Consider the following 576,716-nt stretch of genomic DNA (forward strand, 5'->3'; position numbering starts at 1 on the left):
CTACCTATGAAATGGTATTCTGAAGAGATGCAGGTCAATTTTGACCTCATCAAGCCTCCATTGCTGCTGGTATTCTTAGAGAACTCCATTTTTTTGAAGACTCTGACAACTGTGGGAACTTGGGACCATATTTCTCTGATCCTTTTTTTTCCCTAGAATACACCATTCTGTAGTCTCTACTCATTGTGTGTTTGCAAGCTTCTCTAGCATGCCTTCTGCTTTCAGAAATATTCAAAGATTTAGCACGTTTCTATATCTCCATATGTTGCCAAACTCTAGTAGATAATGGCAAAGTTATAGTGAGTTTTCCCTCTTTATATCACATTAGCAGTAATTTCATACCTTAGGAAATGCACATATAAAAAAAATGAGAAATGCATCACCCATATCTATTTGTATACCAAGGTAAGTTTACTCTCTCTTCCTACAATTCTTCAAAGTTTTTACTGGTCAAATTTCTTAAAACAAAACAAAACAGAACACTTATAAGAGGGTTACTGGGATGTCCACAATACCCACTGCTTAACCTGGTCCAAAGGCAGCAATATACATCACACTATTCCTAGACTCCTCTTATCCACAACAAGCAGTTTTGCTGGTCTCAGTTACTTCCATCATAGGATTGGAACCTCTGTCCAAGTCAGGCCATAACTGATATAATTATTAATTTGCAGTTGTCATGAGGCATGAGAACACAAATCCCAAATGAGTTCTAGACATTGTTTTCTCTATATTTTATATAGCAGAATGATCAATTCCTTCTGCTAGTATAGTGACACTTTGTACTCTGGTTTTCTGGCATAAGGATCTCAAAGTGACAAGGCCTTAGCTACAGTTTTAGCTTACTGTGTCCCCTTGGAGAAAAGTATCTATCAGGGATCAGGACATAAAGTCAAGCAGAGTATACATTTACTGAAAGAAGAAGCAGAATTTCCAAGAATGATTGTAAAATGTTCCTTCTATTTCCAACCCTTGGATACCCAAACCCATTTATTCTACATAATAGGATAAATCAGCATGTACTGGGTTTTGATCCCTAGTACAGTTTTCATTTCAAAGAACATTGCCCAGATGACAAGGATATCATATCTGAGTCATTAACTATGCCTTTAAGTGTGTAATCCAAAGTTCCTTAAGATTAGCTGTTTTACTAGTGATGTAGAATATGGTACTATGACTCATTTTACACACTGTGAGATGGACTTGGAGTAGTACTTCACTTATCATCTGGAATTTGAAACTTCCACTCTAACTAGGGGTCCCTAGTATCAATGGCAGCCCAAAGTATATTCAGCAATCCTTGAGATATTTATGTATTCCTCTTTCTTCAGTGTACAATTACTCTGGTGAATAGCCATAGCTTTCTTTGAGATATATTAGAGTAATTATTACTATGCACACACTATAGCATTAAATCTTTATTTATCAAGGAGCCCGTGCCTCTCCTTCAATCAAAGGGTCTTTGTTCTGAGGAATGGCTCAGGTCTGGAAACTAGATTAAGAATTGTTATTTGTATTGTGAGAATTGTTATCAGTCTTCTGCTTCCCCACTCTTTAAATTTCTTTATTATGAGTCGAGAAATACACCCAATGGCTGCTCAGCTACCTTAAGACCATAGTTTTAAGGACAAGGTCTTAAGGACATAGTTAGCCATATCCCTGGAGGTCATGTGTGTCATATAAGCCTTGCCACCATTAACACAATTAGGGTATTCCAAAATTCATGTCCACTAGAAATTTCCATCTTTGGAAATTGGACCTTTGCATATTTAATCAAGATGAAGTCATACTGGATTAAAGTAAGCCCTCAATTCAATAACTGATATCTTTATAAGAGAAAGGAAGGGAGAATTGGATATAGAGATATTGATACAAAAGGAACACAGGGGAGAAGCCCATGTGATAATGGAAACAGAGATTTGAGCGATGGAACTGTAAAACAAAGGACACCAAGGATTTCTGGCAACCATCAGAAGAAGGAAGAATCAAAGAAGGATTCTTCTCTAGAGCCTTCAGAGAAAACACAGCTCTGCCTACTCCTTGACTTCAGATTTTTAGCATCTATAACTGTGAGAGAATAAATTTCTGTTGTTTTAAGTCATTCAGTTCCTTTGTTTGTTACAGTAGCCCTAGGAAATAATATAATCAGGGAAAGGAAGGAAGCCAAGAAAGGATATATTATCAAGCTCTGAGCCACTGGAACTTAATTCCACTGAGGAAATCTGAGTATCAGTATAGAATGCATTCCTCAGTTATTCCTCTTAAATGGGACAGGAGTTGGAGTAATTAGCTACCAATTCCCATTGGTTGAGTGCTATTTTCAGAGGGTTTCTTTAATTTTGCAACACTTCTGACCAGCTAAGCACTTGAGCAGAGCAGGCTCTGATGGTCAGAGTACTCAGTCAAGAAGACACAAAGACTGGTAGTTGGAATTAGAGCCTATGTGTGTGGAAATGGTAAGGATCAGTGGGATATAGATGAGACACTAAGTGTCTCCTAGAGATATTAAAATAAACCCATGTTTTTTATTAACATTCAAACTACATGGACCATCCACATGTAGATTTTTTGTCTCCAAACTTCCCAGAACTTCTGAGCTCAGTTGGTGCACTCTGGGTAATCTTTTAGTAGGCCAGACTTTTGGCTGCAGTTGCTTTTGTTATGTGCCTTCTAGAAAAGTAATCCTCTACAATTAAAGAGATCCTTGCTCAATATTCTTTTGATTTTCTCACAGAACTCAGTGGTCTTTCAATAGAAGACAATACCATACCTCCTAGATTATATACAGATAGTCTCCTCCAAACAGATGGTGGCTGTTTAGTTTACACTTTTTGAACAACCATATTGACCAAACGTTCCCTCTATGCCAGGGCAATGGTCTCATCAGAGTGTTCCAGAACAGCCACATATTGTGCCAGAGCCAGCCTTCTCTAATTTCCCTTTGACCCTGGTGCTGAGCTGGATTACCCGCTCAGAGTCCCTGCTCCCTCATAGTCATCTCCATTATACAGTTCCAATGTCTCAATTGGAATACATAAACTTTTTTTCATCATGCATGTCCTAATGACATTAATACTTAAATAGAGGAATAATTTCTATTCCTTTGCTCTCAGGAAGTCCCTTGGGTTTGCACAAATTTGTCTATCCCTCCACAGTGACATTCTAGATCTTCTTACCAAGGGCTATTAGGAGGAATTATATTAATGACATAAATGTGGTTATTATATCAACTCCAAATGTGCTCATAAGTCTTAAAAGCCAAATTGATAGTGAATGCTCTTAGTCACACAAGAGATAGGGCATGAGGGAGACTGCTTTCATATTCACCAAAGCTATTAGAGAAATAAGGTGACATTTTTTTCTACCAACAAAATATCAAGTTTACAGTAAGTAGAAGATGTAAAAAAATATAATCATCCAGATATTTGGTATAAATGATTTATTTGCTAAAACAGTTACTGTTTACCTACTTTGCATCAACATTCTACTGAGTGTTGGATAAATAAAGACAAACAAGTACAGCCTTTGTCATTATGGAGTTGACAGGAAGGAAGGGAAGAGAGAAATACAATTAGCCAACAATGAAATAATTAACCGTATGACAAGTGCCACCAAAAAAGGAAGAAATTCCAGTGATTCAGATGATAGATATTCAAATAAACTAGAGATATTCAAAGCCAACCAATCTTAGAGGAATAGTTCAGGGAGGACCTTTTAGAAATTACATTTCTTCATAGACCTGATGGAATAGAAGGATGAAACGGCAGGAAGGAAAGAGTTTCAGGCAGAAAGATAATGCTGTGCAAAGACTCATATTGCAGGGAGCTTGGAATAACCATGAAAGTAGCCATTGTACTAGAGATCAGGTTAGAGTGGCCTACAGGATTTAGAAGATACAGGGCCTTATAGGTAAAGATTATAAGTGTAAGCAAGTAGATAACATGACACAGTTTATGTTTTAGGAACCCTCTGTCTTGTTCACAGTGCATTGAAGAAAGCATATGAGAAAGTGGGGGGCAGAGTTTGGAGCCTATGGCAATTGTCCAAGGGAGAGACCATACATTTTAATTGGGAAGTATCATTGTTTATGGTTATTTTTCTTCTGAGTTCAACTTGAGTTTTGACTCAGTAGATACAGCTTGGTGCACTCTGGTTGTGCCAGGCCAATGTAGTGATAGAACACTATATGGTCCATGTTGATTAGGAAAGATGAATGAGTTTTCTCATTTCTGAATTCCATACCAGAAAGTTACTCCAGCATTGTGGGAAATGTGATTCAATAATTATAGAACTGCAATTAGGATGATTGGATTTGTGTTAACTGAATATATACTTTATTTCTTATCTAAAAACTTGGCATAAATACATTTATCATATTTAGGAGATGTATACAGTACATGGCAATTTCTTTTTACCTAGGGCTCAGATTGATGTTAATAAATATAAATTAAGTGTTAAAAGTTGCCATTAGAAGAGAATTTTCCATTAAAACAAATATATCAAAGAAAAAGAAGGTAGTTAAATTTCTTAGCTTATATCTTCTTCTTAGCCATGACTGACTGTAATTTAATTGTTTTCAATAGTAACTTTAAAAATTTCATTTTCAAAGTTATAAATTCATTCAATGAATAATTCTGTGATGACTGTATTTTGATTTCATAGTATATAGTTCAATATACAATGAATTTCTATTGATGTGCAAGTTTTGTCACTGGATATATTTATTCAAAGGTAAATTAGCATAAGGTTTTGGAATTTCACTTATTGAATCACATATTGATTTAACAAAGCTCTTTAGCAACAACTGGCTTTTCTTTTTCAAAGCTCCACAACAGTTCTAGCAACTTCAACACTACACCATCTTGATTATGACATAGTAATTTTATACTTAAAAAGTTACACTTATTTTCAAGGTCAGCTTATTGATAGTTCAATTGGCTATACATAGATATAATTTGAAGCCTAAGGTATATTTGGTTATAAATATACCCAACAATTTACTTTCCTAGAATTCTCATCTGATATTTTTCCTTCTTTTTGATGAAGATATGGAAGAATGTATTGTTCGTAAAGGACACCCAATTAGTCTTTATTGCTAGGGAAGAGAACTCAAGGATCTGAAGTATTAAAAAAACACATCCAAGATATGTAAGACTCAATCATATCTCTCTGCATATATCTGGAACTCGCTATCTCTCTCTGGAACTCTCTCCTCTCTGGAGCTCTTCCCTGTTGGTTCTAGTTGCTATGGTCTCCCCAGGTTCTAACCACTGTTCCTTCAACTCAACTGATTACGAGGCTAGCTCTTTTTGTATTTCCCCTCCCTGTGCTGAAGAATGGAACCTCTCTTTCCTTAGGAATCATTGTCCTCTGTTGTCTTTTGTCTATCTAGTATCCGAATACTGCTGCTTCATATATTTTCTAGTTCTTTATCTGCTTGACTCAAGAGGGTAAACCTATCCCGTGTTACCTCTTTGTGGCTGAAAACAGAATTTACCTCTTGATGTGATTGAAAACTCTTGACTTAGTACTTCCTTTTTGAAATATATGTCTTGGAGATGATGGGTAGCCTTCTCATGTTTTCAATTCAGTGACTGCTATCCATATCTTCTGATTTATAGGGGATGTTTAACATCAAATCAAGGATTCACAATGTATTTTCAGAGAACATAGAGTTCAGACCATTATTAAGACCACCATAATTTTGATGTACTAAATGTAGTTATGGGCATCGATGAATGTTGTGATTATATTTGTCAACAAAATTCCTAAAATAATTAAAAGTCTTTTTTTTTTGGTTTGTTTTAATTTAATATGATTGGGGAAGAGAAAAGTCAACATGTAGATAAATCTAGTCAATGATTTTTTCCCCCAATACTATTATAATGATGTAAAATTTAAAAGAGAATGAAAGTAGAGAAATTAACTTACATGAGAAAGTACTTATGGACTTCAATGCCTATATTTCAATGGCAGATAATGAGAAAATTTTTTTTAAAAGAAATGAAAAGGAGAGAATTAAAGTTGAAATCTGCAAATGCATTTTATATTATTCTATGTTCTAAGATCATAATCACTAAAAGCTTTTTGCTCATTCAACTAAATTTACTTTAGTGTTCAAAAGCAGATGAAGTCGCAATGTTTGCTAATGCAATGTTTGCTAATTTGAGTAGAGGAAAACTCTAGACAAAATTGGCCAAAAATTTAAAGGAAGTGTTAATAAAAGGAAAGATAATGATTGTTTACTTCCAAGACCCTGATGAAAGTTATTTTTCAGTTTCCAGAAAATAACTGACAGTTTCCCTGTGTTCACATCTGCATGTTTTTACAGCTCTTTGAAATACGCTTAACCCAGAACTTTAAAAAAAAATAGAAATAATTTTGTCACACTTTTGTGGCTTTAATGTCTATATATTTTAGGGTCAAACAGAGTTGCTATGTCAAAGAGACCCTGAGATACAGTGGTTTACACAAGATAAAATTTAATATCTCCTCACATTACAGTTTTGGAGTCAATGATTCATCTTTGTTCCTCAGGGACAAAAATGTCATCCAGGTAATTACTTCAGAGTCCCCTATAATGCTTTTGTTGTCTCTATGGTTCAAACACATACCTGGGTTCCAGTCACGGGGGAAAAGGAAAATTGCTTCGAGGAAGCATGTCTTATGTCTTAAGTCCTAGACCCCTAATTAGCATACATTATTTCTGCTCAGAGTCCAATGTTGATCAGAACTTAACTCACTAGTGATGGAAGGTTTGACAATAGGTAGTTAAATAGCCTTGTCCAAGCAAATTTTTATTATAATGGAAGAAGAAAAAATTTTGTTAGATGATTAGCAATTTCTACTCGAATTCTCTATGTCATTAGCTCTCAATTAATCTATCTAATTGTGAACTCTTTTCCCACTGATCAATTATTTTTTTCAAACTGTCCACTAAAATATTTCAACTTTTACATATAGATAAATTATTATGCCCAGTTAATTTTCATCCTACTCTACTCATGGACTTTCCTATCTCTATTGATGAAAACTCTATCCCTCCAGTGCTCAGAAGCCTTTCTTTACCTAATTCACCATGATCAGACAAGATCTAGTCAAGGAGCCAGAAACCATGCTAGGTCTTTTAAATAGAGAGTTATTTTTATCTTATTTTTATTTTTGTTACATATATATTGAAAATAACCAAAGAGACTTTTGAAATTTTGGCCAGATCATGTCAATCATCCACCCATAATTCAGATAAAACCTGAATTATCTCCCAGATTTACCCAAAGAAGTGCCAGCATCTTTTTATATTCTAAAAGTACCTGCCTCTCTGTTATCATTATGGCTTCATATTTATTTTCTTCCCATCACTTACTCTGCTATAACACATATGTTTCCTTCCCTTTTGATGTTTTTCTAACACTCCTTTTCCTCTCCCACTTTAGAGTTTTGGCACCAGTGATCTATATCATCAAGAAAGTTCTTCATCTATACAAATGAAAAAAAATGTTTTTCATATTTTACCTTCCTAATAATGTCTAACTTAATCTCATATCTTAAATTACAATCTCCCCACTTTCAAGATTCTGTCAATTCTGTTTCACTTTCTCTTTTATTTCATCTTATTTGTAATGTAAAATATAATTTAGTTACTATAAGAAAATAATGTATTATTTATGGTGTATTTGTTGTCTATCACTAAAATGTAAGCCTTTTGTATGAAGAAAACTTTATCGCTATTGTTCACTAATGTATCCTAGTGACAAGAACAATATTTGGCATATGATTAGTTCTCAATAAATATTAATTGAAGTAAAAAATGAGTAAATGAATGAATTTCCTGTATTGGAATTTTCATATATACTTCAAAATTACTTTATTCTTTTTTCCTTTTTTCTTTATAATTCCTTTTTTCCTTTTTTCTTTATAATATAATCTTATATAAGATCTAAGACAATCTTTGTGAACTAGAGTTTCAGTGAAAAACACAGGCATCCATATTAACTTTATTAGCAATAGACTTAATTTTTCCAAAATGTAATATACTCAGAATGGCTTGTATTTCCATGTTATTTTGTCAACAGTTTAAGTAAGTGATGGACATTGTAATAACCAGAATATAAAGAAGCCTTTATGATGTGTCATTCCATTTTGAGAAAGAAAGATATTTTTGTTTTAAAAAGAAGGTATAGCTGTGGAAACAAAATCAATTTTCATCAATAACTATATAAGTAGGAATCCACTGCACTTTGTATGTCAATTTTTAGTCATAACATTCTTCTGGTAGACCTTAAATCATCCCAAAACACTAATTAACCTAACCTAAATAGAAATATCTCTAAAGCTATTTCCAAAGTATTTCATTCATTCATTCAAGAAATCTTCAGCAAACATTATTTTTGAAAATAGAAAAATTTTGTATTTAAATTAATTAAAATTATTGTTACTATTACTCATCAACCAGCCATTAGACCTAAGACTTATGACTGGGAACTCTAGTTTTATTTATTTATTTTATTATTTATTTATTTTTAAACATCTTTATTGGAGTATAATTGCTTTACAATGTTGTGGTAGTTTCTGCTGTATAAGAAAGTGAATTAGCTATATGTATACATATATCCACATATCCCCTACTTCTTGAGTCTCCCTCCCACCCTCCCTATCCCACCCCTCTAGGTGGTCACAAAGCACCGAGCTGATCTTCCTGTGCTATGCGGCTGCTTCCCACTAGCTATCTATTTTACATTTGGTAGTGTATATATGTCCATGCCACTCTCACTTCAGCAAACATTTATTGATCTAATACAATGCTATACTAGTTACTAGTCTAACCCATAAAGATATGTCACTTTTTAAAAAATGGGTCCTCTTGGACACAGAATTGGATATGGTGTTAATGAAGAGTAATATTATACTGAAATTCAAGATGACTGGATAGGATGTTGCAGGAGGATGTGGTCCCTCTTTGCTACTGTAAAGATGTGGAGCAATTTACCAAACAAAGAGATATCAAGGGGGGAAAGAGTTTTCAGAGAAATGATAAAAATTGATTTAGGGGTGTTAACCTTGTGTTTCCTGGAAGACATTTAGATAGCTGATTTGGAATAGAAATTTAAGTTCAGAACTCAGGCAAGAGGTCTGAGATAGAAACATAATGTTGAAGTTATTATCATATCAGGAGGCTATTCAGTGAAGTTGAGGTAGGTCACCCTGCAGATGTGACCGCTAGTTGAACTGAAAGCTGAACCCAGGCAGTTGGAGACTCCACATCCCTTCCCTTATCTTTGGAATGTGCATTCCACACTTGCCTTTCCCATCACCAGAAGTTGTCTCAAGGATACAGCCTTGAGATAGATATGTGGTATTGAGACTATCTGGATGTTATGTGTGACTGAATCCAGTTAAATCCTCTAGATAAATTTTAAAAATTAAGGTGGTGAGTGTGGAAAACTACCCATCATCTTGTGGCCACCCAAGACAAATCTTGTAAGTTCCCTTGCTTATTAAACCTGCCACCTACCAATTTGTAGTGGTTTGCCTCTTCCTTCCATTTCTCCCTGCCCTCTGCATAAGGGACTTTTTTCGGATTATACCTGGGAAGCTCTCAAGGAGATTTCAAACCAACAAATTATATATGCCAAAAAGAATCTATATAAAGAGAATACCCACAGAGCATTAAGGAATACTAAATTTAAACTACAGGCTGAAGAAAAAATAATAAAGGAGAAAAATTCATGAGCAAAGGGTTAGGAGTAAATGAGGAGATACACACCCCCTTAAGTTCATTGAAAATAAATGCTGTGTTTGTCCATCTTTGCCACATGGAGCTTGGAAAAAAAGAAAGGATGCAAAAAATATTTATTGAATTGAAATATCTCTACTTTATATGGCATTGTGTTAAGTATTTTTTAATAATAATGAAATTATTTTTTTCTGAATTTTATCAAAATGGATAAATATTTATTTAGTTTTCAGATTATACCTGATATATTCTAATAAATAAAATGCCATAGTCAAAGGTATAAACAATTTTAAGATTGATATATATTCCCAAAATGATTCCTAAAAATATTTTACCAATTTGTATCTCTACCATCTTTTAATATACAAGAGCATTACAAATATTTATTATTACATATTTTTGTTTTTAATTTAGCTAATTTTGGGGGTATGTCAACTCTTATTACCCCTGTAGTTATAATTTAATTTATTGGACTTCTAAAGGTGGTAGAACTTTTTATTTTTCATCTGTTACTATCTCTAAGCATTTTATTTTTTACAGGATTGTCTATTCATATCCTTTGATTCAGGTCATATTTCTACTGTGAAGAAGATTAAGGAATGTAATACAACTTTCAAATTAAGAAAAAGTTCAGCTAGCTGTTTAGTTGAATAAATTATTAGAGTTGTCTATAGTAAGCACTGATGTGGAAAATCACAAAATCTCCTGTGAATATTATGAAATTTTAAGAATAAAAATTAATATTTTATAATTTATATTTGGTGAGAATAGATAAGTTTAGAGTGATTCAGTATGTTTTTAGTGTGGCATGGCAATGATATCTCCTTGTTGATCATACTTTCCAAATGTAAATTATTAATGTAAACAGAAAAAATTAAAAGGTAATCAGAAAATCAAGTTAAAATTAAATCTACTTAATCAATTCTGCCTGAAAGATATAATAATGTACAATGGCTTTACATTTTGCCTCAGACTTACCATGTTGTATCATAGTCATGTTTTCTGAAGATATTATGTGTCATTGATTCTATGTGCCACTAGTGAGTTCACCATAGTATACTGAATATACTTCATTCACAATATGTATTCCATTCCATAGTTATGGTGTTTTCATGGGGATTTATTCCCATGTCAATATTATAATGCAGTTTTTCTTCTTTATTGTGGAATATTCAACAAAAGACAGTCACAACTACTTTTACTTCTCATATTTTCTGATATAGCATATAAGTACATCCAAAAAATGAACAAAAAATAAGTCACATTTTATTGGTGTTACCAACTGTCTTCTTAACACAAATTTTTTTTCTTTTTTTGTTGTTCTGAGTTCTTGCCTTAAGTCAAATTACACTCTAGAGGGGTTTATTCAATGAATCTAAATTCAAGTAATAGGAAATGTATTCTCCAGTCACTTCTATTTATTTGTTCTGCATTCTCACACTTATTTCCCTGAAAAACTGAATTTAAGCAAAGAGAATTACTTAAATGACTTGATAAAGCTCTGAGGAATCAGGTTGAAACTTTCAGTAATACAATATGTATAGATGTATATATAAATGTAAGTATATATGTGTATATATATCTATATGTATGTGCCATGTGTGTGTGTGTGCATGTGTGTAGAGAGGTAGATTGATCAATAAATAGGTAGATTTTCCTTTTTACTGGAAGTTTACTCTTTGCAATTCCACCACTCTTTTGATTCATATTTAGACTTTGACCAGTTTCTTTGTTATGTTTTACAATAAGTATAGCCAAGATAGTCAAACTGAAATTATAATTTAATTTTCAACTCTGTAATCTCTAAGACCAACATCTTTAACCATTTACTAATATTTGTCTTTAGTCATTCAAAGTATGGGAAAGTATAGAAAATAGCAGCATATATACTTCATGAGGGATGGTACCTTCTCTTTTCTTCACCACTATAATTTTAGTGTCCACTGCAGTACTAAACACAGTAACTATTTATTCAGTAAGTAAAATGAACTATTGTCCTCTGAATTGATGGGTTATATTGAGAAATTTAGCATCAATAAAAGGAGAAAAAACAAAGAAAGTCTAATTCTCCAAGGCATCACATATGCCTGTGTCCTTCTATTCTTTCCCCTCCATCCATTTAGCCAAGTCTCTGACTGTTGCCAGATTTCCAAGATGGCAGTAGAAGTATTATATTATAAGCATTCTGTTCAACAGTCTTAAATTTATTTCAATAGAAAGAAACCACTGCTCATAACATATAATCTTTTCATTTTCAAGATGATCATCTTGAAAACCTCATCTTAATGCATGTGTATTTCATTCTTATTGTGGATCTACTTTATAATCATAAGAGACTATTTTCTGCTATCATAGACAATATTCTTTTTCTGCAAAACTCTGGCCTGTTCCACAGTTCATTCACACACCTCATAGGGAACAATCTCTGACTCAAGGAGAAGTAATTCAACTGCCAAAAAAAATTTTTAGACTTCCTTTCTTCAGCATATTCTTCAACAAGCAAAATTCCTGGTAGGTATTTATTTATTTATATCATTTTCATTATTGTTGGTTTAGAGCACTTATAAAAGCAGAGCAGCTGTAGGATCTATATTATATCAATAATTGATAGTGCCATATGGACACTGTGAAAGATTTTTGTCTGCAAATAGAAGTACCTGGGGAAAAGAAGCTCCGGATCAAAGTATGCTCATTCAGATCTCTAACCATGTTGACAAAGGAAAGGGAGAGAAGAGACTAGAGAAAGGCTGATTTTAACAAAGCAGGTTTAAAAAACAATGGTAGTTCCAATCGAAGATTGTAAATTTCTAAATGATACCTTCAGAATTCCCTGAATACAGCTCTGTATTTATCAGATAGAAAATTATTCTAGCTAGAAAGACATTTTTAAGACTAATTATTTCTGTATTTCAAAAATAAAGTACTGCTGCATGATATGTTAGGTGTGAAGATACCACAGTTTATCTAAATCCAAATTTTCTCAATTTTATAGGCATTTGACTTACTTCTAGTTTGTTGGTTTGCCTTTTGCTGTTGTGTCCAATGTTGCAATAAAGAATTCTGTACATGTCTACTAGTGAAAATGAACAAGTTTGTTTTTTTGGCATATATCTAAGAGTAAAATTACTGAGACATAGGTAATATATATATATATATTCAATTTTACAAGATGTGTACGAGAACTTGAGGGAACTACATGGGTTACTTGTAGAAATATAATATTGTGTGAAAAAGTAAATTGTAGAATAATACACACAAACCTTTAATATAAAGTTTCAGAAAAGCACAACAGAGCCAAAATTTCCAATAGTGGTGACCTCTGGGGAGAAGAAAAGAGAAGAGACGGGGAAGATTGCACAGTAAAGTTATTGGCAAGGTCCTAGTTGTTAGATTAGGCGGTTGGATTAGGAGTATTCATTTTATTATGTTTTATAGGAAGTACATTGTATGTAATACATTTATTATTAAAAAATTAAATTAATTATTGTGAGTTATCAATGATTTTTCTAAACTAACATACGAAGAATTTAATTCCATTGCTGGTAGATTGTGGAGACCTATAAATGGTCAATCAGAGAAGCTGTATGTATGGACGTATAAAATAATATTAATACTAGTAATGTATTTGAAATGGTAATTAATAAAACCTGAAAAGCTATAATGAGCACAGGAGTATTTGATAATGATAAATAGAAAGTATCTTGTTGTCCATATTTTTTGAACAATGGATGCTCGGTTTTGAGTAAGAAAAGAAACAAAGCATAAAGCCCAGTTACAACTGCTTTTCTGTGGATCCCCAGGAAGTAGAAGAGAGTGCTCAAAAAACAAAGGTCTACAAAGTTCCTCTCCTTTAGAGGACCCACTGCTCCAAACACAGAGCCACAAATAATACCATAGGGTAAATCTTAAGACCAGCTAGACATCACTTTACTAGATGAGGTGGGCAAAAACTATAAATAGGAAAGCTGAAGAAGGAGTCTAAACAAAATCCTTGAAAGAGTATTCCACGGGTTTGCTTTTTTAATAGTGATTTATAAATGCTAAAATATTTTATCCAATGTAAGCCCTGAGTAATATTTTTTATTGCATTCAGATTTCACTTTATAAACCTGAGGTTTTTATTTTCTCAGTAAGTTTTGAATATTTCATGTACTAAATAAATCTAAGAGAGTAAAGTTCCTTCTACTCTTGAGCTATAAATGCAATATTTAACTACACACTAATCTTGATCCTATAGTCTCTTTATTGTACATTAAGTATCTTAATCAAGGGATTATTTTGTAGTTATTTTATATAAGAAATATTTTATAAAAGAAAGCCGAAACTTTACTGAGGATCTTGGAGGTCTATGAATCTCTCTCACTCTTTCATACACACACACACACACACACACTCTTTCATACACACACACACACACACACACACACACACACACACACACACACACGAGGCTTTACCACTCAGAAGAATATAGTAATTACAGGTTCAGTTTATAGAAAAGATAAAAATTCAGCCTTCAGGGCTAGAAGTTGCCATATATTCTATTAAGATTTTTCTCTGGGTTTATATTGTTTTGCTCTGATGGAAAAAATGAGAATTACTGCCAAAGAGTGAAACTTGCCAAGTTTTTATGGTCCTCACTGTGTTGTCTGTTGTTTTAATATCTATAAAATTGCAAAATCTATCCACAAGAATGTAAAAGTAGGAAAAAATAAAACTGAGACCTTCTATACTGGGTGGTGGAGAATTGTTCTAAACAAATAGTATTTAAGAGCTCTATTAAGATATATAAGAAAAAAAGCAATTGCTTAAAGACTTTAGATATTATTGGCAAAACTATTGAGTGACACTTTTGTTCCCTATGATTTGGACAATGAAAATAATAATTGAGTCTAGACAAGTTACATTTTTTTCTCTTTATGACATTTTAAAGTATATTGGAATTGAAGAATGATAGTATACTATTTTATTTTTAGCATTTTACTTGCTCTCTTTGCCAACAATTTGGACAACAATCTAATTCCAACTATTAACTTCCTAAAACATATCTTAGTATAAAACTGAGTTTAAAACAGCCACTTTCTGCAGGAGAAAGAAGGAGTATGGAAAACAATCCTTTCAGAAAAAAAAAATATATATATATATTTTCATTTAATGTGCTGGACAAGCCTTCCTCAAAATTATTTTCTTCCGGTTTTATTGAGATATATTTGACAAACAGCATTGTATTAGTTGAGGTTTTCTCAAATACTTGACTATATTTTTTTCAATGTAATTACAGACCGAAAAGTATAATATTAGTACAATGATTATCTTTTTCTAGTACCTTGAAGATGAGAATAGTAAATATTTAAAAATTTAGCAAACTTTCACATTGAGGGGTGCATAGAAGAACTTATTTTGTGGAGCTGCTAGTGTCAAGAAAAGTATAAGACACTAACAGTCTCTATGTTATTTCAAAATAATGGAATGTAGTAATGTATTATGTTGTCCTCAATTTTCTTTTTAGCACAGAACACAGATTTCATAGAAATTAGAGGAAAAATTTCCACCAGCTACCCACATTTTCTCCTAGAGCATACCCTAGGGGACTTCAAAGCAACTCTTATATTCACTCTTAGTTACAGCCAGCTGAAGCTTGTCAGGAATAATCTACTTGAAGTGATTTTCTCTGCTAACATTTTATACTTATCACTGTCAAGTAGGTATTATCATTGATATCTGGCAGAATTTCAGAATTTATCATGTTGTCTAACACCTGTAAGATTTATGTATAAGCCTCAGAAGTTTATTAGGAAAAGCACAAATTAATTAGTGTTTATTAATGCTTTTATAGTACTCTTATATCCTCATATTCTATTTTATCAGCCACATATCTTTATCTTAACACTTAAAATATTTTTCCATGAAATAAAAATAATATACATTATATTCACCATTGTCAAATACTAACATATTTATTAGTCCCACTTCTATGTAACCAGTTCAGATTTCTTATTTTCTTATATTTATTTTACTTCTATTACCAAAAGAAGTAGAGGAACAAAGTCATTAGGAAAATTACTCAGGCAGAATAAAATTTATGTATATCTAAATATTTTCTCACTAATTGCCCCTTATGGTATAAAATGTATTATTAAAAAGTTGAATGAAGAATGTGGCTAAAATAAAATCTGTATTATGCACCAGTTGTTCTTAATATTTTATCTACATTGTAACCTTTAGTTTTGTGTTTACAACTTTTCATTCTCCACTGAAACTGGGAATTCACACATCATTTCATCTTCTTCTCCAAATGAAAATTCAACATATGTGGAGTAGATATTTGGGGATTGCTGAAAATATATATCTTACTTAACTTCAGCAATACTAGGGATTATTACAAAATTTTGGTGGCCTTAGTTTTTGCCTATATTGAAAACCAAATTATCCCTCTATACCCTTGTTACCTACATGATTATTTTATCTCTAACAATCAGGAACATTTTTACTTAACTTATTTTAAATTTCATGATTTGACAATTTTTTCCTATATTTCATTTCATTTGTTAATATTTATTAAAAATTAGGAGAATGTTGCCTATTTGGAGTCTTTTGCGCATGCATAAAAAGTTTAGGATATTTTTTTAATGTGAAAAAATGCCATTGGAATTTTAAAAAGGATTGCATTGAATGTATAGATGGTTTTGGGTAATATGGACATTTTAACAACATTAATTCTTCCAGTCCATGAAAACAGGGTATCTTTCCATTTGCTTGTCTTCTTTAATTTCTTTCATCAAAATTTTTAGGGGTTTTTTTGTATGGACATTTCACTTCCTTGGTTAAATTTATTACTATATATTGTATTATTTTTGATGCTACTGTCAGTGGGATAGTTTTCTTTATTTCTTTTTCAGATATTTTGTTGTTGGCATTTAGAAATGCAACTGCATCTGTATGTTGATTTTATATCCTGAATCTTTACTGAAATCTTTGATTAGTTTCAACAGTTATATGGTTGAGTCTTTACGAATTTTTATATATAAGATTATAACAACTGAAAAAATGACAATTTTACTTCTTCCCTTCCAATTTGGATGTCTTTTATTTATTTATCTTGCTTAATTCCTCTAAATGATACTTCCAGTACTATGCTGAATAAGAGTAGTGAGAGTGGGCACATTTTTCCTTGTCTTGTTCCTGATGTTAGAAGAAAAGCTTTCAACCTTTCACTGTTGAGTATATGATATCTACTGTTGGTTTGTTGTATAGGACCCTGAATAGTCAAAGCAATATTGAGAAAGAGAAATGAATTTGAGGCACCACTCTTCCTGATTTCAAACTATACTACATAGCTATAGTAATTAAAACAGTGTGGTACTGGCATAAAAAACACAAATAAGCCAATGGAACAAGATAGAGAGTCCCAAAATAACCCACACATATATGGTTAACTAATGTTTGACAAGGGAGCCAAGAATAGTTAATGGAGAACAGATATTTCCTTCAATAAATGGTTTTGGAAAGCTGGATAACCACACAGAGAAAAATAAAATCAAACCCCTATCTAATACCACTCACAAAAGTTAACTTGAAATGAAGAAAAAACTTAAACATAAGACCTGGTACCTTAAAACTCCTAGAAGAAAACATAGGAGAGAAGCACCTTGACATTTGTCTTGGCAATGATTTTTTTGGATACGACCCAAAAGCACAAGCAACAAAAGCAAAAATCAACAAGTAGGACTGCATCAAACTAAAAAGCTTCTGCACGGTGAAAGAAACAAACAACAAAATGAAAATGCAACCTCTAAAATGGGAGAAAATATTTGTGACCATATATCAGATAAGGGGGTAATATCAAAAATGTATTAAGAATTCAAACAACTCAATAACACAAAATAATCCAATTAAAACATGGACAGAAGAAATGAATAGACATTTTTTAAGGAAGCTATCCAATGGCCAACGGGTACCTGAAAAGATGCTGGACATCAGGAATCATCAGGGAAATGAAAATTAAAACCACAATAAGATATAACCTCACACCAGTTAAAATGGTCATCATCAAAAAGATAAGGAGTAGTGAGATCAAAATGGAGAAAGATGAGGAACTAGGGTTCACTTCTCCCCACAAGTACATCAAGAATGCATCTACAAGTGGAACAATTCACACAGAGCACCTGCTGAACACTAGCAGAAGACCTCAGAAACCTAAACGGACAAGAAAAGAATCCTGTGTAGCCAGGTAGGACAAAGGAGAGAAAGGGAAGAAAAAGAAAAGAGGAAATGGGATGGGACCCACATCCTTGGAGGAGAGCTGAGGGAGAGGAGAGATTACCACACCTGGGGAGCCCCCCTGAAGGGTGGCAAAATACACTTAAATAGAGGGGGGTCTTTGGGGCCTAGCAGAAGAAAGTGCAGTTGCGGGTCTGTGGCAGGCAGGATAGAGAGAGACTTGAACAGATGGCCTGTGCCACAACCCTGTGCACCCCTGCCTGAGACAAGTGTTCATCAATGCTGGCAGGGGCTGAGTGCTGAAGCATGGGGTTAGGAGAGCAGACCTGGAGAGAGGACTGCTGTTGGCTGTGTGGAGATGGCCTGAAGGGATAAAAGTGAGGAGCTCAACTGTTTGGAGACAGCCTGAGGGGACAGGATTGAGGAGCTCTGAACCCAGGTATGCTCCTGGAGGAAGAGTGGACTGCCTTGGAAGTGAGGAGCCATTGTTGAGTAGTGTGCAAGTGGTGGGGCTGCCATCACAACCTCTGTCCCCACACACCAACCCCTGAATCTGTGAGCACTGGGGGGGATTCCCACCAGAGAGAGTGCACATGAGCCCCAGTCTGTTGCCACCTCCTCCCGCCCCCTGCCTCCATGGACACTAGAAGGGGATCCCATTGGAGCAAGCATGTGTGCACCATTTGTTGCCACCTTATTCCTCTCCCGCCTGAGCGAGCACAGAGGCCCAGGTCAGTTGCCACCTCTTGCCCCTCTCACCTAATGGAGCAAGTGTGCTCCAGTCAGTTGCTGCCTTTGCCCCTTCTGGCCTGGGTGGGGCGCAGAGGCCTGAGGGGGTCCCACATGCAGGGGTGGGTCCAAAACTAAAGCTGAGCAGCAGGGGCTGGGTGGTTATGGAAGAGGAACTGAAATCTTTCTGTGCAGTTGTACAAGCTGTGGATTAAAACCCTGTGACCAGCTTAGTAAACCCAGCAACTGCAGAATGTCTGAATTGATGAGTACTCCCCAAAATGAGACAGGTCTAGCAGCTGTGGACTTTGGGGGAACATACACACAGGAGTTGGTCAGTTCAGAGTAAGCTGCCTCCACAGTGTCCACAGCAGGTCCAGAGACCTAACTAGAGGTCTTAAAGGGCCTCCTGGGGAGGTAGGGTTTGGCTGTGGTTCACTGTGGGGGCAAGGACACTGATAGTGGAGGTCCCAGGGAATTTTATTGTTTGTTTGTTTTGTTTTGTTGTAGTTTTATTTTTTACTTATCTTTTACATTTGTAATGTATTTTTTATTTTTTGTTTGTTTTTTATTTTTCTCTTCTTGTATTATTGTCTTTTTTCCTTTGCTTTGTTTTTCTGTTGTTTTTGTTTTCATTTGGTGTTTTTTGTTTTTGTTAGTTTTGTTTTATTGTTTATTTTGGTTTGGGTTTTTTTTTTTGTTTGTTTGGATGGTTGTTTTCTTTGTTTTTTGTTTGTTTTTTTTTTGATTGGTTTTGTTTTTATTGTTTGTCTTGGTTTCTGTTTGTCTTTTTTATGGCTGTGCCTTGGGCTTGTGGGGACTTGGTTTCCCAGCCAGGGGTTGAACCTGAGTCCCCATGGTGGGAGGGCCGAGTCCTGACCACTTGACTGCCAGAGAATCCTCTGGCCCTAGGGAATATTAATCAGCATGAGCTCTCCAAGAGGTCTCCATCTTGGGACCAAGATCTAGCTCCACCCCACATCTTGCAATCTCCAGCACTGGACTCCTCAGGCCAAACAACTAGCAAGACAGGAACACAGTCTCTTCCATCAGCAGACAGGTTATCTAAAGTCATACTAAGCTCACAGACACCTCAAAACACACCCCCTGACATGGCCCTGTCCATCAGAGGGACAAGACCCAGTTTCACCCACCACAGTGCAAAGCACAAGTCCCTCCCACCAGGAAGCCTACACAATCACCTGGGCCAAACCCACCCACCAGGGGACAGAGGAAGCAAGAGGAACTATGACCCTGCAGCCTACAGAGAGGAGACCACAAACACAATAAATTCGACAAAATGAGACTACAGAGAAATATGATGCAAACAGAAGTGTAAGGTAAAAACCTACAAGACCAAATAAATGAAGAGGAAATAGGCAATCTACCTGAAAATAACTCAGAGGAATGATAATAAAGATGATCCAGATCCTGAAATAGAATGGAGGCATGGACCAAGAAGATACAAGAAATGTTTAACAAGGCACTTGAATAACTAAAGAACAAACAACAATGAACGATACAATAACTGAAATGAAAAATACACTAGAAGGAATCAATAGCAGAATAACTGAGGTAGAAGAATGGATAAGTGAGCTGTAAGATAAAATGGTGGAAATCACTCTCATGGAACAGAATAAAGGAAGAAGAATGAAAAGAATTAAAGACAGTCTCAAAGCCCTCTGGGACAACATTGAATGCACTGACATTCAAATTATAGGGGTCCCAGAAGAAGAAGAGAAAGAGAAAGCGTTGGAGGAAATATTTGAAGAGATTATAGTCAAAAACTTCCCTAAATGGGAAAAGAAATAGTCTCCAAATTCCTGGAAGCACAGAGAGTCCCATACAAGATAAATCCCAGGAGAAACATCCCAAAACACATATTAATCAAACTATCAAAAATTAAATGCAAAGAAAAAATATTAAAAGCAGCAAGGGAAAAGCAACAAATAACATACAAGGGGATACCCATAAGTTTATGAGCGGATTTTTCAGCAGAAACCGCAAGCCAGAAGGAAGTGGCAGGATATATTTCAAGTGATGAAAGGGAAAAACCTACAACCAGGAATACCCTACACAGCAAGGCTCTCATATAGATTCGACAGAGAAATTAAAAGCTTTACAGACAAGCAAAAGCTAAAAGAATGGAGCACCACTGAACCAGCTTTACAACAAATGCTAAAGAAACTTCTCTAGGTGGGAAACACAAGAGAAGAAAAAGACCTACAAAAACAAACTCAAAACAATTAAGAAAATGTCAATAGGAGCATACATATCTATAATTGCCTTAAATGTGAACGGATTAAATGTTCCAATCAAAAGACACAGACGGGCTGAATGGATACAAACACAAGACCTGTATATATGTTGTCTGCAAGTGACCCACATGAGACCTAGGGACACATACAGACTGAAAATTAGGGTATAGAAAAAGATATTCAATGCAAAGGGAAATCAAAAAAACCTGGAGTAACAATATTCATATCAGACAAAATACACTTTAAAATAAAGCCTATTACAAGAGACAAGGAAGGATACTACATAATGATCAAGGGATCAATCCAAGAAGAAGATATAACAGTTGCAAATATAGATGCACCCAATGTAGAAGCACCTCAATATATAAGGAAAATGCTAACAGCCATAAAAGGGGAAAATGACAGTAACCCAATAATACTGGAGGACTTTAACATGCCATGTACACAATTGGAAAGATCATCCAAACAGAAAAATTAATAAGGAAACACAAGCCTTAAATGAACATTAGACCAGATCATCTTAATTGACATTTATAGGACATTCCATCTGAAAGCAGCAGAATACACTTTCTTCTCAAGTGCGCATGAAACGTTCTCCAGGATGGATTACATCTTGGGCCACAAATCAAGCTTTAATAAATTTAAGAAAACTGAAATCATATCAAACACCTTTGCCCACCACAATGCTATGAGATTAGAGATCAATTACAGGAAAAAAAAAACTATAAAAATCAGACACATGGAGGTTAAACAATATGCTACTGAGGACAAGGGGAAGATAGTGGAAGAGAAAGACATGGAGATAACCTTCCTCCCCACAGATACACCAAAAATACATCGACATGTGGAACAACTCCTACAGAACACCTACTGAATGCTGGCAGAAGACCTCAGACCTCCCAAAAGGCAAGAAAGTCCCCACGTACCTGGGTAGGGCAAAAGAAAAAAGAATAAACAGAGACAAAAGGATAGGGATGGGACCTGCACCAGTGGGAGGGAGCTGTGAAGGAGGAAAGGTTTCCACACACTAGGAAGCCGCTTTGTGGGCAGAGACTGTGGGTGGCGGAGGGGGAAAGCATCGGGCCCCAGAGGAGAGCACAGCCACAGGGGTGTGGAGGGCAAAGTGGAGACATTCCTGCACAGAAGATCGGTGCCGACTGGCACTCACCAACCCGAGATGCTTGTCTGCTTACCTGCAGGGGCGGGAGGGGCTGGGAGCTGAGGCTTGGGGTTTCTGTCGGAGCACAGGGAGAGGACTGGGGTTAGTGGCGTGAACACAGCCTGCAAGGGGTTAGTGCACCACGGCTAGCCAGGAGGGAGTCCGGGGAAAAATCTGGACATGCCAAAGAGGCAAGAGACTTTTTCTTCCCTCTTTGTTTCCTGGTGTGCAAGGAGAGGGGATTAGGAGCGCTGCTTAAAGGAGCTCCAAAGACAGGCATGAGCCGCGGCTAAAAGCGCGGAACACAGAGACAGGCATGAGACACTAAGGCTGCTGCTGCCGCCGCCAAGAAGCCCGTGTGTAAGCACAGGTCACTATCCACACCCCCTTCCAGGGAACCTGTGCAGCCCACCACAGCCAGGGTCCCGGGATCCAGGGAAAACTTCCCCGGGAGAAGGCACGGAGTGCCTCAGGCTGGTGCAACGTCACTCCAACCTCTGCCGCTGAAGGTTCGTCCTGCACTCTGTACCGCTCCCTTCCCCCAGCCTGAGTGAACCAGAGTACCCGAAGCAGCTGCTCCTTTAACCCCATCCTGTCTGTGCGAAGAACAGACGCCCTCCAGCGACCTACATGCAGAGGCAGGGCCAAATCCAAACCTGAGCCCCTGTGAGCTGTGAGAACAAAGAAGAGAAAGAGAAATCCCTTCCAGCAGCCTAAGAAGCAGCAGATTAAAGCTACACAATCAACTTGATGTACCCTGCATATGTGGAATACATGAACAGACAAAAAATCATCCCAAATTGAGGAGGTGGACTTTGAGAGAAAGATTTATGATTTTTTCTGCTTTTCCTCTTTTTGTGAGTGTGTATGTGTATGCTTCTGTGTGAGATTTTGTCTGTATAGCTTTGCTTACACCATTTGTCCTATGGTTCTATCCATCTGTTTTTTTTTTTTTTTTCTGTTTTAAAATTTTTTTTCTTAATAATTATTTTTTATTTTAATAAATTTATTTTACCTTATTTTGTTTTACTTTCTTACTTTCTTTCTTTCCTTCCTTCCCTCTTTCCATCCTTCATTCCTTCTTCTCTCCATCCCTCCTTCCCTCCCTCTCTTCCTCCCTACTTTCTTTCTTTCTTTCTCTCTCTCTTTCTTGCTTGCTTTCTTTCTTTTGCTCTTTCTTTCTTTTTTCTTTCTTTCTTTCTTTCTTTCTTTCTTTCTTTATTTCTTTCTACTTTTTCTCCCTTTTATTCTGAGCTGTGTGGATGAAAGACTCTTGGTGCTTCAGCCAGGAGTCACTGCTGTGCCTCTGACGTTGGAGAGCCAACTTCAGGTCACTGGTCCACAAGAGGCCTCCCAGCTCCACATAATATCAAATGGCGAAAATCTCCCAGAGATCTCCATCTCAACACCAGCACCCAGCTTCACTCAACGACCAGCAAGCTACAGTGCTGAACACCCTATGACAAACAACAAGCAAGACAGGAACACAACCCCACCCATTAGCTGAGAAGCTGCCTAAATCATAATAAGTCCACAGACACCCCAAAACACACCACCAGACGTGGAACTGCCCACCAAAAAGACAAGATCCAGCCTCATCCACCAGAACACAGGCACTTGTCCCCTCCACTAGGAAGCCTACACAACCCACTGAACCAACCTTAGCCACTGGGGACAGACACCAAAAACAACGGGAACTACAAACCTGCAGCCTGCAAAAAGGAGACCCCAAACACACTAAGATAAGCAAAATGAGAAGACAGAAAGGCACACAGCAGATGAAAGAGCAAGAAAAAAACCCACCAGACCTAACAAATGAAGAGGAAATAGGCAGTCTACCTGAAAAATAATTCAGAATAATGATTGGGAAGATGATCCAAAATCTTGGAAATAGAATAGAGAAAATGCAAGGAACATTTAACAAGGACCTAGAAGAACTAAAAATGAAACAAGCAATGATGAACAACACAATAAATGATATTAAAAATACTCTAGATGGGATCAATAGCAGAATAACTAAGGCAGAAGAATGCATAAATGACCTGGAAGATAAAAGAGTGGAAATAAGTACTGCAGAGCAGAATAAATAAAAAAGAATGTAAAGAACTGAGGACAGTCTCAGAGACCTCTGGGACAACATGTAATGCACCAACATTCGAATTATAGGAGTTTCAAAAGAATAACAGAAAAATAAAGGGACTGAGAAAATATTTGAAGAGATTATAGTTGAAAACGTCCTTAATATGGGAAAGGAAATAGTTAATTAAGTTCAGGAGGTGAAGAGAGTCTCATACAGGATAAATCAAGGAGAAATACGCCAAGACACATATTAATCAAACTGTCAAAAATTAAATACAAAGAAAACATATTAAAAGCAACAAGGGAAAAACAACAAATAACACACAAGGGAATCCCCATAAGGTTAACAGCTAATCTTTCAGCAGAAACTCTGCAAGCCAGAAGGGAGTAGCAGGACATATTAAAAGTGATGAAGGAGAAAAACCTGTGAACATGATTACTCTACCCAGCAAGGATCTCATTCAGATTTGATGGAGAACTAAAACATTAACAGACAAGCAAAAGCTGAGAGAGTTCAGCACCACCAAACCAAGTTTACACAAATGCTAAAGGAACTTCTCTAGGCAAGAAACACAAGAGAAAGAAAAGACCTACAATAACGAACCCAAAACAATTAAGAAAATGTGAATAGGAACATAAATATCGATAATTACCTTAAATGTTCATGGACTAAATGCTCCCACCAAAAGTCACAGATTGGCTGAATGGATACAAAAACAAGACCCATATACATGCTGTCTACAAGAGACCCACTTCAGACCTAGAGACATATACAGACTGAAAGTGAGGGGATGGAAAAAGATATTCCATGCAAAAGGAAATCAAGTAAAGCAGGAGTAGCAAATTTTATATCAGACAAAATAGACTTTAAAATAAAGACTATTAGAAGTGACAAAGAATGACACTACATAAGGATCAAGGGATCAATCCAAGAAGAAGATATACCAATTGTAAATATTTATGCACCCAACATAGGAGCACCCCAAGACACAAGGCAAATTCTAACAGCCATAAAAGGGGAAATCGACAGTAACACATTCAGACTAGGGGACTTTAACACCCCACTTTCCCCAATGTACAGATCATCCAAAATGAAAATGAATAAGGAAACACAAGCTTTAAATGATACATTAAACAAGAAGGACTTAATTGATATTTATAGGACATTCCATCCGAAAACAACAGAATACACAATTTTCTCAAGTGCTCATGGAATATTCTCCAGGATAGATTGTATCTTGGGTCACAAATCAAGCCTTGGTAAATTTAAGGAAATTGAAATTGTATCAAGTACCATTTCCAACCACAACAATATGAATCTAGATATCAATTACAGGAAAAGATCTGTGAAAAATACAAACACATGGAGGCTAAAAAATGCACTACTTAATAACGAAGGGATCATTGAAGAAATCAAAGAGGAAATCAAAAAATACCTGCAAACAAATGACAATGGAGACACGATGAGCCAAATCCTAAGGGATGCAGCAAAAGCAGTTGTAAGAGGGAAGTTTATAGCAATACAATCCTACCTTAAGAAAAAGGAAACATCTCGAATAAACAACCTAACATTGCACGTAAAGCAATTAGAGAAAGAAGAACAAAAATATCCCAAAGTTAGCAGAAGGAAAGAAACCATAAAAATCAGATCAGAAATAAATGAAGGAAACAATAGCAAAGATCAATAAAACTAATAGCTGGTTCTTTGAGAAGATAAACAAAATTGATAAACCATTACCCAGACTCATCAGGAAAGAAAGGGAGAAGACAAATGAATAGAATTAGAAATGAAAAAGGAGAAGTAACAACTGACACTGCAGAAATACAAAAGATCATGAGAGATTACTACGAGCAAATGTATGCCAATAAAATGGACAACCTGGAAGAAATAGACACATTCTTAGAAATGCACAACTTGCCAAGACTGAATCAGGAAGAAATAGAAAATATGAACAGACCAATTACAAGCACTGAATTTCAAACTGTGATTAAAAATCTTCCAACAAACAAAAGCCCAGGACAAGATGGCTTCATGGCAGAATTCTGTCAAACACTGAGAGAAGAGCTAACACCTATCCTTCACAAACTCTTCCAAAATATATCAGAGGGAGGAACACTCCCAAATTCCTTGTACGAGGCTACCATCACCTTGATACCAACACCAGACAAGGATGTCTCAAAGAAAAAAAAAATACAGGTCAATATCACTGATGAACACAGATGCAAAAGTCCTCAAAAAAATACTAACAAAGAGAATCCAAGAGCACACTAAAAGGATCATACACCATGATCAAGTGGGGTTTATTCCAGGAATTCAAGGATTCTTCAATATACACAAATCAATCAACATGAGACACCATATTAACAAATTGAAGGAAAAAAAAACATATGATCCTCTCAATAGATGCTGAGAAAGCTTTTGACAAAATTCAACACCCATTTATGATAAAAACCCTGCAGAAAGTAGGCATAAAGGGAACTGTCCTCAACATAATAAAGGCCATAAATGACAAACCCACAGCCAATATCGTCCTCAATGGTGAAAATCTGAAAGCATTTCCACTAAGACCAGGAACAAGACAAGGTTGCCCACTCTCACCACTCTTATTCAACATAGTTTTGGAAGTTTTAGCCACAGCAATCAGAGAAGAAAAATAAATTAAAGGAATCCAAATCAGAAAAGAAGGAGTAAAATTGGCACTGTTTGCAGATGACAGGACTCTATACATAGAGAATCCTAATGATGCTACCAGAAAACTACTAGAGCTAATCAATGAATTTGGTAAAGTAGCAGGATACAATATTAATGCACAGAAATCTCTGGCATTCCTATGCATTAATGATGAAAAATCTGAAAGTGAATTAAAAAAATCACTCCCATTTACCATTGCAACAAAAAGAATAAAATATCTAGGAATAACCCTACCTAAGGAGACAAAAGACGTGTATGCAGAAAATTATAAGACACCGATGAAAGAAATTAAAGATTATACAAAAAGATAGAGAGATATACCATGTTCTTGGATTGGAAGAATCAACATTGTGAAAATGACTCTACTACCCAAGGCAATCTACAGATTCAATGCAATCCCTATCAAACTGCCACTGGCATTTTTCACAGAACTAGAACAAAAAATTTCACAATTTGTATGAAAACACCAAAGACCCCAAATAGAGAAAGCAATCTTGAGAATGAAAAACGGAGCTGGGAGAATCAGGCTCCCTGACTTCAGAGTATACTACAAAGCTATAGTAATCAAGACAGTATGGTAGTGGCACAAAAACAGAAAGATAGATCAATGGAACAGGATAGAAAGCCCAGAGATAAACCCACACATATGTGGTCAACTTATCTTTGATAAAGGAGGCCAGAATATACAGTGGAGAAAGGACAGCCTCTTCAATAAGTGGTGCTGGGAAAACTGGACAGGTACATGTAAAAGTATGAGATTAGAATACTCCCTAACACCATACAGAAAAATAAACTCAAAATGGATTAAAGAACTAAATGTACAGCCAGACACTATCCAAATCTTAGAGGAAAACATAGGCAGAACACTCTATGACATAAATCACAGCAAGATCCTTTTTGACCCACCTCCTAGAGAAATGGAAATAAAAATAAACAAATGGGACCTAATGAAACTTCAAAGCTTTTGCACAGCAAAGGAAACCATAAACAAGACCAAAATACAGCCCTCAGAATGGGAGAAAATATTTGCAAATGAAGCAACTGACAAGGGATTAATCTCCAAAATTTACAAGCAGCTCATGCAGCTCAATAACAAAACAACAAAGAGTTCAATCCAAAAATGGGTAGAAGACTTAAATAGACATTTCTCCAAAGAAGATATACAGATTGCAAACGAACACATGAAAGAATGCTCAACATCATTAATCATTAGAGAAATGCAAATCAAAACTACAATGAGATATCATCTCACATCGGTTAGAATGGTCATCATAAAAAAATCTAGAAACAATAAATGCTGGTAAGGGTGTGGAGAAAAGGAAACACTCTTGCACTGTTGGTGGGAATATAAATTGGCACAGCCACTATGAAGAACAGTATGGAGGTTCCTTACAAAATTACAAATAGAACTACCATACAACCCAGCAATCCCACTGCTGGGTATATACCCTGAAAAAACCATAATTCAAAAAGAGTCACGTACCACAGTGTTCATTGCAACTCTATTTACATTCGCCAGGATATGGAAACAACCTAAATGTCCAACAAGAGATGAATGGATAAAGAAGATGTGGCACATATATACAATGTAATATTACTCTGCCATAAAAAGAAACGAAATTGAGTTATTTGTAGTGAGGTGGATGGACCTAAAGTCTGTCATACAGAGTGAAGTAAGTCAGAAAGAGAAAGACAAATACCATATGCTATCACATATATATGGAATTTAGGGAAAAAAATTCATGAATAACCGAGGGGTAAGACAGGAATAGAGACACAGACTTACTAGAGAATGGACTTGAGGATATGGGGAGGGGGAAGAGTAAGTTGTGACAAAGTGAGAGAGTGGTATGGGCATATATACACTACCAAACGTAAAATAGATAGCTAGTGGGAGGCAGCTGCATAACACATGGAGATCAGCTAGGTGGTTTTTGACCACCTAGTGGGGTGGGATAGGGAGGGTGGGAGGGAGGGAGACGCAACAGGGAAGAGATATGGGAACATATGTATATGTATAACTGATTCACTTTGTTATAAAGCAGAAACTAACACACCATTGTAAAGCAATTATACTCCAATAAAGATGTAAAATAAAAAAATAAATAAAATAATATACTACTAAACCTGTGAATCACTAAAGAAATCAAAGCAGCAGTTACAAAACACCTAGAGAAATATGAAAATGAAAGCAGGTCCAAAACCTATGAGATGCCCAAAAGCAGTTCTAAGAGGGAAATTTATAGCAATACAATCTTACCTCAAGAAACAAAAATATCTGAAATAAGCAACTTATCCTTACACCTAAAGCAACTAGAGAAAGAAGAACAAACAAAACTCAGTTAGTAGAAGGAAAGAAATCATAAAGATCAGAGCAGAAAAAAATGAAACAGAGATGAAGAAAACAATAGCAAAAATTAATGAAACTAAAAGCTGGTTCATTGAGAAGATAAACAGTGATAAACTTCAGCCAGACTCATCAAGGAAAAAGAGGGAGAATATTCAAATGAATACAATTAGAAATGAAAAAGATGTTACAATGGACACCACAGAAATACAAAGGATCATATGAGATTAGTACAAACAACTATATGCCAATAAAATGGACAACCTAGAAGAAATGAACAAATTCTTAGAAAGAAACAACCTTCCAAGACTGAACAAGGAAGAAATAGAAAATATGAACAGACCAATCATAAGTACTGAAATGGAAACTGTGTTTAAAAATCTTCCAACAAACCAAAGTCCAGGACCAGAAGGCTTCAAAGACGAACTCCATGAAACATTTAGAGAAGACTTAACACATACCCTTCTGAAATTCTTCCAAAAATTTACAGAGGAAAGAACACTCACAAGCTCATTCTATGAGGCCAAAAACAGACAAATATTATTGTCAGTGGAGAAAAGCTGAAGTCATTTCCTCTAAGATCAGGAACAAGACATGGATGTCCACTCTCACCACTTTTATTCAACATTGTTTTGGAAGTCCTAGCCGCAGCAATCAGAGAATAAAAAGGAATAAAAAGAATCCAAATTGGAAAAGAAGAATTAAAACTGTCACTGTTTGCAAATGACATAGTACTATACATAGAGAATCCTAAAGATGCTACCAGAAAAGTACTAGAGTTCATCAGTGAATGTGGTAAAGTTGCAGGATACAAAGTTAATACACAGACATCTCTTGCATTCCTATACACTAACAAAGAAAGATCAGAAAGAGAGATTAAGGAAACAATCCCAATTACCACTGCATCGAAAAGAGTAAAATACCTAGGAATAAACCTACCTAACAAGGCAAAAAACCTGTACTCAGAAAATTTTAAGATACTTATGAAAGAAATAAAAGATGACACATATAGATGGAGAGATATACCATGTTCTTGGATTGGAAGAATTAACTTTGTGAAAATGACTATATTACTCAAAGCAATGACCAGATTCAATGCAACTTCTATCAAATTACCAATGGCATTTTTCACAGAATTAGCACAAAAAATTTTACAATTTGTATGAAAACCGAAAAGACCATAAATAGCCAAAGCAATCTTGAGAAAGAAAAACGGAGCTGGAAGAATCAGACTCCTTGACTTCAGACTATACTACAAAGTTATAGTCATCAAAACATTATAGTACTGACACCAAAACAGAAGTATACATCAATGGAACAGGGTAGAATCCAGAGATAAACCCTTATGGTAATCTAATCTATGACAAAGGAAACAAGAATATACAATGGAGAAAAGGCAGTCTCTTCAATAAGTGCTAGGAAAACTGGACAGTTACATGTAAAATAATGAAATTAGAAAACACTCTAATACCATACACAAAAATAAACTTCATATTGATTAAAGACCTAAATGTAAGGTCGAATATTATAAAACTTTTAGAGGAAAACATTGGGAGGTCAGTCTCTGACATAAATTGCAACAAGATTTTTTTCGATCCACCTTCCAGAGTAATGAAAATAAAAACAAAAATAAATAAATGGGACCTAATTAAACTTAAAAGTTTTGTACAGTAAAGGAAACTATAAACAAAATACTCAGAAAAGACAATACTGAGAATGGTAGAAAATATTTGCAAATGAAGAAACTGAGAAGGGATTAATCTCCAAATTATACAAACAGCTCATTCAGCTCAATATCAAAAAAACAAATAACCCAGTCAAAAAATGGGTGGAAGATTAAATAAACATTTTTCTAAAGAAGACATACAGATGGCCTACAAACACATGAAAAGATGCTCAACATCACTAATTATTAGAGATATGCAAGTCAAAAGTACAATGTAGTATCACCTTACTCCAGTCAGAATGACCATCATCAAAAAATCTACAAACAGTAAATGCTGGAGAGGGTGTGGAGAGAAGGGAACCCTCCTACACTGTTGGTGGGAATGCAAACTGGTACAGCCACTATGGAGAACATTATGGAGGTTCTTTAAAACACTGAAAACAGATCTACCATATGATCTAGCAATCCCACTCATAGGCATATATCCAGAGAAAATCATAGTTCAAAAAATATATATGCACCCCAGTGTTCACTGCAACACCATTTACAATAGCCACGACATGGAAGCAACCTAAATGTCCATCAACAGAGGAATGAAGAAGATATGGTACATATATACAATGGAATATTACGTGGCCTGAAAAAGAACAAAATAATGCCATTTGCAGCAACATGGATGGAGCTAGAGGTTCTCATACTGAGTGAAATAAGCCAATAGAGAATGACAAGTATCATTTGATATCAGTTATTTGTGGAACCTAAAAAAGGTTACAAATCAACTTATCTACAAAACAGAAACAGAATTACAGGTGAAGAAAATAAACGTATTATTCCTGGGTGGTAAAGGGTAGGCATATATTGGAAGATTGGGATTGACATATATACACTTCTATATATAAAATGGATAACTAATAAGGACCTACTGTATAGCACTGGGAACTCTACGCAATACTCTGTAATGGCCTATATGGGTAAACAATCTAAAAAAAGTGGATATATGTATATGTAAAATTGATTCTCTTTGCTGTACACCTGAAACTAACACAACATTGTCAATCAATCATACCCCAATGATTTTTTTTTTAAAAAAGGATAAAAAGAAGAAAAAAGAAAACAAGTATTTTCCTGTTTGTATTCAGTTTCAAGACAGAACAGTGAAATTGAAATCAAATTATGTTCACCAAGAGAGGTCATTATCCCCGGAAATTTAGAGGTGAGTTCAACGTGAACCCTAGGGAGATCCCAAAATTTCCAGTGATGTGAACTTTTCTGTTAGTTTAGCCTTCAATTACTTAATGCAAATTCTTGAATAATATAATGTATTTTTCTTTCATGTAACCACCTAAACTACTAGTATGCATCTCCACTTCTTTGGAAGTTGTCATGATGTAACTGGCTGTCCATGAAGAAGTGGAGGAATGAATATATATAATGTGGAGGAGGGAGAACTTGCAGTTTTTCACCATTGATCAGGACGACATAACACATATTTAGCAGTAGGCAGAAAAGAATAAAAACATCTCTTGCTAAGATCTGTATGTGTGTGCCTCATCTCCCAAATTTGTATGTTGAAATCCTAACCTCCAAAGTTGATGGTATTAGAAGATAGGGACTTTGGGAAGTGATTAGGTCGTGATGGTGGAGCCCTCATGAATGGAATTGGTGCTCTTACAAAAGAAATCCCTCCCCTTTCCCTGCGAGGTTACAATGACACATCTGTGACTCAGAAGAATGCCCTCACCCTATCATGCTGATCCCTAATTTAGGATTTCCAGCCTCCAGAATTGTGAGCAAAAAATTTCTGCTGCATATAAGGTACCTAGTCTGTACTATTCTGTTATAGCGGCCTGAACAGAATTAGACACTTCTACTAAATTAAAACCTAATGTTGCAAATACATTACAGATAACTGTGATTTTTTTTAACATCTTTATTGGAGTATAATTGCTTTACAATTTCATGTTAGTTTCTGCTTTATAACAAAGTGAATCAGTTTTACATATAAATATGTTCCCATATCTCTTCCCTCTTGTGTCTCCCTCCCTCCCACCCTCCCTATCCCACCCCTCTAGGTGGTCACAAACCACCTAGCTGATCTCCCTGTGCTATGCGGCTACTTCCCACTAGCTATCTATTTTAGGTTTGGTAGTGTATATATGTGCATGCCACTCTCTCACTTTGTCACAGTTTACCCTTCCCCCTCCCCATATCCTCAAGTCCATGCTCTAGTAGGTCTGTGTCTTTATTCCCATCTTACCCCTAGGTTATACATGACCTTTTTTTTTTCTTAGATTCCATGTATATGTGTTAGCATACAGTATTTGTCTTTCTCTTTCTGACTTACTTCACTCTGTATGACAGACTTTAGGTCCATCCACCTCACTACAAATAACTCAATTTTGTTTCTTTTTATGGCTGAGTAATATTCCATTGCATATATGTGCCACATCTTCTTTATCCATCCATCCGATGATGGACACTTAAGTTGCATCCATCTCTGGGCTATTGTAAACAGTGTTGCAATGAACATTTTGGTACATGACTCTTTTTGAATTATGGTTTTCTCGGGGTATATGCCCAGTAGTGGGATTGCTAGGTCACATGGTAGCTCTATTTGTAGTTTTTTAAGTAACCTCCAAACTGTTCTACATAGTGGCTGTATGAATTTACATTCCCACCAACAGTGCAAGAGTGTTCCCTTTTCTCCACACCCTCTCAGCATTTATTGTTTCTAGAGTTTTTGATGATGACCATTCTGACAGGTGTGAAATGATATCTCATTGTAGTTTTGATTTGCATTTATCTAACGATTAATGATGTTAAGCATTCTTTCATGTGTTTGTTTGCAATCTGTATATCTTCTTTGGAGAAATGTCTATTTAGTCTTCTACCCATTTTTGGATTGGATTTTTTGTTGTTTTGTTATTGAGCTGCATGAGCTGCTTATAAATTTTGGAGATTAATCCCTTGTCAGTTGCTTCATTTGCAAATATTTTCTCCCATTCTAAGAGTTGTCTTTTGGTCTTGCTATGGTTTCCTTTGCTGTGCAAAAGCTTTGAAGTTTCATTAGGTCCCATTTGCTTATTTTTGTTTTTAATTCCATTTCTCTAGGAGGAGGGACAAAAAGGATCTTGCTATGATTTATGCCATAGAGTGTTCTGCCTATGTTTTCCTCTAAGAGTTTCATAGTGTCTGGCTGTACATTTAGGTCTTTAATCCATTTTGAGTTTATTTTTCTGTATGGGGTTAGGGAGTTCTCTAATTTCATACTTTTACATGTACTTGTCCAGTTTTCCTAGCATCACTTATTGAAGAGGCTGTCTTATCTCCCTGTGTATTCTGGCCTCCTTTATCAAAGATAAGGTGACCATATGTGCGTGGGTTTATCTCTGGGCTTTCTGTCCTGTTCCATTGAACTATCTTTCTGTTTTTGTGCCTGTACCATACTGACTTGATTACTGTAGCTTTGTAGTATAGTCTGAAATCAGGGAGCCTTATTCCTCCAGCTCCTTTTTTTGTTCTCAAGATTGCTTTCTCTATTCGGGGTCTTTTGTGTTTCCATACAAATTGTGAAATTTTTTGCCCTAGTTCTGTGAAAAATGCCAGTGGTAGTTTGATAGGGATTGCATTGAATCTGTAGATTGCTTTGGGTAGTAGAATCATTTTCACAATGTTGATTCTTCCAATCCAAGAACATGGTATATCTCTCTTTCTTTTTGTATAATCTTTCATTTCTTTCATCAGTGTCTTATAATATTCTGCATACAGGTCTTTAGTCTCCTTAGGTAGGGTTATTCCTAGATATTATATTCTTTTTGTTGTAATGGTAAATGAGTGTTTTCTTAATTTCACTTTAAGATTTTTCATCACTAGTGTATAAGAATGCCAGAGATTTCTGTGCATTAATATTGTATCCTGCTACTTTAACAAATTCAATGTTTAGTTCTAGTAGTTTTCTGGTAGCATCTTTAGGATTTTCTATGTATAGTATCATGTCATCTGCAAATAGTGACAACTTTACTTCTTCTTTTCTGATTTGGATTCCTTTTATTTCTTTTTCTTCTCTGATTGCTGTGGCTAAAACTTACAAAACTATATTGAATAAGAGTGGTGAGAGTGGGCAACTTTGTCCTGTTCCTCATCTTAGAGGAAATGGTTTCAGTTGTTCCCCATTGAGGATGATGTTGGCTGTGGGTTTGTCATATATGGTCTTTATTAGTTTGAGAACAGTTCCCTCTATGCCTACTTTCTTCAGGGTTTTTATCATAAATTGGTGTTGAATTTTGCCAAAAGCTTTCTCTGCATCTATTGAGATGATCATATGTTTTTTCTCCTTCAATTTTTTAATATGGTGTATCACATTGATAGATTTGCGTATATTGAAGAATCCTTGCATTCCTGGAATAAACCCCACTTGATCATGGTGTATGATCCTTTTAATGTGCTCTTGGATTCTCTTTGCTAGTATTTTGTTGAGGACTTTTGCATCTATGTTCATCAGTGATATTGGCCTGTAGTTTTCTTTCTTTGTGACATCTTTGTCTGGTTTTGGTATCAGGGTGATGGCGGCCTTGTATAATAAGTTTGGGAGTGTTCCTCCCTCTGCTACATTTTGGAAGAATTTGAGAAAGATAGGTGTTAGCTCTTCTCTCAGTGTTTGACAGAATGCTCCTGTGAAGCCATCTTGTCCTGGGCTTTTGTTTGTTGGAAGATTTTTAATCACAGTTTCAATTTCAGTGTTTGTGATTGGTCTGTTCATATTTCTTCCTGGTTTAGTCTCAGCAGGTTGTGCATTTCTAAGAATTTTCCACTTCTTCCAGGTTGTCCATTTTATTGGCATAGAGTTGCTTCTGGTAATCTCTCATGATCCTTTGTATTTCTGCAGTGTCAGTTGTTACTTCTCCTTTTTCATTTCTAATTCTATTGATTTGTGTCTTCTCCCATTTTTTTCTTCAGGAGTCTGGCTAATGGTTTATCAATTTTGTTTATCTCAAAGAATCAGCTTTTAGTTTTATTGATCTTTGCTATAGTTTTCTTCATTTGTTTTTCATTTATTTCTGATCTGATTTTTATGATTTCTTTCCTTCTTGTAACTTTGGGGGGGTTTTATTCTTCATTCTCTAATTGTTTTAGGTGCAAGGTTAGGTTGTTTATTTGAGATGTCTCCTGTTTCTTAAGGTAGGATTGTATTGCTATAAACTTCCCTCTTAGAACTGCTTTTGCTGCATCCCGTTGGTTTTGGTTTATCGTATCTCCATTGTCATTTGTTTCTAGGTATTTTTTGATTTCCTCTTTGATTTCTTCAATGATCACTTTGTTATTAAGTATTGTATTGTTTAGTCTCCATGTGTTTGTATTTTTTACAGATCTTTTCCTGTAATTGATATCTAGATTCATATTGTTGTGGTTGGAAAAGGTACTTGATACAATTTCAATTTTCTTAAATTTACCAAGGCTTCATTTGTGACCCAAGATACGATCTATCCTGGAGAATGTTACATGAGCACTTGAGAAAAATGTGTATTCTGTTGTTTTTGGATGGAATGTCCTATAAATATCAATTAAGTCCATCTTGTTTAATGTATTATTTAAAGCTTGTGTTTCCTTATTTATTTTCATTTTGGATGATCTGTCCATTGGTGAAAGTGGGGTATTAAAGTCCCCTATTTTGATTGTGTTTCTGTCGATTTCTGTCGATTTTATGGCTCTTAGTATTTGCCTTATGTATTAAGGTGCTCCTATGTTGGGTGCATAAATATTTACAATTGTTATTTCTTCTTCTTGGATTGATCCCTTGATCATTATGTAGTGTCCTTCTTTGCCTCTTGTAATAGTCTTTATTTTAAAGTCTATTTTGTCTGATATGAGAATTGCTATTCCAGCTTTCTTCTGATTTCCATATGCATGGAATATCTTTTTCCATCCCCTCACTTTCAGTCTGTATGTGTCACTACATCTGAAATGGGTCTCTTGTAGACAGCGTATATCCAGATCGTGTTTTTGTATCCATTCAGCCAGTCTGTGACCTTTGGTGGGAGCATTTAATCCACTTACATTTAAGGTAATTATCAATATGTATGTTCCTATTCTCTTTTTCTTAATTGTTTTGGGTTTGTTATTGTAGGTCTTTTCCTTCTCTTATGTTTCTTGCCTAGAGAAGTTCCTTTAGCATTTGTTGTAAAGCTGGTTTGGTGGTGCTGAACTCTCTCAGCTTTTGCTTGTCTGTTAAGGTTTTAATTCTCCATCAAATCTGAATGAGATCCTTGCTGGGTACAGTAGTCTTGGTTGTAGGTTTTTCTCCTTCATCACTTTAAATATGTCCTGCCAGTCCCTTCTGGCTTGCAGAGTTTCTGCTGAAAGATTGGCTGTTAACCTTTTGGGGATTCCCTTCTATGTTATTTGTTGTTTTTCCCTTGCTGCTTTTAATATGTTTTCTTTGTATTTAATTTTTGACACTTTGATTAATATGTGTCCTGGCATGTTTCTCCTTGCATTTATCCTGTATGGGACTCTCTGTGCTTCCTGGACTTGATTAACTATTTCCTTTCCCATATTAGGGAAGTTTTCAACTGTAATCTCTTCAAATATTTTCTCAGTCCCTTTCTTTTTGTCTTCTTCTTCTGGGATCCCTATAATTCCAATGTTGCTGCATTTCATGTTGTCACAGAGGTCTCTGAGACTGTCCTCATTTCTTTTCATTATTTTTCTTTATTCTGCTCTGCAGTAGTTATTTCCATTATTTTATGTTGGAGGTCACTTATCCGTTCTTCTGCCTCTTCTGCTATTGATCTCTTCTAGAGTATTTTTAATTTCATTTATTGTGTTGTTCATCATTGTTTATTTCCTCATTAGTTCTTCTAGGTCCTTGTTAAATGTTTCTTGCATTTTGTCTATTCTCTTTCTAAGATTTTGGATCATCTTTCCTATCATTATTATGAATTCTTTTTCAGGTAGACTGCCTATTTCCTCTTCATTTGTTAGGTCTGTTGGGTTTTTACCTTGCTCCTTCATCTGCTGTGTTTTTTTCTGTCTTCTCGTTTTGCTTATCTTACTGGGTTTGGGGTCTCCTTTTCACAGGTTGCAAGTTCGTATTTCCTGTTGTTTTTGGTGTCTGTCCCCAGTGGTTAAGGTTGGTTCAGTGGGTTGTGTATGTTTTCTGGTTGAGGGGACTAGTGCCTGTGTTCTGGTTGATGGGTCTGGATCTTATCTTTCTGGTTGGCAGGTCCATATCTGGTGGTGTGTTTTGGGTGTCTGTGGCCTTATTATGATTTTAGGCAGCCTCTCTGCTAATGGATGGGGCTGTGTTCCTGTCTTGTTAGTTGTTTGGCATAGGGTGTCCAGCACTGTAGCTTGCTTATCATTGAGTGAAGCTGGGTGTTGGTGTTGAGATGGAGAGCTCTTGGAGATTTTCACCATTTGATATTATGTGAGCTGGGTGGTCTCTTGTGGACCAGTGTCCTGAATTTGCCTCTCCCACCTCAGCAGCATAGCCCTGACACCTGACTGAAGCACCAAGAGACTGTCCTTCACATGGCTCAGAATTAAAGGGAGAAAAAATAGAAATAAATAAATAAACAAACAAAAAAGAGGATAAAATAAAGTTAGATAAAATAAAATATAGTTATTAAAATAACAAATAATCACTAAGAAAAAAAATTTAAAAAGTAAAGAAAAAAATAAAAAAGTACAGACAGAACCCTAGGACAAATGGTGAAAGCAAAGCTGTACAGAAAAAATCTCACACAGAAGCATACACATACACACTCGCAAAAAGAGGAAAAGGGGAAAAAATATTCTATCTTGCTCCCAAATTCGACCTCCTTAATTTGGGATGATTTGTTGTCTATTCAGGTATTCCACGGATGCAGGATACATCAAGTTGATTGTGGAGATTTAATCTGCTGCTCCTGAGGCTGCTGGGAGAGATTTCCCTTTCTCTTCTTTGTTTGCACAGCTCCCGGGGTTCAGCTTTGGATTTGGCCCTGCCTCTGCATGTAGATCACCTGAGGGTGTCTGTTCTTCGCTCAGACAGGACGGGGTTAAAGGAGCATCTGCTTTGGGTGCTCTGGCTCACTCAGACCGGGGTGAGGGAGGGGTACCGATGTGGGGCGAGCCTGCGGCACCAGAGGCTGGCGTGACGTTGCACCATCCTGAGGTGCACTGTGCGTTCTCCTAGGGAAGTTGTCTCTGGGTCACGGGACCCTGGAAATGGCAGCCTGCACAGGCTCCTGGGAGCAGAGTTGGGGATAGTGACCTGTTCTCGCACACAGGCTTCTTGGTGGTGGCAGCAGCAGCCTTAGCATCTCATGCCTGTCTCTGGGGTCCGGGCTGATAGCCGTGGCTCGCACCCATCTCTGGAACTCCTTTAAGCTGCACTCTTAATCCACTCTCCTTGTGCTCCAGGAAACAAAGAGGCAAGAAAAAGTCTCTTATCTCTTCGACAGCTCCAGACTTTTCCCAGACTCCCTCCAGGCTAGCCGTGATGCACTAACCCCTTCAGGCTGTGTTCACGCCACCAACCCCAGTCCTCTCCCTGGGATCTAAGCTCTGAATCCCAAGCCTCAGCTCCCAGCCCCCGCCCCTCCCAGCAGGTGAGCAGACAAGCCTCTGGGGCTTGTGAGTGCTGGTCGGCACCTATCATCCATGCGAGAATCTCTCCGCTTTGCCCTCCGCACCCCTGTTTCTGCGCTCTCCTCCATGGCTCTGAATCTTCCCCCTTCTGCCACCCGCAGTCTCCGCCCATGAAGGGGCTTCCTAGAGTGTGGAAACCTTTCCTCCTTCACCGCTCCCTCCCACTGGTGCGGGTCCCGTCCTTATTCTTTTGTCTCTGTTTTTTCTTTTTTCTTTTGCCCTACCCAGGTACGTGGGGAGTTTCTTGCCTTTTGGGAGGTCTGAGGTCTTCTGCCAGCGTTCAGTAGGTGTTCTATAGGAGCAGTTCCACGTGTAGATGTATTTCTGATGTATCTGTGGGGAGGAAGTTGATCTCCATGTTCTACTCTTCTGCCATCTTCTCCTGTCTCCTCGATAACTCTGATTTTTAATAGAAATATTTTTAAAAGAAAATTCTGTTTATTTTGTATAAAAATACTGAAGGAATAAACAGGGTTATGAAGTGAAAAATCCAGAATCTTTAAAGTAAAAAGTAATGCTGATACACTTTAATTTGTGTTTGAAACACTGTAGTATATTTTTTTTAAGTTAATTAATTAATTAATTAATTTTTGGCTCTGTTGGGTCTTCGTTTCTGTGTGAGGGCTTTCTCTAGTTGTGGCGAGCGGCGGTCACTCTTCATTGCAGTGCCTGGGCCTCTCACTGTTGTGGCCTCTCTTCTTGTGGAGCACAAGCTCCAGATGCGCAGGCTCAGTAGTTGTGGCTCATGTGCCCAGTTGCTCCGCGGCATGTCAGATCTTCCCAGACCAGGACTCAAACCCGTGTCCCCTGCATTTGCAGGCAGATTCTCAACCACTGCGCCACCAGGAAAGCCCCCGAAATACTATAATATTCTTAGTAATACTAAGGCTTCCTTCATTATAGTAATAATATATAGCTTGCAATGCTTAAAATACTACGTGGAAAAGAGAATCACCTTTATAAAAGTACAAAATTGTATTTTATATATTTTTTATTAACTCATGAAAATGCTGCTATATGTACTAGAATAAAAAGATAATTTATTCATATATTAAATGCAAAAAAATGATTAAGCATCTGAAATTAAGGGCAAAAATATAGGCATTCTCACATTATTTTATTTTCAAATAATACAAAGAGCACCCAGAGTTTCAAAATATTAAGCTTATGGGTATATTAAATTGATATTATTCATTACATTCTTCTAAAGCCTGAAATTTTTAATTTGTATGCTTTATTCATGAAGAGACAATATTGTTGTTTCAAGGACTCAACATTTTCATAGTCATCCAAAAACATTTATTGAATGCTCTAATGAGATTGACATTGTACTAGATTGTACTAGACCATATTTAATAAGGTAAATATATTCCCTGCATTCATGTTTCTTATATTGTAATAGTAGGCTAGTTGGACAAATAAAATGTAACTACTAGAATATAATGATATATACTCATAATAATGTGGCTGAATCAAAAGTCTTTAAAAAGTGATAATGCAAAGTCTAAAAGGAATAATTGGGCTCTAGATGTATTCTGTCACTGCTTATGTATAACCACTGTTAATTTGTCTAACTTCTAAGGGCTTTAAATTAACTGTGAAAGGAGAAAGCTAATTTAATTTCCCCAGAGTTCCTCTCAACCACTAAAATGCTATGACATTAAAAATTATTATTGTTGTGCATTATTTTTTTCTTAACTGTGTAGTAATCTTCTTAGAAGAATCAATAATCATGTTTTATAATAATAAATATAGATGTCATCAAAATAATAATAGTTCATTCAGAATATTTATCAAACAGCAATTTAAATGCACACACAAACAACACAAATTATATTTACAGTGGTGATAAAACTAGACATTTTCCTTGGTCTCATGGAGTTTAGTAAACTGGGAGAAAATTAATAATAAAGAGGTAAACACATATAGTATATGAAAACACAATTATAATTTAATAAAATAGAAGTAATTATATTTAATAGAATTCTGAGTTTCTAACTTTAATTTGCAAATGATGCAAATTTGTTGAAGTCAGTATGAATAGGTTTTTAGGAGAAATATGATGACTGGCACATTCTGTTCAGCTGGAAATGATGGTGAGCTAACCAAATCAATATGTCAAGTAGAAAGTTGGATTCATGTGTCTGGCACAAAATATTTAGGTTTTTGATGGAGAAACTTGTATAAATGTGTCACCATATATTTGGCATTGAAACCCATGAATTGGTTGATAGTACCTACAAAAATAGTGCAGAGAGAAAAAAAGAAGAAAGATCAGGAATGAATGCCAACATGGGGATAAGAGGTGGAGGTAGAGGAGTGAAAGTGAGGCAGGATATAAAGCACAAATGCTTCATGAAACAGAAACCAGAGAGGAAAGTTTTGTAAGAAGGGAGTAGTTAATTCTGTCACGTACAACTGAGACACTGAGCAGAAATTACTTATTTGACTAATATTGGTTGTGCCCCTCTGCATGTCAGGCACAATCCTAGGCTCCTAGTACATACCAGTGAAGAAATCAGTCACAGATCCCTCCTTTGAGGAGTTTTCCTTCTCTTCCCTAGTTGGGGGAGAGGGGATAAAATAAATAAAACACACACACACACACACACATATAATTATAAACAATTATATAATTATAAATCGTTAAATATTTCAGAATATGATAAATGCTATAAAGTAGAGTAAGTAAGGTATTTTGAAAGTGCATCAACCCAGTGGAGTGTAGCAAGGGATGAGATCAGTGAGATAATGATAATTGGTTTTTATTCTGAGTTTGAGCAGAGGAGTGACAGGTTATGAGTTGTATTTTGAGAGAAATATTCCAGTAACTCTTCAGAGAATAAACTGAAGAAGGACAAGTGTGGAAGCCACATTTCCATTTTGGAGGCTGGATTACCACAAGAGAAATTTTAGTGATGGCTTTGGACAGAGTGTATAAGGATGATGAAAGGTGCTTAACTTTTGCATATATTTTAAAAGTACTGACAAAATTTTCAGATATACTGAATGAGAGCAGAGGGAGAAGGGGAGAATTCAAGGATAGCACTAAGATATTTGGCCTGAGCAATTAGAAGTTTGGGCTGCCATCAACTACGTTATGACAGGTTGAGGCTGGAGAAGATTTTGAGCAGTTTCAGGAGTTTGATTATAGACTTTTCAAGTTTAAGATATTGATTTGTCATTCAATTAGAAGCATTGTGGAGAAAGTTGGCAATAATAAACTGAAGATATAAATGATGATGTTTTCAATATGTTGATAGTATTTAAAGACATATGACTGGATGTAATTATCTAGAGAGTGAGGGTAGATAGAAAAGGTATCCTGGGACAGTGCAATATTAGTATGTGAGGAAGAGTAGAAGGAGCCTCAAAAAATACTGCTTGATTTGGCTATATGTGAAGTGATGATGATTTGTATGTCAGAGACATGTCCTCAGCCACAAAGTTAATAGGAGGCTATTAAGAAAAGTGAAGTTAAAAAACAATAGATATTACCTCATTAAATCCTTTTAATAATCCTATTAATGAATTGCCTAGTTGTTTAAAGTATAGAAATTTGTCCAAGAACACCCATAGATTAAGTGACTGTCAAGCGTTACTGAGTTTTTAACTCTTAGGTAGTATAGCTCATATTGTTCTTGAATAGGTCTCTTCTTAAAAAAGGAAAAGAACAGAAAGAAAAAAAAAGAGAAAGGAAAAGAAAGGAAAAGAAATAGGAAAAGAGAAAAAAAAAAGAAAAGAAAGGAAGATAAAGAGAGAAAAAAGCTTTCTACCAAATAGTATGTTGATTGGGCATTTGTAATGTATTTGTTCAAAGAATAAATATGTTATTTGTTAATTGAATAAACCATGTAGTACATTTTGTTTGGGGATTTAAAAGGATGGCCTATAACTGTTTGAATCAAATCTCAGAACATCTAGTCAACATTTAGATCCCATTAATTCCTTTTACTCATCCTTCATTCCTTTTTGTTATGTTTTCATTTGTTTATTCTTCACTAAATGATAGCTTTTGATTTCCTCGTTAGTTTTCTATGCATTCTCTTCTCCTCTAGGGTCCTTCCTATTCTTGATATGAAGCAATTTCCAATACTCCTTCTAAAGTTTCAATTATATTCATTGTTTTTTATTTATATTCCTTCAGCTGTTTTATACACATTTTTTAGTGTGTTAAAATAGACTCTAGGACAGACTAGAGACATAAACAAACAAATAAGCAAAACTAGGAAAGTAGCAGTGTATGAGTGAGACCAAGAGAGAAAGTTAAGGTAATGTGTTGATAAGAAGTACGTAGGAGAAGAAATGAAAAAGTTTTAAAGCTACCAAAAAATATAACACCAAGATTATAATCTATTTTGAAGCAGTAACATGTAAGCCAGCATTGTAGGACAAGAAATACATTGTGGGATAAAAATTAAATTGTAAAGCTCTGTAGACATGTTAAGTGTAAAGACTCTCAAGATGGAGGGTCAGAGAAGCTGACACACTCTAATTTTGTAAGTGCTTTTAGGCCTTGACTAATTAGCTTAGATTTTTGGCTACTATTATTTGTTCAAAAGAGCATTCATATCATTTACAGTAGTTTGACAAGTCCGTGCTCCTTGAGTAGTATAGTATTTAGTCAAGTTTATTCTGATCTAGAGTCATTGGTAAACAAGCATGATGTAATTGTTTACCATAAAAAATAATTTATCATGTTGAAAGGGATTTTACTGGAGATTTGTCTTTAAGAGTTAATTTCTTCATTACTGTTATTATTTCTTCCATTTGAAACTGGCTGTTAATGTTAAAGTCTGTTTTAGTAGTCTTTATTTGTTCCTTTGACATCTCTTTAGTTATTTACAACTGAACTTCACTTCTAGAATATTCAAGCTTTAATAAAGTGTTTTAATGTGTGCTAAGGACAGTTTCTCTGTTTTACCTCTGCATTTCAAATACAAGAATACAAAATAAACCCCTTTAACATTAGTTTGAATGTTTTCCAAGCATATACAGCTAAATTGTGATCTTTTTGAGAGAGGAAACAATGTAGTTTATCAATGTATGCCTAATCCTGAGTGCAATGTTAATTTTGTTTACTGAATGCTAATCTGGCTTGGGAAAACAAATGGAAAAATATTTTTGACAGTGACTACTTTGGAATGGTGGGATTTCATGTAGTAATTATTTAATGACAGATATGAGAGATATGTTCTTTATTAATCATATTAATTTCCACCCAATCAGCTTGAACAGAATTTTGTTGCAAGGCCACTGGGAAATGTAGTCTTCCTTCTGAGCAGCCATAAGTTGAGTAAAAATTTCTACTTTTATGAAGGAAAAAGATAACCAACATTTGGAGGCAACTAATAATATTTCCATGTAACCATTTAGTTACTAATTCTCCAAGTGCCAGAATAATGAGACTTGAATGTTACCATAATTTTGGCAAGTCTTTCAATATGCAATATTATTTTCAGAGTCCCTTGTATGTGGAATCTAAACAGAAAAAAATAAACAAACAAGATACAGAGAACAGATTGATGGTTGTCAGAAGTGGGGTGAGGGATTAAAGAAATAGGTGAAGGGGGTTAAAAGGTAAAGAAAATCACAATATTGGGGTCAGCAGATCATATAATCATATATGATGCTGGCTCAGGAAGTATTAACATTTGTGTGGCTGGACCACACTGACTCCATTTTGTCAGCTCCATTTTAGGTTCCCAGTCCTAACCCCTCCCGTTTCTGCATGGCTGCACTCTAGTCTACTCACAAGGAATGCGCCCAAGTCAGATAAGTTTCCTATCAACTTTACCCTTGCCTTCATCTGTTATGAAAAGTGGAAGAATGCCTTTGCTTATGCAGACGTTTAATGGTCCATGAGGAATGATGGACATGAGACCACCAGGGGAGGAAAAACCCCTGGTTCCCATTTGCTTGGGTATACTTCCTCCTTAGTAGTCAGATTCTACATTTAGCTTTGAGCCCATTAAATTCCCCTATGCCCCTTTCAGGGGTGCAGAGTGTAGCTACAAATGCTTCCGGATCACTGTCTACCTGCCTGTAAGTTACCTGCAATAAACTTCACAATTGTACTTTATGGAGTTGCCTGCTTTTTTTTTGGTCTCAAAGTTCTTTCTCAGTTTGGGGGATATTATTCAATATACCTGCCTTTCAAACAACATTCTTCCTTGAGTACCATTACCTTACATTTTGTTCTAAATTGTAGCTACATTAGGGAAAGATTTGTAATTGTGTGTATTTACATTAGGAATTTAACTTTTGTATTTGTTAGAGTAAAAGTTGTTGCAACAAATAAACCACAAAAGTTTAGTTGCTGAACGCTGTTTTTTCCTGGTGGACGGGCAGATGACTTTCCTCTATATAGTAATTTGGGGACCAGGCTCTTCCAGTCTGTGACTCCATCAACTCTTAGGGTCTTAAAATCCTTTACCTGAAGCCAGTGGTAGAGGGAGGATTATACGGAGAAAGGACACTTACTTCTTATCTAAATTATCATAGATAGCAGAAAGATTTCATCTGTTACCTTATTAAAAGACACACACACACAAACACACAAACATCTGTACAATAAAGAACAGAGCTCTGCATATGTGGGTTTGAAAGAAACAAAAACAAAAAAAGAACCTACAGCCAACATCATACTTCATGATGAAAGACTAAATGCTTTTCCCCCTATGAATGGGCACATGGTGAGGATATCTGCTCTTTCCATGTCTATTCCACATATTACTGGGGGTCCTAACTGGTGCAATTAGGCAAGTAAAAGAAATTAATAGTGTAAAAATTGGAAAGCAAGAAGTAAACTGCTTTTATTCATAGGTGACATGATTGTGTACCTGTAGAAAATCTTAAGGAGTCTATAGAAATATTTACAAGAGCTAATAAGTGAATTTAGCAAAGTTGCAGAATAAAGGTCCATATATGACCCCCCAGAAAAACCATAACAACCTCACATTAAAAAAGGAGGGTAGAGGGTAGAAAACTTGTAATTAAAAAATTACAGGTTTTCTAAATTAAGTGCTTTAACAAAAGAGAGATCAGGGACCTATAGTTAGGAAGAAACCTCTAGAAATTTTGGTCAAGCTGAGAAGAACTTTAAGGCAGTCCTGGTTATCCTTTAATAAGCACAAAAATTATATGTGACTTTTGCCCCTTATTCATTCCTTTCTCCATGCTAATATCTGAAATGTAAGCTGTTCTTTGGACTCTGCAGATATGGATGATAATTTAGGGATAGCACAACAATGGATTGAAGAGACTCTGAGTCTGTGAGCACTTCGTGATGGAGCAGAGATTCTGCATCAACCGTAGATGCACACCTCTATATACTCTGAGTGTTTAAACCACTGGGGAATTTTGATCTCTCTTACTCTCAGCTGAACATGATCCTAACTTTTACTGCTTGGTTGTTGAATTGCAATGAATTCTAACAGATTCCAAAATAACTTCTCTCACCCTCACCAACACAAATAAATGCTTTTTACCTCAACATTCCTACATTTGTTTACCCTCTATTTTAGTTTATTATATTTTACATTCCCAACTTAATTCAAAGCTATATCTTATATTTTGTGCACCTCTTAAAGAATAACATGGTAACTACCACAAAATTTACTCTCAAGTAATATTTTCTTGAATGATTATCTCTTTTAATAACATCTATATTTCAAAATTGAGCAGAATTTCTAGTATTTCTTTTTGTGTGTGTGGGGGGGTACTATATTAAAGAATGCAGAAGTTTGTGAATATGGGATTGTCTTTGCAACATATCGTTCTAAAACGTGAAACCAAAATATAGAACTTAACATGGGAGAATGGAAAACAATATCTACTGCTAATTGGTTTGATTATTGAATAATTTGGAATAATATCAAAATAAAATATAAAAAAGGATGTAAGAGCATTTTTCATATTTTAGACATCCTTGAAGTTATTTAACTCAACTTTTCTGGTCTCCTTTCCTCAAAAAAATTTTAGTTAATTTGAAATATAGGTAACCTCAAGTTTAAAATAATAGCCATCCAAGTTTGGCAAACAGAAAATTGTTTTCATTTTTTATAGGTATTTTACTGAGACCTTTAAAACCAATAAAAATAATGTCAAAGCTCAGTGAAGAAATGTGGTCCACAATAAATATTAAACAACATGATAATAATGATAACGATTTTTTCATTGAGGTCAGCTTTTGAATTTTTAATTCATACAAACTATTAGCTTGAAGCCTTAATAGAGTATTTATTGTATATGAGGGCTCTAAATACCAATAAAGAGGTTATCACAAATGGAAAACATCACATGAGAGAGTTTCTAATTAAAGTTATAATTTATTATTATAAAAATAAATGTTATTGCTATAATTTATGATCACTATACCTGAAAAACTAACTCTGATTGTGGTCAATAAGTATTGACTAATAGAACTGAGTTGGTTGCAATTTTTTCCGAGCTTGCACACTAGGACACATATGTAAACACCAAAAACTGTCTTCCTTTAAGTAATACATTCTGCTAGCAAAAATAAAGTAAACATACAATAAAAAGAAACCAATTTAACTACTGGTCTCATTTTATATGGAATTTAATTTAATTCACATTGTGATGTATATTTGAATACCCAAGAGTCAATTTATATATTCAAATGAGTTTAGAGGAGTAGAGTGGGAAAAATATGCTTGAAAAGTGGTATCTCAAAATAGAAAACAAATTTTAAACATAATTTTGGATGGTAATGAAAAACAGAACAGTCACTTCCTCATGCTAGATAATGATCACCTTTATGTTCAATCTTACTATGGAATTTATTCATTTGTAAATGAGAGTAAAAACTTTTAATTATATTTATATTGCTAATTTTACCTACAAATATTTTTTGAGTACTCCCTATGTGCTAAGCACTGTTCTAACATGTTGAGGACTCTATGTTTATCATTGTCTTAAAAAAGTAATTCGAGTTTGAGTTAAAAATGGAGAATGGTGGAACCAGTGCTATCCTTCGCCTCTCATAGATCAAATTTTAAATATCAGGGCCACTGTGTGAACTCTGTCTGTTATTTAATTTTGGTGTGTCTCTGTTTCTTCTTCTGCAACATTAAGATGATTATAACTAATTTGCTGGACTGAAAGGACTAAGTGAAATGATATGAAATGTGCAGGTACATTACAGAACTCAACAGATGGCAGCTTACTATAAATAATAAGTAATAGTTGTAAACCATTGTGAGCATTAAAAAATTTTTGGTGATTGAGATTTCAAGTGATCAATTTATGTGAAGATCCACCTTCAGTGGTTCTTATCTCATTTCAGTGAAGAACATGAGCCACATGCAACATTCCTAAAAAGTGTATATGTCCTGTCTCACGTGTTCATGAGATTCCCTTTGATAACATCTGGGCACGGCCACTGGTAATCGAACGTCAATAGCCTCATGTTCAGGCAACTGTCACACTTGGGGGACATCCTTGTTGCTTCCAGTGAGTATCACTGCATTAGGTTGGCTTGACCACTACTTGAAATGATACCACAGAACAATTGCTTCACTTTTCATAAATAATTTTTCAGCTAATAATGTCAATTATGGGGATCCTCAGGCTACCAAAAGCTGTGTGGTGGTCTCTGGCTAAATTGAAAAGAATATCACTTTGCATTTAAACTGTATTCTGTTAGAGAATAATCAAAATCCTGCCACTTGTGCCTTAAAATTTTGAAATTTTCAGTGAATCATTTCTTTTAATTTATATTTACAACACTTACTATGAAATTGTATGATTTTTTAATCTACTGTTTAGCTTATGTGTCTGATTTCTCAAATGATATTTATGATTATTGTCCTTTTATCTTCTAATTTATCAACTTTTTATATTGAATAGCATTATTACTGGAATACATATTCTAAAAGTGGCATCAAATAAATAGTCTCAAGATCTCTGCTAACAAAATATCCAAAGACACCGTACTATCCCCTTTCAGACAAGGGTTACCTATTACCAGATTTAAATTCTGAGACAGTGTGTACATATCTGGTCAGTAGTTTTCAAAGACTGCTACAGAGAACATTAGACCCACAAGATGCTCAATTAGAATGCAAATTCTATGAAGGTAGGAAGTTTTGTCTCTTTCGTTCATTGGTATATTGCTAGGGCCTTCTAGGCTGTTCTACAGTGCCTTTTATTTGGAAGATACTGAAAAAAAATTTTACTGAGTGAGTGAGTAAATGAATGAATGAATGAGAAAAAATGGGAAATTGCTGAGGAAATACTGAAAATTATTCTAATCTTAGAGATTCACAGTGCATATTAATATATTAAAGGCTATGAGGGATTTTGTATCACATAAAACAGTTTATATAAATTTTTATACTCAATTTCCTACAGAACCCTTTCAACACCTGTAAAAATCAATTGGAATATAAGTTCTAATGAGTATATTTTGGAAAACCAAATTGTTTACACAATTCAATTTACATAAGGTCATCAAATTGACTAAAATTGATTTTTTAAATATACTATTAATTTTGTTTTTGTCATTTAGAATGCCAAATTTCAATCTTAATATAGATAAATTCAATAATGATAGTTTATCATCCTGAAAAATCAATATTTTAGATGGATGAAATGATTTGTTTCTCCCTGACTGCTTTCCTGTCATCCTTACTTTAAACTAACGAGCTATTCTGAATGTCTTCCTTTCTGATCCCAACTTACTTATCTAGAATTAGTTTCCTGGTTGTTTCCTTTTCATGAAATGTTTCCATTTTCACAAAAAGAGTCATTAATAGGACTTCTTGTCTGCTTAGCATCCTCAGAAGAGCTAGTAACAGGTACATGAATCTTTTCTTTTGAAACATCATTTAAAGAGCAGGACCAGGCTCCTAGTTCCCATTGCTGTTCTTTTTTTCTTTTTTCTTTTTTTTTTTTTTTTTTTGCTGTATGCGGGCCTCTCATCATTGTGACCTCTCCCGCTGCGGAGCACAGGCTCCGGATGCACAGGTCCAGCGGCCATGGCTCACAGGCCCAGCCGCTCCACGGCACGTGGGATCCTCCTGGACCGGGGCACGAACCCGTGTCCCATGCATCGGCAGGCGGACGCTCGACCACTGCGCCACCAGGGAAGCCCTGCTGTTCTTTTTTTCTGATTCCTGGGAACCAAACTGGAAATGTAACACACAAATTGACATTGTCTGGCTAATCTGTTAGACTTTATAATGGACAGCAAAAGGGAGGCACAATCTCCAATGCAACTGTTTCCATCTAGAAAAAGAAGTGAATTCATTGATCCTACAGGGACAAAACATCTAGGACTCAGAAAATCCAATCCACTTAAAAAATTAAAGTTGTATTGTTTGTCAGTCAAACCTTCATTTTATTCTGAAAGAAGACAATATTGAACAACTACTTTGTAAGCACTTTACTGTATAAAAAGATTTGTACATTGACAAATTAAATAAGTAATGCCTTCTTTATTCTATTCTCTGTGTTTGTTTTCCTTTTACTTGATTTCTTATTAAAAACAGCAATGAGGGATTCCCTGGTGGCGCAGTGGTTGAGAGTCCGACTGCCGATGCAGGGCACATGGGTTCGTGCCCTGGTCCGGGAAGATCCCACATGCCACGGAGCGGTTAGGCCCGTGAGCCATGGCCACTGAGCATGCGTGTCCGGAGTCTGTGCTCCGCAACGGGAGAGGCCACAACAGTGAGAGGCCAGCATACTGCAAAAAAACCCAAAAAAAAAAACAAAAGAAAACAGTAATGAGAGGAACAAGCACAGTTAGAAGTCAAGGTTTTACTCCAGCAATTCATTCAAAGATTTCAAAGTCAATCAAAATTATTTTTTAAATAAAAAAATTGTCCTCAATAATTTATCAATAATTTTTTTATATGTCAAAAGTTCAACTAATTATGTGAGCTGCAGTATAAGTAGGATGGTTACAAGAATAAGTCTTGAATATGAACAGATTTAGTTGCTTACTGACTGCATGATCTTTCTTAAAATATTTAATCTTCAAGTCTAGTTTTGCCTACAGAAATGGGAACATTAAAATTTTACTGGCTAAATAGATTATGCTAATTTAACCTCTGTGTGTGTGTGTGTGTGTGTGTTTAAAACAGGCTTTTATGACAGAACTTCAATAGTTTATGTTCTATATATTCTGGATAATAGAATAAATATAAATATTTATTCTATTAATAAAATGGGTTTTTTAATTATAATATATTGATAGCACAATTAATATAATAAATTAATAATACCAACCAATTTATTTGTCTCTACCATTAAGTCATATCCTTCATTGATTCTCTTAAGCATTATAGCTACAATATATAATGTGTGGCATACTAGGAGAAGGGATTTATACCAATATTTCCTATCATATAACACATAGTATACAACCTAACCAATTATTGTACATCCATTTCTGCATCTCAGTATAGAAGCCAATTTACAATAATATCATTACGACAATTCACTGAAAAACACTTTTAGTTTTAACTCCCTTAGCTCAAATATTATCCTCATTTGACAATCTAAGTAACAATATCTAAATACTGAACACACAATGTCAAAATATTAGACCTAGGTAATGTTTCAGGTTAGCGATATTTTTTGTAGTTGATTTATAATGTTTTGTTAGTTTTGCTGTACAGCAAAATGAATCAGTTACTCATATACATATATCCACTTTTTTTTAGATTCTATTCCCATGTAGGGCATTACAGAGTATTTATTAGAATTCCCTGTGCTGTACAGTAGGTTCTTATTAGTTATCTATTTTGTATATAGTAGTGCGTATATGTCAATCTCAATCTCCCAATTTATCCCTTCCCCCTTTCCTTATATAGATATATCAACACCTCATTTTTAGAAACCTCCTTTCTTTGTACTTCATATTTTTAATTCAACATCTTTCAATTAGTGTGAAGCTATTGCTAATTAAACCACTGAAAGTTGAATAACATATTTTGAAATATGTTAAAATATTGGGTAATTATAATGATTAGAAATTATAATTTTAAAAGAGTATAATATTTTGGCTCATCTTGCTTCATACTTATCTTTCATGGATTGTTTTTATGCTATAGTTCATCAAAGGACAGACATAATCATTAACATATAATTGTCAAGCTTTTGACATCTTTGGGAAATGCATCTCCCTGTACATTGTAGTAACAAAATGTTCTGTATTTGTCTAGTGTGTCACTCAAAAGGGAGCAAATGTTATTGCTTTCTTCATCAATGAGAAAACTTCCAACTTACTTCTTACAAAAACTGAAAAGATTGAGCTGGAGACATTTTTCTTCCTCTGAGAGGAATAGTAAAAATTTTAATACTATTAAAAATAATAAAAATAATATTTCCTTCTGAAATAATATTAATATTTATATGGAATGTAACAAATACGTTTAACTATAAAGAGACATGTAGGTATTTAATTATATAGTATTCATAAATGTATTATTTCATTCAGTCAACTAATATTTGTTGTACACTAAATGTACACTATTCTCAATCTTGTGGGTAGATGAAAGGGATTAAAATTTTTTGCATATATATGTGCATGTATATGTGTGTGCATATACAGATTTTCCAATTATATATATATATAGTCCTATCCATAAATAAATGAATTCTTATTCACTTATGTGAATGTAGGTGTGTATAAATGTGAGCTTATATATATACAGGTACATATATACACATATACACTTACACACACAGGTGTCTATATACACAGATATATATGGATATATATGAATGTACATATATATACACACAAAGGTTTATATATATATAAGTTTTCATAGGTCTATACACACATATGTATATATACATACAGGTTTATCAAACACATGAATTGTTCAGCTGAGTGTGTGTGTATATATATATTCAGAAATCACCGGGGAAATAATTTTTTACTAGTTGGTTTTACTAATTATAATATAAATATATGAATGTTTTTATACATATATAATATAGTTAACCATTTATCTCTTCTACAAGCTTGTAAAATAAATAACATTTATTTAAATATCAAAATTATATTTTATATTCTATATTCAGTAATTAAAACTTCATTTTGATATTTAAAAATTTAAGTAAAGCCTACAGACATCTGATAAAAAGTTATATTGCATATTAGATTCAGAATACAATTGGTAACAAAATGATTGGCCATGCAGACTAATTTAATTGTCAAACACCAAGATTTCTCTGTGTTTTAATATATTAGATCTGGAGTTTTTAAGCCACTTAATTTCAGCTTAGGAAATATGTAAAACTGCTTAGAAACCATTCAGGTGAGGTGTCATGCACTGTACTGACCTGAGATTAATATACAGAGGATGATACTGTGATGAGAACATTAATTTAACCTATGACTGAACAACTGCATCCACCCGCAATTCAAACTACGTGTTTGAGCCTGTTCAAATCCACCTGATTGGAAAGTATCCTCAACAATTTTTTTTTAATTTAATTCTGTCATATTTCCAAAATTAATATTAATGACCCATGAGCAATTACAATTTCATATCAGTGCATTTTTTTTAGCTATGACTGACCATTCTCATTAAAGCTTTGACTAAAATCGTATCCTAATTTAGTAACAAAGTTAGGAATTCAGTGACACAGGAATAATGGCTTTTTAAGAGCAATTCAAGAAAAAGTCTTTAAATACGTGTATGACACACACACATACAGTTTTCTACCATTAAATAACATGTACTGTACGTGATGCATTGCGTTGATCTCTGCATTTTTCTGCAGAAGAGGAGTAACCGCTCCAGGTACTTGACCTTTGTACAGCCCAGAGGCCAACTCTGTGAGCGTGTGACTCTTTAGTGACAAAACCCATGTGGTGATGATGTGTGTATATATATAAGGATATATTGGGAAGATTTCTAAATAAAAGTTTTACAAAGGGAAAAAAAAATAACATGTTATCCAAAATTTAGGTGCTTTCAACATCACCCATGAATTATCTTACTGTTTTCATGAGTCAAGAATCTGAGCACAGAATAACTATATACTCCTCTCAGTTCTCACCAGGCTGAAATTAATGTACTGGCTGGCACTGAGATGATCTTGTGAACTTGAGTTTTCTCCCAAACTCACTCAGCGTATTGGAAGAATTTAGTAACTTGTATGACTGCAGCCCCACTTTCCCACTGGCTGTCAAACCAGGGATGTTCTCATTTCCCAGGTGGCACTCTCAGGTCCTCGATATGTGGCCCCTCCATTATTCTCTCACATTAAAATCTCCCTGACTTCAGGAGCACACAGACCCTTTGAAAGGCACACTTGATTAGTAGATGCCCATCTCAACAATTTCCTTTTAAATCAACTAACTAGTAATTAATCAGGGGAATCATACCCCATCATATTCACAAATTATTCCTTACTCCAAGAGAAGAGTATACTACAGAGCCCCACAGTAGGATCAGGCAGGCATCTTAAGGCCATCTTAGAATTCTGCCCATCATAATATTCATGTGATATTATAGGTCATGAAATACTAGTTACAGATGAAGTCTGCAACCTGCTTTTTACTTTATTGTGGGCTATACTTTGCTGGAATTCATACTGAGAGACACATTTATATTGGCAGTCAAGTCTTCTTCTGTTTTGATAAATAGCAGCCATAGTAATATTTTGAAAATGTACGTCAAATGACCATACTTTTTCTCCCACTAAAAACACCTCCATGCCTCTTTATTTATTAAGACATGTAAGGCCCATTGACCCTAAAAGATTGAGAAGTCCTTATCACAGCAGCACCTTGTAACCCCAGGACCCACTTGCTCTTACACTTCCATTTGCTCTGGACTAGGAATAGGCTATGTATGCTTCCACCATGGAGAATGGTACATGCAAATCTCTCTCCTTGGAGTGTTCGCCTAAGTAGATTATATCCATTCTTTATTAAGCAGCATCAGTATCTCAGAGAATCTTTCTCTGATCTCTGTAACTGTCAAATTCTATTAGTAGACCTGTTCAAATGGCAATCTTCTGTCCAGTTATGTGTATACAATGTATACATTGTTTTCAACACTAGATTGTGATTTCCAAGAGGGAAGTGGCCTTGTAGGACTATGTGTATTATTACTTTATTAGAGCTTAATAATATTTTAAATAAATAAAATAACATAGAAAATTAAGAAACCTTAGAGTCTCAAAACTGAAAAAATCTTCCCTGGAAAACTTTAAGTTTATAATTTTAAATATTTCTTAATTAATTACAGTATAAAGGTAATGCCAAGAGATAATTCTCCCTGGATTTCTGTTTTTCTGCACATTTCAGGCCTTCTGTAGGAAAAGAATTATAAGCTATAATAAATGTAGAGAACATATCATTCACTGGACACATTTCAAGATAGTAAAAATTCCCTCCTCTTCCTGAAGATTTGTTGTGTCCCACAGTAATAATAAACTTAGACACTCCTTCTTTTGAGAGACATTTGATTAAATTTCAGGGTAATAAACATGAAGACTTTCCAATCCTCATATGAAGAGATTCTTTTATATTTCAGGTTAAGAATGAAGTCTTTCTTTTTCTAGCAGGAAAATTGGATAGATGTACGAGCTGCTCTATATAAGCACTAAGTGTTTTAATTTTGGGCTTCCACTCTTGTGATGTGAACCTACTGCATGATGACTTAATAACATATACTGTGTGCAATGGAAAGAATTTTTGTATCCCCCTTAAATTCATGTTAAACTCTTAACCCCAATGTAACACTATTAGGAGGCGGGGCCTCTGGGAGGTGATTAGGTCATGAGGGTGGAGCCCTCATGAATGGGATTAGTGCTCTTAAAAAAGAAGCCTTAGCAGAGGCAATAAGAACTACAATCCTGCAGCCTGTGGAACAAAAAACACATTCACAGAAAGATAAACAAGATGGAAAGGCAGAGAACTATGTACCAGACGAAGGAACAAAATAACACCCCAGAAAAACAACTAAATGAAATGGAGATAGGCAACCTTCCAGAAAACGAATTCAGAATAATGACAATGAAGATGATCTAGGATCTTGGAAAAAGAATGGAGGTAAGGATGGAGAAGATGAAAGAAATGTTTAACAAAGAACTAGAAGAAGAAAAGAACAAACAAACAGAGATGAACAATACAATAACTGAAATGAAAAGTACACTAGAAGGAATCAATAGCAGAATAACTGAGGCAGAAGAATGGATAAGTGACCTGGAAGACAGAATGGTGGAATTCACTGTTGTGGAACAGAATGAAGAGAAAAGAATGAAAAGAAAAGAAGACAGCTTAAGAGACCTCTGGGACAACATTAAACACAACAACATTTGCATTATAGGGGTTCCAAAAGGAGAAAAGAGAGAGAAAGGACCCGAGAAAATATTTGAAGAGATTATAGATGAAAATTTCCCTAACATGGGAAAAGAAATAGCCACCCAAATCCAGGAAGTGCAGAGAGTCCCCTAGAGGATAAACCAAAGGAGAAACACGTTGAGACACATAATAGTCAAATTGGCAAAAATTAAAGAAAAAGAAAAATTATTGAAAGCAGCAAGGGAAAAACGACAAATAACATACAACGGAACCCCCATTCCCTTGTTAAGCTGTAAGGTTAACAGCGGATTTCTCATCAGAGACTCTACAAGCCAGAAGAGAGTGGCATGATATACTTAAAATGATGAAAGGGAAGAACCTACAACCAAGATTACTCTACCTGGCAAGGATCTCATTCAGATTCGATGGAGAAATCAAAAGCTTTACAAACAAGCAAAAGCTAATAGAATTCAGCACCACCAAACCAGCTCTACAACAAATGTTAAAGGCACTTCTCTAAGTAGGAAACACAGAACAAGAAAAGGACATACAAAAACAAACCTAAAACAATTAAGAAAATGGTCATAGGAACATACATAATGATAATTACCTTAAATGTGAATGGATTAAATGCTCCAGCCAAAAGACACAGGATTGCTAAATGGATACAAAAACAAGACCCATAAATACTGTCTACAAGAGATCCACTTCAGACCTACAGACACATTCAGACTGAAAGTGAGAAAAAGGAAAAAGATATTCCATGCAAATGGAAATCAAAACAAAGCTGGAGTAGCAATACTCATATCAGATAAAATAGACATTAAAATAAAGAACGTTAAAAGAGACGAGGAAGGACACTACATAATGATCAAGGGATCGATCCAAGAAGAAGATACAACAATTATAAATATATATTCACCCAACATAGGAGCACCTCAATACACAAGGCAACTGCTAACAGCAATAAAAGAGGAAATTGACAGTAACACAATCATAGTGGGGGACTTTAATACCTCACTTACACCAATGGACAGATCACCCAAAATGAAAATAAATAAGAAACAGAAGCTTTAAATGACACAATAGACCACATAGATTTAACTGATATTTATAGGACATTCCATCGAAAAACAGCAGATTCCACTTTCTTAAGTGCACACAGAACATCCTCCAGGATAGATCACATCTTGGGTCACAAATCAAGCCTATGTACATTTAAGAAAACTGAAACCTTATCAAGCATCTCTTCTGACCACAACACTATGAAATTACAGGGAAATGAATTACAGGGAAAAAAACATAAAAAACACAAACACGTGGAGGGAAACAATACGTTACTAAATAACAAACAGATCACTGAAGAAATCAAAGAGGAAATCAAAAAATACCTAGAGACAAATGACAATGAAAACACAATGATCCAAAACCTATGGGATGCAGGAAAAGCCATTCTAAGAGGGAAGTTTATAGCTATAAAAGCTTACCTCAAGAAACAAGAAAAATCTCAAAGAAACCATCTAACCTTACTCCTAAGGGAACTAGAGAAAAAGAACAAACAAAACCCAAAGTTAACAGAAGGAAAGAAATCATAAAGATCAGAGCAGAAATAAATGAAATAGAAACAATGAAAACAATAGCAAGGATCAATAAAACTAAAGGCTGCCTCTTTTAGAAGTTTAAAAAAAATAATAAACCATTAGGAAGACTAAACAAGAAAAAGAGGGATAGGACTCAAATCAATAAAATTAGAAATGAAAAAGGAGAAGTTAAAACAGACACCGCAGAAATACAAAGCATCCTAAGAGACTACTACAAGAAACTCTATGCCAATAAAATGGACAACCTGGAAGAAATGGACAAATTCTTAGAAAGATACAACCTCCCAAGACTGAACCAGGAAGAAATAGAAAATATGATCAGACCAATCACAAGGAATGAAATTGAAACTGTGATTAAATCTTCCAACGAACAAAGGTCCAGGACCAGATGGCTTCACAGGTGAATTCTATCAACCATTTAGAGAAGAGGTAACATCTATCCTTGTCAAACTCTTCCAAATAATTTCAGAGGAAGGAACACTCCTAATCTCATTCTATCAGGCCACCATCGCCCTGATATCAAAACCAGACATAGATACTACAAAAAAAGAAAATTAGGGCTTCCCTGGTGGCGCAGTGGTTGAGAGTCCACCTGCCGATGCAGGGGACACGGGTTCGTGCCCTGGTCCAGGAAGATCCCACATGCCACAGAGCGGCTAGGCCCATAAGCCATGGCCGCTGAGCCAGCATGTCCGGAGCCTGTGCTCCACAACGAGAGAGGCCGCGACAGTGAGAGGCCCACATAACGCAAAAAAAAAAAAAAAAAAAAAAAAAAAAAAAAGAAAATTACAGACCAATACCACTGATGAATATAGATGCAAAAATCCTCAACAAAGTACTAACAAACAGAATCCAACAACACATTAAAAGGATCATACACCATGACCAAGTGGGATTTATCCCAAGGATCCAAGGATTCTTCAATATACACAAATCAATCAATGTGATACACCATATTAACAAATTGAAGAATAAAAACCATATGATCATCTCAATTGATGCAGAAAAAGCTTTTGACAAGCTTCAACACCCATTTATGACAAAAACTCTCCAGAAAGTGGGCATAGAGGGAACCTACCTCAACATAATAAAGGCCATATATGACAAATCACAGCAAACATCATTCTCAATGGTGAAAAAGTGAAAGTATCTCCTCTAAGATCAGGAACAAAACAAGGATGTCCACTCTCATCACTATTATTCAACATAGTTTGGAAGTCCTAATCAGGGCAAAAAGAGAAAAAAAATAAAAGGAATACAAATTGGAAAAGAAGAAGTAAAGCTGTCACCATTTGCAGATGACATGACACTATACATGGAGAATCCTAATGATGCCACCAGAAAACTACTAGAGCAAATCAGTGAATTTGGTAAAGTTGCAGGATACACAATTAATGCACAGAAATCTCTTGCATTCCTATACACTAATGATGAAAAATCTAAAAGAGAAATTAAGGAAACACTCCCATTTACCATTGCAACAAAAAGAATAAAATACCTAGGAATAAACCTACCTAGGAAGACAAAAGACCTCTATGCAGAAAACTATAATACACTGAAGAAAGAAATTAAAGATGATACCAACAGATGGAGAGATATACCACGTTCTTGGATTGGAAGAATCAATATTGTGGAAATGACTCTACTACCCAAAGCAATCTACAGATTCAATGCAATCCCTATCAAATCACCAATGGCAGTTTTTACAGAACTAGAACAAAAAATCTTAAAATTTGTATGGAGACACAAAAGAGTCTGAATAGCCAAGGCATCCTTAAGGGAAAAAAAGCAGAGCTGGAGGAATCAGACTCCCTGACTTCAGATTATACTACAGAGCTACAGTAATCAAGACAATATGGTACTGGCACAAAAACAGAAATATAGATAATTGGAACAAGATAAAAACTCAGAGATAAACCCATGCACCTATGGTCAGCTAATCTATGACAATGGAGGCAAGGATATAAAATGGAGAAATGACAGTCTCTTCAATAAATAGTGTTGGGAAAACTGGACTGCTACATGTAAAAGAATGAAACTAGAACACTCCCTAACACCATACACAAAAATAAACTGAAAATGGATTAGCCACCTAAATGTAAGACCGGACACTATAAAACTCTTAGAGGAAAACATAGGAAAAACACTCTTTGAAATAAATCACAGCAAGATCTGTTTTGATCTACCTCCTAGAGTAATGGAAATAAAAACAAAAATAAACAAATGGGTCCTAATGAAACTTCAAACTTGCACAGCAAAGGAAACCATAAACTGGATGAAAAGACAACCCTCAGAATGGGAAAAAATATTTGCAAATGAATCAACGGACAAAGGATTAATCTCCAAAATATACAAACAGCTCATGCAGCTCAATATTACAGAAACAAAGAACCCAATCCAAAAATGGGCAGAACACCTAAATAGACATTTCTCCAAAGAAGACATACAGATGGCCAAGAAGCACATGAAAAGCTGCTCAACACCACTAATTATTAGAGAAATGCAAATCAAAACTACAATGAGGTATCACCTCACACCAGTTAGAATGGGCATCATCAGAAAATCTACAAACAACAAATGCTGGAGAGGGTGTGGAGAAAAAGGAACCCTCTTGCACTGTTGGTGGGAATGTAAATTGATACAGCCACTATGGAGAACAGTATGGACGTTCCTTAAAAACCTAAATATAGAATTACTATATGATCCAGCAATCCAACTACTGGATATATACCCAGAGAAAACCATAATTCAAAAAGACAAATGGGGGCTTCCCTGGTGGTGCAGTGGTTGAGAGTCTGCCTGCTGATGCAGGGGACATGGTTCGTGCCGTGGTTCGGGAATATCCCACATGCTACAGAGTGGCTAGGCCTGTGAACCATGGCCACTGAGCCTGTGTGTCCAGAGCCTGTGCTCCGCAACGGGAGAAGCCACAACAGTGAGAGGCCCGCGTACCACAAAAAAAAAAAAAAGAAGACACATGTATCCACATATTCATTGCAGCACTATTTACAATAGCCAGGTCATGGAAGCAACCTAAATGCCCATCGACAGACAAAGGGATAAAGAAGATGTGGTACATATATACAGTGGAATATTGCTCAGGCATAAAAAGGAACAAAATTGGGTCATTTGTTGAGATGTGGAAGGATCTATAGACTGTCATACAGAGTGAGGTAAGTCAGAAAGAGAAAAACAAATATCGTATATTAACGCATATATGTGGAATCTAGAAAAATGGTACAGATGAACTGGTTTGGGCGGCAGAAATTGAGACACAGATGTAGAGAATAAATGTATGGACACCAAGGGGTGAAAGCAGCTGGGGGTGGCGGGGGGTTGTGATGAACTGGGCGATTGGGATTGACATGTATACACTGATGTGTATAAAACTGATGACTAATAGGAACCTGCTGTATAAAATAAATAAATAAAATAAAATTCAAAAATTCAAAAGAAAAAGAAGCTGTGGAGAGCTTCCTCCCTGTGTGAAGACACAGCAAGGAGACAGTTGTCTGTGAACCAGGAAGTAGGCTCTTAAAAGACACCTAATCTGCTATCACCTTGATCTTGGACTTCCTAGCCTCCAGAAGTGTGAGAAATAAATTTTTATTTTTTATAAGCCACCCAGTCTATGATATTTTGTTATAGTAGCCTGAACAGACCAAGTCAGTGTGTCACCCAGTGAGGTGTGGGGGTCAAGGAACTGGCATTAAGATGCTACTTTGGTGTTTTTGGTGTAATACCTGTTCTGTTTCTCAGATCCAGCAATCTGATATTTCTGTCAAAATATATATGAAACTGTATAGACTAACTTAACTTTCAAGTATGGAAAACTCTTAGACTTTTTTATGACTTAATATATACTACATAAAATATTTTCATCCACAATTTCTGATTTAACATATATTACATAAAATATTCTACAGAAACAAACAAGAAGTACCTGTACCAAAACAGAATTTATACCATCACTCTGAATAATATACAGAGTGTTTAGATAAGTTTTTTTTTTCTTTTTTTCTAAGGTCTTGGAGTCCATGGCTTTTAGTTCATGATACTATCTAAAAAACCAGCAATCATCTGTGGCTGGTGTAAAAATCACAAAATGCAACTAACTTGAAAGAGCTTAAAATATGACATGTATATAATAATTATGTGTATATGCAATGACATCTGCCACAAATCTGGGGAATCAGGCTACCTTCAATAATGACCAGCTGACTACAAATTTAGAAGTATTCACTAACCCTTCAGGTGAGATACTTTTCTGGAATGGCTCACAGGATTTAGGAAAATTATATACTTACAACTTCAGTTTTACTTTAGCAAAGGGGTACAAGTCACAAGCAGCCAAAAGGAGAGATTCCCTGGGAGAGGACTGGGAGGAAACCAGATGGAAAGCTTGCAACAGTGCCAAATTATCCACTCGGCACATTGATATGTGACAACATGTAGAGTATTCCCAACTAGGAAAGCACATCCAAGCTTCAGTGTTCAGAGTTTTTATGGGGACTTCATTAAGCAGGAATAATTAATTAAATCATTGACCAAGGGATTGAACTCAATCTCCAGCCATCTCCCTTCCAAAAGGATCAAATAGGCCCTCTCATTACTTGACTGATCTTTCTGAAATGACCTCCTTCCTGAGTCATCTGGTTATCACTACCTACGTAGGGGCCACCATGAGTCACATATCATTAGCAAAATTGTCTGAAAGGTTCACCATGAACAGCAGAGATAGTCATATCACGTGGGAAATGTCAAGGATTTAGAGAAGAGCTCCCAGGAACTGAGGAAAAAGGCCAACTGACTTTTTTACTATACTATGTATATTGCTAATAAAAAATAAGCATGTAGGATAAATATATTTAGTAGTCTACGTTTAATAAATGTTTCATTAAGAAATGTCAAGATCTTCTTGAAAAGATAGAGCAAGTCCTATAGGACAGTTCTGTCCTTACTTCCAAAGCTGTTATTATCTTCTGTAAAGAAACAGGGGTCATCCTATCATAAGAAGAATACCAAAATAATGATGTCTATTTTAAAAAGTATTATTCTGCATTTATAAATCCAAGAAAATATCAACACTTGAAACATCTAAGGAGAAACAGTATAGCTATCATCAGTAGGATGGTAGATTAGATAAATTCTAAAGTATTTTTCTACTCTTAAGAACACATTATCTTGTGATTTGGGGAATAATAATGCTGTGTATTGCATCCATTCTGAAATTGTGTACAACACTGATTTCAAAATATGGTTAACTTTCAGTTCTTTCTATTTTCAATGAGTGACAACGATATCTATTCAGTTCACCAGCTTAGATACCCAGGCATCATTCTTTTTACCTCTCCACTATGTATAGCATCCGTCACTGAGCCCTTTTAATGAATGCTCAAAAAATAACCCTAATTCATTCATACCTGTTCATCTTCACCATCACTAACCTTACGCAAGAAATAATCATCTCTTACCTAGGCTACATAATTACTTCTATCTGAATTCCAAATGTGACTTAGACATTAAGGTCACAATGTGAGAAAATATTAATATATATTTAGAGCACTAATGCCAATCTCAGAAAAATAATCAGGGTATAAAGACTCATTTTTTTTAGTATAGGCATTTTTATATCTCCAAAGTTTAATCCTCAAAAATGTAATCTAAATAGTGTCCTCTAACATATCCTAAGCCAAGCTGTGATTCTTTCATTCTTTCTTTTTTTGTCCTTGATCTGATCACTGGGGAAGAAAGAGAAGTTTTAGGAGGGAAGCAGAAATGACTGTGTGATTTCTTAGCAAAAGTCCCAAAAGTTTAAACCTCTCTTTTTTCAATACTTTTAATTTTCACATGTTTTAAAATTAATGTGAGTACTCTCTTCTTCACAGTGGCCCATTTGGATTAGTAAATTCCATTGATAATGACTTTAGGCAAATGCAACCTCATAAATTTTATTAGGAAAAAAAGTCCTCCAGGTGTGTTTAAGCAATATCCTTTTATATTAGTTTTGCAAAGGGCATATGTTATCAAAGTTCAATCTGAAATATAAAAAATGACCATGAAATTTGCCATAGCAGTACTTAATCCCTCCCAGAAGTCATATACTTTTGTCAAGTTAAAATAATAACAGTGTATCCTCTTTTTGTCTCTTCAATAAATGGCACTATTGAGGAAATGATTGTCCAGTTATGTCAAAGTTACTGAGGCAGTGAAATGAACTTTCTCACTCATATCTAATAGGAAGTCATTTAATTGTATTAAAATTAAATCTACATTCATTTTTTTTGAAATAGACAAAATAAGAGCAGAAACTCAGGTAATTCCAATTTTGGGGAAAAAAATAGTTACTTCTCAATAAGTTTTGAAGGTCAAATAAACTTTAGATTGAATTTTTAAAGTAATGAACAAGTGCATAATTTCTGGGAACTCTTTTAAATAATAATTGCATATATGCAATAATGTAGCAATTTCCTCTTTCCCTTTTTTGAATCAATCAAACTCCCCAGGATAAAGATTTCATTTCAAACACTCTCATGTAATTAAGTATAGCCATGTATCTAAATTTTGGCTAATAGGATAAAAACAGAAGTGCTATATGTCAGATGCTTGAATTTCTTCAATAGACAGTTGACATGAGTGTTTTCCTATTTTTATTTGTTCTTTCCTGGCTCCTGCTACCTTTATACAAATGTGATGACAAGGGCTGGTGCCTTTATATGCCCTAAAGGGAAAACCAACAGTGTCTAAGTACATCAAAAATGAAATGGAAAAAGCTTAGGTATCTGGGGACTACAAAAAGGAGAGTTGCCATACCAGCCCTGGCCTGCATACCTTCAGACTTTATATGAAACAGAAATATACTTTTATCATCTTTTATTTATGACACTTTGATATTGGTGCCCCTACAAAATCTAATCCCAATAGATATAGTGACATTTTCATGGGAATAAAGATATTCAGGTCAGTGCAATATGCTATACATTTTTTGTCACAGGTCTTTGACAAAATAAGTATAGAAACTGAAATAAACATTTAAAAACTTTAGTGACATGATGCCTTTATGGTATTTTGCAAAGATACTCATCTGCAATAGACTGAAAAAGATTTAATAGGGCTCCTTATTACAGATAATTTGAAACTGTTTAGGCAACATGTACTGTGTATGTGTGTGTGTGTGTGTGTGTGTGTGTGTGTGTGATCATTATTTCCATTTATGAATGAATGTCTGATAAAGTACAGACTTTACCTGGAGAGAGCCTAAAATTGTTAAACAGATATGAAATCATTCTGAGTCAGCTCTGAGTGTTTAATGGCCCTGAAAGATAATCAGGAACCCACATTAGCTACTCTTGGAATTATATTTCTTGCCCCAAATATATTCCAAAACCCAGATATGAGAAGAAGGCTAAGCATCTATGTGAGTCTTTAGACTCTAAAAGAGATGTTGAGAGTATCTCTATGCTGAAACCATGGTCCTAGGATCATCCAAGTTCAGGATGTGAGTATATAATGATAGGCCCAACTATGAGAAATACCTACAACTGAATGAGTTAAATTGGCCAAGAAAAAGATCAATCAAATGACAGTTCTGGAATAACCCAGAACTGGATGGGTTAAAGGTAAAACATTTTTCTAGAATAAGTTGAGTGCCATTGCTGAAGAGTAAAGAGAGGAGGATGCTTTCAATGCTTTCACTTTTCCATTAGGAGGAATGGAAGGAGGGAGGGAAAAAAAGAAGGGAAGAGGGAGGGAAGAGGGAAGGAAATTTGTTGTTTCCTACCATTTCTGTATCTGTTGGGTGTCCTGGGTGTCAGACAGGAAGAAGTTTCAACAGGGCAATGGTTAATTTATTAAATTTTTGCATTGCACTTTAGCAAAAAGGGAAATAAAACTTGAAAATGATAATCATTGTTCTTCTACAAAAGTATATATAGATATTATTTCTCCCAAATAGCCTTTAAAAAACAAAAAACGAAAAGAAAAGCAAGTGATGCATGCTTCACAAGCAAGAGAATTTTCTTCTCCCTTGCCTTTATGATTTTCCAAGCAATGTGTAATTCATTTCAATTTTGTTACTTTATTTATTGCTCAATTTTGCTTCTTTTTTATTTGCTATTGAAGATTGCTTTATAAAGTCTATCAAATATACAACTTATTGAGTACTTCAGCCCCTCTTTTTACTGACGACCCTGAACAATGCAGGAAAAAAAGAGAGAGAAAGAGAGAAACAGCTTTGTTATTACCTACTGCCACTTAAAGATAAACAATGGCTCTGTTATTAGGGGGAATTGGATGTCTTTTCCAATCAGATATGGAGAAAATGTAATGCTTGAGGGTAAATAACAGTTAACTAAGAAAAAGGTATAAACATAATTAAATTCCAGTTCTCAAACAAAACAGTGATGTTTCTCTTATATACAAAATAGACGTATTGAAACAACAGTGATGTGTAGCTGAGATATTTTTAGAAGGAGTAAAAATAAATCAAATGTAATTAGAAATTAAATAATATATTTATTGTGCCTACTGAATAGATCTAATACAGGTAAAGACTATTTTTTATTATATACTTTGTTCCAGGTAGTATATTACAGTATAAATAATGTATTAATCAGGTAATAATCTCATTTTACAGATAGGAGGGCTTGCATCTATTTTATATAGCTTTCAAGTAAACAAGTTTATGTTAGAAGATGAAAAAAAGGAAAGGAAATAGAACAAATTATAAAAAAATAATAACAAAAGCAACAATAACAAGAAAAATATTTGAAGGAGCCAGAAATGAAAATGTAGGGGAGAAAAGATTTTTCTCAACTCTCTTAGGGTCCCTGGTTAGATATGAAACTTAAACTGACAAAGACATTAACAGGGGAAAAACATACTAATTGATTTAATATAAGTTTTATGTGACACAGGAAATGAAGACACAAAGAAACAGACCTATGTATTTTTAGCTTAGGTTTGATGAAGAGTGGACAGTTGTGGAGGAATACGATAAGGTAAGGAGTACAAGGTAATTGTAGTACACTGGGAGAAACTTAGCAAGGCCTGTTTGTTAGGGTTCTTCCTGACCTCCCTTTGCTTTCAGAGATAAGGCTACTCCTTTCCTCTGGGTATAGGGAAAGCACCTCTCACCTGAAGGTTTTATAGCCTGTTTCAGGAAAGAATGGTGAGGGGCTGGAAGAGGAGGTCAGAGTAACCTTCCTCTTTCTGCTCTTTTCTCAAACTCCTTGAGCATAAAATATTCAATATGCCAAGGTGCCATATCTTAGGGAAATGTGCCTTGAACCCTTTCGAAAACTATGTTTTTTCCTAGTGTTAAGTAGATATTGAATACTGGGAAATGTAACAGGGAGATTTTTTTTTTAACTGAAATGCAGCTATAATGTTGGCAGGCACTGAAACTTCAACTACTCTTCCAGGCAATTACTATACCTTTTTATAAAAAACAAAACTAATAAAAAAAACTAGGGATTTGAAAGGATTATCAGAGTTCCAAATAAACATTATACCACTAATTTATATTTTAGAAAATTGAAAATGTTAATGCACTTCCTTAAATGCCAGCATCGCAGTTGTAACAAGGATATCAAGTTTGCTACTCCTTTTAAAGATGACCTTTCAGAAACATCATGACAAAATTGGAAGTAAGAAAAGAACTTGGAAAATCTATGGTATTAAAAAAAGAAAATTTGGAAAATACTATTATATCCAGCCTGTAAATATTATAGCTATTTCATAAGACTGCTATTGGAGTTTAAAATATAAGATCATGTTTAATGCCTTAATAATTTTGGACAATGATCTTGACTGTTTCTTCTCTTTTACCTCTATTGTATTAAAAAGAAGATTTGAATAGAAGAAATCTTATTGTGAGTTTAATAATGGAAGAAACACCGCAAAGGAAAGAATTTAATTTGTTTGTTAATTAGCAGTAATTAACAAGTGAATGTTGGAAATGGGCTTTCACTGGCCAAATTCAACGTGTTTAAATTTTGTGGATGTTGGAGAAAGTAATCTAGAGGCGGGAGGGGAAGGGGTGGGTCCCAAACCCCCAGGCCTTGGACCCTACTGTTAGGAACCCGGCTTCACAGCAGGTGAGTGGCCAGTGAGCAAGAAAAGCTTCATCTGCCACTTGCCATCGTTCCCCATTGCTCACATTACTGCCTGAAACATCCACCCTCCCCAGTCAGTGGAAAAGTTGTCTTCCATGAAACTGGTCCCTGGTGACAAAATGGCTGGGGACCACAGACCTAGAGGACAGGACATCACCTCCTGTTGCCTCTTGAGCTGGACCCAGGCAATGGAGGCTCCTCCCCTCCTCCCCTGTCTCTGGAATGTATACTCTGCCTACCTTTCCCACAGTGGGAGCTGTTCCAAGGACATAATCTTGAGGGTGTAAGATGAGGCCATCTGGACTAAATAGTTGACCAAACCCACTTAAATCCTCTATATACAGTTTTAAGATTTGGTTGGTGGGTATGGAGGTCTACTCAACTTGTTTCTGCCCAAGACAAGCCTCATAATTAAGTTTCCTCGCTTATTAAAATTGCCACTTACCAATATGGAGTGGCCTGCCTCTTTCTTTGGTCTGTCCCTGCTCTATGTGTAAGGGGGCCAATTTGCAAAACCACAGTGGATTAGCCAAAATATTTTAGAAACAATGCCTACACTTGCAAAAGAAATAGTAAAGAATCTGCCAAGACCTAGAGACTGTACGGTAAAGATACTAACTGTGGTTTGATTTTTATGATCTTGTGTTTATCCATTGCTAGAGAAATAGTTCTGCTTTTCCAATACTAACTACAAATGTACTGCATTTCTGCCTCCAGAAGCTTGTCTTTTATCTGTTCCAGTTTTCATTCAAGGGGGTGGTTGCACTCACTGAAAGGGCAGATCAGGTCACTGGACTTCATTGAGCTTACTGTTAAAAAAACCAAGACAACGGGCCCCAAGTGGAGTCACTTGTGTTAAGCCCCCATCATCGAAACAAGGCTTAATTACAGTTTAAGTTTAATTACAATACATTCCTGGCTCTTCCAGGAATGCACTCTTAAACCGGTCAATAGGAAATCACCTGATCAGCACTAGTTAGATAATCTGTTTGACAGACCCATACTATCCCCTAAAGGAAAGTTATGTTGCAATAAACTACCCACTCTCTTGCCTAGTGTAACTTTCTCTGCCCACTCCCTTCTGCCTGTAAAAGTCTTTCATTTTGTACAGCTCCTGGGAGCTCCTTTATATCTGCTAGATTGGAAACTGCCCAATTCAATTGATTTTTGCTCAGATAAACTCTTTAAATATTTTAATATGCCTCAGTTATCTTTTAACACTGCATAAATTGTTGGGTGAATTGTTTTGCGTCTGTGTAGATGTCAATGTTTCCTTAAGAAATGTGTAGGGTATGGAAGAATTCATTTTGAAATTTCCTTCTTTTTTAACAGAATAATGCAAAATTATGACTGACTAATCAATACTCACCTAACTCAAATTTTTATTTGGCTATCATTATCTACCCAAAAAATCTCCTAAGTATTATGCATCATCAAGTTGACATACGGTAGTTCCCAGGATTCCAATTTAAATCTTTTACTTGTTTTTCGATTTATAGTTTTAACTAGAAAACCACGAGAACATAGCTAAGTATAAACGCAGCATTGAAATATATGAGAACTGGCCTTGTCATATTTTATTATTTTTATTCCTGCCTCTTACAATTCAGGACTAACTAGAGGAAGAAAAATATGCTTTCCAAACATGAGATGTATCACTTCTAGTTAGCCCACTTCCATCTTATCCCATGTCCACAAACTCCAATCACAGCATACCTCAACACTTTTCTTTAACTATAAAGATTTCCCACTCCCCTGCTTATATTTGAGTTCTTCCAAACTCAAGTGACGGTGGTTGACTCCATTGTTTTAGCAAACTCTAAATAAATAGGCTTTTCTCACTCTTGTATTGATGGTCTTCATTTATGACAGGTACAATAAGAATCTGTTCTCCATTTTATCAGGATTAGAAGTACTGGTATGTAACCAAGGCCTTGTCTGGAATGTCATCAAAATTGAGTCCCCGTAAAACTGACTACCCCTTGCCAAGTTTATGATCAACCTTTCTATTCAAAGCTTTATTCTCTTTCTTGTCCCCTCTGGCCTCAATCCTGTGCCAACTGAGCAATAATCAATGAGTCAGATGACTAAGATTGCTGTTGTCTATAACATCATTAGTGTACTAAAATTGCTATTGTTGACAACATTGTTAAGGTACAGACTCAGGTTGTTTCTCCAGAGTAAGATGAGCCAACAGACCCCCTGGGTCATGGACCACCAGACCAGAGACTTGTAAAAACTCCCTAATTCAAAGACCAGTTGGAGTGGACCTGAGGCTTGTATCCCATTCCCTTGCTTGGTACCCTGCAATAAACCCTACTTTGCTGCAAACACTTGTGGTCAGAGTTTGGCTTTCTGTGCTTCAGGCACACAAGCCCATTGCTTGGTTTCATCATATTTGAGCAAAATGCTCACTGATTCAGCTATGACCAGATACTTTTAAGAAACTAAAACTGACTTTATAGATCCAATGCTTACAAAGTTCTCTTGGAAAAACTGGTTTGGTATCTGTGTTACAGTGTTCCTACTCTGACATGCTATTAAGAAAATAGGCCCAGGAACATGAAGATATTTTGGCAGCCTTGAAAAGAGAGGAATTCAACCAAATTAATAGGTACTACAACAAATCTGATGTCAAGTTCTTGGTCTGACTTTGAGTTTCTACGCTCACAAGGATTTTATAAATCCAAACTGAGAATCTCCTATGTGAGATTCCAGCAGAGCAAAATTTAAAATTTAAAAGGCCATGTGGTAAATTATCATAGTTACGGTACCTATGAAAGTAATCAGGCCAAACCTAATGACATCAGCCTTATTTTACAATCAAGAATAACCTTTCTTTAAAATTACTTTTTATCAAAAGATAGAGGGGAGATAGTAGAGGAAATTTTTATGTTTCAATGGAAAAAAATCCTCCCAGGTTGTCAGACTCTGTCAGTTCACTGCCTTAAGCTAGTTTGTACCACTTTGTAAATTTCAGATAACTAGTGGGTTTACAAAGAAGATTTGATTTCACCCTATGAAAACCCAGTTTGAGTATCTATTTGAAAATTTGAGTGTATCTTGTTAACTTGCTCAAACTTTTAGTTCTTCTAAGTTTCCTTCAATATCTGTCTAAAACCACCCAAATTATTGTTTGCAGTTTTCTCCTTCCCACTTGACTCAGTGTCGCTAAGAACTAAAACCTGTTTTCACATCCCTATAATAATATATGAAATCCTGTGAGCTAAACACTGACAACCTGATAAAACCCTCTTAAGATTCACCATTTAGAGCGGCCTTGCCTAGGCCAAATTTATCCCAGGATAAGTCTCTGTTGGGTGACTAAGGAAGACTGACAAAATGTTTGGGTCCTATATTCATGCCCTTGTACAAGAGGTAACAATGACTGTGCAAGAGCATCAACATTCTAGCTCTAGAGCTTCAAGAAACTTGAAAGACTTTGCTAAACAACCAGTTGATCCTGGCCTCCAGAAAGGGTCAGAAACAACTACTGTAGATTTGTTTCCTGAAACTTCTCTGACATCTCTGTGGTCAACAATCACATTTGAAATGCCAATGAAGAAATTCACAGAATATCTACAATTGTTCTGACTCCTCCAGTTTAAGATTTTCCTATAACAACCTCTTAGAATCCACAGGATTGGTGATGCTTGGGGTTTAATTGCTTAGTGTTCAATAGGAGTTTAACTACACACGTACACACATGCATACACACACACACACACACACATTCTTTTTTTTGTTGCGGTATGAGGGCCTCTCACTGTTATGGCCTCTCCCATTGCGGAGCACAGGCTCTGGACGCCCAGGCTCAGCGGCCATGGCTCACGAGCCCAGCCGCTCCGCGGCATGTGGGATGTTCCCGGACCGGGGCACTAACCCGTGTCCCCTGCATCGGCAGGTGGATTCTCAACCACTGCGCCACCAGAGAAGCCCCCACACACATTCTTTTTAGGCATTCCTCTTTTAAGATGTCTGACATAGAGGACCCTAAAATAACCGACCTATACCACCAACTATGAACAGAGGGGTCAGTTGGTTTTACTGGAGCTAAGTCAACAAGAATCTTCATAAAACCATTTCTTAGATCCTGATTCACTCTGATTCACTCTATTCAGGAGGTTTTGGATTGTTCAGCATTGAATGATATTAATCTTGAGCAAACTCAGGACTAATGATGTTGAGTTTATCTGAGTATGATCTTCCTGGAAAGCAGTTTGAGAAACACTCCCCTCCCCTCTTGTGTTCTGAGAATTGTATCATCCTTGCCTCTACCAAGACCTAAGCACCTCCATCCTTCAAATAAGACTCTCGCTCATCCTTCATGACTCCCTTGTTTGCCTGACTCTGTGAACCTTACTTTTCCTCCCTAGTCTTACAACATCTTTAATGAAAATTTCCCCTATTACAATAGCCTGAATAAAGTAATCTTTGTAACTGTTCAGTGAATTTTGTATTTTACAAAACTTGTTTATTAATAAAGTGAATAGAATTTGGTAAATGGTCAGACATCAGGTAGTGTTTGAGTATGACAAGAGATAATTTTTATATATTTATAACTATTTTAATTGTTGCCAATTTACTTTTACTCTTTTGTGTTAGGAAATTTTTCTTTTTTTCAACTGTCAATTATTAATGAAACCGAGTGGAACCCTGTGGGGTTCCTGGGCACAGAGTTTTTTTATCCCCTGTTTCTTGTAGGCAAGACTCCAGACTCCATTACCTTCCCTGAGTTCCAAAGGACAGATCTTAACAGTTGTTAATTATGGGAGAAGCAGCCAAGAAACCACCTAAGGCAAGATTAAAGGGACCAGAGAAGTTCATCAAGATTAGGAGACCAACCACCTGAGACCCTGCACACACCCTAATCTTGTCAGCAACCTTACCCTTGGACTAATGCTATAAAACTCATCAAATTCTCCCTGGTTGGGACACATAGTTTTCAAGGGCAGGAGGCTGCTGTGTCCCCTTTGCCTGTCAAAGCAACAAAACTATCCTTTTCTACTTCACCCAAAACTCTGTCTCTGAGATTCGAATCGGCACCAGTGTACAGAGAAGCTGAGCTTTTGCCATCATTCAATTTTCCCTGACTCTGCTACAAACAAAATTGCTTTCATAACTTATGAAATTACTTGATCTAGGTATTTGCTTAGTTTATATTAATTTTTTTTTTCTGTATCGGTCCTAGTGCTAGTACTAACCTTGGTTCTGTTAATAGGCATATGTTTCTCAGAAAAATAAACTTCATGAAAAAAGTATTTGTACAATTGCTTCTCTAAAAATGATGGCATAATAGTAAACAATTTCTTAAACTGTGACACTTTTTGCATTTCTGTATGAAAAATCACCATGCATAGCTGTTATCATAGTTCAAGAAGACTGTTTGGTTTACTTTATTAACACTTATCAAGGATTTTCTCAAGGATAGGCACTGTTCTAAGTGGCTTAAATACTTTTCACATTTAATCCTCCCAATAAACTTAGAGTGAGGAAACTCAGAAATAAAGAGTTTAAGTAATTTCCCTTAGTCACATATCTGGAAAAATGTATAACTCAGATACAAGAATGTGTGATCTGAAACAAAATTATAACCTCTTAACACCTAAGAATACTTCCTGAATGTATAGAGAACTGTTCTATATTTTGTCACCTAAACCAGCCCCTGAGGGCTAAAGGATTCTTGCCTTAATTTATTTCTTAGCTCTCCCATCTCCATTCCTTGATCAATGAATAAAGTTTCTGCTCTGCTATACTGAACCTGGTTTCCTTGGATTGGCATTTGTGACTCTGGTCATAGGACCCACTGAGGGGTGACCAACCCATTGGGAATCAGTAATACATATTATCAAACTTGCTATAAATGTCAGATAAAAATATATACCTGAAGTAAAATGGTGAAATGAAAGTTCATTCAGTACTTCTTGCCACTTGGATCCTTATCCATAATTTATAGTTGAAGAAAAGTAGATTACTAAATGCATATAATGTTTCTTTTTCTGGAGGCCTTACAGAAGAGAGAAAGGCACCCTACAATTTTCCAAATCAGAGCTACTTAGCACTTTTAACATAAGAATTCACAAATATTAATTTGTCTGCATTACCTAAGGATTCATCAGTAAACCATCTGAGAATTATTTCTGAGCCTACAAAGAAAGGGCCTAGCAAAAATACCTTCCTTCTGCCAAGATTTAGCAGTGGTAGTCATGTGGGAGATGAGCAAAATGTGGTTAGAGAAAGAAGGACATAATTTTTTCCACATCTTCAAGTCTACTTCAGAAGAGGTAGGTGATAGATGGGGCTGAGTAGCTGGAGTTTGTCCCCTCCGGACAGATATTCCAAGATGAAGATAATAGCAGGAGTCAGAAGCTAAGCCTTGCCCAAATAAAAGATAGAGACCACATATTTCTCATTCTCCATGTCAAGGAGACCTTCCTGACTACACCTGTGAAAAAAGGCTCTTCAGGGGCCAAAAAGGGAGGGGGCGCCACCCCATAGTAGGTGATGTCAACCTACCCATAGGCCTCTTCACTAGAATCCATCTTGGCTAAGATAAACCAAATACAGACTCAGAGCCAGGCAAAGCAAGCTGATTGGCCAGAGGAAACCCACAAGAAATGCCCCATATAAGTGATTCAAACTACCATGAGAGTTCAAATCTTTCTCTGAGCCTTCCCATGTGTCTATCCACACGTATCCTTTTTCCTCCAAATAAACACTTTACTTGTTTCACTACTTTCCATCTCTTTGTGAAAATTCCTTTCTACAAAGCTGACAGTCCAGGGCCTTGTCACTGGCCCCTGGTCTAGTGGGTAGGATTCAGCACTGTCACTTCCATGGCCTGACTTCAATCTCTGGCCAGGGAACCAAAATCCTGCTTCAAGCTGCTGCAGGCCGAGGCCACCCAAGATCAAGACTCTTCTCCAGATTTTTCTATCCTTAGAAATAAGAGCTTCTTTGTTAAATGCATCTTCTCCCCAAACAATTTTGTTATCAAGCAGGACTCTATGGGGCTCCTGGGCACAAAAGCCTTTCTGTGTCCCCCATTTCTTGATTACAGGAAATAGGTTTCATTCAGCCTCCATGACCTTCCCTGAGTTCCAATGAGCAGATTCAAACAGTTGCTGATTAAGGAAGGGAGGGGATATGGAGACAAGGGAGGAATAGTCAAAAGAAACAATAATGTAGCCTTGGGGCAGGGTCCTGGTTCCCCCTCAAGGGATATATATAACAGTATCTTTGAGCTGTTTGGCAGATACTGAAATTCCACCAGGTGGGAGAAGTTAACCGTGTACTGCCCACAAGCACATAGACCCCAGACTGCTTGAAACCAGAAGGTTGATGATGCTGACTCCCACTTACCTCACCACCAACCAATCAGATGATTGTCCAAGAGCTGATAATGCCCTATCTAAACCATTACTATAAAACTCCTCACTATCCCCTGCAGGGTGGGACACAGAGTTTTGAAGGCATTAGCCTGCTGTGGCCCCCTTTGCCTGGCAAAGCAATAAAGCTATTCTTTTCTACTTCATCCAAAACTCTGTCTCTGAGAATTAATTCAGTGTTGAGGTACACAGGCCAGATTCGGTTTCAACTTGATATTACCTCATCAACTTCTTTTACCTCTGGCACTTAAATCTACCCCAAAGTTTATTCAACATACAGGAATTATTTGCTTATAAGTGTGTTCTTCTCACTGTTCTGGAAATAAATAACTAACTTGTTGCGTAAAATTATGCCTCCAACACCAATTTTGATTCCTAGCATTATAGAAGGTTTTCAGTTAATATTTGACATATGTTGCATTATGAATATATTACATTTAATTTATCTTTGTCATATAAATTATAGATAATTATTTATTATTTTGTTATGGATCTGTAATTTGTATATGCTTACATAATTTGAAGCCAACTGAAGAATTGAGATTTTTCTGCAAGTTCCTGAATTTTTATTCAGTTCAAAATAATAGCATAATATGTGAATAATAGAATTAGTCCAAAATATAATGTCACTAAAATAGTGTTTTTTATGACCATAGAGCTGATTTATTCCAGTTGAGAATGTACATCTAAGAATGTGACATTATTATTAAAGAATATTTTATATGTGCTAAACCACTTGATAATCAACAAACACATAGAAAATTGAGATTAGCCATCAAAACAAACATTTTTTTCACTGGTTAATCTACTATCCTGTTTCTACTCTTTCTGATAGTAGGTAGGGGCTGTTGATTTGTTAGGATTTAGAAGACTCAATGTAGCATATTTATATGTAAAAATATGATACTTATTTGACTGTGAAATCACCTTAGCCTTTCTTTTACTATATTCTTTGGTATTACTTTGCTAGTTCAATTCCCGTAGTCAAGCTTTTAGTCTCCATGGTTACTTTTGCAAATGTAATTTGGTGAAAGGATCAGAATAAAAATCAATCAAGTCAGTGCTTGGACATGCAATTTAGCTATTCTCCCTAATGTGTACACTTCATGGTCTGTTTCCTAGACTCCTTTAGGAATTCTCTTAATTTTTTAACTGATATCAAATTACCTTTAATCTAATTTTCCTTTTCAAAGATTTAAAATAAAAATAAATTCCCTGTAAGCATCTTTGATACCAGTTAACATCTAAATGTTATTTGTATTAGCTAATTATTGCACATCATTTATTTCTGGCAATAGAAGTGATGGAAAGGAAGAGGTTTTGGACATTTAGGAAAACATAGGCATTCAAATACATATTATTTTTAAAAGAATTTCAACATTTTTGTGAGTGGGCATGGGGGGTAAGGGATATAACAATTATGCATTTCCAAACAGATATATCTCATCTTTCTGAATTATTACTAAGCAGAAATAGACTTATTTAAAATTGTCTTCAAATATCTAACAGAGATGAGCTGTCCTAAGGTGGGGAAAAAATGAGGTAGAATACAAATACACTTATATTAGGTACAAATATCAAGATATAATGACTAAAACATTATCTAAATACAACAAAAATCTTTACATTTTTTACTGGAGGTAGTCTAATATCCATAAGTTTGTTTAATTTTTGAGGCAATATGAAGCATTTTCTCATAAATTTATATTTAATTTAGCATATTTAATAAAATGGATTGTCAGATCTATACCATAAAATTCTATTTTTCATTCTATGATGGATAGAGTATAGCTCTGAAGAAGCTGTTAGTTTGAATTGGAGGTAATGATGAATTAATAATAGGTAGGGAAGTACTTTATAAATATTAATATTTTTGTTTTTGACTGAGTGCATTTTATGTAGGAGGAAAACTATTAGCAGTTATTTTCTTCATACAATAAAATCAACTTTTAAAACTAATTATATAAACAAACCATATTTTCCTTAAGTTTCTAAATGGAATTTCAGAGTCTTGGGATTTTAGTTATAAATCTATGAAATATTAATAATCCTTTTAAAGGGCCCCTTGATTATTATGTACTCATATGAATTTAAGGACATTACATTTTCTTAAACAATTAGTCTCACTTATAACTTATTTAAACTTCCTCCCACAGTTTAATCTACACTCATAAATATAATATGCTTGTGTTCTAAGCTTGTGTAGTACTTATCCTAAGAAAACTTTTCAAAACATTAGTCAACACTAACAAATATAGCATTAAAATTATAAATTCAATGGTAAAAGTTTTTAATATTCAAACGTTGTAACTTTCTCTTACTCTTCCACATAACATTTTCTTAAATCTAAAATTAATATTACTGCTTTAGAATAAGTCAGTTATGATTGAGCTTCTAACATATCAAAATATATTAATGCTGTTAAATTAATTAAACAAAGAGGCCGTTAGGCTGAGGTGGCTCTAATGCAAGGATAGCCTATGAAAGCAAACAAAAATCTAAACCAGTAAATGCCTCAAAGGTACAAAATCAAACCGCTAAAAACAAGCAATCACAGCCAACTAAGCTTTAAGCTATAGCCAATCAAATAATTCCCTTTCTTTGCTTCTGCACCTCCTCTATATGTCTTTCTCCTAGCTCCTATTGGCTGAGCACTCCTAACTACTTCCAGTTTGGGCCTGCTTGCTTGGAACCAATTTTTGCTGAAATAATCTCTTAAAGTTTTTATTATGCCTCAATTTATCTGTTAACCACACAAACATTTTAATTGTATCCCTCAGTTTAATACAAAAGGTGTTGATGCTGTGGGTTTGATTTTCTCCATCATTTATATACCAATTCTAAATCTAACTCATTTTGAAAATTCAAGTTTCTCAGTAAGCAGGGGAAGAGGTTTGACCTTCTAAGTGTTAAAAAGAAAACCATAGGCCCAAAATGGTATCATTTGTGCTAAAGCCCATGATACCAAACCTAGATTTAATACCTAACCTAACTGTCATATTCACCTTCTTCAGAAATGTAATTTTAATCAAACAGTTTGGAATTTTCTGGTCATCACAAATGAGGTAATCTCTCAGGTAAGCCTTTACATCATCTCCCAGGGAAAGAAGAGGGAATCTGCATGATAAAACCTGCACTGTTCCCTTCCCCCAAAAAAGAAGACATCCTGGATTAAAAATAATTATTTCCCTTCTTTTGTTAATATCTCCCTTGCCCTACCTTCTTCCTATAAAGCCCTTCCATTTTGTACAACCCCATTCTGAGCTCCCCTCTAGTTGATAAATGGGGTGCTGCCCAATTCATGAATCATTGAATAAAGTCAATTAGATCTTCAAATTTACTAGGTTGACTTTGTTTTGTTTGTTTGTTTGTTTTTTCAGGGAAGATGTTACTAGAGCAATGCTGTTTATTTTTTTAATTTTCTTTAATTTTTTTAAAAATTTATTTTGTATTTTTTTTTTACATCTTTATTGGAGTATAATTGCTTTACAATGGTGTGTTAGTTTCTGCTTTATAACAAAGTGAATCATTTATATATATACATATGTTCCCATATCTGTTCCCTCTTGCATCTCCCTCCCTCCCACCCTCCCTATCCCACCCCTCTAGGTGGTCACAAAGCACCGAGTTGATCTCCCTGTGCTATGCAGCTTCTTCCCACCAGCTATCTATTTTACGTTTGGTAGTGTACATATGTCCATGCCACTCTCTCGCTTTGTCACAGCTCACCCTTCCCCCTCCCCATATCCCCAAGTCCATGCTCTAGTAGGTCTGTGTCTTTATTCCTGTCTTACCCCTAGGTTCTTTATGACATTTTTTTTTCTTAAATTCCATATATATGTTTTAGCATACGGTACTAGACTTTCTCTTTCTGACTTACTTCACTCTGTATGACAGACCCTATGTCCATCCACCTCATTACAAATAGCTCAATTTTGTTTCTTTTTATGGTTGAGTAATATTCCATTGTATATATGTGACACATTTTTTTTTAACATCTTTATTGGAGTATAATTGCTTTACAATGGTGTGTTAGTTTCTGCTTTACAACAAAATGAATCAGTTATATATATACATATGTTCCCATATCTGTTCCCTCTTGCATCTCCCTCCCTCCCACCCTCCCTATCCCACCCCTCCAGGCGGTCACAAAGCACCGAGCTGATCTCCCTGTGCTATGCAGCTGCTTCCCACTAGCTATCTACCTTACATTTGGTAGTGTATATATGTCCATACCCCTCTCTCGCTCTGTCACAGCTTACCCTTCCCCCTCCCCATATCCTCAAGTCCATTCTCTAGTAGGTCTGTGTCTTTATTCTTGTCTTACCCCTAGGTTCTTCATGACATTTTTTTTTTCTTAAATTCCATATATATGTGTTAGCATATGGTATTTGTCTCTCTCTTTCTGACTTACTTCACTCTGTATGACAGACTCTAGGTCTATCCACCTCATTACAAATAGCTCAATTTCGTTTCTTTTTATGGCTGAGTAATATTCCATTGTATATATGTGCCACATCTTCTTTATCCATTCATCCGATGATGGACACTTAGGTTGTTTCCATCTCCGGGCTATTGTACATAGAGCTGCAATGAACATTTTGGTACATGACTCCTTTTGAATTATGGTTTTCTCAGGGTATATGCCCAGTAGTGGGATTGCTGGGTCATATGGTAGTTCTATTTGTAGTTTTTTAAGGAACCTCCGTACTGTTCTCCACAGTGGCTGTATCAATTTATATTCCCACCAACAGTGCAAGAGAGCTCCCTTTTCTCCACACCCTCTCCAGCATTATTGTTTCTAAATGTTTTGATGATGGTCATTCTGACTGGTGTGAGATGATATCTCATTGTAGTTTTGATTTGCATTTCTCTAATGATTAATGATGTTGAGCATTCTTTCATGTGTTTGTTTGCAGTCTGTATATCTTCTTTGGAGAAATGTCTATTTAGGTCTTTTGCCCATTTTTGGATTGGGTTGTTTGTTTTTTTGTTATTAAGCTGCATGAGCTGCTTATAAATTTTGGAGATTAATCCTTTGTCAGTTGCTTCATTTGCAAATATTTTCTCCCATTCTGAGGGCAAGCTAGCTGGGGGTTACTTCCCAAGCAAACTTGAATTTATCATCTCAAGAGAATTGAGGTGAATAAGAATCACTGATTGATTGTAAGCCAGAAATTTGGCTGCTACTTGAGACCAGGAATTACTTCTGTTCTCTCCAGTCTCAGTAAGACTGAAACAGATTACAAAATAATGGGCATAGTATGAACATATACTTTCCCTCGCATCTTCCTTTTTAAAAATTGTAGGTCTTCATAATTGGAACTCTCTGCTTATCATATATGCATTTCACCTAGCTAACTGTTTTTCTGCTGGGGCTTGGAGGGAATCGAATGAGTAGCACCCTCCTCCTCATCTAGTTTCTGAACCTATTAAAAAATTAGACAAAGTGAAAGCAGATGAGAACTAAAACATTACTTCTATTCCTGATAAAATTTATCCTGGAGTACATGGATTAAATATGAGAACTAGATAGGATTGCTAACTCCCTAGTTGGTGCCTTATTGAGAAAACCAGAGAGGGAAATAGAGTTTGCAGAGAAATAGTGACTGAAGTTGGTGTTTCTCAAGGTTTAACAAGTCACATTAGGTATTTTGTTAAAAAACAGGATCTCATTTAGCAGCTCTGGATGGGTTTCAGATTTAGCTTTTCTAACAAACTCCTAAGTGATAGTAAAGTTGCTTATCCGGGAAATATACTGTCTCCTAATGTTAGATAGAAAAACAACTGGAGGGAAAATACACTAATATCAATCATTAGGACAAATACAATGAAAACTAAGAAGCTTAATTCTCCCTGTTGAAATAAGGGAAGAGATTTTCTTCCCTTTCTTTTTCTCAGAGCATTTAGTTTAGAAAACTTGTAATTCTGAGTACTTTCTCTTCTCTTTGAAATGTTTATAAATCCTCTTAAAAACTAGATAGGACTTTTGTCAGCGTTATGACTTAAGGATGTCTTTCGCAAGAGCCTGGAAGCCATTTCTTTGAAATGTAATCCTCAAGGAAGACAGCACCCCTATTGCACAGCTCCTGTGGGAGGGGAGGAGTCTATCTAGTGGGACCTTAATCCAAGTTGCAAAATTACCTACTGTCACAAAGTTTTGAGAAGTGTGCTTTTTCCCCCCTCTGGATAAAGCTAATTAGTTAACTCAGATGGTCACGCCAACTACTGGGTAAAGTAAGGATGAACTTGTGTGACAAATAGTGCTGTTCAGTCCTCTTACTTAAGAAGTAGATATTGATTACCTGGAAAAAATATGTCTAATAAGTTGTATCTGCTTGGCTGCATGGAAGGGTGAGATTTCTCTCTATCTTTGCGATCTCTTAGCATGTTGCCTGTGATGTGTATTAGATTCTGGTTTCATGCTTATTCAATAATAAAAAAAAGTTTTTTCTAGTACTTTTGTGGAGAGGTTTTCTGGATTGTAGAAGTTTTTTTGTTTGTTTTTAATTTATTTTCCCAACATTGTCACCCATCTACTGCAATACTACTGGTTCACTATCATTTCAATAAATACAGTACTACACAGTCTGAGGTTGGTGGCACACACAGATGTGAAGCACTGACTATTGGACTTGAACATCTACAGACTTTGGTATGCAGGGCAGGTCCTGGAACCAAATCCCCATGGATATGGAGGGGCAATTGTATATTATATATTCCTATTATCATTAATAGTCATCTTTAACATTGAAAATATTTGCAGATTATTCTAAGATTATATAGAGGTATTTATAAAAATAAGTTATATTCTAGAGATATCAATGCAGTAAAAAACCTGAACAGTAACTTAGAAAAACTATCCTCATTGATGGTATTTTCTATACATCTTTTATTTAAGTATGCCTTATTAATTAAACAGCCAAATAGTAAATCCTGTCTTTAGCAGATTTTACCCCAAAGGGCAGTCTTTAGCATAGCTGAATAAGGACCTGCATAAATTTCATGCTATGCATCTTTTAACTACATTTAAAAAATCACTGATACTTCCTTAACACCTTAGCAGTTGACAAAGTTTCAAGAATCCTGAATTGGAGTCATGGCAGGGTAAATGGTAAGTCCTGGAACTCATGTGAACTTGGTGGACAATATACTTTTCAGTAAATGGCACGGTAATATCCCTTCTTCCTATCTCATATAAGCTTAGAGTTTATTGCCCAAACTGCTTTTCAATGTCCTTGTATGGTAAATTAAGTGTGTACACTTATGGTATGAAATATAAAAGGCAGCAGGCTAATATGATAAACATATAGAAAATAGTTGGTTGAATGCAGCAAATTTGGGGAAAATTCCTTCTAAGGAAAAAAAAGTTTGTAAAAATATTGATAAATTTATTAACCAAGTTTTAAGTATGACCACCACAAAGCTTTACTGATTAACAAATAGATATACACCATTTTATCTTTCCCTCTATTTAACATTTCAGAAATAAATTGTCCACCTCAGTTAGCTAATATTATCCGTATGTTCTATGCATTGAAGTAAATATGTGGGCAAAGAAGTTGAATATACTTAACAATTCTAAACTGTACAATTAGAAATGGCTAAAATGATAAATTTCATGCTATTCATCTTTTAACTATGATTAAAAAATCACTGATACTTCCTTAATATCATATCATTTTTCTGAAATGTGACTAATAAATTTGATCACATATACATGTTGGGAAATTTTAGATTTCCTAATATTTCCTTGACATAAACTATCAATATTTTCCATGGCTATTAATTTCAAATATTTTTCCACTACCCAGTAATAAAACTCAACTTCATGTTTTACATTGACTCAAAAAGAGGGATTTTCTTGACTTTTCTAGCCCCTGCATGATTATCAGCACTTTCATTATGGGATGGGCATTTTCTAAGCACTATTGTTAGCTGTCTCAAGTGAGTGACTATAAAAGAAAACAATAATTAAAGATCACATTTGCGGGCTTCCCTGGTGGTGCAGTGGTTGAGAGTCCGCCTGTCGATGCAGCGGACACGGGTTCGTGCCCCGGTCCGGGAAGATCCCACATGCCGCGGAGCGGCTGGGCCCGTGAGCCATGGCCGCTGAGCCTGCGCATCCGGAGCCTGTGCTCCGCAACAGGAGAGGCCACAACAGTGAGAGACCCACGTACCGAAAAAAAAAAAAAAAAAGATTGCATTTGCTGTCAGCATAGTATTTAGGAAGAAATAAACTTGCGTTTTGATGAAAATATATACTTCTTGATTTTTGAAAAGTCGAGCAATAAAACGACTATTTCTTGTCAATTTTTTACTCAGTTCTGAATTAAAATTTATTGAAAAAAATACACTGGTAAAAGTAAATTTTCTATTATTTATTAATTATATTTAAAATTTACATGGACTATTAAGGACATTGTGTAATGTTTCTACTATATGCTTTAAACAATTACAAACATTGGCATAAAATAATGTGCATATCAATGTAACAAGTTTGAAAAGTGGGGAATGAGAATCTGAAGTCTGCCTTCCTTCTAACAATGATGATTAACACTCCAAATGAATGGATCATAGATTTCTCTCTCAAATTTCTAAGATTCTTTATGAACAAAATTCTAAAGGACTTCAACATGCAATGGATATATATATATATATATATATATATATATATATATATATATATATATAACATTCAGAATAACTAACTTCCATGCTTACACTGAACTCATCATAAGGCAAAAGCCTATAATTGTACTAATTCTTTGGCTCAGTGTGTTCAAAAAGCAAAGCAATGTGGTAAGCTTAATGAAAAAGATCCTTTGTGTTTTCCAGCTTCAAATTGCTTATACAGTTGCAATAAAATCCAACCATCCTCTCAGATTATATATGCAGCTCTGATTTGTTTTCTGAATGCAAGAGACAAGCATGAATCTGTTTCTCTAGTTCATAGTTTAGGAAAATTAGGAAGAAGCATGTTTGCTTTAATAAACATCATTCCACCTCCTGGTATGATCACATCTGAGTAGGAAAATAGTAAATTGATCAAATTCTGTCAGATGAAATATCATGTCTTCTACTCTTGGCAACCTCTTGGTATCTCCACAGATTATAAAACAATTGAATGAACTGTGGTCATGAAATTATCCATGTCACAAATCTCGGTTTCTCCTTTTAATTGTTCAAGAAAAACAAGCCTTTGGTAACTCTAGTTACTGTATGCTACAATACAAAACAAATTACCAATAACCATTCCTGAACTAATACATGACCAGATAGTGTTCCCAGAGCAGTTTGTTTTCTTGTTTCCCATAATTCTGTTTGATCTTCTATTTCTTTTGACATCAGTAGGTAAATCTACCAAAATCTTTGTTCTTGAAGAATTTTCATCTCAGGAAGTTCTCATTCTTGCCCTCTGATATAAAAATAACCACTCCAGCGATTAAAATACATCCAAATAAAAATAAGTCAAGGTTGCTTGATGACTACTACACAGGCACCTGCTCTCCCAATATTCAAGGAAGCCATCTGTTGAAAAAGATGAAACACAATTTAAGACAAATTTTACTGTCTTAAAATATACAAATTATAATGTATTTAAACCACTCATTCATATGCATGAAAATCATTAATAAATGTGCTTATCTTTTCCCAATTTATCCACAAGTAGTACAATATAAATGGAAACAATGAAAATGACATTTACATAAAAGAATAATATGTGTATTGATTTTTTTTAAACCTGCAATCATTTACAGAATTTTTAATGAAACTAATAAATTCTTTAATGATTTTTAGTGAAATGAAGCTGTTTAAGAAAAGTTTCCAGCAAAGATTTATTCTAGAGCTTGCATGGACACATTTGTGATGATATTTCATAGTGACAGCTTGGAGTATATTTTAGATGAAATAGCTATTTCACTATTGAAGTCATTGTGAAGTTATCTCCCAAGATATTATACTGAATTAAATGTGTTATTCATTCATTCTAAACAGAGACATACAGTGATATAGCTTCAATATTTTGTTATTAATAGGCCATAATTACAATTGCTACAGGGTCTATTTTTTTAAAAGTCTACATTATACTTGTCATTGAAATGAGAACTGAGATTTTTAAAATGATCCTGAATATGAAATTGGTTAGAAATATATTAAAACAATAATTTTTATAAAGTTTGTAATGAAAATTTATTCCATAGAGGTAAACTAAGATTTTAGTAATTTGAACTTTTTCATATCAATGATTTTTATTACAGTTTTCTAAGAATAATTTATGCACATAAAAATATTAGGTAGATGAGAAATTACAGGATATTATTTCAAAGAGAAAGGAATAAAATGTAACAAATAAAATAGCTATGAGCAAAATAACCTCAGATCACATACATTATCTTATTGATTGAGAAAGGACATGGTCTCACTCTCTAAATATGAAAATTACCGTCATTATCTAATTATCTGTTAGTTCTTTTAACTGTGCTTATTGTTACCTGCCATCCCCCTTGCAGGTTAAAAATAAAAACAGAAACAAAACCAAAATACCTTCCCATGTGACTTTTTTTTATTCCTTTCATTTAATATTCTATTTTTAAAAAAACTAATATAACATCTCTTGTCTTTTTCATAGATATTTGCTCAAAATGAGTAGTGAAAAGGGGCATGTGATATATTGATAGCATATTGTGTGTTAAGAATAATTTTTATATATCACTGTCATCTTTATAATCCCATCATATGTTGTCATCTCTGTATGACAGGCATGTGAATGGAGTGTCAAGAGACAATATGTAAATCTGGTAACATCAATGTCTACAATCTGAAATATTTCTGACTCCAAAATGCACACAGTTTCCATTGTCTCTCTTTTAGTTTCCAATGATTTTGAAACATTGTTTCACATCAGAGTCATCTAAGGGACTTTTACAAAGTATAAATACTCAAGGCCCACCATTCAGTAGGAATGGGATGAGTATTGGGTAGATGTATTTTTGAAGTTTCCCAAATACTCTCTGATGTTCATTCAGTACTGAAAACTACCATGCATAATTTCTAGGTGAAGTACAATGTACATACTTTCACTTTATGTCTGTATCTACATTTGCATCTATATTTCTATACATGCTTATATGTGTGTGTAAAAATGAATGTCTGCTTTTTTCCCCTGAGTTTACTATTCCTCCTGTATTTCTTTTACCCGTGAATGCCACCACTTTCTACCCAGTTGCTCAAGACAGGAACCTAGAGCACATCCATGACCCTTAATTTTACCTCCCTCAACCTTGCAGGTAAATAACCATCAAGTCCTATAAGTATCTCTCCAACGAAATTAATTATACCCATTCGTACTGTCTTCAACCTAGTTCAGGTTACAGTTTCACCTTGAGTGTGAAGGGGAGCAGAATATGCCACTCTAGGGTATCCCACTTTGGCATATTGATTATTTTGAACTAAAGGTACTTGAAAGATGCCGGACACAGGAGGGACACTCTGACCCTCCTTTGATCCCTTAAAGTAGGAGATAAATCTCCCATGTGAAATGGTACCCTCATCTACCAGGAGGGTAGAGGCATATTGATCACCAGACATAGGGAATTTAGGGCCAAGAAGGCTGTGGAAACAAACCTTGTAACTTCTTCACCAATTTCCTACCTCAATCTCAAACCACTTTGTCTACTCAGTTCTTCATGAATTTATTGTTTCTTTGTCTAAAAAGTATCAAAGCTTCCTGTTTTGGTCACTTCTTTGAGTCTCATGTATTTATGGGGTTTCCATATGTACAAAATTAAATTTGTTTTTCTCCCGTTAATCTGTTTTATGTCAATTTAATTATTTCATTAGCTGAAGAAACAAGAAGGAAAGAAGGAAAAATTTTCCACCCCTACAGTGGATTAATAAAATATGTCCTAATAAATTTCCGACTCTGATCTTGCTTTCTCCTAATCGTTTTTCACTTCTCATCAAGTGCAATCATTTTAAAGCACAATTCTGATGACTTACTTTCCCTGTCTAAAATCCTTCATTAGCTCTCCTTTAGGTTTATGGTAAAGTCAAGATTCTATAACATGGTTTCTGATCCTATATGATATAGACACAATTTATCTCTCCAAACTTACTGCTCACTGCTTTATTTATTGCCGAATGAAACATGCTATGTGTTCTCCTTCCTGAGGCTCTTTAAAAATTCTCTTCCTTAAACCAAAACACTCCCTATATTTTTATCTGTTTAACTATTACTCATTTTCTATGCTTCACTCTACATATCATTTTCTGAAAGATTTCTCTACCCAACACACTTAAGTTCTATCATAGTATTAAGTATTCCCCTTACCCCAGCATTTATCATTCTATTTTAAACATTTGATATATTCTACAAAAATATATTTTAAATATTTAAGACCTCTTCCCCTTTTCCCCCTTGGTCCAGTTTTATCTTATTTAATACATATTTTAAACAATCTGTCCTGTTCTCTCTCCAGGGTTATACCTTTCAGCCTTAGTATGATAACCTAAAAAGGTTGGCATGAAACCAATTATTAAACAGCAACTGAAAATTTAAATATCTCACCAGGCTTCCCTGAAACTCATTCTAAGCATCTTATATATCTATTATATGCAAATAAACTAAATCCACACACAACAGAGTAAACTGAATTGCAAAAATAATTCACAATAAATTTATTTAAGAAACATTCACATATCTCTCACCCCATGCCAGCAACTATGTCAGGTTTTGGAGATATGACAGTAAATGACACACTATCACTGTTTCTTTACAGCTGCAGGTCGATGCAGCAAGACAGCACTACAACATTGTGAAAGGGTGATTTTAGCCAGGCTAGGGGAAATGGAAGTAAATTTTTCTTTCTATGTCTTGAAGCACACATATTCTTTTTTCAAATCAAATGCAAAAACACAAAATAACAATGTTAAATGACAAAGTCAAATTTATTTAAAACACAAACAAACACACACACCTGCAAGCATGCATGGGTTTGTTCTCTGTGTAACTATTAAGACATGAATCTGGTAAATACTCTCTAATCTATTTACATTATTTCCAATTCTAGCTAGCTTGGGAAATTTTCCAAACATACATTGTTATATATTTTAATATATTTGCTTATTCATTCTAATGCTTGGCCATTTTATGGTGCCAGTAGTAAATGAAATAATCAGATGATATTGTCCATTTATGGGGTATGTGAAGGGAAGGTGACAGGCATTATCCAGCAAATACCAGAACTTTCTCTAGTGGCCTGGAATTTCAAAGGGATTTTGTGTGGGTTTGCTGATGGTCCCTTGAGTCTTAAAAATACAAATAATGATAAGATATGGATGTAAAGTCTTAAAGTAATTAAGAGCTTTAAAATTAATGTTTATTGTACTAAAATAAAGTTGTTATAAAACATTTAATATATATATATATATTTTTTAATGCAGCAGGTTACTGTTAGTCATCAATTTTACATACATCAGTGTATACATGTCAATTCCAATCACCCAGTTCATCACACCACCATTCCCACCATCCCACAGCTTTCTCCCCTTGGTGTCCATACTTTTGTTCTCTACATCTGTGTCTCAACTTCTGCCCGGCAAACTGGTTCATCTGTTCCATTTTTGTAGGTTCCATATACACGCGTTAACATACGATATTTGTTTTCCTCTTTCTGACCTACTTCACTCTGTATGACAGTCATAGATCCATCCACGTCTCAACAAATGACCCAATTTTGTTCCTTTTTATGGTGGAGTAATATCGCATTGTATATATGTACCACAACTTCTTTATCCATTCATCTGTTGATGGGCAGTTAGTTTGCTTTCATGACTTGGCTATTACAAATAGTGCTGCAATGAACATTGGGGTGCATGTGTCTTTTTGAATTATAGTGTACTCTGGGTATATACCCAGTAGTGGGATTGCTGGATCATATGGTAATCCTATTTTTAGTATTTTAAGGAACGTCCATACTGCTCCATAGTGGCTGTATCAATTTACATTCCCACCAACAGTGTAAGAGGGTTCCCCTTTCTACACACCCTCTCCAGCATTTGCTGTTTGTAGATTTTCTGATGGTGCTCATTCTAACTGGTGTGACGTAATACCTCATTGTAGTTTTGATTTGCATTTCTCTGAAAATTAGTGATATTGAGCAGCTTTTCATGTGCTTCTTGGCCATCAGTATGTCTTCTTTGGAGAAATGTCTATTTAGGTCTTCTGACTATTTTTGGATTAGGTTGATTGTTTCTTTAATATTGACCTGCATGAGCTGTTTATATATTTTGGAGATTAATCCTTTGTCCGTTGATTCATTTGCAAATATTTTCTCCCATTCTAAGGGTTGTCTCTTCATCTTGGTTATGGTTTCCTTTGCTGTGCAAAAGCTTAGAAGTTTCATTAGGTCCCATTTGTTTATTTTTGTTTTTATTTCCAATACTCAGGGAGGTGGATCAAAAAAGATTTTGCTGTGATTTATGTCAGAGTATTCTTCCTAGGTTTTCCTCTAAGAGTTTTATAGTGTCTGGTCTTACTTTAGGTCTCTAATCCATTTTCAGTTTATTTTTGAGTATGGTGTTAGGGAGTGTTCTATTTTCATTTTTTTACATGTAGCAGTCCAATTTTCCCAAAACCACTTATTGAAGAGACTGTCTTTTCTCCATTGTATATTCTTGCCTCCTGTGTCAGGGATTAGTTGACCATAGGTGTGTGGGTTTATCTTTGGGCTTTCTATCTTGTTCCATTGATCAATATTTCTGTTTTTGTGCCAGTATCATACTGTCTTGATTACTGTAGCTTTGTAGTATAGTCTGAAGTCAGGGAGTCTGATTCTTCCTGCTCCGTTTTTTTTTCCCTCAAGACTGCTTTGGCTATTCAGGATTTTTTGTGTCTCCATACAAATTTTAAGATTTTTTGTTCTAGTTCCACAAAAAATGACATTGGTAATTTGATAGGGATTGCATTGAATCTGTAGATTGCTTTGGGTAGTATAGTCATTTTCACAATATTGATTCTTCCAATCCAAGAATGTGGTATATCTCTCCATCTGTTGTTATCATCTTTAATTTCTTTCTTCAGTGTCTTATAGTTTTCTGCATAGAGGTCTTTTGTCTCCCTAGGTAGGTTTATTCCTAGGTATTTTATTCTTTTTGTTGCAATGGTAAATGGGAATGTTTCCTTAATTTCTTTTTCAGATTTTTCATCATTAGTGTATAGGAATGCAAGAGATTTCTGTGCATTAAGTTTGTATCCTGCAACTCTACCAAATTCATTGATTAGCTCTAATAGTTTTCTGGTGCCATTTTTAGCATTCTCTATGTATAGTATTATGTCATCTGAAAACAGTGACAGTTTTACTTCTTCTTTTCCAATTTATATTCCTTTTATTTCTTTTTCTTCTCTGATTGCCATGGCTAGGACTTCCAAAATTATGTTGAAAAATAATGGTGAGAGTGGACATCCTTGTCTTGTTCCTGATCTTAGAGGAAATGCTTTCACTTTTTCACCATTGAGAATGATGTTTGCTGTGGGTTTGTCGTATGTGGCCTTTATTATGTTGAGGTAGGTTCCCTCTATGCCCGCTTTCTGGAGAGTTTTTATCATAAATGGGTGTTGAATTTTGTCAAAAGCTTTTTCTGCATCAATTGAGATGATCATATGGTTTTTATTCTTCAATTTGTTAGTATGGTGTATCACATTAATTGATTTGCATATAATGAAGAATCCTTGGATCCCTGGGATAAATCACACTTGATCATGGTATATGATCCTTTAATGTGCTGTTGGAGTCTGTTTGCTAGTATTTTGTTGAGGATTTTTGCATCTATATTCATCAGTGATATTGGTCTGTAATTTTCTTTTTTTTTTAGTATCTTTGTCTGGTTTTGTTTTCAGGGTGATGGTGGCCTGATAGAATGAGTTTGGTAGTGTTCCTCCCCCTGCAATTTTTTGGAAGAGTTTGAGAAGGATGGGTGTTAGCTCTTCTCTTAATGTTTGATACAATTCACCTGTGAAGCCATCTGGTCCTGGACTTTTGTTTGTTGGAAGATTTTTAATCACAGCTTCAATTTCATTACTTGTGATTGGTATGTTCATATTTTCTATTTCTTCCTGGTTCAGTCTTGGAAGGTTATACCTTTCTAAGAACTTGTCCATTTCTTCCAGGTTGTCCATTTTTCTGGCATAGAGTTGCCTGTAGTAGTCTTTTAGGATGCTTTGCATTTCTGCAGTGTCCATTGCAACTTCTCCTTTTTCATTTCTAATTTTATTGATTTGAGTCCTATCCCTCTTTTTCTTGATGAGTCTGGCTAAAGGTTTATCAATTTTGTTTATCTTCTCAAAGAACCAGCTTTTAGTTTTATTGATGTTTGCTATTGTTTTGTTAATTTCTATCTCATTTATTTCTGCTCTGATCTTTATGATTTATTTCCTTCTGTTAACTTTGGGTTTTGTTTGTTCTTCTTTCTCTAGTTTCTTTAGGTGTAAGGTTAAATTGTTTATTTGAGATTTTTCTTGTTTCTTGAGGTAGGCTTGTATAGCTATAAACTTCCCTCTTAGAACTGCTTTTGCTGCATCCCACAGGTTATGGATCATTGTGTTTTCATTGTCATTTGTCTCTAGGTGTTTCTTTATTTCCTCTTTGAGTTCTTCAGTGATCTCTTGGTTACTTAGTAAGGTATTGTTTAGCTTCCATGTGTTTGTGTTTTTTACATTTTTTTCCCCTGTAATTTATTTCTAATCTCATAGCGTTGTGGTCAGAAAAGATGCTTGATATGATTTCAATTTTCTTAAATTTACTGAGGCTTGATTTTTGACCCAAGGTGTGATCTAGCCTGGAGAATCTTCCATGCACACTTGAGAAGAAAGTGTAATCTGCTGTTTTTGGATGGAATGTCCTATAAATATCAGTTAAATCTACGTGGTCTATTGTGTCATTTGAAGCTTCTGTTTCTTATTTATTTTCATTTTGGGTGATCTGACCATTGGTGTAAGTGAGGTGTTAAAGTCCCCCACTATGATTGTGTTACTGTCAATTTCCTCTTTTATTGCTGTTAGCAGTTGCCTTGTGTATTGAGGTGCTCCTATGTTGGGTGCATATATATTTATAATTGTTGTATCTTCTTCTTGGATCAATCCCTTGATCATTATGTGGTGTCCTTCCTTGTCTCCTGTAACATTCTTTATTTTAAAGTTTATTTTATCTGCTATGAGTATTCCTACTCCAGCTTTCTTTTGATTTCCATTTGCATGGAATATCTTTTTCCATCCCCTCACTTTCAGTCTGTATGTGTCATTAGGTCTGAAGTGGGTCTCTTGTAGACAGCATCTGTATGGGTCTTGTTTTTGTATCCATTCAGCAAGCCTGTGTCTTTTGGTTGGAGCATTTAATCCATTCACATTTAAGGTAATTATCATTATGTATGTTCCTATGACCATTTTCTTAATTGTTTTGGGTTTGTTTCTCTAGGTCCTTTTCTTCTCTTTTGTTTCACACTTAGAGAAGTTCCTTTAGTATTTGCTGTAGAGCTGGTTTGGTGGTGTTGAATTTTCTTAGCTTTTGCTTGTCTGTAAAGCTTTTGATTTCTCCATCTAATCTGAATGAGATCCTTGCCCAGTAGAGTAATCTTGGTTGTAGGTTTTTCCCGTTCACCACTTTAAGTATATCATGCCACTTCCTTCTTGTAGAGTTTCCATTGAGAAATCAGCTGTTAACCTTATGGGAGTTCCCTTGTATGTTATTTGTCATTTTTCTCTTGCTGCTTTCAATGATTTTTCTTTTTCTTTAATTTTTGCCAATTTGATTACTATGTGTCTCGGCGTGTTTCTCCTTGGGTTTATCCTGCCTGGGACTCGCTGCCCTTCCTGGACTTGGGTGGCTATTTCCTTTCCCATGTTAGGGAAGTTTTCAACTGTAGTCTCTTCAAATATTTTCTCGGTCCTTTCTCTCTCTCTTCTCCTTCTGGGACCCCTATAATGCAAATGTTGTTGTGTTTAATGTTGTCCCAGAGGTCTCTTAGTCTGTCTTCATTTCTTTTCATTCTTTTTTCTTCATTCTGTTTCACAGCAGTGAATTCACCATTCTGTCTTCCAGGTCACTTATCTGTTCTTCTGCCTCAGTTATTCTGCTATTGATTCCTTCTTGTGTAGTTTTCATTTCAGTTATTGTATTGTTCATCTCTGTTTGTTTGTTCTTTAATCCTTCTAGATCTTTGTTAAACATTCCTTACATCTTCTCCATCTTTGCATCCATTGTTTTTCCAAGGTCCTGGATCATCTTCACTATCATTATTCTGAATTCTTTTTCTGGAAGGTTGCCTATCTCCACTTCATTTAGTTGTTTTTCTGACATTTTATCTTGTTCCTTCATCTGGTACATACCCCTCTGCCTTTTCATCTTTTCTGTTTCTGTGAATGTGTTTTTTTGTTCCACAGGCTGCAGGATTGTATTTCTTCTTGCTTCTGCTGTCTGCCTTCTGGTGGGTGAACGTTATAAAACATTTTAAATACCACTTTGCTCTTTGTAAGATAATTTATGATCCAAAAGAGTGTAATAAAATACAGATGAGGGAAAATGGCCTTTAGGAAGCTTTTACCCATTACTACTACATTCATTGTTTTACTTTCAATTTTAGAGGAATTATAAGCATAATGGCTCATTTCTATAAATATGTAATGAAGATATTATATCATTTATATGCCCATAAACTTCCTTTATTTAATGTTCATTTGTAAAAGTAGCACATTTAAAATATATACCACTGAACTGGTACATTTCCTTAGCAAGTCAACAGTCATAGCAGTGCTCCTTTTGTAAACACTAGGGACCTAGGAAGGTAAGGAATTAAAATATATCTTCTAAAATCTCAGTGCAATAATTACAGCTTATTTTATATTTGCTGCTCTCTGGATAAGGAATGCTTCTTTCTCACAATTAAAGTAAAACATAGAATATCACAGGACCTAGTTCTCCAAATTCTTGCTGTTTGTTCCTCCATTCCACCTTTTTTCTTCCTTCTTAGCCAAATGCCTCTTCATTGGAATCAAAGGATTTTCCCTTGGGGAAGAGTAAGGTTCATAAGGCAGATACCTTAGTCTGATCATGTGGAGTCTGGTTTTGTACTTCAAAGTCAGCCTATTTAATATTGTAGTTGAACACATATCACCAAAACTGGCACAATCAAGGAAGTTATGTATCTTTAAAAGTAAACATTTTTTCCAAGAAATTTACTTCAATCAAATTTTAGTTAATTTCTATGACCGAAAATAAATCCTTCTATACATTAAGGAATAAGAGGAGATGAGGTTATTATCCTGCTTCAACTAAGTAAGACTTTGGAATTTAACTGCATCCATTGATGGAAAATTGGTTTGTTTGTTTGTTTAAATTGTTTCTCATTTTTAAGTTTCTGATAAAGGAGTGAAATAAGAAATATTGAAAGATTTGGCAAAGAAAGAAAGAAAGGAGAAATTGAATATAATGACAAAAGTCTGAAAATATACCCATTCTCTTCATTACAAGCAAGGCTGTAGTAACTGTACAGCATAAGTTATTTTCCACCATAATTAAGTTGTCCTCCTCTCATCTTTCCCCACCACTCACACACACCCCAACACAAATAGTCCAGATCTTCGACCAGATTGGGAGCTTCTCTGAGCATGATCCTAAATCTCTAACTACAGTGTATGTTTAAAGGCTAACCTAAGATCAGCCAATTATTTCACTCCATCTTCTTGGCCAAAGTGTTTGTCCAGGAATGAGTGCTTTATACGACAGACCATTCAGAGCTCTTTGCTGTTTGTTTTTGGGTTTCTTTTGAACAAAGAATTCTTTTATTTTCTGATTATGGCTGTGAGGATTCCCACTTGGAGATTCCAGCAGCACCACCCCATGGAAAATTCTCTCTGCAGTGAGTAACAATCAACCTAACAAAGATAGTCAAGCAAAAACGGGAGGCAGAAAGTTGATTTCTGCAGGTTTCCATTCTCTTATTTTTGTTATCTCTAAAACCAAATATTTTAAAGATGAGTTTTTGTGAACCAATATATTCCACTTTCATTTTTTGCTTCAGCTAATTAAAATTCAGTTCCTGTCTCTTGTTATAACATAATAAAGTGGAAATCTCACTGAAGCATGAATGTAACTTTCTAATATAAATTTTATTGAAGTATAGAATACACAAGAGAAAAGTACACAAAAACATATGATTTAATAAACTTTTTACAAAATGAAAATGGACAAAATCAATCATTTTGAGTTCAGAGTAATTTGACTAGATACATTGCTGTATGTACCCCTCTCCTCCAAAGGAAGTAAGTGAAATAAGTTCTTATATGCGAAGTAACTTATGCTGGCAACAATCTTACCTGGGTCCATTCATTAGTTTGTGGATCATAGGATTCCATAGTGTTGAGGTAAGTCTGCCCATCATAGCCACCAACAGCGTATAGTCTGTCACCAAGGAGACAGACACCAACAGCATCTCTGGGCATACTCAAAGGAGCCACCATGGTCCATGTATCTGTTTTAGGATCATATCTAAAATGTAAGGATAAAGGACATAACATATTCTAGTCACATTGAACTTTTACTATATTAATGATGCCCTTTCAAAACAAGCCATGGAAAAGAAAACAACTTTTTTTTTCTAAAAACTCAATATTTAAGCAGGTTTTCAGGAACCAATATCCACAATGTCTGGATTTCTATAGTTTAAGGTATTTTAAAAACATACCTAGACTCTTAATTGGATGGATGCTGAGTCATCTTACAAAAATGAATATCATGATTTCTTTCCACAAGGAAGTCAGATATGTAAATAACTATTGTTCCACAGTAGAATGAGGTTCTTTAAAACAGGTACAAGAAAGTGTTATGGTCATGAAACAGAAGTAATGGTTAAAAATCTGGGACAATTATGAAATACTTCACATTTGAAGTCTCCTTTAAATGAGACCTGAAAATCTATCCTAAATTTGCTAGAAAGAAAGAGATATTTTTACAAAGGAACACAAGTGTTAATAAAACTGCATGGCCAGCTTTGTGGAAAGTAGGTGGGCAGTGTGGCCAGGTTCAAGGGTATGAGAAGAAGCAATGCTTAAAAAGGTGGTTTTTGGGCTTCCCTGGTGGCGGAGTGGTTGAGAGTCCACCTGCCGATGCAGGGGACATGGGTTCGTGCCCCGGTCCGGGAAGATCCCACATGCCGCGGAGTGGCTGGGCCCGTGAGCCATGGCCGCTGAGCCTGCGCGTCCGGAGGCTGTGCTCTGCAACGGAAGAGGCCACAGCGGTGAGAGGCCCGTGTACCGCAAAAAAAAAAAAAAGGTGGTTTTTGATCAGCTCATGAATTGCTTGATTCCCAGAGTAAGAAAGTATTTTGTGCTTACTCAACAGGAAAATAGGGAACCACTGAAACTTGAGGAAATAGGTACAACATGAACAGAGCTATCTTTTAGTGATTATTACTCAGGATTCACTGGAAGGGAGAGATTGGTAAATCAAGAGATTGAAGCAGAGGATCCAAGTATTATTATTGAATTTTAACCAAAAATAATTAAATTTCCAGAAAGTCTGATTACCATACATTACATACAGATATTTTATGTGTTGGATGGTAAGATACCAAAGAATTCCTTGGTGAGTGTGCTTTACTTCAGCTAAGAAGGAATGATTAAGCCACCTCTTTGCCTTTAACCTACAACTGCAGGTTCAGATACGAAAACATCTAGTAAGAGCCCAGTAGAGGAAATATAAAAGAAGACTAGATGACAGCAAATTTATTCCTAGTTCGTTTTTCTACTCCAATCTTGTTATGAAATTTTAATGAAAAAAATAAACAAACACAAACAAGCCAAAAAACCCACATACAGTTTATTGAAAATAAAGAAGGTTGTTACAAAAAAAATGACTGGAAGGACCCCAAGGATCCAGAATTTATATTTTGGAGAGAATATTTCTCCCAGGACATTACATGCATTTACACACCATGTCTGGAGGAGTTGTGACAGTCAAGATGATATATGTGAGATGAGAGATTGGTTGAATGCCTGAAAATCAGGACCACCTTAAAGCTGTCAGGCTGTCAGGCAAATAAAAAAGTAATTTTATATGCTATAGTTAATAAGTGTAAAACATCACAAATAGATACAGGCACACATAGACACAAATGCAAATATGCAATCTATGCTATCAAATCTTTAAGATATTTAAACTTCTACAATGAATATTTTGAAATGTATAAACATAAAAACAGAGGACAAAAAAAAGGAAAGATGAGAAAAGAAAAGACACCACAAGGAATCATATTGTACAATCACAAAGTGGAACATTTTATAAGATACCTGACTGAAGTTTTCAGGTAAAAAAAGCCCAGTAATAAAATGAATTACTAAGAAGAAGTAGCTGTTCTAAATTAAATGTGACTTTAAAATGTAACAAAATAAAATGAATGAAACTTACTTGGATACCAATTTATAGACCAACTATTAAAAGATGTTTAAGGCATTTTGGAAATTTTAATTCTGTGTATCAGATTAAAATAAGAGATTTTTAAAATTTTTATTACTTGTGATAATGACGTTGTGATTATGCTAAAAATGTAAAGTTCTGATCATTTTCCATTGTTTGTTTCTGGGATGAATTCATAAGGGTTTTGAGCTAAAGTAAAGAATTACTTTAAAACACTTCAGGAAAAAAAATACTGTAAAGGTGAATGGATGAAGCAATTTGGTGATGGTTGTTGAATCTGGGTAATGAATACGGGGAGTTGTTTTTACTTTTCTGTCAGGAAATTTTTGTCATAAAAATAACTTTAAAAGGAAGAATGTATAATACTCCTAATTTCAGTGAAACATGAACGTTCTTTATATTTTATTCATTTTCCAGTAGAAGCTAGTCTGCCTTTTGTCACAATCACTTCACTTAAATAGCTTTTCCTGAAGTCCTATTTTAGTCCCCATGTAATTATTATTGAGCTCTATAGGATTTTTTTCAACTATTGTCTACATAGCAGACTTTATCACTTTGCAAAAAGGCAGAAGAACTGAGAAAAAAGCTAACAGTAACAGCACTAAAGAATAATAAATGCATTTCTGAAGGCTTCTGAAATTTTAAATGAAGCTCATATAATGAAGATATTCTCATATACTCATACTTCAGGGAAAATTAAGAAAACACTAGTATGTCCTATATCTAGGTACACATTTAAAATAATATCCTACACTTTGAAATAGATATCATTCTTTTCACATTTTACAAAATTCCTGAAGAAAAGTTAAAAAATTTAGTGCATTCTCCTAGAAGATCCAAATCTTTGAATTAAATATACCTGTTTTCAGTGGTAGGTAACATATTTCATGTGTTTAATAGCAATCTTTTAATTTATATCTAGCAATGGTGATGATATTTAAACATATATATTGCTAGAAAATCAAATCAAACCAAACCAAAAGAAAAACTGAGTCCAAACTACCCCCTCCTACACACACACACACTCTCTCTCTCTCTCTCTCTCTCTCTCTCTCTCTCTCTCTCAGATATTTATGCAGTAATCACACTAATTCAAAATTACCCAGTAATGGTTATCCTTGTCCTCACATTAATGAATCTAAATTGATTTTTCTGTATTTAGAACTCCATGGATTTACCTCTCAGCCTGGTGATACACATAATTGTTACCCCCCAAATGAAATAAACAGCATTTTTTAGCTTAGGGAAAGATCCACAGATGTATAAGCTCTTTCCAAACAATTACTAACAGCGAACTTTATCATTATCTGTTCATGTTTTTGACAAAATTTTGTTCTAAGCATTCTTTTTTGCCTCAGGTTGCCTGTTTATAAAAAGAAAGAAAGAAAAGAAAAAGCAGGTGCGGGGTGGCTGCTGTCTTTTTGTATTTAGGCTGTCTGCCTTTCCTACATCTCACCTTGGCCTTCATGGTCAGAATGTGAGCTCTGCATCAGGGACTCTATTAAAGTTTCCAGCCCTCAGGAAAGAGACGCATCCGTATATAGTGGCTAAAATTGGCTGTAAAATGAAAACTTACCAAAGGCATATGACAACCACGGAACAAAAGTTAGTTTCTCATTGAAACTCCCGCTTGAAATTTTTGAGGTACCATTACTTTTTCAAGTATTGTTATTTCCACAATTAGAAGATAAAAATTTATCTTATGTTTAATGGACAATATAACTAGATTTCTGCTCCCCCTTTCAACAGTTTTTGCTTATTTTTATACAAACATATTTTTAAAAGTTAATTTGATTTAAACTTTTCTATGAAGGTGTATGAAAAACGCTATTTTGATTAGGTCATATTCCATTACATCTACTCTTCAAGGTTGAGGGGAGGAGAGATGAGCTGGTGACAGAACTGGAGAAAGCAAGGACCCACTAAGCAACTCCGACTCCTCTCAGGTGTAGCTTTCTCATTAAAGTTTTGAAAATTATTTAAGCTATTGTCAATCAACAGAACATGGAGCATACACAGAAGATCTTAATGCTAGTAAAAACTCACTTTTAAAATATATATCTTTAACAGTTCAAAACTAAGAAAAATAGATTCTTTATGTAATTATTTTCTCTACTCATATAATAGAAAAATTTACTAGTGCTGTGAGTCCAAATTATGTATTTTTAAATACCTTTCTCAATGTGAAAATGAATTTGAGTTCGATACCAGCGTTGATAACCTTCCATCTATATACGCCATCACGTGTTTCATCTTTTCATGTACATCTACCTTCCACAGAATTGTTCTCCTTCCTCCAAAATTTGCAGATAAATTACCATGATGTCAGCATTCCAGGCAGAATATCCCAGGACAACAGATTACTCTGTCACTCCCTGTGTCCAGCTGACCACTTCAAAGATAACACTTGCCTCATAAGCTACTGAGGCAAATATTAATCACAAATATAAATTAGTATGGCTATAGTATAGGTTAATAATTTTTGCATCTACTTATAAAACAAGGGCTTTATATACGTAGACTGGATCTCCATCTGTTGTAGATATTTCTACCAGAAATTTGAACATAATTTGTTATCAAAGAAGTAGCAAAGATTATGCATGCACAATAATACAAAAACAAAGGCAAAAAAAAATATTTTCATGCTGCACTCATTTGGCTGGTTCCAACAGTAAGATCTTAAGAAGAATAAAAAGAAATATTTATTATAAAGTAAAATAGTGCCTACCTAACATTTTAACTTTAAACAATTCAAGGAATTACATTTTTGTAGAAAATTTAGGATCTCACGTATCAAAAATGTGAATTAATACATTAATGTGCTACTTAAGGCCTAGGATAACATCCATAATTTAAATAAAAAGTAAGTCTCTCCTTTATCATCTCTCTTCAGTGTTCAGAAATTCTTGGATTATGTCTAAACCAAAAGGATGAAATGAGAAATTAAGAGAAATGAAAGAATCCAAAATTCCATACTTGTTCTATATATTAATGTTTATGGTAATCTGAAAAGAATTATTAAAGTAGATAATGTAGTTATCCCTGTATGTCAGACAGCATATCTTAAATTATTTCATTTTTAACAAAGATCTAAAGATGATAAAAATAGAGTCATACCCTGACAGTAATAAGTTAAATACTGTTATTTTAGATGACTTTTTCTGTTATGACTGGAGTATATTTTGGTAGACTTTGAACAAAAGTTGTATATTTATTATAAGTTATATATCAAAATTGTGATTATTGTTAATAGTGTTTGGTTGATAAGATATGATGATATAATTTTCAACAAATATATGATTAATTGCTTAATATTTTAGTCTCAATCAAAAATTTTCTGTCTGTTGAAGATATGCCTGAAGTATATGTAAATCATGAATCCTCAGCCAATGATGATGGAAATGGGTGTTCACATGCAAATAGAGAAGAAATAAATCAATATCTATCTACATATCTTTCCATCAGTCCATCCAAACATCCATCCATCCATCCATCTCTCCATTTATCCCTTTTAAAACCTGTCTATCTTTCCTTCAATCCATCTGAACATTCATCCATCCCTCTATTATTCCTATTAAAATCTCTATCTATCTATCTATCTATCTATCTATCTATCTATTTATCTACCTACCTACCTATTTACAGTATACCTCATAATGTTTTCCTTGTGAGAAATTTGACACCTCTTTTTCTTGGTGTCTGACTGATTTAATAAATGCTTGTTAAGTGCTTACTCAGTGCCAGGAATTGAGCCAAGTGGAGGTGTATAGGCATAGATAAGACAATCTTGGCCAGCACATAGAATCTAGTTTAGTGGAAAAATTGATGTAAAACAAATAATTTTTTCATTATGTTGATAATTCGTACAAAGGAAAACTCCATTGCACTTTCAGGTCAAATTTGTATTATGAAAAGTTTCCTCAGGCTACTCTAAGGGGAAAAGATTGGAGGAAGCAAGAGTGGATATTACAAAGGCAGGTTTAGGAGTTTCCTTTAATGTTGACACCCCTTTCCTATCAGGTCTCATTACTGGGATGTAGATTCAAGGGCAAAGGTGGTCCTGATCTCTTATTAGCCAGCAGTGGTACTGATGGCTTTGAGCATATTTTCTGATCCATTGCGTGATTTCCAGCTTTGTGATCTCAAAGTTCTAATTATTTATTTCTTTATCTCTTTTTTTCTAATACATTTTAAGCTCTATTTAGTACGGTGAAAGCACACACAAAACAGTATTTATTGAGTAAGTGAATAGATGAATGTGCTTTTTCTAATGAATTGCACCTTCTGGGTCTAAATTCTGCTAGAACTTACTGCATTTTTGCACACTGCTTTTGTCCACTAAGATGCTCTCACTAGGGTGAGGCTTGGCTACAAAATTAGCTTTTACTGTTCCAGCAACTATTCTAAACTTCATGTTCTTACTCAGTCTCTGCTTTCTTATCTGTTCTGATATGAAGTACCAATGTTCCTTGCATTTAAGAAAGCCTGACTTTACAATTTTTGATAGGTGCTATATAACTGTACTTTGCTACTTTATAATACCTTTATACTTCTATAAGAAATCATTGTCATATAACAACATTTGTCTATCTACTTATTTATCTGTCTATAAAACATAACATTGTACACTACCTGCTATTCCTAATGATTTGTTTGCCTATGATTATATACTAAGAAACATTCCTTACATTACACATGCAAGGTAATTCTACAGGGGTACCATTATGTAAAATCATCAATATAGAATATATCTTATAGAAATTGTAAAATATGCTGTTATCTGACACATGGTATGAGCTCAGATAAGAATCATGATGATGCTGTGCTTCTGCATTACCTAAGTTGTTCATCCCCACTGCACTCCTATAACTTAAAATAGTTATGCTTAATTAAATACAATTTTGCACCATAAATGTATTCCTAGACTGAATTCTTTATGCCTCTGTTCATAAACAACATTTTAATGCATTAGAGAGTAAACTTAGAAAATAATGTGTATGAAATATCATTTTATTAGTGGCATTTATATATTTGCCATAAAAGTAGCAGCCTCATCATATTCATTTTCTTTGTCATTGTTTCCCAAGAATTTAGCAAAGGAAAATGTGAATAACCTGCCATTCTAGTAGCAGTATTTTTTAAATAAACGGTTGCATGTTTGTGTTTATAAAAGTATACAGTTATTAATTTGGACTCTGACCACTGTCCTCACTATAGCACCTATAGTTCCTAATTTCAATGGACAAGAGAACATTGAATTGCAACTGTGGTGAGCTTAATGCCATCCTCTATGTATATATAGCCATAAATCTACAGTCCATTTCACAGAGTAGCAATATCGTTAAACATTTCTGTATTTTATCCTAGAAGTGGCTTAAGTTTGAACAGAGCCTGTTCACTAAAAGCTACCTCTTGCCAATGACCTTATTCTCAGTAAAAATGTTCACGTATCCTAAGAATAAATTATCATAAATGAGAGAGAGCCCCTTTCTTCCAATGACTCTTCCACTATCAAGCATGGATATAAAAGATTTGGTTTCTTGATATTAAGAGGAAAATTGCTGTGGTCATCAGTGTGATCCTCCAGACATCTGTTCCTCTCCCAGGTACCAGGTCAGATACTGTCTTTCCACACTTTGAAGTTTTCTGTGGCCATGTGACTGAGTTGTCATCAAAGTATCAACAAAGGAGAATTATATTACTTGAAGGTTGAATCTTTAAGAATGCATAAACAATGTAGTGCTATTCTCTGGCTTTTCCCTTCTGACATGGTGACCAGCTATGTCCATATTTTAGCTTATATGTCCTTTTCGGTACTAGAGTAAAAATATCACATGGACACACAGCATGAGAAAAAAGAGCATTATAGTATTAAGTCACTAAAAGTTTTGAAGTTATTCATTAAGGTAGAATTACTTATCCTATCCCAGGTGATAAAAAAAATTATCCTCAATACTTCCTAATCTCACTTCCTCATGTATCAGCATGTTTCCTTATGTAATAGAAAATATCACTATAAGTTTCTCTAACTCTCTAATCCTTAATTCACATGACATAAAAGTGCTAAGAGATCCACATCCACTAAAGAGAATTCAGCCATAACCATGCCAGGAAGTGTGTGGATAGTTGGACCAAGACTGAAGCCAAGGTAAATTTTTGCTCCAGCCTCTGTGCACCTGCCATTTTTAGGAAGGAATTAAAAGAGGATCTATACTTCTTCTATACACCAGGATAATAGGCAATATAGTTCTAATAAGCCTGTCTTACATTAAGAAAGGTATGGCATAAAACAATGTTCATAATTCACCTTTACGAATTTGAAGAGAGTAGTAGAACAAATAAGACAGGATGAATAGAACAGATAAATAAAATATCCATTTTTTTTAAAAAAGAATTATCAGACATTCATTCATTTTAAAAATTATTTAAAACTGTATTTTAATCGACCTTTTAAAACATATTAATGGGAAGTTTAAAGATAACTTTAGAATTATGTGAAAATAAATTGTAGGGTTTTAAAAAATATTAGTTGAAAAGAACGGAAAAAAAGAAAGAAGGAAGGAGGGAGGGAGGATGAGGAAAGAAAAAATAAGGTTAGGCATAAAGTGGTGTGTGTGTGTGTGTGCGTGCATGCACGTGGGCACGCGCACGAGCGAGAGAAAGAGAGAGACTAATAAAGCAGCTCTAGGAGTTGAATTTACTTTCCTAAATTATGCAGATTTTATAATCGCTTGCATTAGGTATCAATGTAATTCGCATTCTTTCTTTCACTATGACCGTGCCTTGGGGTCTTACCTTTCTACGTAATCTAGCAGCCGAGAACAGTGGTTTGAAGCAGGAGCATCATGACCTCCTACTGCATAAAGAAAACCATCACATGTGGCCACTCCAACACCCCCTCTTCGTTTACACATTGGAGCACACATGTTCCACTTATTTGTGTGAGGATCATAATATTCCATTGAACTCAAACAGGAACTTCCATCACGACCTCCAACTGAATACAACCTAAAAACACAATTGGGCAAACATGATTTAGTATTACAGTCTGTATGACCAAATGAAGGAAAGGAAAAGTCCTTTACAAATAAATTTTCATCACAGCATGATCCTCAGATGTGTTAAAAATATATTACTTCACATGGAAGTTTTTGTTAAAGGAACATTATAACTAATTAAGTATACCTGAATCCCATGATTTTAATAAGCTATATACTAGATGAAATTAAAATGATAATTTTCTAACCTCTTTATTTCTAGAATGTTAGATTAAAACTATTTTTGTGTAAATAATTAAATCATCTAATACATTATTTTAATAAATATCGAGGAATGCCTATTTTAAAATAAGATATATTTATCTTCAATTTTTCTTGAAAATGAGCATAATCAGAAGAAAATCGATTATCTTATTTGTTGTTCAGCAATTGATTTTGCTATTGATTTTGCCAGTAGGTAAATCATGCCTACTTCTTGTGTTCTGTATTCACAGTTTAGAACACTAAATAAATAGAATAATTTAAACACATACTGTCATAACACTAGCTTTCTTAATCAGCACCTATACTGTAGCTAATGTGTTATCTGGATAGACAAAACTTTATAGGAAACAATAGTACAATAATATTAGCCTGATTGAATATTGCTGGAACTTACTTGATACACTTATTTTGCTATTTCATCACTGAGAAGTATGATAGGAACCCAGGAAAAGAAATATTACAGCACACATGGTACTTAAAATACATTCATAGAATACAAAAGCAGAAATACATCATCTATTCCTAGTAAAAACATTCTTGCTTATTTAATAATAGCCATGAAGATTTTATCACAGAAAGGTACAGAGTTGAATTTATTTATTTACTCATTTATTCAACATAACTTTGAATGCCTAGTATATGTCACACACCATCCCAAATTTTGTGAATATATCCATGAACAAAACAATAAACAATTCCTTGCACTCAATTCTACTAGGAGCGATATAGACATAATACACACAGTAAACACATGTATTATATACTACTAAGGGCTGTAGTCACATAGAGCAGGGAAGTGGGGTCAGGAGTGCAAATGGTGGGAGTGGGAGTTGTAGTTACAAATTTAAATATATGATCAAAAAAGGTCTCATTGAGAAGGTGATGTTTGCCCCAAAACTTGAAGAAGATGGTAGTGTTTGGAGGTGAGTTCAGGAATTTCTCTGGGGGAGAAGATTTGAGGTCGATTGAACAGGTTAGTGCAAAGTTCCAGGGGCAGCAAGGAAGCCAGAACAGCAAGAGCAGAGATAGTGGACGGGGTAGCAGAGGAGATGATGGGTGGGGGTAAAGGGTAGGCCTCACACAGGTGTTTAGATGTTTCTCTAATGTCTAAAGCAAATGTAGACATTTTCCCTAAGTGAAACAGGAAGCCATGGGAGGATTTTGAGTAGAGGAATGTTATAACTTGTTTATGGTTTAATAAGATTAGATGTCATGAAATTTTTGCTTTACTGGTGGACATTATGCTTAATATATTGGTAAACAGACTTAATTCTAACTAAGTAAATACATAGGAAGACATTATTACTTAGTATATAAAATAGTTTAGGCCTTAGATTTAAAAATTCCTCCTCTAATATTCTTTAGTAAGTCTAAAATATGATGTTTAAACTGACTTCAAATCCTGGAGATATTTTTAAGATGTTTATGTTTCTCTCAATGCCTGCCATGAAAACATACTTTTGATTGCCCAAGTGTTCCCATTATGGATGTAATGTCTCTTTGCTTGATTACTCACAAGTTGTCTGCTGGCTCTCAGTCTTGCAATATGCTGAAATTAACCAATAGGAGCAATTTAAAGGACAAGTATTGGACAATTTAGCTTGCAAAGTCACCCAGAAGTAAAATGATTATTCACTCGGAAGTTTCTATCATCCTAAAAACTTTTTCATGCTTCACGAAATCTGAACTTTATTTATGTTTCATTTAAATTGAAGATCTAACTCAAAAGAAGTATGCTATAATATTGAGATATTGTTATTAAAACTTAGCAAAATAACTTTTTGCAGAGATTTTATTTATTGGTTAAGTATCTTCATGAAGGACACCTAGCACAGTCCCTGGTACATAGGTTACATATAAGAAAGGTATTCCCCTTTTTATTTTCTATTGTTTTAATGGAATGGTTGACTTCAAGCTACTGTGTTTATTCATACACATTATAGTGACAAATTATACTGTTGCTTTATCTGAACCCAGCATTGCTGATACTAAAATAATTCTATACAATACTTTATCACACTTTTTTGAAATTATTAAAAAATCCTTACATATACAAATATATAGCTAAATGTGTATTAAAATAATGATAATTAATTAAACATATTGCTCACATTATAGAAGTCAAATGTTGAGCCTATTAGCATAGCCTTGTATTTGAAAAGAAAATGTAACTTAAATTTCACAAGTTACAACATCATTGACTTTTTAATATAATTATATATATATATATATTATAAACCACTATTTATTCAATCTCTCTGCCTTTTGTGTGAACCCTCTCCTAATAAAACTCAGTAACACATGGGTTTATACAAAAGAAATTTATGTAACACCTCTATAAAAATGATATAATATCTGACAGTTTTTTTGTAAAATAAATGTTTGATACATCATAGCTGTTATTTTATAAATTATTTACTAAAGCCTAAGCTAGGTTATCAGGGTTTTATTTCATTTGGTAAATGTCCCTTTTAATGTTCTTCCTATTATATAGTCTACAGATTAACAATGAAATTATTGTAATTTTGATAATGTAATATAAATTATTAATACTAGAGCAAAATTGGTTGAAAATAATAAATACACTACAATTTTTTCCTCAAAAAAAGCTTTGCAAAAGAAATGAGAAAATTGTAATTGTATAGAATAGATAATAGTGTCCTTTGGGGCTGCTTTATGGAGTAATTATTAAAACCAACAGATGCATTTCAATACTTGAAAATATTTTGCAGCTAGAATAAATGTTGCAATGTACACACAAAAATTCATGGACAATTATCCAAGGTTATCTTCTCAGATCTCCTCTTAATATCTATTTAATCATAGTTTAGACTGATTCCCTGTTTTGTTTTACTACAATGACAAATTAGATGTTGAGAATATGAAGAGCAGAGAAGGATCTGTTACTAGAAGTAAATGCGCTGACAACATAAGAAGTGACAGCTGACAGTTTCATGGCAAGAAAGGAGCCATGATATTTTAACTTAGAGTTGAAAGATGAGTAGAAATTTGTAAGATGAAGAAATAGGGGAAAGCATTACATACAGGGAAAGCATTATGTGTAAAGACAAGGGACATGAAAGGTCATAGCCAGTGATAAATAGAGTGGCAAGTATGTCATATTGGTGGAACAGGTGGTAGTAAAGGAGGGGAAGAAGAGATATGGCTGGTAGGATGAAAAGGTTAGACTGAGAATGAAGGGGATTGTATGCCATGCTATGGAGCTGGAATTTCATTCAGAGACAATGAGAAAAGGGCAGAAAAATAACATTCTTAGGAGACATCACTATCATAGGTCAGGTTGCTGTGAACATTGACCTGTATATCCTTCCTTGCATGCCAAAAATTGGCAGGAGGTCAGAAATACCCCTGACTTAAGTAAACGCTTCTAGAATTTTGCTGAGAATGAATGAGTCTTCCCCACCCCTTTCATTAACTTATGTGTTTATTCAGCCTACAGAAAAGTTTTATATAAAGTTTAGCAACAAGGTCTTCCTGTTTTGAGATCTAGTTGCCAGGTGCCCATCTCAGCACCATGTATTTTATATTCTAGTACAGGTATACTTCATTTTATTTATGCATGATTTATGCATTTATTGAATTTGATTGTGCTTCACCTTATTGAGTTTTGCAGGTATTGCCTTTTTCTTTTTTTAACAAATCGAAGTTTTATGGTAATCCTGCATTGTCAGATGATGGTTAGCACTTTTTGGCAATAAAGTATTTTTTAAATTAAGGTATGCAGATTGTTTTTAAAAACATAATGTTATTGCACACAATGAACTATGATATAGTGTAAACATATCTTTTATATGCACTGGGAAACCAAAAACTCCATGTGACTCCCTTTATTGCAATATATACTTTATTGTGGTGGTCTGGAATCAAACATTCAATGTCTTCGGGGATGCCTGTCCGTACAATATGGCAGTAGGAAGAAATAAATTCTGTATTAGTTAAGATATGGGTTCAAATGTATGTAAAGTGGCTTTACAGGTAGGAGCTGAGACCCAGGCTGCTTCCAACTTTCAACCTATCATCTGTAGGATAAGACCCTTTATCAAGAACTGTGAAGAGTGAAATTTTCCCAGACCTGAAAGCTAACAAATTAGCCTACCACAGTTTCATAGATGCTGGTAAAAGACACAAGATTCTGGGATCAGGAAGAAATGACTTTGTTTCTCATGCACAACAGATAGAATGAGCTCTATGTTCACATGGGTTTCCCCTGTCCCTCCAAATCCCACCAGGGTGATACAGAGAGATTCATGTGAATGCTTATTTACATAGAGGACTTTTCTCACATCTGGAGTTTAGGAACTGCTAATCCTTAAAGGGGCTGCCAGCAAACCTGTCCAATCATTGCTCTGAAGGTAGATATTATCTTTATTATTGTGTTCCTGCTCTCTCAAGGAACAAACCTGCTGTCTGCCCAAAAGAAAGACACTATCTCTACCTTCCAAAGCTGTTCGATTTACAAATATCCTTGAAAAGATGGTGAAAAAAGTTGCCAATATTTTTGCTTGGAAAATGTGCAGGAATGTTAAAAGTCCATGGAGAATTGTCTACAAATCCTCTGGTCCTGAAGGTGGAGTCCTAGCTATCACAGTCACAGTTCAAACAGAAGGATGAAGGAAAAGTGGAAGAAGGAGCGCATCCTCTCCCTTTAAGAATCAATCTTTTAAGTTTCACTACTCACTTTTTACATCCAGTTGGCCAGAACTTAGTTACATGACAATACCTGACTGATCAGGTGCTGGGAAATGTTATCTTTATTTTAGGTGGCCACTTGCCTAGCTAACAGTGCTGTGCATGCTGTCATATAAAAAGGAATGAATGACTATTAAGAGCCAGTTATAACCTTCTGCCACAGCACTAGATCTTTTCCAGCCCTGTGTGCCACTGTGCATTCTGTCCTAAGTACCTTGTTACTATATAGGGTGGGTTACTGTTCATTCATCGCTCATTAATCAATTCAGGTATGTCTCCACTAGAAAGTCTTTTTGATCCCACTTTGTCTTTTCCCCAGAAATTTAATGTTATTTATAATCGGTACACTAGGGAAATTTATTTAATATGTGGCATATCTTATCATTGGTACATAACTTCAGGAATGGCTATAGAAAGTGCGGTATAACACATTTGATGCAAATCTCTAGATCCAGAACTTTGTTTGATCCTTTGTTTCCTAATTGATGGAGAACTCTTTCATCTGATCCCATGATAAGGCTTGTCATTCCTGCTATCAAAATACTCCTGCATGTACCTTTCAGTGAATAATTTCCATGAGAGGTACTAGTTGAGTGCCTGAGAGTACAGTGAGTGGGATTTCAGTAAGCTTACACATCAGGCTGCTTTTGTTCCCACTTACTAAGAAATGTTGGTACATGTAGCAAACTCAGTCTGAGACTCTGTTATTGTGTATTGTTTTGCTATGATTTCAAATTCACTTATTTATGACCAAAAAAAAAAATGAAGTTGTTTTTAGAAGTAAAGTTGTTTTGATATAAGAATGAAGTAACTTGTGTCTGGATGTCATCATCTCATCTGCCCTTGATTGATAAGCACTTAGTAGCTCAGCTGCTGAGGGGCCCAGCTGGGGGCTTTTCAATAAAAACTTGTGGAGAAGTAACTCTGGCAAAGGGAACATTTAGACTATAAATACAGAGAGTTCGCGAAGGCTATCCCAGAGTTTCAGTCTGGACAAAGCTACCCTTTGCTAATTTAGCTCTCGGAAGATCTTGGGCATTAGTTTCTGCTATGATAAAGGAGACTTCTTTATCAGCCAGTGGTGATCCCCAGGATTATCAGCCTGTCTGTCAACACCACTGCCATCGTTCCCTAGCAACATGCTCTAGCAACTGAGGGACTTTTAATTTTCCACTGGCAGCTGCACATCAGCTCTTTGTTGGCAAAACCAAACCGCCTCTTCCAGAAACCAAAACTCATAGAAAGAGTACACTTCAAGTAAATTTGGACTTTATTTCTATCTTCTCCCCTTGCCTGGAACAATAGTGTATTTAATCTATCATGGGTGTGTTATTTCTTTATTAGTTTATTAAGAGACATGACCCTGTATGCTATTGGTTTGTGAAATTCCTACAGTGAAGCTGTGTTTAAACTACTGGCAAAGACAATCTCAGTCCCTGAGCATAATTTGCTGCCCCAAACAAGACGGACTTGCTGTCATTATAGCATATGGTTAACAGAACCCACTTACCTTTATTTATTAAAATGTGCCTATATTTCCTAAGAAATCTCTGACAATTATAAATACAGAAATTAATTTAGGTTAATGAATTGCATCCCACCCAACTTAGTAGGATTTACTAACCCAAAACCTGGTAGAAATGGTCACTTCAATTTTAATCCCTCCATGTTTCCTTGCCAACTCCCACTCTACACCTATTACAATTCTGAATTTCTTTCTTTTGATGTTTCTTATTTCCCTTATTAATATAATGTAAGGTCTCTGAGGGCAGATTTGATTTATTTTCTCTGATATATCATCATAGCAAGTACCTATTTGTGAATTTTTAAAAAATGAATGAAGCAAGCACTCATATCCAATTCTTGAAAAAGAATGATGTATGAATGGAAGTTGTCAAAGAAAAGGCACCTGTTTAAGTTCCGCTGAAATAAGATATTGCAGAGAAAAGTATCAATCCTGTGTCTTGGGAATGCAAAAGACGGAACGATTATTTTTAAATTGGTGAATTTTAAAAGGGTTAATAGAAAAGGTACAGATTAAACTAGGCTTTGGGTGATGGAAATATTACAAATAATTTCATTTAGGTTTTATTTAAAGGCACATCTTAATATATTTTTAATGCTTTTTTACACTATTGTTCTCAAGTACAATAAACTGAATTGTGTTTGTACCAATCTGGCCACATGGAATTTAACACACATAGAGATCTAGAGTTGTGTTAGGCTGTCACTCCAGAGAGTTTTCAAATGTATCCAAAGACCAGATGAAAATCTGGGGAGAGAAACTAAATGGACAGTGGACAGTCACAAGTTATTAAGAAAAAAATGGAAGGGAAATCTGGGGAGAGAGATGAGTATGTAAAAATGCAGAAGAGTGTGAACATCAAGCCGTTCTTTATGTTTGGGACATAAGGTGTCTGTAAGGCAGGTGGTTAAGAGAGAAGACTGGAGAAGGAAAGAGAGGTCTGTTTCATAAAACCACTGAATTCTAAATTAAGGAGTTTGGCAGTAGTTATGCTCAAGTAGGGAGCCAAAATGAATTGTCTTCTTGAGATAGGCTGGGTCTTGAGACCATTGCTGCAGTGCTTGCACCTGGACAAATGTCTCCTTTAGCAGCAAAATACAAAGAAAGTATAAGGGACTAAAAATAGCTGCATACATGTACAGTTGGGGCAAATTATGAATAAAAAGATACAAAAAAAAACAAAAAAAAAAGGGTGTTGGGAGAAAAAGCAGGGTACTGCATATGCACCTTGCACACAGCACCACCATGGGGGTGGGCAGACCACCCAAGCCACCTCTCCGGCCCAATCCTTGACCCACCCATATCCCATATAAAGAAGCAGCTTGCCCTGCCTCATGGAGCAAGCAAGGAAAATTGTTACTTGTTTTCACTCCCTCCTGCTGCAGCAAAAACCCCAATAAAGCCTTGCCTGAATTTCTTGCCTGGCTTCTTATCAATTTCTATTGATTGAGGGGACCAAGAACCCTGGTCAGTAACATTCTGTTGCTATACATTTTAATTCTGAGGCATGATTTATCAAGTAATCCCTATGAACCACTGGAATGCATCTCAGCCAATCTAATTTTGTGATGAGATTCTAATATTTTTTTAGTTTCCTTGAGCAATTATAAATTATTCTTCAGCCAGAGTGATTTTTACAAAATTGAAATACATCCATGTTGCTGCCCTTTTTTAAACCTTTTATAATATTTTTACCTTAGCCAAGTTGCTATGACCTAGAGGCTGGCTTTCTATCCAATCTATTGGGGCCACTATTCCTCATTATATTTCAGCTAAACTCAACTTTTCCACCTTTTGTTTGCAATTCACACTCAGGAACTGAACACAGCTTGTTCCTTCTCATTGCAGTTCTTCCTCACTTTCTGCAAATCTGGTAAATCAATCAAGTTCCAGCTTAGAAATCATTTCTTCCAGAAGGCAAATCACAAATCTCCTAAGCCTATTAACAGCTCTCAGTGAGACTCAGCAAACAAGTGATTTTTTTTAAATGTGTGACTCTAAAATAATACAATTTTAATACAAACTGCTTGTAATAGGGAAGAACAAATCTGACTCCATATTAAATCTGTTTCTATTACTTTAACCTTTGTATTCTATTGCTTTTGCTTGAGTTAAGAATGTTGCCTATAGCTTGAAATATATGAATCGGCCCATTTTCAAAGCTCTGACCTTTAAGGGTATGACACTTTTCCATTCATATAGAGATAAAATGTTGCAGAACAGAGATTAACATTTGTCTTGCTTGTGGTTTACAGGAACATCTTGGCCTGACCTATGTGGAAAACTGCAAGAACAAAGGATTCCTGTACCAAGAAGTGTGCAACAACCAACCATGCCCCTTCCTCACCTTGCCTTTAAAAATTCATTGCTGATATCCTTCAGGGATTTTGGGGTTTTGGGGGGCATTAACTACCCATCTCCTTGCATAGCCCTGCAATAAACGTTTCTCTGCTCTTAACTCTGATGTTTTGGTTTGTTTGGCCTCACTGCCTCAGGCACATGAACTTGCATTTGGTGACATGTTTATCATAGGAAATCTTTTACAATTTGGGGTTCATTTTTAAGAAAAAGAATGTCAAAGTTTGGATACAAAAATAGAAATGGTCTTAGAGAGCACCACGTAAGTGGCAGAGCTTGAGGCATAATAAGATACAGTGCTAGATATTGGGATGTACTGGAGAAAACAATAGACATGACTCCTGTTCTCATGATATTTCAAACTGTATAAACTTCAGACTGCACAGAAATAGCAGCTTCTTCATGTGTATTATTAACATGAGGTTTTGAATGACTGAGTAAATCAGTTTTGCCATGGTGAATCATGAAACAAACACAGTTTTTTAAATCTGTTTTGCAGATTCTCCAAGGACCAGAGCATACATTTATTAAAATTCAGGACTATTTATGGATGTGCTCAGGCAGTATGAGTATCTGCTTTTTGAGCTTACTCAGGAAATAAAGGGAAACAAACCGGAAAGACCTTTTAGTTACAAAGTAAAGCTTGAAAGAACAAAGCTAAGGCACAGAGCAAATAAGAAACAAAAATAGTTACTAGTGTAGATATTATTTGGAGAGTCTGAGGTTTTATATGGTCACTCTCCACACCAGAATGTCTATTTACTGTTTTGTTGTATTCCCTTTATGCATCAAGTAAGTCTGTGGCTGTGCTGGCCTAAGATGATATATCTACGACTTAGGTTAATCTGTCTCATTGGATGACTGACCAAAATTTTCCATAAAATTGATATAATTTTGCTCTTGAATACAACAGAATATGCTCATTAATTTTAAGCCATGAACCAATGCCTTGTTTTTCCACAATAAAGGTATCATGAATGATCTAAACTCAAGAAGGCTGTTCACCGGCTTTTATTAGCCTTAATTGGGAAAATTATTCAAAATAATATTCAGAGAAGCAACAGTCAGGTTAGAATGACACATTAGTGAGAGGTGAAAATTAAACAAGAGGTAAAAAAAGTCATGTCAGTAGAGGTAAATAAAGTCATGTCAGTACAGGTGAGAGAAAAATAAACAACTGTTTATTGAATGTTGAAACAATTTTCTGATGTGGGTCTGAAGTGAAAGGTCACTTTCTAGTGATTATGTTTTTCTCTGAGTAAAACAGGAAAAGCAACCAGACATTAAGAGAAAGTCATTAAACCACAGAATTTAGAGGCCATTAAATCACACTCAAGGGAATTAAAAAATAACCTAAATGAGGTCTATACTATTCTGATTTAAAGGAGAAAGATTATTTGAAGTAAAAATGAAATAATTCCAAACATTTTCATAAAATAGGGTTAAAATTTGGCAAAATGTACTTAATTAAAATGTAAACAATTTTAAGAACAAAAACTTTAAATACTCTCACACTCTGATATTTCGTATGAAGAATGTTGTTAGAGTAAAACATGATTTCTTAGGATATTAAATATCCTAGCTGACCAAAAAGATACAAGGACCACAAAATGATACAAATGATGAATTCCATATAAAGCTAATTTAAAAGGGAAGAAACTGGATTAAAAAATTCAGTTATAATAACATGTGAAAATTTGCTACAAGACTATCCATTAAATATTATATTTATTAAATTTTTTATCCCATTTATTTCTGATTAAGTTTGGAGATTTGTAACAACACACACACACACACACACACACACACACACACACACATATATATATATATATAAAGATATTTCACAGTAGAATATTAAGGAAGGGTCACAAAAATATAATGCAAAGTAATTATAAAAAATCTAGAATAAGATAAGTAATATATTAAAACTTTAAAATAAGTGTGTGTGTCTTGGGTGTGTTGTGTGTGTTGTGTGTGTATGTATGCCTTCTCATTACAGAATAATGTAACAAATGAATAATATAAGGAAAGGGTAAAGATGTTTCTCATCTTTGTTGAGCAAATTTGCTGTCAATGAGATACCCATTTCCTAAAGGATATAAGAGATGAATCTATATATTAGCATCAGTGTAAGTGGTGAGGAAAAGTCACTAAATGTACTCTCAAAAGCAATTTAAGAAAATATACATTTAGTGATACAAGAGATTTTTAAGGTAAAACAATAAGAGAGTATCCTCAATTGAAATAAGATGAACATGAGGCAGAGAGGAAAGAGAGCTGTCAAATAAGTATATCATATATGGAAAATTAAAATAAAGATTATATCTTCACTGGAAACAGTAAAATTCATAAGCAAAATGGCAATGATTAACAATAAAATATAGAAAAAATTTCCCAAGTTAAATGGAAAAGAAATAAAATGACTGAGGAGAAAAACTGTTTATGGGAAAGAAATCAGTGCTCAAAGACACACAATCATTAACATAAATACATACTAAAATATATATCCCAAAACCAAAGAACTAGAATAATGGAAAAGGAATCAAACAAAAAACAATCCTCAGTAGATAAAAACTTTCCTTAGTAAAATAAAGACATGATTGAGATTGTTCAAATGAATCTCCAAATAGTAAGTTAAAAGAATGAAAAGGAGCCATCAGGTTATACCCTGGTAAACATTTTGAAATTGGAGAAGAACATGCCAGTAGTTAAGCTCTTATCTCGCAGCCCCACATTCTCTCTCCTGTACTCTGATTTTTGATATGGGGGCTGGAACTCTGAAAACCACGTTTCTGCTTTGCCACCTGGTTCCTTCTTTTAGGATGTGACATTAATGGATGCTAGAGGGAGACTGAAAGACTAGAGGAGGAAGGGTCTTGCTCCTTTCTGCTCATTTCCTGTTCCTGTGTCACCCCATCTTTTTTTCCTGCATTCAATTGCATCCAATTGCCATTTTGCAGAACTTGCAAAATTGGCCTTATTGAGACCACTCAGAGCCATCAACACTAGCAGACTGGCACCACTTCCTCAGAGCTTCGGGTCCCAGGTCAAGGGGCCCCTGTTTCATGTCAGAGATGCCAACTCTGGCTAAGCAGAGCTCCAATCACAAATATCTGGATTTCATCTGCATAGGGGCTCTCCTCTGATTTTCTAAATCTTAATAACTACAATCCCTTCTTTTGTTTTCCAACACTAGGGGTGGTAGCTCTTTCTTTTAGTTGATACATTTATGATATAGTGTTCTCTTGTTGACTTTTTGGTTAACTAGTTAATTTTTATATCTACTTAACAAATCTTTATATTAGATTATCTTTATATAGAATCACTGATAAATAGCTGGAGTGGTTTCTGTCTCTTGACTGTACCCTAACTGATAGAAATATAGTCAAAACATCTATAAGAATGAGATATAAAAACATATTAAAGATGAAAAACTACTGGACTTACCACACATCTCCCTAAAAAAAAAAAATGAAAGAAGATAAGTAAGTATATAATATCTACTTAACAATAATGATACAAGGCTGTGACATTAAATTACTCAAGTCAATTTACAATAAATGTGTGAAAACATAGGAAAATTCCTTTTAGACATAAAGTTTCATAAATTATATAATCAACATATCCTTCCTGGAAAATAATAGTAGTAGTAATAGTAATATACTACTAATAATAAAGTGAGATACATTTACCTAGAAATAATTTCTAGAACATAAGAAGAACTCTACAAGGCAAAATGAAAAAGACAGAAACCCAAATGGAAACAGGAAAAAGACTTTAATATATACTTCAGCCAGAAGATATAAAATTGTTAATAAGTATATAAAAGGTGCACAATCTCAGTCCTTAACTGAATGTGATAGCATTATCCACCAGAATAGATAAAACCATAAAAGATAAAAACTGGCGTTACCAAATCAGTAGATGCATAGTATCTAGATCTCTAGTACAGTGTGAATATGTACAAAAATTAGGAAAACACTTTCAAAATCTTCTGGGAATTATCCCTTAAGGCTGAGCACAAGAATACCATACAGCCTAGCAATTGCAGTTCCAGGTCTACACTCAGCTAAAATTTGTACGCATGCTCACAAAGGACATATATAAGTGAGGATGTTCACAGCCAAACTATTCTTAATAAGCAAGAAATGGAAACAATTAAAATGATAATTTTGATATATTAAAGAAGAATAAACTGCAAAGACAATTATTAATACTATATTTTGTTAAATTCTGAATTTCAAGACATATTAAATAAAACTGAGCCAAGTATAAATTAATGAATAAGAAAAGAAGAGGGAAAACAAGTATAACTTCACTCTATACACACATTTGATTAAAGATAAAAACAAAACCAAATAATGATACTGACAAAACCTAAGATAAGGCAAAATTAGCAATAATGCTAACACCTAAAAATAACAAATTAGGAGGTTAATAACAATACAAAAGAAGATATAACAATACAAGATAGATTATTATTAATAGTCATAGGGTTAGAAGTAAGGTACAACTGTCTTCTGCTAAATTTTAAAATCTCAGTAAAATGTAACTTTTAAAGGGAATATATATGATAATATACATATAATTTTTTCTATCATTTGTCATGTTCAAGAATATATACTTCCCATATTTGTAGATACTTATAGCAGATAAATTGTAGAAATCTTCTCAATTCATGTTATGATTTTATTATGATAAGAAAAGCTTCATATCGTAATGGAAAATATTATGAAATGTTTTTCAAAAGATACGTAGATCAAACATAGATGAAAAATCATAGACTATAGAATGCAACAAATTACTAAATGAATAATGCAACATGGATAAGTTGGTTTTATTTTAAGTATGCAATAATGATTTACAATTATAATATTTATGTAAATCACCATATTAATAGATCAAATATTAATAGATCAAAACTATTCTAAAAATAAAAGCAATACAATAAAAAAGAAATAAACATAAACATTAAGAAGGAAGAGACAAAGTTTCGTTATTAGTTTACCATATTTATCTTCCTAGAAAATCTATTATTATAAATCAAAAAAACTGATACATGGGGCTTCCCTGGTGACGCAGTGGTTGGGAGTCTGCCTGCCGATGCAGGGGACGCAGGTTCGTGCCCCGGTCCGGGATGATCGCACATGCCACGGAGCGGCTGGGCCGGTGAGCCATGGCTGCTGGACCTGTGCGTCCAGAGTCTGTGCTCCACAACGAGAGAGCCCACAGCAGTGAGAGGCCCACATACCACCAAAAAAAAAAAAAAAAAAAAAAAAACCCTGATACATGCATTTAGTAAAATGGTTATCATAAATATAGATACTTAAACTTTCTTCTCCAGTGTACTATAAATGTATAATTATTAATACATACAAATATATAAACCAAAATATAATATCTAAAATGTTCAAAAATACAAATAAGTGTAAATAAAACTCAGAAAGAAAATACTAAACCTATACCTAAATTAAAACCACTAAAATACATAGCGACTAATTTTAAGAGATAAAAGTAAGATCACATTTTCAGATGAAAAGATTTCAAATGTATAGATCTAACATTTTCCCTAATTAATATGTAAACATTTATTTCCAGGAAAAATCCTAAATGAATTCTCAGGAAGTATACATGACACTAAGAATATAATTTTAGGCATCAAATAAACCTAAATGAAAATTGAAGCCCAACATTCATTAAACATGTATATCTAGTGAAAAGAGAAAACAGTAATGTATGTAATTTTAAGAACAGTAAGCAGTTTGGGATAGTGTGCAGAGTGGTTTAATTTAATAGGATTAATAGTAAATAACTTTCTTTGTGGACAAATTTTGAGATGAAACCTGAAAAATGAGAAAAACCCAAGCACGTGATGGTGGGTAGGAACAGCATCTCAGACAAAGAAAAGAGCACATTCAAAGGGACTGAGTTTGGTTAGAGCTGCTATATTTGAAGCAAAGATAAAAGGGCAATTTGGCTGACATACAAAGAAAAAATGTAGAATAGGCAGAAATAAGATCCAGTAGGTCCCTTTAGGTAAAGATAGGCATTGTGTTCTAATTGTAAAGAGAAGTTCTTGAAGAGGACTGAAATATTACTTGCATTTGTTAAGCAGCTGTGGCAGCTTTAGCAAATGGACTTCAGGGGAAAGAGAAGTAAACAGATTGGAAGCTTTTGCTGTTGTTCAAACCAGGGGTGTTATTAGCTTTTTTAAGGCAGAGTTTCTCATGGCAGTGAGAGAGAGTGTATTTTGCCATCCCAGAGGGTATATTAGGCAATGTCTGGAGACTTTTTTGATTACCACATTGGGCAGGGTGTTGCAGTTGGTATCTAGTAGATAAAAGCCAGTCTGCTGCTAAACACTGTACAATGCACAGGACAGAGCCCTGCACCAAACAAAGATTTATCTGACTCAAAATATCAACAGTGTTGTGTTTGAAAATTCCCCATTTAGGGTCATAGGAGTGGAAAAGGAGAAAAGTGAAGAGACATACAATCATGCAAAAAAATATACTAAGTACCAAATTTTTAGTAGTCTTTTGCAGGCTCCTCAGACTATTTTACCAGAAAGGATATAAACATGCAGATCTTTAGTTCACATAATTCTCATGAAATATATGTGATACTTAAAAAAAAAACAGTTATTGTAAAGAAGTTTTGGTTTTTATTTTATAAGAAAGGACAATCAGAAAAATATGCAGTCTTGATCTGTCAATGATCCATGAAGACTAAACTTAAAAAAAAATCAAAAACCAAAGATTTAAATATTTTATCAAAACAGTTTACTAAATGTTATTTTTAAAACAATATTCACTCAAAACTTTTTTTTTTTCAAATAAAAAAGGAAAGTCTACTCACTTGCCGTTCAATGCTGCCACACCAACTGTGCTTCGGGCAATTGACATACTAGCTACAAATGTCCACTGCTGACTCTGAGGATCCCACCTCTCCACTGTGTTCAGATAGCTCCAGCCATCATGGCCTCCCACGGCATAGATAGGGCCTTCTAGTACCGTCACACCTAAAACATGGAAGAAATGAAAACCGAATGGATTTATTCCACAGTGAGGTTCTAAAATCAAATTAATAGTAAAAATTATGATGCCATTCAGAATAGGTTCTAGCAGTTAAGAAACATTTGCAACTCCCTCTTGTGAGAGCACCGGAATCACAGCTAACTGCTGAACAATCATTGACAGGAAGTCACTGGAACTCACCAAAAAAGATACCCTACATCCAAAGACAAAGGAAAAGCCACACTGAGACAGAAGGAGGGGTGCAATCACAATAAAATCAAATCTCAAAATTCCTGGGTTGGTGACTCACAAACTGGAGAACAATTATATCACAGAAGTCCACCCACTGGAGTGAAGGTTCTGAGGCACATGTCAGGCTTCCCAACTTGGGAATCTGGCAACAGGAGGAGGAATTCACAGAGAGTCAGATTTTGAAAGCTAGCAGGATTTGACTGCAGGGCTTCAACAGTACTGGGGGAAACAGAGACTCCACTCTTGGAGGGCACACACAAAGTAGTGTGCACATCAGGACCCAAGAGGAAGGGGCAGTGACCCCATAGGAGACTGAAACAGACCTACCTCCTAGTGTTAGAGGGTCTCCTGCAGAGTCAGGGGGTGGCTGTGGCTCACCGTGGGGACAAGGACACTGGCAGCAGAAGTTCTGGGAAGTATTCCTTGGTGTGAGTTCTACTGAAGTCAACCACTAACCCTGTCAAAAAGCCTGTAGGCACCAGTGCTGGGTGGTCCCAGGCCAAACAAACAACATGGAGGGAACTCAGCCCCACCCATCAGCAGACAAGTGGATTAAAGTTTTACAGAGCTCTGCCCACCAGAGCAACACCCAACTCTACCCACCACTAGTCTCTCCTATCAGGAAGCTTGCACAAGCCTCTTAGATAACCTCATCCACCAGAGGGCAGATAGCAGAAGCAAGAAGAGCTACAAACCTGCAGCCTGTGGAACAAAAACCACATTCACAGAAAGACAAAATGAAAAGGCAGAGGACTAGGTACCAGATGAAGCAACAAGATAAAACCCCAAAAAACAAATAAATGAAGTGGAGATAGGCAACCTTTCAGAAAAAGAATTCAGAATAATGATAGTGAAGATGATCCAGGACCCCAGAAAAAAAATGGAGGAAAAGATCAAGAAGATGCAAGAAATGTTTAACAAAGACCTAGAAGAATTAAAGAACAAACAAACAGAGATAAACAATACAATAACTGAAATGAAAAATACACTAGAAGGAATCAATAGCAGAATAACTGAGGCAGAAGAACGGGTAAATGATCTGGAAGACAGAATGGTGGAATTCACTGCTGTGGAACAGAATAAAGAAAAAAGAATGAAAACCAATGAAGACAGCCTAAGAGACCTCTGAGACAACATTAAATGCACCAATATTTTCATTATAGGGGTCCCAGAAGGAGAAGAGAAAGAGAAAGGGTCAAAGGAAATATTTGAAGAGATTAGAGTTGAAAACTTCCTTAACATAGGGAAGGAAATAGCCACAAAAGTCCAGGCAGGATAAACCCAAGGAGAAACACACTAAGACACAAAGTAATCAAATTAACAAAAATTAAAGACAAAGAAAAATTATTAAAACTAACAAGGGAAAAATGACAAATAACATACAAGGGAACTCTCATAACATCTGACTTCTCAGAAGAAACTCTACAAGCCAGAAGGGAGTGGCATGAAATATTTAAAGTGATGAAAGGGAAGAAACTACAACCAAGATTACTGTACCCAGCAAGGATCTCATTCAGATTCAATGGAGAAATCAAAAGCTTTAAGACAAGCAAATACTAAGAGAATTCAGCACCACCAGACCAGCTCTACAACAAATGATGAAGGAATTTCTCCAAGTGGGAAACACAAGGGAAGAAAAGGACCTACAAAAACAAACCCAAAACAATTAAGAAAATGGTAATGGAAACATATATATCAATACTTACCTCAAATGTAAATGACGTGAATGAATTAAATGCTCCAACCAAAAGAAACAGGCTTGTTGAATGGATACAAAAACAAAACCCATATATATGCTGTCTACAAGAGACCCACTTCAGACCTAGGGACACATACAGACTGAAAGTGAGGGGATGGAAAAAGATATTCCATGCAAATGGAAATCAAAAGAAAGCTTGAATAGCACTACTCATATAAGATAAAATAGACTTTAAAATAAAGAATGTTACCAAAGACAAAGAAGGACACTACATAATGATCAAGGGATCAACTGAAGAAGATATAGTAATTATAAATATGTATGCACCCAACACAGGAGCACCTCAATGTATAAGGCAAATGCTAACAGCTATAAAAGAGGAAATTGACAGTAACACAGTAATCGTGTGGGACTTTAAAACCTTCCTTTCACCAATGGACAGATTAACCAGTCAGAAAATTAACAAGGAAACACAAGCTTTAAATGACACAATAGACCAAATAGATTTAATTGATATTTATAGGACATTCCATTTGAAAACAGCAGATTACACTTTCTTCTCAAGTGCACATGGAACAATGACATCTTGGGTCATAAATCAAGCCTCAGTAAATTTAAGAAAATTGAAATCATATCAAGCATCATTTGCAACCACAATGTTATGAGATTAGAAATAAATTACAGGGGAAAAAAAGGAAACAACACAAACACATGGAGGCTAAACAATATGTTACTAAATAACCAAGAAATCACTGTAGAAATCAAAAATAAAATAAAAAAATACCTAGAAACAAATGACAATGAGAATATGACTACCCAAAACCTATGGGATGCAGTAAAAGCAGTTTAAGAGGGATGTTTACAACAATATAATCCTACCTCAAGAAACAAGAATAATCTCAAATTAACAATCTAACATTACACCTAAAGGAACTAGAGAAAGAACAAACAAAACCCAAAGTTAGTACAAGGAAAGAAATCATAAAGATCAGAGCAGAAATAAATGAAATAGAAATTAACAAAACAATAGCAAATATCAATAAAACTAAAAGCTGGTTCTTTGAGAAGATAAACAAAATTGATAAACTTTTAGCCAAACTCATCAAGAAAAAGAGGGAGAGGACTCAAATCAATAAAATTAGAAATGAAAAAGGAGAAGTTACAATGGACACTGCAGAAATACAAAGCATCCTAAGAGACTACTAAAAGCAACTCTATGCCAATAAAATGGACAACCAGGAAGAAATGGACAAATTCTTAGAAAGGTATAACTCTCCAAGACTGTACCAGGAAGAAATAGAAAATATGAGCATACCAATCACAAGTAATGAAATTGAAACTCTGATTAAAAATCTTCCAACAAACAAAGTTCAGGACCAGATGGCTTCACAAGTGAATTCTATAAAATATTTAGAGGAGAGCTAAAACCCATGCTTCTCAAACTCTTCCAAAATATTGCAGAGGAAAGAACACTCCCAAACTCATTCTACAAGGCCACCATCACACTGATACCAACATCAGACAAAGATACTACAAAAAGAAAATTACAGACCAATATATCTGATGAATATAGTTGCAAAAATCCTCAACAAAATAATAGCAGACAGAATCCAACAGCACATTAAAAGGATCATACACCATGATCAAGTGGGATTTATCCCAGGGATGCAAGGATTCTTCAATATACACAAATCAATCAATGTGATACACTATATTAACAAATTAAAGAATAAAAACCATATGATCACCTCAATAGATGCAGAAAAAGCTTTTGACAAAATTGAACACCACTTATGATAAAAACTCTCCAGAAATGGGCAAAGAAAGAAAATACTTCAACAGAATAAAGGTAATATAAAACAAACCCACAGCAAACATCATTCTCAATGGTGAAAAACCAAAAGCATTTCCTCAAAGATGAGGAAGAAGACAAGGATATCCGCTCTCGCCACTCTTATTCAACATAGTTTTGAAAGTTCTAGTCACGGCAATTAGAGAAGACAAAAAAATTAAAGGAATACAAATTGGAAAGGAAGTAAAACTCTCACTGTTTGCAGATGACATGATATATACATAGATAATCCTAAAGATGCCACCAGAAAGCTACTAGAGCTAATCAATGAATTTGGAAAAGTAGCAGGATAAAAAATTAATGCACAGAAATCTCTCGCATTCCTATACACTAACAACTAAAGATCAAAAAGAAATTAAGGAAACAATCCCATTCACCCTTGCAACACAAAGAATAAAATACCTAGGAATAAATCTACCTAAGGAGGTAAAAGACCTGTACTCAGAAAACTATAAGACACTGATGAAAGAAATCAAAGATGACACAAACAGATGGAGAGATATACCATGTTCTTGGATTGGAAGAATCAATATTGTGAAAATGACTATACTATCCAAAGCAATCTACAGATTCAATGCAATTCCTATCAAATTACCAATGGCATTTTTTACAGAACAAGAGCAAAATATCTTAAAATTTGTATGAAGGCACAAAAGATCCCAAATATCCAAGGCAATCTTGAGGGAAAAAATTATGAGCTGGAGGAATCACACTCCCTAACTTCAGACTATACTACAAAGCTACAGTAATCAAGACAATATGGTACTGGCCCCAAAAGAGAAATATAGATCAATGGAACAGGATAGAAAGCCCAGAGATAAACCCACACACCTCTGGTCAACTAATCTATGACAAAGAAGGCAAGGATATCCAATGGAGAAAAGACAGTCTCTTCAATAAGTGGTGCTGGGAAAACTGGACAACTACATGTAAAAGAAAGAAATTAGAACACTCTCTAACACCATACACAAAAATAAACTCAAAATGGATTAACAACCTAAATGTAAGAGTGGACACTATAAAACTCTTAGAGGAAAACACAGGAAGAACACTCTTTGACAAAAATCACAGCAAGATCTTTTTTGACCCACCTCCTAGAATAATGGAAATAAGATTTAAAAGCTTTTGCACAGCAATGGAAAATATAAACAAAACAAAATTACAACCCTCAGAATGGGAGAAAATATTTGCAAACAAATCAATGGACAAAGGGTTAATCTCCAAAATATATAAACAGCTCATGCAGCTCAATATTAAAAAAATAAACAACCCAATCAAAAAATGGGCAGAAGACCTAAATAGACATTGCTCCAATGAAGACATACAGATGGCCAAGAGGAACATGAAAATCTGCTCAACATCAATAATTATAGAGAAATGCAAATCAAAAGTACAATGAGGTATTATATCACACCGTTCAGAATGGGCATCATCAGAAAATCTACAAACAACAAATGTTGAAGAGGGTGTGGAGAAAAGGGAACCCTCTTGCACTGTTGGTGGGAATGTATATTGATACAGCCACTGTGGAGAATAGTGTGCATGTTCCTTAAAATACTAAAAAAAGAATTATCATATGACCCAGCAATCCCACTACTGGACATATATCCAGAGAAAGCCATAATTCAAAAAGACACATGCACCCCAATGTTCATTTCAGCACTATTTACAATAGCCAAGCCATGAAACACCCTAAATGCCCATCGACATACAAATGGGTAAAGAAGATGTGGTACATATATAGAATAGGATATTACTCAGCCGTAAAAAGGAATGAAATTGGGTCATCTGCAGAGATGTGGTTGGCCCTAGAGACTGTCATACAGAGTTAAGTAAGTCAGAAAGAGGAAAATAAATATTGTATATTAAAGCATATATGTGAAATCTAGAAAAATTGTACAGATGAACTGGTTTGCAAGGCAGAAATAGAAATGCAGATGTAGAGAAAAAATGTATGGATACCAAGGGGGGAAGGGGGAATTGGTGTTGGTGTTGGGATGAACTAGGAGATTGGGATTGACATATATATACTAATATGTATAAAATAGATAACTAATAAGAACCTGCTGTATAAAAAGAATAAATAAAATAAAATTAAAAAAAAACAATTACAATGAGGTAGAAACTCTTCACTATTAATTGAATTTTTTCATTCAAGTGAAAAAAATGGAATCCAACTAAATATTATGACCTAAATGCTTTATGAAAGATAATACATTTCCTTATTTATGACCATGTGAAGTAGCAAAATCTAAAAATCAGAGGTGATGCATCTTGTGCCTCACATTTTGAAGATTATTTCTACACTGTTGTTTAAAGTACTTTATCGCTTTAAGCAATGCTGCATTAAGCAACTTAACATTATCAGTTTGAATTTGAGGTTAGGGTTCTCTGTGCTTTGGCTCCCCATCACTTCATAATAAACTTATCTAAAGCTTAGAAAATATGATGCCTCTTATAAACTGAAATCATTAAAAACTAGCAATTAAATTAATTATGAGTCATCAATGGGACAATATATACAACTTTTATATACTGTTTTTCCAGTCAATTCACTTCTTCATTAGATGGGTTTTCTTAGATCTTAAACAGTTGCTAAATATTTACATATTATGTTAATATTGATTGAAGTGATCTCATTCAGTCTCATTCAGTGTAGGGAAATTCTGGTGAATTTTCCCCAAAGTTCAAAATCTAATGTCAGATTGTTAAGAACTCTGAAGCATCTGTGACTTTATCCTATTTGCTAGCTGACAAGGTAAACTGCCACAAATGTATGTATATTGAGAGAAGACACAAGACTCCTGAGTCAAAGAGGAAATGTAGTTATTACCCATAGCAACAGCAATAGTCAGAGAATCACCAATTTTTTTGACTGGTTCTTCAAGCCCCAATTCCCACAGGGTGATGCTAAGAGGGCTTTAACATTTCCTTCAGCTTGACCAAACTTTAGACAGGTTTCTCCTGCCTCTAGAGTCCTGACCTCACTTTCCTTAGAGAATTTACTTTGAACAACTTGTAATTGAAAATTATAAGTTCTCTGTCCCTTTGAGATGTAAATCTTTTTAAAAAACCTCTTGCCAGTGTTACAGCCACAGACGCTTTTTCTCAAGGACCTGGGAATATAATCTTCAAGAAAGATAGCATCCTCATCTCCCAGTTTCTGTGGGAGAGTAAGGGCTTAACTTCATCTGACACCTTGCTTCAAGTTGTAAGTCTACCTCTTGTCTGGAATGTAGAAAGTTTACTTTACCTTTAGGTAAGGTCAATTAGCAAACATAGATTGCCTATGATTCCCCCACTCACTCCAGGTCTCAAAAGCTCTCCCACCTTTGTTTTACTGGAGGTGAATTTAGCCTCAATTCTGGCCTTTCTTCCTTCTTACAATAACCTTGAATAAAGTCTTTCTTGTCTGTTTAAATTTGCCTAATAAAATTTTTGCTTTGAAAAGCATCAGGTGAAACCTGTACATGCAATGGGTTGTAAGTAAAGTTGAAGTTGAAAGTTGTAAGTTGAAAGTAAATTAATTTATAATGGGCAATAAACTTACATGCCCTTTACTCTGGAAGGAGACATTATCTTCATGCTTTTAAGTATGCCTGACTTTCTCTTTGGAGATAGGAACTATCTTTATCTTCCTAGTATTTCTGTTAATAATTTGGTGGAGGGGCGGTCACTGCTTTGCTCAAAAGCTTTGCAGAAATATGAAAGATCCATGGAGAATTATGTCTCAACACTGATGTGAAAGTAAAATGATGCTTTTTAATTATTTAATTCATTCATTTAACTGCTATTTATTGAATGTCTATTATGTGTCAGGAATTTTTCTTACCACCAAAGACACAATGCCAAGAACACATAGGTGAACAAGACAAAGTCCCTACCCCCACTGAGCTTATATATATTTGTCAATGAATATTTAGCTAAAATGGATTAAGTACATTACTCACAAAAGACCTTACTTAGAGTGTTTCCAATATCAATTCCAAATCAATACAAGAAGAAAGAACAAAGGAGACAGAAAAGAAATGGTCAGATAGGTCGGAGGGTTTTCCAGAAACTTTTGGTATCTGGAAACTAAGCATGAAGAGTGATTCCAGGAGGGTGGGTCAATTATTTACCTGCATATTTCTGGCCAACTACAAATTTCTATTGGATCTGGAGAGACAAAAGTTACTGCTGACTTTGAAAGTAGGTTCTGGACCAGTACTGTACAAGTTTTAATCCATTCTGGTAACTACTTATTCAGTTATAACTCTAAAATATATTTGATTTGTGACTTATTTTAAAAATTTTTTGAGGTTATTTGATTTCATAAAAATCATTTACTCATAAAGTATAACATATACAAAATACAAAATTTATAAGATATTTTTTCACACGAACAACACCGCATACCCATCATCTACATTGTTTCCATACCAGAATACCAACTTCCAGTCACTAAACTCCATTAAAAGGTAATAATTTTTCTGATTTCTTTCCACCTATAGTAAGTTTTTTCCCCCTATTTTAAATTTACAAATTAACACATTTAATATATTCTTTTTTGTGTGTCAAAGACTGAAAGTTCATGTCCCCTCAAAATTCACATGTTGAAATCCTAACCTCCAATGTGAGGTATTAAGAGGTGGGCCCTTTGGTAAGGGTGATGAGATCATGAGGGAGAGGCCCTCATGAATGGAATTAGTGCCCTTCTGAAAGAGATCCCTGAGAGCTCCCTCACTCCTTTTGCCATGTGAGGACACAGTTAGAAGATGGCTGTCTGTGAACCAAGAGCAGGTTCTCACCAAACACAGAATCTGACAGCACCTTGATCTTGGATTTCCCAACCTCCAGACTGTGAGAAATAAATTTCTGTTGTTTATGCTCAGTCTATGGCATTCTGTTATAGCAGCTGAAACTTAGACATTGTGTCTTCCTCCTTTCAAGTTATGTCTATGACATTGATTCAGGTTGTTAGGTGAGGCAATCGTTTATTATTTTCCATTGCATATACTATTACATTATATGAATAAGAAACTTTTATAGGTCCATTTCATTTCTGATAGAAATTAGTATTATCTCTAGTTTTGATATCTGCTTCTCAAGTCCTGGCTGCCTTGGTTTATCTCTGATGTCTTCAATAATTTGATATATGTATTTTATTCATCATTCACAGTTGTACATGTCTAGAAAGCTTACACAGACACTAGATACTCCTTCAAGGCCAGAAATTCAATGTGTATGTTTAAGACTTCTAACTTTATTTTTAGTGTACAAATTTAATAAAATAATATAATCAAATATATTAATCTGTCATTAATATTTTGGCCTTGGTTTATACATGTGTTTTTAAGATTTTCCTCAAGCTCTACCACTTACATAGGTAAATTTCTTAATCTCTCTATATTGCAATTTTCTCATCTCTAAAGTGAGAATAGTTATAATAATGATTTTATTGTGTTGTGGTAAGGATTATATGCATTAATGTATATAAAGCACTTAGAACAGAATCTGATACATTATTGCCATTCAACTTTTGTAAGCTATTGTAATTGCTATTATTATCCTCATATTCAAGTCTTAGGAAGATATAAAAGGAAACTTATAGAAAAGGATATATAAAAGTCCTATAAGCATATATGTTTGATATAAGTGGTAATCAGAATAATCAGGATATAAAAATAAAACATGTTTGAGAGAAAGTTTTTGACAACCATACTTTAATTTTTTTTTAATTTAAAAGTGTTTCAATATCAAACACTGTTAAGAATATTGGGAACTTATATTTTTATCATGAAATTGTCATTTAGGTATACCACTTTGGAGGGAAATTTACCAATACTTAGTGAAAGTATTATGATCTAGCCTTTACAAAAATTTGAAATATTTTATAATTTAAAGTTGTGATTATGAGAGAAAATAAAATATAGTAATTGAGGTATAAGAACTAGTAAATATTTCTTACAATAAGTCAAGAAAGATTTAGATAAGCAATTAATCTATTAACTTTCTCTAAAAAAATATTAGAATGTATCCATATCTGCTGCTGGAGATAAAATAGAGCTTACATTCTAATGTGGAATATAGAAAATAGGAACACAGACATAATTGAATGATTTTATATATTAATATTCTTTAAGTAATCAAGGTATTTTGGGTGAGAATATCAGGGCCAGGGGCAGTAAAAAAGGCAGAAGAGTGTTGGCAGCTCTGCCACTGGAGTGTAATTGCCTGGGCTCAAATCTCAGTCTATTTCTACCAGCTATGTGATACTGGGAAAAAAATACCTTAAGTTTCTTGTATATCAGTACCCTCATTCCCCAGGAGTACCTACCTCAATTATTTGTGGTGCTCAGCAAATAACAAGCTGTTAATAATTTTAGTTGTTATATAAATAGAATGGACACTATGGTCTCCCTTAGTATAAGTCATTAAAGCTGAGACGTTAAGAACTGCAAGCGGGATGACGGAGTAGTTGTAGGGTGCATCATCAGCCTCAAAACTTAAATTCATATCCCAAACATCTCTACTTATAACTTAACAGTTGAGCAAGTACTGTATACCCAGGATTGTGTGATTTTTTCCCTTGCAGAAGGATCTTATTAAGCAGAGTGAATAATTAGGCCAGAATAATTTCAAAATGATACTTTCAATTTCTTCATGTTTACTAAAAATATCTTTGCAAATGCAGTAAAACAAGATTAACAATGCAAAAATATTTTTCAGTAACAATATTAAACCTGCATTAAGAAAATAATAATCTAATAGAAGCAATGGAAATATTTAATGTTATTTTTTGTGTCTCAAGCCAAATAATTGCATGATTACTTCTAATAAAAAAATTTAAATATCTTTTTGATGTTTACTGTTACCAAAATGTTCTTTTTCCATACATATAATAATTTATATATGTTAAAGTCTAGCTTTTGCACATATTATTCCTTTTGAAAATTCTGCAGTAAAATATTAGAATTTTTATGTAATTTTTCTTCAAGATAGTTCAATGAAAGTAGAAAACCATTCTTAATTTTCAAGTAAGATAGCACAGTTAAAGCTGAACATTATCCATGTGGGTTTTAGAGCACAAATATATACAATGGACATTAAGGCCTTTGAATATAGAGAGTAATCTTGGGAATGGTCATTTGGTCCATTTGGTCATTCCCCCAAATATTTTTACTTAAAAGCAAAATTTATTGCTTACATAATTTACCCCAAAATATTTATTTTACTATTTCTGTATTAATAGAATCAGAATCTTAATTTGTTCTCCTGAGAAAGAAATTATCCTTTTTCTCTATCCTCATTAATATTATCCATTCAAACTATTGCTAAATTTATTCTAAACTCTCAGTCCTTCTGATTTATAGAGAATACATGTTGTAATTATGCAAAATAATTAAATCATGGAACTAATTTTTAGTATTGCTTTACTGTTTACATATTTACCATTAATTATATAATTTAAGAAGCACAAGCCTGTGAAATATCAGATTTCCTTTTGCCTAGGTGGAGAATATTTAGTTTTAAATGAATAGTAGTGCATTTAAATTTATTTTGACTTAATCATTATGTTGAATAAATTACTATAATATTGCTAATTATGTTAGGGAAGTCACAAAATATATCTAAATCATCAATGGCTTCACAATATGCATATGACCTTCTGGACATAACTTATTTTTGATTTCCTTTCTAAAATCATTTATTAAAGTCATCATCAAGGAAATAGTAGCACCAAGTAAATATTTATAACTAATGATTAGGATGACATTTCCACCGCCATCAAATAGTTTTACTTCAGAAGCAATGAATCACCAAGTAATAGTTCATAAAAATGAATATTTTACAGTTGTTCTGTGCAAAGAAATAAGCAAAAATAACTTTCATAATGGGAATGGGGAAATAGATAAGTAAAATTATATATGTTTTATACACATTACTCCATAAAATTTTCCCAAAGATATTAAATACATCTCTCTCTCTCTTTCTCTCTCTCTCTCTATATATATAGACATATATATGTAGATTTTTGCAATCCTACAAAATCATATATATATAGAGAGAGATGTATATTAAATACATCTTTCTTTCTCTCTCTCTCTCACTCTCTCTCTATATATATAGAGAGAGAGAGAAAGAGGAGAAAGACCTTGTGAAAATTTCCCCAATATTATAAATGTATGTAATATACAATATATACAATACCTTCTATATGAATCTATATATATAATTATGATGTAAAATATAAATGGATTAATACAAATATGTTTTTAAAATGTTGACCACAGGTAGTACAAAATGGAATAAGTTACTAGGAATATTTTTCATGCAATCCTACAAAATCACTTAAGCTTAAAATATATATTATTTATTGGGGCTTCCCTGGTGGCTCAGTGGTTGAGAGTCTGCCTGCCGACATAGGGGACACGGGTTCGTGCCCCAGTCCAGGAAGATCCCACATGCCATGGAGCGGCTGGGCCCGTGAGCCATGGCTGCTGAGCCTGCGCGTACGGAGCCTGTGCTCCGCAACGGGAGAGGCCACAACAGTGACAGGCCCGCGTACCACAAAAAAAAAAAAAAAAAAAAAGGGCTTAGGAATTTACCCATTGCCTGGGAAAACAGTTCTCCTCCGTATTTGCAAGGGATTGGTTCCAGGACTGACCCTTCTCATACCAAAATCAGAGGATACTCAAGTTCCTTATATAAAATGGCATAGTATTTGCAATAACCTGCGTACATCATCCCATATACTTTAAACCATCTCTAGATTGTTTCTAATACCTAATACAACGTAAATGCTATGTAAATAGCTGTAAATACTATGTAAATGCTGTGTAAATAGTTGCCTGTTCACACAAATTCAAGTTTTGCTTTTTGGAACTTTCTAGAATTTTTTTCACGTATTTTTCAGTCCTTGGTTGGTTGAATCTGCTGATGCAGAACCTGTGGATATGGAGGGTCCACTGTAGGTGACTGACATGAAGGTGATTTCCAAGCCATAACCTGAGCACAATATTAATAAAAAGTCACTGTTAGAGCATGGAATTAGGTGCAAAAAGTTTTGAGTATCTTTGTAAGAGTAAGTCAATTGCTTCATCTCTTTGAGCTCTTGTTTTCTAATCTGTAAAAATAGTGATAGTAATACTACTCATCTCAAGGAGCTGTTGTGGGAGTTAAACGAGAAAATGTACTTAAAATTCTTGGGAGGGTTTTTAGCACTTTTTTAAAAAATAAAAAGTAACTTAGTTTAATGTGATTTCATGTACCGAGGATCAAAAAACAGGGTCAAGGTCAAAACTTTGTCTAAGAACAAACATAGACATGGTCTGGATTCATATCAGTCCAATCGCTTTTTACACCATTTTTCTGATAGTTCTCCCTTTATTATTCTTAGTTATAAATTCTACCTAAAATATTGATATTTTACACTTATTTCTAATGTTTAGCAATTATTTCGATTCAGCATCAAGTTAGTGCTTTAAGATGTTGAATAGTCACTATGTTTTTATTCATACTGATTTATGGAATATGCAACTATTTATATTTGTCACAAAAAATAGGAAAATTGATTTTGATTGTACTGTATATAATTAAGTCTTAATGAAACATAAAATTTTTATCATATAGATAAAACAAAATGATAAGCTGTATTTTAGGGAAACAAATAATGGCTACTATTGTTTAAATAAAGATAAAAACCTTAAGAATAAAACCAAAGTTATAGATCAAAGCATTTATCTTTTTATTGACAAACAGTGAGAGAATATATACATTTAACATGAGATAATGTATTAGCAACAATGTAAAGTTTTATTCATAAAAATATAAAAGTTCTAATTATATTGTCCCTATTGTAGAATATGTCAACATATTGAATAAATGTATTTTTCATATGGTTTTGCTTCAATCTTTATTGAGACCCACTAGTTAATATTTGAATTATTCTTATCTAAAATAAGGGTTGGAGAAGGGGTGGCAAAGAAGAGTGATTAGTTAGCATTTAAACAACTCTAACCAGAAGTTCAGATTCAGGTGTGGACTATTACAAGCACATCATCTATTTTAATCCTATACTATTTTTTCACATAATTGATAATAGAAATTTTCTGTCACTTAGTAAAATGAGTGGCCTTTAAGATATGTGGACTAAGAAGAAATACTTTGCAAATACTTCTGCCCTCATGTCAACATGTTATATGATTATAGAAGGTTATAAATTATAATTATAATACATTGTTCAGTAGCCTGTTCAAGGTCAAAGGCTTTTTCAAGTATGGTCAAATATGGGGATTTGATCGCTTAGTTTAAACCAGTTTTAGCTGTATTCCACTACAAAGAGCTGTACTTTGCTTAGCTTATAAATTAAGTGGTGTGTTTTTGTTAAGTGGTGTGTGTTTGTTTGTTTCTGCCTGATTTGTAAGAATTTGTTGTTTTTCTATTGACACAGAAAGTCTGTGGTGACAAAAATTACATTCCACAGCTACCTACAACTACTGAAGCCTACAGATAGCTACTAAAGAAACTCCAATATTTATATTCTAAAGTTAGGATACTTATAGAAACCATTTATATATAAATTAATTTGTATTCCCCTAGAGACAGACATCATTTTGTGCTATGGGCAAACATACATATTATGTGACACGGTTTTTATAGTAAATTTGTTACTTCTTTTTAAATTTGATAGCATAAAAATAAGCATATTTTTTATAGAAAAGTTTTAAAAACCTCAATAGTGTGGTGTACCTATAATAATAATGCACACATTTAATTTATAAATATAGTATTTCCCTTATTTAAGCAAACCCAAAGAGAAATTGTCCTAGAATCAAAGGTCAACAACTACTAGATAAATGGTTTTCTGTTACCTTGCTAAACCCAAAGCAATACGAAAGCAGGATAGTGTTTCTTCACAATTTTCTCTCTGGCACTCAAGAAAGTCTTTGGGAGTACATTTGTTGAATGAATAAAATTTAGTCTGAAAGTTTACATCTAATTTAATAAAACATCAAATTGAACTTAATTTATCTGTAAATGATGTAATAGACTCAATGTTAATAGCTAATGGTTTTCCAAAAGTACAAGTGAGGCAAATATTTTTATTGCAAAAATAATAAAAATGTTAACTTTCATAAAGGAGTCTCTATCAAATAAAGGAAAAGCTTGTTGAGCACTCAAAAGAATAGTAACAATGCAGCCTTATTCTTTTTAGATACTTGGAGTCCTAATAATTAGGACCCTTCAGGCTAAGGATAAGGATTAATCATAATGTACTATTTTTTGGTAAAAATATATAAAACTTTTAGATATATATGGTTGCAAGATGTATCAAAATGTCTAATTAAGAGACCTTTAATCAAATTTTGACATGAGAGTACAAATATACAGTTACACAAGTATACTTATGGAGATATCTTAATCCGTTAAGATATACTTACAGATATATAGATATATATAGATATATATATAGAGATATATATATAGTGATCCACCTTCTTAAAATTCAAGACATTGTGTTTTTTGAGTAGTACATTAAACTGTTAATTATTCTGTATTTTTGTCATTCTTTAAGAATGTTAAATAGGGGGGATTCCCTGGCGGTCCAGTGGTTAGAACTCCCTGCACTCACAGCTGAGGGCCCAGGTTCAGTCCCTGGTGGGGGAACTAAGATCCCACAAGCCACACAGCGCTAAATAGCTCAATCTGGCAAAATAATGGAAATAATTTTTGCCTTATTTTCTCCCTTCTTCCAAGCATAAAATGTAGTATGAGTTATTTTTTACATTGCCCCTTCTTTTATCCCAAAGTTTAAAGTACAATGTGACTCTAACTGATTAAAAATATATATACTAGCCTAACTCATTCCATTCGATTGTAACATATTAATGCTATAATATTTTCTCACATATTGACTTTTGAACCTGCTATCTCTCAGGAATCATTTAACTGAGGACCGTTGAATTATCTTTCATTGTAAAAGCCATCTTAGCATTAAAGTCACTTCCAAACACTATTTGAATTTCTACATTTAAAACTACCTTTTAGCTGAAACAATCAAGGAAGAGAAAGTTGCTGGGACATCATTTTTCATCTTTATTGTTTCTTTGAGCAGTGGTTTCATGTCCTGTGAAAAGGTAAAATGTTTTTGGAACGCACTTTTTTCTGTATTAAATCTGACAATCTATTCTCTGTCTTAAGCAAAGAAAAAAAAAATACACAAAGGATTTGTATTTAAATGTTTTCCTGGTAGTGCTGAATGATGAAATAATCTCATGAAACTAATAGATAATTCAATACTAAGGGCACAAGTAGCTCCTTGTACTTGGCATTGCTAATACACTCAAGCCTTAGTATTTGGTGTTTTAAAATGTTTGGTGTATTACACAAATGACATCAAAAGAGGCAGAGTGAGTCTACACTGTTGGTCAATTGCCATAAAAAAAGGTCATTTAAATGAAATATATTTTTTTGTATACCTAAAGATTACAGGCCAAAAACTCAAAATGTCCCCTTAGTAAAATAACAAATAAGAGCATGTTCTTAGTGTCAAAACACTGGCCATATAACATTTTTTTAATAAATATTTGGTCTTAGAGTAGCAGCAAATAATTCACAATCTCTGGACTTATATGAACAATGGTTCTAATGATTTAGGAATATTCTATTAAATCATCTAACAAATATCATACGCATGCATATCCACAGAATTTCAGTTGGATACTTATGTGTTCATTTAAAATATTTTAAGCCTTAGTAAATTTATGGCTGGAATGTATAGTCTTTTCTACATTACATGAAAAAAGAAAACAATTTTTATAAAATTATAATCTGTATACACTCTTGAATGTGAAATGAATTTATATGTAATATAATCCCATTAGTAATTCCCATAAAAAAATCAATTTACAGCATTTGTTTACTGAAGCAAAATATGACCTTAGAGTAAATGTTGATAATTCTTATTGAGAAAGGAATTCCAGTGAGGCTGTTGAAGCTTAAGGCTCAGGGCCCTTCCTTCTGTGGTCCAGAAAGGGGTTCTAACAATGTATTCAGGTGGTGATTACATTTTTCTTTCTTAAGGAAAGTCTCATCTTTAACCCCCACAAAACGTGGTTCACCCCGAGACTCATCATACTTAGTGTGAAAAACAAAGTTGATTTATTCTAGAAATAGTAATATACAAATAATCAGAATGGGGTAGAAAATCAGGGCAAAAAACAAAGCAAAAGAAAACAAAACAAACCCCAAATCTGTGGAGAATTCCAAAGCAACCTTTGCTACTAGTAAGTTGAATAAACTTCAGCAAGCTACTTAATCTTTCTGGTCCTTGGTTTTCTCATTTGTAAAATTAAGATTCTGGAGTCTCTTAACTACTCTGTAGGTTTAAATATCTATTAGTCTATATAGTTTTTTTGTTTTGATTGCTTTAGTGTCCCATTACCACCAGCACATTGAGATGGAAATTATTAAAACTGAAGACATTTTTCTATTAAATGTGATTTTAACGTGAGTTTTAAATTGGAACATGGAAGATTAGTGTGATCATTCAGGTTGAAGACATATATAAAGAAAGATAAAACGTAAAGTAAAATAACCTCTCCAGACAAACCTACAAAAGAAAAAGCAAGCAATAAATTAGCAGTCATAACCAAAATAATAGGAACTGAACTGGTACATTTTCTGTAGTTGATTTAATATTTTTCCTTCTCAGTTATTAGCTCTTTCTGTGTGATTCACCTGAGTGACCAAATTGCCCTCTCTAAAAGAGAGTCCGATCTTATTAATTTTCTATTCAATATGAAAAAGATATAAGGTGAATTTATACCTTTATTATTTGAAAGTTTAGCTAAATTCAAATATACCAGGCCAATCATGAATGAGAAATTACTCAAAATAAATATTTCATTATTACATTTAAAATTCCAATTAAAACATCATTACAGTGTGGGATTGTAGAGGTCGTATAATGTATTCTCCTGCATCTCTTATACTTCAGCTTAAACTTAAAGGATATTTGTTATATTTTAAAATATATCCATGAGATAATCCAACATCATTGAAACCAATTTGTTTTCAAATAATTTTGTGGTTTGCTACTCAAATATTTTATGCTTTCTTTTCACATTTGTGTTTTTACATATTTTACCTTGTTGCCTGAAATGTATTTTTTCTTCTTCAGTTTGACTGACTATTAATTATGGTTCAGTTTTGACATCATCTCTATTTAGAATCCTTTCCTAACTAACCTTCTGATAAAAGAGTTTGATCATAACACTCTTACTTATTGTACTTATAGCACTTCTTTTTAATTGTCTTTTAACTTTTTTGGTCTCCCTACTGAGGTGTAGGATCCTTCAGTACAATATCTCATTCATCTTTTTATTCTAACATGAGTATTGTAGTATGTAGTAGTACAATTTTAATGCTCCTTGAATGTTGGAATAATTTAACCAATGAACATTGTCACAAAACTCTTCTTGTATTTAACTAGACTAATTCTGATAGCCTTATATTTAACTTAATACCTCAACTTACTATTGAAAAATTAAGGTGATTCCAAAATTATATGAAATAGAGGGAGATATTTTACTAAAACTAAGTGCTAAAAAAGATAGCAAAACAAACAAAGAAAGGTAAAATAGAGGCAAATGTGAGATTGCTACAAAAAGTGCATACATGTTTGTTATATTAGACTGCAAAATTAATTCTAGACATTATAACATTTAATTCACAGAGGAAAACCTAGTTACATTATCTACAATATTCTTGGGATAAAAACTAACTAATTGCTCAGGAAGAGAAAATTAATACTCTGACTCAAATCAAACAGGTATATTTTTCAAGCTTTCTCAATAAAGAGGAAACTTAGTATTCAGATTCTAGTTTCAAGGATCAGTGTTCTAGAAGATCTTCTATTAGCCTTTAGAATTTATCAAAGTACAGTGTATTAAAGGGAATTCTTGCTACTCAGTCAGCAAATTTTGACACCATTGCCAAATACAATACCACGTAGAAGGATAATCTATGATTCTTGACTATCTAAGAGACAGGATATCCACAAATAACAGAGGAGCCATGTTGAAGATCAGTCACACATTTTGTGATATAAAATTTTACTTTCAGAAATGAGTAATAAAGTAAAAGATTATTACCTAACAAACAAAGCACAGAATCACTGTGATTGGATAGATAATTTTTATTTGTAAGAGAACATCTGCAACTATTAATATAACTTGTATGTATAATACTGAAGGTAGGTCTTCTTTCTTACTCATCTCTTTTTCCTCAGCACAAATAGGATTCTTAGCACTAAAAAGTCTTCAGTAAGTGTTTATTCAAACAGAAACATATTTCATTGGAAAGACACCAGGGGATATCTAAGCTTAGAATTCAACAAGTGATAGGACCATAGAAGACTAAATGTATAATGAGGATATTTCACTGATACTTAGAGTTCATAAATCACAATATATAGGGTCATATTCTGTTGAGACAGGTCTTAGAATTTGTTGTTTCTTTTCTCTTCCTTCATCTTTCCTTCCTTCTTTTCTCCCTTCCTTTCTTTCTTTTTTGCTGGCATTACTAATGTTTTGTATATGATATTTCCAAGAGGAACTGATAAAATGAAAGTAAAGGAATAAAAGTTCTAAAATATTCTTTAAAACTGTATACACATGTCTATGTCTATACCATATGTGCCTAAGTAATAAGAAAGTTGTCCTTATGACTTTCTGTTTACTCAAATATTAAACTTTCAAATGAAAATGGTAGCTATCTGCTCTAAAAACTTCTTGTTATGTCCTATATCTTGTTCAGAATTTCCCTATTTTTTCAATCAGATATGCAAAAGTATTTAAAATTGTGGGTCTGTGTATATATTTGTGTATGTGAGTATATATTATCAAAAGAGTTAAATATTTTATTTGTATCCTGAACTTACTCCATTATAATTTTTCCTCTCACAATACCTTTTTTTAAATCTGATACATAAAACTGAATGGGCAGTTTTGAATTTTGTTGACTTGTGAATATTGTATAACTTTTAAAGCAACCTAAGCCTTCCTGGTCTTGTGATGAAAGCTATTTTTTTAAGTAAAAGAGACATGAAGAAGACAAACATACTGATATAATTAAAGAAACAGAGGCTAAGTTGAAGCAAGTGTTCCTTCTAAGACAATGAAAGCTGACAGTTTCAAATGAGATATTCTAGTCTAATGGGTTATATCACAAATAAGTGGAAGGTTTTATTTGGCTGATATTTTCTTCAGTCCATTCATTACTTGTTGTTATAAGTCCTAAAAGCCAGGGAAAAGACTGATAATAAATGTCACTTTGGGTTCTCTTTCTTCATACATACATTCAAGAATTTTATTAAGTTAAATGCTTGATATTGTTTTGAAAATGTTCCTTAATATTTTAATTTTTACATCATATTTCTCCTGGTTGGTTTATGAACCTCATTTTTTTTTTGTTTCCCTGGCAGGTGAGCATTTCTGGATGCATATAAACAGATTTCCCCTGCCACCTCCCACCCCATCCTCAGTTCTGACTGCAGTATCCTCAGATTGCTTTAGTAATTTTCCTTTAGTCAAGTATAACAAGCCAGAAGTGGAATTGAACTTCTTAGAAACAAGAAGGAGGACAATCCAGTACCATATATGGACGGCCCAAATCTTTGCATGTGGGAAACAGTCCTGTGTTTGCTCTTTGCAAAAAGACAATCTAATTACTTATTTTTTCCCATGAGGTCAAGAACTCTGTGAGTGTACAACAGTTTATTCTCTACCTTTCCTGACAGTGAAGGAGATCTTCGAATCCTAACGTTAGAATATTAATTTGTCTTAAGACAGTCCTTTCTTTTTTCACTATCAAGTTTGTGAGAATAGATTTTGAGGTTCACATCCTTGCTGAAATCAACAGAACCAAAATGTCTGAAGATGCCCTTCTTTTCTCCCTTAATACTTGAGTAATAGTTTGACTTGACATAAGTTGAAAACCTTTGTCCATCAGTAGCTATCAAAGGACACTATCAAGAAAGTTAAATTAGAACCCATAGAATGGCATAAAGTATTTGCAGATGTTATGTCTGACAGAGGACACATATATAGAATATAAAATGAACAATTACAAATCAACAATAAAATAAAAAATAATCTAAACAAAGACTAGCTAAAATATTTGAATAAAAATTTATCCAAAGACACAAATGGCCAATAAACACATGAAAATTTTCTCAAAATTATTCATTAGAGAAATGTCTATAAAACCATGAAACACCACTTCATGTACACTAGAATCATTATAATAAAAGAAGAACGAATAGTAACATGTGTCAAGGATGTGGAAAAATCGGCACCTTCATAATTGCTGAGGAGATGGAAAATGGAGCAGCCATTCTGGAAAAAGCTTGGCAATTCTTCCAAAAGTTAAAGTTGGAGCTACCACATAATTCAACAATTTTACTCATATGTATATATCCAAGAGAACTGAAGATATATATTCACACAAAAAATACATATGTGAATGTTCAGAGCAGTTTTATTCATAATAACCCCAAAGTGAAAACAACCAAAATGTCCTTCTATTGATGATGTATAAATAAAATGTGGCAGGGAGACCTTCAAGATGGCAGAAGAGTAAGACGTGGAGATCAACTTCCTTCCCACAAATACATCAGAACTACATCCACATGTGCAACAACTACTACAGAACACCTCCTGAATGCTGGCAGGAGACCTTAGACTTCCCAAAAGGTAAGAAACTCCCCCACGTATCTGGGTAGGGCAAAAGAAAAAAGAAGAAAACAGAGACAAAAGAATAGGGATGGGACCTGCACCAGTGGGAGGGAGCTGTGAAGGAGGAAAAGTTTCCACACACTAGGAATCCCTTTCACTGGCAGAGACAGGGGGTGGCTGGGGGGAAGCTTTGGAGCCACGGAGCAGAGCACAGCAACACGGGTGCAGAGGGCAAAGCAGAGAGATCCCCACACAAAGGATCAGTGCCGACCAGCACTCACCAGCCTGAGAGGCTTGATTGCTCACCTTCCTGGGTGAGTGGGGGCTGGGAACTGAACCTCCAGCTTCGGAGGTCAGATCCCAGGGAGAGGACTGGGGTTGTCTGCGTGAACACAGCCTGAAGGGGGCTAATGTGTCACAGCTGGCTGAGAGGTAGTCTTGGACAAAGTCTGGACCTGCCTAAAAGGCAAGAGACCATTGTTTTGGGTTATGGCACGAGGAGAGGGGATTCACAGCACTGCCTAAACGAGCTCCAGAGACAGGCGCGAGCCATGGCTATCAGTGCAGCCACCAGAGACAGGTACGAGATTCTAAGGCCGCCGCTGCAACCACCAAGAAGCCAGTGTACAAGTACAGGTCACTATCCACATCTCCCCTCCCGGGAGCCTGTGCAGCCCACCACTGCCAGGGTCCCGTGACTCAGGGACAACTTCCCCAGGAGAACACACGGAGCCTCAGGCTGCTGCAATGTCACACTGACCTCTGCCACCGCAGGCTCGCCCCACATCCATACCCCTTCCTCCCCCTGGCCTGAGTGAACAAGGGCCCCTACTCAGCTGCTACTTTAACCCTATCCTGTCTGAGTGAAGAACAGACGCTCTCAGGCGATCTACCCAGAGACGCAGGGCCAAATCCAAAGCTGAGCCCCTGTGAGCTGTGAAAACAAAGAAGACAAAGGGAAATCTCTCCCAGCAACCTCAGGAGCACTGGATTAAATCTCCACAAGCAGCTTGATGTACCCTGCATCTGTGGAATATCTGAATAGACAACAAATCATACCAAAATTGAGCCAGTGGACGTTGGGAGCAATGATATACATTTTTTTTTCCTTCTTCTCTTTCTGTGAGTGTGTATGTGTATGCTTCTCTGTGTTATTTTGTCTGTATAACTTTGCTTTTATCATTTGTCCTAGGGTTCTGTCTGTCAGTTTTTTTCTTTTTTCTTTTTCTTTTTAGTGTACATTTTAGTGCTTGTTATAATTGGTGGATTTGTTTTTTGGTTTAGTTGCTCTCTTCTTTCATTCTTCCTTTTTTTTCTTTGTTTTTTGTTATTTTTTAAAAAAATTAATAATTATTTTTATTTTAATAACTTTTATTTTCTCTTTTCTTTCTTTCTTCAGTTTTTCTCCCTTTACTTCTGAGCATTGTGGCTGACAGTCTTGGTGCTCCAGGTGGGTGTCGGGTCTGTGCCTCTGAGGTGGGAGAGCTGAGTTCAGGACATGAGTCCACCAGGGATGTCCCAGGTTCACATAATATCAAATGGTGAAAGCTCTCCCAGAGATATCCATCTCAACACTAAGATCCCGCTCCACTCAGCGACCAGTAAGCTACAGCACTCGACACCCTATGCCAAACAACTAGCAAGACAGGAACACAACCCCATCCATTAGCAGATGGCTGCCTAAAATCATAATAAGGTCACAGACACCTCAAAACAAACCACCAGACACAGACTTGCCCACCAGAAAGACAAGATCCAACATCATCCACCAGAAAGCAAGCACTGGTCCCCTCCACAAGGAAGCCTACACAGCTCACTGAAAGAACCTTAGGCACTCTGGCAGACCCCTAAAACAACAGGAACTGCAAACCTGCAGCCTGCAAAAAGGAGACCATAAACCCAGTAAGTTAAGCAAAATGAGAAGACAGAGAAACACACAGCAGATGAAGCAGCAAGGTAAAAACCCAATAGACCAAACAAACAAAGAGGAAATAGGCAGTCTACCTGAAAAAGGATTCAGAGTAATGATAATAAAGATGTTACAAAATCTTGGAAATAGAATGAAGAAAATAAAACAAACCTTTAACAAGGACCGGGAAGAACTAAACAGCAAACAAATAATGATGAACAACACAATAAATGAAATTAAGAATTCTCTAGAGGACTCAATAGCAGAAAAACTGAGGCAGAAGAATGGATAAGTGACCTGTAAGATAAAATAGTAGAAATAACTACTGCAGAGCAGAATAAAGAAAAAAGAATGAAAAGAATTGAGGACTGTCTCAGATACTTCTGGGACATTAAATGCAACAACATTTGAATTATAGGGGTCACAGAAGAGAAAGAGAAAAAGAAAGGGACTGAGAAAATATTTCAAGAAGTTTTAGTTGAAAACTTTCCTAATATGGGAAAGGAAATAATTAGTCAAGACGAGTAAGTGCAGAAGTCCCACACAGGATAAATCCAAGGAGAAACATGCCAAGACACATATTAATGAAACTATCACATATTAAATGCAAAGAAAAAATATTAAAAGCAGCAAGGAAAAAAACAACAAATAACATACAAGAGAATCCCCATGAAGTTAACAACTGATCTTTCAGCAGAAACTGTGCAAGCCAGATGGGAGTGGCAGGACATATTTTAAATGATGATAGGGAAAAACCTACAACAAGTTTACTCTACCCAGCGAACATCTCATTCAGATTTGATGGAGAAATTAAAACCTTTACAGACAAGCAAAAGCTAAGAGAATTCAGCACAACTAAACCAGCTTTACAACACATTCTAAAGGAACTTCTCTAGGCAGGAAACACAAGAAAAGGAAAAGACCTACAATAACAAACCCAAAACAATTAAGAAAACGGTAATAGGAACATACATATTAATAATACCATTTACCTCACATGTAAATGGATTAATGCTCCAACCAAAAGACATGGACTGACTGAATGGAAAAAAAAAAACAAGACCCATATATATGCTGTCTACAAGAGACCCAGTTCAGACACAGGAACACATAAAGACTGAAAGTGAGGGGATGGAAAATATATTCCATGCAAACAGAAATCAAAAGAAAGCTGGAGTAGCAATTCTCATATCAGAAAAAATAGACTTTAAAATAAAGACTACTACAAGAGACAAAGAAGGACACTACATAAAGATAAAGGGATCAATCCAAGAAGAACATATAACAATTGTGAATATTTATATACCCAACATAGGAGTACCTCAATACATAAGGCAAATGCTAACAGCCATAAAAGGGGAAATCAACAGTAACACATTCAGAGTAGGGGATGTTAACACTCCAGTTTCACCAATGGGCAGATCATGCAAAATAAAAATAAATAAGGAAACACAAGCTTTAAATGATACATTAAACAAGATGTACTTAATTGATATTTATAGGACATTCCATCCGAAAACAACAGAATATACTTTCTTCTCAAGGGCTCATGGAACATCCTCCAGGACAGATCATATCTTGGGTCACAAATCAAGCCTTGGTAAACTTAAGAAAACTGAAATTTTATCAAGTATTTTTTCCGACCAAAATGCTATGAGACTAGATATCAATTATGGGAAAATATTTGTAAAAAATACAAACACATGGAGGCAAAACAATACACTACTTAATAATCAAGAGATCACTGAAGAAATCAAAAAGAAAATCAAAAACTACCTAGAAACAAATGGCAATGAAAACATGACGACCCAAAGCCTATGGGATTCAGCAAAAGCAGTTCTAAGAGGGAAGTTTATAGCAATACAATCCTACCTCAAGAAAGAAGAAACATCTCAAATAAATAACCCAACCTTACACCTAAAAGGATTAGAGAAAAAAGAACAAAAATTTCCCAAACTTAGCAGAAGGAAAGAAATCATAAAGATCAGATCAGAAATAAATGAGAAAAAAAAATGAAGGAAACAATAGCAAAGATCAATAAAACTAAAAGATGGTTCTTTGAGAAGATAAACAAAATTGATAAACCATTAGTCAGACTCATCAAGAAAAAAAAGAAGACTCAAATCAACAGATTTAGAACTGAAAAAGGAGAAGTAACAACTGACACTGCAGAAATACAAAGGATCATGAGCGATTACTACAAGCAACTCTATGCCCATAAAATGGACAACCTGGAAGAAATGGACACATTCTTAGAAGAGCACAACCTTCCGAGACTGAACCAGGAAGAAATAGAAAATATAAACAGACGGTTCACAAACACTGAAATTGAGACTGTGTTTAAAAATCTTCCAACAATCAAATGCCAAGGACAAGATGGCTTCCCAGGCAAATTCTGTCAAACATTTAGCAAAGAGCTAACACCTATCTTTCTCAAACTCTTCCAAAATTTAGCATAAGGAGAAACACTCCCAAACTCATTCTATGAGGCCACCATCACCCTGATACCAAAACCAGACAAAGATGTCCCAAAGAAAGAAAACTACAGGCCAATATCACTGATGAACATACATGCAAAAATCCTCAACAAAATACTAGCAAACATAATCCAAGAGCACATTAAAATGATCATACCCCATGATCAACTGGGGTTTATCCCAGGAATGCAAGGATCCTTCAATATACTCAAATCAATCAATGTGATACACCATATTAACAAATTGAAAGATAAAAACCATATGATCATCTCAATAGGTGCAGAAAAAGTTTTTGACAGAATTAAACACCGATTTATGATAAAAACCCTCCAGAAAGTAGGCATAGAGGGAACTGTCCTCAACATGATAAAGGCCATATATAAGAAACCCACAGCCAAACTCATTCTCAAAGGTGAAAAACTGAAACCATTTCTACTGATATCAGGAACAAGACAAGGTTGCCCACTCTCACCACTATTATTCAACATAGTTTGGAAGTTATAGACACAGCAATCAGAGGAGAAAAAGAAATAAAAGGAATCCAAATCAGAAAAGAAGAAGTAAAGCTGTCACTGTTTGCAGATGCCATGTTACTACACATAGAGAATCCTGAAGATGTTACCAGAAAACTACTTGAGCTAATCAATAAATTTGGTAAAGTAGCAGGATGCAAAATTAATGCACAGAAATCTCTTGCATTCCTATACACTAATAATGAAAAATCTGAAAGAGGAATTAAGAAAACACTCTCATTTACCATTGCAACAAAAAGAATAAAATACCTAGGAACAAACCTACCTAAGGAGACAAAAGACCTGTATGCAGAAAACTATAAGACACTGATGAAAAAATTAAAGATGATACAAAGAGCTGGACAGATATACCATGTTCTTGGATTGAAAAAAATCAACATTGTGAAAATGACTATACTACTCAAAACTATCTACAGATTCAATGCAAGCCCTGTCAAACTACAAATGGCATTTTTCACAGAACTAGAACAAAAACTTTCAAAATTTGTATGGAATCTCAAAAGACCCCGAATAGCCAAAGCAATCTTGAGAAAGGAAAGTGAAGCTGGAGAAGTCAGGCTCCCTGACTTCAGACTATACTACAAACTACAGTAATCAAGACAGCGTGGTACTGGCACATTACAGAAATATAGATCAATGGAACAGGATAGAAAGCCCAGAGTCAAACCCATGCACATATGGTCACCTTATTTTTGATAAAGGAGGCAAGAATATACAATGGAGAAAAGACAACCTCTTCAATAAGTGATGCTGGGAAAACTGGACAGCTACATGTAAAAGAATGAAATTAGAACACTCTCTAACATCATACACAAAAATAAACTCAAAATGGATAAAAGACCTAAATGTAAGACCAGACACTATAAAATTCTTAGAGGAAAAAAGAAGCAGAACACTCTACGACATAAATCACAGCAAGATCCTTTTTGACCCACCTCCTAGAGAAATGGAAATAAAAACAAAAATAAACAAATGATATGTAGTGAAATTTAAAAGCTTTTGCACAGCAAAGGAAACTATAAACAAGATGAAAAGACAACCCTCAGAATGGGAGAAAATATTTGCAAATGAAGCAACTGACAAAGGATTAATCTCCAAAATATACAAGCAACACATGCAGCTCAATATCAAAAAAACAAGCAACCCAATCCAAAAGTGAGCAGAAGACTTAAATAGACATTTCTCCAAAGAAGATATACAGATTGCCAACAAACACATGACAGGATGTTCAACATCATTAATCATTAGAGAAATGAAAATCAAAACTACAATGAGGTATCGCCTCACACCAGTCAGAATGGCCATCACCAAAACATCTACAAACAATAAATGCTGGAGAAGGTGTGGAGAAAAGGGAACCCTCTTGCACTGTTGGTGAGAATGTAAATTGATACCACCACTCTGGAGAACAGTATAGAGACCTTAAAAACCAAAAAATAGAACTACCATATAACCCAACAACCCCACTACTGGGCATATACCCTGAGAAAACCATAATTCAAAAAGAGACATGTACCACAATGTTCATTGCAGCTCTATTTACAATAGCCAGGACATGGAAGTAACCTAAGTGTCCATTGACAGACAAATGGATAAAGTAGATGTGGCACATATAAACAATGGAATATTACTCAGCCATAAAAAGAAATGATATTGAGTTATTTGTAGTGAGGTGGATGGACCTAGAGTCTGTCGTACAGAGTGAAGTAAATCAGAAAGAGAAAAACAAATATTGCATGCTAACACATATATATGGTATCTTAAAAAAAAAAAGGTTCTAAAGAACCTAGGGGCAGGACAGGAATAAATATGCAGATATATATAATGGGCTTGAGGACACAGAGAGGTGGAAGTGTAAACTGGGGCAAAGTGAAAGAGTGGCATGGACTTATATATACTACCAAATGTAAAATAGATAGCTAGTGGGAAGCAGCTGCATAGCACAGGTAGATCAGCTCGGTGCTTTGTGACTACCTAGAAGGGTGAGATAGGGAAGGTAAGAGGCTGGTGCAAGAGGGAGGAGATATGGATATATATGTATATATATAGTTGAATTACTTTGTTATAAAGCAGAAATTAACACACCATTTTAAAGCAATTATACTCCAAAAAAGATGTTTAAAAAAAATGTGGCAAATCCTTACAGTGGAATATTATTCAATCAGAAAAGTAATGAAGTACTGATACACGATATGAAACTGATGAACCTTGAAAAACCTTACGTTATGTGAGAGAAACCATACACAAAAAGCCACAAAATATGATTCTGTTTATATGAAATGTCCAAAATTGGCAATTCCATAGAGACAGAAAATAAATTAATTTTTGCTAAGGGGTGTAGGGAGATGGGGCAATGACAAACGACTACTATTGGTTACAAGGTTGTTTTTCAGGATGATAAAAATGTTTTGGAATTTGATAGTGGTGATGGCTGCACAATTCTGTGAATAGACTCAAAAGTACTCAATTCTATACTTTAACACTTAATTTTATCTCAATTAAAAATTAAACAAACAAAAGTAAAACAACCCCTACCATATATTTATCATACAACATGGAGCATGGCATATAGAAAACCCATAATATACACTAGCTATATAACTGTTTTATCAATTTGTCTTAAAATGACAATTGCAAACAATGGATTGTAGTAATGCCTTTTTCAATTTTATACACTATAAAGTGTGGTGGGAAAGAATTATGTGTTCCAAAGACATAATGCTAAAATAAAAACTCAGCATATTGAGACAACTGTAGTCTTAATTATCTTCATTCTCTAGATAAATGCATTACTCCCTGATGTCACAGACTTAACATGAATACAATTTTATATGCTATTTTACCCAGCACAAGAAGTGTTCTTCATTTACTTGTTGCTATGAAAAATTTTTGGCCACATATTCAACCTTAGCAACAGAAGAACTCACGTGGCTTTCTCGCATAATCACGTAAAGATTTTTTTTTTATTATTATTATTATTTTGCGATATGAGGGCCTCTCACTGTTGTGGCCTCTCCCCTTGCGGAGCACAGGCTCTGGATGCACAGGCTCAGCGGCCATGGCTCATGGGCCCAGCCGCTCTGCGGCATGTGGGATCTTCCTGGACCAGGGCACGAACCCGTGTCCCCTGCACTGGCAGGTGGACTCTCAACCACTGCGCCACCAGGGAAGCCCAGGATTTTTTTTTTTTTTCCAAAGAAATCAAGTTGGGGGAAAGCTATATAGGTCAAAGAAATTATTTTGAGTTTTTATTTTATATTTTAAAATTTTACTTTAGACTCTAGCTCCTTGTCACTTGAATGTATAATATGGGATACATAGACAATATTGCAATCTCACTGCATACCACAAGGTAGGTATTTTTTAACTATGGCAAATAAAAAGGTACATTCTAGTTTCTGAACAAATAAAAAACTAGTACCAATGGCTGTTGGTTTACACTCAAACCCAATATTGGTTATTACACTGAAGGAAGAGTCATTGTATAGTGATTAGAGAAACAGAGTCAGTTGTTACTTCCTGAGTGAGACAAAAATTCATGACACTGCCTTGGGGGAATAACTTGGAGGAAATTTTGATTTGTGTTCTTTTTCCTATGCCATATTGTTCTCTTCAAAAGAGCTATTGTATCTTGCATACTGCCAGGCAGTGAATCAGCTGTGTCCATGCAGATCTTGTCATAATTTTTTGATAACAAGACTTTGCTGTCAATCTGGCTTCAACTAATTGGACCTTGGATTGGCATCCAAGTCAAAGGCAGTTTTCTATGTACTGGACATTGCTAGCAATCTATGAGGCACTTTGAGCTGAGAATTGTCCCAAGAAATGATGCCCTATGCCATAATTTTACCTATTAATTCAATCAGGTATGACCTTGGGGAGTACTGTAGTAGAGAATTTAAAAAATACTGACAGGAAGCAATAACCATTAGGAAGTAAATCACAGAGGAGTCAATGGCATGAGATATAGAGAAGAGGTGAGCTATTTGATAATGGAACTGAAGCAGAAGATAAACAAGAGAGGCTTAAGCATGAAAATAGTGGACTACTAGAGTTGGTATTGGGTCACTAAAATTTGTGAGAAATGCTGTATTATATATCAGATGTGTTTGATACTTGGGTCGTATAATTTTCTATACAGCCTTACTTCCACAATGGATTCTTTACCAAATAAGACAGACTAAAAGACAGTATCTAAGATTACCATCTTGCTCAGCACTTGTTCCTAAAGGGTCAGCAGCCTATGTGATAAGATTTGAGGCAAACCATAAACTTATATACTTTAAACATCTAAAATTATACCACTTAAGGTGTATTTTTGGTGAAATGTTTTCAAGTATGTTCTCTTGATATACAAATATCCTATGTAATTGAACTTTAGAATTCCTTAATAGAAAGGAACTGAATTGTCTAAAAAAGGAAGAAAGACATTAAATTCCAAAAATTCCAATCCAGTGTGTTTATTATCTATATTTCCCCCAAACAGGAACATAGGTAGTTAGATAGCTTGCTAATAAAAGCAATACATAGAGCTTTTACATGGACACAAAAGTCAAAATTCTTCAATATATTTGAAAAAAATATATAAGAAAACTTTTATATAATATTACCTGGGAAAAATGATTTGCTGTTCATATTTTCCATATTATAATTGGGGACTATATGATTTAAACTATTTATACAATTTTTATTTAAAACACAAACTTTTAGAGCTTGAAAAAGTTCCCAAACATTTATTACTATTCCTTAATTTTGCTAATGAGCAAACTGAAGAAAGAGGAGGTAAACCAGAAGAACAAAAAGGTAAGTTGCTTTAGTTCAGAGCTATTTTATTTATTTTCATTTAAAAAGTTTTCTTAGATGATGGCAGACAAGAATAAGAAATGCAGTGCTGAAGACCTCAAAGTTGAAGTATCAATATTTGTTTTTGAAATGCTCTATGATTTTGCTTACCTATGAATGTCTAAATCAGTACATTTGTAATTAAACTTCAATATCTTTCTAATGTGTATTTCTACATATATGAAAGGTACTTAGTCAACTATCTGGTCTATTTCAGGTCTTCAAAGAAACTAATTAGCACTTCTTACAATCCATATAATAAGAAGTACAAATTCAGGAACTATCTTTATTAAATTACTCTTTTTTTCAAATATTTGTATAAGACTTTACAATTTACAAGTGATTTCATATTCATTATCATCATCAGGAAATGGTGGCAAATCAGGAAATGGAGGCTCATAGTTTAACTGCTGGGCCCAATCATGACAATATCAAATGGTAGATTCAAAACTCACACCCAGAACTTCTGAATCCAAATATAGTTCTCCCCATCTCCAAGTTACTCCATAATAGAGATCGATTGAATCCTATCATATTGACCCCTGGTGCCTATTGATGTGTCACTCTTTTTCTAAACCTGTGTTGCCCGCTCTCCATGGACCTTTCAAGGTGGAATCAATTAAGTGCAAATATATAGCTCGATTTGTCTGTCCAGTAATGTGGGAGCGAGCCACCTTAATTAAGTTTTCCTCAATTCACATTAACTGTTTCTTCCTCTAGGCTGCATTACTCTGGTCTCTCCATGATAGTTCTGCATTGTTTTCTTCATACCAAATGAATTTTACATGTTGTATGAATATCATACTGTGAAAACTTTGAGAATAACTTGATATCTACTCATTTTGGTATATTTAACATCACTCTCAACAGTTTATTGCATATTGGTCAACACAGGAAAATATCAAGAATTAAAAATATATATATGCTCCAAATAAGCCCACAATTTACCTAAAGTTAATGATAATTGATGACAGTAATACTATATTTTAGCATACACTTTTACTATCAATAAAATATTTTCTAAAAATAATATCAATAAAGTAAGAATCTTACCTAGACCATGCCTATGTGTTGACATTGGTGGTAAGACAGTCCAAGTCTTGGTTTTGGGGTTGTAACATTCAACACTGTTCAGTGTCTTTAAACCATCTCGACCTCCAATTACAAAGAGTTTGTCATCAATAACAGCCACACCAAACTGCAGTCTTCTGCCGTTCATCATCCCTGCCTGGATCCACAAATTTGTTCTGAGGTCATATTTCTCTATGGTTGTAGCTCCTGATAAAACATAAAATCACATAGTCACCATTTACTACTAATCCAACAAAGAATCTTCCCAAGACACTGTACAAACTAGGATGCGAAAACATTCTTGTCTTGTTCATTTTTCTTGAAGAAAAAAAAATGGCAGAAAAAAGAAGTAATATAAGTCCTTTTTTTCTCTTCTTGGCAGACACTAATGATTAAAGTAGACACATATGTTCAGCTTGTTTGAATTACATAATGGTCTCATGCTAAACTTGATTCAATAGAATCATTGTTGGGCATGACACAGTTCTGTGAGTAGATTTTACAACTTCCTTTTATCACTGTTTGCTATGAAAAATGCAACATAATCCTAGCTTGAAAAGACATTTATTAAAGCCCTTTTAAATAGCTAAGCTATGTATGTTATCTGTATAATTTCTTAAAGTGAAGAGAAGTTAATAAATTCTTTACCAAATTTCTCTTTAAATTTGTCTTATGCCTTAAATAGCAGAAGGGTTTAAAAGTCAATTTTAAGATATGTAAACAAATGTCAGCTGTGCTTTTTTTTAAACCTTATTTTTTAAAAATGCATTTGGGGAATAGCAATAGAATTTAGAGACATAAAATGATCTTCTATCCTTATCAACTCTTAGAATCTCTAAACAAAATAGCTTATCTTTCCTAAAAGCTTTTTATGTATAAATTTGAGAAATGTAGTAAATCTGACTAATAAAATAGAAATCAAAAGAATAAGCTAAATTGCTGATGAGGTGTGTTTTAAGGGATTCAGTTAAACATTTCACATTAAAAACATTTACCTTGAACTAGTTCACAACTGTTTATATGATAAAATATAAACCAGCAAACACTGATCTTGCTTCAGTGTTTGATCTTAATGTTTACACTCACATTCAGCTATGTTTCATTTTCAGTGATTAAATATCCCTACATTTACAAGTCAACATTCTTGCGTACTTTCATTTATGCACTAAAGATCATTTTACTTGTAATGTATTACAAGTTTGCAAACTAGGGAAGACATTCCTCAGGGGACTCATTTATTTTGTAGAACATAACCAGCAATGAACTAAATAAATATAAACAACTTGGCAGGAAAAGTTTTGCTAATTGAAGTAAAATGGTATAATTTATGCTCAATTTTTATTCAAAAGTGACAAAGCTGTAATAATATAAATGCTGAGTTAGAATGAATTAAATCTGTTTTTTTGAAGTTATTAAATATATGAGCTAATTTTCATACAACTAAACATTAAGTATTATAAGACTATTATTATTTTTAGAGTAAAAATAAACTGGAATATTCATAAAAGTCATTTGATACTGTTAGTAACATAAGATAAATTATTTAAACAAAAGTGCTTCTTTTATGCTTAAATGTATTTATGTTTTATTGATATGTTAAATGTTTTATTCAAATATGTACAAATTGAAATTCCAAGGTGAACTAAAGTGTTAAATAATTTCAAAGTCATGTGAATTCTCAAAGCTTGATAGCATTGGGATTCCATGAATGCCTAACTAAAAATTAAGAGTTGTATGCAAATACCTCTCTCTTATGACTAACTCTTGACAAATCATGGCAAAAGAAATAGGGTAACCTAATACTAATTAACACAATCCCAAGAGACACGTATTTGCAGGTCTGGAATTAAATATCTTCCACTACTTTCTTCTCCAAAACCTTGGTCAAATTCTTTGCATGGTGTTTAAGGTACATTCATCCTTCTCAGAGAAAATCATTGAGAATGTGTGAGGTTAAGGGCCTCTAAGCAATAAAAGGTGTTGGTATTCAAAGGGGAAAGTGAGGACTTGATTTGAGTTTCAAAGTTTCATTGAAACAAGCTAGATGTGTTTTCAACCTCAACACATGGCAGGATTTTTTACTTTTACAGTGTTTTTCCTCTAGCTGCAGTTTTCAGAGGTGAACTATACATTTTATCCTAAAGTTGCTACATCAGAAATAAGAGTGCATTCCTGCTTTCCTTTTTTTTTTTTTTTTTAATTTAGAAGCTGTGTTAATTTACTACGGCTGCTGAGAAAAATTATCTCAAATTTAGCAATTTAACAAACATGCATTTATTATCTTACAGTTCTGGAGGTCAGAAGTTCAAATTACATTTTGTGCTAAAATCAGGGTGTTGGCAGGGCTTTCTTTTCTTTCAGGAGGCTCTAGAGAAGATCTATTTTCACTCCACTCTTCAATTTTGCTTAGTCAAAAAAAGTTTCATAATACAAAACAAAGATTTCTTGATTTGTAGAGCTTACTTATACTAATCAATAAGTTGATTATTTTCTTATTCAGACTGTAATATAAATGTTTTGTCTAGTTTTTAATGATCACAAACTTAAAAATATGCTTGCTCTTTTTCTAATGCAAGTTATTAGTGATAATATTCTTTAAGGTATTTTCTCACCAGCATACTTCATTAGTTATTAGTTAGTCATTATTAGTTATTAGTTAGTCATTAGTTAGACTGTATAAACTTCCCAACTGTATTATACTTTTAAAAATGTATCAGTTTGTTTGTAAGTTCTGTTGTTTTCTTTTGCTTATAAGAGTGTATGTATTCCCTTGGTGGTTTCCTGAGTTAGAGGAAGGACAAAGCCATTCTCTCTGAGCAATGTTACTCTGAGCTGTTCCTTAAAGTAAAGGCAATATTTGTCATCACATAAATTAAAAACAGAATATGAACAAGAGTGGGCTACTGTGCTGGTAAGTAATACAGTTGAAAGAAATAAATAAGGAAAGTTTATTTTAAGACATAGTTACTCTCGGGTTCATGAAACCATCTCTAGTTATCTCAAATGCCTGCAAAGCAGAGGCACAACTCTAAAATGTGTGACTGCAGGCACAATAGCATCCAGATTGCTTTCATAAACTCTCTGTCAATAATCTGAATGACCTTGGAAGATGGCCTCCAGCTGCAGATGAGAACACAGCCTCGCCAATCCCTTGTTTTCAGCCTTTTGAGATCTTGAGCAGAGAATCCAGATGTGCTTTCCTGGACTTCTGACTTACTGTGAGCTAAAAGATGGCACTTGTTTTAATAAGGTCTTTATGGCAATGTGTTATAGCAGAAATAGAGTTTACTTTAATTTGCATTTTAAAAATTTATAAAGTATCTGTTTTCCAAGTTCAATAACATAACTAGAAGGTATTGATACAATATGACTGCAAAAATGATTTCCTCACGACAAAACAAATAGCAGGCTCCTTTCTCAAAATATAAAACGGAGAATAAGTGCTCAAGATATTATTAAAGTGTGGTTCTGGGTCTCTTTGGAGTTGTTCATTCATAGAGCCAAATGTGATTATTTGGAGAAGAAAAATAGGAATTAATACTTGCACGTTCTATTTTGGCATTACAGACAGCAGGACTTATTCCATATCTATAATTCAAATAATTAACAATCTTACTTATCTTGAACACAACACAGAATAAAATGATAGGAGTTTTCTGAACAGACACAACAGATGCCACAAAAATATCCAGTAAAGAAGGTAAAGCTCTTACTCAACTTAACAGAAAGGACCTCAGGTATTCTCACAGAGCCTTTTTACTATAATTTTAACACAATGTTAATAAGCTTAGTTACTTGATTTTCAAGACTTTTTACAAACCTACAAGTCAAAATGATCTGGGGGAGTTGAAAGTAGCAATAGCTGATAGTGAAGGAATAACCAGAAAAAAGAAATATTGTTTTAACTCAAATAGAACAATCATTTATAACTGTTAAAAAAAAAAACACATTATATAATGACTAAAGAACATTTTGGCCCAATAATAATGGTGATCCTGGTGCCATCAAATCATTTGGAAAAAGTTAAATTAGTCAGATGTATTCTTTTTAAAAAAACAGTAAATATTGAGAAGGATTCTGAAAATTTTTTAAAACAAAAGATATGTTTCATGATACTTAACATAAGACATCAAGCTTTAAAGAAGGTATTATTATAAAAATTACTTATTTCTTGAATTTTTCATAGAATAAAGTTTTCATTGTCTTTCATGTATCTGCATACTTATGAAAAATATAACTTCGAGATAACATTCTTACACTTATATAAAAAAGTATTATTGCAGAGAAAATATTTTTCAAGCACAAATAAAAGTCTTTACTTTTTAGATAATTCGTTATATTTTATTAGGATGGCATTGTAGCATTTCATAATCATCAAAATACTTTCATGTGCACCAAATAAACAACCAATGAAATTCTACATCCCCCCAGTATAAATATTTGTAAAATGATAATAAACTGATAAATAGCTATGTACAGACACTCCCCGACTTTCAATGGTTTGACTTATGAATTCTCTGACTTATGATGGTGTGGAAGTGATATGTATTTGATCGAAATTGTAAGTCGAATTTCGAATTTTAATCTTTTCCCGGGCCAGCAATATGCAGTACAATACTCTCTTGTGAAGGTGGGCAGGACAGTGAGCCGCAGCTCGCAGTCAGCCATGTGATCACGAGAGTAAACAACTGATAACTCTTACAGCCATTCTGTTTTTCACTTTCAGACAGTATTCAAAAAACTACATAAGATTTCCAACACTATACTATAAAATAGGCTTTGTGTTAGATGATTCTGCCCAACTGTAGGCTAATGTAAGTGTTCTGAGAATGTTTACGGTGGGCTTGGCTAAGCTCTGATGTTCTGTAAGTTAGGTGTATTAAATGAATTTTCAACTTACTGTACTTTAAACTTGCAATGGGGTTATCAACATGTAATCCCGTTGTAAGTTGAAGATTTGTATAGAGACATAAATGTATATATATCATTAAGCTTAATGCTAGATTTTGAAGTACATATATACATCTCAAAACCCAAGCATTTTGTTTAGTTTATACTAATTTCACTAAAATCAAGAAATAAAAAAGGATGCCAACTTCTTGGCTCATAACCAAGGGAAACAAAAGTATGGAATATCATTTTAATTATTTGTATTTCATGTAACAGTCCACCTTAATAATTAAAAATTATTATCTTTAAAATCTTAGAAAAAAAATTAAAATTTCTGGAAGTTGGCAAATAAGTAAAATACAAAAATCCATGCAATTTTTAAAAATGAAAATAACCAGATTGTGTACAGAACAGAAGAACCTATTTAAATAGCACCACTAAAAGTAAATTATTTAAAAATAAAATCAGCAAAATAGGTTACAAATCTAGATAAAGAAAAAAAGTAAAACTCTGTTGAATAATATCAGTTTGAATGAATACAAAGAATCATACTAATTTTGAATGAGATGGTTTGTTATTGTGCGAATGATAATTATCTTATAATCACAATTTATATAATAATATTTGTACAAGGTATTTATAAAATTATACTTGTGTTTCTCTGGAAATTTGAAAGTCAAATATTAGGATATACATTTTTAAAAGCCAGACAATCTCCAATACAAAGGAATCTTGAGGAAATAATGGCTTACCAGATATTAAAAAGTATTGTGTAACTAGAGATTTTAAAAAGATGGCTTTATTATGAATGAAAATGGCTATATTAATAAATATGAAAAGAAAGCCAGAAATAACTCTAATACATGTGAGTGTAATATAGTAAAAATGGCTGTTCAAATCAGTGAAAAAACATTTTATTATTCAAATAAATAGTGTTAAGATAACCAGTTGTCCTCTGGAGAAAAATAAATAACTTAGAGTCCTGCCTTACTTGTTACACCAGAATGAGGTTTAGATGAGACAGGGCTAGAGCACAGCACACAGTGCCACAGAAATAGCATATGTGTGGTTCTTTTCTCAGGGCTCCACATGCATTAACAGGGACGGGAATTTTAAGTAACCTGCCTTCGGTCACACTCTACTACAACCTTAAACATCCTAGAAGATGAAAACGTAGTTGATGAACTTTCACTTCTAGGTGGGCCTAAGATCAAAAGTCCATGAGGGAAAGCATGAGACCCAGAAATTTTAAAATATATATATATATATGATCACTAACCACCTCAATATAAAATATAGTTACATCAAAAATAAACCAATTTAAAAAACCCAAAGACTGAGAACATTAACAACAAAAATGTTTTATAAATATAACAAGGAGTGAATTTCCTTGATATGTAAAAAACTTATATAAATCAAGAAGTAAATTAGAAACATTAAAATAGGAATACACTAATGAAATTAGCAGGTAATTAATAGAAAATCAATATGAATACCATGTAAATGTTGAAAGATTTACTTAAGCTTTCCTAAAATTAAATAATAATTTTATTAAATAATCTTAATAATTTATTAATAATCTTAATAATCATTAAATTTACAAAAAATTTAGAAAATGTATAATTTTGATATTCACATCAAAACCAACTGGTTGATATTAAATCAATGCAACTATTATGGGAGGTGTGGAGTGTGTGTGTGTGTGTAATAAAATACATGGAGCATTTAGGAAATGGAGGAAGTTGAATTTTTGATTTGTAACTTCCTATTTTAAAAAGTTTGCCATAAATACATCTTAGTTCTGTTATTAAAATACTAATTCATTATTTTTAAAAGCAGTTTTTGGTGTTGCTAAAGATGTCATAGGAAAGAGACTTTAAAAAAGTAACTCAAAGCTTGTAGTTATTATTTCTATCATTATTACTAAGCCACCTTTTTTACAGTAAAAAGCTCATGTATTAAAATAACTTTATAGCAAAAGAACACATATTAAAACATTATTACAAGTATACTTTATTTTTTCATTTTCTTAATAACTGTTCACTGAACATAAACTCATACTACTTGAAATTTTCCAATTATTTATTTTTATAACTAACATTTGCATAAATTAAACCAAGCCCTTGTTATTTATATTATTATTAAAATACTCTTTTAAGATACTTCTTAAAAACCTTTTGAAAAGTTTAAAAACTTTTCAAAACACTTTCCATATAATATTTATTAGAATTTTTCTACCCTTTTTGAATGAAAGAAAATGTCAGCACTTGTGAATGAAAGGAAAAATGACTATTATGACAACTGAGTTCTAGTTGTAGTATTACTGAGTGTATGACACAAACAAAAGTCACTCAAATGCCTTTTCATCAGTATAGTAAAAAAACATGAGCGCTCATTGATCTCCACCTAAACTATAAATTCTTGGAAAGTACATTTTTGTCTTTTTCATAAATGAGCACCCACCCTTACAAAGATATATTAATTGAAGGCTCTCTATGACCTACTAATGTTTATTAAAATTGAGGGTTTATATTAGTACCACATTAGGTGAAAATGCAGTGACTTCTACTTATGTCTAAATATTTTGTTTGTTTTTGCGGTACTCGGGCCTCTCACTGTTGTGGCCTCTCCTGCTGCGGAGCACAGGCTCGGGACACGCAGGCTCAGCGGCCATGGCTCACGTGCCCAGCCGTTCCGCGGCATGTGGGATCTTCCCGGACCGGGGCACGAACCCGTGTCCCCTGCATCGGTAGGCGGACTCTCAACCACTGCACCACCAGGGAAGTCCATGTCTAAATCTTTTACTTCTCCTTCTCTGTGAGTTTCTATCATGGAAGTAAGCTGAGGTAGCCCTGAGAACTCTCTCTTTCTTTGACAGAGAAGAACCACGCATTGGAGGATTAAGATCTAGTACTTATGAAACATGCATAAACACACACAGGCTTTTTTCCCTGTGGGTTTGTAAAAGGAGACTTGATTTAGAAAAAGAATGTACTTATGTATTGAACATTCACTGGGAGATTGATCAAAAAGAATGTACTCACTAAAAAGAATTTATAATTATGATGGCATTTTATCATAATACACTAATTTATTACTCAATCCGCATTCATTGAAAGATGTACACAATGTACAGTTAAGTGGTGCAAATCCTCTGACCACTAAAAGGCAAAATAAAGTTTTTACTAGACTAGATTTTGAAGAATTTAACTTATAATTTTAACTCTGATCCATCCTCAGAAGAGACACTGGAAATGGTTACAGCCAAGATAGTCACTAAGCTTTGTGTCTTTCTAGTGAAGATGAGCCCATGAAAGAAAACTTCACTGACAAGCGATTCAATTTTTAACTGAGAGAACCTTCCTTCACTCTTTATTACAGAACATAGCTTCTAGGAGCTGAAAGTCCTTTGTCTGCAGACTCATTGAGAACAATGTAAACAACCAGAATTTAATTTAACACATGAGCATCTTTCCTGATTCTAAAGACTGTCAAGGAAGCAGTTACCTTGACTTTACTTTGTTCTTCCCCTGAGACCCTTGGGGAAGAAGTATGGTTCTTCCCTAAAATATCTCTTAGCAGCCTGATAAGTCAACACCTATTCCAGAAGAAAACTCTTTGTGTCTGTAAAACAAACTGGGTTTAGGCTGACATGACGTTATTCGTAATTTTGAGTTGTTTCTACAGCTTGGTGCAAACTGATGACCTTGAAATGGTAATCTCCAATGATATATTTCAAGTTCAATGAAAACGTACTGAAGTGGAACTAAAGTGACTGAATGGAGTTACTGAGGCAGACATTAAATAGTAGTCCTCAAAAGGGCAAATATGAAAGAATGTTTTCTTTTATTATATTGCTCTTCTTCAGAAAAAGTCATACAGTATTTTAAAGTTATTTCCCCCACCTAACTGCAAATGCTTAAATTTCTCTGGCACAGTATTGTAAGTGAATCATTTTATTAAAGCCATATGATGATCACTACTGAGCTAAATGCTTTAGAAATTATCCAGTTGTAGAACTGCAGTATGAAAAGCTGTTTTTTAAAAGTTCTTGATAGTGCAGTTTGTTCAGTTCAAGCCAAGGAGTAGAAATCAGGTCAAGATGGTTAATTCCACCTATCTATTTCAATTTCCATTTTTGCCTTTCAACAATACAGGCAATGATGGCAAGTGTGATGAGACAAATTCAGGATAAAATGATCTGGCCAAGTCCTTTGAATAGAAAGAGAGAAATATCAGTTCATCCCTACAGTTAGATAATTTAAAAATTTTACATTTATGAAAATCCAAAGTACCCATTAAATAGTCAAACATCATAATATGCTCAATAATATGCTCAATAATAAAATGATTCAATAAAATAATTTCAAGGAAATTTTTACTTCATAGTTAAGAATTAATGCTTTCTCTCCTTTTACGTTTTTTTTCACCAAGATTCCTGTTACTGTTAACTATATTAAAATTTGCTTTGAGTTCACATGAAAGATGTAGAGCTGTCTGATCAGACACCTGGTTGTTAATGAAAATCAGTAATTGACATGTGGCTGCAAGAAGGCCATTAACAAGGAGGCAATGCAAACATGTAGAATAAAGGATGGTTTTAATTCTTTCTCCTGTCCACTCAGTCAATCACAATCTAAGGGAAGAGTCACTGCTATTGTTGTCTTGACATGCCATCAGCATGCTTGACGTATATCTTTAACTAGGCTCCAATTGGTGTTCACAGTTAGCATGCATAAGGTAAACAGAACGATGTAATGATACAGTTTTCTTATTTTTTTTCTGTTTTACCTCTAAAATTTATCAATTTGAAAGATTCTCAACTTTTAACTCTTTGTTAACTCTTTCTTTGGAACTAAATAGTCTCTTATAAATGCCTTAGTCTAAGCTTGAGGGACCCCTGCTTGCCTGCTGCCATGCTGGATGCAGGACAGCAGAGTGGGACTGCCTTGTGTCAAAAAGAGATCAGTGCCTCTCAGAATCTTGATTCCCCTTTAACCAAAGCAAAGGAGGGCTTCTTATTCATACACTTGTTCCTGTCAGTCTTCTACCCTAACATTCTAGTCCTCTTTCTCTGCAGTATGATCGTACAATATCTCCTCAAATATAGACGGTCCTAGCTTTGCATGGTTCTGGTGTGAATAAATTTCATTTACCATGGCTTAGTTAAATAAAACAGCCCCTCCCAATTTTAGTTACCACAACATATTAACTGTGAATCACTGCATAAAATACAAACTTTGCTACTAGCTCTTCAGTCCACAAATCACTACTTAAACAACAGATGTATCTCATGATCAGTAACAAATCACCTCACTTTTTCCAAAGCCTGCAGGTGATTGGTCATTGAACTTCTGTTGCTGAGTTCATGCACAGACCCCTGTGTTGCTTTTTTGTCTCCTATGATAAACTCACTGTCATTTAAAAATAAAAAAAGATAATTGAAGAAAGTATTTGCCAACAAAGAAGTTAAGTGGAGCATATAAAGAAAAAGGTGAGAACACTGAAAGTGATATTACAGTAGATACACATACTTCCATACCCAGTTGGTTGAGGATAGCTCCTGGAGCTTTGTTTGTACAGTTGGGCTTCCTGTGTAAGGGTCATGCAGTCTGAGCTTGCTCCCAGCACCTCAAAGAATGCTCCTAAGAGGATAAACAGGTAGACCAGAAGGCTGCTTATGGTGGGACATTGTAAACATGTACAGAAACTGTCCACTCCAGCTGCCAATAAATTAGAGTTGGGTCAAGGGAATATACATTTGGCACCACAAGTTTCCTAGAAATATGATATGGAGATTTATTTTCTGCAGTAACAGAGGTTGGAAATTTTTTTTTTCCATGAAGGGCCAGATAGTAAAAAACAGAGCCTTTGTGGGTTTCCTTATGGGTCTCTTTGTTGCAACCATATGGGCATTATAGAGTGAAAGCAACTGTAGACAATAGGCAAACAAATGAGTGAGTCACAATTAAATTTTATGGGCATTGAAATTTGAATTGCACAAAATGCTAATATTCACTAAATTCACCATGAAGTATTATTCTTTGTTTGATTATTTTCAACTCTTATAATGTATAAACCAAAGCCATACAGAACAACCGGTGGGTTAGCTTTGGCTTTTAGTCCATTGTTTGCCAGTCCTTACTCTTAAAATACCAATAAAATATAAATATTTGGAGAAAAAGACACCCAACAAATGTTTATTGGTCATAATAAATCAAAGAACTCTTCCTTTTAGAAAAACATTTATTAAATTTTCATATAGCAATTTGTATATAAGATTTAACTAATCAGGGTGGCCTTTCTCAGCCAACCTTCATAAAAATAGCAGCACTGTTCCCTTATCCTGTTCTTCCCATCCCCCTTTTTTTAATTTTAGTTATATTTCTTGATAACTAGTCATTGCATAAACTAAACTAACTTGTATATTTGTTCTTAATCTGCTGAATATAATTTAAACTGCAACAGACCAGGGACTTTTGCTGTTTGGTTTACCAGCACTGAGAACAGTGACTGGAGATTAGTAGGTGTTCAGTGAATATTTGTAGCAAAATTAGATAATCCAAAAAGATGAATTAATAACCTGGGAACCCAAGAAATGCTGGGGAACTGGCAGTAGAATGGATACAATTGTAACCCAATTTCATAATTAGTACTTTACAATTTGGGGGCAGAGATTTAAAAAATCAACAAAATCTATTTTATTTTCCTAATTTTGGGAAAAAAAGTAATATTAACAGAACAATCAGAAAGTCACATTTTCTGTTCAACACGTGAGTACCTATAAAAATTAGTTTAATTTAATAGAATTATAATTAGACTGCCAAACATATGAAACCATTATTATTCATGCCCATGCTTCAAAGGTAGACCTAGGCAATGGTCACCCTTACAGATTCCTGTAAAGAAACCACTTAAAAGGAAATTGTAATTATGTACAACAAAAAATACCTCTGACTAGAATGTAATGATGATAGATCAAGTAAAGATTAAGAATAGTATAATATGTGAACATAATTTATTTGTATAATTGGTATAAAACATATTTATTTGATTATAGTAAAGAATAATAGCTGTTTTAAAATTCTTTTAATCTGATAAATATTAAATTGATACTGACATTGAAATTTTGATATATATAAAATGTAGAAAACAATGGTTAATATATAGGGTTAAAATATATATGTGCAAATCAGATGTGCAAAAGCATAACTATATTTTTTATAGGTATACACATGTTGTTCATTAACTTCCTTTCAAAAGGAACTTTGTCTAAAAGTCAAAAGCTTACTAATGAGACCTTTCTTGGCTGGATTTGTTCTGTGAACTGTAAAAGTCTTAACCCTGAAAACTAGAGTTTTAAATGTGAAAAAATTTGCCAGCACTGAATAATATGTAACATTTCAAAAGATTACCTCCACCATTATTTATTGAGTCAGCATTCAGTTAAGTTTTTTACATGTGTCCTTGTCTTGATATTTGTCATGGTATCTCAAAGAAGTATGTGATATTATTGTCATTATATATATGAGGAACACCAACATATGGAATACTTAATTATGTTGCTAAAGAATACAAGGCTCACACAGCTCTGTTATAATTTTACTAAAATAAGTAAACATCACTCATCAAGTGGTATTTGGGGTTGTTAGTGAGGAATTAGGCTTTAAAGTCTGTACACCAGCCAAAAGTCCTAAAATAACTAAAATTGTTTTCATTAAAATCCCTTACATTTCTACTAAATGCACGTTAATATGGACTTAGACAAATATACACACAGATATATAGCTGTACTTTGAAAAGTTTAAATTTAGTATGGAAACATTCTTTGTTGGGTATTTCTTTGTTGTTGATACAAAATAAAATACCTAGTTTTCTTTTGTATAGTTTTTTCTTATATAAAATTAAAAGTAAGTAATTAAATGCATAATGGTACTCCCAGCACAACACAGATACTGGAACTTTCTGAGGCATCAGCATTTTCACTTCTCCCATCTCTTGCTTACTCCAGAGAAATTGAGGTTGACATCACACCTCATCATTGAAATGATTATCTCTATCTCTCTCAGCAGGTATGGTTGGATTCCTTGAGTGATATGTATAGTTAATATGACTCAAGTGTAATAGAGTAAATTAAATGTGCTTATTCCCTGTGATATTTATTCATGAATTTTGCTCTTGGTATTAAATCATCTCTTGATGGGTATATCATTATGTGTATAGATCATTATCTACAAGTCTACATGAGCATTTCTGAACCACATTAGTGCTGCATGATCTTAAAAGGAAATTTTAAAAGTCAGGCATCAAGACTACCTGAGTGTGAAACAGAAATAACATAAAATTCTTCAAAAGCTTTGACATTAAATAAAAATACATCTGATAATTCCAGTATATCAAAGAATATTTCATATGCATTAAAAAATCCCCAAAAGCCCAGGTTGTTATCCAACATGTGAAATGTTATTACTAGTAGAACAAAAAACATGAAGAAGCAAATAGGTTTAGTAATGAATAGCCATAGAGAAAACAGCATATTTTTGTGATTTATTTACTCATATATTTGTATGGTTTTCAAGAAGCAAGAAGATTTTTTTCATGATTTCTTTTCCACGCATATTTTTTGCAAGTCATGTTATAATGTCTATACCATTGGTTAATGTATCTCTTATTCATGAAAGTGCAGTGGTCACAAAATGTTACTTGTACATGACTGCTCACAGCAGTTTTACCTATAATAGCTAAAACTGGAAATATCCCAGGTGTTCATCAGCAGGAAGCTGGATAACCAGATTACTATTAAGGAATTCAAAGGAAAGAATAAATTATTGATACACATAACACCATGGTAGAGTCACCAAAGTATGCTAGTTGACAGAAAGTTTAGATAAAGGCATATGAAATGTGTGATTGCATTCATATGAAGTTTAAGAATAGACCAAACTATTTTAAGCAGAAAGAAATTCAGAGAAGTGGTTGTCTTGGAGATGTGGAAGCTGGGGACTAACTAGGAAGGGATATGAGGGAGCTTGCTGAGGTAATGGCAATGTTTTCTATCTTGTAAGGACTTTGAATTACATAAATATATGTATTTGTCAAAATTCATTTAAAAGTACATTTAAGATTTGTGCATTTCATTGTATGTTAATATTGTCCAAAAGCTCTAAAATAATATTGAAATCTAGTTAATAATATGATGATGTGTCCAGTATGAAGTGTACTTATGTCTACAACCTTGAAATGTATTAAAAATATGATAGATGAGTAGAGGAATAATAGTTGGATAAATATGTGTTAAAGCAAATGTAGCATAATTTTAACTGTAAAATCTAGCTGAGTATGTGGAAGTTAACTGAATGATTCTTTTAAGTTTTATATATGTTCAAAAATTTTGTATTATTTTGGGAAAATGAAAACAGATGTATTTAATATAACTGGATTGGTATAATAAAAGTGGCAAGAACACAATGCTAAGATATAGATGAGGGATAAATAAGGCTAACTGAGAAGCCATGGGTGAGAGAATATTACAATAGGGTTAGACAAGCAAAGAAAGAGGGATAAAAGGAAAAAGACACTGAAGCATCAGATAATATATCTATGTATGGGTAGTACTGCAACCAGTGTGGTGCTTCATATCTGAGGAAGTGAGTTGTGAAATTTGGTAAAGATTAAAAGTATCCTTCAAGACATTTATGGTGGAGAGAAAAATAGGAAAAAACTGCTGGTTAAATTTGTAATGATAGCTGGTGAAGGATAGATGTTGCACTGGTAAAGAATATTGGGCTCTTCCTGGGGGAAGGGGGCCTAATGAAGGTTTTTATTTTATTATTTTATTTATATCTTTGTGTTTTAATGATCATGCTAAAAGCTGTGATAAGTTACTTTGGAAATAATGAGCTGTATGAGTACGATTGGAGAGAGATTGGAGGTAGGGAGATCATTATCTAGTTTAGTAATGTGTTGTCAGGAAAAATGGTCCATTTGATAAACACATGAAATACCCCAGGTTTGCAGGCATAAGATGACAAAGCTTCAACTAAAGTAGTAGAAATGCTGATGTAAATCAGACAGTCCCTGATAACTGATTAACTATAGAGAGCAGAGTAATTCTGACAACTAAAATTTGAAGCCAAGTTAGATGGAAGTACTAATAGTAGGGTATAGTCTAGATATTAACAGGTTTTTTTTTATAGTAGGAAATATAATTACCTGTGTTGAATTATAGAACTTTTTATTTAATAAGTATACCATGTATTTCAGCCTAGAAATATTTAATCCCAGAAAAATAGGATTTTTATATTTCATATCTAAAAGTTGCTTTTTTCATATGGATAATTTTTCTTTGAGGAAATAATATACACATAAAAGTTAAATTTTAAAAAATGGGTATTTTAGAGCATATTTAATTTTTTCAATTACTTTCTTTTGTATTTCTTAAAATAATAAAATAAGGTTTATTTACCTGTCCTGGGATTTTTTCTTTATCCTGTACACTAGAGAACTAGTTCCAAACTTCAGTAAAATTATAAATAAAAATCACATATTAAGAATTAAAAGTATGTGGGAATTTTATGCTGATATTTAAAAAAGTCACTTTGAGCACATCTCATCATTAACAGGTTAAAGGTGGGAAAAAAGGGTAGAAGAAAGATCACCAATTTTGGAATTACACAGATACTTAGATTTAAAGTCTACCTTAATTTTAACTACTTACTAAAAGGTAAAAATAAGAAGTTTCTTAACCTCTGTCAAAATCAGAATGATCAAGAATATACTCTCAACCTAAATTTGCTGTAAAATGTAAATGAAATTTTGTATATAATGGTGCTTGGAAGTTAGTAAAGCACATGTTATTGGGGGGGTGTTGGGACAAGATGGCAGAATGGGAAGATCCTGGACTCCCCTCCTTCCACAGACACACCAAAATTACAACAACACATACAGCAACTATTTCTGAGAATGACCTGAAAACTATCAGAAAAGATTTTCCACAACTAAAGATAAAAGGAGGAAGCCACATTGAGATGGTCAGGAAGGGTGCAGATGCAGTCTGCCTGGGACCCACACCCCCAACACTGGAAACCAGGGACAGGAATGATATCACATTTGTGGTGGTCCTCCCTGAGAAACAAAGCCTCGAAACCCGACATGAATCTCCTGAACCCTGGGGACTTGCACTGGGAAGACAAGCTCCCACAATGTTAGACTTTGAAAACAAGCAAGCTTATGTCCAGGAGAGGCAGAGGGGTATAGAAAACCAAAATTTGCTCTTAAAGGTCATGCAAAACTCACTTTCTCTGAGACCCAACACAGAAAAAAGCACCTGAGTCATACTGAGGGGATTTATTGATTAATTTTAAGGTGTGTTTCTGAGGGACTGGGAGCTGTTAGAACTTTCTCTGGGTATAGAGGAACTGGCAAGGGCCAGTCATTTTTGTTTGTTTGTTTTTCCATCATCCTCTACCTAGCTGACCCTGTGCTGGTAGGTGTCATTTCTGACTCTCCCCACGTAACTTACTTGCACAATTCAACCCACCCCAGGTTCACCTGTGGACCTGACAAAGGCAGTGCTCCTCCAAAGTGGCCACCTACCAGACCCAATAACCACTTTCAGCTGGCAGCAGAGACCATCCAAAGCAGCTCCTTTCACCACCAGTCCTGGCAGGCACACTTGATTGGCAGTACAGCCTATCCAAGGTGGCTCTCCACCCTGACAGACTTGGCAGGTGCCCTTGACCAGCACTGATATTTCCCTGAAGGTGATCTCACACCAGGAGCCAGTCACACACAACAGAGTGCATGCAACATTTGTGACTAGGCCTTTCAGCCAGATGCATGGCAGGTCAGTCCCACACACTAGGTATATCCACAGCAATCACAGCCCAACCACAACATGAGGGCACATACAGCCCACACAGGAGAAAATCCTGGGTCACCTGGTTCTGGCAACCAGGCAGGACAGTGCTACTGGGTCTGATAGGACACCTCTACTCAAAACCACTCTTTCAAGACCAAGAGATGTAGCTGATCTACCTAACGCATAAGAACAAACACAAAGAGTTAGGAAAAATTAGACAAAGGAATATGTTGAAAATGAAAAAACAAGACAAAGCCTCAGAAAGAAAAAATAGCTAAATAAAATGGAGATAAACGATCTTCCAGGAAAAAGGGTTCAAAGTAATGGTCATAAAAATGTTCACTGAGCTCAGGAAAAGATGAAGGAACACAGTGAGAACTTCAATAAAGAGATAAAAATATATATAAAAAAAAACTATACTAGAGGGAGTCAACAGCAGATTAGATGTTGCAGAAGAATGGATCAGTGTAAAAGACCCAATCAGGATAGTAAAAAGAAAAAAGAAACCAAAAGATGAGGACAGTTTAAGGGAGCTCTGAGACAACACCAAGCATATTAACATTAGCATTATAAGCTTCCCAGAAGAAGAGAGAGAAAAAGGGACAGAAAAACTATTAGAAGAAATAATGGTGAAAACATCCCTAAACTGGTGCAAGAAAGAGACATTCAAGTCCAGGAAGCACAGAGAGTCTCACAGATGAACCTATACCATGACAAAATTATATAATCATCTCAATAGATGCAGAAAAAGCTTTTGACAAAATTCAACATTCATTTAAGATACAAAAACTCTCAACAAAGTGAGTGTAAAGGGAACATACCTCAACATAATAAAAGTTATATGTGACAATCCCACAGAAGCATCATACTCAATGGTGAAAAGCCAAAAGTATTTACTCTAAGATCAGGAAGAAGATAAGGATGCCCACTCTTTCCAGTTCTATTCAAAATATTATTGAAAGTCCTAGCCACAGCAGTCACACAAGAAAAAAGAAATAAAAGGCATTCAAATTGAAAGGAAGTAAAACTGTCACTGTTTACAGATGACATGATACTATATTTAGAAAACCCTAAAGACTCCACCAAAAATATTGGAGCTTATGAATTCAGTGAAGTAGCAAGATATAAAATTAAAGTACAGAGATATGTAGTGTTTTCATACACTAATAATGTTCTATCAGAAAGATAAATGAAGAAAACAATGTCATTACAACAGAATCAAAAAGAATAAAATACCTAGAAAAATTTAAGCTAAAACATGAAAGATCTGTACTATGAAATCTATAAGACACTGATGAAATTGAAGACAATACAAAAAAATTGAAAGATATAATGTGCTCATGAATTGGAATAATTAATATTGTTAAAATGTCCATACTACCCAAAGCAATCTATGGATTCAATGAAATCCTTACCAAAATACCAATGGCATTTTTTCACAGAACTAGAACAAATAATCCTAAAGTTTGTAGGGAATCACAAAAGACCCAAATAGCCAAAATAATCCTAAGAAAGAAGAAAAAGACTGGAGGTATTATGCTCCCTGATTTCAAAGTATACTACAAAGTTATAGTCATCAAAACAGCATGGCAGTGGCATAAAAACAGAAACATAGATCAATGGAACTGGATAGAGAGCTCAGATATAAACTTACACTTATATGCTCAATTAGTCTATGACAAAGTAAACAAGAATATACCATGGGGAAAAGACAGTTTCTTCAACAAATGTCTTGGGAAACTGGGCAGCCATATGCAAAAGAATCAAACTGGATCATTTTCTTACACCATATACAAAAATAAACTCAAAATGTATTACAGACTAAAGTGTGAAACCTGAAACCATAAAATCCTAGATGAAAATGTGAGCAGTATGCTTTTTGACATCAATCTTAGCAATATTTTTTTTTGTATATGTCTCCTCAGGCAAGGGAAACAGCAGTAAAAATAAACAAAAGGGACCACGTCAAAGTGAAAAGCTTTTGCACAGGGAAGGAAACTATCAACAAAAAGAAAGACAACCTACTGAATGAGAGATGATACTTGCAAATGATATATTCAATAAGGAGTTAAAATCCAACCTACATGAATCCAAATCATAGAATTCAATATCAAAAACACAGCCTGGGCTTCCCTGGTGGTGCAGTGGTTGAGAGTCTGCCTGCCGATGCAGGGGACACGGGTTTGTGCCCCGGTCCGGGAAGATCCCACAAGCCACGGAGCGGCTGGGCCCATGAGCCATGGCTGCTGAGCCTGAACGTCCGGAGCCTGTGCTCCCCAACAGGAGAGGCCACAACAGTAAGAGGCCCACGTACCACAAAAAAAAAAAAAACAAAAACCACACAGCCTGATTAAATAATGTGCAGAGGACCTGAACAGACATTTTTCCAAAGAAAACATATGAATGACCAGAAGACACATGAAACAATGTTCATATCACTAATCGTCAGGGAAATGCAAATGAAACTCATGAGATTTTGAGATCTTACACCTGTCAGAATGGCTCTCATCTAAAATACAACAAATAACACATATTGGTGAGGATGTGGGGAAAAGGGAACCCTTGTATACTGTTTTGAGGAATGTAAATTGGTGCAGCTACTATGAAAAACAATATGGAGTTTCCTCAAAAAATTAAAAATAGAACTTCCATATTACTCAGCAATTTCACTTCTTGGTATTTACCTGAGGAAAATAAAAACACTAAATCAAAAAGATATATGCATCCTTATGTTCATTGCAGCATTATTTACAATAGCCAAGATATGGAAACAACTTAAGTGTCCACAGGTAGATGAATTAATAAAGAAGATGCAGTATACATATACAACCAAATAATACTCATCCATAAAAAAATGAAACCTTGCCATTTCAAAAGCTTTGATGAATCTAGAGGATAACAGGCTAAGTGAAGTAAGTCAGACAGAGGAAGACAAATATTCACTTATATGTTTACTCTAAGGAAAAAATCAAATGAACAAACAAAACAAAAACAGGCTCATAGATACAGAGAACAAATAGCTGGTTGCCAGAGGGGAGGGAAGTGGAGGGTTGGGCAACATAGATGAAGAGAATTAAAAGGAAAAGACTTCAAGGTAAAATAAACATCACAGGGATGTAATATACTATATAAGGAATTTAGTCAATAATACTATAATAATATTGTATGGTTATATATGGTTACTAGAGTTAACTGCTGTCATCATTTCATAATGTGTTTAAATGTGAAATCACTATGTTGTACACCTGAAATTAATATAATATTGTACATCAACTATACTTCAATCAAAATATGTGTATAAATCATTGATGAAATAATTTTATCATTCCCAAATGATCAATTACTAAGGATAAATAACAGATTCACAATAATTCTTTTTTCTTGAGGAGTACTTCTGGGAAAGTTATTCAGGTAATGGCAATCTTTTGTTTACAGTTTCCCTTTAAAATCTTCCAAAGATTATAAATAAAGGAGAATTTCATAGTTATACAAAGTTTATATTGATAAATAGTATATATACACACACATACATGTGATTTTTCATTTTGGATATTTACTAAAATTAGCTAAATAGGTTGTAATTTAAGTATGGCAGATATTTACTGAAAGCCTACTCTAAATAACAATGCTTTCTGATGTTAAGAATGTAAAGTTCCTGTCTCCAAGTTGCTTATAATTTAGAAAAGGGAATTAATCAATTATATTAGAACAAATATGCTCATGAATTTATACTTGTAGTTCTGAATATTTGTTAACAATGCCTCAGATCCAAGATATGTATTGATTTCTATTTAAGCTCAGGCATGAATTTGAATTGTATTTGCTATGGGAAGAATATGTAAGGATTCAATCAAATTGTTAGTGAGTCATCATCAACATTGTAATCAGAACTGCTCTAACTTATTACATGATATAATATAATACTTTGAGGTAGAATTATTATCTTCATTTTAGAGATGTGGAAGTTACATGTGAATATAGTATTACCAAATTTGTGAATATTCAAACACTGTCAAACCATGGAAACATCAATGGTATACTTTATAAATATGTAAAAAGTGGGGAAATGTCAGGTTTGCTAATAGTTTAATTCTAAACAAAATCCGTACTCTCCAAAAAGTATAGGGCATAAAACAAGTAAAATAATCTATGGAGGAAAAAATCAGGATACAAAAGAAAAAGGAGGCTTCTGCTTGATAGAAAATGGAAGACACTCCAAAGTGCCCTCTAATTAAAATACCAGTAAATCTGGGCAAATTGCAATAATAACATTAATTTTTTGCATTGCTGGACTTGAAAGTAAGAAAAAACTCCAAGAAAAAAACTTCAGCCAAATAGCTGAAGAACAGTGAGGTGAAACCTGGGATAGAGTTTGCTACCCGAGTACAAAAGATAGCATTTCCTTGGAGTGGATGTCCACACCTACAGTAAGATCTAGAGCATCTGCTTTGGGCCTAACATGAGGTGGGAGAATGATCCAGAGACTTTGCATTAAGCCTGGAGCATTGAAGAGGACTGATAAAGCTGTATGTCACTGGTGGCCCTGGTTCTTTGTTAAAACTGACTTATGCTTGCTAGAGGAAAGTGTGAAAAGATTTTAATGTAAAATGGAACCCAAAAATATGAAATAGATAATCTCACGCATGCTCCCTGAGGGAGATAACACAAGAACCGAGAAACTGATTTCCCACAAATGCCTGATTTAAAGACCAAAATTTACCAATGACAGTCTGCCAAGAATCTCTCCCCATCCTCAAGCCAATAAACTAACTTCTTGGACTCTGGCTGGAATCTGCCCTCTTTGCATTCCTTGCCCATAAATACAGCCTGCCCCAAACCCTCAGTGGATGAGCCTGTAGCTTGCTAGAGATTGCATCTCCAGAATTGCAATTCCTCTGCTATTCCTGGTGTCAGAAACAACAAACAATAGACTTAAACTCTCAAGCTTTTAGATGTTGGAGTTATTAGCTACAGAATATAAAATAAACCTGTGAAATATTTAAAGAAATAATAGATTAAATTTTTCAAAAAGCATGTAAGATGAGAACATCAGCAACATTATCATATATATCTCAAAAAAATTCGAAGAGAAGTTTCATAAATGGACAATGTTGAAGTTACAAATTTGCAGGGGCCTCTGCTGTTAAGTATGGATTAGCTTGTATCAAATAAGCTATCTCCATAAGAATAACTATAAAGTGATAGTCTTAGAATACAAAATTTAGCTGTTTAAAAACATTAGAGATTAAAAAAATGATATCAAACACTTAGGAAGACAAATCCCAGATAGAAGGGATGAGAATTGAAATGAGGCCAACATCCTTTGCCATTTTCCCCTTGGGAAATGGCTGATTCACAGGCAGCACTAGGCTGAGAGTCCTTGAAGCACTTGTTGGCCCAGGCTTGTTGGTAGCCTTATGCAGCTGGGGAGACACTAACTGTAGTTCAGGGCAACCAAGGTAGTCAGGACTTTAGACTCAGAAAAAAGAATGACAAGGCATAATTGCTTGTCTTCTGGGCACTTACTAATTTGTAAGACATATACAAGGAGAGACAGAAATCCAGGCAGAAAATGGAAGCTAAGATGCTAAAAAATTAGAACTGGTTCTTCTGAGGTGAAAATAAAATGGCATTCAGGGCCCAGTAAAGACCAATGACCTTGGTATACATACAGAAAGCAAACAAGGAGTAGGGCGACCCTCACAGATACTACATCTTAGCCTCAAATTATCTAATGCTTGTTTGGAAGAAGGTGTTTTGCTCTTACTTAAGTGTCTGTCAAAAGGAAAGTTATCTCTGAGAGAATTTAAGGTTGTCCATAGCCTCTATATATTCTCATACACAGTATTCATCATTCTCTCCAAAACTGCCAGGTATGCTATGCTACATACTAGATGTTTACAGCAAACTTGTAAAATATTTAAATTATTCCTTATAAAATAGACAAAATGAGAAAAACACCTCAGAAGCCATTTCTATTGAACTTTATGCCAAATACTGTAGGCAATTAGTTCAAGAAACTGAAATAAAATATGTAATAACTGGAAAAATAGCAAACTAATATGTCACTCTTCAGCAGTATATTTGATGATTAAATACATAAAAAATTGAAATTACAAAAATATTCAATTTCATTACTAAAAGGAGAAATATAAATGTAATGACAAGAATACAGGGTTCATTGTATTATTTTTTCTACTATTATGCTAAAATTTTTAATAATAAAAAGGGTTTTTAGACAGAAAATTTGTTGACAAGGCCCTAAAAATGGCACTATTTCCATAATTTAGTGCTACTATAAATTCTTAAAAATTTTCAAGAAAGAAATCAGCTCATATGTCACAAAAGCTTTACCTTCCCACCCAGTAATTTTCCAGCCAGTTATCTGTATAAACACTCAAAGCTTAGGAAAAACTCTTAACGTATGCAGATACTAGTGATGGTGTTATTTATAGAAAATAAAATGGATTATTCCACCAAAGTGTTTTATAATAGGATTAAGCTCAAGTAAACCGTGGCATTTTTAATGTGAATAAGAATTAGTAAGGTACTTGAAATGATGTATTTAAAAAATTTAATGAAATATAAATTTACACATATAATATAATTAATAAATAAAAGCAACAAAATAATAATTCTTAGGTATGTTAATAAATCTAAATATGCCTATATTTAGATACCAGAGTGAGAGAGATGAAGACAATTGTAAATAGGTAATCTCTGTATAAATGTAGATATAGAGTTATGTCTGTATACAAACATGTATACACACACACACACACACACACGCACATTTACAGAGAAATTTGGAAAAGAAAATATGCCACTCTGTTAACAACGGTAACAATGATTATATTTGTTATAAGCTCACAGTTGGTTTTCCTTTTCTTATCTATACTACTGTATATTTACCAGGTTGTCAATATATGTTCCTAATTAGAATGAAATAAAATGAATCTTCAAAAAATACAATTTCTATGAGTACAAAACCAAATTATTTTTACTTGCATGGAATTTTCTAATAATCAACCAACATCAGAAAATAAATTCAATAGACTTTTTGATACAAATATTTTCCAGTAACCAATAGCACCAAATTTTATTTCATAGCTTACATGAATCATACATTAGTGTGAGACATTTCAAGCACTTGAGAATAAGCAATTAGTGTTTTACTTTTAACTCAACCTTCTAAAGGATTTATGATGATTCCTATGTGATTTGTAATAAAATTCTTACCAAAATGAAAGCATATTTATTGGTACAATTTACTGCATTGTTTTAAATCTGCATTTGATTTCAGTTGAAAACATTTAAAAAATTTGTCCTCCTAATAAAAATAGTTTTTAAAAATTCATTGACTTTTTCCGTATTTAATTTTATGTCCCATTTTTCATTCATAGTAGAACAAACATTAATAAATGTATTAATCATTTTAATTGTCCTTAAATATGCTATAAATTACTACATCGTTAAAAACTTATTTTTCAGTATTTTCCAGTATGGCAGCGAATTAAATCATACTTTCCAAGAGATACTGCTAACTTCATTTATGACTTGATTCTTTTCTCTCATACAATTCATGTGATTCCCAACTCTTAAATGTTGTTTGTATTGGTATAAAAGGTATTTAATTTCTACATAATGCTAATCATATAAATTCCACTGATATGAATATCTTGTTGTCCTATCTTCTTCCCTATGTTACATTACTATTATGTCATAGAACCACTATAGCCCATGCCTCCAAAGTTCCTAGATGGCTTGGCCTTAGTCCATAATGTGATAAGGAAAGTCAGCCCAGGTTGCTGCTGAGTTCTCTGATGGTTTCTTTGGCACTGAACAAGCATGTTGGAATGCTGTGTATTAGTTTAGCCTCTTTACATTTAATCACTGTAATTGTTACAGAAACACAATACAGTATTGAGAAAAGATAAATTAGACTAGAGATTTGAAGTGACATTCGTGGATTTGAACAGGCATCTCTCTGATCGCAAAGACTACTTTCTTCACTCGGAACATCACCTGCTTTCTATGATGTCTAGATTTCAATTCAGAATCTATCATTCTTATCCTTTCCCTGAAATCTGCTGTGTCTTTCCTCTACTACCATGTGGCTTTCATTTCTCCACTGGCTATATTTCAGCCATAAAGGATTTCTCTCCATTTTTAAAGATATCACTCTTCTTTAGCTGTAAACCCTCACATTTGATTTATCTCTAGTCTGGAATTCACCACCACACCTACTCTGCTGCTCCAGTAATGTGCTAAACTAATGCCTAATAATTCTTTAGATTTCAACTAAAAACAGCAACAACAACAAACACTTTCTCTGTACTTCTGTGCTCTTCTAGACTAGACTAGGTTGGCTCCCAAGCATTATACTGATTTCACTCGCAATTCCATTCCTGTAACACTCATTTTATTCACAAATATTTTGTTTACTATTTGCTTTCCTAGAGTAACTTGGAAGCTTTGTGAGGTAGGAGTAATATTCATAATGTTCACAAGTTCTTAACACAGAGCCGGCACAAAATAGATGTGCAAAAAGTGCATCATTATAGGATGCATGTATGTGTGGATATAAGAAGAAAGGAGGGGAAAGGAGAGAAAAATGCTCTGAATTTTCTTAATATTTACAGAAAATCTGCAAGAGTTGTACTCATAGTTTATCAATCCCATAAAATATCATACAAATCCCAGTAACTGTGGAGCTGAGGAGGAATTCAATAAAATGTTTACATAGCCTTATGAGGCACAATATGAATATGTAAATAATTCCAAAAAGCACACTAAATATTGCATATCATTGTATTGTATTGTAACATACTGTATTATATTGTATTGCATTATTTTTCAAATTAGTCATGCAAAGTAAATTCCAATGTTTTGTTATATTTTTTCTTTTGATTTCCCTGCCTCTTTTTACATTTTAATTTTCCTCATTACCTTTAAAGAAAAGAAAACACAATTTTAAGATAAAATCTTAACGCCTATTTAGAGAGAGTACAAGTTAATAAGGTGTAGAAAACAGCTTTTAAGCAGTAAAAGCACAATGCAAATACAAGGGATTAACTTGAAAATGTCCTAGTTGTTCTTTAAATCTCTTGAAACTGGTAAAGTTTCTGCTGCAGCAGGAAAAGTAGGTTCTCTGAGGTTTGGTAATGTCAAATTTTTATCTAAGTTATGGGATATATTTAATATCCAATTCATAGAGTGCAGAGGATATGGTAAGAATTCCTAAAATTTCCTTCAATTTTTTTTCTATTTTGTTGCTGATTTAATCAGGAATATCTTTTTAAATCCCTTGTTTTGTCACACGCTTTTAATCTTCTGGACTACTGGATAAGTGGAACAATAGCTAAATAATTAGTAGTGTTCAATTATAAAATGAAAGATTCAAAATCCCTAAGAAAGTTCAATTTCTTAAGAATTTCTTCAGCCTCAAAAGACTGCTGTGTAAAATTAGACAAATTCAAATGCTGACAAAGAGCTTAACTCAAAAGACCCCCCCATACTCATATTATTTTATGCTATGGTAATTGTATTTAAAGTCGTTAAATTTAAAAATTTAAATTAGTCATGTCTTTTGGCTCTTCATAGCATAGTGATTTTTATACTAATGTTAATTTGTTGTTTATTACTCAGTCCTAGTCACTGGCTGGCCTGATTTCATCAATGTTCTTTCTTTATTTTTTCAATGATATGTGCATATTTACAAATGGAATTTATCTTATACAGGCATTCATTCTGTAGAATGCAGTGTTCTTGAAAAGTAAATGTCATTCATTAGACCTTAAAATTTGATAAACATATATAACATCATTGTCCTTTTATTGATATTTACTTTTATAGGTAAAATGAACTTATTAAGATGTTACAATAGGGCTTCCCTGGTGGTGCAGTGGTTGAGAGTCTGCCCGCCGATGCAGGGGACACGGGTTTGTGCCCCAGTCCCGGAGGATCCCACATGCCGTGGAGTGGCTGGGCCCGTGAGCCATGGCTGCTGGACCTGAGCGTCTGGAGCCTGTGCTCCGCAATGGGAGAGGCCACAACAGTGAGAGGCCCGCGTACCGCAAAAATGTTACAATAAAGTTTGCATGCTTCTGCTCCAAGAGATGGCAAATTATATCATGTGCTGTGTGTTATTTAGTATTTATTACTCTCATAAGGACTACATGGATACAGGTTAATAGATTTGTTTTCTAAGCTTGAAAAACATTTTTGGGGACATTTCAATATAATTTCTGGCTATTTTTGAGAGAGATTTGTATCTAAGATATTTTGTTTCACCACTTTATAAAAGAGGGTGTTAAGCACTATATCATTTAGGGGGGAAATTTTTGACTTGGTCTCTTAAATAATAACATTAAAGAAAGAGCTAGAAGTGGAGAGAGACAGGGAAGGAGGGAGATTGATGCCATTTCCTTAGTTCTTAAAGTGTCAAGTCATTTACCCTTTTTAAATAATAATTAAGCTCTTGAATATATATGTTAATATTTTAATGCTCGTTTAATGTGATAATCACTAGAAATCCATAGCCCAGCAAATAGGAGTAAATCTTCAAAAAATTAAACTAGTGAAAATCATTTTATAGCCACAGATATCTTCTTGGCAAATAAAAAATGGGAAATGTGTGTTGTTCTCTATTGATTACCTGAATTGTTTCCCTTTGCCTCCTATTTTGGGATCTCACTTCACAGTAGTTGAGGTAAGTTCTGTTGCTTCCTCCTGATTCTTTAACAACAGAGTTCCTTTAACAGAGCTTGAATATGTGGTCATACTCTATGATTGCCAACTGTATTTTGTACATGTATAATAAATGTATTATGGATAATTATGTCACCTATTAGATGCAAACATAGGACACTTACATTATTTGTCTTGTGTACTTGTTCAGGAAAATTAAGACACATAAAAAAGGCTAAAGAGAACAAACATTCATGGAGATTTTCCCACTAACTATAGAAAAGTAAGAACAAAACCTTCGAATGTATGTATGTGGTCTTAAATCATTCACTTCCTTGTAAGAGTAAAAATGGTAAAAAAAAATTTAAATTTGTAAATGATACCTGCCATAGTCAGTACACCCATTTATAATTGTCTACTTCTTTGTCTGGCTTCTGTATGAGATTCTAAACCCCTCAAAAGCAGAGACTCGTTCCTTCATAATATTACTCTCAGCAAGCATGTGGCTGGCAGATTACATTTCCTTTACTTAGAATAGAAATACATGTTTCAATATATCCAACAAATTATTTGGCCCGTGTTTTCTAGGTACTTTTAATCTCTTTTTCATTTCATATGAAGTCTTGTACATAATGCATGAGATACAACATTTAAAGATGAGTAAGAAGCAGAAGCAGTAACTACAGATTGAAAAAATGGAAAACTGAGAGGTGTCTTAACTTTTCCCTAAATCTTAAATCTTAATGAATAAAGCTGTGATTCTGTGAAGTTTGTTGGTATTACACAGGTTACAACCGTAAAATCACGTCATGGTGTGATACAGTGTGTGTATTACTAAAGATCTAGAACTAAATACCTTTGTTGTTATCCATTCCTCCCACTGCATACAGAGTTCCAACTGTAGATTTTCTAGGTTTAGTTCTTGGACTTTGCATTAAAGTTCTTCTTTCTGGCAATAGATGGTATTTCATTGCTTCCAGAATCAGCTTTTGACATTCCAGATCATTCTTAAATAATGTATGGTTTTCTAGGTCAGCCAATATCTGTGAATAATGCACAATCACTGTTAATAATGATTTTTATAGAGATGAGCATAAGCTATCAAATGAAAAGTAGAAGAGGGATGTAAAATATAATAAGAATTAATTACACTGACAAATAAATATGAGTAAAATGCATGGCTTCCAAGAGAAACAGAATGGATATTATTTTTGATTCCATATTATTTATTATCATTTTACCACACAGAGTATAAAGGTACTTCTAAAGATCACATTTTCAATTCCCTTTCCTTTTCAAGAAAGCTGTTCACAAGTCAAATATAGTTGCCTATTTGGCCATAAACATGTCTGGTGAAGTAAATTAAAAAATAAAGTTCAACAAATTAAGTCCTAACAAGCCTATCATAAATATTCACATATTTACTTTAAGATGTTCCAAGTATAGTTTAAATCCCTTTCAGACCGAAAAAAATCTCAATAAAAATAAAAATTTATGCCCGTAACATCTTTTTAATTATGCAAGCAGTTGAAAAGCTGTACATCAGGCAAAGTAATAGTTTCCAGCCATGAAACTAAAAAAAAATTTACCAAAAATGCAGCACCTGAGGGAATAATAGAGTGAGACCAGAGTTTTAAGTTCTATTATGTCTCCCTTTTACTACAGAAGGTTATCATCTCCACAAATTATTTTCTGTACATTTCTTTGAATGTAACCAAAGTATCTTTAATTTTCCTCTCTCTGTCCCTCTTTAGATTTTCTTTTTCCTTGACTGTTTCAGTATCACATTCTCTTCTTTTGTTCATGAATCCTGTTTTACTTCAAGTGAGTTAAATCTATCATATGGATTTACAAAATTAATAAGTAGAAAATTTAACATTGACTCACTGACCTTTTCGTCTACATTGATAAGACACTGTACCACATTGGTACACAAATTTATTGAGTGAATAAATTAATAAATGATAGCAGCATATAATTAATTGATTTTAACACTATAATTTGAATCTTAATTAAATAAAGTTATTTAACCATTGTAATAAATAAATTACTGGTGGAGATGTCAGAAAGAATATAAAAACACATAAGATACTCATATATATAAGAGGTGGGAAAGATAACAGAATGGCTCTGAGGCTGAATAAGGAGTATAACATATTAGAATTACCAGATACTTTGGAATATAGAAGGGAAGATGTTTAGTTAAAGTCTTGCTTATGCTTCTCTTCTTATATATTAAAACTTTAGTTGCCTTCCTACCCATTTCTTTCTTTTTTAAGGGACTACTATTTTACTTGTAAGATATTAATGAATAGAAACCTTAATGAAATAGAGTTGGGGGCTCAGAGGGGGAGCTCTCATACTCTGAGACAATAGTAGAGCCAATAAAAAGAAGAAAGACTCGCCTTCTTTCATGGCAAGGACTCAACCCATGAAAAGCCAGGAACGAACTCATGTGTTTGCTTAAGGGAACTATTATAGTTTTTAAAATTCAGTAAGATGATATATACATTGATGATAAAGCTGAGGCTAAAAACATTGATTTTATCATCTTTTTGGATAGCTAAATATTTATATATTTCTAAACACTCATACAATGTATATAAGGACTATTTCAAAATGTTTATGGATAATATACAGTTATAAAGAAATGTATGGAATCCTGTAAAAATAAAGTATCAGAGCAGAGTCAACTCTGAGTGCCTAGATTTAAAATACTTTCAAGTAATAATTTCTAAAAGGAAATGAATTTCTCAATGTTGATAGATGTATGCATAAAAATATATTACATATTATTTATTTTAAAGTATATCTTAGAACTTGGAAAAGAATACATACATATATATTTATAACTGAATCACTTTGCTGTATACCTGAAACTAACACAACATTGCTAATCAGTTATACTCCAATTTAAAATAAAAATTTTAAAAAGATGCAAATTCAAAAAAAGAAAAAAAAAAAGAACTCCTTAGACCTAGAACTTAGATCTCAGACTCCCTAGACCTCACTGCATGTGTGGCAGTCCACTTGGTCTTGAGTAAGGCTTGTCTTAAGTTTCAAAATCTCCATTTATGGGCAAACACCTCCTCTCCAGGCCTCTTCAAAGCCCACCTGGGCCTCACATGTCTGCACGTATTATAAATGGTTAAGAAACAGAGAAGAAGCCAACAGATCACAAACTTTTACATAGAGAGGTCAGCAGAAGGATCAACCGTTAGAAAGACAGTGAAGTTGGTTTTGAATGAGTTTAAAGCATCTCTGCTTCATTCTCTCTCCAACTATCCAAACCACACTTCCTGGGGCTCATGAGTAAGGTGGGCTGGCACTCCTCCCCTGGGTCCCCTTCATCCCATCAGGAGGCTGCCAAGTTTGCTCTGGCAGGAACCACACCCACCAACTTCTCCCTGTTTAGTATCTCTGTTCCGCCATCCCCAAATGTCAACTGTCTAATCTGATGAACAGTTTCTAAATGTGAGAATGCCTTACTCAGGAAATACATGGTTTATTTAACTCGAGCCTTCTGAAGACAGTGGCCCTGTTTTTCTTGTTTCTCCCAATAAAAATCAGCTCATAGCAAGCCAAAAAAAAAAAAAAAAGATCTGGAAGATATACAATATAAAATTAAAACTTATACTTTATTTCTGTAAAATGACAGATATTCTGTACTTAAATGATATTTTCCATTTTATTAACAAATCATTTTGTAAAGTTTCTTAACTTTAGTGTACCCAATCATTTGAAAAAGTTATTTATTTTGAAAAAAATTGAATTCTTCATAATCTCTGTACTTATTACTGTGTGTTTTCAAACTATTACTTGTAACTATTTCTCACTTATGAGTACTATATGACTTGTGTCTGTATTTCATCTCCCCTGACATTTTTTAGGATTATTCCATCCCAAATACAGGCACAAGTTCGGAATAATAAGATGGTTAAGCTATCCTTTAAACTTGGACTATCTTTAGATTTTCTGCAATGATCCAAGATTAACACAAATTTTTCTCCTCACTATACAATGGAAGTTAGTTTTGTTTTTTACATTCTTAAATTTTTGAATAAAATTAAACTACTGTAACAGTTCCTCTGCTTGTTCCACTTAGAAAAAAATATCAATATGTTTCAATAATGGTATACTACTTTGAAACATAGTCATGTTTATGTACAAGAATTTGTACAGTAATTGTCTATAAATCAGATTTTATTCTTAGGATATTATATACTAATACCCTTTCCAGTCAAAGATAATTATAGTACAACTTAGTTTACAAGAAAAATGTCCTTGGAAGTTTGTCAATATCTTCACTGTTAGATATGTTCTTACGCTTGGGATAAAAATTGACTATGTCCCTATGAGTTAATTGTGCATTAAACCTCAAGAAAAGATCTCACTATGTGCAAAATAATGTTTCAGAATATTTTGTCATGTAGAAAATATGTCAGAAATAAGAATATCCTTAGACTTAATATGAAGGACAGCATAGGGTGTATTAACGATTAAGACTGTAAAATTCTAGGAAGCTGATCCATCCGAGGATCCATGTCAGCTAGGCAGTCACTTTGCAAATATGATCTACCTCTCTATAACATTGGTAGTTTATCTTTGTGAGTAAATAATGACCATCAAGTTGTAGGGTAAACCTATAGTGGCAGAAGAGAACTGGGTCAATAAACATATATGCAAATCTTGTGTATGATATTCAGAAATGACTAACATAAAATACTAGAATAATATATCCCTTAATAGCTAGAATACTCAATAGTAACTTTGTTAGTTCCAGTTGCCGGAAATGTTATAAATTTTTAATTAGAATAAGGATGTTCTTTGAAATTGTTTATATTAAACATTATTACTTTATTTTTGTACATTCTTCTTAAAGTTTACTGGCTTTATCACTAACTTCACTTTAATTAGGAAAAAATGAAAAGAAATACAATTATTTAAACAATACTTCTTTCAAATGACCATTACATTTGTTATTAAAATACAAATAGTTTTGATTGTTAATGGTTTGAGGAGTTGAACCACATATTAGCACCATAAAAATATTTAATGCGGAGGACCTTTAAGATGACAGAGCACTAAGATGTGAGATCAAATTCCTCACCACAAATATATTAAAAATGCATCTATATGTGGAACAACTCCTACAGATCACCTACTAAACGCTGGCAAAAGACCTCAGACTTCCCAAAAGGCAAGAAACTCCTCACATACCTGGGTAGGGAAAAAGAAAAAACAGAGACAAAAGAATAGGGATGGTACCTGCAACTCTTAGAGGTAGCTGTGAAGGAGGAAATTTTTCCACACACCAGGAAGCCCCTTCACTGGCGGAGATGGGGATTTGGGCAGGAAGCGGTGCTTCTTACTGACGGAGGAGAGAGCAGCAACAGGGATGCAGAGGACAAAGTGGAGAGATTCCCGCAAAGAGGATCAGTGCCAACCAGAACTCACCATCCTGAGAGGTTTTTCTGCTCACCTGCTGGGGTGGGTGGGGGCTGGGAGCTGAGGCTCAGGATTTGGAGGTCAGGTCCAAGGGAGAGGACTAGTGTTGGCTGCGCGAAGGCAGTCTGAAGGGGCCTAGTGGGCCACAGCTAGCCGGGAGGGAGTCTGGGAAAAAGTCTGGAACTGCCTAAGAGGCAAAAGACCATTGTTTCAGGGTGCACAAGGAGAGGACATTCAGAGCACTGCCTAAACGAGCTCCAGAGATGGGTGCAAGCCACGGCTATCAGCATGGACACCAGAGACGGGCGTGAAACGCTAAGGCTGCTGTTGCAGCCACCAAGAAGCCTGTGTGCAAGTACAGGTCACCATCCACACCTCCCCATCCAGGAGCCTGTGCAGCCCGCCACTGCCAGGGTCCTGTGATGCATGGACAATATCCCCAGAAGGACACATGGCACACCTCAGGCTGGTGTAACATCATGCGGGCCTCTGCTGTGCAGGCTTACCCCGCATTCCATACCACTCCCACACCCCGACCTGAGTGAGCCAGAGCCCTCTAATCAGCTGCTCCTTTAACCCTCCTCCTGTCTGGGCAAAGAACAGATGCCAGAGGGCAACCACATGTAGAAGAGAGCCAAATCCAAAGCTGAACTCCAGGAGTTGTGTGAACAAAGAAGAGAAAGGGAACTTACTCCCAGCAGCCTCAGGAGCAGTGGATTAAATCCCTCAGGAGCAGTGGATTAAATCTCCACAATCAACTTGATGTACCTGAATCTGTGGAATACCTGAATAGAAAATGAATCATCCTAAAATTGAGGTAGTGGACTTTGGGAGCAACTGTAAACTGTAGACAAAATAGACTTTAAAATAAAGATCATTACAAGAGACAAAGAAGGGCACTACATAATGATCAAGGGATCAATCCAAGAAGAAGATATAACAATTGTAAATATTTATGCACCCAACATGGGAGCACCTCAATACATAAGGCAGATGCTAACAGCCATAAAAGGGGAAATCGACAGTAACACAATCATAGTAGGGGAGTTTAACACTCCATTTTCACCAATGGAAAGATCATCCAAAATGAAAATAAATAAGGAAACACAAGTTTTAAATGATACATTAAGCAAGATGGACTTAATTGATATTTATAGGACATTCCATCCAAAAACAACAGAATACACATTCTTCTCTAGTGCTCATAGAACATTCTCCAGGAAACATCATACCTTGGGCCACAAATTAAACCTTGGTTAATTTAAGAAAATTGAAATTGTATCAAGTATCTTTTCTGACCGCAGTGCTATGAGACAAGATAACAGTAGCAGGGAAAAATCTATAAAAAATACAAACCATGGAGTCTAAACAATATACTACTAAATAGCCAAGAGATTGTTGAAGAAATTAAAGAGGAAATCAAAGAATACCTACAAACAAATGACAGTGAAAACATGATGACCTAAAACCTATGGGATGCAGCAAAAACAATTCTAAGAGGGAAGTTTATAGCAATACAATCCTACCTCAAGAAATAAGAATAATCTCAAGTAAAAACCCTAACCGTATACCTAAAGCAGTCAGAGAAAGAAGAACAAAAAACCCCTCAAAGTTACCAGATGGAAAGAAATCATAAAGATCAGATCAGAAATAAATGACAAAGAAATGAAGCAAACAATAGCACAGATCAATAAAACTAAAAGTTGGTTCTGTGAGAAGATAAACAAAATTGCTAAACCATTAGTCACACTCATCAAGAAAAAAAGGGAGAATAGTCAAATCAATAGACACAGAAATGAAAAAAGAGAAGTAACAACTGACATGCAAATATACAAAGGATCATGAGAGATTACTATAAGCAACTATATGCCAAAAAAATGGACAACCTGGAATAAATGACAAATAAACAACAATGACAAATAAATGACAAATAAACAAATTCTTAGAAAAGCACAAGCTTCCAAGACTGAACCAGGAAGAAATAGAAAATATGAACAGACCAATCACAAGGAATGAAATTGAAACTGTGATTAAAACTCCTCCGACAAACAAAACCCCAGGACCAGATGGCTTCACAGGAGAATTCTATCATTTAGAGAAGAGGTAACACTTATCCTTCTCAAACGATTCCAAAATATAGCAGAGGAAGGAACACTCCCATATTCATTCTACAAGGCCACCATCACCCTGATACCAACACCAGACAAAGATGTCACAAACAAAGAAAGTTACCGGCCAACATCACAGATGAACATAGATGGAAATATCCTCCACAAAATACTAGCAAACAGAATCCAACAGCACATTAAAAGGCTCATACACCATGATCAAATGGGGTTTATCCCAAAAGTGCAAGGATTCTTCAATATACTCAAATCAATCAATGTGATACTCTATATTGACAAATTGAAGGGTAAAAACCAGATGATAATCTCAATAGATGCAGAAAAAGCTTTTGACAAAATTCAGCACCCATTTATGAAAAGAACTCTCCAGAAAGTAGGCAGAGAGAGAACTAACCTCAAAATAATAAAGGCCATATATGTCAAACGCACAGCCAACATCATTCTGAGTGGTGAAAAACTGAAAACATTTCCACTAAGATCAGGAACAAAACAAGGTTGTCCACTCTCACCACTATTATTCAGCATAGTTTTGGATGTTATAGCCACAGTAATCAGAGGAGAAAAAGAAATAAAAGGAATCCAAATCAGAAAAGAAGAACTAAAACTGTCACTGTTTGCAGATGACATGATGCTATACATAGAGAATCCTAAAGATGCTACCAGAAAACTGCTAGAGCTAATCAATGAATTTGGTAGAGTAGCAGGATACAAAATTAATGCACAGAAATCTGTTGCATTCCTAAACACTAATAATGAAAAATCTGAAAGAGAAATTAAGGAAACACTCCTATTTACCACTGCAACAAAAAGAATAATATACCTAGGAATAAACCTACCTAAGGAGACAAAAGACCTGAATGCAGAAAACTATAAAACACTGAGGAAGGAATTAAAGATGATACAAACAGAGAGAGAGATATACCATGTTCTTGGGTTGGAAGAATAAGTATTTTGGAAATGACTATACTACCCAAAACTATCTACAGATTCAATTCAATCCCTGTCAAACTACCAATGACATTTTTCACAGAACAAGAACTAAATATTTCACAATATTTATGGACACAAAAAAGACCCTGAATAGTCAAAGCAGTCTTGAGAAAAAAAAAATGGAGCTGGAGGAATCAGACACCTTCACTTCAGATTATACTACAAAGCTACAGTAATCAAGACAGTATAGTAGTGGCACAAAAACAGACATATAGATAAATGGAACAGGATAGAAAGCACAAAGATAAACCCATGCACATATAGTCACCTTATCTTTGATAAAGGAGGCAAGAATATACAGTGGAGGAAAGACAGCCTCTTCAATAAGTGGTGCTGGGAAAACTGGACAGCTACATGTAAAAGAATGAAATTAGAACACTCCACTCCCTATGACCATACAAAAATATAAACTCAAAATGGATTAAAGACCTAAATGTAAGACCAGAGTCTATAAAACTCTTAGAGGAAAACATAGGCAGAACACTCTATGACATACATCACAACAAGATCCTTTTTGACCCACCTCCTAGAGAAATGGAAATTAAAAAAAAAAAAAATGAAAAATGAGACCTAATGAAACTTCAAATCTTTTGCACAGCAAAGGAAACCATAAACAAGGTGAAAAGACAACTCTCAGAATGGGAGAAAATATTTGCAAATGAAGCAACTGACAAAGGATTAATCTCCAAAATATACAAGCAGCTCATGCAGCTCAATATCAAAAAAACAAACAACCAATCCAAAAATTGGCAGAAGACCTAAATAGACATTTTTCCCAAGAAGATTCACAGATTGCCAACAAACACTTGAAAGGATGCTCAACATCACTAATCATTAGAGAAATGCAAATCAAAACTGCAATGTGGTATCACCTCACACCGGAGAATGGCCATCATCAAAAATCTACAAACAATAAATGCTGGAGAGGGTGTGCAGAAAAGGGAACCCTCTTGCACCTTTGGTGGGAATGTAAATTGATACAGCCACTATGGAGAACAATATGGAAGTTCCTTAAAAAACTAAAAATAGAACCACCATATGACCCAGCTATTCCACTACTGGGCATGTACCCTGAGAAAACCATAATTCAAAGGGTCATGTACCACAATGTTCATGGCAGCTCTATTTACAATAGCCAGGACAAGGAAGCAACCTAAATGTCCATCGACAGGAGAATGGATTAAGAAGATGTGGCACATATATACAATAGAATATTACATTACCATAAAAAGAAATGAAATGGAGGTATTTGTAGTGAGGTGGATGGTCCTGGAGTCTGTCATACAGAGTGAAGTAAGTCAGAAGGAGAAAAACAAATACTGTATGCTAACACATATATATGGAACCTAGAAAAAAAATGGTTCTGAAGAACTTATGGGCAGAACAGGAATAAAGACGCAGATGTAGAGAATGGACCTGACACGGGGAGGAGGAAATTTAAGCTGCGATGAAGTGAGAGAGTGGCATGAACATATATACACTACCAAATATAAAGTAGATAGGTAGTGGGAAGCAACCACATAGCACAGGGAAATCAACTCGGAGCTTTGTGACCACCTAGAGGGATGGGATAGGGAGGGCGGGAGGGAGACACAAGAGGGAGGGGATATGGGGATATATGTATATATATAGTTGATTCACTTTGTTATAAAGCAGAAACTAACACACCACTGTAAAGCAATTATACTCCAATAAAGGTGTTAAACATATATTTAATGTTTTTTAATCCTGTGTGCTTACACCTAGACACTACTCAAACTTCATTTTCCAAGAATATTTATATGAATTTATTTCAAATGCTTGCTATAAATTGGAAATTATGATTCTGAAAATATTGCTTCATTAAAATAAAATGTACTATTCAAGTATCCAGATTTTACATTGGTTTTCCAACCTCCAAATAAGAAAACATTCAAATAATTGTCTCCTTTCTCTATAATTACCTTAATGTGTCAAAGACAATACTCTCTTGGCTAGAATCTGTCATGATTCTCTGCAGCAACTTGCATGTATAAATACCAACTTAAATTGTAACACTGTAACATTTCTTTTATAAGTAAACAAAATCAAATGCACAAATTTGTGCTGCACAACCTACTCTTATTACAAAGAGGGCACACAACTCTAATTTTGCAGTAAGAGTCAAAAAAATCTAATTATATATAATGTTAGTGGCTGAGAAGAAAATAAACTATATTCTAAGGTATTCCTTAAGTAAGAGTAATATTGCCTGAATGAAGACATAAGCTGAAAGGCACGGTAACTAACAGAATATGTACGAAGCATTGCAAACACATCTTTCTGTACCTTTTATCTGGTTAAAGTGTCCATTGGAAAATGGAATGCAATATTGAATAAACAGTTAAAGAAAGATGTCTAAACTTATTATGGACCAAAGAATGTATTGAGTCTTCTAAGACTATATCCTTGGGCAATCAAAGTTATGAAAACATTCTCACATTCATAAGAGAGTGACAAAATTTCATATACCTCATATTATTTCATAATATTTGAAACTGTTGTTTTGCTATTGGGTGTTGTGCTAAAATAATCGACTCACAGAATTTGAATCTATAAAACAAAATTGTTTACTATTAGAAGTGAGAGTCCTTAGAAAAGAAGTGACAGTTTCATACATAGTCTTTCAAGTTTTCTGCTTGAAAAAATAAATAAGATGAATATTATCATATACTGTAAACACCAGGAAAAGTGATTTTCTACTTCAATGTCTTATAAATAGGGGATACACATAAAATATTTTCAGTTGTTTTTATTAAGCAGTTTCTAAGACATTCTACAGGGAAACAAATACTTAGTAGTCACACTGAGTGTGACCTTGAAACTTGAGCCTATTTAAGTCAGTGGAGGTGCTGGTCAAAGGAGAGAGTTCAGTTATGACAGAACTTTGTGGCAACACAATAAATAAACTCATAGGTAGGGCTGTCCCACTTCTCAAGGGAAAACATAAGTTGTCTTATGCCTAGGGAGGTTTTCTATATATTTCCACCTTTTCTGATAGACTTTCAAAGACTATAGAGAGGGAATTGGACAATTATGCTCAAAAGTTTGCCATGCAAATTAGTTGATTCACCGATTTTTTGTAGTCCTTCATCAGTTATTATTTCAGTATCTGCTTGCAACTGGAATGGTCTAAGTTTATGCAACAGTAAGTAGCTCAACCGTGGCCAGAACATCTGTCTGCACCCTGAAAAATACTCATCTATATGAATAGATAGACCTGCATCTTACCCCTAAAATCCCATTAACATCAGTTGAAAAGAATTTTGACAAAGAATAGAATCATGAAATTTTAAGAGACTGAAATATCTTCTTGTTCTTTTTGCTAGCATACTGACGATTCTGGCTAAAGTGTGTGAGGACATTATTTTTATTTTTAAATACGTGAGAAAAGTAGACAAACAGAGCTTTTTATTTTCTCTTTCAGCCCTATCATGTCAAAAGGGAAACACAAATTACTGACATGCTAAAGCTTACATCTGATACATATGAATGATACAGCAGAAAGATTCCTTCTCCAGTTATTTGGAAGAAACCATCTATGAAGTGAGGAGCAGGTTCATTAATTTTATTCTGAATACAGAGAGAAGAAAAATAATTGGCTAAGCTGACGGTACAAATAGAGAAGAATAATGACATAATCAAAACAAGTAGAGCTCATAATATTAACTCAAATGACAGTTCTTATTACCGATAAGTGAAATGGGTTTCATGCATTTATAATTTATGATTAACTTATATTTATTTAATATGGGTTTGGAGTTCTGTAGGTGGTTTGAAAGCTCAGAATTTCTAATACTGAAATAAGTTATCCTGTGCCCTGCATGAACATCATCTCCAACCTGACAAATTTTATTGCATCCTAAGTAGGCTCTGGACCTTGCATGCATGCATGGATTCATTCATTCATTTAGCAAATATTTAGTTAGCACCTATTTTGTACTGGGTGCTATAATAGATCCTGGATACCTGCAATCTCTCTTACCACTAATCTATTCTACTCAAACCCACCCTCCTCTCCCTTCTTAGAACACCTTCGTTAATTTACTTTGTCTAGGCTATATTCAAAACCATGTATTATTTCCTTATTGTTTGCACGACATTATTCAACAGCCTCAGACTAGCACGCCATAAATTCTATAACTTCATTTTAGCTATTCAGTCACTTTCCCCAATACCTTAGTGCACATTATTCTGTATTTCATAATTTAGCTCTTCTGATCTCTTTCCTCTCATCTGAACAGATTATGCCTTTAAAGAAAGTGATATTCATAATGCCTTTCCCTCTGGGGCTTCAATTAAAATATGATCCAATCTTCAGAGTCCAGTTTAAGTCCTATTATCAATACTTCCAGGAGGACTTACCTATTACTCAGGCCACAGTTGGCATAATTTTTTTTTATTGGTCATATCAGACTTTAATCAATTGCCATCTGTATAGGCACTTAAGGGACTCATAGTCATGCTAAGTCATAAACTTATAGGAAATCAGGGAACATGTCTGGCACTTCTTGAAAACAACTAAGAGGGTTTCCTAGGAATTGTTTAATAACTATTTAAGTTATTGATCATTTATTATGATTAGAATATCTATTAATTTATTTTAAATAATATATTCAGTATTGAAATTTGAAAATATACAATGTATAGGCAGAAATATATTGAATATCACATCCGAACTTATATAAATTAAAAATATTCACAAATATTTATGGTGCTTCAAAATTATCTTTGCTTAACAACCAACCAAATATCTGTATTTCTAAATGATTTATCTCAGACCCAGCTGATGGTTTGCTAATTTTCAGTCATGGTCAATAGCAAAATTCCATTACACAAATAATTTGGGATCTTGGACATTATGGTAAGGTGATTTTGACACTTAACTAAGAAGCATTAAACTTGAATGTTCCACTGACAATTCAAATTCACATATTTAAATCTGAACTTTCCCATTATCACTCTTCTTTCTGTATTGGCTTAAGCCTTCTACTTTTTATTGATTGTTTAGGGTATTTCTTTACCTGTACTTCTATTATAAGATATTTCTGTTTAAGCTGATTCAAAATATTTTGGAAAATATGGTATCAATAAATAATTAGTCCTCAAATTTGTCTTCCTTCCTGAAATACTGATCCATTGAAAATTCTATTTAGCAAAGTTTCTTATCTTTTCATTCAACTCTACATCCAAAGCGTCAACAAATATTATTGATTATTATAATATTGCCTAAGACTCTTCCATTCCACTATTCCCTTTCCTTTCCAAAAGCCACTTCTCTGGTTAATAGTCTTATTAGCTCTTTTCTGAGTTTTTGAGAAAGATTCATAATTTGAATTCTTATATGTGGTACAAGCAATCACATGCAGAATTAATACTACTCCCACATACTGTCCTGAAACATATACATTCAAAATTTACTGCCTTGATATCTTGTTTTAATGTCTTGCATTACAATTGAAAGTATTTCCTAATGTAACTTTAAGCACCTAGTTCAGGCTCATTTCTCTTTGTACCTCCAGACCAATTTTCTACTTTGACAAGGCTATTCTATTTACTATCCCCCGTGTGAACAATTTCTTTATTGCATCTTTAATGTGATTTTAAATCTTTGTACTATCTGACTCTTAGGTGAGAATAGTTGCTTTACCCTGTGTAAAAAGTTTATGTCTTTTTGTATATAAATCAATATCCTTAGGACTTAAACTTGATCTCTAATTTCCTTAATTCATGATTTAGTACTGTATTGTTTACACTTTGTAGTCACCAGTAGAAAAAATATACTGCTTTTATCTTGCTTGTATGGTTTCATATGTATCTCATTCTTAAATATTAACTGCATTTATTTGAATTTTAAAGGTGAAATTAATAGGAATATATCTTTATAAAATTCTGTTATTTGTGATCATATTTTGCAGGAGGATAATTGAAAATGAATGTGTTCAAATGTGTGCAGATTCATCATGGGAAGCCATTGTTTGTATTTATGCTTCTTTTAGATTTTCCACAAAAACATTTCTGACTGAGAAACACAGATCACAGTAATTGGTAAGCCATCTTTGCCATCTCAGTGAGGAATCAGACTCATACTGAGAAGAATGGAAATTGTACATTTGTGCTTTTTGAGGACACCATGACACCTATGAAAGAGATTTGCATAATCTGTAGCACTGGATTAACTGAAGGCATTCTTAACCTTTGAGCTGCATGTAGTAATAACTTTCAATATGTTAAATATGTATTGGGCTATGTGTGTTATAGCCTTCATGACAGAGAGATGCATAAGCCCCAGCATTTATTTTCAGAGATATTATATCTGAGAACATTATCAAAGTTTTTAATAAATATTTTGATACACCAATAATATTTATATTTTCTTAGAACAAAATCATAAATAGATATTTGTATTTGTCTTGATGCTTCCTTTTTCTAAACTCCCCCTTCCTTTCTAAAGATGTCTAGCATGCTCCTATGTGCCTAGTCTCTATTATAAACCTTCCCTGGTGTGGACCATCTTCCAAGTAATAATTTACATGAAATTTGTGGATCACCTTTTCTTGCAAAACTCATGTATCTGCTAGTTACCAGGACTAAAAACATCAATACCAGGACTAAAAAGAGCAATCTCCTAAAGAAAAGATAATCTTTAAATATTTAATTGTTACTAGTTGGATAGTTTTACTAATATAACATTAATTACATTTCAATACTAGCTATTATTTTCTGAATTTGGTGAACTGTATTATAGCCAAATGGGGTTCTCAAATCATAATATCAATTCAAACCATTCTGTGATAAGTAAAATGCTACCGAAAGATTAAAATTAATTGTAATATCCAGTGTTATCCTGTATTTCTGTAAGTTCTCTTATAAGAAATTTCTCTGAGTTAAGAGGTAACACAACACCCCCAGACTAACCAGGAATAAGAAGTGCAACGCACTAAGTATAAGGGTCATCCTCAAGTACACCTTCCTTGAGAGAGGTATATCTCCAAGTGGCCAGACACTATATCCAGAAGAGGTAAATACCTTAAGTAACTGAAGAGATTGCATTCATTTATTATTTGGAAAACTGGCTTTCCCAATTTCAATAATAATGTGAACCTGGTATTAAATTTTTGTTTAGCCCTATCTCAATTACCTTTAAATAAAAACAGTCTCTTTTCTCTCACACTAATTATATCAGTAAGTATTTTACTTTCCTCATTTCACTAAGAGAAGACGGAGAGAGAATTTTAATCACCGCATATTTGCAGATTTCCAGGTTTCTTTAGACTTACTCTGATCAAAGCCCAACATACGTCCTTTGATCATCATCAGTGAAATAAGTTCCTGTGAAAACATCAAGGTGGATGCATCTTGCAAGTCAGTCAATAAGGGATTAAAATAATTCTCCCAAGTAAAGCTAATTCCACTGGGCATACACTCTGTAAAATTTCTAAAGTTTGGATATGAAATGAGTTGTTCAAACATCCTGACTGAACAAACTTCAGGGACAAGGGAAAATAGAAGCTTATTAATCTTAGTACTAAAGGCATTAAAATAATTGAAATGTGTCAAACCCAATGCCAGACATTTTAGGGTATGTAGAAAGTAATACATCAATTCCTAACTTAAATAATTTATAAGAGAATTTGTATTAGAATGGAGTAACCTATAATATAATTTATAATAGAATGTATAATAGAATGGAGCATATGGTCATTACAGTATTTTCTAGTACTTACAGTTAAGCAGAAGTGTATTAAGCTGTGTTGAGAAGACTGATAGATTTTTATCCAACAGTCCAGTTTTCAGTTGGTTAACTTTTTCAAAACAGGAATCATTAAACTACTTACTCTTCTGTTCTTTACAGATAACCCTCTTGGACTTGCATAACAGTAGCAAGTCGTTGCAAGAAGTTACATTAATCAGTTTAATGTATAGATACATACTGGAAGAGAGTTGTTTAAAGTGATATTCACCAGATTCAGAGAAATTCCATTTCTGGGCATTTGTCCAAAGGAAGTGAAAGCACTAACTCGAATGAATATATATATATATATATATATATATATATATATATATATATATATATATATATATATATTTAATTCAGCCTTACAAAAGAAAAAAACCCTGCCGTTTGTGACAACATGGACAGATCTTGAGAACATTATGTTAAGAGAAATAAATCAGACAGAGAAAAAAGAGAAATACTGTATGATCTCACTTACATGTGGGATATAAAAAAACCCAAAAAACAAACAAAAAATGAACATGTAGATCCATATAACACGTCGGTGGTTGCCAGAGGCAAGCGGGGGAGGTGGGAGAAATGGATGAAGATGGTCAAAGCTACAAACTTCCAGTTGTGAAATAAGTAAGTCCTGGGGATGTAATGTACAGCATGGTGACTGTAGTTAATCCTGTACTGTATATTTGAAAGTTGAGAATCTCAGGACCCAGATGACAGTGTGGGGAAGAGAAGCATCTCTGTCATTGTAAACACATTTGAGTGTCCTCCTTCAAAAGGCACCATCTGAGGGAGGAGGAAGATTGGGGTGAGACCCTTGAGAAGGAAGAGACAACCCTAATAAGGACTTTGGATTCCGAATTTACTGAGTAGTCAGTCACCTGAAAGTCATAGTTGTGAACCATACAATTTTTTTCTAACTTTCTATTTTTTCTAACTATTAAGTATAAATTATTCTGCCATCAGGAGGAATAGAAGCTTAAAAACAAGAAGAAATCAGTTATAAAAATTAAATAACTTCTTTCTTTGTAGAAATATGAGTTAAAATGATTACTTCTGACCTCCAGGAGAATACAATTAATTAACTGATGCAATAAACACTCATCATGTTCATACTGTTTTAGAGGCACTGTCTTAGGAACATAATCATAAATAGAATTCTTTTCTGAGCTGCAAGGCATCATAAATTGCAAAGAAAAAGAGATGTAGCTGTAAGAATATAACTAAAACTCTTCTACTATTAGTAAAGTGTTACTAATAAATACATAAACAAAGTGCTCTAGGAAACAGGAAGATGTGATTAACCAACTGTTATGTGGTAAAGAAATATTTACAATAGTAATTCTTCCTTAAACTGAATTGATAAAGATAGATACCTCATTGCCAAGGGTGAAAAATGAGCAAAATTTCATGAATTTTAATCCTTCATATATAAAATGTGGATAATGTCTTTTTTACATTCCTCAAAGCATTATATGTGATCAAGTATGTGAAAATATTTCATATATATTTAAATCACATAACATTATTTAAAATTATTATTCAAGTTTTACTAATTTTAAAATTTAGAGAGAACCTAAAACAAGATATATAATGTAAAACAAATTCATTTTTATCAGATTTTTGAAATATATTAATTCCTATATGATTCTAATTGGATAATTACATTGTTTCAGAATTATATTGTCATTCAGAATTACATTGTTTGAAAAAAACTTACTAATAGAATTCTTAATTGAAAGGAAGTAGTGAAATTTAGCAAAGTATAAGCTAGCTTTTCTTCTATGATATTCATGGGGGGGTGCATAGTTTATAAATTCTAGTCAGTTTCTTATACCTTGTGGGTAATCTCATCCATATAGAGAATTCTAATAAAAATACATAGAGAATACTAAAATTCCGGGGAGAGAAAAGATGTTTCTTAATAGCAGTTCTAAACTATTTCTGAAAGTAATACAAGCCATTAAATATTATTCCATGTACTACTCTCTACATTGCTTTATTGTATCTTGACAAATAAGTGAAATCACCTCATGAGCCAAGATGGAATAAATTGTTTTCAAGTTTTAGTGTCCAGATTATCTTCTAGGGAAGTTTAAGTTTCCCTGCTTTAATCTCTCTACCTTCTTATGGTATTGTTTCTAAATTCTTATAGATGAATGCTTTTTATATCTACCCACATTTTGCTAATGTTTCAATTTATCTGTTGATAAATTTTATCAGTTTGAAAATAGCTTCAATGGTTTTCTCCTAATACATATCTATTCAACATGTTACAAAGAAGTTTATGATTTCATATTTGGTCAACATAACTTCTTATCTTGCCTTAAAAGAGAAGATAAAGAAGAGAGCAAATAATTGAAGGAGTAAGCAATGAATATTATTATTTTTTCATACAAACTATCACATATTTGATTCAAAAGAAGGAGCTATTGGGGAAGAAGAAATTTTCCTCTACCCTACTAGGTTCTTCTGGCTGGTCTAAGAATTAAACTTAGATTAACAGGAGAAAATCAAACAAAAGTTTAGTAATATACATACATGGGAGAAACCCAGGAAAACTAGCTCACCAAAATGGCTGAAGCCCTCACCTTAAACACCACCTTCAGCTAAAGACAGAAGAGGATATTTGAGGTTGTGGTTTGGTGTTTCAAAGAGGAGGCAGGCAATTCACATAGAGATAGAAAAGCAAATGTTTGGTAAATAAATGTTTTCTGGGCTATGCAGAGACTATGGGACACAGAGAGAAATTTTAACAATGTCTTTGCTAGGTGCTTCCCTGTCTACACACCTAGTTCATACTATAGTTATATGTGGTGGTGACTCCCTTCCTGGAACAGATCCTCTTTCTAGTACATTCTTTAGGCAGTTAGTGGGAAGGTCAAAGATTCTTTTGGACCTTAAAAATAATCAGCCTAGGGGCTTCCCTGGTGGCACAGTGGTTGAGTGTCCACCTGCCGATGCAGGGGACACGGGTTCGTGCCCCAGTCCGGGAAGATCCCTCATGCCACGGAGCAGCTAGGCCCATGAGCCATGGCCGCTGAGCCTGCACGTCCAGAGCCTGTGCTCCTCAAAGGGAGAGGCCACAGCAGTGGGAGGACCACATACCGCAAAAAAAAAAAAAAAAAAAAAAAAAAAAATCAGCCTACGTTAATCTTCATGCCAAAGAGAAACCTCATTGGGGTGGCAAAGTTTGCTCTCCTACAGGGCCATACATAATCTTTGAACATATATCATGTAAGAAGATAATAAATATTTCTAGGTAACTTGATAGAGAAACAAATTACATACAAGTTGTGACTGGAGGGGAAAAATTGAGGTGGACAGAGGAAATTTGGCATTTATATATATGAATTATATAATATATATGTATATAAAATTTCAATGTTTTCACAAAAAAGGAAGCCAAATATTAGAAAAGAGGTAGACCCAAGAATAAAATCTTGAATTTGGGATTCCAAGGTTCCATTTTACCAAAATGCTCAGGGCATCATTAGGTGGTAGAGCATATTCTTTAATGCTTACACTTAAGATATATAAAAAATGCTTCAAGGTCCTTTCATTCAAATGTAGATTTTCACAAATGAGTTAATCTTTTAACAGTTGCTATTTTGACAGTTGAGTTGGCATGTGTTAAAGTTAATTTTGTTGTCATTAAATATTCCTTATGACCATCAGGTTATCACAACTCATTAAGGTAAGTATAAGCATAAACTCAATACAAAGTGAGTTTTTATACTTGGTGTTATGGAATAAATTGTGTCTTATCGAAATTCATATGTTGAAGCCCTAAACCTCTAAATGACTGCAGTTGAAGGCAGGGCCTTTAAGAAGATAATTAAGGTTAAATGAAGTCATAATGTTGGGGCCCTAACCAGAGATATCTGTTGTCCTTATGTCCATATAAGAGAGGAAGATACACCAGAGCAGAGCACGTGCACCCTCCCTCCACCCCACCACCTCCCAGCAGAGAAAAGGCCATGGGGGAACACAGCAGGAAGAAGACTGACTGTCTGCAAGCCAGGAAGAGACATCACTAGGAATTACATTTTCTGGTACCTTGATCTTGTATTTATAGCTTCCAGAACTGTGAGAAAATAAATTTCTGCTATTTAAGCCACATAGTCCACAGTATTTTGTTATGGCAGACCAAGCCAACTAATGTACTTGGATAACAAAAATCTAAGCAAATTATTGTCATATTTTACTTGTTTTATTCTATATATATTGTCAGCTACCTTTAAAGATTATTTCCAGTTTTGCAATTTAATTGATAAAATGTTTTATTCTATTATTGTGGAATTTCTTAAGAACTTGCTATCAGGTACATGGCACTTATTAATTGCTCTTATGCAATTGTGTTGCAATTTTCTTCATACTGTAATTTTTCTTTTTATTTGTGTTTTATTTTTCTGTCATATATTCCAACCAATCCTCAGAAAAACTGAAAGAATGGGATTTCGTGATTACATTTAACTAGGGAAAACAAAACTTTAGGAAAAATCCAAACCCAAGGCTCAGCCTAGAAAGCAAACAGAAGGGTAGAAAACTATAAATATGAGGGATGCTGAGTGCTGCGGAATAGAGGAAGAAGAGAGTATTAGAAGAAGGATAGACAGATGCAAGCAAAATGTTAAGTACTGAAAACATATTTCATTTACCTCATTATTCTCTGTTGGGAAAATTTGGGTTTGAATGAATTCTATAAAGAAAGTTCACGAAAAAGCCCTAAGAGGTGACAAATTTTGCATTTTTCATGTTGGTAAAAAAACTACTTCAACTTGCAAGACTGCTTTTATATTTGAAGTTATGATGTTTATCACATTTCGTGATTCCTAAATAAAATAATCTTTATCATTGAGGAAGTCCTGAATGAATGAATTATCTGATTTTGTTTCAGCCGTCACTTTGACAATGCAAATACCCACACTCCACATCTGTTTAATGATGCAAACAAACACCCACATTCATTTGTTCTTACAGCATTGGAATTGCCTTTCCATGCCGATTCCTCTCAGGACATCTTTATTTGATATTTTGCATTCACCTCAACTTAATAGTCAAAACGACTTAATGAACAATACAGTTATTTACATTTATATTTGTTTCAGTCAAAGGACAAAGTCATGAAACACCCATCTTGAGTCAATGTTATTGATTCAATCATCAATAACTCATCTTGAGTCAATGTTATTTTTTTAAAAAAGCATTCTTTTTCTGAAACAATAGCATTCTTTTTCTGACATTTTTTTGTTACTCTGGGAACTTTACACATGCAAAGAACATAGCCTTGTTGAGGATGTGAAAACTGTCCAGTCACAGCAAGGAGAAAAAGGCTTCACTTCTATTCTTCTAAGAGGAATTGTAGAGCATGATATGCTGTGCTATTAAAGTACTCAACTGACAAAATACTCTAAAAGAAAATGTTAGATTAATAAGAAAAATATTAAATATATATGTTCTTTTCATATGTAAATATATATATGAATATATGCATTGATTTATATATATTTGTACATAAATGTATACATATACATATATATATACACACAAAAAAATAAAAAATAAAAACTGAAATTCCTGCACAATATACCAAAATAATTTCAAATTGACAAAATTTTAGTTGACTTTAGCATTCATCATGGTGAATTGTCATACTTCATTTGTGTTTTGTATGTTTTCCAATATTTTATCATAGTTTAACATAAAAGTTTGAGTTTAATTTTTCAGATAAATTTATTGTTTCAAGAAAAATGTCACACCCAGAAGATAAAGACTAGTAAAGTTCTGAGTAGTCTGTTTAAAATTTGACTATAATAGACATTGATGAACAACTATTTTTTTTTAAATCCTTTACATTGCAAGAGACAGTTATTAGGTACCCAACGTGTGTCAAATATTGAGGATAAGATCTTAAGGAACTTATAGTAGATTAGGCCATGTAAACACATACCTCTAAATAATCTGAATAAAATTTTACCGGGATTTCCCTGGTGGTCCAGTGGTAAAGAATCTGCCTTCCAATCCAAGGGACATGGGTTCCATCACTGGTTGGGAAACTAAGATCCCACATGCTGCAGGGCAAGCCCGCATGCCACAACTACTGAGTCCATGCACCCTGGAGCCCTCATGCCACAACTAGAGAGAGAAAATCTGTACACCACAACTAGAGAGAAGCTTGTGCACCACAATGAAAGATCCCATATGCTGCAACTAAGATCCAATGCAGCCAAAAAAATAAATTAAATAAATATTTTAAAAAATAAAATAAATAAAATTTTACCAGTGCTAGGAATGGAGTTAAAACAGGGTACTATAGGGACTTCCCTGGTGCCACAGTGGTTAAGAATCCGCCTGCCATTCTGTCCAGGGGACATGAGTTCCAGCCCTGGTCTGGGAGGATCCCACATGCCACGGAGCAACTAAGCCCATGCACAACAACTACTGATCCTGCACTCTAGAGCCCATGAGCCACAACTATTCAGCCCACGTTCCACAGCTACTGAAGCCACATGCCTAGAACCCGTGCTCTGCAATGAGAAGCCACTGCAATTAGTAGCCCACGCACTGCAACGAAGAGTAGCCCCTGCTCACCACAACTAGAAAAAGCCTGTGGCAGCAAAAAAAAAAAAAAAGACCCAACACAGCCAATAAATAAATAAATTTATTAAAAAAATAAAGCCTGAGTGCCCTCCTTTAAAAACAAAACAAAACAAAGAACAATAAGAGGAGCACCCATCTCCAAAAATGGATAGAAATGGTCAAGGAAGTGCCTCATAGGAGAGTCAACCCCAAGTTGACTTTTTAATGGTAAAGCAGGTAGTTAGTCAAACACATGCATGTCTGAGTATGAAGTTCAGGTTATGGATGTAGAGGTTAGAAGTCTTGTCATGTGCTAAACTAGAAAACAATTTTTAAAAATCCCATTGCTTTCTACAAGTAGATTAATAACTATAGGAAAGAAGATTGTAACAAAGAATGTAATGCTATGAATATTGTATAGTGTATAAGTATCTGATGTGTGTGTTCCAAAGCCAATGAACATTATAACTAAATTTGTGTTTAAAAAAATTCACTCTGAAAGCATTGTGAGGAATAGATACAGGTGGGGAAAGATGTCACTGGAGTTATGTAATTAACATAGAGTCCTTTCAAAAAATGATATGGCATAATCTAAAGACAATGATAATAAACAGGGAAAGGAGACTGAGAACTTTTTAAAGAAAACGTATATTTACAAAAAAAAAAAAAGCTTGGGGACACATGGAGTAAGAAGGCAATAGCGGTTGAGACGTTATTTAAAAAGAAAACACATGTCTAGGCTTCATTTCTGGACATGAGATCAGAACAAAATGCCATTCCATTCTCCTAAAATATTGATCAATCAGATGAAATGGACATTTATCATTTAAACAGATCTTTATATTTCAGACATAGCCTATTTATCTGACTAATTATATATATATATATATATATATATATATATATATATATATATATATATATTTGGGATATTCTGAGATAAACATTAACACGAATGTATATTAGCATGAGGTGAAAACTCATGGTCAGAATCAAGTTACATCTTTTACTGTTATAATAGATGAATATTATGAGTGACTACTCCCTGAAACCAGATATCAGGTGTTCATTGTGATTAAATATTCATCACTCCTTAAATTCTTACCATATATTTGCCATCTCTTATTCTTAGCCTCCTTTTGAAAACAGTGCAGCACTTATGCTGAATTTGTAGCAAATTGGGAAGTTGTTTAATGGTTTGAAAAATCCCCACAGCCGACTGAGTCGAGAATAACACACTCATTATTACTTATGACTCTATTTCCAGGTCTTTATAAGTCAACTTATTGAATTCACTGAATATGCTGCTTTTCCAGTTCAGCAAAGCCAGTTTTGCAGGTTACTTTGTGGTAGACAGACTCATAGAAGTGGAAGAAAGCCAACTTCTTTAAATGTAAGCACACCTTAGAACACCTTTAATTAAGGATAATTTACTCTAAATGAAAATCCAGTGTTTATTAACCTTTACCATTAAGAATTCCAAATCTTTAGAAAATAAAACCACCCAGAACAGTGCTTCCCTACTGTGTTCAGTAGACCATTCTTTCCATGAGATATCAATAGCCTTTACTTGAGATAAGTGCTCTTCAGAAAAATCAGTGATTCCATGAGTTAGAATTAAGTGAATTTCTTTATTAAGAAATTACTGTGACAATCTGCATTGCAAAATTTTAAAAGGGGCACAAGGTAAGATGGGTTTATAATTTTTTTTTAACCTGAAACACTTTTGTGATAAATACCTTTAAATACTATTAATACTATACAGGACAAAATGCTGGGAAATGCTAGTCTAGAGCAAATCTTTGAAAATATTTCAGAAACCAAATGTAGAGGTAATAAGAAGGCTTAATCATAGAAAACACACCATGTTTTTGTTGTTGTTTTAGTAATTTTATAATTTCAGCCTCAACATTTGCCACTTTATCCTGTGGGAAATATGGGATATTTTAGTCTTCAAGATCACATGTTTCATCCTTTTACATATGTTTAATGTGTATTTAATCTGCCTAAGTATTGAATAATATATAACTCTAGGCTGCCTGAAGTACTAGAAGAAAAATAAAAGTGTTAACCATGGAATTGTGAAGGATTTGATTTTTTCAAAACTACCACAATAATAATGTATAACCTCAGTAACTGTATTTTATTAATAGCCATGTGGAAATAAAAAACAAGCAATTGATGATCTCCTTAACATAGTCTATCAAATAACTTTTATGTGAAATAATATTTAAAATATTTTAAGGAAATAAATATACCTTTAAATGTAGATGTACTGGTCAGGAATTCTATAGTACAATATATGACAATTTTAAAATAAATAATGAAAATATTAACTTTAATCTATCTTCTCTTCTATTTTCACTTTTTGTTTGTCACTGATTAACTCTCCCCAACCACCCCCCCGCCACAGGTGTTGAAATTAAGTGTAATTTCAACACCTATTTACACCAGGGAAATGGGAAACATATATGTAGCCATGTCCTTGAAACCACACCAGAAGACTTTAGTGATAGACTAAGATGTATATGGTATCTATTTTTAAAAGCTGTTTTTCAGTCAGGTGCCATTATATTTATTTATTTATTTTAAGTTCTTTAGAAAAAAAAGAAATATTTTGCTTTAAAATTAATAATTAAATTTGATTATTTAAACATCTATTTATCAATTTATTATTCCACGTCAAATAAAGGTAGGTTTTTAGTGAAAAAAATGAGTCCTCAGAAGTATACCTGAAATATTTAAAATATCACAATAACATTCTCAGAATACTGTTCTTTAATTAATTTATGACCAAAGAAAAACAGAGCATGTGAAACAATGATAAGAAGACTGTTAGAATTTTAATGATCAAAATTTAAATGCATTTTGAAAAAAATTATTAAATATTTTGCATGTAGTATTCTATTTCATACCTTTTCTACTATACTTGACTTTGGGTAATTTAACTAAGTTTCAATTTCCTCATGTATAAACTAAATATCTACAGTATAACAATATGTATGTAGTAAAACATTTAAGGAGATAATATATCTAAAGCATTTAGTGTTATACCAGTGTATCTTACTACTAAATAAATCATAAAATAGACGTCATGACTACTGAAAATGTTAATCAATATAGACATACACAGATTATATATTTAAAAAGTACAATTGGTAGTTTAAAAATATAAACATGATTGTATTAATTTCATTAATTATGCAATAAAATACATTTAAAGACAGTATTTATATACAGAAGTAAATTATATGAATATATTTATTAAGATGGTTGTAATGAACATTGAGAAACTCAGTAAATAATTATATGATCATAAATTTCAAGGAAAACATTTATAGATAATAAAATATTACTTAATTGGTCAGGAAAACTTTTTCTTTGAATTACAATAAAACTAGTCTTTGTGGTTTAAATTATCTAGCATTACACTTGAACTATAACACAAAAAAATTGACATATTCAGTATCTGTGTTGTCATTTCTGCTCTGGTGTCATGATGACAGTTTATATTTCAACTTGTGCTAAATGAGAGTCAAAAGATAATATTTTTGTTGGAAAGCTTGTTCTCATAGATGGAAAAACTGTCATTTGAGAGTTAGGATTCCTAAATTCCATTTTAAATGTATCTATAAGTTATTAAAATAAAAATATTACATAAAATAGTCTTTAATTCTCAGAACCTCAGATTCCACGGGCAAAATATTAGAGTGCTGGTCTTGAAAGTCTTTTAGGCAATACAAATCTGAGAAAGTAAGGTACATACACATTTTAGTATTGCATCATGTGATCATTCACTATCATCTTTGGAAATTGTGAAAAAATTAATTCTAAGTTGATTTGTATTGGTCTGGTAAGGAAGCTAACAGTGGGTAGAAAATGTTAGAGTAAACACAACTTCAAATTAACAAAGGTTAAAAAAAAGCTCACTAATATTTCATAAACTATTGTTTGGTTCAAAAAAGACAGAAAGTAATGTACCCACCTGATGAATTCCACTTGATGAGGTTAAGTGACAAAAGACTAACAAATAATTCTGATAATAGAAATTTCTGAATTGTTTTCATTAATTTAAATTGATCATATAGAAAGTAAATAAAATTTCCTCCAATTTTTCAGGATTTGAATTGGAAAATTTGATGTATATTTAGGAAATATTAAATTAACATGTGTGCCATTTGCTTAATGGTTAGAATATTGAAATTTCATAATAAATTTTTGGATAAATAAATTTTTAATATTTATGCAAAATAATATATTAGTATTATCACTTTTTAACATTAGCAGGTACTGTTATTTTTTTAAACATTATTAAAGAACAGCTTTTATTTTGGGTGACCTATGGGCATTTTCCATTTAATTAGAATGGAAAAGAGTATATGTGCCTAATTCTCTGGGTAGTCATCAATGTTGAATTGCTCTTCTCTAGGGGGTATTTTTTTTTCCATTTTCATAATCATTAAAATAATAAACTGTTTAATTTGTCTGATACTCTTGTAAATTGAAATCACAGTAGTAGTTATTTCAGTACACGTTTGATAAAATTCAGTTCACTTGTGTTTTCTTCCCATAGATTATACTTTGCTTCCTTTCCTCTTAGGAATACTTTAAATTATAGAAGTTTGCAAAGTAATCTTAACAGTTTATTTTTTAAGTTTTTTTTTCTTTGGCATTTAAAAGTTGTAAATGATGAGTTAGGAAAAAATTACTACAATGGAAGGAATCTGTATTTCATGAAAGACCATTTATTTGGTGAGCAAAAGGCATTCTTCAAGTTGCTTTTTGCTTTACATTAGTATATTTTGAAAAAATGAAAAGTTCATGAGAGCTTTGAAACATTATGAATTTTTTTTCACATAGGGAGGCATGAATATCCTAATTCTCTATAAAATTATCTATGTCACAGAATTTTGAGCAGGCATCAATTCTTAGGAAATTAAAACCTATTTTCAATCGTACAATGTTACTCTCAGAAGAGATATTTCCATCTTCTCCTTGCCCTGATGTGGAAACCAAGGTCTAATTAAATGAGATATACTTTCCATGATCAAACACTGAATTAATGTCAGAGTCAAATGTAGGATCCACCATTGCATCTGCTCACCTACACACATCTGCACACAGATATCTTTTTCACTTGTTGACATAGATAATTTTCCAATTGTCTTTTCTAAAGCCAATCTATCCATTCGTGCATGAAATCCTACCTACTTTAGTACATTCAAAGAAAATTTTCCAACAATTCTTCCCTCTCTCTTACATCATCAAATTCCCCTCTCTTCTGAATCACAACTGTAAGTATACAAAAATGCTTGGCTCCACTCCCCCAGCTTCACATTTGTCAGTTTATTAACTCTCACTTCCAAAATCATCCTTTTAGGTTGTTTTGTGAAAATGGGTCCTTTAAATAATTTTTCTTTGCCAACTGGCACTATGGTAAGCATTATCAGTAGAGGACGCTGAAGAGATATAGCAGGAGGAAAGATTTTGTTTCCTGGTATGAGCCCACTTATCTGCAAGTTCCCCAGTACAGTAGGGTGTCTCTTTTGAGACATGTAGGGGGAAGATTTCTAGTAAGTTCTGGAGAACAGGTTTCTATCAAGTCTTGCCATTTGCTTTACCGCAGTGACTCCTCTTCCATCCAGGAAGCCATGATTGTTCCCTCTTCAAGGAGGTCCAGATCTCAGCTCTGGGGGTTGGTATTAGCCTTATAGGTAGTAGCTACTCTTTATATCTGATATTTCTGTATTATTTAGAGTTCTCTTAATTTCTTACTTTTCAATCCTTCTTTACTCTAAATATAAGAATTAATGATTCTTTATTTAAATTTTTCATGCTGAAATTTCAATGTTTGTTTCTCACCAGTGGATCCAGGCTGACAAAACCAGCCACCTTTAAGCTAATTTTTCAGTTCAGTTTTGCAGTTTTAAAGATTCTATGTAGTTACTCTTTTAAATTCTAGTTTTCCCATGTTTGCTTAGCTCTATTCCACAGAAACAAATCTTGTCAAAGTCATCAATGGCTTTCAATTTATTAAGTTCAAAAATCGAGTATTGGGCATCAGTCTATTTGACCTCTCAGCAGCATCCACACTCCTTTATGTTGGTTTATTACCTGAAATTCCAGGACATTAAGCTCCCTTGGTTTTTATTCTATTTGATTAGTTACTCCATTTCAGTCACTAGGTTCTTCTTTTTATCTCTAGTTTTGTAATGTTTTGATGTCCTAGAACATCATTCTTAGTCCTCTTCTTTTATTTATCTATACTCACTTCTATGGTGAGACCACCCCACATCATGTCTTTATCTTTGTCAACAGTTTCCTAGTTTATATCTCCTGACCATTTCTCCACAACTCCTGAATGATGCATTCAATGCCTACTCAACACATCCACTTAGGGATCTCATAGAAATCTTAAAAGTACATCCTTCCTCATTGGGGCTCAAGTCAAAAAACCCTGGAATCTCTCTGATTCCTCTCTTTTTCATTCCCCCATCTAACCAGCTCTACTTTAAAATATATCTAGGATGAAAACACTTCTCACTATCTTCATTGCTAGTAACTTATTACCATCATCTGACCACTTCAAAAGCCTCTCACTTCTAAATTGCTATCACCTATTAACTGATTTCCATTTTCCACTCTTGTTTTCCTCCAGTATGCTCTCAACACAGCAACAAGAGAGAGTCCATTGACTTGTATACATTAGATCAGACTCTCCTCTACTCAAAACCCTGCAACAGCTTCCATTACACTTCAAGGAAATGCCAAAGTTCTTAGAATAGTTTCCTAAACATTTAATGATTTGCTTTTTCACCTTCTCTGAATTCTAGCAACTCATCCCTTGCATCACTCTGCTTCAGTCCCGAAAGCTACCTTATTGTTCCTCAAAGAGTAACAAGCAAAAATATTTTCTAAAAATAGCAATGTGGACAAGAAGATGCAGGAATGTATGTATTTTATGTATATTTCAAACAAATCACTTAACAAAATAAAAGAATAATTCTATAATTGGATCAATGTAAATTTTCTCTTCTGAGGCTTTAGCCTTGAGATTTGCCAAAAGACTCAGTGTTCATAAGTCTAAGGATCCGATTTTCATCTCCAGATTTCATCTCTATAAACTCCACTTACTAAAATATTAAAATGTCTTTAATAGTTCATTAAAATTTTCCTAAATCCTAAATTAAAATCACATCAAAATCTGAATGATTTAAATGGCTTTTGCCTTATTACAAATGTTCCACAATTTTTCTTAGTCCTCTTACAAATTAATATATTCCATTTAAATTTTATCATTCTTATACAGTAAGCATGAACAAGAAATGAAATTCTCTTTTTAATGTTTAATTGAGAAAAATAATTGTTCTTGCACTGTGTGGCCTCTTGACAAATTTTGTGTATATTATTTAATATGCTTATATTATTTAAAATGTTTATGAACTAGTATAATTTTTAAGTTCAGTTTTCCTTTCCTCATTAAATGGACTTTCGCTTTCTGGTTTATTACGCTAGATGTGAAAATGAAACCAAGTTTTCTTATAGCCATTTTATCTTTAAATACACCACTGACTTATTTATGTCATTCTGATAAATTTATTTTATTATTATGTCTAATAGAACAAAGAGATTAGGGGTTATATCTTATTCAAGATTGACCTTCCATTGTCCATTGAATAATGGATTTTTAGTAAAGTCTAAATCAATGTGCTATGATCCCTCTTTATGACCACGTTCCTAGTATCCACTGTTAGCTCCATGATAACACACAAATGCAGAGCTTTCTCTCACATTACAGACAAATCATACATCAACAGAGAGTTAGAATAAATGAAGCTAAAATTCCTAAGACTTAACATAAACTTTCCATTTGTTGATTCAACAAATACTTATTGAGTATCAACTATGCCAGGAACTTTGTGAACAAGAACTTCAAGTCTGATTTTCTGAAAAATATAGTTTTAAGGAAAGAGATGAAAACAAACTATGACTAAGCAAGAAAACAGTAGATGAAAGTGCTAAGAAGACACATTTAAGGTGAGATGTATTTAATAAGAAAGAGTCAGTCATGCCATGATGGGGTGAACACCTTTTGGCAGGGAGGGACCAGAAAAGGGGTGTGATGGGCCATTCTACCCAGCAGGTAGGAATGTGTTATCCCTGGCATTGTTTAGAATTGCCAAGGTATGGTAGTGATAAAAGCTCACCGATGTTTAGTCAGTTTTATTGCTGTCTTTAATTATCTCTAGAACATGTCTCCCCTTTCATTGGTTACCCCTTAGAAAACTGTATCACCACCACCCTCTTCTCTTGGGCGCCAGGGTTTCTAGTCCCCAGAATCAGCTGGTACAAATGTACTAGAGAAGAAATAAACCTGATTTGTTCAAGAAACAGAAAGAATATCAGTGTGCCTGTAGGGTCTTGAGAACTGGTAGGAAATGAGATCAGAGGAGTGGTCATGGGACTGTTGATGTAGGGCCTTGTAGGACAGGGATATTAAAATTTTGTTCTAAGTATCTAAAGCTTAAGTTTGAGATGAATTGATTCATACTGTAAAAATTCTGTTTGCTTGCTAAATGAAAGTTATGGCAGTGGTTAAGTATAAAAGTTAGAATAATAAATAGCAGGCTATTTCAACTGTACAGGAGAAAGATATTGGTGTCTTGTTTTAGCATGTGGTTGTAGAGATGTAGAAAAAAAAAAACAGAACAGATTCAGGATTCAGGATATGGTTTGGAGGAGTGCAGTCAAAAGGACTTCCTAAGGAAATGAAGGCTAAATGCAATGCAAAGTAGAGAATTAAAAATGATTCTAGGATTTAGGTCTGAACAACTAAATGTTTGGTAATAATATTTACTGAGAAAGTGGGGGTGGATGGAGTCTTGGGACTTTGAAATCTTCCATTTTGGACATGTGAAGATTTGAATAGTTGTTGGATATCCAATGGGAGATATCAAGTAGTTAATTGGATATTTGAATCTATCTTTCAGGGAAAGTTTAGAGCTAGAAATATACGATCAGAATTTATAATTGACTCCCAGATAGTATTTAAAAGTATGGAAGTAAATGCTATTCTTGACAGAAAATATGGTGTCCTAGGTCATTTCAACATCAGAAAGCAGAAAGAATTAACAATTATCATTGAGTAAGAATGGCCAGATTGATTGTGTCAAAGGCTGCTGAGAAGCCAAGTAAGATGAAAACAAGTGAGATGTGGGAAAAATGACAACATGGAGGTTTTGGGTGATCTTGACTAGTTCAAAGAACTGTTATAGTGAATTGAAGAGAAAAATGATGATTACAAGTAAGTAGATTTAATAACTATAAACGATAACTACATATTTTGCTGGAAAAGGGAACAGGGAATTGGAGTAGTTGGTGGAAAGGAATATGAGAAATTTTGTCTTGTTTTAATATGTCTGAAGCAACACATCTCTGTAAGTTACTTGGAATGATCCAATATAGAGTAAAATTCATAATAGAAAATATAGAAGGAGTCATAGCAATAGGGAAATTTCAGTATGAAGAAAGATGTGATAAAAACCAGAAACAGTGTGATCAGCCCTTGATAAAGGCAGAAACACTTGATATACTGTAGCAAAAATAAAGGCTTTCAGAATAGGTTACAACTCTCCTCCACTCGCTTTACTTGACCAAAGGGTGTAATGCGAATGTATGAGTTTATGCGTGTGTAAATCGTTTTTTACATTAACAATCTGTTGACTTAAAACTTACTGAAATAAAAAGGTTTTGTACTTTCTTAATGTTGTAACTTGAACTCTGAATGTCATAGTGGGTTAAAAGATCATGAATCTAAATAGTATTTAAGAAAAATATATAAGATTTTAGAAGTATACATTGTTTGTGTTTCTGTTTTAAAGACACAGTTTTCAAGGTCTCTTTTGGAGAAGAATAACATTATTCCACAATTTTTTTAAAACTCTTATACTCTAATTTTATGGAGGAGACTATTTCTTTGATGATGGCCTGGTATAATAATTAACAAATCAGACAGCGAGCAGATCAGAGAGAGAAAAAAAAGAAAAAAAATGAAAAAGTAACAAAGACTGGTAATGGATTATGTTAATGTGTTTGATTGATTCTTTTTGCATTACTCATTTGTAAGAGTTAAGAGTTTTTCTTTTTTAAAGAAGTTAAGAGTTTTTTCCTTCTTAAAGATAAGATATATAATACGCTAAACAGTGGATGTTATACTGACAAAGGTAGAGAACTGTTGGATTTATCAAGGAGTAGTTTATCTATGCTTGCTTTGGGGAAGTAAAATCAAATAAAACATAAATTGCTCAGAAGTATAATCTATTCTGTATAACTTATGCTGTGATTTATGACTGTTTTTTTTCTATTTATTCACTCTTTGTCATTTTACTTGCTTTTCATTAGGTTTTTTAGTTGTGGCTGTAATTTTTACAGACAACAGAGTTTTTATGTCTCTGGTATCTAATCAACTGTCACATTTCCAATGGGGTAAATGATTGAAGACCTCTCCCCTCTTGAATTGCTGTAACTGCCATAAAGAACCTTTTGGAATAAATTTATTACAGATTTGCATAAAAATAATTAATTCCTGTAAGATAGAGGTAGCATCTGTTTCCTTAATTTAAACTCTTTAGTCTCCTTGTTATTTTTTAATTTTTTTATTATTTGATTATAAATAATATTCCTCTAAACCTAGGCAATATTTTATTATCCATTGCAACTTATTTTTTCCTTTCACATTTTGCTACAGAAAATAAAAGTAAATGTTTATACACATAAACAGACACTACTATTTATTTATCTTAAGAGTCAGTAGGTATACTTATTAGAACATTGTGAGAAAGGGTTCTCCTTGTTGTCTCTAAAGAGATAAACAACACCAGTTCTAAGACATGAAGCAAAGTTTATCTGTATATCTCCAACCTTTTAAATAATTTCTGTGATAAAACTGAATTTCCCTGAAGACTTTTGACTTGATCATACATGGAACCGTACTTTTTGAGAGCACCATGCTTCTACTCTCTAAATCACTCATTAGAAAAGTGCACAACAAAATGGATACTTATGTATACTTTTAAAATATGTATCTAACAAATAAATATACATGTACCTATTACAAAGATCCATTTTATGAAATGAGTTAAAACCAGTGGAAACAATAGTTACAAAATGTTAAAATGTGTTGTTTATTGCATAGCGACATGTTCTTTTATTGCATCTTTGAAAAAGGAAATATAGAAAAATAAGTGAATCAAATTGAGTAGCCTCCTTGTGATATGTATATTTGTATACATAATCACCCATTCTTTTAAATGAAATTTCCATATTTTTTCCAATTCTTTTGAAATTATAAACCTCCTTGGTATCCAAGAAAAACATGAAAACTATTATGCAAAATTCTGTTCCTTACTTATTTAAAAAGCTAATAGAAATCATTCACCACTTCTTAGAGTATATCTCAATTATATATTTCTTTGATTTTGCCTTTTCCTCTGGTCCTTTCTATTGCAAAGTCAATTGAATTTATTTCAGTATTAGCTATTCTATTTCAATAGAAAATAAAATAGGCATTATTACTTCTGAGTTTTTAAAATGTCTTTTCTTTCATTCTTTTCTGAAGCTCATTTTGTCTACTAGTGTTCTCAAATAAAATCCATATTCTCTACTAAAATTTACATCTTCACTTTGTTTTTCTATACCAAATTAGAATAATTTATACTTCATAATAACATACATTGATTTTTGAATAATAGAGAATATCAGAACTTAAGAAATAACTTCTATAACATAATGGGCTTAGTAACAAAAAACATGAGAATGCAGATTGTAGGACATGAAGGAACAGAAATCTGCTTAAGTGAAGTGGGTTAGTTGCCTCATGATTATAAGAGCAGACTCTCACTATAATCTACATTTATTCTTTGGCTCTAATCAATCCTTTAACATGTTTTCTTTGTTGCTAAAGTTTCTGTCATTGTCTTTATTTTCACTTTTTTTACTCTAGAAATTTTTTCATGCACTCACTAAATAGAAATAGAAACTCCTAGCTATATAAAAACTTGTAAGTTATTTAGTTTAAATTAATCCTAGAAGCTTTCATTTTCTCCTTTTTTTGTTTGTTTGTTTTAAACATCTCTAAATTTTTTTGCCTTTCCACTCTCTCCTTGGTCAGTAATTTACTATGTTTTGCTTAACAATACACATAAGAAGTTCATACCTGGTCTTCCAAATATTGTTCTGTCACTCACCTGAAACATATCATTCACATCTCTATAGCAATTACCTTGTAAAAAGATAAGCCAAATTCTTCTCTCAAGTCTCCTTCAAAAATTAGTCCAAGGACTATTTCTTTTTGAAAATAAACCCCTACCACACTAGAAAAATGTAGGCTCTTCTTCATTTAAATACTGCTAGTATTTTATAATATAATATTGTTTTGTTATATAACAAAAACATTTTGTAATTATATATTATATATAAATATGTATATAATATATATAATATGTAATATAATTACATAGGTAATGTAATAAGACACACAGTATATACACACAAATCACTTGAAAGTTAAAAAAAAAAAAACACTACACATTAAGCACTGTCAGAATTAAGGACAAAACCCATATTTACTGGCTCCCAAACCCAAGAAAAAAGTGTTTTCTGGTCATCATATGGCTTTTCTTAAGAACCTTGAGATGTTTAGTAGCTTTGAAAATTCATGCAAAGGCTGGAAAATTCTAGATTTAATTAAACTTTTTAAAACTCTGGCTGGACATTGAGGTAAATAGGAAACCATCTGCAGAAATAAACTTTGCACTTATTTCTCATCAGTAGGAGAGGAAACACAGTATCAAACACAATTAGAGTAGTCTGAGCTCTACAGTTCACTAGAAAAATGATTATAATGTCAATTCTCAATTTATTCATTTGTCAAAAAATAATAATGATATTTACTGCATAAGGATATTATAGAAATTAAATGAGATAAAATATATGTTTGGTGACTGAAGAAAGAAATAAATGCATGTTAATTCCAATTCTGCCACTCTTCTTCCTTTCTCAGGCTTTTAATAGGAATCTTGAGAATTGCTGTATTCAGAACATTTTAATGATCTTCAAGTTTAGACAGCAAATAAGGAAACAACATACATTCACAGTAGTAATATCCCTGTGTATGTGCATATCTGACTAGCCTAGATTTGCAGGAAAACTGGATTTTTCACTAGCTCTATGACCTTTGAAAAATCACTTAACTTCTTTGAACCTGTTTATCCCTCTGCATAATATAATTAATAACCCCTACCTTGCAATTATATTTTTTAAGATTAGAAATACTGTATGAAAAGTGCTTATAATGACATGTAATTCATTAATAATAGTTATGGAAGCAATAGCCCCTCCTATATCTAAAGACATTTTTATGAAAAGAAAATGTGCTTTATTTTTCCCCCTGCACCTATGTTGCTTGAAAGTGTATATAAAGTTATGTTTGTAATGTACCCAGCTTAAGAGATGAGAAATGGAAAATAAATATATGCTATGTTTATGCCTATTGGACACTGTGATGAGTTAAACTTAAAAGTCTTTTACTAGTTAGTTTCACCAAAACATAATAATAATTTATTTTCTAATATTAATAAATATTGTTTCACTAATCAAGATAAAGCACCTTTACCAATCAGAATTAAAACCCTATGTGTAATGTGTAGCCTTAGGAACAAATGAGTCAATAGAATGTACATCTCTATTCTGATGTAATCGTTTAGATGAGATACACATGTAGGAGCAGCTCCCATTTTTATTGACAAAAGAGTGGGCAAGGAGGGTATGAAGAAAAGGCATATCATGAAAAAAATGGAGCCCTGGCCACATTCTTGGCCTCCTCTCATATGTGTCATATTATATATGATGATTTTTCAGTACCAATTTAACTCCAAACTCCCAACATTTCAGCAGACAGGTGAAATGGGTGGGCAGGATCAAAGGGACCAATTGCCACATCATCTATCATTGGTTAATGGCTATCTACCTATTATTGGCTAATAGTGATCATTGGCTATTTCCATCTTGAGAGAGGATGCCCAAGCTCTGAGAATATGTGGTATCAGAACCTATGTTGGAAGATTCAGAAAAATCCAGTGCATGGCTTTCCAATTCATTCTTTGTCCCATTACCAAAATAGATGCTTCCCTTCCTTTTATAAGAGCCTGGTGTTAGGACAAACTTTTATTGAATATAATTTGTTTAGGCAGGATTTCCATAAATTTTCTACTTTTACTTCTTTATTTATTTTAGTAGCCAAATGAAACACAATTCTTAATTTATTCATAAAACTTCATTTGTTTCCCAATTTTGGCAAAGTGTTTTTTTTTTTTAACTTTCCAATCTTAATATGTGACCCAGCTCCCTCTCTCTTCTCTTGTTACTAACATGTTATACTTGCCTATTGTTATTTCCCGATTTCCTAATTCCCTATCTTACATTCTTAGTAATATGTGGATTATTGAAAATGTTGATAGTGATTTTAATTCAAATGAACAGGCTCTTAATATCCCTCATAAGAAAGGTACACATACACAATTTTACCTATCACTTCAGAGGTCAGAGCCACCTTCAAGCTTATTTTTGGATACCCTGAGATGCCAGACGCCCTGGGTTAACAATGTTGTGCATGGATAATTTTGCAACATTACAAGTTATTTTAAAGACAGAAGACTCTGAATCAGGGAAAATTAATTACTCTTCTTCTAAGTTGAGAACTTGGTGTTTTATCAAATGACCTGTGTCCTACATACCTCATCAATAAAATGAAGTGATATTTTCACTTGGTGTGTGTATTCTTCTTAGCTCCAATTATTAAAGGTTCCATAATTCCAATTGCTAAATGGTATTAATTCATAACTCTGTACTATTCAGTAATATATCTTATCCTTCTATAGACATTTGAAATTCCATGCTTTGAACTTTTAAGAATACCGTAGGGATGGCCACAGAATATGTATATTCATCAGAGAATGATCATATTATTGTATCTTAGGTCAGATAGATGATAGCTTGATAGATAACTAGCTGGCTAGCTAGCTAGCTAATTAGGTAGATAGATAGATATGTAGATAGATCAATCATCAAAACAGGGAAGCAGTGAATTAATAATTGCAATGTTCTAAAATCTTTTTTTTTTTTTTTTTTTTTGTGGTATGCGGGCCTCTCACTGTTGTGGACTCTCCCGTTGCATAGCACAGGCTCCGGACGCACAGGCTCAGCGGCCATGGCTCACGGGCCCAGCCAATCCGCGGCTTGTGGGCTCTTCCCGGACCGGGGTACGAACCTGCATCCCCTGCATCGGCAGGCGAACTCTCAACCACTGCGCCACCAGGGAAGCCCTAAAAATCTCTTAAATATTCTATTAAGATTAAGTATTTTATATATATTATCTAATTTGATCCTCATAAAATTTTGCGTGGTAGTACAATTTGATTTGATAGATGAAGAAATTTAATTTCAGAGAAATTGACATTCTTATAGTCATATAAACATGACTCAGTAAGTGGTGGAAATGGAATTCAGACCATGACCCATGACTCAGCATTTTCCACCAGCAAATTTACCTTAAAAAGAGTGTTTGATTAAAACAAACAAACAAAAATGTGAATAAGTAGTAAAACATGGGTTGTAATGTTTAATTTTAACACAGAATTTTTCAGTCAATTGTAGGTACGAAAACAGCATCCCATGTAATTACCTGAGGTGGAAGCAGGGGCAGTCTTATAAAGGCCAGAAGCATACTCAAGTCATTGCATCTCCTCTGCATGTCATATTTGACCCACATCATTAATGCATGGAAGATGGTTTCTTCATCGGGGACATTGACATCATCACTGGCCAGGAGTTTATGGAGCTCCTCAGCTGGAAGCAGTAAAAACTCTTGATTTCTCATAACTTCCATTATGTTTTCCTACAGGGAGAAAAGAGCTTGGCATCAATTCGACCTTGGTTTTATTTAGCTAGCACAGCACCTCAGAAAGAAATGAGAAAAGTAGTCATCAACCTTTGTTCTCATTATACCATAATCCTTGAGACTTAATCCTTCAGAAACTAAAAGCTGTTAAGATGAAAGCATTGTAATTGTAATTGAAGTGTAAATGTATCCAAGACAGCACAGATCTTGTAATAACTGGAGGATTATAATGTTGAGCTTTGTTTTGCAGGCAGAATATAAAGTGATTAAACGTTCAAGTTTCAAGAGGACTGCTAGGTAAAATTTGGTGAATATTAAAAGAATAGAATTTCAACTTTTAAAAAACTTGACTACATATACATCAATCAGAAAGTGGGAATAAAATTACACAGAAGTAACACTGTAAGATGCATCATTGTTTATTCAGAAAGGGAAAAAGAGAAGAGGTAGGCCATAGGTATCACAAAATCCCATATGTTTCACCCTTTTATTATCTCTCAAACCTCCCTCCTCGCATGACAGTTTTTCTGGCTCAATTCATAGTCCCATTTGTTTTCTTGCAGATTGCTGCCATACTCACCTAGTTACTCTGCCTGATTCTACCCTTAGCTTCTCTACTTCAATGTGCCCATGGCACTACTCTAAAGTTTTTGTTTCATCTTGCTTTTTTTTTTGTTCAAATCTTTTGGTTAAACACACTGGTTCTTCACAATCTGACCTCTTCCTTATTCTAACACTTCATTTCCAAACTTACTGGCACATCAGCCACAAAATTACTCTACCTTCATTTTGCCTTATCCTCACTCCATTGCTTAAAATGACTATTAGCCACCTTGTTTTCCTAATTTGTGTCATTTTTCAAGATTCAATTCAAAAATTAAATATGGATAGGATATATATATACATACATACATACATATATATATATATATATATATATATATATATATATATATATATATATATATCCGGTGTTCTCTGTTCACTCCCATTTGATTTGGCTGCCTCACCTTCTATTCATGCACAGTGCATGCTGTTTACATCTATGACACAGCAGTTACCAAACTGCTACCTAATCTTTGGTGCACTTAGGAATCTTATCACAAGCTTTAAGCTCCTTGAGACAAAGACTTTGACATTTAACCTTTCATATCTAGATTCTGGACATAGCAGGTGAACAGTACTTGTTGAATAGATATATTGATCCTTGTAGAGAAGAATAGATTTTGGAAATAGTACAGAGCACTGCAGTGTTTTTCAAACACTTTTAAAAAACTACTTGTCAAAAATCTTCTTACATTTCATCACAAAGTCTTCTGTGTCTGATAAATGGTTAGAGAAGACAGAGACTTGACTGTTGGCCTTCACTTGTGTTCCACCTTCTTCTGTGTCGCCTGAGACAACTCCAAGGAATATATAACTAAGTCTTCTCAGATGGTAGCTTTAAAGCCACAGTTGTGGCAGAAATCTCAGTAGGATGGTTATTTTAGGGTAAACCTGAAGTAGAGTGGGACTAGATCTCTTCCCCAAAGGGCATTGTGACTATGCTAAAACATAGCAGAAGAGTCAGCAAGTGCCCATTAATCTGTATGTCAGAGCAGATTCAAACCTGTTTTCTGAAGAGACACTTGACCTATGTTATGACTGTATCCTTAGAAATGAATCCAAGGCTTGAAGTGCCTTCAGCTTTCACAAAAGCAGTCAACTTTACTTTTAGGTCATTGGTTATTTTCTTTACCTTTAAATGACATCACATAATAGCTGATTTCATGAATTTTTTTTCACCCCCTGTGTTTCTTCTGTGTCTAATACGGTGCTGTGTAAATTATAGATGTCCAATAGCTATTTACTTAATGAATGAACTGTGTGCCCTGAGATTTAGTGCCACCAAATTTCTCTAAAGAGCTACAATAAGATAAAGAAGTTTTTGAAGAATCTTTAAAGGACTTTTTGTCCATCTATTTTTCCAGTTATTCAAAAATCTATGTGTCTATTAAACTACACACAGAATTATATAGCTAGACCATCAGTATATAGCGAGGGGTACCATAAAAAAGCAGCTCTATGAAACTGTCAACAGTGTCTATCATAAAGATATTGTTCGAGGCATATTTCATTATATTTTACAGTGTTCTCTTTATGATGACCCTTGGGAGAAATTTCTTTTAGGTTTTAGTAGCAGGAATAATTGCACTTCTCCTGAGTAAATTGGTTTGCTTTTATCATGGATGTTGTAAATTATGAAATTGATCAGATTTCTCTTTTTATTTGTCCTCTAGAAAACTTAGAGTCAAATTGAAATCTAGCTGATAGGAAGGCTATAGCCTTTTATAATTTGATTTCTTTTTCAGACAGTTCTGACAATAGCTTCATTTAATATCACTACAGCAGATTTTCTTTTTTCTTCTTTTATTCTTGTACCTAATTTAGATTATATTCTTATAATTTTGTATCTTTATAAATTATACTACATCTTTTGGAAACAAGCAATGTTGTTTGTAGATATTGCTATAAATAAACTGGGCATTAGAAGACAGTATCAGATATTACTGAATCTATCACACTGATGCATAGATTATATTGCCTTTTTTTTCTTTATATACGTTGGAGTTCTAAAGGTCCCTTAGCTCTTTTTTCTTTTTTTCTCCATCAAGTCTCCTTTGAATGATATCTTGCCTAATATTCCTGTGTTATTTGCAATCTAGCTTCTGGAAACTATTTTATTTTCATTATATTTTATTCACTGAAGAATAAAAAATACCAATTCACACTAGTTTCCTTATACATAGCTAATTCCTTGTTGTCTGAGAAGATCAAGTAATGAGAAGCATCAAAACTCTTTGGCCTGTTTACTTTTTGTACAATACCTTTATTTTAAGTTTATTCAATCATTCATTCTACACAGACTTATTGAACACCTAATATTTGGTCCTGTATAATTGTAGTGAGGAGAACAAAATGGATGTGCATCAAAAATCTTACCACACATGCACCTAGACAATGTGCAAAGCCTAGAAAATGACTGTCATCAAGTCTGTAAAAGCTTGTTTTTCAAATGGACCTAGAATATTAGGTAGGAGTATAAATTAGAAAATAAGAAACAGAAAGAAATGTATTCTGACCGGGGAGACCATATGAACAAAGGCACATAATATGGTATGAAGTGCCATGTTGGGTATGTCAACTTGATTGACAATGAACGCAGAAAAAGTCATAGAAATTAATATTGAAAGTGTAATTTAGACCATATAATGGAATAAGTTTATTGTAAAACTTTAACAGTCTCTCCATTAAATGGGAATATCTGTGTACATACATCTTTTTTTTTACATACATCTTTTACATATAGCTTGAAATATTCATTTTAAAGATTTTACCACCAAATTTAAGTTGCCATTGCATAAGATACAACATAAGACAATAATCCATATTAATTACATAAATAAAGACTAAAGTATACTATTTTTGCTACTTCATAATATTTTAAATAATTTTTCTAGCTATAAAAATTCATAGTTTTGTTTTATTCTAAGTAGACAGATATTACCATTTTTAATTATTATTTCCTGAATTTGACATAAATGTATTTTCTAATATTCATTTTCCTCTGTCTCTTAATTCTATTATTGTTTTTCCCTCATCTTATTGTTGCTAATATATCAAATAGCAGTAATTCATTTGATATTCCATTAGAAATTCATTTTTTTACACCATTTAAAAAGTTAGATAACAATTAATGGTAACATCAAGTCAAGGAAGATGTAAGTAAATTCCTTCAATTGTCACATTTTAGTTATTGGTTTAGTTTAAACTATGGATATTAAAATGTATTAATGATCAAGTAAGTTTAACATAAACTTTACTGTTGTTCACAACACATTATCTACTTATTATGGTTAACTCAAGGAAAACTCACTGCTATGAAAGTCTACTGAGATAAAACCTATGTCTCACCATCTTGCACTTTGCAACTAGTGGTCAGTTAGAGGAACCTCCCAATCACTGTTTTAAGCATTATGGTGGGAAGGTTAATCCTTTGACAGACGAGTATAGAATCTCTGGCTTGATTTCAAATCACCAGAGGGTGTGCAATTTATTTAATTGCCATTTAAAAAGTTATTGGTTAAGAAGATGAATACTTAGGAAGCTCATACTGTCAAATAAATGGAAAACTGAAAGGCAAGCCTAGGAATTGGTTACATCTTCTGGTTGAGGCATATTATCTAAGTATGAAAAATGTAAATTTTTGGTCTAAAGTTATAGGATTATAAAGTTATAATTCCATCAGCATCCTATGCCAGCAAAGCTTTGAGAGTTTCTGATACATGTATCATTCTACAATTGTCAGGAGATTGAAACATGCATCTCTTGACTCCTGAAGCAGTGTCTTTTCTGTTACAACATGTACTGGATTGAATAGTGTTTCCCAAAACTTCAAGTTCACTTGGAAGCTCAGAATGTAACCTTATTCGGAAATGGGGAATCATTACAGATGTAATTACTTAAGGTCTTACTGGATTGGAGTGGGCCCTAATCCAATGGCGGGGTGCTTAGAGGAGAAAACTAGGAGAGATGTAGTCATACAGTGAGGAGAACCCCACGAGAAGACAGAGGAGACACAGGGGGAAGAAGGCCATGTGAAATTGGAGAGACAAAGATAAAAGTAATACTGACACAAGACTAAATAATGAAGAGAGCTTTACCTCCTCTTCCTCAAACTCACATGGTATCATCTTCCTGGACAGAGATTCTTCATAAAATCTAGTCAAATTGTATTGAATATCAATGTCATTAGTGTACGTGAAGGTTAGAATAAAATCTTTCTTCAAAAAAGAGCTAGATTGCAACCCTTGTATAGTGGCTACATTTCCTCCTACCTGTACCATCATCTCTTTGATGACTGAAACTGGTCTTTTACCTGTATATATGTATTAAGCCAAATGGAAACTCATTTTCATAAGGCAGACCAAATAGGAGTTGTTTGTTCACTTTTTCTACTTTACTATAAGATTTTCATAGTAATTCTTTAAAGGACAAACTTCTAGTGTAGAGAAAGTTTCATTAGTAATCAAAAACTGAAAATCAAAATGAAAATAATATAGCACTTTAGCCTATTAAGGTTGCAGTGATTTCAAAACAATTATGAACAGTACTTCTGAAAGCATGAGTTGATATGCTACCTTTGAAAAGTGATTGTCATTGTGCATCATGACAATTTAACCCAAGAACTCCAGTTCTAGGAATCTTTCCATACATATATGAAGAAAAAGATATATATATATATATATATATATATATATATAAACACACACACATATATACACATGTGTATATATGTATATATATATGCTCAATTATTCAATACAGCATTACTTAAAATAGTAAAAAATATAAAAAGCTAATACATTTTCCCATCCCAAAAATTAAGTGAAAAATAAAATAACACAATGAACAAATTTTCACAGAAATATAATAAAAAATTTCACAATTTGTATGAAAACACAAAAGACCCCGAATAGCAAAATCAATCTTAAGAAAGAAATATGGAGGGGGGACCTTGAAGATGGCGGAAGAGTAAGACGCGGAGATCACCTTCCTCCCCACAGATACACCAGAAATATATCTACACGTGGAACAACTCCTACAGAACACCTACTGAAGGCTGGCAGAAGACCTCAGACCTCCCAAAAGGCAAGAAACTCCCCACGTACCTGGGTAGGGCAAAAGAAAAAAAGAAAAAACAGAGACAAAAGAATAGGGACGGCACCTGCACCAGTGGGAGGGAGCTGTGAAGGAGGAAAAGTTTCCACACACTAGGAAGCCCCTTCGCGGGCGGAGACTGCGGGAGGCGGAGGGGGGAGCTTCGGTCCACGGAGGAGTGCACAGCAACGGGTGCGGAGGGCAAAGCGGGGAGATTCCCGCACAGAGGATCGGTGCCGACCGGCACTCACCAGCCCGAGAGGCTTGTCTGCTCACCCGCCGGGGCGGGCGGAGCTGCGAGCTGAGGCTCGGGTTTCGGTTTCGGACGGAGCGCAGGGAGAGGACTGGGGTTGGCGGCTTGAACATAGCCTGAAGGGGTTAGTGCACCACAGCTAGCCGGGAGGGAGTCCGGGGAAAAGTCTGCACCTGCCGAAGAGGCAAGAGACTTTTTCTTCCCTCTTTGTTTCCTGGTGCGCGAGAAGGGTTTAAGAGCGCTGCTTAAAGGAACTCCAGAGACGGGCGCGAGCCGCAGCTAAAAGGGCGAACACCAGAGACGGGTGGGAGACGCTAAGGCTGCTGCTGCCGCCACCAAGGGGCCTGTGTGCGAGCACAGATCACTCTCCACACCCCTCTTCCGCGGAGCCTGTGCAGCCCGCCACTGCCAGGTTCCCGGGATCCAGGGACAACTTCCCCAGGAGAACACACGGCGGGCCTCAGGCTGGTGCAACGTCACGACGGCCTCTACCGCCGCAGGCCCACCCCGCACGCAGTGCCCCTCCCTCCTCCCGGCCTGAGTGCGCCAGAGCCCCCGAATCAGCGGCTCCTTTAACCCCGTCCTGTCTGAGCAAAAAACAGACGCCCTCCGGCGACGTACACGCAGAGGCAGGGCCAAATCCAAAGCTGAGCCCTTGTGAGCTGTGAGAACAAAGAAGAGAAAGGGAAATCTCTCCCAGCAGCCTCAGAAGCAGCGGATTAAAGCTCCACAATCAACTAGATGTACCCTGCATCTGTGGAATACCTGAATAGACAACAAATCATCCCAAATTGAGGAGGTGGACTTTCGGAGCAAGATTTATGATTTTTCCCCCTTTATCTCTTTTTGTGAGGGTGTATGTGTATGCTTCTGTGTAAAATTTTGTCTGTATAGCTTTGCTTCCAACATTTGTCCTAAGGTTCTATCCGTCCCTTTTTTTTTTTTAAATAAGTATTTTTTAATTCAATAACTTTATTATACTTTATTTTATTTTTACTGTATCTTCTTTCTTTCTGTATTTTTTCCTTCTTTCCCTCCTTCCTTCCTCCCTCCCTCCCTCCCTCCCTCCCACCTTTCTCCCCTTCTTGCCTTCTTTCCTTCCTTCCTTCCTTCCTTCTTTCTTTCTCTTTCTTTCTTTCTTTCTTTCTTTCTTTCTTTCTTTCTTTCTTTCTTTCTTTCTTTCTTTCTTTCTTTCTTTCTTCCTTCCTTCCTTCCCTCCTTTCCCTATTTCTTTCCTCATACTTCTACTAATTCTCTCTACTTTTTCTCCCTTTTATTCTGAGCCGTGTGGATGAAAGGCTCTTGGTGCTCCAGCAGGAGTCAGGGCTCTGCCTCTGAGGTAAGAGAGCCAACTTCAGGACACTGATCAACAAGAGACCTCCCAGCTCCACATAATATCAAATGGTGAAAATCTCCCAGAGACCTCCATCTTAACACCAGCACCCAGCTTCACTCAACGACCAGCAAGCTACAGTGCTGGACAACCTATGCCAAACAACTAGCAAAACAGGAACACAACCCCACCCTTTAGCAGAGAGGCTGCCTAAAATCATAATAAGGTCACAGACACCCCAAAACACACCACCAGATGTGAACCTGCCCACTAGAGAGACAAGATCCAGCCTCATCCACCACAACACAGGCACTAGTCCCCTCCACCAGGAAGCCTACACAACCCACTGAACCAACCTTAGCAAATGGAGACAGACATCAAAAACAGCGGGAACTACGAACCTGCAGCCTGCAAAAAGGAGACCCCAAACACAGTAAGATGAGCAAAATGAGAAGACAGAAAAACACAGGAGATAAAAGAGTAAGATAAAAATGCACCAGACCTAACAAATGAAGAGGAAATAGGCAGTCTACCTGAAAAAGAATTCAGAATAATGATAGTAAGGATGATCCAAAATCTAGGAAATAGAATGGACAAAAGGCAAGAAACAGTTAACAAGGACCTAGAAGAAATAAAGATGAAACAAGCAATGATGAACAACACAATAAATGAAATTAAAAGTACTCTAGATGGGATCAATAGCAGAATAACCGAGGCAGAAGAACGGATAAATGACCTGGAAGATAAAATAGTGGAAATAACTACTGCAGAGCAGAATAAAGAAAAAAGAATGAAAAGAACTGAGGACAGTCTCAGAGACTTCTGGGACAACATTAAATGCACCAACATTCGAATTATAGGGGTTCCAGAAGAAGAAGAGAAAAAGTAAGGGACTGAGAAAATATTTGAAGAGATTATAGTTGAAAACTTCCCTAATATGGGAAAGGAAATAGTTAATCAAGTCTAGGAAGCACAAAGAGTCCCATACAGCATAAATCCAAGGAGAAATACGCCAAGACACATATTAATCAAACTGTCAAAAATTAAATGCAAAGAAAGCATATCAAAAGCAGCAAGGGAAAAACAACAAATAACACACAAGGGAATCCCCATAAGGTTAACAGCTGATATCTCAGCAGAAACCCTGCAAGCCAGAAGGGAGTGGCAGGACATACTGAAAGTGATGCAGGAGAAAAACCTGCAACCAAGACTACTCTACCCAGCAAGGATCTCATTCAGATTTGATGGAGAAATTAAAACCTTTACAGAAAATCAAAAGCTGAGAGAGTTCAGCACCACCAAACCAGCTTTACAACAGATGCTAAAGGAACTTCTCTAGACAAGAAACACAAGAGAAGGAAAAGACCTGTAATAAAAAACCAAAAACAATTAAGAAAATGGGAATAGGAACATACATATAGATAATTACCTTAAATGTAAATGGACTAAATGCTCCCGCAAAAAGACACAGATTGGCTGAATGGATACAAAAACAAGACCCTTATATATGTTGTCTACAAGAGACCCACTTCAGACCTAGAGACACATACAGACTGAAAGTAAGGGGATGGAAAAAGATATTCCATGCAAATGGAAACCAAAAGAAAGCTGGAGTAGCAATTCTCATATCAGACAAAATAGACTTTAAAATAAAGACTATTAAAAGAGACAAAGAAGGACACTACATAATGATCAAGGGATCGATCCAAGAAGAAAATATAACAACTGTAAATATTTATGCACCCAACATAGGAGCACCTCAATACATAAGGCAAATACTAACAGCCAAAACAGGGGAAATCGACAGTAACACATTCATAGTAGGGGAGTTTAACACCCCACTTTCACCCATGGAAAGATCTTCCAAAATGAAAATAAATAAGGAAACACAAGCTTTAAATGATACATTAAACAGATGGACTTAATTGATATTTATAGGACACTCCATCCCAAAACAACAGAATACACATTTTTCTCAAGTGCTCATGGAACATTCTCCAGGATAGATCATATCTTGGGTCACAAATCAAGCCTTGTTAAATTTAAGAAAATTGAAATTGTATCAAGTATCTTTTCTGACCACAATGCCCTCAGACTAGATATCAATTACAGGAAAAGATCTGTAAAAAATACAAACACATGGTGGCTAAACAATACACTACTTAATAATGAAGTGATCACTGAAGAAATCAAAGAGGAAATAAAAAAATACTTAGAAACAATGACAATGGAGACACAATGACCCAAAACCTATGGGATGCAGCAAAAGCAGTTCTAAGGGGGAAGTTTATAGCAATACAAGCCCACCTTAAGAAGCAGGAAACAACCTAACCTTGCACCACAAGCAATTAGAGAAAGAAGAACAAAAAAACCCCAAAGTTAGCAGAAGGAAAGAAATCATAAAAATCAGATCAGAAATAAATGAAAAAGAATGAATGAAACAATAGCAAAGATCATTAAAAATAAAAGCTGGTTCTTTGAGAAGATAAACAAAATAGGTAAACCATTAGGCAGACTCATCAAGATAAAAAGGGAGAAGACTCAAGTCAATAGAATTAGAAATGAAAAAGGAGAAGTAACAACTGACACTGCAGAAATAAAAAAGATCATGAGAGATTACTACAAGCAACTCTATGCCAATAAAATGGACAATCTGGAAGAAATGGACAAATTCTTAGAAGTGCACAACCTGCCAAGACTGAATCAGGAAGAAATAGAAAATATGAACAGACCAATCACAAGCACTGAAATTGAAACTGTGATTAAAAATCTTCCAACAAACAAAAGCCCAGGACCAGATGGCTTCACAGGCGAATTCTATCAAACATTTAGAGAAGAGCTAACACCTATCCTTCTCAAACTCTTCCAAAATATAGCAGAGGGAGGAACACTCCCAAGTTCCTTCTACGAGACCACTATCACCTTGATACCAAAACCAGACAAGGATGTCACAAAGAAAGAAAACCACAGGCCAATATCACTGATGAACAGAGATGCAAAAATCCTCAACAAAATACTAGCAAACAGAATCCAATAGCACATTAAAAGGATCATACACCATGATCAAGTGGGGTTTATTCCAGGAATGCAAGGATTCTTCAATATACGCAAATCTATCAATGTGATAAACCATATTAACAAATTGAAGGAGAAAAACCATATGATCATCTCAATAGATGCAGAGAAAGCTTTTGACAAAATTCAACACCCATTTATGATAAAAACCCTGCAGAAAGTAGGCATAGAGGGAACTTTCCTCAACATAATAAAGGCCATATATGACAAGCCCACAGCCAACATCATCCTCAATGGTGAAAAACTGAAAGCATTTCCACTAAGATCAGGAACAAGACAAGGTTGCCCACTCTCACCACTCTTATTAAACATAGTTTTGGAAGTTTTAGCCACAGCAATCAGAGAAGAAAAGGAAATAAAAGGAATCCAAATCGTAAAGAAGAAGTAAAGCTGTCACTGTTTGCAGATGACATGATACTATACATAGAGAATCGTAAAGATGCTACCAGAAAATTACTAGAGTTAATCAATGAATTTGGTAAAGTAGCAGGATACAAAATTAATGCACAGAAATCTCTGGCATTCCTATATACTAATGATGAAAAATCTGAAAGTGAAATCAAGAAAACACTCCCATTTACCATCGCAACAAAAAGAATAAAATATCTAGGAATAAACCTACCTAAGGAGACAAAAGACATTTATGCAGAAAATTATTAGACACTGATGAAAGAAATTAAAGATGATACAAATAGATGGAGAGATATACCATGTTCTTGGATTGGAAGAATCAACATTGTGAAAATGACTCTACTATCCAAAGAAATCTATAGATTCAATGCAATCCCTATCAAACAACCACTGGCATTTTTCACAGAACTAGAACAAAAAATTTCACAATTTGTATGGAAACACAAAAGACCCCGAATAGCCAAAGCAATCTTGAGAACAAAAAACGGAGCTGGAGGAATCAGACTCCCTGACTTCAGACTATACTACAAAGCTACAGTTATCAAGACGGTATGGTACTGGCACAAAAACAGAAAGATAGATCAATGGAACAGGATAGAAAGCCCAGAGATAAACCCATGCACATATGGACACCTTATCTTTGATAAAGGTGGCAGTAATGTACAGTGGAGAAAGGACAGCCTCTTCAATAAGTGGTGCTGGGAAAACTGGACAGGTACATATAAGAGTATGAGATTAGATCACTCCCTAACACCATATACAAAAATAAGCTCAGAATGGATTAAAGACCTAAATGTAAGGCCAGAAACTATCAAACTCTTAGAGGAAAACATAGGCAGAACACTCTATGACATAAATCACAGCAAGATCCTTTCTGACCCACCTCCTAGAGTAATGGAAATAAAAACAAAAATGAACAAATGGGACCTAATGAAAATTAAAAGCTTTTGCACAGCAAAGGAAAGCATAAACAAGACCAAAAGACAACCCTCAGAATGGGAGAAAATATTTGCAAATGAAGCAACCGACAAAGGATTAATCTCCAAAATTTACAAGCAGCTCATGCAGCTCAATAACAAAAAAACAAACTACCCAATCCAAAAATGGGCAGAAGACCTAAATAGACATTTCTCCAAAGAAGATATGCAGACTGCCAACAAACACGTGAAAAAATGCTCAACCTCATTAATCATTAGAGAAATGCAAATCAAAACTGCAATGAGATATCATCTCACACCAGTCAGAATGACCATCATCAAAAAATCTAGAAACAATAAATGCTGGAGAGGGTGTGGAGAAAAGGGAACACTCTTTCACTGCTGGTGGGAAAGTGAATTGGTTCAGCCACTATGGAGAACAGTATGGAGGTTCCTTAAAAAACTACAAATAGAACTACCATATGACCCAGCAATCCCAGTACTGGGCATATACCCTGAGAAAACCAAAATTCAGAAAGAGTCATGTACCAAAATGTTCATTGCAGCTCTATTTACAATAGCCTCGAGATGGAAACAACCTAAGTGCCCATCATCGGATGAATGGATAAAGAAGATGTGGCACATATATACAATGGAATATTACTCAGCCATAAAAACAAATGAAATTGAGCTATTTGTAACGAGGTGGATAGACCTAGAGTCTGTCATACAGAGTGAAGTAAGTCAGAAAGAAAAAGACAAATACCGTATGCTAACACATATATATGGAATTTAAGAAAAAAAAAATGTCATGAAGAACCTAGGGTTAAGACAGGAATAAAGACGCAGACCTACTGAAGAACAGTCTTGAGGATATGGGGGGGGAAGGGTGAGCTCTGACAGGGCGAGAGAGAGTCTTGGACATATACACACTAACAAACGTAAGGTAGATAGCTAGTGGGAAGCAGCCGAATGACACAGGGATATTGGCTCGGTGCTTTGTGACAGCCTGGAGGGGTGTGATAGGGAGGATGGGAGGGAGGGAGATGCAAGAGGGAAGACATATGGGAACATATGTATATGTATAACTGATTCACTTTGTTATAAAGCAGAAACTAACACACCATTGTAAAGCAATTATACCCCAATAAAGATGTTAAAAATAAAAAAAAAAAGAAAGAAATATGGAACTGGAAGTATCAGGTTACCTGACTTCCGACTATACTACAAAGCTACAGTAATCAAGACAGTATGGTAGGGGCTTCCCTGGTGGCACAGTGGTTGAGAGTCCGCCTGCCATTGCAGGGGATATGGGTTCGTGCCCCAGTCTGGGAGGATCCCACATGCTGCGGAGTGGCTAGGCCCATGAGCCATGGCTGCTGAGCCTGCGTGCCTGGACCCTGTGCTCTGCAATGGGAGAGGCCACAGCAGTGAGAGGCCTGTGTACCACAAAAAAAAAAAAAAAAAAAAGACAGTATGATACTGGCACAAAAACAGAAATATAGATCAATGGAACAGTATAGAAAGCCCATAGGTAAACCTACGCACATATGGTCACCTTATCTTTGATAAAGGAGGCAAGAATATACAATGGAGAAAAGACAGCCTCTTCAATAAGTGATGCTGAGAAAACTGGAGAGGTACATGTAAAAGAATGAAATTAGAACATTCCCAAACACCATACACAAAAATAAACTCAAAATGGATAAAAGACCTAAATGTAAGACCAGACACTGTAAAACTCTTAGAGGAAAAAAGAAGCAGAACACTCTATGACATAAATTACAGCAAGATCCTTTTTCACCCACCTCCTAGAGAAATGGAAATAAAAACAAAAATAAACAAATGGGATGTAGTGAAAGTTAAAAGTTTTTTCACAGAAAAGGAAACCATAAACAAGATGAAAAGACAACCCTCAGAATGGGAGAAAATATTTGCAAATGAAGCAACTGACAAAGGATTAATCTCCAAAATATAAAAGCAGCTCACGCAGCTCAATATTAAAAAAAACAAAAAATCCAACCCAGAAATGGGCAGAAGACCTAAATAGACAATTTCTCCAAAGAAGGCATACAGATTGCCAACAAACACATGAAAGAATGCTCAACATCATTAATCATTAGAGAAATGCAAATCAAAACTACAATGAGGTATCACTTCACAGCAGTCAGAATGGCAATTACAAAAAAATGTACAAACCATAAATGCTGGAGAGGGTGTGGAGAAAAGGAAACCCTCTTGCACTGTTGGTGGGAATGTAAATTGATACAGCCACTGTGGAGAACAGTATGGGTGTTCCTTAAAAAAATAAAAATAGAACTACTATATGATCCAGCAATCCCTCTACTGTACATATACCCTGAGAAAACCATAATTCAAAAAGAGTCATGTACCACAATGTTCATTGTAGTTCTATTTACAATAGCCAGGACATGGAAGCAACCTAAGTATTCACTCACAGATGAATGGATAAAGAAGATGTGGCACATATACACAATGGACTATTACTCAGCCATAAAAAGAAATGAAACTGAGTTATTTGTTGTGAGATGGATGTACTTAGACTCTGTCATACAAAGTAAGTCAGAAAGAGAAAAACAAGTACCGTATGCTAATACATATATATGGAACTTAAAAAGAAAAAAAAAAAGGTTCTGAAGAACCTAGGGGCAGGAGAGGGATAAAGACGCAGGTGTAGAGAATGGACTTGAGGACACAGGAGGGGGAAGGGTAAACTGGGACGAAGTGAGAGAGTGGCACGGACAAATATACACTAACAAATGTAAAATAGATAGCTAGTGGGAAGCAGTCATATAGCACAGGGATATCAGCTGGGTGCTTTCTATCCACCTAGAAGGATGGGATAAGGAGGGTCCGAGGGAGACACAAAAAGGAGGAAATATGGGGATATATGTATACACATAGCTGATTCACTTTGTTATACAGAAGCAACTAACACAACATTGTAAAACAATTATACTCCAATAAAGGTGTTAAAAAAAAAAGAAAGAGTTATCAGAAAAAAAAACAACAGTGAACAATAGAAAATGGGATAATTGTACAATTGGTGAATGCTTATGCAAATTATGGTATATCCACTGTACTTAACTTTATACAACCATATAAAATTATGTTAATAAATATTTTTTAAAGTGAGGAAAAAAAAAAAAAGTAATGCTGCCATAAGCCAAGGATGGCCAGGAACCACCAGGAGCAGAAAAAGCCAAGGAAAGATTCTTCCCTAAACCTCAGAGAGAGCCTGGCCCTGCCAATATCTTGACTTCAGAATTTTAGCCTGTAGAACTGCAAGAGAATAAATTTCTATTGTTAGAAGATACCCGGTTTTGGGTACTTTTTATGGCAGCCCTAGGAAAATGACACATATCATAAGAGAAAATTTAAAATAGTTATGTTAAAAACTCTCACATAAACCTAAGAAAACATGGTAATTATTCCCAATCTTTTAAGTGATCAATTCTAGGCTCTTTATTTTATAGACTGATTCCTTTAAGAAATATTAGGTTTCCCATGAGCCAAGGAGCATCGGGGACAGGAAAAAATGGTCTACCCTCAGAATCAACTTCTCTTTATATATACTTTTTCCACTGCCTCTATGATTTAAACTTTCTAAAAATACGCGGCAGGGAGAGGCACCTCTCCCAATTATCAATGGCTAAGAATAACACTTACCTTAATGTTGCTACACAGATTTTGCTGTCAAGACCCTTTCAGGTTAAAACCAATTTTCTTGGGCTTTTGGTTATTTGGCTTCTGTGAATTTTTAATGCCTGTGTCAAAGTTGCTGCCTGAGCTCTTGAGCACTACCTGAGAGTTCAAAAGGAAGGGATTCATTAGGAGATAATAACACCTTGTTATTTTACAGATAGGCTGAGGCTCAGAGGGGCTCATACATAGTCATACCATTAGTCAAGATATGGCTGAGAGTAGGAATTCAGTCTTTCATCCTATTATATTACCTGGGCTATCCATCCTTCCATTAATTTCCCCTTCTGGTTCTCCTCTGCCCATATAGTTTGGACTTACTGGTTTACTTTGATCTATGCAACATGCTTGCACACTGATTCCTGAGTGCTAACTTAGATCTTATTTCCAATTCTTTCTTGGTATAACTGGGTTCGATGATATGGCTTGGTGACAATGGAGAGTCAATAGATTAGCATTGACTTGGAGAGTTGGCCAAGATTTAGATCCCAAAGCTGCTACCCACTGGCTGTGTGTTAGGAATTTGGTTCCTTATCTGTAAATGTGGATAAAAATAGTATTCACCTTAAAGCACTGTTGTGAGGATTAACTGTGAAGATTAAATACATTTACTGTTCTTAGAAAAGTAACTAACACATAGTAAATATTATATAATCATTAGTCATTAACTATTCTGCATCAGAATTTCCCTTCTTTTCAGGCTCTTATTGGTAGTTGTATTCATGTTCATATCTCTTTATCTCCTCTATTTTCTTTACTGATTATTCAGTCAACAAACTTTTATTAAGTGCTTTTTCTATGCCTCATATGTTCTTAATACTAGGAATACAGAGCCAAAAAAAAGAAAAAGAAAAGTTCTGGCTTCTAAGAAACTTATTTTCCAATAAGGAGGACAATATGATGTTAAAAGAGAAATATATACTTTTTATGGCAAGAGAGAAAAATATGAAAGATTTAATGGAATCCAACAGTTGAAAATGCAAATAGAATAAAGGAGGCCAAAGAGGAGTTTGAATTAGGAGATACACACTTTTTTCTCTCTGGAATAACAATTCCCAAGACAAGGAAATGTTTCTCATAGAATCATAGATTTGGAGAGTACTAAAGAAATGTTGATGTCACCTGGTCTAATACTCATATCATTATCTAGCAGGGTTAAAAATGGGAATTTCTGCGACTTCATATAATCTCAAATTGGAAACAATGTTTGAAGTCACTTAATTTAATGTTCACGGTATGTACTTCTGTGTAGTTTACCCAGTGAATATTTTCAGTGATGGGAAACCCACTGCCCTAGAAGAAAGCTCATATCATTGTTAAATAGCTCTGTCAGAACACCATCCTCATTTTGAAGTAAAATTGGCTTTCTTGTAATTTTATGATATTAATTCAGGGCAAATATACTATTAATATTCTATTGATTGGCTTTATGAATACTTGAAGATTGATTTTTTTTGTCTTATGTCTTTTAAAGGCTACAGAACTATTACTCTTAAATCTATCTAAAGGATCTCAAAATCAGGAAAGAATGCTAAGTAGAAAGTACAATTTTCACTGAATTTCCCCTGAACTACCTGCTTTCTTTTCTGTACTCCTTCAGAAATAAAAACAAATTAAAAAAATGTTTTTCACAGACTATATTGCTTATTTACATACATCTATTTATCTTTCCCAAGACATTTTCTAAAGGCAGGAAAACAAATATGAAGCAATCACTGTCTAAAAACACATTTCAATAATTCAATTTATCTCTGTGTTTATATATAACATATATACACTCATATACATATTATATATATATATATATATATAATTCAGAAAAGAAAAGAAATGTTTTCAAAGAGTTGTCAGTGTGTTCAACTCTTCTTTTTCTTGTCAATTTTGTTATCAGTGCTTAGGAAATGACATAAAATTGAATTTCTTTAAGACTTCTCAGATCAAAATCTGCCAGACTAAAGTGAATGGTTGCCAGTTTTATTAATTATTTTTTTAAACATCTTTATTGGAGTATAATTGCTTTACAATGTTGTGTTAGTTTCTGCTGTATAACAAAGTGAGTCAGCTATATCTATACATATATCCCCATATTCCCTCCCTCTTCTGTCTCCCTCCCACCCTCCTTATCCCATAACTCTAGGTGGACACAAAGCATCGAGCTGAGCTCCCTGTGCTATGCAGCTGCTTCCCACTAGCTATCTAATGAGATAGATATACATTTGGTAGTGTATATATGTCCATGTCACTCTCTCACCTTGTCCCATCTTATCCTTCCCCCTCCCCGTGTCAAGTCCATTCTCTATCTGCATCTTTATTCCTGTCCTGCCCCTAGGTTCTTCAGAACCATTTTTTTTTATTCCATATATATATGTTAGCATATGGTATTTGCTTTTCTCTTTCTGACTTACTTCACTCTGTATGATAGACTCTAGGCACATCCACCTCACTACAAATAACTCAATTTCGTTTCTTTTTAAGTTGAGTAATATTCCATTGTACATATGTGCCACATCTTCTTTATCCATTCATCTGTCAGTGGACACTTAGGTTGCTTCCTTGTCCTGGTTATTGTAAATAGAGCTGCAATGAACATTGTGGTACAAGACTCTTTTTGAATTATGGTTTTCTCAGGGTATATGCCCAGCAGTGGGATTGCTGGGTCATATGGTAGCTTTATTTTTAGGTTTTTAAGGAACCTCCATACTGTTCTCCATATTTGCTGTATCAATTTACATTCTCACCAACAGTGCAAGAGGGTTCCCTTTTCTCCACACCGTCTCCAGCATTTATGGTTTGTACATTTTTTTGTAATTGCCATTCTGACTGCTGTGAGGTGATAACGCTTTGTAGTTTTGATTTACATTTCTCTAATGATTAGTGATGTTGTGCATCCTTTCATGTGTTTGTTGGCAATCTGTATGCCTTCTTTGGAGAAATTGTCTATTTATGTCTTCTGCCCATTTCTGGATTGGATTTTTTGTTTTTTTTAATATTGAGCTGCATGAGCTGCTTTTATATTTTGGAGATTAATCCTTTGTCAGTTGCTTCATTTGCAAATACTTTCTCCCATTCTGAGGATTGTCTTTTCATCTTGTTTATAGTTCCCTTTGCTGTTCAAAATCTTTTAAGTTTCATTAGGTCCCATTTGTTTAATTTGTTTTTTATTTCCATTTCTTTAAGAGGTGGGTCGAAAAGTATCTTGCAGTGATTTATGTCATAGAATGGTATGCCTAAGTTTTCTTCTAAGAATTTTATAGTGTCTGGTCTTACATTTAGTTCTTTAATCTATTTTGAGTTTATTTTTGTATACAGTGTTTATATATTTATATAGTAATATATATATATTACTATATATATTAATATCTATATTTATATAATATAAATATATAATTGAGATATACTAACAGTTGGCAAAGCCCTCTCTGATTCTTTAATGTACTAGAACAGTGGTTCTCAAATTGTTACATGTATCAGAATCTCCTGGAGGCAGGGCTGTCTACACAGTTTGTGAAGCACAATGCAAAGTGAAGATGCAGAGCCTCTTGCTCAAAGAGCAGGAAAAAGGGCTGTAAAAGGTACACATAAAGCTTTTTATTTTCTTCCGCAGAACTTTGATTTGTCATGGTGCTTTTTATTTGTTATTTAAAGTCATTCTAAATAAAGAAAAAATAAAACTTTAAACTACTAGCATGAATTTTACTCCTGATCTTTATTTTGTGCAATGTTAGTTTTAAACGTCAGTAGCAGAGAGTTTAAGTCATATGCAGAAGCACCGAAAGTACACAATTTGTATTTTGTGGTTCACCTCTGAAGGGTGACCAGAGTTGGCCAGAAGAAACAGAAGCTTGAAAGTTTGGAAGGAGAAAGATTGTATCCCCTCAGGCATGGAACCAGCCTGAGGTGGTGCTCCCAGGTATGGGAAGACTCTCACAGTTGCTTGGGGCATTAATATCCAGCTATTGACTTGACAAATGCTTTTTCCTCAATTCTCATTATCAGGAAATTATCAAGAAAGAACAAAAGGAGTTTTTCTTTATATGACAAAAGTGGAAGTACACTTTCATAATCTCAGAGCTCTAGTTATAATTAAACTATATTCTCTGTCCTGATATAGTCTGCAAAAACCTTGATTGTCCTGACATTCCACAAGGCATCAAAGCTATCCATTCTATTGATAATATATATCATCATGCTAACTGGATTCAGTGAGTAAGAAGTGATGAGTATTCTAGATAACCTAGTAAAACACATGTATGCCAGAAGCTGAGAAATAAATCCCTATGAGGTTTCAAGGATCTGCTGTATCTGTAGACTTTTCAATAATCTCATGGTCTAGAGTATAGTGGGGGAACTTCTCCTTATAGAGAGAAAGTCACTGCCCCTCACACAACCAACCAGTGAAAATGAGGCACAGAATTTACTAGGTTCCTTTGGATTTTTAAGGTACATAAGAATATGATTCAAATCTATTTGTTGCTTGGTTCATAAGGCTATTGGTTTCTAATGGGGTTAGTGTATGCAAGTCCTAGTTGTTGGGTAAGTTTCCCTGCCATTTGTGCCATATGACTGAAAATTAGTTCTGGGAGTATCCATGGGGGATAAGAATGTGGAGAAGAGAACTAGCAAGTCTCAGTGGTAAAACCATGGCTCAGACTTCTAAAGTTCTGTAGCAAGACTACCCTCTGCAAATAAGATTTGCTCTCTGTTTGAAAAAATAGCTCTTGTAACACTATTGGGCTCACATGGTAACTGAGGATATTACCGTGGAACATCCAGAGACTGAAAACTGTTTTGTTGTTATTAAATCCATTGGATAGTAATGTGAAGTAGGCATAGCACCCAGCTATCATAGAATGCAATTTTTAAAAGGAAGCACTGCCTTCAGAACAGGCTCAAATAGGTCTAAAAGGCACTAGTAAGTACATTCCTCAACTCAAATGGGGTTCCTCACAATAAATTTATGAAAAAGAAAGAATTCATTCCCAGTTTAGGAAAGGGTTGGCATGGTACACTGGTGCTAACCAAGATAGTGATGCAAGAAAATCTTTCTCATAGGCAAATCTTTGAACAGTACACTTGGATGCTCAGTTTTTATGAAGACAGAGATGGTCTAAATTATACATGGACTTCTGAGAACAGGCAAATAGCTTTGCTGGCTGGGGAGAAGCCTAAAAGGAACAATAGCAAAAGATCAGTGTCAAAGAGATCTGGAGTAATCTTATGTTAATAGAGCCATTGGAGTGATCATAAACTAAGAATCTTTCTTAAATGTTCAGCAGATAGCATCCATTACAGAGGAGGCTCTCAACAATCAGGTAGACAGAGTTACTTGTACCATGGACAACAGCTATCTCAATGTTCCTACAATGGGCCCACAAAGAGATCACCAAGGTAGCAAGGAAGAAAGCTATGCCCAAGCCTGAAAATATGAGCCCTCTCTCAATAAGGCTGATCTAGATAAATCACTGTGAATTCCTAATATGGCACAATTAATTGGGGAAGACAAGCTAACCAGCTGGTGAGAGTGGATTGCATAAGTTCCCTTCTATGTTGCAGGAGACTGAAATTCATCTTTTCTGAAATAGACACATACTCTGGACTTAGGTTTACCTTCTTTGTCCCTCAATATCATCTAATGTTTTAGGGAATTCCTAATCCATTGATATAGTATGATTGACAAAATTATGACTGAAAAAATTTCCTTGGTAAAAGGAACCTCTTTTATGGTAAGACAAGTATTACAATGGGCTTTCGAATACGAGATTCATTGGTCTTATAATATCACCTGTAAACATCTGGCCTTAAGAATAGTAAACATGTTATGGGTTTGGATAAAACACCAGCTTTGGACACAGCACCATGCATGGTGGAGTACGTTCCTCCAAGGTATAGTATATACATTGATTCAATGCTGGTATTTAATCCCACATCCCCAATTATTAGAATTCATGAGCTAAGGAAATAAAAGGTAGATTTAGGATTAGCCTTTCTCAGCATTACTCACTTATGAAGGAGTGCTTTACTTCTCTACAACTAAAGGATTTCTTGAGCAAGAGATACTAGGTTCTAGTAGAGGGGCACTTTTGCCAGTAGACGTTGTTACAGTTCCACTGAACTAGAGTCTGGGGTTACTAAAAGGACAAGCAGAATTGGTTAACAGAATTTTGGAGTGACAGAGAAATAATGTACATTAGTGCAAACTCGGACCTCTGAGAAACAGAAGACGAGATGTGTTGGAAGATAATTCCTTTCCTTTTATCTCCTGAATGAACAGATCTGAGACACAGTGATTGTTTAGAAGACATTCTCATAGTTCAACTACAAACTGTGTTTTATTGTTAGTCTGTTAACAACTTAAAAATGCACTACCTTGAATTTTCTTTCCCTGCTTCCTAGCCTACTTTTTCTTTTCTTCTCAATTTTGTAACCCTGTGATTGCATATCCCAGTAAAGCCTTGGCCCATTGTGACCACAAAAACAAGTAATAAACTCATGGAACATTTACATTTGTAAGATACTGTGCATGCAAGCAGGTGAGTAGAACGGAAATAACATTTACAAAGTATTAATTATATGTGGAGGCTTCTTTAGTTGCTTTATATTACAGTGTTTTTGTTCACATATTTGAATACCTGACTGTGAAGATATAAGAAAATAAATTTTAAAATACATCATTAAAAATTGTCTAAAGTAATAAAAATAAGTTCTATTAATATTTATCTTAAGTCAGGCACTTTACTCATATTTTCTTATTTGATCTTCTTTATGCACATAAGTAATGAGGCTCATAGAGATTAGGAAATGTATCCAAGGACACATATCTAGATAAGCAGCTAATTTAAACCTAGAATTGTATATTTTTAAGCCATTCCTCTTTGCACTTAACTTTGTTTCTTGGAATGTCATTAAATTATCAAGGACTAGGGTAGGTAGACAAATTTCCATGAATGAGTTGGCTAATGAATTAAACATAATAATGAAAGAAGAACTGTAGCAAATTGGAAAGATGGAAATGTGTATGGTATGCTTGGGAGATAATGACAATTCTGGTCAGGGGTAAACAGATGACATATTTTGGAAGAGCAAAAGAAAACAAAGTAGACTAAGCAGAGTGAGATAAGGTACAAGTGACTTTGAATGCCAACATAAATTTTGACACTAGTTTGCAGTTTGGTAGCCAAATATATTGATAATACCTTTGGCAGAACATCTGGTAAAGCACAATAAGTTCTTACAACACTTGTTGCTATAGAAGTGATAAGACACAATATATGGGAAATATGTGGCAGGAAGCTAGAAGTGTAAGTTCATGAAAAGTTAAGTCTTGGATACACAGGATCTGGAGTCATTTTAATTGGGGAGTTGAATTCATTTTATAGTTTGGCTAACATTGCTGAGCTAAGGATAAAGAAGAAAAAGAGATATCCATGATACAGAAAAGGCAAGCAAAAGAAAATTTTAAGGAGAGTTTAATTAACAAAGCTGCAAATTATTGTAAGTTCAAAGGGAATGAAAACAGAAAAACCCATAGATTTGCCATTAGTATCCTTAAAGAGCATTTCCAGTCAATTGGTGTTAATAAAAGCCTGGCTGTAGGAAATGAAAGCCTGAATGGTGAATACAGTGCTAGCAGAAGCAAAATACACTTTGGAGAACTATAGCACTTAAAAGAGAGAATTCAATACCACAGTTTTACAATGGTATTTATTTTTTGTAAAGATAAGGCCCATCTACTTGACTAAATCCTCAATAATTATCTCAAAGCCTGAAACAACTTAGGTGCTCAAAATATTTCTTAGAATAAATGCATATTCTGAGCCTTTTGCAAAGCAAACAGAGAGCCTTTGAGGAGAAACTGAATACAATCATGAGAAAAGAACTGAAATGGGGGTAAGGAAAAGGCAGAGGCAAAAGAGAGATTGTAAAATAAAATGCTTCCTACACAAGAAAGAGTAATAGTGATAACTTTAACCAAAACTTCAAAAAACTAGTCAATATTTTAAAACAGTTCCCTGGACTTTAGTTCTCAGAATTTATTACTGAACACATATAGAATTCCAAAGGATGGAGGGTAAAGAAATATGAAAGTACACAGACCAACACAGAAATAAAATTGAGAGAACAGCTATAATCCAGGGAACACAGTATAAAGAAAGTACAGATCGCATGTGAAAATATGCTGCTGAAACATAGTGGTCTTGTATCAATGATCATGATACTACGTCTTTAGTTTTTCTTGTTCATTTAAAGGAATGTTTACTACATGCCCATGTATTTAAAGAGAAATACTCAAAATTATCAGCAAATACCATTTTTAGTTTAGATTTAATAAAATAAATGTAATGCTATATAGTTTTACACTTTGATATACAGAACAGAGAGATTTTTTATTTTTTAAATTGAACACTAAAAAAGATCTTAAAAAAGATTTATGAAAAATAATTGTTATCATCATCATTTCATGAGAAAAGTGCATTAAGTTTAGAGGTTTAAACTTTGCTGAAGTCAAGAAATATGAAAGTTGAAGAATTCTTGACAATTCTTGTTTAAAGTTATGAGTCTCAACTCGGGTATTTTTAGGTACAGCTGAAATTATCATTGTGAAGATTCTCACCTTGAGAATAATAGGATATGAATTTTAGAAGAAATGTACATGTATTTCAGCTGGATTTCTGTTGTGCAAACCTCTGAAATTATCATTGTGAAGATTATCAGCTTGAGAAAAATAGGATATGAATTTTAGAAGAAATGTACATGTATTTCAGCTGGGTTTCTGTTGTGCAAACCTCTCTTCAACGTTCTTATAGATCTTCAACATAGTCATTCTTCCCATCATTGGGAACTTTCTACCAACTGACAGAGCTGACACTATTAAAAAAATCTTTATACTCAATTCAAATCATTCTTCTTGCATCTTATTCCCATTGGCTCTGGTACCATTTGAGGACATAACTCCATATAATAATTAAGCAACCCATAATTTACACATGTTAGTCTCACAATAGCTCTAAAAAGTAGAAATCTGTTTGACCATCCATGTTTGCCATTTGAAAAAACTCAAGCATTGGAGAGAGAGTTTAAGCAAATAGTCCAAGTTTACACAGCTTGTATGTGGTTGAGAAAAACATCTGAGGATTTTAATTCTGGCTACAGGATTTACACCTAATCATTAAGTTATATTGTCTCTCACTATGGCTTAAATAAAATGCTGCTGAAATATATTGGGCTTGATATGATCATGATCAATTATCATAATATGAATTTTTTGAAATTTTTGGAAGATTTACAACCAATGGTTTGTAGTTAATCTGTTCTTTGTGTTGGCTCCCATAACTGTACTTTCTATAATAATGGAATGCCTTACTGAAATAGCTAGAGAAAATAAAACTGACTATATCATGGCTATCCTGAAAAAATAAATTGACAAGGCAATTAAAACTGCTTTCCTTACCTTCCTTCCACTTCAAGTAAATTCAATTTGTTTCCTACCTCTAAACCACGTAGAACACACAGAAACACTTATCTAGATTGGTTCAATTGCAAGTGTGTATAGATTATGTTCATCATAAGTCTCCAAGCAATGGCCTTGACTAATTCAAAAGAATGTAGATTCTCAAGTGTGGTGGGCAAATCATGTGTTTACATGCAGTAACAATGCTGATGATATGGCAGCGCTGTTTGACTTTGATAACTTTTAACTACTATCTTTTAATTCTGAACTCAATTTTTAAAATTACGTGAGAAGGGGGACACCATGCAATGTAGCTTGGGACTGACCTTTCCTCTTTATGTTCTAAATTGACCAAATTCTGGGACTGGTTAGATATCATTTACAGCTATTAATATTGAAATGTGGACATGAGGATTTCTACTTTTCATCAATTTTAAAACATTTATTGATTATCCACTCTGTGACAAGTCTATATATCAAATTCTGCACATTAAAAAGGAAGTAAGCCTTTGGCTTCAATTAGCCTAGCCAATACAAAATCTTGGATTCCTGCCAACTTCATATCATTTGAAATGGTTTGTAACTACAATAAACTTTTAACTTCATCCTTTAAATTTCTAAAATATTAAATATATTAATACTCATTAATATATTGGCAAGGTAGATAGCATGATCTTGCCCTTTTAAAGATAAGTAAAGTGAGTCACAATGAGGTTTCTTGCCTTGAATAACTTTCCAAAGTGGTCATATTAAAAATTCAAGCATTCTGCTTCCAAAATGCTGTCTTAATCCCATGTCACACTATCTTCTTGCCAAAATAATCCCTGAGTTTTAGAAATTTACACCATCACAGTGCCCCAGGAAATTATTTAACAAGATTGCCACACTAATCAACTGATGCCCCCAGATTAACCCAGTGTACCGAATTTCCCAAGGAACTAAAATAACTGGCATAAGAATCTTGATTAACAAAGTAGCCTCACATAGTGGATTTTTAGCAGGTAAATACACTACGTGTTTTCTTTCCTTCTTAACATCCTAAGAGAATTGCCACTTATTAAACAGTCACTGAGGTTTCACAGGATTCAGTTAATGAGTGTTTGACAAGACTGGACATTTTTTTTTTCTTTTTTAACATCTTTATTGGAGTATAATTGCTTTACAATGGTGTGTTAGTTTAGTTTCTGCTTTATAACAAAGTGAATCAGTTATACATATACATATGTCCCCATATCTCTTCCCTCTTGCATCTCCCTATCCCACCTCTCTAGGTGGTCACAAAGCACCGAGCTGATCTCCCTGTGCTATGTGGCTGCTTCCCACTAGCTATCTATTTTACGTTTGATAGTGTATATATGTCCATACCACTCTCTAACTTTGTCCCAGCTTACCCTTCCCCCTCCCCGTATCCTCAAGTCCATTCTCTAGTAGGTCTGCATCTTTATTCCCGTCTTGCCCCAAGGTTCTTCAGATGATTTTTTTTCCTTTTTTTTTGAGATTCCATATATATGTGTTAGCATATGGTATTTGTTTTTCTCTTTCTAAGACTGGACATTTTAATTATGGTAATGAGGCTATTTCTGTGACTCAAAGATTCCTGAGAGAACTTTCATTAGCTAAAAACCATCAGAAGAGTCATGGAGACTGTCTTTGATTTTATTCAGTGGGTTAAGGAAAAGTGGACTCACAAAGTAGGTTTACAGGGGCATTTGTGAGAAAACTCTCTTTTTATTGTCCCTTCAAGGCCCACTTGATCAAGGTATGGGCTGTATTTGTAAATTAACATGCAGGAAAACAGGGCTGGAACAAAACACTTTAATATTAAAGTTGTCTTGTAGTGGTGATATTTTGAGTGTTTTTCTTTCTTACTTTTTTCTTGGTTTTGGATTTTCCAAATTTCCTGGAAAATTAGCATTTTTTGATAATGAGAAAAAATTATAATCTCAGAATTATATTTTTTAATCTTTATTTTATCTTGGATACAAAACCTTTATAAATATGGTTTAATTCTCATTCATTTATTCTCTTTGGTACTAGAATACAATGTTAATACCAAAATTTCTATCCTGATTTTCATACATGACACTTTCTTCATTTGTAATGAAAATTCATTTGACTGCAATTATTACACATACTACTACCATTCTGTTCCATCTTATCAAGTCTACTTAAATCAGTTTAATTCTCAAGGGACTGGAAAAAATATATTTCATTTGGATTTCAGGTTATACTAGCAAACTTCCTCAACTGTTAAAAATATTACTTTATTACCATATTTTGATATCATCTGTGCTATTTTGCAAGAAATTAGTTTTTATTGTTCTGATTTAAATATTTATTTTCACATTCATAATTCTATGATTTTCAAACTTTCCTTTAAATCTCAGAAAGATAAAATATCTTTGCAATTTCTATCACATATTTCTTCACAAATTGCTGCCATAATCTTTGCCTCATTAAAAAAAAAAACAGTTGATAGATTTTTAGAGTTGGTCCATTGGTGGCTGACATTTGTGGGTAAAGCTCTAAAACACAATTTAAAAATTATTCGTTTATTTGAACATGTAAATAAGTATACATTAAGTATACATTACACATAGATTCACCTTGGCTACTAAAGCTATATTGTGCTATATTGGTGACTAAAATACCATGAGCAGCATTGACAAGGGCACTACAAGTTTCTAATATGGCAAACATCTATGGCAATGTTCTGAGCAGAAGATATTTACAGTCTTCCTTCTATTTACATGGCAATTGCCACATTTGAAAAATTCCTAGAAACATTTAATTCATATAAAATATTAATAACATTTTGTGTTTATACATAAATTTTACTGTTAGTTTCAGATAATTCTGAATATCTGTTTTACTTACATGAATGCTTGGCTAGGTATTTGAAAGTCATGGGTAGAAATGGGCAATTCTTCATTGTGCAGGACTAGCAAGGTAGCAAGATAGTTAATTGCAATTTAGACAGCATATTCTGTGGGAAAAATTGGAGAGGATGGAGGACATAGATATAACCAGAAAAAATGAAATTAAATGAAATACAGCATTGTTAAAGAGTGCTTTGGGGGCCTTGTAAGGATTTGGAGCTTTAAACTGTAAAGAATGGAAATCAATTCAGACAATACAAGGTTTCTACATAAAAGAAGATTCTATTAGTAGGATGCAAGATATATTAGAATGAAGCAACATGGAGATGGAGAACTTTTTAAGGCATTTCAGAATAAGAATTTTCATACATAGAAATTATTTAAACAGTAGGAATGAAGAAGAGGGAGGAATCTATTTCTGCCATGAGCTTATTAAACTGTTACCTTGCAGATGGTGAAACCTTTATATGAAATGCTAAGAGTTGGAGAGAATTTGTTAGAGAACACAATTAGTTCAATTAGAACATACCAACTATCAGTAGTTATACACAGAGATTGAGAAGTGAGCTCTGGAGCTCAGAAGTGAGGTCTCAGTTTAAGAATAATTATTGAAGCCATAGGTCATGGGTACACTGAGAGAGAGTATAGATTAGTAAGAGAAGAGGAGAAAGGCCAGAAACTTAGGAGTGGGAGGATAGAGAGAGTAGCCAAGGAAGTACATAGAGAAACATTTTCAAAGAGCAAGGAGAATTAGAAGCTGCAGCCGAAAGTATAGGTATAAGTTATTAGTGTTGTAATTTAAGTCTGAATAGGGTGAGGGAATGGTGTGAGAGAAGAGTGGACATAAGAATTTGTTCCTTGGCTAGTTATCCTTTCTTCCTAAGATCTGAGTCAGCATTTCAAACAGTCAATCTATATACTGGGAAGTATAACAATTACACAGTTCGTTTAGTCCCTAAATTTATGATGTGAAGAATTTGAGGAGGAAATCGTGAAAAACATTTTCACTAAAATAAAAGATCCCTTTGTTGACAAAATGAAATATGTATAACTTGTACAATTACATGTGAACTAAAAATAATACCTATTCATTATGCTACCTGATTTAGACATCAATTTCTGAAGCTATAGGGGATGTTGGTTTATATTATTTTTGTTTCCTTTGGTAAATAAAGGTTGAGCTGTATAATAAAAGAAATTTTATTTATCAATATTTCTTCTGAATTCATCAACTAATACAGAGTTGATTACACAATTTTACCTATCATTTTACAGTGTTAAAATAGAGTGTTTGCCCTTTTTTACACTATGGTATTTTCCATATATATTAAAAATATTAAAAAATAATCTTCAATATTAATGTACTATACATGATACATATTGCTAATTTAAAAGTATTTATTCTATTTAAATATTTATTCTGTATTAAGTTCCTGAATGTGGCTTCATCTAAGTTATGATGACTTCTAATTATTTACTTATATTAAATAATAGAATTCTATGTATACACACACACACACACACACACATATATATATATATATAAAATTCTATTATGTAATAGAATAGGGGAATAATTCAGTGGATGTTCAAGATAGAGGGAGAAAGAAAAGAAAAGGAAATAAAATTGCAAGTTAGGTGCTTACTTGTCATATTTTAACCCAGAAGAAATATTAACTGCCTCTGCTTTATGGTGAAACTTGTGCAGAATAAGCATACTTTTACATGCAGAGAGAATTTATTCCAAATGAATCTACATCTACATAAATACTGTTTCTAGAGTGAAAATATCACCCTGTTGTAAAATATTTCACATAATATTATTCCATAGAATTTTCTTTAAAAATTACAGTGTAAGGGAGGCTAAAACAGTGAATACCTAAAGTCCACAAAATATCAATAAATTAATACACCACTATTGAGCAATCCAAAGCAAAACGTATTCAGACTTTGCAGTCATTATTGTTTTTCTGATGGAGAGAATCAAAAAGAAAATCTTAGCTTAATGTCCAGATGTTTTCTCATTACCTCCAAAATACTTTCTCAGTAGTTAGTTGATCAAATAACAATGATATGTATCAATAAAATTATCCTGTTCACTGCATGAATGACTTTTTTGGGTCTCAGAAATAATTTTTAGATTTTTTTAAATGAAAGATAAATCTTTACAGTTTAGGATACAGCTAAGTGATGAGGATAACTCACAAAACTATATTTTTAAACACTCTGAGTTTATTAATGGCATATTATGAAGCTAGTAAAAGCACCATATTAAACCTAGAAATTATCAGTAATTAATATCTTACTATATTCTTTATTCATTGCTATTGTTCTTATTTTCATCTTCCTTTCCTTTTCCTTCTCTTCCCTTCCCTTCCCTTCCCCAAGTCTCAGATCTGGCATGAAATTATCTGTGGTTTTCTTTAAATTCCTCAGAGTTACAGGTCCCTTCCTTTGTGGGCCCCAAATAGTCTGGCAAATTCCACAGCACTGAAAACTTTCTGCAGTAGATAAATATTGTCATATTCAACATTGTATCACAATCTATAACAAGGGGCCTGGATGACAAGGTCTTAAAGTATATTTATTGCACCACTCTCACCTCCAAAATTTAAGATCAGTTTGGAAATTTTTCAGTGTTTTTGCAAAACATGTGGTGAATGGTCAATACACCACAGATAAATAATTTTCTAAGTTAAAAAAATTAAAAGATCCATGTAACAACTTAGATAAAAATGAAATATAACACTTAAAAGAGTAGGTGAAAAATAATGATTTGATATCAGTGAAGAACAGCAATGTGAATCATGCAGAATTTGGGATTGGAGTCAACCCAAAGGATGCAAATATGAAAGAACTTAATTTCATTTACTGAATACAACATTTGGCCATGCCTAAAACTCACCCCCACCCTTGGTCTTTTGAGTTATGTGAATGAACTTTCAATTTGGAATTTCTCTCTTGTCACCAAAGAATGACCTGCTTCTTTTGGAATAGAAATTTTGCTATCTCACTCCACTTTTTCCCTGAGATGTTATTTCACTGTCTCTCAACACATTTGAAGTTGTTTTTATAAACTCCTTGGCAAATAATGTGACTGGCATCAACTTTTCTATGAGTGAGGTATATAGCTTTGAAATGTTAGTTTCAAGGTTTTTTTTAAACTTTTTTTTTAAGTTAAAAGCTTCCTGACTGATTTTCACATGGTATTTCCATGCCAGCCATGCACCAGGTGCCACCATCTTGGGAAGTAATAGATGGCTGGGTCTGGGAAAGCACAGGGATATCATATCTCCCTGTTCCACAGTGCTAAGTCACTGAGTCTGCTAGGATCTCCTGTCTTCCTGCCCTCCTTTCCTTCAGCTACTATTCACTGTGGCTGCCCACTGGCTTGTTCCTGGAGGAACTCCAAGCCCCTTCAGTGCTGTTATGAGGTTATCCACTTGCTGTATAATCTCCCTCCAGTTATCTCTCCAAGGAAGCAGCCTTATCCTTGTAAGGGACAGGACCAGGTGCTGATTGCGGCAGCAGGTGAACAAGATGTGCCCCAAGTGTGGGGCCTCTTGGCCTCAGTGTTCTTGTCATCAGAGATCAGGTCCCCTAAGACCAGCAGCTACTCCAGCATGGGGATAATGCACCTTACAAGCTGGAGCTCAGGTGCTTCTTCACCCCACTGCACTTCCGGATCACACAGTTTTCATACCCCATCCAAGGTCTGGTTCAGATGAAAACCTTACCAACCTTCATGTTGCTCTTTATCTTCTTCATGATTTTGAGATCTCCCCTTCCCCTCTCGCCAAGTTGCCCTCCAAATCTGGGAAAATCCTGGTGTTTCTTACACAGCCACTTTTTCAGCCAGGTCCCCCGACTGGGCTTAGTACTGCTGAAGGGTAAGGAAACCAATGTGCTTCTCCAGGTGCAAGGGTGGAGGACTCTCCGAGTCCATCAGTACCCGCATGCAGGGCACCTTGAGGGCCTGGGAAGGGTGTGGGGCTGGGTTGGGTTTCCCCTGGGAAACTCTGGGGACATAGAGGAGCCCTCTGCCTCAGGTGGGAAGGGAGGGTGTGCCTTAGGAAGGGAAGGTGTGCCAAGAATGTGCTCCAGATCTGTCGCTTTATTCAGTTTTGTTTTTCAATATGGCTTTGCCATGTTTTTTAATTTGCTGACTTATTTTTAAAAAATAATTTGTAAATATGGCTTATATTATTAAGAGTATTTTTTTTAAATTAAAAGCTTTAAACATTTTCTCCCGAAATGCCACTTGCATTTTATCTTGTATCCATGTATTTTTAGAAATGCACTGTTTATTTTTGCCTGGTCATGAAATTGAATGTTGTATGAGAAAGAAACAAAGTGGATGATTTCTCTCCCACCCTTGTTTACCTCCTTTTCTTTGCTAGAACTTCATGAAATGATATCTCATAGAGTCAGTTTATGTGAGCCAATTGCAGATGTTTTTGATAACTGGCCATGCTTCATCAAACCACAAATGTAATATAGTTTAAAGTCAACCACAACAGTACAATGCTCTTAAAGGTCAGGCTCAATGGGATTTAGTTTTCAATCTTCATCAGGTGATTTTTGCCTCTGTAACCTTTCCCAAATCCTTCTCCTTTCTGAGTCTAGGTGCAGCCATCTCATAAAGGAGATTATTACAATGGCCTATAGCAGTTCTCCTGGTTTCTGGTGTGTCCTTTCTTTAATCAATTAACTATATTCTCCTCTCCATCATCTTTGTAAAACACTGTTTGTGGCATTCTCCTACCTAAAAGCTTTTCAAGATTCCCATTCAATTATAGAAAAAAAATCCAAATAATTTATTATGATAATAGTCCCTTCACAGTTGATTATGTCCTACTTTTCCAGCTATTTATTCAGACACGATTTCTCATATGTCCTGCAAACATATAAACTTTTCACAATTTCAACAATATTTTGTACCTTTTATGAATTTTTGGAAATACAGCTTACAAGTCATAGTAGCATGTGTGTGAAATATGAAATCTGAAGACATGAACAAGCTTGTCTTACACCATCATGGATTAATTTGGCATTTTGACTCAGGAGTAGCAACTATTTGAGGGCTGGCTATTTTACTTTAAATGTTTTGTTCAATGAGAATCGCTCTAGAAATTATATTCCCTTTCCTATAATAAGTAGGGTATTCTTTCAAAGCATCTACATATTTTACATGCAATATGTATTTCCTCAATTTATCTGTAGAATATATGCTAATTGTTAAAGATTATGATGATGAGTTTGATGGCTACTATTAAATGGAAACATGTGTATCTGGGACTCATAGGTGCCCAGGACGGATGCTGTAAATTTTCCGAAACTGGATGGTCTTTTCCACCTGACATAGTGTGAATTTTTTCCATAGAGTTTAAACTTGTTGCTTAGATGGTTAATTTGTGCTTTTTATGCGTGTTTGTTTGTTTTGTTTTTTCTTTTTGTTGTTGTTTGGCTGCAAACTTTCTTGAGTGGAAAAGAAACATAAGGCAGGTGGTAGAAAAATGCATGCTGGGTATGTTAATGCCACAGATTTTGTTCTAGAAACAGATGGAATCCCCTACCACATAGGCAAGATCAGCCCTGCAGGGAGGTCTAGTAGTAAGTTAAGGAGAGTATCCTGAGACTTCAACCTTGCCCAGTGTCTGGGTGAGAAGCCAGGGCAGCCTGAAGCAACCATCACCGTGCAGCACCCAAGACAATCTACTCAGTCTATTTGACTTTCTGTTCTCTATTTGGCCCTGCCTCATCCTCATGTTTAGGTTATAATTGGCTAAAAAAGAAGTTGAGTATGTATCTTTCAGCTGTGCTTCTTCCATTATTCCAGTTTAGCTGATAGAGCATAAATGGAGTATCCTCATTTCTCTTATGATCCAGCAATGTCCTTTCATGTCTTCAAAGTATAATCTACCTTCTGACATAATTCCCCTGCTTGTATCATGATACAAATGAAAGAAGATATATGTCAAATTGGTGCTTCCCTTTTACATTTGGCCTAAATTTACTTATTTGGCAGCTTTCGTCCTTCACAATTTACATTATTGAGTTACAATACTCTAACTCAAAAGTAGATACATTTTCTTCTTTATTTCTGTTCTTTTTCCATTCATTTCGAAGTTTCATAAAAGATGCTGTGAAAACAGTGCTTACTATCTTTATCAGAATTCCCATTCATTTAAAATATATGTGAGATTGTCACCTGCCCAATTTTAGAAGACAATATGTGATTCCTAGGTTAACATCATTTTAAAAGAGAATTAGAAAAGTTAAATAAATGTTAAAATTTATAAAGCATTAGTCCATTTGTAGTTCACAGTGTTATTTTTAACAGATAGGCAGTACCTATGAAACGATTATAATAAAAGTGACATTTCTAAATCAATGTCACCATGTAGAATCCTACATACAATGTTATTTCACACATATCAGAAGGTAAAAGAGGGTAAAAATTAGACTAAAAATATCATTGGATTGATAAAAAGATGTCTAAATTGATGAATAATATAGTAAGACACAAATGGGCTTTCTTGGGTATTTATTTGTGCTTCACACATATCAGAAGGTAAAAGAGGGTAAAAATTAGATTAAAAAAATCATTGGATTGATAAAAAGATGTCTAAATTGATGAATAATATAGTAAGACACAAATGGGCTTTCTTGGGTATTTATTTATGCTTGTCTGGACATGTCCTTAAAAATATTAGATTTTACATAAATTTATGACAACCTTGAGCTCTTTATATTATGGAGATGTATACAGATCTGCCTTTTCATACTAAAATTAGTCACAGAAAAAAGGTAACAATAAATGTAAAAGATTCTTGTTCATTTAAATTTTTCATTCTCAAATGTTCTTAAGAGAAAAAGAGAGAGGTCAGCAAACACTTGTTTGTTCACATATTATCTCGGACATAAAACACCTCACAAATATTAATTCTCCTCTCTATGCACTCATAAAGTAAAGGTTGTACAGGAAATTAACAGAAACACTAAAAATACAAATATATAAAAAGTCATAAGTGTTAACCCCTATCTCATTTTAGCATATTCATAAAGTCTATTTCTGCATAACAATTAATGACTAATGCTGTTTCAGCACCAACTTGGCAGATAACTAGAAAGCTTCTGTATGTTAAAATGTAAATGATCTTACTGACCAAATAAAAAGGGACATATATTTCTTTTCCATAAGAAAATCTAGCCAATAAACAACTAAAACAGGGTTGCAATTGCAATAACATTTTCTTTGGAAGAAACTAAAAACCTCTTTCTTCAGTAAAAAGAAACCTTATCAAACATCTTACTAGAAATCTAATAATGTAAGGTACCTAACAAGATAAGTCACCTGTGTTGTCTGCAAGACGATTTGTAATACGTGTTTCTATTGATACAGATGTAATCCCTGTCCTTCAAAGAGAGAGCAATAATGCACTTCTAGTCAGCTAATCTCAGTCGTGCACTTCAATGTCTTAGGTGTTTCAAGTGAGATAAATGCTGCTGCATATGGACTGAGAGTTGGCATAGTTTAACAAATCCAGGTTTATAATTATTTCTGAAACTATTTTACAATGTTCCAAATCCATGTGACAAATCTGTCTTAAATTTCTTTCCTCCCTATTTGTTGAAACTTGGTCATTTCAAACTCAATTTGAAGACAAGCTTTCAAATCCTAACCTTGTCCCCATGCTCTCCTTTCCTCAATATTGGGTGGGAATTTTATTTCCCCTTTTCCTTCATTCATGTTTTCACTCTATTATTCATTCATTTGTTCAATCATTTAATCAAAACAACGTTAAGTTTTAGGTGAAGTAGACCAATAGACTCTAGTTTTTTAAAATTAATGTCTAATGGAAATTAGGAATAAACAATACACACAAAATGTAATAAGTTCTGCAATAGATGTAAGAACAAAGTTACATGAAAGAATAATAAAAAAGTTTGGGAGAGGCTAGTTAGATACCAGATTATAAAAACACTGTATGCTAATAGTTTATACTTAATGTAGTTTGCGGGAAACCACTAAGGAATCTAGCTGGGAACAGATTTAATCAGATTTAGACTTAAGAAAATTAACCACCTAACTTAAGAAAGGTAAATAATAAAATGCTTTTTTACCTCCACTGTAAACTATGATGTATTACAATTCTTATAAGGCTCAAGAATGACAAACATGATTTTACTGGTGAATTTCCATGTTTAATATGTATATTACCTTTTTTTTTTTAAGTTGCATGTTAACCTGGTATAAAGTATTATCTCTGCTTTATGCTTTGAGTAAAAAGCCAAAAAAAAAAAAAAAGAAAAGACAAGTTAAATTGTTACCCCAATATGTACTATTACATATGCCTTTTCTTTTAGAAAATGTCAATTATAATTACTATTCTCACACAAAAAAGAACAAGCAAAATAAATAATGTAAATTTTTGGGATATGTACATATGTGGTAAATATGTTATAAAGAGCACATGTCTTAAACACAACATACTTGCTGTTCTCAAAGGACAGTGTTGACCACTGAGGAAACAACAGGTAGAAAGGATTTTGAGGAAGCCATACTGCAATGGGGGTTCAAGAAATCCCACATTGTGGGGATGGTGACCTGATTTGGACAGGTGCTAGATTTCTTGTACTGATGTTGTGATTGTAGAGAAATTTTAAGTGTCTATTTGAGGTCAATCAAAAATTACATGCTTGAGATGCTCTTATTTACATTTTATTATTTTTTAAAATGCCAATCAGAATTATTATTACTATTATACTACTCTTTGAGGTGATCTTAGGAGTTGCTGATGGAAAGGAAGGCACTCATATGGCACTAAAACAGTTGAGGAAGAATCAAGATATAGGGAAGGGTGTTAGTGAGAGACAGTACAGTGCAATAGTTAAAATTACAGACTTTGAAACTAACCTCCCTAATTTGAATTCTGGCTCCATCACTCACTGAGTGAGGTACAGTGAGTTAATGAAATTTTCTTTGCCTCAGTTTCTTTGTAAAGATACTACCTATCTTATAGCATTGTTAGGATTAAAATAGTTAATATATGTTATATACTTAGAGCATTGTCTAGCTTATAGTCATCTGATTGTTAATATTATTTTGGTGAAATTGTGAAGAAATTTTAATTCCTTGCACTTCTTTTCTGTTTTCTATATTGCTAAGGAATATTATGCTTCACTTGTAAAATAAGTTTCATGTATGTCTGTATATCATTTTAATGTCATATCAGAACATTGTATAATAGTCACCATTGAAGAATTATTTAATTTACTAGGAGAATATACCTTCATTTGACTTACCATTTCTAAGTTGATTAGGGCTTAAACTCTGTGAAATTACATATTAACTTGAAGAGTAATGATAGACCAAGTTATTTCTGCCTTACGGAAAAGATAAACCTTAATGCTTAACATTTTATTGCCTTGTGTGACATTAATCAGGTTTGTCTTTAACATTGCAAATTTATTTCAGTGTTCTTTTTCTTAGTGATTTTGTCATCCTTAAACTAATTTTACCATCCTGCTTATGTTCTCATTCATGAGATAAATACATTTTTTGTCATTTGCTCAGTATATATTTGTCAGAGTCATGGTTTTTATTTTGTCTATGTTAAAGCCATGTTTTAACTTTTTCAAAATGTATACCTAATTATTTATAAGTCACTTTTGTCACTTTCCCATCTTGTATAGTAGTAATAAGCAAAAGTAATAACCCCAAAAAATGCAAATATAAAATAAATCTCAATAACAAATTTAGTAGTGTTGGAAATTAGGCAATCCTTTTCTGGATATGGACATATTATTATAATATTTGGGAAGCTTATTTCCTAATCCCCTAAGAGCAGTCAAGTTGTCCTTTGACCCTCAGGGAATCATTGCTTCTATATTTTATTCCAGAATATGAAGGCCTGGGGGATTTACTGTGCCCTAAACTTCAACATCATTCTGCAGCCTACTCCCCTCTTTATGCCTATTGAAAAATTTGAGAGTTCTCATTTTTTCAGTTTAGATCAAAAGGAATTCTACCACTATGAAATTGTTTAGTACTGGTGACATGCAGCAAAGGTTTTGTTTTGGACTCTGCACAGGCTTGTCTTTCTCCCTCCAGGTAGGATATTTTTGAATGAAGATATCAGCTGAGACTCAGATCAAACAAGCTTACTCAATTTCTTTTTGGGCTTACTTTGTGGACTGCCTGTTCTTCATTAAACAGTATGTCTTAAGTTGTGAGTGCATGGTGGGAGGAAGAATGTGGAGCAAGTGGGTAGAGAATAAACAAATATTACTTAATTCTTGATTACCCCCAAATCCTTTGGAAGTTAATCTCCAAGAAAACTTGATCTTCATGTCACTATTAAAAGGCTTCCCAGACAACTAAGCTGAGCCATCTCCTTTCAGCCTTTTCTCATTGTTAATCATTACAGTGACCTGAAAAGTGTGCTGTAGAGTGGATGGAGATAGAGAAGTGAAGAGAGAGAATAACATGTTGGTTAGAATGTGACAATACAAAGAAAGACATGACAATTTAGGCAAAAGACATTTAATAGAAAAAATAGTCATAATGCTAGAGAATGGTTGAGATTAAAAAGACAAGTGGAAGAATTAGTCTTGAATAGTAGAAGGGACACCTATTCTTCCAAGTTTAGAAATAAACTTAGACGTGTTGATAAAAATATAATAATGCTTTTCATTAGCCTTGCACTTCACATATTTGGTTCATATTTGACATTTATTGCATCTTTCCATATTATTTATCCTTAAACTAAGGCCCAAATATCTGCTTTCTCCATTCCTTTTTTAAAAAATAACTTTTGAAAAGTTACCTTCAGTTTTGGATAATACATTTGTTCAATAAAGTAATATTATGACCATAGTCTTATAAGTATAATCTAGAGCAGTGATACAAAGCGGTTCATACTTGTTTTCTAGATTCAAAATTCAAGGTCTACAATTCATTAGCTGGGTAACTTTGGGCAAGACATTTAATCTTGTTGTGTCTTGGTTTTCTCATCTGTAAAATAAGAACAATAATTTTACTTATTTCACAGGGATGTTGTGCTAATATGTAAAACCATTTATGCCAAATCCAGGGAGTGTCCTCAAGAACTTTTAGCTAGCATTATTCTGTGTTCGGTCCTTGGCATTTCAGAAATTGTTTTAATACTTCCTTTCTCCATGGTAGATTAATAGCTGAAGATGTTGAATACTATAAATATAAATTAAGCATATAATTAAAGAAAATGTCTAATTTTATTGAATGCATCATGTTAAAAATCTTGTATACACATGTGTGTATTAAAATATTATATATTATATATATATACTGCTGTCAAGAGACTAATAATTATGCTGTATTTGGCTAAAAAGATGATAAAAGATCACAAACAACAAAAGAAAAAAATAGATAAGCTGGACATTGTCAAAATGAAAAACTTTTGTCCTCAAAGAATACCATTAAGAAATTGAAAAGACAACCCACAGAATGGTAGTAAATATTTGCAAATCCTATAGTTGATAAGGGACCTGTATCTAGAGTACATAAAAAAAAACTTTTACAACTCAAAAAGAAAAAGAAAAATAGCAATTAAAAATGGGCAAAAGAGCTGAACAGATATTTCTTCAAAGAAGATATACAAATATTCAAGAAGTACATGAAAATATTCTCAATTTCATTAGGCATTATGGAAATGCAAATCAAAACCACAAGACATCATTTCTCACTAGGATGGCTATAGTCAATAAGAAAGTTAATAAAAAATCATTGGCAAGGATATAGAAAAATGGAACCCTTACACACTCCTGTAGGGAATGTGAAATGGTACAGCTAATCTGAAAAACAATCTGGCAGGATCTCAGAATCTCTAACGTAGAATTATCATATAACCATTTCATTCCTTACAAACCCAAAAGAAATAAAAATATTATGTCCACACAGAAACTTGTATTTGAATGTTCATAGCAGTATTATTGATAATGGTCTTAATGTGTAAACAACCAAAATTTCCATATACTGTTGAATGGATAAGTAAAATGAGGTAGATCCATACAATTCAATACTATTTGGCAACAAAAATAAATGAAGTACTGGCATGTGCTATAACATAAACAATTCTTGAAAACATTATATGAAGTGAAGGAAGCCACTCTTAAAAGACAATGTATTGTTTAATTTAATTCCTATGAAATGTCCATAACTTGAAAATCAATATAGACAGAAAGTAGATTATTGGCTGCTTAAGACTCGGAAGTTTGGCATGGGGGTTGGAAAATGATTGTTAATAGGCATGGAGTTTCTTTTTGAAGGGATGGAGATGTTCTAAAACTGATTCTGGTGATGGATACACAATTCTGGGAATATACAAGAAAGTATTGAATTGAATTCACACTTAAAATTGGTGAATCATTTGGTAGGTGAATCATATATTAATAATGCTTTTTGTATAAAACATAAAACATTTGGAAACAAGAAAGTAAAATATTTTTTTCATTCTTCCACAATCATTTATTAATCCCATACTATTATCAGATAATGTTCTACTTGTGGATACATTAAGGTTTAAATACTTAATGATAAAAATGGCACTTATCGGGGCTTCCCTGGTGGCGCAGTGGTTGAGGGCCCACCTGCCAATTCAGGGGACACAGGTTCGTGCCCCGGTCTGGGAGGATCCCACATGCCGCGGAGCGGCTAGGCCCGTGAGCCATGGCCGCTGAGCCTGCGCGTCCGGAGCCTGTGCTCCGCAACGGGAGAGGCCACAACAGTGAGAGGCCCGCGTACTGCAAAAAAAAAAAAAAAAAAAAAAAAAAATGGCACTTATCTATATTATCTAGAAATTCATTTACATTTCATGGAATTTCAGATTTAACAAGGTATCTGGAAAATCATAAGGCTGCAAAAGACTACAAGGGATCAGTATGGTCTCAAACAAACGATCATTTTACAGTGAATGAGAGAGCTCTCCAGTGAATTGTTCAAAGACACACAGTTTCATTAAACATAGTTTAAACTAAGTCTTATAATTTTCAATGCAATTTTTTCCTGTACTTTACCTTCTTTTTTTGCCCTAGAGGTATTGAAACTCTCAAATGTCTCAATTGTCAGCAATCAAGTGATCACAGAAAATTTTGAAGCTAGTTAAAATTGTGGAATTGTTGGCCAAAATTAAAGCAGCCTAGACTTCCAGGTCATGTTTTAAAGAAGGGCTTGAGAAAATATCTAGTTTATTCACCTGGTTGGAGTTACTTCCACAGTGTCCATGCCAAGAATTTGACCACTTTGTTCCTGACATCTCAATCTATCTTTTCACAAATAGTTTAAAAAATAAACTTCAAGGAATGTCACACATTGTAAGACATTATTAATTAAAATTTTAGATTACAATGGTTAATGTTAAGAATATAATATATATAATATCTTATTGTTACAAAATCTTAGTCGTAGCTTTGAGTTAAAACAACAGAAAGTAATATTTGCAGAGAATTATGTATGTTTCATAATCTAATTCTGATATGTTATATTGGCTTTTTAAAGTAAATAAAGGGAACTCTAGATTACTATAGCGGTTTTTGGTTTTTTGGCCAATAGGATACATCTATTTTCTACTAATCTTTGATATAGAGGAATACCGTTGAATGAAGAGTTGATGGTTAACCTATATTATACTGTTCACCCAAACTGAATCTTGGAGTTAGTAAGTTTTTCATCTGTTGATCTTTCAGAAAATTTCTTTTATTTTGGCCTGGAACCTGAAGCTTCATTGATTCCCATCTCTATGGCCTTGGCCCCCAAAGGATGAATTTACTATTGGAAGCTTACAGATTTTGGTGTTGTTTAGCTTAAGTTATAGTTATTGCCAAGTTTTATTTGTACTAAGCTGGAATACATTACTCATATTTCCGCCTTCTTGAAATGAAATAAGGCAGAGCATTTTATGATTTTAAAAGTAAAAAAAAAAAAAGTGTCCATTTACTATGATGGATTTCAAGTGAGTTCATCAAACTGTCCGTATTTTATTCTAAATGCTCTAGTAAAATAATATTCTTTCCTATGCCAAGTGATGTTTCAATCTACCGACAACTAAACCATCACAAATCACTAAAGGCTTTTCACCTATTGAAGCAAGCTGTTCAAATGTATACCACATCGTTGGCCACCTACGAACCAAGCTTTAGAGTCTTTGACAACACTTGCAATTTTCAAATTTTTTATATTTAATGACATCTTTTGCTATAATCTTTCTGAAAAGCTAAGAATATACAACTTGCCACATTCTTAGTCCAAAGAAAAAGAAAGTACATTATTGCATCCTCAAATGACATCTGTTAGCGCATATGACAAGGCAAACCTAACTAATGAAGAGGATATCCTAAATGTTTTCTATATTTTCTTTATGCTTTTTCTAGTTCTGTGTCAAACTTGTAAATTTTTACGATATAAAAGTTAATATGATAATGACGAACATAATACAAGTATACATACGTGGAAAATGTCAATTTTTGAAACCACATAAACTAGGGTTATTACAGAGTTTGCTACTTAAAATACAGTCTTTCTTCTGATTAATATATGCAGTCAATGCTGATAAAGATGTCTACTTGTATATGTAAATGTATGCATATATGTCTTAATCAGTGACTACATATAATAAACTCTAATTTTAACTTCATCAATTTTCTTCTAGTTCAACTGCAATACATTTTTTTTAAAAGAATGTACTTTTTCTACATTTCCTGTTATTCTGTCTCTTCATCACTTAGTTATCTTTATTTATTCTTATCCATATACCAGAAGTAACAATAGAAACACTATTTAATAAATTGATAATTAGCTTATTCTCCTTTCAAATAGAACTGGAGAAGAAACTGAATTCCATCTCTATCCATATATTTGCAAATCTCTTCATGTTCTTTTAACTGTAGAACGAATTAACATGAAAATTTTCTTTAACAAATGCTTAGAGTAGTATATCTGGCTTGAATAATATCAGTCTTAAATAAATCTACTTAGATTTATTATTGATGAAATAGTCCATTTTGTTTAAAATATGTTTAATCTTCATTGTTTTCCAGAAACTCTTTTACTAATTATAAATTATATAGCTCTAACAAAACTAAAATATATTTTTTATGTTGTTCAAGTAAAGATTGTCTTATATAAAAAAAATACAATAAGAATAATTATAAATACTTATTGTAATAAAGCCCACCACCTAAGTATACCATTTATTGAATTTACTTAGATCAGGATCTGAATTTCGTTTATCAAACCTTTGCCAATTTCTGCTTACAATATCATTATTGACCAGGGGATTTTTCAAGAAACTAATGCCTGTGGCTGGCGATTTTTATTTTGGCCAGCCAAAAAAATTCATTCTGTTATTTCACTAATACTTTGTGGGTCATTACATTCAATAGTTACACCTGACACACCTGTACAGTCTTCTAATTTTTGTGAAATGTTGTCTTGAATCCACTCTTCTATAGAAGCAAAAGAACATTCTCCAGCACCATGAGTTTCATTTTCACTTTCCCTATCAGAATCAATCACTAAGTATTTTTGTCTTTTTGTTGGTCTAATATTAACATCGTCTGAATCAGAACTATATTCTGAAGAACTATCATCTTCTGAGACACTAGTATATATGTTGCTTGGACAATCAGAGAGAGTATCTGCATAAAATTCACTGAAAAATTCTTCTTCACTCAAAATTTCACAATGCGTCATTTTTGAAAATCTTACATTTATAATACACATAAGATTGGAACAAAAACCTAACGAAGCAAAATGTGAATGATAATGACAATCATTAGTTGTATAATGAACGCTTGATCAATTTTAAGCTCTAACAACTTCACAAGGTGATGTTAATTGTATCACTCTCTAAAAACATATTGATACGTCTCCGGTCAATAACGTTTGGGTAACAAAAGAGGTATTAATACATCTCCGGTCAATAATGTGCTATTATCCAGAAATTTTTAATGATGATGTATTATTTTATATAATCTGAAATCATATACAACAATAGGATACATTTGGCCCACTATTAATTCTTTGTAGTATGTGCCTTTTCTGTTAAACCACCAGGTTTAATATTTATTCCTGGATAGCATAGTGACCTTCAATGAAAATGAAATTTAAATATGAATAGCTTTTATTAGAAATACTAAAAATATTAAATATAGACCTTGAATATGAAATAGGTCCAGGGAAAACTTAATTTAAAAATATACATACACAGTAGGTGGAATAATGTTACCTGTTAAACAGTTTTGAAATAGCTGATAAAAAAAGCTAATGAACTCTAAAGATCATGGTACATCCTGTATGTATTTATTTATTTGTACATACATTTTAATAAAGAGGTATGAAAAGTAAGTTTAGGCACCATATAAATATTTTTAATTATCACAGAATAGAGATAATATACATCACTTTAAATTATTAATATTCAAAAAATTTCATTTAAGTTGGTAAATTTTTGACAGTATTTCAAATTATTAATGTGTAAAACTATTCATTTACTCTTTCTTTCAAATATCATTTATCATGTGTCTACAATGAGTAAGGTGCTATCCTAAGAACTAAGAGTATAACAGTGAACAAGTAAGATGAAGTTTGTGGAACTTATGGAACATGCAGTCTAGCTCTGTGCAGAAAATTTAATACATTAGAGTAACTTGGGATCTGGGAGGAACATCTGATACTCTATTAGAAGTTATTTTTCCCTTGAATTGTGTTTAGTTGTACAATACATTTCTGAAAATATTATTTTTTTAAGGAAATGATCTGCCGCATCTCTATACAGCCCTGTGTACAAAGGGCAAACTGGGCTTCCCCTTAGGCAAGGATTGATTTTAGCATATTTCTTGTGAACAGTAATCGATCCCTCTTCCTTTTATTCCTCTTTTAAAAAAATACTATTAAAGATCTTTAAGCACAAGTATAGTCCTTAACAGAAATGACACTGAGAGAAAAATTGAAAAGGGAAACATAAAAAAAAAATTAGTTCCATGTTATGTGATTCATTACCTCAGCAAATAAGTATAAATACTTTATAAGATTAGTTCATGATGTGCAAATTTTTGTAATAAAGTGACCCTTTCATATACATACAAAATCAGACTTTTTCACAGGCGTTTAAAAAATCAGAACAAAAGCAAATTATTGATTTCATTGTTGAAGAACTGTGATTTGCAAAATGAAAAGACACTGTAGCCAAAAATTTCTGGCTTTTCCTTCTTCTGACATCACCTAGGAAGCCCTTTTTGAACTATTTTAATAAAGTAGAAATATTGGGACTTCCCTGGTGGTGAAGTAGAAATATTATTTATCACAGAAGGAAATTCTTTACATTAAATGATTGAAATAAATGCTAAGGAACACTTATGAGTTACTATGAAAATCCTTTAGATGTGGGTTTGTAGGATATTTTTTAACACTATTGTTCCTTCTTGGAATTTTTTTAGTTATATTGTTGCTGTAGAATCAATTCAAGACATATAGCAACTCTATAAAAATTTAAATCTGCTACAATAAAAAATAACTAATACTTTTTAATAATTTTAATAGTAGATTTTGTGTACATGTGTGTGTGTGGTGTAACTTTATAATACAACTGTGTGCTGAATCTTTGTGTTTTAGAAGTAGCTCAGTAGAAGAAATAAAAATAAAATTGAAGTATGAAAATGAAAGAATTCTTACAACGAATGGAATGTTTTTCAAGTAGATGAATATTATCTTCTTCACCATTATCAACAACAACAAAGCAGGATACATTTCTTAAAATAGACTGTCTTTGATTTGAATATGAAAGCCTAAAATGGAAACATATTTGAAGAGCATCTGAATAGAAGAAATGGACTGTGCCTAAAATGATCCCTTAAAAAGCTTATAATTTTCATAGGATCCTCTGTGATTATGCTTAATTAGTCTTCAAAACTGTCATAAATGCACATTTCATTGTGGTTATTTTCTAGAATCTTAACAATTACAAAGTTCTATATAGTCAAACTGCAATTACATGAGTGAATAATTACTTGTTATAATATCACTATTTATTATACATCTCTATCAGTTTATCTGGTGTAATCTGAATATCCTCTTTGTGTACAACACTAAACAATTTAAAGGCAATTTTTAAATTGCCAATTTTTAAAAACTCCTCAACTCAAATCAACTTCCAATCTTAGACAATAGACTAGAATTTTATCAATTCACAAAAAACTCACAATTTTACCATTTGTGAGTTAGAACACAAATGAAAACTGTCTTTGCAGAGTTGTCAGTCTAATTTAGCAACAAAACAAGTAAAGAAAATCATACACAAAAACAGGACAAGAGGAAATTCCTTTCTACGCAGGCCTCCACATACTTCCTTACTGCTTGTGAGGATTAAGTATTGGTGGTAGTTGTCCTCCGAGCCACTCATTGTACTCACCCAGAACCTTCATTTCTTATCAATTTACAAAGAAATTCTGAAAATCAAATTTGGCTAATTTTCAATGTGACACATTTATATACTGACTTAAAATCATTACTCATGCCATGTATGTATATGAGATACTCAAAGGACTAACACAATGTAATGAATGAAAGGAAAAAATGAATATTCAAAGCAATTTTTAATACTAATATATCACATAATAGTCCTGAGTAAAATATGGATGAAGTGAACTTTATTTTGACAATGTAGAAAAGCAAAGACATTTAAATTTCATTTGTTCTACCAAAGCAAACTCTAATTTATGGCTTATTAGAAGGGTTATTGGTAAAGATTTTTTAAAAAACATGCTGCTGGCTAGAAACCATGAGAAATGTCAGGTATTTCAAAACCATAAACAGAAACCACATAAATAAAGTTTGTCCATTTTCTCTGGCATTGCTTTAAGGGCTATGAAAGACAAGTAAACCATGTACAGGAGATTTTAGAGTCTGGACTCTGGAAGGGTCACTGCTCTTATCCTGAGTCTGGAAGGCTGTATTCTCCAGCTCAGAAATGCCTACTTTTCAAAGCTACTGATTGAACATAGCAAACTCTAATTAGTCTTATTGCCACTGCTTCTGCCTCTAGCACAAACACTGTGGAATGTTCCAAGTCATGCTGGTAGCACTGAGCAGAAAGTGAAGGTGAAGTGAACAGGGGAATGAAAAAACTGAGGAGCAAAATATTCACAGAATTCTTTGGTCTCATCTATGTTTCAGGTTTATAGTGTCCATTTGTCTCAAGTAATCCATGTTTTGAAATATCCTGGATATCAGAAATCTAATTTGATATACTGGATAAAATGTAAATTTATTAGCATATTAGATAGAGCTTGAAATTTGTGGTAAGATAGTACCAGGCTTAAATCCCCATTCTAGCATGTTCAATCTATTACTCCTGAGTAGATTATTTAACTTCCTAAGCCTTAGCTTTGCCATTTTTAGAATGGATATAACATACCTTGCAGGAGTTGTGAAAGGATTAAATTTCAAAAGTTTGTTTAACATGTAGAGCAATGCCTGATATATACTATATACTTAACTTGTGCATCACCAGCACCAGTAGTGCTAAGCATTGACATCAAACAAAATGGCAGAAGCTAAAGCTACCTCATTTTCTCTTTTTCTTTCTCACTCACCCAGTACGTGTGTGTAAATATCCATGTAGACCTCTAATGAAGTACTAACATTATTCTTATTCTTTCTTCTTGATTTCTTCTAATGCTAATCTGGTGATTAGTCAAAATTAAATCTTGGCTTATACTTGCTCAAAAACTTTCAATGTTATACCATTATTTTAAAATAAAAACACAAATATATAACAAAGTCTCCTTAACCCTACAAAATTTTGTTCTGCCAAAATCTCAAGCTCATTGTCTCCACCTCTTTGCCTTTCCCACCATCCCATCACACTTGAATTTCCTTAAACAGAACAAAGCACCTTCCCACCTCAGATCATTGGTACATGCACTTACCTATGTCATGAATATTCTTTAAGTCTTCATTTGACTAATATCTGCTTCATCCTTTACAACTCAGTTTTTGCATCACATATTTAAAGAGGCTTTCCCTGTTTCACTCTCCTATAGCATCCTATAATTTTCCTTTGTAGTATTTACCATACATATAATTATCATTCATGGTTATAATTTCTTTGCTCCAACATATTCATCTTGACTGTAAGGGCAACTTATGCCTATTTTGGTCACCATTGTATCCCCAGGCCACCTTCTACAGCTCCTGGTACATAGCAATCAGCAATCACTACCCCCTTCAACAATGAATGCTATGTACAGACATCTGTCTAGGTTTCCAGGTTATAGAAAGTTAAACAAATGCTACCACATTAATGGTGGAAGTAGGTAATAACAACACTTAACAACAAATATATGATATAAAGGTGGGAATTAAAGTACTCTACAAGATATAAAACAGTGTGAGGAAATAGAGAGTTTTGAAGGCCAGGTCACTTTCAGTAGAATATTCAGATATGAGATCTTTGTGGAAGTGACGTTTGAGCAGAAAGCTGAATGAGGCAGAGAAAGGATATAAATATTTGGTAGAAGAGTGTTTCCGGCAGAAGGAAGAAAGAACAGCACAAAGGTTATCTGGTGATATTATGCTTGTTATAGTCACAAAACAGCAAGAAGATCAGTGTGGCTGGAATTGTGTGAACAGGGAAAACAGTGATAAGAAATATGATTGGAAAGAAAGTTAGAAAAAGACCATGGGTAGTCTCGTTGAATGACTGAATTCAGGAGTACTGAGAATCACAATTCTAAATATCTATGAGAACTGAAGAAATTAATTAATATATTAATTTCTGATAGGTGCTGATAATTTACAGGTGCTGATAATTTGTTGGGACAAAATGAATCTCAGTGGAAAGAATTGTTCTCTGTCACAAAAGTTGCAATATAGTTGTGAAGACCAGCCATAAAGACATAAAAGATAATTGCATAAGAAAATTTATGGTGACATCATATAATCCTAAGGAAAGGAAAACTAAGAATTTAAATGAAGGAGAGAATGTCATGAAAAGTTTTTAAATATTTCTTAGGCATGGATGAACTTACCTGGAAACTGAGGGGTTATTTAGAATTAGATACCAGAGATTCCAGAGAAGCGAACTATTGTGAGTAAAGTACAAGGGAATTTACAGCACATATTTAGAAGAGGTGAAATTAATTCAATGCATTTTTAGAAAAAATGCCCAGATAGTTGTTCAGAAGTTAGGTATGCAGAAACATGCCTATCAAAATATGGAGTTTAAACCTGCTATTTGTGGGTATGTGTTTAAGACATTGTTGAACTAGGAAAGCAAGCCACTCTGTGTTCTAAGTAAGACAGATTTTGGATAGGGAATTTGAGACCTAAATGGTCTTTGAAAGGGCCGTGGAAGTGAAGGTCAGGGAACTTTCTGCTAATGATCTCAACCTTCAGTTCAATGTGAAACGTTCTGAAAAGTACTATGCAAAGGCACTGGGTTCCTCAAGAACCTTCCATCAACTGTCTACAGTCTTCCATCAACTGTCTCAGTCTACAGCAGTGAAGCCAATTGCTTTTAAGGGCTCACTTAGAAGTTACTTCAAGTTTCCATTGTCCACATATCTGCCTGAATCTGCGTGTGGAGAAATAATGGCTTTTTCTCTTCCACCTTCTATACCTTACCTGAATGCCTCTTATGGCAAACTCTAACCCAGAACTGTATGGAGAGACAATTTCTTAAAAAATGAAGATTCAGGAGTCTCCTCTAAAGGTAAAGCTGAACTTGGAAGGAAGTAAGGCTGATGATCAGTAGAAATAGATAAACCAGCATAGAAAGAAAAATCAGAAGACTGAAGTAGAAGTTTGTACTACTAAAATGAAAAACAGAATGAAAAAGCACTTAAACATGAAAGCTCATTCTATCACATACATGAAGATACCTATTTTCATGCCCTGATATTATTCAGCCACATGAACCAAATTTGTTTCAACTTTTCTTCATATGACATGGTTATAAAATGTTTATTATTCTTGTTATTCTCATCTATTTCTGTTTGTCACTGTCTAATATTTTTAAAATGTGATGTCCAGAACTAAGAACAGGTCTCATAATGAACTCTGTCTAATAGAGGACTATTTCCTTCAATTATTTTGTTGCTATCTGTATATTCACACAGCCAAAGTTTAAATTAATGTTTTAGAATATATTTCACACTTCTGCCTAATATTGAGCTTGCAATCAGAATTTTCCAGTATTTTGCACATGAACCACTGCCAAGCAGGGTCACCTTCCCTGAATCAATTTTGGAATCATCACACAAAATCAATAGCTGAAGCCAAATAAATAAGTGAAATTTCCAAAGGAAACATAGCAAAACATATAAAAAGCAAAGACATACAGACAGCAAGTTAAGATCTGGATGTTGAAGATCAAGTTCATATCTAAAATATTTTGACAAGGAAATTGAAAATTAGAAAAGAATGTTACTTATGAAATAAGCAAAGAATGCATATTTAGATGCAATAAATAAATTAATTCAGTACCAGAGGTAGTAGGAAATCTGAGATGATTTGTTACTGAAGTAGTTAAGAAGAAGAAAAAAATAACATAATAAATTTGTTCAAAAAGCACAAATTAAGTAGATTAGATGAGGAGATATGCAGGATTAAACACAGATCAGAAGCAAATATGTGGTGAGAAATTATAATACCAGATACAAACACTCACTGTAAAGTGTTAGAACTGAGAGAAAATAACGATCTAGGAAGACAACTGGTCAGTAAATTTTCTTCATTAAAATAGTAACCCAGGAACATTGGGAGAACACTGGAGCTTCATGTTTCCAAAAGAATTTGAAATCTTTTTAATTTCAACAGACATGACACAACATGTGATCAATTCATAGTCTCAAAAATAAATTAAAATAGTTATTTAGAATGTTGAGTGTCTTAGCTAGAACTCTTATATGTTTCTGTTTTACACATATTTTACTACAGAATATAAATTTTAATGTGTTTAAAAATATATTGTTACTATTGTGTGATAAATTGCAGATCAGTCCAAGCAGCTGCAAGAAAAACATTTTTATTACTAAATTAATAATTTCGAACTAGACCAGAAGGAACCACTATCCCTCTGGATATGGAGGCATATTGTTCTTTGGCTTAGCTAAGCCAGGAACTCTTAAGAGTAATGAAATGTGCATAATTAAATGACTGCAGTTAGACTTTGATATTTTGGTTGATGAAGTATTTGTTTACATTGATTTTATACGGTTCATATAATTTTAATAGTAGTACTGTGCCCTGTCATGGAATATTTTGAAAAAAGAATTTGAAAATAGAATTACAAAGCATGTATCTCCTTCCTTTTATTTCTACATTTTCATTTAATTTACTAATCTGCTTAACAGATTAAAGAAGAAAATTAAAATAATATTGAGATTTTGTCTAAGAATAACAATGAGAAGACTTTTAAATGGCTGACTGTCTTTAGTAATTTGAAAAGGTGTTAAAGCTCAAAATAAGAACTTTTAAATAAATAGCAACTATAAAGCTTAATGAGATTTATTTCATATAAATTCTTCCCTTGAGGTGAAAAGAGAAATTTCTATACTTTACAATTCGTTGTTTCAATAATAAAAATCAAATCATTAATAATGTTAATAATAATAACAATAGCAAAAATGGCTAACATTTTATATAGAGATTGCTACATTCCAGGTACTGTATTAAATGATTTTAGAATGATTATTTCTAGGGTATGAAATGATGGGTGTGAAATTGTTGTAACTGATTACTCAATTCTATAATGGAGATAACATTAAAAGAAACACACTACGAAGTACACATACTTAAAGTCTAAAATTCAAATGACTTTTAATATCTCTTATAAAGCTGTTAAAATACCTACACATATACATAGTTTGTATATATAGCAAAAAATTAAAGAGAAAAATACGAAATAGGCTTATAGTATTTTAGGACTATTAACTGACTGATATTCAATCAGTTTAAACTCTTTATGAAAATAGTACAGAAAGTCAAATTTAAAAAAAAAATAGATCAGTTGATTTATATATCTAAATATTTTCCCTTAGTATGCTAGTTCCCAGGAGTTCTGAAATCCAATATTCACTATAACAATAAATACTTTAAATATACAGTATAGATATGATTTTTTTCTCCACAAATCATACAGGCAAATCCATACCTAACATATCATGCTATGATAAAAAGTGTATTAAATATCTGGAGTGCCATAACAAAATACCATAGACTGGGTGGCTTAGACAACAGGAGTTTATTTCTCATAGTGCTGAAGGCTGAGAAGTACAACATTTAAGGTATAGGCTGATTGGGTTCCCTGGTGAAGGCTCTATTCTTAACTGGCAGATGGCTATCTTCTCACTGTGTCCTCACATGGTAGTGGAAGAAAGGAAGCAGACTCTCCAGTGTCTCCTCTTATAAGGGCACTAATCTCATCATGAGGGGCCAACCATGATGACTTCACCTAAACCTAATTACCTCCAAAGTCCCCATCTCCAAATAACATCACATTTGCAGTAGGACTTCAACATTGAATTTTGGTTGATAGAACTCAGTCCATGGCAGAGAGGTTGTTAGAAAAATTCAAAAGAAAAACTTTTGTGGCATAAACTTCTAGCTCTTAACTAGAAAGAAAAGGGAAAAAATAGGGCAGCTGTGGAAGTGGATGCAAAAAGATAGATATGCCAGGAGCAATTAAGAAAAAAATCTTTTAAGCACTATTTAACATCCCGAGTATCAATATCTATATCTATATTGCCTATAAAATGTAAATAAAACTATAACAATAATAAAGTCCATTGTGTGATGTCATTTTTTACTTTGAGATTATTAAATATTATATGGTACATTGTGTCCCATGATAAAAATGTGCCAAAGATGCAAAACTAATTTTAAACTTTAAAAAGATTTTTAACACAACAACAGTAATTATTTTAACCTCTGATAATACAGCTATGTCTCTTTTATTTAAAAATTAAATTTCCTTACCATTGTGTAGCTGTGGGCCACTTTCATTAATTCAATACATCCTTGAGCATCTGCAAATGCTCGGATTCCTAAACAGTTAGATGGATGCAAGAGCTTCATGAGGAAATGGCAGCACACTTCTACTACTTGAGGAAGCTGAAGAAGGGAAGCTGCAGCAAGAAGGTTTTCAATGGTTTCTTCCTTTAATTCCAAGCAACCTAAACATTAAGTGAAAAGAATTATGAAACTGTTCAAAACATGAAATAACATGTACCATTCTATTACTCAAAACATTAGTCCAGTCTTCTAGAAATGATCTGAACCTAAATTGATAATCCAAATAAATATAACTCATGAAAAGCCAGCAATTGTTTTCAACATCTTGCATTTCTTAGCTTGTGTAATGTTCAGAATCATGTAGTACATACAAATGCAGCTTCAACTAAAATATCTGTATCCTATTGAACAGGAATTATGGTTGTTCCTTTGGTTGTGGATTAGGAAAGAAAAAAAATAGAAATATTTCACAACACATGACTACAAGCTTAGGAGAGCAAAGATGCACTAACATTTTCTGACAATATATGTGTATAAGAATATGAAATACCTATGTATGGATAATGAACATATGTATATGTATCTATAAATACCTGTGTTGTATGTTGCTAATATTGTATTTAACTCATTGTGCCTATGATTATAATTTCCTATAATTTTTCTTTCTTTTTGGTCAGTTAACTTCAAAAATTAAGCTCTTTAGCGTTTCCCCTTTTTTTCTAACTATTGGAATAACTTATTAAATAATGGAGCTATTCCTGGACTGTTTATAAATCTCATCTGTGAAAACTTCTAGGCTGAACTATTTAGGTTATATTTCATTTAGCAATTCAACACATCTTTAATAGGTATAGTTCCATTCAGATTTTCTATCACTATTGGGTGAGGTTTTCTAGGTCATACATTCTCAGAAATGGTTGATTTCATCTTAATTTTTGTGACACAGATGGCTACTCTTCACTAGAAATATCTCCACTCATTTTTCCTGAACACAGGGTCAGGCCACATACTGCCATGACACATGTCAGTGGATGTGTGTTGCTACCACACTGAGGCATTTATGATGTGAGTGTGCTTCATCCCTACCCTTGCTCTTCTACCAGCTAACTGAAGACAGAAAAAAACCCTCGTGGATAGAGGCTACACGGGAGCAAGGAGCCTGAGCTCTGAATCCATGCCCAGTGCTATGAGCTTCAAACAGCAATATGCAATGTTTAAACTAATAATACTCCCAAAATAAACTCAAGTTTATACTTGTGTATGTACTTGAATGCAATCCCAAGTGTCTAAGTTTGAAACTCAAGTGCAAAACCATAGGGAAAAATAATTGATTAACCTTTATTATTAATATGTTGTCATCTAAATTAGAAGGATATTCTTGCCAGTTGAAATATATTTTCTAACTTTGTGATGCTACTGTAATTTTTTCTTAGATATCTCCTTTTTCCATCATTAGCATTTATTTTTATGACATGTAAGAGAAGTTGTCTACTTTCAAAAATTCAACTTTCAAGGACAGAATATTTATTAAGAAAAGTCTCATAAACAGAATGCCTTTATTGTTTCCCACACCAAAGTTTTTGTTCTGGATTTTTTAAAACTTACAATAATTTGCAAGAATAATACAATAAGCAGTTAAAAACCTTTCACTTAACTTCACCAAGTGTTAACATTTTGCTATATTTATCTATATGTGTGTGTGTTTATACTGTAGTTGCTGAATAATTTGATGGTACTTCTAATCAACCTGTATTTCACCCCTGAATACTTCAATGTGTCTCTAAGAACAGAGCTTTCTCCTACATAGCCACTCATGAATGTAATTCTTTACACTCACGAAATTGATACAATAGTATTTGCTATAATGCAAATTTCCCCAAATGTTCAAATAAGATGCTTTAAAGATTTTATTTTTAAATTCAGAATCTAATTAAATCTCATTACATTAACTTGTTATGTCCCTTTAGTTTTCTTTAATCTAGAACAGTTTCCCAACTATTTTGTCATTCACATTTACGTTACTGAAGGGTTCAGACCAAATGCTTTGTAGAATTCTTCAATTTAGGTCAGTCATATTTTTTCCCCATGATTAGATTTAACTGAAAACTTTTTGGCAGGAAGACTGTATAGGTGATGTTGTACCCTTTTCAGTGCTTATATATAGAGAGGTCCATAATGTCAGTATATCCCTCTGTTGATGGTGTTAAATTTGGTACCTTGTTTAAAATACTGTCTGCCAGACATCTTCATTTTAAAGAAACTCTTCCATTTATACTTAATAAGTAATCTGTTGGGTGAGGGACAACTTTGCTTTCAAACATGACATTTCACCCATAACTTAACATGTTTAACAGATGAAGAGCATTATGTTTTATTTATGAGTTTCATTGAAAGAATAAGAGAGCAAAGGAATCTAATGCATATTTCAAAGTAACACAAGGGATGTGATGAAGAAAAAAGAAAGGTAAAGTGGATGCAATAAATTGAAAGGAAATTAAAACTCTTTTTATTACATATAAATTTCCAATTAAATTAGCTATCTAAAGTTTAGTTTGGTATAAAAGAGAGACACTATCAATAATAAAAGTTATTAAACTTTCAAGATTCTAAAAAATGCACAAGGACCCTGTTCAGATATTATCAACTAGTAGAACATTGAGTATCATGATCAATTGGACAGAGGAGACATTTGCCAATAGTAATAAAATTATCTAAGGTGTTTATGTTTCACATTATCAATAACTTTTTCATTCAATAATAATGTCAAACAAAATCTTCATCTGCAGTTGAAGGATTCATACCAGTTTAAATGATTTTAAGGCTAATTATATTAGTGCAATTATAGATATATATGTTAAAGTTTATGAATATTATAGTAAACATCAAAATAAAGTATTCTACAAATTATGGAAACCTATATTTTATATAAACTTTAGCTGATTTACAAAATATATACCTATACTTATAAAAATAAAAAAAATATAAAATATAGAGGAGCTAACATGAATACTATAAAATCTGTTATTATTTACAGTTGATTATAAGCATAATAATTATATACATATATATATATATATATATATTTAAAATGTCATGATTTAAGACCTTTGGAGGAATTTTACCTAAAAGTTTTCAGTAAGATTATCAAGAAGATATTTGTATGCTTTTTAGCATAGATTATATGAAAATCAGCTTAAAAAGGATATGGTTTCAGTTGGTATGGTTTTTATAGATTCCATTTTTGTTGTGATTTCAGAACAGTGGGAGAGTGATTTTCTTTAATTTTAATTGATTAGTTATTCTCAATAACATCTGTTCAGAAAAGAATTAACACAGCAAGCCTGAACTGCTCTCCTTGAAAAGTCCTACTTGCAAGATTTGCCCTTGACTAGTGCCTGAAAACTTAGATTTCAAGAGGGTTCCCACCATTAAGTAATATAAATGGCTCACTGTGCCTAAACTGTTGGTGTAAGCATTATGGTTTATGCTTAACAACTGCTTTCCTTCTGGGAGTCTTGAATTTTGGTATATACTAAGCAGAGGTTGCCTATGTGATTAGCCCTCAACAAAAACCTGGGACTCCAAGTCTCTAATGAATCTCCCTGTTGGCAGCAACTCACAGGTTTCGTCATAACTCTTTGCAAAGGAAATTAAATGCCTCCTGTGCTATTCCACTTGGAATGCTGACCTTGGAAGTTTGCTCCTGGTTTCCCAAGGACTATGCCCTGTGTACCATTTCCCTTTCCTCATTATTCTTTGAACCCTTTTGATATAACAAATCAGAGCCATTGGTTTGTCTGTATGCTGAGACTTGTGAGCCACCCTCTCATGAATCATCCAACCTGGAGGGTTAGTCTTGGGGATGTCTCAACACAGCATTCTAATTAGAATAGTTGGGGTGGTGGGTGATGTTTGAGATATACTGTGCCCATGTGTTGGAAGATACAACATTGCTAAGATTTCAACTGACCCCAAATTAATCTATAGATTTATTATAATCATATTTAAAATCCCAGCAGACTTTTTGTAGAAATTGCAAAACTGATCTAAAGTTCCTATGTAAATGCAATGACCTAGAAAAACCAAAACAATTTTGAGAAAGAACAAAGTGGGAGTAATGTCACTACCAGATTTTAAGACTTTTTACAAAGATATGGTAATTAAAATTGATTGCTATTGGTCTAAGTATAGACAATAGATCAATGGAAAAGAATAGATTCTAGAAAGATTTTCAAAGGCTCAAAAAAATTCAACTGAGAAAGGATAGTCTTTGAATAATGGGTACAAGCAGGTAGACATGTACAAAAACTTGTGTTTTAATCTGTACCCCACAAAATATATAAAATTTACTCAAAATTTATCATAGTCCTAAATTTAAAACTTAAAACTACATATCTTCTCTAAGAAAACATGGGAGAAATACTGTGACTTTAAGTTAGTTAATGATTTCTTAGATAAAACATCAAAAAGCATAATCCACAAGAAAACATGGTAAATTGGACTTTATAAAAATCACTACAAGTGACAATAGTAAAGGAACAAAAAGATGAACGATGAATGGGAAAAAATGTGTGCAAAATCATATATCTGATAAAGTACTTGTATCCAAAATACATATAGAACACTCAAACTCAATAATAAAAAAAATTTAATGGGAAAGTGATCTAAACAGACATTCCACAAAAGAAGATACATGAATGTAAAGTGCTCAACAACATTACTGTTTAGGAGAATGCAAGATAAAAAGCACAATGATATACCACTACATATATATTAGAACAGCTGGTGGAAATGTGAAATGGTATAACCATTTTGGAAAACATTTTTACAATTTCATCTTTCAAATGACTCAGCCATTTCACTCCTAAGTATTTACCCAAGAGAAATAAAAGAATGTGTCAATATAAATCCTTCTACATGAATGCTTATAGCAGATTTATTTTGTAATGACCAAAACCCTGAAAACAACCCAGACATTCATCAGCAAGTGAATAGATGAAAACCTTGTAGCCTATCCATTTACTGGAATAAATTAGAAAGAACTATTGATATGTGCAACATCATGGTTACTTATGCTGAGTGTAAAATTATGCTGAATATAAGAAATCAGATGAAGATAACACTACCATCCAATTTAATTAAAATTCTTAAACATCCAAACTTATCTATTGTGAGTGACATAAATCAGATCATCAGTACCTGAGCATGGGTTAGGGGTGAGGCGAGGCAACAAGATGGATCATAAAAAGAGATGACAGATATATTAATTATCCTGACTATGGTAATGATTTTATGTATGTATAAACATGTCAAAACATCAAATTGTATATCTTATATATGTATAGCTCATCGAATGTAAATATTCATCAATGAAGCTTCTAAAAAATACTCAAATGTTAACAAAGATGATTTGAATTGACTAGTACCTGTAAATATTTTCTGAGGGCTTTAATTCAAACTTTACTAACAAAATCACAAAGATAGAATATTATAATTTAGAGAAATTGTGGTTATGTGTACAATTTGTCTTAAGCTTACAATGTACAGAACACATTATTATAGTCATGGAAACTTCATATATACTATTACCAATTTAAAATACTTGACCGAAGTATTTTAAAAATAATCTTATAAGTGTAAACCTAACATGTAAAATGGTGTGTGTGTGTGTGTGTGTGTGTGCACGTTAGTATATTTACTTTCCCAATCAAAGTGATTCATAGATATTATGCAATGGTTCATAGATATTATGATTCATATATATTATGCAGTGAAATAAGCTATAGGATATATAAGAACAAATAATTATTCAGTCCAAATTCAAATACTGGATCTAATATTGTACTTTATAATAATTTAGGTAAAATGTCAGCAGGGCATCTCACCATCCTTTCCTGTTAAAAAAAAAAAAGAGAGAGAGAGAGAGAGAAAAACTAAATTTTCACAGGTTATCTATAGGCTAATTTTTAAAAGTTACTTACTGATAATTTTGGATGTGAATTTGGAGGATATGAGCATCGTTTGTGCTATTTTTTTCAACTTGGAATATATCCAATGAAAGGATCCATTTGTAGAAAATCAGAAGGCACAAATGGAATATTAGTTAGTGTTGAGCTTGAATACACACAAATTGAGCTACCTCATGCATGATATATTCTTTGTAACTATAACCTGGTTATTTCTCTGGCAGATTTAGATGGTAAAAAGGCAAAAATCTGCGAAGTATTTGACTTAAAATAATCCTAAAAAAAGATATGACTACTGTTAATGGAAAAAAAAAGTAATTCTATACATCCACTCAAAGTTAACTTTCAAGGCATTAATGTTCACAAATGGCTTTAGACTTATTGAGAGGGAAAATCTATGATTTTACTTTAGGTGACATTGAAAATTGGCTTTAAAATATCCAATGACATTTTAGATAACTAAGGAGCTATAAGTATAGTAAAAGAAAACCCTGAGAAATTTTTCTAAAATAATAAGAAAATATTTATAATGTTTCTTGACAAGTCCAGAGGATGAGGCTGGTTGTCCCCAGAACTGATTAATTGAAGGGCTCAACACATCTTTAGGAAACAGCCATCCTTTCAAGAGCCTGTTTCCCTCATGGTTGCCATAGTTGCAAGCTTCAAATTCAGACAGGAAAACACCCATCAGAAGAGAGAGTATTCTTTAATGCATTGATACATTTCTGTTGCATCAGTGAAGAAATCTTTACTAAAAGTTCTCCAGAACTCTTTCTTTATGTTGCCTTGGCAAAAATATTTATGACATGACCATGCCTTAACCCAATAATTAGCAATGGGGTAAAACCCCAATAACTGATTTTGACCTTACACAAATTACATTGATAGAAATGAGTCACTCTCCCTTAAGTTAACTGGGGGAATAAGAAGAGACTGACTTTTGAATATGGGACCTCTAATGTGTGCTACATTATCTGCAGTCTCACCTTAAGTAAATGACAAAGCTACTGAGCATTTCAAACATGTATCAGTGGACTCAAACTCTGATTTCCTACAAGAGAATATAGTTAAATTTACACTATATTAGAATGAAAATATGTAAAATATAATTGGAAGAAAATCACAAAGATTATAGAAGAATATAAATCTGTGCTGTTCATGTTTTAATAGATAAGTTGTATTCTATTAACAACTATGCTGTATAACCATATTTTATGTATAAATTCAGTTATATTGAAAAGATAATGCATTTTACCAGATAAGCGCAAGAACTGCCCATAAAACCCATAAAGTAAATTAAATATTCTCTCTATATATTTATGTGTCTACCTACATATCTATCTCTATCTTTAATGGAAATAAAGAGAAATAATATGATACATTAGAATTAAAACAAAGTAAAAAACTGATATTTTAGTAATTTGTAGGGGTTTAAAAATAAACTTTTTCTTAAAATATTTTATTTATTTATTTGTTGACATTGAGTTTATTGAAATGATATTAAATGTGTAAAATCTCCATTTTACAGAAAATGAGACCCTTGTAGAATTAAAGAGCTGGTAAATGATAGCATAGAACTCAAATCTAAAGCTAGCTTCAAAACCTGTATCTTACTACACTGCTTCTTACCATGAGCACTTGGAGAGCAGGTATTAAGTTTTGATCAACTCTAAATCCCTAGCACTTAGCTTAGTACTAGGTACAAGTATAAAAGAGAAATTAAATTACCTATAATGTCACCACCTAGTATAACCACTATTAAAATATTGGTATATTATATTGACAAGTACACACTGCTATATTTAAACTAAAATGCCTTTCTATGAAAAAAAATGTTTTCAAAGAATACTGACTCAAGTTGAAAAATGTTCACACTGTATTAAAAAAGATAAAACATAGGTAATACGATCAAAATTTTATAAAATATTATTTATTTATACACATGTTTTATATATATGCACATAAAAAGATTGAAATAAAATACTTTAGATTTACAGAAAACCTGCAAAGATAGCCGAGAGATTTTTCATATAGCACATACCTGTTTTTCCTAGTTAACAACGTATGATCCACATGTTAAATTAATGAACCAACATTGTTATATTATTATTAACCAAAGTTCAAACTTTACTCATATACCCTTACTTTTTTACCTATTATTCTTTTTTCTGTTCCAAGATCCCATGTAGAATACAACATTTCATTTAATCATTATATCTCCTTAGGCAACACTTGGCTGTGACATTTTCTCAGACTTTTCTTGTTTTTAACGACTTTGACAGTTTTGAAAGTATTAGTTAAGTATTTTGTAGACTGCCCCCAACTGGGATTTGTCTAATTATGATTACACTGGGAATAAGGGCTTTTGGTCTCGTCACATCATATCAAGGGTGCAAATTATCAACATGACATCACTGTTTATGTCAATTTTGATTACTTGGTAAAAGTATTTTTTGTCAGGTTTCTGACTATAACATAACTCTTTCACACACTTTTCCATACCATGCTCTCTGGAAGGAAGGCCCTATGAACAGCCACACTTAAGGAGCAGGGAGTTATGCTCTCTTTGAGAGCAGATTAATTACATAAATGATTTGGAATTTATTTATTTCCTCAATAATTTATTTATATAAATACATTCCTAGGGTTTTTTCAGTGCTTCACAAAAGGCAGGAGAGTTAAGGAAATTTTGGCTTACATCATTTTATTAAATTTAATAGATTTACATATCTTTCTAACAATTACCAAAAGAAATTGATTTTTACTGTAATTTAGACTTTTGCTGCTATCAAATTATTCCTTAATCTAATATGCACCACATTACTGGCACTTTGGTATACTCCCTCTCTCTCTCTCTGTCTGTCTCTCTCTTTTCTCTCTCACTCTCATCTGTAGGAAAATTCTGATTGTCATGTGAAAATTATAGCAAACCAATTTTAGAAAAAAATAATATATACTTGGGAAATTCTATAATCTTAGAGCTTATTAATTAATAAACAATGTCTTACATGCATTCTAGCCACAAGAAAAGCAATGATTATGCTTTTTGAGTACTAAGCATACCTCAGAGTTCTTGGGTTCATTGTCAGAAAAGTTAAGGAAATATCTGTGGGTCAGTAAGAAAGTAGTTGTTAAAGCAACGAACATCATTTTCCCATTATATCTGTACCTCATTTTCTTTAGGAAAGTCCACTGGGAGTCAGGCCAGAACCAAAAATGTCAATAGTTCTCATTTACTTAAATTGTTTTAAATCTACTGTCCTTACATATCCATCATTTGGAAGAACAAGGAATTGTTTGCTGAGTAAAAATATTGACTTTTTCTGAATATTCCCTTGACCCACATCCATGCACAGGTGTTTAAATTCCTTGACTTTAAAGATAGAGTGTCACCCCTTATTTTCAGTGTATCATAGTTTGTAATTCCGTCCCTAATCAACTACATAGAATTTTTTCCCACTTCCAGTACTTGCTATAGAGTTTAATCTAAAGCAGACTGTCACTCAATACTCAAGCAAATTTTGGTTATGAGAAAAAAAAGTCAAAAAGAATCAACTCATAGTTATACAAGTTATCCAAACATCTACTCTAGGTAACATAATTTGGCAACCTGTATATCAGACCTATCACAAATATGTTCATTTGGCCACTACAGAATTTAATACTTTAGAACAACTTTACATGGAGCATGTACTCTTGAGTTCAGCATAGATAACAATCTCTTCAAATTAAATGTACACTGAACCCAAAAGAGTTTGATCCAAGGATTTTATTATTCTATTGTTTAATACATGAAATTATTAATAACATGTTTTTGGACATTATCTTTTGAACTTGAATAAGCCAACAGAAGAAAGAGCTCTGTGGTTCATTATTATATCTACTTTTGGTACATTAGTGAGGATGTCTGAAATACATCATTGTGTCTTACAAGTATTCAAATACTCAAAAATATTCCTCTCAAATGTTAATATCAGTAAACTGTGCTTAACTTGAGAAAATATTAGTTTCTATTTTATAGCATAATTGTTAGGCTTCTTTCTTTGCCTTGGTGACTGAGAAGCTAAAACAAAAGATTGATATATAATTTCTATGAATACAAAAATAAAAGACAGTTAGGATGCAAATTATACCTTGGTGTTGCATATTTGAGTTTGATTGCCTTTTGTTTTAAGGTCTTTTGTATTTGAACTTCAAAGTCTTATGCTCCATGGATACTTAGGAATGAAACTGTGATGAGAGTTATAATCCTGTGGCTTCTGTAAATGACTTTTGGATTGTTTTCTTCCTTTATTGCTCTACTTCAATCAAGAAAATAGAGGGGAGATTGAAAGGGATACGTATAAGAGAATATAACTTCTCATTAGACAGGTTTTGCAGCAACAGTACTTACAAGTTGCTACAGTATGTTCTCAAACAACAAGGTTGAATTGAAGTTAACTACAAAGTTGCTTCATCTTGGGTGAGTAAATATTTTAAGCACTCACATGGATGGCTGTGTAGTGGAAATTAAAAAGTCTGCAGTTTTGATATTTTATTCTCTGACCATCTGCCCAGATTGGGAGTTCTATCATCCTGTCTGTGCATGAGCCCATCCTACTCACTTCCTCTGCACTCCCGGGCTTCTGAGTTGCCAGATTGTTTCTGTTTGTTTGTTTAACATACAATTTTCTTTGGAGTTCTATCTTGGCTCTCAAAATATGCTTAATATGTTATTATGTAATTCCCTTTTTGTTATCAGTATAGATCAGTTTCAGATATTACTATTTTCATTTTCTGACTATAAGCATTCATGTTTTTCTTTAAATCATCACATCTAACAATCCATATTCATAATCAATATTTCTTAGCCCAATGAATGAGAAGTGCAATAGCTACAAAGTGTTCCTCAGCAAGTACACAGTTGATTCTCAAATAAGCATGAAATCCTTTCCCAAAGCATTACCATATATTACTAACATGTTAATTTCCCCCACTTATGTATTTTTTTTTAATTTTTGTTGAAGTACAGTTGATTTAACATGTTGTGTTAGTTTCAGGTGTACAACAAAGTGAATCAGTTATCCATATACATACATCCACTCTTTTTTACATTCTTTTCATGTATTGGTCATTACAGAGTATTGAGTAGAGTTCCTTGTGCTATACTGTAGGTCCTAATTAGTTATCTGTTTTATATATAGTAGTATGTATATGCCAATCCCAATCTCTCAATTTATCCCTCCCCCTATAATTCCCTGGTAACCTTAAGTTTGTTTTATACATCTGTGACTCTACTTCTGTTTTGTAAATAACTTCATTTCTACCCATTTTTAGATTCCACATATAAGTGATATCATATGATATTTGTCTTTGTGTGACTTACTTCACCCAATATGACAATGTAGAGGTTCATAGATGCTGCTGCAAATGGCATTATTTTATTCTTTTTTATGGCTGAGTAATATTCCATTGTATATATGTACCACATTTTTTTTATCCATTCCTCTGCTGATGGACACTTAGGTTGCTTCCAAGTCCTGGCTATTGTAAATAGTGTTGCAATGAACATTTGGGCACATGTATTTTTTGAATTATACTTTTCTCTGGGTATATGCCTAGGAGTGGGATTGCTGGGTCATATAATAGTTTTATTTTTAGTTTTTTAAGGAACCTCCATAGAGTTCTCTATAGTGGTTATGCCAAGTTACATTCCCACCAACAATGTAGGAGGGTTCCCTTTTCTCCACACCTTCTCCAGCATTTATCATTTGTAGATTTTTGATGATGGCCATTCTCACCGGTGTGAGGTGATACCTCATTGTACTTTGATTTGCATTTCTCTAATAATTAGTGATGTTGAGCATTTTTTCATCTTCTTTTTAGCCATCTGTATGTTTTCCTTATGAAAATGACTATACTACCCAAAGAAATCTACAGATTCAATGCAATTCTTATCAAATTACCAATGCCCTTTTTCACAGAATTAGAGCAAAAAATTTTACAATTTGTATAGAAATGGAAAAGACCCTGAATAGTAAAAGCAGTCTTGAGAAAAAAAAATGGAGCTGGAGGAATCAGGCTCCCTGACTTCAGATTATACTACAAGCCTACAGTAATCAAAACACTGTGGTACTGGCACTAAAACAGAAATATAGATCAATGGAACAGGATAGAAAGTCTAGAGAGAAACCCACGCACCTATGGTCACCTAATCCATAACAAAGGAGGCAAGAATATACAATGGAGAAAATACAGTCTCTTGAATTAGCTTAAGATGGCAAAGTAGAAGGACGTGCACCCACCCCTTCTTATGAGAACACCATAATCACAACTAACTGCTGAACAACCATTGACAAAAAACCTCGGAACCTAACAAAAAAGATATCCTACATCCAAAGACAAACGAGAAGCCAAAATGAGATGGTAGGAGGGGCACAATCACAATATGCCAGGTGGATGGCCCACAAACTGGAAAGCAATCGTAGAGTAAGTATCCTATATATGAACGTTCAGGAGGCAAACTTTCAAAGATGCAAACGTTCATTAACATGTCCAGTCACATAAGTTAGTTCACACGTCTGGAGTATGTTGTCATGTTCATGCATCCTCTGCAAGTGGTTGTGCTTTTGTGTACTTTGTTGCACAGTACTTCATAGAATACAGTAGTGCAGTATCTTTATTTCAAGGCCAGGATGTCCAGAAGCAAGCATAAAAGCAGCAGTGATGTAGCTGGTACTGATAAGAAGAGCCAGGAATTGGAGGCCCAGAGAAAGGATGAAGAGAGACAGAGGAAGAAGAAGTAACTGAAGAATGGAAGAGATTCACAATACAGGAAATGGCAAGGGAATTTTCTTTATTTGAGGAGGTACTGTTAGTTTTTGAGGCACGGGACCCGAATGTAGAATGGAACACAAAGGTTGCAGCAGACATTTAGAATGCAGTCCAGTGCTACCATGTCATCTATGACAAGAAAAAAAAGAGCTACTTCCCAGACATCACTGGATTGTTTTTTCAAGAGGGTAGATAGAATTGAATCCAGCAAAGAACCAGAACCTATGCCATCAGTGTAAGGCATGAGTGAAATTGCAGCTTGCCCTCCATCTCCTATTGCTTATGATCCTTCAGCTCTACCATCTCCCAGCTCCTCTCCCTCCTTCAGTCAGTAACTCCTCTTGCCTGTTCACTCGATGCCAGCACCTGTATGCCAGTTGTTGTACTGTACTACTGTACTTTTCAAGGTACTGTACTGTAAGATTAAAAATGTTTTCTTTATTTTTGTATTTGTTTTTTATGCATTATTTGTGTGAAAAGTATTATAAACCTATTACAGTACAGTACTATATAGCCAATTGTTAGTTGGGTACCTAGGCTAACTTTGCTGGATGTATGAATAAATTGAACTTATGGACACGGTCTCAGAACAGAACCCATTCGTATGTAGGGGACATACCATATGACAGAAGTTCTCCCACTGGAGTGAAAGTTCTGAGCCCCACATCAGGCTTCCCAGCCTGTGGGTCCAGCAATGGGAGGAGGCATCCCCAGAGAATCTGGCTTTGAAGGTCAGCAGATTTGATTGCAGGACCTCCACAGGACTGAGGGAAACAGAAATTATGCCTTTGGGAGGTACACACAAGTCTTGTGCATACCAGGACCCAGGGGAAAAAAGCGGTGAGCCCATAAGAGACTGGGCCAGACCTACCTGCTAGTATTGGAGGGTCTCCTGCAGAGGTGAGAGGCTGCTGTGGCTCACTGAGGGTACAAAGACATTGGCAGCAGCAGTTCTGGGAAGTACTTATTGGTGTGAGCCTTCCCAGAGACTGCCATTAGCCCCACCAAACAGACTGTAGACTCCAGTGCTAGGTCCCCTCAGGCCAAACAACCATGGTCTTCTTCCTCTGTCTCTCTTCAACCATGGAGAGAACATGGCACCACCCATCAGCAGACAAGTGGATAAAAGTTTTACTGAGGACTGACCTGCCCACCACCAGTCCCTCCCATCAGGAAGCATGCACAAGCCTCTTAGATAGCCTCATCCACCAGAGGGTAGACAGAAGCTGCATGAAGAACCAAAGTCCTGCAGTCTACAGAACGAAAACCACAATCACAGAAAGTTAGACAAAATGAAATGGCAGAGGATTATGCCCCAGGTGAAGGAACAAGATAAAACCCCAGAAAAACACCTAAGTGAAGTGGAGATAGGCAACATTCCAGAAAAAGAATTCAGAATAATGTTAGTGAAGATGATCTAGGATGTCAGATAAATAATGGAGTTCGAGAAGATGAAAGAAATGTTTAACAAAACCTAGAAGAACTAAAGAAAAAGCAAGCTGAAATGAACCCTTGATAACTGAAATGAAAAATACACTAGAAGGAATCAATAGTGGAATAACTGAGGCAGAAGAACAGGTGAGTGATGTGAAAGAGTGAATGGTGGAAATCACCGCCATGGAACAAAATAAAGAAAAAAGGAATGAAAAGAAATGAAGACAGTATTTTTGGACAACATTAAACCCACCAACAGTCACATTACAGGGGTCCATGAAGGAGAAGAGAGAGAAAGCACCTGAGAAAATATTTGAAAAGATAATAGCTGAAAACTTCCCTAACATGGGAAAAGAAGCGGTCAACTTAGCCCCACTAGTCCAGGAAGTGCAGAGAGTCCCAGGTAGGATAAACCCAAGGAGGAACATGCTGAGACACATAGTAATCAAACTGACAAAATTTAAAGACAAAGAAAAATAATTTAAAGCACCAAGGGAAAACAACAAATAACATGCAAGGGAACTCCCATAAAGTTATCAGTTGATTTCTCAGCAGCAAATCTGCAGAACAGAAGGGATTGGCACGATATATTGCAAAGGATGAAAGAGAAGAACCTACAACCAAGAATACTCTACCCAGCAAGGCATTCATTCAGATTTGATAGAGAAATCAAGAGCTTTACAGACAAGCAAAAGCTAAGAATTCAGCACCACAAGACCAGGTTTTCAACAAATGCTTAAGAAACTTCTCTAGGTGGGAAAGAGACCAGAAACTTAAAACAAACTTGTACTTTAATAGATTGCTATATCAAAACCTTGCCAGACCAGCAAACCAAAAATCTACAATAGATACACACACACAAAAAGAAAAAGCAACCCAAACACAAACACTAAAGATTGTCATCAAACCACAAGAGAAGAGAACAAAAGAAGAAGGGAAGAAAAAAGACCTATAGAAACAAAAACAAAACTATTAAGAAAAAGTCGATAAGAATGTACATATTGATAATTACCTTAAATTTACTGATAAATAGATTAAATGTTCCAACCAATAGACATAGATTGGCTGAATGGATACAAAAACAAGACACTGTATATTCTGTCTACAGGAGACCCACTTCAGACCTAGGGACACAAACAGACTGAAAGTGAGAGGATCAGAAAAGATATTCCATGCAAATAGAAATCAAAAGAAAGCTGGAGTAGCAATGCTCATATCAGACAAAATAGACGTTAAAATAAAGACTCTTATAAGTGACAAAGAAGGATACTGCAAAATGATCAAGGGATCAATCCATGAAGAAGATATAATAATTGGAAATATATATGCACCCATCATAGGAGCACCTCAGTAATATAAGGCAAATACTAACAGCCATAAAGGGAGAAATCGACAATAACACAATAATAGTGGGGAACTTTAACAACCCATTTTCTTCAAAGGACAAATCATCCAGAGAGAAAATCAATAAGGAACCACAGGCCTTAAATTAGTGCAGATGGACTTAATTGATATTTATAGAGCATGCCATCCAAAAGCAGCAATGTACACATTCTTCTCAAGTGCACACGGAACATTCTGCAGGAGCAACCAAAAGCTGGGCCAAAAAGCAAGACTCCGTAAATTTAATAAATTTAATCTTTTAATTAAATTTAATCTTTTCTGTGAGATTAGAAATAAACTACAAGTAAAGAACTGTAAAAAACACAAACACATGGAGGCAAAACAATATGCTACTAAGCAAGCAATGGATCACTGAAGAAATCAAAGAGTAAATCAAAAATTACCTAGAGACAAATGAAAATGAAAGCACAATGATCCAAAACCTATGGGATGCAGCAAAACAGTTCTAAGAGGGAAGTTTATAGCAATAAAATCTTACCTTGGGAAAAAAAAAATTTCAAATAAACAACCTAACCTTACACCTAAAGCAACTAGAGAAAGAAGAACAAACAAAACCGAAAGTTAGTGGAAGGAAAGAAATCATAAAGATCAGAGCAGAAAATATATGAAATAGAGACAAAGAAAACAATAGCAAAGATCAATGAAACTAAAACCTGATTCTTCGGAAGGATAAACAAAATTGATAAATTTTTAGCCAGACTCATCAAGAAAAAAAAGGGAGAGGACTCAAAGCAATAAAATTAGAAATGAAAAAGGAGAAGTTACAACTTACACCATACAAATACAAAGGATCATAAGAGACTACTACAAGAAACTGTATGCCAACAAAATGGACAACCTGGAAGAAATGGACAAATTCTTAGAGAGATACAATCTCCCAAGACTGAACCAGGAAGAAACTGAAAGTATGAACAGACAAATCACAAGTAATGAAATTGAAATTGTGAATAAAAATCTTCCAAGAAACAAAAGTCCAGGACCAGATGGCTTCACAGGGGAATTTTATCAAACATTTAGAGAAAAGCTAACACCCATCATTCTGAAACTGATCCAAAAAATTGCAGAGGAAGGAAAACTCCCAAACTCATTTTATGAGGCCCCATTACCCTGATACCAAAACCGGACAAAGATACCACAAAAAAGAAAATTACAGGCCAATAACAACTGATGAGCATAGATGCAAAAATCTTCAACAAAATACTAGCAATCTGAACTCAATAATACATCAAAAAGATCATACACCATGATCAAGTGGGATTTATCCCAGGGATGCAAGGATTTTTCAATATCCAGAAATCAATCAGTGTGATACACCACATCAACAAATTGAAGAATAAAAACCATATGATCATCTTAATATATGCAGAAAAAGCTTTTGACAAAATTCAACACAGATTTATGAAAATAACTCTCTAGAAAGTGGACATAGAGGGAACATACCTCAACATAACAAAGGTCATATATAACAAACTTATAGCTAGCATCATACTCAACAGTGAAAAGCTGAAAGCATTTCCTCTAAGATTAGGAACAAGACAAGGATGTCCACTCTCTCCACTTTTATTCAACATAGTTTTGGAAGTCCTACTACAGCAATCAGAGAATAAAAATAAATAAAAGGAATCCAAATTGGAAAAGAAGAAATTAAATTGTCACTGTTTGCAGATGACATGATACTATACATAGAAAATCATAAAAGATGCCACCAGAAAACTACTAGAGCTAATCGATGAATTTGGTAAAGTTGCAGGAGACAAAATTAATGCACAGAAATCTTCTGCATTTCTATACACTAACAATGAAAGATCAGAGAGAGAAATTAAAGAAACAATCCCATTTACCATTGCAACAAAAAGAATAAAATACCTAGGAATAAACCTACCTAAGCAGACAAAAGCACTGTACTCAGAAAACTATAAGGTACTAATGAAAGAAATCAAAGACTACACAAACAAATGGAAAGATATACCATGTTCTTGGATTGGAAGAATCAATATTGTCAAAATGACTATACTACCCAATGCAATCTACAGATTCAGTGTAATCCCTATGAAATTACCAATGCATTTTTCATAGAATTAGAACAAAAAATTTCACAATTTGTATGGAAACACAGGAAACGGCAAATAGCCAAAGGAACCTTAAGAAAGAAAAATGATGCTGGAGGAATCAGCCTCCCTAACTTCAGACTACACTACAAAGCTACAGTAATTAAGACAGTATGGTACTGGAACGAAAACAGAAATATAGATAAATGAAGCAGGATAGAAAGCCCAGAGATAAACCCATGCACCTGTGGTCAACTAATCTATGACAAAGGAGGCAAGAATATACAATGGAGAAAAGATAGTCTCTTCAGTAAGTGGTGTTGTGAAAACTGGACAGCTACATGTAAAAGAATGAAATTACAGCACTCCCTAAGACCACACACAAAAATAAACTCAAAATGGATTAAAGACCTAAATGTAAGACCAGACACTATAAAACTCTTAGAGGAAAACATAGGCAGAACACTCTTTGCCACAAAGCACAGCAAGATCCTTTTTGACCCACCTCCTAAAGTAATGAAAATAAAAACAAAAATAAACAAATGAGACCTAATGAAACTCACAAGCTTTTGCACAGCAAAGGAAACCATAAACAAAACAAAAAGACAACCCGCAGATTGGGAGAAAGTATTTGCAAATGATGTGACCAACAAGGGAGTAGTCTCCAAAATTTACAAGCAGCACGTGCAGCTTAATATCATCAAAACAAACAACCCAATCAAAAAATGAGTAGAATACCTAAATAGACATTTCTCCTAAGAAGACATACAGATTGCCAAGAGGCACAAGAAAAGTTGTTCAACCGTACTAATTATTAGAGAAATGCAAATCAAAACTACAATGAGATATCATCTCACACCAGTCAAAATGGCTATCATCAGAAAATCCACAAACAATAAATGCTGGAGAGGGTGTGCAGAGAAGGGAACCCTTCTATACTGTTGTTGGGAATGTAAACTGGTACAGCCACTCTGGAGAACAGTATGGAGGTTCCTTAAAAAACTAAAAAAAAGAGCTACCATATGATCCTGCAATCCCACTCCTGGACATATATTCAGAGAAAATCATGGTCTGAAAGGATAAATGCACCCCAATGCTCATTGCAGTACTGTTTACAATAGCCAAGACATGGAAGCAACCTAAATGTCCATCAACAGAGGAATGGATAAAGAAGTTGTGGTACATTTATACAATAGAATATTATTCAGCCATTAAAAAGAATGAAATAATGCCATTTGCAGCAACATGGATGGACTTAGAGACTGTCATACTGAATGAAGTAAGTCAGACAGAGAAAGATAAATATCATAAGATATCGCTTATATGCAGAATCTAAAAATAAATGATACAAATGCACTTATTTACAAAGCAGAAACAGACTCACAGACTTAGAGAATGAATTTATGGTAACCGGGGGGAAAGGTGAGGGAACGGGATAGTTAGGGAGTTTGGGGTTGACATGTACACACTGCTATATCTAAAATGGATAATAAACAAGGACCTACTGTATAGCACAGGGAACTCTGTGCAATATTATGGAACAACCTAAATGGAAAAGGAATTTGAAAAAGAATAGATAAATGTCTATGTATAACTAAATCACTTTGCTATACACCTGAAACTATCACAGCATTGTTAATCAACTATACTCCAATATAAAATAAAAAGTTAAAAAAAAAAAAAGACAGTCTCTTCAATAAGTGGTGCTGGGAAAACTGGACAGCTACATGTAAAAGAATGAGATTAGAACACTCCCTAACACCATACACAAAAATAAACTCAAAATGGGTTAAAGAACTAAATGTAAGGCCAGGCACCATAAAACTCTTAGAGGAAAACATAGGCAGAACACTCTTTGACATAAATCAAAGCAAGATCTTTTATGATCTACCTCATACAGTAATGAAAATAAAACAAAAATAAACAAATGGGATCTAATTAAACTTAAAAGCTTTTGCACAGCAAAGGAAACCATAAACAAACAAAAGACAACCTTCACAACAGGAGAAAATCTTTGCAAACAAAGCAACCAACAGGGGATTAATCTAAAATATACAAACAGCTTCTGCAGCTCAATATGAAAAAAACAAACAACCCAGTCAGATAATGGGTGGAAGATCTAAATAGACATTTTTCCAAAGAAGACATACAGATGGCCTCACTTATGTATTTTATTTTGAAGCCATGGTTGTAAAGTGGCAAATTTAAATTAAACAAATATGTAGAATGAAGTTTGTACTTCAGGTCTGTAACTTAATTTGATAAATAAGATAATCTGTCAAAAAATTTAAAACACATCATATTACATAAAAAAATGCCCATTTGTCATAAAGTAGACTACATAACCCAGGAAAACTCTTGACAATAATTAATGACATATATTTCAAAGTATTGGTACATTTTGTAGACATGAATGTATCAGGAATAAAAATGTTATATATTAAATACATGTTAAGTGACTTTTACAATTCTTCTCATAGGAGTGAATTTCCATTACTAGTCTAGATTTCCTTTATTGATTTTTTTATTCTGCATTATCCCCTTCTCTACCTACTTATAAACATTTCTCCAAAGAAGAAAAGACGGGGTGGGAAACATGCATCAGACATCAGACTGGCATGAATGCCATTTGAGTAGAGTGTTTTCTCTGGTTGAGGAATATGAGGGGAGTGCAGTCATAGCTACAATGTTGCCTAAGCATGTTCAAGCACACAGTCTAAAGGGTCAGGGATAGGATATTCCTTTAAGATATCTTGAGCATGAAATCTACTTCTGGCTGAAACTTGCTTTCCTTGTTGGGTAGCCCTTACCATCTTTTATCTGAGGGAGAGAAAGCATTTAAAATTAAAGTGTTTGGGGTTCTCATTATAAATTCTTTTCTCAAACATGAAGAGGAAGTAACTCCTCACTAAAGATGGCAAACCAGGCAAAGGATAATTTATGGAAATCTTAAGAGGGGTGTAGTGACTGAGGTTGTTTTGTTTCCTTGTTTTTGTTTCTTTATTGTTTTTAGTTGTGTTTAGTTGAATTTAGATACAATCTACAAAAAGTATCAGCTCTATCAAATTTTAAATGAAAAGTATTGAGAAGTAGTTAAAATTCAACTAAAGGAGTATTTTAAAAGGTACATATTACTTAGAAACATATGAATTTGGTGCTTCAGTTTTCCTAATTGCAAGATAAAGCTGAATATTGTGAGGCATAACTGAGATGTGTGTGAAACGTGCTAAAATACAAATATTAAACATGTGTAGTGTTTTCTTTTTATAACTTCTTATTTAGATTAAAATAATAAAACAAAATTGCAAAATTCTGAAATTGTGAATGTCCAAGACTGAGGACTTTTTAAATAATGCTATAAACAATCACAAACAATTCTCCATTTAGGTAACATCTACATACTTTCCTCAGATTATACAGGATTTTATGTAAAAGGAAATTAATTATAAAGAAAAATTATATTTGATGACAGTTGATACTAGGTCAATGTAAGGCCAAATTTGTCACACAGTGTGGCATAGCATAAGTACATATAAGCAGCATTCCCTTTCATATTAATCGGACAAAATGTTGAGTAACTTTACAGCTAGTAGAAAGAACCTTGATATGTCACTGGGAAAACTAGACTGTGGTTTCACATCTATGTTACTTTGCTGACCTCTGTGTTAGTGTGTTTTCATTTCTGTATCTGACAATAAGATTTAACTATCCATCTCAGAATGTTGCTGTGTGGATCAGCTGAGATAAGATAAGACAAAATAATAAAAGTAAGACATGATAAAAATGCACCTCAAACATATAAGGTAGCAAAATTATAAGCCGGTGGTTTAAACAAAACATGTACCATTAAAAATGTACATGAATCATACATATGAATGTGAAATCATATTGTAATACTGAAGAATATAATAAATTGGATTCAAAAGTTATGTTTGTTGAACAAAGTGATTATTCCCTCCCCAGTTCTCAGTCTTTATATTCAGTTTTTATAACAGATTATACAAAGGACTTGAAAAGACTTATAAAAATACCTGTCATGAATAATCATTATAATTGAGTGCTTACAATATGCTAAGTATTATGCTAAACCCATTTAATTTTATTAGTTCATTTACTCCTTAAAAAAGTCCTCTCAGCCATTATTATTTTCCCTTTCTTATAGTTGAGTTATTTTAAGACTTCATAAAGCTAAGTAATTTAACTAATATCCCAAACTGTAAAAAGGGGGAGGCCAAGGGCTATAATCAAAATTCTTAATGAGAAGTAACAAATAGTAGCACTGATTAGAATAAATGCCCAACAATCAGAATGAACATAGGGCTGCCTACATCATGATGAATTCTAGTTGAATTACTTCTGGCCAAAGAAGCTCTCAGATATTTCCAATGTTAAATTCAACACACTACACTATACATAGATATGCCCCTTCAAATACAACAGAATCAAGTGTACAAATATTTTGGGATTAGAGTGAAGGTAAACTAATCCTGAGAAAATTTAATCCAATATAATGTTAATGGCATAAGAATACATAGCATCGACCCCGCCCAGTTGGTATAGTGGCCTATGATTCAGTTCATGCCTTCCTAGTATCCAAAGCAAAGGAAAATGTAAACAATTATAAGATTGAGAACATCAATAAAATAAAATAAAAGCAGATTTTTAAAGAAAAGTTGATTACAAGACAAAATTTGAGATATTTTCCTTACTTGGAGACTCAGAAAGTAAATGTGAGTTACAGTGCAGAAGAGATGAAACCTTTCCTCTATAGTGACTAATTATTAAGTTTCACACAGCTATTTCATTTATCAGTCTGTCTATGGAATCCCATAGCAAAAAGCAAAACTGCAGTTCAATAATAACAACAAAAATTACACAATATTCACAAAATATACATCATTTTAAATTATTTTACAAAATAATATTCCCTCAATTAATTTTATATTATTCAGTGTTGTGCATGCACACACACACACACACACACACACACACACAAGGTTCCCTGGTAAAATAATGGCAATATACAACTGAGTTATTTTATTTTGTTTTATTATTTTTATTTTTTCTTGTTCATTAATATAGGTTATTTCAACATCCTGTGAAAATTATTAAGTCAATATTTTTTAATTATTTGGTAACAGTAATATGTAAAATCAATCTTTAAAGGCTCAATTTCTTAAATGGAGAACAGAATTTTCTCAACTAGTAAAAGCCCTAAGTTTAAAACTAATATTCTGCTAATGTGCTTGCATATTCATGCCACTTGAATTAAACCAGTAATAAAAATAAAACAATAATTTACTTTTAATTACAATAAAAATTATGAGGGAATTTAGAGTATTCAGTCCAGGCAGAACATATTGATGTATAATTTTCAATACTAAAGGAGAACATTAAATATCTCAGCTCCACGTGTGTGTGTATTTATTTTGTTCAAATGTTTGGCAGTAAGTAGAAAGTATTTTACCATTCCTTAGCATGTACTAAGACTTTAATTTACTTCAGTGACACATAAACCTTTTTTTTTTTTAAAGATGTTAACTCTTCAGTATGATTTTTTTGCCACTTGACAGTTTAATTTTCTACCCCTCTTTTTAATACCACTGCTAGATGGACAGCTTTCTTTTATTTAAACCTTGTCCTTATCAGTTCCCTACAGGACCTGACACTTTGCTACTAACCCTGCAATCCCATCTTCCATCTTTGTTCAAACTCTATTTCCTTATGCATCAATGAACACAGTGTATTTTTAAGTATGTCAGGATAATAGGGACTATGTAAGAGATAAACTGGAAGGAAATTTCTATCAGCCTGAAGCAACTTTAAAATACAGTGAATCCCAGAGCATCCTTTTCAAATATATTAAACTTCCTGTTTCATTTTCACAATGTGATCATCAAGTTTTGGCTAGAATTGATATTCACACAATCAATATAGTAGCCTTCAAAGTTGGCTTTACGACATTCTCTAATGAGGAAACACTAGGCTGTGTATATCTAAAAGGATGTTTATACCAAAAGAAGATAGCAAAAATTAATTATTTGAAACCCTGTATTGGAAAGTCCCTTAAAGGAAGAGAATGTGTATAATTCAGCATATTGTCTTCCAGAGCCTATCATAGGGCCCGGCACATAGTGGGCATGCAGTAAAACTTGAGAGGCATTCAGTGTAATCACGCAGCAAGAACTATCAGGCATTCATGTGCTGAGGTTGTCAGGTATCACTGGCTCCTGCAGAGAACTACTAGAAGCACTAGACTGGGAGGAAGTATGAATCAAATCTGCAGTGAGCCACTATCCAGCAATAGGGGAGTCAATTTAAGCTACCCAAAGTGTTATGAGGGCAAGATAGTCATAAGCCACTCCAAGGAACTCCATTGTAACTAATACTCTACAAAAGGACATTGATTCAGTAGAGATAATACCATTCAATTTGTGCTCTGACATTTTACTCTAGTAATAGATTACTCTAGTAATAGTAATAGATCTTACTACTGATCTTTGTCAGGTTACTTTAGCTCACTGAATGGGTTGCATCAAGAATTTCAGTCTCTTAAACATTGAAAAAAAAATCTGTCCCTTCATATTAATTCAAAGGAGACCAACAAAGTTCTGATTTATGCTATGATGATTTTGTCAATACTTATCTGAGATAGCAAATATGTAATTCTCAATAAAAAGTAGTTTTGGTGCCTCTGCTTTGTGTCACATACTTAGCCATAGAAAAATGTTCATTTGTAACATTTATAATGCTCAGGATAGAATTTCTAAAGTTCTATACATCTCTAACATTTTAAGTAATTTGGAAGTTGAATGATGAGAAAATGTAAACATATTTTTTCTTTTCTTCTCTGATTCCATCCTTCTGAAGATGTTCTGTAGAATAATTCCAGAACAACCTTGACTTCATTATCCCAATCCACAGGCTTTATTGTAGATTAAACAAATAATACTCCAGATCTTTATTCTAGATGAGTACAATTACAGACTTGAAACACCGTTGCATGTAGGAAAATGTTTAAAAAGCTGTTTTTAAGTATGTTTGACTCTATACAGTTGAGAATGCCATTAAGTGGATATTGATACATAGATCTTACCAGTTTTGAAAACAAAAGTAAAGAGCCATTTCACTCCAATAAGTCTATTCATTTCCAAATTTGTTTAAAGGTTTATGTCATTTTAATCTGTTTCAATTTATATTTATTTTGTAATCCCTAGTGTAACTCCCAACAAGTGCTCACATATTTTTTAATTAAATTATGGTTTGATTTTGAAAAACTGATATACTATCTTATAATTACATATTCTCTGGATTAAAACTAAGTATTCAAACTTTACATTTAAGACACCAATGGTAAAAGGACACTATTTTATAACATACACAGTTGCTAAATAGTCCTTTGTTCATATAAATGACTAAGATCTCACTCAGATTTCCTAATAAATAAACTATAAAGAAAGCCCAATGGAAAGTTTTAAAAAGAAGAAATTAAAGTTAATCAAGAATTTAGAAAAGCGATATGAACTCTCCTGTTAGACATACAATTCTTTCTAACACCAGTGGAAATGTTCATTTCCTTTTCATTCCTGAGCTATTATAGTGTGTGAAAAAATTGACCTTATAGTACCTTTTATTTTAAGTAGTTTTGATACTGTGATAATTAGTCATCATTTTTATAATTGTATCTTTAAATTCCGTACTGTCAAGAATGTTTTCTTTAATGTTGTCAACACAAAGACCTTGTTGGTTTTCTTTATTCTACCTTACATGTTGCTAGTATTAATCTGTTTATTATTATATATATTTTCCTTTAGAAAAAAATCTAATTTTGTTTGAGCTATTACCCAGGAGTCACCCCTTTTTACTCAGGTCATTCTTCCCAATTACCAGAAAAAAAAATTTCTAAATATTTGCTTTGGTTCTTATTGAAGCTCTGCGAGGCCCCTGGTCCCATCCTTTCTCATTCTAATTTGATGGAGTAGGAAAAAAGAAAGGGAAATAGAGAGAATGTCTCCCACATCTTACATGTACAAATTTTACCTTATGAAGTCTTTAAAGAATGCTTCCTCTTTCTTCAAATCAAAGATTATTAAACTCTATAATCATTGAAGCTTACCTCTGTTAGCAAGTTATTCCAAGCTACTTTACCCATTCATCATTTTCTTTAATTTCTGAGATAAAAATTAGCTACATATGATTCTTTCAAACCTAAAAGACTTTCCAGATCTCATGGAAAATTTTATCTGTTTAAATCATTTCAAAGTCTCTTACCCATCTCTACGGGTGCAGTACTTCTACAGCTAGTAGTTAACTGCCAATTCTTGACATAGTTAAGCCTCCTTAGTTTCTCCAAGGCCTCTCAAACTTCAGAATTCAAGAAAATATTCCCAATTGGATGACCCTTTAAGGAACTCACTGTTCATTCATTCTTTCCCTTTTCTGTGATGCATTTATTTTTAGCTTTCTACAAAGGAAAGCTTAGAGATCAGCTAGCAGGTGAGCTAAATAGACACATAGAGATACTTCCTATTTTTCCCTTGCTATACCATTGCTCACTTGATCTCTTCTATTGTTATAATTTCTTACATTGCATATAGCAAAAGACAAGGTACATACTTTATATTGTGGCTAGCTCCCCCATATTATGATGTAAATGATTTGCTCATCAAGCACATTTCTATAAACTAACAATTGGAAATTTATCAACTACCAGGGAGGAATGGTTATGGGAGCAAAGACCAGAGTGGCAGTGGTAACTTAACAGCAGCTTTGTATCTGGTCTGCCCTCTACAAAGCAGAGAAAAATCTGGGTCATTACATTCAGCAGGGAGCTTTGAAACACCTTCCAACTTTTTGCTACACGATGATAAGTGTCTTTTGACCTAGTTTTGCACTTGAGAAATGCAAGGCTGCCAGGCCATGGAGGCTGTAAGTGTTGGATCTATGCTTTTATGTTGCTAGAAGGATTCCTAAAGTGTTAGCTTTGTGATTCTTCTCTTTCCAGGAAACAGTAATATGGTTATGTTTTCTATCTCTTGCCTGGGAGGCCAATGATCTTTTATACTATTATTTCAGGTTGCATGCAAATTGAAATTGAACAAGGTGGTCTTAAAGTCCCCTCAGTTTTACTAAAATTTAGACAGTCTACTTCCTGACTATAGGCCTTTGATCTCCCTTTTCTTAGAGCAGTTACTTTAGAAAACTTGTAATTATAAACCTTTCTCTACCTCTTTGAGATGTAAATTATTTAAAAAAATTAAAAAACAAAAACAAAAAACTGGCCTCTTGCCAGTTTTACAACCCAGGAATGTTTTCATCAAGGACCTGGAAGCCATCTGTTTGAAATGCCAGCCTCAAGGGAAATAACACTCCTATCTCTCAGGGTTTTTTTTGGAGGGGGTTGTTGGGAGCATAATTTAAGTGGGCACTTTGCTTCAATTTGTAAAACTACCTTCTTTCAAAAAGATAGGACAAAGTTTACTTTTCCTTTAAGTAAAGCCAATCAGCAATGGCCTGTGTTCTCTCTTTTACCTCAACACTTAAAAATCCCGCCCCCCCACCTTTGTTTCAGCATTATTAGGTAAAGACTGAGTTCTGGTCTCTCTCCCCTATTGCAACAGACTTGAAGAAAAACTTGCTTACCTGTTTAACTTTGTCCATGCAATATTTGCTTTGACAAACTATAATTTAAAAATTACTGAGGCTGGAAAATGTCTAAGTCTTTCCATTACATTGCTGCTTTGTGATTCAAGCATCCAGAACATGTGCATTTTTCTTTCCAAAGAGGTTTCATTTACTAAGTGTAACATTAGTGTAGCAAACTCCTCTCTGTGAGAAGCTAAATCCTCCAAAAGGACAGATTCCCACTAGTTCCACAAATTTTGGTTCTAGTGGCTGATCTTCACAATGACATCTCTCGTTTCCCCGTAACCAGAAATGCTGCAAAAACACATCTCCTTAAATTAGGGTCCTGCTAGTTTGGTAATCAGGCTCTAGCTTCTCTTTCTTTCCTCATTTCAGGCAAAATGAACTATATACCACTTCTAAAAAATATTACTTCAATCCATACTATTTGCCTTTGCTTCTGTCACAAGATTTTAGTATAATATGTCCCCTTCTGTTATTAATCTGGAAAGTTATTAAAATGTTTTAAATGAATGTGAGACATAATAATGCTCTGAATAGCAGGTTTTATGCCCTCTAACTCCCTCTTAACATTTCGTATTCTATCATATTTATCCCTTGTCTAACTGTTTTCTCCACTTGGACTGTGAACTTCTGGAGGGCAGACATGGTTTATTCACTAGTTTATTCTCCAGAGATACAGCTAATACTTGCACATTGAGCAACATTCAACAAATGTTTGCTAAATTGGCAAAATTATTTGTGCTAATTTGTGCTAATATGGTGCAAAGACCAATAGAAAGAAGAGCATAGTAGATCAGGAGAAAAAGCTTCCAAAATAGCCATTTTCACAACTTTAGTTATCTTCATTTTCCTTTTTAACTAAGTTTGCCAAGTCCATTTTGTGAAGGATTTAATATTGAAATAAACACATTACAAGAAAAAAAATAGTTATTTGAACCCATCATTTCCTTAAAGAAAGAAAATGAAAATTTTCTTTCTTAATGCTCTAAGTTTGACCATAAACAAATTCATAGTTAATAATTAATAACCTCTCTTCTCCTCTCCCAAGCTCATTCCATTGACTATTATTATGAACCAGTTTAAATTCTTTGTGGAAGAGTGTAGAGCATATGTATACATATGTACATTGATGATTTCAGTGACAAATGAAAAGGTAGTCTGATTTTGCTCAACTAAAAGAAATGAAAGATACATGCTCAACAGTTTTTTTTTAAGCTTTAAAACCTGTGTTCAAATTCTAACATTCACAAGACATTAACATGAAGCTATAATTCTTTTACTGTACCTGTATATGCAAATTGAACAAGGTCCCAGAGAGCATTTGGGTCTATGCCTTCCATCTTGATCTCCTCTTGCTTGGCTTCGCAAACATCACTTGTAAACATGGCGGCAAAATAGTCGGAGACTGAGCTCAGAACAAGCCTGAAAGAGTCACAGGATCTAATTTAGGCCACGAATGTAAGTGTCAACAAGAATGCAGTGCAGAGGACTCTATCTATCTATCTATCTGTCTATCAATCAATCTATCATCTATCTAGCTAGCTAGCTAGCTGCCTATCTATCTATCATCCATTATGTGTACATGTATCCTCTATCCATCTATCTGTTTATCGCCTTATGAATTGCACTTTTAAAATCTGATTTAGGAAGTTCTGCTCCAACTTTTGGTCACAGAGCATTGTCTTACATTTTCTTCTATAATTTTTAATACATTTTTTTCTTTCACATCTAGATCTTTCATCCTTTTGGATAGGATTCCAATTTTATTTCTCTCTACATACTCATCCATATTTCATGAAACTACTAAAGAATTTGATTTGTCCCAGTGAATTAATAGAGCCAACTATATTGCAAATTTGAGTCCTGAATGTACAGTGATCTGTCGCTGACTTTTTTCTTTTTTTGCTTATTTGCCTATTCTTGTGCCAATAAAATACTTTTGTAATACTATGATTCTAAATAGTCTATAACCAATTAAACAAATCCTCCCTTTTTATTTTTTTTTCATTTAATTATTAGTGGAGTTTTATTCTTCATATAAAATTTAAAGTAAGCTCTTCAAATAAATTAAGTGGAATTTTAATTAAAAATACACTGAATTTCTGATTTAATTGAGGATAGTTGGTATATTTATTATATAAAGTCATCCAATACAAAAATATACAATATCTCTCCACATATTCAGAATATCTTGTCTGCTTTTTATTCAAATTTTAACTTTTTGTTCTAAAATTGTCTTGTTTATTCTTTTTTGATTCTTATTTACTTTAGAATTTTGTTGGTATTATGTACAGTAACTTTTTAAAAAATTCTTACTTGTTGATTTTTGTTGGTTTAGAATTCATTAGCTGGAACTTTCATGTATCCATCTTTTATCTAGCACATGTACTGAATTATCTTATTAGTCCTTTTGATTCAACTGCTTTGTCCTCTAGGTAGATTATTATATCATCTGCAAACAATCTCATTTTGACCAATTCCTGTTAATTCTCTATAACTCCTTTTCTTTTGCTTTTCTTTAAACTTCATCCAGGACCTCAGTGTTATGTTAAATGGCAGCTGTGCCAGGGGAGAAAATTTGTGTTATTCTCTACCCTAAACGAGTCATATCTAGGGTCTCCTTTCAGCAGTATGCTTGCTGAAAGTATTAGTGTATAAGCTTTACCAAGTCAGGAAGACTCCTTTAATTTTTAACTTTGCTAAACAGATTAAAACATGTGGATGCTAAAATTCATAAAATTCCTTTCTTCTGAATCAAAATTATTTTTAGGATTTTTCTATTTAAATCATAAGAGAAATGAACCTGTTATTTTCTTTTCTTGTATTTTCTTAGTTGCCTCTTTAATCAAGATTATACTAGTCTCATAAAATGAGCTGGCAGCTTAAACTCTTTATAACTTTGTATAACAACTTACAGAAGAAAGTAAATAATTTTTCCTTAAAGATGTTCTAGAGCTTACTTGAAGAAAATCTTAGTTGGGCTATTTTGGGAAAAGGTGACATATCAATCCAATTTCAATTTTTGAATAAGCCAAAAGGCTTGTTTATATACTCTTATTCTTCATCAATTTTTACATTTCACATTTCTCAAGAATTAGCCCATTTGATCCATGTTCTGAAATTTTTAAATGTTTATTATTAATAAAATTATGTTTAGGTTTAATTCTATCATTCTACTCATTTATATATTTTTTATCTGCTCCATTTATTCTTTTGGCTTTATTGTTTTTATTTCATCTCATTCATTTATATTTTAACTACCTCTTTTTCTTACATGTATGTTTGCATTTTTTAAGGTGGTTGCTCTTAAGTAGGCACCAGAATTTTTTCTTTAAAGAGCCAGATATTAAGTATTCTAGGTATTAAAAGTCATACATATCTTCTCTATCACGTTTTCCTTTTAAGAAAATTCAGTCAATGGAAAATGTGAAAAGGAATTTTAGCTCATGGTCCCTACAAAACCTACCTGCATGCCAGATGTGGCCCCTGCACTGAAGCTTGCTAATTCTGTCTAGAGATTACAACATTACTTTTTAACTAGTAACAGTCTACCATCAAGTAAAATTATCCTACTTTGTGAACACTGTAAGAACCTTACAGCAGCATAATTTCTTTTACTCCTTCTTGCTCAGTCAAGAATCTTTTTAAAGAAGAATATACATGTGAAAGTAAAAAAATTATTTTATATATACCCCTTTCTTCACCATTTATGAGGCTCTTTATTTATTTCTATAGAAGCAGGCATCAATCTAGTATCAATACCCTTCAAGAGGAAGAAACTTCTTTAGTATTTTTTGTAGTGCAGGTCTGATGGCAATAAACTCTCCCAGCTTTCATTTACCTGAAAATGTCTTTATTTAGCTACATTGATAATATAAAGTTAGTTTCACTTGATAGAGAATTTTAGATTGAGATAACTTTTTTCTTTTGGAACTAGAAAACTAATATTCTATTATGGTCAAGACTCCATTGTTTCTAATAGAAATCAGTTTTCATTCTTATAATTGTTTCCCTGATTTACTATGTCCTTTATCTCTAATTATTTTATTTTTTTCTCTTTATTTTAGAATTTTAGCAGTTAGACTATTACGCCTTAAGTTACATAAATGTGGTTACTTAGTATTTACTCTTCTTACCATTTTCTGAGCTTCCTGGAGAGGTGGATGGATTTTTTCATCAAATTAGAAAATTATCTGCCAATAATTCCTCATTTTTTCATCCAACTCACTCTCTAACTCTTTCTTGGACACTAAATACATATGTATTTCAATAATTGAGAGCGCCTTACAGGTTGTAGAGTGAGTTCAATTTATACTCAATTTTTCTTTTACTCTGTGTTTTATTGCAGATGATTTCTAGTGAGTTTAATTTTTCCAAATCTCTCTTAATTTTCCCTTGCTTTATTTATTATATTCATCTTTTTCTATAGAAATTTTAAATTATTTTTCATAGTTGCTTTAATGGCCTTGTTTCCAGGTTGATTTTCATTGACTGATTTTTCTCTTGACCATGGATTACACTCTCCTGCCTATCTCCCATGTGTTGTAAATTTCAGTTGTGAAATGGACATTGTGCCCACCCCCGCCCCCCAAAAAAGTAGAAGCTAAGAAGGGAGCATTACTCTAGTTTTTAGTTATTTTTATTTTTTATGCCACAGCTATTTGATAGCTTTAAAAAAGTGTAAGTATTTCAATTTTCTATGATTTATTATTGTTTCAATGACAATGAAGATTTTTATATACTTTAAAATCCTAGGTGGAAATATGCTTTAAAATGAATGAGTGAAATACTTGACAATATGTTCTTATTCTAAATACATAGAGAATTATAAAAAAAAAAAAACCCAGAACTGAACTGTAGTTAAGAGGTGTGTTTTAAACAGTTGTTTGAATTAATCCTGAAACTTCTTTCTATTTAAAGTGGATTCAAATTAGAAGTATCAGTATGTTTATGATTCATAATATTTTTTAAAATAGAAATACTTGTGTTTTTTGTGCATATGCATATGTATGTACATGTGTATGTATATTTAAGGTTCCTTGGAAAAAGAACAAACCACAGATCTGTAACTGAGGAAGTATAAGATGAGCTTAAACCATCTTCTGTTCCAGAATTTAAGGAAATGTTCAAATAACAGAGACACATTAAAAGAAATAATGTGATGCTTACATCTGTAAGCTAAACAACTTAATAGTAAACTTTGGATGCACTTTTCTTTCTAAGAAAAATGTAAGGCAAAGAAGAGGAGGAAAGGTCAATACAAGGCATGGTTTTCATAATTTTCAAGTCAATATTTTTATATTTTATTCTGCAATTTTATCTGCTATATATTTTATTTCTACATAAGTAGAGAGCATGCTCAATGCTAACTTCAGCAAAGAGAGACATCCTTTTTTAACTGGAAAAAAAAACCCCTCAGTATATACTTCATGAATTTAAGAATGGGATTCATGATTTTAACTATTAATGCCCAGGGTGGTAACATGTTAGAAATATTTAAAATTACTTGTTTGCTACACATTTAGATGGACAATTAGTACCTAAACATGTTAACTCTTTATATTCTCAAAGTTTGACAAAATAATTGATACAGGTATCTTTAAATATTTGTTACATACTGACTAGATAAATCAGTGTCAAATCAGTTTTATCAAAAGAACTGAATATAACATTGTATGATATGAAAGTAAACTATCATAAACCAGATATATATATATATATATATATATATACACACACACGTATCTTTTCTAGAACGTAAGAAATAATATATTGACATAAAGTTAACCAGTTTAATTTTAATCATATAAGGGCTTTATTTAGAACCAGGTTACATCCATGTAGAGGAAAGTATTATGAGACCTATAGATTCAATCTTAAATAATTACATGAAATCTTCTCCATCGGCTATAAAATACAAAATACTGCTAACTCAATAAGAGAAGTACAGAAGAGTTTATACTGCTTTTAGATTTAGTGACACAACATTTGAATTAGATGTTAAAAGAGGGATGCAATGCATAACAGAAAGTAATATCTTTATAGGTACCTATATATAACTTCTATTAATGCAAGAGAAGCAGGAGTGAAAACTGCATAAATAAGTGAATGCTTGCAACCTCTCTGGAAAAATCTCTTATTAAGGTCACTACAAATTTATTTCCTTTCAAAGTTATTAAACTTTCTAAGTCCTACTCCAGTTTGTTGTGGAGTTTGACCCTGTGGGCTTCCCACACCTTCTTTTTTTTTTTTTTTTTTTTTTTTTTTTAGCGGTGCGCGGGCTTCTCACCGCTGTGCCTCTCCCGTTGTGGAGCACAGGCTCCGGACACGCAGGCTCAGCTGCCATGGCTCACGGGCCCAGCTGCTCCGTGGCACGTGGGATCCTCCCGGACCAGCACGAACCCATGTCCTCTGCATTGGCAGGCGGACCCTCAACCACTGCACCACCAGGGAAGCCCCCCACACCTTTTTTAAATCCCATTTTAGCTAAGGCAGTGCAGACTTTCTTATAGCCAGGCTCTCCTCGGATTCTTTGACTCTCACAGTCTTACTTATTGACACTTTCATTGCTTGCAGGTTTTTTTCTCAGCCTCTAAATTTTTGCCTTAACACTCACTATCAGAATCATCTTTGAGCATGGTCTTAATTATAATTTTATGGTGGCTTTAATCTAACATCTTATCTCAAATGCTTATAGAAACTGCTGACCAGATAGCTCAGGAGCATACCAGTATACCCTCAACTAAACTCAAAGTCTTCCCTGTGAGGTCTCTTTTATTTTTACTTCCCGATTGTAATTGATGCATCACCAACATACTGAATTTTCACAGGAGATATTGTCATCACTTATGTCTTCTGCTTTGTTGCCTATATCAAATATGACAAAAAATCCATCTTTCCTTTTCTATTGGACTTTGTGGTTCTGGTGGCCAGACCCTTTTATGAGGCACATCAATGCCCCCAGCACCAGTGATGTTGGCACCTAACTGCTCCCTGTTGCCCCTTCTCTGTAGAATTGCACTTGCTCCAACAAGAGCTCACTTCATGTGCTTCCTGATCCTCTTATCTCATCCCCCAGCTTCCACAACCTCCCCCTACTCTCAACCTGTGGGTGGGCCCAATGATGATGACTAATAGAACCAAGGTATAAAATACTGTCCCTTTTCCTCAGGGTATGACTAACTCTGAAACAAGTCTTGCTCCAGAGCATCTCAGGAGTTCAAGATAAAACAAGGCTGCTGCTGAGACCACATCCTTGATTTGCTCCTTCCTCTGCCCTATCCTGCTCTTCTTCTGAAAACACTCTTTAAATAAATCCTGCATACCTGAACTCTGGTCTCCAGCTCTATGTCCAGGGATCCTGATTTATGTCACTGTTCAAAATATTTCTCAGTTCATCTCTTTTTCTATGTTTATATAGTTCTCATTTCATGCCTGGGTTAACTATAACAGCTTCTTAGATCATTAACTAGTTTTTGCTGTGCCCATCTTTTGTATATTTTAAAGCTGTACCATTTTTCAGAGCTGTCTTTGTAAATTATGACAAGCAGTCTATCATAGTTGTTAATGCATTACTTCTGTAGCCAGACTGCCTGGGTTTGAATTTATTTCCACCACTTATTAAATGTATAATTTGGGTGAATGCCTTAATTTCTCCATATTGTATTCTATAAGAAAAAAGTGGGGAAAACAATTTTATTCCTTTTCAGGGCAAAATGGATCAATATACACAAAACACTTCAAACATGGCTTGGCACATAGTCAACATAGTGAGTGTTAACTAGTATTATTATTATTATTTTTTTTTTATTATTACTATTGAATTGATTATGTTACTCCTCTCTCCAAGAACCTACATGAACTTTTAATTATACACATCATTTCAAATACAAACTTCTCTATGGGATTTCAACCACTATCTATCATAACCACTTTTCTCCTACTTTTATGGCTTAATTTCCTAGTATTTTCAATACAAATTGCTCCACTTTCACTAAGCTGGTACCTTATAATTTCCACAGCCAAAAATTCTTTATTTCTCTCTTTCCCATACAATTCTTACTATCTAAAATAGTATACTTGTTCTTTTTCACTAGGTTGAACTCAAACACAATTTCTCTAAAAATATTTTCATAATACTCTGTCATATATTATTTGTTTCCTTGTTTGATTATCTCTTGCACTTGGAATCAAAACTATAAATTTCAGTTAGAGTTACTTACAAGTATAATAATTTCCATAATTGTCCTATGGGTTCTTTTTTCCTCCTCAAGAAAATTGGAAGCTTCATGAGGAAAATTATCATGCTTTATAATCCTCTTGCATCACCAATAGAGCATAGACCAATGCTACAATACGCTTTATAAATATTTATTTTAATTAATGCAAGGAAAGATGCTTCATGACTGCTGAATATTCATAGTGGGTATAAAGAGGATATTAAAATGATGTCGAATTGATGGGGAAAAAAGCAAAGCAAAATATTTCAGATTCTCTTTTCTCCTCCCCAGCCCAGTTTTACTGAGATATTATTAACACATAACGTGAATTTGATACATATATATAGTGAAATGATTACAGCAATATTTTTATGATTGTTATATCCTATTGATGGATTGATTGTTTTATATTATATAATGACCATGTTTGTCTCTTGTTACCATTTTTGACTTAAAGTTTACTTTTTCTGAGATAACTATAGTTACCCCTGCTCTCTTTTTGTTTCCATTTGCTTGGAATAACTTTTTCCATCCCTCCACTTTGACATGATGTGCGTCCTTAAAGCCGAAGTGAGTCTCTTGTAGGCAGAATATAGTTGGGTCTTATTTTTTAAGCTGTTCAGCCAATGCTATGTCTTTTGATTGAAGAATTTATTCCAATTACATTTAGAGTAGTTATCGATAGGTAAGGACTTGTGATGTCATCTTATTGTTTTCTGGCTGTTTTGCAGGTCCTTTGTTCCTTTCTTCCAGTTTTGCTATCTTTCTTTGGGAGCAGATAATTTTCTATAGTGTTATGCTTTGATTCCCCTCTTTTTTCCTTTTGTGGTTACCATGAGACTTACATAAAACATCCTATAAAAATAAGTCTATTTTATGCTGATAACAATTTCAATTGCATACAAAAACTTTGACCTTTTACTTCCACTCCTCCCAGTATTTTGTTTTGATGTCACAATTTACCTATTGCTATACTGTGTATCTATTAACAAATTACTATAGTTATTTTTATTTTTAACACTTTTGTCCTCTAACCTGTACTAAAGTGATTAACACACAACCACATTACAGTATTAGATTATTCTTGTGGCTGGCTTAGCACTAGGGTAAGCCTGGAGCAGAGACCACCAGAGTCAGCCTGTAAACTGGGAACTTGGGGTCCAGTCTGAGGGTTTGTTCTGACAAAGCAAGTCTGGTGCTGAGAAAGCAGAGAGTCTGGATCCATGGGAACCAACCAAGACTTTGGGTCCACAGGGGCAGGTCTGGAACTGGGGTGAACTGAGAAAGTGGAGATATGGGGCCTGGCCTGACACTAGAATGGATCAAAGCCTGGGTCTCTAGTAGTTGGTTTGGTTGGGCCCAGCCAGAAGCCTAGGTTCAAGGAACCCCCTTGTAATCTGGGGTGAGGGGCAGATTGGCATCCTGTGTCCATAGGAGCCCTTCTGGAGCCTAGTGCCATGGGTGATGCCTGGAGCTGTGGGAGTTGCCTGGAGTTACTGAAACCAACAGGCACTGGGACATGTTTTTTTTTTTTTCCTGAAGCTTGTACAGAACTGTTATAAACTACGAAGCTGATTGAGAGATTTAGGTGGATGTTGGATTTAATATAATGGAAAAATGAATTATTCCTCTCCCATCAAAGAATATCTGTAAATAAACTTTCCACCAGTAGAGAGAAACACTACTACTTGCCTACTCCTGAGTATTAACATCTAAGTTACTTCTAAAGTAATTTCTTAGAAGTAACTTTATTACTTATGTAATAGAGTACTTAGAAGTACTCTATTAAATATGTTTCTAAATACATCAATTCCCACTTTTAGCCTCACCTATTTCCTTGATACTTGTGCTCAGTAAAGAACATTAAAATAATAAATGTATTTTGAAATAATTAAATTCATTGTCAAACATGCACAAAAATGAAAACGGAATATGATGCCTCCTGAAATGCCCAGTATTTTGGTCTAAAGAGAAAATCTGTTTTGTCCCCATCACATATCATTTTAATTTTCATTAAGTATTCATTTGATCATGAAATGTTCACAATAAGAAGTTCAAAGACTTTATATGTTTATACATTAAAAATAATTCCAACACCTCTTTTATCCTGCCCAGCAACCCTGCTCCCAGGAAAAAGAAAAACTTTATTGACTGTAGGTTTTATATGCTTCTACACTGTTTCTATGCACATAAAATTATAAGTAACATTATTTCCAACTCAGAGGATGTTAGCTATTTGAGATTTTGTCATTTATTTTTATCCACTGCACTTACTCTTAATAATGGCTAAAGGGAGAAAAAACTTTCAATAGCTTAACCATGTTTCATTATATATCTGTGCATTATGAGAGAGTAAGCCATGAAAACTCCTTAATTTTTTACTATTGAAGATTTGACTGTCCAAATTATTAATATTGATCTTGCCAGTCTAATTTTCAGCATCTGACATCCTTTATTACAGGCAGCCTACCTATCAAAATTCCTGTTAGTATTCATGGTTTTATATTCAAGTGTTTTGGTTCACTTATTGCTAATCAGTTATTCTGGACCATTTATGAGAAGTCTATATTTATTTTCGAATTTCTCTGAGAAACTGAAACACAGATAAAATCAAAAGTTTCATTATTTTTCATGGTGAAAATGTATTAATGTGTCATCTTAAGTATTGTTAGCCTTTCAGAATTAACCTACTTAAAAATATGCCTAATAATAACTTAAGGTACCTATACAGAAATGGCATTTCATAAATAAATTGATAGTTGTGACCTACATCATGTTAAAAATATATATACAATATAGTCATCACATAAACTAAAGGTTTTATGGAGAGCCCTTTAATGGTCATAATCTGTTAAATTAAATAAGAATTGATTTGAGAGTTTCAAATGGCAAGATAATTAATATGAAAATAAATATACATACATGATCTTTATGAATGACAGTTTATGACATAAGTTTGCAGTGTATTTACTGGAAGAGCAGGAGATCTTAATGCAAATTATTTCTTTTTTCATTATTTGAACTTATTTTAACAGTCCTATATTTTTCACTGCTAATGAGTGCAACATCATATATATTTTGCCCAAGGACGATACTCAACTGTGTTAATCAAAATGTAACAGCATGACTTAAAAATCCATTCATTACTATTACTAAGATGATTATTTGTTTAAAACAAAGATCTAATTTTGCATTAATTACAGTTATTTCATTTTGCAAAAGTATAAATAAGGAGGTGCAACATGTTTCCAATTATTGAAAACAGTGCTTGCTTTTTTCAGGTGTCCCATAAATATTTTCTCACATATTTGTTAAAATATGTTTAACTTAGAAACATAAGTATGTAATTTACTTGTTAAAAAGATAGTACTTAAGTTTTAAACCATGGGGTAAGAAAATATGAATCCTTATTTAAATAAATTTAGTGGAGAGTACAATTTTTCTTATATTAAGAAAAACATAATTAATATTTAATTGATGATATTTAATTTAATATCTGCTAAATATACAAAATATTTAAATGTGTAGAATAATATGTATATAAATAATACATTGCTCAGGTATTTTAGAGTAATCTAAACCAAGAAACAAATTTATGTCTTAGTCATATGGGTTATTGCAAAATAAATGCATAATTAAATACATTATTTACAAAATAATATTAACAATCTAGATAAGAGTAATAAACAATGTAGAATATAATTAATATGGGGGAATTCAAATGAGAAATACTAAGTTATTACCAATAAAGCCAATAAAATAAGATTATACAAATTATATAAAGTTTTGTTCTTTAAAAAAAAATAAATGAGCATTTGATGTGTTAACATACTTTTGAGTTGAGTCCCTCTATCTTCTTAAACAAATATATAATTATATATAAGTTAAATAAAATATAATTATTTAACTAATGTGCAATTTAAATGAAATAAACTTAGCTACATTCTCAAATTAAAACATCTCTTACTATAGAATTTTTATCTAGATGCTATTTTGATGATAGCTCAGAATAATTTGCATATTTGCCATATATATTACAATATTGAATGTCTCCATAATAATGACAATGTAACTGCTCTCTTGCTAATGATAATGCAATTTCACAGAAGTGCTTGAAAAATAAGTGCAAATATTATATCATTAGAATTTTTGCCATAGTTAGCTGACAGATTGAACCCCATATGACTTACATGAGTTAGTTAATGTCAAATGTTCTTTCCTATGCATTTCTAGTGTATTGCTTCAAAGTTAATGTCCACATTTTAACATTGCTATCATAATAAAAATATAGCCTTATTTTTCTGGAATCCTTATTTTCTAGAATCCACATTTAGGTCCATATATATTATCTAGATAATATAATTTAATTTAAAAAATATAGGGAAAATAGGTACATTGAAAACATTTGTTATACAATTAATTAAATGGCATACAACAAGGTAGTCTAAGGTAATTTGCCCATATGTTCAACTATTTAAAATAATAAGTATCAAAAAATTAAATTAAAATTTTTTTACCTAAAATTTCAAAAATTAAATAGAAAAGCTGAATAAAAAATCAACATCAAGCTTAATGAAGTTTCAGAAGTAAACTGATATCATATCAATATGATACAAAATAATCAGATATCTAGTTCATGTATCTTAGAATTATCAATCATAAATACATAAGGGATGTTTGAAAGTGTATTAACCTTTAAATATATTGGGCCTTATGAATAATATTAGTATGTCACAAATTAAAGAATTTTTAATCAATGTAAAATAAAGATGTCACTATGAAATAGGTTGACTTTCCTATTTGAAATAAATAATGTATACCCAAGATAACCTGCCTTCCTTTCAATTTTGACAGAAAAGCATATCTCATTTCAGACTTTAGGTACATCCTCCTAAGTTAAAATTGATTTCCAATTAGTATGATTGTGAATCAATAAAATGAAGTATTTTTCAACCCTTATTAGAAGTTTTATTTTTGAATTATTTATATTTGCTTTACTTCTTAAAAAGATGACTTAAAATGGCATTATAACTCTCCACAAAAGGAAATAAACAAGAGTAAAAGAAAAATACCCAAGCTTTCTTAGAAATGTAGATTCTTAATTTTCTAGTTGCAGAATATTTTGCAATCTACATAACAGACAATCATTCTAAACATATGAATGCATATTTCCAAAAAAGACAGATTACTATACCTATGTGCAGGTATCTTTCGGTTCCCAACAATCAGGATAACATCACAGAGTTGCTGTTGTTTCAAGTAACTTTCCATTTTTCTGAAGGTTTGCTCAGCATGATGCACAGCCTGATAGAATTCTTCAGAGCTACTGGAGTCCACATCACTTTGAGGTGTCAGAGAATGGCTAGTTGCTGAGAGCCTGAAAACCATACACAAAAAGAAGAGGTTTAGAAAGTGCCACCAACTGTCCAGAACTACATACAGAATTTTAGAATTTTATAGGAAAAACCAATACATCTGTCCTTATGTTCATCATTATTAATATATCAGAAAAATGCATTCGGTGTTAAATGATTTGTTCTAAGAAGAAGTAAATGAATTGTAATTTTTTTCTCATCCTAAAGAGATTTAAAAGATAGGTTATTTGTATTTGTTAAGATAGTAAATTAGTAAACTTGAAAAACATCACAGAAATGGTAAATTACAAACATACCTATTCTAAAATTTATTACTAATAAAATGTTAATTTAATCAATTTGACATTGAGGTAGACCATCTAATTATACTATTCTAAATTACTATTCTTGTGAGGTTGTAGTAAATGTTGCCTTACAGAAGTAGGCAATTTTCATTGTGAGGAATTATAAAACATGGTTTGTAAAAAAGATTGACAAAAATTTTAAAGTAAGTTGTTTCATATTCTATATCCAACTGATTAAACAAAAACATATACAATGTATTAGCTCAGTATTAATATATACTTAATCATATATATATATATATATATATATACATACATATGTATATATATGTAAAATACTTTAGGATTTCACAATGTCCATGATACTTAAGTTTGGCTACTACATGTATTAATATCATAGACTGTTTCACAATGAAGACTTTAAGATACCATATTTCATATCAAGAAGACTCTCAATATACTTAGATGCATGATAGGCTCAGCAAACCCAATCAAGTGCTCTGATAATAAATCCTTAAAACAACTTACAAATGAAAATTTATTAAGTACATAACAATAATAATGAAGTAAATGACTTATTTCAAGATAAGTAGTAACATGGAGAATTTTGCTTCCAATTACAATGCAATAACATACTGCTGACTAAACCCCTCACCAAGGACACCAAAAAAAATTACATATAATATCAAAATAACTATTGGAATATACTTATAGCTACTAAGGACCTGAAAGAACAAGATCCCAGAAATAAGCTAAACTCATGGAAGTCAGCTCAAAATTCTACACAGCTTTTTCTTTCCTCCTCAAGGTTTCTACCAACTGTAAGCAGCATATTCTGAGAAGCTCAGAAGCTAATAATGTGGCAACTAAGAAGAACTTCTGGTGGTACCATGGGGCTTGGGGGAGGAATGGATATTGGAATTATAGGCCTCAAATATAGCCAGAACTTGAGGGCAAATGAGGGGACATAAAGAAGGAAAGTTCAAGTAAGGCCTATTTTGTGCCACCTTTCCCCTAGTGGTATTTGCTTATTCCTAACTGTGCTAGACAAGCAGAAAATAGTTTAGGTGAGGTTGAGAAGTTAAACAGAGTTTGAAAGATAAAAATTTGAATTTAAGGACCAGCAAAGACAGGGGACTGTGGTATAAAAATGGGCTTTCAACTGAACTCCCTGAAGAACTATATCTTAGAGATCAGGGAAAGTGGAAATAGACAAGATAATAAAAAGGGTGAAACCTAGATTTAAATAAATGAGATCTCTAATTGCATTAAAGTGATCTAATGTAAATGCCAGCAGTCAAAATAAACCCTCTTTAGAAAGAGTTAACTTCATCCAGACTCTATTATTTCATTCATATATATGTATAAATACTTGACATTAAAGAAAAAAATAGCAGGCCTATAGAGAAAGAAGACATAGGGAGAAAAACAGATATTAGAAACATGTTCCCAGGTGCTTCAGATATCTTTAAATGGATGGATCCACAGTTGGTTATTCAGTAGATGTAAAAATAATTGTCATTAATATGTTTTAATATATATGACAAGCTGGAGGATTTCACAGAATATTAGGCTCTATAAAGATAAAATGGAAATAAATAAGGAAATTGAATTAATGATTTTGGTAAATGCACTGAGCTGGTAGATTGAATGCAAATGAAGAACATAGTGATTTGAAAATTAACTAGAAAACATTTAAACTAAAATATTGAGATAAAAAGATAAAAAACAATAGTTTGGAAAACAAATGAAACATGGTAAGAAATTATAAGATTCATGCAATTGTAGTCTAAAAAGCAGGGGAGAGACATGATGGGGCAAAGGCCATCTGAAGAAATAATGGCCAAGAGTTTTTGAAAATGTGTTAAAGACATCAAGACACAGATTCAAGATTCACTATACACCCCATGATAAAACAAAGAAAACTACACACCACAGTAAAGTCAATGAAAAACTTAAAAGAAAATAAAAAGGCTTCCACCAGAGAACAGAAAAAGTGATCATTCTCCCAATTCTTTTAATGAGGCAAATATAACGTTGATACAAAACCTAAAAAGGATGTTACAAGGAAGGAAAATTAATGGCCATTGTCTCTCCTAAATATATTTATAAAAATCATAGGCAAAATATTAGTAACCAAATACCTTATTAAGAATGTTGTAGCTTGGGAAATGTTATTGGGAAAAAAATTTAGTATACTTTATTTTCAAGTCACTCAAGTTACGATGGGTGCAATATTAGAGCAAATAGTGAAAAATAGAATATCTTTCACTTTCAGTTTTAGAGCTTGGTGAGACCATAGACATCAGATGAAACAGGGCATAGAATTTGACAGGATTTATTCAAAGTCAAAAAGCTAATTGCTGTCAAGATAACCTTCTTTTACATAATCTAGGTACATTAACAAATCTTGATTATGACATAGACATGGTCTTTTTCTGAAGAATTTGAAAATAATTTGAGAATAAGTCTTAAAAGAACAGAGAGCTGGAAACTAGCCTCAAAAATAATTCTTTTTAGAGTTCATGCTCATGCCTAGATTTTGTACCTAAACTTTCTCATGTTTTGTTTCTCCATATTATATATGAAAACAATTCACTTCTCTTGAAAGTTAGTTAATCTGCCAGAGTAATAGTTATGTTGGTGTGTCTCTATTTTCTCCTTATAAAGTCACTGTCACAGTGCTTACATGTTTCCTTATAAATCATTTCCTGATCTCAGAACTGAGTAGGGTTTGTTGCTCTTGAACTTTTGTTCAGGATCTAAAAAGGTGTTTCAGGATGTGTATGATTTTAAAGTTAAAGTTCATTGTGTAATTAAGACCCATCATATATCTAGGCTTATTATTTTAACAAATGTTTAAAATTTTAGGAAATAGAGATCATATCTTTACAATGTTTCCTATAAGTATTAAGAAAGAACCTGACATTGGATTATTTCTGTTATTGTCTAACTTTTATTTCTTCAGCTTAAATAAACTTTATAGTCTCTTTCCAATCTGAGAGTCTCTCAGATGTTTCGGTCTCACATTGTAACTTTTTTTTTTTTTTTTTTTTTTGCGGTATGCGGGCCTCTCACCATTGTGGCCTCTCCCGTTGTGGAGCACAGGCTCCAGATATGCAGGCTCAGCAACCATGACTCACAGGCCCAGCTGCTCCATGGCATGTGGGATCTTCCCAGACCGGGGCACAAACCCGTGTCCCCCGCATCGGCAGGTGGACTCTCAACCACTGCATCACCAGGGAAGCCCTGACATTGTAACTTTTATCCTTATTGTGACCCAACAATATAAAGCTTCTAATTTTAATAAAGACAGTTTTAAAAGTCCAATATGACTTCTTCCCATCAGAATTTAAAGATACTAAAGATTTCCCCAACCTGAGATATGTAAAGCAGTAAAACAAAGAAAAATTTTTCTTGACCTTGTGAAAAGAACTATGTCAGGATAACTGAGATATGACCTGAGAGCCTGCACATTTGCTGCTCATGTGAGGCTTCTGCTGAACCCTGTAAATTAAAGCTGATAAGTAACTGCTGAGAACTAGACTTTGTCTAGCCTAACAAAACATAACTTTCCCTAGTAACAAATGAGATGCATTCCATAAATCAATCATATGTAAAGAAAGATTTTCCCTCGAATCCAAATTCTTGGTGAACAACTTGTGTAAGCCTGCATTAACTTCCCACTTTTTCCTATTAAAAACCCTTGCCCATTTTCTTCTGATGGGACACCATTCTGATTTTCTCCAGAAACTTTGATCCTTGAATTGCAATTCTAAGACCCCCATATAAACTACCTCTTTGTCTTTTTATAGTTTGCGGTCCTTTCAGCTGACATTTTTGGTGTCAGAAGTGGGATGCAAAATGCTCTTCCCCCCATCTCTGAAGCTGATGTAGATCTGAGCAAGGTACCTGTGTGAGTCCTTTGTGCTCTGTCACATCCTTTGTTGCTCTGGACCTGGGTCATAAGTCCCCTTGGTCCAGAACCTCCTTCCTTGGTTGAGGTTTAGATCATTATCCTTGATGTCTTTTATTTGATCGATCACATGAGGGATTGCTCTCTTTTGGTGAGTGCACTATAATGGGATGTTTACAGTCTAAGACTGTTATGAGGGAGGATTATCTCCTATCTGGGACTCCTGCTGGGTACAGGTACAAAAAGTATGGGGCTGCCTCTTGTGCTTACCTAGGTAAATGGCAATGGTATAACAGAGATGACACAAAATTGAACTGGCTACAATAGGGAACTTTTGAAATTCAAAAATTGGTCTTTTCTGTGTGTGTGCATAATTAGAGGCTAAAGGTCTGAAACTAAACAAATAGAGTGGGAAACCTATTACAATTGGAATACTGAAGTCTCCCAATGAACTCATGAAACACAAAAGGTCTGTGAATCTAAAATTGCTTCACTGCATTTGGCACCACCGGGGCTCCAGTGATCCAAGTAGTCACACCACCTCTGTGCCCTGTCCTCACTGGGGCAGACCCAAGAGCTCCAAGTCAGCCTCAGGACAAGACTCCTATGGGTAGACCACACACAGAGGTGGGGATAAAACCAAAGCTGAACCCCAGGAATGGGGTGACTAAGGAAGAAGATCAATCTTTACATCAGCTGTACAAGCTATGGATTAAATCCCCATGATCAGTTAGGTAGACTCTGCATCTATGGAATATCTGAGTAGACAATGAATGTTCCTACAAATGATAACGGTCTAGGTCTGGCAGCTGTGGACTTTGGGGACAACCGCAGGCAGGAATTGGGCATGATTGGACTCTGAGTGGGGCCCACAGGGCCCTCAGCAGGTCCAGAGACCAGCCCAGAGGCAGAAGAGGGCCTCTTGCCGAGGTGGAGGTGGGCTGTGGCTCATGGCATGTGCAAGAACTCTTACAGCTGAGAACCCAGAGAAACATAATTATTACTATTAATTTGATTATGTTTTGTCTCATTCTGTTTTTGGTTCCGGCATTTTTTGTTTGTTGTTTTTGTTGTTTTAGTAGTTTTTCTTTTATTTAGTATTTTGGGATCTTCATGTTTTATAACGTATTTATTTTTTAATTTATATTTTTACTTTGCTTTTCTGTTGTTCTGTGTTATTTTCCTTTATCTTTTTTCTTCTTCTTTTCCTTTAATATATTTTTAATTTTTTTAATATTTCTATTTCTACTTTACTTTTCTGTTGCTCTGTGTCTTTTCCCATTTTATTTTAGTCATTTTTATCAGTTTGTTCTGTTTCCTTGCTTTATTCTTCAGTTGGCACACTGCTTTGGTTTGTTTTTAGGTTTTCTGTTTTTCTTAGTTCTGATTCTAGTTGTCTGATTTCACTTTTGGGTTCTTCTGTTTGTCTGGTTGTTCTCTTGCTTTTTGTTTTATTTGGTTCTGTTTTTGTTTCTTTTGTATGTGCATGTTTCCTTGTTTCTTTTTTGTTTGATTTTTCTTTTCAAATCAATTTTATTTATTTATTTTTCATTGTATTGGGTCTTCATTGCTGCATGCGAGCTCTCTAGTTGTGGTGAGTGGGGCCTACTCTTCATTGTGGTGTGCTTCTCATTAGGGTGGTTTCTCTTGTTGCAGAGCGCATGCTCTAGGCATGCAGGCTTCAGTTGTTGTGGCATGAGGGCTCAGTAGTTGTGGCTCACGGGCTCTAGAGCACAGGCTCAGTAGCTGTGGCGCATGGGCTTAATTGCTCTGAGACATGTGGGATCTTCCCAGACCAGGGCTCAAACATGTGTCCCCTGAATTGGTAGGAGGATACTTAACCACTGCGTCACCAGGGAAGTCCCTGTTTGTTTGATATTGTCTTTACCATTTCTCTGGGGTTTTGTTTGTCTTTTTTTTCCTTCTTTAGTATATATATATATTTATATTTATATATTTATTCATTTATATTTATATTTCTACTTTCCTTTTATGTTGTTCTGTCTTTTTTCTCCTTTCTTCTTTTCTTTTTTCTATCATTTTTGTCAATCTGTTTTGTTTCTTTGTTTCATTCTTCAGCTGGCACTCTGCTTTGGTTTATTTTTATGGGTTTTCTGTTTTTGTTAATTTTCTTTTTAATTCTTTGATTTCGTTCTTGGGTTCTTTTGTTTGTCTGTTGTTCTCTTGCTTTTTGTTTCATTTGCTTTTTTTTTGTTTCTTGTGTGTGTGTGTTTCCCTGTTTCTGTTTTTGTTTGTTTGATTTTATTTTTACCATTTGTCTGGGGTTTCATTAGTTTTTTTTTTTTTTTTTTAATTTCCTTTATTGACAGGACGAGCAACTTGCAGGGCCTTGGTTCCTTGACAAGAAGTTGGACCTGAGGCTCTGGAGTGGGAGCACAGAGTCCAGGATGCTGGACCACTAGAGAATTCCTGGCCCCAGGGAAGATTAATCACCAAGAGCTCTCACAGAGTTTCTACCTGAATCTAAGACCCGGTTCTACCCAACTGCCTGCAACCCCCAGTGCTGGACACCTCACACCAAACAACAAACAAGACAGGAACACAAACCCACCCATGAAGACACAGACGGCATAAAGTCATACTAAGGTCACAGACACCCCAAAACACACAACGTGACATGGCCCTGCTCATCAGAAGGAAATGACTCAGATCCACCCATCAGAATGCAGAAACCAGTTCCTCCAATCAGGAAGCCTACACAAAACATTGGATAAACCGCACCACCAGGGGCAGAGAACAAAAGCAAGAAGAGCTATGACTCTGCAGCCTAGGGAAAAAAAGAACTAAAATACTGTACATAAGTCAAAATGAGAAGACAGAGAAATATCTTGCAGGCAAAAGAGCAAGAAAAAAATGCACAAGACCAAATAAATGAAGAGGAAATAGGCAAACTGCTTTAAAGATTTCAGAGTAATGATAGTAAAGGTGATCCAAAATCTTGAAAATAGAATAGAGGAAGTACAAGAAATGTTTAATGAGGAACTAGAAGAACAGAAAAACAGTAACGAACAACATAACAACTGAAATTAAAACTAGTCTAGAAGGAATCAATAACAGAATAACTGATACAAAAGAACGGATAAGTGAGCTGGACAATAGAATGGTGGAAATAACTGCTGCATAGCAGAATAAAGTAAAAAGAATGAAAAGAAGGGAGGACAGTCTCAGAGACCTCTGGGACAACATAAGTGCACCAACAATCAAATTATAGGCATCCCAAGGAGAAACCCACAGAGACACATATTAATCAAACTAACAAAAATTAAACACAAAGAAAAAATATTAAAAGCAGCAAGGGAAAAGCAACAAATAACATACAAGGGTATCCCTATAAGGTTAAGAGCTGATATTTCAGCTGAAACACTGCAGGCCAGAAGAGAATGGCAGGATATATTTAAAGTGATGAAAGGGAAAAATCTACACCGAAGATTACTGTACCCAGCAAGGACCTCATTCAGATTTGATGGAAAAATCAAAAGCTTTACACACAAGCAAAAGTTAAGAGAATTCAACACCACCAAATCAGCTTTACAACAAATGATAAGGGAACTTCTCTAGGCAGGAAACACAAGAGAAGTAAAAGATCTACAAAAACAAACCCAAAATAATTAAGAAAATGTTAATAGTGACATACATGCCAATAATTACCCTAAATGTAAATGCTCCAACCAAAAGACACAAACTGGTTGACACAGAAACAAGACCCAGTTATATGCTGTTTTCAAGAGACCCACATCAGACTTAGGAATACATATAGACTGAAAGTGAGGGGATGGAAAAAGATATTCCAAGCAAATGGAAACCAAAAGAAAGCTGGAGTAGCAATACTCATATAAGACAAAATAGACTTTAAAATAAAGACTCTTACAAAAGACAAGGAAGGACACTACATAACAATCAAGGGATCAATCCAAGAAGAATATATAACAATTATAAATAACTAGGCACCCAACATAGGAGCACCTCAATACATAAAGCAAATGCCAACAGCAATAAAAGTGGAAATTGACAGTAACAGTAACAAAAATAGTGGGGAATTTTAACACCCCATTTACACCAAAGGACAGGTCTCCAAACTGAAAATATATAAAGAAACAAAAGCTTTAAATTAAACATTAGAACAGATGAACTTAATCAATATTTGTAGGACATTCCACGCAAAAACAACAGAATACACTTTTTTCTCTAGTGCCCACAGAACATTCTCCAAAATAAATCACATCTTGGATCACAAATCAAGTTTTGGTAAGTTCAAGAAAACTGAAATGGTATCAAGAATTTTTTCTGACCACAATGCTATGAAACTACATATCAATTACAGGAAAAAAAAACTGTCAAAAATACAAACACATGGAGGCTAAACAAGGTGCTACTAAACAACCAAGAGATCCCTGAAGAAATCAAAGAGGAAATCAAAAAATACCTAGAAATAAGTGACAATGAAAACACAGTGACCCAAAATCTATGGGCTGCAGCAAAACAGTTCTAAGAGGGAAGTTTATAGCAATACAACACTATGTCAAAAAACAAGAAAAATCTCAAATAAACAGCCTAACTTTACACTTAAAGCAATTAGAGAAAGAAAAATTAAAAAAAAATTAGCAGAAAGAAAGAAATCATAAAGATCAGATCAGAAATAAATGAAAAACAAATGAAGAAAATAGCAAAGATTAATAAAATTGAAAGCTTGTTTTTTAGAAGATAAACAAAATTGAAAAACCATTTTAAAGATTCATCAAGAAAATAAGGAAGAATACTCAAATCTACAGAATTAGACATGAAAAAGGAGAAGTAACAATAGAGACTGCAGAAATACAAAGGATCATGAGAGACTACTACAAGCAACTATATGCCAATAAAATGGACAACCTGGAGGAAATGGACAAATTCTTAGAAAAGTACAACCTTCCAAGACTGAACCAGGACACAATAGAAAATATGAACAGACCAACCACAAACACTGAAATTGAAACTGTGGTTAAAAATCCTCCAACAAACAAAAGCCCAGGGTCAGATAGCATCACAGGCGAATTCTATCAAACAATTACAGAAGAGCTAACACCTATCGCTCTCAAACTCTTCCAAAATATAGCAGAGGGAGGAACATTCTCAAACTCATTCTATGAGGCCACCATCACACTGATACCAAAACCAGAAAAAGATGTCACAAAAAAAGAAAATTACAGGCCAATATCACTGATGAACATAGATGTAAAAATCCTCAACAAAATACAAGCAAACAGAATCCAAGAGCACATTAAAAGGATCATACACCATGATCAAGTGGGGTTTATCTCAGTAATGCAGGGATTCTTCAGTAGAGCAAATCAATCAATGTGATACACCATATTAACAAATTGAAGGATAAAAATCATGTGATCATTTCAATAGATGCAGAAAAAAATTTTGACAAAATTCAACAAGCATTTATGATAAAAAACTCTCCAGAAAGTGGGCATAGAGGGAAGTTATTTCAAAATAATAAAAGCCATATATAACAAAACATAGCCAACATCATTCTCAATGGTGAAAAACTGAAAGCATTTCCTCTATGATCAGGAAGAAGACAAGGGTGCCCACTCTCACCTCTACTATTCAACATAGTTTTGGAATTTTTAGCAGTGGCATTCAGGGAAGAGAAAGAAATAACAGGAATACAAATTGGAAAAGAAGCTAAACTGTTACTATTTGCAGATGACATGATACTGTACATAGAAAATCCTGAAGATGTCACCAGAAAACTATTAGGGCTAATCAATGAATTTGGTAAAGTAGCAAGTTACAAAATCAATGCACAGAAATCTCTTGCATTCCTATACACTAATGATGAAAAATTTGAAAGAGAAATTAAGGAAACATTCCCATGTACCACTGCAACAAAAAGAATAAAATACATAAGAATAAACCTACTTAAGGAGGCAAAATACCTGTATGCAGAAAACTATGAGACACTGAAGACGATAGAAATAGATGGAGAGATGTGCCATGTTCTTGGATTGGAAGAATCAACATTGTGAAAATAACTATACTACCCAAAGCAATCTACAGATTCATTGCAATCCCTATCAAACTACCAATGGCATATTTCACAGAACTAGAACAAAAAAGTTCACAATTTGTATGGAAACACAAAAGACCTCAAGTAGCCAAAACAATTTTGAGAAAGAAAATTGGAGCTCAGGAATCAGGCTCCCTGACTTCAGACTATACTACAAAGCTACAGTAATCAAGGTGGCATGGTACTGGCACAAAAACAGAAATACAGATCAGTGGAACAGGGTAGAAAGTCCAGAGATAAACTGATGCACATATGGGTACCTTATCTTTGACAAAGGAGGCAAGAATATACAGTGGAGAAAAAGCAGCCTCTTCAATAAGTGGTGCTGGGAAAACTGGACAACTACATGTAAAAGAATGAAATTAGAACACTTCCTAACACCACACACAAAAGTAAGCTCAAAATGCTCAAAATGCATTGAAGATGTAAATATAAGGACAGACACTGTAAATCTCTCACAGGAAAATATAGGCAGAACACTCTTTGACATAAATCACAGCAAGATTTTTTTGACCTACCTCCTAGAGTAATGGAAATAAAAATAAAAATAATCAAATGAAACAAAAGCTTTTGCACAGCAAAGGAAAACATAAACAAGATGAAAAGACAATGGGAGAAAATATTTGCAAATGAAGCAACTGACAAAGGATTAATCTCCAAAATATACAAGCAGGTCATGCAGCTCAATATCAAAAAAGGAAACAACTGAATCTAAAAATGGGTGGAAGACCTAAACAGACATTTCACCAAAGAAGACATAGAGATTGCCAACAAACCCATGAAAAGATGCTCAACATCATTAATCATTAGAGATATGCAAATCAAAACCACAATGAGGTATCAGCTCACACCAGTTAAAATGGCCATCATGAAAAAATCTAGAAACAGTAAATGCTGGAGAGTGTTTGGAGAAAAGGGAACACTCCTGCACTGTTGGTGGGAATGCCACTATGGAGAACAGTACGTAGGTTCCTTAAAAAACTAAAAATAGAGCTACCATATGACCGAGCAATCCCACTACTGGGCATATACCCTGAGAACACCATAATTCAAAAAGATACATGTACCACAATGTTCATTGCAGCACTATTTACAATAGCCAGGACATGGAAGCAACCTAAATGTCCATTGACCGATGAATGAATAAAGAAGAGGTGGCACATATATACATTGGAATATTACTCAGCCATAAAAAGTAATACAATTGAGTTATTTATAGTGAGGTGGTTGGACCTAGAGTCTGTCATACATTGTGAAGTAAGTCAGAAAGAGAAAAACATATACCATATGCTAACGCATATATATGGAATCTAAAAAAAAATGGTACTGATGAACCTAGTGGCCAGGCAGGAATAAAGACACAGATGTAGAGAACGGACTTGAGGGCACAGGGTGGGAAGGGGAAGCTTGAACGATGTGAGAGTAGCACTGACATATATACAGTACCAAATGTCAAATGGATGGCTAGTGTGAAGCTGCTGCATTGCACAGGGAGATCAGCTCTGTGCTTTGTGACCAACTAGAGGGGTGGGATAGGGAGGGTGGGAGGGAGGCTCAAGAGGGAGGAGATATGGGGATATATGTATACATATAGCTGATTCACTTTGTTGTACAGCAGAAAGTAACACAACATTGTAAAGCAATTATACTCCAATAAAGATGAGAAAAAAATAAATACATAAAACTGCTTCACTTCAGGATACTGTTTCTAAGCTTATTACTGCAAATAATGATCTATGCTCTCATCTAGACACCCTGGGAATGGGTCAAGAGGCCACTTCCTCCCTTCCTTCTCCTTGGGCCCCTACTTACCCAGAACTTGCTAAGCTACCATTTTATGTTTCTTTTATCCTTTTTCTTTTGACCGTGCCATTCGGCATGCGTGAACTTAGTTCACCAACCAGGGATCAAACCCGTGCCCCCTGCAGTGGAAGCACAGAGTCTTAGCCACTGGACCACCAGGGAATTCCCAATGCCATTTTATCTTTCTTATTCTCCTCTTCCTCCTCCAAAATCTCCCTACCTTATAGTTTCTGGACAAACCTTTCCCTTTTTCACTACTTAGAACCCTGATGGTACCGGCTATCTGGTAGAATATAGGCCTTGATCTCCTGCAGAATTATGGGCCATAGTTAAGGAATTTCCCAAGGCCACTGAGTACCCCTTCTGCTTTTCAGAAGGACTTAACCTTGTGATACAAACCTATGATCCAGGATTCTCTGACTTGTATCACCTACTGAGCATTTTAATCAGAGAAAACCAAGCCAGACACTGGCAAACTACTGCTGCCTGGTTTCACCCTTTAGATGATATCCATAGAAAGACCATCAGTGCAGTAAGACAAGCTTCTTAGTTAGCTTGAGCCCTTCATGAAGAAATTCCTTGGGCTTTTCTCATCCCATTGACTGAGGAAAAATTCAGACTCTACACAAACACCTGAGGAAACTGTTCGTGCTTATCACTCATGCCTAGAGATAGTACTCTGGGAAAACTCTGCTACTTGCTAGGGAAAACAATGCTCAAATCCTCTTTAATTCAATCTTTGTTGGGGGATTAGATGAGAAATTTGGATTGCTGATGAAATGGGCACAATTAAATTGGAAAACAATGGCCTCTCCTGATCTGGTCAATTTGGGTAATCAGCTATCTATAACAATCAAATGTACAGAAAAACTTAAGACCACTAATATTGATTTACAGCTGCAGCAAATGGAAAGACTGAAATTCTCAAGGGCCCCTTCTGGGATCCAAGTCCCTGCCACTATTATAAGCTGCCAGGAAGAGGAATTAACCAAAGTTAAAAAGAAGGCCTTATCATCAGCCCAAAGCCCCTTGTTCTGACCCTTTTTAGGATATCTGAAAAGTGTCTGACACTGAAACACCGAAAAGTGTCTCCCTTTCATACATACTCATGAATAGGGATGCTCTGAGGAAAGTATTGGGGTCTTACCAATACTCCCACTAACACCATGGGGAGAATAGGACTTTCTTTATAGGACCCAATGCTATTACTGCTCTTGTAGACACAGGAGTAACTTTGTCTGTCTTGAACCCCACCAGCTTCAAGACCCCCCTTCCTCAGAGTATAGAAAAGGTACAAATGGTGGGAGTTTCCAACACAGATATGAAGGTAAGAAAAGCTCCTTTGCTTTCTGAGATAGGGTCTTTTCAGGGAACTCACCAGTTTCTTCTTTTTCTTTCTGTACTTTTTGGGCTGAGACCTCCTGCAAATATTACAAGCTACTATTTCCTTTTCCCCAAAAGGGGAAATACACTTACAAGTCCTTGACCCCTCCAGGTCTACTTCTAAATCTAGTCCTAATATTGAGATCCTCATCCTTGCTGCTGTCTTGTCAATTCCCAATCACAAGGATTTCCTAGATTCAGTTCCTCCTAACTTATAGTTCACTTTTTAAAATGACATAGGACACATTTATTCAGCCCCACCAATTAAGATCCAGGTGGATCCTAATAAACCTTTGCCTCACTTCTCAGACCTGAGGCCCTAGAAGAAATTTATCCTGTTGCCAAGGCACACCTCCAAAAGGGCCTCATAATTCCATGACCCAGTCCCTGTAACACATCAGTCCTTCCCGTACACAAGCTTCATGATCGAGTTTGGCATTTTGTTCAAGATTTTTGAACCATAAACAATATGGTATAAACATAAACATAAACAGTACCACCTCTCCCTGTGGTCCCCAACCGTCATACCATTTTCAAGTTAATCCCTCGAAACACATAGTCCTTTACAGTCAAACATTTATGTAATACTTTCTTCAGCATTTCTATACATCCATATAACCCGTATTTGCTTGTTTGCCTTTATGGGAGTAGGATGTCACTTTACTTTATGCCTCAGGGCTACATGGAAAGCCCCACTTATTTTTCACAGATATTGAAACAAGACTTGGCCAATGTAAATTTTGCCCACAGCTCTACTTTACTCCAATATGTTGACAAACTTTTGTTATGCCTCAGGGATAGCCTACACCTCCTCACTTACTAGCACACAATAGACATAAAGTCTCAAGGGATAAGCTCCAATTGTTCAAACCAAGGTAAGATATTAGGTTTTCATAGGGACAAAAGAGCCATTCTGCTCTTTCTGCAGTCACTCAAGAAACCATATTGAGGGTACTGATAAAATGATAGCTGGGGAAAACAATACTTTTGGAAACCTTCTCCCACAGTAACAGCCAAAATATGTCAGAGTTGTCAGATCTGACCTAAGTATAACCCAGGAAAGCTTATTCATGCTCCTCAAGGCCACTTTCCTTGGCTTCAAGGTCCCTTTGCTATCTGGAAACTGGATTTTATCCAGCTGTCTTCCTTTCAAGGATACAAATATGTTCTGATGATGGTTTGCATGTATTCCCAGAATCCTTTCCTTGAAGATGAGCCACTGCCCTTGCAGTGACCAAAATATGGTTGGAAAGGATTATCCCTACTTGGGGAATTCCCTTGGAGTTACATAATGTTAAAGGTATCCATTTCACTGGACAAATTTCAAATGCTGTTTGTGAAATCTGGCCTATTCTACAATATTTCCACTGTGCCTATCAGCCTCAATCTTCTGGTCTAGTGGAAAGAACCAATGTCATTATCAAAACTCAATTAGCAAAACTCTCTGAGGCCTTCAGTCATTCTTGGCCTAAATTGCTACTCATAGTTCTATTAAGTTTAAGATCTACACATTTTGGAAAACAAACTGTCACCTTTAAAAAAATTACTAGAAACCCATGATTTTTGACTGAGGGTTAAATGAGCTCCTTTTAGTCAATGGAGATCTTTACTTTATTGTTAAAGTCTCATTAAGGCTGTAAAGAAAAATGAGCACTTGGCTGAAAAATCTTTCCACAGTGGGGTCCCAGGAGACCTTCGTATAAAACACCACAATTTACAACCGGGGGACTGTGTGTATTGTAAAAGATATCTTGTAAAGGACTCCTTACAGCCCAGATGGAAGAGACCTTATCAGGTACTTTCAATGAACCTCTGTGCTGTTAAACATAAAAGAATTGCATCTTAGACATTTCCCATTAAAATAAAGGCTTCCCTACCTGAGTGGGCCTTTGAAACAGCTAGAGACTTAAAGCTGAATTTGAGCAAGAAGTGAAGCAGATGGCACCTGATGCAGACAGCTCTTCCAAGACTCTGGACCAGACTAGTACTCTGCATGATCCCCACTGATTAAATCTCTCTCATAACCTTTGTTCTAATTGCTGTCATCATGGAACTGCTATATCTTCTTCATTATATAATAACTGATGATACATCAACTTGCCACTCTCCTTCTTATACCCTTTTTCATAGACAAAATTTTCAAAGAGTGAAAATTTTTGTGAATGGATTTATGCCTGGAACGAAAGTTTAGAGGAAGTGACTCTGGTCTTTTAGTCCTTTGATTTTACCTATGAGAGACTGGATAATTGAAGTTTTGGGACTCCTCCTTGTAGCTACAGGTTTATTGATGCTCCTTGCCCTACGACATACAGTGGGTATCCACTTTTGGTGGTAATTCTATGAAAACCATTGATATTGCCTTAACTCTGCTGTGAATAAGTCCCTGGCTCCAATTCTTGGCCATTTAATTGATCTGTTCAGCTTGGAATTATGTCACTAACCAAGAGCAGGAGCCATCATTACTCCCCTTTATATTAAAATGGTTGAATTTCCTTAGGATAGTTCTTTCACTAGAGTTATGTTATTATTATCTCTCTTAATATCCATCCAGACCCCGTATACCTGGGAAAAATAATGCCTTTTTCGGCATTTCCTGAAGCCTAGTCACTGGAGGAAATCTAACAGATGGTTGGATACCCCATCAGTACCCAAGATCACTCACTGAATACTGGGATCCTTGGCTGCCTTCAATCTTGCTGGCATATCTCCACTATGGCTTATTCAGAATTCATCTGCTCTCCCAGCATACCCTGTTAATTTACTCGAATACACAGCCTCCTTTCCTTGTTTGATCAATACAACCAGAAACACACCCATCCCCCACGCTTGCAACAATTCTCTAGAAATATTTGTTCCAAGTGACCCTGCAATTACCTGGAAACATTGGCTTCAGCTTCGAAACACCTACCTTTACCTCACTATGTAACAGCAAAACATATTCTTATGATAAGCCTTTTGTATTCCAACAAGGACGTCTTCTAGGCTACTCAAATAAAACAGACCCATGATTTAATTTCACCTTTGACACCTCCTTTCCCTATGTTCTACCTGGCTATGTCTTTATTTGTGGTTGGAATACTGCCCCCAGGTGATGTGCTCCGTGGTGGTACATTATTCTGGTTCTCTCCAGAATCTGTGATTCTCGATTTGCAATTCTAAGGTCCCAAATAAATTGCCTTTTTACTTCTTTACAGTTTGTGGTCCTTTCAGTTAAAAACCTCATGAATTACTAAAGCCATAGTTATTCCTCTCTACTTCTTTTCACAACCATATGTCTTGAAGGTATTGTCTGAACTCATCTTAATCCCTGACCCCGAATGCTCCTCAATCCATTGCAGTCTTACTTCTCCAACCACCCATCTAAAGAAACTGCTTTTGCCAAGGCATTAGTGTCTTTTCTTGTGGCTTTATTTAGCTTTCATTTTCATTTTTTAATTGCAGAGAAGTGACCAACATGCATTCCTATCCCTGTGCTAAACAATTCTGGCCTAAACATCATTTACTTTCCCTGTTCCAAACAACCTGAAACAAAACATATTTTTCTATTTTTGTGGTAAACAATATTGGGATTGGGCAGAAATAACAGCTCGTGGACTAGGACATAGTTACTTCTGGAAGATTAGACTGTGAATTAACTTTAAAAAACCTAAAACCCACCAAGTTACCCATCTGTTTTCACTTTAAGATGCCTATCTATGTGCCAATCCAAAGCTATTACATCATAAATTCTACATATTGCCAACCAGCCCCCAGGCTTCACTGCCTCCCTGGTTCAAATAACATATCATGTGTTATAAGTTCCTACCTAATCTGATACTTTCTTCAACTTTTAATACCCTTCAACTCAATCTTTAATTCTAGGCATACCAATTAATTCCACATCCTACAATATATCACACTTCTTTCTTCTACGCTTTCACATACATATTTTTTCTTTACCTGAAACTTTCACAACACATTGACATTCTCTTGAACAACTTTACTCCTTCAGAGATCAGTTTAAATATCACTTCTTTCAGAAATATGTCTTTTACTCTTCATAGCTTGGAGGGTTGTGGTTTACCCTGATATGTTAACTCCTTAGTATGATTTAAATGTATCTCTGGCATACAGAATATTTTAGGAGTCCAATAACTATTTGTGGAATAAATTAGTTATTTAATTTAATTTAATTTTTTTCACAGAACACAAGAATATATTTTTAGTAAAGGAATTTATATCTCAAAACCTAACAGAGTGCCTGGCACACAAAAGGTAGTTGGTAAATGTTTGTGATTTGCTATTGTTGAATTTTGAATAGCTTCTAGAGCTCAGAAGAAAAAAAGCATACATAACTACTATAACCAGAATAGATACTCTCAGGCATTCTCTCACAGTACATTTATGTACATTGTGAAAATACTAAAGAGTAAACTAAATATACTGCAGTAAATACTTTAAAAATACTTTAAACAGATATTTTGCTACATTTATTTCAAACAAGGGACGCTAAGACTAGATCCCAGCATTATTATTATTTCTTTAATGTCAGTGACTAAGAGTAGAACTAAAATGGCAAGATACATTTGCAAGAAATGTTTTGTTTCTCTTGAGAGATGAGTTAGCTTTTGTTTTGAGAGAATAATTTTAAAAACATTTCTACAATATCAAATGAAATAATTACCTATGCATAGTTCTTGGGCAAGACCTGAAAGTAGTGAAAGATGCTTTTATTTAAGTGAAAAAAAAAAAAAACTGTTTTAGCCCTCCAAATTTAGTATACACTGCAGAAAATGTATATCACTTTATATTATGTTTTCATTAGGGAAATATTTATTTTAACTTTTAAAAATATTTCTTAGTGAAAATTTAAAAATTTGTTATTTTCCTCCTTTTGCACATTGATTAAGTATTTTATATGAAGCACATTTATTTCAATTTTAAAACCATAAATTCATTATTACAAACAATATCAAAGATCAAAAACTGACCAAAAATTCTCAGAAAATAAAATACAATACTACATATGTATTAATCTCAAAAGTCCTCCACTCACAGTTAATGTTTTATTATTTTAAAAAAAAGAAAGAAAGAAAGAAAAGAAAAGGGAAAACATTTAAATAAATTAATTTTAAAAATCAACTTTGTATTATTATAACACTAGAGAATGAAACATCATCATCATATATTGGTATGAAAGAATAAACTAGTGTTCAAAATAAATGTCTGGTTATTTTAAACACACTAATTTTCAAATCTTCCAATTATCCCCAAAAGAGAGGCTCAGATGCAGGAAACATAATGGATAAAGTTCAAGAACCACATGCTACTATTTAGAAACAAGAAAAATGAATATAGTTATTAATGTTGCTTCTGGGTACAATTTTCTTTTATAAGGTAACTGGAATTTTAAGTAAGGCTTTTTATCAGAAGTATTGAAACACACACACACACACACACACACACACACACACACACACATTGGTAAGACAGAACAATAAAAAAAGAGAAATAAATTATGAGCCAAGGGAAAAGTATATATATTCAAGACTCCATCCATCAGTGAATTCTGAATCTCAATTAATTTGCCTGTAAAACAGAATTACAATTAATAAAGTTTCTCATATTATGGTTTGTGGAAATAAATAAAACATACATTTAAATTTGCTTTGTCACTTAAACTCTTAAGTCAATTTCTAAAAAAATTACTAAATGTGGAAATGTAACCAATAGTATTTGTGAAATAAAAAGAGAACTTTTATGAACTAGATGCATATCAGTACAGTGCAACATGTTGCTTGAAAAAGTATACCTACTTTAAATAATAAATAGATATATAAAATATAAACAAAACAAATAATACATTTGTGGTTTTCCTGTTAAAATTTTAAATGCCTAATTCACACATATATCTATTTTAAATTAAAAGTATTTTTAAAATGTTTGAAATGACAAAAATAAAATATTTAAAAAAACATTAAATTCAGAATAAGAAAAATTGTGTTTGAGGTCTTGATGATAATGGTTGACAAATAAACCACATTTAGATCCTGAAAAACCTCAACACAAAAAAAAGGGAAAATCTAGGAAGAAAGGCAACTTAGAGAGAAAGATTCATGCAGTATGAAATGCTATAAAATTCTGAAAGTGCTTCTAATATGAAATTCAGTTGGAAATTGACATATTAATGATTAAATAATGCAAGTTCTGCTTTGAGAAGATATACCACACACCAAAAATATTACAATAATGTGCTAATTTTTATAGACAGGTACCGGGAAATAAAACAGTAGCAAAAGATTCAGAAGGTATCAGATTAAGGTTGACCTGGGTAAAATGAATTTATGTGGTTTCAGAGGATTCAGAGGAGTGGCTGTAACATCTGTTATGGGCTAATGGAAGTCTGAATTAATAGAAATCCTAGAATCTGTAATGCCAACATTTCCCAGTCATATTGTAGAAGAAAGAAAATTATTTATGAATATATCTTTCCATATTATTTATATCATTTCATATAAATGCTTATATGGAATGATACAGCCCATCTATCATGGCCAACCTGTTTAACCATAACTATTGGATGGCCTAGGGAACATTCTTTTCACCATCAAGAAATTTACTGACAAGGAGACAAATAGCATACTTTTAAAATTCTCTGGTAAGTAAACTATAGGTTCTGATGACAAAAATTGAGCTCTTTGAAGTCAATGGCAATAGTGTACTAGATGATGGTACCTAAGAATCCAAGACAATATGGTTCTATTGTCATATACCACTGACAGTTGTCCAATCAAGCTTGCCACTTGTTTTGGTAAGTAAGGTTTTATTGGAACACAGCCACACCTGTTAGATTATGTATGTCTATGGCTACTTTCTTGCCACCACAACAAAGTCGAGTATTTTGCCTCCTGGAGCCAAAAAAATGTTTACTATCTTGCCCTTTATACAAAAAATTTGCTGGTCCCTATTATGATCATGGGAATGGAGGAGTGATCAGTAGATTTTAGTTACCTAAAAACATCTCTGGAAGAAACAAGTTTATTATAAGGTGTGAATTAGATAGTCCACTAAGTTATTATTTGGTCTATTTAATCAGAAAGAGTGATTTCTTTTGTGAGCAATTTGAGTTTAATCATCATGGTGGGATTTTTATGCTCTCTCCTGAAGTTACTTTATTTAAGTTATTTCACATTCAGAGCTTTTTCACAGATTATAAGACTGTTTTTTTAGAAATGACCCTGAAAAACTGCTACAAATCTGAAATGGAAATTTTTATCCATGTTTTCCCCAGACATTAGGCCCTAGACACTAGAAAATGAAAAATATCAAAATATTTAAGTAGTTTTTAAATGTTCTCCCTGAATTTAAGCAAGCACCTCACAACACTTAAAAACTACCATATCCACGAGAAAGAAAGGAAGCCTCTGAAAACCAGATAATAAATTGTGTACTTGCCAAAGTCCATATCCTGGTGTGTTTAATGGGCTGATGGATTCAACCTGCAGTTTTTTCCTCAGTCCCAGAAAGAATAGTTGAAAAAGCTGTATTCAGAAACTGTCCCAATTCAGAAATTTCCTACTGGTTTCCTGACCCACAAAGTCAGGTCTATAAGGAAAAATGTGTCAACTGGACTACCACCACACACCTGCCATTTTAGTAAAGCTAAGGCTGTACTGTATTGAGAAAGAATTTGCAGATATTAATGCCACATTAAAAACTTAAAATATGAAAGAATAAAGATTCTATTATATTCCAAATTAATTAATTCATTTGATAGGTACAAATTCCAGATGGATCTTGAATAATAACTAGATGACCACCAACACAATCAGGTAATGATGATAATTGTACCTGACATTCCAGGTGTGATATTTTTACAGAAGGAGAACCAACAAACCTCCTGACACTTAGTATGCAGCTATCAATTTGGCATAACATTTTTTCTCAATGAACATTATTAGGGAAAGCGGAACTTGTTTACCTTCTCCTAACAGAAGCATCAACATCACCTCAATGTCTTACCACAGACAAATGACAATTCTCTTCCCTTCAGCTTGTAAGAACTTTGATCACCTTGATATCCCATAAAACATTGCATATTTCCACAACATCTGTGATATTATGGTCATTGGATCGTGTGGGTAGATAACAGTAAGTGTGCTAGATGTCTTACTTGCCAGAGGATAGGAGAAAAATCCTGCAAAATTTAAGGGGTTTGTCACATTGATGAAATTCTACGCGGGTACAGTAGTTGGAGCATGTTAAGAAATTACCTTTAAAGTGAAAGACCTTAAGTGATTTACCTTGTACCACCTGTCACTAAGAAAAAGGCACAAAGTTTGATTTTCCCTTTTGTTGGAGAGATAACACAAAATTTAAGTGCTCTTTACCCATGAATTTGCTAATAATCTCACAAGTTTACCAGCTTTGGCTGAAACCCAGGGCAAGAGAGAGGTCTGCTGCTGGTTCAAGCTGTTGAACAAGCTGTTCTGCTCTGAGAATCATATTACTCAGAAGATCCAATAGTGGTAGAAGTGTCTGTGGCTGATAGGAATACTACAGGGAGCCTGTGGCCAGCACAGTCAGAGAATTATAGCCCAGAAATACTTTGTGAGCAAAAACATAATTCTTCTTTCAAGAAACATTCTCTATGTGAGAATCATCACCTGGTTTACTATTGGGTCATAGAAGAGACTGAATGCTGACTAGGAGACAACTATGCTCTTACTAGCCCATTATGATTTACAAAATCATAATAGGTGGTGCGTTTATTAACATTCTATTATTATATAGAAATGGTATATATGAGAATGGCCCTCAGTAGTTTCAGAAGGAAATTGCATACACATGTGGCTCACACTCCCTGGTAACTATTTCTACTGGTTTATCACTTCTACCTCAACTAGTACCTAGGAACTGATATTAATTTTCTTTTGCTAGTAACAACCACAAATGTATAAGCTTTAAACAATCTAATTCCCACATATCAAGAGTCAAGATATGGCTTGGGTCCTCTGATCAGGGTCTTAGAAAATTGCAGTCAAGGTATTGGTTAGACTACCTTATTGTCTCAAGGCTCAACTAGGGAAGAATCTGCATTCAAGTCCACTCAGGGTGTTGCCAAAATTCACTTCCATGTGTTTGTAGAACTGTGGCTTCTTGGTAAATTTCATCTGGATGATGCCCTCATCTCCCAGGTCCTCAAGTCTTAGAGAACACCATCAACTCTTAAAGGCCACCCACAAGTTTTATAGGTCATTTCAGTTCTTTCCCACATGGGCCTCCTCACTATGGCTGCTTTCTTCATCAAGTCACCACAGAAGAATTCTAAATTCGAATTGGAAGATGACATCTTATATAACATAACATAAATACTGGCGTGTTAATGCATAATCTTTGCTATATTGTATTGGTTAGAATCAAGTCGTAAGTCATTTCCATACTCAAGGGGAGGATGATATACAAGAGTATAGTTATCAGAAGGCAGGGATCATTGATGATTGTCTCAGTCTATATGTGCCACAGACCTCATGAGGAGGAGCCTATGGCCAGGAAAGGTAAAATCATAGATCTGTTTTATGGATGAGCTTGATGTGTGTGGTCGCTGCATTTATTACGCTAATAATACGTGGAATTTTTGCTTATAATTATTAAAACTTTGGACAATAAAAGTTTGGAAATCTTATTTTCAAATGTAAATTTTCCCCTGACCAATTAAGGCTTCTAATGCCACTGAATCAAAAGGCAAGAGGTTACTCTATTAGTCAGGATGGTTAGTCCCAGTTATTAAGGAAAAACTGGGTTGCTTGTAAAATGTGGCTAACGAGAACTATTTCTGGAAACAAGGAGACTGACTGAGGTGCCACTTAGCAATCTTATATCCAGGAATAAAGATCAGTGGAGAATTGTGACAACCCATTCAATACAGGAGCATTAAGGACTCAAAACCTTCAGCAACAAAGCTTTGGCTTACACCACCAGGTAAATAACTCTGACAAAATTGGTATTCAGAAGATAAGATGTATATGGAACGGATGGGGAGACACAAGAAGTTAGGATCAATAACCTAGGTCATTTACCAGCTACAGAATTCACCTTCTTTCACTTTCCTTGTAAGGACATTGTGAAGATACAATGGTTAGGTATGTCACAGGTTTGGTAGGACATTGATCACATTGAAGATATTCACACTTTACCATTAATGATTGGAAACAAATTCTGTTTTGGCCCTTATCAAACATCAAAATACATATATAACTAAGCTAAATATAATCGTATTGATCAATGTTATTTATGATGGTATAAAATTCCAAAGAGAAACTTCTTCTAGAAAAAAGAAATTTATGTTTAAATAACAGTTAAATCTTTAGTGGTAATTCAGTATGCTTTAAATATTCAGGTTTTAGGAAAAATTATTCCTAAAATATAAAAGCCATTGAAAATATTTCAGCCCAGAATATATATTTTTTCTTTTTCTAAATGGTAAATGTTTCCAAACAAAATTTTCCTCCAGTTATCAGGCTCTGACTATCTTTGTAATAATCATTAAAATTTTAAAATAGTAATGATAATAACAGCTAACCTATATTAAGCATGTATAATGTACCAGGTATTTTTTAAAGTGATCTACATATTTGATCTACAACTGTTTTATTCCCATCCTATAGGTTTGAAAACTACTACAAAGAGAACTAAAGTATCTTATACAAGGAGTTAGACATGAAAGCTTTCAAAAACTATATGAGAGACCCATTCTGAAAGAATTTCTCTAGGATGTACTCAAGTAGAAGCTTAAATAACCTAGATTACAAAAGATTATACAAAATGATCATCAAAATACCAGTAAAAATGATAAATTGGGGCTTCCCTGGTGGCGCAGTGGTTGAGAGTCCGCCTGCCAATGCAGGGGACACAGGTTCGTGCCCCGGTCTGGGAAGATCCCACATGCCGTGGAGCAGCTGGGCCCGTGAGCCGTGGCCGCTGAGCCTGCGCGTCCGGAGCCTGTGCTCCGCAACGGGAGAGGCCGCAACAGTGAGAGGCCCGCGTACCGCAAAAAAAAAAAAAAAAAAAAAAGATAAATTGTGACAACATAAATAATTATTAAATAATAGTATACCTTTTACAATAAATAATAGCACATAAAATCCCTTGGAAGACTTAGAAATTGAATTTGCACAATAAAAATGAAATTAGGCAAATATTGCTATCATATCTTGGTAGAAAATATAAAAAATTATAAATGCATACAATGATATAAAAAGTTAAAGATATGTGGTGAAATGCTAAACTTAAATCTAAAATCACTAGAATAGATATATATAGCTTCCTAACAAGTAAAGAACTTAGCCTTCTCCCATTCCACACCAAAAAAAAAAAAAAAAAAAAATCAAAGGAATTTGATCCATTCAACAGAAGGCAGGAAAATTTTTATTGTTAATTACAAAAGTCATGGTAAATAAAAAACACAAAATAGAACATCAAGAATGATTAAAAATATTATATTCAACAGAGTAAATTAGAACAAATATGGGTATAGACATAGACCTAAAAATAGAACTAGACATGCACTTGCAACTACACCCAAAACTTAACCTACATCTATACCTAGACCAATATCTACACATACACAAACACATGGCTATGCCAATTGTTGATTAATATAGTTACTGAGATACATGTAAAGCAAAAGGACATTAAAAAGTTGAAATTACAGAAATGGAAAAGCATTTATGAGGCAAATAGTAACAAAATAAAGAGATGCTAGTATCTCTACTATCAGACGCACAGAATTTATGGCAAGAACCATTAATGAAGAAAAAGAGGAATAAAAACAATCTCTCCAGGAAAATCATAAACATGAAAGCAGCTAAAATAATTTAAAATGGATAACACCAAAATTTCTAGAATTTTAAAAACATTAAGACCACAAAGTGGGATGTTTAAAAATAATTCTCCCAAAACTAATAAAATAAGAAGAAAAAAGAATATATAGACAAGTTGCATCATATATTTAGTGAGATTGATTTAATAAATATATAAAGAACTTTGAGCCAACCAAAATTATGTCTTCTCACTCAAGTTTACAATTTCATTAAGAACTGCTTTGTATTACATAACAAATAAATGACACTAAACACATTCTCTTATCACAGTGTGAAAACACTAGAAATTAAGAAGAAAATATAGCTAAAATGTTCATCCCCTAAAAAATTTAAATGTATAGTTTAAATAATTATTGAACTAAGAAGAAATCAAAGATGACAGTAAAAATTATTTAAAAATAAATACAAGTAAATTGCATTTAGAATGCTTATATATGGAATTTAAAATCTCACACATTTTAAAGGTAAATGTAAATGTACCTTTAAAATTTGAGGTAAATGTAGTCTTGCATATATTTATTAAAAATAAGATAATGATAATTGTAATATTAACAAATTTTAAGTTCTAATATTAAATAATTGGAAAAAGAATGAGAAAATAAAACAAAATAAAATTGAAAAAAAAAATCAGTAAAGATAAAAACAGCTTACAGAAACAAATTTAAAAAATCAGTAGGGCTTCCCTGGTGGCATAGTTGTTGAGAGTCTGCCTGCTGATGCAGGGGACACAGGTTCGCACCCCTGTCCAGGTGGATTCCACATGCCGCGGGGCGGCTGGGTCCGTGAGCCATGGCTGCTGAGCCTGCACATCCGGAGCCTGTGCTCTGCAACAGGAGGTCACAACAGTGAGAGGCCCGCATAGTGGGAAAAAAAAAAAAAATCAATAAAAAATAGAAGCCAGTATCTTAATAAGATGGATAAAAAGAGAAAAACAATTGGCAAGTGTGGTGAAGAAAAAAAATATGTTATCAGAGAAGATAGAAATAGAAAACATAAAAGAGAAAAAAGAATAAATGTTACATGAAGACCAGTGGGAAGAGGCATATTTAATCATTTGTTTAGCCATTTATTTTGGAGAAAGTTATGAAATAATTCAGATAAATTTCAAAGTTTAGTAGAAATGGCTAATAATCTAAGAAATTAGTATGCAGGAAGTATTACTTAAAAGAACACCCAATTAATCAAAAAATAATTGAATAAAAGAAAAAATTTTCTTAAATATTTACCTTATATGAACATACCAATCCTAGGTAATTTAACTTATGAATTCTGCAACCATTTAAGGACCATAGAGGTCAAACGTTATACAAATTTTTCTCTTTCAGGAAAAACAAACATAGAAAACCTTGTATTTCATTTTGAGTTTAATATAATTGGATTCCAACTACAAAGGGCAGAACAAGAGAAGGCAAGTATAAGCTAAATCTCATTTATGCAACTTTGTTTTTGGAAAAGAATATATCATGCTAAGTTTGGATTATGACAAGATTGCATGAATGTTTAATCATTAGGAAGTCCGTATATGTAACAGATCACATTGGTAGATTTTAAAACAAACGTATCACAAAACCACCTAAGTAGATCCTGAAAACAAAATCTATTTGATAAAATGTACTACTCATTAAATTTGTTTAATTAATATCTATCAGAAAACTAGAGCATGCTTTATACTTAAGTTTTAAAAACATCTGAAAATACAGTTAAAGTCAGCAACAAAGGAAAGGTGTGTGTTATCTGAGAGAAATAACAAGTCGGAAATAACAGCAGAATCACAGAAAATCAAAATACTCATAAATTAAAATTTTAACCAACTCTAGGTAAATATATCTGATAACTTGGATGAAAATAACAATTTTCAAGGATGATATAATTTGATAATGCTAACCCTAGAAAACCAATTTACATAGTAGGTATAGAGATATTTTCTCCAAAACTATTTCCAACAAATGTTCCTGGTCTAGACAACGTTATGGACAATTCAAAACATCCAAAAATTAAATTCTTAAGATAAAATAAAATATATTTAATATGGTCTTAAAATACTACAAATATATAAAATAATTAGGAATTAGCCTACTTAAAAAATATAAAAATGTATATTTAAATACACACACATACAACACACACAATTATGAGAATAACTGAATATAAAGAGAATTACACCATTTTCCTGAATAAAAAGTTTAATAGTATACTGATGTCAATTTCAGTATGCCACCATACTTTATTATAGAGTTAAGCTGATTTTCCTGTTCATCTGAAGTTAGCCAAGGTAATTTTGAAAAAGAATAAAGTGATACATACACCAATATATATATATAAAATGCTGTGAGAGTAAAGTAATTAAAATAGTCCCAGGCATAGTCAGACAAGAAGCTAGAATAGAAAGAAAATGATGGAGTTATGTATACAAGTGAACCCAATCATAATAAGTTGGCTGTTCAAATCAGTGACAGTCTGTAGTCAGGGCAAAGGAGATGTTATCAGACTTGACCTCTTAAACAGGTATAAAATCAGACCAAATGCTCAAAGTAACCATTTTCAGATGTGGAGAATAGACAGTGCTGGACTGCAATCTCTTTTGGAAGGAAAACATACAAGATGAACTGTGCTCTAGCTCTCTACCTAAAGGTAATTTTTCAACTGTGAAGTTTAAGGTGGAGCTTAAGCACTTTGACCCCATTAAGCTGAGGGGATATAAACTGGAGTTTGGGCTAGTAAAACAGTAAAATTTATGGGCTAGGGCACTGGAAAGGAGGGCTTAATCCAGAGGTTTGGGTGGGAAGTGTTGCGTTGAGAAGTATGTGGGATGATTCTCTATAGACCCTTGGCTCAAATTTGGGCTGCACATGAGCAGGGTGAGACTTCAGGAGGCCTAGCAGAGAATGGCTGTCTCAGGGCTAAGAGCAGAGATTCTTGTGGTCACATAGGACTGGGAGCACTGCCACTGGAGTTTTGGTTCAACCAGAGCAGGATTGATTGTAGTACCTGGCGTTCCTCTGAGGCACCAGAAAGATCACATCTTAGGAGTAAGAACCACAATAGAGTAAGAGATACTCTACACCCAATGATATCAAGACAGGCTACCAGTAAAATAACTGATTGACAGAACACTCTTTAAAAGAAGGCAACATAATGTATACTCCTTGTTATACAAATACAATGTCCATCATACATTTAAATATTTGTAAATATGCAAAGAAGAAAAATATGCCAAGAAGTCATGAAAAAAAGCAGTCAGTAGAAAAGGGCTATAAAGTGACCCAGATGTTTGAATAGGAGAGAATGGCTTTAAATAAGCTATTATAATATGTTTAGGGAATTAAAGTAAATTATAATCTCAATGCATGAAGAGATTTGAGAAATGTAATCTAACAGAAAAAAAAATTCTAGAAATAAAAAGCACAGTATCTAAAATAAGTGAGGCAGGTGATTGGAGTTGGCAAAAGAAAGCATCAGTGACAATCAGAAAGGAAAATAATTTTGAAAAATTAAAGAGAGCTCAATAACATGTAGGAAAATATCAAGTAATCTACCTTACTGAAATTGGAATCTCAGAAGACAATGTGAGAGAGAATGAGACAGAGAAACTAATTAAAGAAACAGTGGTTAAAATGTTCCCAAATTTGACAAATACTTAATCTAGAGATCCAAATTATCTCAATGAACCCCAAGAAGGATAAATATAAAATAAATCCCAAGTAGCCACATCAAATCAGTGACAAAAGTTCAGATTATTCAACAAATAATCTTGGAACAACTTGCTTTACATTAAAAATAACTCAGTATATTGTATAGTACATGATTTATAGCTTTTAATGGAGTATAATCTGTAAAAATACTGATTACTATGCTATACATCTGAAACTAATGTAATATTGTAAATAAACTATACTTCAATAATTTTTTTTAATTTTAAAAAAGTATTGAAAAATTAAAAAATAAAACAAAATAAAATAACTCAGGTCACTACCTGATGTCATAAAATTCAGATACGTTAAAATGAAAGCATGAAAAGCTAAGCATGAAAAGCAAAACTATTAACAAGAAAAATTAGTGGAGGACTTCTATATATGTACTTATATATTTACTTTTATATGGTTTGAGGGGTTGCATTCTTAAGCAAGCCATGAGTTCCAGATGTCTTAAAGGGAAAAGGACAACAGAAATATTTTAATGATCTTTATGAGGGAAAATTCCATAAACATATTTAAGTACTAGCCACACACTTGGAGAAATTATTTAACTTGTATAACATACAAAGGAATTATTTAAATTGTATAACATACAAAGGAATGATAACCAATTTTCAAAGCACTTCTTAAAAAGAACAATAAAAAAGAAAAATAGACAAAACATATTTTTATTCAATTCAAGAGAGAAAAAAATCACAAATAGAAAATATATGTGAAAATAAACTCAAAGAGAAATAGCAATTATCAACACCAAAATTCTAATAAAATGTTTTATACATAGTACTGGAAACATTTTAAAGTATTGACAATCAAGTAATATGTAAGCTTTGCCTGGAAGCATGATAAGAGCATTTTTTGATGAATAAGGGGACTAATAAAATTTCAAGGGGAAAAAATGAAAGAGTCAGAGAAAAGTGGATGCTATGTTCAGATAGAAGGACGCGATCCAGTGCACTTAGATGTCCATGGAAGTATGTTGAGAGTAGAGGTTGAAAATCTTTCAAATGACATATTAAAGAGATTAGAAACTATCTTTTAAGCTGCATCTAATGAGATGTTTCATGAAATACTTTTATCGTGAGATCAAAATAGAGGTGATCAATTTGAAGACAACGCTGCATTCACTGCCTCCATTTAGAGATTCATATTACACTTAAAAATAAGAAAGGATATGAAAAGAAATAAAATGAGCTTAATTTTTTTAGCTCTATTCTCCCAAATACATTTATCTTTGAGATAATATTTAATTTCTGTTATATTTGTTTATTTTTCAAGAAGGAGAGTGGCACAAAGTTTAAGCCATATTAATATTTCATGAAACGAGCACCACAGAACATTTTGGAAAGAGCTATTTCAAGTAATTAGCCATTTAAAATCTGGGGAGTGAGATAATTGTATATATAGATTAGAAAGAGGGGAGATTGCAGACAGGGAGACTATTGTAGTAATCAAGGGGAAAAGTTATACAGACCTGAACTAGATAAGATTTAATACAGAGAGTGTTAAGAGAAAGGACATGGACTGAGGAGATATAATGGAGGTAAAATCCTACAAAACCTGAAGGTCAATACATGCATTTAGGAAAACCCATTTTTAGGTATTAAATAATATTCAATAGCTTTTATACATAGATACTAGTTCATATATACTTATTATAACTTTGACCTGGGATCCACCTTTAAGGTCGAATAATGGCCAATATGTGGTGTATGTTATAAGTTTTAAACCATTATTCTAAATAGAAATTTATTACCCAATGATAGCCAAAGTACAGGAATGGTGAAACTATTACTGTGTAGAGCTGACAGATAGGAAAACGTAGGACCAGAAAATAAAGACTCACAGACAAATGGTAACATGAAAACTTTTGACTAACCCATGAAATGGTAGACATCTAAAATTATGTTGCTTTAAGTTTTGTCCTGGACCTCTCTTTGGTCATAGAAAAGCTTTTAGAGGGTTACATCTTGGCTGTATGTAATTGTGTCCTCATTTGAGGATATTAAAATTACTAGTTTTTAGCTTTTCAACCTTCTTGTCAAGTTCATGTTTTCTTTGTTTTATTATTCTCTTTTCTGGTGATTTAATGTAATTAATAACTTTAATATTATCTATCTATTTCAGCATAACATTTCTATGTGCACCAAGACGTTACAAGTCATATTCAAAACTATCCAATTGTTCTTAAAGAAAAAAAAATCATAGTGATAATGTCTCTATTCAAATGTTATAATTGTTTTCCACTTTTCATTTCTCAAATAATTTTATGATATGAAATAAAATGATATGCTGGGGTAAACAAAATCAAAGTTAGTATATTAGCTAAAAATACTGTTAACTAAGAAACACTAAATTTGATAATCACTTTGATACTTACATTTATAATTAAAATTGCTGCAAATACATTTTATTTCATTACTTTTGCATCAATACATATTCCAAATATTTTCAAGTAGGGAAGAAAGGACAGTTAATGTAATGTCTTACTTAGAAAATAATTTCCTGTTATGCAGGTTTTTAGAATGATAATGTGATTGCAAAAGCCTTTGAAATTAAGAGGCATATCTATGCCTTAATGTATCTGCAATATCTCTTCCTTAAGAAGTCATAAAATTAATTACTAAATCAATATATCATATGGTGTCCTATGTATATTTTCAATGTTTTTGAGAAAATAAATCCAGAGAAATATTCTACATACAAATTTACTAGGCAACTGAAGCTAGAAATTCAACTGAGCTCATTTTTTTTCAGACATGGCAAATAAAATTGTTAATGTCTATATTATTAAAAAATGTATGTGTCTATTCTCCAGATAGTGCAAAATAAACGAATACTCTCTATATCTATATCTACATATGTATATAAATTTAAATTAGATGGTTCCTAAACAGACTTAGGGCAAAGTAAATATTTATTTCCAAAATAAATAACCAAAATGATTTGGTCAATTTTATTTTATTATTTAAAAAATTTTTTTTGCGGTATGCGGGCCTCTCACTGTTGTGGTCTCTTCCGTTGCAGAGCAGAGGCTCTCGACGCGCAGGCTCAATGGCCATGGCTCACGGGCCCAGCCGCTCCGTGGCATGTGGGATCTTCCCAGACCGGGGCACGAACCCGTGTCCCCTGCATCGGCAGGTGGACTCTCAACCACTGCACCACCAGGGAAGCCCGATTTGGTTAATTTTAGGAGTACAAATTCTAAAGAGAATTTGAGAATTAGAGACTTTGCATGAGCAATAATAAAAAGTACAGAGATTGTTTTACTAAAGTTAAATTTATTAAAATTAGCATATCTTTAAAATATTTAGATAAAAGTTTATTAGTCTACTATTAATCATATGTAAAATTTAAACAAATTATATGTTTTAGTGATTAAAAACAAATGTTTTGCTTATTATAATTTGATTAAAGTATTTTACATTTTATATGAAAAAATACCTGAGAGTAGCAAGGAAATTTATACAAAAGAATAATAATTAAAGGGGTATTGCTTTATTGGTATCAGAATAGTCTCTCAATACTATGAAATCAACATAGTATTGATATATGTTAGTAAGAAATAATAGAAATCCATAAATATATGCCAGTATTTACTAATATATTAGAAAATTGGGAAATAAAAGGATTACACATTAATTACTCAGGCACTAATGACTAGTAACTGGAAGACCTAAAGAAAGGTACTCATAGTGTCTTGATGAGTTAAATTTAAAGAAAAAAAATTACTTAAAAAATTGATAAAACAATATCAACAATTTAGGATTTGGGAAATCTTCATCAAGACTGAAAGCACAAAAGAGGAAGATCATTTCTATGCAGTGTTTTTAATCAATTTCAGAACATTAATGGTTCTGTTTTCAAAGCAGAAGGACTGAATTGCTGTCTTTGAGAATACCATAACTTAAGAAAGAAATTTTAACATCTAACATAATACAGAAAATGTATTCAAAGACATAAATTTTTGCTGTTTTTTGTTTGTTTTTGTTCTAGTGATTCAGTTATATATATATATATTATTTTCCATTATAGATTAATATATAATATTGAGTATAGTTCCCTGTGCTAAAAAAAAAAAAGAATTGTGACAGATGTGTGTTAGCTGTTCTTTCTTTGAAACATGTGTTATATTTGAATGTTAGAACAGCAAGTTTAAAATCAAACATTCTACGACTGACAGGAAAAAAAAAGTTATGAAGATAATTTTAATAGTTCCCATATATCCCACACCCAGTTTTCCCTTTTGTTAATATCTCTCAATATTTTGGTTTATTAGTTACAATCAATGAACCAGTAGTAATACATTATACCAATAAGTCCATACTTTATTCAGATATACTTAGTTTTTTACTAATGTTCTTCTTCTGCTCCAGGATCCTATCCATGATACCCCATCACATTTAGTCAATGCTTCTTTTTAGGCTACTTCTGGTTGACAGTGTTTCAGACTTTCCTTGTTTTGGATAGCTTGACAGTTTTGAGGAGTGCTCCTCAAGTATTTTGTAAGATGCCATATATTGGAATTTGATTATTTTCTCATGGATAGACTAGGATTATCAGTTTGGGGAGAAAGATCACAGAGGTAAAGTTACATAAAATCAAAGGTAAATACCAAAAACATGGCAATACTCTTGATATCAACCAGGACCAGTCGGCTGAGGAAGTGTTTCTTTATTGTAAAGTTATGCTTTATTCCTCCCTGATGATTTGATTTTAACTTTGATTGGCAGCTGTGCTTATTTTCACCAGTCCAGGTAGATACCAAAATTCCACCATTATGATACATAGAGTCTGTTTCTCCTCTTGTTGGAAAAGAGAAAGCTTGGCAAGCCTATCAACTTTATTATTCCCTTAGCTTGACTATCGCCTTCAGGTGGATGATGTTCAAGTAATGCTTATATGACTGGACAATATTATCTGTCATAATGAATGGTGGGTGAATAAGGCACTACTATTCTATGTGTATGCTCATTACCACTTTGAGCAGCCCAAACAAAACATTAATATGCAAAACCATTGAGGATCATGTGGTAGTTTCAATCTCTTCTCTAGAGAATTAATTTAATAAATCCAAATTTATTTTACAAAGGGGAGAAGTTTTAAAGACTTTAGCATAGTTGGACTTTTAGTAAGCAAACAAGTTGCATTGTATTAAAAAGTAAATACATAAAAGATGGAACTTCACAATCTAACCTTTAAGACAAGATTTAACCTATCCACTTATAGACATTTTTTAATCTTTGAGAATGGTCTCACTTGAATTTTTTTTTTTAATCTTTAATATACTGAACATTCTCACTTCTTCCAGACACATCCTTTTAACTCTCTGACCTCCAGTCACCAAGATCTACCTTCAGCATTTTTTCTAGAATCTTTACTCCTCTTTTTAAACAATAGAATCTCAATTTTCCCATTATGAATAATGCATTTGTGCTGGCTAAAGGCAGCAGAAGATTTTTGTTCAAAACTGGAAGTGAGGCAGAAAACATAGGGTGACTGTCAAATTCAGAATATAGTTATCCTTTTTCTCCTTTTGTCTTCAGTTATATAAAGAAATAACAGACTTAGGGACAGAAGAAGGAAGACAAAAAACAATAGTAATAAACCTAACCCGCCCTCCCGAAATAGGGATTCCGATTCCCCCTGTACTTCAATCAAAGAAAGAAATCTTCAGTTCTTCTCTTCTCAGAAGCAGAGAAAGCAGGAGAGGAATATCTTTACTCATAAGTGACAATAAAGGCAATAATAATGGTAAGATACAGGAAGAGACTTGCACTTGCTAAATTTTGAAAGGAGGATAAGGGGACAAGTAAACAAGATGGATTGGGACTTCAGGAGAAAAAAACGTTTTTGAAAAGACAGAGGGTCCTTTGTGGGGTCGTTGTGAGAAAAGGGAAGAAGAAGAAGAAAGGAGAGGGCACTCACTTGAGACGCTGTTATCCGGCCTATTAAACTTGAACGGGTTGAAAACCTGATTCTTTGGCATTAAGGTTCATATACTCATAAAGTGTAAGTTAAAACAAAAACAAGTAAATCAAACCTACTCATTCCATATATATTGTTTAGATTCACTACTACAAACCTTCAATAGAATTATTCTTTTTTTAGAATTACTTGCACATATTCAGCTCAGCCTCCAGGAAAATAATTGACCTAGAGAGGGAAAGAGTCCCTTTCCCCAACAACAGCAGGCAATGAGGGCTTATTTAGGGTGAGATAAGGGACAAGAAAGTGTCTACCTCAAGAAACAGATGTAGATAGAGAGACTGACTAAAGTCACTATCTCCAGAGGAGAGTTACAAATATAGAAGTATTAAAAGGTAAAGCAATAAAGGTATTCATTGAAACTAATGAATGTAGTTAGGGTCAGTGTCCCCTGATTAAGTAGAGCAAACTTGTGACATTCTTCAGGTTGGGTTAATTCAAACATTTCTGGAGTTCTTACAGACTTCAGGACATTGGGCTAAATACCTGGTATACCAATCTAAACACACGTTATCCACTTCTCTCCACCTCATTTAAGACACAGCAGAGTATGAAATTATTATTGTTCATTAAAAAAATCTTATCAGTCATTTAATCAATTTTTATTTATTCAAATTACATTAAAATGTTCTATGGTTATAGAAGAACATACATTCTTAGAACTTACAGTGTGGTGAAGGCAACAGACACTAAACAAATATATTCATAGTATTGGGGTGTGGATATGGGCCAAGAAATAAGATAGAGGGAGAAGGGGTATATGAAACGTCTGAAGAGAAGGATGTCACAATTTCAGTATCAGATATTTTATTGATAAATATTTCCTCAATGATTAAATGTAATTTTCTTGGTTAAAATGAATTAATCATTGGTCATAACAAAAAAGTGTGCATTTTTAAAATTTCTCAATAAAACATTTTCTATGGGTACTAGTTATAAAATAAATATTTTAAGTGTATTGATGAATTCAACGTGTCAGTTAACATGAAGTAAAATAAACATATTTGTAATATTTTGTGGGCATTTATCTTATTTCAAGAAAATTTATGAGAACAAAAATGGAAAACTGGTGACATGGATAAGGATTAAATTTAAGTACATTAGAATAAATTATTTTTTATCACGTATTCCTAAAACATCTTTGATTTTATGGCTATAATAAATTTTGTTTTCAGTTACTTAACAGGCATAAATATTCCTTCAAGCATTATGTATCTACAAGATGTCCATTTCTTTCATTATACTTTAAACGCAGTATTAACCTGACTAAATAAAAATTCATTTATGCATTAGTATTCTCCAAGGTTAAACATTAAATCAAATTAAATCAATTACATCCACATGTAATAACTTTCTTAGTGGCTTCTTCCACTCACTCTTGTGAATTATCAAGACTTATTGGTCTCCACTGAATTTTCTATATTAAAATTCTGTGGCAATGTAAAAATTAGTGTGGATAATTTCCAGTCTCAAATGTAATTCTAATTGTGCAACCTCACATCTCTATAAAACTATCAGCCATTAGATATTAAGACAAACATATTGCTTACATTAAAAGTTAGAAAAACAGAATAGTTTGCTATAATAACATAACATTTGAGAGTCAGCTTTGATTTAACATCATTTATACCAGAATTAGATCAGTGTTAAACATATGAAAACTTGTATTTTCTTAAAATGTGTGAACAAAATAACTGAAGTTCAATATTAGATGTTTGTACATAATCTAGGGGAAACACCTAAGACATAGTCTACAATGTTTTGGAGATTCAAGAGAGTCTTCAAGAAAATGATTAGCCTTGAACTAAGGCTCAAAAGATATGCAAATGTATATGATAGAAGGGATGGGAAGATGGGCTATTTCAGGGAAAGGAATACCCATCAGCAGGAGTAAGGAAGTATTAATACCATGAAATTCTGCAGGAGAAATTGTAATTAACTGATGGGAAACAGAAGCAAGTGGTAAGTTCTGAGAGATAAGCAGGGTTCAAATCATGAAAATTTTTAGTTTGCTTCTGCATTTATTCTGTGGATGAACCTGAGCCATTCCAGAATTTAACTCTTTCAACTTTCATTTTAAAACCATCCTAAATATCTGAGAACTCTGTGACAATGAGTGGATTCTGAGTCCTGGATCTGTTGCCCATTCTGCAGTGCGTGTAGCTCAAGAGCCATAAGTGTAGAAAACAGAAACTGCAAAATACTTTGAGTTTTGTTTTTGCATTCACTTTCTGTTGTTCCATTTACATGGTTCTACTTCATATTCTCAATTTATTGGTATAAATAATACCATGTAACATTTTATTTTACTTAGTTGTTTTAGATCTGACTTTTTCAACTTTGAGAGTCAAGGTTTGCCTTTTACTCATCATAGTACACTGAGCAATTAGTTATTCAAAGAAAACAATATGTAGCTTGTGCTTAATATTTTGAATAAATCAATATTTTTACTGGCAACATTTTAATTGAATAATGTATATGTAGGAACTTCTGTTTCAATTAATTTATTTCATTCCACTTAATATTTATTTTATTAAATTGAATTTTAAGTTTACAGTATTAGTTTTTACTAAGAGATAATCTAAATGGCAGTATTTTGGAAAATGATTGTACTATTTCTATAGCAATACTCTAGAGGATGTTAATTATTTTTGATATATCCTACACAAAACCCCATTTCTTTTACACTACATACCAGGGAAAATTTTGCTTTCTTACAGTTTGTTAGAGTTGAGACACTGACGAGCTCATATTTAAAATGTAATTAGAGCAAAAAATTATTTTCAAATAATTTAGATATAAAAAATCTAGATTCCATGCCTAAGAAATGTTTCTTATTCTATGTTTCATTAATTATTTACATTAATAATTAGATTAATAACCAGTAATAAACTATAGTTATTATTTACTAATTTGATACTTTTATAGCTTAATAGTGTGAACTCAAAATGCATAAATATCTAGTTTCAAATAGTGTATCACTTGGGTTTTAGAAGATCCTGGCTGTTTAGGCCTAGAATGTGTTAGTTACAATTTAGTGTTTCTTATAAAATTATACATTTATTTTAAAGAAAAATAATAGGTGTTCCATGAAAGGGTCACCATACTTAAATTTTTTAAAGCATAATTTGTACCCTTTTTTTATTTTGATATACATTTATGTTTATAACAAAAGAACAGTAATTATTAAATAAGGTAGCTTAAATTACAAATTTTTCTGCAAATATAATAAAGTTGACATGTAGTCAAATGTTAATATTTATAATATGTTGCCAAATTTCACATAGTTTATTGTATAAAAGGCTCATATTATAGGATTCTGCAATAATTTGAATCATCATATTTCTTATTAGAAGAAAAATAAGAAATTCTGACAGAAAATCTGAATGGAAAATAATAAATTATTCTCTTAAAAGATTTGTTAGAAGAAAATATCTTTTATAATCATGAAATTTAGAACTATAAGTAAGAAGTGATTGAAGATAAATTGTATTTATTTTCTTAATTAGAATGATCTGAACAATCATAAGATATTTCCAAGTTAATCTTACATATGCCCAAATTCCTCTTCTTATTACTTTTAAATCAGAATACATAACCATATTTGATTATGGTTAATAAAAATTGATACCATTATGAATGATAAGCATTAAGAGCTATGACACTATTGTTAAAATGTAGTTTTAGGAAAATTACCTGATTGCAATTAAGAATCCAGTGTTTTCTCAGATTTCACAGGTGTTGCTGATGATAATTTAATCTATAAATAATATAAGCATCTATCAACAAACCCTGATATTAATTAGAATGGGAAACATATATTTGAAACTTGTCATATTGTGGTAAATAAGCATGTGCATTTGATTTGAAAAATATCTACTTCTAAGATTCACAATAAAATTATAGAAGTTAGACTTCATTATGTTTCTTCTAATACTATTCTGCTCAAAAAATAACTTTTCCTGGAAATCACACACAGAGGCACATATATATCTATGTAAGTACACATTATTTAAGTGAATCCTACATTCTGAGTTTCTGACATATATATGGGAAATATCTACTTTAAAAACAGTATAACCTAGAATAGATGATGATGGGACTTAAGTTGATGTATTTTTGAATAATACGAAGGGAAATACCAAAAATAGGCACTTGCATCTTTTTATAATTCAGCTAGGAGTGTGGATATGGGATCGGCTTTTGCCTGTAATTTATTTAAACTTTGTTGATGAGCCATTAAATAGCAAAGAATCTCAACTTGTCTAGTACTTCCTAACTTTACACATTAAAGTAATTTTAAAAAATAATATTTACAGATCATAATCATTTATTAGAACACAGAACAAGAAAAAAAAGCACAGATACAGATGTATCCACTCATCACGAGGACAGTGAAGAGATCTTTGCTTCCCTTAAAAATTTTATTTTTATTATTGTATATAGTGCAACATCTTATTAGTTTATTCAGTTGCTTATAAACTATAAGAATGTATTTCTAGCTATGAAAAAGAAAGCTTATACTCTGAACATGTGGCAATTCAAATAATGAGCTGAATAAGAGAAAAGACAGTGTGAAAGATGGAAAAATAAATAAAATTTGAATTTTATTCATTTGAATAAAGTTGAATAAAACAAGCAAGTGTAGATTTCCACTCAGAGAGTGCATGCTCAAGCTCTGAGCAGGAGTTGGCAGGAATAAACATCCTGGTCCCTCTGATGGTCTTAGTTCCACATGTTTCTCTCAGGGAGAGAATATTTTACATAAGCTAAGATACATATTTTTGTGCCACCTGACTCCTAACTACAGACTAGGTAAGAAATCTGATGTTGAAAAAAACAGCCTCAACAACAAAGGTAAGTTTTCTTTTTGAAGAAAAATCAGATAGTTTCAGACTCATTGAGAAAAGTGTGATGCTTTCTTAGGAGGTGTTGAAACATATTTTTAATGGTACAGTTTTTAATGTTTACATTACTAGTTACATTTAAAACCTATCCCTATACAAGTTGCAACTTTCTTCACTCATTAAAACAAAATGTTAAGGAACCATAAAATTTTTTTAATGAGGCATGATGTCTAATTCTTGTATTTCATGTCACATTTCCAACTTCAAAATCTTCAGAAGTATTTATTTTAGAGTATCATTTTCTGAAGTGTCAGATGACATATAAAATTTATGATGTTTATGACTCCATGTTGAAAATGAATGTAGTGTGGCATTAATAGATATTGGTTTATTCTGATATGGGGGCTTTGTTATTCTGTTTTCCTGAGTATCATGGTGTACTCTTCTTGTAAGAGTTCTAGCTTTAAATTTTCCAACTTCAAAGTCTTCAGAAGTATTTATTTTAGGTATCATTTTCTGAAGTTCCTATTACACAGCTTAATCATATTCTCAATTTATTGCATTGAAAAGCAGGTAGTCATGATTTTTTCATAGGTTTCATTTTGAATGTTTATTCAAAAGTAAATATTTTGGGGCTTCTTTGACTCATAGAGGGAATCCTCATCCTTTTAGGAATAAAGGTTATGAGAAACGTCAAGATGTTTAATTCACTTGAGAACATGCACTTGTGTCTCATAGTTAGCTTTCACACCTAGGGTCCTATATTTATAACGTCTTAAAGATTTTTGTAATTTTTGTGGACATATAAATATGTGTATATTTTCTGTGTCTGATGATATGGCTCCCATATTTGGGTACACTCATGTGCACAGCTGGCTATTCACTCAAATAAGCATGTACATAACCATATACATTAAAAATCTACTGAGGACAGAAAAATTGATCATTTATCCTAATACCTCCCCAGTATCTTCCAGAGTTCTCTCAACCATAATTGTATGGCTCTCATTTACATTGACAATTATTCTCCTCACACTACTTTCCTCTTTTCTCTTACACAGATGTTGATAATAACGATTGATTATTTATCGTTTTAGTGACTTGAAGAAAAAACTCTATCAAGTATTTGAATTGCACTAAATATATATGCCAAAAGAGATAGAAATTTAATTTTTCATTAGTATGTCTGCCATTTTGATGTAATCAAATTAATTAGTTCTTATTGATTTAAAAAATTGTATACCTACAATAGAAAGCAGCCTCAAAAGTGGATCAATGTTATAACAATCACTCTCACAGTACAATGTACTTCATTCACTCTCTTAGATTTTTAATTTGTCATTAATTTTCATGATTATATGATGCTTTATCTAAAAAAAGTGAGATAACATTCACTGTCTTTCATAAAATAACCCTATTTTCAGGATTTTGAAAAATCCTATCTATTTATTCCATAAGCATGTGAAATTTTAGATACTGAAAATAAAAACATTAAAAAATATATGCAAGATACAGCTTCTACCATTAAGAAGTTGGTGGGAAGACAAATAATCCAAGGCAACAGTGCTTTTAATGACAAATATATAATGTGCCATGACATCAGAAGGGTGGAATTTAATTTGATTCAGTCTCTGGGGGTGAGGATTAGGGAATATCAATCAAGTGTTCATGGAAGAGAAAATTCATAAATCGTGTTTTAAGAAATCACTAAGAGTTGCATAAGTAAAGGGTAAGGAAGTGATGTGATAGGCTTCTCAACAAGAAGAGCACATTTAAAAGCTCAGAAGTTAGATGAAATATTGGGGGAACCTGAATTATTTTCCTTTGACTTAAGAAAGTGGCTTTTGTGATAGAAAGGCAGGAGATGAAGGGCTCACAATACTGAAATAATGACCGAAATTCTACTACCTTCCAACAACTTGGCTATGGGCTGCCTCTAGCTCTTGAGTAGTGAGCCAGCATTGGAGAAGAGTAACTAAGGTGAGACAGGGTTGCTGCATCTTACTACAATGTAATTGTCATCTATTAAACCTCTCTTCATCTGAACTTCAATTTTCTCATCTGTAATGTGAAATCAATATGCATATTTTGTTGCTGTTTATTTTTTCAGATACTCATTTATTTATTCAGAAAATGCACATTATGTGATTTTATGTATTTACAGCAGTAAACAAAAGAAGTAAAGTTCCTGTTCTCATGTTGCTTACCTTTGAGATGAAAGGAAGACAAGCCAAGTTGGGAAAAATGTCAAGTAGAAGAATAAAGCTGGAAAAGAGAAAGAAAGTTACCATTTTCTGGTAAACTGATGATTTAAAAGTAACTTAAGGAAGAGAGTAAGCAGAATATGTATATATCTGGGAAGAGTGGTTGCCCAGAAGAGAAAAAAATGAGTCAGGAGAATGCTTGATGGTTTAGAAATAACAAGGAAGCCTGTGTAGCTGGAGTGGAAGAACAAGGGAGATTGTTGTGGGAGATAAAATCAGAAAGATAGCAAGAATCTTGATTCCATAAGTTCTGTAGGCCTAGTAAGATTTTTGGTAAGATGGAAAGCTATTACAAGTTCATGCTTTAGAAAGTTCACTAGCTGCTATGTGTAGAAGAGATTCCTTGGACAAAGGTGGAATCAAGGTGACCAATTAGAAGCCTGTTACAAGAGACCACTACAAGTAAGAATAGCAGTTTGAATTTGGGTGGTATCAAAGAAGATAAGTGTTTGGGATATTTTCCAAAGGTACTACTGAGAGAGTATGTGGTTAGATTGGATGTGAAGTATGAGGGTAAAAAAAGGAATACAGGATTATTTAAAGGTTTTTGACCTTAGCAACTTGTGGAATGATTTTGAACCATACCTAGTTGAAAAGAAGACAGGAGAAATGAATATAAACAAGAGTTCAGTGTCAGAATATAGCCAAGTGGCAATGTCAATTAGGCTATTGGATATACATTGTTGAGTTCTGGGGGAGTTAAGAGTTTGAGTAATATACTTGGGTACCATAATTTTTATTGATAGTATTTAAAACCATGCCACTGGGGCAGATCACATAGATAGAGAACACATGTAGCAAAGGTAAAATGTCCAAGAACGGAGTCCTGAGAAGAACCAGCAAATGAAGCTAAGAAGAACTTGCCAGAGAAAAGTTAAAGACAGAAACAAAACAAACAAACAAAAACAACTGTGAGATATTGGTGTCTCAAAGGGCCAAAGAAAGAAAGTTTGATAAGATGAAGTTCATTAAATATCCTGATAGATCCATTAAGATAAGGATGGAGACATCACCATGGAATCTGGCAATATTTTGGATTGTATGCACCAAATAAACAAATAAATAAAATGAACTCCTTCAGGCAAATGCCCAATGGTGAGTTCCAGTCAAACTTTTCCTTTCACTGTCTCTATTATTTTTTTCACTGACTTCCCAGAGACATCTTCATTGACAAAAAAAAAAATAGGTAATTTCTAATGTTAAAAGCTTGTTTCTCAAAATTTCTAAATTATTCTTTTTATGTTTCCTTTTTAAATACTTCTCTTAATCATAATATTTATATTATTAATTTATAGTCTTTTCAGCAACAGGTATGAAAACTAAACAATGTGTCTTAAATATTCATTAATTTGTAATTTTTTCAGCAATGTGTCTATGAGTCTGAGTGTCAAAAGATATTCTGCCATAATCCCTTCACTGGCTAGTCTGCATTCCATAATGTGAAAACAAAAGTACAACTGAAATCCTCGTAATGGAATTACAGACACAGAGTTGCAAAGCAGTCCTTACGAAAGAAAATGAAGACTTACAGATTATTTATGCTAAGCATGCAGAAAAATTCAAAGTTAAAGACAGAAATTAACCCAATTGTAGACCTTGTAATATCATTAATTTCTAGGCTCTTAAAATATTTATGAACCAAAATATTTGAAATTCTTTTTGGAAATAAATAAAATTTTTAAAAATTCTTCACTTTTTGTTAATTTTCCATGTCCTATTTATTTCCTTCCAAAAAATTAAGACTATCTTATTTTCCTGTAGTATCCAGCTGAAATATACAGCATATGAATGTAAAATCAACAAGTTTTCTAATCCTAGAGTTATTTCTATTTTTTCAAATTTGATGTACTCATTGAAGAAAATGGGGAGGGATAACTGGAAAATAGAGTTCATTTCTGTTTCCATCACTCTATACTGATGATTTAATTGAACAATTTAGTGTAAAATTAAACCAAAACATTTATTTTAGGCTATCATTTTCTATATGCATAGAAAGTACAAATAAGTCAAATGTTACCTAGAATATAGCTTAACTTAAAAGTTAATTTTGTATAAATCGTTTAAGTCAAAATGTGTTTGGAGTGCCAAATAATTTATCTTTTTTTTATTAAACTAGTAGAAATGGTATCTTAGATGATGCTTACATGCAGTGAAAATATAGGTGATTTGTGAAAATTCTTTTCTATTGAGAGTCAAATGATTTTTCTTAGCTTTGCACATGACATATCTCAACGATAGCATTGAACTAGGCAATACACTGTGAGGTCATGTTTTTCTTTGTTTTTCCATTAATAGATAAGTACTAATTGATTAATTGTTATCTTGGCTATACCATCTTTAACTGTAGTCCTCATAGAATGAATTAATGTTTGTCTATTTTTCATACTAAAGTCATAGACCCACAACTAAATCTGGATAATGACAGTAAAAAAAGAGGGCAGGACTGCCACTGTCAACTAAAACCCTGAATTGTGCACAACATACAGCCCTACGAAGACACCACTCATGTATTCTTCATTCATTTATTTTTGGAGCCAGTGCGGAGTTTACATGTTTACTAAACATCCCCTTGATCAATACAGCCTGCCAGCATTCTTTTGGATTATGTCACATAAAATTTTGCAATATTTTCCAGTTTGCAATTACACAAACTTGATGAGTGTGATTTCTAAACTTTGGCAGACTAATAGATAAAACTATTGAATAATCAAACCCAAGGAAAGAACAGTTTAAAACCTCCCATCATTCTCTTCTCCAACAGTTTTTTATAAAATTATTCAACTAATAACAAATATTCTTTCATATGCACTTATTGTTTTACTTTATCTCTGTGGAAAAATAAAATATCTTCATGAAATAAAGATACATGCTCTATCACATTTATTTGGTTGTTCAAATTAATCTAGCAAATCATGAATAATGACCACTGATTCCTAGAGTTCACAAAACCTTAAAATTCTTTATTTCATTTTTCCATCTTAATGTCAAGCTTATTGTAATATAGTCTGAAAACATTTTCCTCCCTTTTGGAAAGCAGCATATTTGTTTTTCTTTAGCCTTATGGATTCTTTCCTGATTGTTAATATGCTTCAAAAAATACGGAGACAACCTCATTTGAATGCTTAGAATTTTAGTATAAAATGTCTAGACCAGATACTAAACATATTTTGAGTATTTATACACTTTCCTTCCTTGCTGATATTTTATTTGCCCTAGCCAATGGCTTTTCTGCCTTTTCCATCTTGAAAAGCATCTTTTCTGACAGCAAAGAAGGAAAAAAAAAAAAAAAAAGAGGAAACGAGGAGTTAGGTTTCTGCCATCAGTCATTATCATTGGCTGGTGGTTCCAAGAGATGGGTCAAGCCCTATCTTGAGAGTTTTGCTGTAAATGTCACTGTTCTGATTATTATTTTTACAAGTGCAGATCCCCACTTGAAAGAGAAGACCAGATAAATAACGTTGCATAAATCTTTTTAGGTAAGATAATCCAGCTCTTGAAAAAGTTCAGGCTTAGAACTCACTTTCCCCTTTAAATATTTGTTACTCTATTCAGGCAAAATTTAATTAAATTTTGTTACTTTTTATTATTCAAATTGTCTATAGCATTCTTTGAAGGCTGTCTATATTCTTCCAAATGTAGAGAGCAAATATTTGTTCTCAATAATCATATACTATGTGTAATACTGGTAGAGTCACTATGAATTTATTAATACTGGGTCCAGAATTATATTTTAAAAATTCTATTAAACTTGAAAATTTCATAAATAGCCCATTTTTCCAGAAAAATTTAATGGTTATGAAGCCTTCCACATTTTGTTTTATTTTGTGTTTAGTTGTCCTATTTTGTATAATTCCCCACATTTTCCTTTGCCATTTAGGAGCAAAAGGTTTGTTTCTGTTTAGCATTTGTCTTCTTTCCCAACAGTTTGTATTTTCATTATTTTCCATGTTTATTGCTTTAAGTTCATATTCTCTTAGCTATTTTCACCCTCTAATGTCTACCTTTTAGAGTGGAGTCTTGAAATTGTAGTTACCTACATCTTTCACTCTCTATTTTATTAACATATTGATGGATTTCTACTTTAATTTATTGACAGAAATTTAAGTTTGTTGGTTCTCAAGGCAGATTTTGCTTAAGAACATTCTCCTGCCCATAAATTCCAGGAATGTCATTTCAGAGGGCTGGTTTGGTGGCCTTTGGAAGGAGGAAGGTAGGCACAAAGATATAATTTGTATGGTAGTAGGTATTATGAAACCTGTGATTGTGCTAGAAACTCCTAGAGATTTTAAAAACTCCTCTCTACACCATACTTTTTATATTTTGACATATGACAACTTACTGTTTGCCTTTTTATTCCTCATTTAAATATTATTTGCACGTAAATTCTGGTATATTGTTTATAATTCACTTCTATGATGATTCTTAGACTAGATATGGAAACATAACACTTAAAAATATTAGGAAATGAAGATCAAGAACACCAAATTCTGGTGTCCTATTAATTTGTAAGTAAATGAAGAATAAATATAAATAGTCAAAAACATCCTTAAAGACAAAATACCACTTCAATGTACAACACTGAAAAGAATTCTAAACATTTTAAAAATATTTTTTGATAAAAAGAGAAGAAAGGAAGTTGGAGAACCCATCAAAAATGCCACTTGTGATTACATGTTAGATTGTTACTCTGCTTGACTGTAGAGGGGTTTCTCACAAGTCTTTTAATTAGTCTGGGGCATAATAAAGCTTTGGTCTCCCACCACAAGGTTTTCCTTGTTGGTAACTTGGGGGAAGGGCCAGATGGTAGTGTAACAATAGCGCAGTATTCTTATCTTTATTTTATCAGAATGGAAGTTACCTCACCGATTTGAAGCATTGCTCTCTGCATTTGAAAAGCTTATAACTGTTTTCTGGTCTCTAATAATTTGGGTTTTCTTCCAAATTGGTGTACAAAATGAATCATGTTACATAGTTTCCTATAGGAATTCAGTATCATATTTGCATTATAATATTATAAAATATTTAAAAACTGGTAAATAACAAATTTCTAGGATGTATTAATTTTGCACTAGTAGGGTAGAAGCTTGCTATATCACAGATGCCTATAATGAAGTTTGAACTATAAATATAAAATAGATTCCATACCTGTAAAATATAGGCTTCTGCATGTGGTAAATTCCAGATTTAATAAAACAAGCCATTTTATCTCTACTTGTTATAGACACCAAAAGCTGTGATTTACAATTAGTTTATGGTATATAACCTAAGGTTTATAACTGCAAGAAAACAATTCTCTGCATAATAACTTGCATTTACTTGGTGGCTAATATATGGAGAGCTAGAAATCAAATTTGAGGAGAGAAAATATATTAAATATTAGGTTGTCTCTAGGGATATATATTCCAAAAGTAAAATGCTAATAAAAAGTATTGGTAAAGAATATCAAATAATAAAATATGCCTCCATTTTTCAGATGCTTATGTGAATCCATATGTTTGAATGAGAAAAATTAATGATTTTATCCTGAAGAACTGAGACAAAAAATGAGCTGAAAAGGATTGATATTTCTAGTGTTAATATTAATTTTCTGTTTAAATAATAAGATATAATCCAGTTTCATAATAATCAAAGTTAATAAAAAAAACTCTATGAGGAAAAAGGAGAGTGAATACTGAAGTTAAAATGAATGAGCAACTTTATAAAAAATCGATCATTGTATGTTGCTGTAATATTCATTGTCTTTTTTTAAAATAAATTTATTTATTTATTTTTGGCTGTGTTGGGTCTTCGTTACTGCACACAGGCTTTCTCTAGTTGTGGTGAGCAGGGGCTACTCTTCCTTGTGGTGTGCAGGCTTCTCATTTCTGTGGTTTGTCTTTCTTGGGGAGCATGGGCTCTAGGCACACAGGCTTCAGTAGTTGTAGCGCGTTGGCTCATTAGTTGTAGCCTACAGGCTCTAGAGTGCAAGGTCAGTAGTTGTGGTGCACAGGCTTAGTTGCTCTGCAACATGTGGGATCTTCGCGGACCAGGGATCGAACCTGTGTTCCCTGCATTGGCAGGCAGATTCTTAACCACTGCGCCACCAGGGAAGTCCTAATATTCATTGTTTTTTGTTTGAAGAATGTCAGAATACTCTGGTGCAGTCCTAATAAGAATTCTAATAGCATTTATTAGATGATAAAGGGTTAAGAGGAGGGCTTCCCTGGTGGCGCAGTGGTTGAGATTCCGCCTACCGATGCAGGGGGCACGGGTTCGTGCCCCACTCTGGGAAGATCCCACATGCCGCAGAGCGGCTGGGCCCATGAGCCGTGGCCACTGAGCCTGTGTGTCCGGAGCCTGTGCTCCACAACGGGAGAGGCCACAACAGTGAGAGGCCCGCGTACCGCAAAAAAAAAAAAAAAAAAAAAAAAAAAAAAAAAAATGGTTAAGACGAAAAGTATAGAAATGTTATATTTTGAGAATGACAGCTAAGAAAATCATCGCTGGTTCTGTCAAATTGAAAGCTAGTGAAAGAGAAGAAAATGTAAAGTAAAGTCAGAGAAGGAAATGTAAAGTAAAGTCTAGGTGTTTTTCATACTTTTTATAGCATCATTCATGCATTTACAATGAGAATCTCTACGATTCAAAATGTTATTCCAATTACTATGGAAACTTTATAAAAAACAGTGTGTTTAAAACATTATGAAGACATACAAAAATGTAGTATGAATAATGATAATGATAATGTTGGGTATTTATAAATTTTCAGTTAGCTTGCAGGGCTAAAATATAGAAGAGCTAAAGAAAATGAACAGATAGTCAAAACATTCATTTTCATGGGAAACAATATGCTGGTAATCATGACATTTTAGCTTATTTTCCCCTTTATTTGGAGTAGTTTCTAGAAGTATGTATTGTTGTTTCACAGTATTTTAAACAATTTTAGAGCAATGTACACAGGATTATAATACATACTGAATTACTCATAAAAAATTAAGAAAAACAAAAAATATTTTTAAAAATTTAGTTTAAAGTAATTTATACTAATTACACTAATAAGAAGTGATTCACAAACATGATCCAAATTCATCATTGAACTGGAAGCAGTAGGGTATATACATACACACATACATACATATACACATATTATATATTTATTATAGAATTGAAATATAATATTACCATAATCTTCTTGAAAATATTTTTATTCCTTGAAAAAACACTATCTCATACATGGCATCATTTCACTTTTATGTCACCCCTGTTTGGTAGACCCTTAAGTGTTAAATGCTTTAATTTTAGAGATGAATAAAAATATGGTACAGAAATGTTAAATGATTTCTTGCATGTTTTGATGAATATATTAGTTTCAGAACTCAGAAATTTTCTAAGGAAATGCACTGACCTTTATACAAGTAAGAGCACCCTAAAAAATGCAGGTCAGTACTGACACTTCTCTGTCTGCTAAAAGTGCTGTACAACTTCACCCCAGAAAAATCTCTTACAGTCCTCTGAAATTACTCTAGCCATCTATGACAACACACACACACACACACACACACACACACACACACACACCCCTATGACTACTAAATCCTAATGTTAAAAAAACAAAGTAAACAGGATTAAAGGTATGGAAATAAAAAACAACATTATGTAAGGCTGAAGTATAACATTGTGGCTGAATCTCAGAGTGCTTTCTGGGTAGGGGCAAGAGATAACTGTAATAAATTAAAGGTGGGGCTGAAATCATAAAGTTATTTATGTGCAAAGTTTTTTAAACGTTTAAAATTTGTCTTGAAAGCTATGAGTAAACAGTTTATGGGGAGCTAACATAGCAACTAACCCTGATACAGCATTTACTTTATGTCATGTTTGCACATGTTAATATAATTATCACAATAACCCCAGGGTATAGATGTTATGACTATCCCCACTTTATAAATTCAGAGGTTGAGGAATAGGAGATAAATAAATTGCCAATGTCACATAGCTATAAAGTGGAAGAGGCAAGAGTTCAACTCAGATGGTGGGGATGTAGAGACTGCGACATGTCCTATTTCTCAAGACTAATTAAGTAGCTGCTGCAGCAGTACAAACCAAAAGTAATGAAGACTTCATCTAAGCAGATGGAGAAGTGAACTCCATGGGGATTGGTGTCAAGTTTTAGAGAGTGACAGAGTATTTTCAAGTGATTTTGAAGTTTAGAGCTTAGGTGACTTGTGGGATGACTGTGCCATTTCATGAAACTGGAAGAAAGGAAAAAGAAGCAGATTGGAAAAATATACTTAGTTCAGTTGTTGAATTGTGGAGTTGGAGGTACATATAGGTAATTCAAACAGAATAAAGTTTCTGATGATTTAAAGGGAGGTCTGAATAGAAAAATAGATACTTAAGACTCAGTAGTACACAGTTAGGAGTTGAAATGAATAGTTAGAATATGGTCATGTCAGGATATATTGTAAAGTGAAAAAAAAGGAAGGACTTTGGGGTTACCAATAATAAAAGGATGAGAAAGCATTGAAGCCAGAAAGACAGGAGAGAAACAGAAGAGATTGGTGCCACTAAAGCAAACGGATGAGAGAATTTCAAACAATAAAAAAATGAAGATAACAGTTGGTTAAATGCTATAAAAGTTGATGGAACACTTGAAAATAAAATATTCACTAGAATGTTTTATGTCATTAATAGATTAAAGGCAATTTTTCAATGGAATGTGATGACCTGAAGTCCGATTCCATAAAATGATATTCGAGAATGAAAAATTCCTGCTTAACTTAAACCATGAAGAAATGCCCTGAGGGCTAGCCAGAGAGAAGCATCAAATCCAGGGAAGGTTATTCGTTTTAGTGTTTTGAGACAGAAGAAACAAGAGGTGTTTAAAAGTCCATAGAATAGAACCAGTAGGAAAGGAACATGTTGAAAATCTAAAAAGAAAAAAATGGAGTAAGGTTGGAGACAGGAACACAAAGGAAGACATGGTATCCAGAACCCTGGAGGAAAGAGGTTCACAGAATTGAGGATGCCATTGAGAGTTAAAGAAGGATCCAAACTCAGGCATTTAGCACCTAGGACATAAGAAGAGAATTTCCTTACCTGCTGGCTTCACTTATCTCAGTGAAGTAACAGGTACTGTTATGTTCAAGGAGCAGGGACTAGTGGAGGGGCATTGGATTTGATGAAAGAACAATAATAAACTAATACATTGACTACTAACTCCATGTTAGGTGATGTGCTAAATATTTTACAAATATTATGTTTTTAAATTTCACAACTATTTTCAGAAGAAGGTGCTATTATTACTTCTGTTTTACAAATGATGGAATTGAGACAGAGAGATAAATAACTTGCCCAAAGATAAACAGTTTTTATATGATGCTGGAGTGAATCTGGGCAATTTGACCTCCTGCCTTCAACTATTATATTATACTGTCTATTGAATATTAAAATTCTTTAATAATTTAAATGGAGAAAAAGATCTGTTTAAGGAAAACAAATTATTTCTCAGCACCATCAGTAGCTAAACTAAGGTATAAGACAAATAACTGTAATGGCACCAATATGCAAAATGGTGTGACTTCTCCAGAATGCTTCACTAGCTGAGGTGGCTTAAAGGAACACTAGTTTTTTCTGCCCTTCTTCCTCTACTTCAGTGTTTTCACTTTAGTCCTTCAAAACTCACATAACCACTCTGCTTTTTTTGTGATCCCCCTTGCCTTGCCCTTAAATTAAAGATTAAGCATTTTTCTTAGTGTGTAGAACCATGGATGTATTTATCATACTTACCTGTGTTCTCATCTTTGGCTAACTTAACTCTTTCCACTCTATCCTGAGACTACCTGGAGAGCAGGAACTGTACCTTTTATCTCTGGATTCTAGTGCAGAAGTAATCAAGTTACAAAATGGCACTCAACACAAGACACAAGTCTGCTGAATGCATTAAGTGGGAGTATATATATATATATATATATATATATATATATATATATACTAAAATGATGTTATTGATACATCAAAAGACTATTAGTTAAAAGCATCTATTTGTATATTTTGTTATTGTTTTATCATGGTAATGGATTAAGGTGATTCATCTATCTCTATCATCTATCTATCTATCATCTATTTATCTATCATCTGTCTACATATCTACTGTCATCTATATCTATCTACCTATCTATCATCTATTTATCTATCATGTATATACCATCTATTTATCTATCTATCATCTATCTACCTATCTATCTACTGTCTATCATCTATATCTATCTATCATCTATATCTATCATCTATTTCTCTATTATCTATCTACCTATCATCTCTATCTATCTGTGCATCTATCTATGTATGTATATTAATTGATTTTGTTTTTACAACAGTTTTAGGTTCACAGCAAAATTGAACTGAAGATACAAAGATTTCCTGTATACTCCTGCCCCCATACATACATAGTCTCCTCCATTATCAACATCCCCCACCAAGAGTGGTACATTTGTTACAACTGATAAATCTACATTGATACATCATCATCACTCAAATTCCATCCTTTACATTAGGGTTCACTCTTGCTGGTGTACATTCTGTGTGTTTGGATAAATGCATAATGACATATATCTGCCACTACAGTAACATGCAGAGTAGTTTCACTGACCTAAAAAACACCTCTGTGCTCTGCCTATTCATTCCTTCCTCTCCCCAGTTCCTGGCAACCACTGATCTTTTTACTCTTTCCATAGTTTGGTCTTTTTCAGGATGTCATATATTTGGAATCATATAAGTACATAGCCTTTTCATATTGGCTTCTTTCACTTAGTAATATGCACTTAAGTATCCTCCAGGTCTCTTATTGGCTTGAAAGCTCATTTCTTTTTAATACTGAATAATATTCTATTGTCTGGATGTACCACAGTTTATCTATTCACCTACTGAATAACATCACCTCCTAAGGATTCTTAGTTGCTTCCAAGTTTTGGCAATTATGAATAAAACTGCTATAAACATCTGTGTGCAGTTTTTTGAGCAGGCATCCATTTTGAAATCCTTTGGGTAAATACCAAGTAGCATAATTGCTGGATCATATCTAAGAATATGTTTAGTTTTGTAAGAAACTGCCAACTGTTTTCCAAAGTGACTGTATCATCTTTCACGCCTATCAACAATGAATCAGAGTTCCTGATGCTCCATATTCCCAACAGCATGTGGTGTTGTCAATGTTCCTATTTTCGACCATTCTAATAGATGTGTAGTGGTATCTTACTGTTTTAATTTCCATTTATTCTCTATTTTTTTCTTTTTATACACCCTTCACCACTTCTCCCACCCCCTACACCCTGTCTCTGGCAACCACGAATCTGTTCTCTGTATGTATGGGCTTGGTTTTGTTTCTGTTTTTGTTTAATTTTTAGATTCCACATATAAGAGAGATCATATGGTATTTGTCTTTCTCTGACTTATTTCACTTAACATAATACCATCAAGATCCATACATGTTGCTGTAAATAGCAAGATTTCATTCTTTTTGTGTGGGCGAATAATATTCCGTTTTATATGTGTGTATATATATATATATATATATATATATATATACATATATATATATATATATATATATATATATATACCACTTCTTTATCTACTCATCCTTCCATGGACACGTGTAGTTTCATATCTTGGCTATTGTAAATAATGCAGCAACAAACATAGGGGTGCATATATCTTTTCAAGTTAGTGTTTTTATTTTCTTCAGTTAAATTTCCAAAAGTGGAATAGCTGGATCATGTGGTAGTTCTATATGTAACTTTTTAAGAACCTCCATACTCTTTTTTCACAGAGGCTGCAACCAATTTATATTTCTGTCAACAGTGTACTAGGTATTCCCTTTCTCTGCATCCTCACTGACACATTATTTCTTGTCTCTTTGATACCAGCTATTCTCACATGTGTGAGGTGGTATCTCACTGTGGTTTTGAATTGTATTTCTTGCTGATTAGTGATGTTGAGAATCTTTTCATGTACCTATTGGCCATGTCTTTTTTGGGACAATCTCTATTCAGATCTCCTGCCCACTTTTTAATATATTTTTTTTTTGCTGTTGAGTTGTATGAGCTCTTTATATATTTTGGATATGAACCCCTTATCCAATAAGTGATATGCAAATATTTTCTCCCACTTGGTAGGTAGCTTTTTTATTTTGTTGATAGTTTTCTTTGCTGTGCAGAAGCTTTTTAGTATAATGTAGTTCCACTTATTTATTTTTGGTTTTATTGTTTGTGCTTTTGGTGTCATATTAAAAAAAAATCATTACCAACAGCAATGTCAAGGATCTTCTTTCCTTGGTTTTCCTCTAGGAGTTTTATGTTTTCAGGTTTATGATCAAGTTTTTAGCCCATTTTGAGTTAATTTTTGTCTATGGTAAAAGACAGTGGTCAAGTTTCATTCTTTTGCATGTGACTGCCTAGTTTTCCCAACATCATTTATTGAAGAGACTGAGTTTTCTTCATTAGCTTCTTTGTCATAAGTGAATTGACCATATAGGTGTGTTTTGGTGGGGAAGGGTTCTGTTTTTTTGATCAATGTGTTCAGTGTCAATGCCACACTGTTTTAATTATTATAGTTTTGTAATATAGCTTGAAACCAGGGAATGTGATGCCTCCAGCTTTGTTCTTCTTTCTTAAGATTGTTTTGGCTATTTTGTGTGTGTGTGTGGTTCCAAACAAATTTTAGGATTTTTTGTTCTATTTCTTTGAAAAATGTGACAGAAGTTTGATAGGAATTGTATTGAATCTATATATTGCTTTAGGTAGTATGAACACTTTAACAGTATTCATTCTTCCAATCCATGAAAACCAAATATCTTTCCATTTAATTATGTCTGCTTCAATTTCTTTCACTAATGTCTTGTAGGTTTTGATACGCAGATCTTTCACCACTTTGGTTAAATTTATTTCTAGATATTTTATTATTTTAGATGCAATTTTAAATGAATATTTTTATTAATTTATCTTCTTTTACTTTGTTCTTGTAACATATCTCTGTGTATTGATTTTGTATTCTGCAACTCTACTGAATTTGTTTATTATTTATAGCAGTTTTCACTGGAGTCTTAAGGGTTTTCTATATAATATATCATTTCACCTGCAAATAGTGACAGTTTTACTTCTCCCTTTCCAGTTTAGATTCCTTTTGTTTCTATTTGTTGCCTAACTGCTCTGACTAGGACTTCTAATATTATTTTGAATAGAAGTGGCAAGTGGCCATTCTTTTTTTGTTACTGATCTTAGAGGAAAGGCTTTCAGTTTTTCACATTGAGTAAAATGTTAGCAGTGGGTTTATCATATATGGCTTATATTAATTTGAGGTACATTTTCTCTATATCCACTTTGTTGAGGGTTTTTATCCCAAATGGATTTTAAATTTTATCAAATGCTTTTTCTGTACCTATCAAGATGATCATATAATTTTTGCTGTTCAATTTGTTAATGTGGTGTATCACACTGACAAAATTGTGGATGTTGAACCAGCCTGGTATCCCTGGAATAAATTCCACTTGATCATGGTGTATTATTCTTTTGATGTATTTTTGCATTCTGCTTGGTAATATTTTATTGAGGATTTTTGCATATTTATTTATTAGAGATATTGGTCTGTAATTTTCTTTTCTTTTGGCATCTTTGTCTGGTTTTCATATCAGGATAATTTTGGCAACATAAAATGAGTTCTGAAGGTACCCTTCCCTATTTTCTTGGAAGAGTTTGAAAAGGATTGGTATTAATTCTTCCTTGAATGTTTGGTAGAATTTATCAGTGAATCTGTCTGGTCCTGGCCTTTTATTTGTTGGAAGTTTTTGACTACTGATTCAATCTCCTTACTAGTAATCATTCTGTTGATATTTTCTATTTCATCATGATTTAATCTTGGTAGGTTGTATGTTTCTAGGAATTTATCCATTTCTTCTAGCTTGTCCAATTTTTTGGTGTGTAATTGTTCAGAGTAGTCATTTATGATCCTTTTAATTTCTGTGGGTACAATTGTAAGATCTCCTTTTTTATTTCTAATTTTATTTATTTGAGACCTCACTCTTTTTTTTTCTTGGTGAGTATAACTAAAGTCTTATTAATTTTGTTTATCTTTTCAAAAACAATCACTTAATTTCACTGATCTTCTCTATTGTCTTTTTAATCTCTTTTGCATTCATTTCTCCTCTAATCTTTGCTATTTCCTTCCTTCTACTAATTTTGGGCTTTGTGCATTCTTTTTTTGTTCCTCGAGGTGTAAAGTTAGGTTATTTATTTGAGACTTTTCTTGTTTGTTGAGGTAGATATTTTGGCTATGAACTTCCCTCTTATAACTGATTTTGCTGCATCCCACAAATTTTGCTATGTTACATTTCCATTTTCATTTGTTTTGATGTAATTTTTAATTTCTCTTTTGATTTCTTCTTTGACCCATTGGTTGTTTCATAGCATGTGGTTTAATCTCCAGTATTTGTGAATTTTCCAGTTTACTTCATGTAATTAATTTCTAGTTTTATACCATTGTGGTCAAAAAAGATGCTTGATATGATTTCTGTCCTCTTAAATTCATTGTGACTTGTTTTGTGGCCTAACATGGTCTAGCCTCAAAAATGTTGCATGTGCATTTGAGGACAGGAATGTGTATTCTTTTGCTTGTATTATTCTGTATATACCTCTTAAGTTCATTTGATCTAATTGATATTTAAGGCCAATGTGTCCTTTTTGATTTTTCTGTCTAGATGCTCTATCCATTGATGTAGATGGGGTATTAAAATCCCCTACTAATACTGTATTTCTGTCTATTTCTCCCTTTACATTTGTTAGCATTTGCTTTATATAATTAAGTGGTCCTATGTTGGGTGCATAAATAATTACAATGTTACATCCTCTCCTTGGATTGGCCTATTTTTATTTATGTAAAACCCATCTTTGTCTCATATTACAGTCTTTGTCTTAAAGTCTATTTTGTCAGATGTAAGTATAGCTACTCCAGCTTTCTTTTGCTTTTCATTTGCATGGAATATCCTTTTTCCATTTTTTCACTTGTAGCTGGCATGTATCCCTACATCTAAAGTGAATCTTTTGTAGGCAGCAGATAGATGTCTTTTTTTTTTTTTAATCCATTCAGCTACTCTGTGTCTTTTGATTGGAGGCTTAGCTCATTTACATTTAAATTATGATAGGTATGTACTTGTTCCATTTTGTTAATTGTTTTTTGGCTGTTTTGTAGTTCTTCAATTAGAATCCTTTATCTTTCATATATTTACTATAGGTTTTCGCTTTTTGATTTCAGTGAGGTTTATATATAACAACTTATATCTATAAGAGTGTATTTTAAGTTGATAACAACTTAAGTGATCATATTCTAAAGTTTAACACTTCTACTCTTCCCCCTTCACATTTTATTTTTGATGTCACACTTCACTTGTGTGTCCCTTAACTAAATATTGCAATCACGGTTATTTTTACTAACTTTTGTCTTTTAACATTCATACTAGCTTTATAACTGATTAATCCAATACTTTTACTATATATTTACCTTTCCAGTGAGATGTATTCTCTCATGTTTTCTTGTTTCTAATTAGCACCCTTTCTTTTCAGCTTAAAGAAATCCCTTTAACATTTCTTTATAAGACTAGTTTAGTGGTGATGAACTCTTTTAGCTTTTCTTTGTCTGGAAACCTCTTTAAACTCTTCTTCAATTCTAAATGATAACTTTGCCAGGTAGAATATTCTTGGTTTGAATTTTTTTCTTTCAGCACTTTGACCATATTGTGCCACTCCTTTCAGGCCTGCAAATTTCCTGCTGGAAAATCTGCTGATAGTCATATGCTGATAGTTCCCTTGTCCATAACAACTTGTTTTTCTCTTGTTGCTCCTTGTCTTTAAATTTTGACATTTTAATTACAATGTATCTTAGTGTGAGTTGCTTTGTGTTCATCTTATTTGCCACTCTCTGGGCTTTCTGTATCTGGGTGTCTGTTTCTTTCCCCAGGTTAAAGACATTTTCAGCCATTACTTCAAACGGTATTTCTTCCCCCTTTTCTCTCTCTTCTCCTTCTGCAATCCCTATAAATAAATGTTACTTCATTTGATGTTGTCTTACGTGCCCCTTAAGCTTTCTTTCACTTTTTTTTCATTCATTTTTCTTTTTGCTGCTCTGATAGGGTGAGTTCCACTGCCTTGCCTTTGAATTGATGAATCCTTTCCTTGTTTCACCTAGTACATTTTTGAACCCCTCTCATGTATTTTTTTCAGTTCAGTTATTAAATTCTTCAGCTCTGTGATGTTTATTTGGTACTTTCTTATATTTTCTATCTTTTTGTTAAAGTTCTCACTGTGTTCATCCCAGCTTGATGAGCATGATTATGACCATTACTTTGGACTCTTTATCAGGTAAATTACATCTCGCCATTTCATTAAGGTTTTTCTCTAAGGTTTTACTTTGTTTTCATTTGTAATGTATTCCTCTGTTTGTTTGTTTTTTTTTTATTTTGCTTGACTCTCTGTGTTGATTTATCTATACAGTAGATAAAACAACCACCTCTCCCAGTCTTGAAGGAGTGGCCTTGTGTAAGAGATAAAACTTGTAGTCCAACCCTGCCCCAACTCTCTGGTATCTCTCAAACATTTTTGCTTTCCAAGCAACCTATTATACTTTTGGCAGATTCCCAATAATTGAGGATGTGCCAAGACTAGTCAGTGTCACTCATGGGAGTATCTCAGCACCTAAATTCAAACTGTTTGGAAGCCAGACCTTCAGGCAGTAGCTTTTAAAAGTATGCAAATATCATATATTAATGCATATATGTGGAATCTAGAAAAATGGTACAGATGAACCTGTTTGCAAGGCAGAAATAGAGACACAGATGCAGAGAGCAGATGTATGGACACCAAGGGGGGAAAGTCAGGGGTGGGGAGTGATGATGGTGGGATGAATTGGGAGATTGGGATTGACATATATACACCAGTATGTATAAAATAGATAACTAATAAGAACCTGTTGTATAAAAATAAATAAATAAAATAAAATTCAAGAAAATGTATGCAAATATATACTGATCCTTGGGACTACAGGCATACCACCACCCCTCCAGGTAATCTGGTAGTGTTCCCTGTGTGGTAATCATAAAAATGAAAGCTCCAAACAAGTGTATAAGCTCTTGTATGGGAGATACTGGCAAGCTGGAACAAGACAGAGGGATGGAGTCCCAAGATGGTGTCTACAGCCTACCTTTTTGAGAACAGCTTCATAGTCCACTCAATGTGTGCCGAACCTGAAGCCTATCCCTTAGTCTGTAGCTCCAGAATAAGGCAAGAGGCTTCCTTTACAGGAAGACTGGGAGTGTACCTCAATCTTCTGTCTGGACAGTGCCCTGTTGGTGGCAGCCTACCAAGAATGGTCTCCCTGATTGCTGCTGTGCTATGGGACCCAGGAATGTAAGCCTTCCACACCACAAGAGTCAGGTAATCAATGGTATCATCTGGGTGGCAGCTTCAAAAACTGCAACACCAGTTATAAAAACCAAGGCACCAGCCACCTGTAATGCTCCCCTCCAGAAGGCACTCATGTTCTGGAGCACAGGAGAAGAAGAATGCCCAGATGTCTCTGGAAAGAATTACAGTCAGCCTTTAGATGCATGTTTAATTAGAAGCCTGCCTCTCAGGCTGCAATCATGATGATTAGCTAATAGGCCTCCTTCACAGAAAGTCCTAGCTCCTGGGTCTTATGCCTCTTGCTGTGCCCTGGGGAAATTTGCATTTCTATGATGACATATGTTGTAGAGCATCTTTTCATAGGCTTATTTGCCATCTGTGTATTCTCTTTGGTGAGGTATCTGTTAAGATATCTGTTAAGGTATCTTTGACCCTTTTTTTTTTTTAAGCTCGTGTTGTTTGTTTCCTTACGGTTGAGTTTTAAAAGTTCTCTATATATTTTAGATAATAGTCCTTTACTGGATATGTCATTTGCAAGTATATACTCCCAATGTGTGGGTTGTCTTTTCATTTTCTTGGCAGTGTCATAAGCAGAACAGGAATGTTTGGTTTTAATGAAGTCCAGCTTATCAATTCTTTCTTTTAAGGCCATGCCTATAGTGTTGTATCTAAAAAGTCATCTCCATACCAAAGGTCACCTAGATTTTTCTCCTATGTTTTCTTCTAGGAGTTTTATAGTTTTGCATTTTACATTTAGGTTTGTGATCCAATCTGAGTTAATTTTCATGAAAGGTAAGGTTGTGTCTTGATTGATTTTTTGCCATGTGGTTGTCTAGTTGTTCCAGCATCATTTGTTGAAATATTATCTTTTTCCCATTGGACTGTCTTTGCTGCTTTCTCAAAGATCAGCTGACTATATTTATGTAGGTTTATTTTTGGGGCCTCTAGTCTGTCCTATTGATCTTATTCCTATATATATATATATATATATATATATATATATATATATATATATATATATATTCTTGTCACCACTATGACTAATGACACCTGCTTATTGGGATGGGGTCAAAAATGTAGCTTCATACACAGAACACATCAAAATATTCTGTGTCATTGTCTTTATTGCACCCCCAATATTACTCAAGTTAAAAAAATGAAAGGGGGCTTCCTTGGTGGCGCAGTGGTTGAGAGTCCGCCTGCCGATGCAGGGGACATGGGATCATGCCCTGGTCCGGGAAGATCCCACATGCCGCGCAGCGGCTGGACCCATGAGCCATGGCTGCTGAGCCTGCGCGTCCGGAGCCTGTGCTCCGCAAAGGGAGAGGCCACAACAGTGAGAGGCCCACACACACACAAAAAAAAAAAAAAAGAAAAGGAATTTATCTCTAATAAAATATCATGGAAAAGCAGACATATTATGAAAAAATTCATATAAAAACTATAAAATAGTTATTATTTATATTTATCTTAAAATTAGTATTTACCTGATTTTAAGGTATAATACAGCAAATAGAAGAATAGAATAGAATAGAAGCAAAAATCCTTCATTTTTATGTATGCAAATTAGCAGACTTGACAGTGAGGTTAGATGAATTTAGAAAAACACAGATCTAGTTATTTTATATGGTACCATCTGAAGTGGACAGATGTGAAGTTATTCTCTGAGCATATGTTGAAGCTTAAGCCTTTTTATGCTTTACTTTCATGCTTTCCTTGATGCCTAGTTTACAAAGCAAGCAATCTGGCAAACTGTAACTGTATTGAGTTCTCAAGTAAGATAAAATCTATACTGAATAAAAGTACATCACAAAGCCCAGAACTACATGATGGTTTATTTATGTTGAAGTTTGGATTATGTTTTCCATATGGATAATACATCTATGTCTTCTTAAAGGGTTCCTTTGTTTAAAGAGTGCTCATCAATGATTTTTGTTTACATATCTTTGTTCACTATACCTTTAGAATGTTAGAAGGGTTACATATAACATTTTAGCCACCTTTTTATTTAGGAAATGGTCAAACCTATCAGATCTATCAAGCCTATCAAAAAGTTGAAAAGCTATACTCATATACCCTTCATCAGATTTATTGTTAAAATTCTTTCACATAGGCTATCACTCTACAGCTCTCCTATACACATGTGCTGTGTGCCCTCACCCTCAGTGCGCACACACACACACACACACACACACACACACACACACACTTGTAATTCCCCGAAACATTTGATAGTGTATCGAGGACATCAATACACTTCACCCCAAAATAATTATGAATTTCATAAGAATAAAGGCATTCTGTAACAAATTTAATACCATGTCATGACCTAGAAAATCAGCAATAATTCTATAACATCATTTTAGTTTATATTCATATTTCCTTAATTGCCCTAAATATCTTTTACTGTGTTATTATTTTAATCTAGGATCCAGTCAAGTCCACAGATTGCATTTGTTGTGTTTGTTTGCAAACATTTAACCTAGAGCTACTTTATATCTTCCAAAATTTCTTTCTTTCTTTTTTTTCTTTTCATGACATTAACTTTGTTGAAGCAACCAGGACAATTCTCCATAGAAAAACTCACAATATGACTTTGTTTAATTGCTTTCTCATAGTGTTGTCCAACTTATTTATGTACCCTTTATGTTGCCAGTAAATGGAAATTTAGGTCTAAAAGTTAAACATTTGTGGCAAGTATAGGTGTTGCCTTGTCTCAATAAGATACCACAATATGTCACATTGTCTGTTCTTTGTTACAGTAAGTTTGATAACTGCTTAGAATGTGATTACCAGATGCCACCATTATAAAAGTACATATTTTCCCTTTGGAGTTAACTTGCCACACATTTTTATTTTGATAATCAAAAATGTTTTTCATAAGTTTAATTAGTTGCAAAGAATACATGACCTAACTCTTTAGACATTGTTGAAATCTTTCAAAATATTTAATTTGTTTAAACTTGACTGACCATTGAGTGCCAAGATTAGGCATTATTTCTAAGTGTTGTGAGGGTGTTTCTGGATGGGATTAGCATTTGAACTGTTAGATGAAGAAAAGTAAATTTATCTCGCCATCGTGGGTAAGCATTATCCAATCAGATGAAGAGCTGAATAGAACAAATGACTGAAGTTGCCTCTTTTCTCTGCCTCACAGCTGAATTGGGACATATCATCTCAGACAGGGATTTATACCATTGGCTGTTCCAGTTCTTTTATAAGGATAGAGTTTAGGAAGGGGTGCTTATAAAAGTTGAGGATATGCAAGTTGATTTCCTTAACCATAGTCTAACCCTTTTAGTTCTGAAAGAGTTTTTGTGTGCCCCTAAAAGTATGTATATTACAGTGTGAAAACCTCTAGTCTAAAGGACAATCACAGGGATAATATTATAGTAGGTAATAGTTTATAAGTTCCTAATATTGGCCAGACCCTTACAATATTTTATTTATAAACCTCACGACAGTCCCATGAAGAAAGCTACATATTCTAATGTAGTATTTGATATTTGCATACACCTGAATTTCATGTGACCCTGCAGGAAACTAACCAGGCCAGGTGGCACCAAAGTTTCCACATCTCCACTATTTAAGCTGCCGCTCACATAAATCATAGTCAAGATCTTTTGACTATTTTCCTAAACAATGCCCAGAATATTATACAATGGTAAACAAGGATGTTTTCATTGATATTTTAAATATAATCTATGAGTATGATGTGCTAATGAGGATATAGACCACTATTTACTTATTCAAAGCATGTATCATGACTCTAAGTGGTTACCTTCTTTAGTTTATTGTGAGGTGGAATTATTTTATGCATCAATATATATGCTCAAGTTGATATATCATTTATTTCTTATCTTTAAGAATTCTAGTACATGCTGTGTAGTGGACTTTAGTCTTCTTTTGTTTCTTATTTTTTAATGATCTTACTACTGAACAGAACATCTGGAAAAGAACATGCATGGGATATTTAAGTAGTAGGCTCTGGAGTAAATGATTATGTATTTTGAGAAAGTTACTCACACTATATCTGAACAGCCAACTCCTGTATATGTATAAGTTAAGAAAACATAGACTGGAAAGATGCCATTGAATTCAGATCAACAACCCCATTATAAACATGTGAACTTCCCAAACCTTTTTAAAAAAGTATTTTAGAGTGCTTAAATGCCTTACATATGTAAACTGTCTCTGATCGTCTTCATGCTACCCACAGACTGCCAGGTATATTAAAATAACAGAGACAGAACATTCTCAGCAGAAGCTCTAAAGCTAATAAAGCATCAGTCTCAAAAGCACTGACTCAGGTAAAACATTTTGGAAGTTCAGCAAAGAGAGAAAGTCAGCAAAGTCTCCTCACATTGACCTTCCTCTTGAAGTCATCCAAAAAGGACCTGCTCACTGCAGGAACATCCTGAAGTTAGAGGAAAAAGGATATCCTTTTGGCTGTTATTTTTATGTTAAAAGAACTCCTCTGTTAAAGCACAACAGGATCAGAAATAAATAAACAATCTAGATAAATGAATATTTGATAGTCACAAAAAGAATTTACACATAATTTAAGATAGCCACAAATCATTATTGTTTGAACATGTTATGAGATACATGTATAACTGAAACTAAAACAACAACAACAAAAAACCTCCTTGGATGATGTAAAGTTGACAGAATTGTATAGATTGTTTCTAGACATGACTATTTGAACAATAAAATTGTACTACATATAGCTAAGTTTTAAAAGGTAGGGCATTTTTTTTCAGAAATTCAGTTTTAGGGATCCAGAAATACAGAGTTTACAATGTTCTAATTTATATAATATGTACTATAGTTATTCATGTATATTACATTTAAAGGAACATTAAATTGAGAGTTAGTGTATTTGGATTCTTATCCTACTATTGCTGATTGTTGACTATCATATTGAATAAGTCACTTAGCCAGGTTGAGTGCCTTTTTTTCCATGGGTAAAAATAATACAACACATATATATAAGGCACCTAATACAGCCCAAGAATTGTGCAGTTGATAGAAATTTAAAGATGATTTTAAAAGAGTTGCTATCATTTAAGAACTTAGAGTGTGTGTGTGTGTGTGTGTGTGTGTGTGTGTGTGTGAGAGAGAGACAGAGACAGAGAGAGACAGAGAGAGAGAGAGAAAGAGAGAGAGCACAAATGATGAGAATGAAACACCATGTGAGTTGTGCATTGAGGGATTAGTTATTAAAAAGAAGGAAGTAAACTACAAATTTAAAAAGGAAACAAAGATATAGGAGAATTAGAATGCGGCGTTGTTGGAAAATCATGTACTTGGACTAGATTTGTCAATATTGTGAAATGTGTTATCCCCTTCAATTTTATGCTTAAAAGAGATCTAAATAACAATCATTATTGAGTTCATGCTGTTGGTTGTGCATGTATCAAGTACCTCATAATGTGAATAAAACTGGTAGCTTAGAGTGATTGTAATGAAAGAATATTCTCAAATACAAGAGTGAATATGAAAGATTAAATGGAGAAAGAGAACCACGTGGCATAGGATGCTTGTTTACATTTAAAAAGACTACTGTAGCATTTTGACTATTTATAAAAATATAATGTTTTTAAAAGGTAAAATAAAAAACAAAATTACTTCTCATTTACAAACATTATATGACTGAAATCCGATCTGGAAAAACAGAGACAAAGTAAGAAGGCACAGAGATACAGGGACTGCTTCAGTGAAAAGAAAAAAAAAAAAAAAAAAGCCTAAGGAGAATGATGGAGCATAAATCCCTCTTAGAATCAGTTCAAAGTAAATGTTGCTCTTTTCTTTTCCTCCATGGCTCCCAACAAAGCCCACATTTCTTCAGGATAGAACTTTGCAGTTACAAAACCAAGGCAAGATATGAATACAAATATAAGTTCTCTACTGTAGCAGTCTGAAGTGATTGCATTTCATAGAGCAGGAAGGGGGGAAACTATACTAAAAAGCAATATTGCAATTCTACCATGACAGTTACTACCCTTTCAAAGGCCCCTTAATGTTACCTAAGAGGGAACATTTTCAAAGTGCACAACATAAAAAGTTTTTTATGTTGTTAAATAGCTTTATCACTGCAACAGCTGATTAAAGATAAAGTATTTGGGATTGGTTTTGGAGTCAGGTGGCAGACAGTGAGGAATCTTTTTATAGAGATTGGAATAGTGACCTGTTATAATAGTGGTGAAACAATTGGTAAACCTACTGACCAAGAATATTTGAGAGGCAGAACATATACTTAATGAATTTATGTCTCTGGCCAAAGAAATTCCTAGAAGAAAGTTACTAGAAGGACTTGTGTTTTATTAACTGCATTGGATAAGGTACTACAAAGAGTAGGTGAGGTCAGAAAAACAAATTATCCCAGTGAAATTTGTGAAAAGGAAGGAAAGAATACAGGATTTGGACTGATATGAAAGGAAACCATTGCCCATCTTACCAGTCAAAGGTAAAATTCAGATATACTTTGAGTCATAAACCATCATAAGACATTTGTTAAGAATCCTGATTGGATTAATGAGTCCAGCAAATCCTTTCAGTTGGACCAAATAATTCAATAAAAAGGGACAAGGATGAGGTCCATGGAAGATTGATAACCTCAAAGTACTTGTGATTGAGCTTATAAATAGAAATACAGTTCTTGAAAAAAAATGGTATGATTATGAGCACATGGAACTGACTGGAATGGATTATTTACTTTTCTTTTTTTCCCTTTTGGGAGGAAATCTGAATTAAAGGAGACAATGACAATTCAAAATGTAAAATGTTTCTTAACATTTTATGGGAAGGAAGCAGTCTGAGTACTCTATTCAGGTGAAAAGAAATGCATATTTCTCAGTTCTATAATTAAAGATGGCCAAAGATGATGCTGAAAATTTGGCCTCTGTGCACTGGTGCTGAATCAAATCTGAGACAGAGTTTTAGGTAAAGTAGGAAAGAATAGCTTTATAGTTTTGCCAGGCAAAGGGGGACATAGCAGGCTAGTGCCTCAAGAACTGTGTGTCCCAACTCTGGGGATTTGGTGAGGAGTTTTACAATGGTTCAAGGGCAGGATTGCTGATAAGGATCAGGGTGTGCACTCCTTTACTGTGGCCTCAGGTGGTCTCCTGATGAGTTTCTGTGGTTCCATTAATGTGGCCTCAGGTAGTCTCTGCATCCCCTCCCTTCCCTGATTAGAAACTATTCAAATCTGCCCTTTGGAACTCAGGGAAGGTCATGGAGGGTGTTGTCTATTCCCTACAAACAAGAAACTGCGGACACAGAAAGGCTTCTGTGCCCAGCAGCCCCACAGGGTCCCACCTGGTTTCAAGAATCATAGTTGAAGGAACAACTTCCTGGGAGCAATAATGGGCCTAATCATGGAACTCTGCCATCTTGGGTGGGGGTCCTTGCAATATTTGATGAACAGTATTTTAGGATTGCCATGATAAACAATGGTGTGAATCACCCATTCCTGCCCTTTTTTGAATGGGAGTGTTTACTGCCATTATTTTGTCTTTCTGTCACTATTATATGTTTTATGTTTGAATGTGTGTAAGAGAAGAGGGCTGCTGATGACTCAAATCTGGACTGATCTGGATACTATCATGAGATCTTATGTTTTGATCCTGACACCATGTTGGGATGAGAATTTCAGGGTGTCTTCCTTGGGGAGGGCTGAATATATGTTGTGTGCAGAAGAAAGGGATATAAATAGTGACTTTCTGTAACCAAAAAATCAGACCATAGTGAAATATATTATTAATCAGCAAATGTTGACTCTCTACTTTATACCCCAATTTGATGGAATAAAGCCCAGTACTTGAAATTTTAGATGTTGGGTTTATCCAGTAAATTTATTTTGCTTATAGAATGAAAGCACAAGTGACAGTGTTGAAATTCTATGCAAAGAGCTTTAAGAAGCATTATAAATATGATCCAGCTCCCCTAAGCTGTTGCCCTCCAACCAGGAGTACATTGCAAGTCAGGTAGAATGTGCTCTTTAAGCTTGGAATCCAGAACCTGAAGACACATGGAGTTGACCTGAACCTAACCTACATCCCGGACAGAACCAGTTTTACCAGGTGCCTGCGTCTCTGGATGAGAAAAAAAAAAAGTATGAAAAGAACTGGTATTTGGGGGTTGTCTGTTACTCAAAATTAGTTGCAGAAGTTAATTCATATATAACCAAAGTGCCTAGAAAAAAATACTTTTTTCTCTTTCCCTTAGGCATGGTCTAAGACACTGTTAAACAATAAATGACACCGAACATACTGGTTCCTGAATATCAGCTACAGAAAGATTGTAGTCCTCTGTACTTTTTGCAAATTGATGGTGGATGATCAATCAGGATCCTGAGCTAGATATGAACTGGCTGCTCTGAATAACAGATACCTAACCACCACCCACATCCTCCCAGAGAGGAAAGAATACAAGACTATTTACTTAGAAGCTATATATTCTTCAGTTTTTCTAGAGTGTTAGTACACTATAGTACAGGAAAGGTATGACCCTAGGCAATGAAAAAAATAAAAATAAATAAATATGAATGTTCTCCTGTACCATCTAGAATGTGTTAGTGAAACACAAATAAATATGAATGACAACAATAAGATGGAAAATGTTAAGTGAATCTAGAAGAGTCAAAAGTATCACAGAATTTCAAAGGACAGAAAGATATGGGGTAGAGAGGAAGAGGACAAGATTTAGAATATGAAAGACCAGGCTAGAATCCTTATTATACCACTAACATATAATATACACTTTGGGAAAATCAATTTAACCCATGTGAAATTCAATATCACAGTCTATAAAGTGTAGCTATGTATGCTTACCTAAAGGTTTATTGTAAACATTTGTCAATGAATCACATGTCTAGTGCTAAGCATAGGATGTAGCATACTAATAGATGCTATGATTATGGAGTGGCAGAGTGGGGCAAGAAGGTAAGAAAGGGATGGATGGGAGAAAGTAGTAATTACCATAATGACTTGCAAAATATACAAGATTTCTAAAGTGTGAAACCATGAGTAGGATAAGTGATTACTTCACTACCAAAGGAAAAAAGATTGAATCCAATGTGCTTAAGTATTAACTAATAGAATCTGATAACATTTTATTATATCTTATTTCAGTAAAAAATGGTAGAAAATACAATGACAGAGGAAGTTAAAGAAATAAGTATAGTGGGCTCCAATTTCATAGAAATGAAACAAGTATAATGCCATGCAAAATTGTATGTTTCTGGGTCAAATAACTTATATAACATTGCCCTGTGAAATTTCAATACCTTGTTCTTATATATAGCTTTAATTTTAAAAAATCTTAAAGCTCCATGACCATTAAATAGTTGAGTGTGTTTTTCATTTTAAAAACATAGTTTTCAAAAATTCTTCAAAAGATTAAATGAATTTAAAAATAGTTCTTAAATATTGTTTATATGCATTTGAATATGCATCAAATATGCACATAAAAATAATCTATGTTGAGGTGAATTCCACTAAAAAAACAGAGTAAAATGTATCATTTTTCAAATATAATTTAAATTTTAGATTTTTGTTTCAGATAACTAGTATTTCTTTTTTATGATCATTAAATGCCATGAGAACCTTTAATTTCCTTAATTATCTTTTGTAGCTTTTAGTTTTTGAGCATAGATACTACCTCTGGAGTTCAGTGAAGTTGCTTTCTATTAGTACTTCTCAATCTGAATCTACAAATGTAATTTTGTATCCTGATACGTATTAAAATGCATACTTCACTATATTTTAATTATCTTCATTTTCCTCAAATATTTTCCTTTTGAACTAATTGTTTACATATTTTTTTTGTGTTCCTTGAGTCACTCTGTTTTCCACTGACCTGTGTTGGAAGAAAAAGTTTTACTCACTTTAAGTAAGTGATGAGGGAAAAGCCACTCTTAAACCCCATATAGGGGCTGCCCTTAAACCACTAATGAATGTTGCTTAATTAAAACCCAACCATTAAGTCCTAATACAGACTAAATATCAAATGCTCAGGTATACTTTTATAGGGGAGGAAAATAATTTTTTCTCTACCCTTCTAGGTTTTGTGGCTGAAAGCCCCGTAAAATAAAAGACTGATTAACGGGAGAAAAACAGAAGTTTAATATCATATATATTTCCTGTACTCATGAGAGAGACCCAGCTGAGTAACTCCCTGAAATGGCCCAAGCTCTCACCTTAAATACCATCTCCAGTTAAAGACAAAAGATAATGGGGGAGGAGGGGAAGTTATGGGAGGTTATCAGGCAAAGCACAAAAAAGGGGATGGTTGTTATGCAGATATAAGCCTGCTGCCTTTTCCTTTGATAACAGTTTCTAGAGATTTAATCATCCTCATCTTCCTGATACAGCAAGGGAGACGTGCTTAGAAATGAAGATTTCCATTATAAATGTAAATTTCTTTTACAAAAGAATAACTTCTACTTGATTTTCAGAGCTTTTCTTATGTTTACTGTCTTTTGAAAATAATCATCCTAAAATAATCTATATGACACAGAGAAATGTTTTGGGGATGAAATTCTGCTCTCATTCATTTTCTCCTTACTCAGATACATCCTAGGGCATTTTTGAGAACCATAGCACTTCCTTAAAAGACAGGCAAAAAATAACAGTGCTTTAGTTATTTAAGAATTAAGAATCACCTCAAGTGCTCCAATAATATATGCAACTTGTTTTAGAAAACTTTCTAGAACTTATGTATTGTTAATTTTTAAATCATGCATAATTTTACTGTTCTGTCAGTAATGAATATACATGTTCTGTCATGAATATACATGGATTCTAAATGAGTTATTGTTGCTATCTTATTGAACATTTAAACAAATGCTTTATTACAAAATCTTTCACACATAAGAAGCTAAAGAATGTTGAATAGAGAAAGCAAGCTACTACTGACTTTGAGTTTAAAAAGAAAAAAATCTCTGTTCTCTGTGCTAAAACGGATTCTTCAGATCAGGAGAGTCAGAAAAAAATGAATGGTATGAACCTAGGATCTCCATCTGTCTGTTAAACAGGGACTTGGCAGATACTATGATATGGGTTTGCCTTAAGTTTGTGGAAGAGTTGTCATGGAAACTGCATTTCTATGCATCTCTGCTTGTATGGGATCAGGAGCAGGACAGAAAAAAGTTCCCTTGTCAGAAACAGGAACATATGAGAGTAAAATTTTGCAGTCGTCTTTACCAGAAAAATAATGTATAGGTATATTTCCTTAAAATAGCATAGTAACTAAGTAAAATAACATTTGTTGGTGATATTAATTTGAGTTAAGATTATACATTATACAAAGAAAAAAATCACTTTATCAATAAGTCATTAAAGAGAATCAGTCTTGGTAAATATTAAGAGAATAGTCCTTTGTTTACAAGCAGGTCTGTTTATGAAGATTTGGAGACTGAGGCCTAGCCACTGTTTCCCTCTAAATCAAATGAGAGGTTTATAAAATTAGGAAAAGGAGGTTGGTACAGTTTTGGGAATCTAGAAAGCAGGAGCTCATGAGCAACCTGAGTTTAGTGAAGGAAGGGCAAAAACTCTGATGTTAAATCATCATTTTAGGGGAATCAAGTGAGGTGATAAGAACTTTATCAAGTCTGGTATGGAATTAAATGATGGATAATACTAAAGGAATAAATGTGTCTAATACATTAACTAGGACCATTTATAGTCTGTAGATTACAGCACAGAGAAAAAATATGTCAAAAAGAAAGATTCATGAAATAGTTAATTTTATAATGTTACTGCTTTAGCAATTATGCAATAAAATATCATTTAATAATGCTTCAAAGCATAAATGTTTCAACAATGAATATCAATGTATTGAATAATTCCAGTGATTACAAAGTTCTTACATTCGGAAATACTAGTCATGTTTCTAAAATAGTTATAGTTGCCATTTATTTTGTTTTATAATTTTTACTTTATCTGGGAATAATGTACTGAACTGACTGTGAATATACAAGCTGCATCTAGGTGGATATAGGAAATTTGTAAAAAGGGCTTTATTTTTATCATCTTTATTGAAAGATAGTATCACTGGATATACCCCTAGATGTATTTATTTTTCTATCCAACAAGCACTTTGAAGATGTAACTCCACAGTGTTTTGGATTTTACTGTTGTTTTTGAGAATTCAGTATCACTGTTGCAATTCTGTTGTATAAATTTGGATTTTCTCTGTCTTTGGTGTTCTGCCGTATAACTATGCTTTGTTTGGGTTTCTTTTTATGTATATTATTTGTAATTTAGTGTCTAAAAGCTAAGAATGTGTCTTTTATTATTTCTAAATAATTCTTTACATGTAAATCTTTGTATCATCCCCTTATTCTCTCTGATATGTCAATTCAATATAAAGTTAGAACTTATCCCTCCTTTCTCATTATCTTAACTTTTCTTTAGTGTTTCTTTAATATCGTCTGTCTTCCCGTGCTATGATCCATGTAATAGATTTATAACTATTTCCAGTTCATGAGTTTTCTCTTCATTACTAAATGCTATTTAATGCAGTAATTGGGTTTTCTAAATTCATTTACTATTTTCTTCACTTCTTATAATTCTATTTTGTTTTTTGTCAACATGTTTGATCTTTTTTGATGGACTCATTCATTGTATTAACAATCCCATTTTATTTCTTTAGATATTTTGAACATACATTTTATATATTTAATGTGATCATTCTAAGAACTGTCATGTGAGTTTAATTTCACTGTACCTCCATTTTATTACAGAAAATTTCCTTGTGCTACCTATTTATAGTCACACCTGCCTTTCTCCCCCTCTCCTCCATAACTAACCCATGACAAACACTAATGTGTTTTCCATCTTTATAATTATGCTATTTTTGAGGATGTTAGATAAATTTAATCATGCAGTGACTTTTTTTTTCATTTTTATGCCCTTGAGATCCATCCAAATTGTGCATATGTCAATAGTTTCTTCTTTTTTACTGAATAGTAGTCCATGGTGTGGATGTTCCACACTTTGCATAACCATTAATCTGTTGAAAGGTATTTGGATTCTTCTCAGTTTTGAGCTATTACAAACAACCCAGCTATGAAAAATCTTGTATAGATTTTTGTGTGGCAATGCATATTCATTTGTCTTCAATAAATGCCCAAGAGTAAAATTTTTGTGTTATACTGGATTTTGTTGTTTCTGTTTGTTTTGTTTTTTAGTGAAACTTCCAAATTAATTTCTGTAGTCATTGTACGATTTTACATTCCCAACTGCAGTGTAGGAGAGATCAAGTTTCTCTACATCCTTGCTAGTTTATTTAATACTATCTTTTTTTGTTAATGTGGGTTGTTTTAATAATGTGTAGTGATATCTCATTATGGTCTTAATTTCTATTTCTCTAATGGATAGTGAGGTTGAACATATTTTCATGTGATTGCCATTAGTATATTATGTTAAATATTACTTCATTTCTTTGCATGTTTTCTAATTGGATTGTTTGAGTATTTTTACGATTGAGTTTTGAAGTTATTTAAATATTCTAGATATGAATCTTTTGGCAGATATGTTGTTAATAAAGATTTTATCCCATATTTAGTTTATTTTTCATCTTTTTAATAACAGCTATCTATAAGTGAAAGTTTTTAGTTGTCATTTTATTTATTTTTTATGTTTTTCTCTCTGATTTTTTGTTTTGTTTTGTTTTTTACTGCTTTTGTTTGGGTTTCTTAAACAATTTAAAATTTTTTATTTTTATTTTTAATTAGTGTTTTTATAGTATCTCTTTGTATACTTTTTTTTAGCGGTTGCCCAAATGTTCCATTATATATACATAACTTAAATTCTATATGTGGCAACATTTTATCAGTTGGATTAAAGTGTCAAAACATCACTTCATATTCCTTTACCCTCCTGCATTTACTACACACATTGGACAGTGTTATAATTTTTGCCTTAACCATCAAACATAATTAGAAAACTCAAGAGTCAAAAGAATGCCTGTTGTATTTACCAATAATTTTACTCTTTTTGCTCTCTTTTTTTCTTCCTCATATTCAAAGTTTCTTCTTTTATCATTTCTCACATGTTTAAAGAACCCCCTTTAGTTTTATTTTAGAGTGTCTAATTCATTTGACTTCTCTGGGTCTGCTGGTGACTAATTCACTTTCCTTTATCTGAGAATGCCTTGGTTTTCTCTTTATTTTGGAAGAATATTTTCACTCAATATAGAATCCTTGGTTGACAGTTCTTTTCTTTCAGCACTTAAAAAATACTGCACCACTTCCTTCTGACCTCCATGATTTTTGATGAGCAATTCACAGTCATTCAAATTATTTTTCCCTTATAGGAAATGTTTTGTTTTTCTCAGTTTCCAAAATTTTTTATTTGTCTTTAGTTTTCAAAATTTCATTATGATGTGATATGGATTTGGGGGGGGGGGTTATTCTGTTTTAGGTTCATTCATCTCCAGTCTGTGAGTTTACATTTGGTATTGCCATTTTTTGTTTTGTTTTGTCTGTCAGATTTAGGGAGTTTTCAGCCATTATTTCTGTGAATACATTTAAGTCTCACCCTCTTTTCCTTTCTTTATGGAACTCTAATGACACAAATAATTGATATTTTGTTGTAGTTCACATGTCTCTGAAGCTATGTTCTTTTCTTTTCTTTTTTTTTCAGTCTTTTTTCTCATTGTTTAGTTTGAGGAATTTCTATGAATCTATCATCAAGTTAAAAAATTCTTTCTTCTGACTTCCTCTTCATTCTGTTATGGAAGTCATCAACTGAGTTTTATTTTAATCATTATATTTCTTTAGTTCTGTAATTTCAACCTGGTTCTTCATTATATCTTCTGTGAATTTGCTGAAGCTTTCTATTTTTTACTTGTATCCAGCATGATTATAATGCTCCTTGAAATATTTTTTATGTTGGCTGCTTTAAAATCCTTGGGAAATAACTTAACCCCTGAGTCATCTCAGTGTTGGCCTTTGTTGTTGCCTTTTTACATTCTATTTGGATCCTCCTGATTGGAGTATAATTACAGATTGTCAATTGTAACTGGACATTTTGGATTTTCTATTATAGTACTACGGGTCTTATTTAAATCTTGTGCTTTAGCATGTCTTTTCTGGCACTGCTCTGATAGTGAAGTGGGGCACAGCCTCATTATTTATGTGTTGATATTTAAGTCTAAGTTCTCTACTTAGCTTCTGTGGGTTGGGGCTACAAAATACTCTCAGTTACTACCGTGTAGGGGTCAAGTGGGAGGTCAGGCTCCCCATTAGGTCTCTACTGACATCACCCTGACTGGGAGGGGTAGAAACACATTATTACTGCTTCCCACTTGGCTTCCACTGACACTGTGGAGAAGTGGCCTTGGTGATAATGAGTGGTGGTGAAAACCCTGAGTCTACTAGTACTCCTCTCCTCACTAGTACTCCTCCCCTCCTCTAACACCATCCTAGTAGGGAGGAGAATTGTCTTGTTACCAGTTAGTAGGGCTAGAAATCCAGGGCGCCCACATGGTCTCTACTGATGCAGTTGGAGAGAGGGGTTGGGAAGAGGGCCTTTTTATTGCCACGTGAGGATAAAATACCAGACTCTGGATGTTATTTAAATCTTGTGCTTCAGCACGTCTTCTCTGACACTGCTCTGATGAGTGCAGGGAGCACTGCCTCATTATTTCCATGTTGAACCTTCTCTGAGGTCACTACAGTGGGCCCTCCTTATGCCCTGGCCAGGGTGGATGTCTGGGTTCCCTAGTCAGCATATGTTGGTGGGAGTGAGGATGAGGTTGTAGTTTGTTTGTTTTTTTTCCTCTTGTATCTTGCTGAAGTAGATAATATGTTATCTAAAAGATTACTGTCTAAAACCTTCTATCATTTTAGACTTCCCATTCCTAGTATTTGCCTAAACAGCAGATTTTCTTAGGACTTTTTTCTCTTTCTATTGGTATTTCCAGGTTGCTGACTTCTCCATAATTCAAACTGGGCTATATAAGATGAAAATAAAACCAGAAGAACTCACCACTCTGTCATTCCTTGGGTACCTAAACAGTATGACTTCTTCTCTATATGTTCTATCTTCTTATGTATGTCATGTGTGTATGTGTGTGTGTATGTGTGTGTGTGTGTGTATATATATATATATATATGTATATATCTTCCCCATTTCTCTGGCTAAGTAAATGAAAATCCCAAGATATCCATAACTATATCTCTTTTACTTATATCTATTTTTTACTTATATATATCATTTACTTAGCCAGAGGAATTGGGAAGAGTCTGTCTACTCCATCTTCCTAAAAGCAAAAGTTTTAAAATACAATGAGTTTCTCAGTGCCTCTACCAATTCCGCCCTGATCCATCATCTCTCACCTGCACTTCTGCAACTGCTTGCTAGTTGGTATCTTTCTGCAATTCTTACTCACCTTCATATACGCACTTGTCTTATAGCAGCAGCAATCTATAAAAAGTAAGTCCCTGACATCATCTGTGCAACACTCTACAGCAGCTTCCCATTATACTCAGAACTAAATTCTAATTCCTTACTATGACCCATAAATCTCTATGTAGCATACTCTCTTCTTCCCCACTTATTTCTCCTCTTACAACTTTTCCCCAAGGCTCAGTTACTCATTGGTATTTTGGAGTCTGTTTATATTCCTAGGACATTCCACATTTGCTCCCTCCTAAAAGCATTTCACTTGCTCTTCTCTGCCCTACAGTACAACTACCTCAGTTGTTGAGATGGTTCATTCATTCCCTCATTGCATTTAGATCTCTGCTCAGATGAAATGTTCTGGAGAGGCTTCTTATCAGTTTGTCTAGAATACTACCATCATGTTGGTCACTTCCTGCCTCTTTACCTTCTTTAATTTTTTAAAATAAAAATGTTATAATAGGACTTCCCTGGTGGTGCAGTGGTTGAGAGTCCACCTGCCGAGGCAGAGGATACGGGTTCATGCCCTGGTCTGGGATGATCCTACATGCCGCGGAGCGGCTGGGCCCGTGAGCCATGGCCTCTGAGCCTGTGTGTCCGGAGCCTGTGCTCCACAACAGGAGAGGCCACAGCAGTGAGAGGCCCGTGTACTGAAAAAAAAAAAAAAAATATATATATATATATATATATGATATAATAGTAGGTCTGAAATAAATATTAGTTGAATTAAATTAAATTATTTATATTGAATAAATAGACAAATTCACAATAAAAACCATAAATCTAGATCTTTGTAAATATATAAATATATATGTAAAATCTAGATTTATGTTTTTTATTGTGAATTTGTCTATCAATTTAAATAATTATATATATATAAATTTATTTTTAAATACCTGGTAGCAAGATATATGACTAGGTGTAAGCTACAATATTTTCCTTTTTAACAAATAGCATTCACATTTCCAAATGTATAAATACATCATCTTTGGATTGGTCTGCATGGAAAAAAATCTAAGTCCCTTCAATACACTAATTTAAATGAGATTGTTGGTATTATTTTAAAAATTATAAAACTTCACTTAATTCTCAATCTGGAATCTTATTTGAGGATTAAAGGAAGAGTAGACACTTTATCTCTAATGTAGACATTTTACCTTTCTAATAATTTAGAAAGAAATGTTACTAAATCTCTGAGCCTCTTGACAGCATAGTCAATTTGTCAATTTTCAAATAGTCAGGATACAGGAGTCACAGAACTGAACTGGCCTCCTGGGCTCTATTTCCAGTCTTGATTATGACTCATTGAGGAACCTTGGGAAAGTCATATAACCTTCTGAGACCAGGTTTTGTTGGTATAAAAAAGAAACAGCAACACTTAACTCTCATGAGTGTTATGTACAGCAATTCATATTTGAAATCATTTTGATGATTTTTACACACACAGAGCACAAATTGCTATTTTAACTACAATTTCAAAGTCAATACACAACTCAAAGAATGAAACCTTGATTCCTCAATCCATCATCTAAAAGTCTGGGAGTTCTTTCTCTAAGGTGATCTTTCCACAAGAAAACTTGGATTACTTTCTAAAATCATTAAATCAAATATATTGCAATCAGGAGCAAAATAAATCTAATAAAACAAACACACAAATGCCCTTTTATGCTTTATCTATTTTCAAATCCTTAGTTTTGTCAGTTACAATTCCTCAATTGCAAGCATTCTCTTAACCTTTAGCAAATATACTCTAAAAACAGTGTTTTTTTCTTATTGTGTTCTAAAAGTAAAACCACATTTAATTGATGACACATTTGTGGAATATTTACCATCTGTTAGATAAATTGCAAGAAGTGGGGGTGTACATACATGACTGTCTTATACTTGGCAAGCAATAGAGTGGGGAAAAGAGCTAATTAAGAAATATAATGACTTGAACTCCATTAAAAAGTTAAAAACCAAAAAACAGAACACAAGAAATCCCCTTTAGACTTCTAAAGGTAACTGAGCACAATATATGTTTAAATGTTTGAAATATCTTTGGATTTGCTCTTATAAATACAGATCTGGGTTAAAGAAAATATTTTCTCTAAATGACAATTGGACAGCCCATAACATATCTCCTTATTTGGCAAAATAAAATGCTTCATGTTAGTTCTATCAAGTCAGGTGGTGCTGCTCTACCTGCACTCATTCATAAGGACAAGAGCTGACGTTTAGTTTCCAGATTAGCAGAGAGATTTTCCTATACTAGTTTTGTCAAAACTTTTAATCAAATTTAAACCCTTTCTCTGAAAACTGCCTCATCCCAGTAAAGCTTTCTTTCGTTCAATCAAACCTTCAACTGACCTCTTTAAGGAAATATTTTCTAGTTAAGTTGTCCTTTTGTACTTTTTCTGCTCTCTTTGTTTAAGATGAAGAGGGGACCTATGTTGAATCTCTTTTTGGTAGCAGAGCAAGCTTGCTATAGAAAGATTTGATTTGGCCAACAAGCCAGCAGACTGGAAGATTCTAGACAGAGGAGACAGCCAATGAAAAGACATACAAAGGACTGAAAATATTTCTTGTTTTTGTCACTGGGAGCTTGAGTGTGAGAGAAAAGGTCACAAAGAATAAGGTGGGAAACATAGTCAGGAGGACACAGTGGCAGACTTTGAGAGATGTTTTACATTAATTATTACATTTAATCCTCATGCAACTTTTGGAAAGTAAGGAAAATTGTCCCCATTTTACAAACAAAGAACATGCCTCTCAGAGAAAATAAATCACACACTAAGATCCCACAGGTATAGAGTGACAGTTTCTAGACTTGGACCCAGGTTCATCTGTCTTCACAGCCCATGTTTTTCTAGCTTACCACAGCAAGCATTGAAGCAACAATTCTTGATTATCTTTATCTTCTCTCATCCAATGTATTAAGGCATTTGTTTTTCTACAGATTATTAACATTAGGTTTTCCCTTCATAGTTACAAACTTAGGTTACATTGACTGCTTTTAATAAACTCATTCAACGAATAGTTATCCTGTGTTAGAGATTATGAATAGTTCAGTCAGTAAATGCTTATCTTCTTATGGAGCTTGCAACCAAACCATCTAAACATGTACATAAGAGTATCTATGTGGACTGACCAGTGCAGAAAACAGGAATAGCTCAGGATCTGAGATGTTTGTGCAACAGTAAATCTTTTCAAAAAACGCAGTATCATAGATATAAAACATAAGAAAAAATAATAAAAAACTTAGATTGACCAGTTTGATTTTAAAAGAAGAAAACAATGATGACAAAGGTTTGATTAACTTAGAAAATGAAGATTATATTCCAATCTAGAGATTAGTTCATTGTGCACAAATATCCATATTACATAAATTAGCTTAAAAAGGAAATTAATATATATAATATATAGTATATATATAGTATAGTATATATATTATATATATCTAATGTATATAAAATCATACAGGAACTAATTTGGCTCCATGTAGTAGAGTTTATGAAGGCCATGTTCTTTAGAGACAGATTATTTCACCATTCATTGTTTCTGAATAATAATACAGAGAATTCATTCATTAAACATAAAAATCTGATCTATTGAAAAGGAAAATTCTTCTGACCTCTAGGCAGTAGTCTGCATGTCATGCTTTAGTGATTTCAATTTAGCAAAATAAATTCTGGACACACTGCTTTAAAAACAAAGCTAAAGGGCTTCCCTGGTGACGCAGTGGTTGAGAGTCCCCCTGCTGATGCGGGGGACGCGGGTTCGTGCCCCGGTCCGGGAAGATCTCACATGCCGCGGAGTGGCTGGGCCCGTGGGCCATGGCCGCTGAGCCTGCACGTCCGGAGCCTGTGCTCCACAACGAGAGAGGTCACAGCAGTGAGAGGCCCGCGTACAGCAAAAGAAAAAGAAAATAAAAAAAACAAAGCTAAATATATGAATTGAAATATATTAGAAACAAAATTAAATTCTTATCTTCAAAATGTAAGGTTTCATCTCCCATGGGTTTTATAACTATATCCTACTTCTTCTACGGCTGCTTCTAGATTTCCAGGCAGAAGCAGAACAATATTCAAAAGGAGCATGGAAAAACACCTCATGTGAAGCTGGGAGCCAGTCTTGGTGGTTCCAGTAACCAGTTTTAAAACCTTAGACATGGCCCTTTGTATCTCTGGACTAGAGCTCCCCCCACAAGATCATAATGGAAGTGCTCAGATAAATTTTTGATGAGATCTCTTCAGAGTCTTAGACAAGTTTTCATTCCTTTTTGCGGGGAGACTTCAGCTCTTTTATCACTGGCATACATCGCTCTGCAATTTGGCACACTGTCTCGAGGAAGACCTTAGGAAAAGAAAAATGAGACTACTGCACAATTACATTTTCCAGGAATTTAGAAAAATATATACTCCCTAGAGTTTCAGTAAGGCTGACTGGCCTGACAAGAAATAGGCACTTCAAAAACTCAGAACTTCATGATGTATGATTATCCTCCTATCGCAAATGTTGTTACTTAGAATGAATAATTACCTAAATTCTGTGTATATTTCAGAATACAATTTAAGGTTCAGTTTTAATTTTGTGATTATCTCTAGATTTATCTTTAAGTATATTTGAATGATAAAAGATTGCTTCAATTCACATTCTTTGGTAAGCAAGGAAGTTATTAAATAACTATAGGTGGATAGTTGAAAAAGCTACATTTTTCCTTTTTAAAATTCCTCTATCTACATTTTGAAATACTTAGGCAACAGTTTATCAGATTTCAAAGTTCTTCTAGCAATCACTACTTGACCTTGGTCTGAATTACTAATGAAAACCTTAATGAGTTCCTAAATCAGCACACAAATGAACTACAGCTTCTCCACTTGTGCTCTCACCATCTGCTGGAGTGTCATCATCATTGCCATCAACATAAGCATTTGTAATTTATTACACACCAATGGCACTAATTTAAGGTCTGTAAGCTTTTAATAGTTTATTTACATGGGATATTATGATTTACAATGTGCTTTTATATACAGTATATTATCTCATGTTAACTTCATAACAAACTTCAAAGTGAGAAAAGAAGGTATTTTTATATATAAGGAAAATGAGGCCAAGATAAATTATGTTTTCCCAAAATACAGAGTTAGAAATACAAATTTAGTATTGTTCAAATCTGTTCTGGCTAACCCCAGAACAAAACAAAATTATTTTACCTGTTGTCTTCTGATACAACATTAATACTGACAACAAATCAAAGTGTCTAAAACTGCAAAATATCAAAATGGGAGAAAAAAATTAAGAATAAAGCAGACTAATAGATAATTTTTTTGCGAGTGACAGTTTAACAAATACTTTTTCAGACTGTGAAATATAAAATAAAACTGTAGATGATCATTTCCTGCCTTAACTCTTTACTGTGAATATACTGCTTCCTTTAATTGATCATTTAAATGGATGGATCAGGTGAAATTATTAAAAATTGTAATTTTATCACTTTAGTATTAGTAACAGAATCCATCTAAAGTTTGAAAATCAATTTTTGATGCTCTGTATGTCATCAAAAGGAAGCCTTTTGATGCAAACTGACTTGCATTACATGAAATATTCACACATGATTCTGGAGCCTTCTTCTTTCTTAAGAAACCTTTCCAGGGCTTCCCTCGTGGCACAGTGGTTAAGAATCTGCCTACCAGGGCAGGGGACATGGGTTTGAGCCCTGGTCCGGGAAGATCCCACATGCCACAGAGCAACAAAACCTGTGGGCCACAACTACTGAACCTGCGCTCTAGAACCTGCAAGCCACAACTACCGAGCCCACATGCCACAACTAATGAAGCCCATGCGCCTATAGCCCGTGCTCTGCAACAAGAGAAGCCACCACAATGAGAAGCCCGCACACTGCAATGAAGAGTAGTCCCCACTCGCCACAGCTAGAGAAAGGCCGCACACAGCAACAAAGACCCAATGCAGCCAAAAATAAATAAATAAATAAGTAAATTTATATATATAAAAAAATGAAACCTTTCTATAAAATTCTTCTTCAGAAGCCAGCCTCTACCTCTGTATTAAACTTTTATCTAGAGAGTTAAAATTTCATAAGGTTTAAGATTATAAAATATTAAAATGAAAGTTGAGGTTCTGATATGTTCAGCTAAAGCAAGTGAGCTTTGGCTTTTTTTTTTTTTTTTTAAACTCTTAATCTTTTCTTTATAAAGAGCATAGAAACTGAAATGCAGTGCACTTCAGAAATTCCCTAAAGGACAATGGTGATTGATTGATTCCCCTTTTATGTGTCATAACTTGTATTCTAAGGCTCAGTTAAAATAAATATTAACCAGGCCAGTTACTACACTGATTTGAATTACTAATTTATTTTTTCTTCTGAGTTTATTTAGTTGGTGATACAAACTTCTATTTCTCCAGCCTATGGAACATTATAAAAATATTTAATCATGACAAAAGACAAACATTAACCTGGTAGTTGATAAATATCAAGCCCTAAACATAGCTTTTTTTATGAGAGCAATTTCATAATAATCTTCAACATATTATCATCAACATCTTTGTGGCATTTTACCATTTTGAAAGTGTTTTTATATGCATTAACTAGTTTTGTGGTAATAATTATTATCCCTAGGAAAAGGAATCTTGTATTTTCTATAGCTAGTGATAGCAGATAAATAAATCTTTGTCTAACATTATACTTAGAATAGAATTTTAAATGGAAATCAATACTGGTTAATATAAGGAGGTTTGTTATACTCTCAAGTTTAGTAGGAATATAACATGTTATTGGGAAAGATATTAGACATGTCTAGGTCACAGATTTCTTTAAAAATAGATGTGTGGCATGGTGTGTTAGGGTGTTCTATAAAATAATCATTAAGATATTTTCTCATGTAAGAATCTTGGACTTAAGAAGTTTTTATTAATATTGTATAACTATGTCATGTAGAAATTTTATAGCATTTATTTAATTAGTAATACCATGCTCCTAAAATCAGAATCTCACAAGATGAGCATCTGAAGACTTCTGCCCTTATTTAGCAAATGAAAATGAATAACAGATGGTTACATCCTTTATTGATAGTTGCCTTCAGCTCATCAGGTTTTACTTTTGGTTATAAAATATTAGCATTAGCCTAGAGTTCTTTCTATGTAGAATTAGCCATTACTGTTTACTTTGGGAAAAACCAGTGCAGCAGATACTTGACAGTCACTGGAAAGAACACATAGACATTTCCTTTAAAAGGCAAGTATTTTATGCAGACACTCCATGAATCAAATTAAACTCAATAAATGGAAGAAATTCCAACACTGACAACATTTAAATGTACAGCAATGAGGCACCTGATAAAGATATTGTTAAAGAGTTTCTTGGACTAGATTAGGGGATATATCACTGATTTTTAAGGGTCCTTTCCACCTGTGATTTATGATTCTATCTGCCCTTGCCAACATTATTAATTATCTGCCAGTTCTACTAACATTTCAGAGATGGAGGTAAATTGCTAAGAAAATCTACATCTGTTTTTTTGTGGATTCCAAAATAAAAGTCCTAACTTAAAGAATGTAAATAAAGGTATTTTTTTTTTAGTTTTGGTTTTATCGAGAGTTATTTTGATTTGTCAAATTCTATTAAGCTACATTTTTGTAGATTAATTTTTATTCTTAAATATGACAAATATTTCCAACATTTCAGACACAGATTTTATATTATTTATCATTGATCTCTACTTTCTTTGCAGCTGCATAGGGCATTGAATTCAATTCAGTTCATACTGCAATCCAAATTCCCAGTAAGTAGCAAAAATTTTGATGCACAGAAAATATGTTTGCTCAGTCAGCAGTGGAATTCAAAGTTAATGAAGCCATAATGAAATATGATTTATGTCTCTTTTTAATGTAGTATATTTAGTATCACTCTTTTAAGGCTACATATTATCCCATTAACCAGGAGACATAAAAACAAAATCAATACACTTGCTCTATGGGAACTTGTGAGAAAGGTAAGGAACAGTGCTGAAGAATGTTTACATTATTTCTCACACTTCTCTAGTAATTGTGAGAAATATCCTGATGTAGCTATATTCTAAATAAAGAGATCTTTTCTGTGATGGTAGCTAAACTGTAAAAACAAAACAAACAAACAAAACGCTTAATATCTTTTATCTCCCAAATTTAGAAGGCATTATCTAACAGAGGCTTTTCCATATTTGAAGCCAGTACTTAAAATTTGAATTTAATAAAAATATTTTTGCTAAAAATAAGCATCCTAGACATAACATATTTTGATATGTTATTCTTCAATATATTTTAATAACTAATTTTGTACCAATATTGAGTAACACAAACTATAAAAAGAGTTATTAAAAACTTAACTTATTTTTGTATTTCCCTTTAAAAAAGAAAAAAAAAAATCTAACTTGCATTTTTCTGTTTCCTCTGAAACAGGCTCTCCTCTCTCTCTCATGCACATACCTTAAATTCAGTTCAATCATTAGGGTGGGGGGGAGGAACAAGTTGGGCGTTAGGTCCTGTTCTTGAATATGGAGAAATAAAACAATGAATTACACATGCTGCTTGATCTTCATGGACATATGCTTGAGTGATAAAAACAAAAGTACACAGTTTACAGAAACAAATACAGGGCAGAATGGCAGAAAGTGATTATTGCAATAAATATACTAAACAAACTGTTACAAGCACACACAAAAAATAGACTGTTAACTTAGATTGAGAAGACAGAAAATCTATATGTAAACGATAAAATTTGACTGTAGTCTTGAAGAAAAATATAGAATTTCAAAAACTACGATATGAAATCAAAAGGATAAAAAGTATTACAGGTTCTATGAATAAAATATAGACAGATAATTAACTACAAGAATTTTTCCAGAGGTGTCACAGTTAGAATGGTGGTGACTGAAATATCTAAGGGTACTAGAAGATGTAAAAGTTAGATGAGGGCCAGATTTGGGAGCGCATTATACTCAGCACTAATTTTATTCTTTATGGTATAAGCAATGGGAGACACAGAAAGCTCTGTGAGAAAGTGACAATACGTTTTTTAGAAGTTTAATTCAGAGAATTTTGTGAAGGGTGCACATTAGCAGGAAAGAGGTTAAAGACAGGGAAATGAATTATGATACTATTGTGAAAGTGTACTTAAAATAGATGCAATGGAGAAAAGAAGAAAAAAGGGGAGACATATTTGAGGGATAAAAGGGATTAATGACTAATTTAGTATGAAAGACAGAAAAAGGGAACTGAATAAAGATACCTCTAAAGTTTCTATTCTAAAATACAAGATACCTGGGAAATGGGCTGGTTCTGAGCAGGTTCAAGTGAAAGAGTTGGGAAAAAGCTTTTATTGACATTTATTTACTATATGCCACAAACTGTACTAGGTACTCTACACACATCATGTCACTTTCTGTGAGAAAGTAATGAGATAGACATTATTATCTCTCCATTTTTTGTAGAAGAAAAAGCATGTCAGGGAAAGTAATTTACCTATCATTGTACAACTTTAACTGATAAAAATAGAATTTTTGCAAATTAAATAAACCCATGTTTTCTTTGAATTTTAATGATGTCGTTGTACAATATGTGCTATTTTGTGCTTGGATTTTTCTCAAAGTTATGTCTGTGAGATTCACACTATGGTATGTTGCAGTAGGTCAATTTTTATTGCTTTAAAATAGTCCAATGTAAAATTTAATGTGCATCTTACTCCAATTAAAATAAGTAGTATTCACTAAAAAAATAAAATAGTCCAATGTATGAATATGCCACATTTTATACACTGTATTGTTGATGGATATTTGGTTGTTTCCAGTTTGAGTTATTACAAATAATGTAATATTCACATTTGTAAATATGTTTACATATGTTTGGGTTTATACATGGAAGGTGTGCATATTTAGGAGTGAAATTAGTGGTTCATAAAATATGTGTGTTCATTTTTAGCATTATATTGCCAAACACTTTTCAATTCCAGTTGACAAATTTACATTCACACCAGTAATTGTACTGATTCTTTGAAAAGAGTAGATATTGAATATTCTTTTCTTTTTAAAAAGCTTAGCCCTTCTGATTGGTACTTACTTCCATTTCACTGTGTTTTTAATTTGCATTGTAATGGTACCCATTTTGGTGCCTGCTTTTGTAAAGTGGCCAGTTCAAGTTTTCTTTTTTGAAAAAGTTGGCTATTTTTTTTTTAAAGTTGGTTCATTTTTGGAAATATATATTACATGGCTTTTTGCATAGCATCCATAACCTGCCCTGTGAATTGGCAAAGGTTTTGAAGGTAAAAGTAGCTGCAAATACAGGGTTTATCCCAATTCCCTTCTCTGTATATCAAGATTTTGCATCCCCAAATCCTTGCTGCCTGCTGTTTTTGTTTGTGTGTTTATTTATTTTTAATCCACTTTTTAAAATTCTCAGCAGGAGTATCTAATTGTTGTCTGTGACACAGCCAGAAGTATAAATCTTGTGTTGTTTTAAATATAATAAATATGAGAAGCAGAAAATCCATATCCATATAAAACTATCTATCTTGAACTGATGAGAAATTTTGAGGTACAAATGAACAATTTAAATTTGAGATTTATTCACCAAAATTTATCAATATAAACCATTTGAATCATTTAGATGTAAAAGTAAATGGCGTGCTTTCTAAATATATTTGTATTCCATGAACCATAAATTAATTATTTAGGGTGCATGAAGATATTGAAATAGAAATCTAGATCAAAACTTCTCAGTGTAAGATAACTTTTTCCCTATTCTGTTTAAGTAAAACTGAATTAGTTCACTTAAATCAGCACAACATAAAAATACTCATTAAATTGAGTATAAGTAAATTAATTGATGAGTAAGTGAATATAGCATCTATCCATGCCTGTCTTATAGTTACTTTTATTTGTTTAGTTTATTTTTTTAATGTTTTGAACATGCATTTGTGAAAACCATACTATTCTTATTAGTTCAGTAATTTCATCCCCATTCACATTTGCATAACAGAATTATAATCTAGTTATACAAGCACAAAGTTTACTAGAAAGAAAAAATAACTTAAAAAATAAAATGAATTTGAAAAAAATTAAATGAATGTACATTCTCAGTTATCAATTTTTTCTTCTGTTCAAAGGTATGTGATATTGTCCTTGATCTTTTTACCTTAATAAAGAATTTTATTTTCTCTTCTAAAACTCCTTTTTCATTTTAGCTTTCCCAATCACATCATGGTTGCTTCCTGGAGATACTTAGTACTGTTAAATTAGGCCACAGATTCCAATCTTTCTTAATGGCAATTCAGTTGCCTCCGAAGACAACTCAGTTGTAATTCATCATTCATTCCAAGCCTTCACCTAAAACTCTAAGCATCCAGGTCCATCTCTGGTTGCTTTTCTTTATGTAGACTTTTGTCAGTGGGATACCTAAAGCTCTTGAGAGATACAAGTGTCTTCTTTATTCCAATATTATATTTTTCTAAGAATCAAGGTTTTATTTTTTGAAGCAGCCACTCCACAGACAGCATTAATAATAAGTGCACAGTTTTTAAATCTAAGAAGGATACAGTCTTTTTTAAAGCCACAGTCATAGCTTTTATGGATTTAAACATGTAATGTATTTAGTAACACTTCACTGGCATCATGAAATGATTTCTGATTTGATCTTTATAACTAATGAACTGTTATGTACAGTAATGTTTATATTGTCACTTTCACTCATACTCTCATTTCCCCTTGCCATTTTGTCATTAAAAATGTATCCATTGATAAAAATTTAATTAAAAAAGAAAATATAAGTGTGAAAGGAAAAGAAAACAAAATCACAACCTAACAAGCATGATGATATTCCATCCACTTAATAGCATACTTAATCAGAAACTTCAATGTAAGTAAAATAGGATTTGGGCTTTGTAAAATTCCTTATTTTAAAAAATGTAACCTCATCTTTTCACTCCAAAAAAAATCCAAAATAAGAAAGAGGACAACTATTGAGATATTTTTTAATATACTTAATTTTGGAAAAAAAAAGAATATGAAAATATTCACTTCTCTGTTGCTAGTAACACAGCCTGGAAAGCTACCTCACAATTGCCTGTTTTGTATGAATGCCTTGCTTTCTTGTATGTGAGATGTTCTGCCTTGGAGAATAAATTTTGAAAATATTGTGTTTTGGCTTAGATTTTATTTATAGGTGGGCTTATGTAACTCTATGGTTTCTTTTTCTACCTATAGTCTGAGTAATTCTTAAACTCAGCAGGGTTAACTCAAAACTACCAGAACATTGGGCTTCCCTGGTGGCGCAATGGTTGAGAATCTGCCTGCCAATGCAGGGGACACGGGTTCGAGCCCTGGTCTGGGAAGATCCCACATGCCGTGGAGCAACTAGACCCGTGAGCCACAATTACTGAGCCTGCGCGTCTGGAACCTGTGCTCCGCAACAAGAGAGGCCGCGATAGTGAGAGACCCGAGCACTGCGATGAAGAGTGGCCCCCACTTGCCACAACTAGAGAAAGCCCTCACACAGAAACGAAGACCCAACACAGCCATAAATAAATAAATTTAAAAAAAGAAAAAGAAATAATTCTTAATAAAAAAAAAAAATCTACCAGAACATCAATACTATGAAATGTTGTTTTCTTCAGGAAAATATCCATCAAAATATTAATTTGATAATCTCAGGTTATAAAAATACCTATCCTGAGAACTGATTGACTATCAAGCTCTAGGTAGAAGACTAAGGGACATGAGTACATACTGAACAAAGCAACAGTTATTTATGAGAACTAGTTAATCAGCATGCAAAGAGAATGAACAAAGCAGCAATATTTATTTTGGTCAGTTGGCACCCAAAATTTGCTAGATGAACATTAAATACATAGGAATGCTATAGTGTGTTTCATGTCAATATGTACGGGGGTGTTATAACTTGTCATTCAGAAGCTGATGCTCAACCTTTGTCCACACATCTGTTGTGAGAGTCCTCGCCATGACTGTCTTGTTTCATATTTTCAGTTGTTCGGTTAATATTCTCTTAACTGTAAGCTTACAAGGTTAGTGACCATTGCCCACCATTGTATATGTAGTGCCTAATACTGTGTTGATGAGTTGAGATATCTGGAAGAAATGAAGAAATATAATAAATAACCTGGTCACCTGCCAATGCTAGTGCACAACAGACTTGTGCCACTATCCTAGACTTAAGTCTAAAGCAGGGTGAGAGAAACTGACTCCCATGCATGGTCTCCTTGACATTGTTACCTGGAGCTTTCAGCTCTTCAAGTCCCCTGATTATCTATTTTCTTTTAATTAATTTTTAGATGTAATTTCAGTACTACAAAATGCACACATATGAAGTATACAGTTTGTCTAGTTTTCACCAACATGTACATGTATGAAAGCACGATCCCATCTTAATTACATTTTATTTCCCTCATTCAGGAAAGTTTCATTATAACTCTGGGCAGTCAAATCCCCATCAAACATTTTGATCAGGCCAAGACATCTAATTTTTATCACCATGGATAACTTTGGCCTGTCATAGGATTTCACATAGGATTTCACATAAAGTACATACTCTTTGTAACCAGCTTCCTGTGCTCAGAAATTTATTGAGATTCACCTTTTTTTAATAGCTCAGTAGTATTCCATTGCATAAATATATCCTAAATTTTTTAAAAAATATTTATTCCCTTGTTGGATCATTTCCAGATTTTAACTAGTTTGAATAAATTTGCTGGTTTCCTGATTCTGCTTTATATCCCTTTGAATTTTAACCACAAATTATCAAATCTATGTTGTCATTGATGTCTGAATCTCTGAAAAATTTCCTGTGTGTGCCTATATGCAAAGGGGATAGGGCAAAATAGTTCATAATTTTTATTCTCAAAGACAGTTGGCCCAAAATAAATGAAAGCTGTTGACCCTGTTTGCTTCTTTTGTTCTAAAACATATCACAAATTGTCTTGGGGCACTGTCTGCTCACCGGCTCAATTGTCAATTCCTGGCCCAGCGTCAATTCTCACTATATCAGCTCTTCATTCTAAAGTAGAAACACTCCCTTAACACAAATATGTTATGAGGGAACAAGGAAGCAAATTAGGAAAAGTAAGGAGAAAATAAGCATTGATTACAATCTTCTTTATTGCTGCACTTCTGATATTTCTTTAAAATTGTCATTAGCTTATTTAATATTGTTTCAAAAGTACTAAAAATCTGAGACAGGCTTTCCTATGACTTCATGTTTCTTACCTGTAAGAGATTTATGTTCTACAATATAGATATTATGTAAAAACTAAAGCACAGCTGTTATTTAATTACAGTTAGGAAAATTACATTTTAGAAAAATGAATCAAGGTTTAAAAGGATGGAGAGGGTGATTTTGGCAAACACCTAAGTCATGATCAAATGATGTTGACTTGATACTCTAATGCTGTTTATTGACTATAAGTCCAGGACAAATTAAATACCACTCAAGTTGTTAAAATTCGTTGGTACTTTTATGCAGGATTTCACGTCCTTGGGTTTTTCAGACCAAGCACTTTGCTTGTAAGAGATGACCATTGCCAGCACCAGCTTTGTAGTCAAATCTCACTAGACTATGGCATGCTAGCCAACCTTCCCTACACCTTGAACCATATTAAGGAGAGAATAATAGATTGGGAAGAGGTAGGAAGTATCTGATTAAGAATGAAAGGCTGAATGCTGAGGTGCTTGCCTATTCCTACCACAGTCAGTAACAAGAAAGCAGACATCTTTTATTTAAGTTATTGTTCATTAACACTGGGAAACAAATACACTTTCCAGCAGCAACTACTGTTTAAAATAAAACTTTAAGAACAGTGGAAGGTTTTAGAGACCATAACATTTTCCCTTGGATTTTATTCTTTAAATCTATGTGTTTGGGGGGAAATAAACTGTGCAAAGGCAAGTAATGTAAACCCATTATAACCAGAACTTTTTTTAGATTTACATTAATGCCAGAAGCAATGCCTTTGTTTTATTCAATGGCATCTAAGCATCAGTTGACGTAAGGGTTTAGCAGGTGGATCAAACAGATGGTAGTCTGAATTCCCAGGTTTACCACTAACATTCATCACTTCATCAAAACCAAGATAAAGCAAAAAATATTTAAAAGAGAAGGCTAAGCATATATCAGCTCCTATTATGAAGACCAGTGTGATAAATTTTGCATTCCACAGTGATTATCCGGGGGAAATTAAAGCATTAACTAGAGACATTGATAAATATTTCTATCAATTTACTCAGACAAAAATGTTTTTTAAACTACAGACTATAGCATAATTATTCAAAATAAACAGTAATTAACTGAACTAAATCAAGCAACACAAGGGTTTGCAAATTTGCATTGTGGTTTACCAGCTGTGCTTTTTACTGTCTGTTCTGTGAATTTATACTCAAGCTTTGTGTTCTCAAGAGGTGGTAGAAAATTTAAGCATGTTTTAGAAGCATATTAAGTAAGGGTAAAATTACCAATTTAGTCAGTCTAAATCATCTGGAAATGAGAGATTTATTTTTTAAAAAGATCTTTATGAAGCAAGATTAGCAAGCCTTTATTGGACACCCTCTCCATGACAGTTGTGTGAAGCATGAGGATATAGACTTAAATAAGACATTTAGGGTGTAAATAGTATAAAACAATATAGAAGCATTATCAAAAACATTTTGATGAATAATTTAACTCCAGGTTAATGACTTACTAAATTAGGGAAATAAGCAAAATTCCTCTTTAGAGCTACATTAAAAATAGGTTTGGGAAAAAAAAATAGGTTTGGGAAAAAGAAACTTAATGTACTACCTCGATTTTGGCCTCAGATTCCTAATCCTTCCTGGGTAGTGAGAAAAATTTATTCTAGAGCCTGATAATGCTGGGCAGGTTTTATTTGCTTCTCTTTGTCATTAGAGATAGGCCTCACAACTCAGCTGCAAAGGAGTCCTTGTCCCTGTCAGGGCTGGAATTATAATGAATAATTTGCATGGCATATGATGGCCTGTGCTAAGTTCTTAGATTCCTATTTGTAACCACAGTGCATATTATACTTCTGTTGAAAGTGGAAAGATTACATTATAACAGAATGAAAAACAATTATTTTATATAGCTGCTCTTAGATACTAATCTAGCTACCCACCTACCTAAGCACATTTCTCCTTGTTCAGAGTCATGTTTCTTTATCATTCCAAAAGTATGCTTTTCAGTATTTAATATATATAATAATATTTATTGATCACTTTCTAGGCACTAAACAGAGCACTGGGGATACAGAATACAAGAAACCAAGTCTCTGCCTTCATAGTTCTCACACCCTGGTTTCCACAATTCAGCTTTATAATTTGGCTTAACTGGAGAAACTGTTGTGGCATGATGTTCCAAACAGCGACTGAATAAGTACTCAAAATCTCCATAAAAAATACACTAATCAGGGGCTTCCCTGGTGGCGCAGTGGTTGAGAGTCCGCCTGCTGATGCAGGGGACACGGGTTCGTGCCCCGGTCCGGGAAGATCCCACATGCCGCGGAGTGGCTGGGCCCGTGAGCCTGCGTGTCCGGAGCCTGTGCTCTGCAACGGGAGAGGCCACAACAGTGAGAGGCCTGCGTACCGCAAAAAAAAAAAAAAAGAAAAAAAAAATACACTAATCAAACCTGGTAATACCTAAGCATTTTCATATTATACTTTAGAAAGAAATAAGTAATATGTAAAAAGTGTCCTCTTTTCAATGTTATTCTATTATAACATTGTAATAATACAATGTAATATTGTAATACACTGTAATACACTGAAGTAATAGAATTATCTCATTAGATTTTCAAAACACCCTGTGAGGTAGGTATCATTTTTTCCCATTCCTACATTATGTTTATTTTAACTTACTCTCTATTTTTTGGTAGAATATTATGACTTTAAGAAGGTGACAGACTTGCTCAATGTCACATAGCCACCAAGTGGTTACCCAGGGACTTAAACACTGTTTGGGATAAACTGCCATTCAGACCACCTGCTGCTCAGGCTGTGGTCCAACATGGGCAAGTCATTCAAATGGAACTCCTTTTTACAGGATTGAAAAGGAGGGACAGTGCTAGTGCAGGCAATAGGAATGACAGAGTCCTGCACAAATGTTTTGGGGGAGGCTCTGGTTGCTGAAATATGCAAACAGTGGTACTTTTCAAGGAGCATGGAATCTATGGCCATAGGAGTCACTGAGACCCACCATCCTTCATCATTACCTCTGCCATAACCATTGCTGTCCTCAGGTAATGGTTCTACCAACAAGTGGAGCAAAATTTTTTCCAAAACTAGAATGTGGTATAGAAGAAATAGAAAGCTACAATTGCCACACCAAGACATCTGGTAAGAAAGAAAACTCCAGAAATACTGACTGACAAGCTTGATAGTGACTATTCCAAATATACAAATCCTTTTGAATATTCAGACCATCTCAGACACATTGATCAACACTCTCCATTGACCTTTTTGGGGAAGTGGGAGACACTTTAATTACTCTGTTAACTCCAAAGACTATTTTTAGTGTAAATAAAAATGCTTGGGTTTGTTTCCCTAAGGTTAATTGGGTATATGTGAAGATATCCAATTGTCATATGAAAACCAAGGTAATTTAAAATTAATTTAATTTTTATATAGATACAAATTTATTTTATTCCACATGGCTTTTACATGTTATTTCTTTTTTCTCTTTTTAATATTTTTCAGCTTTATTAAGATATAATTAACAAATAAAATTGTAACATATTTAAGTTGTACATTGTGGTGATTTGATATATGTATACACTGTGAAAGGATTCCCCAAATCTAGTTAGTAAAAATTCCACATATTTATCTCTTTTTTTGGTAAGAACATTTAAGTTCTACTTTATTATCAAATTTCAATTATTGTAATATAGTGCTATCAACTATAGTCATCATATTTTAAATTAGATCCTCAGACCTTATTCATCTTACAGCTGAAAGTTTGTATCTTTACCCCTCCCTATTTCTCCCACCCTCTAGCCCCTGGCAACCACTTTTCTACTCTCTGTTTCTGTGAGTTTGACTTTTTTTCTTAGATTCTGCATTTAAATGGTACCATGCAGTGTTTGCCTTTCTCTCTCTGGCTTGTTTTACTTATTTTAAATATCGTCATTGATACTTTGTTAGTTATTATTTATGAGAATAATATGTGTTTCTAAGTATTTATTTAGTTAACATTATTATTATTAATTTATTTATTTTTAAAAATTATGTGTCCCAACCCTGGAGGATTTTTTTTTTTTTTTTTTTTGCGGTACGCGGGCCTCTCACTGCTGTGGCCTCTCCCGTTGTGGAGCACAGGCTCTGGACGCACAGGCCCAGCGGCCATGGCTCACGGGCGCAGTCGCTCTGCGGCGTGTGGGATCTTCCCGAACCGGGGCACGAACCCGCATCCCCTGCATCGGCAGGCGGACTCTCAACCACTGCGCCACCAGGGAAGCTCTAGTTAACATTATTTTGATTAACATTAGAATTTGTTTTAAGAGTAACAGAAATGAGTATCAATTTTTCTAAAGTTAATACAACACATAAAGTATAAATAACTTTTGTATGTGCTTTGTATTGACAAACTATATCTGTCACAGAGTTATACCTTCAGCAGAATATGCTGTTAATTTTCAAAGTTTTCTTTGGTCATGGTAAACCATATGTTCTTCACTAAAGTTTTGACCATTAGATTCATCAAAAGTATAAATGAAAGTAACATTATTTTTCATTTTCTTTACATTGACATAAAATCATTAAATTATGATGATTTTATTAAGAACTTTAAGGTCTTCTAGAGCAAGGTACATTGTATTGGATGTTGCTAATTGTTTTTAAATATTTTATCTTTTATACAGGGATATATATCTGAGTTTTGGACCCCAGTTTAAGTTTCACAAATGTCACCTCACTTACAAGCAACTTCCAATATTGTTTTTAAAGTTATTACATACAGTGGGTGCACATATGCTGTAGTGTATAAAAATGTGCCTATTTTGTGAGTAGAAATAAAGAAGATGCACTTGCTCGCCTATGAAATAACTAAATAGTTATAGCTTAATGTAAATTTTGATGTAAACGTTTGATAATAAATTTATGTAAATAGTTGAATAGATTAATTTTTAATAATATCAGTTTTTTTCTTCCCATAAAAATAACTAAAATTCAGTTTAAACTATGAGGAAGTTAGTCCAAGAGTTAAATGTTCCAGAGGCCCAGTTTTAGGGGAGGGAGGTTCATGTTTTTGTGAGTTTTAATTCCAGGGGCCTTCTACCAGAGTCTTAATGTGAAGATCTGAGAAAAATCCTTTCTTATTTCCAGTAGGAGAAGGGAAAAAGATGAAATTCTTTTGAAATACCCTCAGGGTTCTCTGTTCTCTTTAATAACACCTAACCTCAAGGGATCTATTACACTGTCATACCAGAATGTAACCTATTGGAATTTTATCAAAACTTAATCTATCTGAGAGAAAGGAAACAGCCAACTCAGGCTCACTAAAAGACTGACCATTGGGGTGCATGTATCCTTTTGGGCTATGTTTTTCTCTGGAAATATTCTCACTGTTTACAATAGCCAAGACATAGAAGCAACCTAAATGTCCTGTGACAGAGGAATGGATAAAGAAGATATGGTTCATATATACAATAGAATATTACTCAGCCATTAAATAGAATGAAATAATGCCATTTGTAGCAACATGGATGGACCTAGAGATTGTCATACTTAGTGAAGTAAGTCAGACAGAGAAAGAGAAATATTGTATGATATCCCTTATATGTGGAACCTAAAAAGAAATGATACAAATGAACTTATTTACAAAACAGAAACAGACTCACAGACTTAGAGAACGAACTTATGGTTACCAGGGGGAAAGGGTGGGGGAAACGGATAGTTAGGGAGTTTGGGAGTGACATGTACACACTGCTATATTTAAAATGGGTAACAAACAAGGATCTGCTGTATAGCACAGGGATCTCTGCTTAATGTTATGTGGCAGCCTGGATAGGAGGGGAGTTTGGGGGAGAAAGTATACATGTATATGTATAACTGAGTTGCTCTGCTGTGCAACTGAAATTATCACAACATTGTTAATTGGCTATACTCCAATATAAAATAAAAAGTTTTAAAAAAAGGACTGTGACCTAATCATAGGACACTATACAGTGCTTCCACAAACCCACCTCTACTACCACATCAATAATTCTCCTGTATAATACAAGGGAATTATACTAAAAGAACTGAAAGACTCCAGTGCTTTTTAAAGAGTGTTTAGGGATAACCAGATAAAACACAGGGGGCACAAATAAGAAGACCAGAGCAAAGTTTAGCCTCTGACATCACAGCTTTAGCAAAACATAAACAAAGTCTAACTTCTAGCCAGACAACCATAAAGCCTCAGGTTCTTTTTGCCTGATACATCATGTATGGCTTTCAACAAAAAAATTGCAAGGCTTGCTAAAGGAGTAAAATATATAGTCTGAAGAAACAGATCAAGCATCGGAACCAGACTCAGATATGGCATATATTTTGAAATTTTCAAATTGGGAATTTGAAATAACTTTGCTAAGGACTGTAATGGGAAAATTAATATGTTAAATATAGCATGTTAAAGGCTCTAATAGGAAAAGTAGACAACATGCAAAAACAGATAGAAATATAAGCAAAGATGTAGAAACTCTAAGAAACAAAAGGAAATGCTAGAATTCAAAAACACTCTAACAGAAATGAATGACTTTGATGAGCTCATCAGTAGACCACACACAGTTGAGAAAATAATCAGTGAGTTTGAAGATATGTCAATAAAAACTTCCAAAACTAAAATGCAAAGAGAAAAAAAAAAAACAACTATGAAACAGAATATCCAAGAACTGTAGGCCAATTGCAAAAAGTGTAGTCTTATGTGTAATAGACATACCAGAAGGAGAAGAATGGGAAAAAGAAACAGAGAAAATAATTGAGGTAATAACAGTGGCTGAGAATTTTCCAAAACTAATGAGAGACACCAAACTGCAGATCCAGAATTCTCAGATAACACTAAACAGGATAAATACCAAAAATTATTTAGGTGTATTATATTTACACTGAAGAAAATCAAAGGCAAAGAGAAAATCTTGAAATAATCCAGGGGGAAGAGGGAAACACCATGCCTATAGAGGAGCAGATGAGAATTACATCAAACTTATCTTCTGAAATATTTCCTCTATGCAAGCAAGAAGAGTGGAGTAAATATTTAAAGTGTTGAAAGAAAAAAAGCAAGAAAACACCAAGCTAAAATTCTATTTAGAGTAAAATTACTCCTCAAACATGAAGGAAAAATAAAGACCCTCTCAGACAAGAAAAATAGACTTTACCACAAATAGGCTTACCTTGTACGAAAGGTTAAAGAAGTTATTCAAAGAGAAGGAAAACTATATAGGTCAGAAACTTGGATCTACATAAAGAAAGGAAGAATATTGGGGACGGAATAAACAAAGGTAATATATAAAATTTTCTTTTCTTAATTTAACAATTTGTTCAAAACAATAGCAATGATGTATTTGGTGGTTATAGCTTGTGGATAATTGAAATAAACGATAGTCATATGAAAAGTAAATGGAGAGAGGAATTGGAGATACTCTGTTATAAGGTACTTTTATAAGGTACTCTTATAAGGTACCTATAAATCTGTAGTGTTATTTAGAAGGGGATTCGTATTACTCATATATTTAAAACTCAAAGGCAATCACTAAGCACCTTAAAAGAAGCGTAACTGATATGCTAAGAGAGGAAAGAATATTGAATCATATAAATTTCTCAAAACCAAAGAAAGTAGAAAGAGTGGGAGATAAAAAAGAAACAAAGAACAAAGACAACACATAGAAAACAGTTCAAGTATAGGAGATATAATAGCAACTATTAATAATCGCTTTAAATGTGAATAGTCTAAATAAAACAATTAAAAGACAGAGAATCTCAGAGCAGAAAAAAGAAAAAGACTCATCTATATGTTGTCTAGAAGAAACCCACTTTAAATATAAAGACAGAGAAATATATGCCAGACTACCATTCTTCAAAAGAAAATGGGAATAGCTATATTACTTTCAGGCAGAGCTGACTTCAGAGCAATAAGAATTATAAAAAGATGCATGACATAAAGGTAAAAGGATCAATTTTTCAAGAAGACATAACATTCCTTAATATCTATGTGCCTAATAACAGAGTGTCAAAATATGTGAGGCAAAACTGATAGGATTGCAGAGAGAACTAGATAAATCTACTATTACATTTGGAGAGTTCAACACTCCTCTATCAGTAGTGGACACATACAGGAGGCAGAAAATCAGTAAGAATGTGGCTGAACTAAATGGGACAATCAGTCAACTGGATCTAATTGACATTTATAGAATACTTCATCAAACAACAGCAGAATACACCTTCTTCTCAAGCTCACATGGTACATTCACCAAGGTACATGACATTCTGGGCCATAAAACTCACCTTAATACATTTGAAAGTACAGACATCATATAAAGTATGCTCTCAGACCGCAGTGGAATTAAACTAGAAATCAATAACAGAAGGACACCTGGAAAATTCCAAAATATTTGCAGACTTTGAGACTTCTCAATAATATGTAGATCAATAAAAGATTTCAAGAGAAATTTTAAAATAGTTTAAAATAAATGAAAATGAAACCACAACCTATCAATGTATGTGGGATGCATCAAAAACAGTACAGTGAAATTAATAGCATTCAAAGCATATATTAGAAGAGATCTAAAATTAATAATCTATGCTTCTGCCCTCAGAAACTAGGAAATAAGAGCAAATTCATTCCAAAGTAAGCAAAAGAAAAAAGATAATAAAAATCAGAACAGAAATCAATATAATTGAAATGAAGAAAAAAATAGAGAAAATCTAAGAAATCAAAATCTGATTCTTTGAAAAGATTGATAAACCCCTACTCGGACTAACCAAGAAAAAAAGAGAGAAGACAAAAATTACTAATATCGAAAATAAAAGAGGGACTATTGCTACTGAATCCATGAACATTTAATTAAGGAATATTATGAACAACTATATGCTCACAAATTTGGTAACAGATGAAATGAATCAATTTGTTGAAAGACACAATCTATCAAAACTCATGCAAGGAGAAGCAGATAATCTGAATAAACTTTAAAGATATTGAATCAAATAAATAACATTCCAAAACAGAAAGCACAATGTCCAGATGTTCTCACTGGTCAATGGATTTCTTGTATACCAGCAATGAACAATTGGAATCTGAAGTTTAAAGCACAACACCATTTACATTAGCATCAAAAAATGCTTAGGTAAAAATCTAACAAAATGTATATGAGGTCTATATGAGGAAAACTATAAAACCTGATGAAAGAAATCAAAGCTCTAAATAAAGGCAGAGATAGTCTATATTCATAGATAGGAAGATGCAATATTGTTAAAATGTCAGTTCTTCCCAAATTGATCTATAGAATCAATGCAATCCTAACCAAAAATCTCAGCAAGTTACTTTGTGGAAATTGGCGAACAAACTCTAAAGTTTATAAAGAAAGTCAAAAGACCCAGAATAGTCAATGTAATATTAAAGAAGAGCAAAATCAGAGGACTGACACTACCTACTTCAAGACTGGTTATAAAGCTACAGTAGTCACGATAGTGTGATATTAGTGAAAGAATAGGCACATAGATCAATGAAACATAATAGAGTCAGAAATAGACCCACATGAATATAGTCAATCAGTCTTTCACGAGGGGCAAAGGCAATCCAATAGAGACAGAATAAATAGCCTTTTCAAAAAGTGATGCTGGAACAACTTGCCACATACAAAAAAAAAAAAAGTGTATTTAGATATTGACCTTATACTTCTACAAAAAATAACCAAAATGGACCATACACCTAAAGTGAAATATGAAACTATAAAACTTTAAGAAGATAACAGAGAAGAAAATCTATGTGACCTCAGGATTGACAAGGATTTTTTTAGACTAACACAAAAAGCCTGATCCATGAAAGAAAAAATTCATAAGTTGAACTTCATTAAAATTAAACACTTCTGCTCTGCAAAATTTTCTCTTAAGGGAATGAAAAGACAAGTCACAGACTGGGAGAAAATTTTGCAAAATACATAGCTAATAGAAGAACAGTATTCAAAATATACAAGAACACTCAAAATACAAAAATAAGAAAAAAAAAAAGGAGGCTAAAGCTTTGAACCGACACCTCCCTAAATATATATATATATATATGTATATACATATGTCAAACAAACATAGAAAGAGATGTCAATAACATGTCATTAAGAAATTGCATATTAAAATAATAATGATATACCACTGCACACCTATTAGAAATGCCAAAATCCAAAATACTGACAACACAAAATACTGGTGGAGATGTGGAGAAACAGGTACCATCATTCATTGTTGGTTGGAGTACAAAATTGTGCAGCAGTTTTTTAAAAAGCTAACCATATTCTTACCATGTAATACAACAATTGTGCTCCTAGGTCTTTAACCAAATGTACTGAAAACTTATGCCCACACAATATCCTGCACATAAATATTTACAGAAACTTTATTCATAATTTCCAAAAAATAGAAGCAACCAAGATGCCCTTCAATAGTTGAATGGATAAACAAACAGTGGCATGTACATCCATAAAATAAAATATTGTTCAGCAATTAGAAAAAACAACTATCAAATTACAGGAAAGTATGGAAGAACTTTAAATGCACATTACTAGGTGAATGAAACCAATCTGAAAAGGCTACACATTGTAAGATTCCAGCTATATGACATTCTGAAAAAGTGAAAACTACAGAGACTAAAAAAATTAATTTTTAAAGGTTTACTCGTGGAAATAACTATGTGGAAGACAGGGAATTTTCAGGGTACTGAAAATATTTTGTATAGTATTAGAATGGGGTATGTGTATAACTTTATACATTTGGCAAAATCCATAGAACCAAAGAACAAAAAGAGTGTATCCTAATGTAAACAATGGAATTCTGTTAAAAATAATGTATCAACGTTTGTTCATCTGTTGTATCAAATGTTTCTCACTGATGCAAACTGTTAATAATAGGGAAAATGGGGGGTGGGTAGGCAGAGGGAAGTTTATGGGAAGTCTCTGTACTTCATGCTCAATTTTCCTATAAAACTTAAACTGCTCTAAAATAAATTCAATAATTAAAAATTATATTAAGCTAAAAATATTAGGAACTACATTATAAGCATCAAATGTTAAGGGAAAATAGTATTGTATCCAATGAAATAGAAGCCATGCAAAACCTCTGTACATGTTCAGTGCCCTTTCTGTGATATTTACCTTGATAGGTTTTGTGTGTTTTTTTCAAAGACTTTCCTCTCATTAAATAAAAGGTCAAGCAGAATTTAGCCCATATTTATTATTCTTTTAAAAATCCTGTACTGGAAAAGATTCTATTAATCCGTTCTTTACAGGTGCCCTTCTAGGGGGCCATTCTTTACCTAGCAGAGTCTGCATCTGCTCTGCCTGGTCTAAACTGAGATGGGAAAGATTTACAGAGCTGGCACAGCTCAGCTCTGTATGTTTGCCGAGCATGCTCTAGTGAAGTGAATTAACTCAATCTGGGTAAAGGAGAAAAAAGTATCACAGAAAATTTTTAGACCACTTAAGCACCAGCCAACAATCTTATTGCTACCACATTCACAGTGAGGAAAGGATTCAATTTCATCTGCTTATATTTAAAAGGTTATATTAAATAGGCTCCTCATTCATAGACAAAAAAGTGTTTGGGATTAGCAAATTAATGACGTTTGAAGAGTTATTTAAATACCCCATTAAATTATTAATAACATATTTAATCATAGAAAAGTTTCATCTGTATAACTTCCAAATCTTCTCCCCAAATATTAATAAAAATGTGACGACAAAAACAAAAATACAAACTCAGATTTGAAAGCCAGAAAGCTTAGTGAAGGATATTGGCTTTGCAGTCAGACAAATAGTCTTCTAGAACTTGGAAAGCCACTAATGAGATCTGAGACCTTGGTAAAGGTCAATTAATATTTGACAGCCTTAGCCTCCTTGCCTTCTCATTTATAAAATGAGAATGTGAGTCCAGCTTATCAAGATCACTGCCAGTTCTACGGTTCTTTTAAGTTCACCACTCTATTCAGTGTATTGGTACAAATGTGCTTTTTGAAATTATAAATGCATTTCAACAGGAATGATTTCACCAAAAATAAAAATAAATACATATGTATACAAAATAACATACTTCATTAAATATCAAACTCTGGAAACACATTTATGTGGAAATGAATCAATTTAAACAATCAATTCTCTAAAATGACCTATCTCAAAATATGCACATTGGTTTTCTCATTAGCATCAAGTTGTCAGCTCTTCCACTTGACAAGATGCACAGTTTGATGGCCAGCAGGGAAATGGAACAGTTTTATGATATTCAACCCAAATAATTAAAGACAGAATGCTCGTGAGCATATGATAGAAATACCAACTTGGCAGTTATTAACCATGCCAGACGTATTACAGTTGATATAGGCTCTCCAAGGCTTCGTAGAATGTAGACCTGGGGCAAGGCAGGGTCAATCACTTCGCTAAATCTGTTCTGCATCTGTGGTATCCATGCCAGTTGACTCTAATAACCACTTATAAGCTTCTTAACTATTCCTATAACCAGAACCCATACCACATTCACTGAATCAAAATCTCCCAGGATGGGTGGAGCTTAACAATGTCTATTGTTCAAAGACTCCCAGGTGCACTGATGTTTACGGTCCATTTCATATATGCTATGTTAGATACTCAGTAAAGTCCCAAGACCATAGCTTTCTAACTCTCTTCTGTTGTCTGTGTAACCTGTGCTATTTCACTCTTACTTCATCATGTCTAAAAAATTACTTCACTTTGTTAATGTCCCACCTAATCAAGGATCAGCACAAAATCTCTTATTTTAGTTTCATCAGCACAGTAAGAACAGAGAAATACATTTTATGACGACTTACATACCTTATAGTGTCAATATTTTCAACAACGGAATAATAGTAATAGCAACCATTTATATAATTATTATATAAGTGCTGTTCTAACTGCTTTAAGAATATTATTAACTCTTTATAACAACACAACGGGGTAGGTAATATTATTTCTCATTTTACAAATGGTTTAGAGAAGAAAAAAGGCTTAGAGAATCTAAGTAATATGTCCATGGTTGCACCTCTAGGTAAGTGTTAGAACTGGGATTTGAACTCAGGATATTGAACTCTTAATTTATACCCTATATGGTTACTTTATTTCACTCTTTTAGAATGTTTTTAGAATGGTTCCATAGCAGATCTCCAGTGCACGTACACAGCAGGACATGATGGTGTATTCCATAATTCTTGATAGCTCATCATTCTATCTCTGGCTCAGTAGGTGAAAAAAGGGATTTGTGGACAGGTACCAAGATACTGCCACTAATATGGTAGGCTGTTCATTACTCAACATGCAGCCTTGTCAAAGTCTGGCATAGTCTGAAAGGACACATGTTGGCATGGGTCTCAGACTGCCTTTGTGTGTCTGCTAGTCTAAGAGCTGTCCGATTGGACCAGGGAATGAATCTGAGTAGTGTGCCAACACAGCTTGACTCTTATTTCAAACACCCATCAATACTTGGCAAGTGCTCCAAGACTGCAACAATTAAGTGACCACAGAATCATTTTTACTTCTCAAAAGGAAATCATAGATGCAGAAAGAGGTATGATAATTGGATGAAAGGGTTTTAAAATTAAATCATTTATAATACATTGTTAAAACAAAGTCATTCTGTATCTTCCACATAAACCTAGAGACTAATATTACTTCTTTACTTTGTTGTATCTCCTCTTCTCACTAGAACATCTGCTCATATTTTTATAAATATGCTGACAGACTGATATACTGGCCAGTCACAACCATGTTAAAATTTAGTTTTTTAATGTTCAACCATTTTATTTATTTATTTTATTATGTGCATAGTGACACAAGTTTAATTCAAACGTACAAATAGAATCCTTTGAAAATCATAAATACTCTTTATATTTTGGAACAACCTTTTTTTCTAGGTTGTTTCCCTTTCTTTCTTCCTACTCAATAGTACCTTATGGAAGTCCCTCTAATCAACCAGTATATTGCTAACTCATTATATCGGTGGCCTTGTAATATTCCACAGTGTCACCAGGCTATTTATGCTTTTGATGGTCTTTCATATTCTTTATCAAAATTGCTACTATAACAACGCAACAAAAATCTTTTGAGAGGTTAACTTAAAACTGTGGTTCTAATCAGAGGCATTTTTGTCCTTCAGAGGACCTTGAACAACATCCAGAGACAATTTAAGTTGTCACACTGAGGAGGGTGGGTGCAGGCCAGGGATGCTGTAAATATCCTACAGTGCACAGGACACATTCTCCTACAAAGGTCTGGCCAGAACATCAACTGTGCCAAGACTGAGAAGCTCTCATTTAAAAAATATCTGTATTTTTAATATTTATAGCTGTCTTCAGAATATTCCCCCAATGATATAACACTTCATGATTCTGCCAAAAATATTAAAGAGTAATCCTTTTGTTACTTTTTTCAAAGTTCCAATCCTAATCTGTGTGACAGCTCTTTTAAGTTTTTTGCCAGGTTGATGGGTGTGAATGAGATTTCTTTTTGTTTTCATAAATTGCTACTAAGTTTGAGCAAAATTCTTACTTGAACACCATTTTAATTTGCCTGTTATTATTATATGCCTGTATACTACATGCCTGTTTTTCTACAATTATCATTTCAAATGATTTTTACAGATCATTGTTTTCAATTGCCTTTTGATGGGATATTTTTGGCCACTAAAATGTTGTATATTTCATTTAGTTAAATATGTTGATGAGATATGTTTGACTACTAAAATGTATATTTCATTTAGTCAAATATGTCTATCTTCTTACTTCTGAGTTTCATGTCTTAATTAATATATTTCCCACTTGTAGATTATTTTTCTTTTGACAGTTATATATAGTATAACTCATATCCCAATATGAAATAGAGAACATTTCTATTAACCAAAATAGTCCTTTAACAAATAATTTTTCCATTCTGTGGCTTATATTTTCATTTCTTAATAGTGTCTTTTGATTAGCAGATATTTTAAGTTTTGGTTAACTCTAATTTATCACTTTTCTTCTTTCAAATTCAGTGCTTTTTGCTTCCTGCCTAAAAACATATTTGCTTGCATTAATGGTATCAAAATATTTTACCACATTTTCTTCTAAAAGATTTGTGATTCTAGTATTTATGTTTAGGCCTGTGATCCATGTGAAATTAATTTTTGTATACAGAGTGTGGTAGAATTTGAGGTTTGATTTGCCCTGTACAAAGTTTTGGTTACTCTAAGAACAATTTGTTAAAAACAACTTTTCTTTCTTCATTGAATTGACTTTGAATCTTGATTGGCTACTGATTGATCATAAACATGTGACAGTTTATTTCTGGATTCTCTATTCTATTGGTGTATTTGCTCTATTTTGTACACTACCACCATAATGTTCTGATTACTACAGTTTTATGATAAGCCCTGAAATCAGAAAGTTTAGATCCTAAAACTATTCATATTTTTCAAAATTGTTATGGTTATTCTAGATCCTTTGCATTTCCACACAGATTTTAAAATCAGCTTGTCAGTTTTGTCCACAGAACTATCTGGGGTTTGGATTCCAATTGTATTAAATCTGTAGATTAAATGTGTAGATAAAGTCTAACACAATGGACAAACTAACAATGGTAAGTCTTCCAATTTATAAAAATGTTATGTCTCCATTTCTTTAGATCTTAACGAAATTTTCTCAGCAATGCTTTGTATGTTTCATTGTGGAAGACTTGCACATATCTCATTAGGGTTACTCTTAAGAACTTGATGATTTATTATTCCATTGTAAATTGTATTGTTTTAAATTTTCACTTTCCAGTTGCTTGCTACTAGTATGTGGAAATACAATTGATTTTTAAATTGATTTCATTAAATTTTTAAATGTTCAACTATCCTAAAAGATTATTGCCTGGTTTTAATATTATTTTTAGGAATATAGCACACTTATTTTAATTTAACCACTACTTTCAGGGGCTTCCTTTTCCAGAAATATCACAAAGTACATATCATGAAAAAATAATTATTTGTATAGAAATTTTGCAAAAATTATACCAAGTATATTTTAAAATGCACACCAGACCCAACAAGAAAGTAAGGAATGTTTAAGATAACCAATTTACCCCAGTTTGCCCAAGGATGTCTCAGATTTAAAACTGAAATTCCCATATTTGGGGAAGTACTTCAGTTCTGGGTAACTGCCACAGTGGTATATTAAGTTTCTATTGCTGTGTTACATATTACCACATATTTAACAGCTTAAAACTATACACATATTTATTATCTCTCAATTTTCTTGGGTCATGATGGAGAACTCACAGCCTGCAATCAAAGTGTTATCTGGGCTGCTTTTTCAGCTGGAGGCTCAGATTGGTGAAGAATGTGCTTCCAAACTTATTCTAGTGGTTGGCTGAATTCATCTCCTTACTGCTAAAGTCTTTCAGCAGATACGTGCCATGTGGATTTCTCTACAGGTCCTTTCACAACAAAGCATCTCACTTCCTCTAAGCCAGCAAGGAGAGAGTCTTGAGAGTTTTTTGTTTGTTTGTTTTGCGGTACGCGGGCCTCTCACTGTTGCGGCCTCTCCCGTTGCGGAGCACAGGCTCCGGATGCGCAGGCTCAGTGGCCATGGGTCATGGGCGCAGCCGCTCCGCGGCATGTGGCATGTGGGATCTTCCCGGACTGGGGCACGAACCCGTGTCCCCTGCATCGGCAGTAGGACTCTCAACCACTGAGCTACCAGGGAAGCCCTTGAGAGTTTTGTGTATGCTGTGGATATAGTCAGATCTAGATCAAGAACTATCATCTTATTTCCTTTGAAGTATAAAGTAACTTAATCATGGGAGTAAAATACCATCATCTTTGAGGTATTCTGTTAAAAGAAAGTCACATGCCTCATTCACACTCAAGCAAAGGATATTATACAGGGTGTGGACATCAATGGCCATGTTCTAAGGTCTATCTGTAACAGCCCAACTTTTGACCCCCATGACTCATGTCCCTTCCAATTCAAAATACATTTACTCCTCTCCCCAAATTCCCCAGAGTCTCATCCTGTTATACTGTCACTTCCAAGTCCCAAAATACCGTCATTTAAATTAAGTTCATGTGTAGATGAGACTCCAGTGTGTAGTCCATTAAGTACAGTTACTACTGCAGTATTCCTTTTCATCTGCGGATCTGTGCAAGTAGAGACAAAATATCTGCCACAAATGTTCCCTGCATTTAATAGTGGGACAAGCATAGGAGAGCAGTTATATACATTCCTGCTCAAAAAGGGAGAAAATGGAAAGTACAAAAGAATCACTGGTTCATGGCAATACTTTAGTCTATCTCCTTAATTCTGCCTGCCTGCTGCTATTACACCCTGGTTTGTCCTGAACTTTTTGGCCAGAATTGCTTCTTGAATTTTAGCTATGCTCATATTCTAATACTAATTCTGGATGCTCTACTTAAGTGACAGTGGTTTTGCTGTTGTTATTGTCAGTAGTTTTCTTTTTGTTATTGCTTTGTTATTTTTAATGTATCACCAGAAGTTCTCCACAGAACACACAGCATTTTAAGACAAGAAAACATATCTGAGAAAAAGTTTATAAGAGAAATATAAAACTTAAATAATGTTGGCTAACTGCTCTACCAACCCATCCAATTTGACTTTGATCTTATTGGCAAAGACATAAAATACATACCTCCTGGTTATTAAAATAGCTTGACCTCCTTGGATAAAGCAGTTCTAAGTTAAATTTGCATTTTATTTATTCTTCATAAAATATAGTGAATAAAAATATATAAAATCATATATAATGTACATTATAATATATATTTTATACATATATAAAATCTAAGTGTATAGCTCTATCAATTATGCTAAATTGTTCACATAAATTTAACATTTACAGATTCAGCTCATGATTTCCGAAACATAAATTTCTGGGATTTTTAAATTGAAGTAGAGTTGACTTACAATATTATATGAGTTTTAGGTGTATACCATGGCAACTTGATATTTTTATAGATTACGTACCATACAAAATTATTATAATATTATTGACAATATTTTATGTGCTGTACTTTACATCTCTGAGGCATACTTATTTTATAACTGATAGTTTGCACCTCTTAATTCCCTTCATCTATTTTGTCCATCCTCTCACCACCTCCCCTCTGCCAAACACTAGTTTGTTCTCTGTATCTGTGAGTCTATTTCTGTTTTGTTATATTTGTTCATTTATTTTGTTTTTTAGATTTTACATATATGTGAAAATATACAGCATTTGTCTTTTTCTGCCTGCCTTATTTAACTTAGCATAATCTTCTCTAGGTCCATTCATGTTTTCACAAATGACAAAATTTAATTCCTTTTTATGGCTGAGTAATATTTTATATATATATATATATATATATACATATATATATACACACACACACACACACATACATACCTGTGTGTATATATATACCACATCTTGCTTATCCATTCACTTGTTGATAGACACTTAGGTAGCTTCCATATCTTAGTTATTGCTAATAATTCTGCAATGAATATTGAGGTTCACATACCTTTTCAAATTTGTGTTTTCATTTTCTTTAGATAAATATCCAAGAGTGGAATTGCTGAACCGTCTGATACTTTTATTTTTAATTTTTTGAAGAACCTCAATACTATTTTCCATACTGGCTGTACCAATTTACATTCCTTCAAAAGTTTACAAGGGTTCCCTTTTCTTCACATCCTTGCCAACACTTGTTATTCCTTGTCTTTTTGGTGATAGTCATTCTGACAGGTATGAGGTGATAGCTCATTGTTGTTTCGATTTGCATTTCCCTGATGATTAGTGATGTTGAACTTTGTTTCATGTGCCTGTTGGCCATCTATTTATCTTATTTGGGAAAATGTCTTTCATCTCCTCCTGCCCATTTTTAACTGAATTTTTTGTTTATTTATTTATTTATTTATTTAGTATTGATATTGAGTTGTAGGAGTTCTTCATATATTTTGGATATTAACCCCTTATTGGAGATATAATTTGCAAATATCCTCTCATATTCAATAGTCTGCTGTTTTGTTTTGTTGATAGTTTCCTTGGCTATGAAAAAGGTTTCTAGTTTGATTTGGTCCCATTTATTTATTTTTGCTTTTGTTGCCTTTGCCTGAAGAAACATTCAAAAAATATTGCTAATATCAAAGAGTATACTGCCTATTTTTTTTTTACAACTTTTATGGCTTCAGGTCTTACGTTTAAGTTTTTAATCCACTTTGAGTTTATTTTTGTATATAGTGTGAGAAAATGGTCTAGTTTTATTTTTTACATGTAGCTTATCCAGTTTCCCAATAGCACTTGTTGAAGAGGTGGTTTTTCCCACATTTTATAGTCTTTTCTCCTTTGTTGTAGATTAATTGACTGTATGTGCATGGGTTTATCTCTGAGATCACCATTCTGCTCCACTGATCTGTTTTTGTGTAGGTACCATACCATTCTGATTACCATAGCTTTGTAATATAATTTGAAGTCAGAGAGCATGATACCTTCAGCTTTGTTCTTTTTTTCTCAAGATTGCTTTGGCTATCCAGGGTCTTTTGTAGTTCCATACATATTTGAGGATTATTTGTTCTGGTGCTATGAAAAATGCCATGTGTATTTTAATAGGAATTGCACTGAATCTGTAGATTGCTTTGGGTAGTATATAGACATTTTAAAAATATTATTCATCCTCCTCCACAGTATATCTTTCCATTTTATGTGTCATCTTCAGTTTCTTTCATGAATGTGTTACAGATTTAAGAGCATACTCTTTCTCTTCCTTGGTCAAAGTTATGCTGGATATTTTATTCTTTTTGTTATAATTGTAAATGGGACTTTTTTCTTGATTTCTCTGATAATTCATTATTAGTATTTAGAAACACAACAAATTTCTGTATATTAATTTTGTATCCCACAACTTTACTCATTAGTTGTAAAAGTTTTTTGATGTAGTCTTTAGGGTTTTTTATATATAGTATCATGTCATCTATAAATAGTGACTGTTTTACTTCTTGCTTTTTAATTTGGATTCATTTTATTTCTTTTTCTTGTCTTATTACTTTTTTCTAGGATTTCCAATACTATGTTGAATAGAAGTGGTGAGAGCAGTCATCCTTTTCTTATTCCTGATCTTAGAAGAAAAGCTTTCAGTTATTCCCCATCAAGTATGATGTTAGCTGTGGGTTTGTCCTTATTTTTAAAAATAAATGACCTTATTATTTTTTAGGTATGTTCCCTCCATACCCACTTTGTTGGGAATTGTTATCACAAATAAATGATGAATTTTGTCAAATGTTTTTCTGCATCTATTGATATGATCATGTGATTTTTTTATACTTTGTTTTGTTAATGTGGTGTATCATATTGATTGATTTGTGGATATTGAACCATTCTTGCATCCTTGGAATATATCCCACTTCATCATGATATATGATCCCTTTAATTTATTATTGAATTCAGTTTGTTAGTATTTTGTTGAGGATTTTTGCATTTATGCTCATTAGTGATATTGGCCTGTAATTATATTTGTGTGTGTTGTCTTTGCCTGGTTTTGGCATCACAGTAATGCTGGCCTTGTAGAATGAGTTTGGAAGCAGTCCCTTTTCTTTAAATTCTTGGAATCGTTTGAGAAGAATAGATAATAACTATTTAAAAAAATATATTTGGTAGACTTCCCCTGTGAAGCCTTATGGTCTTGGGCTTTTATTTGTTGGGACTTTTTTTGTTATTGATTCAATTTCATTACCAGTAATTATTATGTTCAGATTTTCCATTTATTCTTATTTTTTTTTTTTTTTTTTTTTTTTTTGCGCTATGCGGGCCTCTCACTGTTGTGGCCTCTCCCGTTGTGGAGCACAGGCTCTGGACACGCAGGCTCAGCGGCCATGGCTCACGGGTCCAGCCGCTCCACGGTATGTGGGATCCTCCCGAACCGGGGCACGAACCCGTGTCCCCTGCATCGGCAGGCAGACTCTCAACCACTGCACCACCAGGGAAGCCCTCCATTTATTCTTGATTCAGTCTTGGAAGATTATATGTTTCCAGGAATTTACCCATTTCTTCCAGGTTGTCCAATTTGTTGATGTTCATAGTATTATCTTATGATAACTATCTTCATATTTTAATATTCTTTTTGTTTTGCTGTTCTGATAGGGTGATTTCCACTATTCTGTCTTTCAGGTCACTTATGCACTCTTCTGTATCACTTAATCTGCTATTGAATCCTTGTAGTGAGTATATTCTTCATTTCAGTCATTGTATTCTTCAGCTCTATTTCTTTTGTATACTTTCTAGTTCTTTGTTGAGGTTCACATTTTATTCCTCTTCTTTTCCCAAGTTCAGTGAGAATTTTATGACTGTTACTTTGAATTCTTTATAGGATAAATTACTTATCTCCATTTGATTAGTTTTTTTCCCTGAGGTTTCATCTTGTTCTTTAATTTGGACCATATTTCTCTGTCATATTATGTTGTTTTACTTTCTGTGTTGTTCTCTATGAGTTAGGCAAAACAGTTACTTCTCCCGGTCTTGAAAGTGTGTCCTTTTGTATAAGCAAATCAGGCTGTCTGTGCCTAGTGGCTGTGACAGGAGGACTGGAGTCAAAGTTGGCCTGGGTTGGGGCTTTTGCCAGGGTGGACCGGGGGCCACTGCCTTGGCAAGGCTGGCTGGTGCCACAGCCTGGTGCAGCTCACAGCTTCTCCCAGGATAGACTGAGGTCCACTGCCTTGGTGGATGGATCTGTAGTCAAATCCCACCCTGGCTTCTCCTGGGGCTTGCCAAGTGTTGCCACCTTGGTCAAGTGGGAGTCTGAGGCCAGAGCCTGGCACTGGCTTGAGGTGGTGTGTTGGGGCAGTCTTGGCAGCCTGGCTAAAGGGCCTGGAGTATTTTAATTTGCTACCTCTGTTCTGGAACTCAAAGGGAGTAAGTTTGTGTATGTGCCCTTTAACAGTGGAATCTTGTTTCCTACAATCCTTCAGCTCTTCTGGTCTTGTGCCCTGTTGGTTTTTAAATCCATTAAGGGGGTTCAACCACTTTGTGCCAACATCCAGGGCTGGGGTGCCTAATGTAGGACTCAAACTCCTTGCCCCTTTTGCAAGGACCTTGGAGTTTGTGATATACCTTTCCATTTTTGGTTTGCCCTCCAGAGGTGTAGGTCCTGACTAGGTCATGTCTCTGTCCCTCCATTCCACCTTGATGGAATATTTTTTTCTTTATATACTTAGTTGCAGAGGAGTTATTGTGGTAGTCTTTAGGTCTTTTTCAAAGAGAGTGTTTCTATATGTAGTTGTAATTTTGGTTTTACTGTTGGAGACGATGAGCTCTGGGCCTTTCTACTCTGCCATCCTGATCCTGATTAATTTAAATTATATAGAATGATAAAGACAGAATTGGAACCCAGATCTTTTGATTCTGTTTTCAGTTAGGTCCTGTAAGATTCAATACTTGCTATAATTCATAAAGAATTCAGAATCTCTAAGAGCTACTCATGTGGCTACATACTACCTGGTCAACGAGTATAAGCAAGTATAGAAAGACCTACTTAGAGAGGGAAATTTAGAAATACAGTAAGTTCAATAGCTTTCCCAGATGGTCCCTTTTCCTTTTTTTCATAGAAATATGTATTGCTCAGACTGCTGATGCATTTAAAGGAGATAGATTATTCATTCTTCACTCACCAAATTGTGACTGGGGCTATTTTCTCAATAAGCCAAAATTCAAAAGGTTATTATTGATTGGATATATAAATTCTCTTGTGTTATAATAAAGTGGAAAGCAAAAATTTGTTAAGTTAAATAGTTATACAAATATATATATATACTAATGTGAATATATGATTTATAATCTTATCTGTGCCAATATTAGGCTTTGTGATATAGCTGTCCCTCTATTTTCTCATCTGAAAAATGAAAATAACAATATTATCCATTCCCATAGAGGTTAGTTGAGGATCAAATAAAACGATACATATAAAATTCTTGGTATAGTGTCTGGCATATGGTGAGCATTTGACATATTATACCTATTTTTATTACAGACCATATGTGATTGAGTTATAATTTTTGGTAATGTCTAATTATAACAGGGCATATGAGCAAGAACACTGACTAGTACAAATATATCCTACTTCCAATTCAAAATTTTAAAAATATAAAAATTGGAAAATATAGGCCATGTGGTTTCTTCCACCACTAGTGAAACCAATTGAATTCAATATAAAGTTACTTTTTTTCTTGATAACAGAAAGCCAAAGGTTAAGAATAGAAGAGTTGTAAAAATGGAATCCCACTTAATCTTATTCACATGAATACTAATGTTTAATTCTCCTTTCAAAGTTCAAGAAAGAAAACTTGCAATTAAAGACAGAGCAAGCCACATATTTAGGTAATATTTCTTTAAAAACCTAAAAAAAATATTTGACACAAGATCAATGATATCAGTGGCATATATGCTATTAACACATTTTCTGAAATCTGGTAGGTGTCATCAGTCCTGAATTAATTGCTAACTAAAAAGAATTAACTGAGCTTTATACTTTTTCTATTCCACTATAGCTTTCTTTCATCTCATTTTAATGTCATTCTTCACTTTATGTCACTTTCAGTAGGATTCTAAAAATCTTCAAACAATAATCCTCTGTTTGGTCTGAGGTCTTGCCATATTAGTTTTCACTGGATTGAGCGTCACCTTCAGATTTAATGTCTTCACTAGTCCCATTGACCTCATTCTTAGTATCACTTTCCTTCAACTCATTGAATCTCAAATGCACATTTTTAATTTAGTTTTCTTTTCTTTTCTTTTTTTTAAAAATCATCAGATCTCTTCTTTTCTTTATCCTTGGGCTTTATATCTTGCTCTCTGTTCCAACTTTTACTTCTGTGCTTACATGACTTTCTATATTGGCTTGTTGATCTTCTTTAATCATGACTACAAGATCTATATTCATTTTTTCCCAACTATCCTGGTGGCTGCTTCTTCCACTATCTGCTTCATCTTCACTCTCCTCCACTTCATGATTTTTTGTGATTCTGAGATCGGCTGCATCTTCATTCATAAGTTCAGCTTATGTGCATATTTTGTAAGCAACTTATCTTTATTATTTCTCCACCACAAGCCCTTTCTTTTTCTCTTTCTTCCTCTTATCTTCCTTTCCATACTCTTTCTTTATTTTTTCTCACCCATTCATTTTCTTTCTCCTTGTTCTTGCTTCCCTCTTTTCAATCACTCATTATGATCAGATTCTTAAGTTCCTTTTCTTTCATTCATTAAAAAAAATCCACAAGAGCTTTAATATTTTCAGAGTCCGTATGTTGTTTTCTTACAAAATGGTCATCTGTCCAGACTGAGCATCTTCTACTATCAAAAGAGCTCCACTCACTTCACAAACTTCCAATTGTTTAAACTGGACAGCAAAGATTTAAATCATCAATGTTGTAGATATAAGCAACTCTTCTCTTCTTTTAACTGTATAATTTCACATTTCCTTAGGATTCCTTTATCTTGTTTTCAGATCCTAATTATTCAATCTGCTCCATGAGTACATCAATTATTTTTGTTAGAACCTGAATTTTTAATTTTTAAAAAAATTTTGCCTATAGGACCAGTTGCTTCAGAGGACCGCTGATTTTGAGAGAAGGCCAAACAAATATGGCCTTACCTAATTCTACATGACACTTCTACAAGTGAACTCTGTAAGTATTGCAAAAAAATCTCTTACAACCAACTTTCATAAAATGAGGACTCATACTATTTTTGTGGCTTCTCATCATAAATTTTTCTCACATGGACTTATAGATTACTTCCCTGAAAATCATTTTCTCTAGAGAAAAGTCTTCTGTCTGGGAAGAAAAAGAAATCTAGCTGTATCTTTCTGGCACCTCCAAATCCTGAGCCTGTCCTGAGTTCTACTCATCAAACACTCAATTCTCTTTAGTATCCCCATCTGCAGGCTCTTAGAGCAGGTGTTTCACTTGTTCATTGAGTTTACTGCTACTCCTCCATCCACTTATTATCTTTCAAAAATTTGTTGATATCTGAAATTATATCTCCTCTTCCACCTACAGCAAGATCAGAAAGAGTATTTGTGCACAATTCCACAGGTCAAAAACTACAGAGAAAATATTTACAAATTCTCTTGTGGTCCTACTGCACATAGTTGTGCTTATTTTCTGGGACCAGGTTTTGGTACCAGCCCATTAACTCAAACTACAATTGCATGGTTGAAATTATGATGCTTTCTTTGGGCGGTTGCTACTCCCTGTCCTGCTACCTGCCAAAGAAAATGTTGGCAATACAACTGCCAAGTTCTACATCCACCACTCAGGTAGAAAAACCTCCTCTACAGAGGAGTCCATAAGGCAAAATGGCTGCTAAGGGGGCACCTTCCCAGAATGTGTGCATGTGGGACATACCCAGGCCTGGCCTACAGTACTTTTTATTATTGATTTTAATATGGCTTTACAGTCTTTCCCTGGTTTTGTCCTATGTAGTTTTAAACAGATGTTCTTGTCAATTGGACATACAGGATCAATACAATTTTATCTCCTATTCCATCTACTACTATAAATTGACTATTATACTGAAAAACTTGTAATTATATATTCTAGGCTTCAATATATTCTTTCATTATGTCCAAACATCCTTATACCTAAAATTTCAGGAATATTCAAAATATCTATACATGAGAAGATTTTACAAATAACAATTATCTTTCATTAAAAATAGTTTCTTAATTTTTACATAATAGTTTAAGATATAAATCACATACCATACAATTTACCTACTTAAAGAGTACAAATAAGTGTTTTTCTTTGTATTCAAAGTTGTTCAAATATCACCATATTCAGGTTTTGAAAATTTTTATCACCCTCAAAAGAAACCCTGTACCCATTAGCAATCATTCCCCATTCTCCTCAAACCCCCAGATCTAGGTAATCACTATTCTGTTTCTTACTTTTAGACACTTGGAACTACTGATAAAATTCCCTCTTTAAAAAAAAATTTTAATCTTGAAGGATATTGCATCATAGGTATTTTCACCTATTACCTCAGGGAATACATTCCTTCTCATTTTCTTTTTTTTTTTTTTTTTTTTGCGGTATGCAGGCCTCTCACTGTTGTAGCCTCTCCCGTTGCGGAGCACAGTCTCCGGACACGCAGGCTCAGCAGCCATGGCTCACGGGCCCAGCCACTCCGCAGCATGTGGGATCTTCCATGACCGGGGCACGAACCCGTGTCCCATGCATTGGCAGGCAGACTGTCAACCACTGTGCCACCAGGGAAGCCCTCATTTTCTTTGTTACTCCTGTTTTCTTTGTTAAATTTACTTTTCTCTCTCCAGTTACAGATGCATGGTTGACATGCCTGACACCTGTGCTCCTGATCACACTTCTAGGGAAGATGGAATCAGCACACTTAATTCTCCTTAGTTTCCTTAATTACTGCATTGGCTTTTTTATACTACAGAAGTTGTCACTCAAATATAGGGCTTTACTACCTGATAACTGTCTAGAGTAATGCAAGGTGTTTTAAAAAATTGATCCTTTGACTTTAGTTCTATCAAAACAAACAAACAAAACCTCTGATTTTATTTCCTCAATTAAATGAAGACTTTATCTAAATGACTTGAGTCCCTCTCCATTGTACACTGCAACTTCAGCCTTCAAAGCACTTCTTTTAAATGTATATCTACTCAAAAACGTATGATGTTCAAACGGTAAATCTATACACTCCACAACTAAATCCCAAATAGCTTTTTATACTTGACTCAACCTAAGGTGGTCCTTAATGAGATCTCATATCCTAATATAACCTCTTTCCCTTCAGTGCAGGTGGAATCTGTGATTTACTTTTAACCAGTAGAATGTGGCTTAGGTGATAGGATGCAACTATCTTAATTTACATTATATGAGACTCCATTGCATGAGTCTGCAGAGATAAACTTTTCTTCTGGCCTTGAAGAAGCTAATAGCCAATGTGTGAACTGCCTATGGAGAAGGCAGTGTGGTAGGGAACAGTGGGTGTCCTTGAGAACCTGAGGGCAGCTTCCAGATGACAGCCAATAAGAAGCCAGGACCCTCAGTCATACAGCCACAACAAAAAGAATTGTGACAATAACCCGAGTGAGCCTGGGAACAGTCTTCCCCAGTCAAACCTCTGGATGAGAATGAATCCCAGCTGGCACTTTGATTTCAGGCTTATGAGGCTCAACAGAGGATACAACTAAGTCATACCCCCACTCCTCATTCATGGAAATAGAGATAATTATTTGTTGTTTCAAGCCACTAATTTTGTGGTAACTGGTTACAAAGAAATAAAAACAAATCAAAAATGAATGCAACTTTCTAATTTATTCTTCAGTCCAAATCTATTATTTTTCTGATCAACTATCATTTATTACTTCTATACTTAATTCTACCTATATGACTTAGTTCAGATTGTTTCCTGTATTTAGAATCTTTGCTTACCCACCATATATTTGCCTAAAACCTTACTTCCTATTTAAGATGAAATAGTAACCATTCTTATCTTTATTTTATTTATTTATTTTTTTGTGGTACGCGGGCCTCTCACTGCTGTGGCCTCTCCTGCTGCGGAGCACAGGCCCCAGATGGCGCAGGCTCAGCGGCCATGGCTCACGGGCCCAGCCGCCCCACGTCATGTGGGATCCTCCCAGACCGGTGCCTGAACCCTCATCCCCTGCATCAGCAGGCGGACTCTCAACCACTGTGCAACCAGGGAAGCCCTATTCTTATCTTTATTTATGCATAATAGTCAAAACTGTAAGCATGTATTTCATAAAATAATGAGTAATTTTGTTTATATTTTGTACCATACAGCTTATATAATTTTAGTTTTAATTAATGAAAAGTAGTATTAGTAATTAAAATAATGACTTGTGGAATGTAAAACATCCAATGGATTATAAATACAAAACTTTACAATCACAACTTTATTTTTATGTGCTGAATTATCCCTTTCTTAATTCCACCATGGTATTGTAGCACACTAAAAATATAGAGAAGTTGCTCATATTGTTCATTATAAGACGGCACTAGTCCAATATGGTAGCAACTAGCTATATGTGATTGTTTACATTTATATTTAGAATAATTCAAATTAAATAACTTTAATCAGTTTTTTAAATCAGTTTTTCAGTTAGACTAACCACATTTTAAGTGCTCAGTTATCACATGTAGATAGCGTCTATAGTATTGGACTGTACATCCATAGTATTGGACTGTGCATCCGTTTAATCATTACAGAAGTTCTATACTGTAGAACAATAGTTATGAGATTTATACCCAAAATACATTAATACATTTTAAATATAATTTTGAAATCATAAAATATGATTTTATTTTTCAGTGCCATTGGATAAAATTAGGAAAATCCCCTTATAGGACAACACTATAAATATTTTTCCTCATAGGAACTTCTTAAGAAAGTTGTATCAAGTTACATGTGACTCCAAGAAAGCTGCATAGTAGAATAAAATGAAAATAAACTATATGATACTTCTTTTAAAGAATTTTATCATTATCTAGAATTGAATATGTTAGATGAGTTGAAAATAAGATTGGGGAAATAGAGAGGAAGAAATACAGACAGAGAGTCAACAGAGAGTAGGCAGCGAGGGAGAGATGAAGGAAGGGAAAGAGGTAGGGAGTAATAGAGGACACTTCTGATCCCATAATTGTGATGGAGTAAATAAATTATGTCTGTCAGCCTCAGAGAGGCTCATCCACAAGACTGAACACATCCTCTGCCATCATATCTCCAAAGACCAAGTGAAGTAGACTGGCTCTGAAGTCCTAAGTCGATTTGATAACCAAAGGCTCTTACCTTCAGATAGATAATGAAATGGGGGGAGTAGAATCTAGGTATCCCTAAGCACTATAGTTGTATCCCCCCAAATAGAGCAGCAATATCCTATTTTTCTAATTTTTTCTCCCAAAATATCTGTCTCATTGTAAGAAAAATATTTTGACACAGAAAGTGTATGTAGGAAGGTATTATTTAGTTTGGTAAATTTTAAAATAATTTTTTAATTTCCAAATTGAAGTTTGTACTTGACATTAGTCTGATTTTGACAAAGTATTTGTTTTCTCATGGAATTTTGAACCAATTATATCATACACAAAGAGCTTTGCCACAAATGGATGGATCACACTTGGGCGATCAAAGAGTGGAGCATGAAGGCTAAGTTATAAAAGCTAAGTGACAATCAGAACTGCAGTTCATACTGCAAACTGACATATACATTTTATCAAGATCATATTTATATGTATAAAGTTATTTAATATGCTTGATTAATTAACTAAATAAACAGAATTTCTCTTGTGACATTATTTGTGTCTAACATTCATATCTGATTATGGAATCATATATTTTACTAAAACATGGTAAAAGGCTATATTCAATTGTACCAGTCATGAGAACTAATTTTATTTTAAATTACCCATGGTTCTTTTTAATGTGAGAAAATTGGATTCTTTAAGCAAGATATTTTGTGGAAATGAGCCCTCTTACAGGAGGCTGAAAGGTTGCCAAAGATCATCTAGAAACTTCTCTAAGATTTATGTAAAAGAAATATAAAGCATTCCTCTAAAATTTTTTAATGTAAGAATATATTAATTATTGCTGACTGGATTGAATTTGGGAAAATGGAGCTGTTTGGAAAAAAGGCAAAAGTTCACCTGGTACAATTATTAGACTCATGTAAACTAAAATAGAAAATTCCCATTCTTTCATGTCAGAAAACTTTTGAGTAGATTGTGCTTAGAAAGGTTTAGAATTAAGTTGTAAGACACTACATTACAGTTATCTGTCTAAAGCAGAAGGGGCCATTTTACTCCAAGTGTACTTTGACTTATCTGAGAAATCACTAGAGAATTGCCATTTTTACATAGAAACTTGAGTGGCTTCCTTAGTTGGGCAGGTAAGTTGAGGACATCCTTTTGATCCCTATTACTCCTTCCTCTGCTTTCTCCATTGCAAACCCACAACTGCCAACTTTTTTCTACCTGCCTACTTGGTTTCCTCTCATACTGCTCCAAATAAACCAAGTAAGGAATTATATCTGTGTTTATCTCCCTTGAATTCTGACCCAGCCAAGAGAATTAATGATAAGAGATGTGGGAAAAGAGTTGAATAAATCTCAAGGACCATGCCCTCTACCTAATCCCCACTGCTACTAAAAATAGTCTCCTCTTTATGTCTAGGCCTAGATATCTTGCTTTTCAAGCTTCTGTTTCACTGACCCTGATATAGCATTGATATGGGCAGTTCAAAGAGTGATTAAAAACCTAATTTTTCTTCCAAATAATAAGTATTGCTTCAGTCATTGATCTACTCAACATAACCAGTGGTATCAGTGATAGGATCTAAGTGAAATTTGGTAAGGTCCTGGGACTTTGGGACTCTTTTTGAAAAAGCTTATTGCAATAATCTTAAAATAAAAAGTTTTACAGTGATTGGCAGATTTGTCCAGTGGAAAGTTAAAGGTATGTAGGACCCAAGAAAGAGAAGGACTTGTTCTATTTGCATTCTCAGGATTATCAAGAACTAATGACATAATTGTGCGACTCGATGCAAAATGAAAGTGTAGGGTCCCTCACGCAAAATTATTAGGAGTTTCAAGAGAGAGACAGCAGAGCATTAAACCAACCATGGGATCCTTCTAGGCACAGCCTTGTGAGACTGGGCAGAATGCATGCCATGATGTTGGCTCTATCAGGAATATTTTAAATGGTTATTTTTCTTAATGCTGTATGCAAAAAGTCCCTGATTCCAATGCCACGCTTTTTATTGAGGAGGGGGGAAGGGATACTCTTCTGTAATCCCAAGGTGGGAACTTTAAAGACACTCTCAATACGGTGATTCAGTTCTAGTGTAATTATCATACATTATGGGAATTTTGAGAACTTTCTACCAGTGTCCTTAGGAGAAAATTCAAAAAGACCTCAGAACAACTCCATTTGGGGAATTGGTAAGGGTTTCTATTTAACAAATATAAACAAGGGTTTATATTTCCAAATATGGACCCTGAAAAGCAATTGCTATGAGAATAGACTTGAAAGCAAAAACAAAACAACAGAAGCAAAACTTCAAATCAGAAGAAAAGTTCCTTGCTTTGTGTAATATAACTTGACCTCACATTCCAGGTAGGAGAGAGATGTGATTAGCAGAGTAGACTTACCAGGGTAGAGTCTCTTCTCAAGGAAGTGGGATAAAGAGAATCAGTTGCAATTCAAATTATTAAAGCAACAATTAGCTAAATGAGAATACACTAGTTGTTATTACTAGCTTCAGGACAAGATGACATTTTGAAAGACAGCCAGAGTTAGACTTGCAAACATGTTGCTTCTCTGAAAGAGAAAGACTGAAGCATTGTCCTGATAATATATTTCAAAAACTTGGAGAAACATTCAGAGAATTAAAGAGGGACTACTATGTGTGTGCTGTTTGGGTTGTTTTTCTTTTCATCCCTTCCTCCCTTCCTTCCTTCTCTCTTTTTCTTCTTTCTTTTTAAAAAAATAATAGCCAATGAATCATTGTGGACAACATTGTCAGGTTATTATATAATATTTAGTGCAAGGTTACATGCTTTACTAATGAAGTTCTATATAAACATTCTCTAGCAAATTACATATGACAATATTAAAGCCTAGATAAAGCTCTGTCTCATGGGAAAAAGTGACACACTGCAAGTATTTTCAATCTAGTTTCATTAACTCTGGTATTATGGACCCCACTACCGACATTGCTAGCTCAATCGCCATGATGTAAGTAATGTGTTAGTCTCCAAGTGCTTTTAGATGCTCGGCTGTGATTTCCTCAATAAATACGCATGTGAGGTGGATAAGGCAGACGTGAAAACCTCATGTAACTCAGGAAGACACAGACTTAGGGTAGCCAGCTATTTTTTAATTCTAATAATCTAGACTCCATAAATTTGGCTTGTATGATTTGAAAGTGTTGTCATTTTAAAATAGAAAATTTCACCTGAAATTTAGATAATACTTTTTTAATGTTATACTTATATATAATATTAAATAGTTGAAATTGTTATAGTTTATGAGTAGGGACACTTAATTCTCTTTCCATTATTTTGGAAAAGAAATCTAAGCAAATTTTGATAATATTTGAAAAGTTGGAGAGTGAGCTCATCAAGATGGTGACATATGTTGTTCCCAACTTTAGTCCCCATAACAAGAAGACCAACTATCAACTTTCCATAGAAAAACACCATTGTGAAAATCCCAGAAACTGGGGGTAAGGCTGATGCGTCTTCCTGAATCACAAGGACTGAGAAGGATCTCATTAGATGGGTAATGAGCAGTTTCACTTTGATAGCATCTCTCTCCCTCAGGCTGGCATAGCAGCTCACCAGGAAGGCCCTCCTGGGATTATGGATTCTCCAGTGGGAAAAGGAAGGCCAAGGTAGGTATCCACATCTGCCTTCCCAAGTGTCACAAGGGGAAATCTGCGGGTTCAACCACTGGGGATCAGATAGAGAAGGAGGCAGGGCTACCAGCAACCAGTGATCAGATCTTGGCTGACTGAGTTTCTGCTTACAGCAGTTCCCAAACAAGGATCCAGCCAATGGATCTGCCCATCTTCAGAGATGAGTCAGTGGCCCCACTGGTCAGGGAGCTCAGTTGGCAGATTTGAGGCCCCAGCCAACAGGCTATACTGTCCTTAAAGCCATTTTCTGGCAGATTTGAGTCCCCAGCCAACAGGCTATACTGGCCTTAAAGTCATTTTATGACCCCACTGGACAGGTAAGCAAGCTCAAAGCTCTACCTAATTGCTAAAGCATCCCATAGCCCACCAGGGTAGAAGAACAAATTTGCAGTCCCACCAACTACTGAACATAGGCTCTAGTCCCACCCCATCAAGAAGCCTGGCCAGAGAATCCAGGCACCCTACAGACCTGCTTGGGCAGGGAAACAAGCCAGAAGTCCAACTCTTGAGCATAGACAGGGAGCCTGAACAGTGACTCTGGGCAGCCTCAGAGCCCAACCAACAGTGCCACCTAGCCTACAACCCACCCAGCAACACTGGCCAGCCTATGGCCCCGTTCAATTGTTGAACACAGACAGTGGCCTTGCCCAAGCAGGGAGCCAGCTAGTGGCCCCACTAAATCATAAAACACAGACTGCGGCCACACACAACCAGGAGCCCAGAACACAGACGGTGACCCTACCGCATCATGGGACACAGTCTGCAATCCCACAAAATTGCATCAAGTAGCTGGAGGCCCTAGCCAAAGAGAGAGCCCAGACGGTGACCTCACACAACAGAGGAACATAGCCAGTGGCCTACCCAATCTTCAAGCCCAGCCTGTGGACCTGCCCAATTTTAGGGCATAGCCAGTGGCACTGCCACCTCATCAGGAGCAATTATGGATCCCAGCCTGCAGACTTATGTAATTGCAGAGTCTAATTAGTAGCCTCATCTGTCAGTGAACATAACCTGCAACCTCACCCACCCAGAGGTGACCACAGACCCCAGCTAGTGACCCCACTTGACCACAGAGTACAGTCAGCAGCCCCAACAAACCAGGAGGCCTCCCAGCAGCTCCACTTGAATGCAGAGCCCAACCACTAGGCTAACCCAATTTTGGAGCTCTGCTGGGGACCCCTCACTCTCAACCTCAGAGCATTGGCAGTGGTCTTGCCCAACTAAGATCCTTGATAGTAAGCCCTGCCTGTCTGCAAGTAATACCAGCTGATTGGTCCAGTGCCCAAGCTGGTTGGACTAGTGATGGTCTTTCTCTGCCAAAGGGAATGTGTAAAGTCTGAAAGAGGAGATCATTTACTCAAATGAAGATGCCAACACAAAGATACAAGGAGCACAAAGAATCAGATAAACATGACACCACCAAAGGAAACTAATAAAGTTTCAATAACTGGCCTTAAAGAAATGGAGATCTTTGAACTGTCTGACAAAGAAATCAGAATAATTATTTTAAAAGGAGTTCAGTAAACTATAACAGCATATAAATAGACAACTAAACTAAATTAGTAAAGCAGTGTATGAAGAAAATGAGAAATTCAACAAAGATAAAGAAACCATCAAAAAATAAAGGGGAGAGAACACACCCAAATTCATTTTATGAGGCCAGCACCACCCTGATAGTATAATGAAAACTAAATATAATGAATAAGAAAAAAATAATCCCTTGGTGAGTGTTTTGGTATCTTAGAATATTTTAATGTCCTTATTTATCAGCTACATATATATCTATAGTTTTAACTGCTTGGGTAATAATAATATGTATATTATAATATGCATTATAATATGCAATAATAATATGCATTATTCTTAAAGTAAATATTTAATAAATTAAATTTTTTGCAACCTTTCTTAGCTTATTAATTTAAAAATATAATTGTAATCAAGTTCAATGTATCACATCAAGAACATAGAAAAGAATCTTATAATCTTCAGGAAACAAATGTAAAAATGTGGTATTTAACTTACCATGCTATTCTGTCTTACAAAGGCATTTACACATATAAACATGCATGTGGGGATGTTTTGTTTTTAGGTTTAATATAATTTGATCATATCTCACATGTTATTTTTACACACATCTCACACAAATTTTTACAAATTGCTCTATGCACCAAATACTAGTGTTTTCCAAGACATTCTAAATTTATTTATTCTTTTTCAAATTCTATATATTTTACATGACATATTTTGACATAAATTTACATGATATATTTTATATGGTATATTTTACATGAAGGATACAAAATGATTTCTTGTCATTTTTCTATCAATGAGCAAGTATGGGATATGGGTCTTCCTTAACTTCTAGTTCTTTTATTTCTGAAGGATATATTCTCAAAATTTGTATTACTGAAAAAAAGGCTTTTATGTTTTTGTCACTAAAAATTTTGTCCCATTGCTCTCTACCCCCCCCAAAAATACAGCAAATTATATTCCTACCAGCAATAAAATATTTCTGATTATTTCTAACCTGTATATCACAAGTATATAAACTTAAGCCATTTACTTGTTTAATAGTGACTTGAGAATTATGATATAATTTCTACTTCAGATATATTTGTTATTTGAAAAAGATTAACCTATTTCATCATAAAGTTTCCATAATTATAATTTCAAGGAATTGTATTTTCAGGTGCAGCATCCTTCCTTCCTTCTAAATTTTTAACTGTCAAAGTTTCTCTATCTAAATAAAGCAAAGTCCAGACTTAAACACTCCACTTTCACCCATGGACAGATCATCCAAAGTGAAAATAAATAAGGAAACACAAGCTTTAAATGATACATTAAACACGATGGACTTAATTGATATTTATAGAACACTCCATCCAAAAACAACAGAATACACATTTTTCTCAAGTGCTCATGGAACATTCTCCAGGATAGATCATATCTTGGGTCACAAATCAAGCCTTGGTAAATTTAAGAAAATTGAAATTGTATCAAGTATCTTTTCTGACCACAACGCCATGAGAGTAGATATCAATTACAGGAAAAGATCTGTAAAAAATACAAACACATGGAGGCTAAACAATACACTACTTAATAATGAAGTGATCACTGAAGAAATCAAAGAGGAAATAAAAAAATACCTAGAAACAAATGACAATGGAGACACAACGACCCAAAACCTATGGGATACAGCAAAAGCAGTTCTAAGGGGGAAGTTTATAGCAATACAAGCCCACCTTAGGAAGCAGGAAACATCTCGAATAAACAACCTAACCTTGCACCTCAAGCAATTAGAGAAAGAAGAAAAAAAAAAAAAACCCAAAGCTAGCAGAAGGAAAGAAATCATAAAAATCAGATCAGAAATAAATGAAAAATAAATGAAGGAAACAATAGCAAAGATCAATAAAACTAAAAGCTGGTTCTTTGAGAAGATAAACAAAATAGATAAACCACTAGCCAGACTCATCAAGAAAAAAAGGGAGAAGACCCAAATCAATAGAATTAGAAACGAAAAAGGAGAGGTAACAACTGACACTGCAGAAATAGAAAAGATCATGAGAGATTACTACAAGAAACTCTATGCCAATAGAATGGACAATCTGGAAGAAATGGACAAATTCTTAGAAGTGCACAACCTGCCAAGACTGAATCAGGAAGAAATAGAAAATATGAACAGACCAATCACAAGCACTGAAACTGAAACTGTGATTAAAAATCTTCCAACAAACAAAAGCCCAGGACCAGATGGCTTCACAGGCGAATTCTATCAAACATTTAGAGAAGAGCTAACACCTATCCTTCTCAAACTCTTCCAAAATATAACAGAGGAAGGAACACTCCCAAATTCCTTCTACGAGGCCACCATCACCTTGATACCAAAACCAGACAAGGATGTCACAAAGAAAGAAAACTACAGGCCAATATCACTGATGAACATAGATGCAAAAATCCTCAACAAAATACTAGCAAACAGAATCCAACAGCACATTAAAAGGATCATACATCATGATCAAGTGGGGTTTATTCCAGAAATGCAAGGATTCTTCAATATATGCAAATCTATCAATGTGATAAACCATATTAACAAATTGAAGGGGAAAAACCATATGATCACCTTAATAGATGCAGAGAAAGCTTTTGACAAAATTCAACATCCATTTATGATAAAAACCCTGCAGAAAGTAGGCATAGAGGGAACTTTCCTCAACATAATAAAGGTCATATATGACAAGCCCACAGCCAACATCATCCTCAGTGGTGAAAAACTGAAAGCATTTCCACTAAGATCAGGAACAAGACAAGGTTGCCCACTCTCACCACTCTTATTCAACATAGTTTTGGAAGTTTTAGCCACAGCAATCAGAGAAGAAAAGGAAATAAAAGGAATCCAAATCGGAAAAGAAGAAGTAAAGCTGTCTCTGTTTGCAGATGACATGATCCTACACATAGAGAATCCTAAAGATGCTACCAGAAAACTACTAGAGCTAATCAATGAATTTGGTAAAGTGGCAGGATACAAAATTAATGCACAGAAATCTCTGGCATTCTTATATACTAATGATGAAAAATCTGAAAGTGAAATCAAGAAAACACTCCCATTTACCATTGCAACAAAAAGAATAAAATATCTAGGAATAAACCTACCTAAGGAGACAAAAGACCTGTATTCAGAAAATTATAAGACACTGATGAAAGAAATTAAAGATGATACAGATAGACGGAGAGATATACCATGTTCTTGGATTGGAAGAATCAACATTGTGAAAATGACTCTACTACCCAAAGCAATCTATAGATTCAATGCAATCCCTATCAAACTACCACTGGCATTTTTCACAGAACTAGAATAAAAAATTTCACAATTTGTATGGAAACACAAAAGACCCCGAATAGCCAAAGCAATCTTGAGAACGAAAAAAGGAGCTGGAGGAATCAGGCTCCCTGACTTCAGACTATACTACAAAGCTACAGTAATCAAGACCGTATGGTACTGGCACAAAAACAGAAATATAGATCAATGGAACAGGATAGAAAGCCCAGAGATAAACCCACGCACATATGGACACCTTATCTTTGATAAAGGTGGCAGGAATGTACAGTGGAGAAAGGACAGCCTCTTCAATAAGTGGTGCTGGGAAAACTGGACAGGTACATGTAAAAGTATGAGATTAGATCACTCCCTAACACCATACACAAAAGTAAGCTCAAAATGGATTAAAGACCTAAATGTAAGGCCAGAAATGATCAAACTCTTAGAGGAAAACATAGGCAGAACACTCTATGGCATAAATCACAGCAAGATCCTTTCTGACCCACCTCCTAAAGTAATGGAAATAAAAACAAAAATAAACAAATGGGATGTAGTGAAAGTTAAAAGCTTTTGCACAGCAAAGGAAACCATAAACAAGACCAAAAGACAACCCTCAGAATGGGAGAAAATATTTGCAAATGAAGCAACCGACAAAGGATTAATCTCCAAAATTTACAAGCAGCTCATGCAGCTCAATAACAAATAAACAAACAACCCAATCCAAAAATGGGCAGAAGACCTAAATAGACATTTCCCCAAAGAAGATATACAGACTGCCAACAAACACATGAAGGAATGCTCAACATCACTAATCATTAGAGAAATACAAATCAAAACTACAATGAGATATCATCTCACACCAGTCAGAATGGCCATCATCAAAAAATCTAGAAACAATAAATGCTGGAGAGGGTGTGGAGAACAGGGAACACTCTTGCACTGCTGGTGGGAATGTGAATTGGTTCAGCCACTATGGAGAACAGTATGGAGGTTCCTTAAAAAACTACAAATAGAACTACCATATGACCCAGCAATCCCACTACTGGGCATATACCCTGAGAAAACCAAAATTCAAAAAGAGACATGTACCAAAATGTTCATTGCAGCTCTATTTACAATAGCCCGGAGATGGAAACAACCTAAGTGCCCATCATCGGATGAATGGATAAAGAAGATGTGGCACATATATACAATGGAATATTACTCAGCCATAAAAAGAAACGAAATTGAGCTATTTGTAATGAGGTGGATGGACCTAGAGTCTGTCATACAGAGTGAAGTAAGTCAGAAAGAAAAAGACAAATACTGTATGCTAACACATATATATGGAATTTAAGAAAAAAAAATGTCATGAAGAACCTAGGGGTAAGGCAGGAATAAAGATGCAGACCTATTAGAGAACGGACTTGAGGTTATGGGGAGGGGGAAGGGTGAGCTGTGACAGGGCGAGAGAGAGTCATGGACATATACACACTAACAAACGTAGTAAGGTAGATAGTTAGTGGGAAGCAGCCTCATGGCACAGGGATATTGGCTCGGTGCTTTGTGACAGCCTGGAGGGGTGGGATAGGGAGGGTGGGAGGGAGGGAGACGCAAGAGGGAAGACATATGGGAACATATGTATATGTATAACTGATTCACTTTGTTATAAAGCAGAAACTAACACACCATTGTAAAGCAATTATACCCCAATAAAGATGTTAAAAAAAAAAAAAAAGAAAGCAAAGTCTGAAATAATTGCCAATTTACTTTCATACACTAAATTAAATGTATCTGCACTTTTAAATAAAATATAATATTAAAAAAGAGGAGTTATATTTAACTTCATACTGGAAGATAATTTTAGTCAATAAGAAATATTAATAAGGATGCTTCTTGAGATTGTGGCAATTATTGATTTTTCAGAAGTGATTGTATTACTTTGACATCCTTATGTGTATAGGTTGTTGATATTGCATCAGCTCACTCTGGTACTCGTCTCTTTGTGCTGATTCCTGGACCAATGCAATTCTCCCACCTCGTAGAATATTGGATAAAGCTGTGTGAAATATAAAGCTGCTCATAACTTCATTTTTCTAAAGAATGTAGGAATTATTTTTATTCATTAAAAACTCAACATAGAAATAGAATTTTTATTCATTGAATTTAGCATAGAAAATTATAGGCATCTGTGTGAATACTGAAAAACTTTTGAAGTAGTTTTAAAGTCCTGGAAGCCCAAGCATTTGGTATTATCTCTTTGGTTCCAATAGCTTTTCTCTCAAATGAAATAATGTGTTGGGTATTTCAGAAGCATTGTACTCTTTGGAGAAGTTATTTACCACCTTAAATTAATAAATTAAAAAAGAAACATTTTAGTATTTGTCCATTTATATATGACCATTTATAAATTTTATTTTATATTATCTATGGCCATATATATTTTTATATAAATGTACTAATTTATATATAAATGTATAAATGTATAAATGTATATATGTATATAAATGTATAAATTAGTTAATTTATATACATATTATATTATGTTAATATATTATATCATATAATTATATTATATTATATATTATATATTATATATATTAAGTTATATACATATTACATATACATTTATATGTAAATATATAAATTAGTTAATTTATCTATAAATTAAAGTTTATATCTAAATTTTACATGTAATGTATATACCCATAAATTTATCAATAAATTAAACAATTACAATATTAATGTTTCACCAAAAATGATTTATTGATATATATAGACTCGAGTGAGTTGTTTCCATTAATATACCTCATACTGATTTTCTTATGCCCTCTATTCATTGACAACATTGAGATCCCTCAAATCTAACTTTATTCCTGGACATATTCAGTCTTCCATAGATGATTCATCAAGCAATGTAGCTCCTGCCTTGAATTCCACATCTTCATTCAAATTACTAAATTATTCTCATGGCCACATATTTCATGTTGTCACTATCCAGGTCTATGCTTCATGTGAAATCTGAAGTCCCAACATATTCTTCAACTAGAATTTTCTAAATTTTAATTCCTATAATTCCTTTACCTCACTACAACTCTTCCAAAAGGACTAAAAAATAATTAAAATATTTATGTCAGCTACTTATTGGACTCAGATTGTTCAAAACAAAAATTATTTTCTTCCCTCTAGTTTCCTGCATTGTCCACTTTGTAGAACAACAACAAAAAAATCCATTCATTTGCCCACCCAGAATTGTAGGAATCTTCTTGCCTCTCTCTCTTTTACAATTAAAACTTCAATTAATGGACAATTGTGACATTTTATTTTCCATGTGCTTTCTTTTCCTTCTGCCCCTTTTCTTAGTAATAGTTCTTCAGTAGAACTATTGTTTTAGTCTTTTAAGATGGCTATCTATTTTTAGTTTCATCCACCTTTTCTCTAATCCATCTTACATACTGTAACAGAAAAATTTTCTAAAGTTTGAATCTTGTCAGCTAGATTCATTGCTTCAAAGTCACCATAAGTTAAATCCAAAGTTTTTAATATAATCTAGAAGAATTCTGGCTGTCTGGGCATGGTCTATAGCTCTGGTCAGATCACCTGACCAGTCTACTCAGGCATAGTCATGCTAATTTACTTGATATTTTTTCTTCTAATTAACAATTGTACACACTGATGCTGGTCTGAACTTATATTAAAACGCTTTTGAAGCTTTCTTTTTCTGTACCTTTAAAAATCCTTTTTAATATATATATTTAGTATAGCACTAGTTAAATTTCTATAATTACTTATCTGTTAATTTTTTATTACTAGTTTTTACTCTGTGGAAAGAAGGAGTTTTCTATACATCTTTGTATATCAAGAAGCTGGCATATCATCTGGAAAAGAATAACTAATTCAAAATAGTCTTCATTGAGTGAGAGACTATTTAGTTTCTTCTTAAGGTACATTTGGCTCAAAGTATATACCTTAAGTGTTCAAAATAGAGATTAATTTATATCTTAAGGGCTGCCTAATTGACACTGCTGCTAGGGGTCAAGCTGAGTCAACTATAGGTTAAGATCTGTTGTCTTATGGAAGAGAGGCTAGATGACTTTAGATATAATGTATTTCTTGCCCTCTCTAATCATATTCCAATGAAAAAATGAGATAAGCAGCAATTTAAGTGACAATGGTGACATTTTCCTATAGTTTACTCCAGAACTTAAGTTTTCAAATGCCATATCCAGTTTTCTTCCCACTGTAACATGAAACTGTGGGTGTCAACATATTAGAATAAGGCAAACAATATTAATTTAGAGAAATACATGCTGTACAAAATTATCAGTATTTATAGATCATACATATTTTCAGTGTGTAGCATTATAAAGGCCAAAATTTTTTCTGGAGTTCATTCATGAATAAGAATCCAAATGTTTACCATACTTGGAGAAAATTTGGTATGAGGCAAATAAAATAATGTGAAAATATAGGAGTAAGAACAGATACAAGTGAGTCTTCAACTTTAGATAAGATTTCAAACAGATGTGTAAATTTTAAGAAAGAAAAAATTACATTCAGAAATAATTTTAAACTACCCATGACATTTTTCACAGAACTAGAACAAATAATCCTAAAACTTACATGGAACCATAAAAGACCCAGAATTGCCAAAGCAAGCCTGAGGAAAAAGAACAAAGCAGAAGGCATAACCTCCTAGACTTCCGACATTACTACAAAGCTACAGTAATCTATATGGTAAGGTATTGGCACAAAAACAGACATATGAATCAATGGTACAGAATAGAAAGCCCAGAAATAAGCCCACACACCTGTGGTCAATTAATCTTTGAAAAAGAAGGCAAGAATATACAATGGTAAAAAGACAGTCTCTTCATCAAGTGGTGTCAGAAAAGTTACACAGCCACATGTAAATCAATGAAGTTCGAACACACCCTCACACTATACACAAAAATAAACTTGAAATAGCTTAAAGACTTAAACATAAGACATGACACCATAAAAGAAAACATGGAAGAGAACACAGAAGAGATCATGGGCAAAATATTCTCTGAAATTGTACTAATGTTTTATTAGGTCAGTGTCCCAAGGCAATAGAAATAAAAACAAAAATAAACAAATGGGACTTAATCAAAATTACAAGTGTTTGCACAGCAAAGGAAACCATAAAAGAAACAAAAAGACAACCTACAGACTGGGAGAAAATATTTGCAAACCATGTAACTGACAAGGGCTTAATTTCCAAAATATACAAACACACAACTCAACAACAACAAAAAACAGTGCAATTGAATAATGGGTAGAAGATCTAAATAGCCATTTCTCCAAAAAAAGAAATACAGATGGCCAAAAGACATGTGAAAATATGCTTAACATCAGTAATTATTAGAGAAATGCAAATCAAAATTACAGTGATGTATCACCTCACGCCAGTCAGAATGGTTATGATTAAAAATATACAAATAACAAATGCTGGAGAGGGAGTGGAGAAAAGGGAACACTTGTACACTGTTGGTGGGAATATAACTTGGTGTAGCCACTATGGAAAACAGTATGGAGGTTCCCCACAAAACTAAAAATAGAGCCACCATATGATCCAGCAATCACACTGTTGGGCTTATATCCAGACAAACTTATAATTCAAAAAGATACATGCACCCCTATGTTCATAGCACCATCATTCACAATAGCCAAGACATGGAAACAACCTAGATGTCCATTGAGAGAGGAATTGATAAAGGTGTGGTAGATATATACAATGGAATATTACTCAGCCATAAAAAAGAATGAAATAATGCCACTTGCAGCAGCATGGGATGTAAGTAGAGATTATCATACTAAGTGAAGTAAGTCAGAAAGAGAAAGACAAATATCATATGATACCACTTATATGTGGAATCTAAAATATGACACAAATGAAACTATCTATGAAACAGAAACAGACTCACAGGCATAGAGAACAACTTGTGGTTGCCAAGGGGGAGATGGGTAGGGGAGGGATTGAGTGGGAGTTTGGGGTTAGCACATGCAAACTATTATATATAGAATGGATAAACAACAAGGTCCTACTCTATAACACAGGGAACTATATTCAATATCCTGTGATAAATCATAGTGAAAAGAATATAAAAAAGAATATATATATATATGTGTGTCTGTGTGTGCATGTGTGTGTGTATAAGTGAATCACTTTGCTGTAGAGCAGAAGTTGACACAACATTGTAAATCAACTACACTTCAATTTAAAAAAAAGAAATAATTTTAAGTTGTGCTCTTTGATAGGCTCTTTAATAATACATATTTAATTTTACAATTGAAAAAGTATTCTTCTAATAAGAAATATATTTAAAAGTCACAGGCCATTATTAAGGAGAATAATTACAGGTAAATATTTTATATATGTTAGGACAAGAAATAAAATGAAGAATGAGCTCTCTTTTCTCTGTGGGAGAATATGTTTAGTGGTGCTTCCAAACCATCTGGTAAAATACAAAGAAGAATCAGAGATGAGAACAGCATAGCATTTCCTTTCTGTGTCCTTAAGGTAAAGCTGTGAATTGTACTGCTGTTCCTCTAGTATTAACAATGGAGATGGTTCCCACTGTCTCAAGATAAAAGTCCTTGTGGTGACACAGCAAGAAATTCTGAGCTTTCTTTGCAGAAACGCTTGTATAAAACTATTTAGGTTTCTCTGGGCTTCCCTGGTGGCGCAGTAGTTGAGAGTCTGCCTGCCGATGCAGGGGACGCGAATTCGTGCCCCAGTCAGGGAGGATCCCACATGCCGTGGAGCGGCTAGGCCCGTGAGCTATGGCCACTGAGCCTACGCGTCCGGAGCCTGTGCTCCGCAACAGGAGAGGCCACAACAGTGAGAGGCCCGCGTACCGCAAACAAACAAACAAACAAAAATTATTCAGACTTCTCATCTGCTGCTAAGAAGAAGACAGCAAAAAACTTAATGTGAATATTTCATTATCATGTTCTGCAAGGCAAATATCAATAGATGATTCCTTGAACCATGTATCAAATTCAAGAGATGTGTTACTTCAATACATGATTCAAGGCAAATTAGAAGCAAATTTCTATTCAAAATATGAATAATCAACAAAATGGATGTTTATCTGACTTATAGTACTTAAATGTTAAAAAGAAATATACCATACAGTTTTCTTTGACTCATCATAACATATTTTTTCATTCAGTCATAAGTATTCAATGACCAGTTGTTTATTCCTTTTTTATGGCATAAAGTATTACTCAATATGGCTATTGTAAAAATGTTTTATCTATTTCCCATTAATCTATATATTGTGACCTTGATAGCACACTATTTTGATTAAAGTAGCTTCATAATACATCTGGAATCAGTAAGTGTTAGTACTCAAATTTCTTAGCTTTTCTCAAAGTTGTTTTGTCTCTTTCTAGTTCCTTTGAATTTTTTAATGGATTTTAGAATGAGCCTGTCAATTTGTACAAAAAAAAAGCATACATATATTTTCTTGGGGGATGTGTACTATCAATAGATCAATTTGGGAAGAACTGACATCTCAATAATAGTAAGTTTTCTGACCCATGAACATAATATATCTTTCCATTATTTAGGTCTTTAATTACTATCAGCCTGATTTTATTGTTTTGAGCTTATGAGTTTTTCACATCTTTTGTCATAGGTATTCATAAGTATTTCATACTTTATTAATGTTACTATGAATACATTATTTTTGTAATTTCAATTACTAATTGTTCCTTGATGGTATATAAAAATACAATTGAATATTGTATATTGATTCTATATCCTGCATTGTGAAAAACTCTTTTTTATAGATTCCATAATTTTTTTCTAATAAACAATTCTGTCTGCAAACAAAAACCATATTGTTTATTTCTATATAGATGATCAATTCCTGTACAAATGAAAAATTTTCTTTTTCCTTTCCAATATAGATGCCTTTTATTTCTTTTTTTTTCTTCTATTGAACTGACTGGCATCTCCAATACCACGTTGAACAAAAGTGGTGAGAGAAGACATCCTTATTTTGTTCCAGATCTTAGAGGAAACACATTTAATCTTTCAACATTATGATGTTGGCTCTAGGTTTTTTATAGGCTCTCTTTATCAGATTTATATTCTTTTCTCTGAGATATACTTTATCTAATATTGATACATCCATTCAGCTTTCTTTTGTTTAGTCTTAGCATGCTATGTATCTTTTCCATCTTTTTCTTTTTAACCATTTTTTAAATATTTAAAGTATTTATTGTAAGCAAAATATACTTGGGTCTGGCTTTTTATACAAGTTGATAATCTTTGTCTTTAAATTATGGATGTATAGAGCTGCTACTTTAATATAATTCTTGATATAGTAAGGTTTCAGATTATAATTGTGCTGTGCGTTTTCTATTTGTCCCATCTTTGCTCCTGTTTTCTTTTTTTTTAGATTAATTGAATATTTTTTATGAGAGCATTTAATTTTTGTTGTATTACTAGCTACTTATCATTGTTTTGTTAATTTAGTGGTTGCTTTAGGATTTCTAACATACTTCTGAGACTACCTTCAAATGATATACCACTTCACATTTAGTATAAGAACCTTGAAAAACGATGCTTTCATTTCTTCCCTTGAGTCTTAATGCTGTAGGAGTCATGCGTATATCTTATGCATGTGATAAAAACCTCAAATTATAGTGTTTTTTGTTTGTTTGTTTAACCACCATTTGTCTTCCAAATGTTCCAGATTTATATAATCAAGAATAACCTTAAATGTTTACACATGTAGTTACCATTTCAGGTGGTTTTCATTCCTTTCTGCCAACTGGTGTCATTTTCCTTGTGCCTGAAGGACTTTAAAATTTCTTATAGAGCATGTCTCCTGCTGACGAATTGTTGCAACTATTCTATGCCAGAAAAAGTTTGTAATATCACTCTCACTTTGAAAAACATTTTGGGTATATAAAGGACTTCATATGGGCAGGGTTTTTTTATAGTGCTAAAAAGATGTTGTTCCACCTATCACTTGCATCTTTTTCAATGAAAAATGATCCATTATTCTTATTTTTATCCCTCTCTGCATAACATGTGTTTTCTCTGGAAACTCTGATATTTTTTCTATTTATCGTTCATTTTGAGAATTTGATTAAAATGTGACTTATGGTAGTTTTCATGCTTCTTGTGTTTAGAATTCATTAAGATTATTGAATCTATGGGTTTATACTTTTCATAAAATTTGAAATCTTTCTGCCATTATTTCATTTTTAATTTATTTTTATTTCTTATACAGCAGGTTCTTATCAGTTATCTATTTTATACATATAAGTGTATATATGTCCATCCCAATCTCCCAATTCATCCCATCACCACCACCCCTCCCCCCACTTCCCCCCCCGGTGTCCATATATTTTTCCTCTACCTCTGTGTCTATATTTCTGCCGCAAACTTGTTCATCTGTACCATTTTTCTAGATTCCACATATATGAGTTAGTATACGATATTTGTTTTTCTCTTTCTGACTTACTCCACTATGCATGACAGTCTCTAGGTCCATCCACATCTCTACAAATGACCTAATTTCGTTTCTTTTTATGGCTGAAAAATATTCCATTGAATATATATACCACACCTTCTTTATCCATTCGTCTGTTGATGGGAATTTAGATGCCTCCATGACCTGGCTATTGTAAATAGTGCTGCAGTGAACATTGGGGGGCATGTGTCTTTTTGAATTATGGTTTTCTCTGGGTATATGTCCAGTAGCGAGATTGCTGGGTCATATAGTAATTCTATTTCTAGTTTCTTAAGGAACGCCCATACTGTTCTCCATAGTGGCTGTATCAATTTACATTCCCACCAACAGTGCAAGAGGGTTCCCTTTTCTCCACACCCTCTCCTGCATTTGTTGTTTGTACATTTTCTGATGATGCCCATTCTAACTGGTATGAGATGATACCTCATTGTAGTTTTGATTTGCATTTCTCTAATATTAGTGATGTTGAGCATCTTTTCATGTGCCTCTTGGCCATCTGTATATCTTCTTTGGAGAAATGTCTATTTAGGTCTTCAGCCCATTTTTTGATCGGGTTGCTTGTTGTTTTAATATTGAGCTGCATGAGTGGTTTATATATTTTGGAGATTAACCCTTTGTCTGTTGATTCATTTGCAAATATTTTCTCCCACTCTGAGTGTTGTCTTTTTATCTTGTTTATAGTTCCCTTTGTTGTGCAAAAGCTTTTAAGTTTCTATAGGTCCCATTTGTTTATTTTTATTTCCATTACTCTAGGAGGTGGATCAAAAAAGACCTTGCTGTGATTTATGTCAAAGGTTGTTCTTCCTATGTTTTCCTCGAAGAGTTTTATAGTGTGCAGTCATACCTTTAGGTCTTTAATCCATTTGAGTTTATTTTTGTGTATGGTGTTAGGGAGTGTTCTAATTTCATTCTTTTACAGGTAGCTGTCCAGTTTTCCCAGCACCACTTATTGAAAAGACTGTCTTTTCTCCAATGTATATCCTTGCCTCTTTTGTCATATATTAGTTGACCATAGTGCATGGATTTATCTCTGGGCTTTCTATCCAGTTCCATTGATCTATATTTCTGTTTTTGTGCCAGTACCATATTGTCTTGATTACTGTAGCTTTGTACTGTAGTCTAAAGTCAGGGGGTCTGATTCCTCCAGCTCCGTTTTTTTTTTCCATCAAGATTGTTTGGCTTTCTGGGGTCTTTTGTGTCTCCATACAAATTTTAAGATTTTTTTGTTCTAGTTCTGCAAAAAATGCCATTGGTAATTTGATAGGGATTGCGTTGAATCTGTAAACTGCTTTGGCTAGTATAGTCATTTTCACAATATTGACTTTTCCAATCCAAGACCATGCTATATCTCTCCATCTGTTTGTGTCATCTTTGATTTCTTTCATCAGTGTTTTATAGTTTTATAGTTTTCTGAGTACAGGCCTTTTACCTCCTTAGGTAGGTTTATTCCTAGGTATTTTATTCTTTGTGTTGCAATGGTGAATGGGATTGTTTAACTAATTTTTCCTTCTGATCTTTCATTGTTAGTGTATAGGAATGCAAGAGATTTCTGTGCATTAGTTTTGTATCCTGCAACTTTACCAAATTCATTGATTAGCTCTAGTAATTTTCTGGTGGCATCGTTAGGACTCTCTCTGTATAGTATCATGTCATCTGCAAACAGTGACAGTTTTACTTCTTCTTTTCCAATTTGTATTCATTTTCTTTCTTTTTCTTCTCTGATTGCAGTGGCTAGGACTTCCAGAACCATGTTGAATAAGAGTGGCAAGAGTGGACATCCTTGTCTTGTTCCTGATCTTAGAGGAAATAGTTTCAGTTTTTCACCATTGAGAATGATGTTTGCTGTGGGTTTGTTGTATATGGCCTTTATTATGTTGAGGTAGGTTCCCTCTATGCCCACTTTCTGGAGAGTTTTCATCAAAAATGGATGTAGAATTTTGTCTAAAGCTTTTTCTGCATCTATTGAGACTATCATATGTTTTTTATCCTTCAGTTTGTTAATATGGTGTATCACATTGATTGTATATATTGAAGAATCCTTGTCCTCTTTGTCTCCTGTAATAATCTTTATTTTAAGGTCTATTTTATCTGATATGAGAATTGTTACTCCAGCTTTCTTTTGATTTGAATTTGCATGGAATAACTTTTTCCGTCCCCTCACTTTCAGTCTGTATGTGTCCCTAGGTCTGAAGTGGGTTTCTTGTAGACAGCATATATACGGGTCTTATTTTTGCATCCATTCAATGAGCCTGGGTCTTTTGGTTGGAGCGTTTAATCCATTCACATTTAAGGTGATTATCAATATGTATGTTCCGATTACCATTTTCTTATATTATTTTGTGTTTGTTTTTGTAGGTCCTTTTCTTCTCTTGTGTTTTCCACTTAGAGAAGTCCCTTTCGTCTTTGTTGTAGAGCTGGTTTGGTGGTGCTGAATTCTCTTAGCTTTTGCTGGTCTGTAAAGCTTTTGATTTCTCCACCTAATCTGAATGAGATCCTTGCTGGGTAGAGTAATCTTGGTTACAGTTTCTTCCCTTTCATCACTTTAAATATATCATGTCACTCCCTTCTGGCTTGTAGAGTTTCTGCTGAGAAATCAGCTGTTAACCTTATGGGAGTTACCTTGTATGTTATTTGTCATTTTTCCCTTCTTGCTTTTAATAATTTTTCTTTTTCTTTAATTTTTGTCAGTTTGATTACTATGTGTCTCAGCATTTTTATCCTTGGGTTTATCCTGCCTGGGACTCTCTGCACTTCCTGGACTTAGGTAGCAATTTCCTTTCCCATGTTAGGGAAGTTTTTGACTATAATCTCTTCAAATATTTTCTCAGGTCCTTTCTCTCTCTCTTCTCCTTCTGGGACCCCTATAAGGTGAATGGCGTTGTGTTTAATGTTGTCCCAGTGGTCTCTTAAGCTGTCTTCCTTTGTTTTCATTCTTTTTTCTTTATTCTGTTCTGCAGCAGTGAATTCCACCTTTCTGTTTTCCAGGTCAGTTATCCATCCTTCTGCCTCAGTTTTTCTGCTATTGATTGCTTCTAGTGTATTTTTCTTTGCAGTTACTATATTGTTCATCTCATTTTTTTTATTCTGTAATTCTTCTAGATCTTTGTTAAACATTTCTTGCATCTTCTTGATCTTTGTCTCCATTCTTTCTCTGAGGTCCGGATCATCTTCACTAGCATTATTCTGAATTCTTTTTCTGGATGGTTGCCTATCTCCAATTCATTTAATTGCTTTTCTGGGGTTTATCTTGTTCCTTTATCTGGTACATAGTTCTTTGTCTTTTCATTTTACCTATCGTTCTGTGAATGTGGTTTTCATTCCACAGGCTGCAGGATTGTAGTTTTTCTTGCTTCTTCTGTCTGGCCTCTGGTGGATGAAGCTATCTAAGAGGCTTGTGCAAGCTTCCTAATTGGAGGGATTGGTGGTGGGTAGAGCTGGGTGTTGCTCTGGTGGGCCAAGCTCAGTATAATCAGAATCTACTAAAGAAATAAACCAAACCAAATCACATACTTTATTGTAGATACAAATAGATTTTGGCATTCACCTCTTGAAGAACTATAAAATAGTTGTATTGTATTCTCCCTTCCTTTGTAGTATAAACTCTCGCAATTTTCTGATCCCATTTTTAAAGTTTTTCTGTCATATTTCAGCCAAGATGAAAATGCTGATTTACATGGGTAAACATCTAGCAATATCAGTAAGAAAAAAGGAGTCCAAATGATCTACCAAGATACAGTGTCACAAACAAGTATGATAGGAAATTAAACTGAATGATTTTCTATGAGAAATTATCAGAGTTGGACTAAGGCTGCCTAGGCGATGGGAAAAGCTGAATTTAGAATTAACATCAACTGATTCCACTCTTTACTATTATTGATGACCCTCAGATTACTTTTAAGTACCATTTCTGTGACATGATCTTCAGCCAAAATGATCTGTCTCATTTGCTTACCATTCAAAATGACATTTTCCTGGGATACTAAAATCATAGTACACATTTTCTCTGGTCAAGTTAAACTTTGTTATGCTTTCATAAGTACTTAGATCAATCTGTTTTCAAGTCCTGGCCAGAAAAGTCAGCAAAGGTAGTTAGCATCAAACCTATATTGTTCAATAAATTTTCTTTTCTTTTCTTTTCTTTTCTTTTTTTTTTTTTGCTGTACACGGGCCTCTCACTGTTGTGGCCTCTCCCGTTGTGGAGCACAGGCTCCGCACGTGTAGGCTCAGCAGCCATGGCTCACGGGCCTAGCCGCTCTGTGGCATGTGTGATCTTCCCGGACCGGGGCACAAACCCATGTCCCCTGCAACAGCAGGCGGACTCTCACCCACTGTGCCACCAGGGAAGCCCTTCTTTTTTTAATCTATACTTGACTTATAAGATTTTGAAATATTTAATTCTGCTCAGATTATCTGTGTCTATATAGGATGTTTTCTTCAAAGTTTTGAATAACCTTATCTTAAATGCAGAAAGGTAAATTAATTATTATCTGGTCTAATCTAATATGTAAATTCCAGAGCATTTGTTTTTACAGCTACTACAAAAATACCTACAGTTATTTTGGATGTTAAAATAAATCAAAAGAGACTCATTACTATAAGACTCTGTTTAAAATGTTGTCATTTTCATGTTCAGAAACTTGACATAACTCTAAAATACCCTGCAGGTCTAAGTTTTCTGTAAATTCTATAAGAGCTCTTGGTCAAAAACAATGAAATTTGAATTAACATGTACTTGTTAGAAGCATATCATCCTCCAGATACACAAATTATCTTTTGAGACTTAGGAAAAATAAACCAATGAAATAAATATCTGATCAATAGTATATTCTGTATTAACCAAATTTTGGATAGGGAGGATTTCTTTATTATTTTTAAATTATTTAAAGTAGTACCTTAAAGTGGTTAATGATATAGTTTACAAAGTATTCATTAGCAATTTATCAAAGAAAGCCAGAATATGGTTCTTCAATTAGTGTAGAGGTTTTATTGTTTGTTATAATTAAGAATTCTATTTATTTCATCTTGCATTTATTGGGTTGGCCAAAGGGTCTGTTTAGGTTTTTCCACAAGATATTACAGAAAAACTAGAATGAACTTCTTGGCTAACCCAGTATACTCACATCTTTCTCTCAGATAGCTGTGGAGTTTTGTGTACCTGAAAATCCAACCTAGTGATCTTATTACCTTTTCTTTTATGATCTTCTTCGTTTGCCTGAAGCAAATTTCCTCAGAGGGGAGGGCACCTGGAAATTGTGGACCTCTTTGCAAACAATATATAATATTGGTAAACCCATCCTAAATTAAGTAAAAAAAAAAAAAACTTTCGCCAAACAAGCTATCGTCTTTTGCTAGTTCTGACTTAAATGCTAATAGGCTATATAATACCCAAGCCTAGAATAAATTAGTAAGGAAGACATAAAATTGAGTAAAATCACTCTATATACTTTTTCACTAAGAAATTGAGGTCATAGGGAAAATATGAACATTATTTTAATTTAGTGTCCATAGAAGAATAGTTTGAGAACTACTTTCCTGAAGAAATAGCCCTTTGCCGTTTTTTAAATTTTTCTTTTTTCTTTTGACTGAAGCAAGGCTGCTTTCTTTTTATTCTAAACAAATACGACCATGTGATTCTAATGGTATATGCTCTCTGTCTGTGACACTTCTCTTTATCAATTGTTCTGAACTTCAGAAGGAGAGTTTCTATCATGATGCTCTCTTTTGGATTCCAAATTTAAATAATTTTTCCCTATCTAGGTTATTTCCTCATACTTTTGTTTAATTAAAAAGTAAAATACACTGAATGAACCATAATTCAGGAAGTAACTGAATGTTTTTTAACTTGGGCCAAGTCCTCCTTGACTGATCTTTCTCAGGCATTGTCCATCACTATCATTTTAAAGAATGTATTTAAACATTCAGACACAAGAATAATTTCCACCAGAGGAACAAGAGAACTGCCTCAGCATAATCTTGGTTGGAGCCTCTTTTCTTCTGTTTTGTTTGTTTAAACAGAGGTAAATAAGAGTTGGCAAAATCACCTGGAATATGGTACCAGGAGTCAGAGTGCAAGGATTAAAAATCTAGCTGTACTACTTACAATCCTGTGGTTTGGGGCAACTTAATTACCTGTCTATATCTCAGTTTTCTCATAATCATAAAATGATTATGTAATCATTTTAACAAAGGGATCCATAATTGTACCAGAATCATAGGGCTGTTCTGAATATTAAATTCCACAATATAAATATTCAGCTTGATATCTGGAAGACAGCAAGCTCTTAATCAATGTCACCCATTATGATTATGACAAATATGTATTCACTCAGTGATATTTATTGAGTAACTACATGCTCTATGATAGGGATAAAATAATGAGCAAAACAGAAACATCTTGTCCACTGGGCAATTGTAGTTAAAGACAAACAGAAAAGGAAACATGGATATTAATATATGGCTACAATAAGAAATTGAAGACAGAGAACACTTACTCTAAGAACATAAAATAAGGGGATAAAATAAATTTAAAAATTTTTAAATGATTTTTCCTGGGGGATCAATGAACACTTCTTTAAGAAAGGTACAGAACTTTTATTCACAACATCTCAGTAATGAATAAGAATGAATACAGAAAAGGGTGGATTGAGGGAAGGAGAACCACTATGTAATAAGGAAAGGAATTAATTTTGTGAGGCCTAAAGGCAGAGAAAAATGGTAAAGAAGAATGTTACCTGTGGAAGACAGGGGAGAATGGTGGGGTTGTGATGAGTGAAGGGCCTGGATGGCAGACAAGAGTCAGCTCTTTCAGGGCCTAACTGACCAGGAGATAGAGTGTGGTCAGAGTGGTGGAAATGCTTTGAAAAATAAAAGGAGAGCCAGGATATGGGGAAAAACTTTAGATTTTTATCTTATAAATTTTCATTGACTCTGGTGTGGAGAAAGGATTACAGGTGGGAAAATCAATGAGGAAAGAGGATGCAGATGGCAGTTGCAGAAGTTGAGTTGAAAGATGACAGTATTTTAAAATTAGGTGTGGACAATGGATATGGAGAGATGTGAGGCAGACATAGGGGAGGACATTTTTGAAGGAAAAGTGACAGGGCTTGGTGGAATATTGAAAATCAGGGGAAAGAGAATTCTGGTAAATATGATCCTGGATTTCTGGCTTGTACAACCTAATGTATGGCGAGCTATTCTCTGAGATAGAGAAGAAGAAAATTGAGCAAGAGAGAAGGGAGATTATGAGCTCAATTTTGTGTGTGCTGTATTTATATTGTATCTGTGATATCTACCAGAAAGGTCAAGTGGATGTGTGAGACCTGAGTTCATGGGGGAAGTGGGGGGAGAGGGGGTTGTGGGTGTGGGGAGGCAGAGTCTAGGTTTTGAGATGCAGCTCTGAAATACAGTTTATGGGTGGTAACTGAAACCATGGAAATAGATGCCTGCACTCTGTGAGAACTGAGAAAACTAAAAAAGCAAGTAGTTAAACACGACATCTTTTCTCCTACTCACATCACTATAAACTGCAAGAATAGAAATATTTCTCTTTGGTTTCTTAGTTTACTACATATAGAATTTTGGACAAAAAATATGCATATCAAAAATATATAGTGATCTGAATGGCTAGGAAATGATACACTCTCTAAAAATTACATTCAGACAGTAAAGTAGAAAAAATAGATGATTAATAGCATAGGGCAAGAGCCTATTACTGTAAGAGTTAGGATTCTTAATGGTGTCATGGTTAAGGTAGTAGAATACTGAGATTTGTTTATGTGTGTCTGGTGGAGTGGGATGAGATAAAGGCTGGGTTTCAGCAGTAATTCAGTTTACTACTGTCTTATTGCTACCTTTATGTTTCAACTCCATGATAATTTGACCTTTCCAGAATTCTGAGATTAAGAGCAGCTTTCTGCTGAGCAACTTCCATCTGATGTTTGAACAACAAATAAAACCAACTGAGCTACTTATGCTTATCTAAAACAATGTTCTTAACTAGTATGAGACGAAATGAATAAAGAGAAGATCAGAAAATGAAGGAAGAGAAAAAGAGCCAACTCTTTTTTATACGTGAAGATTAATTTAGCATAATGGTCAGAATTGATGAAACAAAATGTTAAATATCAAATGTGATATCACAGAACGGTGATACAGTAATGACCCAAGTAATCAAAATGATCATGCAGGTTTATATACTTCATGTGTTCATTGGTCATTATGAACGATATGTAGATTTCCTGCATGGATTGTGATAGAAACCAAAGTAAATCCACATTAGTGAATTATTTTACATATTGTTTTCCATTCCATACTTAACTTTGGAAATGCTGTCCTTCCTGGGAAATGAACATTATTCTTACTGCGTATTATAATAATATATATTGATAATAGCTTATTGCTTAGTTTAGTAGCATGTTGTCAATCAATCATGAGCACAGATCCAGTAGTCTATGAATGTTTAGGAACATGTAAAGTCCGTGAGAATACTATCAGTGTTGACTGATTTGTCCAGTGAGAAATTAAAATTTAACTAAAGGATTTAAGCATGAATAAGAATTTTAAAATAAAATTAGACCTGATTTTCAATATTTTACAAATGCAAGCCCTCATTGGAAATCCTCATTCCAAAAGTAAATATGACTTGGGGTGGCACTTGGCTTATTTTCAGAATTCTTTCCATTTACAACCCTTTGTGTGTATAAACACTGATGTATATTCAAAAGTAAGGGATTGGAAGTTAAATCTGATGGATGTTTCATCCCTAACTGAGGTTATTAGTTATTAGTTTTATTTTTAAATTTATTATATTTTCTATTTCCAAATTGTCCAATTTACATGAAAGTCTTCTGAAATTACTCATGCCAAGTATGCCTTATTTACTTAAAACTGTAGTTTTATAAAGAAAAATTTTTTTAATTATTAAACATTAATATTCCCAGAAATCAGATATTTGAGCTGATTTGAAGACTCAAAACTGAAAGAAAACGACTCAAAACTGAAACTAAAACTGAAACTGAAAAAAAAAGACTCAAGACTGAAAAACAAATCTATTTATTCCCTGAACTGTCTGAGACACAAAAATATCAATTTCAATAAAATAGTAATTAGTAAATCTTTAACCTAACTGGTTTTCTTTTAAATATATAAGGTGAATTGCTAAATGTTTATCAATGATTTCCTAAAACTAAAAAATTACATTTCCTCAACTAAAGGAGGTAAAGCCCAACATATTTTATTTTTAAAAACGATCTAAAACTATAGGTCACTAGTGAATACATAAATCAAATAACTTCATAGTATTAATAGTACCCCAAATTATAATCATTTTGGTAAATTATCTTAATTGATTGAATAATAGATAAATTTATATTTAATCGCCTATATATGGAAAAAACTTTCTCATACTCGAAAATTGCAAATTAAATTTCTTTGTCTTTAAAATCATAATGTTACATATTGTCATCACATATTAGATTATGTTCAAGGCTCTTAAAATTCAAATCCACATAATCCATATAATTGAAATTTTTTAAGTATAATTTTTGTATCTTTAACTTCACATTTGTCAACATAATTGGAGACCACCTATGGTATTATTTTGTTTTATGTGTTCTTTTTGTGACTTAACTTTATAAAAAGTTGATTCAATCAAGCAAAAGTTTAAAACATTGCTTCTGTTTCTAATTTTTATTTTTATTGAAAGGTAAATTTTATTAAAATTTCATTATTATTTTCCTATATCTCTCCTGTATTTCTTCTTCAATAATATATTCTGATATATGAATTTAAATGCAAATCTTTTCGTATCATCACTATACGCCAAAAGTAGTAATGATCTAGTGTAGAATGAATCAATTCTTTGAAAATGTCAAACTCAGAAGGAGGTTATGTGTGCGAAGGTTTTCTATAAGTCTTGAAAGTAGAAGAACTGTGCTCAAAGAAGTGTAATATTAGATATAAACAAGAAATAAATGTTGACCTGCTCACTAAGAATACACAGTTCCATACCGAGACAATGAATCAGGACAGAAAAGTGAAAAGGGCATTAGCAAGAGTTTAATTCTAAGACTTTAAACAAAGCAAAGGTGTTCATGAAGTAGGATAAAAAGGGAAGCTAGGATAGAGAATAGTAACACTGTCCTTCATGGGGAAAAAAAGAGAGAAGATAATCTTGCTGTCTGGTAGCCTACTGTCCACCTCATTACTCCTGGAATATAGATTCAAGCCACAGGGATCCTAGGTAACCTGCCAAGTCAGTTTCTAGGCCAGTATATGAGATGCATTTGAATGGTGTTTAAAGGAAGTTCCTCCTCATATCAAATAACTGGGAGACTGATGTATGTAATTTAATGACAGAAGATGACAGAAGAATACTACAACCTCAGAAATATGAGAACCACTCTACATGGAGAGTTATCAAAATGCATATATATTCAATATGTGATTAAGCTCCGAAAACTTGGGGAAAGAAAAGCAATATGCATGAGCCAATAGAAACTAAGGAGGAAACTTTTAATGAGGTTGCAATTTGAGTAATAAAAACCGGGTTGGCATCTCTTAACCAAAATTTTCAACTTGAAACGTTTTAGACTTAGTAACTACCCAGAGTGCACAGGGTGGGGGGAAACGAGTGGAAATTGAGGAATGCTTGGATGTCCCATGGGGACTTACTGTACCTGTGTCCACATCCTTCACCTGTTGCCTGGCTCGAGTTGGCCGGTTCCACTTTGAGCTCTTGCAAGACAAGCCCTTTTTCGTGTGGTCCAGGAAAGTCCATGCCTGGCACCTCCTCCTCTTCTAGGGACTCCACGTAGAAGAGAGTCCTGGCCGGCTGGTGGGTGCCCTGCCCGGGCGCCCCTTGCTGCAGCCTCGTGGCCACTGGCAGCAGGGTGCCATTCAGTGGGTTGAAGGAAGAGGAGGAAGAGGACGGGGAAGCAGAAGAAGAAGAGGAGGAAGAAGAGGAAGGCTTCTTCCAGAAAGTGCTCACGCTGCCCTTCTCTTGGCTTTTGAGCAGGCGGCTCTGGCTAGGTCCCCAGTGCTCGAAGCTGCTGCTGCTGTCTTCTTGCAGGCAGCTGCCCCCGGCCGGAGCGCCGGGGGACTGCGACGGGTGGCTGAAGAGTTTCCAGCGGAGTCGCAGGATGTGCTTCACATCAAAATCTTTTCGCCCAGAGCCTGACATGCTTGACGCAAGGAAGGCAAAGGGGATTCAGCGGATTCAGGAGTAGACGGGTCAGCGGGTGAGGGAGGCCAACGGAGCCCGGGGTTGGAGAAGGGGGAGGGAGGCGCCCTCTGCACCCTGGCAACAGACGGGACCAGGCGGCTGCGCGCCCTGCCAGGCGACGAGCGGAGCGCGGACAGCAGAGCCGCGCGGCTCAGCGGCGGTCAGGTCCGCAGGACCCGCGCGTGGTGAGCTCAACGGCCGGGAGCAGAGGAAGGAGCTGGATGCAGAGGGTTGAGAATCCCCGATCTCCTTGCGGGGTCCCCGTGGTTACCGCGCGGGGAGGGACGACCCTGATGCTGGAGATGGGCGAGGGAGAGAGGTCTGCGCGCTCCGAAGCTTCGGAGGCAGCGACAGCTGAATACACCTCCCTGGCAAGCACCGGTGGCAGAGCCTCCGTGGAGAAGCTGTCGGCTCCCCTATCCTTGCAGCTTAGAGTTCAGTGCCTGGGGAGCGCAGAGAGAAAGATCCCCAAGTCGCGAAGAAGCGCACCCCCCTCCCCTCCGCCTTCTCGTTGCACCTGCGCTCCTGCCACTGGTCTCTCGGAGGATGCTCTGAGAGCTTGCGGGTACCTCTGAGAAAGTCAAATGCCTTCTGCAAGGCGAGAAGGGGTGGTTTTATCTAGTCAGTTTGTAAAAGAGAAAAAAAAAAATCTATTCCAGAAAATATAGGAAGGCAAAAAGAAAAGCCCGCGCCGTTAAAGCTGTCAAGGTCCTCACAGTACAATTTTCTCTCTGCCTCAGCGCCTCCTCCTCCAGCGTCAGTGACGCAGATGTGCACTGGGGCCTATACGGAGAGATGGAGGGAGGGAGGGAAGGCTTCAATCTTCTTTATGCAAGTGTGTCTGCTGCTCTTATTGTCCCCTTGCGTGGGTCCTGTCACCTTTGTTCATTCTCTTTCCTCACTACATTACTATGTAGCAATAAAAGTAAAGCAAACAGGCAATATGCTTTAGCATCAGTAGACACCAAACATGAATCATGGCAGCGTAAACTTAACAGGCTGCCATCGGTTTTCAGGTTGCAGGTTAATGGCTTGAATTATTTAATAAGCCACATCCTTTAACCTTTAGCTTTAGTTTCTCTGTAGTGAGAAGAAAGAAAGGAGGATGTTGGCGTCAAAGTGTGATGATGCCACCATTCTGACAATTACATTGTGATTCTGCCATTAATGCACTCAGGCAGTGCTTCACCCTGGGGGCCAGAGGCACGCAGTAGAAATCTGAAGATGGGCATCTTAGCGCAGGGGACGAGTTTTGCAAAATCAGTGTATTTGGTGCGTCGCCTTAGAATGAAAGCTGTTCTGTAAACCAAGAAGTGTAATAAAATAAAATAAAATTTCAAGGCATAACCTTCTAGTACATAAATCATGCTATAAAATGTATGGAAGAATTTAGGCAATAAATGAGTATATCCAAAGGCTACTATTCTGCAAAAATCTCTTGTTTGAAGAAGGAAAGATGTGTTTTTCCTTATATTTAGAATGATGAGGATTATGATCCCTTTCTAGCTATGACTACTTAGAAATTTTTCAGCTTTTCCTTTAATGAGCAATTAAAATAGAACCCAGGCACCTTTGCTAAAGCTAAACTGGGGTCAAAGAAATAGTAGTTTCCTTAACTCAACAAGGAATATGATTGTTTAATGAAATGAAATTCACAGAAATTTATGAAATCCAAAGCTTCAGCAACCCCCAACAGGGCACGGAAAGACAGAAATCAAATATTAAAGTGCAGTTATATTCCTGTTGTGTTACCCCATTGTTGAGCAGTAAATTTAAACAGAAACTGAAGCTAAATTTTCAGCCCTTCCTAGACAAAGTTGGACATTTTAATAAAACAAGAAATTAAGCACACAAAATCCCTACTTTAGAGGAAGAAAAATCACTATTGTGCATTTTAAATATTGATTTATGCCACAACAGCTGGACTGCAATCCCCTGTGCCTTGATTTTTTCTTTCAGTATTCAGTGTTTAAATAAAAAAAAGTAAAAAGCCCTTTAAAGCAAACAATGGTGACAGATCATTTTTATCCAAGAACTGAATCAAGTAAGTATTTCCCTTAGGGAAGAAAACAGTGTATGAAATTACACATCACAAGCAGGGCAGAGAAAACTTTCCATCAGAGGTAATATAGAAATATGAAATGTATATAATTAACTGACTTTTGTAGAAATTGAGGCTTCATGGATTTTCTAAATTGATGTAATTTAAGTAATATAAAATGTATAATACAAATATATTTATATTTTATAAATATAATATAATATAGCATAAGTGATATGTCTGTTATATCTATAGTTTCTTCCTTAATTAGTACCTATAACTTTAAAAACTGTAATATAAAATTCATTTTTGTTGTTATTCTAAAATTCCATTTTGTATTCCCTTTTACTTTGCAATTCTGATATTATTATCATACAGTTTAAAAGTTATCTGTTCAAAGGTCAGTAACTTCTATGACCCAAAAGAAATGTAATATTGAGTTTTAGTATAAAGGAACATGAATTAAAAGATTGTCATTTTTAACAGATGGTGATTATATATTGATTATATATATATATTTTAATTTTAGTGTTATATTCTATTATTGAGATGGAAGGAAGGAAGAAAGGAAAGATGAAGTAATAAAGGAACGAAGGAGGAAAGGAAGGAAAATGAAGGAGAAAGAAAGAGAGAGAGAGAGAAGGAGGAAGGAAGGAAAAGAAAAAATAATTTACTAAGATAGCATGACTAACATTTACATATTGTTAGAAAGCTCCTTGAAAAAAATTTGCCTTGTCAGATATGCACTCATTCATTTATTTATCCACTACTCAAACTAAAAAAAATTAACTTAGCACTTACAGCACATTAGGTCTAATGCCAAGTAGTAGCAAATATGGAAGAATTAGGTTCCTTGCAGCTGGCTGTAACAGCTAACAAAGGATGATATTTTAGTCAGTTATAATTTGTAATCTACTTCTGAGTTGATTAAATTATGATTTAAGATAACCAAAATTATAAGGAACAGGGCATAGACATAATAAATTTCACTTTTTAAGTATTCTAACAATCACATTACACTTTCCTTTAAAGACAAAATCAATTCAATTTTTCTAATCCTGTTTAATTAAATTGAACTGTCATTTCAGTCAATTAGGGTCTTTCAAATGACCCTAATTGCCATAGTTTCCTGACAAAATCTTATCAAAAAAGATTAATCAGGATCCTGAAAATCCAGAGGATGCTCAAACATTTACTACTATACACATAGATAAAACTCTTCACATAATTAAATTCAACATGAATGTTAAATATGAAACTGTAGGAACTGAAAGTTCCTACAACTCAAGCATTTAACCAATAAACAAAATTGGATGTGGATCCAAACATTTTCTTGGTGGAAAATTTTCTCTTTTACCAATCATTTTCTAAACACACTCAATTAGATGTGTGTTTACCCCAGGTAAAGTAAATTGTGATCCTCCTAAATCTTGACAGTACTTCTACAATGTCTAGTAAGTTGCCTCTACATAATAATACTCAACAAAAGCATTTGAATGGCTAAGTATTATCCAATTAGAAAGTTCAGGCCTCAAAGTCTCCTATATTTTTGATTTTTTTTGTTCATTTTTGTTCTATTTTAGTGAAACATTTCTATGTACAATACTAGAAAATATTATTTAAAATGAATGGTTGTGGATGTGGAAATTAAGGTAGTTCTTTAATGACACTTTCTTTCTGAAAATGAATGAAACAATACCATATAGCACTAATATTAAGTGAGCTCATGTATAATATCAATGTATAATATCAAGAACTTCTACTTCTTAAAGCAAATAAACATAACCTGTTCAAAGTCTATTAATCTTCATTACCGTGTGTATAGTTTAGTTCAGTAGCAATTAAGTGACTGCTTACTAAACATTCGTAGGTGTTAATTGATCCTCAGGGACCATTTTAATCCACTCTACCTCTTTGGCTTATTTGACCTTTTGATTTGAATCAGGTAATAAATGTATATACTTGAGAACTTCTCATACATAAATTTCTGAGTTAATTGCTTGAATGTAGGAATTCAAAATGGCACTAAAAGGATGCATTCATATTAATGATGACCCAGGTTTCATTTAAGTATCTTTTTATTCCCAAAATTGTGTGCAGAATATCAAAAGTGAAAATTCACTATTTTGACATTTGAACTAGGTCCTCTGGTTAATTGCACTGCTCAGGGCAATATGATATGATTAAAGAAAGCCTACTTCTTTTATGGAAATATTTCTATAACTATATAAATATAAATATATAGGTAAAGATAGGTATATTTAATATAGAAATAGAAATATTTAATACATGTAATTATTTTTCAAGAATGTTTTCTACTGTAAAAAACATTTGGGGATATCATAATACTCATTTGTATAAAACTGAAATCTTTTAAAAAGAAAACTGCTTAACTAATACTTTATATTTCCAAAAGTGTTATTTACATAGTATAAAGTAATTTCATTATTTTGCATGTTTTATTTAAATTTTCCATTATCATTGTGAGGTAATCTGAGTGACCTCTGAAGTTTTAACCATTAAGAACAAAATAAAATAGTAAGATTATAGTGTATACAATACAGACTTGAAAGTTATAGACTTTATCATGTCCATGTAAAAATGAATAAAATAACAAAAAAATTAAATATTAGTTTCAACACAGTTGCAATTATTTTTTTCCTGGTTAGGAGACCTGAAAATTCCCTCTTCTTTTAAGCCAACCCTGAATGAACTTTGTGGATGATATTTTATTGTCTCATGTCTCATTTGGACGTGGGTTTTTGAAAACTGTAAAAGATTTTCTTATGTCAGGTGTCTATACTTCAGTCTCTCTTTCTATCTGGAGACACATCTGCCAAACTTTTATATTTGCTTTCATCTGCATTATTACCAGATCTTTTAAAAATCTAGGGTCAAAAAAGCATGGCTTAAGAAACTGAGATTCCATATGCCTTATCACAGTTTTGAGTAGGTATACAACATAAATTACACATAGTTTACAAATGCTCCTTTTCCCAGGAGTAACATGTGAACGTGTAACAGCTGAGAACAACATTTTATGCAAACTCTGTTTTAGAAATAATACTGTGACTTTATTTCAAGTAAATTACATATTCAAAGAGATTCAAGAAGTTTATTCTGAGAAATCAGATTCCTTCTGAACATTAACTATGAGTAAATAAGTTTCTAATTTGAATATCATAACACTAAGTATTTGGTATATTTTCATGACTCTTACTACCAATCAAGATGTCTTTTGGTCCCCAGTCCAAAAGAACATTACTTGTCAACCTTGTAGGGAGCTAACCAAGGGATCCCTGCCCTAGAACCTATCTCCTGTGTCTACAGGGACCTCTCTCTTCCTATGCTACTCTGGTTGTTAGCCATCATGAAAGATGGAAAATCTCACTTTCTTATAGAATAGGGGAAATTTGACATGTGTTGAATATAGGCATACTGTAAAGTCTGAAAAATATTAGGTTAGATAAATCTGGAAATCATAATACTACATAGAGTCTAATTAAGTTTTTGTATATACTTTTAGGACAAAATTATAAAGATGACAGTGAGAAAACAAAAGATACAATTGTAGATTATACTAGATTCTTTAAATCTATTCATTCTAGATAGACTCAGATTAAATATTGAATATTTTCTCAAATTGATAAAAATATAGAATTTTTAATGTTATCATTATTTTCTTCTTAAATAATGATCTGGGAAACTAAGATAAGAACTGTAATTTTGTAACATTTTATTAAATGCCAGACAACTTTTTCATTTAATCCTTATAAAAATCTTATTAGGTAGGCATTATAAAAGACTTAATATAAGAAAAATAAATTTAAAACTTTACTTGTCACAGGTATTTTCTTTTATTATATATCTCAGACACTTTTCCAGAGCTATATATACTTCCTCCTGTTATGTACAAGAATACATTTTAAAAAAGGATACACTCATTATGGGTTGGTATTCTCAATATCTTTTCATGAATTGTGTGATTCAGAGTTTGGAGGTTCATAATTATCTATACATTTGCTCTGCTCTAATAAAAGAGAAATTTCTAGCATTCTCAAAGGTGAACTTTTTAATACTAGTGTGTATTTGTCTGTGTGTGTGTGTGTGTGTGTGTGTGTGTGTGTGTGTCTCTAGACTTGAAAACAAAAATAATGTCTCCTTTGAGACAATAATTTCTGGAAAAATAGAGATTATTTTACTAGGCTAGAATGGTTCTAGAGGGCAGAGAACATATCTTATTTAATATTGAATTCACAGTACCTAACACAGTGCCAATCATGGCATGGGAAATTAATATACACTTTTTGAATTAATAATAATGACAAATTTGAGGAATGGGGAGAAAATAGCACTAGTGAAGGAGAGAGAAAAAAACATATTTAAGCAAAGGTACTATAAAATTGTGTCTGGAGTTATTTTATGTAAGAGCAAATAGAATTATAAGAGTGGTTTCTGGGGCTCCCCTGGTGGTGCAGTGGTTGAGAGTCCACCTCTCAACAGGGGAGAGATGCAGGGGACACGGGTTAGTGCCCCGGTCTGGGAGGATCCCACATGCCACGGAGCGTCTGTGCCCATGAGCCATAGCCGCTGAGCCTGCGCGTCCAGAGCCTGTGCTCCACAACGGGAGAGGCCACAACAGTGAGAGGCCCATGTACCGCAATAAAAAAAAAAAAAAAAAAAAAAAAGAGTGGTTTCTGGAATATCAGCCATATTACTAAATGATTCTAAAATACTAAACTATTTCAGCATATATTCTGCATATTCATTTTAAGAAAGAGGCAGGGCAATGTGCAATATATTTAGACAAATTTTCATTGTAATTATTAAAATTTATTTTAAAAGTCTTTACATTTAAATTTATAAACTATAGTTACATTAGAAACAAAAAAATTATCCACCCATGCATTGCTTCATTTACAAACATATATATATATATTTTTTTTTAATTGAGCATCTACTATGTGCCAGGCCCTATTCAAAGTGATAGGGATGTGACAATTAAAATAAAAATGTAAACTAAAATCCGTGCCGCCACTTAACTTAAATTTTTGAAGTGAGGGATATAAATTAAAATTCAACAAGTAAATAAGTATATCAGATGATGAAGACATCTATGAAGATAGTATCACACACGGGAGGTAGAAAGTTTTAAAGTGAGGGGTGTTGAAATTTAAGTAGTCTGAAAGGCCAAACCCCACTGGAAGGTGAACACTTCAGCAGTGTCCAGAAGGAAGTAAAAGCAGATGTTGTTCATGTACATTGGACAGTACCCTAGGCAAAGGGAATAGAAAAGCCAGAGCCCTGAGATACAGTACATTTGGAATATTTGAGGGACCATACAACCTGGAGTTGAGTCAGCAAAGGGGAACCAAGTTGGAGATGAGCTCATGGAGGCAGCAAGCACCAGGTTGCTTGTAGGATCTTACAGGCCAGTCCAGGAAGGTTCGTTTTTATTCTGAAAGAGATGGGAAGCCATTAGAAGATGTGGAGCATTGGTGTGATGGCATCTGGCTTTTATTTCCTAAGAACACCCTGGCAGCCATGTTTAGAATAAACAGAAGAAAGCAAAGTAGGGAAAAGAGACATTAGGATGCTATGGCAATAAAGATGATAAGAGAGGATAGAAGTGTGCACCAGGAGTTCTGGGAACGTCTTGCATTTCTAGGACATAGAGTTTTCTAAAAGCTCACAGTCCTTTTTTTTCCTTCTAGATTCTGTTTTATAATGTCTAATCCTATTTTTGCTGCCCAAAGATAATCTCTTCCTCCATTTTTTCTGGTCTTGTTCATTGATGTTGGATGCTCACATAACTAAGGTCATCCTCAGGTATTAATGGGCAGTTTCAACCAGATAAAATAATTTGTATTTCATCAAGATTTAGTAAATAACCATGCTTTTCCCCAGGTTTTAAAAATTTGACCCAAGAGATACTCAAAATTCTTTATCATTCTTTAGGGATTGCTAGAAATATTAGGGGCAGCACAAGCAGTCACAGCCTAGGGTGGGCTCTCCAGTTTGAATAAAGACAATCTTGCTTTTATCTGTTTTATAAATAGGGTTCTGCATGAGTTTAGATATCTGAAGAGTTTCTACTGTTAAAATTTTTTTAAAACTACTATCATACTCTCAGGTTGAACGTAATTTAGAAAATTACAGGCATGTTGGCAGAACAAAATATGGATTATTTCTGAGTGAATGGATCCTTTTCTACATTTTTTAATCCCTTTCACCACGTTACCCAATGTTACTACACATAGGTTATTGTGTATATGATTAAGTTTATCCTAAGGGCATAGGACTAACACATATTAAATTTTGCACCATACCCTTTTGAGGGATGGTTTCTGATGAGTTTATGATTTAGATTCTACAGGAAAAGGAAGTTTAATTTAAAAAAAGTTGAAAGTTTTTTTTTTAACATCTTTATTGGGGTATAATTGCTTTACAATGGTGTGTTAGTTTCTGCTTTATAACAAAGTGAATCAGTTATACATATACATATGTTCCCATGTGTCTTCCCTCTTGCGTCTCCCTCCCTCCCACCCTCCCTATCCCACCCCTCCAGGCTGTCACAAAGCACCGAGCCAATATCCCTGTGCCATGCGGCTGCTTCCCACTAGCTATCTACCTTACTACGTTTGTTAGTGTGTATATGTCCATGACTCTCTCTCGCCCTGTCACAGCTCACCCTTCCCCCTCCCCATATCCTCAATTCTGTTCTCCAGTAGGTCTGCGTCTTTATTCCTGTCTTACCCCTAGGTACTTCATGACATTTTTTTTTCTTAAATTCCATATATATGTGTTAGCATACGGTATTTGTCTTTTTCTTTCTGACTTACTTCACTCTGTATGACAGACTCTAGGTCCATCCACCTCATTACAAATAGCTCAATTTCGTTTCTTTTTATGGCTGAGTAATATTCCATTGTATATATGTGCCACATCTTCTTTATCCATTCATCCGATGATGGGCACTTAGGTTGTTTCCATCTCTGGGCTATTGTAAATAGAGCTGCAATGAACATTTTGGTACATGACTCTTTTTGAATTTTGGTTTTCTCAGGGTATATGCCCAGTAGTGGGATTGCTGGGTCATATGGTAGTTCTATTTGTAGTTTTTTAAGGAACCTCCATACTGTTCTCCATAATGGCTGAACCAATTCACATTCCCACCAGCAGTGCAAGAGTGTTCCCTGTTCTCCACACCCTCTCCAGCATTTATTGTTTCTAGATTTTTTGATGATGGCCATTCTGACTGGTGTGAGATGATATCTCATTGTAGTTTTGATTTGCATTTCTCTAATGATTAGTGATGTTGAGCATTCTTTCATGTGTTTGTTGGCAGTCTGTATATCTTCTTTGGGGAAATGTCTATTTAGGTCTTCTGCCCATTTTTGGATTGGGTTTTTTGTTTATTTGTTATTGAGCTGCATGAGCTGCTTGTAAATTTTGGAGATTAATCCTTTGTCAGTTGCTTCATTTGCAAATATTTTCTCCCATTCTGAGGGCTGTCTTTTGGTCTTGTTTATGGTTTCCTTTGCTGTGCAAAAGCTTTGAAGTTTCATTAGGTCCCATTTGTTTATTTTTGTTTTTATTTCCATTACTCTAGGAGGTGGGTCAGAAAGGATCTTGCTGTGATTTATGTCATAGAGTGTTCTGCCTATGTTATCTTCTAAGAGTTTGATAGTTTCTGGCCTCACATTTAGGTCTTTAATCCATTTTGAGCTTATTTTTGTGTATGGTGTTAGGGAGTGATCTAATCTCATACTTTTACATGTATGTGTCCTGTTCTCCCAGCACCACTTATTGAAGAGGCTGTCCTTTCTCCACTGTACATTCCTGCCACCTTTATCAAAGATAAGGTGTCCATATGTGCATGGGTTTATCTCTGGGCTTTCTATCCTGTTCCATTGATCTATCTTTCTGTTATTTCATCCATTGATAAATGCTTATTGAGCACTGTTAAAATGGCAGTACAGTGGCAGGTAATGAAAATACAAATACAAATACATATAGCCTAATAAAGAGATAGAATTGTAAGAGAATGATTCTAAACCATTAAGTATTACAATAATTAATAACAAAATAATAATAATATAATAAATAATAATATTAATAGCATAATACAGCCATATGCAGTATGCCATGGGAGCATAAGTATATTATTGATTGAGAAAATAGAATATCTAGCAAGAAATTTATTACAGTTTTATTAAATACTTGCAAAGGTTTATGTGCACTATTCCTCCTGTTTGCATTTTGATTAAGAAGCAATATTGCAGATTGGAAACTTCACAGGCTTTGAAATCAAATTATGATCCAAAGGCTTCTCTGCTACTTATTAGTTGTATGGCTTTGAGCAACACTCTTAACTTCTTTGAGTCTCAGCTTCCTCATCTGCAAAATGGATGTTAAGGGAGGGCTACTTCGTTAGATTTTTGTGTGGATCAAAGAAAATAAAACCTGCCAACCAACTAGAACTTTGCTGGTGCTTAGGTAATTGTACCTATCTATATTTATTTTGCAATTATGTGTGAATTTAATAAACCATCTTGGTGTAGACAGAATTTTGGAAATAAAACTTTCAATAATTTGATCTTGTAACATTCACAAATATTTTGTAAAAAATAGAACTTACTGTACACTTGAGTATTCACAATATATGGATTCCTGATTAATCACAACATTGCTTTTCTCGGTGACCTAGGGGTTTTGCAAGTGAATGACAGCAATTGAAAATCTTTTTTCTTTTTTACATAATTTTATTGTAAGAATAGCCAGTATCATAAATGTCTGTATAAATGTTATAATCTAAAATCAAGTAGGAAAAATGTACTAAAAAATACTTGTTTCAGTTGACAAATCATTTAAGTTAATTTTACTCTCACATGAGTGGGAAAGATGGTGAGAAGTTAATGAATAAAGTGATTTAGAGATTACAAAAATATTATAGGCATTAGACTGTGATGAATTAAGGGGAATTCTGGTGCAATACATGAATTCCTAATAGTGTGAGTGAAACAATTTTACTGAGGAAACATAGAATTTATGTATATTAACCACCAGATATGATGTATTAAAAGGCATCATCGTGTTTTTATTTGTAGTAAAAATTTAGTCAAGTGTGTTTGCTAGTCAAACTGCTGGTCTTGCATAGGAATGTTAGCTATATTTCCTAAAAAAATTAAAAATTTAATTTGCTTTGAAGAAACAAACTTTCAACAATTGAATATTTCTTCATTTACTAATGCTGTTTTTGTGAATATAATAGACTACTACAACAATTTATATCACAGGATAGACTTCAAATTTTCTGACTTTCTAGATTACTGACTGGAGAATCTAAGATTGACACTTACATCCAATAGAACAAGCTTACTAGAAGATTCATTCATCATTTTGGACCTACTGCTACAAATCTATACTTCCATATAAGCATTGAAAACCCAGACTATGGATTTCTGACTCACAAAAATGTCTAGCCATGCAGAGCTAATTGAAACCACAGGAGATTTTAATAAATCAATCAATTAGTATTGAGAATTGGCTGTGTCCTTAGTCCTGTGATATGAAGGAAATAGGGACCCATTTTGGTAGAAAACACACACACACACAAAGATTTTAAATTATGACTAACTCACAACATATGATGTTTCGTATAGTTTTCTAATTCTTATAATGTACATACAGATTTTGCAGCTTATTTTTCATAATTATTTCACATGCCTGTTTCCCAAACATGCAAATATAAAGCATGGAGAAGCCAAATTAATAATCACAAAGTACTACAGACTCTAATCAGCCACTGCTGAGTCTATTTCTTTGATTAACAAGAGAATTTTATAGGTAATCGAGAATTGTAAAATTTTAATTTTCATATGGAACGTAACTTCTAATATTGTCTACTTCCTTTACAAAAGATTGTGTTTCATAATACATTTGAAAGCCTCTTTTCCTTTGCTGGGGGTATTGTTCTTCAATAAAGCCATAGAGTAAAGCAGTTATCACAGTATGAATTTATTATTTTCTATTCAGACACATTTGTATACATATGTGTGTATATGTAAATTTATAGGTGCATGAACACACAAAGTTTGAAAGGGAATCAAATCATAAAGAACAATATAGCCAACAACATGAAAGTAGAAACAAATAATTTGACATTTATTTCTTTTTGACAGAGATTAGGTCAGCTTATGGGGTAGATATCACTTGCTAGATATTAAAAAAAGTTTCAAAACTTTAAATGGAGTCAATTCACAGAAGATACTGAATTCTGCACAGCTGTAATACTTTAATTGTCATTGTTTTATTATTGCTACTGAAGATTGTGACATTTTTGGGGGTGTCATTGACACATACAACCTCTACTATGTCCCCTTTCAATAGGGTATTCCAAGAGAAGACAGTGGAGAAGGAAATTTTAAGATGATGTTGGCAGCTGGTTTCAATGATGTCAGAAGGTCCAGGAGAATTAGAGTTAAGAAAATGAATTTATCGATAAGGAAAGATCTACTCATGATCTTCAATAAAATAAGTGATTTGACTAATCTGCTATTCAGGTAGACAAAGACTGTCCAATACTGAAATATCTAACTTCCTAATAATAATTTAGGCTGTTAGATAGAAATGATTAACTATTGGATTTAGTGTCATCAAACTGTTGGAATCTATTCAGTCAGGGAACAAATATTTATTGAGCACTAGTTATGTGCCTATAACGTGCATAGTGAAGGGGGCTTCTCGCTGTCCACACAGAACTTACACTTTATTTGGAGACAAAAGCTATAAACAACTAAACAAACAAAAAACAAACCCAAACATTTTGGTAAGTGTTATGAAGTGATCAAGAGGGTAAAATAGCAAAAGACATTGCACAGACAGTTCTCTATTTTATGTAGAATCCTTAGGGAAGTGTTCCTATAAAGTTGACCTTAGAACCCATCTGAATGATAGAAATATACATATGTGTGTGTATGTATGTGTGTATATATATATATATATATATTATATATATATAAAATGGATGAAGAGATCAGAAGAAAGATAAAATGAAAAAGTGGAAAACCCAATCAACACAAGAGCAGGAGAAAGAGAAAACCAGGAAGAGAATAGCAGCTGAAAGCCACTTAGCAAAGAGCATGGGACATTGGAGGAATATAAAAGTCACTCTTATTGAACATGTAAGGTGGAGAAGGCTGAGATGACGTTATCCTATAATTCACAGTATGGAGTTTTTTGTTTGTTTGTTTTTTTAATTTATTTATTTATTTTTGGCTGTGTTTGTTCTTCATTGCTGCGCGCAAGCTTTCTCCAGTTACGTCGAGTGGGGGCTACTCCTCGTTACGGCACACGGGCTTCTCATTGCGTGGCTTCTCTTGTTGCAGAGCCCGGGCTCTAGGTGCACAGACTTCAGTAGTTGTGGTGCGCGGGCTTCAGAATTTGTGGCACACGGGCTTAGTTGTTCCGTGGCATGTGGGATCTTCCTGGACCAGGGCCCGAACCTGTATCCCCTGCATTGGCCGGCAGATTCTTAGCCTCTGCGTCACCAGGGAAGCCACAGAGTTCTTTTTTAAAATTGTACCTAAATTGGAAAATTAATGAAGGGTTTAAGTAGTGAAATAATGAAACACTGAAGATTTTTTTAAAAGTTAGCTTGATTAGATTGGAAAATTGCAAGGACCAAAGAAAGAAATACATCATCAGGGATATTTTTTTCTCCATCAGAAAACTCGATAATATAGCCAAGGATCATTCCATAATAAGTTTCAGAAATAAGCTGGGTAGTATTAATACTTGCTTTCATATAGAGGTGTTATCTTAATTTAATTTAGGAATTTAACATCAGAATTGGCATTTAGTAAATGGGTATAAATTACAGTGCTAGGTTTGTATTTTTTTAAAGCACTTTGCTATATGTTATCTCGCTTTATAAATTGTTTTGATTCTCAAGAGGAAATCAGGACTCTGCAGACTGATAGCAAAGCAGAATCCTGATGGATGAGGAGAAGCAAGCCATGGGAAAAGCAAGAAGAAAAAAGAAATGTTATGTGCAAAGACCCTGGGTCAGGAAAGAGCTTGGTGTAATGAATATTGTGGGGAGAAATAATTTTGAAAAACAGGAGAGGTCGTTATTATTCTTTTCTAGATTATTAACCTAAAGATCAAAACAATGATGTAAACCATACAAATTTTTTATTACTTTTCAGCATTTTCAGAATTATTGATCTAGATCTTCTGTAAGTACCATACCACACTGATCCCTTCCTGCAAACATTGATGTAAAATGTTTATAACCAACAATACCATATCCCAAGTAAATTTACATATTTTAACCTGCATTATCAATGTATGTTGTCAATTGACATACAGCCCAGAAATTTCATCTGGATAATCTCTAAATTTTAGTCTTCCTCCAGTCTATCTCCAATTACTCTAAAGATTAATTCAATTTTCTTATCTTCTGCTCATTTAGTATTCTGCATTTAGCCTGCAATTTGAACTTCCTGAATGCAGTTTCAATTTTTCTAGCACTGAAGTCTTAGTAGTCCATTTTATTCTATGATTTAACTTCAGAGAGTTAGTTCTGAGTAAAACATGATTGTAAATACCCACGGATTCTTGAAAATTAACTGAATAAAACATTTATTGTCATCTGCTCTCTACTCCTTTTCTTAGGGATCTACCTCAATATTATCTAAAAGAAAAAGAATTCATAAAGAAATAGAAATGGTCTGTAAGTCAAAAATGACATTTTTAATGTGCATAATGAAAAAAATACTTGTACATTTTTATAAAACTGTGGTATCTATGATTTGAGATTCTTTAGAAATAATATATAGAAAAAAATAATAGAATTGAAAGAAATAATTGTGTAGAAAGTACAGAAAGAAGAAACTGAAACAATAAAAATGAAAGGAGAGGCATCAAGAGGAGAATTATATTGATGAGTCTTCAAACTTAACTAAATGAGAGGAGCATTATCAAAATCTACCAAAATTTTAAAATGATACAGGTAAGGCTTACTCTTGGCCCTACAACTTGGCTTTGAATTCTAGCTCTGGTAATTAACTGTGTTAATTACCAGAAGTTTTCAAAACTTCTCAGAGACTTTGTTTGCTAATCCATAAAACAGAGGAAATAATGTTTCAAAAGGTTTTTTTTTTTTTTTTTTTTTGCGGTACGCAGGCCTCTCACCGTTGTGGCCTCTCCCGTTGCGGAGCACAGGCTCCGGACGCGCAGGCCCAGCGGCCATGGCTCACGGGCCCAGCCGCTCCGCGGCATGTGGGATCCTCCCGGACCGGGGCACGAACCCGTGTGCCCTGCATCGGCAGGCAGACTGTCAACCACTGCGCCACCAGGGAAGCCCTCAAAAGGTTTTGAGGAAAATAAATTAATTATATCTTTCATCATAGGGGCCAGCATATAGAAGTTTATATATATATATATATATATATATATATATAATATTTATTTATTTACTTATTTATAGCTGCTTTGGGTCTTTGTTGCTGTGCGTGGGCTTTCTCTAGTTGCGGTGAGTGGGGCTACTTTTTGTTGCGGTGCACGAGCTTCTTATTGCAGTGGCTTCTCTTGTGGAGCGTGGGCTCTAGGCGCATGGGCTTCAGTAGCTGTGGCAGGCGGGCTCAGTAGTTGTGGATCGTGGGCTCTAGAACGCAGGATCAGTAGTTGTGGCACACAGTCTTAGTTGCTCTGTGGCATGTGGGATCCTCCCGGACCAGGGCTCGAACCTGTGTTCCCTACATTGGCAGGCAGATTCTTAACCAGTGAGCCACCAGGGCAGCCCCAACTCAATATACATTGATCTCTGTCTTTCTATATCCTGTCTCTAAATTGAAATGGTTTATGATAAATGCACTATTAGTATGCAAATTATGGAACTCTTAGTTAATAAATGTTATGAAAATAAGATATTATAGGTAGAAAACATTACTGATGTTTAAATATTAAAATAATGCATTGATGTCCATAAATTGGAAAGGAAAAAAATAGGACTTTTTGAAGTTGACTTTGAAATATAACCATGTACTTCAACAGTAAGTTCTTTGATAGCAATTTCAGATTATTACATTGATTAATGGTGAAGTGTGACGAGATTTACATTATCAAATTTTTCATTCACTGATCATAGCTAACAGAGTGAGTCTTGAGAGTGATTGTGAGGAATATTCAAAGTTCCATTTACCATTAAAAATATTATCAATTTTTAATGAAGCAGCCCTATATTCCGTTTACATGACCAGACCATATAGAATCACCCAGGGAAGGCAGTGGCCTGATTGTGAAGCCTCATACGAATGTCACTTTCTCATACTAGGGGAAGTCTAAAGATGTCACTGATTGGTACCATCCCCAAGGTCTGTCATCAGGAAGCAAGTGGCAACCACTGGGTAATGGAAAAGATTTCAAATATAGTATGTTAAACCAATAAGAATTTATCATTAAGTAATGGGAAATATATATCAAAAAAGGAACCTACAGAGAAAGTAGTTATTTGCACTTAGAAAATCCTTCTCACAATAAATATTTTACTCAGTGCCTCAAGATGTCACCAAAGATGTCACTTTATTGAATTCTTGTATTTATTTAAGATCATAATATATAAAGTATATTTAATTTGTGTTATTCATAATTTGTGGTTAAATTGCTGAAATATCATCTGAGTATGTTAAAGACAAGATGTAGGCTTTTTGAAAATGAGATTTCCTTTGATAAAAATACAAACAGAATTGAATTTATTTTGTTTATTTACTTTATAAGAATTATATTTAGAGACACAATGTTAAATCCAGTGGAAAGCATTTGTTATTGAATTTCATATGTCATTTTTGTTCATATTCTTCCTTTAGCATTTAGAGAAGATATAAGTAATATATTTTTCTTGTATGATTTTCTGCTTTTGCACATTAGCAAGTGACCATCATTTCCCAAAGAAGCATTGGTGGGGTGTCTCAGCTCTTGCTTTTCCAAGACATTAAATAATTAATAATGTTTCTTGTTTCATACTAGTGTCAAACCCTGTTCTAGATGCTTCAGTGGCGCTTACATCCTAGTGGAAAAGACAAACAAGAAAATAAATAAGTAAATAATGGCATGGGGTTTTAATTATCATGTAAAAAAATGGAGAACTAGAGAATTCTGAGGGAGCTACAACAATTATTTTTGATAATATGGTTAGAGAAATTCTCTCTGATAAAATGACATTTGAGAGGAGGCATGAATAAAGCAATGGGAGGGTGAAAGGGAGTCTTGCAGTTACCAGGACAATAGTCATTGGCACAGAGAAAAAGTGAAATGGCTCTGGAGCATATGTTTGGCATGTTAGAGCAACAATAAATGGGGCAGAATAATTAAATTGATGACTCAATTAACTGTTGCCCCAAGTGAGAAAATCTCAGCAACACTCAGTCTCCTTGGTTTGTTTGTTTTTGTTGTTGTTGTTGTTTTCCCCCTAAATTTGCCTTTCCCCAAGGCTCACTATCTCATTCAGGCTTTACTACCATTGTTGGGTTGAAACTATATAGTTGCCATTTACCATCCTATGCTAATGATGGTCTAACTTTAAAACAATGTTGACTTAAGTTCTTGTTACTCTGTTTTTACCATGCAGTGCGGTTGATGATAAAACAAGTTCATATATTTATACACACACACACACACACACACACACACACACATTTTTATTTTCACAGCTGATAATCTATTTTATTTCCTTTAAAATATTTTTTACTTTCTTATTTATGCTCTGCGATGTAATATTCTTCCACAATGGAATAATTGGACTTTTTCAGGCTTTTTTTTTTGCATTCATTTTACATTTACATTCAACTGTTCTGAAATTTTGAGTTTTTCTTCAGCATTGTGCTGTATTTGTTTTCACATATATTTTATTCCCTTCTGCTTGAACATCAATTAGAGAAAGGCGTAAGTTATGGATGCTTCATTCACAACTAAACTGTTAGGGATAAAGTGCCAAATTACCCTAATTTTCTCAAACTGTCTTTCTAACTCATTAAATTGTTCCTTAACTTATTTTCCTCTGCTTTTCTTCTGATTAAAGTAAATACAAAACTAAGGTTTCACGTACCTATCACCCAAATTTCATGACCAATTAATGATTTGGCTACACACATACATTCCTTCCTATTCTTGGTAGGACCAAAGGTAGACAGAGTGCTTAATCTGATCTGTTAATTCAATATATTGCTCTTATATTTCCAACCTTAAACTGTATTGTTACACTAAATATATAAATACACATCTATATAATCTAAATATCTATAATCTATATCTATAGAGAAAGCAAGTTTAAGATTCAAAACTGAAATTAGAAAGAAAAATTAATTTAAATTGAATAATAATTTAATCATTTAGTTCCTTTTATATCATTTAATTCTTTCTATCAATTAGATATGTATCAACCCTTAAAATAGTGATGATCTAATGAGACAAAAATTGTTCAAGGTAGGAGATATAGATCCTATTAACTTTGTCATTTAAGTGAGAGGATTGCTAGCTGCTCTTTAATAAGTGAGGTCAAAACTAAACTCAATGTGAAGGTTTCAGGTCATGGTAAAATATTGATATTATCCTTCAATCCAGTCTTAATTATTAAATATAATGGACAAAAGTACATAGAATTATGAGTGTAAATAGTCAAAATAAATTAGCTTTGCATTCTGGAAATAAACTTACAAACAGAAGTATATGGACATTAAGATTTATGAGCATGATTTCTATAATCATTTCATAAAAGGAATGTTTTAAAGACACTGAAAATATTGAATTAGCAAACAGATGAAAAAGAGAAAGCTCTGATGTCATCTCCCCCAAACACATGCTTGCACTAAATATCTAAATCCTGCCATATAAAAATCAATGTGAATTTTGCCCTGCCTCAAAGAGTAAGTTAAATTTTTGTGGAAGTGTTTAAAGAGTGCACACCTCAAGTCATTAATAACAAGAACTTATTAAAAAACAATACGGAGTGAAGTAAGTCAGAAAGAGAAAAACAAATATCGTATAATATCACTTATATGTGGAATCTAGAAAAATGGTAAAAATGAACTTATTTGCAAAGGAGAAAGAAAGACACAGATGTAGAGAACAAACTTATGGATATCAAGGAGGGCAGGGGCGGTGGGATGATCTGGGAGATTGGGATTGACATATATACACTACTATGTATAAAATAGATAACTAATGAGAATCTACTGTAAAGCACGGGGTACGCTACTCAGTGCTCTGTAGTGACCTAAATGGGAAAGAAATCCATAAAGAGGGGATATATGTATACGTATAAATGATTCACTTTGCTGTATAGCAGAAACTAACACAACATTGTAAAGCAACTTTACTCCAATAAAATTTTTTTTAATTTAAAAAATAAATAAAACTCAGTACTGTTTAATAAGGAATTTTTTTTTATTAAGTGTGAATTTTGGGTTTTAGAATTATCCAAGTGGAGGCTAAATAGTTACCTGTTTTGTGTAATTGTAGATAGAATTCTAGATTTAGGAAGATATATGGTAGTTGTCATTAATAGCCCTTCCTGCTTTAAGATCTTGCTTTCATAGGGTTATAATTTATGAAATTTCATATAAATTATGCTAGAGGAAAGTTTGTATTAAAAATGTTTACATAAGATTTATATTAATTGAGAAATTGCCTTTTATCCTATTTTTATTTATATCACCTAGCAAACACAATATTTAAAATTTGATTTATCTGACAGTTTTTCTTTCAATAGATAGATCCATTAATTGCTTTGTTACCTGTTCTAATGGTCATTAAGTGAACACCGACATCTGGAATAACACAGCTGGGGTCCACTTTATCAAGATTCTTTTTAGCAGTTGGAAAGCTACATGACGTTCACACCCACTGTTCTCTCTGAACATTAGTGCTCCATAACTGTCTTTTACGATGTAATTCACTTGCTTCTTTCACTTGACTCTGTTGAAGGAATAAAAAGGCTTAAGCTTTATACTGAGTGTTTATACTAAGGAGGATAGTGTAGCTGGTAGTTGTAGGGAGGAGAAACAACTCACTTTAGAAGTAACATTAAGATTTATTGGGCCCATTGAGTCTGTATTAACTTGAATATTAAAAAAAAATGTTAGTAATAAATTTCAGTTTCAGAACTATTTATTCAATAGTAATTTATAACTCAAAGGGCTAACATTTATACAATATAACAAATGTTACCAAGTGGTATATAATTTTCCATGATGCAAAAGTTCACTCTTGTGAGTATTGTTTCTTCACTGTACTATTAAGATTTTCTTTCCCAATGCCCTTTATGTCCTTGTTTATATATATATATATATATATATATATATATATATATATATATATATATATATATACACACACATATATATTCACATATCTAAGGTATTTATGTATGAAATATTGCTCTAAAATGGTAGATTTTCCTCCCTAAAACACTTCTTAGACATATTTAGATTATTCTTTTCCCTGAATCAGGGCATTATGTTTTAGAAAGCCTAATGTAATGGATATGCCAATATAATTGCCATGTATTATAGTTATTTATTTAAAATGTATTAGAGCTGAGCCATGGCCGCTGAGCCTGTGCTCCACAACGGGAATGGCCACAACAGTGAGAGGCCCGAGTACCGCAAAAAAAAAAAAAAAAAAAAAGCAAAAAAAACTAAATAAATAAAATTAATGCTTGTGATTTACTCTGTGCGTATGAACGGCTGTGTGTGTGTGTGTGTGTGTGTGTGTGTGTGTGTGTGTGTGTGTGTGTGCAGTTTACTTTCACTAAACCAGGAAACTTGCCAATGTTTCTCTCTTGGGTACAATAGGATTTTTCTTTCTGATACTATTTCCTCTACACATATATACTCAAGATGATTATTTCTTTTACTAAGTGTATCTAATATAAGTTAATGGAATATATTTTTTTAATTGATAGGATTTAACTTTTTCAAATTCCTTTACCTGAGGAAAATCTATAATTATATGTAATATTTTATAAGTTAATAGCATCTAAAGGTGTTTGATACTACATTTAGAATGTTCTAATTATTAGAATTACTTTAACCATATATTTAGATTGAGAAAATATTTTCTATGTGTCCCTTTATGTCTTTCCTGGAACTTTATTTTCACTTTAATCATGGTACTTTTGCAACCACCCATCAATGCCAAAATTTCCAGACTAGTGTGTATATTGTATACACACTAGTGTGTATATTGTATATTGAAGTGCTGAGAATAGAGTGGGTCAGAATCAAGCTTGGAACAAAGTAAGAACATCAAGATATCATGCTCATGTATAATGGCAAGGTGCAAGATCATTGGTGCCTGCTTGATGAAAAAAAAAATAAAAGGAAGATACAATGGATTAACCACATATTCATTGACTCATGAGCAGTGATTAGATCTAGAAGGTTAAAAGGGTACATTTAAATAAGTAAGCACTTAAGTTCTCTGTATGGACCATGGATTTCCTCCCAGTTTACCTGAAGATATCTAAACTTCACTAAGTACCCAGATACCATTTTGTGAAGAAAGATAAAGATATTCTTAAAGGGAAAATGATACAACCAGATGTGAATGCCAAGATACTAAATATGTTTCCTTTTTTTATTACACATAATTCTAACTCTATAATAGACTCCCACTTTTCCTAGCTTTGAGTCATTACATACCATATGGGGCAGATAAAATCAGGAACAAATAGGTCTTTGCTCAACTTTGACTTTCAAATTAGAATTTAGTTTGTGTGTATGTCGAAATGTTAATGTTGAAATCCAGATTTTACAGAAATAAGCAAAGACCTTTGAGTACCAAAAGTTTTTATTTACATACCAAGAATAAGGCTTGGGGAGAATAAAGTATTCTTGGAGGAAAAAAGTATAAACTTTATTCCGATAAAGACTTTTGCAGCATTGATGTATAATATAGAAATGCATGGTATGATGCAGGGAAAGTCCCTTCTCACAAAAAATAGGAAAGATTATTGAGATACTGAGGATAGGTGTGAGTTGGGGGAGAGATGGGCAACTGATATGTAGAAGCAAAAATGCTTAAGAATAAGCATTCTGGCTTCCTATTTGCAATCCAAACCTCAGAGGGTGTAGGGAGGGAAAAGGCCTAGATAGATCTGAGATAACCTAAGACTACTGACAGCAAGTGTTCTACTTCCCCAATAGTAGAACAGACTTCACCTCAGCATACAGTCTTGGGATTTCAGTGACCGGGCAGAGTGAAGGACAACTTAATTGAAGGCATAGAGAAGACAGCAATGCGCACAAATGGTCCTTCCTCCACCAGAGAAGGTTGATCTAGACTTTGCATTTCAAATATGGAGAGAGGAAGGGAAGAGAATACATACTGACAGAGGAGATATAGCATTTATTGGGAGTTTAACATTGAATTGACTGAATATCCACCAAATAATATGGTTGTGACACAGAGGTTTAGTCATTGGCAAAAAACTTTTGTCATTGGCAAGTTTTTTCTTATCTCTCATCTGTATCATTCCTTGCTCTCCCAATACATGTGTAAAAGTTTGCACAGGCATAGATATGCAACAAGCAGGAGTAGCGTTCTAAGGAAAGGCAATATATAGTATAGGAAATAGTGAAATGTTTTTGTATGTCTATATCATACGGTATGCATACTGCACATCCTAAATGTTTCTCAAGTTATTTACTTCTGTCATTTTCCAAACCCCTTAGTCTAAGATACAAACATTTCTAACCTGAAATACTACAGTGTAGTAGTAGTATTACAGTGTAATTTCCCAAATTATTTTCCTGGATCAATATTTCCCTCTTCAAATTGCAGGTGGAATTATATTTTCAAATTGCAAATATGACTACATTATTTATCCTTTTTAGTATAGAGAAAATCCCTAACATGGTCTGCAGCTTCCTGCCACTTCTGGTCCTACTTTTCTTCAGTCTCATTTCACACATTTTTCACCAAATCTCTATGCTCCTAGAATTAATCCTGCTATTTTTTTGGACTACCTATTTCCTCTGCATAAACCACTTTCCACCTGTCACCTCTTGGTTCAGTTAATTCTTTTTCAGCATTAGATGCTCAGTGAAAAATATCACTTTCTTATGGACACATTCTCAGCTCAATGCAGGCTAGATCACATTCCTTACTCTATGTTTTTATATCTGCCTCTGCATTTCATCCATAATACTTTGGCAGTGTGTAATTATACAACTGTATCATCATTTATTATTTCCTGTCACTCCCATCTTCTGTAAACTCAGTGCAAGCTGAAACCTGTCTATTTGCTTCACTATGCTACACCTAACTCCAGGCAGAGAATATTAAACATAGGCACCAAATCATTGTGTGAATGCATAAATGAATGAACAAGTGAATACAGGTACACTGGTCTAAACATGTTTCTACAACACATATATACATAAGAGTTCCTAACTAATAAGATGTAGAGTGATAATTGACCATTGTCAGAAACAATGTCTTGTAATGCTTTTGCTTTTTGGATATTTAAATATCATTCAACTTAAGAAATCTGTAAATTTGGTCACTTTAATAGTGCATTGAAAATAATTGGGGTATAATCATTAATCATGAGTCTTTTCATCTTAAAAATATTGTCCAATGAGATCGATAGTGTGTACTAAAGCTTGAGAGAAATTGAACTGTATGAATATAACACAAACATTACATTGTGGATTAAGAGGTTTTAACACACATTATATATTTTTGTCCTTTATTTTTAGACATAATATTAAAGGATTCAATAATAATATTTGAAAATAGAACGTTTTCTTAATATATATGTACATATTAGTTAAGGTAGTCTCTCTGCATATCATCTGCTTAACAATAAAAGTTTGTTTCTTATGTGTGCAAATTCCAGTGTTGAGATTTATGGAAGCTCTCCCCTAAATGTGACTCAGTAACCCAAGTGGAATCCCTTGTGTGGAAGCCACATATTCAGACCTCTAAAATCTCCACAGCCAGGGCTGGGATTGGTATTTAGCTCTTTGACTATCATTCCACTGAACTAGCTGAGGCTCACTCAGTCGCCTAGCTGTGCCTCTCTCCAAAAGCGATGGGATATGTAGTTTAAGGACGTTTTAGAAATAGAAGGAAGGAGTATAAGTTGCAAAATTGTAAGTCTTGGATATTTTGTTATAGATGTTATAGTTTAAATTGTGTCTCCCAAAAAGATATGTTGAAGTCCTAACCCTCAGTTCCTGGGAATGTGACATTACTTGGAAATAGGGTCTTTGCAGATAATCAAGTAAAGATGATGTCATATGTAATTAGGGTAAGTCCCAGTCCAATATGACTGGTGGCCTTATGAGAAGAGAAAACAGAGACACAAGAAAGAGAAAGCCATGGAAAGATAGAGAGCCATGGAAAGATAGACACATACGGGGAGGGAAGATGGCCATCTGAAAATGGAGGCAGAGATTTAAGTGATGCTGCCATAAACCAAGGGACATCTAAACTATCAGAAGCTGGAAGAGGCAAGGAAGTTTCCTCACCTAGAGTTTTAGGAAGAAGCATGGCCATGCTAACACTTTGATTCTGGGCGGCTAGCCTCCATAACTAAAAGATAATAAAATTATCATTTTTAAGCCACCCAGTTTGTGGTGCTTTGTATGTCAGGCCTAATAGAGATTTTTGTTAAAGAGAAGCAAAGAACAAATTTGAAAGTTAATATCTTTTTTAAAATAAAACAAATTAGGGTTTGAGGTGAGATCACATTTTATTCATTGGACTCAGGGTAAATCTGGCTGATTTTTTCGCTGTTCTAGATATTTGCAGAATAGCAACAACAACATTTTTCTTTTGTCTGACATTTAAAAAGAGAAGAGAATGAACTAAGTACCAGAATTATTTCCATTTGGGCGTACAATTTAATAACAAAACTTATACATTAGAAAGGAGCAACATATGAGTAATTCGTGGCTGTCAGCTATCCAGATTACCTGACTATGTGCATTCTGTAAAACGTAGAAGATATAGTTAGGGATCAAAGGAGAAATTAAGGATTGAAAAACCTCTTCATGGTAACTATTTCTTTATAGCCACATAGTCTGTCTTCCTTACTATATTAGAGCAACTCCACATCTTACTTCACAGAAAATACTCTAGTAGTTCCCTTCCCTTTTTTCAATCTCTCCCAGTATAGCCTTTTCTTTCCCTCTATTTATCATCTCAATAATAAATAATACTCCTCAGTTTTACTTGTTATTTAAGTGAATGTACTATTTTTTCCTTCCTTTGGTACCTAATGTCTTCCGAAACTCCACATTTGTTAGGTAACTTTCAGTAATAAAATTTACTCCCCAAAGCATTGCAATCTGGTTTCTTTACAAACCATGTGTTAAATCTTCGTTCATTTAGGAAACCAGTGAACTTCTAATCCCTTTAATTACTTTTTAAACCTTTGTTCTATTTGAAATTACTGAACAAAGTATAGTTAAGAAATGTCATTTTTTCTCACCTTTCATAAAAGGAAAGCAACCTCAATATTTTTCTTATGTGGAGGAAAACTGGGTAACACATTAAAAAAAAAGATATGTGTGTTCAGGAGTGATAGCCAGCTGATCAAAGAAGGGAATACTGATGTCTCAGCCCCATGGGGAAGATGATCTTTGAAGGTCCGGACTCTCACAGGCAGGTACAGAATTGGGCACACGTCTCTTTGTGGCCAACAGCTGGTCTTTATAGAAAGGAGCATAGACTAGGGAACAAACAGAGGCTGCAGGTCCACACAATCCACTCTTGCTCATTCTCCTTTCCTTTGTCTGATCTCTCCTTTATTCTCTTTTGAGTACTCGGAAATTCAACATAAATCAGTACTTCAGTAGAAGTTGCAAGGGTCCAGAGGGAAGAACTTGGCACTCCCTTTCCATGATCCTATGTAACACATCAGGTCTTTGTTTCAGGTTTGCCAATACTATTTCCCTACTTCTTTTATAAACCCTTAATTTTGTTTTTATGACATCAGAGTCTTCTTCCTATCTTACTGGCTACATGGTTAATGTTCTTCTCATTAATTACTGTGTCTTTTACTTAAATGGTTCTCTCCTTGTGATTTCAGCTTCTTACTCTACACCCTCTTTTTGCATAAAACTGTTCATTCCCATGGCTTAATCTGCCAGGTAAATTGTGATAATGTCTACAACTCTATTCCCAGTGTCAACCAATATTTTAATTACCAATATTGAGCATTTTTTCCCTTCCATACCCCACTCTTAATAACATGATTTTTATATGCACTACTATGTAAAAATTACATGATACATAATCCAGGACAAAATCATCTTGGTTATTCTTATGGGTGTCCTACTGTTAAGACTTTTCTGCCACTTATATTTTTATAATAAATTTACAGTGACTACCTAGATATATAATGCAAGACAAAATTGAATCAATTATCTGAAAAGCAAAACAAAGCAAACAAAACTACAAAGGATAAACAGATGACTCTCAAATATTACATTTCTTTTAAAAACAGTCTTCCAACACCCAGATACAAATTTTAAATTCTTTACATCTATAGCTTCACCACATCATATCCAAATTTCAACCCATTATTTCTTTACTCTTTCACTTAAAAGCATTCATGCTACTCATTTTCCTAAGACAAATGTTATCATTCTAGTTCTTTCTTTTCTCTAATCTCTTCATATTAAGGAATCATTAAGACCACAGACAAGAGCCCTTGCAGCCCTAGACCTTCTACCTGTAGACTTCTATTGTCAGGAAGAGATAGTTTTATTTTTCTCAAACCACAGTTATTTTGAGTGTTTCTTTTACTTGCAACCAACCTTAATGTTAAGCAGTGTTTCAAACTATGCTTAACTAAAACAAACCATATTATTCAATTCAAGGTAACAAAATAGAATCATTTAAATTTACATCAATGTACAAATATGTGTCTGTGAGAACAATAGAACTATTTTAAAAACCAGAACCACAAGGTTATTTGACTAGATTTTGCTCTGATTAAGACAAGGATGTTGTTCCATATCACTAAGAGGATCTTAGTGTCTAGTAATGATGTCAGCTAGAAGCAGGATCCCATTTGAGATGTGGTCATTGTCAAAAAAGGTATAATATATTAGAGAGATCTGCTAATCTGCAAATCCACTGTCAATCATGCATAGTTCCTCGTAGCTTGAAGAATTCATCAAGAAAAACTTGCAGTTCTTATAAATTTAGAATACCCAGAACATTTCTCACATAATAACTAGCAATGTCAGTCAGTATAAAACATTAATATTTAGTATTCACTGGCCAATTTCTTTAAAAATCTGATCAAAAATATTTGGAATTCAGTGGATCTCTCCTAATGCAATTAAAATGTTCAGCAGATGCATTTTTAATATCTAGCTTAATGCTTATGTATTTCCAGGGTCAAGTGCCACAATCATGACTAGATATTGCATGAGAAGGCACAGTGTGTCTGTATGAAACATCTCTTATTGGTTCAGCTTATTCCAGTACATTAATTGTACTCAATGCTATTATTTGTTATGAAGTCCCTGGTATATTTTTAAAGATTTTTTTTTCATTCATATGGGTCCTTTTAGTTTGTCAAAGCTAAATGGACTTTTTTTTTTTTTTTTTTTTTGGCAGTATGCAGGCCTCTCACTGTTGTGGTCTCTCCTGTTGCGGAGCACAGGCTCCGGACGTGCAGGCTCAGCGGCCATATCTCATGGGCCCAGCCACTCCGCGGCATGTGGGATCTTCCCTGACCAGGGCACGAACCCGTGTCCCCTGTAACGGCAGGCGGACTCTCAACCACTGTGTCACCAGGGAAGCCCTGGATTTTTTAATTTATCTTGTATTTGACAAACTAGAAAAGATTAGGTGAATAGACATAATCAAAATTTGTCTATTTGTAGAAAATTGTTTTGAATTTGTGCTACTCTGGATGATTTACATTTTCCAAACATATTTCTAATTCTAAAATGAAGAAGTGCCTCTTCAGTGATATTGCTTTTTCTGTCCCAGGACTGGAATATTCATTATTTGTTTTGAAGCAGGTTTAATGAGGGCCCTGAGAATTAGCTCAATAGCTGTGACATTTGCAATTAAATATTACAAAATAACTACCTTAACTTTTGCAGAGTCTACCTGTTACACTACATGGTTTTTAGGACTATTAAAATTTTCCACTTTGCTCTGACAATTCAGTAAGTTTAACCAGGTTGTTTGTTGTGCTTTAAATTGATGTTTCAGATTGGATGGTTCTGGTCCAGAATATGTGATCAGATCCAAGTTCACACTCATCATCAAGCCATTATGTCTAAATTTAATTTGTTTAACTTGTTTTCATCATGTTTGTGTGATTATTTTCATTTGAAGCTGGAAATTTTGCAGCTTTAAAAGGTAGTTTGTTTTTAACATGGGTCCTGTAAACCTACATAATGATATTCATTCATTCAGAAAATATTTATTGAGTGTCCAGGCATAGTTCTAAGTGTTAGTGATTCATCAATAAACACAACAGGCACAAATATTTGGCAACTTTTTTCAGTCAATGAGAATACTCACTATTTAAATATTTTAAAAGTTAATCACTCACTATTTAAATATTTAAAAAATTATTATGAGTTCAAGAGTGGGAGAGGAGAGTGGAAGGTAAATAGAAATAACCCAGATCTTATTCCAATACCAATTTACATGTTGTATACTTATATACCCTAGTACACTAAACAATTGTTACTTATTGAAGTACATTTTAACTTTTTATTGAAAGTAACCTAAAATTTTGAATTTTTATTAATAATTTATATAATTGGTACCAAACACTTACAGTGGAAGATTTAATTATTGAAGGTTTGAAAGACTTATGGGAATACATGACTGTAATTCAGGGGCTCTGCCACTTTACCTACCTTACTCTCTTCCTAAGCAATGATATTGGTAAAATCACAGCTTAATTTTGCTAGTTACATTTTAAAAAATACACTGTGAGTTGCAAACCTAGTATTTTTTAAATGTATATTTTAGATCATATCATACCTAATTATTACTTGGAACTGAAAGTAGTAGAAATTGACAAAATTAATATATGTCAAGTAGATACTGATTCAATACTACATGTTAAATACAAACATAAATTGAATTGACGTAACAAACTCTATACCAAGTGCTTTGAACTTATCATCTCCATTTAGAAATTATATTGTTAATAAAGTTACATGACTAAAATGTCCCTCTGTCAAACCCTAAGCTCTTTATTTTTGCATTTACAGATCATCTTACCTAGTTCCTGGAAAAATGGTATGAACGGTACCTTTTTATATGTTGTGTAATGTACAACTTGCCCAACTATATGTGGCAACCTTACAGATTTTTACCATATATTTTTTACTTGAATGATATTTGGTGTAAGAAAAATATTTTTAACTGAAAAATATTTTAATCTTTCAAATTTATTTTTGAAACATTATTATTTTAACTGTATAGAACTTATTCTTTTCAAAATACAAGAGGATGTGATGTTCCTTAAAAAAAAAAAAGAAAACTATAGTGTCTTAACCAATTCTGGAAAAAATTATATATATATATATATATATATATATATATATATATATATATATATATATAGAGTATACCTTTATATATAATATGTTCCAATATATACATTATAATATATATACATCATTATACATATGTATATATTGCTCTTTTAACTTTTAATATTGTTTTGCTATTCCCTGCCCCACTCTACCCCAAATACAAAAGTGGTTACCATGTTTTCATTCATTCACCAAAATAGATCCTATTTTGTTCCAAGGATTCCTGTAGATGTTGGAAATACAGTAATAAAAATATTAGGCAAACACTCCTCTCTCATGAAGGTTATAATCTAGTGGAAGAAAAAAATTTTGAAAAAGTTTAAATAATTTCATAGTGTGGTAAGTGTAAAAACAATTACACTTACTTATTATGATAAGAAGTACTCCCAATTTTTTTAATTTGGATTGGGCAGTTCCAGGAGTTCGCTGTCAGGAGATACTCTCTAAACTGAGACTAGAGAAGCTCAGAAGTCTTGGAGTTAAGAAGTCTCATGGAAAGGATTTCTTTTTATGGGAAATATTGGTTATTAAGTATTACATTGTATACAAATAGAATATTTCAGAGTGTACGTATAGTGAAAACCTTGGCAGTATTGTTGCTTTTTTTTTAATGTATTTTACCATCTACAGAGTATAGGTGATTGTGTGTTTATAGTATGTATGTGTGTGTGCAGGAGAAATCTGACAAAATCTTATGGTAAATTAATTTGTTTATAACTTGGGGCTGAGTGTCCACTGGGCTTTGGGCTAAAACCTTCTCTTACACAGTTCTTATCATTAAATTTCCATTTAACAGTGTTATTTATCTTTAAAGGGGAGGTTAAGGTCATAATTTTCTATACTGTTGAATTCAAAATCTGTCCTTTAGGGAGAAGGATCTGGAAGATTTTCTTTGTGATGTCCTCATTAGAGTCATGCTTTAGCCATTGCATAGAAAGGTGTTTTTATTACTTTACATGAGTTAATCGGCAAAGTGTGCCTCAAACCTTGTTTGTACTTTCATGACTTTATGTCTGCATGGTAATGGTAATCATCATTAGGCAGTTCTGTTGACTAATTAGATAGCAAGCCCTTAGGAGAAAAGGTCCATTCACACTTTGGACCAGATTTTCTCTCCAATTTATGCTTTTTAAAAGAGAGTGATATCATTTTTAAAGGGAATAAATACTAAATGAATACATACTAGACTGCAATACACATAAATTTGTATGGTAATTTTGGGTATGTAGAGTGATTTTCATGTTACTATATCTAATTAACTCTTAAAAGATAATTTACCAATTTGAGAAATAATAATTAAAATAATTTATATTTGAAAGATTAAATGCTGGTTTCCTATTTACATGCTTGCTTTTAATGTTCCTTGTCTTAATCTAAAGTTTCTAACATGATCCCTCTCTCTCTCACTCTCTCTCCCTCCCTCTTTCTCCCTCTCTCTAGAATAGTTGCAGCTCTCAGGTATCACCCAGAGGATTTTGCCTATTGCTCTTGATGTTCTTTTCAAATTTGAATCACCAGCAATAAATATGAAACAGCTTAGGTCGTGAATTTAATTCAATTAATAATGGTAAACTTTTTTCTCTTATCTCAGTGTTCTGTGTTTAAGCCAAGTGAAAATTAAGAATTACTTTTATTTTTCAATGTTCATGCTGTATGCTTCCTGAAAATTTAAACTGAGTTTGTGGATAAGTGTGGCCAATTTCCTCCTCTCAGGTCCAATGTATACATACATCTAGGCATAGAGAATTTGGGTAGAGCTTTGCAGTACATCATATCTGTCTTTTTTCTTCTAGGCACACACGCTTTGGGCTGTGTATTGCAGTAAATTTATGTCATACATATATGTCTGGGATTCTATGAAGATTCTTCATGGCAGAAATTATTTTTAACTGTTTGATATGTCTAAAAATATGTTTAGGTATAAGAAGTCTTCTAATTAAATTTGATAGTACTTAAAATTAGTTACTTTACATAGTATGTTGACATGAATACATAATAGCTGCCTTTTAAACTTAATGATATATTGAAAGATTAAAATAATTCTTGTTCACAAATTCTGTCTTTATGTATAGCAAATTTTGATGTAAATTAAAAGATTAGGTCATTTGATTCTATGCCTCCACAGGTTCTCGTAAGGAAATAAAATAGGCCCAGAGTGGTATTGTGGAGATAAAATGGGGCTTTTCAGGTGAAGTACATAATACAGTCCCTGGCAAAAATAAGAACTTGGTAAATGTTAATATTTAGTATTCATATTTTTATTACCCAGAAATATTCCTTTGATTTATTATCCTGTTCACTTTTCCCCTTTCCATTGTTAAAGTGGCTTACATTTATACTGCTCTTTAGGAAGTACAATTTTCTCCATCTGGTTACATTTCCAGTGGCTACATTCTATTTTATGTCCATTGGTCACCTAAGAATCCACTCTCTTTGTGTGGTCCTTAACGTGACTCTGAATATCATCATTTTTTTGTGTGTGTGAACTTCTATAACATTGTATGTAAGGCTTGTGTTTTGTGTCATAACAATCTAGTTGAGCATTTTTCTTATTTTTCTCTCCTGAGTAGAGGATTCAATATATATACTTATTTTCATCCCCAATAACCTGATGTAGAGCCTGAAATGTAATGTTCTCATAATGGGCAATTATTGAAGAAAACCAATGGTTGCAGCATGTGTACAATTAGAATCTTTCCACGTATTAAAGTCAAAGTGATTGTTGATATAGAGGTAACTGATTTGATTTAAATAGGAAAGCTACTGGAGTTCTACATTATTTTTTTCCAAATTCTATTTTATAATTTTATCAAACAAAAAGGATAACCAACTATCCTGATTTGTCTGAATTAGAGGTTATTGGGTAATAGGTCTTTCAGTGCTAAAATTAGGAGGGTCTCAGGTAAACTGGGAGGCTGTTGGTCCTAGTTAGAAACCCTAAATAAATGCATAGATATCTGAAGCTACATTTACAGATAATGAAAGTATAATTTATATGACCTCAACGTCTTTAACAAAGGTTAGACAGACAGTATAATTTGATATGTTTCAAGATATTCAAACTATGAAAATATCCATATATATATTCATACCACATTTAAGACCTCTTGTTTGCAGTCACATTCTCGTGTCTGCATATTTCACTTAAAATACAATATATTGTATAAGTAACACATGAAATATTTTATATAGATTTGAAAAAAAAAAAGATTTATAAGTAAAGCAATTGAAAGGAAACTGTTCTCAGAAATGATAAATGACCTTAAAACAATTTTTGGTCTCCCTCTGACATGATTTATAACATATTCAAGTATTAAATGTCAAAGTCTTATTTTTAGTATTTGATTAGAATGTGTTTCCTTTAAAAAAATGCTTCAGTTAAAACTTGATTATTGTCAAACTGCTCAATGTTTTTCAGTGAAACTTCACAGTCAATGTAATGTAATGGTCAAGGCCATAGACAATAGATTCAGACAGTCTGGATTCATGTCTCAGTCCTGGGAGGTACTTAGTGACCCACAACAAATTACCCAGCAAACTGTTCATCTGTTTTCTCATTCATAAATTACAGATGATGATGATGATGATGATGATGATAATAATAAATAATAGCTTCATGTATAAAGCTGATGTGAGGATGAAATGAGTTGGTTGACTGGCTGAGGGAAAGTATTTTCTGTTTAGTACTTTATAGTTACGTACAAACAGATGAATTTTCTTGCCCCATCCATCCCACTTCCAATTATATAATAGGCAACGTCTTCTTTATCATTTCATGTACTTAAATATAAATACTGAATTACAAAATATATACTGGTGCCAAAGAATGCCTGGCCTTGAGAAATAAATGGTTAAGAGTAAGTTTTCTGAATTATATAGTATCTGAAACCTTTTATTATTGTGTCTTTAGAACCAAGTATTCATTAACTATTGACTTCTGGACATTTGACATTACTTCTTGGTTTTTTTACATTTATTTTCAAAAGGTCCAAATGTAACAATGAGTTTCAAAAATATCATTTGTTTTATATATATACAAATAAATATATCCTTAATATTGAGTGAAATTCCTTTAGTAGATACAAAAACAATTTTGGAAGAAATATGTCTACTAGTGGGAAATTGCATTATTACTCTCTGGTCTACAAAGAAAATAATGCATTATGAAAAGTAACCCAAGTACAACACAATCATTTGGAAGGTGGTGGTTAGACAGTCTTTGCAAAGTGATCTCAAACATATTTCTATTTCTCCTGAATTAAAATTAGTGTCATTTCCTTGAAGTAAGCATACTTATTTTTTAATCATGTAGTCTTAGAATAACTATATTATCATGTAGTCTTCAAATAACTGTATTTTATAAAGGATTACATTGCAAATCTTAGTATAACCTACAAATTTCCTTTTGTTTTTCTGAAAAACTGTGGAGAATAAAAAAACCACAAAACCAATGTGCCAGTCTATTATAGAGTATATATATTGTGTTTTGTTTTGTTTCTTATTAGGTACATTTGTAAAATAAAACAAATTAAAACCACAAGCACACATTTTTGTCTAATCTAATTCTTTCTATGTCAAATTGCCACACCTTGTGAAAAAAAGTAATAGACATGATTTATCTTAATATTAGTAAGACATATTTATTAATTCTGAAACAGTCTTTCCAGTGATTTACCAAATAAAATTGAATTACTTTGTACCTACAAAAGGAGTCCAAGAGAGTGAAAATGAACGGATCAAAATAATGTGGAGGTTATACTGACACCTGTTTTCCAAAAAAATTTTATGTCTAGAAAAAAATATTATTCAATGTTTTAAAACTAATATGAGTTTACTAATTAAACTCCAAATGACAAGAAATTAAGAAGAAATGCCAAATGTTAGAGAAAAGAAATATAATTTGAAATGACTATGACTAATTGGATTTTTAAATTTTTTTTCTAGTTCTACATCTGGATAAAGTGTGAAGGATTTTGAATCCGTTGGAAAATATAATTTTCCCCCATTTACTGGCTTAGCTGGTGTTCCTGATATAGACAGAACGTATGCCACTTTCCCCAATGTTTTCTTCTTGCCATTCCTGTCTCACAGCTCAGGAGTGATCAAAATTGGGCTGAATGACTTTCGAGTCAGGAGAAAAGAAGTAGCTGTATATACAGTGTCCACATATCTGAACAAAACTGAATCACTTATTTATTATTCCTTATGTTTCAAACACAGAGATGTCACTGATCCTGATTTTAAATATAGGAATGTATTACATTTCAGTGAAATTAATGACTGATTATTTTCCTTCTTTCTTTTTTGCTTTAACTTTTTTTCTTTTGTTTTATAATTTAAATTTTTTTAATCAAGATTTTTGAAAGTTAAATTTGACATTTTAGGAGAATTAGACAAGTAGTTTCAATCTCCAGCAAGAATTTGTACCTATTTTTATTATTAAAAAAAGTGACAGAGGGCTTCCCTGGTGGCGCAGCGGTTGAGAGTCTGCCTGCCGATGCGGGAGACACGGATTCGTGCCCCGGTCCAGGAGGATCCCGCATGCCGCGGAGCGGCTGGGCCATGGCCTCTGGGCCTGCGCGTCCGGAGCCTGTGCTCCGCAAAGGGAGAGGCCACAGCGGTGAGAGGCCCGCGTACGGCAAAAAAAAAAAAAAAAAAGTGACAGAAAATACATGATTTTCTCAAGTGCCTATATAAATATATTAACATGGGGATATCTTTAAGTAAATAATACCAGGTACATATGTATTATCTACATGTGTAGAAAATTTATAAAAAGATAAAAGAGAAAAGATAAATCTAAAATGATTAACTTTTATTACACCAAAGAAGTTGGACTGTTTATGAGACTTTAGAAACATTTATCATGTTTTAATTTTGCACAGTTTAAATTCTCAAGATGTATTAGAATTGATTTTTTTAATTTAACTTAAAAAAAGTTAAATTTAGTGTTAAGCAGAACTGATTTTGTTGAAGATGTGGTAGGGTACAGTTCTAGAATTTCTGTCTCAGAATCACACAGGTTGGAATCTTGTTTGTGACAGGAGCACAACATAAAATGTAAAATGTTCATCTCAACTAATAAAAAGGAATACATTTTCATCAGATACTTTTCTTCAAAAATGCAACAATTCCTCACACTATTTCTACATCTGAAATAGAGACATTTCACTTAATGTCAATGGCACTGTGTGAATAATTCAGAGGAATTTAACATTAATTGTTTTGTAACAACTTTAAAAATTTAAAAATTATTACATTTTACATGAAAATATAGGTATTGTGGTAACATTAAATTATGTACATATTCTTTACATTAAATACAAATTTAGTGAAATTGTTCATCATTAAATTGTGTTTAGCTAGGCATTGATACTTAGTTAATTTTAAACATAAACACTAAAATTAATAGAGCAAGATCACAAAAGAAATTGTTTCCTGGCATCTTCTGTTTACACACACAATAAGACAATATCTATAAGAATATTGATTTTATAAAATTATCATAAATATAGCCTACAGCCAGGAGACATTCACTTAAATATTTATTGAATAGCACTATTGTCATGACCCACAATGCATTATCCATAGGCATTCTGGGATCACAACAGCATGCCACTGGGGAAAAGGCTGGAACTTTCTGCTGCTGGGACTAGGGGGTATTATCTGACTAAAATTTGGCACACGGAAATGGTTATTTATTTCAATGAAAACAATCACTGTATGTATTAGTGAGGGTTTAGGAATCGTTAAAAACAAAAAAACTTTTTTTGCCTTTGGAGCATATTGCTTACATCAGTGAAAAAAAGAAAGAAAAAAGGAAGGAAGGAAGGAAGGGAGGAAGGAAGGAAGGAAGGAAGAAAGGAAATGAGAAAGAAATAAATATCCTTCTTAATATAGAATTACAGAATCAGATAGACTTTCTCATCCACTCACAGGCAGCTTTCTAGGACTGCTGTAGCATCAATCACTTGTCTTCCCCTGATATGTAGGAACAGAGAAGAATTAACCTTTCCAGTGCTTAGCTAAGCTCGCAAGAAAAAGAAGAGATGAAAGGGCAAAGTTATAGTTGCCTCACTTCTTTTCCCAAACTGAGCTTTAGTAAATTACTCCTCCTATGAAGTGAGTAAAGGAGGTGACAGACAGGGGTCAGAACTTCAATGTTAATGAGTGGCCCTGCTCATGAGAAAAATATCAGGAGTAGAGGAAGTGTTTCCCCCAATATCTTGTCTGTTTGGGGAAGGCGTGTGTTTGGGGTGGTTGTATGAGGACAGTGATGAACCTTGTTTTGAACCATTATGGCGAGAATTGCCTAAGGATGTATAATAGGTCATGGCAGGGAAGGCTCTGTGAGCTTTCCAGTCTTCATTGCCTATAGTTGAAGGAGTTGGACAGGAAAGATATTACTGTTTACTCTGCACAAGGCAGAACCCTGAGAAACTGAATATATAAAGAGATAGACCCAGCTTCCACTGTCTGGGTGTATATATCCCACAAGTGCTAAGGCATAAACAGACATTCCTCCTCTCTGGAATGCCCTGGACCCTATTTGTTCTAAAATCTCTTGTCTTCTTCAAAGCCTAGGCATACCTTCTTTGTAAAGCCATTTCTGACCCCTCTAGGAAGTACTTAGCGTTTGCTTTGTGAACTCATGTTGATAGTATAAAATTCTAGTGCAGGGGTTATCAAATTGCATTGCATGATACACATTTCACTTGGGTGAAAAGTTCTGTTTCTCAGTGCCAGAAAACTTGTCATATTTATTCTACTTAAAAAAAAAAAGGGATGCCTAGCAGAAGGCTTTACATATGACAGCTCTGTATGTATATTTGTCTGATTAATTGATTAAGTTGTAACACAAGGAGAGGGAAGGACACAGCATCTGGCTTGAGTGGGTCAAAGAAAATTTTATGTACACTAGAAGAGGTATTAGGGTTACACTTTTGTGCATAGAGAGAATTTGACCCAATAACGAAGAAGAATAGAGTAAGGGCACAGGAAACTGCTTGAGGAAAAGAACGGGAAGCAAAAGTTGCAAGAATGTACAGCAAATGTGCAGGAGTTCAAGTTGATTGCTAACTAAGTTGTGATGCAAAATAAGAGAGGAGACAAAAACAGAGAGCTTTGAATGCTAAGCTAAGGAATAGGGTAAAATATCCTTTAGCTAATAAAGGGTCACTGAATAGGAAATAGAGATGATCAAAGTTGTAATTTAACAGGAATCTAAATTTGAGAGGTCTTTTAAAAGTCTCCCATAATAGTTCAGGTGAGAAGTAATAAGTTCTGGGATTAGTGGATTTATTAGAACTATGGAAGTAGTGGCCACGGGAAGTGAGAATATAGAACAACTCTGAGAGATACTATTGAATTAAAATCAGTAAATGTGACATTGATTGATCATTTCACTCAGCACCCTTCAATGGTTGTCATCCACTGCGCTCAGCATAAATTTCAGAATCTTTATCTTGACCTACAAAATCCTTAATGATGTGACCCTTTCTTACATTTTTATCTCCCATCATCTTGTGTTACTTTCTCCACCCCTTCTACACTTGCTTCGTCCATAATAATTTCCTCATAATTTTTCTAAAGCTTCTGGTTCTTTTCTCTAAGTGATTTCACACAGACAATAAATTCTCCTGGAATGTTCCTATTTCTATTGACCTGTCTAACTCTTATATATACTTCAGGTTTCAAGAGAAACTATCCTTCCTCAAAGGAGACTCTCCTGGGTCTTCTGGGTATCCTGTCCATAGCACCATGATGTTTCATTTATAGCCGTTATCACTATGGTGCAGTGTGTGTGTGTTTAGTTGTTTTATGGAGATTATTTGGGTCTCCTTTTCCTCCTATAACACCATTAATAAATGGGTTTTATACATTTAATGCATCATACATGTAGCCCCTATGCCTAGTGCAGTATTTGGCACAGAGAAAGTAATCAATAATACATTTTAATAAATTAATGAGATGGAGAAACTCTCCAACATCTTTTAATTTAGCAGTAGAAATTATCTCTCTGTTTCAAGTATGCTCAGGTTAGTCTCCATGAAAGAAATATTATTTATAATGAAGTTGTCAAAAAGATTCAGAGGTTCATTAGCCTATCTATTGCATCTATCTATCTATCTATCTATCATCTATCTATCTATCTATCTGTAATCTTTCCCAGAATGATAGCCCATTGTATATGGAGTTGAAGTGATTACTATATTACTAAAATCATTTAAAGAGTGAAAAGAAGAAACTAACTCATACCCACATTTATAAAGTAAGATGGGGGGGTCATAAGAAAAGGTCATGAAGAAGAAAGGAAGGAGAGTTAGTAAATGAATCAGAAAAAAATATATACTTTGGGAGAATATTAGAAGGCATATGGATAGCAGTGGGGGATGAGAGAGTAGGACACTCTTTGGTAATATTCAAGTGGCTTCATACACCAGTGAGAGAAGAAGACTACAGGAAATGAATAACTAGATAGTCAAAGGAGTCAGCAAGTATTAGCATGTTTAGCTTGTTTCTTGTCATGAGTGAGATAAAACTTGAACTCATATTAAAGACTATTTCTATTCAAAATATGGGAATTCACATAATGTGTTGTCAATTTACATGGATTGCTCTTCTAATTGTCCCCTTTCTTCAGTGTCATACCCAGAATGTCCCTAGGGTCTCACTGTGACACCCTGGGTATTACATTTTTAATCATATTGAATAAGTGGGGCATAGTTAAGCATGAGTAATTTTATTTTTACTTTTTAAAGATCTGTTAAAACCATGTTCTAGACGTTTTTCTCTTGGGCCCTTAAATAAAATTTTGATCAAGTATCATTGCTTTTCTAGCTCATGTCAATCACAAGTAAAATTTCATTTTAGTAACTTATTAAATAATCCTTTTTTTCTAATATTAGAACTTTATTTTAAAATTCAGTTTAAAGTTTCTTCCTAATTCCAATTCAGTGCTGCTTCGGGTCAGAAAGCTTACATGTGGGAAAAGTTGTTTCTTTTTCCTTCTTTCCATATTTTCCTATCCTATTCTACATTTGCTATTTTGGGCCCCTCTGGGTTGAAACATGGGGATAGGGAGACGGAGGAACAATAAGAGGCTAAACAGTTCTTATCTGAATGACAGGAGATGTCTTTTGGTGCTTGTACCCTCTTCACAGCAAATGTTGTAGCTGTGCTTTTCAACTTCTGATAGAATTGCATTTTCCCTGACATTACAATGCTCCCTGTGGCTGGCAACGTTCTGCTCTCTTCTCAGCCCTCAGACTTCCAGAAATCTCTCCTTCTTTAAACCTCTAGGCAGTCGTTTAGATCTCCCTTAGACTGATCCTAGAGAAATTCTCTTGCTCAATTCTCTATGGTTCATAAGAAATATACTTGTTATAGAATGCAGACATAACTTCCCCATGCTGTTTTTCTTCCCTACATTGCCAGAAAATGGCAACCCCCATATACAACTTTCATACTAAGACTTCTCCAGGCAGGAGTCAAATAGTATCTCAGTGTCTCTTGAACTTCAGGAAACACATAGCAAGCTGTCAAGTGATGTCTTAAAACTTTCCTACATTTTTTTAAGAAAAGGGAGAAACAACTTTCTCCATTCCGAAAAGAGTACTGAAGCCAGGAATCCGAAATCCTCTCTCCCAGATGGATTTTTCAACTTTCAGTTCATATGCAGACCAGAGGCAGCAGAACCCATTTCACCACTAAATATGCCTTTAGTAGGTGGAACACCACTTTAGTTTAGAATCCGAGGGTACTTTGAATTTATTAAATTGTCCTTGACTTTTGGGGCATTAGCCAAAACTGAGATTGAAAAGAAAAATCTGATTTTAACTGTCGTATATTGTGTTACCAGGAAAAAAAAATCAGCTGTCAGTTTTCACTGTGCCTTATTTCCCTGTTTCTCTTACATAAATATATATATATATATATATGCTATTTCAAATTCTGTTTTGAGCCTTGCTCTATATCTGCTTGTCATATGATTTTGATTATCCCTGTCATGCAATATGTAGGTTACATGTTTTCAGATCATATCGTCATATTTTAACTAAAAATATTGAATTGATTTTCCTAACTTTATACATAGAAAGCAAATCTTTGGTTTTCTATATTTTCCTGATATATAGCCTGATCCATGTAATATAAAAAAAAATATTTCTTACTGACTATAATTAACACTCAACTCTTCACTTACTCTTTTATTGCTCTTTCAAAAGCAGGCTATGTGAGCACATGTGTGTTCATATTTGTTGAAATTACTTCCTAGGCCCAAGATGGAGCTGCTCCTGCCGGGGGTGCCACATCAGCAAACTGAAACTTAGATAACTTTCTGTCCTTGTAAATGTTTCGCTTGACCAGAAACACAGTCTATCCAGTCAGCCAGTCCCTAAACCTGGAGCCAGCTCTGGGCTCTACACTTATTTTCTTCTTCCTTCTCACCCCAAACAAGATTGACTACATGGTCTTAGCCAATCAGATATTTTCTCTTTATCTTCCTTTTTTTTCGCTCTCTACCCAGTAAAAGCTTTCTGCTTTCTGCCCCTTTTTGCAGTTCTCTGGACGCTTGAAAACTGAAATTATCTGCTTCTTGAAGTGCTAAATAAAGTTTGTTTGTACCACCTAAACTGTCCTCTTTAATCATTTTTAACAGTTTTTGGTGATGAGGAATCACCAAAGCTGGCTGCTATGACCTGGAGGACAAAAAGATGGGCAGGCAATGCACCTGCTAATCCTTTGGGTTCCCTCTTCTCATTACCGAGGGCTGTGAATAAGTCACTCTCAGATCTGAGCTCCACTCCTTTGCATGCAGCTTTCCAAGCAAGAAACCTTTACTTAAATATATATATATATATATTCACGGAAATGTTCTCGGGTCCCCAAAGGTCCTGGGCTAGTTATATTGAAGTTCACAATGGGTGATGGCCATTAGAGGGACTCACAAAGCCTGGATATAAATCTATAGCATAAACTCCTGGGTGATTTAGGAAACTAAATTAAGACAAGAAATTCATACTGTTTTGATCAATGGCACATCAAAATCTAAGCAGGCATAAATGGGACTACTAAAAACCATTAAGTGTCTGCCACTATAAAGAAATCTTCTCCTAAAAGGATTAATAGATCTATTGCTAATGGGAATCTCAGAAGCCAAAGCCAAAAAATTTGTGGGTATGAGTTGAGCACTTAAGGCTGTTAGATTGCTTGCTACCTAACTCTAAGACTCCTAGGTTAGAATAAGTTGGTTATAGCATGTGTTAGGTTGACACTAGGTCACCTGCCAATCTCAAGAAAGTTTTCATGCAATGAGGTACACTAAAATACCACAAAACCATTAACCTGGAGGCATATTCCTCTTTGGTATTAATTTTGCTCTGCAACACACAAGGCTTAGCTTAAAAAAATGGAATCCTCAGGTTTCAGAGAATTAAGTCCACCACCTTTTGACACACCTGCTTATTTTATGTCTAAGAACTTGGTCCTGGAAGCTGTAGATATCTACACAAATAGCAAAATCTTAGTGAGAGAAACTAGAATTACAACGGCCATTATGGGGAATGTTCTAATAAGACAAGATCATCCATTTAAGACATACACTTGAAAGCAAGGGTTCCCAAATCAAACAAACAGAATAGGATATTTATTTTAATTGGTATGCAGAATACTCCAAAAGTCTTCGAGGTTCCAATATAGTTTTATTGAAAGATTCATTGCAAAAGGCTAATGAAAAATTAAAGACACAAGAGGTACCTAAAGCAAAAGACTCTAAGACTGACTCTTACTTCTCCCCTTTGTCCTCCTTTACTTTACTCTCATCTGCTTATCCTGTATCTGAATTGCCTTTCTACTCTGAAGAGACCACAGACTATTAAAAAGTCCACCAAGTTATTGGCTTTACAACTGCAATGCCTCCAAAGCCAGAAACTTAAGACAACACATGAGCCTCCCTGGTTCCACCCTCCCAGGGAGTCCATCATCAAAATACTTGTCCACATATCAGTTGTCTCATTTGCCATCAACCAGGACACTGGAAAAGATTGTTTTCAAAGGTTTTGTCAAATCCTTTCACACCAGCTGGAATGTCCCCATATCCACCCTCAAAGGAGGGTCCCGTCCCTAAGGTTGACGGGGCTCTGAGGGATTCTCTGGTAAACTGCTGCCAGGTCCCTTAAACAGCCGAGGGAAAACTAAAATTAAAATTAATGGAGGCCCGCGCCACCCGCTACCATGAACGAGGAGGCCATCTGCAGCGTCCTGCCCACCATCCCGTACCACAAGCTCGCCGACTTGCGCTACCTGAGCCGCGGCGCGTCCGGCACCGTGTCTTCTGCCCGCCACGCAGACTGACGCGTTCGGGTGGCCGTGAAACACCTGCACATTCACACCCCGCTGCTCGACAGTGATTGGTGAATTATTCTCTGTAACCTGACTTCTGCCCATGAGAGGACCTTCCCCAGCAATCTCCCAACGCGTTATGAATAGTGAAAGAAATGATGTCTTAAGAGAAGCTGAAATTTTACACAAAGCTAGATTTAGTTACAGTCTTCCAATTTTGGGAGTTTGCAATGAGCCTGAATTTTGGGGAATAGTTACTGAATACATGCCAAATGGGTCATTAAATGAACTCCTACATAGGATATGAGGAAAAATGAATATCCTGATGTTCCTTGGCCATTAAGATTTCGTATTCTGCATGAAATTGCACTAGGTGTAAATTAACTGCACAATATGAATCCTCCTCTACTTCATCATGACCTGAAGACTCAGAATATCTTATTGGATAATGAATTTCACGTTAAGATTGCAGATCTTGGCTTATCAAAATGGCGCATGATGTCCCTCTCACAATCACGAAGTAGTAAATCTGCACCAGAAGGAGGGACAATTATCTATATGCCACCTGAAAACTATGAACCTGGACAAAAATCAAGGGCTACTATATCAAGCATGATATATACAGAGTTATGCAGTTATCACATGGGAAGTCTTATCTAGAAAACAGCCTTTTGAAGAAGTCACCAATCCTTTGCAGAATATGTATAGTGTGTCACAAGGACATCGACCTGACACTAATGAAGAAAGTTTGCCATTTGATATACCTCATCGAGCACTTATGATCTCTCTAATAGAAAGTGGATGGGCACAAAATCCAGATGAAAGACCGTCTTTCTTAAGTTAGTGTACAGTTTTAATCTGGGCCTTTTGAATTACAAAAATAACAAATACGCTGTAAATAAAATATTCCTTGAACAACTACGGAAAAAAAAAAATTAATGGAAAATGTTGGTAGATGCCAGAGCTACACTCTCTAAACACCACTTGCTCTGAAGCCTGCAGATGGAATCCTAGGAAAACTGGCAGACTCCAGCCAAAGATGAGAATTCTTCTCAGAGTCAGCTCTCCTGGATCTTTGCAGTGCTCAGTCAACAGAGGAAGTAAAAGTTTATGTTGCTGCTTACTGGTTGCTGATCTTTTTGTCTCCCAGGGACAGCTATTGTCTTCTTGTTTGTCTTGTCCTTTTGTGTCTTGAGAACTCAGCGTTGCTTTCTTCCTGCCTGAAGCATGCGGATTGTCAGTTCTTGTGTGTGCAGACAGCACTACTGTCCAATTGGAGGCCCAAAAGTATGGCTGACAGAAATGTGGGTTGCATCCCATTTGTGGCTAGATAAGGCTAGACAAAAATGTGTGTTGTGCTCCATTTGCAGCTAGGGTCCTATCAATGAGTGCCAGCTCTCAGGGAAATTGTCTAAGTCTTTCTTTCTTTTGACAATCTTTGGGAGTGGTTATGAATTTTGGGAGGGGAGTATATTTGCACCCTATTTGGGGGTATCTTTTGCGTCATGGGGTTCTTCAATACTGACAGGAAGATTTACTGTTTGTCCTGGCTGAAAGCTAAGATATTTTAAATGATTTTTTTTTTTAAGTAGCTCTATGATCATTTGCCCAAATTGAAAGCTGATATTCAGAGCCCAAAAGGAACTTTTTTGTTTTGTTTTGTTTTGTTTTGTTTTTAAGGTTTCTCCCCTTGGCTAAATAAAACTATGTACATAGAGGGAAAGAAAAACATTCCAAAGACAAAGGACTCTAAATCTAGAATCTAAAAATCTTTTGACTTCTATCTTAAATAAAGTCCTTTTCTCTGATCTAAAGAAGTAAATTGAAGATAATGTAGTTGGATGGGTGGGTCATTCCCTTCATATCATTTTGGATGCAACAATTTTAGGGAGAATTAAAAAAAAAACTGTCCTACAAATTGAGGACAGTATAGACAACTTGTCTTACAAATTGAGTTTATTCAAGAACAGAGAAAGCCTGTCTGTTCTTCTTGCCAATCTCAAAATCTCTCCTATTTATCTCAAAAGACTTGTACATATTATAAAAATTCTGGACTTAGGACACAAGAGTCTTTCTGGAAGGAACTTGCATTCTTTCTCTGTGCCTAGGAGATGTCAATGTTCTACCAAGTCTACTCTAGGAATTGGAGATGATCTCTTTGAAATGCAAACTTCAGGGAGATAATTCTTATCAAAAGGAAAAAAGAGTGGAGAGGGGACACCATGAGGAAATTAGTCAAATGAGAAATCTTAAACTTCCCTCCACAAATAGTAGGAAGTTTAAGCCATCTGAGAAGGTAACCTTAATTTATTCCATCTGCCAGAAACACAATTTGGATCCAATTGTTCTTTTGTAAGTGAGTTTCATATTATTGCACCCACCACATGGCTAAAATTTTAAAAGGAAAGCTATAAGATCTCTGCATCTGTCTGTATGTTTGTGTACGTCTGTGTATTTATGCTATTAAGTATGTGTTTTTTTCTACCTTTGAATGGTATTACCAAAATTAATCTGTAAAAAGTCCTATTTAATTGGCTTAAAGAAATTTAAGCATTTATATAAATCAAGTATACTCTCAGAAATGTAGAAAGTAACCCAAACTTTTTTTCAGGTTCACATAATATAGGGTAATTTTGGGGGGAAAATAAATTAGTTTAAGTTTGCTGCCTTCATTAAAACAGACATGTTTTTACAGTTATCAATATCAAATATAATTCAGACATATGGCATTTATCCTACGTAAGTTTACTAAAAGTCAAATAAGCTCATGTTATCACTGTGACAGAATTTGTCAACAAAAAAAATAAGATGATGGTTAGCCATTTAACGACTCATGAAACTTTCATGAGTAATCTAAGCATAATTTCTAAAATAAGTAAATTCAACAGATGAAAGTTAAAAGTTTATAAGTTAAATTTTCAACAATAATTATGCTTTGTGGTATGTCTCCTTGAAAATAGTTTACAAAATCTTTTTGTTAGCTTGAAACATTAAAGTTATACTGAGATAAGTTAAATGATAGATATTCATTGAATATCTTGATGATTTCCAAATGATAAAATACTGAAACATTAATTACTGAACATAGTTTTTTCTACATTTGGCTTCCTTGTACAGAAGAACTAAAGATATTTGGGTCTATAGGTAAATATGTTTTCTTCACTATAGGGAAGAATATACCTCTAGAAATTATAAAATGTATTTATAAATTTGTCACTCCACAGAATGCTACTGTAATGGACATTCCACAATTTCTTACTTCTTAGTTTTCATTAGGAAATAAGGACTCTAAGGGTCAATAATTATAATCCACTGAAACTATTTAGAAATAATAAGGGTGAAAGAAACAGTTGTGTATGAAAGGTAAGAAAATAGAATGTGTTTTTTGGATAAGAAAAAGTATGGGGGACATGTTATTATAGAGGGGGCGGTAAGAGAAAAAAGAAAGTAATTTTGTCCTAAAGTATAATTATTAGTTGTTCCAGAATGAGAAAGAGGAAAAATCTTGAACAAAATCTGAATAAATGTAAAAAGGTTTAGAAGTTTTGTGTGAAAGAAATCTTGGGAAAGGAATTTTATGTGTGGTCAAGCTGGCAAATATCAAAATGGACTCATATTTATGAGTATTTTTAACATAAATTTTAATATAAAAAGTACACTGGTGCAAAATTAGAATTGGTTTTCTCTCTGTTAAAAGAAAAAACTTTTGGGCTTCCCTGGTGGTGCAGTGGTTGAGAGTCCGCCTGCCGATGGAGGGGACACGGGTTCGTGCCCCGGTCCAGGAAGATCCCATATGCAGCGGAGCGGCTGGACCCGTGAGCCGTGGCCGCTGAGCCTGCGCGTTTGGAGCCTGTGCTCCGCAACGGGAGAGGCCACAACAGTGAGAGGCCCGCGTACCACAAAAAAAAAGAAAAAACTTTCTAATATTATTGGCCTGCTCTTAATAAGAAATTATAAACAAAGTATGCTTGTTTATCTTTTAAGTAATCTGCCTGGTAAGCAAAGATTTTGTGTTTTAACAAAATAATTTACTGTGCTTCATGTTGTCTTTATCAGGTCTTTGATTACTTAAGAAAGCCCAGTCTTATTATTATTAAAGAGCTAAGTATTTTTCTTGCAACTATATACTTTTCTGGATTTACCTTTGAAGTCTTTAATTGTCACTTTGGTTAAATGAATATCTTTGAGAAAACTCCCCAAATTTAAATTCTAAATAAAATCTTTGGACCTTGAAATAACTTTGGGATTTTTCAGAGGGTTCCTGGAACATTTGAGAAGTTTTGTTTTCTCTCCATACGAAAAGAGAAATATTAAACTAATTAGGCTTACTTGATACATTAAATTACATAGGAAGATGTCCTATAAGAATAGATGCTTAGCCTTCTCAGGTTATATGGTGTATTTTATTAACATAAATGTGCTGAAAATTTTATAAAATTCCTAAAATTCTGATATGTCCTGGGATAAGATTATCAGTCATAATTTCAGTTATTATCTTAAGATGTTGTATATTAAAGAAATAACCAAATCTCTTTGTCAATTCCATTATAATAAACTCTCATCAGATCTTTAACAATGGGCATTTTTAAAGTCTTCTGTAATTTAAGGACTGTTATTGTTTTCCTCTGATGCAAAAGTGAGATTTGTAGAAAGGACTCTACTAAACACTTGACCACTGACATTACTGTCAAATTACAAAGTATCAAACCTTGGGTGCATATTTCAAAACTGAAGAAAACTCCACTTGACATCTGGTCTTGTATAAACTCCAGAAACCTCAAAGTCAAATTGACTAGGAGGAAAAGTAGCTGATGTCAAGGTGGCCGCTTCTTCCCAAGATGTCTGATCTAGAACACTTCTTTCCATTCTTATGTCCCTTTCTGACCATCTTTTTCCTAATTCTTATACCATGAAAGTCTTTATGATTCTTTTTTCCTTATTTTCCTTGCCCAGGTCTGAGAAAACAATATCAAGTTTCACATATCTCGAGCCATTGCAAAGGAAGGGCATCCAACCTCCAATTGACTGTTGGATTTGCTATGACACTGGTGGTGCTGTAGTTCTTTCTGCTCATCACTCACTTCTCCCTGATTTCCAATGCCCCAGGATAGCTCGATAAACGCTTCTTGGAAAGTAGAGATACAGTTACAGGAAATCTTAGCTGGTTTGAGTCATGGGGATGTTGGCTCAGGAGTGCTCACCAAACCATGGGCATTATTATGTTTCTAATAATTATTGTCTCCTTAATATAGTTTGTTCTAAAAAAGTTTTAAATCCACATGGGCAACCACTGACCAACCAGCCAACAGATGGTATGTTTCTGACTGGATCAACAAAAAAGAACAGAAGAAGTTAACCAACTCCCAAGAATATGAGCTTGACATGGTCTTTTGTAAACACTACACTGAGACCTGAAGAGACAATGGTAACAGAGAGTCACTCTAAGACCAACATATCAAGCCTCTTGAATGGTCAAGAGGATGATCCAGAGTGGGGACTGTTGAAATAACTTAGGCTCAAAGTGGAGCTGCTCCTGCTGGGGGTGTCACATCAGCAAACTGAAGCTTAGATAAATTTCTGTCCCTATAAATGCTTTGGTTGACCAGAAAAAAGTCTATTCAGTCAACTAATCCCCAAAAGCCAAGTCAATTCTGGACTCTATATTTATTTCCTTGTACCTTCTCACCCCAAACAAGGTTGGCTACATAGCCCCAGTCAGTCATATATTTTCTATTTTTCTCTTCCTTGTTCTTTATTCTTTATCCTGTACAAACTTCCTGTCTTCTACACTATTTTGCAGTTCCCTGGAGCCTTGGGAACAGAGACTGTGTGGTTCATGAAGTGTTAAATAAGTTCGCTTGTATCACCTAAATTGTCATCTTTAATCATTGTGTGTGTGTGTGTGTGTGTGTGTGTGTGTGTGTATTTTAGTTAAATCAACTTTCCAAGCAATTTATTCTGTGTTTTAATACCAGTTGGTCTGAGAAGTGATTTGAAAATTGATCACAGAATTTTACAGGGATTTAGCCACTAAACTATTTCATATATTCAAATTATTATACTTTTATTCCATACTGTATATAATTAAAGCTTTCTGAAGATTTAAACTATAAGAAATATTGTGTTATTGTATTTTATAAAAAATGTCTATATGCAAAGGAAATGAGTTTCCAATTTTGCTTATAATTATTTATCTTCCTAGAAGACAAATTCTCAAGTATATATAATAAAATTGACCTTGATTAATCATCTGTAGCAGTGGTTATTTCTTTTTTACAAACAAATGTCAGTGAAATAGAGATTATTAGTATGCTAAATAAAGTGACAAATTCAAGCCTTCTTATTATGTTTTCTATAAGAAGCATGAGTTCTCATAAACTATCAAAATGAGTAGGTCATTACTGAATATGAATATACCAAACTGTCAAATTAGCTCAAACTTTTATTCTCAAGGTCTTCAATATTCTTAATTTGATTCACCAGTAAACTATCCATGTTTACTTTCTAAAGTCCAAATAAATTTCCTTCACAAGTGATAGAACTTACAAAACCAGGTTGCTGACATGGCATTATGATGCCTTTTGTATGTTACATATTCTCTAAGTGCTAATCAAGGAAGCATGGTCTTTAAGCCCTCTTTCAGATTAGAAAACAATACACAATAGAAATAAGTAACAAAATAAAGGTAAAAGAATTGCCACTTCTCTAAACCAATGCTACACCTTGGATTGGTCTAATTTTTTTTAACATCTTTATTGGAGTATAATTGCTTTACAAAGTTGTGTTAGTTTCTGCTGTATAGCAAAGTGAATCAGCTATATGAATACATATATCCCCATATCACCTCCCTCTTGCATCTCCCTCCCACACTCCCTATCCAAGCCCTCTAGGTGGTCACAAAGCACCCAATCTCCCTGTGCTATGCAGCTGCTTCAAATAGCTATCTATTTTAAATTTGATACTGTATATATGTCAATACTACTCTCTCACTTCATCCCAGCTTACCCTTCCCCCTCCCCATGTCCTCAAGTCCATTTTCTACGACTGTATCTTTATTCCTATCCTGCCTCTAGGTTCCTCAGAATCTTTTTTTTTTTTTTTTTTTGATTCCATATATATGTGTTAGCATACGGTATTTGCTTTTCTCTTTCTGACTGACTTCACTCTGTATGACAGACTCTAGGTCCATCTAACTCACCTACAAATAATTCAGTTTACTTTCCATTTATGGCTGAATAATATTACATTGTATATATGTGTCACATCTTCTATATCCACTCAACTGTCGATGGACATATAGGTTGCTTCCAGGTCGTGGCTATTGTAAATAGTGCTGCAATGAACACTGTGGTACATGAAACTTTTTAAATTATGGTTTTCTAGGGTATGTGCCCAGTAGTGGGATTGCTGGGTTGAATGGTAGGGTTTTTTTGTTTCTTGAGGAACCTCCATACTGTTCCCCATAGTGGCTGTATTAATTTACATACCCACCAACAGTGCAAGAGGGCTCCCTTTTCTCCACACTCTCTCTAGCATTTATTGTTTCTAGATTTTTTGATGATGGCCATTCTGAACGCTGGGAGGTGATACCTTATTTCTCTAATGATACTGCATTTCTCTAATGATTAGTGATGTTGAGCATCCTTTCAAGTGCTTGTTGGCAATCTGTATATCTTCTTGGAGAAATGTCTATTTACGTCTTCTGTCCATTTTTGGATTGGGTTGTTTGTTTTTTTGATATTGAGCTGCATGAGCTGCTTGTATATTTGGAGATTAATCGTTTGTCAGTTGCTTCATTTGTAAATATATTCTCCCATTCTGAGGGTTGCCTTTTCATCTTGTTTATGGTTTCCTTCGCTGTGCAAAAGCTTTGAAGTTTCATTAGGTCCCATTTGTTTATTTTTTATTTTATTTCCATTTCTCTAGGAGGTGGGTCAAAAAGGATCTTACTGTGATTTATATCATAGAGTGCTCTGTCTATGTTTTCCTCTAAGAATTTTATAGAGTCTGCCCTTAATTTTGGGTATTTAATCTATTTTGAGGGTTTTTTGTCTGTATGGTGTTAGGAAGTGTACTAATTTCATTGTTTTAAATGTAGCTGTCCAGTTTTCCCAGCATCACTTACTGAAGAAAAGACATTTTCTCCATTGTATATGCTTGCCTCCTTTATCAAAGATAAGGTGACCATATATGCGTGGGTTAATCTTTGGGCTTTCTATCCTGTTCCATTGATCTATATTTCTGTTTTTGTGTCAGTACCATACTGTCTTACTTACTGTAGCTTTGTAGTGTAGTCTGAAGTCAGGGAGCCTGATTCCTCCAGCTCTGTTTTTCTTTCTCAAGATTTCTTTGGCTATTCAGGGTCTTTTGTGTTTCCGTACAAATTGTGAAAATTTTTGTTCCAGTTCTGTGAAAACTGCAATTGGTAGCTTGGTAGGGATTGCACTGAATCTGTTGATTGCTTTGTGTAGCTTAGTCATTTTCACAATGTTGATTCTTCCAATCCAAGAACATGGTATACCTCTCCATCTGTTTGTATCATCTTTAATTTCTTTCATCAGTGTCTTAAAGTTTTCTGCATACAGGTCTTTTGTCTCCTTAGGTAGGTTTATTTCTAGGTATTTTATTATTATTGTTGCAATGGTAAACAGGAGTGTTTCCTTAATTTCTCTTTCAGATTTTTCATCATTAGTGTATAGGAATGAAAGAGATGTCTGCATTAATTTTGTAACCTGCTACTTTACCAAATTCATTGATTAGCTCTAGTAGTTTTCTGGTAACATTTTAGGATTCTCTATGTATAGTGACATGTCATCTGCAAACAGTGACCGTTTTACTTCTTCTTTTCCAATTTGGATTCCTTTCATTTCTTTTTATCTTTTTTCTTTCTTTCTTTCTTTCTTTTTTTTTTTTTTTTTGATTGCTGGGGCTAAAACTTCCAAACTATGTTGAATAATAGAGGTGAGAGTGGGCAACCTTGTCTTACTCCTGGTTTTAGAGGAAATGGTTTCAGTTTTTCACCATTGAAAATGACGTTGTCTGTGAGTTTGTCATATATGGCCTTTATTATGTTGAGGTAAGTTCCCTTTATGCCTACTTTCTGGAGAGTTTTTAATCATAAATGGGTGTTGAATTTTGTGGAAAGCTTTTTTTACATCTATTGAGATGATCATATGGTTTTTATCCTTCAATTTGTTAATATGGTGTATCACATTGATTGATTTGCGTATATTGAAGAATCCTTGCATTCCTGGAATAAACCCCCCTTGATCATGGTGTATGATACTTTTAATATGCTTATGGATTCTGTTTGCTAGTATTTTGTTGAAGATATTTGCATCTATGTTCATCAGTGATATTGGTCTGTACTTTTCTATTTTTGTGACATCTTTGTCTGGTTTTGGTATCAGGGTGATGGTGGCCTTGTAGAATGAGTTTGGAAGTGTTCCTCACTCTGCTATATTTTGGAAGAGTTTTGGGAGGATAGGTGTTAGCTCTTCTCTAAATGTTTGATAGAATTCGCCTGTGAAGCCATCTAGTCCTTTGCTTTCTTCTGGTGGAAGATTTTTAATCACAGTTTTTATTTCAGTGCTTGTGATTTGTCTGTTTATATTTTCTATTTCTTTCTGTTCAGTCTTGGGAGGTTGTACTATTCTAAGAATTTGTCCATTTCTTCCTGGTTGTCCATTTTCTTGGCCTATAGTTGCTTGTAGTAATCTCTCATGTGTCTTTCTAATTTTCAGTGTCAGTTCTTACTTCTCCTTTTTCATTTCTAATTCTGTTGATTTTAGTCTTCTCTCTTTTTTTCTTGATTAGTCAGGCTAATGGTTTATCAATTTTATCTTCTCAAAGAACCAGCTTTTAGTTTAATTGATCTTTGCTATCGTTTCCTTCTTTTCTTTTTCATTTATCTCTGACCTGATCTTTATGATTTCTTTCCTTCTGCTAACTTTGCGTTGTTTTGTTCTTCTTTCCCTAATTGCTTTAGGTATAAGGTTAGGTTGTTTATTTGAGATGTTTCTTGTTTCTCCAGGTAGAATTGCATTGCTATAAACTTCCCTCTTCGAACTGCTTTTGCTGCATCCCATAGGTATTGGGTTCTCCTGTTTTCATTTTCATTTCTTTCTAGGTATTTTTTGATTTCCTCTTTGATTTCTTCAGCGATATCTGGGTTATTTAGCAGCGTATGGTTTAGCCTCCATGTTTTGTATTTTTTACAATTGTTTTCCTGTAATTGATATCTATTCTCATAGCATTGTGGTCAGAAAAGATACTTAATATCATTTCAGTTTTCTTAACTTGACTAGGGCTTGATTTGTGACCCAAGATATGATCTATCCTGGAGAATGTTCCATGAGCACTAGAGAAAAATGTGTATTCTGTTGGTTTTGGATGGAATGTCCTATAAATATCAGTTAACTCCATGTTGTTTAATGTGTCATTTAATGCTTTGGTTTCCTTAATTATTTTCATTTTGGATGATCTGTCCATTGGTAAAAGTGTGCTGTTAAAATCCCCTACTATTATTGTGTTACTGTTGATTTCCCCTTTTATGGCTGTTAACATTTGCCTTATGTATTGAGGTGCACCTATGTTGGGTGCATAAATATTTACAATTGTTCTATCTTCTTCTTGGATTGATCCCTTGATCATTATGCAATATCCTCTATGTCTCCTGTAGTAATCTTTATTTTAAAGTCTATTTTATCTGATATGAGAATTGCTACTCCAGCTTCCTTTTGATTTGAATTTGCATGGAATAATTTTTCCAACCCTTCACTTTCAGTCTGTATGTGTCCCTAGTTTTGAAGTGGGTCTCTTGTAGATAGCATATATATGGGTCTTATTTTTGTATCCATTCAGTCAGTTTATGTCTTTTGGTTGGAGCATTTAATCCATTTACATTTAGGGTAATTATCTATATGTACGTACCTATTACCATTTTCTTAATTATTTCAGGGACTTTTTTGTGGATATTTTCCTTCTCTTGTGTCTCCTGCCTAGAGATATTCCTTTGGCATTTGTTGTAAAGCTGGTTTGGTGGTGGTGAATTCTCTTAACTTTTGCTTGTTGTAAAGGTTTTAATTTCTCCGTTGAATCTGAACGAGATCCTTGGTGGGTAATCTTGGTTGTAGGTTTTTCCCTTTCATCCCTTTAAATGGGCCCTGCCACACTCTTCTGGCTTGCAGATTTTCTGCTGGAAGATCAGCTGTTAACCTTATGGGTATTCCGTTATATGTTATTTGTTGCTTTTCCCTTGCTACTTTTAATATATTTTCTTTGTATTTAATTTTTGATAGTTTGATTAATATGTGTCTTGGCGTGTTTCTCCTTGGATTTATCCTGTATGGGACTCTCTGTGCTTCCTGAACTTGATTGACTATTTCCTTTCCCCTGTTAGGGAAGTTTTCAACTATAATCTCTTCAAATATTTTCTCAGTGCCTCTCTTCTTCTTCTGGGACCCCTATAATTCGAATGTTTGTGTGTTTAATGTTGTCCCAGAGGTCTCTGAGACTGTCCTCAATTCTTTACATTGTTTTTTCTTTATTCTGCTCTGTGGTAGTTATTTCTACTATTTTATCTTCCAGGTCACTTATCCGTTCTTCTGCCTCCATTATTCTGCTATTGATTACTTCTAGAGAATTTTTAATTTCATTTATTGCGTTGTTCATGATTGTTTGTTTGCTCTTTAGTTCTTCTAGGTCCTTGTTAAACGTTTCTTGTATTTTCTCCATTCTATTTCCAAGATTTTGGATCACGTTTACACTCATTACTCTGAATTCTTTTTCCAGTCAGCTGCCTCTTTCCTCTTCATTTATTTGGTCTGGTGGGTTTTTATCTTGCTCCTTCATCTGCTGCATATTTCTCTGTTTTCTCATTTTGTTTAACTTACTCTGTTTGGGGTCTCCTTTTCTCAGACTGTGGGTTCATAGTTCCTTTTTTTGTGTGTGTGTCTGCCCCCAGTGGGTAAAGTTGTTTTATTGGCTTGTGTCAGCTTCCTGGTGGAGGGAACTGGTGCCTGTGTACTGGTGGGTGGGGCTGCATCTTGTCTTTCTGGTGGGCAGGCTGCATTTGGTGGTGTGTTTTGCGGTGTCTGTGAACTTATTTTGATTTTAGGCAACCTCTCTGCTAATGGATAGGGTTGTGTTCCTGTCTTGCTAGTTGTTTGGCATGTGGTGTCCAGCACTGGAGCTTGCTGCCTGCTGGGTGGAGCTGGCTCTTAGTGCTGGGACAGAGATCTCTGGGAGAGCTCTCGCCAACTGATTTTTACATGGAGCCAGGACGTCTCTGGTGGTCCAATGTCCTGAAATTTCCTCTCCCACCTCAGAGGTTCAGGCCTGACACCAGGTTGGAGCGTGAATACCCTGTCAGCCACACAGCTCAGAAGAAAAGTGAGAAAAAAAGAAAGAATAATAAAAAAATAAATTAAATCCATTAGTAAAATAAAAAAATTAAAATAAAATAATAAAAAATAATAATAAAAAAAAGAAGAGAGCAACCAAACCAATAAACAAATCCACCAATGATAAGTGCTAAAAATTATACTAAGATAATCATAAAAATCAGAAACAAGTCAGTCACAGACAGCAAACCCCAAGTCTACAGTTCCTCTCAAAGTCCACTGACTCAGTTTTGGTTTGATTCATTTTCTGTTTAGGTATTCCACAGATGCAAGGTACATCAAGTTGGTTGTGGTGATTAAATCTGTTGCTCCTGAGGCTACACGGCGAAATTTCCCTTTCTCTTCTTTGTTCGCACAGCTCCTGGGGTTCAGCTTTGGTTTGGGCCCCACCTCTGCATGTAGGTCACCCTCAGGCATCTGTTCCAACCCGGACAGGGTGACTGATTAGGGGTTCTGGCTCACTCAGGCTTGGGAGGGAGCAGGGTACGGTAGTTATATTTGGAATGCAGGGCGAGCCTGCAGCGGCAAAGGCCAGCATGACATTGCAACAGCCTGAGACGTGCCATGTGTTGTCCCGGGGAATTTGTTCCTGGATCACAGGACCCTGGCAGTGGCAGGCTGCACGGGCTCCCAGTAGGGTGTGGATAGTGACCTGTGCTTGCACACAGGATTCTTGGTGCCTGCAGCAGCAGTGTTAATGTTTCATGCCTGTCTCTGGGGTCCAAGCTGATAGCTGCAGCTCACGCCTATCACTGGAGCTCATTAGGTGGTGCTCTGCCTTCTGTGGGCAGATGGGGAAGGAATCTCCTCTCCTCGTGCACTCCAAAACAATAGTCTCTTGCTTCTTAGGCAGGTCCAGTTATTTTCCCTGACTCTTTCCCAGCTAGCTGTGACACACTAGTCCCCTCAAGCTGTGTTCACACAGCCAACCCCAGTCCTCTCCCTGGGCTCAGACCTCTGAAGCCTGAGCCTCAGCTCCCAGCCCCTATCCACCCCATCAGGTGAGCAGACAAGCCTCTCTGGCTGGTGAGTGTTGGTCAGCACCAATCCTCTGTGTGGGAATCTCTTCACTTTTCCCTCTGCACCCCAGTTGCTGTGCTGTCCTCTGTGACTCTGAAGCTTCCCCCGCCCCCGCCCCCCACTCATCTCTACCAGTGAAGGGGCTTCCTAGTGTGTGGAAACTTTTCCTCCTTCACAGCTCCCTCCCAGAGGTACAGGCCCTGTCCTTATTCTTTTGTCTTTGTTTTTTTTTTTTCTTTTTTCTTTTGCCCTACCCAGTTAGGTGGGGGATTTTCTTGCCTTTTGGGACTTCTGCCAGTGTTCAGTAGGTGTTCTATAGGAGTTTTTCACATGTAGATGTGTTTTTGATGTATTTGTGGGGAGGAAGGGATCTCCCCGTCTTACTCCTCCTCCATCTTGAAGGTCTCCCTAGATTTGTCTCCTCATCCTAGAAATCCCAAATTGGGGGCTTCAATTGCATTCTGCCCTGTTTCTTTCTTCTTCTTCTTTTTAGTCAGGTGGATTGCTTTCAGTTGGGGCAGTCTTCATTCCACATGAGCTTTGAAATCATACCCTTGGATCTGAAATCCCATATCCCAGCAGGTTGGCGATTGTCCTTCTTTCATCTGTTATAGGCACATACTCATATTTGTATGGTTTTACTGAGCATGCCTTGCAACTCTTGGGCTTTTATCCTATGTCTCACATCCCCCGTGGCCAAGAATTGCTCCTCAGGGCAAACCACTGAGACATTCTGGTCTATTTTTCTAAATGTGTTCACATTGGTTTTTTGACTAGAGGCCCACAACAATATTTAATTTTTTTTGAAACTAGTTGAAATATATTTTCATTATATTAGAAATGACAGAAATAAAGGAAGAACTTTATGTGTGAACTATATTCATTATTAAAATAAATTTTGAGTCTAGGGAAACAGGTGTTTTTTTTTTCTATTCTATTTACAGTTACAATTTATTACGTTGAAAGGGTACAGATTAAAATCAGCTAGAAGAAGAAGCACATGTTGAAAATATTAGGAGAAATATCAAATGCAGAGCTTCAGTCCTCTTCTGTGGAATTAAGACAGCATTACTTTTCTACAATTCATGTCTAATAATACACATGGAGTATTGCCAATCAAGGAAGCTCACCTGAGCATTTGGTTTCCAGAGTTTGACGGGGAGCTCATTCACATACTACCTGCTTGACTGACCTTTAGTCACCAGCCCTTTCCTGTGGTTGGGAATGATACTTTTTTTTTCCATTCCCTTCTGGAGGTAAAACTGATACTGCATGGCCCAAATAAATTATCAATACATCCATCATAAATTACACTGTTAGTCTGTCTGGTGGCCAAAGGCCCCAGTCAAAGATACTTCTATTTGACATGATATTCCAAGAGCCTAGAGATCACCTCCCAGTAGCTGCAGCAAAGATCAGACCTCTCTTCAGGTAAGTTTAATTCTTCACTATACAGGCTACTTCCTGGTCTTTAGCCAAGGCTCTCTTAGAGCCAAATGATCATATTTGTTTGTGCATTTACATTTAGTGTAGCATTTATATGATGGACACAGTAATAGTATCAGTGTGAATATGTCTGTCATTTGGGGAAACCATGTGTGAGGTAGGGATAGATTTAAAGAAACCACTAATTCATCTTATAAGGCAATTACATACATTTTCATATTTTTGTACTAATTTAATTACATGTTTTCCCCCTTTGATGTATTGTTATTAGTGCCATATGATAAACTTGTATAAAACTGTTTAGCATAGAAACTAGCTGATGGCTAACTAAATCTAGTTCTTCCTCTGGCTGTTCATTTTATTAGAGGCTGAGGAGGCTTTAACTAAATTTTAAGGAAACAGTTTTGAGAAATAGATGGGAGGAGTTTTTTTGTTTAAAAATACTTTAAAGAGTATATTTTTTTCAATCCAGAAAATTGTGAGAGGGGAAAAGTCCTAAGGAAGTTAATTCAAATTTAGTCTTTTTTTTAGCAAGAATATATTGTTTATAAAAATCAAAAATCTGAATTGCAACAAGATTAGATTAAGAAAAAAATAATTAATTGGGTTCATATCACTTAGACATCCAGATATTTGCCTATTCCAAGCACTTCTCAAAAACTAAAAGGCATTTAAACAACTCTTTTAGTTTTCACCCTTTATTTTCCTGCTCCGAGCACTTCTCTCTGAGTATGGGGCTCATTCTCTCCTACTGACACAGCTTAGCATGTATTTATGGGGAGTATTGGTACATGGACAACCTTTTAGTCTTCTCAGAACTTAAGGTCTTAGAGAAAAAAAAAAAAATTTTCTGGTGTATGTTTCCAACACACTGACTCCATTTGGCCTAACAATCAATGATCATTTGCATGGAATAGGGGAATCATGGATCTCTAAATAAAGGCTGCTGGGAAGACACGAGATATGCTTGCATAAAACAAAATGTGTTGTGGCTGCAAACTATGATTTAAATTTGTCAATTAGCACAGCCCTGAAATAAGTTTGCAAAAATTATTAGAGCCATGAGAATTCCATTCTGCCTGCAAAATGTGCATTGACCCCAAACACATTTAAAATGCAGTAAAAGAATTATCCTCCTGATATTGTCAGTTTTTCTGCATAGGAGATTGTGTTTAAAACCACTAGGAAGAAGCTCAGTATAGGCTTGTCACACTTTTATTTAAGGTAGAAGAGCAGAAATATGTAATAGGGCACTCATAATATTTGAGTCTCTCTGCTGCATCATTCCTTGTCAGAAGAATATGCCTAGACAAGAAATGGCATTTCCTCTGCCACATACTGTTGTAAAACCCAGGTCAGGAAACTTTTTCTGTAAAGGGTCAGATAGTAAATACTTTCAGAACTGCAGGCCATTTAGTCTCTGTCTCAACTACTCCACTCTGCTGAGCAGCATGAAAGAAGCCATAACAACATAGAAAGAAATGTGTATTGTTTGGTTCCAATAAAACTTTATTTATAGGCAATGGAATTTGAATTTTGTATATTTTTCACAAGTCATGGAATATATTCATTTTTTAAATTTTTTTCCCCGACCATTTAAAAATGTAAAAACTATTCTTAGCTTGTGGGCTGTGCAATCAGTAGCAGGTCAGATTTGGTCCATGGGTCATAGTTTTCTACCCCCTGTGTTAAAGGACTCAAGATCTCAAACCTTTGATTTATGAAAGAAAGAAATGGGATAAAGTGTAATTTAGAATATGTTTTCTTTGACTATATACAAATGTATTTATTTAGATATCATTTTATTATAAAAATATTGTATGTTTGTGTGATTCCACATGTTAATCCATTAAGTGATTTTTATGCTATCAAATGTTTTCAGGCTCATATTAGATGGTCAAAAAGTATTGTGAATAAAAGTAAGATTTTTTCAATAAGAACATCAAGAATAAGCTGATATTCCATCTATTAACACATGTCTTTCATAGTGCTATGATTTAACTGCAAAGAAGGTGAAACATATAGCTAAATTTGAAGAATTAAAAAATCATAATGTAAATATATTTTACTAAGCTCTGTCAAATAATCCTAGCTAAATCTATTCATACTATTCTTTATTTACCTTAATGATTTTTGTCTTATTTCTTACATTCTGTCTTTTAAGCTCCGAGTTTTAGAGAGAAGCCTTTTTATAAAAGCAGTCTCTGACTTGAACAAACTTTCAGTTCTGTCCAATATCAACAAGAATATTGTTCTTAGCTCTAACTATCACATGGTAGCCCACTATTTCTAGAGACTATTGTTAAGTGAAAATTTTTCTCTAGTCCACTCAAAGTTTTGTTCATTTCACATAGGATTTTAGCTTTGTGTGTGTGTGTGTGGTACGCGGGCCTCTCACTGTTGTGGCCTCTCCCGTTGCGGAGCACAGGCTCCGGACGCGCAGGCTCAGCGGCCATGGCTCACGGGCCCAGCCGCTCCGCGGCATGTGGGATCCTCCTGGACCAGGGCACTAACCCGCGTCCCCTGCATCGGCAGGCGGACTCTCAACCACTGCACCACCAGGGAAGCCTAGGATTTTAACTTTAATAAAATAGATTTGGAAATAAGCTATGATGTGATAAATAAGATTACAATCTTTCATCACTGCATTTTCCCTCAAGGAGAAAATTCCTGTTCCTTCTAACTTCATGCTTCATCCTGGGTGGATATCCAGATATAAATTTCATTTACTCAAGATTGGAATTTCCTTGTTACATAATATTATAGTTTAGCCTATTTCAGATCTCTCTGCAAGGTACTGCTTTAAATTTGTTTCTTTTATCTCTCTCCCTCTCTTTCTTTCAACATTTTATTAAACATACAAGGTATATTAATATTTAAGAGGTACAATTTTTTTCAGTATTTCCTTGGATTTTCTATATATACAGTCATGTCATCTGCAAAAATAAGAGTTTTATTTCATTTCCAATATTTATACTTGTTAGACTTGTTAGGACAATGTTTTACGGAAGTAGTACCAGAAGATCCTCTTCTCTCATTGGCAGAGTAGGTTTTCATTAATTCTTAATTAAATATCATGTTTTTATTTTTTTTTTTAAAGAAGATGTTGGGGGTAGGAGTTTATTAATTAATTAATTTATTTTTGCTGTGTTGGGTCTTCGTTTCTGTGTGAGGGCTTTCTCTAGTTGTGGCAAGTGGGGGCCACTCTTCATCGCGGTGTGCGGGCCTCTCACTATCGCGGTCTCTCTTGTGGAGCACAGGCTCCAGACGCGCAGGTTCAGTAGTTGTGGCTCACAGGCATAGTTGCTCCGTGGCATGTGGGATCTTCCCAGACCAGGGCTCGAACCCGTGTCCCCTGCATTAGCAGGTAGATTCTCAACCACTGCACCACAAGGGAAGCCCCCTGTTTTTCTTTTTTGTCCTTTACTAGATTACAGAAGATTCTTTAATTTTCTATATGCAGTTTATTATTTATGATTGGTATTAATTTTATATACATACCATACAATTTACATATTTTAGTGTATGTTTCCACGGATTTTAGCATTTGTGTACCTTTGTATAACAACCACCACAATCAGAATACAGAATCAGAAAATTCTTTATTATGCTGTCTTGTTTGTAGTCAGCACTTTCTCCCATCCCCAAACCTGGCAACAACTAATCTGTTCTTGTTTCCTATAGTTTTGCGTTTTCTAGAATGTCATGTAAATGGAATCATACAGCATTTAACTTTTTAAGAATGGTTTCTTTCTTTCAGTGTAATGCATTTGAAATTCAGCTATATTGTGAATATCAGTAGTTTATTCTTACTTAGTAGTATTAAATTTTATGGCTATGCATAACTTGTTTATCTGTTCATGGACAATGGGCTGTCTCCAATTCTGGTCAATTATGAATAGAGCCACTATGAACATTCATGTGAATAAAAGATGTCATTTTTCCAGGGCAAAAACCAAGCAGTGAAATTGTTCGGTTATATGGTAAGTGTATATTTAATTTAATATGAAAGTGACAAACAGAGTGACTGTACCATTTTGTGTTCCCACCAGCAATGAAGGAAAGTTCCAATTGCTTTGCCTCCTTGTTAGCACTTGGAACTGTATTTTTAATGTATTATATATATATATATATATATATATATATTTTTGTTGTTGTTGTTGTTGTTGTTAGACTCATTTTTATTACAAGTCTTCATTTTGTAATTTTATATATTTAATATATATTTTTCATTTGAATAGATGTGTAGTGTTGTCTCATTATGGTTCTAATTTGCCTCCTTTTAATGATTCATGAATTGAGCATCAAAAAGAGTTTTTAATTTTTGTTTTATAATGTGTTGAATATAATCAAATGATTGTTTTGTATCTATGAAGAAAATCTCATTTTTCCACTTCTTTCACTTAATATTGTTAATTGTATCGAAAGTTTTTCAATGCTAAACTGTCATTTTATCCCCACTTACTTGATTGTGTTTTGGATTTTTGCATTTATGATTATAAAAGAGATATGTCCATAACTTTCCCTTTTTTGTAATATTTCTGTCAAGTTTTGGTATCAAGGTTATGCTGGTCTTAGAAAATAGGTTTGAGAGTAGACACGCTTTTTTATTCTCTGGAAGAATTTGTGTAAGATTGGCATTATTTCTTTCTTAAAAATTTAGAGAAATTCTCCAATCTTAATCTAGGGTTTTCTTTAAGGAAAAAGAAGAGGAAAATATATCAGATTCAATGTCCTTCCTTTGTATAGAGAGGTTTCCTATTTTCCATTATCTTTTGAGTCCATTATCTTTTGAGTCCATGTAAACTAAATTCATTGAGGAGTCCTCCTTTTTATCTAATTTGGAAAGTGGAAATAAAAGTAGTGAATTCTCCAACTGTGTATGGGGTGGGAAGATCCTTGACAAACTAGTTTGATATTAGGAGTCCTGAGCATAAAAAACTTTTAGTTAGAATGACTAGCTATTACTGAAATCTACATTAAGCAACTTAAGAACAGAAATAGTCTCTTCTAATCTGTGCATCTCCCATTCCCAGCACAGTGAATGGCACAATGTAACTGTTCAGTAAATATTCTGGTTGTGATTAACAAAGGACAAATTCCTATAAAGAAAAAATAAACTAAATTCATGAATCTATTGCTGTAAAATTGATCATGACGATTTTTTAAAATTTTTAATGTTTGCAAAATCTGAAGTGATGTCCCTTTCTCATACCTTATATTAGTCAATTTTTGCTCCCCTCACACTTTTCTTTGTCAGGATTGTTAGGGTTTATGAGTCTTATTAATCTTTGCAAAATACCAGCTATTGAGTATGGTTACTTATTCTCCTCTTTTTGTTCTTTTTCATTGGTTTCCAATCCCATCATCATTTTACTTTTCCTTTATTTTGGTTAGAGTTTGTTTGTTATTTTCTCCAACATTTTAATATAGATGCATAGATCATTGATTTTTCCAACACTTTAAAAGCATTACATGCATTTAGGGTTATAAATTTCCTTACAGGCATTCTTTAAGCTTCACCCAACTGTTTTTATTTTTAACAGCTTTATTGGTTATAATTAACTTACAACTTGTTCACATTTAAAGTGTACATCTGATAAGTTTTGAGGTTTATGTATGCAAGATTCCACCACCATAGTAGATGTAGTGAGAATATTTATCTTCACCAAAAATTTTATCAGGCCCTTTTTTTAATACAACTTTCTCACCCTTCCAGACCCCTGTCTCCAGGCAACAACTGATCTGTTATTGCAGATTGATTTCTATTTTCTAGAATTTTATATAATTGGTATTAGTGTATGCTCATTTTTCTATGGCTTCCTTCATTCAGCATAACTATTTAGAGTCTCATCTATGTTGTTTTATCAATAGCTCATTTCATTTTATTTCCTAGAATTCCCATTGTATATATACACAAGAATATATGTAATCATTTATCTGTTGATGGACATTTGGGACGTTTACATCTATTACAAAGAAAGCTGCTATGAACACCTGTGTACAGGGCTTAGGAATTATGCTTTTTTCTTTTATAAAAATGCCTAGGAGTCAAGTTGTCAGGTCATATGGGAGGTACATGTGCTGTGTTTTAAGAAACTGTCAAGCCATTTTTATCATTGCCAATGAAATATTATCACAAAAATATATGGAAACAAAATATAAAGTTGTTAGGTCCAAATTAAGATTTATTAGAAAATACAGATAGGAGAGCAATTAAAATAATATCATGAGAAAGTTAAACAACACAGTTAGAATACAGGTATTCTATAGTTCAATTAAATGAAATAAATACTTGGCCTTTGTCTGGATAGAGATTTGAATAAGCCAACTCTAAAACAGTCATCTTAAAGACAGCTAGGGAAATTTGAATTTGAATGGACTGACTGTTAAAGACACCAAGAAATTATTTTTAATTTTGATAAATATAAAAATAGTATTGTGATTAAGTAAAAAAAAATCACATTTTTAAGAGATGTATACTTAATTATGGTGATAAAATTAGGAGATATCAGTGGTGATTTGTTTAAATGCCTCAGCAAAAACAAACAAACAAAAACTTATAGGGAGATTAGATGAAGCAACTGTGGTAACAATGTCAGGTTCTCCAGAGCTAGTATATATGTATATACATGTATATGTATGCATATACATATATGTGTGTGTGCAGATGCATATATGTGTGTGTGTGCAGATGCATATATATATATATATATATATACACATTTTATTTTATATATATAGAGAGAGGAAGACAGAGAGAGAGAGAGATTTATTTCTAGGAATTAGCTATGTGATCATGGAGGCTATGAAATGTATATGCAGGCTGAAAACTCTTGGGCAATATCTGGTTTTACAATCTTGAGGTAGAATATCTACCTCCTCCTGTAAATTTTAGTTTCTGCTCTTAAGAACTTTCAACTGATTAAAACTAAGCATCACAAATTTTCTATCCAACTCTGGTATATACTTGGAAATTTTAAGCTAAAATAAAAATAAAATGATTAATTACTCAAGTTGGCAAATGATTACTATCTTCTCATCTACATTATTCTCCACCTCTTGTCTTCCACACAGTCTAGTTCCAAAGCCTTTCTCCTTGTTGAAGAGAAGAAATGTCAGGTATCAGTAGAAAATTCTATGTAGGAAAAGAGTAATCAAAACCACACTATCTTACCTGTCATAACATTGTTTAAACCACTTTAAAGGTATTCCACCATGCCTATTATGCCTTGCCCCATGCACCCCACAACCCCAGAAAACTCACATCAACTCAGTGCTTACTTTAGAAACTCCCTTCTTCAACTTTGTTCAGCCATGACATTGGACCCTGTTATGTAGCAGCAGCAATCAATGCTAGAAGACTGGAGCAATTCTTTTAACCTTCTAAAAAATTTTGTTTTTTTTCTTGAATTTTATATCTTAGCCAAACAATATCCAACAAGTATGAGAGTTTTAAAAAAATGTCACTTACTGAACTGCTTAGATGAAGAAATTCTACATCCCACAAACCCGTTTAAAGGAAATAACTAGAAGTTGGAAACCAAAAATGAAGATAGTGTAGTATATGAGAAATTATATAGGTCATCCATTAGTTCAGTGAAAAAAGCTAAGGAAAACAGCAGGCCTGAAAGATTACTTGGCCAAAATTAGAGCAAAATTTATGAGCAAGGATATGTTCATTTTGGAGATTAGAATGAATTCAAAAACCTTAATGAGTGTTTGGATTTGAAAAAGGAGAAATATTTTCCAAATCCCAGCAAGAAATTGGAAAGGCAACCAGAAGTTCTAGGAAAAGGAACAAAACAAAACTTCTGTGCAACAATGTCATCATTCAAATATAAATAGAACTAACATGTAACATAAATTTGAACAATTAGTGAAGTTTAGAAAGAAAATCTACTTGACCTTGTTTCTAGAAATTTTCTCCTTTGAGTGGCACAGGGCATTCACACTAAGAACCAGAGAAGAAGGTGCAATCCCTTTGATCTCACTAACGGGATCAGCAGTAAATAATATTTACATAAACACACCATATTAAAGGTTACTTATTGATATTCAAATTTTAGATTAAAAATTACTAAGCACAGAAATGTAATTATCATTAAAAAATAAATTTTATCAACAAATGTAAATAAATGTAACATTGGAAGGAATGTATGGAGTGGAGGGACAGGAGGATGGTTAATAATTCTGATAAACTTTTCTTACTTTGAAGAAGAGAATCAGTAAACACTGCTGTATATTAATAAAGTAAAATGTCCCAATTTAAGCTTATTATTTAAAGTTTAAAAAATAATAAGTACAGGTAATAAAAACATGATGCAATTATTAGAAAGGAGAGATTGATGAGAAGCATAGGAGATGTAAATCAATTAACTCTTCATCTATCATTCATATTAGGTCAATGGTTAATGAGTAAACATAATTAATCAAGAAATAATCCAAGATGATCACTTAGAAATATGAAGATAGCTTCCAGAAACTGTTAAAACAGAAGAAATTAAAAGCAGTTGTCTCTGGGGAACAGTAATAAAAGTGACAAAGTTTAAAAAGTCCAAACTCATCAAAATGTATACATTTAATATGTACAATTTTTACATATTAAGTATACCTCAATAAAGATAGAAAGTTTTTTTAATTATTTGAAATAATTGGATTATTTTCCATTATATCACATAAATGTATGAAATCTTATGTGATAAATACAAAATTATGAGTATACACACATAATAACAATGACAACTACTACCACCAAAACAACAACAACAAAAAATTACTTTTACAATTCCAAAGTAGTTGACATTTCCTTAGTGAAAGAAGTCAAGACACCAAGGTCAATATTAAGAAAACATCATTTAGGCTAAAAGGGTCATAATACCCCAATAATCCATATCCCTTAAAGTAAGTACCTAATAAAAAAATTAGAAAATAAAATGTTTGTAAATTAAAATGAGATATTTTCATAACTAGTCTGAAAGAGTATAAACTTATTTTTTTAATTTTGCATTAATTTATACATTATAAACTTAGAAATCTATTCACTTTATCAGTGAGCATTATTTTTGAATTATTATGCAGTGCTAGGTAAACATGGATGGGGTTGTGGTCTGTGAGGTGTGTGCAGTCTGAGACTGACAGATGCAGTGAATGGTCCATTTTGGAGGATACACGGCCCCATATTCACTTATTTTATACTTTGTGCAGAAAAAAGAAAAGATACAAAAATAATAGATGCTACTATTTTCCTATGAGTTTCTTGTTAGTTAAGATTCTACAGTTCAAATTTACTCTTTATTAGAATTGAGTAGTACTATTCTAGGTGCCTTATCAAAAATACCATAGAGACCATATCCAATGTAGGATTTCTTTATTACTTATTTTGTAAAATTTGATATAAACTAAAAAATTAATTCTTTATTTTTAATAAATAGCATTTCTAAAACACTCTACAATTAGAAATAGAATGATCAAGAATCCCTTTGATATTCTTTTTACACTTACTTTGTGAATCATTTATTTCTCTTAAACTAATAAAATAACATTTTAATTTAATAGAATTACAACTAAAGCAGAATAATATTATTTACAGTGATTATTCTAAATAAAAATTTGCTTTCGTTAAAAATATTGAAGACATTTTATAGGACTTGGAAACGAATGATTTTCAGCAAAGGTACTTAAAGTTGTAGAATATAATTGGCTACTTTAAAGGGAATATCTTCTAAGTACAGCATGTGCAAACTATATGGCGGCTGTCAACTGCACTATTAAAGATGTTCTTAGAGGAATTCACAGTAGGATTTTTTTTAATATATAAAACTATTTTATTGAAGTATAGTTGATTTACAATATTACATTAATTTCAGGTGTGCAACATAGTGATTCAATATTTTTATAGATTATATTCCATTTTAAGTTATTATAAAATATTGGCTATATTCCCTGTGCTGTATAATATATCCTTATAGCTTATCTATTTTATATATAGTAGTTTGTACCTCTTAATCCTCTACTCTTATCTTGCTCCTACCCCCACTGGTAACCACTGGTTTGTTCTCTGTATCTGTGTCTGTTTCTGTTTTGTTATACTCATTCGTTTTATATTTAAGATTACACATATAAGTGATAGCATACAGTATTTATCTTTCTCTGACTTATTTCACTAAGCATAGTACCCTTCAGGTCCATCCATGCTGTTGCAAATATCAGAATTCACAGTGGGATTTTGTTTATCAAGTTGACTTTAGGCAGATTTGAAGTTAATTTGGCATTAATTTAGCACATCTCTTGTGAGGGTAATGAATTTGAATAAAAGTTCTTACTATTGAAAATTGTTATTCTAATGTTAATAAATTGTCATAATCACATTTCAATATAAAAATAAAATTTTACATGTTTATATTCTTAGTTGACAGGTATCATAATAAAACTAAAGTCAGAAATTTTATCAAAGAATGTATAGAAAATATTTTTGGTACGTGTGCTCCACACAACTGACTTACCTGAATTTTAGAATGCTGAATCAGACTCTTGTACGTTCACATATTTTTTCTATAAAATATATCAATCTAAATGAATTAAACATGGAATAATTACAACACATTTGAATACTCAAGTTTTCAGCAGACTGATATAATTTAAAGAAATAAGGGATTGCTTTAAAATATTATTGCTAATTATAAAGACAACTACATAGCTGAAATTTCTAAATATAAATTATTAATAGAAAATTCTTTTTAAACCTACTTGTCTTGACTTTTAATGATGTTAAAATTGATTTTTTAAAAGCAAGCCAGCAGAGAAACTAAATATTTCAAAGTTGAAATTTTTAAATAAGGTTAAACAGAAAAAAATAAAGACTAAATAAGGTTAAAGTAGAATATCAATCCTCATATAAGGCTTGTCCGTGTAGTTTTATGTGGATCAATATTGTTAGAGAACAAAATTTACTGAATAGTTTTATCTTATTATTTTATTTACTGGGAAAATTCTGATATCTGCATTGCATCAGATTAGCATAAAGTCCATTTATTTTTAGCTGTAAAGACAACAGAGAGAAACACATTGTTTTGACCTAGGGTCAGGTATCTTGCCTTTTGCTTTGTCTGGCGTATTCTTCTCCCAGGCAACTGCATGACTTCTAAGCTCCTCACTTATCTCTATGCCATTCATTCTGTACTTAAATGTGACTTTTTCACATTTTAGAGTATATTTTTCTGACTATTTCTGAAATAGCACAACCCACTAGACATCTTCAGTGTAGACTTTTTCCCTGCTTTATTTTTGTCCAAAATCGATACAGTTGCCTAATGTACTAAGTAATTGTTTATTTTCTGTCTTCTTCCACTAGAACATGAGATCCAAAAGAGTAGAGGTTTTCCTTTTAGTTAGTTTTCTCTTGCTATCCCTTTGAACAATACCCAGTAGCTGCTCTATAGATGTTTTTGAGTGAAAAAAAAAAGGTAAAAGGGAGGAGAAAGGAGGAAGGAAGGCAGGAGAAGGAGGAGAAAGAAGAGAAATGGTGTAGAAAGAAAACAAAAAAAAAAAGAAGAAGAGAAGGAGAAGAGAGGGAAGGCAGAGGGGAAAAGCGGAGAAAGGAAAGAAAGTTAATGAGCTTGATTTTTTATTTACTTAGGACTATGATGTCTGATAAGTACATATAAGGTTGACAGTTGAAGCGGTCTTTGAATCTCTCAGGGTCTTGTCAGGAAGCAGAAGGAACACTGAGATTGAAACTGAGGAAAGTTACATTAAGAGACCAATTACAAAAGAATGAGGAGTGCTTTGGAAAACTGGGAGGCATAGTGCAGCACCCCAAGGCCAGTAGCAGTGCGATTCTCTTACCAAACCTAGGACTGAAGGACCTCTAGAAGAAGCTAACCAAATCATCTGAAGGGAAGCAGGTAGCTCAAGCTATTGTCGCAGGAAGGGATCCATAGGAATAAAAAACCACATTTGATCCTTTCCTCCAGTATTCTTTTGATGGTTCATGTTTGTGGAATTCAACCAGAAGCAAGAGCACCAAGGAAGTGTCCTGCAGGCTAGGCTCCTGGTGAATACTAGAGAAAGGGAGATGGCTGGGTCAGACAGAGTAGTTCATACTTAAGGAACTTCCTTTGCAAATTCTGTCCCTTATATCCAACTTGATGTAAGACATTTTAGAAGCCTTAAGCAAAATGTTGGACCTCACAACCTCAAGTAAGATTTTCTGTGAGTTTCTTCTGATGTTTTGCCCCAATAATTAGTTTTTTGTAATTGTCCTCTGACTTCATTATTTTTTGATTAACTGAGTTTCAAATAATTGTTTCTTAATACTAATTCCTCGAATTTGTAGCCTTCATAACACTCCATTTTTCTGATCTCTGATCTCGCATCCCTACCTTGCAGTTCTGAGCCCATTGTTTCCAGTCATGACAAGTTGATGTGGACCACATGCCTAATTGGGTTTTTATATACTCTGACACAACATTCTTCCAAATTTCCTGTCATTCTGTCCCTTCTTTCCCCTTCATTTGTTGTTTTTTGTTATTTTTCTTCTTAAAGTATATAATTTTACTACTATAAATAGTTGTAATAATGGTAATATTAATATGGTTAAACACATGTGTAATACATGAACTTATTAGGTAACAGTTAAAACATGAATTTTAAAATATTTTCCTTTGTAAATAAAGCCTCTTTGAAAACTTTAACATATGTCTTTTCTCTCCTGCCCACTATTCTTGTTATCAAGCACTTCACAAATCAAAAGATATTATGACCCTTCTTTCACATAGTTTGCCTGCTAGAATAAATATGCAGATTTTTCTCCCCGTTAAGTCTTATTTTGAATACATCCAATAAGAATATTTTCAATATGGATGTGGCTGTACTTAACTCAGTTTATTTACTAAAACTGTAAGCTGGAAGATTTTTGGTTTCAAATCTGGGAGCAGGATAATATTTTTTAAAAAAATAACCAAAACACTGTTCCACTACCTAGTTCTCAATTGTTATTATGCTTTTTTTCCCTTCTAACTCCAGTTGAATTTTTAGTCTTCTCAAGATTAATTTCTCCTCTGGATATTCATTCTGATATTGATATTCTATCTATACAATTTTAAATAAGGCTCTCTTTCTTTATTTTTATCCTTCTCTTTCTGCTTTGGCAGACAAAACACAGAGTTCTCTCAACCAGATGAGACTCCATGAAAGGAAAAAGAAATAATGTCATGTTTGAATCAATCAAATTGGTAAGTATGGTCTGTATGTAAAATTAAATCTGCCTCCTGGTCTTAGTTTGATATCCCAGAGAAGAAGGAGTGAATAAATTGAATATAAAAAAGAAAAAAATCTCAGATATGTCATCTTTGCACAAACCAGTGTACTATGTGGTAGGACAGAAGAAAAATATAAGTGAAAAGATATCTGCAGGTGCCTATCTTTGTCATCGAAGGATGAATGAAAGATAATAATGCTAAAGATACTCAAATTTTCCAATAAATATTCCGTGCACTGTTTCTGGTGAGCCAGGATTAATACCTGCTGGCCTGTACAAAGTAATACTTAAAAGTAAGATTACCATGAGAAGTGTGTAATAGACAGTAGAATGGAACACCAATTTTCTCTGCTCTAGGTACCTGGAAGCCTTTTGTTATCTCCTGGCTTTCCTCCATCACTGTTTTTCTGGGAAATGATTGGTCCAGGATGAGCTCTCCCCATTCAATTATGTGTACTGACTTAAAAAAAAAGAAGAAGAAAAAGAACTATTGTGAAAACTACATAAAAGTGCCATACAGCTAAAGGGAAAAGAGGAGCATGATAATGATGTTTTCAGAGAAATAACACCAACCCAGTAAGACAACACTGAGAAACATGAAAACTTTGATGAAAAACAATTGCACATAAAAATCTAAGAGCCTAAATGCAATATGATATTTAAAGGCCTCAGAGCAGATCTTCAATGGCTCAAGGAAGAAATGTTACAAAACGAATAAGAGATAAATTTTGAGCTTGCAGAGCTTAGTAACTAAATGCAAGAAAAAGAAATATCTAGGAAATGGTCATATTGTTAATGAAAAAAAAAGAAAAAGAAAAGAAGAAGAAGAAGGAAAAAAAAAGAACTCCATGGCTAATCCAGTCAAGAATGTGTTTCAGTGGCAGAGAAAGAGTGAACAAAAAATGAGGTAAAAAAGAAAAAGAAGTGAAAATTAAAAAGCAGGCAATAAATGTGAAAGGGAAAAATGATCATGCATTGATGTAATTGTTACTTTAAAGAAGAGAAAAAAATAAATGAAACAAAAATATATACAGAAGAAAAACTATCATTGAAAAAAACATAACTTGAATGAAGGAAGACTTGGATATATTGAATGAAAGAAGACAACGTGAAAACAAGGGCCTCTGGAGTATGGAGTTCCAGAGTTTGGAGCTGATCCTGACATTTTTAGGGGAACCAATAATACCGACTTCTATGAAGCCAGTGGGTGATGCTCACTCATTGCAGACTCAGCTTTTCCATCATCTTCAACACAGCTACATCAGAGGCAGCCCTGAGTCCAAGGAAAACCAGCCAATGCCATGTGGATGAAAGGTTCTTGGTGCTCCAGCCAGGTGTCAGGGCTGTGCCTCTGAGGTGGGAGAGCCAAGTTCAGGACACTGGTCCACAAGAGACCTCATATCTCCACTTAATATCAAACAGCAAAAATCTCCCAGAGATCTCCATCTCAACACCAAAAAGCAGCTTCACTCACTGACCAGGGAGGTACAGTGCTGGACATGCCATGCCAAACACCTAGCAAGACAGGAACACAACCCCACCCACTAGGACAGAGGATGCCTAAAATCATAATAAGGCCACAGACACCCCAAAACACACCACCAGATGTGGATCTGCCCACCAGAAAGACAAGATCCAGCCTCATCCACCAGAACACAGACACCAGTCCCCTCAATCAGGAAGCCTACAAAACTCACTGAAGCAACCTTAGCCACTGGGGACAGACACCAAAAACTATGGGAACTACAAACCTGCAACCTGTGAATAGGAGACCCCTCATGAAGCAACATGAGAAGACAGAAAAACACAGAGAAGATGAAGGAGCAAGGCAAAAACCCACCAGACCTAACAAATGAAGAGGAAATAGGCAGTCTACCTGAAATTCAGAATAATGATAGTAGGGATGATCCAAAATCTTGGAAATAGAATGGAGAAAATACAAGAAACGTTCAAAAAGGACCAAGAAGAACTAAAGAGCAAACAAACAGTGATGAATAACACAATAAATGAAATTAAAGATTCTCCAGAAGGGATCAATAGCAAAATAACAGAGGCAGAAGAACGGATAAGTGACCAGGAAGATAAAATAGTGGAAATAACTACTGCAGAGCAGAATAAAGAAAAAAGAATGAAAAGAACTGAGGACAGTCTCAGAGACCGCTGGGACAACATTAAATGCAACAACATTCAAATTATAGGGGTCCCAGAAGAAGAAGAGAAAAAGAAAGGGACTGAGCAAATATTTGAAGAGATTATAGTGGAAAATTTCCCTAATATGGGAGAGGAAACAGTTAATCAAGCCCAGGAAGCATACAAGATAAATCCAAGGAGAAACATGCCAAGACACATATTAATCAAACTATCAAAAATTAAATACAAAGAAAAAATATTAAAAGCAGCAAGGGAAAAACAACAAATAACACACCAGGGAATCCCATAAGGTTAACAGCTGACCTTTCAGCAGAAAATCTATAAGCCAGAAGGGAGTGACAGGACATATTTAAGGTGATGAAGGAGAAAAAGCTGCAACCAAGATTACTCTACCCAACAAGGACCTCATTCAGATTTGATGGAGAAATTAAAATCTTTACAGACAAGCAAAAGCTAAGAGAATTCAGCACCACCAAACCAGCTTTACAACAAATGCTAAAGGAACTTCTCTAAGGAGGAAACACAAGAGAAGGGAAAGACCTACAATAACAAACCCAAAACAATTAAGAAAATGGTAATAGGAATGTACATATCAGTAATTACCTTAAATGTAAGTGGATTAAATGCTCCACCAAAAGATACAGTCTGGTTGAATGGACACAAAAATATGACCTGTATATAGGCTGCCTACAAGAGACCCACTTCAGACCTAGGGACACATACAGACTTAAAGTGAGGGGATTGAAAAAGATATTCCATGCAAATGGAAATTGAAAGAAAGCTGGAGTAGCAATTCTCATATCACAAAATATAGACTTTAAAATAAAAACTATTACAAGAGACAAAGAAGGACACTACATAAGGATCAAGGGATTGATCCAAAAAGAGGATATAACAATTGTGAATATTTATGCACCCACCATAGGAGCACCTTAATACATAAGACAAATACTAACACCAATAAAGAGGGAAATAGATAGTAACACAATCATAGTAGGGGGCTTTAACAGCCCACCTCCACCAATGGACAGATCATCCAAAATGACAATAAATAAGGAAACAAAAGCTTTAAATGATACATTAAACAAGATGGACTTCATTGAAATTTATAGGACATTCCATCCAAAAACAACAGAATACACATTTTTCTCAAGTGCTCATGGAACATTCTCAGGATAGCTCATAACTTGGGTCACAAATCAAGCCTTGGTAAATTTAAGAAAATTGAAATCATATCAAGTATCTTTTCTGACCACAACACTATAAGACTAGATATCAATAACAGGAAAATATCTGTAAAAAATACAAACACATGAAGGCTAAGCAATACATTACATAATAACCAACAGATCACTGAAGAAATCAAAGAGGAAATAAAAAAATACCTAGAAACAAATGACAATGAAAACACAACAACCCAAAACCTTTGGGATGCAGCAAAAGCAGTTCTAAGAGGTAAGATTACAGCAATACAATCCTACCTCAAGAAACAAGAAACATCTCAAATAAACAATGTAACCTTACACCTAAAGCAATTAGAGCAAGAAGAACAAAAACACCCCAAAGTTAGCAGCAGGAAAGAAATCGTAAAGATCAGATCAGAAATAACTGAAAAAGAAGTAAAGGAAACGATAGCAAAGATCAAAAAAACTAAAAGCTGGTTCTTTGAGAAGATAAGCAAAATTGATAAACCATTAGCCAGACTCATCAAGAAAAAACGAGAGAAGACTCAAAGCAATAGAATTAGAAATGAAAAAGGAAAAGTATCAACTGACACTACAGAATTACAAAGGATCATGAGAGATTACTACAAAAAACTCTATACCAACAAAATGGACAACCTTGAAGAAATGGACAACTTCTTAGAAATGCACAACCTTCCAAGACTGAACCAGGAAGAAATATAAAATATGAACAGTCAAATCACAAGCACTGAAATTGAAACTGTGATTAAAAATCTTCCAACAAACAAATCCCAGGACCAGATGGATTCACAGGTGAATTCTATCAAACATTTAGAGAAGAGCTAACACCTATCTTTCTCAAACTCTTCCAAAAATTAGCAGAGGGAGCAAAATTCCCAAACTCATTCTACGAGGCCACCATCACCCAGATACCAAAACCAGACAAAGATGTCACTAAGAAAGAATACTACAGGCCAATATCACTGATGAATATAAATGTAAAAATCCTCAGCAACATACTAGCAAGCAGCATCCAACAGCACATTAAAAGGATCATACACCATGATCAAGTGGGGTTTGTTCCAGGAATGCAAGGATTCTTCAATATATGCAAATCAATCAATGAGATATGCCATATTAACAAACAAGGAGAAAAACCACATGATCATCTCAAAAGGTGCAGAAAAAGCTTTCGACAAAATTCAACACCGATTTATGATAAAAACCCTGCAGAAAGTAGGCATAGAGGGAACCAACCTCAGCATAATAAAGGCCATATTTGACAAACCCACAGCCAACATCATCCTCAATGGTGAAAAACTGAGAGCATTTCCACTAAGATCAGGAAGAAGACAAGGTTGCCCACTCTTACCACTCTTATTCAACATAGTTTTGGAAGTTTTAGCCACAGCAATCAGAGAAGAAAAAGCAATAAAAGGAATCAAAAAGGAATCAAAATTGGAAAAGAAGAAGTAAAGCTGTCACTGTGTGTAGGTGACATGATACTATACATAGAGAATACTAAAGATGGTACCAGAAAGCTACTAGAGATAATAACTGAATTTGGTAAAGTAGCAGGATACAAAATTAATGCACAGATTTCTCTGGCATTCCTATACACTAATGATGAAAAATCTAAAAGTGAAATTAAGGAAACACTCCCATTTACCATTGCAAAAAAAGAAAAAGAATAAAATACCTAGGAATAACCATACCTAAGGAGACAAAAGACCTGTATGCAGAAAATTATAAGACACTGATAAAAAAAATTCAAGATGATAGAAATAGATGGAGAGATATACCATGTTCTTCAATTGGAGGAATTAACATTGTGAAAATGACTCTACTAGCCAAAGCAATCTACAGATTCAATGCAATACCTATCAAACTACCACTGGCATTTTTCACAGAAGTAGAACAAAAAATTTTACGATTTGTATGAAAACACAAAAGACCCCGAATAGCCAAATCTATCTTGAGAAAGAAAAACGGAGCTGGAGGAATCAAGCTCCCTGACTTCAGACTATACTACAAAGCTGCAGTAATCAAGACAGTATTGTACTGGCACAAAAGCAGAAATATCGATCAATGGAACAGGATACAAAGCCCAGAGATAAACCCATGCACATAGTCACCTTATCTTTGATAAAGGAGGCAAGAACATATAGTGGAAAAAAGACAACCTCTTCAGTAAGTGATGCTGGGAAAACTGGACAGGTACATGTAAAAGTATGAAATGAGAACACTCCCTAACATCATATACAAAAATAAACTCAAAATGGATTAAAGACCTAAATGTAAGGCCGAACACTATCCAATTCTTAGAGGAAATCATAGTCAGAACACACCATGACATAAACCACAGCAAGATCCCTTTTGACCCACCTCCTAGAGAAATGGAAATAAAAAGCAAAATAAACAAATGGCACCTAATGAAACTTCAAAGCTTTTGCACAACAAAGGAAACCATAAACAAGACCAAAATACAACCCTCAGAATGGGAGAAAATATTTGCAGATGAAGCAACTGACAAAGGATTAATCTCCAAAGTTTACAAGCAGCTCATGCAGCTCAGTACCAAAAAAACAAAGAGCCCAATCCAAAAATGGGCAGAACACCTAAATACACATTTCTCCAAAGAAGATAGACAGATTGCCAACAAACACATAAAAGGATGCTCAACATCATTAATCATTAGAGAAATGCAAATCAAAGCTACAATGAGATATCATCTCATACCAGTCAGAATGGCCATCATCAAAAAATCTACAAACAATAAATGCTAGAGAGGCTGTGGAGAAAAGGGAACCCTCTTGCACTGTTGGTGGGAATGTAAATTGATACAGTCACTATGGAGAACTGTATGGAGGTTCCTTTAAAAACTTAAAATAGAACTACCATACGACCCAGCAATCCCACTATTGGGCATATATCCTGAGAAAACCATAATCCAAAACGAGTCATGTACCAAAATGTTCATTGCAGCTCTATTTGCAATAGCCAGGATATGGAAGCAACTTAAGTGTCCATCCACAGCTGAATGGATAAAGAAGATGTGACACATATATACAATGGAATATTATTCAGCCATAAAAAGAAACGAAATTGAGTTATTTGTAGTGAGGTGAATGGACCTAGAGTCTGTCATACAGAGTGAAGTAAGTCAGAAAGAGAAAAATACTGTATGCTAACACATATATATGGAATCTAAGGGAAAAAAAAAAAAGGTCATGAAGAACCTAGGGGCAAGACGTGAATAAAGACACAGACCTACTAGAGAATGGACTTGAGGATATGGGGAGGGGAAGGGTAAGCTGTGACAAAGTGAGAGAGTGTATATATGGACATATATACACTACCAAATGTAAAATAAATAGCTAGTGGGAAGCAGCCACATAGCACAGGGAGATCAGCTCACTGCTTTGAGACCACCTAGAGGAGTAGGATAGGGAGGGTGGGAGGGAGGGAGACACAAGAGGGAAGAGATATGGGAACATATGTATATGTATAACTGATTCAGTTTGTTATAAAGCAGAAAGTAACACACCATTGTAAAGCAGTTATACTCCAATAAAGATGTTTAAAAAATAAAAATAAGCAAAAAAAAAAAAAAAGAAAGAAGACAACTTGACTCCTGGGGAACAGTATTCAAATAGATTCATACAAGCATAATTTTTTTAAAAATTCACTAGAAATCACCAATAAGAAATTCTCTGAGCATCCAGACAAGAAAATACACACTCACAGGGAAAAACCTTAAAAGAGAAAGATCAGGGTAGATTTAGATTTCTCCCGGGTGGCAATCAATGATAGAACATAGTAGAACAAATGTTTTAAATCTCAGAGAAAAAAAGAGTCTCAGATTTTATTTCTAGTTATAATCCCAAAGTAAAAAGTAACAGAAGAGATGTTTAAATATGCAAACCTGAATGAATTAGACCCGCTTCATGGGTTTTTGAGAAAAATTACCAGGAAAAAACAATTAGAAAACAAAAAAGAAATGATACAATAAGTAATGATGTCTTTAGCAACCAGCAGAGAATGAAATAAATTCTAAGTACATCAATTAGTTTGGAACATAATGAGAAATTAGATACTCTCTTAACATAATTTTTGTATAACTGTGTATATATGTATATATAGTTCTCCATTTCATCTTTATATTCATGTATAAGAAAAGAAACAATAAAGTGAGAAAGAAAAATTTCTGTTATCATAATTAATGATGAAACACATGAGCCTCTCATTAACATGAGGAACAGGAAAAGGTGATGACTATTATGATTATTTAACATTTTTAAAGTGTCAACCAGTTCTCTGATTGTCTAATTTTATAAAAACTGAGAAGGATGAAAAATATTATGGCAACAGTTAAAACCTGAAAGATGCTCATTTAACTTACAAGAATTTGACATTTTAGGAGTTATTTTCCACATCCTTTTCCCTGGTGAGAGGCATTTTTTGGCATGTTTGAGCTGATTTGGATTTCCCATGGCTTGAGAACAGCTGAACACAGAAAGGAAAGCAGCCAGGCAATTATCTTTTTAGGTGAGTATTTGGCACCATAGGGTTAAGGCCTTCTTTCAGACTACTCTAGCATTGTCAGTGCAGAGTAGTTGCAATTTCATCCATCGTTTGCTTTGTTAATATTGATTTCGTCTGTACTGTTCTTTTGTATCTTTTTTTAACATCTTTATTGGAGTATAATTGCTTTACAGTGTTGTGTTAGTCTCTGCTGTATAACAAAGTGAATCAGCTATATGCATACATATATCCCCATATCCCCTCCCTCTTGCATATCCCTCCCACCGTCCTTATCCCACCCCTCTAGGTGGTTGCAAAGCACCGAGTTGATTTTCCTGTGCCGTGCAGCTGCTTCCCTACTTTGACTATCACATGTTTGCTTCGTTTGTTGACTACTGAAGAAATGGTTGACCAATAACGTCATTTATACTTAATGCTCTAATGATGATAATTGATCTGTTTTTGTTTTTCCAGGAACAAATTGTTATTTTAACTAAGAGTAGACTACATATGCCTGTGGGAATAATCATATATCTGTGGAACCTAAGGTAATAAAATTAAAAAGTAATTCAGTAAAATGGTTAGTTATATAATTATTAGACAAAAATCAAGTTTTTCTTCAGTAAAAAATATTTTAGGAAATATAATGGAAGAAATATTTGCATTAATATTAGTGACAAAAGAAACATGCATGTAAATAAATTTAATATTAATGGAAAAAATTTAATTTTATTTTCATGGAAAGACATTTTATTTTAAATATAGCAGTGTGTGCATATCAATCCCAAACTCCCAATCTTCCCCCTCCCACCCTTATGGTAACCATAAGTTCCTTCTCTAAGTCTGTGAGTCTGTTTCTGTTTTGTAAATAAGTTCATTTGTATCATTTTTTTTAGATTCTGCATATGCGATATCTCATGATATTTGTCTTTCTCTGTCTCACTTACTTCACTTAGTATGATAATCTTCAGGTCCATCCATGTTGCTACAAATGGCATTATTTCATTCTTTTTAATGGCAGAGTAATATTCCATTGTATATATGTACTACAGCTTCTTTATCCATTCATCTGTCAATGGACATTTAGGTTGTTTCCATGTCTTGGCTATTGTAAATAGTCCAGAAATGAACATTGGGGTGCATGTGTCCTTTCGAACCATGTTTTTCTCCAGATATATGCTCAAGAGTATGATTGCTGGATCATATGTTAGCTCTATTTTTAATTTTTTAAAATTTATTTATTTATTTATTCTGGGCTGTGTTGGGTCTTCATTTCTGCACAAGGGCTTTCTCTAGTTGTGGCAAGTGGGGGCCACTCCTCATCACAGTGCGTGGGCCTCTCACTAATGGCCTCTCTTGCTGCAGAGCACAGGCTCCAGACACGCAGGCCCAGCAGTTGTGTCTCACGGGTCCAGCCACTCCATGGCATGTAGTATTCTCCCAGACCAGGGCTCAAACCCGTGTCCCCCGCATTAGCAGGCAGACTCTCAACCACTGCGCCACCAGGGAAGCCCCTATTTTTAGTTTTTTAATGTACCTCCATACTGTTCTCTATAGTGGTGGTACCAGTTTATATTACCACCAACAGTGTAGGAGGGTTCCCTTTTCTCCACTCCCTCTCCAGCATTGTTTGCTGATATTTTGATGACGGTCATTCTGACTAGTGTGAGGCTGTATCTTACTGTAGTTGTGGTTTGTATTTCTCTAATAATTAGCAATGTTGAGCATCTTTTCATGGGTCTCTAAAGAGACATTTCTCCAAAGAAGACATACAGATGGGAAACATTTAATCTTTGAGAGATTATTGTCATGAATAATGTGATGATCTGCCTGGATGCCCACTTCAGGGCCAACACATCAATTTCACGTGTTGCTAAAAAGTATCAACAGCTGAATGTTCACAGGTGCCTCTCAATGGGACTTGCTCCAGGAAAATGTCTCCCCAAGGTTATTCCTCCTTCCAGCGGTCTGCCTACAGTCAATGACTGTAGAGGAGAGAAAAATTTTTCCTTGATACTCTTCAGGCCCTGGCTAGTTCTAAAAATTAAACTTACAAAGACAGATAAATAGGAGAAAATCATACCTATTTTATTGAATTTTTACATGTACATGGGAGTATTCCCAAGAGAATGAAAACCTGAAGAAGTGATCAGAGCAGGAAGTTTTTATACCTTTTAGACAAAGAAACAATACATTTGAGATAAATTGACAAGACAGAGGGATTTTGTCAAAGGATAGTAAATGGTGAAGAAGTAACTAGAAGGATAAAGGTAGTTTAACAAGGTTTGTTTTTACAGATACCTTGGCCCCAAATTTCCTATCTCTGGTGATAAGAATGTCTTCCTTCTGGTACAGAGAGGCTATCTCTTGCATGGAAGACTGTCTCCTGGTTTCAGGGAAGATGGCAAGATTTGGGGGAAATCCAAGTGAAGTTCCTGCTTCTCACTATGCTCAAACTCCTTCAGCTTAAGATATTCAACATGCCAAGGTGCTTTGTTTTAGGAGACCATGTCCTGAAGCCCATCAACTGGCTGATATGGGGCTATGAAGGCCTTGTCCTCATGCCACAATTTGAAGTTTTGCCAACTCAAATTGGGTCATGCCAACTCCATAGAACCTTGTAGGATTAGCCATGCCCTTACTTACAAACACATTGTGAGTTAGCTTTCCCTGCCTTTCTTATATGAGTTTTTCTCTGCTCTCTTAGATGTACTTGAGATTGGCATTTCCTTGTACTTAAATTGAAGGCATGGATGTAAATAGAGGAAGCAGTGGCTTTATTTACAGGTGTTCTTTACAGGGGTTTCTGACTTAGCATCATCCAAGTCTACCAGAAGTTTCCTTCATTCAGAGGTTGTCACCTGCTCATCTAGATCAGTAAAGGCTTTTCCTCTTTTGGCATCTGGGAGACCCATATAGGAAGTTTCAGGATCCCAAATGCCATCCTGAATTTTGAACATATATGAGTGAGTTTGTAGAGACAAGTGTAACCGAGGTGTCTTCACGTTCTTAAACATTTCAGAGTCTCTATTCCTTTCAGGCCCAAATAAAATAACTTATGTCTGAGAAGATCTGGAAAGTGTTTATATAGGATACATTTTCTAAGGTAGAATTAAGAATTTTGCCACTGGAGCATAGAAAAGAAAACAATACTTTCTGCTTTGGGAAGAGTGAATCGCAAAAGAAAACACATAAATTAGATCCTGAAGGAATGTAGAAGAAGAAACAATGTTTCACATTGGCATTTATGCTTAGAAACTTCAGACTGTTTATCATCTCATGGGCAAATGGAAAACCACATTTTTATTTCAAATTCTAGAAAACTATAGTTTTTTATAATATGGGGGATAATCATATAATTTAATTGTGGAATAATATCTTTAAACTTAAATTTTAAGTTCAATTATACATAAAAATTAAAGTATACAAATCTTATTATTTATGAACTACCACTGACTTCATTTTTGTTATATGTAAAAGGAAGATAGTATGAAAATTTTCTACATCTTAGCATTAATTCATAGATCAAAATAAGAAATCAGGAAATGTATCCAGAATCATTTTGAGAAATGTACAGTTTTATGAAAATTCAAAATATTATTATTGTTATTTCTTTAAATATTTATTATTATTATTGACACCACCACTATTCCAAAATACCTGTGACCTACTAATAAGATTGAGAAGTCAATTACTTAAAAAAGATAAAACTGCAACTTCCTTGAGGATAAAGGTGGTCTTATTTCTCTTTATGTTCTCTATGTATTATACCATGGATAGAATAGATTGGTCCTTGACTGGTTGTTATGTTATGGCTCTTCAGAGAAACAAACCAATAAAATATATACTTTATATATAAGGAGCTTTATTAGGAGGAATTGGCTCATGAGACTATGGAGGCTGAGAAGACCCATAATCTGCTGTCTGCAAACTGAAGACCCAGGAAAGCCAGTGATGTCATTCAGTCTGAGTCAAGAGACCTGAGAACCAGGGTAACTGGTAGAGAGCAAGAGAAGAAAAGATGAGATGTTCCAGTTCCATCAGTGAGGCAGGAAAATAAGAATGAATTCCTCTTCCCACAGCCCGTTGTTCTATTCAGGGTCTCAATGGATTGAGGATCCCCAACTACACCTGGGAGGGCAATTTACTTTACGGAGTCCACCAATTTAAATGTTAATCTCATCCAGAAACATTTTCACAGACATACCCAGAGACACTGTTTAATCTGGGCATCCATGGCTCAATCAAGTTGACATATAAAATTAACTATCACAGTTATAATACTAACAAATCAGATAGATAGATAGATAGAGATATATTATGTATTTGACATAATATAAAACAAAAACATGAAGTATTAATATACAATATAATAATATATCTAGTGTAAAACATGAATTTCATTTTGAAGATTTTATAAATATAAGCAATTATAAAATGTTTTATTTTAATACATTGTTTTTAAAGCTAATTTGAATATATGTACTGTGTACATATATGTAATATATATATGTTTTTGTTTGCACTGCTACATTTAACATAGATGCTTTCAAAAACATTTTTTTAAATCAATTTATTTATTTTGGGCTGTGTTGGGTCTTCGTTGCTGTATGCGGGCTTTCTCTAGCTGTGGGGAGCAGGGGCTACTCTTTGTTGTGGTGCACGGGCTTCTCATTGGTGTGGCTTCTTTTGTTGCAGAGCAACAGGCTTCAGTAGTTGTGGCACGAGGGCTCAGTAGTTGTGGCTCGCAGGCTAAGTAGTTGTGGTGCACAGGCTTAGTTTCTCTGCAGCATGTGGGATCTTCCCGGACCAGGACTCAAACCTGTGTCCCCTGCATTGGCAGGCAGATTCTTAACCACTGCACTACCAGGGAAGTCCCTCAAGAGCATTTTAGATCTTTAATGCATTGTACTCCATCTGACCTCAGTGAGCATTGTGATTTATCACACATTTTTAAATGTATTTTAATTAAAGAAACAGTGAATGATTGGAAGAGCCAGATCAGTCTGCAGCATATTCTTTCATTTCTCTTAATGAAATACAGGAACCTAAAAATACTAGGGCTTTATAATCAACATTAAGTCATACATATAGAATTTACATTGTATAATTAGGTATTAAATAAAATTTACCTTTTTCTTGTGAAGGCAGATTTTTACAATGAATGTATCTTTGGATGAGAACTAGAAACTTTGGAAATAAGTGTAATATTAATACTTTCATGTCACTGGCTTTTTGTATATTATCCTGGTATTCTAGTTAGTGAAAATGTAAAATGTCTCAAGGCATGATTTGGAAGAGTAAATGACTTTTGTTTTTTATACCAATAATATATTGAGGGTCCCCTTCATGTCTGACACCATGCTGGATATTGGGGACACACCAGCTGCAAAAAGTGCAACAGTAGCATTGCACTCATGACAGTTCATTTTACTGCAACAATATAATCATCTGGATAATGAAATTCAAATTGATTAGACATTGTTCTACATATAGAGGAATATGCTGATGACTATTAGCATAGAAATAACTTAATTCATAATTGGTTCAGACTGTTAAAGCATTCTTTGAAAACTTAGGTTGACTTTATCTCTTTGGTCACAGGAGAAAATTCAGGTGATATTATTGATTGCTTACTAATGAAAACATTGCAAAGAATTTGGCTTTGCATCTGTAAATAACAAATAATTAACCAGGACCATGATTTAGTCTTACTCATTACCTGTAGGTTGACAGCAGTTCGGATATCACTCACAACATAGCAGGAAGCTTGTGTTCAAAGGACACAACTCATGGATCTCTTTATTCTGTGAATTGATATCATACATCAGATGTTCAAGTTAATGGCAATAGTTCCTGTAAGGATTGTGTGTTGGTTATTCAGCTGTTGTGGCTCTGCTATGTCTCCACTTCCATCTTCCTTTTGGAACTCGGACTGGGATTTTACAAACCACAATTCTCCTTTGGCCGATCACTAGAGGGAGATGGGAAAGAAAGAGGAGAGAGAAAGGGCTTACTCCTTCTGTTCAATTGGTCCTGTCAGTGTCATCTTAACAGCAATTTGTCATTCTCTCCCAAGCAGTTTGTCTAGTTTGCAATGTTTTTTCACCTGCCCCCAAAGCATCCCATGGTAGCCTTCAGAGACATGCTGGGCAGCATTCCTACTCAAATGTCTGAGTCTCAGTTGTGAAGAAGCCCTGCTCTGAGTTCCTGAGATGCCAGCTCCAGGTGGATTCTGTCTCATCTTCAAAGGTTGGAACTCCTTCGTAGGACTTCTCCTGCAAGGTTCTCCTGCTCTAATAGACTGCAACCTCTGCCCTTTCCTAACAAAACCTTAAAAACAGTAGCTGCTTCTGTTATATGATTCCTGTTATGCTTCTGTTTTCCCTGTCTGCCTTTCTGTCCTCTAATTACTGTTTAATTTCTTATATTAATTTTTCCAGTTAAAATAATTAGTATGGTTTCTGTTTTCCTGTCTGGATCCCAACTGATATGGATTACCTATATATTATTTAGTGGAGCTAGCAGGCTTTAGAAAAGATGGAGGTTAGGATATAGTAAGGCAGTTAATTATGCAGCCAAAGAAATGGTTGAGGATTTATTTATCTTTTGTACTAGAGAAAATATTTTAAAGTGTTTTCTGCCCAGAAATCAGTCTTCTCAGTGCATCTTAGCAGGGAAAGCCATTGCACAGGTGATTTTCTGAAGCACGCATCTTTATGTAAGAAGCATACCTGAATTATTAAATTCATACTCTATATGAGCAGTAGTGAATTAGAAACAAAATAGCCAGAACTAAAGAAATGTGGTTGATGATGTTTCTGCATCTTAATATGTGAGCCCTGAACACCTGCAGATATTGGCAAGTCTCATATCCCACACAAGGAGGGTATTCATCAAATTACATTAGAAAAAACTGGCCTGAGGTTTTTTTGTTTGTTTGTTTTTTAACATCTTTATTGGAGTATAATTGCTTTACAATGGTGTGTTAGTTTCTGCTTTATAACAAAGTGAATCAATTATACATATACATATGTTCCCATATCTCTTCCCTCTTGCGTCTCCCTCCCTCCCATCCTCCCTATCCCACCCCTCTAGGTGTCACAAACCACCTAGCTGATCTCCCTGTGTTATGTGGCTACTTCCCACTAGCAATCTATTTTACGTTTTGTAGTGTATATATGTGCATGCCACTCTCTCACTTTGTCACAGCTTACCCTTCCCCTTCCCATATCCTCAAGTCCATTCTCTAGTAGATTTGTATCTTTATTCCCATCTTGCCCCTAGGTTCTTCATGACCTTTTTTTTTTTCTTAGATTACATATATATATGTGTTAGCATGGTATTTGTTTTTCTCTTTCTAACTTACTTTACTCTATGACAGACTCTAGGTCCATCCACCTCACTACAAATAATTCAATTTCGTTTCTTTTTATGGCTGAATAATATTCCATTGTATATATGTGCCACATCTTCTTTACTCATTCATCTGTTGATGGACACTTAGGTTGTTTCCATCTCCGGGCTATTGTAAATAGAGCTGCAATGAACATTTTGGTACATGACTATTTTTGAATTATGGTTTTCTCAGGGTATATGCCCAGTAGTGGGATTGCTGGGTCATATGGTAGTTCTATTTGTAGTTTTTTAAGGAACCTCCATACTGTTCTCCATAGTGGCTGTATCAATTTACATTCCCACCAACAGTGCAAGAGGGTTCCCTTTTCTCCACACCCTCGCCAGCATTTATTGTTTCTAGATTTTTTGATGATGGCCATTCTGAAAAGTGTGAGATCATACTTCATTGTAATTTTGATTTGCATTTCTCTAATGATTAATGATGTTGAGCATTCTTTCATGTGTTTGTTGGCAATCTGTATACCTTCTTTGGAGAAATGTCTATTTAGGACTTCTGCCCATTTTTGGATTGGGTTTTTGTTTTTTTGTTATTGAGCTGCATGAGCTGATTGCAAAGTTTGGAGATTAATCCTTTGTCAGTTTCTTAATTTGCAAATATTTTCTCCCATTCTGAGGGTTGTATTTTGGTCTTGTTTATGGTTTCCTTTGCTGTGCGAAAGCTTTTAAGTTTCATTAGGTCCCATTTGTTTATTTGTTTTTTTATTTCCATTTCTCTAGGAGGTGGGTCAAAAAGGACCTTGCTGTGATTTATGTCATAGAGTGTTCTGCCTATGTTTTCCTCTAAGAATTAGATAGTGTTTGGCCTTACATTTAGGTCTTTAATCCATTTTGGTTTATTTTTGTGTATGGTGTTAGGGAGTGTTCTGATTTCATACTTTTACATGTACCTGTCCAGTTTTCCCAGAACCACTTATTGAAGAGGCTGTCTTTTCTCCACTGTATATTCTTGCCTTCTTTATCAAAGATAAGGTGACCATATGTGCATGGGTTTATCTCTGGGCTTTCTATCCTGTTCCATTGATCTATATTTCTGGTTTTTTGCCAGTACCATACTGTCTTGATTACTGTAGGTTTGTAGTATAGTCTGAAGTCAGAGAGCCTGATTCCTCCAGCTCCATTTTTCATTCTCAAGATTGCTTTGGGGGCTTCCCTGGTGGCACAGTGGTTGATGGACCACCTGATGATGCAGGGGACACGGGTTCATGCCCCGGTTTGGGAAGATCCCACATGCCGTGGAGCAGCTAGGGCCGTCAGCCATGGCCACTGAGCCTGCATGTCCAGAGCCTGTGCTCCACAACGGGAGATGCCACAACAGTGAGAGGCCCACGTACCGCCAAAAAATAATATAAAAAAAGATTGCTTTGGCTATTTGGGTTCTTTTATTTTATTTTATTTTTTTGCGGTACGTGGACCTCTCACTGTTGTGGCCACTCCCATTGCGGAGCACAGGCTCCAGACACGCAGGTTCAGTGGCCATGGCTGACAGGCCCAGCCTCTCTGCGGCATGTGGGATCTTCCCGGACCAGGGCACGAACCCATGTCCCTTGCATCGGCAGGCAGACTCTCAACCACTGCGCCACCAGGGAAGCCCTATTCAGGGTCTTTTGTATTTCCATACAAATTGTGAAATTTTTTGTTCTAGTTCTGTGAAAAATACTGACACAAGACCAAATTACAAAAATAGATGTTCTAGACCAAGGTCAAACAAGAGTCTGTGTAAGGGATTATGCAATACTTTAAGGACTTAGCATTAAATAGTCTATATTATTTAGTAGTTATCTTTCCTCTATTGTTGTAGTTGAATTACAAAGAATACTGAAAGAGAACTGAATGTGTGCAAGTCACCATATTTTCAAAAGCAATATATGATTCTTTACCTCAAAAAGCTTCTAAAAAGAGATATGATCAATTACAGAGAAGTTGGTGATTGATTTTGTCTGGTTGGGGAAAAGGGGTTTGTCACATAAGAGGTGAAGTCTCAAACAGATTAAATAGATATAGATAAATTCAGTCTCTTTATTTTGATCCTGGGAGTTTCAATGAATTTAAAAAGAAGTTTGTCAAGTAGATGAAGGGAAAAGAGCATACTGTGAGGAGAAAGTTTTAAATAATGTACCATGTATGCAAACTGCAAATTAATTTGGCATTACTGTAGGATGTAATGCCTCAGGAAGGGAAGAGTTGGGTCTAGGTGGAAGGTAGATAATCTGAGAAGTTTAAAAGTATTTTAAAGATGAATAGAAACCACTGAAGTATAAAAGTGTAGGAGTAAAATAATCACAATATTGTCTTTGTGGAAAGGTAAAAGACAGAGATAGAAAATGTTACAATTAGATCAAGAGTCCAGGTGAAAGACGAAACAAAGGTTAAGGAAGAATCAACATGGAAGTGAGGTGAGGGCAATTTTGAGATGTATCTACCAGTGACCCAAGGAAATGACTGTCAAAGTGGAGTGAAAGAGAAGTGCCTGGAAGGCACTACAGTTCTCTGGTTTGAATAAAAGGTTGCCATCAATCAAAGTAGGAAATTTAGTGGAAGGTTCTATTTTGGAGGAATAATAGGATAAAGATAATTTTGGTGTTCAATATTTTGTGTTTCTGTATGTCAAATGCAAACACACTCCAGGAAATCATAACAGTTATTCATGTCTACAGAGAGTAGATGATGTAATAAAGGTTCGCCTCTAAAAATACATGTGCAAAGTAACCATTTTCACGACCTCCACTTCTATCAGCCTAGTCTAAACCACCAGCGTATCTGGCTGGTTGTTTGCCCTCACTGCCAAACTAGTATGCCTCTTTCCATTACTCATCACCTTGAGAACTTATTCTGCATACAGCAGCCAGGGTGTTATTTTGAAATTGTAATTCAGGTTATGTTACCTCTTAGCACAAAATCTAACGGCTTGTCTTGCATTATTATTCCATTCATAATTTGACCCTTAACCCCATCTGACCCTCCCCCTTGTTGAGTCTCTTCAAGGGATATCTATCACTTTGCTGGTCTGTGACTATTCCAAGCCCACCCCCATCCATGTCCTTTTGCTGTTGTTTTTTCTTCCTGAAATCTTCTTCTCTACATCTTTTAGGAATTGCTCCCTCAAGTTACTTAGATCTCAGAATAGTATATTACTTCCTTAGAGATGACCTACCTGACCATCTGATATTAAATGTTAGTTTCTTCCACTCTGTGTCATTTGCTTGTGTAGACTTCAGCAACTGAGATATTATATCTGAATAAATTTATGTGTATTTGTATATGTTATTTTTCCCCTATTATCATGGGAACTCTATGAGAGGGTGACCTTGTTTGGCTCGTTTACTGCTGAATTATCAATCCTAAAAGAGCAGGCTTTCCAGTAAATATTTGCTGAACCAATGCATGTGTCTTTATAGAATTCCCTGGATAAGAACTAGTCCCTTTTTAGTATATACTGTAAATACTTGCTAAAAATGCTAAGAGAATTACAATAGAAATTTCTGTAAATGTCAAAAAAAAATTATCTACAAGCAAGTTACTGGTGGAGCTTAAAAGAAATTCACTCATGCATTCATCCACCTTATCCCTGAAGACTTTGATCCATGAAATCTAAGTTGGGTAGGTGTTTGTTGGTTTTTGTTGTTGTTTATTTTGTTTTTTGCTGCACCAAGCAGCTGACAGAACCTCCGCGACCTGCACCCTTGACAGTAAAGCCACAGAGTCCTAGCCACTGGACCGCCAGGGAATTCCCTGGGTAGGTATTTTTGTGTGTGTGATTTTGCTTTTTAAGGTTTCACAGGTGAAACTAGTGGTGGTTCACCTCAGAAATTCTTTATCAGTTAATATTTTTTGAAATAAAACTACACATGCTCAATTTTTTTACTTAGTAATTAAGTTTAGCATTTTGGTCAATTAATGTGCAAAGATATGCAATTAATTTTAAATTAGAACTATCGGTAAAAATATGAAACTTATAAAGTATTTATAATTATGAACTCTAGTATCGTATTGGAGAAATGTTTCTGCAGAGTTAACATCATGTGTTTTGACTTTCATTTTATATTCATGGAAATTAATGCTGTAGCATATTCATAGTATCTAACAATGAATTTTAATGAATAATTAGAAATACGGATTCAGAAATATTCATTAAAAATGCACGACTATGTCGTAGTGTTACAAAAAGCAGCAAATATCTAGGCTCAACAGCTCTTTTTTTTTCAGATTTTAGTTTGCTGAACTCTTCTAAAAATATCTCGTTAGTATAACAGAAAAAAAAAAAACTAAGGTTATGGTCAAGATGCTTACAAATAAATTTAAACATTACCCTATTAAATCTAAAGTCTCTTTTACATGACAAAATAATAACATACACAAAATCTACTTCATAAGTAAATGTTTTGCATAGGATAGGAAACTATAAATACGAACTTTCTTAATCATTTCACTCGATGGAAAGATCTGTAACATTGATCAAAAACCTTGTTCAAATATGGAACAACTCAAAATAGCCTCTGAAATGTTTGTCTTACTTTTCTTTCTCTTATGAGCAAATAGCGACACCAAGCACGCTATAATGAAAGGAGGTCTCCACTCCCTAAGTGATGAGATAATATGGGTAAATCCCCATGAAGACACAAACAAGGTGGAATTTTATCACATTGAAGAATTTAACTGAATGACAGCCAATGCCAAAATTTAATTGGTTTATAACTAGAAAGCAGACAGAACTGGATTGGGGCTGAGGGTTCAGTGCTTGCCTACATAGCCTTTACCTCATGACAGTCTGAGAAGATAGACAAACCCATGACCCTCCATCCCTTGCTATCATATTTTCCACATCCAGGGAAAAACTGAAAATTCTAGACAAAAATAGATGGGTAAAAATGGTTATAAAACAGGGGAAAGTGTATTTGCTATAGCCTCCAAATATCTAATCAGGTCAAAAAGAAACAGTCTGGTAGGAATTTAGTCTGGGTGGTAAGTGTGGTTTTTAAGAGATAATACATATTTCTTTCATTAAGAAAAATATCCAAATTTGGATACAAGGCAAAGGATGGACTAAATGTCTATTCAATATCATATTGGAGCATTGTTTAACAATACTGCTCAGGGACTATTTAATTATCTAAGGAAAACACTTTTGTTTTGGTTTTTGACTTGCTATTTACAATCCGTAAGAGCCTAGACTCTGCATTGTTACATGTTTACTTGTATAGTTTTTCCCAATGAGAATGAAAATTATTTCTGTTTGGTAGATAAGATAAATTCAAAGATTTCTATTTTGCACATAATAGGATAGTAAACAGTGTTATTGCTAGTTTAGCAAACTTCTGTAGCATGCCTTCCGTAACTGATTAAGTAAACCTCCCTTCTTCAAATCCTCTTTCTCTCAGGCTTACTCGCCTGTTGATTTCCTCATTAAATAAATCTTTACCATCAACACATTCTATATTTGTAAATTATACTTTGACACCACCATGGTGGAGACAGGAGGATACTATCTCGATGGAGGGTGGACTCCCTAAGTTTCTGATATAAATAAGGGTATGGACAGAGAGCTGCATGCTTAAATTTCTTTGATGGAAATTTACCTCCCATTTAGATTTCCCTGCCTGCCTATATAATCTGGTTTCCAAGGGTCTTGTCTCAAAAATTATCTTACATATCCCTTAAAATCTCTTGTTCTTTTATCCATTCTAGCAAAACTGGAATCCTAGATGAACCCAACCATCTGCCCTTTTCATGTCTGTTACAGATGTAGCGCCATGCTGCTGTGTATCATAAGAAAAATGAGTAGACAGCCACCGATATACATTCACATTTACCTAGAGAAGTGGAATAGAAATCTTATTATGCTTCCTCAGTCTGCTTTCTATATCCAAATAAACTCTCAGCAGATGACCTTTCCTCCTACACAAGGAAAGTAGAAACAATGGGAGAGAAATGTTCTCTAATTTTCGATACAAAAACTACAAATATACAAATTTACTTGAATTTATCTGAAACTGTATCCATCCTTTGACATTCAGTGATAGGTAAATGATTAATATTTTTCACTTTCTATTAAACATGTAGATTTAGGATTATATAGAAATAGGTATATATGATAATAAAAGCAGGATACAAAAATGTATGGTAGGAGTTAATTTTATTTAAATCTGTATATAGAAATATTGCATAGGAAGTAAGAGTGTAAAATATAAAATTATTCTGAATGATTTTCTGTCTTTTGTGAGGTTTTTGATCATTTCAGTTTTCTTTGTTAAATTTTATGTGCTTCAACTTCTAGCTCTCTAGATCCAAAGGTATTTTGGATCTACCTAGTCAGTGATATGCTTTAGTAGAAAGATGTTATGTTTCCTTAGGCTCTATGTGAAATATTTCCCTCTTAACTAAGGTGGTTAAGTTCAAGGTGTTTTTTTGGTTTGTTTCCTTGTTTTGTTTTGTTGTTGTTTTACTGAAGAATGAAAACCTTTTGCTGACCTTCCCACCAGTAGTCTCAAACCTAAAAAAGAAGCTGATTCCTAATAAAAGACAAATTTCTTTTCCAGGAATATTAAACTCACTATATGTAAATTTTTTCCATTTTATGAAGTATCTTAACTCAGTGATCTATAACATACAGACTCTATCCAAAGTCATATGATAGGTAAGTTAAACATTCAACTGAGAGAGGTTTATGTTTACAACCAAGCTAACTTTTCCCAAAGAATCATTCTTAGGTAGTGACTTCTTAATTTTACATGCAATTTGATATTGGGGACAGATAATATACAAATGTCCTAATTTGTGAATCCTCTGTATTCTGTACTAAGCAGTCAGAGAGGATGTTAAAGGCAAGATAAGCTTAGTAGGCAGCGTTTTAAATTATCTACATTCATTAGTTAATAGATTTTCATAGTAACTAGTCTTCCAATGTATCTATTTCAATATTAGTTATACAAAGAACACTTGACAGGTTTTTTTTATTATTTTTAATTTTAGGGTGTGATGTCTAAATGCTAGCAATAAATATTTTAGTAGTCAATGAATGCTTCAAGAATTAAAACATATATTTCAGCCTGAAATATAGCTACTCTTTCTAACTTCTTTGTCTAAATAACGTTGTGTGAAAAGAAATAAGACTAAATAGGTTCACAATATTTTAAATCCACCAGAAATAATGGAGTGGGAAAAAAATAAAAGAAGAAAATGATTTGGAGAGTTAGCTAAAGAAAAAAGCCCAGGCCTATAGAGATTAAAGTGAATTAGGAAGCTATTTTGGTACCTTTCTTTCATTGAATTTAAATGGTATATTTTTTCACATATATGGAATTTAAAGATGTTAACAAAATGGAATTTTAAAATAATACTAAATTTTATAAAATGAGATTCAAGAAATCCTAAAATGCTTGACTTCTATGTGGGAATTTCATGTACTCTGAAATTCTTTACTTCTTGTGATTAAATAAAGAGAGACAAAGACTGAACTTCTTTTATTAATTGATTAGGTCAACATTTATTAAACACACATTATATCTAAGTTGTTACATATTCCAAAGTCTACCAGTATGATGATGTATGAAATGTGTAATAATATATTGAAAATTCAAAAAGTGCTTTTAAACGAAAATGAAAAATAAATTGTAAATCTACTAAAAATCATTGCCTAATACGCTTAAAACAAGTTCATTTTATGGTATGTAAACTACACCTCAATAAAAGTGCTGAAAAACTGTGAAAAAAAAGAAAAATAATTTGATAAATGGAAATGAGGACTTCACTAGCACATTTTAAAAATTATGCAGTTAGTATAGATATTATTGCCTGATAGGTAAAATTGTGTGGTGTTAATTTAGCAAGTTAGTAGTCATAAATTCAGAGTCATAGTTTGCTGTATGTTAATTAAATTACTGTAGTACAGACATAGTCTTGGCACTGCCCTGCAATAAATAAGCGTATCATATGGAGATTCAATATCTCATGTGTAAACATTATTCGATCTGTCTTTAATATATCCAAAAACTTATTATATATTTTCATATTCACTGCTATTACTTTTTTTGTTGTTTTTGTTTTTGCGGTACACAGGCCTCTCACTGCTGTGGCCTCTCCCGTTGTGGAGCACAGGCTCCAGACGCACAGGCTCTGCGGCCATGGCTCACGGGCCCAGCCGTTCCGCGGCATGTAGGATCTTCCCAGACCAGGGCATGCTATTACTTTTTTAATAGACTTTTTTTTTTTAGTTTGTAATAAAGTTCGATTTACATAAAAGTTGCAAAGATAGTACAAGGAGTTTCCATATGCACTTTATCTAGTAATATTACCATAACTATGATATATTTGGCAAGCCAAGAAATTATCATTGACACATTACTATTAAGTAAACTACAGACTGTATTTAGATTTCATTTATTTTTCTATCAATGTCTGTTTCCAGGTTCCATCCAGATACCGTGTTAGGTATTGATTGTATCGGTCTCCTTATTCTCCTCTTCTGTGAGTTTCTCAGTATTTCATTTTCATGATCTTGACAGTTTTGAAGAGTGCTGGTATAGTATTTTCTAAAATGTCACATATTTTGGGTTTTCCCGGTGTTTTTCTCATAATTGTACTGGATTTATGGTTTTTGGGGAAGAATGTCACAGAGGTCAAATACCCATCTTACCATATCATGGCAGAGGTAAGTAATAGCCACACAACATTATTGATAATTTTAACTTTGATCACTTAGTTAATGTAGTGTGTTCCAGTTTTCTCCCTTTTAAAGTTACTATTTATTGTTCCTTTTCATACTTTATTTTTTTTTAACATCTTTATTGGAGTGTAATTGCTTTACAATGTTGTGTTAGTTTCTGTTGTAAAACAAAGTGAATCAGCTATACGTATACATATATCCCCATATCCACTCCCTTTTGCGTCTCCCTCCCACCCTCCCTTTCCACTGCTCTAGGTGGTCACAAAGCACCGAGCTGATCTCCCTGTGCTATGCAGTTGCTTCCTACTATCTATCTATTTTATATTTGGTAGTGAATATATGTACATGCCACTCTCTTACTTCATCTCAGCTTACCCTTTCCTCTCCCCATGTCCTCAAGTACATTCTCTAAATCTGCATCTTTTCTCCTGTCCTGGCCCTAGGATCTTCAGAACCTTTTTGAGATTCCATATATATATATATATATATATATATATATATGTATTAGCATACAGTATTTGTTTTTCTCTTTCTAACTTACTTCACTCTGTATGACAGATTCTACGTCCATCCACCTCACTACAAATAACTCAATTTCGTTTCTTTTTATGGCTGAGTAATATTCCACTGTATATATTTGCTACATCTTCTTTATCCACTCATCTGTCAATGGACACTTAGGTTTCTTCTATGTCTTGGCTATTGTAAACAGTGCTGCAATGAACATTGTGGTACATGACACTGTTTGAATTTTTTCTCATGGTATATGCCCAGTAGTGGGATTGCTGGATCGTATGGTAGTTCATTTTTAGTTTTTAAGGAACCTCCATACTGTTCTCCATAGTGGCTGTATCCAATTACATTCCCACCAGCAGTGCAAGAGGGTTCCCTTTTCTCCACACCCTTTCCAGCGTTTATTGTTTGTAGATTTTTTGATGATGGCCATTCTGAACGGTGTGAGGTGAAACCTCATTGTAGTTTTGATTTACATTTCTCTAATGATTAGTGATGTTGAGCATCCTTTCATGGGTTTATTGGTAATCTGTATGTCCTCTTTGGAGAAATGTCTATTTAGGTCTTCAACCCATTTTTGGATTGGGTTGTTTGTTTGTTTTTTTTTTGATATTGAGCTGCATGAGCTACTTGTATATTTTGGAGATTAATGCACTGTCAGTTGCTTCATTTGCAAATATTTTCTCCCATTCTGACGGTTTTCTTTTCATCTTGTTTAGGTTTTCCTTTGCTGTGCGAAAGCTTTTAAGTTTCATTAGGTCCCATTTGTTTATTTGTTTTTTTATTTCCTTTTCTCTAAGATGTGGGTCAAAAAGGATCTTGCTATGATTTATGTCATAGAGTCCTCTGCCTATGTTTTCCTCTAAGAGTTTGATAGTGTCTGGCCTTACATTTAGGTCTTTAATCCATTTTGAGTTTATTTTTATATACAGTGTTAGGTAGTGTTCTAGTTTCACTGTTTTACATGTAGCTGTCCAGTTTTCCCAGCATCACTTATTGAAGAGGCTGTCTTTTCTCCATTGTATATGCTTGCCTCCTTTAAAGGCATAAAAGGCAAAAATAAGGTTACCATGTGTTCATGGGTTTATCTCTGAGCTTTCTATCCTGTTCCATTGATATATATTTCTGTTTTTGTGCCAGTACCATACAGTGTTGATTACTGTAGCTTTGTAGTATAGTCTAAAGTCCAGGAGCCTGATTCCTCCAGCTCTGTTTTTCTTTCTCAAGATTGCTTTGTCTATTCAGGGTCTTATGTGTTTCCATACAAATTGTGATTTTTTTTGTTCTAGTTCTGTGAAAAATGCCATTGGTAGTTTTATAGGGATTACATTGAATCTGTAGATTGCTTTGGGTAGTATATTCATTTTCACAATGTTGTTTCTTCTAATCCAAGAACATGGCATATGTCTCCATCTGTTTGTATCCTCTTTAATTTCTTTCATCAGTGTCTTATAGTTTTCTGCATACAGGTCTTTTGTCTCCTTAGGTAGGTATATTCCTAGGTATTTTATTCTTTTTGTTGCAGTGGTAAATGGGCATGTTTTCTTAATTCCTCTTTCAGATATTTCATCATTAGTGTATAGGAATGCCAGAAATTTCTGTGCATTAATTTTGTATCTTGCTGTATTATCAAATTCATGGATTACCTCTAGTAGTCTCTGGTATCATCTTTAGGATTCTCTATGTATAGTAGCATGTCATCTGCAAACAGTGACAGCTTTACTTCTTCTTTTCCGATTTGGATTCCTTTTATTTCTTTACCTACTCTGATTGCTGGGGCTAAAAATTCCAAAAATATGTTGAATAATAGTGGTGAGAGTGGACAACATTTTCTTGTTCCTGATTTTAGAGGAAATGATTTCAGTTTTTCACCATTGAGAATGATGTTGGCTGTGGGTTTGTCATATATGGCATTCATTATGTTGAGGTAAGTTCCTTCTATGCTTACTTTCTGGAGGGTTTTTACCATAAATGGGTGTTGAATTTTGTCAAAAGCTTTTTCTGCATCTATTGAGAAGATCATACAGCTTTTCTCCTTCAATTTGTTAATATGGTGTATCACATTCATTGATTTGCATATATTGAAGAATCCTTGCATTACTGGGATAAACTCCACTTGATCACAGTGTAGATCGTTTTAATGTGCTGTTGGATACTGTTTGCTAGTATTTTGTTGAGGGTTTTTGCATCTATGTTCATCAGTGATGTAGGCCTATAGTTTTCTTTCTTTGTGACATCTTTGTCTGATTTTGCTATCAGGGTGATGGTGGCCTCGTAGAATGAGTTAGGGAGTGTTCCTCCCTTTGCTATATTTTGGAAGAATTTGAGAAGGACAGGTGTTAGCTCTTCTTTAAATTTTTAATAGATTTTGCCTGTGAAGCCATATGGTCCTGGGCTTTTGTTTTTTGGAAGATTTTTAATCACAGTTTCAATTTCAGTGCTTGTGATTGGTCTGTTTATATTTTCTATTTCTTCCTGGTTTAGTCTCAGAATGTTGTGCTTTTCTAAGAATTTGTCCATTTCTTCCAGGTTGTCCACTTTTTTGACATAGAGTTTCTTATAGTAATCTCTCATGACCCTTTGTATCTCTACATTGTCAGTTGTTACTTCTCCTTTTTCTTTTCTAATACTGTTGATTTGAGTCTTCACTTTTTTTCTTTCTTGAGTAGTCTGTCTAAATGGTTTATCTTTTTTTTTTTATCTTCTCTAAAACCAGCTGTTAGTTTTATTGATCTTTGCTATTGTTTCCTTCATTTCTTTTTCATTTATTTTAATCTGATCTTTATTATTTCTTTCCTTCTGGTAACTTTGGGGTATTGTTCTTCTTTCTCTAATTGTTTTAGGTGAAAGTTAAGGTTGTTTATTTGAGATGTTTCTTGTTTCTTGAGGTAGGATTGTATTGTTATAAATTTCCCTCTTAGAACGGGTGTGCTGCATCCCATAGGTTTTGGGTTGTTATGTTTTCATTGTCATTTTTATAGGTATTTTTTATTTCCTCTTTCATTTCTTCAGTGATCTCTTGGTTACTTAGTAGTGTATTGTTTATCCTCCATGTGTTTCTGTTTTTTACAGATTTTTTCCCTTAATTGACATTCAGTTCCATAGTGTTGTGATCAGAAAAGATATTTGATAGGATTTCAATTTTCTTAAATTTATCAAGGCTTGATTTGTGACACAACATATGATCTACCCTGGAGAATGTTCCATGAGCACTTGAGAAGAAATTGTATTCTGTTGTTCTTGGATGGAATGCCCTATAAATATCAATTAATTCCATGTTGTTTACTGTATCATTTAAAGCTTGTGTTTCCTATTTATTTTTATTTTGGATGATCTGTCCATTGGTGAAAATGAGGTGACAAAGTCCCCTACTATGATTGTGTTACTGTCAATTTCCTATTTTATGGCTGTTAGCACTTGCCCTATGTATTGGGGTGCTCCTATATTGGGGGCATAAATATTTACAATTGTTCCATCTTCTACTTTGATTAATCCCTTGATCATTATGTAGTGTCCTTCTTTGTCTCTTGTAATAGTCTTTGTTTTAAAATCTATATTGTCTGATATGAGAATTGTCTGCCCACCTTTTTTTTTTTTTTTTTTTTTGCGGTACGCGGGCCTCTCACTGTTGTGGCCTCTCCCATTGTGGAGCACAGGGTCCGGACCCGCAGGCTCAGCGGCCATGGCTCACGGGCCCAGCCGCTCCACGGCATGTGGGATCTTCCCGGACTGGGGCACGAACCCATGTCCCCTGCATCGGCAGGCGGACTCTCAATCACTGCGCCACCAGGGAAGCCCCCCACCTTTCTTTTGATTTCCACTTGCATGGAATATCTTCTTCCATCCCCTCACTTTCAGTCTGTATGTGTCCCTAGGTCTGAAGTGGGTCTCCTGCAGACAGCATATATACGGGTGTTGTGTTTGTATCCATTCAACTAGTCTATGTCTTTTGGTTGGAGCATTTAATCCATTTACATTTAAGTTAATTATTGATATGTATATTCCTATTACCATTTCCTTAATTGTTTTGGGTTCGTTATTGTAGGCCTTTTCCTTCTCTTGTGTTTCCTGCCTGAGAAGTTCCTTTAGCATTTGTTGTAACGCTGGTTTGGTGGTGCTGAATTCTTTTAGCTTTTGCTTGTCTGTAAAGGTGTAATTTCTCCAACGAATCTGAATGAGATCCTTGCTGAATAGTGTAATCTTGGTTGTAGGTTTATCCTTTCATCAATTTAAATATGTCCTGTCACTCCCTTTTGGCTTGCAGAGTTTCTACTGAAAGATCAGCTGTTAACCTTATGGGGATGCCCTTGTATGTTATTTGTTGTTTTCCCTTTGCTTCTTTTAATATCTTTTGTTTATATTTAATTTTTGATAGTGATTAATATGTGTCTTGGCATGTTTCTCCTTGGATGTATCCTATGTGGGACTCTCTGCACTTCCTGAACTTGATTGACTATTTCCTTTCCCATGTTAGGGAAGTTTTCAACTATAATCTCTTCAAATATTTTCTCAGTCCCTTTCTTTTTCTCTTCTTCTTCTGGTACCCCTATAATTCGAATGTTGGTGCATTTAATGTTGTCCCAGCGGTCTCTGAGACTGTCCTCAGTTCTTTTCATTCTTTTTTCTTTATTCTGTTATGTGGTAGTTATTTTTACTATTTTATCTTCCAGGTCACTTATCCCTTCTTCTGCCTCTGTTATTCTGCTATTGATTCCTTCTGGAACATTTTTAATTTCATTTATTGTGTTGTTTATCATTGTTTGTTTGCTCTTTAGTTCTTCTAGGTCCTTGTTAAACGTTTCTTGTATTTTCTCCATTCTATTTCCAAGATTTTGGATCATCTTTACTATCATTACTCTGAATTATTTTTCAGGTACACTGCCTATTTCCTTTTCATTTTTTTAGTCTGCTGGGTTTTTATCTTGCTCCTTCATCTGCTGTGTGTTTCTCTGTCTTCTCATTTTGCTTAACTTACTGTGTTTGTGGAATCCTTTTCACAGGATGCAGGTTCGTACTTCCCATTGTTTTTTGGTGTCTGTCCCCAGTGGCTAAGGTTGGTTCAGTGGGTTGTGTAGGCTTCCTGGTTGAGAGGACTGGTGACAATATTCTGGTGAATGAGGCTGGATCTTGTGTTTCTGGTGGGCACGACTGCATTCGGTGGTGTGTTTTGGGGTGTCTGTGACCTTATTATGATTTTACGTAGCCTCTCTGCTAATGGGTAGGTTGTGTTCCTGTCTTGCCATTTGTTTGGCATAGGGTGTCCAGCACTCTAGCTTACTCGTCGTTGAGTGGAGCTGGGTCTTAGCATTGAGATGGAGATCTGTGGGATATCTTTTGCCATTTGATATTACGTGGAGTCAGGAGGTCTCTGGTGGACCAATTACCTGAACTCAGCTCTCCCACCGCAGAGGCACAGGCCTGACTCCCAGCTTGAGCACCAAGACCCTGTCAAACTCACAGTTCCAAAGAATATAGAGAAAGAAAGAAAGAAAGAAAGAAAGAAAGAAAGAAAGAAAGAAAGAAAGAAAGAAAGAAAGAAAGAAAGAAAGGAAGAAAGAAAAGAAAATATAAGAAAAATATTAAAAATTTAAAAAATTTTAAAGTAATAAAAGAAGAAAAAGGATAGACAGAACGCTGAGACAACTGGTAAAAGCAAAGCTATAGAGACAAAATCACACCAAGAAGCATACACATACACACTCACAAAAAGAGAAAAAGAAAAAAAAAATATATATATATATATAAAGGAAGAGAGCAACCAAATCAATAAAGAAATCTACTAAAGATAATAAACTCTAAATACTAAACTAAGATAAACATAAAACCAGAAAAAAAATTAGATGCAGAAAGAAAACCCCAAGTGTACTGTTGCTCCCAAAGTCCACCACCTCATTTTTGGGATGATTTGTTGTCACTTCACGTATCCAGAGATGCAGCGTACATCAAGTTGACTGTGGAGATTTAATCCGCTGCACCTGAGGCTGCTGGGATAAATTTCCCTTTCTCTTCTTTGTTCTCACAGCTCCTGGGGTTCAGCTTTGGATTTGGCCCTGCCTCTGTGTGTAGCTCTCCTGAGGGCATCTATTCTTCGCTTAGGCAGGACAGGGTTAAAGGAGCAGCTTATTCAGGGTCTCTGGCTCACTCAGGCCAGGGGAAGGGAGGCATATGGAATGCAGGGTGAGGCTTCAGCGACAGAGGCTGGCATGATGTTGTAACATCCTGAGGTGTGATGTGTGTTCTCCTGTGGAACTTGTCCCTGGATCATGGGACCCTGGCAGTGTGGGACTGCACAGCCTCCCAGGAGGGGAGGTGTGGATGGTGATGTGTGCTTGCACACAGGCTTCTTGGTGGCTGCAGCAGCAGTCTTAGCATCTCAGGCCCCTCTCTGGTGTCCATTCTGATAGTCGTGGCTTGCGCCCATCTCTGGAGCTTGTTTAGGTGGTGCTCTGAATCCCCTCTCCTTGCGTACCCCGAAACAATGGTCTCTTGCCTCTTAGGCAGTTCCAGAGTTTTTCTCAGACTCCCTCCCAGCTAGCTGTGGTGCACTAGCCCCCTTCAGGCTGTGTTCACGTAGCCAACTCCAGTCCTCTCCCTGAGGTCTGACCTCTGAAACCATAGCCTCAGCTCCCAGCTCCACCTGCCCCGCTGGGTAAGCAGACAAGCCTCTTAGGCTGGTTAGTGCTGGTCGACACCAGTCCTTTGTACGGGAATCTCTCAGTTTTGCCATCTGCATCCCTGTTCCTGTGCTCTCCTTTGTGGCTCTGAAGTTTCCCCCTCACCATCCCCCCCAACTCCACCAGTGAAGGGGCTTTCTTAGTGTGTGTAAACTTTTCCTCCTTCACAGCTCCCTCCCAGAGGGGCAAGTCCTGTGCCTATTCTTTTGTCTCTGTTTTTTTCTTTTGCTCTGCCAAGGTACGTGGGGAGTTTCTTGCCTTTTGGGAGATCTGAGGTCTTCTGCCAGCGTTCTGTAGGTGTTCTGTAGGAGTTGTTCCACATGTAGATGTATTTCTGTTGTATTTGTGGGAAGGAAGGTGATTTCCATGTCTTACTCCTATGCCATCTTTAAGGTCTCTCCCATACTTTATTTTTGAAAGTGAGTCCATTAATCCATCCCCACTTAAGAGGAAGAGAAAATTAAGTTTCACTCCTGGAAGGTGCAGTATCTATTGATATTATCTGGAAATTTTCTGACAGTAAGAATCCAGGCTCTCACTGTCGATCATTTATTACTTATTTTTAATCTCTTAAATACATGTAAAGAGTTTTAGAATTGTTAAACTATATTTCTCTGAGGAAAAAGAACAAAACAAATAGACTACCATGTTTTTGGACAGTCCTTTTTGTTGTTAATGTTAATGTTTCCAGTAAAAACACTGTTTGCCAATGTTACTGAAGTCAGCTCAAGTCAGCTCCTTATTCACTCCACACCCTTCAGTAAGGTTTTTTGATACATTTGTAATATGGTTAGATTCATTCTTCACAGTTTTTATTTCATCATGACATCCTGGTTGATTTTTTTTTTTTTTTTAGGTTTTCATACATTAAAGTTTACACTTGTGAAATATATTTCTCTAGGTTTGGACATAGAACAAGGTATCCAGTGCCCCAGTATCATGTAGAACATCACCCTAAAACATTCTCTGTATATCTTTTTTGTCATCAAATCACATTTCATTCCTCCAGACTCTGGTAACAACTGATCATTTTCTGTTCCTATAGACTTGCCTTTCCGATATGTTATATGAATGTAATATTATAATAAATATCCTTTTGGGTTCTGTTTTCTTTCACTTGGCAAAAGGTATTTAGATTCAGCCATGATTTTGTATGAATTAATATATTCTCCTTTTCATTGTTGAATAGATATTCCATTGCACAGAGGTATCAGTCTGTCCATCCATTCCCCTGTTGATGGACATCTTGGTTGCTTCCAGTTTCTGAATAAAGATGCTACAAATATTCATGTGCAGGTGTTTGTGTAAATATGAGTTTTCAATTTATTTGAATCAATACCTATTCACAGGGATTGCTGAGTCTATGATGAACTGTGCAAAATTTTCCAAACTGTCTTCCAAAGCAGCTCTTCTATTAGGAATTCCCATCAGCAATGGATGAGGGTTCTTTTTGCTCTGCATTTATTTCTGCTTTTTTAAAATTATTTTCAACATCAAGATTCTATTTACCATATTCACCTCTCTAATTTAAAAACTCAGTATAGTATTTGTCATTTGCTAATAATACTAGAACTTTTACTAATATCAGTGATATTTATTGACTAGTTACTATGTAATAATCACTTTGTTCAATACTGAGACTACACAAATTTTAAAAGTAACTGTGTAAATTACTTTACATAGATTGTGCAATTTAGCCACAAAACAACTCTACAACTGGGTGTTATCATAAGTATTATTATTGTTATTATCCACATTTTACAGTTAGAACATATGACACGTAGAATTCAAGGTAAACTCATAAAGAACTATAAATTCAGTTTACTGACATTTACATGAAAGTGAAAAATAATTCTAGATTCCAGAGTCTATGACATGAAGGCAGGTGAGGCTTCAAATAACATAGTCCAAATTCCACTAAATCTAGAAAACATACCTTAAAATAATATGAATGTTATATTTGATTTTATAATATAATAGACATTTTGGTAATCATCACATAGCAGAATATCTGTAATAAAATAAATATAAATATGCAAGTGGTATTATGAAATCCATACTATGTCCTGGAAAATATAATGTTACTCAAACCAATAGAGAATTTTAAGTATGTTTTGAAAAATATCCTAAAGATTAACTTGAAATAAAAACTGTTGTCATACTCCAGCTACCTTCATGTACAGGTCCTCAGACATTTAGAAATATGAAGGTGTGATGATTTTTCAGAATCTATAATATATTCATCCCTAGGCACGGTGGAGCATCTGCTCTTTATATGGGGTTTGATTCTTCCACTTTAAGTTAGTTAAGCTGCTGAACATGCACCTCTTTGGTACCTCATTAATTTTAACTAGATTTTGTTGAGTTGTGGAAGATTGTCATAGTTCAGAAGTTCCAAAAAACAACAATGATCAATTTATACTGTAGACATTCAAACCTCCTTTACCTAGAGCTTTTCCAGTTATTTTCTCCACCAGTCAGAAGCAATTACCCATCAGTATAAAGAACTATTTAGAAAGACTCCTGTGTTCCACTTGAATAAATATCCTTATGATAAGTGTAGCAAAAGAAAAAAAAATCATAATCCCATCATATATATCTCACAGCTCCCCACTCTATTTCCTTCTCTGACACCTTTCCTAGAATACCCAGAGTTTACTGAAAATAGTTATGTTAAGATACATGATATTGTGTAAGTCTAGCTAATCCTCTAATTTATTTTAAAATTATAATTCTGGGAGTAAAATGAGTTAGAAGTTGACATAGTCATAGTCCTTTGTGCCCTTTTTAGTCTATGTTATCTCCCAGAGAGTCAATAAGCAATTTCTTTCTAATTTATTTATCTGCCTCCAGTTGCACCCTGATATATTTTCCAATATTTCACATTAATTCAAATATGTTTTTTCCAAGATAATTAATTTGAAAAATAAATCTAGGTAGTACCATGTCACGTCACAATAAATATAATAACTTCCAGTCAACCACGAATGAGCTTACCATGAAATCATAGAATTTCTGACACTGTACATTATCCTATGGGTGCATTTAAATCTTTTGCTTGGATAATCATTCTGAATTTAAGAAGCTGATTTTAAAATGAAACAGCTTCTAAAATTTCTAATTCCTGAATATTTTTCTGTCAATAGTATAGACTGAGAGCAAAAAAACTTAGCTTCTCTAAATTACAATAAGGACTAAACTCTATTTTCTATAAACGTTTCCATGCTGGTTTACTTTTTGCAAGTTCAGCTACCGTTTAACTTTGAGTTAGTGTTTTGTATGTTTTCACATTTTGTTTTTGTTTGTGCAAAGAGCAATGCAATGAACATGGAGTATGTTGTATATTTAATAAATTTTGAAAGAGAGTAAATAATCAAGAATGAATGTGAAGAAATTATACAACTTTAGTTCAAATGCAGAAAAGTTTAAATAAAATATGCACAATTCTCAATTTGAGGTAATGAATGCATATTATCCTCACACAAATCTAAAATTATTCATGAATTTCTAATTGACAAACAAACTGAATTCCTAAAGATTTCTTTTAATGTTTCTTTCTGGGAAGAGAAAATTAGTGTTTCCATAGAAATGCAGTAATAATTATATTGGTTGGTTTCCCAGGCTACAGTTTAAACTGTATCACATAAGTTAGTCGGCTTTTGTAGCTAGAGGTAACACTCTATTATGTGATCACTGTAGTTCAATTTGGGTATTGAGATTTTGAAAATATTCAATTCCCTGTATTTTCTTTTCTCCTCTCTCTAGTATTCTATGCCCCATTGCTCCAACTCTTAGCCATCTGTCTAAAAACACAAATACACAGATACAGAAAGAGAGACAAAGAGTAAGATAAATATATTTATTTTAGGTAATTAGCTTACAAAAATGCAGAAGCTTGACATGTCCAAATCAATCAATCAACCAATTACCTGGGGTAGACCAGCAGGCTGGGAGCTTAGGGAAGAGCTGCAGTTCAAGTCCAAACCCCATCTGCTGGCAGAATTTTTTCTTGTTTGGAGGAGGTCAGTAATTTTCTATTAAGGACTTCAACTGATTGGATGAGTCCATCTACATTACCATAAAGGGTAAATTATGCCTTCCAAAAATCACCTTCACAGAAATATCCAGAATGTTTACCAAGGTCCATATGAGTTGATTCATGATATTAAATATTAACACTGACCACTATTTAAAACCGGAATTTGGTGACCCTTATGATATGGGACTGCCTATAGACAGTAACCAAAGAATCTTCTACTTGATCTTTTTTTAAATTTTTTTAATTGAAGTACAGTTGATTTACAACGTTGTGTTAATTTCTGCTGTACAGCAAAGTGATTCAGTTATATATGTGCATATATTCTCTTGTTTTTATACAACTGGCTTTTGTAAAATTGGAGTACAGCTACTTTACACTGCTGTGTCAGTTTCTGCTGTACAGCAAAGTGAACTATGTGTATACATATATCTCCTCTTTTCCGGATTTCCTTCCCATTTAAGTCACCACAGAGCACCGAGTAGAGTTTCCTGTGCTATACAATAGGTTCTCATTAGTTATCTATTTTATGCATAGTAGTGTATATATGCATACATTCTTTTTTATATTCTTTTCAATTATGGTGTATCACAGGATATTGAATGCAGTTCCCTGTGCTATACAATAGGACTTTGTTGTTTACCCATTCTATATGTACTAGTTGAATCTGATAACCCCAAACTCCCAATCCATCCCTCCCTGACACCCCCTCTTGGCAACCACTAGTCTGTTCTCTATGTCTGTGAGTCTTTCTGTTTTGTAGATAAGTTCATTTGTGTCTCACTTTAGATTCCACATATAAGTGATATCATATGGTATTTGTCTTTCTCTGTCTGACTTCACTTTACTACTTGATCTTGATTGGTCATTGTGGATCTCGGATTTGAATGACTTTACACTTCCTTTTAATGTTCAGATTGGGAGAATCCTAATCTCTCCTTTTAAATAAATTTACGCTGTGGTTAATGATAGCCTGCATCACGAAGTAAGGATTGAAAATGCATTCAAAGAGAAAGTCCATAATTATGCTGTGAAATACTGCTGTGATAATTTTTAACAATATCTACCCCAATAAAAATATCATCACTCATTTGAATAAATAGATACTTATTGGTGTATACATGTATGTTAATCTACAGTGATAGCACATTATTAACATCATTTCTATAGTAAAATGTTTTCAACTAGCTGGAAAGAGTTAATACTAACAAATCATAGGAAGTTTATCAAATGTTAAATTTTACTGATAGTTTATTTTGAAAAACAAAATAAAGGAGTTCATAGAAGATAACACTAAATATAAAGTGGTGGCAGAAGATGCTAAAATGCTGTGACCTCTTTGGTGCTATTCCTCAATTATAATTTTTGGTTTGATTTTTTTAATGTAATAATCTGACTATATATATATATGTATATATATATAGAGAGAGAGAGAGAGAGAGAGAGAGAGATAAACAATAGATAGAGTTTCCTCTGTAACTCTCACATTCTCAGGACATTTTCAACAATTACTTTAAAAATGTATGTCTTGGGCTTCCCTGGTGACGCAGTGGTTGAGAGTCCGCCTGCCGATGCAGGGTACGCGGGTTCATGCCCCGGTCCGAGAGGATACCACATGCCGCGGAGCGGCTGGGCCCGTGGGCCATGGCCGCTGAGCCTGCGCGTCCGGAGCCTGTGCTCCGCAACGGGAGAGGCCACAACAGTGAGAGGTTCATGCACTGCAAAAAAAAAAAAAGTATGTCTTTTACAATTTGACCTCACGAAATGAGATTTGGACATTAACATCTAGATATAATATCAGTGAACATATTTAAATTATGTTGTTAAATATTAATTAAAATATACTATACAATTTAAAAATGTTTACATTGAATGCAGATCAGTCTGGGAAAAATTGAGAATCAAACATTTTAATAATTATGTTTAATCCTTCTTTTCTGTTCCCTTTCTTCATCACATCTAGTTTCAGCACTCACCAATGTGTTCCCAGCCTCTATCTTCTACTGAAAATTATTTTCTAAGAAAAGCTTCTTGGAGTATAGAATGTCTAAGCAAAATCATGAACCGTGAATTGGAAGTTAGCCAGGTACAGATGGCAAGAAGGCATTTAAGCTTAGGGAGCAGCATGTGCAAAGGCACAGAGGTGTAAGAAAGCATGACCTAATCAGGAAAATGCCATTAGTCAGCCTGTCACAACCTAAAATTAAAAAGAAGAAATAGACATTATCTTTATGACAGAGTTAATGACTGTACATTATAACTTACAGCAAACAATACAACTGTAGTAAAATGCACTGAGAGTTGAAATTGTAATAGTACCAGTGCTGCAGCTGTTATTGTCGTTTTGTTTGGGGGTATATAATTTAAAATCAGGGAGGATTTTAACACATGCATCATTTTGTTGTTATTGTTCTGGGAAGGACACATACAGTTCTCTGGTGGATTGGTTTCTAACCCTGATTCCAAGGCAGCCATGGAATAACGAATATCTTGTTTGTCTGTGTGTGTGTGTGTGTGTGTGTGTGTGTGTGTTTTAATGAATCAGATTCCTAATTGGATAGTCATCCTGCCATTCTCCAAGTGCTCTCCCTTACGTCCAGTCAATCTGTACAAAAGTTCTGGAGATATGATCAATCATTCATTAATTTATTAACTTAAACATTTATCTAATATTTACTAGAAGAAGTTCTGGGAACTGTTTTCCTTTTGAGCATGTAATGCTCACTTAACAAGAAAGTGAAGGGCCTACCCTAATGGGGCTTACACTTTAATAGCTTAAATTCTAGTGCTTATGACTGAGATGCCCTTTGTCTCAGTCCTTTTAGGTATAAAACTTCTGCTTCTTCTTCCATGTGTGTGTGGTACCCAAGAATCTTTGTTAAAGATGGTACATACCACCTCTTTGGCACACTTTCCTAAAATATTGTTATGTGTTCCCATTGCTCAAAGAATTAACAGATATTCCTCTGTCTCTCACTTCATGAGACCATTCTTCTGCATTATGAAGTGCATCGGGGTACTCTTCATCTTCTTTTCCTCCACACCAGCACCTGCATAATCAAATCAGTCAATTTAGGTTTCAACCTTAGAGGGGAAGAGTTTTTGACCAAATGTTGCAGCTGCTTCTCACTTTACTAATGGCACCAAAGTAGGAAATTACAAAGCTTCTCAACCTAGCAAAAGAAAACCAAGAAAAAAATACATAAGCTGTTGCAAAATGAATATCCTCCAAAATTATCTTGCCATAATGTAAGATAAATATCTACTTCTTACTTTTAGAGCAGTCCTGAACTGTTGTAACTCTATAATGTAAATTTTTTATATAGTGTATTAACATTCCAATCAGTAAAAGGAAATGTTAGCGAGTATGGAGGAATGATGGGACCCATATGTGATTGATGAGAGTTAATGGTACTTGTCCTCTGTTGTAGATGCCTGCCAGCCATTGTGGGTCAAGATAATGACCACTGTTAAGGAGATGGCAGAGTTCAGGGAAGTGGTGAATCTGTGAGGAAAGAGAGCCACCTGAAGGAGCCAGGACACAGATAGATCTAAACTATTATTTGAGGGCTTTGAAGCGTCTGGGACAGGGTGCACAAACAGCTGGTAGAGATAATAGTGATACACAAAGGATTTAACTATGATATGAACATTACTTTGGGAGTTCCAGTACTTGCCTGTGGGGAGGAAAACTGATGAAATAATACTAGCTATCATTTTCATAGCATGACTGTATGTGAAGCACTATTCTAACCACCATTTCACATGTATTAATCAATTTAACCCTCACTATGAGGGAGAGATTATTATGTCCAGTTTTCAGTGGAAGGAGATAAAGTACAGATAATTAAGTATTCTACAATATGATTCATAAATGACAGATTCAATAGTCCACCAAACCCAGCAGTCTGGTTCAAGAGTACAGGAGTTTAACCACTAGACTGTCAGGAGGGAGGGACTGCTTGAGATTCACAACTTGGTAAAGATAAAGAGAAAAACATCCCTTGAAAGCTAGGAGCTGGTCTGGTACTCTCAGCTGGGCTATGGTGTTCTTCAGTCAAAAATAAGCAATTTCGCAGAATATCGACATCAGATGATATCAATCTGTGACCATGACAGAGTCAAAGAAAATAAGACCACTCTGTAATCTTGAGTAAACAGACAAAATATGAATAATGTCTAAACCACAAAATGACCAGACATACACCTATCCTGGCTAATGAAGTGACTGATGCTTCTTTACTAATTACTGTTTTGCTTCTGTCCAGTCTTCCTTCCATCTAGATGAGGCTAGTAAGAATCAATTACTTCTGCTCTCTGAAAGCATGCAATTAAAGCACAATCCCACTTCTTTAAACTCACCTTAAATTGACCTAACATAAGCCCAAGTTCTCTGATAGATTTTTTCTAACACCCTCATATTGAGATTCCTCATGGTGTGTCTACTTACTCTTGTAACAATCATCAAACCCAACATGTCCAACTACAAGTGCATACCTGTTGGTCTTTGTCTGGAGGAGTTGATAGTCACTTTAAATTGCTATTTGGGTATTCAAAATTAGGACATTTGATACTAACTAGTGAAGAGGAATAGAGTGGTTACAGAGAACCATAAAAAATAAAAATAAAGGAAAAGGGAAAGAAGACATATAGAAGAAGAGGGGTTAGAGACAGAACTGAGAGGGAGTGAGAGAGCAAACAATATAATACTGTTGATTATAGACTTTACAAACCTTTGCTTCCCCAACTTTAATATTGATAACTATGTATTAGAAAACCTGACTTTTAGGCAGGGTGCCATCTCTTCCAGTAACACATTTTAACATTTCTCCCTAATTGCAGAGTGAAAGATATTCAATAAGCAGATAAAATGGGGTGTATTTTGGTGTAGGACATATTTTCTGGAGCCATCCAAATGTCACACAAGCACAGTCAATTCTGCCAACTTATGACACAAGCTTAATAAAATGTAAATTCTAAATAAACATAAATTTAAAAATATATTTTTATCTGTGTTATAAATTGGGTAAGAAAACATCATTTCAGAGGTGGCATAAATAATATAAGAGTTTAGAACCTCACTTTAAAATTGTAATTTATATGCCTATTTCCCAGCAAAATTATGTTTGAAATATCTTAGTTATAGCTCAAGGTTAAAGCATGAAAATGGCTAATCATTATTAACACATGCATAAATTATATCTATATGACTACTTTCACATTATGTCTTACTGTGGTGCAAGGAAGTATACACCAAAAAAGTTCACAGTTGCTCATTCTTCTTCATCAGGAAACAGTGTTATCACATATCTTACTTGAAAGGAATGACCTTGAGGTTTTCTCCAGCCTAGTTTCTCCAGCGATGAGATCATAAGATCAGCTCATTGTCACCTTAGATAAAAATCAAACTAAAACTCTAATGGAATTTGATCCACTGCAATTTTCATTAGAAATAGTCTTTAATAAATCTTTATACATCCTTGTGCGTTTTTAAAGAGGCAGTGTATTGCCCTTTGTTCTTCCAGTTAAATACATAGGAGGAAGTAAACTGAAATTTTCTAAAAATGCATTGATTACTGATATTACCTATTTCAACAAAAAACACTCCAATTATATCTTAGCTTTTGAAATTGTAGTCTGCTAAAAATAGCCCACATGGGCTGGAAAACAAAACTAAACTAAACCAAATAAACATTAACGGTCAACTCCTCCTTCCTCCGTAGCATTTGAAAGAAACAAATTCCAGGGAATGCAAATCAGATGCTTCTCCATCTACTATGTCATGCAGAGATTTAGAGGCAGAGTGAGAAATAGAACTTTGTTCTTCTGACTCCTTGATTCAGTGCTTCTTCTGCCTTTCATGTGTGTCTGTGTGCATGTGCTCATACACACATATACATGTGTTTTGTTGGAATTTTAAACAAAATAATTCAATATGACTGAATATATATGGTTCCTATGGAGTATGATACACACTAAAAATACAAATTTCCCAAGGATAGTTATAAATTATATTCACTTAAATGATTAGGTAAACTCAGGTAGACCTAGAAACCTATATTCAGTTATAAAGCCATGATTTCTGTGAAGACAGAAAACACGGAGTATTAACCTGAAGAGTTTATCTTTTGAGCAATGGTAGATTCTTAATAAGTCAAAAGATGAGTTGAACAGATGTAGGTGGTTAATCAGGAGAGGCAAACAGCAAAGATTTATAATAGATTTTTATTTTACCTAAAGTAAATCTTCTTTTGTTTTATAATCAGTTTAATAGCAAAAAAAAAAAAAAAAAGCATTGTCAACAACATTCACATGCTTTTTGCATTTCAATATAGCTGGTACAAAATTCAAATATAATACGAAAAACGGATTTTACAGGGCATTATGGAAAAGTGAGCTGGCAATCTCTTTTGTAGCTCTTTTAAAGTAATAGGTTACTTTTCTCTGACTACTTTAAGAGTTTTTCCCATTATCTTTGATTTTAGGGGGCTCTTCATGTTATTATCTTTCTCCAGTGAGGATCCAATTATCTCCCTGCTATCAGATAATGTAATGCCTACTCACCTTAATAAAACAGGAATTGAGCTGGCTCAAGGGTGGAATGCAGCCCTGGTAAGATTCAGTTTAACTCTAATAGTTGTGTGATCCTCCATGGTTTTCAAAAGAGAACTATGTTTTAGTGAAAGTAAAAGTATGGATTTGTGTGTATATGTACATATGTGTTGCAAAGGGAAGTGAGGGCTAGAATATGAAAGTAGGAAATGAAAGAGTGAAAGAATAATAACTGCATATAAGAAAATAATATTTTAAAATTTAAGTTCCTTCTACAAGGAGGTAATTAATGTCCTTTTTAGTCTTGCCTGACAAGACGTTTCTTAGTTTTACTGTAGGCCCAGTAAACATACAATCAAATTCTAACTATTCTGGATAAAATCTGATCAAGTATAATTTTTAAAAGTATGAGAAAGAATGATACTAATAATTTTATATGGGTAATTGGTATTCTTTCCCAGACTTATAAGAAAATGTTGGCAATTTGTTATTTAAGAACTTTTAGATTTGCAGGATTATAATTTATATTGGTGGTTTTTAAAATAGACTCCCTTGGAATACAAATGTTCTGAAATTGCAATCAAAGCCCCCTTTTATTATTAATGGATAGTAATAAAACTTTCAAAAGTAACAAAAAACGTATATAGATAGATTTTTTTAATTTTAAAATTTGAAAAAAATATGGGAATTTCCTGGTGGTACAGTGGTTAGGACTCGGTGCTTTTGCTGCCAGGGCCCAGGTTTGATCCCTGGTTGGGGAACTAAGATCCTGCAAGCCACACGGTACAGCCAAATAAATAAAGAAAAGAAAAGAAAAATACATTTTATCTTAAAATTCCATTACCTATGTATGCTAGAATCTTAAAAACTTTATATATAACATATTATTAATTTACATACCTAGTTATTTTAACTTTGGTGTAACCATATTTCATAGTGTTAAGATAGGATGACGTACAACTGCTTTCTTAACTGAGGTACTTTATTAACCAATTTGGAACCTACTGACTATTTTTCCTAATTCTTTCACTTTCTTTAGGTAAATCATTATGAACAAGCTCAATTTTGCTTATTCTAACATTATCAAAGAAATTTGTACCCTTTATACATGTATTATACATTAATCCTGCAACAATTGCATTCCTTCAAGGTTTTGCCTTATCCTTAAATGTACTTTCTTCCTCCTGCTTGCATTTGTTCTCTTTCTCTTTCTTTTTCTTTTCCTCATTCTGTAGTTTTCTGGGTCTTTTTAAAATGTCAGTCTGTTCTAGAAAGTTCAAATCTTTTTTTAAATGAAAAGGTTTCATGAAGCTTCTATAGTAAAAATAAATAAATAAATAAGAGAGAAATTCTCAGGAGCTACTTTAAGATATAATTGGTTTAGTTTAATGTTTTGGAGTGCAACAACAGTTTTACAATATACATTTTATTCCATTTGGCTCAAAAAGTGTATCAGTGTTACATTTTATTCTTTTCGCCTTGTATTCTTATTTAATTACCAATCAGTGTTCATTTGTGAAACCAGCAGTAAATATATGTTAAACATTTATGACTCTGTTGAAGAGAACTTAGTCCTTATTTATGCTCCTAAGGTCTGTGTTTCAATTTATGGTTCTATCACAAAATGAATCATCAACAAGGAGAGCTCATTTGCCAAAATTAGTGCTTACCAGATAAGAAAATACACAATAGGGCTTCCCTGGTGACGCAGTGGTTGAGAGTCCGCCTGCCAATGCAGGGGACGCGGGTTCGTGCCCCAGTCCGGGAAGATCCCACATGCCACGGAACGGCTGGGCCCGTGAGCCATGGCCGCTGAGCCTGTGCGTCCGGAGCCTGTGCTCCGCAACGGGAGAGGCCACAACAGTGAGAGGCCCGCGTACTGCAAGAAAAAAAGAAAAGAAAAGAAAAGAAAATACACAGTAACAAGACAGTGCATTACTTGGACATGCTATTTATCTTTATTTTTAAACTTCTCTTTGAGGTAATGATTTTCTTCATTATTTCATACATTTCTAGCTACCAAGCATCATTCTCTCTCATCTTGCATCATTTATTTAAAAATTTCAGTTACGCTTTTGAAAGTTTTTTAAAGTACTTGTATCATTTCTCCATGTGTCATT

General features: G+C 34.1%; 1 protein-coding gene and 1 pseudogene across 3 annotated transcripts; one reads left to right on the forward strand and one right to left on the reverse strand.

Moving 5' to 3' along the window:
• Window positions 1-85,356: 85,356 nt before the first annotated feature.
• Window positions 85,357-461,730, reverse strand: KLHL1 (kelch like family member 1; the record flags this gene model as incomplete). 2 transcript variants are annotated; one of them, XM_082675721.1, is made up of 11 exons in its annotated part: window positions 85,357-85,448; window positions 96,289-96,460; window positions 105,182-105,394; window positions 121,103-121,265; window positions 153,601-153,825; window positions 181,914-182,100; window positions 219,696-219,908; window positions 272,669-272,865; window positions 301,303-301,439; window positions 313,431-313,613; window positions 461,228-461,730. In XM_082675721.1, the coding sequence occupies 11 exons, from the start codon at window positions 461,728-461,730 to the stop codon at window positions 85,389-85,391; spliced, it is 2,253 nt and encodes a 750-aa protein (XP_082531847.1). In that variant the 3' UTR covers window positions 85,357-85,388. The 2 variants fall into 2 exon arrangements, with proteins under 2 accessions (XP_082531847.1, XP_082531848.1); XM_082675722.1 differs by lacking the exon at window positions 313,431-313,613.
• A 42,915-nt stretch (window positions 461,731-504,645) lies between these two features.
• On the forward strand, window positions 504,646-505,688 carry LOC309835898 (receptor-interacting serine/threonine-protein kinase 2-like; annotated as a pseudogene). Its single transcript has 2 exons — window positions 504,646-504,824; window positions 504,901-505,688. The product of its transcript is annotated as a receptor-interacting serine/threonine-protein kinase 2-like (transcript).
• Window positions 505,689-576,716: the final 71,028 nt, after the last annotated feature.

The sequence above is a fragment of the Grampus griseus genome (genome assembly GCF_964374135.1).
Source record: "Grampus griseus genome assembly, chromosome: 18".
NCBI classification, from domain to species: Eukaryota; Metazoa; Chordata; class Mammalia; order Artiodactyla; family Delphinidae; genus Grampus; species Grampus griseus.